The 498,600-nt window shown below is 43.1% G+C and overlaps 26 protein-coding genes and 5 long non-coding RNA genes across 97 annotated transcripts; 20 read left to right on the forward strand and 11 right to left on the reverse strand.

Annotated features, from left to right (window-relative positions):
• Nucleotides 1-5,646: 5,646 nt before the first annotated feature.
• Nucleotides 5,647-164,669, forward strand: LOC105692637 (protein downstream neighbor of son homolog). Of its 14 annotated transcripts, XM_048653893.1 has the most exons (12): nucleotides 5,647-5,923; nucleotides 82,064-82,160; nucleotides 118,323-118,420; nucleotides 129,608-130,198; nucleotides 130,306-130,700; nucleotides 147,514-147,716; nucleotides 161,447-162,077; nucleotides 162,168-162,496; nucleotides 162,989-163,212; nucleotides 163,308-163,511; nucleotides 163,632-163,818; nucleotides 163,922-164,669. In XM_048653893.1, exons 7-12 carry the CDS (start codon nucleotides 161,452-161,454, stop codon nucleotides 164,104-164,106), a joined length of 1,755 nt encoding a protein of 584 aa, XP_048509850.1. In that variant the 5' UTR covers nucleotides 5,647-5,923; nucleotides 82,064-82,160; nucleotides 118,323-118,420; nucleotides 129,608-130,198; nucleotides 130,306-130,700; nucleotides 147,514-147,716; nucleotides 161,447-161,451; the 3' UTR covers nucleotides 164,107-164,669. The 14 variants fall into 14 exon arrangements, with proteins under 14 accessions (XP_048509850.1, XP_048509849.1, XP_048509853.1 ...); XM_048653892.1 differs by lacking the exon at nucleotides 118,323-118,420; XM_048653896.1 differs by lacking the exons at nucleotides 5,647-5,923; nucleotides 118,323-118,420 and adding an exon at nucleotides 33,995-34,012.
• Nucleotides 164,670-164,995: 326 nt separating this feature from the next.
• Nucleotides 164,996-171,669, forward strand: LOC105692645 (zinc finger and BTB domain-containing protein 14-like). 5 transcript variants are annotated; one of them, XM_012411968.3, is made up of 7 exons: nucleotides 168,332-169,314; nucleotides 169,409-169,672; nucleotides 169,761-170,155; nucleotides 170,228-170,506; nucleotides 170,589-170,981; nucleotides 171,298-171,532; nucleotides 171,626-171,669. In XM_012411968.3, the coding sequence occupies exons 1-6, from the start codon at nucleotides 169,272-169,274 to the stop codon at nucleotides 171,490-171,492; spliced, it is 1,569 nt and encodes a 522-aa protein (XP_012267391.2). In that variant the 5' UTR covers nucleotides 168,332-169,271; the 3' UTR covers nucleotides 171,493-171,532; nucleotides 171,626-171,669. The 5 variants fall into 5 exon arrangements, with proteins under 5 accessions (XP_048509863.1, XP_020711825.2, XP_048509862.1 ...); XM_048653906.1 differs by lacking the exon at nucleotides 168,332-169,314 and adding an exon at nucleotides 164,996-165,019 and having other exon boundaries at nucleotides 171,298-171,669; XM_020856166.2 differs by lacking the exon at nucleotides 168,332-169,314 and adding an exon at nucleotides 166,654-167,393 and having other exon boundaries at nucleotides 171,298-171,669.
• Nucleotides 171,670-174,296: 2,627 nt separating this feature from the next.
• On the reverse strand, nucleotides 174,297-201,256 carry LOC105692752 (probable G-protein coupled receptor CG31760). Of its 8 annotated transcripts, XM_020856158.2 has the most exons (19): nucleotides 200,849-201,246; nucleotides 200,521-200,758; nucleotides 192,382-192,525; nucleotides 191,563-191,703; nucleotides 191,134-191,323; nucleotides 190,295-190,535; nucleotides 188,418-188,549; nucleotides 187,135-187,279; nucleotides 182,970-183,114; nucleotides 181,802-181,934; nucleotides 181,529-181,682; nucleotides 181,231-181,340; nucleotides 180,355-180,569; nucleotides 179,277-179,415; nucleotides 179,001-179,106; nucleotides 178,718-178,864; nucleotides 178,328-178,504; nucleotides 177,962-178,225; nucleotides 174,297-177,437 (listed from the first exon to the last, which is right to left on the reverse strand). In XM_020856158.2, the coding sequence occupies exons 4-18, from the start codon at nucleotides 191,680-191,682 to the stop codon at nucleotides 177,983-177,985; spliced, it is 2,397 nt and encodes a 798-aa protein (XP_020711817.2). In that variant the 5' UTR covers nucleotides 191,683-191,703; nucleotides 192,382-192,525; nucleotides 200,521-200,758; nucleotides 200,849-201,246; the 3' UTR covers nucleotides 174,297-177,437; nucleotides 177,962-177,982. The 8 variants fall into 8 exon arrangements, with proteins under 8 accessions (XP_020711817.2, XP_048509844.1, XP_020711820.2 ...); XM_048653887.1 differs by lacking the exon at nucleotides 200,521-200,758 and having other exon boundaries at nucleotides 192,393-192,525; nucleotides 200,849-201,247; XM_020856161.2 differs by lacking the exon at nucleotides 200,521-200,758.
• On the forward strand, nucleotides 178,382-179,317 carry LOC125500613. Its single transcript, XR_007278001.1, has 4 exons — nucleotides 178,382-178,520; nucleotides 178,635-178,880; nucleotides 178,950-179,066; nucleotides 179,184-179,317. It is a non-coding gene; the product is annotated as an uncharacterized LOC125500613 (long non-coding RNA).
• Nucleotides 191,605-205,774, forward strand: LOC110117394 (PDZ and LIM domain protein 2-like). Of its 4 annotated transcripts, XM_048653916.1 has the most exons (4): nucleotides 191,605-191,738; nucleotides 202,501-202,697; nucleotides 203,958-204,081; nucleotides 205,119-205,774. In XM_048653916.1, exons 3-4 carry the CDS (start codon nucleotides 203,983-203,985, stop codon nucleotides 205,299-205,301), a joined length of 282 nt encoding a protein of 93 aa, XP_048509873.1. In that variant the 5' UTR covers nucleotides 191,605-191,738; nucleotides 202,501-202,697; nucleotides 203,958-203,982; the 3' UTR covers nucleotides 205,302-205,774. The 4 variants fall into 4 exon arrangements, with proteins under 4 accessions (XP_048509873.1, XP_048509874.1, XP_020711826.2 ...); XM_048653917.1 differs by lacking the exon at nucleotides 202,501-202,697 and having other exon boundaries at nucleotides 191,620-191,738; XM_020856167.2 differs by lacking the exons at nucleotides 191,605-191,738; nucleotides 202,501-202,697 and adding an exon at nucleotides 202,832-203,055.
• Nucleotides 205,775-206,498: 724 nt separating this feature from the next.
• LOC125500611 lies at nucleotides 206,499-211,759 on the forward strand. Its single transcript, XR_007277999.1, has 3 exons — nucleotides 206,499-207,412; nucleotides 210,721-210,833; nucleotides 211,691-211,759. It is a non-coding gene; the product is annotated as an uncharacterized LOC125500611 (long non-coding RNA).
• Nucleotides 211,760-212,288: 529 nt separating this feature from the next.
• LOC110117401 lies at nucleotides 212,289-215,417 on the reverse strand. The gene is made up of 3 exons (XR_002306035.3): nucleotides 214,989-215,417; nucleotides 212,630-212,719; nucleotides 212,289-212,424 (listed from the first exon to the last, which is right to left on the reverse strand). It is a non-coding gene; the product is annotated as an uncharacterized LOC110117401 (long non-coding RNA).
• Nucleotides 215,418-215,889: 472 nt separating this feature from the next.
• Nucleotides 215,890-217,016, forward strand: LOC105692617. The gene is made up of 3 exons (XM_012411936.3): nucleotides 215,890-216,196; nucleotides 216,282-216,549; nucleotides 216,644-217,016. Exons 1-3 carry the CDS (start codon nucleotides 216,123-216,125, stop codon nucleotides 216,875-216,877), a joined length of 576 nt encoding a protein of 191 aa, XP_012267359.1. The 5' UTR covers nucleotides 215,890-216,122; the 3' UTR covers nucleotides 216,878-217,016.
• Nucleotides 217,017-217,217: 201 nt separating this feature from the next.
• On the forward strand, nucleotides 217,218-218,586 carry LOC105692614 (keratin-associated protein 10-2-like). The gene is given in 3 exon segments (XM_048653918.1): nucleotides 217,218-217,620; nucleotides 217,723-217,803; nucleotides 217,806-218,586. Coding segments are annotated over 3 exon segments (951 nt in total). The 5' UTR covers nucleotides 217,218-217,531.
• Nucleotides 218,587-218,603: 17 nt separating this feature from the next.
• Nucleotides 218,604-220,004, forward strand: LOC105692621 (sperm mitochondrial-associated cysteine-rich protein-like). 2 transcript variants are annotated; one of them, XM_012411941.2, is made up of 3 exons: nucleotides 218,604-219,241; nucleotides 219,562-219,723; nucleotides 219,811-220,004. In XM_012411941.2, the coding sequence occupies exons 1-3, from the start codon at nucleotides 219,135-219,137 to the stop codon at nucleotides 219,812-219,814; spliced, it is 273 nt and encodes a 90-aa protein (XP_012267364.2). In that variant the 5' UTR covers nucleotides 218,604-219,134; the 3' UTR covers nucleotides 219,815-220,004. The 2 variants fall into 2 exon arrangements, with proteins under 2 accessions (XP_012267364.2, XP_048509871.1); XM_048653914.1 differs by having other exon boundaries at nucleotides 219,112-219,241; nucleotides 219,562-220,004.
• Nucleotides 220,005-220,196: 192 nt separating this feature from the next.
• LOC105692610 lies at nucleotides 220,197-222,092 on the forward strand. The gene is made up of 3 exons (XM_012411920.3): nucleotides 220,197-220,317; nucleotides 220,698-220,737; nucleotides 220,840-222,092. Exons 1-3 carry the CDS (start codon nucleotides 220,269-220,271, stop codon nucleotides 221,750-221,752), a joined length of 1,002 nt encoding a protein of 333 aa, XP_012267343.2. The 5' UTR covers nucleotides 220,197-220,268; the 3' UTR covers nucleotides 221,753-222,092.
• Nucleotides 221,926-226,996, reverse strand: LOC105692616 (guanylate kinase). Of its 8 annotated transcripts, none has more exons than XM_020856222.2 (7): nucleotides 226,601-226,996; nucleotides 226,477-226,547; nucleotides 225,346-225,402; nucleotides 224,814-225,081; nucleotides 224,439-224,662; nucleotides 224,238-224,348; nucleotides 221,926-223,543 (listed from the first exon to the last, which is right to left on the reverse strand). In XM_020856222.2, exons 3-7 carry the CDS (start codon nucleotides 225,380-225,382, stop codon nucleotides 223,470-223,472), a joined length of 714 nt encoding a protein of 237 aa, XP_020711881.2. In that variant the 5' UTR covers nucleotides 225,383-225,402; nucleotides 226,477-226,547; nucleotides 226,601-226,996; the 3' UTR covers nucleotides 221,926-223,469. The 8 variants fall into 8 exon arrangements, with proteins under 8 accessions (XP_020711881.2, XP_012267354.2, XP_020711883.2 ...); XM_012411931.3 differs by having other exon boundaries at nucleotides 226,398-226,547; XM_020856224.2 differs by having other exon boundaries at nucleotides 221,926-224,005; nucleotides 226,398-226,547.
• A 150-nt stretch (nucleotides 226,997-227,146) lies between these two features.
• Nucleotides 227,147-228,301, reverse strand: LOC105692619 (vacuolar protein-sorting-associated protein 25). Its single transcript, XM_012411939.2, has 4 exons — nucleotides 228,108-228,301; nucleotides 227,729-227,874; nucleotides 227,398-227,616; nucleotides 227,147-227,308 (listed from the first exon to the last, which is right to left on the reverse strand). Exons 1-4 carry the CDS (start codon nucleotides 228,155-228,157, stop codon nucleotides 227,196-227,198), a joined length of 528 nt encoding a protein of 175 aa, XP_012267362.1. The 5' UTR covers nucleotides 228,158-228,301; the 3' UTR covers nucleotides 227,147-227,195.
• Nucleotides 228,302-228,337: 36 nt separating this feature from the next.
• On the forward strand, nucleotides 228,338-229,871 carry LOC105692618 (NEDD8-conjugating enzyme UBE2F-like). Its single transcript, XM_048653913.1, has 4 exons — nucleotides 228,338-228,712; nucleotides 228,856-229,017; nucleotides 229,101-229,262; nucleotides 229,395-229,871. Exons 1-4 carry the CDS (start codon nucleotides 228,605-228,607, stop codon nucleotides 229,509-229,511), a joined length of 549 nt encoding a protein of 182 aa, XP_048509870.1. The 5' UTR covers nucleotides 228,338-228,604; the 3' UTR covers nucleotides 229,512-229,871.
• A 137-nt stretch (nucleotides 229,872-230,008) lies between these two features.
• On the reverse strand, nucleotides 230,009-270,910 carry LOC105692600 (obscurin). Of its 8 annotated transcripts, XM_020856203.2 has the most exons (36): nucleotides 270,717-270,910; nucleotides 268,727-268,803; nucleotides 268,327-268,430; nucleotides 259,094-259,206; nucleotides 256,348-256,503; nucleotides 254,975-255,106; nucleotides 254,576-254,746; nucleotides 253,207-253,288; nucleotides 253,010-253,105; nucleotides 250,506-250,598; nucleotides 248,252-248,416; nucleotides 248,034-248,171; nucleotides 247,439-247,955; nucleotides 246,786-247,040; nucleotides 246,375-246,410; nucleotides 245,106-245,354; nucleotides 244,880-245,021; nucleotides 242,918-244,800; nucleotides 242,179-242,328; nucleotides 241,763-241,867; nucleotides 240,086-241,339; nucleotides 238,804-239,206; nucleotides 238,496-238,679; nucleotides 238,101-238,401; nucleotides 237,431-238,009; nucleotides 236,898-237,322; nucleotides 236,073-236,836; nucleotides 235,691-235,992; nucleotides 234,703-235,622; nucleotides 234,186-234,625; nucleotides 233,926-234,064; nucleotides 233,389-233,858; nucleotides 232,730-232,963; nucleotides 232,492-232,636; nucleotides 230,753-232,404; nucleotides 230,009-230,687 (listed from the first exon to the last, which is right to left on the reverse strand). In XM_020856203.2, the coding sequence occupies exons 2-36, from the start codon at nucleotides 268,773-268,775 to the stop codon at nucleotides 230,447-230,449; spliced, it is 13,089 nt and encodes a 4,362-aa protein (XP_020711862.2). In that variant the 5' UTR covers nucleotides 268,776-268,803; nucleotides 270,717-270,910; the 3' UTR covers nucleotides 230,009-230,446. The 8 variants fall into 8 exon arrangements, with proteins under 8 accessions (XP_020711862.2, XP_012267316.2, XP_020711856.2 ...); XM_012411893.3 differs by lacking the exons at nucleotides 268,327-268,430; nucleotides 268,727-268,803; nucleotides 270,717-270,910 and adding an exon at nucleotides 259,362-264,488 and having other exon boundaries at nucleotides 230,009-230,235; nucleotides 230,416-230,687; XM_020856197.2 differs by lacking the exons at nucleotides 268,327-268,430; nucleotides 268,727-268,803; nucleotides 270,717-270,910 and adding an exon at nucleotides 259,362-264,472 and having other exon boundaries at nucleotides 253,207-253,276.
• A 4,626-nt stretch (nucleotides 270,911-275,536) lies between these two features.
• On the forward strand, nucleotides 275,537-277,537 carry LOC125500656. The gene is made up of 3 exons (XM_048654209.1): nucleotides 275,537-276,524; nucleotides 276,670-277,285; nucleotides 277,433-277,537. Exons 1-3 carry the CDS (start codon nucleotides 276,505-276,507, stop codon nucleotides 277,475-277,477), a joined length of 681 nt encoding a protein of 226 aa, XP_048510166.1. The 5' UTR covers nucleotides 275,537-276,504; the 3' UTR covers nucleotides 277,478-277,537.
• A 4-nt stretch (nucleotides 277,538-277,541) lies between these two features.
• LOC125500655 lies at nucleotides 277,542-280,221 on the forward strand. The gene is made up of 3 exons (XM_048654206.1): nucleotides 277,542-279,208; nucleotides 279,273-279,509; nucleotides 279,599-280,221. The coding sequence occupies exons 1-3, from the start codon at nucleotides 277,552-277,554 to the stop codon at nucleotides 279,904-279,906; spliced, it is 2,202 nt and encodes a 733-aa protein (XP_048510163.1). The 5' UTR covers nucleotides 277,542-277,551; the 3' UTR covers nucleotides 279,907-280,221.
• A 4-nt stretch (nucleotides 280,222-280,225) lies between these two features.
• Nucleotides 280,226-287,936, reverse strand: LOC105692566. The gene is made up of 17 exons (XM_048653757.1): nucleotides 287,231-287,936; nucleotides 286,889-287,127; nucleotides 286,362-286,468; nucleotides 286,189-286,285; nucleotides 285,903-286,135; nucleotides 285,408-285,792; nucleotides 284,744-285,320; nucleotides 283,282-283,855; nucleotides 283,006-283,183; nucleotides 282,675-282,827; nucleotides 281,766-282,562; nucleotides 281,443-281,545; nucleotides 281,244-281,367; nucleotides 281,108-281,175; nucleotides 280,838-281,036; nucleotides 280,629-280,776; nucleotides 280,226-280,547 (listed from the first exon to the last, which is right to left on the reverse strand). Exons 1-17 carry the CDS (start codon nucleotides 287,310-287,312, stop codon nucleotides 280,364-280,366), a joined length of 4,248 nt encoding a protein of 1,415 aa, XP_048509714.1. The 5' UTR covers nucleotides 287,313-287,936; the 3' UTR covers nucleotides 280,226-280,363.
• On the forward strand, nucleotides 287,912-291,293 carry LOC105692615 (F-actin-capping protein subunit alpha). Of its 2 annotated transcripts, none has more exons than XM_012411927.3 (4): nucleotides 287,912-288,043; nucleotides 288,191-288,554; nucleotides 289,488-289,737; nucleotides 289,912-291,293. In XM_012411927.3, the coding sequence occupies exons 2-4, from the start codon at nucleotides 288,354-288,356 to the stop codon at nucleotides 290,328-290,330; spliced, it is 870 nt and encodes a 289-aa protein (XP_012267350.1). In that variant the 5' UTR covers nucleotides 287,912-288,043; nucleotides 288,191-288,353; the 3' UTR covers nucleotides 290,331-291,293. The 2 variants fall into 2 exon arrangements, with proteins under 2 accessions (XP_012267350.1, XP_012267349.1); XM_012411926.3 differs by having other exon boundaries at nucleotides 287,939-288,080.
• LOC125500658 lies at nucleotides 290,626-291,857 on the reverse strand. Its single transcript, XR_007278088.1, has 2 exons — nucleotides 291,717-291,857; nucleotides 290,626-291,634 (listed from the first exon to the last, which is right to left on the reverse strand). It is a non-coding gene; the product is annotated as an uncharacterized LOC125500658 (long non-coding RNA).
• Nucleotides 291,858-291,901: 44 nt separating this feature from the next.
• On the forward strand, nucleotides 291,902-296,814 carry LOC105692612 (queuosine salvage protein). 2 transcript variants are annotated; one of them, XM_012411923.3, is made up of 6 exons: nucleotides 291,902-292,132; nucleotides 292,444-292,659; nucleotides 295,137-295,299; nucleotides 295,394-295,507; nucleotides 295,607-295,792; nucleotides 295,907-296,814. In XM_012411923.3, exons 1-6 carry the CDS (start codon nucleotides 292,037-292,039, stop codon nucleotides 296,143-296,145), a joined length of 1,014 nt encoding a protein of 337 aa, XP_012267346.1. In that variant the 5' UTR covers nucleotides 291,902-292,036; the 3' UTR covers nucleotides 296,146-296,814. The 2 variants fall into 2 exon arrangements, with proteins under 2 accessions (XP_012267346.1, XP_048510165.1); XM_048654208.1 differs by lacking the exon at nucleotides 291,902-292,132 and adding an exon at nucleotides 292,165-292,215.
• LOC105692609 (calponin homology domain-containing protein DDB_G0272472) lies at nucleotides 292,703-295,279 on the reverse strand. The gene is made up of 6 exons (XM_012411918.3): nucleotides 294,677-295,279; nucleotides 294,068-294,553; nucleotides 293,633-293,980; nucleotides 293,404-293,540; nucleotides 293,215-293,318; nucleotides 292,703-293,131 (listed from the first exon to the last, which is right to left on the reverse strand). The coding sequence occupies exons 1-6, from the start codon at nucleotides 294,730-294,732 to the stop codon at nucleotides 292,874-292,876; spliced, it is 1,389 nt and encodes a 462-aa protein (XP_012267341.2). The 5' UTR covers nucleotides 294,733-295,279; the 3' UTR covers nucleotides 292,703-292,873.
• A 285-nt stretch (nucleotides 296,815-297,099) lies between the features above and the next one.
• LOC105692601 lies at nucleotides 297,100-330,860 on the reverse strand. Of its 14 annotated transcripts, XM_048654204.1 has the most exons (18): nucleotides 330,649-330,860; nucleotides 330,431-330,544; nucleotides 320,345-320,545; nucleotides 319,220-319,332; nucleotides 314,312-314,479; nucleotides 313,743-313,826; nucleotides 306,957-307,141; nucleotides 306,026-306,116; nucleotides 305,700-305,842; nucleotides 304,877-305,015; nucleotides 302,765-304,594; nucleotides 302,489-302,678; nucleotides 302,153-302,265; nucleotides 301,876-302,014; nucleotides 301,723-301,800; nucleotides 301,466-301,607; nucleotides 297,709-298,917; nucleotides 297,100-297,642 (listed from the first exon to the last, which is right to left on the reverse strand). In XM_048654204.1, the coding sequence occupies exons 1-18, from the start codon at nucleotides 330,693-330,695 to the stop codon at nucleotides 297,337-297,339; spliced, it is 5,292 nt and encodes a 1,763-aa protein (XP_048510161.1). In that variant the 5' UTR covers nucleotides 330,696-330,860; the 3' UTR covers nucleotides 297,100-297,336. The 14 variants fall into 14 exon arrangements, with proteins under 14 accessions (XP_048510161.1, XP_048510160.1, XP_012267317.2 ...); XM_048654203.1 differs by lacking the exons at nucleotides 297,100-297,642; nucleotides 297,709-298,917 and having other exon boundaries at nucleotides 299,407-301,607; XM_012411894.3 differs by lacking the exons at nucleotides 297,100-297,642; nucleotides 297,709-298,917 and having other exon boundaries at nucleotides 299,407-301,607; nucleotides 330,431-330,515; nucleotides 330,649-330,829.
• A 109-nt stretch (nucleotides 330,861-330,969) lies between these two features.
• LOC105692608 (uncharacterized MFS-type transporter C09D4.1) lies at nucleotides 330,970-346,615 on the forward strand. 3 transcript variants are annotated; one of them, XM_012411915.3, is made up of 10 exons: nucleotides 333,892-334,176; nucleotides 334,890-335,057; nucleotides 337,286-337,437; nucleotides 338,626-338,847; nucleotides 340,136-340,360; nucleotides 343,092-343,233; nucleotides 343,331-343,536; nucleotides 343,610-343,713; nucleotides 343,800-343,910; nucleotides 344,031-346,615. In XM_012411915.3, the coding sequence occupies exons 3-10, from the start codon at nucleotides 337,375-337,377 to the stop codon at nucleotides 344,290-344,292; spliced, it is 1,335 nt and encodes a 444-aa protein (XP_012267338.2). In that variant the 5' UTR covers nucleotides 333,892-334,176; nucleotides 334,890-335,057; nucleotides 337,286-337,374; the 3' UTR covers nucleotides 344,293-346,615. The 3 variants fall into 3 exon arrangements, with proteins under 3 accessions (XP_012267337.2, XP_012267338.2, XP_020711876.2); XM_012411914.3 differs by lacking the exons at nucleotides 333,892-334,176; nucleotides 334,890-335,057 and adding an exon at nucleotides 330,970-331,151; XM_020856217.2 differs by lacking the exon at nucleotides 334,890-335,057.
• Nucleotides 346,616-346,885: 270 nt separating this feature from the next.
• Nucleotides 346,886-436,008, reverse strand: LOC105692604. 2 transcript variants are annotated; one of them, XM_048654207.1, is made up of 6 exons: nucleotides 435,754-436,008; nucleotides 403,129-403,233; nucleotides 386,365-386,392; nucleotides 366,111-367,835; nucleotides 365,820-366,009; nucleotides 346,886-350,183 (listed from the first exon to the last, which is right to left on the reverse strand). In XM_048654207.1, the coding sequence occupies exons 4-5, from the start codon at nucleotides 367,754-367,756 to the stop codon at nucleotides 365,823-365,825; spliced, it is 1,833 nt and encodes a 610-aa protein (XP_048510164.1). In that variant the 5' UTR covers nucleotides 367,757-367,835; nucleotides 386,365-386,392; nucleotides 403,129-403,233; nucleotides 435,754-436,008; the 3' UTR covers nucleotides 346,886-350,183; nucleotides 365,820-365,822. The 2 variants fall into 2 exon arrangements, with proteins under 2 accessions (XP_048510164.1, XP_012267334.1); XM_012411911.3 differs by having other exon boundaries at nucleotides 366,111-367,827; nucleotides 435,754-436,007.
• On the forward strand, nucleotides 376,396-380,793 carry LOC125500659. The gene is made up of 3 exons (XR_007278089.1): nucleotides 376,396-377,469; nucleotides 378,337-378,451; nucleotides 380,486-380,793. It is a non-coding gene; the product is annotated as an uncharacterized LOC125500659 (long non-coding RNA).
• On the forward strand, nucleotides 407,686-409,233 carry LOC125500657. The gene is made up of 2 exons (XM_048654210.1): nucleotides 407,686-407,927; nucleotides 407,994-409,233. The coding sequence occupies exons 1-2, from the start codon at nucleotides 407,741-407,743 to the stop codon at nucleotides 408,245-408,247; spliced, it is 441 nt and encodes a 146-aa protein (XP_048510167.1). The 5' UTR covers nucleotides 407,686-407,740; the 3' UTR covers nucleotides 408,248-409,233.
• Nucleotides 436,009-451,741: 15,733 nt separating the features above from the next.
• LOC105692606 (inosine-5'-monophosphate dehydrogenase-like) lies at nucleotides 451,742-454,114 on the forward strand. The gene has a single exon (XM_012411912.4). The coding sequence runs from the start codon at nucleotides 451,930-451,932 to the stop codon at nucleotides 453,502-453,504; it is 1,575 nt and encodes a 524-aa protein (XP_012267335.2). The 5' UTR covers nucleotides 451,742-451,929; the 3' UTR covers nucleotides 453,505-454,114.
• A 532-nt stretch (nucleotides 454,115-454,646) lies between these two features.
• Nucleotides 454,647-455,801, forward strand: LOC105692620 (eukaryotic translation elongation factor 1 epsilon-1). Its single transcript, XM_012411940.3, has 4 exons — nucleotides 454,647-454,814; nucleotides 455,062-455,268; nucleotides 455,359-455,454; nucleotides 455,538-455,801. Exons 1-4 carry the CDS (start codon nucleotides 454,728-454,730, stop codon nucleotides 455,667-455,669), a joined length of 522 nt encoding a protein of 173 aa, XP_012267363.2. The 5' UTR covers nucleotides 454,647-454,727; the 3' UTR covers nucleotides 455,670-455,801.
• A 443-nt stretch (nucleotides 455,802-456,244) lies between these two features.
• Nucleotides 456,245-468,598, reverse strand: LOC105692607 (protein charlatan). Of its 4 annotated transcripts, none has more exons than XM_048653477.1 (9): nucleotides 465,679-468,598; nucleotides 463,391-463,496; nucleotides 462,723-462,962; nucleotides 461,817-462,008; nucleotides 461,436-461,734; nucleotides 458,824-459,335; nucleotides 458,453-458,743; nucleotides 458,214-458,318; nucleotides 456,245-457,813 (listed from the first exon to the last, which is right to left on the reverse strand). In XM_048653477.1, exons 3-9 carry the CDS (start codon nucleotides 462,820-462,822, stop codon nucleotides 457,078-457,080), a joined length of 2,235 nt encoding a protein of 744 aa, XP_048509434.1. In that variant the 5' UTR covers nucleotides 462,823-462,962; nucleotides 463,391-463,496; nucleotides 465,679-468,598; the 3' UTR covers nucleotides 456,245-457,077. The 4 variants fall into 4 exon arrangements, with proteins under 4 accessions (XP_048509434.1, XP_048509433.1, XP_020711871.2 ...); XM_048653476.1 differs by having other exon boundaries at nucleotides 463,353-463,496; XM_020856212.3 differs by lacking the exon at nucleotides 463,391-463,496.
• A 977-nt stretch (nucleotides 468,599-469,575) lies between these two features.
• Nucleotides 469,576-475,035, forward strand: LOC105692611 (regulator of G-protein signaling 17). 4 transcript variants are annotated; one of them, XM_020856219.2, is made up of 5 exons: nucleotides 469,576-470,611; nucleotides 471,884-472,209; nucleotides 472,419-472,427; nucleotides 473,213-473,609; nucleotides 474,030-475,035. In XM_020856219.2, the coding sequence occupies exons 1-5, from the start codon at nucleotides 470,603-470,605 to the stop codon at nucleotides 474,315-474,317; spliced, it is 1,029 nt and encodes a 342-aa protein (XP_020711878.2). In that variant the 5' UTR covers nucleotides 469,576-470,602; the 3' UTR covers nucleotides 474,318-475,035. The 4 variants fall into 4 exon arrangements, with proteins under 4 accessions (XP_020711878.2, XP_012267345.2, XP_020711879.2 ...); XM_012411922.3 differs by having other exon boundaries at nucleotides 471,884-472,206; XM_020856220.2 differs by lacking the exon at nucleotides 472,419-472,427.
• The last annotated feature ends 23,565 nt before the right edge of the window (nucleotides 475,036-498,600 follow it).

Here is a 498,600-nt window from a genome sequence, read left to right on the forward strand (position 1 = left end):
TCGACGGCGTACGGGGATAAGAAGAAGAGGCGAACATTCGAAGGGCCCCTAAGGCCCGCCAACCGTCGACCGGTAGGAATGTAACGCTGGCTCGCGATGCGCCCAGGAAGCCGATGACTCTCTGTATATACGAGCCACTGTTTAATACCGAGAGCGTATTACTGACAAGCGATATGCCACCGCTGGAGATGGCATCCCACCTCCCAGGTTGGCTCGCTTAGATCGGTAGACCTGTACTCTTAAACGTCAGCGGAATGCGAATCGCGCCGAACTATCGGATCCTCGAGCTTGTTTCATCACAGCGATAGTTCGTAATACGCATCATCCCCCTACCGAAGTCTCACCTCGCGCATTTTGCGAATTTCAATTTGACGTTGCGAGTGTCGAGGTTGGGCGTATTTCGCCGTGGGCTCCCAGCGATATTCGGAATCCTCGGCGGGCCCTCGCGGGGTTGCGCCATCTCCGTTGATCCACCGGACAGCCCGCGTGTACATCTCAGTGACGTTTTGTTCGCATGGGCAAGATGATGAGCGACCTTTCTTCGTCCCTTCGGGCGGGGCAGCTTCTCTTCGAGCAGGGTTCTCTCGTTTTGCGCACGAACGAATACCTTGCGCCTTTTTGTTATTTTGTTTTTTTTTCTCTTCTCTCTCTCGTTCCAACTGCGGACTTCGGGGCTTTCGCAGCGCTCATTTTATTGGCTAACACACATCCGTCTCGAACCCTCTAGCCACCGCCGATCTCCGCGTCTCACTATCTGTGCCTCGTTTCAATTTACTTCGACTCTAGTTCTTGATGCGAGGAAATTCGCGTCGACGTTGTTCGCAAATCGCAGGAAGTATTTACCATCCCTTTTTGTGTTTTTTTTTTCTTTTTTTTTGGCGGGGGTGGGATGTAGATCGAAAATCAATGACGTCATGCCTCCCCCCCCAAGTTAACGTCGTTGACTAAAAATATTGGGAGTAATATACAAGCTAAAAATAAAAACTCCCGTCGAAATTTTCCTCGGAATTACACGAGGTCACGTAACTGGCACCGCGAAGTCCGGAGACGGAGGGAATAAAAAGTGATGAAAAAAATTTTCAAACACAAAGAGAGATCCCGCTACAAATTACCCGATAGAGTTGGCCAAACTGTGAAATATTTTTTCGTAAAAATCTGGAGAAGTAATATTTTGCCGAGTCGAAGTTACATACCTACCTACCTACCCACCCGTACCGCGGGTAACGACGAGTCATCCGGCAACGTTTCGCATCGCGTTGTACCCCGAAGCGGGAGAAGAGAGGACGCGCGAAGTATACGGGTGCCGCATGAAACCAACCACGGACGGAACGATGGACGGACGTCTACGCATGACACTGTAAAATTACGGTGTCAAGAACAATTACTTTACACGCGAACAGTTTCCCGCAACCCGCCAACCTGTTCGAAAGACGCCCTCCTCTTCAACGCTGTACTAGGTATACGTTGCAGAAGGCGTCGCGCGACGCTGTATATAACGCGGAAATCGTACAGTATAACGTACGTACGTACGTACCACCGGACCATTTCGCGTGTCACGTGACCCGTGCACCGTTCCCCTCGTCGGAGGTTATTATAAAACTTTGACAACAACCTAAAATTCACCGTCTCACTTCGAACGCGAAACGGGACCCCGTGATGTATATGTTATTTATCCGGCCGGACATTTCCTTCCCCCCCCTCCCCCCCTCCGATCTTTACGACCCCGATTCGCCCTCATTTTTATATTTTTATTACTTTCTTTTATTTCCATCCCTCACGCACCCTTATAAACCGAAGAAATATCTTCTCGTGTACGAAGAGTTGCTTTCTTTTTTTTTATTTCTATTTTCTTTCAGATTTAATAAATGAGACAATGGCGGACGGGCGGAATCTAGATAATCTAAACTAGGCTGAGGGATCGCGGTGTTGCAGCCTAGAAGAAAATACTCCTTCGAAAATGGGGTGGCGAGGGGGGTGTAAAAGGGTGACCGATAACATCGGTAGTTCTGTACAGAGGGGTTGCAAAAACGGGCAAGGAGAGAAATGAGGGGAAACCCGGAGTGGAAAGAGTCCCAATCAATCAGCCGGAAATCAGTATGCACGGCACGTCTGCCTAATGCCGTCACTCTTTCATCATATTCATTTGATCGCAGCTTCGCGTATACATATAGCTACGCGTCACGGTAACGCTAATGGCCATATTTAAGTCTGTTGTCTACCACCGAACTCCGGGTCACGTACCCCCGCGTCGTAACCTCGCGGTTCCACTCGAAGGTGAAAAAGGAAATGGAAAAAAAATTTCTCGGATGAATATAAAAAAAAAAGCTCGAATAATGAAACGGACGGAAAAAAGAAATGCAACGGCGGACCCGAAGCCTTATCTCCGGTGACGCATTAAACGGCTTATTATTGGCCCGCAGACGGTGTTGCCGGGAGGTAAAATGCGTCTGCTTGCGACCGGATGAGACACGGGGCAGGAGGATAAGGGGGAGGGAGGGAGGGTGATGCCGGGGCCCTTCTCCTGGCAAGTAGGTGATCCGGATTATCCTGGATCCGCTTAGTTTACCGGACACTTGCGCCGGTCGCCGACGACGAACGATACGATAGCATCTGACTCCGCTTCTCTCTTGTATATATATATACACACGCACATTTCTGTCTCTTCTCTACCACTTTGCTTTTTTCAATTCGAGAGAAAAAAAATTTTCACTCCATCTTATATCCGTCTTCTATTTTATCGCTACGGTAAAAGCCTCACGTTCGGTTTGAATAAGTGTGGGTAGTATAGCCGGGGCGGACGACCGAATCGAAACCGATACTTTTCGTATGTACCAAAATATACAAGTGATATATATAAGTATAAATATGTATACATACCAAAACGATCGCGGCGTCGATCGTCGTTAAAACCAAATTAAGTCCTCCCTTCACAGGAGACGTCATCCGTCAGTTGCCTACCGCTTGATAGACCGCAGCTAGAAAAGCGGAGGCATCCCGTTGGCGCGCTGTCAAAATAGATAGCGGTTTTGAAAGAGCTACCGCTGCGTACAAGGGTGCCCCGGAATATAAAGGGGAGCGTAACTCTTCAAAGTTCACTTACAGTGGTTGTATTTTTTTTTTTTTTTTGGCGAGCACTTTTATATCTATATACTCTCCGATGACTGTAGATAGGGGGAAATCGTCGCCTCCGTTCGGTTCACATGCGGCGTAAGTGTAGTTGGTGGTGGTGGTGGTGGTAGCTCTCGGATATGACGTCACGCCTGATTAACATAAGCGAATCGAGTTCGCGAGGGTCCAGCTGCGATCGTCGAGAAAAGGGTGATGACCTTGACAGTGGATATACGAGCGGGAAACGTATTTTGCGCGGGGCGCAAAATATGATGGAGGGGCAACCCTTTTATTACACGGGGTACCGGATGACTCTAATATCTAATGTGCTCACATTAGCGCGGGATTGCCTTTTAATGAAAGTCACGCACGTGCCGGGGGAAGACTAACCCTTGTACAACGCGATCTCCTCTCATTGTCCTCCAAGAAACGCATCGAATATACGGGGGAAACTCCGTTCAATTCATACCCACGGAAATTCTCATCTGCTCCAATAAACAAGAGATATACTTACGCCTCACCTACGAGAGGTCATCGCCCGGTTGTGACGAATTCCGTCGACGAAAATGTCCGGGGATATCGAATACTTCCACGACGTATCTTCGCACATTCTCCCCACGATGAATATTTTTTTTCTGGAAATTTAACAACAAATTTTCAACGAGTACTCACCCCCTCCCCCTCCCCCTCCTCTGGTAGAACGTGCGTAGTAGATCTCCGCTAACGTACGCCGATGTTGACTTGCTCGCACGGAGAATGGGATTCCCACGTGCCGTAAAAGGTTCCACGGATGCACCGGTAGCACTGCGATAGCCGGTAGCTATTAGGTGACGCGATGCAAGCCAGAGATATCCCTTAACACGGCTTCCGATACTCGCCTCTGTACCGAGAACGATCGACGCACAGAATGGTTTTGCGGAAATACGAATTATACTCCTCGCAAACGATCGGCACCGCTGAACTTTTAATACTGAAGGTATTACCCGAGAGATTTGACTCAGGCGTCAGTGTATACTCGTCAATGTTTACGTTCGACGATTAGGGCGCCAAGGTTGCGGTCGAATCGAGTGACGCGTCAAAGTGAGTACGACGAGTCGAGGCTCTATACCTGAACGTCTTTGACAACGAAGTGGAAATTTTCATCATTCGGCAGGGCAGTCAGATTTTATACGCGAGACGGAGAATATCTCGGGGGTGATTAGAGTGCGCGAAGTGTTGATTGTGACGATCTCTCGTCTCGTTTTTGGTACTGTGATTTTGATCTTGTTCGTTTAAGAGTTTGAAAAATTGATTTTGAGAGTAAATTCTCGCGCACTTTGGCCCTTGAAATTAACGTCGGTGCGAATATCGCACCCTGCATTTCGAGGACAACTATAGCGAGTGAGTTTGCGGTCGCGGAAGGGATTCGGGGTCGACGCATTATTCCGTAACGGCGTTAAGATTTCTCGTTACAATTGCAAATAAATGTCTGCCGTTTCCCCCCCCCCCCCTCCCCCCGCACCGCAAAGCTTCGCGGAGTCTGTCGTCGAGTGCAAGGCCGGGGGACTCAAAGTTTTTGGTGGGGATATCGGGAGCGTTTGTACACCGGCGTATATCACGGTTTACACGCACATACCGTTGGTACACTCGTATTTTACGTATACTCGAAAGTGTACGTGTATCCCTACGACGATAGACTCCGCGGTACACGTAGAGAAAGAGGTAAAGAAAAAGGTGGAAAAAGAGAAGGAAACTGCATCTCATTCATACTTTTGCATTTGAAAGTAGTCATTTATGCACGCCGGGGGTACGGAGGAGAGAGAGAGAGAGATAGAGAGAGAGAGAGAGAGAGAGAGAGAGGGAGAGGGAGAAATAAACGATGCATCGGTTTAGTCTTTGAGCCAAGAATGCGAGAGAAAGAAGGAGATAGAGAGGGATTCGCCCGACGGAGCATTATAATAGATATGTTAGCATGCAAACGTTGTCTTTTACGTTGCAAGCATGCCACGAGGATACGGCTCGGTGTGTTGGTGCCTCTTTCGGCAGTGCCGTGATAAAACAACCGAGGGCCACACGCCACGCGCCCTTCCTCCAAGCGTTCCTACGCTTCCGCCAAAATTAACCCCTCGGAAAAAACCCTTTTCTCTCCTCTCTCTCTCTCTCGTTTTTCATCCCGGATCGACGAAATCATTCGAAGTGCACCGAGTGTCGCGATCACCGATCCCGGTCAAAGGTCGTCCCGTTCGCCGCTGTCGGCCCTGCGTCTCGTCGAGCGGCTCGCGCGCGGCTCGTCGGCATCGTAAGAGGGGCGAGAGCTCCGTAAGCGCGGATCTCCGAATAGGGGTGGGGGCGGTGAGGGGTGCACCTACTTACCATACTCCGAGTATACCAAACTCTCACTGCCGAACCGCTCTTGCCACAGATAGTAGTTGCTAGCACGCGGAACTCCAACGCGTATTAATACCTCCGGCTTTTAGCTATGCGTGCGCCAACTTTGGCCAGGCGATTTTCGCATTTCCACGATTTCCTTGTCCCCGAAATTTTGTCTCGGACGAGGGGAGGGGGGGGAAGGGTCGGTCGCGGTGGTACGACGCGTGTGTACGTTTTCGAACACGGCCACCTATACCACCCCGGAAATCGCCGAGGTAATGTGACAGTGTCTTACACACAGTTTTGTGCGGTGCAAGTTCGCGGTCACGTGGACTCCTCTTCCGCTGCTGCGGAAAGGTAGGAGGATGACTCTGCAAAGTGGAAGGAGGGGGGAGGAAGTCATGTGACAAGAAGCCACGTGGTATCTTTGGTGGGCAGAAGATGCGTGGACCCAGCAGCTTTTTTGGTATGTGCACATGTATATTTGTACGAGCTGCATGAATAGAATTATTTTGTCATCTGATATTCGTCGAATATTCGGGACCAGGAGTATCGATTATTATTTTGTTGTTGTTTGAATGTTTTGTTACAATATAAGCGATCGGCGAGAAACGAATTTTGAGTTGTGAGTGACTCAAAAATTATTTTCTATCCCTGTCGTGAACAGTAATTATGGGAGATTGTTTGGTAATCAGTAGTAACGAAGCTCTTTTGTTGCACAAAGTGAGCTGTCGAACGATGTCGAACATAATGAAGTGATAGAAAAAAAAAAAAAAAAACGAATAGGCGAAAGCAGGTTTGAAAAAATAGATACAGGCGTCAAATCGAATTCATTCGATGAATGATGTCTAACAAACCGCAGTTATATCGTAAAAAGCGATGCAGCAAAACCCGAATTAATTTATTTGCCACCCCTTGGAAGTGTCCCGAAATTCAATAAAGGCGAATATAAGGTTCTCCGCAGCCCGCGTCATGCGCATCCCCTTCCTTACCCTTCCCCCTACGTTTTACCACGCGATTTTCGTCCGTATTGCTTCGCATCGTCTAGCCAAACCATGGGGTCGGTCTGTCTCGTCGCCGCGTTCCTCAGCTGTAGTTGTGCCTCGGTGCATATATTAGTCCATGTATTATGACTCGAAGAGGGTTGCCGCGACGCCAGAGACAATTACCCAACAATAAACCATTTCTTTTCCTTCCTTTGTCCTCTCCTGACGCCCTAAGATTCATTATTTTTCGAATATACCGACGTCGGTATTCACCCACCTCCTTCTGAAACACCGAGCAATTTTTCTTAAATACACGATGCGCGAAGATTAACGGGCCACACTGTTTCGCCTCCTAAAAACATCCGTTTTTGAGGCCTTGAAATTTTGAACTTGAAAAGACTTGGAATTTCAGAAGTCTTGCTAATTTTCTCACGACAAATAGCTTCGTTAAACGTTGGGTTTGGATTAACTTCTGCAAAAAAAGAACAACGAAAAAACGCGGGTATATTCGAAAATCGACTAATCAGTCTCGTGCGCTTGGAATGATTTGACGAAGGTTATTTTTCTGATGAGCGGATAAAAAAAAATTCGCGACAAAAAATAATTGGATCGAACGTCGATTCGAGAATTGACGGGAATACCTGTCCGTTGATTTGAAGAGTTCTTTTCGACGAGTTGCATACCGGCGGTGTTAGTCGGGTGAAATTTAGCGAAGCCACACGACAGGCCGAATATAACTGACTACTCGACGTATACCGCATTGGAAACTGTGTGCCGACGGAGGGATTGACACCAAACACAACATCGCAATAACTGCAATTACCGAGACAAGGTAGACGGACGCGGGCGGTCTCTCTGTGTGTTGCGGGATCGGAGCGTTGGTTCGTTGTACTCGTCCGTACGGTTCAAACTTCCACCCCGATGGCTACAGACAGACGAGACACGCACGTGTGCGTAATTCAGCCCCCAATCGGTTACGAATTTTCAACCTCTGTACGCCCGCGAGCGGTAGCGCCTCGGTTTCTACCTCTACTTTTGCCTTTACTTTTGCACCTAAAGTGCAGGGCGGTCAGTTTCGGAGAACAGAGAGCTGATATAAACCGCCTCGGAACAGGTGCTTATTAATAAAGCATTACACATACTCCGTTTTCCTCGAGATCCTTCTGTCAGGTTTCGCGAAACGGAGGAGAAGATCCTCCTTTAGGGACCAGTGAGAAACAATTCTTTAATTTTAACTTTTTTCTTTTCTCTCATTCGTTTTTTTCTTTTTTTTTTCTGTTTTTTTTTTTCAATCGCGTTCCGAGATGAGATTTGGATAGTTTTTAGTATCATCTACCGCGAGTTCTCGACGTTCGATTTTCAGAGGGCAGTGGCAGCTAAAACCTCAAAACTCTAATTGGCTTCGTTAGGTCGGAATATAACATGTTTTTTTTACACGTCAATTTGCTGTATCGTTTTTTGCGGAGACTGGTTTCGACCACTTTCGCGTCGCGACCCGTTTAGCGCACGTCTGTATATACCTGTACACCTACCCGCGCGCGGCACCGACATCATTTGAATTATTTTTCCATCGGTGAATGATTCTAATGTTACGAAACATCGACTCGCGATCGATCATTAATACGCGCGCCGCGTCAACATTACCGTACAAAAGTGACACTCGTGAACGGGTAAGTGCCAAATTAACGTCAAACTTATTATCTTCGTTTCGAGAAAGCTTGTTCACCCTTTTGTGATAAAACTAAACGTCTGCGATATGCGAAATCTCGAACGTTACTTCGTCACGAAAAATAATTATCGAATGAATTATGCGCCGTATGGATGTATACTTTCCAGATCCCTCCTCCCCGCCCCTCCGCCCCCCGTGTTTTACCCACGCAGTTTATCCCGCAGTAAATCCAACTGTATCTGAGATGGGTGTATGAATAATTTTTAATTTGTCAACAGTAGAGCGGGCATCGGGTAATAATATGGTAATCCCACGTTTTACGATTGAAATATATTCAGCATAACCATCGGCAGCGGTGTAAAGTCCTATCGGTATTACAACGATCGCATCGAAGCCATTAATTACGACGGTAAATATACATCCGACGCCGAACGCAATCGAAGAGAAAAGTAAAAATTACCCAAGCCCGACTGAAAAACAACGAAGGCTCGCCCCGGAATCGAACGGGGGTGTCGTCGAACCAGAGAGAAGAGAGAGAGAAGCAGAGGAGAAAAAAAAAAACGAATCGCCCGCAAATTTACTTTACTCTCTATAATCCCCGGCTACACCTCACTCTCTCTCTCTCTCTCTCTCCTTCTCTTCAACTTTACTTGATTTGGCTCAGAGTCAAAGGGGAGTAATTCGGGCGCCGCAACAATCGGAGGGTTATCAATTCTAACCTTACGGCCATCGTACGGTACATAGGCTGGATCGGGAAAACTGCAGAACGAACCCCCGAAACGCCCCGGGCGTCCGGCCCGGCGTGGCACCGTATAGCTCGCTGCACCCTCCTCACGTACCACTCGAAATTTCGCTTGGTTAACGTTTTTCAACATTTCATTTGACAGCTGTCGCCCGCAATACGTACGGGGTTGTCTTCGGGACCCACGCTACAAGCTTCTCCGCGGTTTCGACTACGATTTTCAAAGTACACCCGACTCCGGTGCGTTTCGCTCTGTGTCCCCCCCACACGTATAGTCTCGAGAATCCGTGTGACTCGCGATTTACTTGCGACTGCCGAACAAACGCCCCACCCCTCCGCTACGTTTGGCAAAAAAAAGAAAGAAAAGAGAGAAAAAAACACCTCGGAAATCGTGAGAAAAAAAACAAAAAAAAAATGAAACCAATACGTTTTTTGAAAGTATCGTTCGACGGATGTAAGCTCGTTATAATCGAGGTCCCATATCGTCGGATGTCAACAGGTTTTAATAGTTGGGTACACCTGAGAATCGCTGACGAAATGGGACGCGGACTGACCCGAGAAGCTACACGTGCAGCTCGCGGTGTCGTGACGCCGTTCGAGACTCGGACTCGCGAGAAGAATAAATGAGAGGTATAGGGTACGCGTAGGTACGGTATAAAATTGCTAAGAATCCGTGTGACACGTCTATATGGGTAGTAGCCTGAGAACTTTCTCAATTAAAGCCAACAATTAGCGATAGATATAATAAATAATGATAAAGTATAACAAGCCGCTTGTCTCTTCTTCTCCCTCTCTCTCTCTCTCTCTCTCTCTCTGTGCGTCTCGACCGCGGTGGATAGATATAGCGCGTTGCTCGTATATACCTCCTTGGTATGCCCGTTAGATGGAATGGACGTGGCAGTTCAATCCGGCGTTACAAGTAGCAGCTAATGGTGTCTTTTTTTCCATCTCATCCGCTCTTCCCTGTTCGTCCGTCGCTTTTTCTCACTCTATTTCTGACTACGTTTTTTATTATATCTTCTTCTCTGTCGCAACGGTATTTAGCGAGCTTGTGGGCCGCTTAATTAATGCTGGCAAGGACGCGCGTTAAATTTCAGCTATTTGATGAAAAAATAGATAAGAAAAAAAATAAACCTTCGGTCCGGTATACGGGAACTCGACTAAGATACATAAACTATACCGTTTCGAAATCAACCCGCACTTTTTTCCCCCGTATATTACACAGATTTCGGAATATCTTCTCGAACTAACGTCGCGTACTCCAACATTCTTTTCTCTCAATTTTCTGTTTCTTTTTTTTCCCCCTTTTTCCCTCGACCTTATCCATTTCGGTTTTTTAACAGAGGACTTTACAAGCTTATACACGTACGCAACCGATTTTCTCTATCTGTACCTACTACGTTTGGCTTGTACCTCGCGCGATCGCCGGCGATATGACGATTTGTAACTCGGGTCGTTCGCGACTCTCGTAATACACGGCCACGTGTCGTTGTGTGTTAGTTACAGTATAAAATATATGGTATAAATTTTTATCGATAGAAAAATCTAGGAGAATGTTGTCCGCGGAGGACGGCGCGCCTAGTTTCCTACGACGAGGCATTCCTACCGTCGTCTTACATACGTACCTCCGTATATATACATATATATACACATGTGTATATACGTTACGTGTAATAAGCTACGTCGCGGTGCAGTTCGCGGAGTCTTGGGATCATACGAGGCGAGTCTCGGCTGTCTTCCGCGGGGTCCGACTTCTGCACGCTCGTTCGCTCGCTCGCTCGCGAACGGCAGGCACCCCGACGGGGAAAAAGCGGAGACGAGCAGCTCCTCGTGGTACGTGAGACCCGCCGGGAGTTTGCTACGTGACGATCGATCGAACGAATGCCGATTTATCGCATCGCGGTTTGATTCGCGATCGACCGCCGAACCGGATGCGACGTATATACACGTGTGCACCAACGTCAACGAAATACGCACGTCGCCATAAAGATGTGACGCGGAGTCGACGCGAAAGTCTTCGGGTCGTCGTTGTGTCAAAGAATACATTATCGTCCGTACCTGCGAGTAAACACCCCGCGGTCAGTGTAACGCACGTTCGTTATTATTAATAACCCGACGATTCGCAACGCTTGAAAATCCTTATGCAGTTATCGCTGCATATTCGGACGCTGAAAATTGACGCATTGTTCGCGCGGGACCGTAGGCACCGCCGGGTTTGGCGCGCCGTGGCAGCGCCAAATTCTTCGCGATGCAACGACGTCAGCCGAAATCAACGAGGAATCCGTTAGGTGAATTTTAAAATCGACACTTTGTTTGAAACGTAGTCACTCTCGGGCCAAAATTGATGTCAAATATGACGCAATGCCACTTGTGAGGCTATAAGGGAGTGCGAGACGGAATTTTGTGGTTGTCTGGTTAAAGAGAAGGACCGAGTTAAGTATAGTTTACTTTTTCAGTGGAATCTAAAACGATGCTCGTAAAGAACCGAGGGCCAAATTAGTCGGCGGGGTAGGGGGATGAGGGGGTTCGGGCCCTTGGGGTGTCCCTAAGGTCCGCGCAAGACGTCGCTATACACGTGTGTACGTGTGTGTATGTATTACGTTTTTTTTACCCTCGAAATCTTACGGCGGAGTCTGACCCCATCAGAATCCAAGTTGCACGGGTACGGTTGCCGGGTGTATTTTATACGGGGGGCGAGGGGGGAGGGGTAAGCCGTGTAGTATGTGGACTACGCGAGGTCCGTGGGCTGGAAACAATTGCTGCCTCGGGGCATCATTTACATCATAAGCAATCATAATGATCGAATTTTCGGCGAACGACGATGATCCAATGAGTGGAACGAGCCCAATGGGGAGCCAATTGAGAATAGCGGGTTCCCACTTACTGGCTGAGGCAACTATTATAGTCCCGCAGCCAGAGGCTTGTACGAACACAACCCTCCGCACTTTTTTAAAACCGGCCAAATTGTCTAGAAAGTGAAAATTGGATGAAATTGTCCTCCCGAAACCGACGAAGCTTCGACGTTTCTTATTTTCAAATTCTACTCCCCGATCCTCCCGTAGCGTTCGCTCGTCGAATCCGATCGCCGAAACCGCGCTTCCGACGATTCGAGATTCTCGGAAGGTCGACGAGCGTCAAACACTTCGACGGATATATCGCCGTCCAAAAATATTTTATTCCCCTAATTCCAGGACCATATAAGGTCGCCCCCTCCCCGACCGTCGACATTGCGGGGGTGCGGAACAATGACTTACCATTCTCGCCGTTACAACGCGTTTGCTAAAAACGAAAAAAGCTTATACCATCCTTTTCGAGTATCCGCGTACGGCTGTACGCGCATATTGTTTTTTTTCTTTCCTTTTTCCTTTTTTCTTTTTCTCTTTTTTTATACCGGGGAGGAGGGGGGAGGGATATCGCGTCTCGCAGGAGTCCCTTGTACCGGGTATACCGTTGGGTTCCTCCGTTCTTTCGTCGTTGCGCGGGTTCCGAGTTTGTGTGCTCCCGGTATACGCGCGCGGTGCTCCATAGCCCCATCAGTATGCGGCCCGCGGCCCGTGCCGACCCTCCCCCGTCCCGTATATCCCTCTTCTTCCCTCCGCCGAACGACCGTTCGTCGCTGTCGCTCCCCGACCCGAAATGTAGGCTGTTTCGGAGAGAGTGTTTCCACCGTAAAGCCGAAACAGTATTGATTGCAGCTCGCCTAGCTCAGGCCGAACCACACCGAGTAGGTAGGTAGCTACCTACCGTGTTCGCCTCTGTTTATACCGCGATAGCTCCTTGGAACGATACTCTCCACCGCGGCGATCTCGGCCATCCTCCTCGTTCGCTCGGCTTTCGGATAAAGGATCTTCGAGATCGTACTCGCTACGTGGGGCGTTATCGCGTTCGATCGAAGAGGCATCATCCGCGAAATGCGAGATAACAGTCGCTCAGTTCGATAGACGAAATTTGGCGAGAGGAAATCGGCGACGCGTTTCGTACGACTTTGAAGAGGTCATTTTTGGAGAGGATCCGTGTCGATTTGGTGTAACGGAGATTCCGTGGACTATTTTCACGTTGTTTGACGCCACGCTATCTCGTATAACCTGTTGTTAATCGTCGTTAGAGTGACAAATAGGTAGAGAGAAGAGAAAAAAGGACGGAGGCTAGAGAAAGAGAGAAAGAAAGAAAGAAAAAAAAAAAGAAATACTCGCTAAAAAGAAGGTGGAATAGTCGAAACGGCAACGGGTACGGGCAGTTAACAGGGGTGAAATAGGATTTAGTTTGCATATACGAATTGAATGAAAACCGTTACGTCAACTACTTCGTTTCGTGGAATTGAACGCGCGTAGTAATTGAATCACGAGGAAATAGTTTTCGGTCATCGAATATCTGACCGGTAGGAGAAGATAAACTAAAATAACAGGAAAAAAAAATCTAGTTGTTCGCTTATAGTTATTACCGGACAGTCACCACGCCCGGTGTAATGCGTCGAATCTCGTGATTTGTAAAATGACATCGACGTCAACTCGTACGCGTTTGATGACTCTTCTATTAGTTGTAGGAAAGTTTGTTCAACTTTATATTAACGGCTTGAGAAAGTTGAGCGACTCGGGGAAACGGGGACGAAAGATAAACAGTTTCCGATAACTTCGCGAAGTTTTGGGTAATTCCATAAAGCGTATGGGTAATAGTCGCGGTTGTCGTTGATGAAGCTCTTAATTATACGTCGAAGTTGACGTCATCGGGTAACGAACGGACGATTTCTACGTCCTCGCGCGTGTTGTAGGGGGAAAAATTTTTCCCACCACCCTCCGTTCCTATATAGGTTGTATCGACGCTCTACGCGGTACGTAACGTGGCGATATAAAAACTGGTCTTAGCATAACAGTCGTTGGGGTTTAATTGGAATTACCAGGGCTTACTATTACCCCGGAGGAATCCCGACGCTCGTTTTCGTCGTCGCGTCAGCTCGACTCGGTCGTACTTGACGGTAGTTTTGTCTCTTCGTACGGGGCGGTAAAAGGACCCAAATTCCGAATCACAAGACCGTACTAAAGGCGAGTAATGACGTAACAATGACCTAGGAAGGCATTTGGCATCCCGCAGGACTCCGTCACCCCGCGGTCCCATCTGGGTTTCCTAGTTTCATCTCTGAAGATGGGTTTTCCCTATCGTGCCTCGCCAGATAATTAGGCAGGCAATCTAACTGGGTGGAGCTTCGGGGCATTACAACGAGTCCACCCGCCCAACAATCTAGAACTCCCGGTGAACCGTTCGTTCCAACTATCCGTACCACGGACTCCGTATAATACGCCCTAGCCACCGGGATCCCGAAGTGCAGTACGACAGGGTTGATTCGGGTTCGCGGAGTTCACCTCATTTAGCGACCCCGGGATTTTATCTCGTCGTGACGATCGTCGCACCGGCTTTCCACTGTTACATTAGGAGTGAAATTTGAAGGTCCGTTTCGCGGCGGTGTTCAACCCTTATTACCGCCTTATAATATCGCCTCGGATCGTTGCCTCGATAGACGGAAATTCGGACGCACGTCAAACTTCGCCGGATTTTTCCTGTACGCTGTAAAAGCCGGACGACCGAGTACACCGCACGGGGTATCAATTTTTTCCCATGAATTTGGGGGAGAAAGATCATAAGGTCACCCGTGACGGCTGAGACTTTGCTGACGTAATGAGGCAGATCGATTGCCATTGGCATTACCATGACAATGAATCACACCCCAGCGAATGCTACGGAAACCGGTATACAGTTGCGCGCCTAGTAGCCAGGGAAAGTGTATAGAACTATATGTGTACAGTGACACAATTGCAGGGAGAAGTAGAAAAAATTTGGCAGGAAAACGCGAAAACTAGGGAACCCCGTAGGGGCGCGTGGAGGACGAAGTCGTGGCGGCGGGGGGTGGGGGGACCGTTGAGGAGGAGAAAACGTCGCACCGGCACCCTTATTAGCGGGAAATGTGATCTATTTGCCCCATAGTCGTATAAAGAACGGGCGTACGATTTATATAGGAGGCCTAGAAGAGGCCGTTATTGGCCAATAGGGACCGTAAGTTAAGTTAGGTAAGGTTAGGATATCCCGACGTACTCTACGGGTAGCTGGTAGTGCTGTAGGTTATAGTTATGCCAGACCCCCACGGGACGCTAATACGCCGGTAATTTTTCCTCCATTCCGGATATTGCTTTATTATTTTTCACCCCACGCTTCGCCTCGCGCGCAATACCGAGCTAATTATTCGGAGGCGGAAAAGCCGAAGTAATTCATCCCCATTGATCCGAAGGAGTATAGGAAATTATTTCGTCGATGAATCGATAAAATTCGACGCCAGCTTTGATTTCGTGGCCTTTTTTTTCATCTCGTGGTCAGGCGTCGATGCGGAAGGGAAACGGGGTCCTTCCGACTTGCTTGGGGTGAAATCGGCACGTTTGGCGTTATTTCGAATTTGCAAGGAATTCGGTGCGGCATGCCGGAACCGCGCGTATCTCAGGACATCGCACGTCTTGTACCCGCCAGATGTAGGCATCAGGTATACAGGAATATCCGGTGTAGTAGATCCAACGGCGAAGGAAACGTAAGCCTCGACCGCGCGGCATCTCGCCGCACAATACTTGGCGGTGGGGGGGAGGCCGCACAAATTAATTCTAAACCCGAAAGCGTCACTTGACGCTAGCGAATAGGCAATCTGCACCCCATATAATTTGCCCTCAATTTTCGTTCACGAGCTACCTGACACATTTCTCTACTTTTTTTTTTTGCTCTAATTTTTTTCTTTTTTTTTTTTGGCGAAGTAAAATTGTCTCCGGTCTATCCGAGTCCCCCCCCCCCTCCCAGGGCCATGCCTGGGACGGCGGTGCGAGTGTTCTAGCCACTCCGAACAGATTCAAGGCTCTTCAGATCCACCGCGATGACCTTATTACAGAACGATGACCCGCTCGAGTGTGTCAGGCACATTTATTGAGTGGAGTACAGGTGGATGCACGTGTGTGCGGGACAGCGGTGGGTAGGTATAAGTCGGGTAGGTAGATAGGAGTTAGGTAGGCAGGCAGCAGACACCTATAACGTAGAGAGTCGACGAATGTGTATTGCCCCTTACAAACGTCGATGGGAGAGCTTAGCGGAGACCGTGGGTGACGTTCGGGAGTGCCCGATAGTCGCATGTGCGCCTCCTCCGTATCCGAAGGCGACGTGTTCCATTGTCGGTTTTGGTATTGTACGGTGGGTTTTGCCCCCTCCCCCCCCTGACGTAGCGGCATTGTTTAGCTACCCGCGAGTCGAGTCGCGGGCCTGACCGGGTCCCCGATGAGAGAGAGACCCGCGCCGCGTGACTCACGGTATCGGCTTCCGTTAACGTCGAGCGGCACGGCACTCCGAATCGAGACTGTTATTCCAACACCTTCCACCGGGTTACACTTTGGATTTCCCGGGCGTCGCTTTATGAATAATGATCACCTGCACGGGTGTCGCGGAAGTCGCTACGTACAGGACATCGTTTGCTTTCAAGGACCAGCGGTGACTTCGGGGTGATAAAAGAATCCGTATACAAAGTCCGCCCGCCGCGCCGCCACGAGAGATAGGTGTACACATACGACGAGTAGAGAGAATCAATTTGAGCGCGGGTCGCCCGCCTTCTAATCGCCGGTTTCCGCTAGCGGTTGCCCAATGGCTGTAAAACTGTTTTTGGAAAATCCATAGCCGGCCAGCGAACGCTGTAACGGCATACCTCTCTCTACACGACTCGCTGCAGGGTTGTTCTACCGGAGCAGAACACAATGGCGTGTTCTAGGAGGGACGCGCACCCTGGTTAGAGGAGGTCGGGTGTGCGCGGGGGAGGGCGGGGGAGGGGGGTAAAGAGAGAGTAGAGCTTGCGTCGGTCCTTGCCCCGAGTACGTGCTCGGGGTGTCAAACCTTCCATCGGGCTGAAAACGACCGTCGACCAGTCGGTCGGTCGGTCGGTCGCTCGCTCGCTCGACTTCGGATCCTGGAAGCGGAGGAGCGTCGTGGCTCCTCTCTTACGCTCAGCGGCGGCGTTAAGGGTGGCGGATGGGAGAGCGAGGAGAAAGGCGGCGCGTTACGGGACAACGCCAAGGAAACACCAAGGTCCTAAGCGATCGATCGACCAACGGAAAGTGGTGCTTTTCAACCGAAATGTCGCCCGCTACTACGTTAATGCGACATGCTCCGTTCGCCCGGACGTAGAAGGAGACCGAAATTTTCATACGTGCGAAAAAATTCTCTTTCGACGCGCTTTTCGAGTTCGAGAGATATTCTCGGTTGAGGAAAAACGTGTATTTGGACCGTCGTTTACACCCTCCGTTGCACGTCGTGCTACGGGTATTGTAGGTACGCCGCGCGGTGGTTTCCGAACAAATTTGATGCTCATCTGTTCACACGTCTGTCATTACGAGAGACACCCCTCGTTCCGTGAGTCGAGTCGGTGGTCCGGTTTGCATCACCGAATAGATACCATCTAAATAGAGATCAGCGATTCTTTGAGCATATAATTCGGTTTTCGATGCGGGGACAGCTGCCGACCGATCAAATGACCCAAATGCCGCGTATGGGACGAGCTTTCGCCCCGCCCAGTCGTCGCGGCTTTGATCTTAGATAACGACCGATTTTATTCGCTGTCGAGAGACCATTTTCACGTTCTCAAAAAAAAAAAAAAAAACACCCCCCTCCCTATCCCGACGAGAGATTCATCCGTCAATCTTTTTACGAGATACGTTTCTAGTTACACGACGGTGCGGTAATTAAACCGTCTCCCCGTTTCGCAGTTACGTACATCCTGACGAAATCTTTGCCCGATCGATCGCGAATAAAATCTTTCACCTATTTTCCTCGACTTCTTTCTTTTTTTTGTTTTTTTATCTTTCTTTATCGCACGCCATTCTCGAATCACAGCGAACGTCGCGGAGGCAGAGATCCGTCAGTATCCGTCGTCGAAATTGACAAATGTCTAAAACGCCTGAGGCTGACCATCCAGCGTGGTGCCCCTCTCTCCTGAAGGACGCGGGCTCGTTGCAGCGCAAAGTACCAGTCGACCCGGGCGTAAGTGCTCCAAGTGCCCCTCAACAGTTGATGTGCTTAGGCAAATGTGGCACCCGAACAAGAGCACCGGGCGACCAGAGGGGCGTGTGATGTATTTGTAAAAAGGTGTCGGGTTGGAACTAAGGAGGACTCCGGTCGCTCGAACCCGTGCCCCCAGGGAATCGGGGTGGGAACAGATAAAAGAGAATTGTATAAAATAGGCTACGGTGGAAGGGGGCGGAAGCGAAGGGGGGGATGGGGGGATGGGGGGGATCTTGCCGGGGGGTGGCGAGCGATGCCCGTGGGGCACGGGCGAGAGGCGCGGGAGGCTGCTGCCAACGCCATTTTGAAACGAGCGTCGCTCTGATCTGTCAAATTTCATTTCACGCGTCTACGCGCTACGCCAACGCCTCGACGCCTCGATGCTTTGACGTCGCGACGCCTCAACGGGGGTCGCAGACAAGGATCTACCGACAGCCAACACCTACCGACCCTCTGCACGCTGTATAGAACAGATTGCGATCTTAGAGTTCGCGGGCTCGGGGTCAGGTACGACCTACGCTCTCCCGGGTCAGCGTTCTCCCTCCCCGATCGTTGGGATAGGAAAAAATGAAGACTCGGACGAACATCTCCGAGTTCATCGCGAAAAGAATTGAATGTAGGGTGAGCGTTACGCGAGGACGAAACGAGCGGAGATTCGCGCGGGTCGCATCCCTTGATTTCACAAAGCTGTCGCGAAGACAGTTAGAAAGTTGTTGGAAATTCTCGAACGCCAACCCCCCGGGTTCATAATTCAACCATCACCAGTCATCTCCCCCCCCCCCTCCCTCGCCTACGCCGCGGAGGATTCTTCTTTGAGGAGCTGCGATTCTTTCACGCTCCTCGGAATATATCCGCGAGTTTTTCCCCGGGACGTTTTCGCGACTCGGAAATAAGTGGCGAAAGAAACGAAGAACGAAACGTTGAGACATAAAATTGAAAAGTTTGACGTACGAAGGTTTATGGGAGTTTTAAAAGGCAGTAAAGTCAGGCGTTATGCCTTCCGTGAGTCGTTATATTTTCTTCCTCTTTCGCGCGTTTTCTCCTCACTTCTTTCTATCCGCTCTTATTCCTCCGTCCTTTCCCCGGCTGCAACGCCACCGACTCCGACTCCTCCGACTCCTCCGACTCCTCCGACTCCTCCTCCTCCCGCGTTCCTCGCGATATTCCTGTGCACCGGTGAGTATCCAACGTCGAGTGCGTTTTTGTTTCCTGGGTCGTTGCCGGTACGTTTCTCGCTCCGCTGAGCTCCGGTTTCTCCTCTTTTACGATCCTTTTCTCTCTTAGCCGGCTTCGTCAGACGTTCTTCTTACACACCGTCGACGTCGAGCCGGGTGCTCAAATTCCGCGTTCATCTAGGTACCCTTGTCTACGCGATCGTCGGATGTCTTCCTCGATAGAAATAAATGGATTCTTAACCCCCTTCGACGGATATCGAATACACGATATAAAAGAAAATGCAAAAGAAATACCTCCCCTCGGATATAACCCCCGTTCGAAGCATTTCGTCGTTGCTCCGGTATTTTTGCCCGACCAAAAACAAAAGGAGGAAGACGGGGTCCCCCCACCTTCGCTATTCGCGTAAGGGGTTAGTAATGAAGCGAGTTCGGTAATGAAGCCAACCCCTGGTTGAACAAGTCATCGCCTGCTTCGGATATATTTTATTGCGCCGCTGGTCTGGTTTATTATCGCCCACCCCGAAACGGGAAGATCAACCCTTCCTCACGCCTCCCTCTGCCGCGCTCTCCCGCGCTCTCCGTCTCCCTTTTTACCCCTCGGGCACCCGTTCGCCGGTATAACCACGCGGCGACGCCTTCGCTCCGCGGAGTACAGTGGCGCTCAACGAGGCGTCGTTGAAACGTACGAAATAAAAGGGTTGCCTCGGCTCGGCTCGGCTCCCCCCCCCCCCCCGCGATAAATATTACCCTAATTTCCACGGCCCGCGCTACGGCAGGAATCCCGCGAAAGGGAAAAAGGGGTTCGGAATCGAATTGGCGCGGTTCGAGCGCGCAACCCCAAAACATTATCTTCTTTCTTCTTTACGACACCGCGCCAGCTCGGCTTTGTTTAAGGACCCGAATAGGACCAATTTCGCGCGAGTTACGCAACAGACGTGATTCTTTCGGCTACTGTTATTAGCCGCCCGTTATAACCCCGATATCCCCGATCGGGGGAACGTCTCGCACAAAAGGACGTAAAAAACGGGGGGTGAAAAAATTATTTTTATATTCCATTTCCGCGGCGCGTAAGTGCGCGCACACACGTATTCGAGTCGACGCGAATTTCTCGTTCAACGGGTTCGTCATGATTTCGATGGAATTCACGAGGTACCCGTTTGAGAACCGATGCCTTTTAACGCGGTAGGATTAAAACTATAATGCACCCTAATCCGGCAATATCTCATCCTGTCTTGTGGGATTCATCGCTCAGGCAAAACCATCCCTATTTAGCAGATCTCTCTCAATATCTCCGAAGCTATTCGTGTTACACATTCACACCCACACTCGTACACGTAGTACACTTACGTATACGCGTGTATATATCATAGATACTTAACATAGAGCATCCACGTATCTCAGCTGCTATTATTATACGTTATACACTCTACAAAATGTGAGAGTTAGCAGCGGTTGAATTCTAGGACGATTCTCTCCCTCTCTCCTTCGCCGATATCTCCGATCGGATACGAGTCGCGTGGGATGAATTCATCGCGTCGCGTTGTAAAAAAAGGTACGAAAAAACGAAACTGGAACATCATTCCGGTGCTAAAACGTCCGAAAGTCCGAAGTCTAGGAATTTCTTCTTTTTTTTTTCTTTCTTTCTTTCTCTTTTCGGATCCCATTAACTCGCCTAGAAGTACCGACCGCGCGTACGAACCTTAATGGACCGGTAAAGATCTTGATCTCGAATAGGTATAAGACTTTGAGCCAACCGGTACGACCGGGGGCAACGGAGGTGTATATAAAAGGGTCTTCCGTAATTCCGCGTTGCAAAACACCAGCGTCGTTTCTGAAACTGAACGCACCACCCCCCCAAGAGTTTACCTACACGTACGGTTACGGTGGGGGGGTGGGTGGGTACATATATTCCGAGTATCGCTGCGTCTTATAGTCATCGGCATCTGTTCGAGATGGAATTACGAGGCAAGTTCTCCTGCGCTAAGATAATGCTCCGCTCGCGATTCCCTGGAAGTGACTGGCTCGAGATGCGCGGGTGAGAGGGGTGGTGAGGGGAGGTGAGGTGAGGGGTGGGGTGGGAAGGTGTCGGACGGGAGACGGGAGGGTAGGAACCCTGGAATACTCGGTGAGCGAGGCAGGAACCGAGCGCACGGTGAAGAGGAGTCGTGGGAGGAGGAGGAGGAGGAGGAGGAGAAAGGGAAGGAAGAGGGCCGGAGAGCCCTGTGTATGATGGGTGAGGTTCTAGACTCCGGCTCCAGTTGCCATTGGGGTGGTTCTTGCAAGCGATATAAGCTCTCTCTTCTCTTCCCTTCGCCGCTCGCTTCTCCCTTCTCCCTTCTCTCTATTTCCCTTTTCATCTCCCTTTCCTCTCACCGCCCTCCCCCCTCCCTTTCCCCGGTTTCCTCTATTCCGTGTATATACGTATATATACGTGTACACGTACGTATACACGCGCCACCAGAACACACCGCCCCGCCAAAGCACCCACTATCACCCGCAGATAGTGGTTCGGTGCTATGGGGTGTCGCGAGCTCATACATATTCAGCGGATGCATCACCCGACCTCAGCTACGTACAGGGAAATTATTGACCATACCCGTTACCAGTCAAACGTCCCTTCGACGCGGACCAAAGTCGTACCGCCGCTGAGTAAACTCAAATTACGGACCAGTTTTCGAGTCCGATTGATGTTTAGGCGTTTTATCAAAACTGAAAGTGGATTCGGGTATTTGATGCTTTATTCGAGTCGTCGCCCTGCACCGCGAGCCTCGGGCTCTGTACAATTTACAGACATTCTCTCCTTTTTTCTTTTTTTTTTTTCGCCACATTTTCGGTTTTATTTTCTGTCCCCATTTTTTTTTCGCGCGCCCTTTCCTTTTTTTTTTTTTTTTTTTTTCAACCGCGTTGTTCGGGTAGCATGTCTTGACGAGGTTTTCGGTTCTTCTTTTTTTCCCTTCTCCCCGCGTCTCCTCTGCGAATTACGTTTTTTTTCGAACGTTGCACATTTTTGAGCGACGTAATACGGGTCCGAAAGAAAAGAGACAAAAGTAAACGAAAAACCTTTCTTAAAAACGTCTTTTAAATCAAATGAACGGTTTCGGTAATTGCGGGATAGGACGTATCGTAAGAAACATATTATACCGTGGAATAAAAATAAAGAAATTCAGACAATCAAGTTAATCTGGAAGATTATAGGTCCGACAAGGCATTTCTTCTAATGAGGAATTAAGTGGTGCCGGGTGGAGGTGGTGGCTTGCACATCAAACTTAACGACTATACGCGGGTAATTTTTGACTTAATTACCGCGGGCCCAGAGGGGGGGAAGGGGGTTGAGGGGGGTGGAGGGGATTATCGTAACATTTGTATGCGAGATCTTGGAGGGAACGTGTCGCGCGCGACTGTTTCGGTATCTTGGACTATAATTGGACTACCGAGGACCAATAATACGATCGTATTTACATAATTATCTGAGCCACGGGATGACACGAAATTAATATAAATATGCCGCGACGCTGACGACGAGCACGGCGTTATAGCTCGGTCAGACGAACGCCAGACTAAGGCCGCTGGCCAGCGCTATATACAGCTATACCTCGTCCCGCATAACTTAGCATAAATAATAAATAATATTGTGAACACGTGCCAACGTTAACGCGACGCACCTCGCGATACTATACGCGAGTCAATTAACGCCCTGAATTCTGATGCTCGTCACACTGCATTCCCCATAACTGCAATCCGCGGGGTTCCCGTAATGTGCCGCCTGCGACTGTGACCCGGTAATTAGTCTCGCGTTCTCTTAATCGTAATTATACCACTTCCAATGATCGCGCGTTCGCTTTTCAGAGGCTTTTAATCTATTCGTCGGATGCGGAATTTCGATGAATTTTCTCACACCGTATTTCCGGATATTGTTTTTCAAGATCATCGTCGCTGCTTTTTTTTTTTGAACGGACGAGAAAATTAGATGCGTATCGCAGCGGCCGAGACGAGGTTATTTATAATATCGAAACTGGATTTGAAATTTCTTCTGGTTATGATATTCAAATTTGCACCTAAATAAACATCGTATTCGAATCTATTTGAATCATTGAATGATAAATAAGGCGGATGAACAACCTTGGATTTGAAACCGAATACATATTTGTAAACGTATACACACGTGTACGTGTGTGTCAGATGAGAATGAATGACCTAAAATTATTTAATTGAATAATACAATCTGCATAAGAATGTAGAAATTTTTGATACGATTATACGATCAAAAATTAATTCGTCGTTCGTCGGCGCGATTCGCGGAAGTGGCGGCGATCGGGCGTGAAAGTTTTAACACAATGCAGGTGCGAGCGGAGGTGTTGCTCGGTACGTTTCGGTGGTTGGTGGTGCCTTTGTGTACTTTCATTTACACCGTAGCCGGTGAATGTCCTTTCGAAGCTTAAAAGATGTTAATCTGACATGGAGGATACTCGGAACGGTCGAGCTGCTGCGTGTCCCAAAGCCATCCAGTTTCGCCACCCAGTCCGCGGACGGTTTTCGACTCCTAATACCTTTTATCGCGAATTAAGATGTTGTCAGGGTGTGGTGAGCTCCGGCTCTACCCGGAGCAACGAGCGACCCGCGTACACAGGTGAGGGTGGGTGTGCAACGGCAACGGCAACGGCAGCGGCAGCGCAGCGCAGCACCAGCAGCAACAGCTCACACGAAAAGATCTTTTACCCGATTGGTACAGCTCGCAATAAATCCGCCAAATTTATCGCTGTCACGCGAAGCGGGTTACTCGCGCCGATGCAGTGGGTGTATATCTATATATATATATATATACCTACAAAAGGATGCATGCATGAAAATCTAAAATCCTTTCACGCTCCGCGAGAAATTCGGTACTAGTTGAAAATTATATCCCATCTCCCGCAGCGGAGAGCGATCGTTTTTCTTTATTTCTCGGCTTTCCTTCGACTTTTTTTTTTTCTTATTTTTTGTTTTCACTTTTCGTTTCCAGCGATTAAAAAAGATTTATGCAACTCGAGAGGCGTTCGTGATTGCTACGATTGTCGAAAACGTGTGAAGTACGCGATGAAAATAAAGGTGTACCGACCACCGCTTACCGTCCTCGTAGGACGTCCGATTGCGGAGAGGTGAAATTCGATCGAGGGGAAATCGCGGTTCTGAATCGCACTTTTTTCGCGCGTTGAAATTTTTTTTGCTCCTCTTTTCGCGATCACCGCAAAATGCCCCCCGGTGTAGTTTGTCGAGTTTGGGTCCTCCCGTACCCCTCCGCAATCAACGGAGGCCCGGGAGCATCGAATGGAGGAGAACGCGGTACGATACAAACGGGTTTATCAACCGCATATTGAAGAACAAGTTGCAGCCCGTTGAAATTATCGAAAAAGTGGAATGAGTAGGAGAGAAAAAAGTATTCGAAACCAACGAAAAAAAAAAAAGAAAAAAAAGAAGAAGAGTTTCGCGGCGCGGTAGTACGTACGAAATCAGTCGGGTGTAGGGAACGTACAGTAGGGCAGTACAGTCCGCTTCGATGCAGCGCAGGAACATCGGGAGCATCGGCAGCAGCAGCAGCAGCAGCAGCAGCAGCAGCAGGAGGACTCGTGAAGTCGCCGGCGCATCCGCTTGAAATATGCCGCCGTAGTCGCGCACGTTGTGAGTTAGTTTAATATGCAAATGGTGCAGATAACCTGAGCGTCCGTGGGCAACGCCGAGTCGTGATTCCACATCCAGTAGCCATGTCCCGGGGACTCGATCCAGGTTTCTGGGGAGGGAACGCCGGAACGAAGACTACGGAGTGAATTGAGAGATAAGACTGGCCCACGCTCACCCCTCCCTCCACCCTTCCTCCCCCTCTTCCCCCCCCCGCGACTAACAGGGCCCTTTAGGGAATCAGGGACGCACGTATTCCGGGGATCTACGTTTCCGAAATACTCGCGACGATCGTGAAACGAAAAAATAAGCGATCGATCGAACGGACGGTATCGGAGAAGGTATCGAAAATCAATTCGGTTCCTTTTCCACGATGTGAGGCGCGGCGTCGATGTCGCTCGGTTTTCGGGGTGGTGAAAAAAAAATAAGGAAAGCCCCGTCGATAAATACATCCCTGAGAGGTTAATCTCGTAATGGTCTCCGAAGACGGTAGCGTGTAAGTCGGAGGTGTATCCGATCCCTCTTCGGTTCTCTTTACCGGCGCGTTTCTCTCTCGTCCCCCGCGAAGCGTGATCACCGTGGTGGTGCGCTGCTAAGTTTTCCTCTCTTTCTCGCCAAAGTACCGTGGCCTAGCTCGCGCGTTGTAACGTGGCTTGTACGTGGGACGAGGAACGAGGGGGAGAGGGCGAGGGGGGGACGAAAGGGTGGAATCAAGGGAACCGAGGTATAGCTGAGGTAGGTAAGGTAGGTAAGCGCTTCATTAGGCCGCGCGAGCTCCCTAATTACACACGGCCTCATTAGCGGCTTCCACTCTCGCCCCGAACTCTCTCCTCCGCCGTCTAAAACCTCTCCACCGTTCCCCGGCTATTCGCCTCGTGCGCTCGACGCGAAGAGGAATATAAGCGCGGGAGGGGGTGGGTGGGTGGGTGGGTGGCGCGCACCGGCGGCGGCGAGGGGCTGCCGGAGGGAAACTCCCGAGCCTCGGGGAGATCTACAACGGCGTACATTTCTTCGGCGTCGAGACTTCGACAACCGCGTACAGACGTCTGTCTGTCTCACAGCCGCGCACCGCATACAGCCACCCGAGCAAACCGCCGAATGGCGTTGGGACGATCCCGTGCGACCGCGACAATCTGGTATATATACCTATACACACAGAGAGAACCCGCGGCACGCGAGATTAATTATTTAAACATTTCGCCAACGCTAACGCGCCGACAACGACGCCATTAGCGCGCGCGTACGCGCGTTTCTTCAATAATGACGCGAAATTATGTCGTTTTGTTTGAACGGTTGAATTTTCGCCAAAGTGAAAAAGGGAATGAAGGAAAAATCGTGCTGCGTTCGTCCGGTTGGGTTGACGAGAGTCGACGGTCGTGTCGCGGGGATTAGTTTTCAGCCGGATCACGTGAGCCCGAATGATCGAAATTTTGAACGCTGGAAGTCGGTCACACGTGCGGTGGTGACTCGTTCACTTTGATAACCACTCCGTCTTCGCTGTACAGAAGCCTATCGGGGTAGCTAGCCCGCGCGGTTATCGGCACATTTATCGAAGCCAACTCTAAATTCAAACGCGACGTTTAGTGTTCATAAACATTTCGAAAGATTTGATCAAGATCGGGCTGAGGAACCCGCGCCCCCGTTGCGCGCACGTAGAAAATTTTCTCATTTTTACTTCGAATTTCGTCCAATTTTTCGACTTCAACGTGTGCCGATCGGCGATATATAATCGCGCGACACTCGTAATTTCTCTATCTTTGGGGGCGAGACTTTCGCCCGCGTATATCGAGTATATTAAGTCCAGGCTCACGAAAAGCTTATAGTTGAGGTGCCACCCCCACTAAAATTTGAGGGGCAGGGGGAGGGGGGTAGGGGGGTGGCGTCGCGACGTTTATCACAGCGGTATAGTGTTAAATCCCGAAACGGCGCGTCGCGGCGACGCTTTTCCAAAAGGGTTGCCGGCACGATCCTCCGCGGAAGGGTGTGCGCGGAGCCTAGCGAGGCAATTCGTATTAATTAACCCTCTCAACACCTCCATCTAAATATTAAGCGCAGCAAATACAGTTAGACCCCTCGATCTCGTAAGTGCGTTACAACCGAGTACGAGCGACGTATCGGGCGTCGCGCGGGTCGTCGTCCGAGGAGCACAGGACCCGGTCTCGCTCCGATGCGAACGTGATGGGGTCCCGGCATCCCCACCCCCTACCCCGAGTACCTCCGACGCACCCCCGTAACGCGTGGTCCGCCGCTGGTTGCTTATGCATTTAAAATGTCCACCCCATCCACCCTCAACCCTTTCGTCGATGGACGCCACCGATTCCGACCCCTCTCGCTGTACGCTACACCGCGGTACGTGAGTACGGACGATCCGATAGACGGACTCCGCCAAGAGTAAAACGGTCCCCAGGCAATACCTTGGAGCTGAAAACATTTTAATTACTTTTTTATTTCTGTCCGAGGGTTGCGGGGAAAGTGAGACGATTTTAATTTTTTTTTTTTCCTATCGTTCTATCAACCGCTCGCGATTAAACGTAGATTCGAGATAGAAGAACGAATCTCTGAAATCTGAAGAAACGAAAATTGTAACGACGTAATTAGAACGGGGGGGAGGGGGGGTTGGAATGTGAAATTTAGTGAATGGTCGGTGAAGAAGCAACCGGAAGTCGAGAGAGAGAGGGGGTGGGGGGGAGGGGGGAAGAGTCGAAAACGTTTTCTGCCTTCGTGGTACAGGGATAGTGCACACAAACGCTGGAAACGCGTGCGTACGTACGCACCTCTGCTTTTCAAACTCGTCGGAGACGCGCGGAGCTGGTTGTTCGAGCAAGACGAGGGTATGGGTGTACGAGAGGCAAAGAATAAAGTCCGAAGAACGCAAGAAATCGAATACGTGGAAGCGATCGCTTTGTCTCGGCAACGAATCGACGACTATCCCGCTCGAGATCGGACGTACGCGATGCGCGCTTTTGTGATTTTATTGGTATTGGGTAGAGTCTGCCATACCGAAGGGCTGTCTCTTTATACATACATATCGAACAACTTGCATTAATCGTTCGACTTTGCCGAACACATTCGTTGTCTTCATCCGTTGAACGGGATGATCGAGAACAATCGAAACTCCGCCTTCGCGGCCGATCAAAAAACTCATTATAACCCGCGGATCAGCGTTTCGAGAGGGCGAAAAAAAAAAAAAAAAATTCACCGATTAATATCCGAATGATAACCGCAAAAAGTGTGGCATTAAAAATCAGCGATGTTCGATAACGCTGCGAGCATACGTCCCCTGGGTATCCGCGGGCGAACGGATTAATTGGTTATTTTTGAAATCCGTGTATCCGATTGCGAACGGTCCCGCGTAGCGGTATATTATGTGTAGCGCGGGTAGCGCGGGAGTCGGGGCCGTGGCAAACAATGTTCCGCGTTAATGAAATACGGCGTCGATCTTGTTTGATTTGACGAGGCATCCCGGCTACCGGTGAGATGGGTGTCGGTGTCGACCACCCTCGACTCCGGTACGGTTTTTGTCCGTCATTAATTGGAACCACCGTGCGCTATAAAACGGGGCGGCGGTCGGCGCGTACGTACGTACGCAGAGGGTGGGGAAGGAAGGCGGACTGCAACCACCCACGAGCACGAAGAACGAAGCTAACGTGAAATAAACTCCGATGCCGCTCGGGAGTACGACAAAAACTCGTCTCCGAAGGGACTCGCATCAATCGTTCGCAAGCGGGTTTCCAGGCAGTGATTCTCTCTGCTGTAAAACAGACGCGCGACCCGGGACACCCTCCGCGACCGCGAGACGATCGGCGAACAAGCGGATACACGCCGATACCATGAGCACCGCTGAAAAGATCAGACGTTGGCGTGTACCCGCATCCGTGGACATACGAACAATGAGTGTCACCGGGCTCGCGTATACCGAGGGGACGGGAGAACTCGGCGTGTGTTACCTGTATCTCCGACGTAAAGTCAGATGTGTAGCGTCGTTAACGTTGCGCAGATGTATAATTCCGAGTCGATTTCGTCTAGATTTGAGAAAAAGAAAAAAAAAAAACAATATGCTCATCGGATCTAGACGAGGGTTTGTTTTTTTTTTTTCTCTCTCGGTGGTTTTTTGTAAAGAGAAACACGGGGGCGGAGAGATACGCGTGCGAGTTTACGTCGGAGAGGTACGAGTGGTACGCGGGAGCGGTGGGAAGCGCGGTGCGAAGACGACGGTAGGCGAGTACGCGAAATACATCGGCAGCTGCTTGAGCTTCGGTATATATTCTAATCTGGATACCACCGCGGGAGTGAACGTTCTCCGCTAGCTGATATACTCGCTAGAGTCCCCACGTGTACGAGCTCGTAGGGTGGCTGTCTAAATACACTTTAAAGATTTTAAAAGGTAATGGCGGCGGGCTTTGCCCAGATTTGCATGTCACGGGCGCGCATCATATATCTGGATTTAGCACACACTCCGCTGTTCTTCGTGCACGGGGTAGCAGGGGGGTGGTTTTCAACCCCCTTCGGCCCCGCCGACTCGGAGCTTCCACTTCCACGCCCCTCGATCCGCACCGCGGATGCTCGGATCAGCGAAAGATCCTCCGTCGACGACAGCCGCCCAGGGTGCAGAGTGCAGAGGGCGAGGTACATTAACACCGTAGGATTACCCAATCAACTCGGATCAAAGATTTAACGATCTGCATCGCTTCGCCGCCGCCGCCGCCGCCTTTGCCGCCACCGATGACGCGTAAAGTGTAAAGGCGCTCGCGTTTCTATATACAACACCGTACGTAGAATAACGTGAGGAGTGCGGAGCATTACGGGGTCTCGAAAGAATTCCTATCGTTGGCAGGACATCGGTTTCGAGAGGGTTGGGCCGCGGCGTACGGGGAGGCAGGTGGACGAGGCGGGGGTGGGGATCGCGACCGAGAGGGGGAAGGGGGAGAGAGAGGAGCAGTCGCAAGACAATGGGGGCATTGTGGTAGATGCTGCAGTGGGTCGGCAGCGTCGTTTCGGCATATTGACAGACTAATGATCGCGCTGAACAAAGGCCGGACTGTCGCGTGGTCACGTGGTCACGTGATGGACCGTTTCCGCTTAAGCGCTGCCAGTCCAGCGCCAACCGTATTCAACCCCGTTCGTACGACGGAGACCATGGGACCGTCCGACGACATCAATCAACCGGAAAGTGCCCACCAGTCAACCGAGTCAACCGGTCAACCGGTCAACCAGGTGAAACCAGCTAACGTCGCGTTATTTCAGCTGGAATTCTGTCGCCGCGCCTTATAAAAAATCCCTGCCTACCTCCCGCTCCCGCTACCCCTGATATCACAGCGGACAGGGAGAAAGTGACCCGATCCGAGAATCGTTCGGCCATACCGTCTTGGTCATCGCGAACGATCGTCAAGGCGACTCCGAACCCCCTCGGGAACCGTTCGCGAAATTAAAGGAGGACCTCGAACCGTGGGGGGGTGGGAAAAAAAAAAGAAAAAAAAAAAAAAAAAGTAAGTCAGGTGAATAAAAAAAGTACCGTACGTAGCGGACAAAAATAATCGATACACGGCATATATATATGTACGAGCTGAGATTCGACGAATGACTGCGCCGGTACTCGCCGCAAGTAAACTGATTCGTAAGCGTGGAGTCCGAGAAACAATGGTCGGCGACACAATGGGCACCGAGTTACCGGTCTGACCTATAACCCCCGAGCACCGCCGCATTGCGCATTCGTTCGATCGTCGCTCGGCCGCTCGACCGTTTCTTCGATTGTGTGCTAATGTTAGCCGCTACCGTTTCGGGCCCTACCGCGTTTCGCGCAGAAAACCCGACGGGGCCCCCGAGCAAATGCACGTCAAACCGTTCCTCTTTACGTGTATGCGGTATACCGCATCAAGGGTACACCCCGCCAAGAGACTCGCGGGACACGTGCGCCTCAGCACTGTTGCTCCCTACGAATAATATATTTTTCCACCGTTCTTCGCGTTCTCCACCGAAATTCCTATTTCGCCTCACCCGCGAGACACCCGTCTCAATTCCTCGATTTGTCGCTCCGCGGTTTCGTCCGCCGGAAACGACGGGGTCACGGCCCGCGTGGAAACGATGCAGGAATTAGTCGAACGATTTTTTCTTTTTTGTTTTATTTTTTTTCCTCGTCTTCTTTTACCGCAGAGTCAGAGTCAGAGCTCTGTTTTAAACAGTAGAGTCGGATTTGGCGCTTGACCCGACGACCTGGACCTCGTTCGAATCGCTCGTGTCACGGTGTCTGAAATCACCGGCGACAAAAAAAAAAAAAAAAAAAAAGAAAACCAAACAACATTACGCGAAGATAAAGCGAGCAAGTGTCGGAATCGCACCTGACCGGTACTCTTAATGGCGGGTAGTTTCGTACCGAATTACCCGTCGCATCATCCGACTCGCGGGCGAAAAAAGGAACGAGTATATAGCGGAGTCTCGGTAGGAAATTCGATTAGCCGAGTAAATCCCACTTACAATAAAGAAAAGTCAACCTGTAATTTAGCCATTACCGTGATTACTCGGGCGAAAAAATTAACGCTCTCTTCTCCGATTAGCTGCCCTCGTCGTTGCGAGTGGCATGACGCCGTAAAAATGCGAACGATCCGTTTCCATCGAGAGATCGCCCGACTCTGTTGTCTTCGACGATGAAAATTCATCCTGCACGAACGATCCTTCGATAACGAACGCGGCGATTCCGTGTTCTCCGATAAATTCGGGCCGCCTTAAAAAAACCGAGTCCGGGGTGCCCGTCGCAGTTGCGAAGGTGTTCGTTCGTATCGGGTACATCGCGTGCGGAGAAAGCAGCTGATTTCTCCGTTCGATCGTACGAGTGAAAGGACGGGGGCGGAAATAGAAGTCTAATTGTCAGGTTCCCGGTGTTCCGAGGTTTCCCGCACCTCGGCCAAGGTCACCGGTTACCCACTCTCGCCCGCCGAGCGTAGGAATCGAGCCTGGAAATGCAAGGGGGGGCGTTATACGAGCGGCGAAGCTTCCGCGGCGGTGGCCTTGCACCCGCAAATTTGAAACTTTCTCCGTTCGTACGTCCGCCGCCACCCGCGCGCTAGTTGGAAGGCGAAACGGGAGTCACGGTAGACGGAGGGCAAAGCGAAGGTCAGTGTCTGCATAAAAGCACGAGAATCGGAGGACGTTGGGCGGCAGACGGGGACAGAAGATGGCAGAGGGGCTCTTGCTATGCGGGCTGCGCAGTGCGACGTACGTGCACTGCCTGACGGTCGACTGTTCAAAGTCTGCTGCACGCTCGCTCGCTCTCTGCTTTCCCCGAGTATAGTGCTCTCCGCGTCCCCACGTTACTCGGTTGTACGTATATATCCACCTATTCTATTACACACACACCGACATACGCCTCTCCCGATCGGTTCTCTATGTACGTACACCCGTGTACAGGTCTTCTTCAAAGAAACGATCATCATCCCCGCAAACCTGAAATGACTCCAACAAAGATTTTCTTCAGATTCGCTTGTCCGTTGTGCGAATACCTTATACCGTGACGCGTCGCCGACTCGAAATAGAGACGGTAGAGTCGATTGTCAGCCGATGATGGTACGGAGAGAATGAACGACTTCCTGCGAAAGAGTTGAAACGAAACGAAAAAATGGAAAAAAGGAAAGATATGACCCGGTACGTGCGCCGGCGTCGTAAACAATTTCTATTATCGTGTCGTACCTATACGTATATATACTCTTGAAATCGCGAAGCTCGCGGAGCGATCGACGTAATTATAGATAATTTTTTTCGTACGTTCGATCGGAATAATCGCGCGTGTCTTACACATCCGCACTTCTCCTCGTAGATGTTTGTAATTTCACGTGCTCCTCTCGGCGAAGTCCTTCCTCCTTTTGAAAGCGCGATCCTCCGAGTCGTGTTCCGGCCTCGGACGGCAATAAGGAAAAGCTAGACACGCGATTATCATCTCCACGTTACGATAATCGAAGTGAAATAAATGTTGAACACTGCGCCCCATTATTCCAGCGCTTGTAGATCGAGGCTGTTATTGACTATACATCGAGTACCGGTCAGTGGAAGTAACTCGCGGTAGCCAGCCGGCCTCCCAGCTAGCGCGTCTCCCCGCGAGTTTCTGACTGCATTTTTTTTTTCTCTCGTCATACCAGCTCCGTGTAATGTCGTACGTTAAGTACCTTTAAATCGGTACTTAATATCCTCCGCTCGTAAACCTACCTGCGGGAAACACGTCCGCTGAGCGAACAAACGCGAGCGTTCATTTTATAAGCGCACAGATCAACGAGAGGGAATCGCGCGGTGTAGATTTTGTGTCGCTGCGTGGATCGATTTCGAGATCGGCCGAATGTCGTTGTTGACGGTTTCTTTTGTTCCTAATTGAGCAGGTTACTCAGTCGCGGAAAACATTGCGGAAGGAAATATTCCGTCGTGGAATATAACCGGCTAATGATATCGGTTCGATGATACAGCGCGGGTATTGGTGCGATCGAAGAAAAAAAAAATCGAAAAAGGAGTCGAAAGTCAAGCGCATAAACGAATTAAAATTATTTGGAAAGCCGTGTGGTATGATACGACCATCAGGTGGAATAAAGTGGAACAACACGCGGTGCCATAAATTCCAAGGACGTCGTATCAACGACACGGGAAACTGGAGGAAATAATACCGAACTCCCACGGCTGCGGAGTTGAGTAAAAATGAAAAAAAAGGAAAAAAACAAAGAATGAAAAAATCGAATAAAATAAAGGGAAGTAAAAAAAGGAGAAAGGAGTAAAAAAAAAAAAGGCAGCGAACAAACTTCGCATTACAGCGAATAAAATTGTTTTCTATTGCCGCATTATATGGCGCAGTATCGGGCGAAATGAGCTGTCGATTTAGTGACGCTATAAACTGCCCTCCTCCGTGCTGAAATATCCCCGCATAATTTGTGAGGGCACGAAATTTTGGTGAGGCCAACCTACGGCAGTTAAAAGTCTCGAGGCAACGAATCCTAACCTCGGTTAGCGGTGTTGTGGGTAAGAGAATCAGCTGACTAGCAAAACTGACCTAATTATTATGCATTTATTCCTGTATTCAAATGCGACGACTGCGGGCGGGCGGGCGGCAGGCGGTGTACCCGTTGTCTGGGTGACGCGACGCGACGCTCCAAGCTGCCGCTCGCTCCGTTCCGCTGTTACAGTGCAGGCTATACCTATTCGCCACTTCCACCGTTTCAACTGGCTACGGTATCCTACTACCTGTCCAACGACCGGTGGAACCTAACAACCAACTGTTAGTACCCATCATAACTATGTACGTATAGAGAACGCTATTTATCAACTAGCCGATATATATATATATATATATATGTATACGCACATGCCGCACCGCTATAACACGCTCGGTATTTTCTATTTATTACCTTGTACGCGATGATTCCGCGCGCGTTTTACCGATCCCGTGTACGTTATACTCGCGGGTTTGCGGGTTCCGTCAAACATCCCGCGTTACAAAGAAAAAAAAAAAAGGCTGAAAGAAAGAAAAAAGAAAAAAAACTTTGACAAGAGTCGTCATTATCGGGTAGCTGCCGATGTGCAGCTGCGTGTAGTCGCGACGTCAGAATCCAACGTTCGCGCTGTAAGGTGTTACATAAATCGATAAGTATCTCGAGCAGAAACTCGCGCGAGTGTAACGCTTTTAAAATTGTCCGACGTTGAAGCATTCCAGCGGCTTCTATAACGACTACCGTCGTTGGATCTGGTTTCGTTTCGCCTTTGAATGGCAACTCGTGACAACGTTCGACTTGGTTTTACCTTTTTTTTTTCATTCACCGAAGACGAGATGAGGCGAGGCAGATGACTAAATACGAGAACTCCGAGTCGCATTGTTCGATGTTTTCTATACAACGATGTACGTCGCAGACGCGGGGACAGTTGATGAATTTTATTTCACTCGTGTACACCGACTCGAACCAACGGATTCGGTGATCGTTTCGGCCATTGAAAAGCAAAGTCCGAAAACAAAAAAAGCCGAGGTAAAATTCAAATTCGACGATATAAACTGAGGGTAATCGGTGGCGCGGTGCGAAGTTGTTTGATATCGAATTTCAATTAGTAGTGGTAACGTTCTCTGCTCCCGCAGCCGCTGTTGCTAAACTATTGAAAAGTAGTTGGATATTTACCAACATCTGGCGGTGGTGGGACGGTGTAAAGTTTATAAACTCCGTGAGATAATCTGGGAAAATCGATGTTGTGTGTGTGTACAAAGTTGCGAAATCCAATATGTTCGTTTAATTCATTCCCGGACACTCGCTCTGGGGGTTGGTTGTTTTTTTTTTCTTTTCTTTTCTTTTTTTTTTTTATTCTTTCTTTCTCTTCAACCACCGCCGCATCGCGGTTGCGGAGTTTGACGGAAGAGAAACCTTAGCGGAACAAAACGAAAGGAAAGACGTAATCGAATCGGATTCGTCGATATTAGGCGTCTGTGTCCAGGGTCGATCGTCGGTCGTCGGTCGCGGTGGTTTGGTTTTGTCCACGGTAGCTGATATCGAGGGGTTGGAGGGCGTCTCGACGCCATGCTGATTTGCATGCGCCGCCATGACGACCTCCACCGCTTCACCGACCACGAGGGGTGGATGGAGGGTCGGCGGAGCTTTCGGAGGGATACCATCGATCGCTCCCCTCCTCGCCGACAGCTTTTACTCGCGTCCCTCTCGCACCCGCGCGGACACGCGCTGCACGCGCCTCGGCAGTAACCCCCCCCCCCCCTCCATCCCCCCTCTCCCCCTCCCTCCCTCTCCTCCGACGAGCCGGCGAAAGCCTCGCCGAAACCCAGCCCAACAACCAGCCAACCCCTACGGAGGCACATCCGTGTACCGCCGAATCCCTCGTCCCGTACGAATTCTCTTACTGCAGTTTTACACGAGTTTTTTTTTTTTTTTTCCGGAACCCCCGTCACATCTTATTTCACCACCACGTGCACTACGGCGCGTAGTTCTTCGTCCGCTGCGTTACCCAGAACAGCGGAAAATATACAGAGAAAACGGTCGTTTGTGGGCCAGCTTTTTTTCTTCCTGATAGAAAACTGAAAACCTCGATGTACGCGGAATTGAAAATCCGTGTTTCGAGCGTCGGGGAAAGGCGGGGGGTTAGAGGAACGGGAATGGTACCGGGGAGGGGGAGGGCTGAAAATTCAGCTGGCCAAATCCGGAATACATTCCCCGGATAAGGAGAGAAGAAGTTATAATCCACATGTGAACGAACCCGATGTTTTGCCTTATATACCGCGGTATAGCGCGGCGAGTTCATTTATACGGGGCATTAATTGCTTCGGATGGGAAAATCTGCAAATACGTCGCGGCGAATTATTATTTGCGGGGGTGTGTGTGTTTTCGAAGGGGGGGGGAGGGGGGGGGGGAGGGTGCAACGCGTGTACCCGGCGTTTGCGGGTGCGACACGATGCATACCTCCGTATATCCTGCAGGCTGGCACTTCGCACGAAGAGATATAATTTATTCGCGAAGCGCGGGTGGCGTGGATATGGAGAACGGGAGGTTGCTCCGGGGGTATGTTTGTTTTCATTGGGCCACATAGCGTGATACGTTTGCGTAATGCTGTCCGACCGACCGTCCGTCCGTCCGTTCGTCCGTCCGTCCGTTCGTTCCGACGTCCCCGCGCCCGCGGCATCCGCGATTTTGTTGTATGGGTATACAGGGTATATACAGGTATATACATATATATAAAACCGCCGCGCGGATCTAGCGCGCGGCGGTATAACTCATCCGAGCGGCTATTCCGCCTCCTCTCGGTCCTTTATTTTCATTCTCGTCGTCCGGATGATGGGGAAAAAAATCTGTTTCCCCGGTTAAACGCGTCCTCTATTGAATACACCGTGCGTTGGTTTACAACAAACGTTTTTAACCAACCCTCGCGCTCGTCGAGGGAATATGCAATTATTCGTGAATCGCTCGGCGATATTTCCTCCTTTTTTTTTTTTATTTCTTTCTTTTTTCTCCTTTTAATTTCTCCTTTTCATTCAGTTTCAGTTTGTCGCTTTTATGTACACGCGCATCCGGAAATACCTCTGCCAGACGTTGTACGTAGCGCAGTAAAACATCCGTACGTACATACGTATACTTTGGTGGAGGAAAATGAGCGAGAGGACGGAAAAAAGAGAGAGGGTATTTATTCGTAACGCAGCGCGTAGCGGAATCGCCGATCAACCGCGACCAATGTCAACGATCAAGGACACGCGGTTCCGTGTCCCGTACTTTTTAAGCGTCGTACGTATCGCGATAACGTCGACTTGTATCGCCGCACATAAGGGGGGAAAATCGGACACGTGTGCGCGCGGGACCGGTGTAGGTCGCCTCCAGTGCGAATCTATACGCGGCGTAGGGCCGAGTCGGGAACAGACGAAGGGGGTGTGTTGGGTTCGCGAGGGGGTGGTGGTGCGCGTACTCGCCCGTTTTTAGGGGTTTTCGGATCGCCCGAATGCCCCGCACCGGCACTAATCTTCGATACGCGACGATCGGATCCATCAATCTAGATTATAATTAATTGATAGCGGGATCCACCCCCTGCGGTGGGTGGCAGTATCCAGTATTGCACACGGGGTCCTCCTCCATTGCACCGGGTATTAGGGTGACTGTCGGTCTGTCTGTTGTCGACTCTTTATCGCGCCCCTGGTGAGTCGTCTTATGCATCTTTCATGAGGCAAGCTTCGAAGGGGTCCGTGCTATCCGTATACTCACCAACCCAAACGTACCTTCGGAACGCTCGGAGACCGTACCCCGTACGTGTGCGTAGGTACACGTGTGTGTGTGTAACTCCTGTACGCGTGCATCTTCTATACGTATACGGCGAACGTCATCCCGCTACTGTAAGTCCGAAGCAGCCAACCATTCGAATCGCACCTTGTCGAAGACCCCTCCGGAGACTGGGCCAACGATCTCCCGGCTATAGTATGCATATTTCTTCTATACAGGATGCGACTTGTGAGAATCTCAATTTTCTTTTTCTTATTCTTTTTTTTTCATTTTTTGTCTTAATCTCACAAGCGATTTCGCGTTCACCTGCAGACTTCGGTTTCCTAGTTTTCAACTATTTACGCTATTTGACGTTACAAGTTTGTCGGAATCACGTGAGCTTCATTTGTATTCGTAGCTCGAAGCGAGCGGCTACATTTTAATGGAAAAACCGTTAGCTGCAAGTCGAGATTTCCATCGATTAGAATATACATTTATAAAAGGCGTCGTAAAGATTGGGCGACATTAGAACGAGGGACCAGTAGAGAATCCGACAATTCAACGATCGATAATTCATCTCATTCTCCGGTAAAATACCTGGACAACGATCTCGCTGTTATACATACGAATCAACGTCAAACAGATTCGTTGGATTCACGAGAGCTGTGATAACACGCGTCGAATTGTGCACCTCGAACGACCATCGTTCGGCCCTTCGGTACCGCGGACGCAAACAATTCAATCCGGTACCATTGTAACGTACGGTACATTGTACCGCATCGGGACACTCGCGTATAACGTCTTTGACGCGATGAAAGCCTCGCGTCTGTTGAAACCAGTAGACGATACAACACCGTACACACGAGGCAACGACAAATTGCAACGTTATTCCACCGCTAACGACGAATCGCATGATATCGCGGCGAATGTGACGCGTCGCGTACATTACCGAGAGTATTTTACCATTTTGCGAGTGCTTCATATCCGCGAGTAGGTATACGTATACGTATACGTATACGCGGAGAATCGGGTTGGGTCAGAGGAGAGAACGCGTCGGAGGTTCGAGGCGTGTTGGGTCTGTGGGCTAATAGCATGCAGGCGAGCAGCTCCCGTCGACGGTCGATAGAAATTACCATTTTTATGGGTCTATCTCGTTTGCGTCGTATACTCAACGTGTTCACGTGTTTCGCTGCTTCTCGATGTTCACGCACGCGGCCACTTTGCCTACTGCCAACAGCACGACGCCGTTCGTCGCGATCGCTTCTTCTCTCTTCCTTCAACCCGCTGTACGTGTGTGTGTGTGTGTGCGTGTGTGTGTGTACGTATATCCGTTGGCATCCGCTATTCAAACTCTCCCTTTTTAACTACCGTTCGATCTCCCTCCTCACCTCGTTCAACTACACCTATACAATTGTTCGCTATCCGCGATTCCGGCTCTTCACTCGCCTCGTGAGGATCAAGCGAAAACGGTGAAGAGGCTCCATCAACATCTAAAACAAACGATCGCCTCGCTTTGATTTCCCTCAGGGATGACGACCAATTAATTCGCTGAAGCTGTCGAGCCTTTCGAGTCAACGTTAATTTATTTTGCCAATTGAATTCTCGTACGTTGCAGGGGGGGGATTATCGCAGCTCGTCGACCAAAAAAAGTACAAAGTCATCGCTTCCTTTTTCGAATCGCTTCATTTTTTTTTTCGGATTTGCATTCCTCGTAGACCTATATATAGTGGAAAATGTTTGCGGTAACGTTGAACAGCCGACTCTAGGCGACGTGATGACCGGAAACTTTTCCGACGTTGTACGTGTAGCCTGCAATTGATGGATCTTGAGGGTTTTTGCGATCGGTATAGGTGTCCTTGCTTCGGCAGTGAAACCGTCATGACCAGAAGCTCAGCTGCTGTTCGAGACAAACGAGATGGTGATCTCGTACTCACGAGAAATCAACGCCCACCGGAACCATCTCGTACGAACACCCTTACCAAGTGTGCCTAAATTCCACCATTTTGTCAGTATTATGTTACCTTCGGAATCCAACGTTGTCAGAAATAACAGGACTCTCCTATCGTTCGTGCAAAAAATGCCGAGGTGAAAATTGAAAGTGTAGGAATCGTGCAGCGGCGGCTGTATAAAAATGTGCAAGCGACAAGACGCTGACATTCGGAGTAGACGGGGGACGGTGTCGAAAAATTTTTCGTGGCGGATCACGCGTGTGCGCGGAAGCGCGTAGAGCGCGTGTAATGTGCGTGTAGGACGTAGAGTGTGCGTGGTTCTATACAGGGTGTTTAGTGGGTATAAACGTGCGGAGGGAGGAGGGGGAAGGGGGGAGGAGGGAGGGAGGGGGGGGGAACGGCCGGAGGGTCGCGGTGCGTCGGAGGGTCGTCGGAGGGCTCGGAGAGAGGGCCCCGAGGGAGTTTGTGCGTCTGCGCTACGCCGGTCGTCATGGATACCGCGGTGCCTGTACGCCCAGAACACGCGCGCGATCCCCTTTAATCACTCCATCTCGTTCCATCTCGTTCCCGTCATACCGCCGAGCAATTCTCCGTGTAAAACCGTCGGAACTCCGCGCTCCAACGATCTGCAAAGTCTCCGTTGTTTGCACCGCCAACAAACGCGAGGAGAGGACTACGTAGGTATACCGGAGCCCGAATTGTTCCATGCACAGTCCGCGCGGGTAGCTAGTTACACTCGGAGCTTCGTCGCTGCGAAATTATTCACCCCCTTCGAAAACTCCCCGTATACCTCGCCACCTAAAACTCGACCGAATTCCCGTTAAATATTTTACTCCAAGTCGTTCGTTCGTTCCTCGATAATTTGTCTTTTTTTTTTTCAAGGGCTGCGTCTTCGTACTTTTCGTCTATTTTTTCATTTTTTTTTGTTTTCCCCATTGCCACGAACGGTTATCGTAGGAGCTTCGCAGGAGTTTGCAGATCGCGTTTGCAATGAAACGCGAACCGCGACCGACGAAAACTGGAAGCAACGAATAGGCGGACATGCATACGGTATATAGCCACCCCCTTTTTGTCTGAGCGAAAGATACGCTCCGTTGGTATAGGTACGCACTCACGCGCAGCTCTTTCACTCCTCGCCGTTCGCCCCGTGCCTATGGCTTCTATGGTTCAACGAGTGAAACGACAGAGGCAGAAGCCCGAGTAAAACCCACACTCGACGGCAATGGCGAACTCCGAGTCAGACTTTACGTCGTTTACAGGGTATAAAATAAAATCGGAGGATCCGCAAAGTGTGATATAAAATCGCACCTATACGCGCTCATTCCAATCCCTCGTACGGAGTTTCGTCGGAAAGTAAAAAAAGAAAGTTAGAAAATAAAGGAACTCAAACGTCGACTTTGCTTTTTTGCAAGCAAGAAAAGCGCGCCATCTTACGTCATGGGGCGTGTGTACTCCATTAGCTTTTAGCCTGAAAGCAGTAGAGCGGGTTTACATTAAACTTCTTCACGAACCGCGCGCTCTGCTAAGGACGTAGATTTTCTAAAAGGTTTGGTGGCCTCCAGATCGGATCTCTCGTAATCACGATCGCTCGACGAAAGGTAGTGAAGGGCAAAAATTAACGTGGCGGAAAATTTTCGCTTCACGTATAAAAATAAATGAACTATATTTTGTACGAACGCTTTTTACGTTTTCGCCGCGTGTGCGGCGTTCGGATATCCAGATCGTATAATAATATCGGGGGGGGGGGGGGGGGGGGGGGGGGGTGTAGCCTCGCACCGTGGCAGAAACAAGGCAACGGTATCAAGACAAACGTCGGTAACTCGTAAATTATTGCTTAACTTTTTGCGGCTTGGTAATATGGTAATTTATACGGTAATCACCAGCCCTTGGACGCGGACAGCGGGACCAGCTATTCGTCACTGACTCGGCCAAGCGCGAAGTACCGCCACGCGGGTGAAACGGACTACTACTAGAGAGATAGCTTGAGGGTATTTTCACACCGCCAAAATAAATCCGCCAAAATAGCGGAGACAGGTGTTCCGTTCGCCCCGTTGATTCCCTTAGCACGGTGTGAAAGCACCCTGTGATCTTAGAGGGCGAGGGGAGGGAGGGCGGAGGACAAGATGATGGATGGCTTCTCCCTCCCCTCATATAACAGCGCCGCCTCGCTGTGCGAAGTAGTGAGGGCGTCCCGTAGCTGACGACGATGCTGACGCTAATGAGCAAAATATGAGGCGCCACCCCTCCGACGTCTCCGTCACCCTCGCGGCTCTCTCGACCTGTCCTCTCGTCCTCAACTTCCTCCGGCCCCAACCTCCCAACCTCCCAACCTCCGAACTCCAACCTCGCGGCGCCAACCGCTTGCAACTCTACGTATATTGATTGTCGTTGTTCTCGGAGCGCGGCGAAAAGAGAGATTGAGGGTAGGAACGAAAAAACAAACGATAAATTTCACCGACGGAGCGGGAGGCCCTTCCCAGATTTTTGATATCGTTAATATCGTAGGAAAAAAGCTAATTCAATGCGCACCGAGCAATTGCACATTCACCAAATTTTACCGATCTGCGTAATTATTGAGTGTAGATTATTGAATATTCGCATTGTCAACTCGTCCGTCGATGTACAGCTGATTGACTGTATTTCATTCAACCCCTCGTTGCGGAGTCGATAAGAAGTTATACCTGTTTAAAGCCGAACGAATGACACCTGGATTCATCGAAGATTAACTTTATCGGTTATTTCTCACGTTAGTGTACGTAATTTCAATCTGTTTTGTTTTTTTCCATATATATAGAGAGTTTAATTCGAGTCGATGTATACAAACGAACGTATATGTGAGCCGATATACTTTTCAACCCGGTGTAAATAAATTAATGAAGAACCTTTGAAAGTTTCAAGCTTTCGATTTGATGTCTCTTTGATGATATGGAGCTTTCAGAAAGTATTACTGTCTGTTGTTTACGACCGTTCACACCCCGGTGCCACCCTCGACTAGCAGAGCTTTCGAAATCTGCATAACTGCATAATCAGGCGCTAGGAGCTCCGTACCCGAATACATAGGGTCATAGAATGTCGCTCCGTCAGGGTCGGATCCCCGAACATTGGACCGTTTCATTTTTCTAATAGTTTTTCAAAAAAAAAAAACTTCACCTCACAGAAATCAGCAAACTTTTTCCCAAATGTTTTCAAATAGAATTTGTTTTGTTTTTTCTCCGTTTCACGTGCAACTCGCCACGGCTCGTACACGCCAGAGTCTGAACGTGCCCATATATTTACCCTGTAATATGTACGTGTCGGCCGGTCTCTAATGAACACGCCAAGATATGCCTCGGCCATTAGAACATCGAGTATGTAAGATACAATCGGTCGATCTCCTTCGCGTCACGAAATGTAAAGAAGATACCAGCTGCGCGGGCTATATAGGTGGAGGAAAAGCATCGGCGAGATTGCCTGACCTCGAAACGAATAATATTATACACCTCGGAGCCTTTAAAGTTCCAGTGATACTCCCTAGCCGAACGCAACTGACGAGCGTGGATTATCAACGCGCGGTCTCAAAGATTGTTCGGGAGTTTCCAACGACCGGGGGATTCGCGAGGAGACGGTAGATGGTTTCGAGGGGGGTAAATAAGAAGATGGTAGCGGCGGGTGGGGCGCCGGGGGGGGGAGCGAAACAAAACTAATTAATTTGGCAAATCATCGCGTCGCAGTGTAAACAGGGTGGTTCGATCTGTCTTCGCCGCACAAAGGGGGTGTCGAAGTCGAGCGAGGGTGGGCGGTTGGAGGGGAAGAGGAAGAGGGGGAGTGGGGGAGTGGAAGTGGAAGGAGAGGAATGGATGAAAGTTTGGAATGGGGCGAAGTGGGGGGGGGGGGGGGGAGGGGGGAGAGGGCAACGACGCTGGTGGGGAAAACGGGGGTTTGTTGGAAGGCAGGAGGTATATCAAAGGGGAAGATGAGGGATATCAGTCCCTCGAGCAGCCGCAGACTCAACTTTGCGGACCCCATACTTCCGCAGCTCTCAACTGCAGAGTCCTTCCTGTGAAATTTATTGCAACCGTACTAAAACACATTCTCTATAATACCATTCCTTTACCGAGCTGAGAAAGCTGTTCCAAAAGTACGTACCTACGTAGATATATATACAAGCGATCTTCATCCCTATGTGCAGGTCCTGTCTTCGCACGACGAATATTTCCACTTCTTATTTACGTACAGGTAAAGAAATTTGCCGTTTTAATTGATCTGTATATCAGGATGAGGAGATTATCGTGAATTTTTCACTTTTCAGAGCAGAAAAATTGAGATATCTCGATGGGAAAAAATCGTAGCTCAATTTGAACAACGGATTCGTGTTCCTGAGGTCAAAATACATGAGAAAAGTGCCATACGATCAATTTTTAAAAATAAAAATTTTTGACCAAAATTTGAGATTTTTCCAAGGGGTACCCCTTTGGATTTTTTCAAATTTTGACCAAAAATTTTTATTTTTTAAAATCGATCGTATGGCATTTTTCTTATGTATTTTGACCTCAGGAACACGAATCCGTTGTCCAAATTGAGCTACGATTTTTTCCCTTTGAGATATCCTCAAATTTGTACCAAAAAATGCGAAAAAATGAGGATAACTCGGTCATTTTTGCAGATAGATCATTTTTTCTTCCGGATTCGTATTCCTGAGCTCAAATCACATCGATATAGATTAGAAAATCAATTTTTTATTTTTGACCCAAAAAAGCTGAAAATTGGCGATAACTCGGTCGATTTTAGAGATAGATTGATTTTTCTTTCAGATTCGGATTCCTGAGATCAAACTACGTAAGAAAAATGCCCTACGATCGATTTTTAAAATATTTCATTTCTGGCCCAAAAATCGAAAATCAACCTTTTTTTCAATTGAGTTGTCTATGGTATTCTCATGTATTTTGAGCCTGAGAATCTGAATCTGCAAGCGGAATTGATCTATCTATCGAAATGACCGAGTCGTTGCCATATTCTCGAATTTTGATGTTTGACCGGATTGATATATCGACTTTTGAGAATAGGACTCACAACTGAGTCGTAACGTCAATCCAAAAGGCTTCGTTATTACGATATAGTTTGCCAGTCGCGTGCGACTTTTGATTTCGTTTGCCATACAACGAGCTTGGAAAGCATGCAGCGTCGCCTGGGACTCGTACATGTTTTCTCTCTCTCTCACTGCGTTGCGTTCTTTATCTTATCGCGGCGGAGAGTTCGTGAAAATCAACTCGCGCAGGGAGGTCAAGGCGGCCACGCGATCCCACCTTATAGGGTCAGCCCTTTCCGCAGCAATCAACTTCTCCGGTTGTAATGGTACCTCCTTTATTTCTATATAACTATATAACGGATATCTTATACGCTCGCGGTTTGAAAAACAAAGTACCCAGTTACACGCTCCGATATCCTAATCGAGGTCGTCCCACAGGATATTTGACCGACCGGAATCACAATTCGATCTTCGCCCAGAGATATTGCCTAGTTTCAAGGATTTCTCACGCCCAACTTATCCTATACTTTGCGTTACCTTATCTGGACGTTACGCGATACCCCCCTAATACCAACGATCAAGAATACCTGAGATTAAATCGACGTCGTTACGTTATACCGAACTAAGTCCGACGTCGTTGCTTCGTCAGGTCAGAAGAAAGTCGAAACTAAAAGTAACGCGGACTCGCAATAAACCAAAAAACTTTGAAATCATTTTTCTATTAATTTTTCAAAAAATGAAGACACCGCAGTTCATTCCCTTTTCATCGAATATTATCTCATTTTTTTTCTTTCCACCACGCCGCGGATCTTTTGCATCGGGCGCGAGGTACACGTGAGGTGAAAGTATCAAGAAACAAAGTCGTGAGCACCCCTAGAGCTCGGCCGAGATCTGGGCGACGGTGCGGAGCGTCGCGGGGTTTCGGAAGAGCTTTGGTATGGGGGCTGCAGAGGGAGAGAAAGAGAACGGGAGAGAAAGCGCCGAAGAGAGAGAGAGAGAGAGAGAGAGAGAGAGATAGGGAGGGGGTGTTCTTTCCCTCCGTGACGGAGGAGTTCGGAGTGCCGTTGAATATGCATGAGGCTCGGCGTCCTATCTACCGACCTAAAAACATCGCGTCGCCCCCTGTCCCCCCTGAAAAGCCAGCCACTCGCCAATCAATGTCCTGGACAGCTGAGTCGTGAACGTCGCGCCGTATATATTTTACAAGTTTTTCCAAATAAAAACTAAAAATACAGCGAAGTGTTCGAAAAATCGAAAAAATCAAATCTCCGCATTGGGATGAAAAATAATTTCGCTATAGCGTACGTGACGACGTTATGGAAAACGGCGTCAATCGCACCTATTATCGCGAACGATTTCTACAACTTTCGCGGGGCGATGTGTTTCAGAAGGATCATCGTAATCCGAAGAATATTTTTTTCACACTTTACGAGTCCGTATCCCTTCACCCCGTAGCGATGGCAATCTCGCCTCAGAGTTCAGCCGGGGTAGTATACGGTACGTACGGTAGGGCGGGTATAAATTTTCAGGTATACCGATTCATAAAATATCGCGATATGTACGAGGGGTGGAAAGCTCGAATCGTATCGGCCCGTAGAATTGATCCTGAACGGTCAAACGATTTCCGTCAAGAGTTTTCTCTCATCCCTGCGCAGAGACTACGGAAAAGCTCTGCACATTACGCTGTAGCGGAACGAGGAGACAAAAAAAAAAAAAAGAAACGAAACGAAAAATTTTCGAACGACCTACGTCGAATAATTTTTTTCCTGCATCGTAAATATATCCGGTGTTTTTGACGTGCGACTCGTTGTAAAATAGGCGCAGCTACGTATGGGAAAAGCGAAGACGCGACGCCAGGGGATGATGGACGCCTCTGTTTACCAGTGAGCCACTTTGAACTTTTTGACTGTTAGTTGCGCTATCACCAACCGCAGAGTCTCGACGAGTCTCGTCGTCGTCCCGCCATCCGATGCAGCAGCCCCCGGCGTTTTTCTGCCCTACCATCGGTTTAGCTTATAGCCGTATACTTTCATCTTTCTTCGTCACGCATCTCGCGCTTATAATACATTCAAATGATATTCACACGCGAAAAGTTATACATATATAGGAAATCGAGCGGCGTTATGTACACGTATACCCTTTATGTATGTATATGTATATAACGTACATGGGCTCCGAACTTTATTCGCTGCACACATATCCCGTCCGCCGATGGGTATACGAGGATGACGTACCAGTAATATCACGACCGCGGATGTTTAGGTAGGTATGCGTGCATTTTCGAGTCGCTCGTTGACCTCTGAATATAATAAGAGCGAGAGAAAAAAGAAGAAGAAAAAAAAATTAAATAATCACTAATTGATTCAACGGGATTGTTTCAGCTCGTTTATAATTGAGGTAAATAGATGATAACCGGCATCGCGTGCGCAAGTGCAGAACGATTACATATTATATTAGAGTTGAAATTAGCGGCGTGTGTATGGCAAACCGCTATATCATTCGCGTATCGGAATTCAGGACTCGTACATTAAGAGAGATAATTACCTATATGAATATATCTCATATAGAATTATGCTTTAAAAAGAAGCACGCGTTTATCATGATTGAATAAACATGAGGTGTGCAACACTCTCGATTTTCAGGGGCGCGGTAGGTCGGTAGGTATGTATTAAGCAGGCCCCGAGTTATGCTCGGAATTTCAGAAATAATAACGCCGGAGTTAACGGAGGTCGGTAACCGATTCTTTCGACGGATTTATTATTTAATTCCCTTCTTTCGTTCGATTGCGAATAACGTTAAACCACTTTTGTCTTTTTTCAATTTCTTTTTTTTTCGTTTTATCGCAATGTATACATGAATATTTTTATCGTTACACATCGAATTATACCGCGCATGACATAATCTTCATCATCGCCGTTATTGTATTAATATTCGAAAACAAAATGAAAAAAAAAAACAAAACAAAAAATTCGTTCACAACAGTGAAATTCTTAGACGTGTTTGAAATTATTATTTTACTCCGCGTCGTGTTAGCCGTCTTATATGATAATCTAATTTTGCTTTTGGAAGAGTAAAAATTTGTGGCGGTGTTCGACGACGCGGTGAATGAAACGAGCGACCGATAACGGCAACAAACCGTAAACCGGGCATAAACCGGGAGTTTTGTGGAGCATTTATTATCGAATCTCTCCCTCTGGGCGTACGTGTACCCCTCGCTCCCGTAGGCTTATATTCCCTATATAATATATCTACGTAGGTAGGTATACGAAAGTACCTAACAAGCGTGTATAGACATACGTATATATCTTATGGATCCTTCTAAACGCCGGCGAAACGACGCGGTAAAATAACAGTCAAATTGCCAAAGCGTCAAAAAGTTTTTACGAACTCGTCGATGCTTTTCAACTTTTTTAAATCCCGGCCCCCGATGTATACCGGTTTTTTCATTCCCGCTTCAACTCGACCCGACCAACGATTCTACGGCATATGCAAAGCTTCGGCTCACCCCGATCTACCCCGAGCTTTAATTCGTACGTTAAAAATCTTTAAAGTAGAGCAGCGCTACCGGAATTCCGTTCTCTTCCGGTCCCAGAGATCCGGAAAGAAATGCAATCTCTCGTAGCGTAGAGCGGTAATTGTATGCCGCGTTATTACAGCCGAGCTTGCGGTTAAATTTTAATTAAGAGCGGATATAGTCCGATTGTTGACTCTCGAGTGGTTCACCCTCTTTAAGGGATGAAAGAGACCGACCGGCGGTGTAATAATTATATTCCGCAAGATGCTAATTGCGGAGGTGATCAGAGATTTCCGTTTGGATAGGCAGTTGATACACTACCCAGCCGTTCTACCGAAATAAGCTGTATTTTGAATGACGATTAAGGAAAAGCGGCCCGATCACAGGATGGCAATGGTGCCATCTGACGGTGAGCTTTCGAGCGCAGGTAGCCATTTTGTTTCTGGAGGTGGCCAGAAGGTCGCCGTTGTGTCGCGGCACACCCGCGCATGTCCATTGGTCCCTCCCACGGTTTCCTCTCGTACCTCTCCGCTACCGGCGCTTCTCCTCTCCTCTTTTCACCTCTCCTCGTCATTCCTATCCCTGACTCCACCGCGACATGCCCTGGCTCTCTTTTCTCCTCCAGCCTGTCGCTGGCCCCGGGCGACAGGCGGCAGTGGGAGGTAAGTGCCAAGTGCCAAGTGCCAAGTGGCAACCACCTCTTTTCCCCTCCCGAACGCCATTCCTTCAGCGAAACTCGCTCCTCTCTTCGTATCGCTCTCCCGCTCCTCTTTCTCTATCTCTCTCCTTTGTATGCCCACCCTCCCCCTCCCCCTCCCCCCCCCCGCCCCCCTTCGCCACCACGATGGGGCTATTATCACTTCGTTTTGCCCGCGATTTATCGGCCTTTATCAACTACGTATACAGATAAATTTTCGTCGGGCTGTCCGCGAGGCCTGAACAAAATGAAAATAATATACGAATTAGCGGGCATGAGCTTGCGGATTGTCGAGCGATCCGAATATGCTTTTGAACTCGATGCCTTGCGGAGATATTGTAGCCGGCAACGCGGAGAATCGTAAAATCGAATTAGTCGGAGCGTTGGCGAACGTAGGGAGATATGTATACCTTATTATAAAGTAACGAATATGCAGCGCGATAGGAATCGCTGGAGTGGTGTAATTTGAGCTTACAACTAATAAACGTAACAATATCGCATTCCGAGCGGGGTGATCGTTTTCATTGCACACGTACGCGTAACGATTTTACAACGATTACAATGTCGTATCTCGGTCATGCGATCGCCACGTTAATTGCAGTCGATCCTCGCGCGCGGGGTTGGCTTCCACACACCACACGCGTATGTACAGCCTCGTCGTTTCCCGGCCACTCGTCATTTCCTGTCTGATCTCATTTCACTCGGAAATATACTGTACGCGGCGCTCTACGTAGCTGCGAAACGCAACGAGGATAACGACAGCGCGAAGCTCGTGAGAAAAGCTCGAAAAGTACATCGCCTATAGGACAATGTACGAGCCCGGCGCACGCAATGTAAAATTACCGTGCGTTAAAAAAAAGTTGACCGTGACCGCTCGGCCGGTACGCATATATGTATAGATACTTCGTCCGTACAACGTAACACCGAATCAGAGTAGGTGTTACGGCGACGGGGAGGTCGATGCGGCGGTTCGAAAATCGTGAGGTCCAAAAGATACCGGGTTGTAAGCCGAACCAGTTGTAAATACCAACCGTGTAGCCGTTGCACGGTCCGGTGATCGGCGACGCCCCTACGGACGCGAAGCCGCCAATCGCACATCGGTTTGCAGCGTCGCGACGCCGTCGTCGCTGCGTTTCCTACAACCACTAAACCGAAAACCCCCGAGTTGTGTACACACGCACGCACACACACACACACAGAGAGAGAGCTTTTCTCTACCTACCTAACCCGGAATCCCTCGGTGGATAGCGACAACCAAAGCCACGACAAAAATCAATCACTCGCCTCCGCTCTTCTACTCGTCGTACGCTCTGCCCGACGCATCGCTGTCTCCCTTTCTCCGCGCTCTCCTCCACACCCTCGATTCCTTCGCTCGTACGATACGACCCCCCCCCTCCCCCCCCCCTATTTTCACCCTTCCGAAAACCCACCCTCTACCCGCAACCCCCCCCCCCCCCCCCACCCCGCTCCGTTTTGTTTTTGGGTTTCGCTCTCGTTTTCCATCGTTTCTTATCCACCGGCGTGAAAAATAAGGGGTGTATGAATATTCATGGCGTTCGTCGGACGATCCGGAAGGCAGATTGCGCTTGTATATATTGAAACGGAAGCGCGATGTCGCTAGACGTCAGACACCGCGTTACGTTACACGTTTGTGCGACGTCTCGGGACGAGCAGCTGTGCCTCCTGCGATGTGATGATGTTGGGATTCACAACGATCGTACGACGTTCGCTTCTCCGACGTTACGTTACGCGACGACGACGAGTAGGAGCTAGTGTAACCGCAGCATTGACCCAGATCGAAGACGGTTCTCATGGCGGCAGGAGCACGCACGAGTACGTGTCGCAATATATACACGAATCTCGGCTCGACGGTTCCCATGAGTCGTAACCCAGAGCTATGGTAGTTAAACGGGAGAAACACGATCGCCCGAAAATGTCCCTCGGATGACGCGCGTACATTTATAAAATGTCGGGATCTTGTTGTTCGTTGTTTTTTTTCTCTTCTCTTCTCTTCGACACATCTCTGCACAGTTCGAAACTCGACGGTGTTTCGAGCGAGTGAGAATATATGAAAAGCTGTGTGAAAAAAAATAATAAAAAAATTGAAAAAAAAAAAAAAAAAAATACCCGTGGAGCTACGCACACGTCCGGGTATTATACGTATACGCGTACACGGCGGACATGGAGCGAGGGGAAGAAACGCGAGGCATTCGGTCGTACCTACCTACCTACCTGCGGGGACGATAGGGATCGCAACCGATTAATTGGTATGACGCCGGCATACGCGGCGGTGCGACAAGCTCGTGGGTAGAGTCTCACGTATTTATACCCGGTGTATAGAGTGTGTACGAGTACGTACGAGGTAACTACGCGTTATAATAGGAGGGAACGTGGGACGTGACAAAAAGCGTAAAATGAGCGGCAAGGGAAGCCGATAAGGGTGGGATCTCCGTAGCGTTGCCGGAACTGTAGTTCCGGGGAACACCATATCTCCTGTATACTATAAACTCTGCAGCAGGTGCCGGAAGTTGCCGACAACCGCCGCCAGCGCGGCGAAAGCTCGGCCGAACTTTCTCGAAAAACTTTCAGCTTCCATGGTATCCTCCCGTACCGCTCGAACTCGACGCGCGGATCCGAAAGCTATCGGTGAGCTTTATCTGGGCATGCGCTACCACCGCGCGAAGTACACGGCTAAACCTCCGAAGGCAAGGCAGAATTCTTCGAAAGCTCAAAACCCACGGAACGAGCGCGCGTTTATCCTCGGTATACCGATTCCAGATTCCGCAAGCTTTGGGAGTAAAGAGAGAAATCCACGTCGGAAAAAATTGCCCCCCCCCCCGAAATTTCGACCGATTTCAGAGCGTAATCGTATAACTCACGAGCGTTACGATTCGCCTGGATTATCACTAGGTCGATCCGTCTCGACGACGAAACGGAGAGCAGGAAGAAAGACCGCGATCGGAAATACCGCACGACGATTAAAAGAACCGTCGCGAGTCGTACATGCGAGGCGAGCGGTGCCGAGAGACAGCGCGATACGTACAATGGCTATCCGGACGGTCATCTTTCCGTGTATTTATCCGGCAGTATAAAGTGCAGCTGCTTAGTGTGTCCGGTGCCGAATGGCGTCCGCTCGCATCTTCTGATCTCTCTGATTACCGCGCGCGCGGTCGACGCGAGGTCAGTACCAGCGCTACTTGGCCCACCTGCGATCGCCTTCACCTGCGCCGAACGTATACGGTCCCAACGACGTATCCCTCCCCCCGTAGCCCCGTACCGTGAAAATACCTTTCGTTAGTCCTTCCATGTACCTGTACATACTACTTTGTCATATATCTCTTATTTCTCGTAATACAACGGGTTCGAGCAATACAGGCGATAACCGATACGTATATGTATATAATAGCGAAGATCGACGACGTGAGATTGGCACTTCCAATATCCCTGGGGCGAGAATTTTTCGAGGCAAGTACTTTCCGCGCGGTATCGCCGGGTAATTAGAACCGTTAGCTCCGGGGTGCTCGGGGCGATATTGCAGTCGGATCTTGTAATAGACGCCCGCGACTTTGTGTTCGTGGTATACCTACTACGGAGAGAGATGGTCAGCGAGTCGAACACCTTGCGTGGCAGGTGCCTCGCTTTACGCGTCCAGAGCTGACTCCGGAGACTGGAAGTTAAAAAGCCAACGGCAGGCTGCCCCCCTCACTCCCCCGTTCCGCCGCCTTCCACGATCGGTGCCCCGCCACGGTCACCCCGTACGAAATACCGCGTCCTCTTCGAGTCCCTGTTCGAGCGTCCGGGACTCCTCGGTACTTAAAAATATGTTAGTGCTCGAGATAAGCACCGTGACCACCGGCGATAGTATCTAAAGAACCTCCGCCGTCCCGAGGGGCCGGCCCTCCTCGCTACGCTGCGAAAGCGTCAGTTGTTCGATTCGACGGAACCACCTCGTGTCAGGGGACAGTCGAGCCGCGACTTCAACCGTCACGCCGTTCGGATCGCCGTGGCGAAACGATTTGCCGCCGATAACGAATTATTGTAACGGAGAGACATATTTTTTATCGGGGGAAAATTTTCCATTCGTCCTACGACGGACTTTGCGACGGTCGATCGGAATCGCTATCGTCCGCGCGTAGCGACGACGACGACGGGACGGTTTTGGTCCCGAAATTCCGCGACGCGTTTCGCCTCTTCCTCGTTTCGCTTGAATAGACGCGACGCTACTCCGACGCGACGTTGGCGTCCCGACGACGTGATTGATCGTTCTTGCCGTTATCTTTTCCACTTTCCTTGTTCTTACAGCAATTCATCATCTCCGTCTGTTTTTCACTTACTTTATATGCAACATATTCCATAATTTTTATCCAGTCAGGCCCACGCCACCCGCCATAAAACAACAGTAGACTACTACCACCACCCCCCCCCTCGACTCACCCTTTGGCCAGACAGCGACCTTCCCTTTTCGCTGGGTAAAACCGCACGCGGCATCGTCCGCGATCTCTTACCGTACGCGCGGCATAATACGAAACAACTTTCCCGAAGATAGGCGCGTTCCTCGGAGTTTTCCAGCTTTTATTTTTGCAACTTACTACGGTCTGTATGCTAAGGTCCCCCCCGACCGAACTCCTCGGACTACGGTCAGTTTGATTTATTAGATCGGGAACCACCCTTGGAAAAAATTTTAGAGAAAATATGCTGCCCCGATATTTCCATAAAGTGAATTATTAGACAGGTTCAATACCGGGGGCCGATGTATACGGAATTTTTTGTTAACCTTATTTTGACCTTATCTCAGTGAAATTTTTGGGATCCAATAGCTTTGGATATATACAGATCCGCGATCGCCGGCGGATGACCGAAAGAACTTTCCGGATAAACGACCGATTTACATCGCTGCTTCGAATACATAGGCCCGCTTTCCATTTCACGTACGGAAATTTGACGAATGGCCGCGCTATATTATCCCATGCGATGTTCGTTCGTTTCATGAATTTTGAAAGAGTTCAAATCTCTTCTTCGTTTTCTCATGTCTATCAACGCGATCGACAACGATCCGTATCTCAATAACTTCCGAGTTTCTTCCGAAACCCAGATGTGGTTACAATTACCCGCGTACAACACGTCACGGTGTTCGGAGGTGGAAAAAAATAACGCGCGGCATGAGAGATACAGCGAGTGAGGGAGGAAGAATTTTCCGACGGAAGAGGGAATCTCGAGTGGGGCTAGGGGCATAAAATAAGTCGTACTAAGTAAATCCCAGGCTACGGCGAGATGACGCGGCACCGAAGGTACGGGACCGTCGGGGGTTGGGAGGGGGTGGGGGGTGGGGGTTCGGGCGACGCTTTCAGGACTCGAGAGTCGAGCGGAATCTGCATTTCAGCCGGCCCTTCTCCATCCAGGATTCGTTCCATCCCCCGCAAAGCCAAAGAGCTTTCGAGAGTCGCGCAAACACTCGGGAGATTTCCCCTACTCCTCAGCACCTTCTCCGGTTTTAGATCCTCCGTCTGTACCTACGGTATAGGGATCTGACGATCATCACCTACCCCCCCCCCCCCCCCCCCCCCCCCGTAGAACCCCCTACGTGCCGCACGCCCCCGCTTTCGTCTCTCTCTCTATATATATAGGTACACTATTTTAGTATTTACCTTCGGAGAGTGCGAAACCCACTTGTTTTATTCGACCGAGATCAGCGCTTCGTATAGACGAATAAGGGGCAATCGTCATCCGGACAAACAGTTGGCTGCAGTTTATACCGCCTACCGTGCTCCGCTGGTAGGCAGTCGTTGAAAATCTCTGAAGACCACCACAGGGCATCGGTGAAATTTCTTTGCTTAACCTCCTCGTCCTCACGTTTCTATGATCTCTCTGGTTCGCGCCGCGGTAACCGAGATAAGAGTCTATCCGATTTCGGCCTGAGTCTAACGACTTCCACTTTGATTCGTGAGAGTTAAAGAGGATTCGCCCTATATATATATATATATACACTTTTTCGTCGAATTTTTTTTTCTTTCAGATTCTCGCCTCGTCATCCCCCAAAACTCGACTACGTCATCGTCCTCTCTCTTCTGCAGGTTTACTCTGATTCTCGTTCCATTCTTTTCCTCATTCTTTTTTTTTTTTTTCTTTTCGTTTCTTTCCACCGGTGAGAACTCCGAGTGCGGTTTCGCCAAAACCCCTCCCCCCCCCCCCCCCCCCCCCCCACCGAAACCCCGAACCAAAGTAAACTCGAGAGCCTCGGAGTGAAAAATTGTTTTCGCCTCGGCAAACGGACGAACCCTCAACGGTGCGGTGGAGGGGCACGTCAGAGGCGACGGGTAATTAATCCGCGGTTTTTCCTCGTCTAATTAGTTGGATTTATTCCGTTCTGCCCCCTTACCTCTCCCCAAACTGGTCCGCTCACTCGCTCGGCGAGCCCTCGCCGCCTCGCTTCTCTCCCTTTATCTTTCTCTCTTTATTTCTTACTTTATTTTCCGCCCCCTCACCCCCCCCCCCCCCCCCCTCTCTCAATCTCTCCTTCTCTCTCAGCTCTCAGCTGTAGCCAAACTCGCGCTGATGTATGGAAATGTATGCGCAAAGACGAAGGCATTTTTCCAACCACGCTGACTTCCACCTATAGCTATACGTACAGGCTTCCGGGATTTTCGTTTCCAAAGCGCTGCTGCACAAATACTTGTACATATATATATATATACTTCGAACCCTGAACTCTCGAACCCTTAACGTAACGACGCTACGTCCGTCTTGTTAAATCTCTGTGTCGTCTCCTGTAATCACTGCTGCAGCTTGTGCAGTTCGCGGAATAATTTTGCTCGTTTCGAAAACTGTTACAGTCTTCTTCTTCTCGTTCGTTGTTGAAAAAAAATCTGATACTCGACGTGGAAAAAAAAAGGAGCGTATCTCTCGTCCAGATCATTCCAAAAATTCTAAAACATATAGTTGAGGGGGATGTATAAATAAATAGGTGCAACGTTTTAACGAAGGTATTCTTACTGTACCCAGGAGTTTCAGTATATTCGATAGAATCACGAGATAGACGTTGGCGCGGCGTGTAATTAGCTCAACAAGGAAATATTACACGTACGCCGTAGAGGCAATAAACGTACCAAGAATACGCAATAATTCTGACGTTGTATAGCGATTCGCGCAGCGGTTCAAAACTGTAGCAACGATCGACTAATTGGTGTGTATGTGGCGCGGGTATTATATAGCGGTTTTACTGGAAATTCAGCAGACCGGCAAGACAAAAGAACGGCCAAGTCCGTCCGATGTCCTGCAGGCGTACCTACAGTATCGCAGGAATTGCGTAAAACTCCCCGCGGAAGTCCTCGAAAAACGCGCACACAGCTAAGAAAATTCGTACACGCGTACCTCGCGGTAAATTTCTGCGAACGATGCACCACCGTAAGCGTCGAGTTCCGGTGCCATTCGCGTTAAATTCAGACGGGGCGAATTCTTCGCGCTCGCCGTTCGACGAGCCCGATCGGTTATCTCGCTATTAGCGGAGTAATTCTCCCCGTATTACGTCCATATCGCCGTTGCGGCAATTTCCGCAGATCGACCCGATGACTCGAGACGGTCGGCCGTTTTTAAATTCGACGTTCGTTCACCTGCCGCGCGTACACGTGTAGCTTACGATACGCGAGCCCGACACGAGGAGTTTTGATGGAAACTTTTACGCTCGTTGGTCGAAATTAGAAGATCGAAAATCTTTCGTTTACCGCGATGTGCGGTTCGCGTCTGCCCGCAGCTCGTACATCTCGTGTGATCGTTACCCTAATTTGACGGATGGTACTTTAATAATTCGCGCTCTGGTTAGCCCGCCGGCGGAGGTCATCTCGGCGAAATTCCGACGGTCGTATAAAATGATTTTTTTTTTTCTTTTCTTTTTTCTTTATTTTTTACAACAAATCGCGCGGGCGGTTATACCGAGGCCTTTTCTGGCTAGAAAAGAGAGTAGCTGGTGCGTGTACCCAGTTGCGGGCTGTTACATTTCCCGGTGGAGTCGTTCGCGTTTCATTCTTTCAGCGAGGCATTAAACGCGAAACTCGTCGTCGGTAGTGTTCGTGGATTTCTACGCGTGTACGTCGTCCGTCCGAACGGAGGCTCGTCGTGTGTGCGGGAGGAGTTGCGGTTGCCGCGGTGCGGCGGCGATTCGACGCCGTATTCAGCACGGTGTACGGAGGAATCGTGGAATATAAGTGCGCGGGCTGTGTTCGGTCGGAGGAACGCCATCGTATACCACGGAGTCCCCGATGTTAGTGGGTGGGAAGGCTGCGTGACGGGGCAATTGCGAACCGTGACTAAAATATTTAAAAATATGTATCTTTCTGACCGGACTACCGTCCAGCCGTGGTTCCAGACCTGGTTCCAGGGCGAGTTCTACTTCCACCATCGAGTTCCACGCGGCCCGACCAGCCCGGTCCCGAGCAACCGCTACACATTTTTATTTCACGTTTCCTTCCTGTTGCGACCCCGCCACCCCGTTTTAACCGTACGACTAGTGTGCTCTCTTCTCTTTTCGGAACGTCAACCCGATCCACCGACCATACTTACGCCTCTCTCTGTATTCTTTGTGCAAATTGTTCATCTCGCCGTTCCACCTCACTTTGCTTTTTTCGCTTACCGAACTTCGATTCCTTCTTTCATGCCGATAGCGCGGTGTGAAGATCGGGTAGGAAAAAGTAGGATATAAGAGGAGCGGCGTTATTCGCGGCAGGTTGTAACGCCCGTTGAAAAGTGTGACCAGATGACTCCTGACTCGAGCAACTGGTACGCACAGCCCCATATCGTGGTGCATTTTTAAGCCAACGTTATACGCCGGGCGTCATTAACATTAGCATTTTGACATTAGCATAAGCGGTGGGCCCACAGAAAACCAACTGAAACCGAAGAGAACCGGGACAGCGATAATCTATGCCCCTTCTTGCGTAGATACGAGCGTACGGTGTGTGTTGTCAGCCTGTATGGTTTTCCCGTACCTATGGCGTTCACGTGTTGGTGCTTCGTACCTACCTATGTATATATAGATATATATTAACAAAAACGACTTACACGGGGCATCGTATATATACAGAGGCGTACACCGGTGCATGCAGGGCGTCCTTCTACCTCGGTTGATGCATATTCATGATTTTTTCATCGGTCGGTGGCAGCACCGCGGGAAAAGGAAGTAGGTAGTAGCTGGGCATACATATATACGCCGTTTCTCTGTACTCGTACGTTTGTTGGTGGGACCGTAAGGGCTCGGCGGGCTCCGGGGTCCCAAGCTACGAACAACGGAGCCCTGAAACGCCGCAGAAGGTAGGAGGCGATAGAGAAGGAATCGATGTGTGTACGAGTTACTCGTGGTGTAGCCCGCAGCCCCTACCGAACGACGTACCGACAAGTCAACGTACATATTTAGAAATCGTTGACTTCAGAGGCAGATATCTATGTAGATATTCGCGCCGTACATGTTGGTTGTATATACGCTCTTAATGGAAGGCCCTCTATATCACACCCGACGGTCGTTACATTCGCTGATTAAATAATGATTTACGATTCTTCGTTTACACGGTGGTATAGCTGTATTTCACTCGACTCGCCGGTGCATAGATTGTTGGGGAAAAAGAAAGAAAAAAAACAGAAAACAGAAAACAGAAAACGGAGAGGCTATAAAATTTATCTACTCGCAGCACTTTTTATAGATCCTTCGCATAGTTTTTCAATTTCGCTGAAAATTTACTCGTCGCTAAATATATATATTTTACAATGAAAACACACCGTGACAAAAAAAAAAAACGCTCGTCGCGGAAGACGAGAGTATTTATTCAATTCATGGTTTCGCTGCTGCAAGGGAAGTTCTACATTTTCCGTTCTACTTCAAGTTCAACACTTGCAGAGGCGTTAATTTAATCGCTTTGCTGAGCCGCGCGAATTACCCTCAGCTCTGAATCCTCGGAAGCAACGTTGGTATCTCGTTCGAGGTCCTCAAAAATTAGGGTAACGACGTTCGTACCGACTGCGAATGAAAAAACTAACGGCGGTGAGAATTCGGCGTGATTTTTCAATATAGAATATCTTAACATCCTCGTTGACATCGCTACAATTTAACCCCCATATCTGATAATTGCGACGACATTTTTTTGTTCCCTACCCTCAGGCGTTCGTTGTTACAATATTAAACGAGGAGAAGTGTAGCTCGCGTGTATTACATGAAAATTTATAGCCGTTTTTATTGGAACACGATAGCTAATACCCCCATATGTGTCGGACGTACAAGTGCGCGTCGTCGTCGTCGTCGTTGTCGTCGTCGTCGTCGTTCACGTTAAAGGGGGTTGGTATAATTTCTGAATTTAGATCCTTCCCGATAGAACTTTTATCGGAGAAAATATAGTCGGGCGTTTATATTCGCTACCGACCGGCTGCCTGCCCCGGAAGATCAAGTGATCGAGAACTCGCGCGCTGCCCGAGGCATGGCGCTTAACGAATCGGCATTTGATTAGCTCCGGGACGATCGGGTGTATCCGAGCGCGGATTCTCCGCCGGGGTCGGTTACGTAGGCTCGGAGGAAAAACAAGTTTCAGGATACATCTGGCGCCGGGGAAAACAATGCCGTTGAAAAGAAGGACGAGGAGGAAGGGGAGGAGGCGGCGGCGGTAGCGGAGGCGGAGGCGGAGGAGCGGGAAGTTGAGGAACGGTACCATCTCCGGCTAGGACGAGTGGGCAGCAGTTAGCGCCAAAATAGAATAAGGACGGAGTAAAATAAAAGGCAGGAAAAATAAGTCGACTCTTATCTCGGGCGGTCGCGCGGCGGCGAGTCCCCTTCGGGTTCTATGCATATTCAGGAGTCTCTTCGTTTCTCTCCTCTCCTCGGTCTCCCTTGTATGTATATATATATATATATATATGTACGTTTTTCCTTCATCCCCTCGGTCCCCTCATCGAGCGATGCCTCGTTCTTTCCACCCTTAAATTCCCCTCGACTGCGGAGAGGCTGGCGGCACCGCCTGTTTCTTTCCGCGTAACGTATAGGTGTGTGTACCGTGGAGTCTCTATATACTTACACCCGCTAATTTTCTAGGCTTCCTTCTTTAATTGCGTTACCGCGCGATAATAAGACTCGCAAACGAACTATAATACCGAGAAAAAGAAGTTGGGACGGCAGGCGGAAAGCCGCAGTCAGCGAACGGGAAGTCCTAAGGCGTAACGAGCTGACACCCATTTCTACACCCATCCGACGTCTAGATAATCTTTATTACCAGGTCTATACCGCACCGCAGACCAACTAGGTAACCGGTAGAAAATCACGATCTTTTTTTTTTTTTCTTCCTTATTCTCCTTCTTTTTTTTTTCTTCTTCCTTCATTCGAACCCGGTCTCGTGTTATCCCGCGGTACTTCCGGCTGCACACTTCGCTCGGACATGTTAGCTCCAAACTCAGATCGACCGGAAGCCGTCTCAGACGTCTGAAAATCGAAAAGAAATTTTCAAGTCGGACGACGTGAAAACCGACTCGTTCTTCGACGCGAATTGTTTCGTGCAGTCGAGTTTCTGATATACACGTACCTCGGCCCGCAAGAGGAGGAAGTTGGAAGTGTGTTATTCAGTTGCATGCTTCATTTCGTTTTGCATTCAAGCCGCGTATTGTTCCGACGTTGAAATAAGGTCACGCATGTACCAACACACGCGTAAAACTTTTCACCGAGACGGGCGACAAGCGACTAATCGCCGGTATAAATACATCGCGAAATATAATGTATGCTCGCGGTTGCAACCCGGTTAAAAATGAAATTCTACTTAGCCCGTGTAACTTATATCGAATCGGTCGAAACGAGCGTAGGAAAGAGGGTCGTCGGTCGACGCGTCGCTCGCCCCGTTTATCTAGCTTTTCGGGGGGTAACGCGACTCGAAGTGACGAAACAATCGACGAAGCGAGTCAACATACAACGACGAAGAAAACGGACGGAACGATCATGGGCGCGGCGTAAAACGCATTCCTCGAGCAAGTCCGATGACATCGTTCCCCGTCGTTCCTCAGCGTCACACCTTGCTCACGTGGGTCCGATACGCGGTGTTCTCCGAGCCGGCGACGTGACTCTCGTCTGGCGAATATCTCGAGACGGGGAGTCGCGTTTCGCTCGGCGCGAGCGTCGGTGTCTGTGCCGATATCTTCTGCTTTTCGGTGGCGATCGAAACGACGCATACCCGCGCACCCGACGTACGTACGTCCGAACGTGCGTCGCGAGCGGGGTGGGTGAAAATGGCGTCCGATCGTCCCGATCTCTCGGCGATTCGCGGCACGGGTATACAACGCGTCGCTCTTTGACGAAATCCGACGCCAGAAACTGTATAATTTAACGATCGGCGAAGAAGAAACCCTGGACATAGCCGCGTTTCTTGCAGCTCGCACCGCGTAGGGGGATCGCGCTGGTGTGTCGGTATATAATGTAACGCAACGGGCGTACACCGACGGCTCACCTGCCGCTCATTAGAAACCTTATCGCTAATTAATCCGTAAAGCCGTAACTTCACGGTCTCCTGTCCCATGCGAGCCCTTTACCTGCCAGAATTACGCTCTGACGAAACCATAACGAAACACCTGAGAAGGAAGTATGTATAGGACTCGCTACCTCCGTACTGGCCTCCTAAGCTCCGACTTAAAGTTCGGACGAAACTGGTAATTGGACCGAGCGTTCCTCCTATTTATTTTCTCTAATTTTACGCCTCCTTTTCCGGGGGCTTTCGAGGTATCGACGATTTGGCCAATTAATTGCGTTGGGGGTACGACGAGTTACGTTTATATATAAATACGCGATTCTTGTAACATGCGACAAATGTTTAGCAACAGTTTCACTAATTACAACGTTAACTCGGCTTTCGAAGTGTTTCGGACCTGCCTGTTTTGCATTTTCAGGAGTATTTCGACCGTTATACCCGGTATAATACTGACACCGAAACTCTCGGGTGCCTTTACTCCGCACGTGTATAATTATTCCAGCCTCACGAAACTAATTATTCCTCGTTGATTTAATGCACCACTACTCAACCACGTACTTTAACAAAGTAGTTACGCATACCTCCGTGTCTGTGTACACACCGTCCCCGTATAGATAAATAATGTATAATACGGCTATACGTACGCATGTTCACTTGTCGTAATCGATGAAAATAATTATACTATTACCGCCGGTAGAACACACGTCGATATAAGACATCGGCAATGCGCTTTAATATTCACGATCGAGTATTAGATAAGCTCACGCTGAGAGAAATTAGTTTCGTTTTGTGTCGCATGTGACCACCGCGATGAATATTATAATCAACGAGACTAATTACCGCGATTCGATTACCGATCGTTGTAGAGAGAGAGGTGTGTGTGTATATGGATACGTGAGAGATAATTTGCATGATTTTGTCGCTGAAAACCTGTGCGGTATTTTAAATTACCGCGGAATAAATAGAGAGAGAGTCGGAGTGCGAACGAAAGAAGGAGGAGGATCGGTTTCGGGCGCGTGTTCGACGTCGATGCGTTCGGCATCTAATGAAGTAATGCGGCTAATTTCATTCGTTTGGCGGCTGATCGGACCGCGTTGCGGTGGAAGCGGATGTCGAGCGAAGAATATAAAAGGAGGAAGGAAGGATTCATGTTTATTAATGGGTACGAGTTCGTCGATTCGCGCCGATATTTTACCAAACTCTCGCTTTTCACATAATCGAACTGACCTCAGGCAATCTATGCGTCGTGCGCATCGACCTGTCGAATTTGAATACTCGCGGCATATGTATAATGTTGGTCCGTTAGAAAAGCGTGCAACTCGTCTTAATTACGGGCGATATAGCTGCCGGCCACACTTGTATCGGTATTGCGTACGTGTGTATGTATATTATAAAATACTCGATACGTTATTCCTTTATCACGTACACGATGGTGTACATATATATATATTAATACGTATCACTTCGGTTACGCGTAACCGGGTTCTATCGGTCGTGCAAATGCCCGCTAGTGTCTACCGGTCGTACGCGCGGCGAGTTGCAGGTAGCGTACGAGCGGTAGGTAGGTAGGTAGCCTCTTGTGTTACACGTAACAACGTCGTTGGTAGTATCCTACGCGTACTACGGGTGAGGTGGGTACTGGGGCAACTTGTTAATTATTAATCAGCATGTTTAATTCATATTGCGCGCGCGAGCTTCTGTTTGTTTCCTTGATGCGTTCAGTTCCTAAGGTCCTGGGTACTTGGACTCTCCGCGTGCAACGCCGGTGCAACCGTATTTCGTTGTGGTGGTGATGGTGATGGTATTTAACGAATGGTACTTAAGCATTCTTAACTTCCACGTATATACATATAATACGTATAACGTGTGTAACCCCGCTTATAAAAGCTCTCGTCCGTAGTAGCGCGGGCGGGCGATACGTATATTCACTATATATATTCACCACGTGTTTGCTGCAGCGCGCATCGCATCAACCCGGTACAAGGTCGTCTCAGCTGACGCATATCATTTACTTACCTCTACGTATAACGTATACCCGTCTCTCTAACGCATTAATTAACCGGCTCCCACGGACGTAATGTATGGATATGTATGTGCGCTTCTCTATACGTAACCCGTTATAACGTTTCTCGCAGGATCACCCGTCGCTCCTATACCTACTGTAAACACGATTTTACTTTTTCCTTCGTACCGATGGATGTTGCGCGAGCGAACCAGATGCTCGATATCTCGGATACGTACACTAGGACGCTTATACGTGTAAAATATGTAAGCGAAACCAGATTCATTTATTCAATTACCGCACTGTCACGGACAAATTCGTTATTAATCGTTCTCGCTCAAACATTTTGCCCGGCAATTTTATCTCATTTTTTATTCTCCGTTTTTTATTTATTTATTTTTTTTTTTTTCAACCGTACACAACACGTTTGCGCAACGATCGTTACACAATCAATGACCATTCATCCGTGTTAACGAATTGTAAAGTTGTCGAACACCGTGAATATTATGTTACCCATCACCGTGCGACAGACTCTGATTATTTTATGGAGCTATCGTGTTTAAATTTACGTCAATCTTTCGCTGTACATATATTTCAGTATTACCTTTACCGTACAACACTTGTCGTTAAGAATTTCACCTACGCCCAAGTTTGCATTTGGATTTCATAACGCCACGCAGTTTCATGTATCGCGTAGGGGCAGCTGGGGGTTGGCGTCGAGCTCGCCAAGACTCCGGGGGTGTTTATGGTTTTATTATACGATGAGTCGAACCGCTCCGCAGCCCTCCAACTCCCGTCCGTGGTGTATCTGTACTAGAAAAACGGAGAAAAGTAACAGCCATTCGTCTCTATATCTGCGTTCAAATCTATCTCGGTATGTGCGCCACATTTATAAGCCGGTGTCCGATATATATATATACATATATAAGGTGTGGGTGTTATACGGCGTTAGTTGCATCATGGCCTGGTATAATATATAAAAATGCCTCCCATACACAGATATAAAATAACCGATGTGACTCGGGGCAGACGCGTGCTGAGATCCTCGAACTATATCGTGTATGTGCAGTTCGGTAGACGACGTCATCGTCGCGCGGTTGCCGAGGGACCTCCATAACGCACATGGTATACGCGCTAGTGGGCTATAAAAAAATACCCACGAAGTGAAAATAAATCTAGCCTAACCCAACTCGCACCAACTGTACGTACGTATATAGTATACCACCCAACACCGCGGACCGAGTCGGAGTAATAGAAACGAATGGCTCCGAGAAAAATAATGGTGTATAACAATATTTCGAAACCGTTAAATTTCAGCGGAACGAAGCGTTCACTCAATTCACGTACCTACATTCATTTCGCGCTCCTGTATTTTCGAAAAATTCGAAGAGGATTTTTTATCATTTAATTTCGTTTTTTATTTTATTTAATTCTTTCCTCCGTCAAAGTCGGTCCGAAGACGGAGAGTCCCGCTCGACAGACGCGGACAGCGGTGTGTTTATCAAAGGGCATCTCTAGTTTCCCGGCAATTTCCATTTCCGTTATTAGTTCCGCGACGCGAAGTAATCGCGGTCCGCAACCGAGGAAACCCATCGCCTAGGGACTAGAATCAAATAAAATACAGTTTCCCAGGAGGATCGCTCTGACCCGCCCTCCTCCTTTCGGTAGAGAGTTCTTCTCTGCCCGGGTAAGAAGAAAAAAAAAAAAGAAAAAGAAAAGAAAGAAAGAAAGAAAAAAAGAAATGTGAAGGAAAATAAAACAAAAAAAAAAAAAAGTAAAAAGGAAAGGAAAATGTTATCGGAGGTTTACCAGAGCGGAGAGAAAGGCGCGGCAGAAGAGAGCAAGGCGAGTTGCTGCTGGGTGCGGCGGCGGCGGCGGGGTTGAGTTCATTGCAGGAGTCATCAGTATCCATAAGTGATGAGTTACCCCACCCTGGAATTCCACCCTCGGCGTACCCCAGAGGGGAGGTTCGCCGGTTCGCCGGCTCGCTAGCTGGCTGCTACGGGCTCCGCTGGGTGTGGGTGGCACCTGGTTCGGTTGTTCGCTGCAAACCACCCAACCCCCATCTTCCCAACCCTCGGGCGGCTAGGAAAGGGGTTCATTTTCTTAGGTCAACGTATAATGAGGAGTCAGCGCGACGAGAGAATGCGGACATACCACCTAGACCAATCCGCGTTCTCCTCGCGGACCCCCGGGGTCGACGGGGTGAACCAACCGCCGCTGCCGCCGACCAAGAAGTTTCCCTTCTACACCCTACACCCTTGCAGCTGTTTCGCCTCACCTAGATCCGTGTAGGTAACGGTGTGGGCGAAACATCGTGGAAATGAAACGCTCGTATGGAACGCGGAACGTACATCTGCGCACGTACGTACGTGTGCGAGTCGAATAATACCGTATATTCGTAACAAAAGCGTGATCGCTGGACTGCCGCGAAATTGAATAACGGTACAAAACTTACGCCGATACACGCGATGCTATGGAAAAAGGTACGCATCTTTCGCGTTGCATCCGAATTGAAAAAGGTCTTCGGGGACGCGGAGAACTCGTAGCGCGTTACGTTATTATTGACAAGAACGCGTCACGTAGTTTGACGCGTCCGTCTTTACGCCGCCGCGCGATCTACGCTTGATGTTAGAAAGGCAACGAGCCGCGATGGAAAAATTGCCCCGATGTAAAAACATGAGGATCGCCTCGGACGTCCACACTCAATAAAACGCGCCACCACCCCTCGGCCACGGATAGCACATATTTACCAACACCGTCTCCCGCGGCGCAGGGTGCTCGTCGAAGACTCCGAAAACCTCGAGACGCACAGACACAGACACACATTCGGTGGGTTGGAAAAGCCCGCGTAAAAGGTAGCGCTCGTCGCAGCGGTATATATAGCCTACGGTATAGTACAGCGGTCAGCTATCGAAACTACCCCGGTTTCGCCCAACCCCTCTCTCTATCTGACCAATAATAAAAAATATACGATCCTGAATCCTCCACCCCCCGCCGTTATATACGTGGAGCGGAGCCGAAACCGATCCGCAGACAGGGAAGCGAATTATACGTCGAGGCCAGCTCTAAGTGATCGCATTTCCACATAGACGAGCTGCTTCGATATGATATGAAAGAGTGGCCGACGGTATTGCCAAAGTAGGCGGAGATCGGGAGGGAGCGTGGGGGGGGGGGGGGGGGATGGGGCAGCAACGAGGAAGACCTCGTCGGGTGGTTCGAGGTTCTCGGACTTTCGAGTAGATATTTTTACCGAGACGTTTACGATCGGTAGTTTTGGTGCACGGGGATGCTGGGAGGCGAGCAGATTCCGTTCGGTCGTATAAAAATGGCGTTGCAGTGTTACGGTAGTGGGTCAAAATAGTACTTTCGAAATGATCGAGGTATTGCGAAATACCGGCGATGGAAAAATATTGTCGTAAATAACGAGGATCGGTTTCAGTGAGAAATCCGCCGATGAAATTCCTGCCGTTTTTTTTTTTTTTTTACTCGTACACGTCTCCTCGTCACGAGCGAGCCCCGATTCACCCCACTGGGTTGAGAAACTTTCTCACCGCGCACCACCGCCGCCGCCGCCCTGCGTCGGGGTATACCCCGCGCAGCGGTGAGGAAGATGATCCATTCGTCATAATATAAAAATGCTCCCGACAGCCGTTATCTGCGACCATTTCCTGCAGGCAGCGCTACTCTCACTTGTCACTATACCGGATGTAATGATCATTACCGGGGTTCGGTTCTCCTCTCGCTACGCCCGCCCCCGCGGTGCCGAAGAAAGAGCCGCCGCTAACGCCAGTGGTCGCCGAGTTTTCTCGACGCGAGCGAAAGAAGAAGAGTAAAAGATGATGTAGACCGAGAGTCCTCACCCCTGCAGAGGAGAATAAGAAAGAGAGCATCTCGAGGGGCGGAGGTGGAGGGTTACGGGGGGGTAACGGGACAAGATGGCCGCTGGTAGGACCTCCCGCTATGGTTGGGTTTACGTGTCGTAATAAATGGTAATTTAAAACAGCGAGAACTAACAATTTCTTTCTTTATTTCTTCCCCTGTGTTCTATGGGCGCTCCTAACCGGCGAAGAAGAGTATCGCAGGGGAACGCCGAGACCGCCGCGTCGCGGTACCACCACCTTCGAGATGTGGATGTTCGGATGCTAAATGGATAGCCTATAACATCGCGATCTTTAGTACCGAGCTCGAAGCTTTCGCGGTAGGTAGGTAGGTAGGTAGGTAGGTAGGTAGGTAGGTTGGTGGGTAGCCCCGTGTACAGGGTGGCTAAAAGTCCGCGGGGTAAGGTTAGACGTTGTATCCAGAAGACAGTGGAAGCGAAAGCGGGAGCAGCGAAAGGAACGGTAGCTACGTAATATAAAGAGATATGTGCCTCGGAATAGCATTACCATTAGGAGATATAGTTTAGCGGAGGCCCGAATGAAATGAGATACTGCGACTGAATCATGCATGAGGAAAGGTGCGATTCGCTATCTCATACCATTACTACCCCTCCACTTTTTTCCGCCCTTCCACCCCCCCAGTTCTATCTTCGCAACCCAGTTCGAAAGAGTAAAGTGAATATGCTACAATATTCAAATGTTGAGCGAGAGTCGGAGTGACACTTTATTAAACGCGTTATTTGCGTCATTTTTCTCTATTTCCAACCCTTATATACACACCCGTATATATACCGTACCTACAAAGGTCTCTCTTTCTGGCGAGTTTCAACTTTCGAGGAACGTCGTAAGCTGGATGTCGCTGAAAAGAGGAGAATATACGTATCTAACGATAATGATATGCGTACAAACGTAATACATGCCACCCCTCGTTTTTGGGGACTCGTTTGCCAAACTACGCAGCTTTATCGTATACCGTCGTTATATGCCTTCTTCGCAGCTTGATTAACAGACTCGAAACATCACGAAATAAAAGATAAAAGAGGGATGAAAAAAAATTTCGAATAATATTCAGCTAGAAATAATCGCAATGATTTTGATCTCGTAACCCTCGTAACGCTCCGCGGCTACGCGGTTTCATCTTTTCCGGCGAAATAACGCACGATACACGTGTGGTCCAGCTGCGGTGTGCGGTGTGCGGTGCGGTACACGTATTATGCTAATTCGTCTTTTAATCTCGTGGCGAAGCTGCGGTATAAGGGCTGCTTTTTGCCGCAGAGATTCGTGTCTCTTCGCCTCACCGCGGACGCGGTCGTCCGGGGCTTTTACCGAAGCGTATAACGTGGAGGGGGGGGGGAGGGGGAGAAGGGGGGCGGGTTCGAAAAGACACGAGAGTGAAAAAGTTCAACATCCCCGAGCGAAACCTGCGGACGTCAAAGAAGGAGTTTAGCTGAGAAATAAAAAAAAAAGCGGACGAATCGCGTGGGGCTACTATATCTGCTTTAATTTCGGCAAACCTTTGTCCCTGAGATCATCAGGGAGACCGATATGAAAAAAATCAATGCTCAATTCCCGTCAGCTTAACCTGTTGCCGATCTGGGCTACTCGCGACAGGCAAATCTGTCTTGAACCATTGCGTTCGTCGGACGCGTGAATGTCAAAAAAATCGTTTGTACTCGCGGCAGTCTTCGCGAATTTTGTCGCGACGCGAGTCGGGTGAGAGAGAGGCGCGGAAGAAAAGAAGAGAAAAAACAGAGAGAGACTCTACTGTTTTTACGCGCGAGAGTCTAGGTGAATCAAGAATCGAGAAAACTTGGAGTGGAAGAAGAGGAGCGGAGTCGGGGAGAAGTGCGGTGTGCAGGTATATACGGGGAGGGGTTGGTTTCGGGCTTGGCGTCGACGGCGAAAGAGGGGCACTTATGCATTTATGCATTCATATTTCCGCGGTTTACGTCTCCCCCCCCCCCCCCCCCCCGTCTTTTCGCCGGTAGGAAGAAGAAGAAGAAGAAGAAGTCGACGTCTCTCCTCTACCAAAACTCTGGCGAGTAAGAAAAACGTACGCGGAGAACGCTGCGTTTGGCACCGGGCTGATGTTCGAAAGTATACAGAGAGAGAGAGAGAGGAGGAGGAGGAGGAGGAGGGGATTCCCCTCATGAGAAAGACCTCGCGGCGACTCTGCTACGAAAAAAGAAGTCGCTGCCAAACTTGCTCAAGAATAACCATGATAATATCGCGACGCCGCCTGATGAGGTGGAAAAAATCTGAATAGCGGCGAGGACCCGATATGAAACGGAGACGGTGCCCAGACTTTTGTTAACGAGAAAAAAAAGCTCAGCTCCTGGATCCCGAAGTTGGCCGGCGACTCGGACTTTCGCCGAGATCTTAAGGTGGGTCGCGACTTCCTGCTTCTCCGGTACCGCCGCGTCGCGCGGTCGTGTACCGCAGGTTTTCCGGCGGGTGGTACCTATACCTCCACCGGTCGTTCGGGTGCCCGTAGCCTCGGAGTTTGAGCGAGGTGAACTGCTTTAAATTATATGAAACATACATGAGGTTGGCGCTCGAGTCGCGGGGAGTAGTTCGTCCCGGTGGATCGCGGTGGTTCTGGGCGAGTTTCTGGTACCGTAGAGCCCCAGCAGCTCGCCCCGAAGCGAAAAGCGAGCGAGCTGGCTCGTCGCCGCGAAGGGTGGAAGGGCGCCGGCCCCGCCTATCGCAGCGCCGTGGCGCGGCGGTGAATACATTTAGCCTGGTTAGTTTACAAATGAATACAGCGATTGAAGCAACTTATAATATCAATGTACTTCGGCGTCTCCCTCGCACCCGGTCGCTCGCCCCCTGGGCGACGCCGTGCCTCTTCGTCTTCCTTTACTTCTCGTTTCCCCGCGCTTCTCGTTGCGCTCTCTTCCACCCACTCGCGGGCCCCCGTACAGAATGGCCATATTAACTTGATAATTAGCTCGGCGGCTATACGACTTGCAGATGAGGAAAGAGACGCAAGTCCCCGGGACGGACGTCGGCTACCCCTACCAGGGTGGTGCCGGGCGGCAGGCAGGCAGGCAGTGTTCCTTGCTCTGCTATCCTATGCTATGCTCGGCTCGGCTCAGCGCGCTCCGATGGATATAGGACCCTTAGTTCGTATTCCTCTCCCTGTCTGCCAGGAAGGCCGTGGTGCGGTTCCCTTTCGCGTTCGGTTGAGGTGACTTACGTATAAAATTCAGACGCCATCCCCGACTATGGTGCATTCTTGTCGAGACAGTGGAACTGTGAAGTCGCGGTTTATAACGGGGTGTAATTTCACGCGGGGGTGAAGTCGCTACGGCGACACGTGGCTGCAGGACGTCCCGGAACGCGGTAACGGAAAAACGGGAGATACGAAGCCCCGCGGAGACCCGGGTTGCGGGAACGACCACGTGTTCCGGAACGACCACGTGCTCGGGTATGACCTTGGGTGGACCTCTGGCGAACGCGGCACTAACGAACCTCCCAACTAAAGATGGACTCTCTCCTGTACACAACGCGAGGAACGACGAGGATCCTGTGTTTCGAGGCGATCGCAACGCCGTTCGCGCGCGATGGCTGATTCGAGGAGAAAAGCCTGAAAAATTAATTCATCGCAGCTGGACGTGAATTGGTCGTACGATGCATCCGGATACACGTGCACACCACGTGGTCAGCCCTTCCATGTAGATGGCGTTCTCGTTTTCGAGCACGCGTGAAGCTTCCCCGACATCGCGATGGACGATGGACAGGAACCGAACATGTTCCAAATCATCAAGAATCCATTTAAACCGGGATCTGAATTTTTCGAAGATCCCAACCGATCCGGATCATCACGATTCGAAGATAGAATCGTGCCGCACGGTTCACGGTCACGATCGGAAGACAAAATACGGTGGACTGGACGCGGAGGGAAAAAAGCTCGCCGAACGAGAAAGTACGGGAGTTCCGATCGCGATGGAAAAGGTTGAGTAGAAGAAACGATTTCTCCGGGAATCCGAAGCGAACGAGCTACGGTGGCGCCTAGAGGTCACATCATGGCCGCGTTGCTGCACATCATGGGAAAATAAAGCGAGGCATCGAGTACCGAGTAAGCATCGCGAACCGGGAGCCTCCTCGTTATATATCTATAGATACAGTATGTGTGGTGCGCCATCATGTCCTCAAAGAGATTGTGAAGGCCTTCGGACAGCGCGCTCAGGAATACAAAGTACTGGACTACGGTGTAGGCGCATTCCGAGAGATGACTGGCATTGAAATCTGTCCTCAAGCCGCACCCGCTGTGGTTCTCCGCCGTGTATGACCGGAATACAGAAGATGGCGGCCATATTAGGTCCCCTCTTCGTTGCGACGCGTGTTTACCGCGAAGACGATACGGCGGTGCCCCATTGTGATACGCGATCCACGACGATGATCCGACCGAGGGGTGTCATCATTCTCGGTTGATTTTTTCTTCACCTCCCCCTCTCTCTTCCCTTCGCCGCATCCTCTCGCGGTATATACACGCCATCATTTTCCGCCCTGCACCGGGAGGAAAAAAACACCGCGGGGGTGACGCTACGCGACGGATCGACGAAGCGGCGAGGTGACAGGGGTGAATGACGGGATATGAGGCGGCCCTTGATATTCCCATGGTGACATCGAGCCGAAGATCAGATCACGGTGATGGCGTATTAACGTTACGTGATTCGGTGCTGGAATGCGTGTGCTTGTGTGTGTGTGTGTATTTTTTTCTGCCTCGCCATCGAAAGCGTTGCCACGTGAAAATTTGTCTTCGCCAAAAGGGGGAGACTCCGAAAGTCGCCGTCACATTCGTCGATTTCAGACGCGATACGGAGTCTAATAATCGATACGAAGTCATTCTAGGGGCATTGTGAGAGAGAGAGAGAGAAAGAAAGAAAAAAAAGGTTTCCGTATCGGAGGTGCACGAGCACCTGCCTCTGGGTGTGGGTGGGTTGTACGGAACCATGCGGAGACCAGAGCGGAGCTTCGAAGGGAACGAGAATATAATGTATGCACCCCGTGCAGCGTTGGGAGAAAGGCCACCTGAACCTGGAGGCGTCATTTGGGCCGGGTGCGGTCTTCATAAGTTTGTTACACTCCGTCCTAATGACCGATTAATTCGATTCATTCGCGCTGGACGCGGAAATACCTTGGGTGGCGTTTGCGGGATAATTTTCTCACCCCGTGAGAATCATACCTCGGACTCGACTCGGGTCTCATGTGTATCGGTTCGTATCGGACGATGAGGAGGAACGATTGTCGCGGAAAATAAAATAGAGGCGAATCATCGGTCGGTATATTAAGGGGAAATGTCGGGTTGCACCAGTCTTTCGCGATGCACGGTTATCGTTCCTATCGTTAGCCGCGTTACAGCTACATAACACAATACCGCGGAACGAAGGAATTCATACGGGTTCATACATTGTACGGTGTGGATACTGGAGAACATTGCGGATAACTCGGGCTAAAACGTAGTTATTACAGTCCGGCAGCGTGATTATTTTCATTACGGTAGGTGCGATTGCTATCTGACACTTCCCACTGGTATACATATAGAGAGGAGCGCCGTGTCTTGGATTTCATGTTTTTTTCTTAATGATTTCAGCAATTAGCCACGCTGCCTGCGTCTCTCTGTTATATACTGTAAAATCGTTATACACCGAGATTTCGAACTCGACTCGTACATATTACGTGTGTAAAACCGCGACTCTATTTTTCCTCACTTTGTTCGGATTTCATCAAGCCTAGCTCACGCACTTCTCGTTAATTATATCAATAATTCATTTTTCCAACGCGGCGCCGTTAGCGTTCGCATTGCGGAATCCGCGGTGGTTGAGGATAATTTTTTTTTTTCTTCCCCTCCTTCCTTCCCTCGCTCTCGACGGCTCTCGGCTCTCAGCGACGGATCCGAGAAATCGAAGAGTTCGCGAAGGGAATGAGAAAAAGGAGAAATTTATACACGCATTCCTTCGAATAAATGTTGAGTGAAATACGCCGCGTGTGCGGTAAAATCGCAATGGTCCGATATGGCGTCACCGCGAAAACCCTCTCGAGCTCCTTTCCACGGCAAACGAATCGGAGGGAGAAACAGGACAAAGTGTATTGTTATGTTAACGCCTTCGGCGTTAACAATTGGAACGGACACAATGGCGGATTCACCTCGACGCGCGGTTTCTCCTGGAACTGAACGAGAAAATGGGGGATATATACGGAGAGGGTTGAGGGTTACGAATAAGAAGGAGACGTGAGCGGACCGAGAGGCGACGGAGGAAAGGTGTTATCGCATTATCTTATTCCGGCGCCCCGCTGTCCTGCAGGCTTAACGCGCCATTCGAAACATCTGCATACGCGCGCAGACTCGATTACGTAATCGTCTGCCCCGGAAAAGTAGAGTTTTTCGAAAAATCTAGAGATTCTTCCGCCGGGCTTCCATCGGTTACGCGACATCGACGGTCGCGGTGAGGAATATCGTCCTGTCGCTTCTCGTCGCCAAATTTATTTGCGATATCGCTGCGGAATTGCGACGGATCGTTGGATGCAGGCGAGACGAGGTACGAGGTAGGAGAATATTTAAACTGATGCACTGGTTGTATTACGGTAGATTTTTCTAGCCCCGAGCGCCCCCGGCGTGCACCCTTATATAGACCGACACAACAGACGGCAACGGGCGGATGGTGAATATGCAAATGTAATTGATATTACTTTTTAAATATTCCCCACTCCCGTTACCGAAGGCCGGGCAGCCTGTTGTTCGGGTATGGAGGTGCAAGTTGGCCCCTCTCTCCCCTCGTGTTTCCACCTCGACTTAAACCGAGGGCGCAGGGTGCGCCGGGTTCATATATACTTACGTTTTAAGTGCCTTTGCCACCCTCTCTTTCTCTCTCCGTTACGTTACCAGCGAGGCAAACGCTGCGGAGGGTAATTAATAGGCTCGTTGGAAATCTACGAGATATCCTTTCCTTGGAAATTCATGTCCAACGAGCGAATTGAAGTCCGAGAAGAATACGTACGAAAAATTACCGAGTAATCGTTGCGAACCAAAAATGAAAAATTGATTCTTCAGTCTATTTCAACGTTATTTTAGCTCAGGAATCCGAATCTGGAAGAAAAATTGATCAATCAATGAAATTAATCGAGTTATCGCCGAATTATCGCATTTTTTGGCATAAATTTGAGGATATCTCGAAGGGAAAAAATCGTAGCTCAATTTGGACAACGGATTCGTGTTCCTGAGGTCAAAATACATAAGAAAAGTGTCATACGATCAATTTTAAAAAATAAAAATTTTTGACCAAAATTTGAGATTTTTCCAAGGGGTACCCCTTACGATTTTTTCAAATTTTGACCAAAAATTTTTATTTTTCAAAATTGATCGTATGGCACTTTTCTTACGTATTTTGACCTCAGGAACACGAATACGTTGTCCAAATTGAGCTACGATTTTTTCCCTTCGAGATATCCTCAAATTTATGCCAAAAAATGCGATAATTCGGCGATAACTCGGTCATTTTTTAAGATAGATCAATTTTTCTTCCGGATTCAGATTCCTGAGCTCAAATTACATTGAGATAGACTAAAAAATCAATTTTTTATTATTGACCCCAAAAAGCTGAAAATTGGCGATAACTCGGTCAATTTTCGAGATAGATCAATTTTTCGTCTCGATTCGAATTCCTGAGGTCAAAATACATAAGAAAAGTGTAATACAATCAATTTTTTAACTACTTCACTTTTGGCCTAAAAATCGATTTTTTTTTTGGCTTTTCGAGGGTAATCTCACATATAAACAGCTGAGGAATCCAAATCTGAAAGCTAAAATCATCTACTCATGCAATTGATCTAGTAATCATCAATTATTCGCTGTTGGGAGCAGAAAAATTATAAGACATATCGATTGGTTTTAATCGCAGACCCACTTTGATTCGTCGCAATCCATGCATGGGTCGAAATATTCGAATTTCTCAATTCACCAGCGAACCCGAGCTTAGCTGGAGTCAGGTAGCCACGGGCGCGCGGTTTGTTGTGGGGCGTCACCTCTGCTCAGCCCCCAAGGTGACGTCTCACAACAAACCGCTCGGGATATTATCCGTTCGAGCTGGGATATTATCCGTTTGCGAGGATACGTACGGTGTATCGACCAATAGGAGTTCACGGCGAACCCTCGTCTCGGTGTAAATATCATAATGTTCGGCAAAGTTCTGCAGCCACAAATTCGTCGATGGTAATCAACGTCCGCCCCACTCGGTCTCCAGCTCAGCTCGGGTTTGCTGGAGAATTGAGAAATTCGAATATTTCGCTCCATCCATAGATGCGACGAAGCAAAGTGGGTCTACGACTAAAACCACTCGATGTTGTGTCTTATAATTTTACTGCTCCCAACAGCGAATAATTGATGATTACTCGATCGATTGCAAGAGTAGATGATTTTGGCTTTCAGATTTTACTGAGCTGATTATATGTGAGATTACTTTTGAAGAACCAAAAAAAAATTTGATTCTGGAGCAAAAATTGAATCATTTTTTTTAATTGGGTTTATTATGCTTTTCTTACTATTTCGACCTCAGTAATGTATCTTCTGTATTTTGACCCCAGACACACGAATTCGTTGGATAAATTGAGCTACAAATTTTTCCCATCGAGACATCTCAATTTTTCCGCTCCAAAACGCGGTAACTTGGTGACAATTCGATGAGACATCACGTGCGATGCTAGTATTATGTAAAAAGAACGAAAAATTTCCCTCCCCGAGAGATTGCAACTTCACACCGCTGTATAAACCGTGGGACTGCAGTTGGGACGAATTCTTCAAGTTAAAGTGTACCGATTCACGTACACACTTAGAATACACACCTTCCACATCCTATATACGCATACCCTTTAGCCACTGCAAAATACGTCGCCCGTTGCCGCATGGCTCGGTGGGAATAAATATCGAATTGAAAAATGAAAAAGCAGAGAAAAAAAAGAAAGAATCACGCCAGTCTAGTCGGCGATTCGTTATACCGCGAAAGACGTATTCCTCGCGAAGACCAGAAGAGCGACCTTTACTCGTTCGTTTGGAATCGGCGCGTTAACCCGCTAACAATAACGACCCATAAATATTCGTCCTCGCTCCTTCCTGCATGAAACTCGTCCTCCATTACTGTAACCGTATACACCTATAAAGCTCACCGCGCAACGTTACAACGTCAACGATTTCCAATGTATTTCCAATAGCCGGTGACGATCATCGAGATACGCCTTTGATCTCATACCCAATTTACCAAAAATCTTCCGTCTTCAAACGATATCCTCCTCGTTGGAAAAAATGCGTTCGTTACACCCGAAAAACCGTGCGTTCGATCTGCCTTGGGGTTGGGGCTGGGGTTGGGGGGGGACGAGGGGGTGTCGTTGGAAGTGCCACGAATGGATAAGACATTAATTTAGCGAAGTTGGCGCAGCGGCAGCAACGGAGAGCATCTCGTTCGGGTGGTGGGCGCTGGAATTTGCGGCAGTGGACCAAAACGGGCTGTGGAATAGCTATAGCGTAGAGAAGAATACGGGACGTACGTAGGTACGTACGTACGCGGTACGACGGCGGTGCGGTTTATAAAGTAATGGCCGAAGCCTCCCGCGAAATAATAAATCTCCTCGAGCATTGTAAACGTTCTATGGCCACGCGGAGCTAAGCGCTCGCGCGGTACACGCATACCGCGTATAACCGGGCTAAATAGGACGTTAAATAATTCGAAACCAGGCGGGGGGTAAGGCAGCATCCGGGGGCCCCCGCGCGCTTTCGTACAGCGATGCAGAAACCGCAACCGTAACTATATTATCAACGTGTGTACGAGGCGTACGCACACGAGCGCGCTTCCCGCGAACAGAAAAACCCCATCGCTTCCACGGCAGCGTCCGGCCTGGAATCGCTTCGTCGCGATCGGGACGAACCCTGCTCTCCCCGCTGGCGGCTCCTGCGCCGCTAATGAATGGAAAAGATTCCGCAGGTGCAACGTGCGCGTGGGCGATAATGCCCCTTTAAAAAACTGCGCTCCCGAAGGGGTTGAAATTCTCAGACCGCGATATAAATATACTTTATTAACATATATATTTATAACGAGCATTTTATATACCGTTCGTATCGAGTTTCCGATTACGTATAGTCTTTTCATTTTCTTCGTTCGATTGATTCGGTTTCTTTTTCTTCTCCTTTTTTGCGCGATCATGAATCGGAGTTACACGGGTACGGGTATATGTATACAGGTAAACTATATATATCTACTTCGCAACGTGCCGATGCCCACAGGCATCGAAGTGCAACGGGCATGGCTGCGTATAGTATATGCACCGTGAACTGTATAGGTACGAGTGTGACACGTATAAACTTACATGGCTTGTGTTCACAAGGCAGCTGGTGTGTAGGAACAGCTCGGCAACTTCGGAGTCCGTATATATATATATAGAAGAGTTTCGCGAGGCAACGATAAGTGAAAATTAATACGTTACATACGTCTGTTTACACCTTCTGTAATATTCTAAAAATACCCGCATTACCTCCGTTAATACCAGCGATAAGGGGATAATTATTTTCAAACTTATCGCCACTTTTACCGCACTCGATGCCGCCGCGTGCGTACGGCTCTCCGCACTCGACTCTCTTACGGGTTTTACCCTCGTTCGCCTAAATCGCGCGATCGAACGCGATCGAAGGAAATCCCATCCCATCGCTATCGACGCAACCCAAAAATCTCCGATGGTTTCGCTCGATATTTTTTTCATTTTTTTTTTTATCTCTCTCCGTAAAGCAGAGCCGGCTGCAAGTGGGCAGTAGGTAGGTACGACGTACGTTAAACGTATGGGTAAAGGGAGCGAGCGAGATGAAAGAAATATGGCCTCGCGTTACAGCGCGCGGCGTAACAGCATAACGCACGACCTGCCCGGTTGCGTGCTGGTAATTACCTGCTTATATACAATACATACCGTGTACACCGATGTACGTATAACGTATGTACTTTGGAGGCACTTGTAGTCAACGTTGAGCTGCGAATGGTTTGCTCGCTCGCTGGATTCGCTTGCGTGTGCGCGCGTAGTCGTAGTCCTAGTCGTGGTCGTAGTCGTAGTCGTGGTACCTACGTGCGTACGAGAGAGGTAAATGGTTTTTGTAGTGATGTTGGTGGGCGAGTAGCAGCAGCCAGTGGCTGAGGTATGTGCCTATTTACTACATATGGAGGCATGCGATGGTCGGTCGGTTCTATACTGCGACTACCGCGGCAAACCAGGTTGGCGACGCCGCGCTGTTCTCGTCACACCGTTGGTTTCAACGCCAATTAAACACCCGCTTGTCAGCCCGATCAGATTCCCTTGGCTCTGATTCGTTGTCGCACGCAATATTCTTGCCGCCGTTCAGCTCAACGGCTGAGGTAAAAACCCTATAGGTAGCACCGTAATACAAATGTACAACCCAGCGTTATTCAGCGGGGCTTTGTCCAGCCAATGGGCCGAGTGCTAGACCGTATTATTTTCACGAGAGATTTTGATTTGTCGACTCCGTCACGCGAACGCCATCGGAGATAATTGAGCCCGGAAAATCGCCCCCCCGAAGAAGACGAAGAAGAAGGCCGATTGAATTTCTTTCAATTATTATTTTTCACCCGCGAAATTTATCGTCCGAAAGATATTTCATTTCGTTTCGTTAGTGTAGTTTGTTCGAAAATCGTTACGAATCACTATTTCGCGATTGACGTGTTTTTGGAGCGGGTCAATTTTTGACGGGCTATTTCCGCTGGCCGTCGGTCATTGTTGCCGGTTATTTTATTTTATAAATCGGTGAACTTTGTTGTTACTCCGATAGCGCGCGCGGTGTACGGTAGGGGTGAGGAGCGATGATGGATCGTAGGTGCGATTGATTGCAATTCGCACGACAACTTTTTCCTTTCCTTACTTCCTATGAAAAGGTACGGCGAAAACAAAACGCGAAAAAAAAAAAGGAAAATAAAAGTAAAATAAAAAGAAGTGATATTATTACGCGAGCCTAAATGGGTCACTGCGAAATGTATGACGTTATTCCGTGATATTATAACGGGCTCTACTGTATAATGCGTGCCTCGATAAAACTGCCATAAAAATATCTCACCTGCCAACGATACAAATTGTAATTCGTGCTCGCGTATAAAAAAGAAATTCTGTTTTTTTTTTTTTCTCAACTTTTTTTGCTCAATTTTAACCGACGATGATCATTTTTATTTTTCTTATTTTTTCCAAAGATCGGAGATTCTCGTCTCTCGATCGGTCGTGAAATGATGAAGAGAAAAAAAGGTCAGATCGGAATCGTATCGGTATTGCGTCAATCGGGCGAAAAAAAGAACGACGCGAATGAGAAGTGTTATCAGAAAATGCAGGGGCCCCGTGTGTGAATTTATTGCATTAGTCAAGTATGCGTGACGACGTCAAGCGTCGCTTGAAGTATATGCACATATATTACGTACATATGTTAGCCATCATTACTATTATTATTAAATTAACATTCCCGTAGCGCTGAATAATTATCTGAAATATCGTTTTCAGCGAATATAAAGGCGAGTATACGTGTAACCTACCTTCCATGCCTTAGGGGCACGTAAAGTAACTCTCGCGATAAGGGCCGGCTTAATTGTTGAAGGTAATTTTTTGCTTTCGAAAAATTCTAATTTCCCCACTATCAGCGCCCGCGACATTTCCTGCAATAATGCATCGATCACGTGCGCCTTCCGCCGGTTGCGGTTTGTTCCAATTTTTCATTTTCAACCGCACGGTATTACGAGTGCGACTTTGATCCCACCTCCGATTTCGCCGCTGCACTTTTGAACATTCGCCGATAGATCCACGAGGGCCGATGATCGATCGATTTTTTTCTTACAGCGGTTGCAATATACACGAGAGCAGGTGAGATATGATACGAAATATATTAAAATTCCTATCGAATTGCCTGTCAAGATCGAGTCCAACGACATCTCAATAAATTAGCTTAAGGGTTGCCTCCGCCCCCGCCCCTCTCGCCCTCAACAATCAGCCCCCCGGAGCGAAGAAACTGATGGGGTTCCTGTGGGGGATGCTAGTTTTAATCACATTGAAGCGATGGGGGACTCCGGGCGCCCATGGGGCTATTTTATTGAAATACCCGGTGCAGCTACTTTATTGGCCCATCCTTCGGGATCAGGTATACGCGTAGGATCGGTACCTTAAATTAATTAAATCCTATAACGCGATGGAAAAATCTCGCAAATCTTCTCGCGCCGTGCTAGATTTTCCGCCCATTATCTCCTCGTCGGAAACAATTGTTTTCAATGAAATTCGTCCCGTTCCACTCGATTCGGAAGTTTCGGAGGCGAACTCGGCACCCGCACGCTTGTACGCGTATAGGTACACCGGGGAAAAGTTTACGGGCGTATCGTCGATCGAAACGAGATAATTCCTCGGCAGCGGAAAATCCATGGAAAATTACTCAATCTTTTTCTCGTTGTACGGTGGGTCCCTTTTCTTTCCATAATCTTGCTCAAACACGGAAGCCATTTGCCAGGCGTAATGGGATAATTAGTGCGAGTCACCGATCTCGCGGATAGTAGTCTAGCTTCCTTTTGCGCAAGAACTTAACTCCGCAACGTACGCAAAAAGTGACCACTGGTTAAGGGCCGGAGCGAGAAACGTGCCGTCGTAATAGCCGAAGTAATTATCTTAACGTCAAAAGTTATGCCTGTATATATATACATATATATGTATATACCGTTTATATCGTCGCAACGTAAATACGCGTATACCGCTTTTGAAATTCTATGGACGGCGGTTTTGCGTTTGAAAAGTGCACGAGGCTACACCCAACGTGCATTTAAACCTTAATCGCGCTTGCGATACGCGACGAAATAACCGTCTTTTAATGGAAAATCGAGGGGTCCGATACCTCCGTAGCCTCGATGGGGTCGAAATCCAGGGGTCGATTCCGTTGACTGACGGCGGCGCCGAACTACCAGCCCGACGTCGCGGGGGGGCCCTGCGAGAAGCCCTTTATTAAGCCCACCTCAACCATACGCGGTATATATACCCTTTATACTTATCCCGGAGAGACCTTCCATCATTTTTAAGCTCGTAGAGTTAAAATTAGACGGACAATTTCATTTCAAGACTTCCCCAATCGTTGTATTCAATGGAACTCCGCGCTTATACGTGACGAGATAATTCTACGCCGGGGGCTCATCCTCCTTCTCGCACGCGGGGACAAGGACATCTGCACATATATTCGTCTACCCTACAAATTGTCGTACATGTGCGATAGGCGGCTCGATTATTCGTCAAAATCAAAATCTTTTCTTTTTTTTTTGCAAAAGCCATTTTCAGGACGTATAGTGGAATACCGCGAGGTCCTTTCAGAAATTCCTCCGCGGGTCACTGCCATCGATTACCGAACCGCCGGTCGTATTAAAATAAAATAACGAATGGAATATGGTCGTGGAAGTTAGGAGCGATATTTTACGTCGGAGTTAAAGTCTCGCTTTTATATACCTTTCGACTTTCAACCTCGTTCCGTTTGAGGGCCATTTATCAGCGCATGCTCGGTGGCCGGTTACGACAAATCTATAATTATTCCTATTTTTTGATCGGTCGTCCGAGCAAAACTGGAACTACAAAACGAATCGAATTCCGTAGGAAATTTTTATTATTACACGCGGACGTATAATCGTTTCGATAAATGCTGCCAACGTATCGGGTCGTTATACATCGTGGTCTCCGGTGGATAATAGAAACATAACAGCGACTAGTTTTCACTTTTTGCCCGTTCCATAACTCCACACGAACTGCACAGCAAAGCAAATAAGTCATTCTTTAATTTTTGTCCCCACGAATGTTTTAATTGACACTACGCTCCTTCACGACGTCCGTATCCTAGATTCGATTTTTTCTCTCATTTCAAGAATATCCGTGCGCGTAATACGAGAAGAGCGTGGAATTCTCATGACTATATCGCCGGATCGTAACCGAGCTTATGGTATAACGATCGATGAGCCTCTACTCGCAACGCTCACTCTAGGGTCATTATATTCTTTTCAGTTTTTTCCTCTTTTTTTTTTCACGCGTTTTCTCTGTTTAATTACAGGTGGATAACGATTCTCCGAATCGTGTAAGAAATGAGGAACGCAAGCTCGTCCGGAGTCGAGGACTCCGTAAAATATGATCGCGGGCAGTGGTCATCGGTAAGTAGCGGTGTCCGCCATCTCGAATGTTTATAACGCATCGATTAAAAAACGTCGGTGTACGGAACCTATAATAATTATGTACCTGTGAATACCTGAATTCTTTTTTTTTTCCTCGCGTCTGTTTTTTTTTTTTTTTTTTTTACCGGTACCTCAGAGGTATCGTATCAACTTCGAGGAATAATAATGACAGTGATCGGTACACCTAAGGAATTCCCAACAAATGACGCGTCAGCCGCAGGTGTTGGTTGTCACGCGGCAATGCGGGCTTTTATTTTATATTTTACCAAGTCCGAGTATTTTTTTTTTCTCTTTTTCTTTTCGTTTTTTTTTTCTTTTCAATTTATTTCTCCACACGCGCATCCTCGCTGTGCGCGCCGTACCCCCTTGAAATATTGACGGTCGAAAAAAATTAATGAATGGAAAAAAGGAGAAAAACACAACAGGCGCGCGCGCGGGTGTTGAAGAGAATATTTGTAATAATTTTATAACTATAATTTATCCTTCTGTTTGTTTTTTTTTTTTTATTTTCTCTGCCTCGTATCCGTCTCTCCTTTCCTGCGCACGATACGAATCGAGATTAGACTTTTACCTCCCGAATTAATTCCTCCCTCGTTAAAGCGAAGGAAGGATTATGACGTACTCGTTAGTATTTGGTATCCTTTTGCCCTCGGGGTGACGATATTTCAGACGATATTTTTTATCATTTCAAATTTCAGCCCGAAAATCTATGCTCGTCGAACGAAGAAGAATCGAGGATTCGCTTCTTTGATTTCCAAAGGTTCGATAAAAATAATTACAGCCGATTAATAGCCGGAGTAACGCGATGTGGAAATTCGCAACACGAATGGGAATAATAATCTCCGCGAGAATCGAGAGCGGAAATCGCCGAGGGCGGCCGGGTTGAAATCCGTCGTTTTCATTTCTGTCTCCTCGTGACGAACACTACGTGAAAGAAATCTTTGAAAATCGGCATTACGGAATAGGTCACACCGCGTCCATTCGACGGATATGACGGAAGGGTAAGGCGATTCGATTCCCACGGCGCCGTTGCATCGCAGCGAGCGAAGGTTTGCCGTCGCGTCGGGACGGCTCGACGCGAGGTTCGCGAACTCGCAGGAGCGACGGTAGGGAAGGTAGCCTTTTGCTTCCGCCGTGGGTGCATAAAAGCTGAAGCGCCGCGGTTGCTTGGATATAATACGTAACAGTCTAGCCTAGATCCAACCCGGTAATCAGAAAGTAATAATCTCCAATCACGGAAGATATTGCACATTTCCCCCGAATTACTGCTATTCCAAGAGAAGATGCTACGTCGGGGGCGTCTAACTGCGAGTCGACATGCGATCTCCGCTACGCCGAGCCGCGCACAACTCCCTCGATCTAACCTCCGGGTTATGTATACGTATACACGTGCATATCCACCACTCCGATCTGCATGGGATAGAGAGCGGAGAGAGAGAGAGAGAGAGAGATAATCTTTTCTTCCTCAATTTCTTTTTCATTGTTTCCTCGATTTTTAAAGTTTAACAAAAATTGGGGAGCTGTATACCTGCGTACAGCGGCGAAGTTCGTGATTTATCGTTCAAAGAAGCGATCAAATATTCGCGTGACTTGTCGCCCTTAGACTCATCTCGGACTGCCGCAATCCGGAGTCAGTCGTTATCGAAATCATTTGGCGAATATTGAAAACGGGAAAAAAAAAATTTCCTAGAAAAATTTTATCGTCCAGATCGACGTTCGATAGGGAAAATCATCCGCGAGGATCGGGCCGCCCGCGAGTCCGATCCGGACGGATAAATAACGAGAGAGAAACGGAGAGAGCGAAATGCCCGATGAAAGCCTCGGAGAGAGGAAGAGGGAAGTAAAACGTAGACCCGTGGAGGAGCGTGGAAGGGACTGTAGGACAGGTTTAACATCGCGGGATCTTTTTTACACGTCTACCGAACAATTCGGTGGAGCGCGGTCTGACGCGACGGCAACGTGGACTGCCATTAATCATCGAGCCAATTCCGTAGATGGTGCTGCCGAAACTATCCGCTGCTTACGGATCGCGTGGTCCAGGATTATTTGGTCCTCGGGAGACCGTGGAGTGCAGATATATCGATACACGGATATACCGCGCGTACGCCATGGAAAGACGCCGTGGTGGAATAGATCGCTATAGATTCTCGTTGCTCATATTCCTCGCTGCAACTAGGTCCGAATTTTCGTTCGCTCGATTTTCAGTCAAACTGGCAGGACGACCGCTATCGGATCTCTCAGGATCGCGGAGATCTCGCCTTCTCAATCCATGGAATTATTTTTTCGTAAGTTCCTCCTAGTTGGGAGCAAGTAAGAAATAAGTCAGTCGTTTTGACAAACGTCGTAACCGCATGGTGCTGGTACGACTACGGGATATAAATAAAAAATGAAACGGAATAGAGAAGAAAAAAAAAAAGAAAAGGTAAAACGAACGGTCGCGCACCGCGCTTGTACGTATATACGAAGTTCAGTTATGCCGAAGACATTGGTCAAATTTTATACCGCCCGCTAGTCGCCTCTGGCGAGTTGGCTTCTGCTTGGCTTCGGTATATCTCGACACCCTGCTGTAGAAAATGTTATTTATGGAGCATTAGCCTGCTCCCAGAGATTACGTGAGAATTCTGACGACTTTAACTTATGGACCATTTGCCGGATTAAAGATGCACGCCAGTTGATTGCCCCGGCTAAGTAACGCGCCGCGTATGCGTATACGGGGCACGGCGAATTAAGATGAGGAAAGTGCGCGCCCCGAACCACCTTACACGATATCACACTCGTCGCTCCCCCCCTCCCCCCCCCCCCCCCCCCCCCCCGTTTATGTACGTGAGGAATACAACGTCCGATATCACGTGTGCGTCGCATGAAAATGAAGCAATTATCCCTAACGCGGTAAAAAAGAGGAACGATTAAAACGACCCGCGACCGGCGCGCGAAGCGCATTTCTGCGTTTACATAATTTTTGCGTAGGTGTAAAAAGACGTATATTTAGGTTTTACTCCGGCTGCGTGTATTTTATTTTTCTTTGCCCCCTCCCCCCCCCCCCCCCCCCCCCCCGGAGCGATCTGATTCCATTGAGTGGGTGCGAATAACGTTTGTTTTATTTCCTTCCTTCCTCTCTCTTCGGCGGGGATCTCCGCCTTAATATATACATGATTTGCAAACGAGCGATTGTTAACAAAGTTAAACCAGCTACCTCGCAGCAGTCCTTTGCAAACATCGAATGCGAATCGCGATTCGTTCTCGTCCGCGCGAGGGGCGCAACGGGGGGGGGGGGGGGGGGGGGGGGACGTGGGGGAGCAAAAAATCCCGTCGCGCGGGGACGGGATCTGCACGCTCTCTCGCAGAGCTGAGACGCGGAGAGACAGGGTGGCCGCTGCGGGCCCCGATGTCCAGGAGCTTAATCAATGCATTTAGCCGAATTCCGTCTGGCCTACCGGACCACGGGGCCCCATGGCCCAAATAAGAGGCGCGCGCTCGCGCAAAAAAATGTCAAGTGTGTCTCTTCTGTATTCAACGGGTGTGTCCCCATGCCCCGGCTACGGCGGCGGCGGCACCCCGACAACGCGGATTGCTCTCCTCGGTTTCGACATGGTTTACCTGCCTACGCCGTCCCGCGCTCCTCCCCGATCGAAACTTTATATACACCGACTCGCGCTATTCCCTTTCGTCACCGCGAATCAACCGACCATAACAACGGACTGATGTATTGCCAACGAAGACGAACGGCGGGCACCCGAATACCCGAATCACTCGCCATCCCCGACGGCTTATATTCTTGTGTTCCTCCGCGAAAACCTCTGCTCACGGAATACGTACGCGGCGCTGGCTGCCGTATACCGCGTTACATCTGCGCCAGGCTCTCTCAACTTTCGGCCAATTTAAACCGTCGATTTTTGCTCGCTTGTACCGCGAACATTTTTTCTGCGTTTCGCTCCTGTTTGTTTGGTTTTTTTTTTTTTCTCTGTTTTTCGCTTTTCACACGGGGACGATTAGATCCGCGAGGCGTGATCCGAAGTGCGGGGAAACGAAGAGTGAGGCATAAATTTTTCCGAGGATATCGAGATCATTAACGGTCGCACGCGGTGTTCGTATTCCCGCTGTACGCGTCGCGACGAAAAATAATACCGTCGCTGCGTACGAGAGACCACCGGCAACTTACCCCGGCTATAATTCACCGGCGAGACGTATCCTCTGTGTATAACTGGCGACAATAAAATTACACGTTATAATTCACGGATCGTACAACTCAATGGAGTGAATGAATAGTTATACCTCGCGTACGGAGGGAGGAAAATTATTTCAGATTCCCCGCGCCTAGCGGTCGTCTTTTGTACGTAAGCTTTTACCGGTCGCGCGAGATACGTCGGTGATACTCGAGTTTTTGGGATACTTGTAAATCATCGGGTTTCTTTTTTTTGGTTCTTCAAAGTTTTGTATGAATAACGTTGTACACCCATACACCGGGTTGGAAAATTTAACGCCTCGGTAATTAAAACGCCCCACGAATCTGTAATTTAAGAATGAAAAATCCCTCCCGCCCCGCCCGGCGATCGACGTCCTCGATAATTTCCTAATTAAATTCGAAACGACCTTCCCGAATTTCTTCCTCGAACACGTACGTTACATAGTCACGCTCGTAAAATTATCCAAAGACATAATTTTATTCGACGTGGGTTTGGCTCGTGGGTTTAAAAAATCGCGCATTCGTAGGCGCCCCGCGACTCCGTTCGAGAATATGACTCCTGTTTTTTTTTTTTCTTTTTTTTTTTTTGAACCGTCGGACATGTATCTGCATTCTGCGTAACCCTCTACCCCCCCGGCGCTCCCTCCGCACTCGATATTGCATTTTAATCTTTCATTAGCGACTTGGTACCTCGGACGAAGTTCCCGCGGGATATTCAGGCGGGCGGCCGGGAACCGCCACTCGGCGGGTCGTCGTCGCGTACGTTTTCATTGAGAGTCAGGGAGTCTGTTGCGTTTCCTGTTCGTCGTCTCAGTCGTTATCTTCGCGGACATCTTGGCGGGCCGCGGGCGGAGGCTGCAACGACGTTACCTACCTTCGAGTCATCCGAGGACTCCGCGGACCCCGAAGTCCCGGAGTCGAGCGTCCGTCCGACTGAAATCCCGACAAATAAATCTCGACGCGCGCGCGGTCTTCAACGACGATGCACCGAGATCTGAATCGCATATCCGCAGACCGTTTCCACGGGAATGAACGACCGGACGTTTTTCTTATTTCCCCTGAAAAAAAAGAAAGAAAAAAAAAAATCGTTCTCTCTACTTCATCTCTAAAGTTCCGCGCAACGAATCCCAAAACCATATCGTCTCTCGGACGATGCGGCTCACGCATCAGAGAATTGTTAATTCAATTCGGTTATCTTGCGTAACGTGACGTGCGCTTGAACCAAAAATTAGCGAAACACCTTCGGCTCATGTCCAGTACTTCCCAGACGGCTTGACCGATTGACTCGAGTTAACCGATGGGAAAAAAAGTCGCTGCACCCGAATAGCTTTCGATCGCGAATTTTAATTCGGCGGGCTGATTTTTTGCCGCGGGAGAAAAATTCGAACGGTATCGGATTCGAAGCGAATCGATCAGGGTGGAGTTGATATTCATCCGCTTTTCCGTATCGGCGTGCGTTCGGATTTTTTCTTTTTATTATATTACGTAAGGAGACAGCGCGTGTCGCGTCGTATGAAAAAGAGGTGGGTCGGTCGGTACGAAACTGAGTCGTCGTACGTACCTACCATTGAACGCTCCGAAGTGGAACTAGACATAATGATGTCAGCAGCGGGCCTTTGGCTATGTGAAAAGTAATCCGTGCTGCCGACTTACGTCGTGGGCGCCGCCGCGACCGCGCGGCTTCTTACCCGGTCGGAAGTATAAATCAGTCAAGGCAGGTCTACATTTGGAGGTAAGAAGCAAGAGCGAAGAGCCTTATCGGATAGCAGCTAACTCCTAGACACACGGATCAAGAGAATTTACCGGAATTCTCAAACGAGCGCTCAACGTTCACTGATGAGCACTGCTTTCTGCCGCGGATCGTATCCCCCCGGCAGCGGCAGCAGCAACAGCTCAAGTAAACGTTATTAAAGAGAGAAGAAGGGAGACGAGAGACACGTAGAAACGGGAGAAAGAGAAGGAGCTCAGGCTCACGGGATAACATCTCGAACTAACGCGATTATAGAAGTTCCCTCGTGTCAGGGACTTATCTGAATCGTTTCATCTGAACCGTTTCTTACGATTGTCGAATAATTACCGTATACGTATCTTCCGTTTACGCCTAGATTTCCGTCGTTAATTGAATGGAGGGAAAAGAAAAAACGAACGTTAGAAAAAAATTGTACCACCGCCGTCGTCACCGCGTTCCAGCGTCGAATATCCTGGTCGAAAACTACGTCCCGCGCTTCGTGCACGATTGAAACGTTCAAGCTGCCGAGATGGTCGAACGGAAGCATTTCGTGGCTAGAAGAGCGGAGATAAAAAGAGGAACACTCGTTTTCGCGATCCTCCGGTTCGCCAAAAACGGAATCGGTTCCCATGCGGAGCCCGAGGAATTTACAAAGACGTTCAATTCCCATAAGGAGTATAATCCGCTAATTAATTGCTCGAGGGTCACACCGCGTTTATGTAGGAGTTTCTGCTCACAACTGATCTGTAGTGCTTAACTAACCAGATCAGTTTGTTCTCCGCGAGCTGTGATACCTGGAACTGGTTTTCTCGTCATTGCGTTACTTTACTTTACTTTACTTGACTTTACTTTACTTTACTTTACTTTACTTTATGCTTTACTTTAGCGGAAGGTTACTCTCTCTGTCTTCGGCATCGCGGACGGGGGAGTCGGAGAGACTACGTCAACTAGACAGAGTTAAAGGATACTCAAAGGAGTTGAAGGAGAGGAGGAATACGTATAGGAGCTGGCTAAGGAAGGTTTTCAGTGCGTGTGACAGCTGAGGTTCCCACGGAGGACCGCGGCCGTCCACGTGGTCTCGGATAACTTCTGTCTTCTTGGCCGTGGAGAGTATACTGTACGTTTTATATTATATACACCGTAACGTTTTGTGGACGAAGCGACGGGATTAGTTGCCGGGAGTCCCTGAGTTGAGACGGGGTACCTACCTACCTACTACTGCCGCGGATAGTCGTCGGTAGGACGCAACGCATGAACCGCGGTCGGATACACAACTTGGTAAGAAGGTCGAACAGTTCCTTCCCGAGCGGATGGACGCTACGTGATTCGAGACTACGTGATGCCCTCGGTTTCGTAGGCGGACAACCGACTCTGCGTGGCTCGCATTTGTCTTTTCGGTTCGGGCAAAACCTCGAGATCGTATACATGTGTAACGTCACCGTAAGGACCCCGTAGATATTCTTCACCCTACTTTATATTTATTTCGTCAGATTTTAACGCACATTTTTCGATTCCTCGACGAATTCGCGAACGTCGCAATTTCACCGTCGATCGAACGACACGTTGAGAAAAAAGTAATGGAAACAAGCCGGAAGACTCTATACCGACTTCTTCGAGGTAATGGAAGTTTTCCATCTGCGGGAATACTTTCCTCCCGAGCATCGATATGCAGGTGCGCGCGTAACATTTATTTACGACTGACCTTATACGTCTTCGACACTCGTCGTTGCGACCACGCCCAAAAATTGTAACGAAAAGAGATAGCGGCTTTTGCGGAGGACGTCGACGACGCGTTGCAGTTCCGACGTGCGGAGTTTCCGGTGGCGAAAAATTTTTCTATACCGATAAAAATCGGATAGGTATTATATACATATATAATGTAAACCGTGTGTGCCTAAGATTCCCGCGGTATCACCGAAGATTACCAAGGTCAAGATATTCCGCGGAATAAATCAGCCGGCTCGATTTTAAATTCGATGCAGATTTCGAGCTTGATTTTTTGAATTTATTCATCCTACGTGGCGTAGGGGACAAACTCGAAAAATCACGTTCACAATCTGCGCGGGGAATTTATTTAGTTTCGACTATTACACGACTACTTTTTTCGTCGTCGTGTACGATGTAATTACACGTATAGGTGTAGGTAACGTCTCGATGTAGGGGACAAAAAATGAGAAGAAAAACAAGAAAAAAAAAAAAGATAAGAAGAAGACGAAGAAGGAAAAAGAAAAGCAAAATCCCCCGAGTCATCATACGTGATGTTTAATGTATTCGGAGCGGACCTCGACACAATGGGTATACATATGGGCGCGTCAGAAAAATATATAAATTAACCCGATGGGTACAATATCGCGGAGAAAACACGATGCTCATCAGCCTTCGTCGTACAGCTCCGGTGACCGCCCAGATTGGCCGAAGTATTTCGCTCGGCTTCGCTCGAGAGATAAATATCTGAAAATAGACTTTTGTAAAAAGAAGAAACTAGGAGAGAGAGAAAAAAAATTGCTTACGATCGCGCGTCCGGAGACCCGCGCTTTTTCCACCAATTACGCGTGGTCGGATTCTTTCCGCGAGGTATAAATCAATCAGTCGTTTTCCCCCGAAATGTTGGATAATGCGCGAAACTTCACTTCGTCGAACGAGGAAAATAAGTCCGCGAGAATTTTACTGAAAAAGATTACGCGTCGTGTACGAAACAAACCGATTATGGGTGTATTATGGACGCATAACACGATACCGAGCGAACGTTAAAATATATAATCCGTCGACGCGTTATGCCAGCGCGCGCGCGCTCTTTCGTGAGAATTAAAATTTGCCAGAGGGTGCGGGCTGCATTCGCACGTACTTATCCGTATCTGCGATGACTTTACTCGTCATAATATAATGATGATAATAACGGCTGACAATAAAAATTTATTCGTAAAGTTTGCGCGTGCAGCTCACCTGCGCTTCAAGACACGTAATGTCGAATCATCAAACACGGGGTGTGACACGAGGTTGTAATTCTCTTATTTTCACGCTACCTTTCAGCCTCGCCGTAATAACGAAGGAGCCCGATACTTGTTTCATCGATGTTAAGCGAATGTTATTCGTGTAATTTGAATTCGATACAAACTGCAGCTACGTACGAGTCAGTGAGAGAATTTTCAATTAACATCGTAAAACAAAGTTGAGTAGATTTTTTCGTTTTGTTCGATCCAACTAGCGCGGATTGCTTACTCTTTTATTTCCTCCTCTTCTCGTTACTTCGCATCAGTTTTTCGTCGAAGTAATGTCAGTAACCCTCCAAAGACAGAGAGAGAGACAGAGAGAGAAAGAGAGAGAGAGAAAGGTAAAAAGTAGGACTTTCTTTTTTGAATCGCACAATGGGGGGCCGGAATGATGACGTCGTATAATAATTAGGAATCGTCGAGTTAACGTAAATCTATGCTAATACAACAAGCACGTTGTACAGATATTTTTGAATACATTACACGGAGAGAGAGAAGGAAAAAAAAAGTTTCGAATACAACGGGAAAAAATCACTCACGATGTAAGTGAGTAGCACGCTCTTGTCTGTCTCTACGTGAGAGACAGATAATATACCGTTGAATCGTGAATTTTAAATTATCGCGCGAGATGTCAATCACCTTCGAAAATAATAGATCCAATAAACTCCGATCTCGAGAAGAAGAAAAAAAAAAATGAGAAATGAAATGAAATAAAACACGGCAGGAGGAATGAAATGTGCCAAGATTTTCGCGACACTTGGGCGTAGCGAGTGATGGCAATGTTCGCGCGTTACGTTCGTCGTCTTTTTCCCTGACCTCGGTACGCATCACTTAAACTTTTCGGGTCTTCTTTCGCACCCTTCGTCATAAAGTCGCACATTCGCTACTTGTTCGCCGGGGTTTTCAGACTTCGGCCTGAGGCTTATGCTAATTTTAAGTCCGATCAAGCAGCGGAGATGACGCCTTTTCCTAACGCTATTAGGCGATCATCTTGGATTATCTTACAATTCCGGGTACGGTATCTATATCGTCGTCCGCTGGATCGGCATCCCCTACCGGCTTTCCGTGTGTCCCTCCCAAAAAAAATGCAAAGCAAACTCCAAAAAGGGAAAAAAAAAAAAAAGAAGGAAACAAGAAAAATGACAAGACGCTCGTTCCGCGTCACGCGACGGCGATCGAGGCGTGCAGCCTTACGTACACCGCTCGACTTTCCGTCGGCCGTCGCTCGCCCGTCAGTCTCGGGATAAGTTTTCGATATTCCATCGGCACGATCGTCGAATGAACAAAGTCTAAGTAAAACTTGGGTACCTACGGATGCGCGCGGGTTTTACCCGCGGTGCGAGACACCAAACCCGACGTCATCGTCGTCTTTTCGAATCGCCGGTGCGGACGGAGGAACATGAGCGGCGAGAAGAGGGACCGAAGGAACAAAAGGGGGTGGGGAAGGGGAGAGGGCGCGGCACTCACGGAGCGGAGACGTGCACACCGGACAGACGAACGAATGTACGTACGGGACGAACGAACGAACGAACGGACGGTACGAACGGACGGACGAACGTGACCACCGTTGCTCGCCCACGGCACTTTGGTTCGTAAAAAACAAAGTGACACGCGAAACTATGCATCGTCCTGGCGAGGAGTCCTGAATCGTAATGACTCTCCGATGCCTCGAGTAGGTATATATCTCGCGCTCTTCACGGTATTCGAATATCCACAAGCTTCTTTTCTGTACATACATATACGTATACGTATCTTGTACGTGTAACACAAGTGTAAGCGGTAGATCCGAAACGTTCGAACGCTCCGAGGTATTCCGAATGGAGGATAATAAAAAAAAAAAAGAATCATACGGAGAGAACAGATTTTGAACGATGTCCATTGGATTGAAAAATGTTTGTGTATTCGGCCAATAAAACGCGACACGCTATTCGGAACGGAAACCATGATCACCGGGCGTTGCGCGGATGGGTAAATTAAGTGTCGTCGTAGATATAATATAGCTCGCTTTTATACACTTATATGGTCAGGTGCATTTTAGAAGCGTGCATCCTGTCGGTCGACGAGGAGTTCTCGTTGCACCTGTTCCTACGAGCATGAGGCACTCGCTGGTGTGCGTCTCTGTCGAAAAGGTGGTCTGCGTTCTGTCGTCGAAATAATAATTGCCCAGATAAGGAATTAGGGGAACCGATCCACACCGCCTTATTTTATAAGGCTGGAACGAAACAAGTGGTATTGTAAACGCGGATAAAATCGCTTTCGGTATATACAACCGACCGAATGACAGTTATGTTTATAACGATCAAATATAACGTATAAAGACATACCGAATTCCTCCGTACGGGGTGGCCCGAAAAACCGTCGTCGACCCATTTCGAAACGAGAATTACTTCATTAAAGTCTGACGCGTGAAAGAATCCTAACGAAAATTCGCAAATTTCTCTCGTCGTTCCTATGAGATTGGGCGAGGTCGTTTTTTTTTTCACCCACCCTTCGGTACAGGTATGTGTGCAATACCCAGTTTTACGCAAGAATTCATCTTTGTACTCGACTGTTCGATGGGCGATATGATGTGCGTGATATGGTGTACGTACGTGCGTGCCTAGGCATAAACTTTGAGCTAAGTTATACGAAAGAAGAAAAATGAAGGAATAAAAAATGATGATAGTCGCAGAAGCAGGTAGATCTGATATATACGTACGTATATATATATACGAGTAGTTGTGTATGTAACAGTAGCTCTCGCACATTCAACGATGGTTTTGCACATGCAAAGCGTAGTCTAAGGAACGACCGACAATGACGTGATGATAATAACTTGATTACGGAGCGTCTTTATCGGAAAATCATAAAGCAATTAATAACGTTCATTAGAGACCACCGCTCCCGCGTGTGATAATAATTCCATTTGATAGGTAATTAGGACGGGGAGCGTGTAATTGCATTAATTGAGACCGAGAGCGTTGCGCAAGGGTAGTGGGTACACCTATGTAACAACTAGCCGACTTAATTAACCGCCAATTTTTCTAGCAACATTGTGCCTCCTCGTGGCATCACTTTTGCAGATGACCGTATTATAATTCATCGTACCTACCATAAACACCTACCTCATGCCACCTGAGGAGACGCGCTTCCAATTAATCGTCCAACGGCGTAACCTGCTCCGAAGGCTTTTTCGAAAGTAATTTATCAACAATACCGCGATTTAATAATGAAATGGAAAAAAAAAAGCGTGCGTGGTTATAATTGTTCTTCGCAGTCTACATTCCCTTCGAAGGAAAAGCTTCTCCGCTTCTGCACCTTGTAAACGCGCATTGTTCCAGAACCTCGTCATCGTTCGGCCAAAAACCGCGACTAATTGGCTATCATTTTAAGCAACGTTTTGCGAATAGGGGTTAAAAATTTTTCAGGTTATCGAACAGCTGCTGTTTATACGAAAGACAAGCTGCGTTTCACGGAAAACTTTCAGGAGAGTTAAATTACAGTAGGAATTCGGGGGAATCCTTAAACGACCCATTGAGGATAATTAATTCCATCTTTTCGCTGTTTTCATTATAAGATCGCATCGGATTTGATGAGGTCGGATGTTCAGGATCTAAAAACCAGCCAGCCCGTGTTCTTTCCGAATCGCGTCTTCTTTCTTCAGGCGCGGGGTGACATCCCGGACATCTGCCGGTTTAGATATTTTCTTTTTTTTTTTTTCTTTTCCTCGTCGTTGGTTTTTGTGTCATTTTGTTTTGTTTTTTTTTCTTTGTCTCACGCTCTTCTTGTTTTCTGAAATTTCGCATAATAACCCCAGCGACGCATAATACGGCCGTAAGGCGTCTTGATATTTTCCGTTTTATTAGCCGCACTTACGTCAACCTCCTCATATTAAACATTACTACAAGAATTACGAGGTAACCCTCGCTCGGAATTGGATATATTATAAATATAGGTTGGTAACGGCGGATGCGTGAGGGATCAACCTACAGCTATATTAAATGATATCATATGATAATGTTTCCTCCCATGCAACTACTACGCCCCGTAATCCTGCGCTGTGCAAATTAAACTTGAAACGAGAAAAAAAAAATAATAATTCGCTGATTCTTCTTCGTTTTTGCGCGCGTACACTAAATGTGTCCGAAGGGTGTATACTTTTTCGCTGTATAAGTATCTGTGCGCCAAAAAAACTGTAGGATTGAAAGATAATTCTTCCTTTCTTTTTTTCCTTCTTCTTTTTTACTTTAACCTCTGAGCGCGGAAAGTCTAACCTGTTATTTAATTATTTAACGTATTTTACTCTCTGTTACATTTCAGCGATGAATTTTGCCTATTCATGAGCCTCTCGGGGCCTCGTAAACGGTCTACTATTAGCGATACAATTAAAATGTGCATTTTTCGTAGCGTTTTAAATATATCCACCGGTGGAACCGACCCCTCCGTACGACAGGATTTTTTATTACCGCTGCATAGTCTACGATTTTAAAGCACACCTCCTCTCTTATACTGCACATTTTATTTTCCACATTATTTCTCTAGTTTCCTCCACTGAAAAATATCCCTTAACGCCTCCGTATCGTAATCATCGAAATCCGCTAGTTTAATTTTATTCCTCTTTTTCTCCTTTCCTAATTAAAAAAACCATGAAGAGAAATCAAGAAAATAAAGTTTTTGATACGTCTACGAATATAATATCATAAAATTCTAGTGGCGTCGTTATGACACCGAACACACCATATATTTTCAAGTTCTACATACATACGTAGCCGTATTATACGTTTGTTAAAACTGCATGTTTATTTAAAGCGTCTAACTCCACGTATCTCTAGCTTGTTTATGTGTTTGCTGTGCGCGCCTATATTTTGCAGGAAGCGCGTGCAACTCTTCGTGGTAATGAATATGTATGCCTTAATTCGCGCACTAATTGAATAATTTGTAAAACGTCGAGGGGGAGCAGGGGGAAGCGAAGGGGAAGGGCTACCTCTTTTTTTGTTCTTTTTTTTTTTTTTTTACTTCTTCCTCGCCGTGGTCCGGACTTTACGGTGCACAGGTAGGTATACCGTATGAAGTACGGTATGGATAGCTCCCGCGAAATGCAACCAGAAGCGAGCTACCGACGGATAACGAACGTTCGCGCAAAATTCAATTTACTAGCTGAAAATAGATAAATAAACAAATAATTGGAATGCTGTATGATCCATGAATTTATTCGCCGTCATTTTCTAAAGATCACCGGAAAAATTGGAGATCCAGAAATAAGTCAGTGTGACACCTCGCAGATCTTCGGACGATTTCAGACGACGGTCTGTAGGAATTTTCAGGACGGACCAGCTGAGATTGTAAAAATTGAAGGTCTTGCTACGTATACAGACATCTCGAATGTATTCGTGTAACCGACTTGGTATAGTATAATGGAATGGAGCTGATTTACGCAGAGCATGAAATCTGCAGAAGATATGCGCGAGAGATGGTTTATACGTAGGGAGCGAACGATCGGTCCCGGATCGACGCTGGATGTCCGTCGTGCAGCCGTCGAGCGCAAAAGATGGATGACCGGTAGAGGGACGACGGGGCGTAGGACGTACGTTCGGATGTTCGGACGTACGGACGGATGGACGTTACGGATAAGCGGCTATTCCAGGAATGTTAACACGAGTAATCATATTCTTTCCCATTTCGAGCGTAAAAAACTAAAGTTGGCAGTGATGTATGCCGGCGACCGCGCGCGTTGCATAGACAAGTGACCGGCCCGCTCGGAGGATCCGAGAGGCCACGACTCCATTCATCGGCTAATAGGGCCCGGCCGTAAGGCCCCTCGTCTTTCTATATATCCACCAAAGCAAAAGGCAAATCTCCTCACGAATATACGACAGCACCTTTACAAGCCAGACGTGATTCCGGAGCAACAAACGACTTCGGGTGTATGTATACCTCTACCCATCTACCTCCTACCTACCCGTACCACGGCAGCGGCAGGTAATATACACAGCCATTACACCGGTCTTACGAAATTTTCACCGCTAAGATATGCCGAACGCGATACTCTATAAACACATCAATTTACGACAACGTTTCGCTCTACTGGAACGCGATACTATGGCGATACCATGTTCGGGGGGGGGAGGGGGGGGGGGGGGTACGTTATATCCATTACCTAGACTCGTCAACGCCGATATTTTTTACTCATAAGAAATCAACGAAGCTGTGACTCTTTTCATCGCTGCCATTCCACCACTTCCAAGACGAGATTCTCAGACTCCAAAGTTCATTCACGTAGAGACGTCGATCGACGACGAAGCGAGCAAACATTCCAGGACTCGATTACCGATGTCCAGGTCCGAATGAAGACGATCCGAACTACCGGAATTTCTTCAAATCGCGAGTTTTGCGTTTGAAAAAATTTGGGCGAGTTCTTGCGGTTCCTAACTTTGAATGCGACGAATCGAGCAGCCGAGGCGTACTTGGGCCGGTTGGAAGAAAAAATTACCATCTAACGAGACGCTGTCCTTTCACTACCGATTTCATCATCGTTCGATGTAAAAGATGCAAATGACGGGACAACAACAACAACAACGACGACGACAACGACGACGACAACAACGCGATCCATTCTCAGGTTTTCATGAAGTCATTTGGGGATCTTACCCTCGACTTTTCGTCGGTTTGTTGTTCGAGAGAGAAGTTTGAATGGAAGTTTCGGTGTCATGAAGGAAACAATTTCGCGATTCAAAGGGCGCGCAGGAGGTATGTATATTAGAATAGCGAGCAATGGTTAGTGATTTGTTCGAAAAGCAATATAGTAGTTCTTGGGATCCCTTTTCGTGAAATTTACATGAGACGTTAGAGCTCGGTGGTTGCGTCCGCCGTCCCAAGTTTCTTGTTTGCCGACGGTGTCGATCAAAGGACTTCCAACCTGATACCAACGCCAGAGGTGATCCTTTTAACGCCACCGTCCTACACTCCAGTTTCACCCTGCACTCGACCCACCCGTTTGTGTGCTCGGGACTTCCACGGTCCCGCGATGCAGACGCTCGCCGGGACGGCTACGCGGTTAACGTACTTCGATTCCCCGAGCGACCGAGCGAAAAAAACTCTCGTCTTATCGGCAAGACCATCTCCAACCGAATACGGTTGACAAATGGAACAAAAAAAAAAAAAAAAAAGAGCGCGGAAAAACGCGCCTCACTTTCAGGGTCTCAACGGTTTCGGTCTCGGTCGGTGGAATGCGGCGGAATCGAATCGCTGATTCTAAATGAAATCGGTCGCGTTTGCCGATTATTACCGATACGCGTGACACGAAATTTCTATTCCGCGTTTCTCTCGACGCGAGTTTGTTTTCGATTCCATCGTGGAAATTCGCGTTTACCGTTGCAGAAATACCCCGACATCAACATAAGCCTCGGGGGTTCTCGTATTAACGTTCGGTCGCGGGGATCGCTGGGGTGGTTCGTTGAATCCATCTAGCAATCGCGTCGGTCGTCCGCACCACCCCCCTCCCCCTCCCCCCCGTTCGCCCAGATCTACACCAGGGGCCAGCCTTCACGCGTCGCCGACTCTTACGCGCCGAAATTATTGTACTGATGACTGATGCTACATAAATAGTATGCAAATTCGAGCCAACATCGACGATGACGGGGAAAGTGTTGTCTGGCTCGGTAACCGTCTACCGTCGAACGCCGCTCGTCTCTCTCACCGTCACGAGTTACCGCATCGCGCGTTTCCATTTAACCGAAATTTCTTCAGCACTAAAAATGACCGGAGCCGAGGCGTCGCTCGCCCTCAACCGATCGAATCGACGTACTCCCTAAATCCGCGCGGACAAAACTGAACCGGTCAACCGATCTCCGCTGTCGTTTCGAACGAGATGCGGACGGCGAATGGTCTCGGTAACGCTTATTACCGAGAACTCGCCACCCTACATACGTACATACATATTCGCCTACGGTGGTTCGGTAATGGCGACAAACACGGTCGTACCTTGTAACGTTCCCGATAACTTTTTTCGCGCTCCCCTTTCAACCGATATTTTCCACCACCGGCGAACTTGGCGCGGATAACATTGAAATTTCAGTTCGCGGTACTTCCTGGGCGAGATGCCTACGATAGTACGGGATATATTTCAAAGGCGCGGATAGAGCCGAGGTACACGGCGAGGTGTCCCAGATTTTCATTGGAATTATTTTAGCATAAGGTATCGCGAGTCAGTGAGAAACGCTCGCATCGGGAACGGTTCACGTTTTTCGCCTACGCGCGGCGACGGTTAGGCATTAGGACTGCCAAGGGGGTTTCGCGTTGCTTCTTCGCTTTGCATTGCGTTTCATTGTATGTATATCGTGTGCGGTGGCTCCGAGTATATCGCATGGGGACCTCGCTCGCATCGCCGCCTGCCTACCTCCGATCGTGGAGCGAGCGAACCGCGCCGGCGGAGCCGGAGCAACGGATGAGGTGGGCAGGCACGGTATACGTATATAAGATAATGTAAAACGCAGCGCGGACGAGGAAGTCGGGGACGGGGCAGGGGGCATAGGAAATCATGGGGGAGGCACGCGAGGTCCGGGTCTCCCCGGGGGAGATCGCACCGACGATGTCAACACGCCAACACGGACCGCGATTGTCTTTTATTTCACTTCTTGCACGTATCGGCTGCGGCTCCTCTTCCCCCTACCCGTCTCTCGCTACCTTTGTGTACGGGCCGGGATTATTGTTCTTTTACTCGTAACCCGCCGGAAGTTTTATCGTACATAAGAGTGGCAAATGGCGAAAGAACTTCTTCGCCAAAGTTACACACGATTCGCCGACGTGATTTTTTTCTGGCCGTATGCGAAGAAGACGCTTCGGCCTCGACCTCGTCCATTAGGGTCGCTTCTTCTCATTGTCGTGAGAAACGAATTCGATGATTCCCTTATTTTTCAGCGGGATCATTCGGGAGGGTCTTCCACCCGGTGGTTTTCGCTATAGAATCGCGATCGCTGGAAACTGAGGGAAAGTATCGCCCGGATGACATTGGGATATTTCGCTCGGGAATGATACTTTGGGTGGTAATGCCACCCGACCGCCCCGCGGAGGAGAGCGAACCCGGAGGATATTTGCCGGTGTGCGAAGGACCCGGAGCGGGCTCCCGGAGTTATTCTTGGCCGAGGTGGAGCCACGGAGGGAATCGGAGGATGCTGAGCCTGTGCAGAAGCATGGAGTCCTTGCGGAGTACCTTTTTTGCCGTATCCGAGTAGAGAATGTCATCCAATAGGGATGAAGTAGAGGGAAAACAAGTAAAATAATGATAAAAGGCGGAGCCGCCGGCGTGATTTGATTGGTCGAGATATCGCGGGCGTTCGAGTCGACGAGTCGACGGCAAGTCGAGAGGGAGGTCGTCCTTTCCTCTCCTCTCCTCTCCTTTTCACTCTTCCCTTTTTCTTCTCTTCTCTTCTCTTCTCTGCCTCGCTCGTCCTCATCCTCGTTTTCTATATCGTTGCCGCCGCTACTCTCGCGACCGTGGGTTGTGCAGGCGGTTCGCCGTTACCCTCGCCTCACCTCGTCAACGAACTCTCCTACGGTCCGCGATCGTGTCCCGACTTCGGCCAAAGCACCAGATCTTTCTTCCCTCCCGTCCCCCCCGCCCCCGCCGCACCATCTCCAATCTTTCTCTTTCATTCTCTCTCAGCCGAGCTCTACCTGTTTGCAGATTGAACCGAGAAAAAAAAAAAAAAAAAAAAGGAAGGAAAAGTAAATGTAATCCTCCGTACTACATCCACTGTACGGTATAGCTTTACGCAAGACGCACGTATAAGTCGACGGCGACCGATCGATAAAGATGAAATAAAAATGTATATTGTAAAGATGAACAATCGAACCCCCGGCTGCAGTGGATGGGTGTGAGTCGCGACGATTTCTAAAAATATCCCGCAACGTTCGACGAGGTATTTTTTGTCTGGTTTTATGAAAAATGAGAGAGCGTTCGATTCTTCGGGTCGAGTCGAGTTGTTTTCCGATACTCGGCAGAGGAGACAGACTTTGACACCCGGAGCCTTATGTCTGGTGGTGGGGTGGTGGAGGGGGGGGGGGGGGATCGATTTTGGGTCAAAGGCTGCAATCACTTGGAAGCCACAAATTCTGAGAGCAAATACAAAATTCGCACCGTAGGCATCGTTCGAGTCTGCGGTGTAGATGCAGCAGCAGGAGAGGCAAACATAGCTGGATGATGTGCCATCTGCGCACAAACCACCCCCAACAACCCCGCGCCACCCTCTGTAAGTGCAACGATCATATTGGCGAAATTAATAAGCCGGCGGAACGATCGCTCCGTGTGTACGGCAATGGGAAATAGTTAATTCCGGACTTACGGTTAACCACGCCGTGAACCATGATTCATCGGTTCGCGGCAATTGATTGTTGGGGAAAACTACTCGCCAAATCGTTTAGAAAATTAATTAAATTTATTATCGGCAAACCATTCCAGAAGGAAATCTTATATGAATCGCACTGGGCGCGCGTACAGATGTCAGTTTCCCCAAGCGCGTATGACCAGCGTCGATATTTTTCCATTTCACCAACGACGGGGTACGATTGTTTCCCAAATCCGGAACACTGCGACTCTACGTCTCGCCTCGTTTCGATGAAACCGAAAATAGAAACAACGAGGATCGTTTTTTAAAAGAAAAAAAAAAACTCCGGGGACACGGTTCGTTTTTTTTACGAATGTTCGTCCCTTGACAAAGGTGTGGTAAAATCTGTGACTCGGTCCACGGGGGGCGCACCCCGTAGCACCTGGCCGAGTGGAACGGACACGGGCGTAGCTGTCAATACGTCATTAATCATCCTCAGAATGCCACTTCGGCTACGTTGCCTTGCCGCCTGGGTCTGGGGGCTATAATGGTACTTTAAAAGAAGTGCCCCGTGTCAGGGCAATCAGAGATCGCGTGCCGGCTTCATTTCACGGGTATTTAACGCGATTCATCGCCGACAATGATTCAATCAATTCGGATTTATTTTGCCTAGGGCACGAGCCGTATAATTACCGTTTTCCCGACGAGCCTCCTCCAAATCTCTGTCCAGACCTTCCGCCTTCGCGGGATATCTTTGGACCCGTTGAAACAAAAAAAAAGGAAAAAGACAAGGAAATATTCGGGAAGTGAAAACTCGGAGTGAAATGAACTGATTTTCTATTTTCATAATTTTCCCTACTTTTCGCGCGGTCTCCGGATCGAGTAAACCGAGGTACGTGTAGAGTCCTGTTCGGGATTTACGGGGGGGAAAGAGGGGAGCGGGAGGACGAGGAGAAGGGTAAATTCCGTTCTATTGGTTGAAAGTCCACGCGGCGGTGAACGGCCTCCAATTCGGATTGTGCGAAATGTTGTCAGCCAATTTTCTTGGCCAGTGCCTCTGAATGCCGTAGATTTACATCTCCCCCATCCATATCACGTGGTTAACGCTGGCGTCCGCATGTCCTGTGTGTGGTAGGTAAATACCTACCCCTGCAGCTAACCACAACTGTGATTATAATTCTCATCCCTGTGCGGGTGCGAGGGAGATGAAGAAGAAGAACGTACGGATAGACGCGCGAGGGATGGAGCGGGACGGGGCGAGAAAGCGAAGGGGGAAAGGAGGGAAAGAGAGAATTCTCTCTACCCTGCACCGTACACACAACCGCCGTCGGGGGTCGATCTCTCCCACCGTAAAGGATTACGTACGCGGATTTAACTGATGAATCACATTGTCGTCTTGATTTGCGGCGGCGTTAATTTTCAGAGGGACTCACTCTACCGCGTCCGTCTACGTTTTAGAAACGCGAACCACAAGGCGAACCACCGTCTACGACCGCACGCGAAAATTATAGAGATTGCGTAACCCGACCGGAAATATTATTGTCCGTTCCCGGTTAATGCCGTTTCCTTCTCACTGCTCCGCGCCCGCGGGACTGGACAAAAAAAAAAAAATGCCGATTTTCATGCCGGAAAAATGATTGCATGGTATCGTTTTTACACGTGTAACGAAAAACGGAGAACGTCCGAATAATTGAAGACAACGTTTTTCCGTCGCAACGATCTCGCCGAGCGTAAACGGAGACGGCTGTATATATATTCAACCCCTTGGAGTTATATCTACGCGGGTGGTTTCCCTGTTAATACGATCACCGCGTGGGACTCGGGGGGTGTAAACGTTACGGGGCGAAAAGTTGGTTACAGGCCAAATGAAACGCTGTACACTCCAGCGGCGTACCATCCCGATTCCTTTTTATCTCCTTCTCTCTCCCTCCCTCCATCTCTCTCTCTCTCTCTTTTCCATTTTGGCGCTGGGCGAATCCGGCGTCGGTGTACGGGGTACAAGATTTGTCTACTTCAGTGGACACTTAGTATTAGAGGGAGGGGTAAGGGCGACTGGACATATGGGATCGCCATGTGGCTCGGGGTGGTCCACCGCGAAAACCAGCCACAGATTCACCGCACCGATTCCGTAAGGTTGAATGCGAGGCTACAATTTGTAGCAATTTGTTAAGTAGTCGTTCGGAACATTACGTGTATTAGGTATTAGGCGTCTAACGTATATTAGGTCAGGATAGATTAGTTCGACTCGGATGTAGTCGGGTTTGGTTAACCCCCGTTGGAGATCTATGGGAACGGATAGATTTATTACTACTGCGAAATAAAGTAGCCCCGAGCACAGAGTGCGAAGGGTATAGTATAGGCGACTATACGCGCGGTTCTTCCTATGTATTACCTACGCTTTGGGAAAAATCGGGGAAAGTGGGAGAGCAACTTATCCCTGGCGTCTTGACGCCATCCGTCGTATCTGGAGATAAATGGAAGCTTGTAAAAAAAAAAAAAAAGAAAAAAAAAAAAAGTGGCGGTAGCACCAGCGGCAACCGCGGTTACGGAGACGTGGAGAAGTGGTTGAAGCGAAAAACTGAAAACCGGTTTCTCCGCGTTGACAATCACTCGGACTCTCCGGTAAGACGGCCATGATCTCATACCAGTCAACTTTCTAAGAGTTTGACGTATCTTTGACTCCGGATTAGCATTTCGTTACGCTCCCGTCCCCGTAATGACGACGAATAACACGTACGATTCGCGCTTTTTATATCCAACGATTATTGCACCTCTACGTACATTTAACGGCGACGCGGATGTACGTAGGAGCTATAGTGATTTACTCGGTTTACGAAGCGAGAGCTTTTCGGGCTAATCCATTATACGAATTCGTTAAGCTACGGTAAGGTTGTAAAATCGAAGCGATACGCCGTTGCCTCTATAAATTCGTTTACCTCCGTCAAAGTGGATCAGGGTTATCTCCGGTTATGGTAAAAGATCGAGTAGAAGAAAGCAACGAATCGTTGGGAATCGTATCCAGATTATAGTTAGGTTCCGTAGGAACGTTATAACCGGAAAACGAAATTGGATGGCAATCAAAGCGTCGCGCGGGGTTGAAATAATACTTTTTGAGTGTCCGCCGGGTCAATAACATGATTTTCATGTATTTCCGAATCAGAGTTTGACCGAAATTGGCGCATCTGTTATCTGAGCGCGTTGCTGATTCGCCGGCAACAAACAAGCTCGCAAATTCCACCGGTATAACGAAATCCTCGCCGGCGTACAGCAACGACCGGACAAACGGCGAATAAACAATTCCATTATATTTATCAGATAATGAAAAGACAACAATAAAACCGCAATAACCCGTAACCGGCCCACGACTCGAGAACCTCGGAAGGATAAAGAACGGGGAATCCCCTGCCTCCGTCATTAATACCATGGCGACTCTGTTACATATGGATGAGAACGACAGGACAGCAGCTCGCTCCGAGAGAGGATATGGGATCGGGATTGGATAGGATAGGAGACGATAGAAAAGCACGAAGCTCATCAACTAAAAGCATCCGCACAGGATCAACAAATGCTGCCGCTTCTGCTTCTGCTTTGCTTCTTCTTTAATCTCCTTCCCGGTCTTCAAAAGTCATCTCCTATAACGGCGGAGTCAGCTGAGACGCGATAAATTTTTCAGCTTGCATTTCTTTGAAAAGTTCCGCAAAGTTCACGAATTCGCGATGCACGTTTGTAGGAAAAAAAAAAATCGAGATGTTATTTCTCGCGGAAAATGAGGAAAATCTCGATACCGGTTCTCATGTCCACTTATACAACGCGCCTCGGTAAAAATGTATCAAATTTCAGGGGCCCGAGGGCTGTGATTATATTCCGTATACAAAAGTAGATGATATTGTCAAAGTATACAGCGTAGCCATAGGCGTGGTCGGTATGAAATTTAATCAATTATATCGAAACTCAATTAACGGTTGGTAGAAGAGAAAAAAAAAAAAAAAAAAAAGAAGAAGAAAAAGTTATCCGAACATTGTAATTTTGAGTGGCATCGACGGTGATCTCCTGACGATCGGTTGCAACGTCGTCGTACGAGTATTTTATACGTATGCCGTAGCTATGAACATTATGCAGATGTCGATGAAATTGTTGCCAGCGGTTCGGATCTATATATTGCATAAAAAATTGCGAACATCCGTTCAATGATTGATTTTCGTGGAAGGGATCCAACGATCCCCTCCTCCGGGACTGAATAATAATTCGGCAGACGTTTATAAAAGTAATCGAAAGGTAATCTATGACCAGTATTTTGATCGTATTCTCAGATAGCGTTGAAATTGATCTCTGTCAACGGCTCGTCCTCGCATCATTATACCTCGAGGTCCCGTACGAATAGCTATCACGAAGTCACGTCTACAACGCACGTGAAAATACTGAATGCGGTTTTTTACAGATTTTTCGAGTACCATGTTTTTTTTTCTACCCGAAGTTTTCTCTTCTTTTCTCCTTATCGCTCGGTAGACCTTTTTCATATTTTATTGTGATTATTTTTTTGTATCTTCTCCTTTTCCTCGCGGCGTTATTATTGAAATTTAACGGCACCGCCGGAATGGGGTGTGCGTTCTTTTGTGAGAGCAAGGTATCTGTTTCGTACGGTTCTTTATGTAAATCGTACAAAACCGACGTGACCAATGCTTGGCGTCGAGGTGCTGCGGGCGACGCGACGCTAAAAGACCGGAACTGATTGCGACAAATGGCGCCTCCACCCTGGTTTCGAATCCATTCACGCGCTCGACTGCCACCGCCAAAGCCACCGGAGTAATCCATCTTGACGTGCTTAAAAGGTTAACTGATTGCTACTTTTTATCAAGGCAAGAGCCTCACACAAGAGCCCACTCACTTTCCGACCACCTGTTCCCGTCTCCCGTTCCTTCCTCCTTACTTGCTCGCCCGACTGCCCGACTGCAGCTTATACTCTTGAGGCCTAAACGCGTTTACCCCGCACTGCCCGACCTCCGCCTAGCTAAAATAATCTCTTCGTCTTCATCAAACCGCGTCGACCACCACGGTGATATAGTAAACTCCAGAGCCCGAACGACCCACCGTCAAACTTTCTTTCGGCGATTTGGAAAAATTGAAAAAATGAAAAATTATCGCCTCTCACAGCTTCTCGCACGAAACCAGAAGTCACGGGACATTCATTCTAACGTGACTCTTGAGAATTCGCTTTCTCGACGTGAGAAAATATTTTTTCGGTTTTCTTCGCACGACCCGCTGAATCTCCAGTCATCCGGGATCACGGATATCCGTTGAAATTGATTCCGGTATTTTCGTTTCATTTTTAGAAAAAACTACGTATTCGCGGTGCACGTTATCGTCAAAATTAGCGCCCGGCGGACATAAGGTAAACGTGGAATTATGAAGCAAATGAACGAAGGAGCACTTCGGTACGTTGAAGAGCAAAATGGTCCCATGGCGGCAGTTAACTTTGATAGTTTTATTCACGCGCCAACTGTAGCGTCTCACTTATATACACGACATTCGTGTAGGTGGTGTTCACGTTCACCCCGCGAGCGCACAGGGGACCCTGGGATTTCCATTGCTTCGTACATCGCAGTGCGACGTGCATGTGTGTATATATATTTTCTACCCCGTATTTATAACGCAATGCGGCGCGAAAGTCAAGATCCGAACATGTGGGATCATTTGTTACGTCGCTTGTAATCGACGCAAGCGAACTCCTGCCGGAGAAACCGAGGGTCCCGACTCTACGGTCCCTTCGCGCGGTACGAGGGCGAGGTGAAAATTCGGAAGGGCTGATATCGGCGCCCGTTCGACCGACCAAACAGCCCATCTTTTACTTGTTAAAATTTGCGTTCGATCTGGTATGACGAAAACTAGTTTCTTTTTTCAAAATTCGTCCGTGTCCTCCGCATTTTTTTATCCGACGCTGTTGGTCGAGGATTTTGGCGAAAGACAAAAAAAAAAGCGCGGACACGCAAGTGAAGGTAAATCCTATCAGCGGATGAGGAAAATCCGAGTAGATAAGTATCGTGAGTAATTTTTTTTATTTTCTTCTCTCTTTTTCCACCGCACAATAGTTGCCTCTGAAAATCTGCTCTGGTGCAGGACATATGGTCAGCCGAGGTTCGAACAAAAAAGCGATAGAAAACGCCGCGACAGAAGTTGGGAGTGTCGGCGAGCGATATATCAGGGCTTAAATATCGTAGCTACACACGGTCGTTCGTTTTCCCCCGTTGTACGACGCGGTGTACACACTGTAGCGGTATAGCAGCGTACCTCCGTAGCTGGCAACCGTAGCAGGGGAAGCCCCATGAACACGTATGTCGTTTCTACGAGGGAGACATTAGTTAATAGCCGTGCCTCGGCCACGGCGGCTTTAGGGACATCTGATTAAATGCGGTTTTCCAATCTGTCACGTTTTCAACGCCTCGATCAGCTGGGTACCGACAACTCGCGATTTACGCCGTACCTTCCTTCCATCCAGCGCGCACCCTGCGACGCGAAAGACGAGGGAAGAAAAAAAAAAAAAAAAAAAAACTCGGTGGGCACGAGACGCAAGAGTGTATCCACCGTAAAATTGGTAGACAGCCGCGAAGATCCCGTGTGCGAAGCGCAATATGAAAGTAAATTTGAATAAAGCGGAGTATCGCGAACGAGAGAAGCGGCAAAGGAATGGAAACGGTAGACAAACGGAACTCAATTAAGCCGCTCGCACTTGCAACTATATTGCGTTAAAGGTCCAGGCTTAAGATTCCTATACCTATACCGACGCTATACGTATTTGCTTAAAGATTCGTTGAATATGCAGATTAATGCGGCGCTTGCCGCTTTGCTCGTACGACTGAGACACAAATCCCCCGCGGTAAACGCGTCGGGGAAAGAGAGTAAAAAAATCGTGGAAAGAGAAAACTTGAAAAACTTGGACGTACAATTCCCGTTCCGATTGTAAATTAAATCAAAGTGTATCAACCGCGTATGTCTGTTTCCTAATATAAACTTGAAACGAGGTAAAAAAGATGGATCGCGTGATCCGTGCACGAAAAACATGTGTACCGGTAGTTTGTGAGAAGAAAGAAAAAACAAAACGAATAAAACAAGAAGAGGATACCTTTGCCAAGCTGGTATATTCGAGACTTTTATACTTTTCTTTATTTCGAGTGAAAAGATTCGTGAGAAAAATCGTGTGTCGCCTCGTCGATTTGTCAACCGCTTAAGCACTCGTACTGCAGTGTCGCAAGAGGAGGGTCCGTAGATGTGATCGCTGCTCCTCGTACGCGGTTATATCGTATACGGAGTAGGCGCTAGAGACATCGAATTTGAAGACCCAGACCGCGACGAACGCTCCCGCTTTCGACGAATGCGACGCGCGCGGTATTTCGTTCCCATTTCTAGGACAGGCCGACAAAAAACAAAAAAATAAGAGAGAAAAATAAATAAAACTTACGAAGAAACTTTATCCATGTCCGAACGAAGCGAATGCCCCGTGTTTTTTCGTCCAACGTTGGCGTCGGTGTGTTGAAAAAAAAATTGGCGAGTAATTTAGGTGTCTTGAGATGAGAGAGCACGTTTTTTATATATCTACATCCATACCGCAGGGAATATCCGGTAATATATAACGTGCGCAAGTTGCGTTATTAATAATCATTTTCGTCGTCAATCCGTACGAAGCTCGATAACCACGTGGCACGGCGATTGCCGGAGACGTTCGGTCATTGCGGATAAAATTAATCGTTACACCTCCGTAACGTCGTCCCATGAAACGATGAGGTATACGAAGTAACGATTAAATAAATACACCGTTTCCTGTTGCGGTAGCCGTATATTTCTATATAACTTGTAAACTCCATCACACCTCATGAATGATTCAACTTTTGGCATTTATAGAGATAAAGTGCAACGGCCGTATTATTCCATGGCGACGTTATATGGAACGCGTACGTGGAGGATGATAAAAATAGATAAAACCACGAGAAAAAAAAAAAGAAAGAATTTCGATTGAGATTGCACGGAAACCAAAAGGTCTTCTGGAGAAACTTTACCTCTTTTGCATAAGGCTCGGTTTAACAACGGTTAAGACTGGTTAGGGAAATGAAAAAAAAAACGACAAATATGGATTGATATCATTTCGTTGGAACAAATTCTCGAAATTTTACTTTCAAAAATGCAGATCCGATGAACCTTCGACGAGTTTGAAAGTCGACCATTTTCTAAAATTTGCTGAAAATATAATCAGGAATTCATTCAAGAATTTCCAAAATTTTCTACGATATACGATTTTTTCAAATCGTAAGATCGAAGAGGGAGTATGAGAAAAGAAAAAACAGGGAAAAAAGGGGCGAAGATGCGGGTACATCGGTCGGGGATGGTTGAAAATGTAATGAATGCAAACTACATGCAGAGAAGTTGAAGTAACTAAAAGTAAGACGATGGCCAGCATCTGGTGCCTCGAAGGGTACGGAGTCTGAAGTTATTATAAAAATAATCAAAGTTCCCCTGGCCGGCGGGAGTCGCGGGTGGGTACGAGGGGGGGAGGGGGGGCGATAGACCCTTTCCGACATTCGCCCCGCTCGTGCGAACCTCCGGTCGAGTTCATTACGTTTGACAATTATACGTTAATTTGCACCTAGCGATACTTCAAACGTTTTTATTCATCGCACGACGAGTCAACACTCGCGATCAACTCAAATGGGGAACAGAAACGGCTCGCCGTCAGGGATACACAACGACGATACATGTGTAGCCGTGCGTCCGTGTCAGGCGTGTACATGTAACACTGTACATCACGGAGTTAGGTACGCGAAGAGCTGAGATGAATGAGGGGGAGATTTCTGAAGTTTTATATTTTGAACTTCCTGCACACCGCTACGCCGGAGAGGAACACGGCCGTGGAGTTTCACGGTGCAGCGGGAGGCGGAGGATCGCCCGACTTATCAAAGGAGTGCTATGATAATCCCAGCGTCCACTGAATATGTAACGAGTCGACGTTCCGTCATGATTAGTTTTGACGTTCTCATCGCCATCTTGAATTTTACCATTTTTTTATTTTTTTTTCTTCAGATTACCTTTTTATCGCCGTATGTACATATTTCTTATTTTACCTCATCTTTTTTCCATTCGTTCTTTCGTGCGTCAAATTTTTCGTACACCTCGTACCCCCGGATATCTACGGATATTTACCTCGTTCATGCTACCTGCGTGTCCACGAATCACCGTTAATTGAAAATTTTATGTCTACGTACAACCAGGTATATCGCATAGGAATAAAATATTCATAAAACTTTGATAGACAACGTCTAAGAGCTACCAAGGTAGCTTAACTCGATCTTTTCAATTAAATTTACGCCATATCACGAATCACGGTGGTCGGAGTCGCTGGTTAGGAGCAAAATTTTGCGTCTTTCGATTCCTTCCGTGCTTTTTGTTATTTTCATTTTTTTTTTTTTATTCCTCGCTACCTTCTCTACAGCTCCACGGAGATCTGGAGTCAAATACCGTGTAGATTAATTACCGTCTTCAGACGAAAAAAGATGACTCTGTATCCATGTGACACAGGTTCACTACAAATTAACTATTAACCACTGCCACTGATTGAAATCTCTCTTGTGTCGAAAAAGCGAATATACGACGGCTATGGTGCACGAGGGGGAGAAATAGCTGGATGAGTGAATAAAGATGAAAAAAGAGAAAAAAAAAAAACGTAGAAAATGAGTAAATAAATAAAGTAAGAAGAAGACTGGTAAAAACAGGCCATCAATTTTAAGGACAGGCAGTCGTCGTGGTCGGTGATTAACGAATCTACTCACTCTAGTCAATTAATCTCCATGAAACTTTCGGTACAACCAAACCCGGAACTTCTTCGTGTACCTATACTATATGCGTGTACGCGATGCGAACCGCGTGTACAACGTGTACAACGTGTACAAAGAACCACGATCAAAACGTGATAAAACATTTGAAAATACCATTAAACGCATTAGTATAGGAAATGCAGTCGTATGGCTCCACGCGACTTTTGTCGTGACTATCGCTTGTTTTCTCAGATTAAAATCATTCGCGCGTAAAAATGACGAATGAATATAGATCGGCCATTGAAATCGTGTGTGCGAACAATTAACCCGAAGTAAAATCCCACATCGTGGCTGCTGCACAGGTCTTTATTTAAAACACGTGGGATTTTAACCGTTCGAAAATGTGTACGCACCTATGGGTGCAGCGTGTGTATACGCTCACGTCAATACGGATACGGATGATAAAACTCGGTCGTAGAATTGCCACGGTGCTTACACGTACGTGGGTACGAGGTCGGGCCTGATTTAACCCTTGCGCAATGCCCGATCACGTGGTATCAATTAATTTTGTGTATCGGGAGAACCGGGCGCGAGGGGCGTGGGGCTTTGCTCAGACACGTGCCCGCTACAATCGTTCCAAGTGACTCCGACGTCATCAATTGCCATCTATAAGGGCGCGGGGAGAACGCGGGCGGACGGGAGCGCGGGAGGGGCGAGGGGGTGAAATTCCCTCTTCCAAATACACCAAAGGCAAACACCGGTCGCTGTGTATCGTACACGAAAAAGCATTTATTCTTTCATTCTTTCCTCCGTGTACAAACTCGCGTGGGCGTGTCTTGACAGTTTGAAACGTCGCACGATCTCACGCCGCTCCCGCTGGACCAGGCGTGTGTGCTTTATTGTTCGGAAATTAATGATTGCCTACTTTTACTGGTGAGACGGGATTATTTCGTTACCGTACCGTTGTACGTTCACTAAATTCATTTTATTTTTTTCGCGGGCCTTCGAAATCGATTTTCGAAACCAATCGCTTTACGGGAAACAAAAATGGATTGGGAAAAACGTCGAAATTTTATTTCTGGTATCAAAAAATCCGATGGATTTTCGAAGAATGCCTCGCGGTTCCTAGACTCGAGTCGTAGACGTTTGCGGATTTTTACGGCTTTGTGAGTAATTAATGACCAACCACGAGACCGTGAACTTATGAATTAAGATCATGACTATAGTGAATTTCCGATGCGTTATGAATGATGCGAATTTTTTCGTCTTTTTAATGACACACGCCGACGATATTTCACGATTCTTATCTCCGACACTCTTCGTTTCATTCCAAATGCACGAAGGTATTAAAATGCGATTAAATTTTCGGTATTTTGGCACTGAAAAAAACTGGATCATCTGACCTATAAATTTCACGAGTGAAATTATCATAATTTGCTAACAATTGATAATCCTTCGCTCGACTACACCCGAAACACGAACAGTTTCTCGGTAGATTGATAAGATCGTTGATATGCAAAACGAATCGAGAAAACATATATTTTTTTTTCAACCGTTCTCATAAATTCTCCCGAAGCTTCTCGGTGAAGAAATTCAGGTTAACTAGCCATAACTGTGATGAGATTGATCTACGATAATCGGATAATTTATGCGCCCAGTTTCAAAGACCAGATCAAATAATAAAAGCAGCGTCCGCGTGACAAGTGCAATTTACGTTACGTATACGGTACATTTTCTTTTAATAGAATTCAACCACAAATCAGAGTCACGCAGTTTAGATAATTAGGTAAACTCGCTCATCGGATCTTCCAGGTCTCATTGTAATCGACGTTTTTTTTTCTCACATCTATAAATCAATGACGTCTCGAGGTGGCAGATTTAAGTCACTGAAGATATATAAATACAAAAGTGTAGGGATGTGAGAAGAAGCAGAACAAAAAAAAAAAGAAAGGAAAACAATTCTGAAGAAATGACATAATATATCCACTTTTCCGTCACCATATACCCTGGACATATTTCCCAAGTTGATTTCAAACCGGACGGTTCGGTTGCAGGGTGAAACTTTCTGATATATTGCTTCGTGCATGGGGTTTATGGTGGAAGATCCCTAGCCCCCGCCTTCCCTTCGGGTACCCGCGAGTCCGAATCCCCCAGTACAATGAAAAAAAAGTTTGCCAATTTATTCACCTTTTTTCACAACAGTGTAGATAGCTTTTTACATCAATATGCCAGAAGAGAGAACCCATAACCACCCCCAACTGCCTGCGTATCACGCGGAGAAAAACGTTCCCAAAAGTGACTGCTGAAAGAAAAAAAAAAAAAGGAGGGAATCTATTGGAAAGTATGAAATGATCAAGAATTACTTGATCGAATGTTCTTTTTTTTCCTCGTTTCGTTTTTACGGGTTTGAAAAATGGATTGGAAAAAGGAAAAGTCGGGGGGGGGGGGGGGGGAGGGGGGTTCTTTCTTCGTTCGCTCGATTACGAAATTACAGCGAGTCGAGGCTCGCGGGCGCCGTCCGTGCGATTATTTTTTTTTTTTTTCTCTCTCTTTTTTTACGCACGCGGCAGAACGAAATATCGAAGTATATTAAGCGGTAAAGGATAAACCATAAAGGATAATATTAGAAAGACGATGTTGCGGTAGGAAGTGGGAGGAACTTCGAGGATAATACGAAGTCTCGGAGCGCGTGTTGCAGTGTACATATTCGCAGCATCAATCTTCATCCATCACGTATGGGTCGGCGGGGTGTGCCTCCATCGCAAGCTCACCGACTCGTCTCGAAGACCGCAGAAGAGAGAGCCTTCCTTCTTATTTCCTTCCTCGGTTATACCGCTTCGAAGGTCTTCCGAGGATCGAACGAACGGCGAATGGATTGATCTCGACCGAACTCCTCCGGGCGGCAACTGTTGCCTTCCTTCCTCCTTCGTGAAAACTAACGTATACCCACACGCGATTCGACTCCTTTAATTTATCCTCGAAATTAGATCCGCCGCCCACGCGGCGAGAACGCGCGTCCCGCACACGCGATCTATTCTTTATACGCGGAGTCGCTAAGTCCCTCGGCACGTATAACACTTTGGCTGCAAGGATTACTCTTAACGAATATTTACAACCCTCCGGAGCGAGCCGGCTCGCGTAATCGCGACGTTATATATTTCGCACGAGCGTTGTACAGCTCGTTTTTTAGAGTAAAAAAGAAGCGCCCGACTTTACGGAGGAATAATTCGAAGAGCGTCGGTAGAGGACCGGGAGTGTGAGGGGGGGGGGGGGGGGGAAAGTGAATGTAAGGTGGTATCTATTGCCGACTCATCAATGGGTGTTTACGCGGGTTTGTGCCGCCGCGACGCCGGCGTTGGCTCGCCTGTCAGAAGTTATTGATGGACCACGAGCACTCGGGCATTCAGGCATTGAACATTGACCATGGCGGTGGCGGCGGCGGCGGCGGCGGCGGCGGTGAGGGAACGGAGGCGGCGTAGGCACCTATGACGTTAACGCGAATATAATGCGATCCACCCCTCGCCCGCCCGTCCGTCCGCCGCTCCCGCTGCCCAACAATACAGTTTTCATTTTTGGAAGACCGTGGAAAGGGTGAACAAACTCCCTCCCTCTCTCCCTACCTACCTCCTATATATCGCCGAAATACCCGGTCGCTTCCTTCGACGCTGAGTCCCTGGGATTCGGTTTGACGAGGCGAAGGACGAACCGCCAAATATATCGAAGGTAATGGCCCGTGCGCTCGAAATCCTCTTCGTCACGGACGATTTTGTCACCCAGTTTCCTAAGGGCCTCGACTCGAGAGGGTTACATTTGTCACTTTCAACGATATTTGGAGAAACTTTTTTCTTTCTACAAAGATTCCAGAAATATTCGTCCGGGAGAAATTTCTGAAAAAAAAAAAGAAGAAGAAGGATCGGATCGGATCGCATTTCTACCCCTGCTCATCCAAAGTGCGAACGTCAACGGTGAGATAAGGTACGGTTGAGCGGGTGCGGCGCAATCCGTATCAGTATAAACGTCATATCTGCCAGACGTATAGTAGTTTTATAGAGCTTGAAAAGTAAATAATCGAAATAAATAGTTAACACACGTGTGTTTGCGATCTTGGCACCCGGGCAGTTTCCGACCGGTCCGGATCCACGTTTGCTTTTCGATGTCACCGAGATAGCACACATGCAGGAATATAGTGGCGGCACCGCGTATAACGCGCGGAGGGTGGTTCCAAATGCACCGCGGGGTTTCACAGTGGTTCGGTTTTTGTTCCTATCTATATATATATACATATATATAGGTGTACGTACATGGAAACGGGTGCGTTTGCCAGGGGATGTAAAAGTCCTCGGCTCTCTCTCTTCGTCTCGCGCACGTTAAAACCTGTACCCCGTTATGCCGTGAGCACCGGGGAGTCAAAAGCTGAGGCAGAGGGAGCGATCCGGGGGGACGAGGAACGGAGGAGGGTGGTGTGCGAGGGAGAAATAAGGGTGTGCAGGGACGGGGGAAAGGACACGTGACTCGTGTTTGCCGGGTACACAGGACAAGCGTCGTCGTAGTCCCGAACGAACGATACGGAGGTTGGCAAAACACCGGCGCAATGCCGGCATAAGCGATATTTATGTCAGCACAAAGGGACGCGCGTGCTAAAAGAACAACCCGATTTTAGGGTCCGGCACAAACTACACGGTACACCGACAATGGGTCGGCCCTACGTATCGGTCTCTATCCTTCGATGCCCATTGTCAACCACCACCTCCGCCTCAATGGAATCCGTACCGCATAGCGCACCCGGTAGACGGAGTACAAGTTTTTCAAAAAGACAGAAAAATGATGAAATGCCTAATTTTTTAGCATCGGATTTTTACTCGTGGGATCGGAACGAGGTGGAAGAGAAAAAAGCGAAGGTTTGGGTTTGGAGGAAAGAAATATAAATGAACGATAAAAATTCTCTAAAGATGGTCCAGATTTTATACGATGGGCGAATGTGTGCACAATATACCTCTATGTACGGATGCACACTTCACAACGTAAGTTTGCCATTGAAATTTATGCGGAGCGGGTTATCCAAAGTTTAATACTTTTCAAGCAAACAGAGGAGGCCCACGTGCGTTCCGCCCTTCACGGATGCTGACAAGATTAAAATGGTGATTCTTTGACGCTATATACGTATAGCCGAACTGCATCGCCACACCACCGTAACGTAATCGAACGTACGCCAACCGTCAGTTTGTTACTTACATATCGGCGAATTGTTAGCCAAGAACTGAACCGAATTTAATTCTTTGAAATAACAATTGTACAAATGAATTTTCGCAGGTTATCGTCATCGTCATTCAGTAGCTCCATGTTACGGCTGTTCCGAAGTTTCAAAATTTCGCTGGGATTCAAATTTCGATTATCAAGAACGTCATTTTTCATTTTTCGACTTCGAAATCGCAGTGGGATTTATTATAGAATTAGCCGTACACGATATTTTGATGAGTAAGTCAGCGTGAGTCTACACGTCCCGTGGTCGGGATTCGTTGTAAACTGGATTCGATGTTTTCGCGTTTTATTATTTTATTTCAGTTTTTTTTTTTTTTTCTCTGAAGTACCACGTGTAGGTGAGTCGCAAAAGTGCTCGTGGCTATAGACACGGTATCGCACGTACAGGTATACACATATATATTCGGACAACATTTCGCGGTTCGAGTCACGAGAATAATTTAAAAAATGCAAATCGCGGCATGCCCTTCCGTCGAACACGAGCTCGGAAGATTAATTACAATCGAAGTATGCAAAGTCGAGGGGTCAGCGTGTAGTGACATACGAGACCTGCCGTACATTCCTACATTATGTACCTAACACAACATCCGTAGCCCACCTACCTACGTAATTTTTACACACGTGCAGACGTTTCAGAAGATTTTTAAAACGTTACTTCGACATCTACACCTACACCTTCGCTCGTACGGGAAACAGGAAAAAATGACCGGTGAAAAAAAGTAACTTTGAAATTATCAGCGCGATCTTATCCTCGATCGGATATTGTTGGCAATTCGGTTCTTGAATTTATTCCCCCGGTGTCAATGTACATATCAGATGTCCCGTTGAGAAAAATATCCAACAGGTGTACGTCTGTGCGAATAGCGTAGTCGAGAGAAAGGCAATTTTATTACAAAAATGAGACGCACGCATAATTTTTTCGCCAGGAATCGTCGAGGCGCTTAATTTTCATTGGGTATTTCGAGCGAGGCGTGATCATTATTTTTCCCTCCGTTCACCCCGTGTCTACGATACACGCGTCGTATTCCGCCATTTGAGTAATGGGCCTAATCTGTGAATTTATAGAGACGTCACCGCACGGACGCAGGAATATGTATATAGGATACAAATGTCGTTGCGAGGAGCATTAGGACTCGAGCGGCAGAGATTTGGGAAGCTGCAGATAGACGGAAGATGAAGCTGTAAGGATTAGCCTGCGGACTGTGGACTCCCACGAAGATCGTATTACACGGGACTATCCGAGCCTACCTAACATTTACCGGATACGAATAATTTACTCCCTCGATGCGAAACGCGCACCCGATCCGCGACGTCGGAAAATCGAGCTGCGCCCATCGAGAACCGAAGAAAAGAAAAAGGAGACACTCGGAATATCAATTCTCTCGATCGCGACGGGTGTACCACGTGTGTGGGAAATTCGTTGTTCTCCGGAACCTATTGAGGACGGATATCGGAATCATATTTGTTTGCTGCTGGCGCAGCAGCAAAAGCGGCGGCGGAATGCTTACGCGTCGAATGTATACGTCTGGTAGTCGCTTTGTCTCGCGGACAGTTAGGACAGCCAGTCAAACCCGGATTTGGTCTACCTTCAAACGTTGACTGACGACTGCCGCTGATTTCTGCATTGACAATGATTAGTTACAGACACATACGGGTAATATAACGTACGTTACACGCACGCACGCATTCATACCACGAGCGCATTATACTCACTCGGCACACTTGTGGCCCGCGGGCATTTCATGTGTAGTATCCTGAATAGAATGCGGTAAAGCACCCCTTGTTTGCTTCGTTTGCGAAACGAACGTCATACCAACGAAGTTGGCTAGTGACGCTACGTACCGGTGACCAAACTCCGTAACGATTGTATATTTTTTTGCAGGTGGAAAAAATACTCGCGAAGAAAAAAACACGATGACGGCGTACGATTGGACGAGTTTTGGCGAAGGAAATGTCCTCGAAGCCGTTGTTAGCGAAAGGGTAAGGAATCTTGGTTGAGAAACGGAATTTGAAATTCGTGAGGAATTTTTCGATCCAGTTCGATAACTTACGTACATAGTAGGGCGCGATGTTCCCGTAGTCGTGTCGCGCGGAGGTATAAAATTACGAAATTACGATCTGTAACTTTATAGATCGCGTCCTTGCGGAGTTTGCCGGTAGAATTGTACGAGTGAAAGTTCCTCTATAATAGGTATATATATATGTATAGATATATATATATATATAATTGAATATAATGGCGTTCCCATTCGTAAAATAAATTATTAGTAGTAGATATGAAGTTATCTCGCCTCCCGGGAGACGTAAATTGCCATTATATATATACGCCTACCCCTCGCACGTCGCGTGGGGACGCACACGCCCCAAAGATCTTAATTATTAATTATCTTTATGCGTTATCTGGCGGCATCGCGTTTCAGAAATTACCAAAATCCCTTCTGATAAGAACCCGGTTCCGCCTTTTAAAGTTGCCAGAGTTTTGCCCCCGACCAAATAACGCGCGAAAATAACGCTAACCAAGTCGAAAATAACAAAATTTTTAAAACCCCGTACGTAGCGCAAAGTTATACGTGATTCCGGTACGCGTATTCGGATGATTTTTACCAACCCCGATGGAAAGAGCTGCCTCGGGGTATAACCTTGCTCCGTAGTGTAAGCTAGACTAGCCGAGGGTATCGTAGGAGTGCACGCTTAAAGGGGTGCTCCCTACAATAGACGAGGATTAAGCGTGACACCCGTGGCATAAAACTAACCCCAGATTCATGCGAACCCTTCCGAAACTCTCTGTCTCTGTACAAACTGTACGGTATTCGAAAGCTAGTTACGCCGTGGGTCCGTTCGGTTTTTCGTCAACGACCAGCTGCACCGAAATTCTAGCGGGTAACCGACTCGATAACGTATCCTTACGACTTCGTTCATTTTTCTCCACCACCCCGGACCCCGAATATTCGTACAAAAATTCCTGAGTAAAGTCACCAGGAATTTCGTGGACGATTAAACGAAGAATCAAGCCGAGGAGAAGATGGTTGTAGATATTCCGGAATAACGCTGGTTATGCGACGGTGGAAGGTGTGAAGTCTTTTTTACCCCGAGGTAGAACTATGGCCACTATGATTATATTCCACGAGTGTTGATTTACGTGGTAGAAAAGAAGATGATGCCCGCGCGTAGAATGTGTTAATTATTCCGAAAGAAGAGACGTCGCTAGATTTACGACGGGCTCGTTCTGCTCGAACGGCGCCTCTGTTACCTCGAGTATCATAACCCATCGGGTACGGTGCGCTACCCGTACACGTTTACTTGTACACGGTGTACGTGTGGTAGGTGAACACGATTCCCTTGTGTTATTAATTGGTCGATTATTAATATTTTTCTCTTATCTTTTATTCATTATCCCATCCGACTCCTCTCAACAATTAGTCAAGTGAGTGTTAACTCTCCAACTTTATTAAGGGTCACGTCAATTTTTCATCTCTTCGACATTTGTCCTTATTTTTAATTCATTCCGGCCTCCTACGCCTCGGCGATGTATATACATACTTCATACTTCTTCTTTTTCTTCTTTCTTTTCTCTGGATCAAGGCAGGATCTGAAAATTGTGAGCGATCTTCCGGTCAGAGAATGAATCACCGGATCGACGATAAAACTGGCGATTTTATTCGGGGATAATTTTTTTATTGAAATAAAATACAATTATAGGACGATAATGATGATAGGACGATCATGAGGAGACCCCGCGGCGACCGGTGGCTCTCGGAAATTCATCTTTCTCCCCTCGATCATTGGCTGCCCACCCTATTCCAGTCCCGGGTTACGTTGGCCTGGAATCACACCCCGGTAAATTGACCCTCGGTGCTAAATACCTCCCTTTGACACGTGGATGCTGTCGGGAAGGGGGATGAAAGGGGAAGGGGGAAGGGGGAAGGGGGAAGGGGGAGAGCATCGGTTTCGTAGGGTAGGAGAATCCCCACGTGGAATTACGGAATAAAGTATACGGCCGTACAGATATAGAATTTATAGATAGTTGAATAGATACGGAAGGACCGTACACAATGCTACACGTTTTTACTCGGACTCTATCGGGGTGGTGTGGGTCGGGGACCCGTACACACGTATTCCATCGCCACGGATGAAAAAGACCCCGTTGAATCATCCGTCACTATCAGTTCTTTGTATTTGTTATTGATGATCGCGAAATTATCCTTATTTCCAGAGTCATTCATCCATCAAAACGACTCACGCGAATGTAGCTGAAATCCATTCTCAATCTTTCATAAATCGTACGTAGCGTTAATGATCGAAACGTATATTTTTTTTTTTTTTCTTTCCATATCTAAGGGTAAAACAATCGCAGGGACTCTATCGTACCGGTGAAAACTTCACCTCGTTGAATGATTTTTTCGATAAAACAAAAGGAGGAAAATTCATGGGGCAAATCTGGTCGATTCGGCGGTCGCTCGGGGCACATCGCCGTACCCGAATGTTATGAGAGTAAAACGTAAAGCCGTCGTGCGATCCTTGGCACGTGTCTGAGATTAATGTGTTTTGATTTTTAGACTTCATATTATATCGACGCCGGTATTATAAGCCTTCTCTCTCCTTTGTCCGCGTGGCAATGCTTTATACGCGGGCCTCGGTAGTTAGGTGGGTAGGTATACGGTATACCTATGCGATAGATCCGCTGCTTTGCCTCCGGGATATGGATTCACTCCGTACCAACGCTAAACTGCGCTCTATTGTGACCCCCTTCGCACCCCCCGCACGGGGGCATTGTAGAAGCTGATTCATTCTCTCTGACGTTCTGACGTTTTCATAAATGCCCTCGGCCCTTCGAACTCCTATAACTTTTGATTGATACATAATGACTATCGCCTCTATACTCATGTAAAACTGCCCCTCGCATTATATCTCGACCACCGCGCGATGACCGAGGCTATTCTGTTCCCTTTTTTTTTCCTCACGTTGGTCATCGTAAACGCGAGAGATTCATCTTTCACCTGACGATGTACGGGGGGAATTGAAAGTAATCGGAAATTCACAAATTGTTCGATGAATTTGCGATTCGAACGGCATGATCATTCTCCATCGTACACCTCTGAAAGAGTATAGATGGGTATGAAGATGATGTATAAAAAGAAGGAGATGTAAATTCGGGTATACGTAAGTCGGGTGTTCTTAAGTGACCGTATATATATATACGTTGTCGTCGTCGTCGACTCTCGACCCAATTAGTTGCCCGGGAAGATAACGAGTGCCGCGGGACAACGGCGAGTTCTTCGCGAAGGATCGCTACTATACGAGAACGGAAAAATGAAGAGAAAAAAAACAAAAAAAAAATAAGGAAGGACGAGGAGGAACAGCTCTCTCGAAATAACAAACCGCTCGAGAAAAGTGGTTGAAGATTAAGTGTACTATACGTAATAAAGGTAACTATACCTGTGTACACATATCGCGGCATATATGTATGTATGATGTATATCTCAATGATGCGAAGAGAAAACCGACGTCTTTTTCACCGACTCATGTAAAAGCCACTGCGTGGACCACGAAACGCAGTTGGAAGTATCCGTTGCATTTATCGACGGTGAACTAATTCTCCCTCGAATTGTGAAAAACGAAAGCATCCTGATACGGGTAAATGTTTTCAACTTGAGGTGAGAACTCGAATTTTTTGAATTGGATTTTACAACAAAATTATTGATTTTTGACCCGGAAATGAAAAGAAATCCGAGGGGATTTAGATTTGGATTTTAAGATATGGATTCATTGATTGAGATTTTGGATCCTCTTTGGATTTTCGTAATTTTACTTGATATAACGTATTTTGACCCCAGGAACATCAATCCGTCGGCCAAATTAAGCTCTACGAATTTTTCCCATCTAGATATCCTTGATTTTTCATTTTTTGCTACGAAAATTTGGCGATAACTCGATCAATCTTATGGATAGAGCAATTTAGCTTATGAATTCGAAATTCTGAGATCAAAATATGTTAAAATAGCACAGAAAACGCAATTTTGAACTTGGAGAAACTCTTTCAATGACTCGAGGGGTCTCAGAAACCATGGTTAGACCACTTATTAACGCCAAGAATCAAAACTTCTGAAAGCTACGGTTTATAGACAAAATCCATGACCCGAAAAACGTCTTGAAAATTCGAGATTTCATCTTCCAGCGGGCTGCGCTCGAGCGCTCTCTATCTCGTTCGTACTCCTACCGCAGCGCGGCGTAACGCCTCGCGCTCCGTGCTCGCCCCACGCTCAGGTTTCTCGCACCAAAATCCACATCTAAAAAACATTAGGCGAATGCACTCCGCGCGGATTACGGTGCCAAGCTTCAGCTCACCCAATCAAAGGAGACACTACGTCACTTCTCCCACCACTCAATTTTTACACGTGTGTCAGGCAATGTGACGGCCGGCACGCGCAGGAATTTAAACATAATGAAATTATGGCTTTTTAATAGATGATGAGGTGTGAAATCACAGTCCTGATTTTTCGCGTGCTCCTATTGTGTGCAGGTGTCAGACGAACTGTCAACACCTGCTAAACGTCTTGTTCACACCTCGTAAATCACCCCTTTGATCCCCCTAATTGACGGCATCCTCTTGCAGTGATTTTTCCGCGAATTTCTATGTAAACCGTCTGGGGAAATAATAAATATGTACAAATTCAGTACATACTTAAATCAGAGTTCACTGAGTTCATCGAAGTTCAGAGTACACTGGGGGAGTTCAATTCTGTCGTATTTTGCCATACTGAAGCATGAGCCTTCAGTTCAGAATCAGAGGAACCGAATGTACGAAAAAAAAAAAAAAAAATTCGAATATATTTTTTTTCCTCATGCATTGCATTAGTATACATTAAGAGAGAAAAATTGACAATTTTAAGATTGATTTTTTAGCTCACGATAGTTAACACAATTCTTTTGTCCAACCTGAAATTAAGATGATTTCAATTGTATCTTTGTATGAGAATGGTCAGGTAAAGACTCACTTTTATTTTTCAGAACGAATACGTAAATCGAGATATCCCGATTGGTTCTGATCTTTATCAATTTTGTAAATGAATTGATTTGGCTCCCACATTCGGATTTCTGAGATCAAAGCACACAGGAATACATCAGAAAATAATCTTTCTATTCATGACCCTAGAATCAGAGAAGATTCAAGGCATACCCTTTTGGATTTTTTCAATTTTTGACCCAAAAATGAAGTATTTTGAAAATCGATCGTATGACATATTTCTGATGTATTTTGACCTCGGGAATCCGAATCTGAAAGAAAGATCGATCAATCTCTAAAATTGACCGAGTTATCGCCAATTTTCATCTTTTTCGGGTCAAAAATAAGAAATTGATTTTTGAGTCTATATTCATGTAATTTGAGGTCAGGAATACGAATCCGGAAGAAAAATTGATCTATCTTCAAGAATGACCGAGTTATCGCCGAATTATCGCATTTTTCGGTACAAATTTGAGGATATCTTGAAGGGAAAAAATCGTAGCTCAATTTGATCAACGGATTCGTGTTCCTAAGGTCAAAATACGTAAGAAAAGTGCCATACGATCAATTTTAAAAAATAAAAATTTTTTGCTAAAATTTGAGATTTTTCCAAGGGGTACCCCTTACGATTTTTTCAAATTTTGACAAAAAATTTGTATTTTTAAAAATTGATCGTATGGCACTTTTCTTACGTATTTTGACCTCAGGAACACGAATCCGTTGTCCAAATTGAGCTGCGATTTTTTCCCTTCAAGATATCCTTAAATTTATGTCAAAAATCGCGAAAAAATGAGGATAACTCGGTCATTTTTGCAGATAGATTAATTTTTCTTTCAGATTCGGATTCCTGAGCTGAAATCACGTTGAAATAGACTGAAAAATCAATTTTTTATTTTTGACCCCAAAAAGCTGAAAATTGGCGATAACTCGGTCAATTTTAGAAACAGATCAATTTTTTTTTTGGATTTAGATTCCTGAGGTCAAAATACATCGGAAAAGTGAAATACAATCAATTGTTAAACTACTTTATTTTTGGCCCGAAAATCGATTCTTTTTTTTACTTCTCAAGAGTAATCTCACGTATAACCAGCTCCGAAATCCAAATCTGAAAGCCAAAATCATCTACTCGTGCAATCGATCGAGTAATCATCAATTATTCGCTGTTGGGAGCAGAAAAATTATAAGACATTTCGATCGGTTTTAGTCGTAGACCCACTTTGATTCATCGCGATCCATGCATGGGTCGAAATATTCGAATTTCTCAATTCACCAGCGAACCCGAGCTTACATTAGCTGGAGTCAGGTAGCCACGGGCGCGCGGTTTGTTGTGGGGCGTCACCTCTGCTCAGCCCTGAAGGTGACGTCTCACAACAAAGCGCTACGCTGCTGGCTACGCTGACTCCAGCTAAGCTCGGGTTTGCTGGAGAATTGAGAAATTCGAATATTTCGCTCCATGCATAGATGCGACGAAGCAAAGTGGGTCTACGACTAAAACCAATCGATGTGTCATAATTTTTCTGCTTCCGGAAGCGAATAATTGATGATTACTCGATCGATTGCACGAGTAGATGATTTTGGCTTTCAGATTTGGATTTCGGAGTTGATTATATGTGAGATTACTCTTGAAGAACCAAAAAAAATTCGATTTTCGAGCAAAAAAAAATCATTTATTTATTCGTGTTCAATATGCTTTTCTTACGTATTTCAAATTGAGCAATAAATTTTTCCCATCAAGATCGAGGTATCAAAATCTGCACATAATTCTCTCCCATACATGCAATCGTTTTCGACTTCAATTCACACGGTGAGATAGATCGTTCGGAAGGCGCGTTCATCGTACAAAGCGTCCCAAAGAATACCCAAAGTTTACCGTAATGCGAATTCGGATAAAATATTTAAACACGTGTATAACATTTTCGTATTAATATGCATATTCCAAACAAGCTAGACGCTCTGTCGAGGCGGTCAGAAGTCGAGGATCTGTTGGAAACCGACGCCCCAGCGAAGGCTGGTAGGGCGTCTACGACGGGGTGGTTTAACAAGAATTTGTAGAATGAGAGAGCGTCGCGGCGCCAACTTCTCGTTGCGAGAAAGGAGACTTGGGGGAGGGGGGTGGGAGGAGGTTCGCGAAATAATCCAGGCGCGAAGAGACCGGAGAATAAGATGAAAATACCTGCGGAGTTAGAAGTCTTCGGAGCCTGAACCTCGGCGCTCTTTTCCAACCAAACCTGAGGCAAAACCGAGAAGCCCGGCCGAACTACCCTCGGCGAAGTCGTCGTCGAGGGGGTGTGAGAATAAGACAGAAGTCTTTATATAATTCCGACTAATACTTGGTCGGTAAAACTTATACAACTCTTGGTATTAACGGCTAAGTCCTCTCCGCCGCAGATACATTCTCAAATATTATTCGTAATAAGCAAAGTTAGTTCGGATGAGAATATAAGAAGAACTTTGTCCCTTCACTTCTGGTAGCCCACAGCTATTGCATTTACATTTTATTTTATTTAGAGAGATTAGTTCGAGCGACGGCTTGACGCCCGTTAATTCATCCTCGCCGGGAAATAATTATTATTTTGCAAATACATTTCACGCGGGTTTTCAAATTTGGGAAAAGAAAAATTTATGTAGATATATCATCGCCGCGATACGCATCGGTACCAGTACGACCCAGTCGTCTTTTGGGAGTGTACCTACAGCTTAAAGTTGGGCTCATTCGGAATATTTGAATAGTTTTTTCCCCCCGGAAGTAATTTTTTTAATAGTCGCTCGGAAAGCCGCTTTGAATTCAACCATTTCCAACAACTGTGACGCGTTATATTTGCAGTGGTAAAATCTGGCTAATAGAGTCGTTTGTAAAATACACCAGTTGAGTTTCTTATTTGAAAATTAGCTAAACTTCCCTCGCTCAACCGACCCTTTATACTTCGTTAAACGTCAGTCGAATTCCCGTCATTTTATATTCGCCCTTTTCTTCTCCTTCTCTTTTTTTACAGCTCCTTCGGAGTGTTTCGTTTCAAAAATTATACCTAGGAAGCTACGTCACGATTATAACGCTCGAATCCCCATTCACGTGATAGGACAGACGTAATTATAACGACCTCTGATCTGTTATTTGTTTTGATTTGCCGTCTGTGTCCTCGTTTCACGTACGTGCATGAATCTAAACGGACGTATTCCGGGCCCCACTCTTCAGTTCTCTCTAAGAATTCGGTGGTGCTGGTCGTGTGGTGCTCGATTACGGTGGAATCTTCGATATATTCCTCAATGTCTTCGAACACTCGTCAAACTCTTCAGGTACGATTTGATCATTTTTTTTCTTCTTTGACCGAAATATTTTTTATACCCTGAGAAACCCAGTAGTTGTACGAATGTTGGAAATACCGCGTCACGAGCAGCAGATAATAATCGAACGCGGATCGGAATACGACGTATGAAAATTCAGCCGGCGAAATGTGGATTTAAAAAATTTCCAGTTACTCCTTCCGGCGCTATACCGGTATAACGCGAATATTAAAGTGCATCGTAACGTGAAGTGGAAAATCCACTAGACTGGATTGCGTAAGTGGCGTTACGGGTTGAATTCCATATATATATATATATATAACAGAACAACGAGGCGATGCATATTATACATCCGGTTTGTCGTCGAGCTTTTTTAGCACACGTACAGGTATACCGTGTATACCGTCGTAATACAAAGTGCGTTCGTGAATTATCTGCGAACTGCATAAGCGATAGGAAAAAACGAAAAAACGAAAAAAGGAAGAAAAAAGAAACACGCGAGCAGGATACATACGTACGCGAACCGACAAAAGTAGATATTGCGGTGCACGCGGATATGGAAATGTACGTACGTACGTACGTATACATACGTACCGTGCACGGAGTACTACCACCACATGTAAAACGACCGCAGCACCTTATACACGGCATAATAATATCGGCGAAGGCGTACCTTAACCAGAATCCCGACAACCCGCGCGAACCCAAAGGAGGTTGGTATGCCCGTGGCGGTGTTAATCTCCCAATTAGCACGTGCTGCCACGGAGCTTACAGACTCAACGGAGCTAGCGAATGAGATTGGAGACCCACACGGCGAGGATCAGATTTATACAAGACTTATCTAGGGATCTACTTATCCATTCTCCGCTCAGGTTCAATCTCACATACAAACACTCGGTACATAGATCAAATTTTTTTTCCTCCACCCCAGCGACGCGGATTTCGCGTTGCCGGATCTCCGCGCAATTGCGGCCGAATTGTTTTTCTCGCCTCGCTCCGGGAAACAATCGTCGAGACAAATTTTACTGATTTTCAAATCGATCGGCTACGCTGTTACCGCCTTCAGAGCAAAAAAGGGGATGGAAAAAGTTTTTTTTCCACACAACTCCTCGTATAAGGTCCTTGCAATACGCGGGCAAAAGATTGAGCGACGCGACGGTGTGCGATATGCAAATGATAATTGGTACAAATGCAACGCGGAACAATACTAAGCAATAGTGAAGCACAGAGGTTGTCCCAAAGGTTTTCCCTTCCCCTTTGTCTTGGGCTTTGATTTCTTCTCTCTCCCGATGGAACCGAATGCACGAAGAAAGAGAAGGAGGACCCCTGTCGTCGCCAAGTGAGAGGGAGAGAGACAGGGAGTGGGAGACGAGGAAGGAAGGAGGAAGAGATACGGAGAAAGAGAACGAGAGAGAGAGAGAGAGAGAGAGAGAGAGAGGAGCGGGAGAGTGAACGATATTTACATGCGATTTGCATACTAGTTGATCCCTATTGCTTCCATCTCCAACAACCCTGAGCCACCGCGACCCTCCGGTCCTCCTCAACCTCTGCATTCTGCGTATACCGAACCGCCGAACCTATATATTTCCCTCCACTCCTCTGTCCCTTCGTTTTTATTTTTATTCGGCGTGTTTTTCTTTTTTTCTCTCATTTTATTTCTTCAACCTCTTTTGCTTTTCCGCATTCCCGCGTCTCTCCCCCCCGTCTCTCCCCCCCGTCTCTTTTGGCGGACTCGTTACCGCTGTATTTTACCACTTTTATATTAATATCTTCGGATGAAAATCTTTCTTTGTTTCTCGTTATTCTCCCTCGGTGAAAACGCTACGCGCCTCCTTCGACGCCTGAACGGCAAAAAAAATGAAATGGGGGGAAAAAAAACTGAGGGATTCGCGTAACAAAAAAAAAAATATTAAAATCGTACCGATTTGCACTTAAAGACGAATGTCGCGGGGATCGCAGATCTCGCCTCTATCAATGTTTCGATAACGATACCTCGATCGAAATGTATAGCCACCGAAAGTGGAAGCCCGCACGTTTACGAGCACCTCTCGCTCCTTTTTTTTTATCTTTATTTTCTTTCTTACACGTTTAAAATTATTAACGAGGCAGCCGATTTGCCTAACGAGGTACTTTCGGTCTCATATAATATATACTTTTAAATTTACAGCGTGAAAGATCTTCTTGTACACCAGGTTTATTATATATCTATACATATACATCTCATCCAGCTTTTAGTGAGACTTTCTCATTCACGGTATTATTCCCTGTATAAACTATACTGTGGACAAAAATCGTCGACGCACGAATACGTTCGATCGAACGCAATCTACGATTTGCTGGACCGCAGAACTTCCTTTTTAATGCAGAGCTTCAAACAGCGGAGAGCAAAGCTTTAATTCAATGAAAACAGACCTAATCTTTGAGATCGGGGGGTGAAGTATATCGGGTAATCAGCCGCAGTCTAGAGAATCGGTACGGGTGTACGCATAAAATTTCGTACATTCGAATCTCTTGGAAAAGCTGTTGCAACTGCTGGGCGGTATTTTCGGAGGACGTTCCTCGTTTCGCGTAGTGTCGCTAGTTTACGCACGGTTAACTTTCCCAGTCGGTTTTTCGCGTCTTAATTATCCCGGTTAATTCGGTAGACTTTTGAGATAGGAAATAACGGAAATGTGGTAACGCCTTCGTCTTTAACTCGAGCGAGCAAAAGCCAGAGCAGCGGTTCGCTATCTGAGGTATAAGCCGAGTACATTTATACGACCTGATTACGCCAGTTGCCAACTGTTGGAGCGGCTGAGGAGGGGGACCCCGTAACGAAAACCGACTACCACCGGGACGACCTGTGCAACGAGAGGCGTAAACTTCCGTTTCTTATCTTCCAGGCTCTTCCATATCAAGTTCGCTACGGCGGGAGGAAAGGGGAAAAAGATATCCTCCCGGAGACGCGACGCACCGTCGATACCGTGCAACGCGCGCGCTTCTACATGGTGAGTGGATCGTGATATTTTGTAGCCGCGGTCACAAGATGCGACCGAAGAATCGACTAAGAACTCTTGAGACTCTTCGGTACTACGTCACGGAGGAGCCGAAGACACGAGATATATCGTTTGGCGTTGAGCAGCGGGAGCAGAAAGCGCAGCGGTCGTCGTTGTCGTATATAAGAAGTATCTGCATTCCTCCGCGACGGAGGGGACTACCGTGCTGTACGTGGCTGTGAGTATACATTATATATATATATATGTATTTATACGTAGGCATATATATACCTCTGCACGTACGGTTGCGGGGAGAGTGAACCGGCGCGAGTACGATAAAAAAGATCGGGAGCATTACCGGCCCACGATCCTTCACCGATCTGGATCACAACCGAGAAACATACACTCGATCACCCGATCCGTCGTACCCCGATCGAAACGACGACGCGACTCGAACCGAGATAAGATCTCCGGTTTCGCACCAGACCGCGCAAATAGGTATACATACATGTGAAATATCTTCGCCGTACAAACCCCGCCAGAGAGAGGGAAAAAAAAAATTATCATCGATGAAATTATTCGCTCGTATCTCGAAACTTTTTCAGAGTGTCTCTTTTCCCGAATACTGTGCAACGAACGGAGTGCGGACGATCCTCTGAAGTGACGCCTGTGCAAAGGTACGTTAAAGCGATGTTGTTAAGATCGTTCGCCTTACGGCGAAGATGAGAGCACGATGCCCGTGGGCTCTTACAGAGTATACCATATGAGAAGCGAATCGGATGTCGGCAGAGTTTCGCGCAGGAAGCCAAAGTCTCGAAGTACCGATTGATATCTGGGACCCGTGCCAAGAGGGCGAACCACACTGTCTAATTAACTCCGTGACTGGATGACCTCACAAAGAACCCTCTTCGCCCTTCGTTCTCTCCGTACGGCATCACCCCGGCGCTGCCGTTGCCGCAACGTTCTTCGTTCGTCTCATGTCCTCTTCTCGCGTTCCTATGTAAGTATATAGTATAATACATATACCTCCGTGTATTTCGTACTCGCTGCACACGCGGGGAAGTAAGATCCCTCTCACGACACGCCGTGTGTGCACCTTATACACGTACGGCGATCCCCGTCGACCCCTTCCCCCTCCCTCCTCGCCCTCCTCCCTCCTTACCCCCGGCTCCCGTAGGATAAAGACATCATCGTGCCCGCGAATGAAACTTTGAACCGGTACAGTCGCTAAACGCGATACCCCGAAGATCTCGTATCCAGTTTCTAACTCCCCTTCGAACATCGACTCGGTTGTCGGGAGAGGAAGCGGCTCGATTCGACTGTACCGTGAAAACCCATGGGCAGTTTACGGTGGGCATAAATATTTAAATTCGCGGTATAACCGCGCGCTTTGTCGTACTTCGAAATAACTCAACTTCGGTAAGGAGTGTACCGAGAGTCGGACGGCGCGGCCGATACAAGATAGTTCAGGATATACAATCCGCGTGGGGTCAATCCACGGAGCGAATGAACGACGTACGAACGCTCTCGCGGTGTTTCGTTAATTAAAACGAACGGATGAACGGACCGTAGGGAGGCGAACGAGCGTAGCGACGAGAGTCGAGTGAAATCCACGGACCGAACGGCAGCGGGTTAATTTTATGCGGGTGTCGAACGACTGCAGAGCTTTCCCATTACGGACGGCCCGTCCATCCATCAGAGCGGGGATCCGCAGCAAATGATGTTGCAGCCCCCCCCCCCCCATCCCCCGTTCCAAACGGGATCTCTACAGTGTTTTTACTAAAATCAACACACCGGTAAACACAATGCCCCCCCTCGCTCTCTTACCTATACGTCCGTCTGTCTTTCGGTATTCCCTCCTCTTTTTTTCCAACATTTTTCACCCTCACTTTTTTGAGTCGCACCACGTGTATCGCGTCGTATGCGTATACTCGTCGGAAATGATAACTCGGAACGTCAACGAAAATGTTTGCAATTTTCACCGGAACCGGTGAGTAAGTTGTTCCAAATGAAAACCTCCTGAAAATCGAAGAATCGCAACGTCGCCGAATCAGGGAGGAAGCTGACGTATTTATTTACGTATAAGATAATAGGAGGTAATTAATTTTCACCGCTCGTATAACGTCCCATAAATGTACATCGAGACGTTGGCGGCGAACACCGTGCGATATCGTTCGGTGGTTTTTACGAGGATGAAAAAAGGAGAGGGGGGGGGTGGCGGCGTCGCGACGTCGTGGGGTAATAGTTATTAATCTGTGTTTTTATCCCGTTCGCCAGTCGGGAATCGTAGTCCTCCTTTGCCGGGATGCGCGAATGGCCGCCCTCTAATTCACAGCAATTTAATGCGCCGCGAAACATTGATACACTGTTTATTACCGAGGGGCTCGGTTGAATCCTTAAGGAGGTGAAATACCCCGACGAGGCGCGCGCGCGCGTTTTCCTAAGGCTGCGCGAATGGCCTTCTCTTTATCTCGCGGGACCGCTTATCTGGAAAATCTGAACCCATCCCGGAGATTAATTTTCATAGCCAGGGAGCAAAATGGACGCGTTTCGTTACGAGCCTTCCTTACAACTTAGGAGTCAAATACTACGAGTGCGAGTGTCGTCGATATTACAATAATGAAATACTTTCACTCCAAGGAAAGACGACCGAAAAATGAAACGAAATAAAAAAAAAAAAAAAAGGAGGAAAGAAAGTCGGAGAGGATACACACGGCGCCTATACTACGTATACTTTCGACACGCGCAACTTCCGAGAGTTATTACGCACATAAAAAATGGATGAAGATAATCTGGACGCACTGCACACGGTGTGGAGATATTCTACGACGGTTGAAGAAAATTAAATAGCCCGAATCGCGTAATAATTATATTCAAAGACAAGTAGTAGCTAGGCGCTATAAAATGCCGAATAAAGAACGTGTAGGCAGGGCGATAAAGTAAATTAAGGGAATTATTATAATTTTTTTCTATCTCGTCGCGTCAAGGGAATTACTTAGGAAGCGGTGCAGTTAATGTTTCGAATAAAAGGCCCGTCCAAAACCGCCACGTTACGCCCGAAGAATATTACTCTTATTTCAGTTAACGCTGAAAAATTGTAATCGTCATTCTCTTCCCGCGAATTATCTGGACACGCAAATTTACATCGAAATACCCTGCGAGCCCCGAGAAATAACGCGGCAATTCTCACGGATTATCGCACCACCGTGGAAAATTATGTCGCATCCGCACCAACGAAATTATTTACAGGCAGAAATAATTAACTCTACGATTTACGAAAGATAGATAAAGAAAATGAGAAAGATCAAAGTTTTTATTCTGTTTTTTTTTGTTTTCTACTCTCGTTTAACCGGAATCAAATGCGTGGCCACGATTGATATTGGATGAGAAATTTTTTTTCACCGAATCGTGGAACGGGTGGTTGAGTAAAATGAAGTGGTGTACCGGGTTTTCACTTCTCCAGCAATTAATCTCGATTCGGTTCCTAGAACTTGAACACGGGGACATTGCATTCCTCAAGTTTTCTCATTATTTTCCGCTCTCGCATCGCATCTCCGGTTGTTTGCGGTGGTTGGTCGCAGGTATAGGAGGTATACGGGCATAGGATATATATATGCATATAGAGCGAGATAGCCGGCGCGGAATTGGAGCGCGTCTCGTGCCCGTGATATTATAAGGCAATTGAATTTTGTTACAAAAGCCGAATAAAAAAACAGTCGAGTTTTCACTACGTTTTACTAACGTCTCGTTGAACACAAGGCAAAGGTCAACGCGGGAACCATCATTTCGTCACGCACTTGCAAACATCTGGTTCAACGTGGCGTGAATTTATCGCGCGGGGGAGCACCGCGAACCAACCGTATATAACATTCCACCTGAAACAACACCGCATTTTCGGATCATGCTCGAACCACCCCGTCCGTGAAACCGTGCGGCAATGTTGATCAAAGATATACCTTATACGCTCCCGTTTTTTTTTCCACCTTTTCCACCTCCGCTCGTCTATTTCATCCCTTCGCTTCCCCCTTCCGATCCCTTTTCGGCCTTCGAGGGCTTGAAAACATAGAAAACGCGGACGCGGACGCGTCGATTATATATCCTTCGCCGATTCGACGGACGTCTGTTTTCCCGCGGACGATACCCACGACGTCCTCGACGCACCGGATGTCTTTGGCACGCAGCGCGTCTCGCCAATTAAATCGCGAATCCCGCAACGATCGCGGAATACAATAACGGGGTGCGCCTATCCGCGATGCTGCAAAAAACTGAGAGGCCATTCAAGGTTTTGCCCAATTAGGTCTACAGGCTTGTTCCGAACCAACCTGTTTCTACATATATCTCCGGCGCCAAGCGTAACACGCGACTAGATTTTTGCCCTCGCAAATAATCGCGAAAAATCGGACTCTCGTTGCTCTCGTTGACTCACGAATATTCTTCGCCGATACAGACCACGCGTGGAATTTCATGTGGACAATAAACGCGTTAGATCGAGCGACACTCAACGTTTGAAATTGAACGGAGACTGAGGAGTGGAAGGTAAGGAGGAGTCGGATCGGTTTGTCGTTCGGAAGACCCTTCGCTCCGAGACGTCGCAACTTCCGTTGAGGAATGTGATCCATCGCCAAACAGGGCTCGTGGCATGAGGCCGCTGTTGCTCGCTAAGGTGGACCACACACACGCGATTTTTGAAAGTTCCAAACGAAGAGCGGACGAGGGAACATCGAGCGGAGAGACTTCCACTACCTTATTTATGTTCCAATGGACATTCCCGCCCTGTTTTTACCCGTACCCCGGGATGACGTCTGCGCGAGGGTCTCGACTAAAACGAATTCGACGAATCTTGATAATCCCAAGCATCTCGCCGAGCATCGCAATGTCCTCGCTGATTTCTACATCGCTGAAACGCTCCAACGCCGAATTCGATTAATACGTCAGAGCAGTAGGTTATACACCTTGTGGAATAACCCCCCCCTAGCGTCTCTCTATGTCCTGCATTTTTTTCTTCTCCTCCACTATTTCAAAAGATCGTAATTGTGCCTCTGAAAAGTGCAATCGCATAAAGACGGTAGAGAACAAAAAGAGCGAAAAAGAAATAGGATCGTCGCTAACAAAGCGACCGTGATTAAACCATCACCGTGACAGTTTCCACGTCGAAATTTTTCTTTTTTTTTTTTTTTTTATCGGGGCGCATTGAAACGACCGCAATCTAGAACGAAATCAAACGTGATTGGATTAAGTTTAAATCGAGTAAAAATCTTGGTCCGGTAGTCGAGTGTGCGTGCGCGCGTGTGCGGATAGTTTTGTATTCACGTACACCCCGACAAGACCAGTTTTAAAATCGGTACATGTGTGGGGTGGCGTAGGTGCGCGCGTACGTGTATTTCTATTTAGTACACGCATGGTTGGTACTATAGCGAGGAGGCGAGATGAGATATATTGTGTAGGCAGAGTAATATGCAAAGTAGATCAGAATTCAGGGGTGCGCGGTCAGGGGCGGCCGAGGGGCCGGGGGAGAATACGCGACCCAAGGGGTGATTAGCGGCACAAAAGCCGACGCCGCTACAAATGGAACCAAATTGGTAGAAAATTGATAATCAACCACCAATATCAACCTCCGAAAGCATACAGAGAACGGAGACAACGCTGTGTACGAGGATTACGTAGTTATATAACCTAGGATTCCGCATCGCCGCTCGGGCTATTCAAATATTACCGAAAGAGGATTTCACTCTGACGCCGCACATATTTATACCACCCCGTTACGCGACAGCTCAATACAGAGTTTGTCAATCTCTCGTCGCGCCAAGCGAAATCTATTTTTGAAGAAAAATTTCATCCGACTGTTCCCTCCATTTCTGAAAGATCGTCATCGCGACGGAGATCACCCATTCCTTCTTCTATACTCTAGTTTGAAAAAACCGTTTTCGTTTGCCGACAAATTTCAACGAGGAATCGCGGAGCGCACTTGTGTAATATTCAATTTCGTCCCATCGGTCTGAAACGCGTGCGGACCAGGTGAGAAAAGGGGATGAGGAACCGCAGGACGGAGTTGCGCGGGTCGAGTTTATAGAACGAAAATGAGTAGGTGGGTATACCGTATACGTATACGCGGTGTGAGGTGCGGATAGGCTGCCGGGCTATAAAGAGAGAGGGTTATTAAAATGTAAATATGAATTGACAACTTGGAAAGCAGTGTCACATTGAGGATCGGCGTATACGCGGTCAAAACCACGCTTCGCAACTTCCCTCTTCACTCTACCCACTCCTCCACCCTCTTACGTAACCACATTATACACGTGTACAAGGAATCCCTGCACAAACACCGAGAAATTTTTTTACAACTTTTTATCGAGTGATAACGCGATGATTGGATCCGATGAAATCGATTCACATCGGAGACGCTCGAAAAAAGTAAGCTTGAGAAAATATTCTCAAATTATTCTGAAATGAAATAAAATTGATGGAACAAAAATATATTTTTTTGTTCAAATATGTGAAAAACTTCGGTTACCAAAAATTACATAACCATATCAGGTGTAGACTCAGGCGTAACTTTTATTCATTCAATTTTTTTTCTATGAAATTCGCGCGATCCGTTTTCGAAATAGTTACGTACCCGACGTGCATTTACATATGTATTTCCTGTGGCGTTCGGTGTTGGATAGCCCTCGGGTGTAATAACGTTAGTTGAAAAATCCAGGCAATTAACCACAGAGTCGGTTGTTGTAACAACCGTGCGGATGCCGATAGGGGGTTCATGGAATTTCGTGTAACCGAGACCCCCGACTCCAAAAACGTACGGATGCAGCCTGTACCAAAAAACATGTTCGGACTAATTGTATCATTGTTTCGGTTCGTTCGTGGTTTTCCACCGTTCGTTTTGATTTGTGAATTTCGGAGGGAAAAATTACACCCGTGAAAAAATTGACGAACGAAAGAAAAAAAAAAAAAAAAACACCAAAAACACCGATCCAACAACCGCGCACCAAATTACAACGTTTCGGTATTTTTTCATTCAGAAGTAAATTAATCACCGTCGCACTTTCGAGAATTTCAAATTGACACCTCGTTCGAAGTATCGTACGCTCAAAATATCATCTCGCGTGTTCGATATTTCGGGACGGCAATTTCTGGGGGTAGGAGTGAATAACCCGTGGCAAACTTAGCGAAATCAATGGGTCGTTTTTCGTACAACGCGTAGGTTTACGGGCACCCGCGTATATGTACAGATACAGGGAAGTGACGGGTCCGCGGATAGGTTCGTCGTTGGATGATCGGTAGTACGGGCTTACAAGTCGGTGTTGGTGGAGTGAAACGACGTAGGTGTGTGATACGGTATGTTACGATTTGCATTGCAAATTCACCGCCCCGTCCTACCCTCGGCCGAAAGGGGGGGTGTGCTTTGCCCACGCCAAGGGTGAGTCAGAGATCGCGCGAACCCCAAGCGTACACTCGGGATCGTCGTGCACAGGCGGCAGCGGGATCGGGCGCTCCTCCTCATCCTCGTCCTCGTCCTCGTCCTCGTACTCATCTTCATCCTCGTCGACGTCGTCGGGAGCCGTAGTCTCTGAGCGAGGTGAAGCGAAAAGGTTCGGGGTTTCGCCGGCCTCGAACTCCTCCGACTCGTCGTACTCCCTTCCTCCCTCGCTCTCTCTCTCTCTCTCTCTTTCGCCCTCCGGAAAGGCGAGAACTCAACGAATCGAATAGTCACGCTCTTCAAACGCAATGTCATTCGCGGAAGAACCCCCGCCAACGATATTCCACGAGTTTATATACATATTATATTCATCCCCCTCGTATTCCCTATCTTTTTCCGCACCGCACCGCACCGCACCACACCGCACCGTACCCCCCCTACCACCCCGAGAAACGGTCTGCATTATCTACGTCCTAATTGGTCACGTCTGGAGGACCTTACGTGAGAATTTCGCACAGCTTTTCGGAACCACTGGAATTGTCTGGGATCGAGTTGCGGTCTCCTTGGAAGAGAAGAGAGAAAATTCTCAATCGAATCGAACGAGGTTTAAGTTTTGAGGGAATCTTTCGAATCGAAGAGAGCTGAATTTGGTTTTCATCTTACCTGAGTCGAGGCGACGTGAATTTTTTTTTTTTTTGTCGATTCGCGAGGGTTGCTCGGGAGGAGCGGTGATTGGAATTGTTTATACCGTACATTTTATTCCCCGTCTGCAGTAATAAGAGACGGTGAAATTTCGGTTGAATGGCAGGAGACGGAACGGCGAAGATTGAATATCGAGGGTTGTAAGAGTACGGGAGGGACGGAAGGGGGGTGATTTTGAGCCAAAAGTAAATAGATTCGAGGGCCTCGGATATAAGGGTGGGTCGGGGGTCAATCCGTCATTAGAAATTCCACGTAATCATATTCGAGCAAATAATTCGTTAGGTTCGTTCTGCGGTCTGTTCGTTAGTGTAATTAAAATAAATTCAAATGACTTTCTTGTTCTCCGTCCGTCTTACTCTTCCGTAGCGTCCCTCTGTGTATCAGGGGAACCCTCCGCGGGACTCCTCCCCTTCGGATATAGACGTCCGTCCGTCCGTACGTCCGTCCGTCTACGTCGTCTCGTCGGTTCATCCGTCCTTTTGGGGCTTCTTTCTTTAATCCGTTGATTAGTGCAAAAATCCGCTTACAAATTAAATAAACTCCCTCGCAAAACATCCAACACTGCGCGCGCCGATTTCTACCGTCGGATACAACGGTACATATGTAAAGGTATATTATATACGCGTATACATAAGAAAGGAAACTGTACCGAGACTCTAACTGAGCCACGAGGGAGGCTTTTAATATCTTAAGTAAGCCTGGCGGAGACAAAAAAAAAAAAAAAAAAAAAAAAAAAAAAAACTTGAAGAATAAAATAAAATAAAATGAAAGTAACTTCAGCAGACGAAGAAGCGGAAGATGGACCGGTGGGAGGAAACACAAACACCGAATTAAAATACGAAACGTTGAGGAGAGAGAAGAATTTTTATTCTCGCGTGTACGAAAAAAAACAAAAAAAAAAAACACGATTCACCAACGTATGCATGTTCACATGAATTTTCCTCCTTTTTCTTCCTATGCTATACTTGAATTAATTGTACGTTTAATTCGAATTTTCAGCAGCTACTGTGCAATTCGCTTGTGGACTTAGTTGGGCAAATTTATTTGAACACCGAGTATAATAAGAGAAAAAAATCGACAAAAAATTTACTAAAATAAAATAAATGTGGAATTAAATGAACGCGCCGGTGGGTTTCTTAATGAGAGTACAGAGTAAAGCTTTCTTTGCATTTGCTTCGAATCCGTTGGAATCGGCGGGTCGTGTAGACTTTTTTTCATCGTAGTTAGGGCGGTCGCGCACTGAGATGCTTCTTGTGTAAGTAAAAATCTAAAGTGACTACCGACATCTAAGTTTTAATTAGTTTATCTTAGCCGCGTGGCCATTGAATATTTATAAGCTGTTGCCAGCGGCGCGCCGGGGCGTTTGCGTTCTTCGGTGGATGAAGTAGAAAGGGATGATATCGGACGGCGCGGATTCCCCGAGCTCGGGGAACATACCGGCGAGCGTATATTTCTTCCACGGTGAGGACCGTGACACGAAATCCGGCAAAACTTGACGAAATTCCTCTCCCATATGTACACATAACGAACGATCTTCGACACGCGCGTTCGATTCGTGGAAGATTTTATTCGCAGCTCTTACACATATTTTAATCAGTAAAATGTGTTTCGGCTGGACTCGGGCCAAGGACGTTGGGAAAAAGGGGTGGGGGGGCAAGAAAAGCGCCGTGGATGTTGGAGTAGAACTGTGTACGGGGTAAAGTGACAAATTTATGTGGACCAGAGAGACCTTTGCTCGGTCGCATAACTTAGGGTATGCCCAGCGCGGGTGGTAAGAGATCGGCTCGCGACGCGAGGAGTATCGCGAAACAAAAACAGAGAAAATAAAAGCGAAAGACGAAAAACGGGGAAAAGCGGGAAACGGAAGAATCTATAAGTCCATAAATCTGTTACCATGGTCGAGGGGATGGGGCAGAAGCCGGGGTATACGAGCCGCCAAAATCCGCAAGAATTTATATGCGTATGCCTCCTAAAAACATCCAACTAGAACCAGTCGCCGGGTAGGTATACTGACGCGCCGCGCGGATAAGATATACGAGGATTAAGACGACGTTGAAGATTTCGCTGGACCCTAGCCAGAAGCACACGAAATCCAACGGGGTCCTCTGCCCCCTCGACTTCCGAACCCACCTATACCTTTCTTCCATTTTTGTAACGAAATCTCGCGTTATCAACATCTCCAAAAGTCTTACGTAAAATTAAAAACTACGATGTGATCTGCGTTACAGACGCGTGTGTTTTTTGCGGCCGCACGTGGTCCTTGGTGCCTTGGGCGGGGACGAGAGGTGAAATCCGCAATAGTAACACTTGGCCAGGAGAATTTGAAAGGAAGTGAGAGATACTATTAGCCTTAATCCCGGCAAACAGGAGTGCGGTGAAATTTGAGGGGTTCCTTTGACGAGCAGATCGAGTGTGCAAACAGAGCTGTGTTTGCATTGAAAACACACCGAGTATTGTACGTATATGATATATATACGGGCTAGGTGTAGCGTACATTGATCTAGGTACGGAGTTTCGGAAGACACGGGGTCGCTGCACACGCTGGCCGCGTACATACCCATCCCTCGCGATTGCTCAAACTCCCCTACAGCGTCGTATCGGTGTTTGTACAATTTTCATAAAATTTCTACCCGGAGTTGGAAAGATCTCGCGACGATAATTTCGCGAGATCCGACGACGTCGCGGGAAAATTGTCGAGCTGAAGAAGATAAGGGATGACGAGAAAAAAGAAGAAGACACGGAGAGTTTTCTATCGAATTAAAAGAAATAATAATTTAATACACCCGGTGCGACGCCTCGTCGGCGGACGAACGATCTCGGTATGTAAGGGAATACGATATTTTCTTTAGGGATTGGTGAATGTTTGTTGAGGTTGGAGTGGGCATATACCGGGTCGTCCGTCGAGGCTCAGATCTTTGACATTTGCATAGCAAGGCCCCCTCGAATGAAAACCGCTCTAATCTGTTTTGATTTATAAAATAAGAGAGGACTGGAGAGGTTACGAAGCGCCCTCGTTCTCTCGCCCTCGCACCTCGTCCCTCTCCCTCTCTCTCTCTCTCAATCTCTCAATCTCCCTCTCTGCGACGTCTCTCTCCAAAGTCTCTCGTTTTCTCTCTTCACGGCCCTCTGGCAGCAGGCCGTTATTAAGCGCAAGGCCGCGATACTTGGCGGGCTCAAAGGTTCGCTTTAATCACTACGTTCTCACGACTCCCTGGCTCACTCCCACAGGAACCGGGAACCGGGAACCGCAGCAAGGACTTTAATTAATGTATTCCGCTTCTGAGAGAGGAGAGCTTTGAATTCGTTCGAACGATATCTAGAGGACGACCTTCATTTTCCCGGCTACGGAAATCTAACTCAACTTTTATACACCAACGCCGTTGAATATACGTGATCGGTATAGATCTATGGGAATAAAAAAAAAAATAAATCCGATTCGATTCTTCGATTCTCTTCGGTCGTTCGAATCTCGTCTGGTCCGCGTTTTTAAATCTCGCTTATATATTACGACGTATCCGAAATCCCTCCGATTTCGTCGCGTCGTCGCACCGGAAATCCGCGGCACCGTTAATTTCCTCGGATGCCCATTTTTGCCCCGATGAAGCCATGGAGAAAAAAAAAAAGGGGGGGCAGAAGAAAATGGCGATTCTTCAGAAAAACCGGAAGCTTCGCCGCGTCGTTTTTACCCCTCGTCGGAACCCAACGCGCAAGCTTGTACTCGATAACGGGGAGTCAGCGGCGAAAAGAGGGATCGTATTCGAATGAAAATGGCGGTCCGCAATTGCGGATCTCGACGAATCGCGAAGAAACGCATGGGCGCCGCTTTGTGGACGTGGAAGAAACGAAAATCTCGCGAATATCCTTGTGTCCGAGAGTAACGCACGAGCGGAGGAACAACAACAACTGATTGTGAACGGAGTGGAGCGGTACGTCGACGTAGCAGGAACGGAACATATTTCCCGCACGGAATATCCGTTTTAGAAATGAGCTTATTTTAACTCCGCCATTCCACCTACGGTCAGCGTTGTACGCGCGGCGTTACGACGCTGAGGCCGGTAATTAATCATTTAGGGAATAGCTGCCGGTGGGATGAAAGCGGGAGCATGAAGGGGGCAGCCCGCAGGAAGGAAACGTGAAATGGCCAGCTAGCCGAGACCAAGATTGCTACCTCGTCCCCGACCCCATGCCGACCCCGTCCCCCCTTCACCCCCCCCTTCACCCCCCTTCACCCCCCTTCACCCCCCGCGCGATCCAACCCCCGCGCTCCTCGTTTACGTGAGTTCGTTCCTTATCGCGATCTCTACCCCTTCGATATAATAGTCACTGTGACGGCTACAGTCTTCCGACACGCGACGCCGTACGTGCGGACGCCGTTTTAGACACGCGAATTATATACCTATGTATACCACAATGTAGGCACATACCTGTATCCATGCGCAGCGCGTGTATACACGTGTAAGTCGTACACCTCGTCGCGGAAACCTACGTTGTTATACGCGTACCACCGACATCTACAAGTAGCCGCCACTTCACGTGGAAGTTGAGCGTGACGGAGCTGGTGCCTTATCGGCTGGACCCCGCACCACTTCGATTTCGGCAAATCGAGGACTTCGATTTTGTAAAAATTCAACAACGAGTTGGCGCCACGTTGCGCGATCGGTTGTTTTCGGCAACGGGACGATGCTTCGCCAGGAGTTAACGAGCCCTCGAGAGCAGGCCGAAGCTTTTTCAGAGGGTATATCCCGATCGCTACGGCGTCGAGTGCTTGGACACGGGGGGATAACGGGCGTCCCGGATTCCCGTGGAGTGGTCGTTCGCAGGACACACAATTAGCGGCAATGAATCCGGAGAGACGGGTTGACGGGGGCAGGGGGGGCAGGGGGTCAGGGAAAAGAGGAAAGGAAACGGGGAGGGGTGTGTGCGCGTAGGGTGGGGGTGGGGTCTCACCCGGTAAGTGAGCCGAGGGTCTGAGGAGACGAACCGCGTTAGGAGGTGCTAACAAGTGTTTCGTATCACCCTGCAGAGAAACGTTCTCTACGACCCTTCCGCCAACCGTCGAGATTCGAGTGGTGTCCCTGGGGCCGCCATTACTCGGAGCGAAACTCGCTTTCCCATTACCGATGTATACGTATATACCTACCTATACCGACACCGACCTCAGAAACACCTCAACGCCTACTGTATACACTCCACGGTATATCGTCGCCTCATAGACACAACCGAATCATCTCAAACCCCCTGCGATCTCGTTACCACGAATACTCGCGTTAGGTACATCGAAGGTAAAACTGCAGCTTCGACTTATGAAAACTCCATCGAAGCTCGGAGAGGGATTATTAAATGCAGGATCGAAAATTGAGCAACATCTACCGGATCCTAAAAAATAATTTGTCATTTTAGGAAAAGGAATTTTCGTTTCATCGATAGCCATTCGTCGTATCACTCGTTAGCCGATTGGGGGCTGGCGTTCGTGTGTTTCAAACAACAACGCAATTTTGAACTGCAGTAGGCGATGTGTAAAAAAAAAAAAATGGCAAAAAAAGTAACGGCGAAAAAATGGGGCAACAAAAAATGGCGAACCGGTCCTTGGTCGTGTATTTGGAAAGCACGTATAGAGGCATACGTTTGTTGTGTATAGAATCGACCATTTTGCGTGATCCGCGAAACGTTGAACGTGTGTTGCGATCGCGCGGGGAAAAGCGAGCGCCCTCGCGTTATTCGACAAACCTCGTACGGTAGAACGAACTCGTTGAAAAAACAAACGTTGCATTATATATACGTATACCCCGTTTGTATCTGCGGGTGGAAAATTTTTACATGCTCAACGGGACAGAAATAAACCCCCTCCCGTCCCCCTCCCCCTGACGCGGCGTATATAATAAAATTACATGGAAAAATTTCACGTGCGCGCGATGCACTTGCTCGTTATTTTATATAGGTAGGTATATCATATTCGCCGTACATTATACCATTATTACTCCTGACACCGTTAACGCATTATCGTGTCGTATGCGTGTATAAATAATAACGCGATGCACAAATTATCAGGATTTATTGCAAACGAATCAGATTATGCATATAGCTGTGATGAATTATATCCGGATTTACAAAATAGTTTGCGATCAAATCGTTCGGAGCGAAAAAAATGATATAGGATTTAATTTTTCCCTCGAAATTCGGGGGGGATCAGGAACTTTTATCTGAACGTTCATGCGCCGCTCATTATAATCGTTTGATATACTTTCTCATCGCAGCTGTGAGACGTTCGTGATGTCTCCTTCTTCCTCCTTTCCTTTTTTTAATCGTCGATTATTTTTTTCTTTTTTATTTCCGTCCCTCTCAATCGCAGACACGGAGGTCGGTAGCGTCGATCGAGCCGTTGATTAGGAGAGCGTTAAACTGGATTCCAGAGGCATGGATTAAGCGGCGTGCTGCACTATCACGGTTGTATAGGGTCAGAAGAAGATTTGGGGTCATCTCACGGTGATCCGACATTCCCGGGACCGCTAATAGATCTGCAGCAACACGGGGGACCTCGCTTTGGCCACCGGTCTTTCGCAAGATGCCAATCTCACCGTAACTCGCTGCAAGACTCTCCTGCCCGCAGCGCATCTCGCCGGGTCGCTGGTTTTATAAGCCGTTGCTTTCAGGCCACTCGATTCTGGAGCTCGATCATCCGACATTCCACTTTCTCGTTAGCGGCTCGTTAATACCGTCGTCGCCGTAAAATTCTTCCTCATCTTCGACTCACCGGCCGCGGGATCGTCTCGCGACGAAAAATTTTGTACGTTAAATTCGTTGTACTCTTTAGCGAGTCGAGCCCTCGTTGTTCGCACTCTTCGATGCGTATCCGTTTCCCCCGCGAGAGAAATGACACAAAAATTGTGTTTATTGTTTCATAACTCACGGTGGAACGGTACGCGCTGTGCAGTGATTCACGTCGTTAACGAATTCGTCTCTCTCCCGCTCTCTTTTTACCGGAGTACCTCAGCTACGTCGCGTCGCGTCGCGTCGTCGTCGTTTGTCGCGATGATCGATGGACCGGAGGGAGAAAATGAGACAGAGAGCGAGAAAGAGGGAGAGAGAGAGAGACACCGTCTGGGGTGAGGATAATACCGGGAGAAGTGAAGTATTCGTGGCATAATGGGGCATCGCGTAGTAAAACGATGCCGTGCAGCATTGGGGTGTGACGATACTACGGCCAGTGCGGGGACTCCCGTTGTTTCCTGAACCGAGACCAAAAGGGCGTCCCAATGCTCTCCGCGGACCTTTTCATACGAGTTTTGCACGAAAATTTAAGGTAGGAAAGAACACGACGGCGTTCATGACGCGTGACTCTCCTCTGTCCCGCGCGTAACGCCACCGACCACCGAAATCACTCGCCCGTGTCTCGCTAAACACCGCAGCACGCGGATCCCCGACCTATTCATCGCAGAATCCGTAGCCTTCATGGCTCCCGCTGCATGCAGGGGTCGGTCCAATTCTAATAAGAATTTATTGTCCCGCTAATTTGCCGCGCCTCGACGCTGCCGAACTATCTCCACCGTTTACCGTCACCCCGCTGGAGGTGGCACTCTAAAATTTTTGTCACGCGTGTAAAAAGTTTCGGTTCATTTTGAATTTTTTCCGAAAAATTAAAGATTTGGATTTTCGGAGAGCTGATGAAATTCGGGAGATGGAGAAGGAAAGAAGAAGGAAAATCGAGTCAAGGGTACGAAGAGAGCGGGGCGAAGGTTCTCCGGTATGTTTCACCACTCTATAAATCTGCGGAGATTGAATAACAGGTTGAATCGTAATAAATCAGGAATTCGGGGTAGTGAATTAGGAAATTGCCTACTTAAAAACCGCACCAACGTTAATCCGGTTGGAGTCAGGCACGCGGGACAGAAACAAAAAGAGATAACGTGGAAATAAAATGAAAATAAAAAAATACAGTAGCTCAAACGGCGCGGGGGTCGGGCGTATAAAAAGTAAGGGTGGTACGGGGGGAATAAAATCAACGTAACTCAATCGTAGTTGTCTTCGGAGATCAGCCTTTTCTCTTTCTTTCTTTCCGTTCCTCTGATTAATGTGCCCCTGTTGTATATATCTACTCCTGGCGTTCATGCCAACTTCTAATTGTCCTAAATGCCAATAAATAAGTAAAGACACGACGAGTCACGAGACTTACGGCTTATTTATGCGAAATTCGATTTATCCGACTTTGAATACACGTAGCTATGCAGCTGTACTAAACCACCCCGCGGAGAGTAAAACCGGATGCTAATTCCCCCGTTGAATCGATTAGTCGATATTCAATCGATTAGAAATACCATTAACATTTTTCAACGTACGTTTCATTCGGTTCTTTCGATGCGGATAAAAGTGACACGGAAAAATTTCATTCGCATTCGCGTGAATATATATACAACATACATCTCTCACGCTGCATATCGTGTGCTGTGACATTGTATGGAAGGAGAAGAAAAATTTTAGTTAAATAAAAAACGAAGAACATCGATCCGCCCGATAACGACGTAGCGCCCTCGACGCCGTGTACACGTCTACGTAAAAAAGCTTTCCGATATAATTTTTATCAATACGTTTATCCGGAAGTTATAGAAAACTACGCAACCCGGTACAGAAATATGGATCGCCTGTTACCGTATAAACGTCAGGTTCTGGGTCGCGGCACTATTTTTTCTTGTTTATTTTATTAGATTTTCGTGTTTCGCTGTCCCGAAGAGGAATCAGAATACGACACGTATTGGTTTATGTCGCGTAGATTTTGTATCTTCTATCGGCACGCCTGTAGGAAATATATTTCTGCGGGATCCACTTTCACCGAAAGCGATGCGAGCTCGATGAGCGAATCCGATCGAAGCAAAAATATGAGCGATTAATGCGGACGCGCAGGTCCGGCGGATTCGGCGACGTGCCGATCGTTCGATCGGAATCGCGGAAAATTCTCTCGCAATCGCTAGAGATTTTCCGAAATTTTATTCGCACCGAGGAAATAGAATTTCGACGTTAACGCGAGCTATGAACGGCGTATGGGTAGCGAAAGGTGTAACGATGTCAAAACAACGGCGCCTAGATTACTTGATAATGTGCGACGAGGCGGAACATCGTATCGCCTAAACCGATGACCCGTGATCCAGCGGCTAGGTCAGGTCAGGTTGAATTAGACTAGGTTACGGCCCGTAAGCACGACGCGCATTATTCCAAAGCTTCTAATTGTTAGCTAACGATCGTCATCAATTACGGCGACAATAGATAAATATAGATAGACGAGGCCCGCTCGCGTTGTATATCTGCTCGATGGCCACTGACCGGCCCTCCCGGTTTCACCGGCGTGATTAGCTTCTCTGAATACGAAATTCATCGCTCCGTGTACGTACGTACCTACCTATGCACCTATGACGTAAACGTAATGAACGAGTCTCGTAGATATCGTGAATTACACACGGTGGACGAAAAAGAAACGCCGACTCTTTCTGTCCCCGCGAATCGTGTGCCGAAAATAAACTACGAAAGTTTGGAAAATCGATCGACAATTGTCCAAGCCTCGTCGACATTCAACGATGATTTTTTGCTTCACTTTTCAACCCCCATTTTCCAACAGTTTTTATCAAAAAGAACGAAATTAGCGTCGCGCGATCTGCAGCTCGATTCTTAATTCCCATTTTTGAATTGGTCATTTCTTTTTTTCCAGACACCCTGTGCAGAGATTTCGCAGCGACCCACGTCGTTCCGCGGCGTGGCCACGTTCGGCTTGTATCGAATATGAGCGGGTACGTCGTAGAGATAAATGTGAACGTAGGTCGTACGTACGTACGTACGTGCAGTGTACGGTAGAGCGGTGCGATACTCGGACAAATGGACAAGCAGACGTTTCCGCATCGTCGCATTAATCAGGTAATTAATTATGAAAGCCAATGCTAATAACGCTTCCTGTTACAATCTGCTCGCAATATCATCGAGTCGCGTATACATATATACCTAACCGTTGCGTATCTCCGGCCAACGCAACACTCTTCCTCTTCGGTGTGCACCAGATACACCGCCGAACTTCAATTTCCTCGACGAATTATTCGAGCGAAAATCCAATCGCCCGGACAAAATTGCGAGGCGTGATCGTAATGGGGCGCGATGTTACATACAATATACACGTAACCATCGTCGCGGCAATTTTCGGACATTATTCGCGAATATCTTCGCGCCGAAAAAAGAAGATTCGCAACGATTCGAAAATTTTATTCTTTTTCACGAGAACGGTTTTCTCTCCGATTCTACCCTTCTTTGGGTTTTTTTCCGCTTCCGGTGTTCCGTCTCGTGTACACGAAAAAGAAAGCTGCCGCGTAGTTTCCACGTATTTTTTCATTCACGCCCACCTGACCCGAAAGTGCCCGCATAAAACTACTAATAATTCAATAATGGGGCTCTAAGTGGAACCTTTTCGTGCTAATAAGCTTCGTATGAATTTAATGCGACGTGTATACAGTGCGTGGCGCGTATTTTCCCATCGTCGAAAACCGACTAGACGGTAGACACGGACCGTTGGATTCCCCGACTCATGGCGTGTGCGGTTGAACCGTGCAAGGGCGATGGAAGCCCTTAATTAAGCACCTGTCGCACGTTCCACCTTCTCAAACACTCTCTCGCGCGCCGGGGGTAATTTTCTAAAAGCGCTTCAATCGGGGTAATCAAGACGCGTTATTCACGCGCAGACGTCACCGGTTATCATCTTGATTTTCCAACAAATTTATAATCCAATAAAAAAAAGATTATCGTCTCAGGCTCATCCTCGAAATGATCAGATCGATAAAGTTTTTCATTGTGATCCGATGAGACGGAAACAAAATTTATTGAGATTTAGTACGAGTGTTACGACTGCAGGAACCAGTTTTACGTAAGATGGAATCGGAAGTATATATCATGTTTCTTTTACAACGCTATATAACGCGGATAATATATCGCGTGTACGCTTGTCAATCAGCGAAATGGATCGTCGTACCATTTTTCCTTTTTTTCGTCCACTCCGAAACGGTTTAACGTCCGAAACGTAATTAATCGCGAGCGAGAGAGAATCTCGTATGAGATAATAATTTATCCACCGTACGTACATCGGCGATTTTTAATTCGCCAGAGGGAAATGAACGCGAAATAGCGGCGACGGTTCATCCTCCGCGAAACGACCCGTACACGGGTACCTAAGCCTGATCCGTTCCCGCGATCTGATTAGTCCTGCGACAGGACAGAACCGAGCTGGGGTGTTGAGCACCTGCGCGGCGTCTTATTGAATCTAAAGTATAACGGAGGTCTCTAAAATACCGGGAAGACGACGGACGCGCTCGGAACGGGGAACGGGGTGCGTGCGAGAACCTTTCCTGTGCAGCACGGTTGTTACACGCGTCACGCATTCACGCGGTCACGCACTTACCAGCTACAATATACCGCGTAATTCTTCACCCTCCTTATAGTAGGTTTGCGGAGAAACGCCTCGGGGGCCCCCTTGTCGTTATCAAGAGGTTTTATCTTGTCAACCAGCCGCTGCTCCATTACCCTGCACGTATATTATTACCACCCAGTAGCACAACCCTACGTACTACGGTAGAAAACTGCTCGTACTTTTTGCTCGTTATATCAAAACTAGAACCCCTGTAATTAATAACGTTAACGGAAGAAAAATTGATTAACCCCATTAAAGACGAAAACTTTCTGCAGCGACGAAGATACCTACGGGACTCTTGATTATTCGGATCTGAAGTTTTGGAGGTGATGGTTTTTTGGAACGAAAAAAAAAAAGATTTCGAGTCGTTGCAGTTTGAATATAAATTTGAGGGCAGTGGAATTTTGGGGTTGGAGCGATCGACTGATTTTTCAACGATCGATCGTTATTTCATTCGAATCATTTTTAATTACGTAATTAGGATATGGATAAAACCCCGAGGAATAGACAGATTCCGCGAGTATAGTTTTACCTACTTACGAGTTTACGAACTTATAAATTTTCAAGCTATTTCCCGTAATGTTATCGTACGAAGAACTCGTTTGAATTAGACTTTAAAATTGAGGGAATCGCAAAAACTGGAAGACCTTCTGAGTAGCAACGTGCCGTTCCGTGTGTACGTATAAGTATAGGTGAAGTACTTTCTTCGATTACACCCGGGACAAAAAGACACATCATTTCCATTTCTTTGCCTCGGAAAGATTAAAGCCCCACTGCAACGTCTTAGTTTTCGTATTACTCGACGATGAAATAACACGAACTTCGGGGACATTTCTCGTTCAATTTTTTCTTTTTCAATTTCTCTTTTTTTTTTTTATTTCTCTTCACGCAACGGAAGATCGTATCGTTCAAATTAGATGAGATGGAATAAATTCTCCTAAAAATTGACTATCGGAATCATCGGGGACGATGCCCACCGAGGGATGAAATGTATAGAGATAGAAATACTAGTAGAAATTCTAGAACGACGCCGAGCGTCTGTCGAGGGGTAGCATCTTGCGGAGGCGGTCCTTCGACGTCGTTATCAGGGATGCTCGGGATTGGCCAAGCTCCGAAGCTTTCCCGACCAATGAGATTTTGGTTTTCCCTTTTCTCTTGGAAATCGAGCCGACGGGACACTGTGTTACATATATCATTGCCGGACGCTGCCCACAGACCAGCTACCCGAGACCAGACCAACCCCTGGGACGTCCTTCCCCGTTCGGGGGCTCGACTTGCACGAAAAAGATGCCCGAAAGGGAGATGGGGAGGAAAAAAGTATAACAAAGTAGAATAAAAAACCGGACGAGGAAAATAAAGGAAATCCAGATAACTGTAAGAGGAGAATCGCGTCGCTCCTCGTCCTGCTCCAATAAATGAGATCACGTGGTTTTATTTTTCCATTTGAAAATTAGCCGTTAATTTTCTATTCAATCTTCTGTCATTTTTTACTCCGAGTGAATCGCGTCAGAAAAAAGAAAAACTGCTGATCCGTGCGACACCAGGCGGGTCGAAAAGTTGAAAAAATAAATTCGGGAAGAAGAGTAAACGGAGCTCGAAATTGTCTGATTATATATGGTTCGAACTGGTCCACGGAAATGACGAGAATTAGAAGAAAAAAAACGAAGGATCTTCGAATCTGATAAATATAAATCGAATATTAGAGACATGTCTCGAGCGAAGGTTCAAAGGATCAAAATAACGTTCATTCTCGTCGCACTTAAGATCTTGGAAATTTCTCGTACATGTAAGAACGTAGAAAGCTCGGTGGAAAGAAAAATAAAAAATATCCCCGTCGAATTTTGCTTTTATTATCATTTTTACGTTCATCCGCATTTAATTTGATATCACTTCTAGGTACCCATGCATGTATATCCCCGGGATGGGCGAGGAATGTTTCGGTAGATGGTCGACAATGGTTTTATTATATGAACGCTCGGAAAGATAAACTTTCCGTTTGTACAATATTTCCCCTGGTGCATGACGACGTATACGACGTATATAAATAAATACCCGACTATACCGTATACGCGGGACTGTGCACCACCGCTCGCTGCGTCGTAAGTTTTCGCCACTCAAGTGGAAAATATGGGCGCTGGAAGTGACGGTGTGAAGTGCACCGAGGTTTACAACGGTTCCGTCTTACGTCTCAACCAGTGCGACGCGTATACATGTATATACCTACGTATAATATCCATATCCCCCATATTATTTCACGCCTTCATCCACTCGAATCTTCGGATCTGAGATCCGCTCGCGTAACTGCAGAAAATGCGAATAATAAATCCGTACCACTTTCAGGAACACCTTCGAATTCGAGGAGAAAATCACCGCGGACTTCACTCAACCGTTTCTACCGTTCTTACCATCGTAAAATTTCCTCCTCAAATTTCGCGCTCGTTGACCGCCAAACTGCACCTTATAGCTGCGATACAATTACGCAGCAGTCTTGAGAATTTTACGGAAAAAAAAACTATCCTTTATTTCGAGAGTGAGCAAAAGAGAAAAAAAAAAAACAATTCGCTCCACATCCTTCCGGTCATCAGTCCCGCTTGACGAAAAAGATTGAGGAGAAAAAGCGGCGTAAAGTTGACGGGATAAAAACTTTATCGATGTTAGAAGTGCAGAAATACGTCGTAAAAAAGGAAAATAACAATAAAAAAAAAAAACAAGATGGAAAAAGAGCTTTATATCGGCTGCCGCAATATACCGTGCCGCTGGTGCACTCGAATAGCCGTTTCATGGAATATTCCTCTCCCCGTATGACGCTTTGCACTTTCAAAAGCTCACAAATTCTCAGCGCGCTCGTCGACGGTTCGGTGTGTGTAGTTGCCTACTCCGTGGCGTTCCAACCGCCAATATATCGGAGCAATATATCGGTGTTTAGCAACCAATAAACGGATTCCTCAAAGAGAGCTTTTATCGTAAAGCGTTACTCGCTGCGCCGGTGTCTGCTCGCGTTCATACTCTTTGCTACGTTCGCTCTCTCCACTCGGTTATACGGTATACACACGTACGTACCTACCTACTCGTATTTTGTACGTAAGCGTCACACATCCTTTATGGCACAAAGTAAACGCATTTATCGAGCCATATATTCGAGAACCTCGTGCACCTGTAATTCACATTCGCCGAGTACAAACTCCGGCAAAATACGACCGAGTCGCGCGATTATATTCGCGGAAAAATATCCGCGCGATCCAACGTCAGTGCGTAAAATTATTGTAATGAAATTGAAACGATGTCGTACAATTGTTGTCACCAAATCTTTCGTCGACGTAATTTTCTTCTTTTTTTTTATCGTTCGGCTTACCCCGTCCAGGAGATACGTACGTTATTCGCGTCGAACGTGATGAAATAGGAAGAAGGTAATATATAAAGCCTAGGAATTCGAGTACTCGAGATTTCTTAATCCAGTGCGCTTTTAAGGGAATAAGGATCGTTAAGCCATTGTTAAGGCTTGTAAAGACTTAGAGGTGCTGCAGGGTGTAAAGTTTAATGGGCCTGTATAGGGTCTGGTTTTAGAATAGACTTAACGCGCCGGTCGGTCGACCGTAAAGGTAGAAGCAGATAGATATAACTCTTCCGAGAGGGTGGGAATTGCCGTTTTATGGAGCTAACGTTATGCCGCTCCTCCACCTCTCCGGATATCCCGTTTCTATCGTTCCTTGATACACCCAACCCTTCGAACTCGATTCACCCCCCCCCCCCCCGCACATCCCGCCAAGGGTGAAATATTCAACGTTGTTATCGTCGCGATACGGATCCGCGCAATTTTTAATCGACGCCAAAACATCTCATCGCGCTCGTTCAAATTTTCGAATCTCCGATCGATGAAAAAGTAAAAATCTGTAACGTGAACCGCGATCGAACGCCGCGATATATTTTTACCCGCGATCTTTAGCGGGACTGTACGTACGGTACGCCGTGTACGGTATACAAGACGGGCATACGTGGCATCTTTCGAGTATCAAGTCCTAAGATATTCCGTCGGTGTAACAAGGCTTGCCGCGGTGATGACGCTAACGGTGTGCCAAGTATATCGCAGGTATATCACACTCAGCTCGACACAAGGCATCCCCCTCTTGACGTTCGCGCCGTTCCGTGATGGATTGATCGACGATCCCCGGGGAGATCAGGCGTCGAATTTCGATACCCGACGACGCCACGAAAACGCGATCTTTCACACACGACCGCGATCACGTACATATATACGTACACCTCACCACGTACATTCGCATCGCAGATTACGTACAGAGGTACGTACGTACGGGAATTATCTCGATATCCATGTATTATCACGCGCAGTGTGTCGATTGTGTTTCGTTCTTTCGTCAATTAACCGCGGTAGGGATGTATAAAAACTTTTTCACCTGTGTCGCAGGTAATTGAAGCATCGAGACTTTTTGCGGTATACTCGCATCTGGGAATTGTGAAAAATTCGAGAAATTTACGCGTGGCCAGTTGGAGAAATTTCTCTCAGCGTCTCTTCTCCTCTGATTTTTTTTTTTTTTATCTCGGTCTAACGTTATACGAATCAAATTCCCGAGGAATGGTGAGAGAAGTTACGCGCTCTTTTTTTTCCGCCCCTCTGCAAATTCTGATAGAGATTCCGTCCGCATCTCGGTGATGATTTCATCGTAGTGTTACGATTGGTATACGGCGATAATGCATTACAACCGAAGAATATCGAGATGAGAAAGCGGCAATACGGATTCTATAGCGTGTACTGATCGAAAGTTCCGCCTGACGCGAGACACGTTTCTTATATATCGCGGTATACGTATACAACGTGAGGAAGTAAATGAGATGCGTACGGGCTTTACTTGATCCTTTGATAAGAAAGAAAAAAAAAAAAAAAGAAACGAGAATGAAAAAAAAAAAGTGAAAAAGGAAGAGGCCGAAAAAAGGAAATGATAAAAAAGATCGCCCTCACCTATACGTATATGCCGCACGCCGTATGAGATTAGGGTTCGCTAGACTCCGGGCATATAAATACTTATATTACGTCGACGTGCGCCGTGTGGAGTGACCGGGCGCCGATCTATCGAACTTGTATTATAGACGAGACACGTGACTGTCACATCTCAGACGCAGCGGGACGTTGAGCTAGAAAAAGGAAGTAAAAAAGTAAGCTTGAATGGGAGGAAGAAAAAAATGATCCTATCCGCTCATACTGCAGCGAAATAAGGAATGGGAATGAACTGCAGGGAGACGGAAGGGCGCGTTGAGTAGGTCGTTATAACGAAAATTCTTTTCTTTTTTTTTTTTCTCATACGAAAACGGCCAATGGCTTCCACGGCATTTCGTAGTGCGACGACTTCCTCCTATTGTACTTGAGGAAAAAAAAATGACGGGCATCGGGAATAGATAAAAAAAATGGCAAATGGATCATATTCGGAGTTGGCTGGATTTGAATTAATCCGTAGTGAAGACGTTTCGTCGCGAAAGTTGGTTATTGTATTTACTCGAAAGTCATCGACGCGTCATACCGCACCCTCTCGCGCGCCCTTGAAATAGCTAGGGGTATTATAGTATAGTGATGAAGCCCAATTTCCTCCACTGCAAACACTCTAAAAGAGTCCCCTTGCCCGAACGGTTACGCCCTGAAATTTACATGAAATTGCTTATTAAATTACTAAGTTTTTCACCAAGATTTAGCGAGACTGGAGCCATTTGTCTTTCGGCTTTTAATTTCCCCCTTATTAATAAAGCTCGAGTGATGTATTGGTTTTTAGAAGAACGCGCCAACTTTTTGAATAATTTTAATCTACAACTACCCTCTATACCCGCACCGATAAATTTGCTCGTCAAATTTATATTATTACGATGAAATCTATTTTTAATCTTTGCTCGTACATGCGTTCCTTTTTTTTTTCTTACATAATTCTTTTCATTCCATCTGTAACCCAGTCGGTTCGAGAGCTCCACGCAAGGAGTTCGATCGTCTTGGAAAAAAACACTCGCAATTTTCCTCGGTTTTCGGGAGAAAACTTTTTAGACCTAAAGGGTTCGTAACAACGTCGACGCCCCGAATGTTGTTTCGGTGGTTTCATAATGGCGCCATAAATTCAATTTCGGCATATTCGATGGCAACAGGGTGACGTTGAGTGCCGCGGGAGAGGCTGTCAGTTATATCTGTGCCCGTGGCTTGTTCCGGTGAAATCAAACCAGAGTTGGCAGCATGTGGCTTGACGCGCGCAATCTGTCCGTGACAACCTCGGCGTCGTCGTAATACCCCCCCCGTTAGCCCGCGACGCCCCGACGCTTCGCTTCAAAGGCTAGGTAGCTACTAACGGACACCCTGCAGACAAACCCGCAAGGCTACATCGACGATATTAGAAATGTTACAGCTTATATCGAGCTTGTAACCTTCGCAACCCCTAGCTGATGGGCAGCAACGGTCTTGCCCAGGCCTGTAGTCCACAGGGGGGTGTTCATCCAGATCAGGAAAATCGTGACTCGAGAGGGTACTTCGATCGCGTAACGATTTCAAAAACTGAAAAATCTTCACCCCCGTCGGTTTTCTGTGGAATACATGTATATGTACATTGTTTTTTTTTTTTCAACAGGAAGAGAAAGAGAGAATCTTTTTTGTCCAAGTCCTTACCCTGTGCCAAAAAGGGTTCCAGGCTAAGCCGATATGCATTCATTATAATAAGAAATGGGAGCTGCGCGCGAGTGAAAAGTTTTCAGCGGGCTGCGGCTTATCAAGTTCCCCTGAATTTTATATTATTTAAGAGAATTCTCTTTCTACCACCTTCACCTCCACCTCCGACTACACCCTTCGCCCCAATCCGCGTCCGCCTATTCGACTCAACGCCTCATCCCGCCACCGCGTATATATATATATATATATATACACGTATACGTACCATCCACCGCTCCATCGGTGTAAAAGTTGACTAAACTTTGTTCTTCTGCTCGTAAAAGCGAAGATGCATGGCATTTGAAGTTTGCAAAATGTAATTTGCATATTTATTTGTCCTTTAAAAGAGTTTAGCCGAGTTGTAAGCTGATTTCCTGTGCCACAGCTATACGCGAACTATACGATTTTGATATTATTTCTACTTTCCGCCGCACGCCATATACCTATTATCACTTTTCATACCCCCGCGAACCAACCCTGCCCACACGCTGTAACACGGGCGCAAATAAGGTGACCGAGTAAACGTCCGTTCGTACGATATTTCATGCAAACCGACCAACGGAATGACTTTTCAATTTTATCGCACTCCACCTACACTACAAAGAGAAAACATATCACTTATCACGTGCGGCCCGTTCTACTACTTGTATAAAACCCGGAGTGACGGTCTGAAAATAATTTACAGCAAGGATAATAATTCAAAAAGTGCTGTAACTCGCTTGTTCGTTATTAATTCGCGTATGTAAATTAATCCTAATCGCACGATGTATGCAAATTAAACCAGCCGATGTTTGATAGGCCGTAAACGTCGTCCGAATGTTGCGGATCTGGGACAAGTAGAAGGAAATGAATACTTTTTCGAGTCGACCTTTGGAAAATTAATCGCGAATTCCCAATGACGTTAATCTGTGAGGTGATCCGAGGGAATTCCCGGTTCGCCGTGCGATACGCGAGAGTTGATACAAACAATGAACCGGCGTCTAATATCGAACGCTTTCCATCCCACGTACTGCTTTTTCCGAGGTGCGTTGAATTTCGAAGCAATAAATCCGTAAAAGGTTTCTGCATACAGCACCAGAAGTTCCCGCTCGAGCTTCTCGCAGGAAATGATATAGGCGGTACTCGCCCTGCTGCAAGAATTCAGCGCAGCCCGACCCGCGAGCACCAGCCTTCCTTCTATCAGCTCATCTCAAAGTCTAATACCCCTTGGAAAATACACTGCGCTCATCTCCTCGGATTCTACACATACGCCCCCGGATAGAGGGCGAAACAGATCTCCGGGTTTTACTCTGTAGGAATCCAACTCGCTCGCTGTACCGAAGCCAAAAATCCAGTCAACGGAAAAATCGAATAACAAATATAACGAATAAAAATATTATCATCAAACAGCTTTCCCAATGCACTAGAGTCTGAATAGTTCTCCTGTTCGTCTCTGGTCTGTTTCTGATTTTTTTTTCGTTTATCTTTTCATCCAAACGTCGCAAAATTTTCATGTAATATCCTCGTCATACGTCCAAATTACCTGTTCAGCCTACTTCTGTTCACGCGATTACATGGGATTCTAGAAAAAGTTGATTTTAAAAATTTTTCGAGTTCCTGCAAAGAGTCAAATTTTTTTACGAATAGTTTAAATATGGAGAATCATACTGCGATCGCGCGTATTATGCAAAAAGATTTTTTACGGCGCATCAATTTTGCACGATTTCGGTGCTGCAGGTGTTTGGTCATTTGTATTATACACATAGCCCGACGAATGGCGCCCGAGGGTCTTTGTATGATGCGGCGGTAAGAAATTCTGTATTTTTTCAATTCTGCACGGATGGACGCAACAGGCGGGTCTTCCCACACGAGGGCAGGCAGGCGCAGGCCAGACAGGCAGACCTTCCAGGGTAGCCTCGCGGGGGTGGTTGAGTTAGACGCGTTTATGTTCGGTTTGGCGAACGTGCAGTTCTCGTTTTAACATCAGTAACAAAAACGTCCCCGTAGGGGTCGATCTTCCCATACCATTTCGGAACGTTAAACGTACAGGCGTGAGCGGGGTAATATTCCGTTTCGACAAAGGCAAACTGAAAACAAAACGCTTGGCTAACTGCCTCGAAAACAGAACAAATTCGATCATGCACGCTATCAGCGGTACACAGGAAAATCTGATATCCTCGCTTTATGTTGTGAATACCACTGATCGCGCTATGATTATGCCGCCCACGAAAATGTTTCGTTAAAACAATCAGAATACTATGTTTTCCGAATAAACATATTTTGCTGGAAGTTATGGACTGGAAAATCGATCGCTGGATGAACGTGACATGAACTTTACAGACTTCTTCTGAATTTACAAATAACAGAAACCATCGGGTATCGTCGGAATTTTCGCTCCAGAGGGTGAAAAAATTCAGATATCTCGATGGGAAAAATTTATAGCATAATTTGACCAAAGGATTCGTGTTCCTGGGGTCAAAATACATAAGAAATGCATATTAATTCTGTTGGCAGCAGAAAAATTATAAGACACATCGAGTGGTTTTAGTCGTAGACCCACTTTGCTTCGTCCCATCTATGCATGGAGCGAAATATTCGAATTTCTCAATTCACCAGCGAACCCGAGCTTTGCTGGAGTCAGGTAGCCACGGGCGCGCGGTTTGTTGTGAGGCGTCACCTCTGCTCAGCCCTGAAGGTGACAACTCACAACAAAGCGCTACGCTGCTGGCTACGCTGACTCCAGTTAAGCTCGGGTTCGCTGGTGAATTGAGAAATTCGAATATTTCGACCCATGCATGGATTGCGAAGAATCAAAGTGGTTCTACGACTAAAACCAATCGATATGTCTTATAATTTTTCTGCTCTCAACAGCGAATAATTAATGATTACTCGATCGATTGCAAGAGTAGATGATTTCGGCTTTTAGATTCGGATTTCTGAGCTGATTATACGTGAGATTACTCTTGAGAAGTAAAAAAAAAAATCGATTTTCGGGCCAAAAATAAAGTAGTTTGAAAATTGATTGTATTACACTTTTCTGACGTATTTTGACCTCAGGAATTTAAATCCAAAAGAAAAATTGATCTATCTCTAAAATTGACCGAGTTATCGCCAATTTTCAGCTTTTCGGGGTCAAAAATAAAAAATTGATTTTTTAATCTATATTGATGTAATTTGAGCTCAGAAATCCGAATCTGGAAGAAAAATTGATCTATCTTCAAAAATGACTGATTTATCGCCGAATTATCGCATTTTTTGGCATAAATTTGAGGATATCTCGAAGGGAAAAAATCTTAGCTCAATTTGGTCAACGGATTCGTGTTCCTGAGGTCAAAATACGTAAGAAAAGTGCCATACGATCAATTTTTAAAAATAAAAAAATTTTGCCAAAATTTGAGATTTTTCCAAGGGGTACCCCTTACGATTTTTTCAAATTTTGGCCAAAATTTTTTATTTTTTAAAATTGATCGTATGGCACTTTTCTTACGTATTTTGACCTCAGGAACACAAATCCGTTGTCCAAATTGAGCTAAGATTTTTTCCCTTCGAGATATCCTCAAATTTGTACCAAAAAATGCGAAAAAATGGGGATAACTTTGTCATTTTCGCAGATAGACCAATTTTTCTGTCGGATTCGGATTTCTGAGCTCAAATTACATCAAGATAGACTAAAAGCTCAATTTTTTATTTTTGACCCCAAAAAGCTGAAAATCGACGATAACTCGGTCAATTTTATAGATAGATCAATTTTTCTTTCAGATTCGGATTTCTGAGGTCAAAATATACTTGAATCCAGTGAAAAATCAATTATTTATACTTGACCCCAAAACCAACATTTTTCAAAATCGATTGTGATACGTTCCGACAAATTTTCACCTCAGGAACACGAATTTGCCGAGTGAATTGAGCACAGGATAAAACTGATGATAAAATCCCAAATTTTCTGTTTTCGAAGACGAAAAACTCGCAATTCATTGATTGATTAGCAAGTTAGATCAATTGATTACTTCATGCTTAACTAAGCAGCTGCACGATTGACTATCACCTACGTAAAAAATAGAAGCCTGCTGCTTGGTTTTGCCAGTCAATAAGTTTAGGCATCTTTGATACATACGCTTACTGAAATTATTTCTCTAGATTGTGATTGATTATACATGTTAAGTTTTATCAAAGGTAAAGATATATACCGATATCGTACCTATGTACGTATCCTTCTAACCAAGCTTTAGAAAAACACTTTAGATCCTTATAAAGCTCACCGAACTCCAAAGTTCTGCAGAGAAAACACTACACATATGTATATACGCGGGAATTTTTATCCCGCGAAAGACATGGTCAGACAACATAAGCGGTCATCCAATGCATAATGCATGGCTTCGATATTAGAAGTAGGGTTTCTACTGTGGAACGAGATGCAGGCTGGTTTTATATATATTTTATATATCTGGAAGGGCACCTCTCAAAGTGAACCATATCTGTATTACGACGTGGGGTGGAATTCGTTCTTCTGGAAGAAAAGCGACTAAGCTAGCTTCTCAGCGGACCTGACATCATATTTATTGCCCTACAGTTGCAACGAAAATATATAGAACGTAATTTATTATTTACTCTCCTCTGCCACCTTATCAAGAATACATTTTTTTGTTTTCATTTTTCTTTTTATCTCACTCTGTTTTGCCTACTTCTTGCTTATTCCGTTAACAATACTTCATCTAGCATTCAAGCAGTATCTAGAATGACCCAAAAAAGCGACAGCAATCGCAAGATGATAATATTCTTTCGATGAAATACATTTTTCATTTTCCAGGATGATAATATTTTTTTGATGAAATACATTGTCACTTTCATTCGGAATCAATTTCTCGTGCATTATGGTACGTGATAGAAGGATCTGAAAATAATAAATATTTTGTCTATTCAACTGTATGGCAGATGCAGAAAATCGAATGAAAACATGATCAAGTAATTGAATTTGTAAAACACAAGTCTCTGTGAAGTTCTTCCATCGGTAATTGACAATAAGTACTCAATTATTTGATGAAACCTCAGTTCTGAATATTCGAAACTTGGGCGCCGTCGTGAAATTTATTTTGCGCGCGTTAGTCCCTCCTGCTGATCGCGCAGCTGCTTGAGTGCATACTTGTCAGTTTTGTTGTGTATCGTGACTGCTCCTAGTTGATATGTCAAATTGTGGACGTTATATTATTTAGAAGCAAACTTTGGCAATCTCATAAATTTTCAATGGTTTCTTTTCTTCTGAAAAAATAATGCATGTATGGAACCAACAGAGAATGTAACTTACTACATGCGAATGAAATAATTAACCTCAAAAGGCAGAGAGTGTTTACTTTCTACCCAGGAGGTTTCATTGACAACACAAACTTGCAGAAAGAAATGGTATTCAGATAACTTGTGTCGTTTTGAATAACTTGATTCTTGCCATCTAGTATAATACTGTACATGATTGATTTTAATTCATAACTATTGCTGTAAAGTTTTGTCGTCTAAGCAAATGATTTTTGCTCACAGGATCTATGACAAAGTTGACTCACAAATTACCAATGGGAGACCCGTTGCCAGGAGACATTGCAGAATGGAAAATGCCGGATCAGGTGATGCAGCTACATCGGCTCAAGTTGAAGAAACGAGCGCTGCAAGCTCGCATGAACAGAACATCTATTCAAAAAGTTCCATCCTCGATAGATTTGACTAGCTCACTCACTTCAATTGATGGTAGCGTAAACCCTGTATCTCAGAAACGTAAAAATCCATTTGCAAGGGATACAACATTCAAAAAGCACAAGACAAATCCAATAACAACACAAGAATTAGAGGCTAGTAGTGACACAACGCTTTTTGAATTATTGAACATCCAAAAATCGAAGAATAAAGCTGCACATGGAGAAGATACTTACACATTTACAAGTGTGCTATCAAAACTAGAAAATGGATATGTAGAGGAACCTGGACCTCCTAAAGGAGCGAATTACATTCCAGTAGATTGGACTTTAAATACGAAAATGCGATTTATGTCCCCCAAACCTTTTGCTTGGAATGGCAAACTCAAAACAACAGAAGAGGCATCAGCCACTACAGGTTTTGTTCGATGCCTTGATATCGGTGAGGAGGAAACCACGCTGGATACTAGTCCCAATGCCAGGTGCTTGTCTAATACTTGTTCTATGAAAAATCATTCATTAAACTGAATCTAAGTGTTTGGAATTTTTATTCGGAACTTGAATTTCCACAGGTTTCATAGATGCTGTTTGGTTTGGCAGCATCCCTCACTGCCTTGGATTGAATTATTTCCTCGTTCTGCTGGCAAAATGAGTGCAGCTATGATGAGCGGTCCAATGGCAGCCACAAACCAGTACGTAAAAGATGCACTACACAGAGATTGGAGCGAAAGCTTCAGATCCTTGTTCCAACTCGTCAGGGCAAGACAGTGCCCTTATTTCTATGTATGTGCCAATACATTCACCGTCCTTTTCCGAGCTGCGGGTATTTGTGGGCTTTCACAAGTCCACGCTTTACTTACACCGACCACTAGGGGGTTCCGACAAATTCTCAAACAAGCAGGTAATTTTTTCTTTCACTTGTCTTTCATGGCTTTCATTGTCGTACACGAAATACAAATTGGAATGATCTACAATTGGCTACTCTGGTCCCTGCTTATGAGGTAAAACTACAAATACGATTGAAGAACTCAAAGAATATTTACATTACATGAGTACAAGATGATTTTTCATGAAGATAATGAGTACGAGCGAATTGTTCTATGATTGATAACATGAAAGAAAATCCTTGTACCATACCTATTATATATTGCATGGTGGTAACAAGGCGGATATCGCTGAGTCCACAATCGTGATTTTCGCTTGCCAGTAACTTACCAACTGGTCGTATACATCGTGAGTTGTGAGAGTCGAGAGTCGGTAAAGAAGAGGACCAACATTCGCTTCAATCTGGTTATTGATTTTCACCCTGTTCAATATCTGACGACGGATTGATGGTCCCTTCAACCTTATACAGTTATACATCAATTGAGTTATCATCGATTCTGGATTCCAGATATTGTATTTACAATGCCATTAAAAAAAGAATCCAAAAGACGGTCAGACACTACAGATTCTGGGTGCGATACTCTGGATTCTTCAGTGTCGAATATGACAAATCCTTCTTCTAAGGAGGAGCATTTAAATGAAGACGATGACGACGAAGATGCACCTGCCGAAAAGTGGCTTCAAAGTCTCGGTGTCGAAGCTTCCGAAATTCGAAAAATCAATAGTTCCCAGGCACGTAATCGACCACCCCAAATTCACAAAACATACTGTGATTCAAAAGTCGGTTATCCACATAGTGACCTAATTCTCATAATCATTTACTTCAGGCCCGCCTGAACCAGGAGAAAGAAAGTGAACTGGACAACACAAGAGAGTCATTGATTTTTGTACAAGACGTTGAAGCGCAAGCTTTGTTTAACTTTCTGATCAATTGTAAATCAGCAGTCGCTGTCACAGGTGCCATGGCGGGAATTCCCCCTACGCTTTTGGCACCAACCGCATTCCATGGCGCAACACTTAAACCATTAAAGGTGCATATATATAAGCATAATGTCGGCGCTCGGCCAGCGATAATCGTCCGGGCGAAATAACATTACAAATCTCAGATCTTCCCCTATTATGCTTATAGCATAGTTGTAATACTTTTGTAGGTCAAGGAAAGTGTTGTCAATGTCGACAACGAAAAATTTTATTCACTCGAACTGCGTGGACCCTTGCTACCTCATACGCTGCCTTCTCTCTGTCATTTAATGACTTCTAGTCACCTAGAAAAATTTTCAGTCAGTTGCGCCCACGTCGATTCAACGACTTCTTTCTCGCTGGCGAGACATGGTCAAGGTGAATCGAGTTTTCTGCTATTACTTTTTTGTATCTACTCCAAGTGATTACAGGTACAGTTGGGGCTGATTTTGATATTGTTTTATTTATCATTTACGATCAGATGGGGGTGAAGCAGCGGAACCAAAGGATCCAGCGAAGGCGCCTCCTAGTGTGTTTGGTCAGGAAAATCTAAGCGATTGTGGTTTCGGTCCGAAATTACTCAAGCATTTTTGCAGCCCCGATCCTACGCGTATACTGGTTTTAGAGAGCTTGAAATTTTCCAACGACGGATACATTTGGTCCTGATTAATAAGATGAATTTTAACTTCGACGATACGCGGTCACCTATACCAAAAATGTTCAAATTCAATTTGTTATTCACACCTTGATCTACAGGTGACCGTCCAGTTGAATATATCGTTAGTTTTACTTAAACGAAAGCTGATATCATCGTGAAATCTCAAAAATGGAGTCAAGGTTGTGCAGTGACCGCTTTCGCTCAGTCTGACAATTGACTCAAATTTTTAATCGGTCATCTACTTTGTCGAACGCGAATAATCAAGTAAAGACAATGATCATCTTCAAACATTCGCTAATTAAGGTTGATCATGTATTTTTCTATCTTTTTTATTACAACTTTTACCAGCATGTTTTGATAGTAAAGCAAACCAACGGCATCTAGTCAGCATGATTTTTAACGCTGAATCTTCAATATCAAATCCTACTCGCAACCCGCTGCAGATATTCACCGCGGGTCATCATCTTTTTATTTATTATAGGTATTAAGATAAAACACGTGCCTTAACTTTGTCGGATGTCTCTATATTTGTGAGGCGTGAAGCCCAATAAAATGCATTATTATACCAGTACTATATTTTCCCTCCTATTTCCCCGTTTCCAGAATAAGTATATCAAGTGCACTTTAGCGAACGTGCGTTTGAAGACGCCTGTTGAGAAATATTCAACATCGTTTTTAAAATTCTCCGAAACTACTTCACAGAATTTCCAATCGAGAGAGGCAATTAGTCTGCTAATGGATCGTGCCGTTGTACAACGCACTCTGATTACGAAGGCATTGGTATACCTATACATATCTCTTGTAGATTGTGGTCTACGTTATCGCCACAATTTCCTATCTTGACTATTTTCTCAGTTTGTCTAACGAGCCATTCATTTCAGAATTATCTCCGCATCTTTTCGACGCTGGAACCACCAAAGGGTGAGCAACGATTTTAATATATTTTCAACGCCTATTACCAGCCGTTTGATAATTTTTGTTGAAAATTCCATTTTCTTGAAAGTGTACGCAATTTTTAGGGTATTCGAAGAAATAATTACAAGCCTTCACCGTGCACGTGTCAATAATACTAGTAAATTCCATTGACGAATATCCATAGATCACTAGCTCAAGAAATTATTCAAATTTCGACCGTGCAAGTAATTTTCCTTCGTAGGTCACAGAATGTGAAAGTTGGAAAAGTAAAGCGTCTAGCCCCCATTCCGCTTATTACCGGCTCATATTATACATTAGAACAGCTCGTCGTCCTAATCACGCAGTCGGAAATAGATAATAACTTCATACGGCCTACGTTTGCCTATTGTACGGGTAGGTGGTATACATACGCCATAATTAGTTTTCTATTTATTCTACCGAGAATTGTTTGCTTCCAACGTTTTCGAGGACTAGTACAAGTGGAATGAATGCCACACTTCATTTTTCATATATTTTTCATATTTCTTGCTGGCTTGACGCAGTCGCTCAGCCCACAGTGGATAAACACGAACAGACCCTAAGGGTTGTTGCGATCAGTTCAAAAATCCGAGAAAACCGACAAAAGTTATAATAGTTATTTGGGGTGAAAAATAATCATCGTCTGACTTTTTCCTCTACATACCCCAAACGTATGGGACCCAAGGCAAAACCAATGACTAAAGAGATACTCTAGTTCTGAGCTGGTCGTATGACAAAAATGAATTTCGAGCACCGGATATCACTAATAATCGAATGTTAGAGTTGATGAATTGGTTGAGAAGAGAAAAGTTACTCGGACGTCTTCTTCGAGGTTTTGGTGTCGCGTCACCTCGATTATCGGTAACGCGGGGAGCGTCGTCGTTTTCAGGAGTCCAGAAGGGTGTATTTTGGAAGCGACGTAGGGGGTTGGCTACCCCTAAAAATAACGAATCGATATGAACTGCCCCCGAAACAGGATTCAAGATTCCACCGCAGCGTTTTCGGGCTATACGAGCCGCAGGGGGTCGTCCGAGGGTTGCGTCCTTCGTCCTACGCGTCATCGTATACATATGTATATAGTTGTATGTATAACTGATCCGATGTAAATGTATGCCTGCTGAAATACTCGCGTCATATCGATTGTACTTTCGACGATTGATGCCCTTTTAGCCCTTAAAATTAAAAAATTGAAGAATCGTTCAACCCTACGGTTTTCGATTCCTTTCGTGCTCTCTCAAATTTTCAGTTCAAAAATTTCACTCTTCTCCGATAGAACAGCGCATTTGACAGAAACGAAAAGAGTGGCTCACTTTTACGCTTTGGAAACACTGCGCCAGTCTGGCAAAACTTTAATCTCAGTAAACTAAAGAGATATTATTTTCCAAAAAAATTATTCAAACCAGCAAATGCTTCGTACAAGATTCTAGGATGGATGGAAAGATCTTTGGATAGCGGTTCTTCCGCTCGCAGAGGTGGTGGCTCGGCAGCGTTCGAGCTGGTTGTCCCGAAGATAAGAAATCTGCTGCCAATTACAGTTACGTATCAGCGAATGCCGATCAATCGGCAAACTTGTGTACCGATAACGATCCGAGACAATATTTATAATTGCAGCTATCGCCCCAGGGCATCGTAGGCTGGATCATCTTCCTAGTTATACTTGTCCCAGAAAGTGAAGTAACGTCTATACGATGCGTAGAAATCGAGTAGACGCTTACGCACCGACAAGAATTAAGGGGATAGTACAATTATTGGAGTGAAAACAACGCTGACGAGTGACGGGGACACGCGTAGGTAAATCTCGTTAACGTATAGGTGTTATAGGTATATAGTCGTCGAGGTTTTCGCTCCTCGACGACTATAGCATGCGTACGCGAGTACGAAGAGAGATCCGAAATTGCCCCTGACTACGCGCTATACAAGTGCGTGTGCGGGTGTAGCTGATTCGGCGGCAGGGGTGAGGTGGGCAGAGGGACAGGGTAAGGCGGGGGCGCGTCCCCTCGGAGCTCGCCGTGTGGGGGGTGAAGTTCCCCCCCTGGCAGGGCTTTGCCCCCGGCCCATCGCCGAGTTTCCAGTCCCCCGTTGATATCGGGCGCGGAACGTCGAGGGAGCCTCTATGTGCCCCGGGACCGTACGTGGCAACGGTGCCCTCCGAAAATTATAAATTAAAGTCTGAGGGACATGGTCCTCGAACGGGGTTCTACTTAGAGGTTCGAAGAACAGAAGTTGACAAAAAAATTCCGGATTCCGCGATTCGCTCGGACGATCAACCGGGTTCCGCAACTCGGAGATAAGAAGAGTCGCGAGGACACCGAGGGCAATCGCTTCCACCGATTCCTTGACCAAGATCTCGAAAGACGCAGGGGTAAGTTTCCTCCTCTCCTCGTCCACCCCCCTCTCGCGACCTTTTCATTCTTTGGAGTATAAACTCGCGTGAGTTTTCGTGTGTTCGGCACATGTACGGACGGTTCAGAAGATCACAATGAGCCAGCGTAGTGTCTTCGGTTATATTCGTGTCTTTTGATTCTCGCGTGAGCTTGGAAGTTGGATCGCCTATGTGCGAGCGTTGGTCGTTCAGGGGTATAAATAGACAGTCCGAAGTTGCGCGACCGGGTGATGGGGAAATCTGGCCCTGTGTCCGATGTCGGTCGATCATGAAGAACAGTATTCTAGAAAATAGATTCAAAGATCCGTTTTTTTTTTGGGATTAAAAATTTTTTGAACTATCGTCAAAGACCTTTGATTTCTAGCTTCAAATTACGGGATTACAGAGGACACGTTTTATCCCGTTCGTCGTATTAATCTGCGGGTATCCATGTAGTGGGTTACGAGATATCCAATAAAATCTCGCGTCGTCGGACTTGCGATTATTTTTGACTCGCAATATTTCAATTAGCGCATGCTGCTGGAGGCATTTAAACGAGCGGGTGATTCGTTCATGGGGACTAACAGGTGACGTAATAGTATACCGCCTTTCGTTGAAAGATATTGATTTCGATATGAACCCATCCAGTCGTACTGGTTTCCACGTTGCATGAGATCGTGTTGTTCCCCATAAATATCTTCCTCCCAAGGTCGGTGCTGATCAGAGGCAGAAATTTGAACGGCTGCACCGATCTGCGGAAGTCACCGCATCGCCTTTTGGCCGACTTGGATTTTACGAGAGAAAAAAAAAAAAAAAATTTTATGGTTTGCCACTGGTTAAAAAACCTGCGTAGAAATATTCACAAATGTAAATGTGTAATAGTCGTCAGTTGGCGGTGCGTTGTATTTTTACTTTCACGCTTTGAACCCTCGGCACACGGGACAACAGCTCGCGTTGCATGGGGCCGCCAACAAATTATGGATCGACTTCGGAGCTTTACTCTGCGCATGACCACGTGGTTCCCCTTCGACCCCCGCTGAGCTTGGATACAAACACTCTGTACTATCTCGTATCGTACCGTGTGGATTCCAAGAATGTCGAGGCGATGATGGAGAGAAAATTCGTTTCTGTTTGCTTATGAATTATTATCTTATGCTTCTCCCTCTTCGTAATTGCACCACTCAATAATTCACAAGAACGGAGTGCACGTACGAGAAATTTGAAAACCGTACGCGAAAATTGAACAGTTTGGAGAAATAATTTATTGCAGAAAATATAATGCAAAATAAATGGTTGTTCAATTAGCGATCTCGATCTCGAGAGCCTTTCCAAAATCTCTACAAAACAAGGCAGCGCATGAATATGTACCCGCATCGTTGAGGGTGGCTATTAATTAAAGCTTGAAATATGGCATGCGCGTAATTTTTTAATCCCATTGCACTTCCAACAAAGGATTTTCATGTCAGCCACGTCGTTTCCACAGCCCTTCGTACGGCTTTTTATTGGCTACTGCACGGCATCTCAATGCCACGGGTACAATATTAGCGCAAATGTAATTTACAAAAGTGGCGGGGAAGTAATTTAAATCCAGCCAAATGAGCGCCAATCACGTTATTTAGTGTAATGTAAATTAGGGCAATTTTTCCTCCTATAAACACTAATTGATACTCGATAAATTTTCCACGCCGGTGTGGAGAATCCATTCATCTGACAACGAATGAGAATTCCAAATTCGGTACAAGTTACATGGTCCCAATTTCCAATTTTGCTTTGTACCACGCGTACACAATATTTTATCAATCGACTGTAATTACGTACTCGTAGTGTTGGATGTCCACACCAGGATTAGTAAGGATTCTGAAGGTATAATAGGTATAGATGTTTGTGTTATTCGCGAAACATGATCCTGTCAACCTTGAAGGTAGCCATTTATACTCTGGATAGTATTTACAAATCCACACGAATAGAGGACAGGTGGACATAACGTTAATGGAGATATGGCGTTCATTTCGCAGAAGTCACGCGGTTGAAGCAGAGTCAAGATCATCGTCTCGCAACCATGGGGGACAAGACGTTCAATTTAACGTGGAACAACCACCTGGCGAATCTTTCCGGACTATTCGAGGGTCTTTACAGAAGCGGATCTCTCACGGATACGACTCTCGCTTGTCAAGGTGGCATGCTCAGGGCGCATAGACTCGTGTTGGCCGCTTGCAGCCCCTATTTCGAAAGGGTATTCAAAGAACATTATGGCGATCAGCCAATTCTCATTCTCAAAGGTAAGAAGACTCCGATCGATCGATAATTTTCTAGACATCCACTCGGTTCTCGGACAATCGCATCGTATCATCTGTGTAATTATCAAAGGTGTGGCGGTCGAAGAGATGGAATGTCTTCTGGACTTCATGTACAGAGGATCCATCGACGTTGCCGAGGAGCATTTAGCTTCGTTGATAAAAACAGCGACGGATTTGGAGATCAGGGGACTTTCGGCTGACCATAGAAACGAGAGTTCGAGTTACCGTCCGCCAAATGTGAAATCCTCCAACGCGCAAAACAGACTTCAGAGGTGTCAGATAGAGACCAGTGTCCAGGCAATCGAACGACGAACGGATTGCAGAAGCTCCGGAACTTCGTCCAATATCTACCACCACAAACAGAAAGAGGATGACATAAAACTCGAAGAAATCGAGGACGATCCTATGGTCCTGGAAAACGAAGAGGGCTTCGAAGCTTCCATGGATACCCCCGAGGAACAAATTGTAAAAGGACTATTCGAAAATTTATATCTTCTCGAAAATCGCGAGCCATTGCTGAAATATTTTTCCTTTCAGAGACATATCCCCCCGGCAATGTACAAACGGGAGACCAGATTCAAAGGGCAAAAACGGGTCCCAGTTGGTCGAGCTTCCAGGACGAACGAAGTTCTCGATATAAAAATCAAGGACTGTGTGTCTCTGAAGAACACGCCGGGCGAGGCCTTGTTCGAAGATAGCATGTCGATGTCCGCGAGCAGAGAAGAATCCACATTCGACAATTGTTCGGATCCAACGGTACCCACGGTACATTTGAACGAGGATATTTTCGAACAGGAACAAGATCTCGATAATTTAGTAAGCGAACGGTCCGAACGTGGCGATTGTCACGCCGCGCTATTACTCGCCAATTATTCCTCATTAAATATTTTCCAAACAGGGACCAACCAGTTCCGCGACTCCCACGGACTTGGACACGAAGCCGCATTCTGTTATTTCCGTAAAGTCGGAAGGAGGAACTGCGGGAAAGCGTGTCAACTCCAAAGAACACAAAGCGCAGTACAAACCGTTCTCTTGTGATCTCTGTACGTTGGCTTTTACGAGGGCCTCTCATCTCGCGAGGCACAGACGCGTTCACACGGGAGAACGTCCCTTCGCTTGCACCCTTTGCCCGAGAATGTTTGCTAGGCAGGATAAGTTAAAACAGCATTTAGACTCCCATCTTTTGTGGCCGAAGCGTCGAACCACCTCGGCAAATCTTACCGGACACACGGTCTCCGGAACGGAGAGCAGCGGCACCCCGGCCAAGGGGAAACGCGGAAGACCGCGGAAGGTGACTTGCTGCAGCTGACCATCTTAACTTCCTAAACGTGTAAATCTGACTTGAAGCTATGAAAAGTGTCATTTATTATTTTGTTAGTTTGAAACCAGTAAAGTTCGTTCGTTCGTTCATCTCATCGAATTTCTCATCATCTTTTCCTTCTGTTTCTCATACTGATAAGGAGACCGGAGCCGGTTGTTTCAATTCGTTTGTACTTCTCTATTTTTTGAGCCGCATAAAAATTTCGCTCGACAACCAGCCCCGTCCTCCGAAATTACCAAGCCCAGTTTACCGGAAGTTGAAATTGAAGTCTGAATTTTACTTTTAGATACCTTCGGAACAGTCTGCTATGGAGGAAATTCTGAAATTCGGTGAATTTAGTTCACTGCTAAACAAATCGCAACGAATCGAGGGTGGAAATGACGGAGAGAGTGTTACCTGCGTCAAGGATGAGGCGTCGCTTTACAAGGACGTTGACTGTAGCTACGGATGCCAAGTTGAAAACGGTCACGATGTTCAGTAAGAGAAAAAGGCATAACGAACAACAGCAACAACTAAAAAAAGTAGGTTTCGCAGCGCGATAATATATCCCTTGCGATCCAACCGCGCGGATATTATGCAACTGTGAGCACTAATATTTTTCTATATCTCTGCAGAACGTCGGAAAATATGATCAATTGTAACGTGCGGAAGTTTAAGGTACACAGATAATTATATTATAATAGAATAAATATCGACCAACTTACATTTTTAGCAAAGACTGCGTAGTAGGCTTGACTGAAAATACGAGCTAAAACTAGTTTTCGATATTTTGTCATACACAATTGTAACATATATACTTTAAAGTACAAATACCCATTTATAGCCATTTACTATTGGCATCGCGTACATAATTATCATTAATCGATCAAAGATTAACCATTCCTCGGCAACTCCACGCCCTATTACATACGGTGCAATATCGATCTGCTTGAATATTTAGCTTTTAAATATTTTAAATAATTTCCCCTGATTTTCGTTATTTCTTTATCGTTAATTCGTCAACCGTTGAAGAGGTCTTGTAAGGATCATTGCCTTCGGAATGGTCTTATTAACTTTCTAGGCGCGATCAGAATCGAACTGTACAACATACGTACATACACGCATATACTCGGTTGAAGCTTCTATTTATTGTTGCTGTATAAAATTCGTTTTATTTGTTGATTATTGTTGTTTAATTTTTATGTATCGTCGATATGCAGCTGTTCGATGTACATGATACATGATACGCGGCATATAACGATGAATATCTAACACATGACGTGCAATTTTTAGTGTTCATTAAGTGACGATTATTATTGTATAGGTATATATAATTAAATCAATCATTATCATATGATGTCAGCTCGTAGAGGATCTGTGCAATTTATCATTTAGATACGTTAATTTTTCCCCGAACTCCGTCCGGCAGGCGGTAATCCCTGAAAATCAGGATACAATATTCCGGTTCATGTTCTCTCAAATGAAAAATAATTGTTTAAAAGAATTATACAGAAAAATTGGAATAAAAAATAATATATGTATATACGATGTATACACTTATACATACCTACAAATAAAAAAGAACATGAAGGCTGGACTAACTAATTATGTATATATATCAACTTCATTATCTCTCTTTATTTAATAATTATTGACATACAGTATATTTTTACAAATATTTCAGTTGCACACAGGTGTATTTATTTATGTTCAGTTTTCTTATGTTTTTTGGTTTTCATTTTCATTTTTCTTCAAATTGTACAGTTTAATAAAAAACAAGAATATTGTGCAACGGTTTTACAGACAGCGCTCAAGTCGTTTGGTATAATTAATAATACCACGAAATAAACGAGGGGCAGTGTTTTATAAATTACGGAACAGAAATATTCTAGTCGTAGATAGAGATGAAATTCGACGCGAGCCGCGAAGATTTATCGATAATTTAAGCCTGCCAAGCAACGTCCGCTATTCCAACTCTTTTTTTTTTGTTGCGATAGGTATCTGAATTTTCTCAAACTCTTCGCGCGTGCACAGGATACATGTGCATTTTACGGTTATTAACCGTGTACATCGCCTGTTTGATCAAAAAATGTTTAGTTGCAATCAGAATGTAACGTGAGATTACGACACCAAAAGCGTATTCGTTACAACGACCTCATCATTTTCTGATTATTAATTAATTAATCAATCAACGTAATATCAATTAATTGATCAATTGATTAATTCATTTAACCTAGCCCTCGTTATACATCGACATAATTTTCGAGGAGCCACAGAGCAGCTTTAGACATTGCTGTAGCCAACGATGAATGTTATAAATATTTGATTTATTGGTTGAAAACAGCAATTTCCAATTATAAACAAAATATGTTCGGGGCTCATTTGTAGAACTTCCCAGTGGCCTCTCAACTTTATCTATAAGATCCTACGGGTATAGAATATCCATTAAATTTCTTATACTCCAATCAACTATGGGGATTATCGAATAATTATTTCGTATCAGATACTCCTAATAAATTTTACTACCGACTACATAAATTTTCTTTTTTTTTTCCAAGCAGATTATATATCTATTTCACCAGCCTATTATCTAATCGCCGATACCACCCGCATGGGTTTTAATCATTTATCGTATTTATCTTCATCTATTATTTACCGACCGTTCAAGTTGTTGAAAAAAGGGACAAATAGTCAGATAACCATAAGTCGCGAAATCGATTTAATTCCGTAGAAATTCATCTGAACGGAAAGTGATATAAATTTTGCACTAGGTGATGAACTAGGGCGACAAAAACTGTTGGAAGTTATACAATATTATAGGCCTACCTCAGCAGCTCGAGCTATTTGCACCTTTAAATAACGAATTGGGTTTCGATCGTGTAAGTTTATATGTAATTATAATCCACTCGCAGTTACTGCAGCATCGCTGCAGGTTGTGCTATCGAGTCGATTCATCTATACATGTTTCCGTATCGACTCGAATATTTTTTATATGATAGAGTTGCATCGGATAAAGTTGGGACTCTGCGAGGGAATGGAAAACGAATTTTAGCCTGCTGAACTAAGACGCTCCTACTTAAATTCTTAACTACGATATACGCGACACACATCGACATCATGCAGGATTATAACAACGATCATGAAATTTTCATAATTTTATATCCAATATTCAATTCAACGAATTATCTAATCACGCGATTTTATTCCATACACGTGCGTACATTGCTTGGCACACTTAATTTAAAAAGATTTTATTTCTTTCGGATTTTGTTGTTACAGCGTCGATGCTGTTAGAGTTTTTTTTTGAAATAATAATGCAAATTCGTAATTTCAATCTATTTTCGGATACACACCGCGCCCTGGCGTTTTATTTAAATTTCAATCTCTGTAAATAATCTTCTTTGTTTTTTTGTCTTTTTTTTCTTCGCTTTTTTCGTCAATATTTTGACGTACAAACTTTCGTGACGGTTTTTATCCAAAATTATTAATTTTACGCCTATTTAGATATAAATATAATGTAATAGTGCAGACAGGTACGCGCTTAGCCACAATTGACAAGTATATATTATATAATATTATTAAAAACTCCCTCAAAAATGAACAAATAAATATCGTTAACCATACAAGTGCCACAGTTTTTTTTTCATCTGTTCTTGTATTCCGAATCATTTTGAAGGCTCATTGAAAAATCGAGGGTGCACTTTTTTCTTTTATTTTTATAATATCTTATTAGCATCCTATCACACTTTTTTTATTCAAGCCTCGCATAAGTGTATATTATATATATATATTCATTAGTGAAAATCACACATCCAACAACAATGCTACAATAAACATTTTAGACGTAAACAGCGATATTGTTATCAATATCATTATAACTATATAATTAATGTTATTGTTGTTGTAATAATTAAGTTTATTATTATTATCATATTATCATAATTGTTTGTCTGACGACATTATGCTATGAGTTCGATACACTATATCTACTGATATAGTCTCGTCACAAAATTTACATCTATAATCATATACCTATGTATATGCATTTTTCAAATGAACTCCCTACATCGAAAATGAAAGAAATAGAGAAATAAAAATTCAGAATTCAAGCAAAAAAAAAAAAGTAACAAAGATTCTCTGGATTTCTAAAAATTTCTTTGCGCCTTGCAGTCGTATAATTTATTTGATTATTCGCATGTACGCTTTTTTCATTTTCTCTATTTTATTTCCTCTAAAATCTGATGCATGATTACATGACCATTCGCTACCGTAGGTACGGTACCTATACTTGTGCGTGCGTAAAGAAATATTGTTTAAATCTGAGCCCATTCTAAAGTATACCGAAGGCGATAACAAATATTTGTGTAACGGAATCCTCGGGTCAGCGACGTCGAGCTTGACCAATAGTTTATTATTAGTCTAAGAGCAGATGTAATACGGGGAGGTAAGTTATATGTTTGTACGTATTATAGTGCGAAGTATTCGCGACGGAGAACCGTCTCTATGTACAACAATTGTTAGCGCACCGCGGTGTCTGTAAGCTCCTAAGTACACGGACGCGATTGGTTATTATTATTATGATTATTTAACACCGCTGAGAATATTAGCCGTGGTCATGGTGCCAAAAAATACAAATTCAGAGTGGGCTCAGCACGAAAATTTTGTTCCACGTAGGATAAGCTGGAACAACAACTCGAAGGTCGTATTTTCGAAACGTGGATGAATATCGAACGTATGAGCGACACGTGGCTTTGGCTCTTTTTCTCACAGTGAAAACTGAAATAACGAAGTTTGCATTTCATCGTGAATAAAAATGATCCTTTTAATCTTCTCATATCGCTGCGAAACACCCGCTTGAAATAATAGAGTTTTGAAATAGGATAACGAAGAATGGTAGGATCGCAATAAGAGAAATGGTTATTTGTTGGTTCTAATTCCTATATATTTCATTTTAAACAAAAAAAATATCTGCTGCACATCCGCTATAAGTCATAAGAGCTTTGGAATGGAAACGCTCGGGCCCGCTTCCCCTTTTCTCTGCAGTCTGGCGACACTCGCTAATCCAGAGATTAACGCTAATCCGATGCCTAGTCAGTGCTGCCCTCTGAGCGAGGGGTAGTCACCCTGATTAGTTTGTCATGAATTTTTCTACAGGGCGATGTATTTTTTCGATTATGCTTCTTTAGCTCAAGTACGAAGTAACCATTTCTCTTAAATTATTGTGGCATTCTTCGACGAACAGCTACCCAATGATATAACTTGATTTTTTTCAATTTATATACCAAAAAAGTTCAAGTTTCACTCACGATTGTGTCAGATTTTTTGAGATCACTTTATACATAATTCTATGTACTTGAGTACGTATCAATTAACGGTAACAAAATTAAAAACGTCATCCTTGATGAACTTAGTGCACATACAGGGTAGCCAAAAAAAAAGCTTCGTCCATCATTAAATCTGTTGGAACCAACTCATGCTATCTGGCTTGTTTCTCCTGTAAAAACTATGTGAGAATAGAGCTTTCATCTTGTCAAAAAATTTTCAACCATTGCCGAGATTGCGAACGCGTCTCGCGGGTTCAGATTTCATTCTCATTTTATAATCAGCCGCGTTGCTAAAATTTTTTTTTTTCTTTCTGGTGACCCTGTACATATATTGTCAACACTGATTGATGTCTAGTAGATACTCTTAACACTTTATAGTTGAATATTTTATTCATCTCAAAACATACCACAATCGTAAATTCTGCATAATCTATGTATTACAGCAGAAAGCTGAGAGTTTGCGATCATTAATATCATAAGGTTTTTCATTCGACGCTCAACTTCTGCTTTTGGATAACGTAATCGATAAACCGAGGTAAATAGTAAGAAGCTATGATCGTAAACAGAAGGTTTTAATATAGGGTACCTACATCTCATTTTTTTTTTTTTTTTCCTTTTATCTTTCTCTAGAGTAATTAAGTCACACGAATTTCTAAACGATTCTGCGTTTGACATGAAATGTAAAAAACTTTGTAAACGATGCGTCTGCGTATTTTTTTCGCGCGCCTTTTTTTGCAGCCCTGTTTCCAAATATATAATTTTATAAATATTCATCGCGACATCACGTACGCTGGGACCTATACTTAACAAAAAAAAAAAATGATCAATTTTACTGCACACTTCGTACGTACGTACGTATTATTAAAAATCCTTCTGTCTCCCGCTCGTTTAAAGTTGTACAGAGTATACGTTAGTATATTATTATAATCGACACAGTTACAAGGACAGTAATTATTTGATCATCGACGACGACTCAAACGAACACCGGAAGTCTGGAATCCAGTCGGGGCAGAAGCCACTTTTTTGAATTTCGATGCTTCGAGCTCGCTCTCCGTCGATTATTTTTTCTTCCAGTCTTTCCACCGTTTTGGAACTTAATACACTGTCTTTGTCACAACCATATCTGCGATAGTGAAATTTTATTACAGTATAGACTCAGCGATTTTCGTGCGCGATCTGCAGGACTAACGATCAGAGACACCAATTTACGAGAGGACTCTTACACGTCTCGCTTGCACCGTTGCCTACATAACTATCGCACGGCGATCAATCATCGTTATTGCAATTGATCTTCGACGTTTTTCCCGCGACGGGTACACGAGTACAAGAGCGTAATAGATATTGCCTTAAGTGCTCAATAATTAACCGTTGCCTCGAGTGTTCGTGTGCGAAGGTAACACGATGTATAGCAAAATTGCGGCTAACGAGAGGGTTGTTTTTGGAGGCGCGTGCGGTACCGCGAAATTATAACATCCGCGTTATTACGATTTAATCAAGAAAACCACCCCCTCGTATTTCGCCGGCCCTCGCCCTTTGTTTTTGAACTCCGAACTGTTTTTGCGCGCATAATACAGGGCAAACAAAATTCCGCGGAATTACATCCGCGTTTCACGCGAGCCGACGGGAAATGTAAATTAATCAACTTACCTCCTCACTATTTACTACTAGTCAGACTCGCTCGCCGCTCTTCTGAGCCACTTGCTCCTGCGAGTCCTTTTCCGCCCTTTCAGCTCTCTCCGCCCTCTCCCTCTCCCGTTCACCCTCGCGTTCCCTTTCCCGTTCCCGTTCCCGTCGCATTTCACGACGACGAGCTCTGTGCAGACTCCCCGACGGGAACGTCGAGTCCTCAACCGCTGCGGCTGCCGCTGCTGTTGCCCCGCGCTCCACCGCGCTTTGACAAAAATGTTGCGCCTTAAGGAAAGAGAATTCAAATGCAATTTGTTTTTTTTTTTTCTTTTTCTTTCTCTTTGTCATCGAATACTAATCATCGCCTCATTGGCTGGACATATTTACTTTCAGAATAAAACTGGCCGTCGAACTCTTGGCGATCGGACTCTGCGCTGAAGAGGGATGACCGTGTCCAGGGGTGCTGAAGTAGCCGCCAGCTTTTGGTTTGATGTGCCTGTTATGCATTTCCATGTGCACAATTTTCATGAACTCAATTTGAGCTGCCAACTTCTGAATCTCTTCCTGGGGATCGAAGTTGGTAAGATATGGAAAATCCGACTGATACTTCTCGAAATTATAAAATAGCCTTCTTCTTTCGGAGCTGAATTCCGAAGCGTTTTGAATTGAAATTTTCTTTTCTCTCGCAAATCAGGTGAATTGTCCGGAGAGTTTTCGTTAAACAATGGCCGGTCTAATCTGGATCGAAAATTTATACGGGGGGAATAAACGGTGTACCTTGAGCTCCTCGTTCTCTTGGGACAAGTCAGCTGTTTCTTCCGGTACCAGACCGATACCATTCAAGGAAAAACTTGCGCTGACTCCGGCCCTCCCTCTGGCCCTGCTATCCCACTGGTCTCCGTGTCCTCGGAGCACGCGAATTACCTGTAGCATTTCCCAGGTTAAGTTTGATGAAAATTTAATCACGACGCCCGCAGGCCCGGTAATTATTTAATTAAATTAAACACAGTTTTCCGGAGGGGGATCTTGAGCGATGCCGGGGCAGCGTGGCTCAACCTACCTTGGGACCAAAGACGAGAAATACTGTCACCGAAGTGGAGAGTTGCGTACGCACGAAACCCAACAGGTATTTTATGTCCGGTCCGGCTTGCGGGAATATGAATAAACTGTACGAAACAGAAACGTTAAAATTCGTTTAATGTTTCGATCGAAGGATGTGAATTTCAAAGAACTGATGTCTTAGCAGAAACAGTGAAGACCGACCCCCGCGTGCAAGGACTAACGACATTCGTGGCGATGCCGATTGGTTTAAATTTGAGGGAAAATTGTGACCTACTGAATAGCAACCATGGCAGTGTTGACCACAGCGATGTTGTAGATTGCGTAGCTGATCAGTCTAGCTTCGTTGAAGAGACTTTCGGCATTCCTCACGTTGTAACAAACCTTGATTCCCCACGCCAAGAAGATGACCTCACCTACGAACAGCGTGGAAAACCTTTATTTTTTTTTTTCTCTTCGCTCCCTGCCTCCCTGAACCCTTTTTGCTCGCGACCCCTGACCTTTAAATGTCGCGGACCTTGCGGTCAGTACCCTAGCGATATTATTAATATACCTGAAAACCTCGAGTCCTCCTTGTTTCTGGAAATACTTGGAGCCGACGAAGCTTGTAAACTAATTGTACCGCAAATTCATTGAACACGCAAAGCTCTCAAAATTTCTATAATAAGGAGACGCCGCGGAAACTTGTGAAGATTATTCCGCTTCTGTGTATACTTATCCGCGGAGTAAGTTTGTAAGACGTGACATACCCACGGCTCGACGTTCCCTACGGTAAGCCGAAGAGCTTCGAGTAAGCTTTAAAATTCACGCGACGAACGATCGTGTTTTTCGGAAAGACTTTAAACCGAGAGCCGGAAAACCTCGAGGGAATTCGTCGTCGAAATCGGGAACACAAATGGACCTAATCTACCGTGGATTGGTTAGTTCGGTTGAACTTTTCTCTCGAGCGAAGTCGTTTGTCTTGCCTAACCCGAGGAGGTATAATACGATCCACGCACACCACGCGAGGGATCGATTATGCCTTTCGTTTGCGCTGCTATTTTTTCCCCGCGCCAAGAACTCTCGACGAACGCGGATCAGGCTTCCGATAGAAATCGGTACGATACAAAATCCCAGGGGACATTCGAGCGATCGCCGTTACGCGGAACCGCGGAGAAGCTTGCAAATTTATTACACGCCGAATCCCAAGAGTGATTCCGACGACCTGTATCGGTATACATAAGTGACCGGGGCAATTTGGAGCCCGCGTAATAATTTTTCCCCCCGTATTACGGTCGTTATATTTGTGGAAGGGATTGACCCAGTATCGGCGAATTGCCGAAGGAATGGGAATCGATCGAGAAATCAATACTCACCGATCGCCATACTGTGGTCCCACCAGTTGAACGAACACTGATTGAATAGTAGACCATGACTATCGGCAATCACTTCGGCGAAGGGTGGTGCACTTAGCGTCCACGTACCCAGGTATATCAGCATTACAAGTAGGATCGGGACCATCCATTGAAGCAACTGCTTGTCCGTGAGCTTCACTTTGTGTGCACTCTTCACTCGATACGTCAGAGAAACTCTGTTCGTACGACGTAATTATTGACGTGAAAAATGACGAAGTATACCCAGTTAGAAAGTCTCTACAACTAATTTATGTACAATGCCATCGTCGAGTTTTGATCAATATTCGAAGCACCGCGTTGGTCGTTTTGTTTTTTTTGGTTTTGTTTTTTTGTTTTTTTTCTCTACTTTCATCGGATAACGTTGTAATTTATTAACTCTCGTTCGGCAGAACGCTCGTTTATTTTTCATTTTTGTACGGTAATCTCCTGATGCCTACCGTGACAACCTTCGCTGCGAGTTAACGCAACATAATATAAATTGATATTTTATTCCACCCTTTACAATTTCCTTCTCAATCTCCCTTTGTCAAAATATGCGATGTGGCAGGCAACGGCCACGAGTGGTTTGTATTCATTATTTTCCATATTGCCGAAATTGTTTCGCTACTTATTTCGAATTTTCCGTAACGAAAGTTACACGGGATGGCAGCTAATTGTTTCGTTTGATAAATCGATGCGTGAAATAAAAATCAGTCTCTCTACGTCGCTCGGTACACCTGTACGGTAAACGTCGATTGTGTACGTCGGTCGAAGTGGTTGAGCGGAAAAAAATTGCGGGCGCTTGACGTTCACTTGTAACACAAAAGAGGCTTTTTTTCGTTCGATAACAACACTTACCTCCAAGTCTTCATAAGGAGCGCGGTGTACGTGATGCAAAAGCCAAGATGTCTGCTCCACTTAGTAGCGATGCACGAGTAGATGTCCAGTACAGGAAAAATCGCTGCCATCTATTAAAATTTAAGGTCGATCAATACCTGATGCAACCTGTACGCTGTGTACCGTTACAGTATTTACACTTTCGTGTATTGTATCGCCGCTGAAAACTCCGCATCGTTTGGTACGAGGTGTTATGGATTTTTATCGGATGCATGAAATTGCGTAGGCGCTCCCTGGGGGTTTACATTAATCAACGAACCTCTAAATACATTATTGCACAGCCGAGAAGCGTTATCGAGAGAAAAATCGGCGAGGCGACTTTGAAGACCTTCAATTTTCTGTGTTGGTACATATAGCCAACGAGAACAACCGTTCCAAAGGCACAGGAAACCGAGACGGCCAGTAGAGCGATCCTTGAACGAGATAAGGAGACGTTTTCGTTAATTCTTTATCCTTGAAGAGGATTCGCGTCGCTCGTCGAACGATCAGCTCGATTTCGCGTGATCGCGAAAAGCTCGTTGTCCACACCTACCTAAACGGCCAGTTGTAAGTAGCCAAACACGGCTCAGGACCTCTGCACGTTGTACATCCTGGCGCGCAAGCCGAACACCGAAAAACTCGATCGTAGAGGTCCGTTTTGTTCTCCTTCATTTCTTTCCATGCAGCTGAAAGAACGTTCCATGTTAGACTCCCGGCGACCAATGGTTTTGCATCTGATCCTGCCCGTCCAAAAGCATAATCGAAATACCTCCGTGGGACTCCCGAGTTTAACGATTACGAACCGTTGACGTCGCGTCACGTCGCGTTAACGTACCATATTATACGCAGTCTGCAGCAGAAGCAACGGCATTGTCTACAACGAGAGTCGTCTTGGTCGTAAAGTTAACTTGCGAATTGTAAATTGCATTCCGAGTTGATTGATCCACCGAGAAGTCCTTTACAGCTTAGGCGCGGACAGTCGTTAACGCGTTTTCAACTAACAAGGGCGACGCGACCTTGCCGATGCCAGTATAATGCGATTTGTCATTGAAATCAGCTTTTCACCGAGCCTATGTTACGGGGGAAAACTAAATACAACGCTCATCATTCGGCAGGTACCTTAGCAGAGGTGGGCTCGAATCTCCGGCTTAAAATTTCATGAAATTTCGTCCATGAAGATGCAAGAAACATTTCTTGATACAATGAAACTATACATTCGTCTTGGAATTGAATCGCAAATTTCATTGACCTTATTATTAGATTTTTTTTTTTCAGATGTCAATGCAGAGGTACATGATTCGCGATTGAGATAGAATTCGAGAAGTCCCATAGATTGAAATCGTGAAAGAATTCAGAAAGCTCTAGGATGCAGTCGCAGGATCACTCGACAAACCATTTCACCGATCAGCTCAACTTTGTGCGAGTAAACGAAAATAATATCTGATTGTGAGTCGTGAATGATAACGAGAGATATAAAAAAATTCGTATTCTCCTGAAATTGAATGATCGAATATAAGAGCGAAATCGATCAATTATAATTAATCAGTTGACCGAAACGAGTCCTCCGAATTCGAGTCCCCGGCGAGAGGATGTCTTATACTGTATTTATGAAAAAAGAAAGCGAGGTAGAAGAAAGAAAGCGCGGTACAAAGCATTGCTTATATCCAGCGTATAAGGCAGAAGAACGACGAAGAAGATCAAGGGCTAAAATTCAGTTTTACCCTCAACGAGCGTCCCGTTAAATCCGAATTGATGATGACTGGCAGTGTAGTAACCCGGACGACATCTGCAAACGTAAGCGCCCTTCATCCATCCAGCACCGATCGTCTTCCCATTCGTTCTGCTCGTAGGACTCTGATACTCGCACTGTAACCATCGCATTATTTGTGGCCAATAACATCCGCCCTGGATTTATCCCATTTTCACCCTACGTACGGACTAGCCAGGCTGTACATCCCATAAATCCCGTCGAACATACAGTATATTAATATCCCTTATCGGTACGTGGTGCCGCCTATAGCTGTGAATATACCGGGCTCGTGGGAAGGGATGCGCTCTTAAATTATACTTCGAAAATCCCGCTACGACGGAAATTTATTTTACTTTAAACACCTGTACATGTTTAATGTAATATACACAAAGACCCATATTTAAGGTCAGGTGCTACGTTTCAGCGAATACAACGCCTTCGAGATTTTTTTTTCTGTCCGCTATCGAAAAATATTGCATTTTCGTAATTTTTCCACCACTTTTGAGAATCTAAAGAAAAAATACTTCGGTTCTACAGCCGAATTCAAAAGAGTTGGGAGATTAAGGGGGAGGGGAGTACGTCACCCAAGGGTGATATATGTGTACGTATATTATTTTTTTACTTTCTTTGAAGCAGCTGAGAAAATTGGATATTTTCATTTAATTTGCTGCAAGGCCTATTGTGTGGCTGCTTCTGCGCGTATATATAAATATCTTCTTTTTTTTTTTTCTCCGGAATTTTCAATCAGTTGTTTCGGATGAAACGAGGCCTTTTCATACATACACAGCAATATAACTCTTTGTAATGAAGGTTGTTAAATTTTTATTTTTTATTTTTTCGTTCTTTATCGCAGACTGGAAAAAGGGGTTGTACGTAATAATGGATTTTTATACGAATATTTTCAAACAAGCGGAAAATTTTTATTCAACTAGTCAACTAAACTACCAACTAACTAGCTCCAGGCTAGGAAAACTGGCGAAAAATTGATTCGATTGATGGAAAATTCAGTCGCGAATTCAGGCCACGTACCCGACGATACCAAAAAAAAAAATCAAAATTCTGCTAAAAATCGGGAAAAATTCGGCCCACGATGAGAAGAAAAAGTTCGTAAGTTTTTACTCTTTTTTTCTTTTACATAGGTATATGCTCGACGTTAACGTCCGCGCATGGAATTGAACCGTCCCGGCCACTGCAAAAAAATGACATTCCAAAAGAAAGCAACTCTTCCGAATCGATGGACGTATATACGTACGTCTATATAATGGATGGATCGAGTCGAACCGGAAAGACAAGAACATCACGTTTTCTTAAGAAATATTTCGAAAACCTTCTAGCTGGGCTGTCGGAACGATAGAAAAAAGGAGGAAAATTGTTGAAAACTTTTTGTTCGAGCATCCTCTGCAGCGCGTTCTTTTCGTTTCCAAGATATTCGAAAGATTTGAGTGTGGAACAACGTTCTATGGATCGCACACGTGTCATATCAGATGTGAGAGAAGGTGATGGACGTATAGGAGGTCTCTATGTAGGGGTCACGAGTCAAATGGTATGTATACGCGTCACCAATATATCATGTATTATACAGCTACGTATTTGCTGATAGGAACTCTATTGACTTGCTCCCTTGTACATATGGATATGTATAGGGAATCGGTAGATATAATACGTAGGTATATACGTACATGCGATAAGGATGTGGGTGTACGTGTAGTCGTAGTGTCGTACGCGCTGCGATATATATATATGTATTTGATCGGAATCGAAAATGGGTTATTGGAAAATCCAATTAAATTTTACATGTACATCGAGAGAGAGGTAGAAATCGTTCCTCTCGACAGAGACAGCTGTCCGGACCCGCTTACATCCCGTAAACGTGTAAAAGATATGCAGATGTACATGATTTTTGTGCAGGTTTGCGAACTCGATTTTGCAAAATTTGTACAACGCACCAGCCGTAGTCGCGCGAGGAGTAATTACGGTGTGTGACTAATTTCCACGATTTGAAAATTTCAGCTATCAAATTGAGGAGAAGAAAAAAAAATTGAAATATCGTCGAGAAATAACAGACGTGAAATAAATGAAACTGCGTAGCTTTCAGTTCGCTTTAATACGGAGTTAATAAAGTGTGCGAAATAAGAGGGGGTAGTCAAATGTGTCTGAGCTTTTTCTCACGCTTCACAGTGTCGCCGTGTGTACGGTAAAGTTTATACCCTTGATATTTGAGCTCGGAGCCCTCGAGGTTGAACGTGGGATGAAAAGTATGGAAAAGAGGCTCGCGATTCCCGTCATATAATTTAAATATTCCAGACAAGAGAACCGTACTTGAATCTTTCATGTAGAACTCGACCACTCTGCTGCACGCAGATATGACGCGACGTGTATTACGTGAGTGCAAAATCTATAATAGTCGCCAATAGTTAACTCGGCGAACTTTTCGAATTCACTTCTTCCTACAGTCCGACGTTCTTTCAAACTTTCACGATCCGGTTTTTTTTCCTGCTACTTTTTCTCAAACCACTTTAACGGGATTTTTTTTTACGGGGAAAAAACGCGACGCATAGTATAACGCAATTAGCTTTGTAACCGCGCTACGTGACCCATTAATCTGTAACTCTACTAATTCGGTATTACGACTATTATGTATGTCCGTAATTATGAGTAATACCGTCATAACGCGATTGTTAGCTAAATGATCGTTGTTATCAGGATAACGGTTGCTCTACATTTAAATAAAGTGTCCTCGACTAATTCCTGCTTGGAGGTAAATTTCCCGTCTGTACTGCGTTGAAAATTCCGTACTATGTAGGAGTTGGGACGAGCGGATTTCATGGAAATCAAATTTATTCCGTAACGAAATATGATATGGGACTTCATCTCCGAAGTAAAACATGAAATCGAAGCCGCGCGGGAAAGAGTCATCTGCATTCTAGGAAACATGGATATTTCCGCGAACAAACAGATGTATTTGTATCAACGACTTTAAAATTACGATACCAGCTCTATTTGCTTCCTGCAATATTATATGTACACGCCTATATATTTTCATGTACAAGCATAATCTAAATCTACATTTTATACTGTGAAGCGAGGCGCGAGCACGCAAGACAAATAGGACGACGTGCCCGGCATTTTATCATCAACATCTGCGCTGTATAACTGTATAGATAAAAAATAGAGATATCTATACGTAACATAATTGTGTCCTGGAAATGCAGTAATTGTTGAATAGCTTTGTGGGAACGCAGTTCACGTTCTGAATATTTCATTAATCGGTTATTCTGCGGTCTTCGCGTTGAAAAAAAAGTCTTTTCCTTCATCACGAGCACATAACTATACACCACAATCGATTCCCTCGGCCTATTTAAGGTTGTGCACCTTGTGGTCTACCGGATATAATCTTTCGTATCTTGATACTCGAGAATTTCTTTTTCTTTTTTCGCCTCGTCGATATGACGAAAAATCGAATGGTCGTTCGAAAGCTTCTGAAATATCACGTCGTAGTTTACTCGGAAGTCAAAAATTGAAGTTCGAGGGCCGATTGACAACCGATAGGAAAAATACTATTCTCGACACATTTCGTGGCACAGGTTTTACACGAATACATCCGAGTCGTTGCTTATATGGGGCGTGTTTTATGTATAAGGTCGTGATTTTTTTCGTTTTACGTATACAAAATAGCGGCGCACAGTTGAGGAAGTTATCCTGGTGGGTCTTAAGAAAAAGGAAATAGAGACTTATGAGAACAAAAGCAGAATAAGAGGCGCCAAGAAAGGAAAGTAAAAAAAAAAAAAAAAAAGAGGAGAAGAAAAAAGAACTCCAACTCCCACTGAGAAAAGTTTACTTCCCACATCCCCCTTCAGGTTTACGGTACCGTAAATGGCTCCATATACTTTGGAAACTTGAAACAAGTTGAATCGATTTTCGCAGGTTGACTTCAACGTGTATATATAGACGTATTATACGTTCATCGGAACAATTGTCCCCTATCTCCGGTAATTATATCCTCAATTTCAACACGAACTTCAAACTACGGCGATGAAACGTCGCCGACACGACAGGCGAACGTACGTTTAGAGAAAAAAGTCAACATCCAATTATTATTTCAAGCTTATAAATTCCATTTGTAGATGTAAACTCACCTGGGTCGTTTCGTGGCATTTGTGCGTTCCCCGGAACGAAGCGATCTGGTTTTCGCTTGACATTCCCTCGGTTATCGACTCCGAGTTGCACTGATTCACTTCCAAGTCACTCACGTCGACGTCCATGCTGAGGAAATCTCGGATCCTGAAACCGCGAGATATTTAAAGAATTAACACGTCGTAAAATACGGTTACGAATATAAAATTTACACCGTCCGGTTTCGTAATTAGTCCGGAAATACACGGAAATTAATGTTTCGTAGTTTTCGCGGTTATTTTTTCGCTTTTTTTGTTCCTGCGTTTTCAAGAGCGTGGAAATTGCTAAGGATTTGACGTTATTTCAACATCGTCTCGAAGTTTGTTTTAGTTTTCAACGCAATTTTATCCTTTGAAAAAGCAAAGGCATTCCTCAAAAACGGATACAAACCGATGAAATCTCCCGAAGGCAGCTTCTTTTTGTCGGAGCAACACCCTTCTGGTTTTCAACCCCCGTTTGCATAACGAAGTCCCGATCAACTTACAATTACGGTTTGGTGATTTTGCGACCTGTTACAGATTTCCATCGAACAGTGCCGCGTTTCGACCGCAATCGTAATGCGATTTTCCCTTATAAAGCGGAACTTGAATTAACGCCGGATCATTTCAACGTTCGCAAACACGCGTCGGCCTTCGGCCATTATGGCTAACGCTGATTATTAACCCCATCCACCGAGGCGCGAATGTGATTTGGGTTACTACGGTGGCTTCCATGCCACGTTTCGGTATCGGTTGTGGTCCAAGGCTTGCTCCGCAGCAAACTTTGTCGCGTTTGATACCGCCGAATGTATCTCGTGCAAAAGTAATTTAGAACTAAAGTTTAGAAACTATGCTATACGCACGCTAAACTCGCTCGATAATATGAAAGGTACGCGCAGAGACGCTATGGAAATTTACGTAACACTTTATCAGTGAACAGAAAGAGGAAAGTTATACTTTGAGGATATATTTTTATACTTTTACCGCACCATTTAATAACTTATGAACCGAAACGTCACGAACCCGTGGCGGAAATTATACACGAGTACGTCGGCGCTTCGTCGTTGGGTAAAATCAGTTGGTAATTTACAAGCATCGCGATCAATCAATCTCATTAATTTCAAACGAACGTGAAACACTCGAATTATTTCAAGACTCTTTCGAATCCGAATTGAAATTATCATTAACGAGCTCTCGACGAAGTCTTTTTTTTTTTTTCGAAGTCCTCAATTATACCGAAATGCATGTATTCAATTGAATCTACTAACCCGTGACGATTCGGGGGCGGTACGCTGACGCTGTACGAGATGAGCCACCTTCGTTCCTTGCAGGAGAAGTACGGAAGGGTCCACCACCCCCTGTAGGATTCAATCGCCGGTGACTGCATGAACTTCGGCGACCTGGGATCACACACAAACGCCACACCGCCATAGAAACTTCAAACTCACCCTCGTATCCTTCGGATTTTCACATCATCTGAGCTCTCCAAGAGGAATTAACAGTGAAAATAAATCTACGCATTCTCTTGCAATGTTCTCGATCCGATTTCACATCATTAGCGATTCGCGAAAGAGTCGCGAATTATTTTTCATTGTCGTCAAACGACCAAAAGCAACGCGACAAAGTAACGTACGTCGGCGTAGTTTTTGTATGAGAAAAATTTTTATGCACGCCAATGCTCCCGGTAATTTAAACTTTGCCAGATAGTCAGCGACGACGAAAATAGTTGGCAAACTTTAACGTGCATGTTATAATATACCCCCCCGGTAGGTATACGTATAAGTTGAAAACTGCGAACCCAATTCATTACGGTAACAAGTACAATATAACACGTATGATACCGAATGTAAACATATACTTCGGTTAAGTAGGTATAAATATTCAGACACTCGATTCTAAAAGCTCAGTTCAGTTGGTGGAACAAACTAGACGCGAGTGCTTTTTTTTTTTTTTCGTTCATGAAAATCATTTTATACCGCGTCGTACGAGTTTCTATGACCTCTGACGTTCGCATAGCGATGAAGTGGGGAATGAATGAAAATGATATTGGGTGTCTAAGATGTGAGGGGGCGATAATCACACAATCTCACCGGATTATTACCGCGACGCGAATTATAATTTCATGGGGAAATTTGAATCGTTAGACTATAGCTGTGCGCCGATCATCGACTCGAATTACACGATGTTATCCGATGATGAGAAATATGTGAAAGGAATTTCCGGATATAAGCGCAAAATTATACCAAGCAATTCGGCGATAGATTTTACGAGACACAGAAATCGTACTCGTTTTCTTCGCGCGGCTATCAGAACGAGGTTGGTATACAACAATGGCTGTAGCTCAATTCCGTACACAATGAAAATCTTGCTCGAGATTAAATTGCTGTGCAATATAAATGTAGAAAAGTATTCAAACGAATTGCAATCAATTATATATAGATATATGTATAACATAACTGTGTCACAACAATAAAAGACGTAGGTATATATATATATATAAGCGAAATTCGATGCAGTGCTACCTTAGCAGAATTAATGGAATAATATAATTTTTTTAAAAAGTGCGAATAATTAGCGAGTATTGTAATCATATAGTGGGCATAGACACATGTGTGCGGCGAGTGAAATTGCGGTGCTTCGTATCATATAATATATTGTCAATAAAGAATTATGTATGCATATAGGAATATGAAAACATGATAAAAATTACAAGTAGGTAAATGTGTTTCTTCTCATCACGTCGGGCAGGCCCGCCACGCAGCGACGTCGGGCGTCCAGACGTTTCCCTCGTAAAAATTTTCCGATTTCCCCCCCGTCTCGGAGGGCGCAGGGCAAAAAGGGGTTCACCGAATGAAAATCGAAGACGCGCACGAATACTGGCGAACCTTTCTTTCCATTCCGTGCGATTGAAAACGCGAAAAGAATTTCCATCACTGGCGCGAGAATAATATACGTGATTGAAAGAGAGGATTCGAAAAACCAGAATTCGTTTACGCGTTCGGTTTTCATCGCTCGTTTACCAAAATGGACCGGTATTTGGTATTGATTTTTTTTTTTTTTTTCGTCACAAATAATTATTCTCTAAAAGTTCTCGCACCGTATTAGGCTGGGCCTGCCCGCGTTCGACGAAATCCAGGAAGCAAACCTGAGCCCAGGACTCGTGTCGGCGTCCTCGAACCAGGGGAGCTTTGGGTCCGGACGGGAGCCGGATTGTAGGGCATGATTTTCATCGCGAAAACGTAGAGGTTCGCCCATTCCTCCGGGCGCTCTTTCCCACCAGGTCGAGCCGACGATCGCTCCGGTCGAGGCGTTCAACGCCAGAATCCTGGCACCGACAGCATCTTCGACCGACGCCAGAAGAGAACGCGCCACGGCATCTAAAAGCGCTGTAGACGACAGTTAAAACGGACGTGCCTAATTGATTCAGATGCCAAGAGTTGATTATTACAGCGGGTTGGGTATCGAGGGGAATTAAGAGATTACGCGCCCTCCAAATTGAGCTAATAACTGCAGGTGTATGACTGCTACGCCTCGCTTGGGAAAATTCATAAATCTGACGCGTTAGAGACGATGTAATTAGAGATTGGACGTCGACGAAAGGGGGGGGAGAATCCAGAGATTCTCCCAATTATTTCAAGGGCATAAACTTCAACCCGTTCAACCGTTTTGCCACGGGATTCCGAGGATCAACGAAATTATCGAATCACCTCTCGACGAACTCGATTCGAACAAGTGTACAAGTTTATCATCCGACGGTTTCACTCATCCTAAAAATTTTTATCCTCTCGGACCGTGACGTACCTACATACGTTATACCTCTCACAAATTCGAATCGAATCTCTTGGAAAATTCCTACGCCGAAAACTACGACCCTTGATTGACGTACGGTATGAAATGCTTCGCATAATTCTCTTGTAAAAACTGCAAGGCTTGCGAAATCCTGAAGCCAAATGATTTGACGTTTATTTGCGATAATGTACGTACTGGTGTCCCTTGCGACCCCCAGGTCCTGCAGCATCATGGCTGCCATGTCAGCCTTCTGACGAGCGGTGTCGTAACGTCGAGGATCCAGGGCGGCGAGGAGAGATTTGTAACCCACACCGGTGGCACAAGTTTCCCCCAGAGACCCTGTGGACGCTGCCTCGATCACTTCCAAAGCTTCTTCTATGCTTGCCTAAGGATTTAATCTCTTGAGGTAATCTAAAGGAGCTAATCCTCCTTAATTTTAAGATAACTTTTTCACACACTTCACTCGTCGGCCTTTGAACACCGGATAAGGTCATCGATGAACGGAGAAAGGAAAAAAAGCACATCCTACTTTGAGGAGCAAGCGTGGAAAACCCGGCGCCTTTGAGCACGGAGGTAGAACGGCTACGCGTTTACACGCTGGGATGTGTTCTTCGGTGGACCTACCTTTTGCAGAGTTGGGGTGTCCGGACCAGTGGGAGAGGTGGATGTGAACGTTGGATTAGCTCCGGACAACGTTGATGCCGTGACCGCGAGCAGCAGGGCCGCGAGCCAGGACGAGCCCATCCCGCGCCCTACTCATCGGTCCTGAAAAGAATGCGAAAAATCTTTCTTCACGAAAGGTACGTTACGATCTCTGATTTTGGGGAAAAATTCGCCGAGTCAAAAGATTTCTTTGCCGAGTTTAAACGATTCCGATCGAATTCAACAAATTCCAGAGGAGTCTCGCTGCAGGACCAGATGTCACAAAAAAACGGGATCTGATATCTTTCATAAGTTATTTCAAGTTTCACGTTCCGAAGAGACTCCGCTATCGGACGAGTATGAAATACCTGAGGAAATTCAACCGTCGGCCGAGAAAGCAATTTCGATTTGAAAAACACGGAGAAATTTCAGATCCAGAGAAATATTACAGATTCGAAAACATCGGAGGAAAGCCACTTTCGAGGTTTAAATTATGTCAGACTGTTGCTCGAAAATAAGAGCACGGAATACACGGGAAATAAGTTGACGAGGACAGTCGGCGATGTTATCGTATTATCTAGTTCTCGGTGAAAGGCCAACATGAGAAATGTCTGTCGTCAACCCCCCCTCACCCCCCCGTTAACGGGGGACTGATGTTTGCGGAAAACATCAAGACAGATAGGGGGAGGGGGGGGGGGTGGGTCGACATCCGATTCGCATTAATCATAAGACGATTTCTCTACCATCCCTGGGGATGAAAAATAATCGAGCGTACTATATACTATAGGTATAGCAAAGAACCTCTTTCGTGCCTCGTTCAAGTGGCGGTGACCGGGCGACCGGGGCCCTTGCCGAGGGCCACTACGTCTTCCAGCCTCCGCATCTCCCGTTGTTCTGTGGTCGCCTTTTATCCTCTCCAGCCGATAACGTCAGACCGTTATTATCCTGCAATTACAAGAACAGGGACGGAGAGATAAATAACGCGTTCATCTTCGGACGATCCGCGATTCCATCATTATTAATGTCGGAATTCGATTATATTACAGGTAATACGCGAGACGCTGCGTACCCCTTAATTTCAACGCCATGTGCTGCACGATACCAAGGGGTATTTTTGACTTTATATTGCACCGCACCTTCTAATAAAACACAGGTACGAGCTGGCTTCGGGATTAATAATTCCTCCCAAGGTTTAGCGTTATTAATAACGACGTAGAGCGGGTACGGGACGGGTTTATATACGATATGTGCAAAACGAAGCCGCGCTATGTGCGCGAATACGCGAACCCCTACCTCCCCTCCCCCAGGTCATTATAAGGGTCATTCTCCGAAAGCCCGATATTGTATGAGAAAATTTTACACGGGGTAAGTGGGCTTGACACACATCTTCATGGTAATCGTGAGTTTAATCTCTATTTATGGATTGTCGACTCGCAACTTTTTCAACCCAAAGCGCAGGTGTTTCCGATTCCGCGTTTCGAAAACCACGTCCAGTGGTGAGCAGAGAGATTCATATTTCTCACGGCGAAAATATATGCTCTGAGAATGATATTTAATACTCAGCGAACGAATCACGTGAACCTCAACCCTGGCTGGGTTCGGAAAACTGGCTTCATTCAGCGCAGTTTTTTTCAAAAAAAATCTCGAAAATCTACCTCGACTCATATCTCGGTGCGCGTGCACGTAATTCAACACACGTAATTGGAAGAAAAAAATCTGAACCGTACGCGGTCGGAGCTTGTGTATGGCTTCGGATAAATTCTCCGCATGCACTATGCATAGAAATACGCGCGTGAAGTATATAGGTATATACGTACGTACTTATATGATATGCGCGTACGACTCGAGGCTCGCATATTGTATGTACGTACGTACATGGCACCTACTCTATACGTAGGAAGTACGACCAGCCGACTAACGGAGGCTTGCACATCTATGTACATATCCGCCTAGGTATGTACGTACATAGGTATATGGGTATCTCTGTACATACGCGGATACACCGTCGGTGGGTAGAGAGGACAGGGCCGAGGAAAGGGCTTAGCAAAGGTTCGATGAATCTCACGCATCACCTGTCAAAGTTCCATCGCGAGCTGACGGTCCTCCGCAGATTACAACGTTATATATAGAATTGTATATATATGTATATTTTACATAGACGTACGGATGTATATGTATATGTATACACATCAGACGGTCGTTGTTCGGCGCGTCTCTGTAGTGACTTTGGCCTACGCCTAGCTAGTTTTGTTCGCCTCTCTTTTTCTCGCTCGCTTTCTCAATTTTCCCTACTTCGCTCTCCTTATTTCCACTATACGAGAGGGAGAAGAGAATTCCGCGTTTGTAGGGCAGGGCACGTCTTCTAATCTGATCTAGTTTAATCTAATCAACGTCAACCCGCCACTCTGAGCCAGTAATATTCTTCTCCTTTCAGGGAATTCCAGAACGAACGACGTGCAACCCTACACCCCGAAGCTCTTGACCAACTCTCACCGCACACTAATTACCTAATTATCCTTTAATTAGAGTACCGACCACCCAATACTTTTGTAAGAATACACCAATTCACTCGGATAAATATCTGTGGCGAAAAACATGGCGTATAATAAGTGCAACTCCCGGGATTACGTGCTCTACAAATCGTTGAGACCTTTCTAGACTCTGTCCACTCCTCTTGAACCATCGTTTTTGAGGTGTGACGATCGAAAAAAATTATTTAGAAAAAAATTCTGTGTCAATTTCAAGCCTACCGCTCGTGTCTGTACGTACGTTATTGGAAAAAATTGTACCGTGCCGGGAGCTTTCTCGATGGAAATTAATACTTTTCCGCCTCCGATTATCTTGGCTCGACGTCCGTTCGGCCGACCAATAACCGTAGGTAGCATTTGTGAGTCGAGGGGGGGATGTTTTGTGGAAATCGGATTATTCGAAAACGTCGTCGAAGGAAAGGTTGGCTTTTGGCTTCTCCCGGGAGATAATAATATGGTGAAAGTATAATGTATACCGGATAATCTCTGTACCTCGCAAGAGTTTTCAAAGCGAAGGATTCGCTTTGAAGAATATAGCGAGGTCGAGGTTTTAACATTCGGCGAGAGTTTGGTCGTCAAAAGGCAGGATAATGTTTTCGTCGGCATTTCTTTCGACGCCGTACGGCGGGTGATTAAATGCCCTAATGGCCCCGAGGTCTTCATTGTTCATTTAACCGTCGCCCCTCTTTGCTCACCTCCGCAAAGATTCTCGCGAGTAAACGTTGAATTTTTCCGACTCGACTTTGACAAAAGAATCGTTCCTCGCTATCTCGACGACGTTGCGTGACGTTGTCGCGCCGTACCCTCGAGATTCGCGTCTCGCTCGAAATTAGTATTTCGAACCAACGTCGACTTTCTTTGTACTTCGACGACGCCGCCCGCCTTTGTTTTATTATAGCACGGTAAATAAAAATTAATGGACGTGTTGGCTCTCGGAGAAAAGAAGAGAGAAAGAAAAAAAAAGAACCGAACCTCGCGCAGAAATGATGGAACGATCGCTCCGGTCTGTTGACTTGACCCGGCGGTGTACGATGTATGCGGGATATGTGTCGGGACGGAGGTGTAATGCATATAAAACAAACAAGTTTTAGCTGTCGATCCACGGAGAGGAAGCTCGCGCGTTCCCCGTGTATATCGACTATCGCCGCGCTCTTATAATAACGTACACTGAAGGTTTCCGTGGAATTAATTTCGTGCGTACAACGACGAGGAGACGCGCTTACATTGCCGAGTAAAATTTTCGATCACCGCGGTTTTACATGGCCGCAAATCACTCGTCGACCTAGTTTAGTGTCGCTACGAGGACTCCGGGAATTCACCTCGCGCTAACCCGAGTGAGTAACCCGGTCCATTTCCAAACTTTACTGCTCCAGGATTACACAGATGATAAAACTCGGCGCGTTACGCATAAATTGCCCACATTTCGATCAACTTTCTACGACTCATCAATCAATCGGTTAACCGAAATCACTTACCGGAACGACCGCTCACGTATAGGTATACGGGAACAGGAGGGCGGATGAAGAACGATGGTGAGAAGAAAAAAAAAAAAAGAAGCAGAATACATAAAAAATCACAACCCCATAGCCCGCGATTCCAGTGAGGAATTCATTTGGACGCGATGATAGATTAAATACGATAACGGCAACCGTCTTACGGCGTTACAAACGACGTGTGGATCGCACGCGTTACATGCGAGGGTATAATTTTCCGGACGGCACCCTTTTGTTAAGTCAAGAAATGAAAAATGCGTCACGAATCGCCTGTCTCGAGGCTTACCTCTGTTGTGCGTCGGCTTCGTGATCATTTTTTTCTCTCGTCCTTTTTTTCACTCCGAGGGAATCTCGGGGGGGGTGGGAGAAAATTTTTTTTTTAAATCGTTCAACCCTTAAAAGTATAGCCGGTATTTTTCGACACCATTCCGGGGGACGGTATCCGACGGATAAAAATTTCCACACTGGTATTCCTCGATGGACGGTGTTCGGTATGCACGAAGTTTCCGCTCGGGGGTGCCGGCGGAATTTCGGAAGCGTTTCAAAATGTATTTTACACGGAGCGCGCGACGCCTCGACGGCATCGACGGCGACGTCGAGTCGCGTAACAAGTGGACCCGGACAAAACACACGCACCTCAGACTCTCGCGGGGTATAAAATATGCATGGGACACCCACCACCGTACAGAGCGGGACCACCAGCTGCCGAAGGCAGCCTTTCGCCAAAGCGCGCCCGCAACGCGACCCTCGCAACCGTGCCAACGAAACGCCCCGAGGATTTACGAAAGAAACCGAACGCCGCGAGGGATGCTCGCGCCACCCCCCCCAAACACCGAACCCCAACCCCCAACGACTCCCGATGGGGTGGGTCTTACCACCCCCGCAAACGTATTCGTCGTGATGTGGATATCGAGCCGTGACTACCAAGAGACCTGGAAATGCCAGGACCTTACGAAACCGCTTCTTAATACACGTATACCCGGGCCAGGTACGCCTCGAACAACCCCCGTCGCTTGTACGGCGAAGGAGAGGAAAAGAGACGGAAAAAGAATTTCCTAGCGACGTTAGATTACACGGCGGTGGATGTGTATCGGACACCACCGTTGGTAATATACATATCGCTACCTCGGAAACGCGAACGGAAAAACAATTCGCGGAGATGTATGTGATCAATGGTACTTTACGACCGTCTGCACGTTTCCCTCTGCCGAAGAAGACTCCCCACATGTATATAAGTACGTTAGATGTATATGTATATAAGTATATACCGAGGAACCGAGAAAACTCCCTCGCGAAGCCTCCGAAGGGGCACTCGACTCGAGGGTTCTAAAGTCCCGCGCTTAAAGAATCTGCACCCGTCACTAACTGTAACTAATAGTGTCGACGGGCGGAGGGAGAATAAAGAAGAGGAAGGAAAGAAAAAAAAGAAAAAAAAAAAAAAATTAAACGAAAGACGCCACCCCGCAGCGAGACGCTGACGGAGAAATCTGATGACCGAAGTAACGAAGGTTGAGATGTTGAGTGGTTTTAATTTTTAAAAAGAGAGAAAGAAGGATTTTCAAATTCATTTCCTTCCGTACGATGAAATATATTTTTTTGAAAAGCCCCCGTCGGCTGATGAATTTTTCACGAACGACACCGGATTATTATCCTTCTTTGAGAAAATTTTTTTTGCGGCTTGCGATCGCTACGGAATAAAAACCGAGGAAATTGTACGGGATGGTCCCACACCTCCTATAAATTTATCATTCGACGAAAGTGGAAGGAGGGCAGCTTATTGATATCTGAAGTTATAATTATCCAATTACGAAGTCCGGAGAACCGTAAGAAATGTGGAAAAGCGATGATAAAAAAAAATTCGGTGTAAGAGGTACCCATTTTCAAAAAATATTTTACAACCGAATAAAACTTGTACGACGAAGGGTAAGTAGGCTCATCCACGTTCGTTCGAGCGTGTTAATCATGAGGGAGGAAATTAACGTTGGACAAAAGCACGAAAAAAAAACAGAGTACCGAAAGAGTAAGGAACCGTCCAACGATGCCAAATTCGTGACCTTGCCAACAAGGGTGAAATACGTTGGAACATGGAACGGATAAAGCCACCTGTCGATTCCTGCACACTGACCCAATTGTGACGATTGTGCAGTCGGATCTCTACCGACGTTACCCCTAAAACTGACCGCGTGCAACGCGTCCGGGTAAACCTAACTGGACACGATTTGCTCATCTAGGATAATACGAGGCTATCGCGATCCTCCTCATGGTGTTCGGGTGCTTTCTTGTTGAATGCGCGTTTAGTTGAATAGGCCGGACGGCGGTACACGGGCGGATATTAAGGGCGATGGCGGTCCTACCCTCGTTTCCTTTACTTGTTCACCTCGTATTAGAAATAAAGGACCCGAGCACACATCGACCCAGAAATTGGTAAACAGTCCTCTACTCCCTCGTATAAAACAAACTGGCGTCGCCCTCGGCAATACTCGTAAAAAGGTTAACATCCGCTCTCTCCGTGAAAATCCTCCCTTTCAAGGTAGACGCCGTGCAAGGTTCTTCGAACGATTACGGTGCGTGTTACGCTCGTGTATCCCCGCATAATACCATGGTGATTCGAATGGGCTCAGGGGCCCGTAATTTTCGTACCTAGGGAAAACCTATATTTCGCAACAATCGCCGCTGCAACTTGCAAAAACTGCGGAATCGTCTAACGCGCCACTTTCATACACGGCTATGATACACGTTCAACAATAGAAATTTCAACGTTGTTTCGTCGAGCGAATATAGCAATGCAGCCCGGCATTGTGCGCGAAGCTTTTGTGGAACTCAACATTATGCAGCCGTACCGCTGCGGTACGGTATATTTCGCCGATGTATCCGATGGACAAAATAATTTCAAATATGTATATATATTTTTTTTCTATTGTCCTAAAACTTTGGAAGGATTCCGAAAGATTTTAGTTTCCAAAAATCGAAATAAAAAAATTCACCCCTCAGGCTTTCGACGCGAGAAAATTTAAAAAAAATCTTTCTCCACGTTTCACTTTTATTCGCATCTTATATACTTGGCCCACTTTGCGCAGGGTGTTTCCGAAACGTCGATCGGTTTCCTATACAAACGTTCCGAATTTTTCTTCGACGATTAAACCGCTGGGTCAATCCATCGGACGTGCACATTATCTTCCTGCCTTTAGGGCTAAACGAAATTTAGGGGACGTATCGATATCGTACGCGGTGAATAAATGAATGGGAAAGATGAAACATTGCGATCCCGCGCGGAGCACTAGAGACGTCGTTGTCATACCTATAATGTCGGCGCCGTTTGGAGACCCGGAGGGGTGTTTCCGATACGGACAATTTTTTATTTTTTATTTTATTTTTATTTTTTTCTCTCTCTCTCAAAAGGTCATCTCGCCGGGCGTATTCGGGGATCAAAAAGTAAAGGCGATAATGTCAGAATTATACCGTTGAGTACGAGTATAACGAAAGGATTGGTCGTCCATTACGGTGTTGTTTGAAAGCCGACTGGATAATGGACGCGTAGACGAAACAAACAGGATAATCGACTAAGTCCGTAAAGCCTCCCTTCTAAGCTGGCTCAGGTTATCTCACTCCTCGATTCACATCTTACACTGTTACCCAATTTCCCTTAGAAAAGCAAACTCGGAATATGGGGGCGGCGTGGAAAGCACATTGAGATAGATGAACATCGTGGCACCGAGAAACTCGTTTCCATCAAACGATCTCTCCGATTGTGATTTTCCTGTTTTCCCCGTAGAATCAAAACGCTTTCGGGACACACTGGGTACTACCTAACGACGACTAGACGTATATATCTGTACGTACGTTTTATTATTGCCACGTATTTACAGACGTTCGTATTTGCGGAGAGCGTCCGCGATGCGGGTAAAAGTTACATGGAAGAGATAGATGAGCTAGACGAGAGTCACCTAGGCGAAAGCAGACGTTATTATCGTAAATCATATGGAATTCTGAAAACGTTTTTTTATAGCGCATCGCAACGCGGGTGGCATCAGGGTTAAATCAGATTGGGTTAGGTAAGGTTTCGGTTACGGTTAGGTCGACTCGGGTTCAGTTATGTTCGAATATAGATATAGCTCCGTGGCTTTCGCACCCTTCGTTCGCGATCGATGCAGCGACCGGCGAGCAACGTTCACTTCCGTGCAGGCAACGCCGCTACGAGGACCCTTAGGGACGTCCTCGCCGATGCCAATTCAAACCCGGGGTGCACGGTGTCAGATCCGTTCTACCGTCCCTGTTCTTATACGTTTCTCTTTTCGTTTTTTTTTTTTTTTTCTCTTTTTTTGCTAGTTTAAATGGGAGAAAGATCAAATCGGAGACGAGCGGCACGCTGGATTTTTCGATTTTCTCGAACCCTCCGGCGCATCGCTTCGGAATGTCGAGAAATCGAAGAAAAATTCTATCCGATTCTCGATCACTCGCGTTTCCGCTTATCAGAATTATCGCTGGTCTTTTCTTCTATTCTACTCCGCCGAGGTCCACTTGACACGTAGTTGTTTTAAGTTCTCGTTCAACTTCAAAGGACCGATGATCGCCAGAGGAATGCGAAAAGGAATTCCGTGTTCGCCATTTTCAAGCGATTTAACTCTGCTCTGGTGTAAAAATGAGAATCCATTATTCACGTAGTCTAGTTTTCTATAAAATTCCTTCTTTTTATAAGATTCTATTTTTTTTTTTTTTCTCTTCTACGCTTGGAAGGTTCTACAATAATCGACACCGTTCACTCTCCTGCATCCGACACTTTTATGGCGAACCCCTTGCGTTCGGACTTACCGATCCGTGTGACCTGCGGAGGTATGGGTGAGTAAAGGGCGTGAGATATGGAACGTGTTCGTACATAATAACGTAGGATGGTAGAAACGGACGTAGTTTTTTTTTCTTACCACCCCGAGATCCGGAGATCGAAGCGGGAGGATGAGAAGGGCTGGATAGAGCTTTTGACATAAATCCAAACGGTATGTATCCTCCTCTTTTTTTTCGGACGTCAAACAACGGTCACGTCAAGAGGAAGCTCAGAATCGGTCGGGGGCTTGTTTACGCGAAATGCGAAGAAAATCTTCGAACGATATCACGCCGGCGATGGAGCGCGATAAAAGCCACCCTCGATAAATGCAGGTAAAACTTTGGATAAAATGTGAAAAATTTCAAACCAATTGCGATTAGGATGTGGATTGCGGTAGCAGCGAATCGTGAAAATTGCAGGGTGCTTACCTGAGATTTGAGAACGTATTTGATTCGCGGTGGCCGTAACACGTTAACATTATTTCAACCACATGTTCGCGATCGTTTAGAATCGCGAAATATTTGTTACCGGAGAACGACCAGCTATCGATTCGAAAAATAGAAAGAAAAAACATTCACGCACGTTCGAGTAAATTGCGACGAAATCCGGCATCGCGCTAGGTGCGTGGATATCGCGATCGTTGATTAGATTTCAACCATGGGGGTCGGTATTCATCGAAACAATTGAATTCGTTACCGATGAGGCGTAGGGGTGTTCCGCCCCCAGCCAAGTCTCGTTTCTAACTGTTCTCAGGTTCACTCAGCTGTGCGGTCGTTCCGAGCTTGCGCGCTCCACGGCAACAGATTCTACGTCACGGTGAATTTATGGTTACGCGCGAGGTAATAACGGAAGATATTTGTACCCCGTATACTCGTACCACTGTCGAAGGGTGAAAGCACAGGTAATGGGTATGCACACATCCTGGCGATGGGTGTACGTTCCGTATATTCGCCCCCCGAAAAAAGTCGCCCCCCCCCCCCCCTCCACCCCGGGAAAACAAGAAAGACAGAAATGTAAATTAACTTTTACTACAAACACGTAAAACCACCCCCACTCACGGGACCTCGTTACCGATCCCAAAATACAGCAAAAATATCAGAAGGTCACCTCTGGTACGACATAACTTCTCCTACGAACCAATTTGTACGGTGCGTTTTTACAATCCTCCTTTTGTTTTTTTTCTTCTTTGCTAGCAAGATTACTTTTTGCACCAGCTGCTCTCAAACGACAGCTTTCGCACGATTTAACTTTGACTTGACCCTTATACCGATGTGCGTACGGACGTATATTATAGATGCGAAGTTTAGATAGCTATATTTGCCTGATGGGTCGGATGGTGCGAATGGACCCGAGGATACCGAAAGGGTTAACAAAGGACGATGTGTATAGATTTTCACAGTTGAAAGGGTTCGGAAGCAGGCGTGGTGTTGAATATCCCCCTCTCCCTATTTCTACGTCGCCGTATGTGTAACGGTTTCGGAAACTGTAATCGTCGCGTCGGAGTCGATAACTGTCTCAATTCGGAGATACAAGTATACCGTCTTCGTCTTCCGAACGTCGCCGGTGCCGGTGGAAAAAGGCAGGGAGTATTTTTTAATTTTCCTGCCAGGATCCAATTCGCTTCGCTCGCAGTTTGCGCTCACTTGCAAACAGTGGAATTCCAACACGCGAATGTTCCCACGCCGCACGTCCGGAATGCCGATAGAAATTTAACTCGAACGAATTGATTTTATACATAGCAGTTGTACAAGATCTGGAAGCGGCTGCAGCTGCGAGACGTCCGTGGCGGAAAACTTATTCCAGTAAAAAACTGCAGCCGATAAAACGCGATCGAGTTAAACAAAGTTGAAAATCTCTTCGAAACTCGGAACCGAGCTAGTTTTCCCCTTTGGCTACCGGTGTACCGACACACCTGCACACGCGCGCGCAAACTAGATACGTAACGCAGTTCTACACGGGGAAGAAGGGTGAATACAAAGTTTTGTCGAACGGTGAAAACTGTACTAATTTATCGGTCGCAGAAGCGGCTCGGTGGTCGAAATTTCTACTTCGTTAGATAAAATTCTGCTCCATTTCCCAGGTGCGTTGAACCGACCGCGCGTCCAAGCGAATCCTTCATCCGAGTGGACCATTTCTCTTCCCTTCGTCAGTTGGGAAATCGTGGGGACAGCTCTTTGGGCAGAGAGACAGAAGGCTTCGGTACGCACCTACGTTGTAATTCATGGTGAAATAATACCACCGGCGGTACCGAGCGGTGGAGGAAAATTGGTAATAGAGGTAATACATTGTTTTCACGGCACGCTCCTTTCAGCGGTTGCATCGAAAATAGTATGTAGGTCTGCCGAAGGCTGTTACACTCTTTAACATCAGGCTCCTAGTCGGCGCGTGTACATCAACCCGGGATCTATTATAGACTTCGGAAGACTCTAGACCCTGAAAGTTTAGCGGTAGTCAGTCGGCAGCCGCTACTCGTACCGAAATCACGTTCGATTCGAAAGCTGTATCTCTACTTATTATAACTTGCGGGGAGTTTGTTTCCTGCGTGCCGGTCGAACGATAATAGCGACGCGTTCGATCGCGTATTCGTACGTACAGTGTCTCACCCCAGCTGCGAAAGAAAAAATCAGAAAATTTGGTAAATAATTAATTATCGGCGGCAGAGACTCGACCACCCGCTACCTCGGGGTGGTCAGCGAATCAGCGTAGAAAATCGATCCAGATCTTTGTCGAAGAAAATATATTTATTCTTGCTTGCCGCGCGATTTCCGCAACAACCAGCTTTTCAGCCGGTGAGTCCGCCGGGGCATTCGGTAGCGCTTTTCATCGACTGATTAAATTTTTATCAGATCTTAAAGAGGCGAGCGCACTTCACGCGGCAGTCTTCCGGCAATCGCGATATCGTAATGTGCTTTTATATTTGATGCTGTTTTTCTTTTTTTATTTTCTACTCAAGTGAAATATTTTATTTTCGACGGTATCAGCTGCCTCGGTTCCTGCAAATTCGCATAGCATCGAGATTTGGATTTTTGCTCGTTGTACGGCGCCCCTCGGTTCGAGTTCCGAGAACCAATTAGAAGATTATACCGTATTTGAATTCGGTCGCATCAAGATCTTCATTGTATAAGTATCACGACTAATCGCTCGAGCAGTTAAGTCCGTACCCTAACTAATTAATTACGAACCGCTCGCCCAATCAGATTATATCCAATAAAAGAAGTAATTAAACCCCACGCAACCATAGGGTCTACGGTTCGTTTTTGCTTTTCGTTTCAATCAGTTATGCATCGAAAATTTATGACACGATAATATTTCTCCCTCGAATGATTCGGGACGGGGGAGGAATTCACCTTTGAATATTTCAAACAGCATCAGCGCGCGATTTATTCATTAAAATATGAAGAGAGTCGAACAGGTCCTCCCTCTCAGCGGAGCTGTTATATTCAGTTACGATCGATATGTTATTTCGTAGGACCATACCTACAACAGTAACGATCGTAATTGTCGACTAATTTCACGAATGTTTTTGTATAATTATAGGGGCGATTCCTGAGAGCTGAGGAGCATGGCGACAGACATCAAACTCTCCAGGTTCAACAACACCCCATGGGGATTCCGGCTCTCCGGAGGAGTCGATTTCCCCCATCCCTTAACGGTTGTCAGAGTAAGTAGCGGTTATTCTGCCTACGAACCCTCGATTTTCGAACGTAGCGTATTCCCGGATACCCGCCTTATCCAGGCGTATTTCTCAATTCGAATCTTCGTCGTATACACGTGAACGGCGCGGTTTTTATTCGAATCGAATTAAATTCAGCTCGTTGGAAGGCGACGAAGTTTTTTCTCAATGCCCCGCGGGCATCGAACTCGATTTTATTTTCCTTACGATTGTTTTCTTCCATTTCGTTTTTTTCCACGACGGATAATGAAGCTGTTTATAAATTTTCGCGGAGTCACGGTGATTCTCTCCAGCCCGGCTCACTCCATCCGACGGGGAAAAAAAAAAAAAAAAAATACGAACAGAGAGCCGGAGGGAGAGCCGATATCGATTTGTCGGTGATCTTGAAATGACTTTTAATCAGCTACCGTCACGGTTTAGCACTTCAATTATCGTCGTGCTTTTCTACACACGATATTCCCTCCCACCCTTTTGCTGCTTCGTCACTTGGAGTGTCGCTCGCGGGCACCCTAAGGACGCCGTTGTCCGCGTAATTTTTCTATTCTTTATATTCGCTCCGCAGTAACGAAAAATGTTGCTTGTACTCGAAGCACTCGTTTATCATAAGAGATACATAATTCTTTCAATAGAAATTCGGATACAACGACAATTGTCTGTTACGCGCCGCGGACAGCTACAGATTCTTGAGTCGCACAGATGTTCGAACCGAGAGATACATCCTTGGCATCGTCAAATCATTTATATAAATAGCATTCAACGGACAGAGCAACTTATCTATCGATAATTATTTCTAGAAGAAATGTACAACCGGTACGGATTGTCTTTCGGAAGTTTTGTTTTATTTTGTCTCTCACAATGCGACTGCATTGTCCTCGGGTTTCCTAGCATTTCATCCGTCGCCGGTCTTAGAATTTTTACGATCACTTTATACGGCGTCCGGTAATACTGATCCTAGACGTGGTGACCCTGTGTGATTACTGGGGAGTTAATATACAGCGAATAATGTGTTTTCAATTGAAATAAAGGTGGCCCGAGGGAGTCTAGCCGACGACGCTGGTCTGCAACCGGGCGATGTCCTCATCCGGATAAACGACAGTCCTATTCAGGATCTAACGCACGCACAAGCTCACCAATGGCTACTGCGAGCAGGAAATAATTTCGTACTCTCGGTGGTTAGAAATCACCGAATCGCTACGGAAGCTCATTGACCTCCGAATATCATTGGAAGTATTTTTATTCCCTGATGCCAGTCGTGCGTTTTTGTTAATTTCAGTGGAAATTTCTTGAGTATTGTTATTACTACTCAGAGGCGAGCTGTTTGTTTATTCATATGTGAAAATGAGGTTTATGAGTTGCGTGAGAAAACCAAGCGTTGATAAATCTATGAAACCCTGCGGAGAATTTTTCCGAGAGCACTCGAATTTTAGTTGTTTTATAAGTCGATAGACCGTAAAAGTATAATTAGAAATTTTAAATTGCGAATATTATTCTACTGATTTTGTTATCATTGTTAGTTTTAATTAAACAATTGAAATTGTAGGAACCATTATTTCCTACGGGTGCTCGGATATCGGACTCGATAGAAGACGTAATTACTTTCGTTTGAATGTGACCATAGGGATAACGAGAGAGAGCTTGATTAAATTTTCTTTCAAATAAAGTGCCTGTTAACGTCTTGAAATATTCTGTTACCTGCGGAACAGTTGAGTTATCTCCGAAAATATCACGCCGAGCTACATTCACTTAACAGATTCGTATTCCTCACGCAATAATACATGGATCCTGTGTCCAGCGATTGATTTGCTGAAAACTTTTTGCTTCAATAAAACGGTAATCCGTTAGCCTTAGATTTTTGTCAAAATCTAGGATGAGAATTGAACATTTTTTGTGGAGTGTTCTACGCTTTTCCCATGTCGTTTGATCTTGGGAATCAGAGTCTAGAAGCCAAATCATTCTATCTAGAAAATTGAACGAGTCATCGCCAATTTATCGATCTGAAATGTGAAACATCACGGATATCTCCATGGGATTTATAGCTCGCTTGATTCAATCGACGTCTTCGTGATCCTTACGCATTTGTCCGTAGAAGAAGCGTCCTGAAATCATTGTGGCAGATACTTCACTTTTTACCCCGAAAAAACGGTAAGCCTATCTACTATTCATTCACTACTCGGTCTTGATATGAGATCAGAATTGAGATTTTTTTCGAAAGAGATTGCCACGCTATTTCAATGTATTGTGATCTCAGAAATCTGAATCTGCAAGCCAATAATCCTACCGCCGAAATTGAACGAGCAAGAAATCTGAAAAAAAACCTTAGATAATCAAAATTAAAAGGATGAACAAATTCTTAGTTCTTAATAAATTAGCCTCAACTCCATCATTCTCGAATCGAGCACTTTCAATCATCAGAGTCCCGACCAGAAATGAAAGGATGAGTCGCCAAAAAGTTTTGTGAAAAATTTGGCCATCCTGGCGTTGACCCGTGCAAATTTTCGCCTCTGTGACATTTTCTCCTAGACCCTATGGTCTTCGGATGACGCTACAATCTCGGAAACTAGTCTCTTTTCGCAGAAAATGCAACAACAGCGCGTAAAAAAATACAGAAAACCTTCTGAAAAATGAAAATAAAGCTCGTGGCAAACCCGTTCAGTTTTTCATAGCAAAAGTTCAGGGGAATTTTTTCCACGGAATATGCGGCAAATTTTCGAAGAGCGAAATATTTCGGAAAATGAGCACATTGAAAATTTCGTACCGGGACCCAAACATATCGTAAATATTTTGAATAAATATCGAAATGAAACTAGATCCATCCGAGTAATATTGAAAAAGTCGATTGCGAACGTGCAATCGATATTCGGTCACATCGGAGAATCTCGTAAGTAGATCCTTATTTTCCGGAGGATCGGCAGTACGGCCGGAGCAGCCGAAGCGAGCTGGTCATCGGGAGCGATGTCGGTGGTAGCGCGTACGTCGGGCTAAGGATCAATACGCAGTTACTGTCGTTCTGTTTTGTGGAAGTTTCTCCGATCGCGTTTTGAACGTGCCTAGAAGAAAAATCGTACGAATCTTTTACATGTGAGCCTGGTGTCCAGTTCTGGTTTATTGACAACTCGGAAAGTAGTGTTCAGTTTGATCTACATGTTTGTAAAAAGTGCTTAACAATCAGTAGATACAGAGAGACCTACATCATTCGAAGTTTCGTGAATTCCGTAACTCGGAAATTTTTCCATAAGCAATGGTGCGCAGTATCTTACTATCGTGACCATCACGTGTCGATGTTCCCGAGCGGTCCGCAATTCATCTGAACGAATTTGAGGTAGGAACGCAGAATTTTGATAGATTTTGATAATGTTCATTTATCTATTCAATCATTCATTAGGTTATTCATCTATACATATGTTCATTCATCCATTTCACGAATAATGGATCGATGAATGCTTCGAACAATGAATCATTCGGCATGATCGCGATGCTTCTAAATTTATGCGTTCGTTTATCTATTCATTCGGTCATTGAGTTATTCATCTATACATATATTCATTCATTCATTTGATGAATAATCGATCAATGAATGATTCGAACGATTAATCAATCGGCGTGATTACAATGCTTCTGGATTCATGCTTCATTCATTTATTCATTCGGTCATTGAGTTATTGATCTATACATATATTCATTCATTCATTTGATGAATAATCGATCAATGAATGATTCGAACAATTAATCAATCTGCGTGATTACAATGCTTCTGGATTCATGCTTCATTCATTTATTCATTCGGTCATTGAGTTATTGATCTATACATATATTCATTCATTCATTTGATGAATAATCGATCAATGAATGATTCGAACAATTAATCAATCTGCGTGATTACGATGCTTCTGAATTCATGCGTTCATTTATCTATTCATTCGGTCATTGAGTTATTCGTCTTTACATATATTCATTCATTCATTTGATGAATAATCGATCAATCAATTATTCGAGAGATTAATCAATCTGCATGATTACGATGCTTCTGAATTTATGCGTTCATTTATCCGGTCATTGAGTTATTAATCTATACATATATTCATTCATCCATTTCACGAATAATGGATCGATGAATGCTTCGAACAATGAATCATTCGGCATGATCGCGATGCTTCTGAATTTATGCGTTCCTTTTTCCCATTCATTCAGTCATTTAGTTATACATCTATTTATTCCTATATTGAATTAATAAGTTACACATGATTCCTACGAAATCACATATGAAGCTATCGTCGCATCTTTAATTGCAGACTGTTTCATTGTTAGTTATCAAACAATTAATCATCATGATTAGTATTTTGGACCGTTGATTAATGCATCAGTATTTCGGAAGCATTTTTCATAATGCAATCAAATAATTGAATAAATAAATGAATGAATAAACCAAATGATTAATGCAATTAACTCATGTGTTCATTTATCCATACATTCATTTATTTATCGATTCATTCAGTCATTCAACTGATTTCATGTATTTAATAATTAATTCAATCAAGAATCTTTGGGTATGATTCTGATGCTTCTAAATTTGTGTTCATTCGTCCATTCATTCAGTTATCAGTTATTCATCTTTACATATATTTATTCATCTATTTCATAAATTATCGATCAATTAATCATTTAAACGATTAATCAATTGGCATGATTACGACGCTTATATATTTATGTGTTCATCCATTCATGCATTCATTTATTGGGTTAGTTGTCCATTTATTTATTTATTGAATTAGAAATTTATACATGATGCCTATATACTATTCATGTGAAGCAACCGTCGCGACTATGATTGCGGACGGTTTCGGTAATCGAACAATTATTTGTTATCAATAATCTTTTGAACTATTTGATAATTTCCTGTTCCTATTTGCAATTTCCGAAAGCATTAATTTATTGATTCATTTATTTAGTTAGCTTTCAATTTATTTATTCATCCTCACAGAGCTCACGGTAATACTGTGCGTATAAACAAAATCCATGACCACAAAAACGTCTTGAACAGTCGAGATTTCATCTTCCAGCGGGCTGCGCTCGAGCGCTTGAGCGCTCTTGATCTCGTTCGTACTCCTACCGCAGCGCGGCGTAACGCCTTACGCCTTGTGCTCGCCCCACGCTTAGGTTTCCCGCATCGAAATCCATATCTAAAAAACATTAGGCGAATGCACTCCGCGCGGAATTCGGTGCTAAGCTCTGGCTCACCCAATCAAAAGGGAATATCATGTCACTTCTCCCACTACCCAATTTTTACACGTGCGACAGGCATGGTGACGGCCGGCACGCGCAGGAATTACAACATAATAATTTATGGCTCTTTAATAGGTGATGAAGTGTGAAATCACAGTCCTGATTTTTTTTCTTGCTCCTTTTGAGAGCAGGTGTCAGACGAGCTGTCAACACCTGATTAGCATCATGTTCACACTTCGTAAATCACCCCTTTGATCCACTTAAGTGGCGGCATCCTTTTGCAGTGATTTTACCGCGAATTTCTATATATCCGTATGAGGAAGTAAATATGTAAAAACTCACTACATACTTGAATGGAACAGAGTACATTGAGGGAGTTCATTTCTGTCGTGTTTGGCCATATCAAAGCATAGGCGTTTAACTCGGCATCAGAAGCCCCAAGCGCACAGAAAAAAAAAAAAAAAATTCAAACAAATTTTTTTCTTTCATGCAGAGCATTGATCTACATTATGAAAGGGAGACCGACAATTTCATAATTGATTTTCGAGCTCAAGATAATTAACACAATTATTTTGTCCATTCGAAAACATAGTGATTTTAACTATATCTTTGAATTAAAACGGTCAGATTATGGCTCACTCTTATTTTTCAGAACGAATACGTAAATTGAGATATCCCGATTAGTTCTGATCTTCATCAATTTTATAGATGAATTAATTTGTCTCCCACATTCGGATTTCTGAGATCAAAACACACAGGAATACATCAAAAAATAATCTTCCTATTCTTGATTTTTGGGCCTAAAATGAAGTATTTTAAAAATCAATTGTGGGGTACTTTTCCAATATATTTTGACCCCAAGAATACGAATTTGTTGAGTAAGTTTAACTCAGAATGAAAATAATCGTGAAAAATCAAGGATATCTCGATTGGCTTTATTACCGTAGCCTAATTTGAACGACGTATTCGTGTTCGTTATACAGTCCAACGTAAAAAAAACGTTTTGAAACAATAAGATCGGTTACTTTACCTTTTGCCCCGGAAAAACGCCGAGCCTATATAGTCTCAGATATATTACACGTTTCGGGGGAAAAATCTTCGACCGATGAGAGTTTTCATAAATTGGTTCATCTGCTGATAACTTAGCACGGAGATTAGTAAACTGATCGGAGTTCTCTCTTTTTCGTTTCTCTGTTTTTTTCACCATTTCAATTGATCATTACTCAAATTTTATACAAACGATTCTGACCTCAATTATTCGTTTGATGATGATTAATCAACGAGTACATTAATTCAGAAACAAAGCGGTATATGTATAGTAATCGAACGAATTGTAACCAATCACGAAACATCCGATCGGGGGCCTGTAATTTGGTATATGGTTAACAGAGTACATTCATGTCGCAGGTTTTCCGTCTTGGATTCCACGGCAGTTCAGCTTCGGCCATAGGAGCGGCGACACCAGGAGCGACGTCAGTAGCAACGCAGGTCCTCCAAAGCAACGATGGAGAGAGCGAACGGTGAGCAATCTTTCTTACAAAATTTAGTTGAATATTGCCTAATTAGTATTAGTATTTTGATCGCGCTTCCGACTATTCATACTAAAAACAGTCCTTATGAATATGCTCGCCCGGGTCCTGAACAATCCTTTAGAATTCTGGAAGATGACTCTCTAATTGAATCATACGCGTTTTAATCTACTCTTCAGTATTCTGAGCTAATTGATTGATATATTCAATTAATACAAATTAGATATAGCTTTTATTCTTAATCAACTTTCTGTACAAAAGTTTTCTGATTTTTCCGGCCGTTAACGTAGCACTTCTCAAATTGCTCGAGCGACTCTTTCCCATTGTAATTTGATCACGTTTTCTATCATGAGCTCAGCGAAAGGACGTAATGCAAATGCACTCAATGCATCACCTGATAAATTCGACGGGATTTGCGGGAGGGTTTTTCAATGATTCGTTCAATTTCTTCTATTAATGAGATACGGAAAAATTTATTGATCTTATTCGTGGATACAAAAATGATATAAATATAAGTGATTGTTACATCATGTCTTCAATTTTACATGTGATATGAATTGCACCCCCTTGGAAAAGAATACTCCTTATAAAATCAAATCACGTAGTATTACAATTGGGTAATGGAGTTATCAAATTCATGCACCCCTTAATATAATTAAACAGACACGCCACTAAGGCAAGACAATAATTTATTATCGCATTACTTGGTACAATTTATTATAATTCAAACGTCTTATATGCTTATATCACTGAATCATAGAACAAGTTATACATTAGGATACATGATAGGTCATACATTAAGTCATGCATTGCATTAACTAATTATTTATTTGTTATTTGTGTTACAGGTCGCAGTTCCCTCCAACGTCATTGACCGGACTTCCCCTGTTCATCAGGGGGAGTCCAGGGACCCGTCCCCTGGGACTGCGCGGCCTCCCACCGCCCCCGGGGTCCCAGGGGACCCAGTCCCCGAGGACATGTCTTCGGGGATGCGGTATCCCCGCTGGAGGGGATGCCATATCCCGAGGGACATGTCCTCGGGAACTGGTCTTCGGGGACACGTGTCCCCCCAGGGACACGTCCCCGGGGATGCGGTATCCCCGCTGGAGGGGATGCCGTGTCCTTGGGGGCGTGGCCTTGGGGGAATACGAGTCCTCGAAAATCCCGGGAAAAGGAGGCCTCAAGCGGACACTTTGTTTTTCGTTTCTCTAGAGAAATCAAGAAAACGAGTGACCGCTTGGGACCTCCTTTTCCCGGGATTTTCGAGGACTCGTATTCCCCCAAGGCCACGCCCCCAAGGACACGGCATCCCCTCCAGCGGGGATACCGCATCCCCGGGGACGTGTCCCTGGGGGGACACGTGTCCCCGAAGACCAGTTCCCGAGGACATGTCCCTCGGGATATGGCATCCCCTCCAGCGGGGATACCGCATCCCCGAAGACATGTCCTCGGGGACTGGGTCCCCTGGGACCCCGGGGGCGGTGGGAGGCCGCGCAGTCCCAGGGGACGGGTCCCTGGACTCCCCCTGATGAACAGGGGAAGTCCAGGGGGTCATAACTGCGGCGACAGCATCTCAGAGTACCTGAAATATACAAAAAGTGCATTAATAATGATGTAATATAAGAATACGTTATCGCCAATATTATATTCTATGTCAATATCTTAAATTTATGTTATATTATATTATACGTTAATATATTACTGCCAATGTGATGTTATAACATATTACATTGAATATATTTTCATAATATACTCTAATTTATATCATACTGATACTTATTTCATACCTGTAAACGAATTGTGCGATGCCATGTAACTCCTGCCCTTCGTGGTCGGAAGTTGAATAAGTACTGCGGTGAAGTTGACCAATTGAAAGCCTGAAAAAAATGTCATGTAAGAAATAAAGTGAAATTGTATATCTGAATCTAAAATATATGAATAAATTTGTTCAAAATATAACAGCGAAGATTATTTCTAAACCTATGATGAATTCCCGAATTCGATAGATAGACGAATTATAGTCTTTGAACACGAGTGTCACTATCCCGCAGTTCACAATGTCACCACTGATGAAGTACTGATAAAAGAGTTCGTAAACGTGTAATTGATTATACCTGATTGTTCGAAACTTCAACGACAAAAAATATTCTCAGCTCGAAGTCACGACGTTAATTGTCTCTACACCGTATACAAGTGAATTCGGACACCAGATCCAGATTCCCAAGATTGAAATCTATGAGTGAACTTTTTTACCCCGAGAAAACGGTAAGCCTATAGTCTCAGATTCTTCTCAAAATATAAGATGAGAATTTGGAATTTTTTTTTATAGACTTTGCTATGCTATTCTCATGTATTCCGATATCAGAAATCCGAATATGCAAAACAAATAATTTTATCTCCAGAACTGAATGAGTTATCGCTGATTTATTGACCTAGAGATTGACGAATCAAGGATATCTGGACAGGATCTAGCGATCGAGATGATGACCGACGAACTGCCGGAGTACAAACTATGCTTGCCTTACATGCGAGATTATATGAATCATGCCCATTTTGTAGTCCAATCAATGAATGAATAATATCATTGACTGAATAAAATAAACGAATGAACACAAATTTAGAAGCATGAAGATCATACCCATTGATTCTTGATTTGATTGATTATTAAATACATGAAGTCAATCGAATGACTGAATAAATCGATGAATGAATGAATGTATAGATAAATAAACACATGAATTATTTGAACTATTAATTTGGTTTATTCATTCATTTATTTATTCAATGAATTGATTGCATGATAAAAAATGCTTCCGAAATACTGATGCATTAATCAACGGTCCAAAATACTAATCATGATGATTAATTGTTTGATAACTAACAATGAAACAGTCTACAATTATAGACGCGACGATAGCTTCACATGTGATTTCGTAGAAATCATGTGTAACTTATTAATTCAATATAGGAATAAATAGATGTATAACTAAATGACTGAATGAATAGGAAAAAGAACGCATAAATTTAGAAGCAACGTAATCATGCAGATTGATTAAGTGTTCGAATCATTCATTGATCGATTATTCATCAAATGAATGAATGAATATATGTAAAGACGAATAACTCAATGACCGAATGAATAGATAACTGAACGCATAAATTCAGAAGTATCGTAATCATGCAGATTGATTAAGTGTTCGAATCATTAATCGATCGATTATTCATCAAATGAATGAATGATTATATGTAAGGACGAATAACTCAATGACCGAATGAATAGATAACTGAACGCATAAATCCAGAAGCATTGTAATCACGCCGATTAATTAATCGTTCGAATCATTCATTGATCGATTATTCATCAAATGAATGAATGAATATATGTACAGACGAATAACTCAATGACCGAATGAATAGATAACTGAACGCATAAATTCAGAAGTATCGTAATCATGCAGATTGATTAATCGTTCGAATCATTCATTGATCGATTATTCATCAAATGAATGAATGAATATATGTACAGACGAATAACTCAATGACCGAATGAATAGATAACTGAACGCATAAATTCAGAAGTATCGTAATCATGCAGATTGATTAAGTGTTCGAATCATTAATCGATCGATTATTCATCAAATGAATGAATGATTATATGTAAAGACGAATAACTCAATGACCGAATGAATAGATAACTGAACGCATAAATCCAGAAGCATTGTAATCACGCCGATTGATTAATCGTTCGAATCATTCATTGATCGATTATTCATCAAATGAATGAATGAATATATGTAAGGACGAATAACTCAATGACCGAATGAATAGATAACTGAACGCATAAATTCAGAAGTATCGTAATCATGCAGATTGATTAATCGTTCGAATCATTCATTGATCGATTATTCATCAAATGAATGAATGAATATATGTAAAGACGAATAACTCAATGACCGAATGAATAGATAAATGAACGCATAAATTTAGAAGCATCACGATCATGCCGAATGATTCATTGTTCGAAGCATTCATCGATCCATTATTCGTGAAATGGATGAATGAATATATGTATAGATGAATAACCTAATGAATGATTGAATAGATAAATGAACATTATCAAAATCTATCAAAATTCTGCGTTCCTACCTCGAATTCGTTTAGACGAATTGCGGACCGCTCGGGAGCATCGACACGTGATGGTCACGATACAAAGACACTGCGCACCACCGCTTATGGAAAAATTTTCGAGTTACGGAATTCACGAAACTCCGAATGATATAGGTCTTTCTGTAGCTACTGATTGTTAAGCACTTTTTGCAAATATGTAGATCAAACTGAACACTACTTCCCGAGTTATCACTAACAATAAACCAGAACTGGACACCAAGCTCACATGTAAAAGATTCGTACGATTTTTCTTCTAGGCACGTTTAAAACGCGATCGGAGAAACTTCCACAAAACAGAACGACAGTAACTGCGTATTGATCCTTAGCCCGATGTACGCGCTACCACCGACATCGCTCCCGATGACCAGCTCGCTTCGGCTGCTCCGGCCATACTGCCGATCCTCCGGAAAATAAGGATCTACGTACGAGATTCTCCGATGTGACCGAATATCGATTGCACGTTCGCAATCGACTTTTTCAATATTACTCGGATGGATCTAGTTTCATTTCGATATTTATTCAAAATATTTACGATATGTTTGGGTCCCGGTACGAAATTTTCAATGTGCTCATTTTCTGAAATATTTCGCTCTTCGAAAATTTGCCGCATATTCCGTGGAAAAAATTTTCCTGAACTTTTGCTATGAAAAACTGAACGAGTTTGCCACGAGCTTTATTTTCATTTTTCAGAAGGTTTTCTGTATTTTTTTACGCGCTGTTGTTGCATTTTCTGCGAAAAGAGACTAGTTTTCGAGATCGTAGCGTAATTCAAGAACCATAGAGTTCAGGAAACATACGAAAATCTTTCTCCGAAAGATTTTAACAGTACTGTTTTCCTCACCCCAGAAACACAGCCTAAACCTCCGTGTTTCTTGAACTACATTCGCTCACTATGGATCTTGACATTGATCCATTCAGCCATGGCAACCACATTATGAATCTTCTCTTATAACAATTGTTTTTACAAATATCCGTCATGCTTCAAAAGTCAGTTTTCGATTTCTTATAATCCCGAATGCCTTAGGCATCATACAACTAAATATAATATTTTGGCTGGCATCTAAATTCTCCGTTATTCCACCAACGTTGTAAAATCAGCGATAATTCATCACTATGTCCGAAACTACTACCATCTCCGCTTCTGAAGTAATCTGTAACCTAAAAGCCGTCGTGGCTGATTTAGAATGGTAATAATTTTCAGAATAAATTTTCCACCAAGTCTTCAACATTTCGGAAATTATTTACTCATCGGCGATGATTTTTACATAATAGTCAGCAGAAACAGCAGCTATTCAAACAGCTACAACAGCAAGTGCAACAGCAACAGCTTTTGCAACATCAGCAACAAGCACAGCAGGAACGAAAAAAGAAGTCTTCCACAACCCCACAAATGTTCCTTATGATTCCCGTGGAAGATACAAAAAAATGCGAAGGTGATAAATCTGGTTCGAACCAAGGAAAGGACCGTGGAAAGTGCTCAACTAACGGAAAGTCCCAAAAATCCCTCGATAAAAAAAGCCACAACGATAATGCAGCTATAGTGGGTTCAAATAAACCGTAACAGCGTATATCATCGATTCAAAAAAACTTTTCACCTTAAATTTTCACCATGAATTTGTTCTATGATTCCGCAGGAATTGAAGGGCGTGAAAAGCCGAGAACTTCGTGCCGGTATTCTGTACACCAGTTGTGGCTGTCTTCATCGTGATGGACTTCAGGACTGTTGCCCTAGATCGGATTGTCAGGGACAAGCTGGGTGTTTGACCAAGCCGTGGGCAGAATGTCCACCCGGTATGCTGTGCCGTTCGAGACACCCTGAAACATTTGGAGCACCATTGAATCATTCACATGGAGCGATGACATCGTAGTTATGTTCGTAATAACTGATAATGAGTTTCAACGACACCCTTTCACATTATGTAGGAACGCAGATGCAAATTGTAGACAAAAAATGTAAAAGGAAAAAAAATAGAATAACATGTAAATCGAAAAATAAAGAGAATTGTACGTAACTGTTTTATAATTTCGTAGATCGTTATTTGATGAATCAATCGTTCAATGCCGTTGAGATTTGTTCAAATAAATGTTAAGCCTCATTGGATTTTCTCGTGGTTCCCACAACAATGGGAATTTTCGTTGCCGGGGACTTAGTTTGTTTCTCAACTGACCAATGACATCCTTGAAAAAGTTTGACAAAACATTCGATCAGTAACATTCATCCAAGACGGAACGATAAATTTTCTGTAGATTTTTGGTGTACGGGAGTATTTTTTAATATTTTTCTGACCGACATCTAAATTATCAGTTGACCAGTTACCATGTTGTAAAAATATTACAACATCAGAGAAAGAAAATCAGAAAAAATAAAAAAAGGAATAATTTAACAAAGAATTATAAAAATATCGAGATACACACATTAATCCGATGATCGAATAAACGAAAAATATAGAGAGCTCGTTAACGTAGTAAAAAGGGTAAAATCTTTGACATATAAAAAAAAAAACCAACAGGGATTCTTCAAAATGCCTTGCGATGGAAAAAACCCAAATTGTGATCGGCGACGTGAACTTCTCGCTCAGCTAAAATGTCTCGTCAGTTCAATGGATCGGAAGTAAGTGACGGATAAAAAGAAAGCACTCTCTGACAATTTGAATGATTCGGCTGCAAGTTTCACAGCTAATGAAGTAATTTTTTTCATTGATTTCCCCCACAGAAAACCTTGCGAATGGGACGAACCACCTTGTCCACCCCCAACTTGCTGTCCAGTCGGCCCCGTTCGCGACGAACCGCCGTGTTGCGTGAGTTGAATTGTCGTCCACAAAAATGTCTAAATTTGACTCGAATATTTTCTCTACAGAGCCCTGTTAAAGCGTGTAAAAGCTTCGAGCTTCGTGGTGGAATAATGTACAGATGCGAATGCATAATGCGGAACGGACTTCAGGATCGTTGCATGATGTACGATTGCATGGGCAGACCGGAGTGCATGACGAAGCTTTATCCAGTTTGCGGTCCCGGCCGAGCAGCTCTTCTCAAATTAACTGACCTCGGTGATGCTGAGGTCGCATTGAAAAAGTTCTACTGTGCAGATCAAGCCCGCGAAAATGCCCTGGCTGCATACTGCAGGCTCACCTGCGGCAATTCATGTCCTGCGGCCCCACCGTCTCCGCCTCCATGTCCTTCGCCGCCCTGCTGTCCACCTCCGTGTGGTCCGCCGCCTTGCTGTCCACCTCCGTGTGGTCCACCGCCTTGCTGTCCACCACCTTGCTGTCCTCCACCTTGCCCACCATGCGTCAGTTGCTGCCCTCCATGTCCATCACCTCCGCGCTGTCCGCAACCCCGCGATAATCAGGCGCAGGGCGACTGTTGTCCGCCTCCACCATGTTGCCCTAGACCAAGTCCACCGAAAATCAGTCGATGTCCACCGCCCCCATGTTGCATCCCTTGCATGCCATGTCCACCACCTTGCCCTCCACCATGTCCGCCACCATGTGTGCCTTGCATCTCTTACGTACCCTGCCCAGCACCCTGCCCACCCCCTTGTCCACCTCCACGTATGCCTTGTTGCCCTACGTGTTGATTTTTATATGTTTAATAATTGTTAAACGTCGATTGGTTGAGCACGTTTCACTTGTGACGTTGATCAGATGAATCGAAAGTCAATATTTTCTATTGAGTATTGTTAGAGGAATTCAACCCGTACCACCGTCCAAAAATCATTTATATTTACACTGTATTCTAAAATGTGATCCGCAAATAAATAAAATCTTGTAAAATCCTCAATTATGTTAACGTTTCTTCATTCGCAATCCTACGAATTTTACCCCAGTGAATGAAAAATCAGTGATTGAAACCTGATCAAGTAATTCCACACAAAATACCATACAAATTTCAGAGCGTCGATCTAAATCGTCAATTGACTCAACAGTCGTCACCAGGGCCTCAACTTTTTGCTCCCCATAATCAACAAGAAAAAAAAAATAAAATCTATTCAGCTGTCAAAGAACGAAAGAAAGTCTCACAGTTACACCAAAATTATCAGTTCGTCAACCCGCAAAATTACCGCGTGTAATATAAAAGCGAAGTTAAACTGCACGAAAAAATACCGGAATAAATAGACAAAGAAAAATGGCATGCTGTGGACATTCGCCTCCGTCACCTGCAACTTCTTCATGCTGCAAACCCCAAAAACCAGTCTATCCCTGCTGTCCAGCGCCACGTCCACCCTGTCCGCCGTGCGTACCATGTTATCCATGTCCACCACCTTGTATGCCCTGCCCTCCGCCATGCAGAATTACTATTTGCACACCCCCGGTGCCTTGCGGACCTTGTCCTCCGAAATGCGTTCCCTACTGTCCTCCACCTTGCCCTCCAGCGTGTCCACCGCGATGCTTGATGCGGTTACCACGCTGCCCTTAAACTGGACGATTAATTTTGGCGTTTTTTGACAGCAATCTGAATCGTCCGCTCGGCACAGGTCAGGCTCGAGGTTATAGGAAATTGCATGTCCTTTTGCTTTTGAAAATAATTCGTTGACAAAGTGTTCATTTTTCAGAGGCTGCACAGTGACGATACCCCCGAAACGAGAACCACAACCGAAATGCTACGTTCCTAGAATTCCTTGTTGCAGGCCAGGCTGTTTTCATAAACGAAGACCGCCCTGCTGCAGATATCTCTGGTGGCGTCTACCGTGTAAAGCGAGCTGCTTCGAAGTGTGGTACATACTTATCATAATAATTTCTTCACCACAATATGAAAAACGACGCATATTCACATTAAACTATTTCCTTTGAACCCAACGCAGGTAATTTCTAACTGGTGGGGATAGCAGCGTACTGGTGCGACTCGAAGTACGATAGTTTTTGGTTCTGTAACCTGGATTTTTCGAATATTTATAGCCATAATTCTGTAAAAAGTATAGTTGCAAAATTGTATGAATCAGATCATATAAATGTATAATTTCAGAGGAATGGTTTTCCTTGGCAATAAAAATGTGTGCATCGGGCGGACGATCTTTTGATTCGGATAATCGTCCATGAGATCATGATAATCGTATGATTTGCGACGAGTAAAACTTTCTAGTTACTGATTCAAAATATTATAGGCATCCTGCGATCGTAGTTGCGGAGGAAATGGAGTTTATTTTAGGAATGTCTGAAAATACGCACTGCATCACGACTTCTCTGCTAGCCCGCGTAACTCGTCAGTCGTTATTTCTAAGTCGCGCATGTATAAACGCGTCAGGTCTTCGTCGACGCAATCATGGCCGTTTTATCTCCCCTATATTTTAGTATTCTGTTAATTGCACGGGGTACGTGACATCCTCTTCTTCATATACTGTTCGCTACCAGGATCCGCAGAAAAAAAAACGAGCACGATTTCCATATTTTTTATTCGGACTATATGACGCGGTAGATTACGGTATCATTATGTACATTGCAAATATCATTTTATTATGCAAAACAGTTGTATAATATTCTGAATTGGCTTATTGATATTATATTTCATTGCGTCAACAGTCAAAAGTTCAGTTAACGTTGTTATTGGCATTGAAAGATACGTACAAGCAAGACATAACATAAGTTTGATCAATTTCGTTCGATTATCAGAGAAATTAATCTTATATGGTTTTTAGTATTGGATATGTGTTGCCTGATAAATTCGCAAAAAACTGTACATTTTTTGTTTCAGTTGCACTAGGAATACCATGGAGCGCCAGACCCGCAGCAAGGTAATTATTGACGGAAAAATGGTCGATTATATTAAACTCCAAATTCTGCAGGGCATTCGTCATATTTCTTTTGCTATTTATTTATTGATTGATTCGTTTCAGGTACGAGGGATACGACCTGGAGCGAGGGCCGGTTTTGTACGAAGCGTACTATCCCGAGGAACAACAAGAATCTGACCGCGAACCACCAAAAATGTACCAGGAGAAAAGATATTTTGACCGCACAGGCGAACCGGAAAGATCATATCAAATACCTTCTGATCCCTACGAAATTCCGTATCCCGAGCCCGAATTATCACAAGTACGAGAAGAATATGTACAACCGGATTCCGCTTATCTTGCACCTTTCACAGCGAGCCGACCTCAAACTGTACAAAATAGGGTGTACGGTGGACAGAACAAAGACTTTGTATTCAGCGCAGAGCAGCTAAGCAAAGATAATTGGAAATCTACGATTCCAAATGATTATTCATTCTCAAACGACGGTAAAATTCAGGAGATAGAACGACCATTACCATTCCTTGATGAAAAAAGCAGCAATTTCGGAGATGTCCAGCGTATCGTACCGATTGATAATGAATTTATTTTTGGAGAAGAACCGATCAAAAAGTTCGAACCGGACTTTAAAGAGTCTTTCAGAAATATGAATGAGCAAAATACTTTCGAAACTAGAAATTTCGGTGGTGAATACAGTCAGCAAACGCCGTTCACACCCGGGCAAATGGAAAATATTTTTCAACCTCGTCCGCAGATAATAAAGTACGTATTTTCTTCACCGACAAAGACTAACAATTTCAAATCAGTTGGAATTGAAACTGAACCTGCTGAAGAGGAGAACGATTGGCCGAAAAATTATGGAGATAATTTGATTCAGGGAGAAATAAGAAAAGCAGATGAGCAAGAGCTAAAAAAAGAGGAGGCTAAAATTGCATCCATCGAGGTGAGCGAAGTACCCCATCATAAAATACGTCATCATCACGGAGAAAGGCCTAAGCGTACCTATGGCCATCATTAGGCACCGGAAAATATCGTTGTACGAATAAAAAAAAAGTTATTTAACAAACAAAGTAGAATATAATTGTAAGGATTTGTATTTTTTCGAAACTTATCTTGACGAATCGATGGTCATGGAGCTTCGTGCGGAACAGGACACAAATAATTTAGAAAGCATATGAGAAACACGCGTAATTTCTTCGGAACAGATAAACTTTTATTAATATTTTACAATTTAGCATGGTATTACCATAATTATTTTTAACAGTAACCGTTACTTTTTTTACACATACATATTAACAATCACAACGTTTTGTTATGCCAACTATTAATACGAATAAAGAGCTATACGTATAAACAGACATTAAAACATGTTTTTCCCATCAACTTTCTCTATAGAATACCCATAGAACATGTGTGTATATGGTGAGGAATGAACGATGGATATTTCGAAAAATGACTAAAACATAAGTGATGATGAAAATTTGATTGTAGATATTTAGATTCTGACGGGTATGTATCCGACAATTTTTTAGTCAGCTTTGGTACCGAAGTGCCTGGCTGCACAACTGAGATTTCGCAAGTTGTCAATAATAGAATTATATGAACCTTGTTGATTCGGACATCTTAAAATAAATATTAAAAATTAAACGCGATATTCCGAACTACAATCTGCTAGAGTTAATGTTAATTATTAGATGATTTCAAACGAGCGAATATAGGAAAGTACGGTTGTAAAAATTGAACATCCGCATGAAATCCCAAGCGAAACGCGATGGAAAGAATGACTTGAATGATCTGATGGTGATTGCATGCGACTTTTCTTCCACATTTTCAAATTTTCCGAAACTCTTGAAGTTCGAGTTTTTATCAAAAATTCAGGAGAAAATCGCAATCGTTTTATAAGTAACCTACTCTATTGGAACACAACTTCTTTTGGTGAATAGTCTCAGTTTGCTAAGTCTAGTTTTACCTTTAAATTTATCGGATAGAATATTACATTATTTTCAGGGTGGGAGGTATGTAACAGACCTGTGTATATGTATACGTGAATAAAATGCAGATACGTATTTGATAAATCAACTTTCATAAAAAATCGCACAAGTCATCATGTTTCATTATGCACAATACAGCATTAAATACTTCGTATTAGTGACTAATAACTGTGACTTGATAAAAATTTATTCCGCGATAACGTTGGCTTTAAGTGAAGTATCGTAAATACGTGAAATAATTCTGACAAAATTAACAATTATAATTCATATCCTAATGATGTGGGTAAAACGTAGAAAAATTGGATTAATTAAAACAGGAGGAAGAATTTAATTCAATTAATGTATTCAAATAATTTCAATGAAGTTATATTGATTAAAAAAAATTGCATATCGAAGTAATTTCTGTTATCACTAAATATGATATTTCTTTGTCTGGTTTCATATCGGTAGAACTATTACAACATCTGAACAGTGCGAGATTGCAGTTTACGAATTGTACAAAACGAAAAAACTGTAATCCATCATCAGGTTGTAACCGGTTTACTCCAGTATAAATGGTATCAGTTAATTAGAAATTACTTCAGCAATAGTAATCGGAGAAGTACTGGTCACCATTATTATTATCATTCAAATCAATATTATTATCATCACTATTATACACAGGCATACGTTCGCTAATATGCAATGATTAAAAATAAAATCAGGGTAGTATTATTTGTCACAAATACCTTGGTTCGACTAACTTTAGGTTTCTCTGGTGGAGCAGTTATCACCTTTGTTCGAGGTCTTCATGGACAGCAAACACGTTGCTATTCCACCTACATTATAATCCATATCTTCGAGATTAATTGTCTTCATACCCTTTTATAGCCTACTATACTACAAAAATTGTATATTTATTACAGCAAATGTAATAAATCCATCGAATACTGATGGTATGTTGCTTGTGGAGTAAATCTTCATCAAACTCCATGACATATCACAAACATTCCATGCAAAAGACGCTTTCACACCAGTTTGAAACAGCTTCACTCTATACTATAATACAAAAATTTGCAACTGGAAATTATAACTAGAACAAAAATTATCTGAAGCATGGTACAAAATGGCGTGAAAATTGTTACCCTTTTACAGTAAAAAGATACCATTTTATACAATCTTGTATTAGTTTTCTTGCAGAAGCTTGATAACTATTATTACGAGACAAATGGTTAATATCATTCGAAAGAGAAAGGCCTGCGGCAATGTCACGTGTCCCGTGGCGGTTTCACCTTAAGCTTCTGTGGGTTTGAAAATTTTGTTCGTTAGCTAGGCAGCTGTTTTATTAATGTCGTGTATTTCAATTTCAGTAAACGTACACACACACAATAACAGGTGTAGGAAATTAAAAAAAAATGCGTTGCTCTGGAGAGACGTCCGACAAAATTCTAATTGAACTAAGCTGTTCCCTTGCAAATTGATGAGGAGTTCAAAGCCTTAGAATGCGAATTCACATTCAAATATATTTCTCACCTGCTTGACGCTGCTGGTTGATTTCCCCGATTACAAATTCGCGTAGCTGCTCATACGCTTTATCAACGTTGTCATTTTCAATAATAATATGAAAGTTGCCTGGCTGTGCACCTATAAAATTTCAATCATCTAGTCATATTAAAAGAAATGTTTTTAGCTTTTTCAGATCATGTAAAACGAATGAAACAGAGCTTAGATTACCAAATTCCATTTCACTTGCAGCAATAGCTAGCCTCTGTTGTAATGATTCTTCAGTTTCTGTCTTTCTTGCTCTCAATCTGCGTTCCAATTCTCCAATTGATGGAGGTTTGATGAAGACGAGAATCGGATCAAGAGTGGTTTTCCGTATTTGTTTCACACCCTGGGTGTCGATGTCCAATACACATACTTTTCCATGACGCCTAACTTCTTCAACTGCACGTTTACTAGATTCAAAAACTCATTATTTTCGTCAAAATGAATCAGGGCAAGTCAGGGGATTGTAAGTAAAAACAGGAAATCGACCTATCTGTGTTAACAGTGGATGCTTGCAAATACTGTCTTTATAAATCTGTTACTGAATGGCCAACTTCTCACCTGGTTCCATAGATGTTGTTGCTGAAAATGGCACTTTCAATGAACTTTCCCTCATCAATTTCCTTCTGCATCTCTTCTTTAGAGATGAAATGATAGTGTTTTCCATTCTCTTCACCAGGCCGTGGATTTCTTGTTGTGTGTGATACAGAAAATCCAAATGTATCAGGATATTCTTCAAGAAGACGTTTTAGTAAGGTGCTTTTTCCTGACCCTGATGGTCCACAGATGGTCAAAGGTCTTGGTCCTTTTTGTACCATGGTGCTGAAGCCTGAAGAAGATGCATGAAAAATCAAACAAGTGTTGGCACCATTTTCTTACATCTGCATATTCATTAATTCGAAGATGGATATTATGAGGCGAATTATCTTTCACTATAATATCAATTTTTTAATTGAGGCTCCTTAACTTTAGCATATTCTAGATTAAAACATGGACATGTATTGAATGGATTATTCATGTATCAAATAAGCCTAAAATTTTCCCACAATATGTTAATAAAAAAAATAGAAATATTTAAAAAAGTCTGCAGTACCTAATGTTAAAAATCGTAATCCATGTGGCACCACCATTTTTTCGAACTGGACCTCAACTGGCGACCAAAAATATACAGATCATACATCACGAGTTAAATTTAAACTGAAGAATAACTTGTGCGATTATTTAAATATTCAAAGCACTGTGTCAATCAGTTAACAACTCTTTGCTACTGCAGTATAACAAGTTGTAAACAATATCATAAGCTGTTTACTTCATCAAACAACGTGTATGAGATAAATATTAGGCTTGAGTGCAAATATCTATTTGATAGATGGTGGAATGAGAAATATTATAAAGCACAGGTAATTTTGATTGATTGCATAATCATCATAAAATCTGTAACCAATATAAAGAATTTGTATTTGGCCAATTTATACTGAGATATATGCTGAGCTATTTGGGTTACTATGCTGTTTAAATTTAGTTTAACAACGTCGTATGCATAGTAAAGTTAGGAATAAACAAATACAACTATATGACAATGAATACTACAGTGGAGACCGGTGAATAATGTTTTACAGGGGTTCAGTGTTGAGGGGTAAAGCACATTCAATGAAATAAATCTGTGAATATAATCCAAGGGTCGAAAAATAATACAATGACTAAATTCCAACAATGACCTTTTAACTACTATTGTTGTAGACAAGTAAAATACGGAATTTCTAACAATGATAGTATAAGCAAATTATTACGCAGATGTATTCAGGTTCAGATTTGTTTATCTGATGAATCATTATACATAATCATGTGTTGTCCAATACGTTTTATGCATGAGATAATATAGGTATAGTCAGCTGATTCGAAGAGCGTGACCAAGGTCTTGGAAATATTGATTTTAACGTGAGAAATGTGTCGCCTACCGCACCATGCTTCGAGGGTGAGAGTAAAGTGAAAACGAAATGGTATCTGGCAGCGTAAATACTGTCAGAATCAGGTCCTATGATACTGCCGGTATCGGGTCATAAGTTCTTAGGCCTGTAAGATGCTGCCGTATTTTTATTCGACCAATTTTTATCAAAGGAACTTTAAATATCCTGATTTTCTCACCTTTTGAACTGCCAAGAATCCTCGTCAACGTACCTACTGTCTTTCAATTTACAGTTATACTTTCAGAACGAAAACTTACGAAACTCACGCACAAAGCCTCAATCGGCTGTTTGCAACTGCGGAAGTTGAGTCCGCCTCACAGGTACGACCCTACAAAAGCACGTTTTAATATAAGCACAATGCGCATGCGACGAAATTGTCACCTTTTTCAAAGTCAAAATATTCAAGACTTTTCCTTTTCGCTGTGAAGTCCAGAACATTAATGAACCCCAGACCTCCCACTGGTTGACAGTTACATATCAACTCTGATTAAAAATCTACCTTGACCTCAAGCACAAATTGAAGCATGTTGGTGAGCATATCTACGGTCACACGCCAGCATCACCATTATCCTAACCTCAAAAAGTTTCAGGGCTAATGGACACGCTGATAAAAGATATTTTTAGTTTTACTCCGAGCGAAACCAACGTTCGATTGAATCTCTATTCGGCTTGATATTCAAGCACAAATAGTCAACAACCTGCTATTTCTAGGTCGAATTCCAATCGATATTGATGCTGCGTAGGTCAAGAAATTACGTACCAAGACCTACGACACACACACACACACACACACACGTATTATTGTCTAATAGAATATAGTGGCTGTCCACTGACACATCGATTTAGATTAGTATTCGTGTTGTAGAAACCAACGAATTCAGCACAAAATCCATCATAGAAGTGATGGAAATATGTCCAGCGCGGCAGTACCTTCAAAAATAATATATTTCATACGTAAATCTTTATATTAGTACAATTAAAAGAATTTCACTCCTTGATTATCATCAAACATAATTAATTCAGCTTTTTTCGAAGCTTCTAGCGTCCTCAGGCTCCTAATTAGGACCTCAGTATCCAGTCCATAGAATTCTAAAAACAAAAATATCCACTTTTAAAAGAAAAAAGTGATCACAGAGTTTCGTTGAGATTGCAGTAAAAAAGCTCTTTTTCATACGAACCCTGATCTACTGTATTTTCTCCTTGAGTCAATTCAAAAAACGTGCACACTGATCCTGTGAAACCATTTTCTTGAGCCCAATTGTAGATTATTTCACCCCATTCCTCAAGTGTATGCCAATAGACTAGCCATCTCTGTTTAGATTTGTCGAGAGGTGAAGCATTTCCTGATCTAGCTAATTCCTCCAAAATTATTAAGATTACTTCAGATGGTAGCTTTCCTTTGAAATTTTATTAAGAAAAATGCTCAATGTGAAGCTTAAAATTTAAATATCTTATTGTACACAATACTTTATCTCACTACAAAATCACAAATAATTTAATCAAGGATACTGTTGATCGAGGTGTTATTAAACAGTGGGCTAGAATGCACCTCCCTAACATCAAGCACACCCTGTTTAGTAGAGCGGTAGTAATCTAATATTAAACTTTTCCAGGCTCCCAACTGTTTTTCCTTGGTTTCGGCATGAGGTTGGAGCCTGTAAGGATTTTGAAAGAATAATACTAAACTTGTTAATGAATAAAGTACCTGTGGAATTAGAAATTAATGTGCATTTACACCTGATAAAATCTCTGGAGATTTGGTTGAGAGCTGTGCGCAACATGAACTGAATAATATTATCTTACACAAAACAGATAAATAAAGTTCAGGTGACTGGAGCTTATTTTATTATTGTTAAGAACTGAGATATATTTAGGTAATTATACTAACGTGAAAAATGGAGGAAAACTGTATTGCCACGGCCATTCAATTTCTGCCATTATATTCACAATTCCAAGGAATTTTAGCAGTGGTAAATACAAAGATTACACTCTTGTCAGTTTTCGGCTGGTTTTCAGTTTTGTCTGCTGCCAAGGCTGTCAAAAGCAGCTAGTACCTGGCTCGTAGAATTGCTCGTAGACTACAAGTGGCTCCATCATTTAGCTGCATCTGCATCCAAGCTCCAACAGGAGATGATGAATGATTAACATGCGAATGGTTGTTTGCTGCTTATGTGGTTAAAGTTCACACTTTCAGATCTTCACTTCGTTCTAACAAATATTTCCTTGAAATCATCTGTTGGATACAAGTCTGTACTTCAACAAAACTTCTCAGGGCACGTATCAAATAGTCGGCAGGTTAACCATCAACACATCTTAACCTAAAATTTGACTAGATTTGACAAGTTCACAGACCCTCCTTCATGAAGAAGGGCATTTTGATAAAATATGATCACCCTTAGAGGAAAGTTGAAAAAAGATGGGGACATCGCAAATTCGAAATCTAGAGATACCAGTAAACGTGTTTCAATCAGAGACAAGCTGCTAGTTAGAGAGGTAAAGGACCCACCAACTATATTTTGACTTACTGGATGCAATGATGAAGAATTCCTGGATTTACTATGAACTAACGTGCAAAACCTGTATTATTGTAAAGAAGAATAAACACACTTATATAATTGTTTCCTTTGTTTTTGTAGGTGCAGGAAATGGAACAGACGCTACCTAATACATGTGAATTAGCATTCGACGATCCAAACCGGTTGCATGAATTCACACTGATAATTCTTCCTGAGGAAGGCTACTGGGTCGGAGGGCGCTTTCATTTTGGTATCTATGTAACTGAAGATTATAACATGGCTGTAAGTAACAGTTTATTGAGAACCTTAGCATTCAGTAAGAAATTCCAATAAAGTTTCTATGATTGATTTAATAAATGTTTCAGCCACCAAAAGTAAAGTGTCAAACAAAGTTATGGCATCCAAATATTAGTGAAGATGGCGACGTATGTTTATCACTCTTGAGACAAAATAGTATCGATGGATTAGGTTGGGCACCTACCCGTAAACTGAAAGATGTTGTCTGGGGGCTTAATTCTCTATTTACGGTGAGTTATATCAACGTATCATTGAAAGTTTAACTGGGTATTATTTACTTGATAGTAACGCTAGGGGATAGATGATGTTATAGTCATTGAAAATTAATATGGACCAAAGTTTAGCATATTTGTTCTTCACAGGACTTGTTAAATTTTGAAGATCCTTTGAATCAAGAAGCTGCTGAATTATTCTCAGTTGACAAGGAATCTTTCAGACATAAAGTAAAAGAATATGTGACACAATATGCCAAAAGATGATGTGAGTTCTAGTAATCTTCAATTCCAGATTGATTATAATTTAGTTGATTTGTTTTTGTGGTCTATACTCGTCCGTATATGAAATTGGACTCTATCTTTGATACATCATTTTCATTATAGAAACTGCAACAACTTTATACAGTACCATCTGTTTAGATGCTTTGTTGTTTCATTCTCAGCAAAAATCGTTCACAGTAATAGATTTTTTTCAATCATTTGAAGATTTTGAACCATTTCCTTGATCATGACAAAAATGAAGATATATAGAACTAATGTACAATAAAACTGAATATGCGATTGAAAGATGAGCAATGTAATGTGGGAGATAATAACTGTAAATAAATATTTAATAATACAAAATACTGCGCACTGTTATTTACAACTTTGTACCTTGTTTTATCAGCTTGGCAAACTATGATTTGACCCTTTGGACACCGTCATAATTTTGTGGCTGACCACCATACTGTTATCCACCATGATAATTATCAATAATTAGACTTGTTTTAAATTTTTATTAGCGCATTATGGTTTATAATATTTCTCGATTACAGACGCCGCTTTTGGCTAATTCCAATTATTGATATTTGATCTAAATATATTTGGAGTGTGTTTCATCAAAGTTAATATTCATTCATTCGCTTCTTTTTAATTGTCAATACTAATACTCCACACATATCGATCGGAGTGTTCCAGTCAAAAATCAAAATTTCTGTGCTGCTGGAACCTATGGATAAAACGAAAGATTACATAATAATGATAATTACAAGTTATAACAAATAAATAATAACAAAAAAACAAGGAAAATCACAACTTCAGATTGATCTTTTCAAATAGGCTCCCAGATCTTCATTTTACGGGAGTGACTAGACTCGAATAAATTATAAACAGTAAAATAAATAAATACGTGATTGGAAAATCGCAACTTAATCCACATTTCAGAAGTTGGTTGTCAATTCTTCTTGTATGCTGTTTGATCTGATAAGTTGACGCGTTGAACCGAACGCTGATGTTAAGTTATCACTCTTTGAAGCTAATTTCAGCTTTTCCTGGTGATATTCTTCATTATATTGCTTTAGCCGATTACCAAGAAATACTGCCCTTTCTCGTTTTTTAATCATAAATTCTGTTGGCAGCAGCCATCTGTGTTCATGACATTCTTCAGCAGTTGGTCTTTTACTGCAATGTATAGAAAAAAAAAAATTAGTACATACTATTCAAATAAACGCTTTAAAGAAACTGACCTTGGAGTTCGCTTGAACAGAAGCATAAGGAATCTAGTAGCTTCTTGGCTCAATTCTTTGTAGAGATGTTCGAATCGGTACCTAACATAACTGATATTCTGGCGAGTTTCATCAGTGTCTTTTCCTTTATATGGTGAAATTCCGGATAAGAGAACATAAGTGAGCACGCCGACCATCCATATGTCGGTCTGTGGATAAGCTGGTTCTTCATTCATAAGTTCTGGTGCTCTGTATTCTGGGTGTCCCGACTGAGGAACTAAGGTACCTAATTTCGTTACAGTACGAGCTGATCCCAGGTCAACAAGTTTCACCTGTATTGAGCGAACTGAAGCCATCACAACATTGTCAGGCTGAATGTCTAGGTGACACAATCCTCTCCAGTGGAGATATTGCAGCGCATCTAAAATTTGTGTTACAATTGTTGCTACACAGTTTTCAGTGTATTCATGACGGCTTGATAAATATCTTAGAACATCAGCCCCCTGAAGTTTTTCTAGGATTAAAACAGCAACTGGTGACCTGGGGTTTCTGTAAGCTGCTTCCAGAACCGCTATTCTTTCGTGTCTAAGGGAACGTAATGTTTCGTATTCATTTTCGACTTGCTCCTCAGTATCATCCTTGATTTCCAAAATCTTTGCTACAACAACTCTGTCTGAAGATTTTTCCACCCCTTTCACAACAACGGAGAATTGTCCGCGACACAATTCTGAAATAAAGCTATACTCATCGGTAAGTTTAACATCTTGAGACCATTCGACTGGATTGTCCTCCACGTTGTAATCAATGTGCACTTTGTTCTCCTCCAGAATGATTTCCTGCCCAGATTCAGTCAGCTGCTGGAGATGTTTCATAGCGCGTGTTACTTGCACCTTGGGGCAGCCGTATTCTTTCGTTTTTACCAGCTCAGTTGGAATACCTTTTTCACTCCAACCAATTTGATTTCTAGCCGCAAGTCTGAAATAGTAACTAGTTTCGGGCTTGAGATCCTTAACGAGATAAAACTCATGGTCGATGTTACTGGCAACATCAACCCAATCCATCCCAGTTTCTGGCTTGTATTGCAAGTTGTAGCATAGTATGGCAGAATTGCCATCATCCTTGGGCTGTTTCCACTTCAGCAAAACTTCAGTGTCCGAGACTTCTGTCGCTCGCGGTGAATCGGGTGGCGAAGGAACAGTTGCTAGGAGTACCCTGGTTCTAGCTACTGTTTGTCCTACCTTGTTTCTAGCTACAACCTTGTATATGCCTACATCAAAGTCTCTTGCCGGATTAAACTTCAGAATTGATCTACCATCGCTATCTTCTTCAACTTTTACCCGACTTCCTTCTTGAATTACTAGGTCATTTTTGAACCATTGCACGGAGGGTTTGGGATTTCCAACAGCCAAGCACACAAGCTGTGCGGGTTTGTCATTCTGGATTGGTAAAAGTTGTGGTTTTTCGCGCAAGAAAGGAGTATGTCCATCCTTTTTAGTCTCCATTAAAGCCTCAGCTTCTGCATAAGTGTCTAGACGGGTACCCAGCTCATGGCGTAGTCGTCTGAGGGTGTAGGTATCTGCAGATCCATATTTGTTAATTCTTGCTTTACGCTCGTCATCAATCTCTTCATCCATTACATCAGTAAAACGACGGCGTTCCCGAATAATAGGTGTCTATAAACGAATTCATTATTTTTTTTCCTGATGTTAGGAATGGCTCTGAAAATGTAGCATCATTCACTCGATTTTATTATTTCTTACCCTCCAATCATAAGTGTTGTCTTCCATAAGACTGCGGGAATACCCTGGGCTCCGGTTCGTGGCAACTTTCATATATTCACGCAAACGCACAGGGAAATCAGTGTCTCGTAGCTGTAGTAGATATGTATCTGGTCCATATTGATAGCTAAAAAAGTACAGACGATCAGTGCATACAAAAATATCATGAAATTCGAAAATCTTCTGAAAATTGCCGCTCTTCTTTCAATTTCGAACTTACTGGCTTTCACTTTTGATAACTCCAATCTCGGTATCAATAGGCTCTCTTGATGGAACTTGATTTTCCCATGTTCTAGGAGGTAGTTTGTTTCTGGCAGGGACCGTTCTCTCGGGAGTAGATTCAGGGGTGTATTTCTGTCCAGGTGGATAAACCATCTTCGACGGATGCTCGAATGCTCCGCTCAACCTTCTTCTGCGATACCATGTGCGGCAAGACGCATTGCTGCACCAATCTCTGAACGGAACAATCACAGTATTGCACAATTTATTTAACATCCATTGCCAATTTAAATATCCTTCCTTACTTGAAAAAGGTGTAAAATAATCCTATCAATGCTATCCCTAATAGTAATGTGGAAATGCTTGTTATCATGATATGAGAGATCGATTCTCAAGTTATGACAACTGCGATCACATTAACATTAGTCAGTCTGCTGTGACTGGTAATGTTTGCCATAGCTTTCGAAAACATTATTCAATCGGTATTTTTAATAGCATCTATTTTTGTTTTGCCACTGACATGGTTTACTTTATTTTTTCCTTGACATTCATCTATCGTTTCACCTATCATTCATCTCGCGAATTGAGCACTCTCTAAATCTGAACTGATGAGAGCATGGATGAATCTTAATTAGATGTCTATTATTTAAGTTCACTTACCTGTAAAGATCGTAATAGTTCCGCAAGTTCTCCGAAGATATTCTGTACGGGTCTGCGGGCATTTTATCGGCCAAATTAAGCCATGGATGACGCAATGCTGCCGTTACATCCATTCTTCCATCAATTTGATAGACAAGAAGTTTCCTAATGAAGTCTCTTCCTTCTTCTGATATATACGACCAGCGATCATCGAATTCCCATCTGCCTTCTTTGATTTTAGTCAGAGTTTCCCTGTCATTGATACCCCGGAATGGAGAAATTCCGGACAACAAAATGTATGTGATGATACCAAGGGACCACATATCAGCACCATAGCTTACACCTTCACCATTAGCAACCTCTGGTGCAACATACTCGGGCATTCCGTATGCCAAAGTCATTAGTTTTCCATAAATGATTTTTCTCGATAGTCCAAAGTCCCCGAATTTCAAATCATCTCCCCCTGGGTGAGAAATGAGGAGATCTCCAAGCTGCAAGAACGATGTTTTTGTACAAACGAAATCAATAATTTTTTGACTGTCACTCTAATAGACTTACAGTTAAACCGAGATGAGCGTAGTTATGGCTATGCATGTATTCCAGACCCCATAATATCTGTCTGATATAACCAGCAATATCTCCCTCCGTATAATAAGGCTGACGAATCAAATTATCTACCAGTTCTCCTCCGGATGCTCTAAATAATTTGTTAAGGACATTACACATTCCATTTAACTTTACAGTAAACGCTATTAGATAATCATCGATTTCACTGCAGTTGTGATCTGTAACGATTACGTTAATTTCACAAAGGATACAATTCCATAACAAGTGACAATGATCGATCGGTTTCGTAAGCGTCATGTAAGCGTAGGAGTTTGCGATGATTGAGTCTGGTCATGATCTCCATTTCATTGTACATGAATGGCCGTAACTCTCCACAACCGTGCATTACTTTAGCGGCATAGTTACGTCCTGTTAATCTTTCTACAGCATGATATGTTACACCCTGCGTTCCTCGTCCCAGTTCATCGCCCAAGTCATAGAAATGTCCAAATGGTTTAGGATTTGCCTTGATTTCTTTACTCTTGGTATACGTTCTGTAACCGTACTCGTGCTCATTTTCTTCTATATGAATCATAGCCGAACTTGAAACTGATCCCGCGACATTTCGCGCACTGAGTGAATAAAGACCTTCGTCTTTGCTGATGGCATCATTGATGATAAGAACCGAAGTATCTGGTTCTACAAATTGAATCTGCAAGTAAATCGATATGTGATAATTATTGCGTACTCGTCGATCATGGGAATTTTCATTTGCGCTGTGCAACAGACCTTGATTCTAGAAGATGATGTGAGAGGTTTCCAATCCTTGTACCATTTGAGTTCAGGATATGGGACGCCGATAACACGTGCTTCGAGTCTTCCTGATTTCCTCATCATGATTATCGTTTCATCAGGTCGCTGAATAAATGTGGGGTATTCAGCTATTTCTAGTCGAACGCGTTGTCTCGCTTCCCCGTGTTCATTAGTTGCTACCGCTTCATACATTCCTACATCTCTCTCTAGCATTTTATTTATGAACAACGTGGCTTGTCCATTTCGAGTATAACTATGGTCATAACGTCCACCAGATTCGATCAACTCATCATTGAAGTAATATTGCATGGTCGGCTTTGGATACCCATACACGAACCAGAACAGATTTGAATTATGATTCTTAACACCATACTGAGTATCCCATTCTTGTCTCAAGAATTTCGGTGCTTGAGCGTAGCCGTCGTGAGGTGGTTTTTCTATATCAAAGTCTTTCGGGAAATAGGGGCTGGTTTCAGGACGGAAGTCTATACCTGGTGACAAGTATGGGAAAAACTTGGGTGGGTCTGGTTCTAACTTTGCTCTGTGGGTTTGAGCATACGGAGAAGGATCACTGATTCCATATTTATTTTCAACTCTAATTCTGAACCTGTAATCGCGGAACGGTTCTAGATTACGAATATCGCACACGCAACTTCGGACTCCAGTGCGAGCGCTAAACCAATCTCCATCAGGCAATTCGCTCATCTCGACCAAATAGGTAACAGGTATCCTGGGTCCGATTGGAATTGATGGTTTCCAAGAAAGTGTCAGATGTCTATCCATCATGCGACTGATAATCGGTCTATCTGCCAGAGGTAATGGCGCTCCTGATTTTTGATGTTTGTCGTAATCTGAATATTGATCGGCTAAACGTTTCTTGTTGCGAGGTTCAAGTGCTGTGGAAATAAAGAAGTATGATAATTCATTAATCAGCACACTCTCAGTAATCAATAAAGTCACTCACAGTCATAAGTCATTTCTGCGGTGCATGAATCTTCCCCATGAGGGTTGAATATCCTCAAGCGGTATGTTCCAACATCGCTTTCACAGATCCCTGAAACACTCAATCGAAGAAGACCGCTACCCTCTTTGTCCATGCGAATGCGATCAGAAGGCCATAATTTGTAGTCATTATGGAACCATTCGTAATGAGGCTCGGGACATCCAGTGACACAGGCTGTGAATTTAGCAGTCATTGCTCTAAATACTTCAATATCACCAATTTTCTTCAGGAAAGATGGGGGTTCCATCTTCTGCTGCTTTTCGCTAAAAGTTTCGCGCAAAAATAATGAATTGTTGTTATCTGAATCATTTGTAAATCCTTCATCATATCAAGTAATACTCACATCTTGTCTACAATTTCTAAATTTGCCATACATTCAGCTTCTCCTGCCTTGTTAACGGCCTTGCACTTGTATCGTCCAGCTTCAGCGGGCGTACAGTCTCTCACGTACAAACAGCATGCATCTCCGTCTCTTTTCATTTTGTACTTATCCGAATCCCGTAATATTGGAGTATCGTTGAAGTACCAATGTATATCCGGCCGAGGTATACCGTCAACGCGAGCAGGAAACTTCGCGTCATATGTCGGCAGTTGTTGCAGATCCGAGAACTTGTACGTGAAAGTCGGTTCCTGGTATACTTTTCGGACATTAACATTGCTACTTGTTGCGTCCTCGCCAAGAGGACTGACCAAACGACAACCGTAAACACCAGCATCTTTCGGAGTTGCTGGATTTATTTGTAGGCCAACTTTCTTTCCATCACAAGTAGACAACACCCTATCGTCCATTTGAACAGGTTTTCCATCTTTAGTCCATTGGACATCTGGAATTGGATTCCCTACGAATGGTGCACTGAGCGACAAGGGCTGTCCTTCCTCGACAGAAATATCTCGCAATGGACATAAGAATGTGGGCCTTTCTTCCGGATGACCACTTGTACCCTTTCTGGCAACATTTAGCGTTGCTTTGGATGCAGCTGAACCTTGACTATTGGTAGCTACTACCTCATAATCGCCTGTATCTTGTGGTCGCGCTTTATCAATAACGAGTGCATGCGTTCCATCTGGCGATTCTATGATTTTTATATGCTTGCCATCCGGTACCAACTAAAAAACAATACTTATGAGCGAATTCTCGGATGAAAACTAATTTTCTATAACTACAAACCTCATTGCCGTTGTGGAACCATTGCAGCTCTGCCGGTGGTTTTCCGACAGTTTTCACTTCGAACTTTGCAGGGAAGCCTTCGACAACTGTCAGGGGATGTAAGGTTGCTAAGAAGGCAGGTTTTTTCTCTTTTTCCTCTACATCAACCTTGGAGCTACCGGTGATTTCTCCAAGTTTATTTCTGACCACGAGACTCCAGGTACCTGCATCTTCCGGTCTTACTTTTTCGATCATCAGTCCGATCAAACCTTTGGGATCGTTCTCGAAGTTTATTTCTTTTGTCGGTCTCACTGGAATACCGTCCTTGTACCATTGTACTTGAGGAGTTGGGAATGCCACTACTTGGGCCTCCAATTTCAATGGCTGGCCCACGATTGCTTTAGCGTCTTCGAGACCCTTAATGAAGCTTGGTTTCCTTGGTTCAGCTACAAAAATTAGATTATCAAAGGGGTGGTCTTAGGAATTAAAATAATATTTTGATAAGTAGATCATTTGCGTGTCAACCATGTATAATTTCACTACAAAATACTCACGTTTAACAGCTACAGCGCACAACGAAGAAATTTCTCCGTTCGGGTTAGTAGCAACTAATTTGTAGGCACCGCAATCTTCTGGTGTTACTTTTTCGATTGTAAGCTTGACGGTACCATCGGGAAGAGCTTCCGTCTTGATATGGCCGTCAGGATTAATAGGCTCACCGTTCTTAAACCATTTGGCAGAAGGAATCGGACTGCCCTCCAGTTTAGCTTTTAATTCAAGTGGTTCTCCTTCATCAACTTCTGCTGATCTCGGTAGCGAACGACCGAATTCTGGTGCGATTCTAGTCATCGATAATCTGCACGTTGTTTCGTCTGTCCCAGCAATATTAGCCGCTACGCAAGTTATCAAAGCGCGATCATCGGCTGAGAAATTTTTGATGAAAAGAGTGCTGACTACTTGTCCTTCTACGCTGGTAGTGATAGTGTAACGTTCGTCAGTTTTGAGCTGAATTTTTTCCTTCATCCATTTGATTGAGGGCTTTGGAAGTCCGGTTGCTCGAACTTTAAGCTCAACAGATTCTTGGTCCTTGAACGATCCATCTGATAATTTATTGACGAAAGTAGGGGCCTCGGCTGAAAAAAATGGATGGAATTCAATTTCGCTACGTTGCTCGGTATTTGGAATAATTAGGAATCGCGTTATTTCGTATGCGACGACACTCACTATGGGTTGTCAGCTTGGCTTGTGCGGTAGCTTCACCTTCTGAGTTCTTTGCGGTGATCTTGTAAGTACCCGCATCGCTCAAATTCAGATGATTGATGATGAGTTTGCATTTTCTGTTCTTTACATCTTCTACGATCTTTATGCGATCGTCATATTGCAAAACGCTACCATCTTTTTCCCACATAATAATTGGCTTAGGATTTCCCTTCACAATGACTTCCCATTGTGTCAATTCATCGGGTGCTGCATCTAGATCCTTAAATTCTTCTATCTCAGGTCTGAGTAAGATGTCCAAACGCGCCTAAGATCGATGAAAAAGTTGTTAAATGAAACTGAACTCTGAGAGATCAATGTTCTCATTTTCGAGTAGATTGAGAGAATATAACTAAACTTACGCTAGATTCATCTTTACCCCATTTATTTCTAACTCTGAGAGTATATTCGCCAATATCTTTGTTACTACAATTGGGAATGCTCAGTGTGACTGCGCATTCATTTAAGCCGTCTTCGACCTTTTTGCTCTCTAATTTCAGAGTAACATTTTCATTCTTCGGTGATATTTCTTCATCACCATGCGACCTTTAAAATGTTAATCTCCGTTCAACCTCATGATCGATGGTAACTTGATTAGCGAGTATTCTAGTAAAGTATTTTACAATTTTTTTTTTGGGATTCCAGAGATGATAAATTTTCTACTACTTACCAAGATACGTCGGGGATGGGATCGGCTAAGAGGATCGCTTTCAGCTCTACCGGTTTTTCGAGAGCTGTACTTATATCCTTCAGTGGTTCGACAAACCTGGGTTTCCGGTATTCGGAAACAGGTGCGACAATTAATGCTCCTTCTATAGCCTTCTCTCCGAATTTGTTGATTAAATTACATTTGTAAATACCACCATCTTCAACTTGCGCATTCACCAATATCAGTTTAAACGAGTCTCCGACATTAGAGAATTTCAGGCGATCGGTAACTTTCAGTGCCTTGCCATCCTTGAACCACTTAGCTTCCGGCTTGGGAATACCAGCTGCTTTGACCTCGAAGGTTGTACTTTGAGTTTCATAGATCTTGCGGGCTTCAAGATTTGAACTCACGATCTCGGGAGAAGCTAGCGAAAGGGTTAGATCATGAAATTAAATATGAAAGAACCATTTTTTGGGAAAATGAAATATCTCTGGAAATAGAAATAAGACAATCGAGTATCCAGAATGTAAAATATTCTACGACAACAAAAAATTCTAGATGTTTACCGAAGTTTGAATTTTCTTTCATATTACACGACACAAGAACTCGTCATATAAATTCTCAATTATTATACATTACACTCCTGCCATTGTGTAGATTTGGCATTTTGTATCAATTGAAATGTTGCGTACCTGATTCTTTAGCTTCATCGATGGCGAAGAATTCCTCCAGCCAGTAAGACTAACTTGATGTGTAATTAAAGCCATGCGCTTTGTGAAATCATGCGTAAAGCGTTAGAGGGACAAATTTACATATATTTTATTAACAACCTACCGAATACATATTCGATAATAATATTTTGAACACAATAATCAATGATGCATGAGTGACCAGACAATTACAGTACAAAACAACAGGCTTACACAGATGTTGTTCACAGACCACATTGACAATATCGTCTGACAAATACATACGACGAGTTGAAAAATTATAACACAAATGATCGATACGGATACGAACGTAAAATACCGCACTGAATACCATTCTGTTACAAAAATGAAATAATAATAATAAATGGAAACTAAAACTAATGGTAAAGTCATTTTATCACCATACAAAAAGTCACAAGGTGGATTAACAATGGTAATCAAAATATCACAATTGGCCGTTTCGTTTAATGACAATAGAGTAGCTGATGTTACAAACTTTGGACACACGATGATTGAAGATGAAAGAAGAGAGATATGATGTGTATTTTACCAACCTCTTGAGAGGTCCTTATCACGTGCATGTGCAGCCTTACCTGAATTTTCCCTCTCCCCCACTTTATCCAGGATATCCCCAAGAACACTGCGTTGCTCTTTTACACGTCGTAGAAGTGCCTCCACTGCTTCATCTTTTTCTTCGTCGTCGTCTCTGATGCCTTTCTGTGAGTTTTCTCGCGAAAATTCCTTGTTCTCCACTTTTTCTGGTTCACCGACATCTAATTTTTCCAACTTTGAACTCTGTCGACTCAATTTACTCTTTTCACTAACTGGAGTTTCTGGCTGTGGCAAATCAGTTTCAACCGTTTCTGTGCGTTTGCCTGTATCTACTTTTTCCAGCTTGGAACTCTGTCTCGTAAGCTTACTTTTTTCAGTGATGGGAGTTTCGGGCTTTGGTAAATCAGTCTCAGTCTTTTCGGAACTCTCTATTTTCAGTTCTTCCAATTTTGAAGCCTGCCTACTGAGCTTACTTTCTTCAACAAGTGGAGTTTCCGGTTTTTGGGATTCAGTTTCAACTATTGCAGATTTTCCAGTTTCCAGTATTTCCAACTTGGAACTTTGTCGCCTGAGCTTACTTTTCTCAACAACTGGAGTTTCTGGCTGGGGTGATTCGGATTCAACTATCGCAGATTTTTCAGTCTCCAGTTTTTCTAATTTCGAACTCTGCCGGCTAAGCTTACCTTCTTCGGCAACTGGAATTTGTGACTGAGGTGAATCAGTTTCAACTATTTCAAATTTCTCCACATCTGTTGTTTCCAACTTTGAAGTTTGCCTGCTGAGCTTAGTGTGCTCAGCAACCGGAGTTTCCGGTTGTGATAATTCAGTTTCAGTCGGTTTCTCTGATAAAGATTCTTCAATAGAACATTCTTCAATTATAGTTGAAGTTAATCTCATCCCAGTTAGTGGTTTCTGATAATTGAAATTCATCTCCTCAGCATTCTTAGGGCTGGAAAATTCTTCGTACGATCCGTTTATCAATTTTTGAGCCTCCCATAAATCCGCATTATGAATATCGTCTGTACTAACATCACGAGATATAGCTTTCAGAGTCGACTCGTCATCCGAAACAGAAACTATCGAAACTCCTCTGTTAACAAGGAGTTTAGTTTTGTTTTCTTCACCCTCAGAAAATTCTTCTATCAAAACTCCATTGAGAGGCTTTTGGTTGCTTTCCTCATGGATTACATAGCTGTACGAAGCAATTTCTTCCACCTGGGGTCCCTCAGAGCCTATTTCTTGACATTCGACTTTAGTGGTCGTCATCTTGCTAATGGAATGCATCTCATCGGGACCTGTGAAGGGTCTGCCTGTCACTTCGCGGTCAATACCACCCTCAACTATTACTAATTAATACACATATCCAGATATCTACAAAATTTAGCTACGCAACAAGTGGATGATAACGAGATGAAGTAATCAAGCGACACCACATCACTTAGATCAGTTGAGGTTTTGTTATTCTTTGCTTGAATGTCATAGCTTGTGCAGTGTATATATATTTTGTATGTGTATGGATTTGCGAAGTGATAAAAAGATTTCGCAACTGATTCATTATAAAAGAAAAAAAAGATCTGACGAACATTCTACGGTTCGATACGACCCATATATAATCAAAACGTTGCTGTTAATCAGTTACGAAATCGATTCACATTTGGCTAATTATTTCTGTATAATTGTTCGATGTTGATCGTGTGTCTTTAATCAGACAATATTACCTGTGAGCAACGCTTCGTGAGTGGTGGTGGAGGCAACAGATATGGTAATCGTATCTCCCTCCCCTCGGATAACTTGGATGCTCTGTTTCTCCAGGGTAACGCGACCTAAATTTATTACACATTCTCTAAAAACTATCTCTACAGCTATCGTACACTCTATTAGCCATTCATATTTTAATTCCCTGTTAAAAGTTCAATTATAGAATCATTTTAACATACGATCGAATGATGGTTTATAATTTTTTTTGTTTAAACACATTTGTTTGTTTATGGGTGTTGGTATTTTTTTTATGTTTAGTAACATGCTGCGTATAAAATATTTACAATTTTCATCATCGCGCGTGAATTTGCCAATGTCAATCGAATACATGCAGTTCCGAGTTTGATGGTCATCGGATGAGCTTTCAATAGTTTACCTTCAGATTGAGATTCGGTTCCTTGCTGTTTCGTTGGTTCTTGATCTTCTTCGGTCACTTTTTTCGGGGCTATCGCTTCCTCGTCTACTTCGACGGTTTCGATATCCATCTTGAGGGTTTGCTTTTCTCCTGTAATTTCTTCTGACTTTGCTACGAAAGTATAATTGTTCTAGTTGGCTATTTCGCACTGCCTGTATATACTTATTAATGTAAATGGGGGACGATAGAATATGAAACGGGTATGTAAAATTATAACATAAAATAACAGTTGGAAAGAGTAAATGAGGTGAAATTAAAGGGTAAAAACATAATTGGCCAATGGTATAAAACAACGTATAATAAATTGAGGGACAACATAAAATATGAGGTAATTGTGGGTTGAATTAAGAAAACGATAGGCATTTGTGACGGAGCTTCAAGTATTGGGTATCGAAGCTATATTTGGTAAATTAAGGGCAAATCAAGCAGTTCATAAAAATTCCTACTTTCTCTTTGAAGCGACTGTCCATAAAATCTTTCAATATCCACATCTACGAAGTTGTGAAGCGGAAAAAAAAAAAAAATTATCATCCGTTACTTCCGTACTTACTTAGGGCTGGCAAAAAATGGTGGAATGACGTTGAACTTCTCAAAAAAGTTGTACGCTAATAGGGCTATTTGGCTGTGAATAGTTCATGTATTCACGGTAACTTACACCCTAAATTTATTATCGAGGATTTCAAAAAAATTAAATACTTACTTTGTACGACGACCTTGCTCTTGCTGCTTACAACACCCATATGGTTTTCTGCTCTGACTTCGTACAATCCGCCATCAGATCCCTTGACCAGATTCAACGTGAGGTCGTAACTCTCCTTCCGTTTACTGTCCCTTGTAATTTTAATTCTTGCGTCCGCGGAGACGTCCTGTCCATCCTTGAACCATTTCACTTCGGGCTCTGGTACACCAGAGACTTCAAATTTGAGCTGCAGCGTTTCTCCCTCGGTGATTCTCTGGTCAGTGAGTTTCTTAATGATCTTCGGTTTGGTATTAACGGTCAGCGAAGAGGTACTCTCAGCTTGTCCGAATTCGTTCTTAACTCTGCAGGTGTATTTTCCAGACATTTCAGTCTTCACTTCCTTCATAATTAACTTGTAATTTTCTCCTTGTTCGGTACGAGTGTATTCCTTTCGCGATTCCGTTATCTCGACACCTCCGAAGAACCACTGTATACTTGGTTTGGGGAACCCTTCAACCGTGACTTCGAATTCTATGTTCAAGTCACCTTCGTTGGCGGTAACGTCCTTCAGTTTGGCCTTGAATTTGGGTGCACTGCGAACCTGCACTTTAGTTTCGTCCACGGTAGTGCCATGCTTGTTGGTGACTTCCGCTTTGTACGATGAAGTGTCCGTGCTAACGGCTCCTGTGATCTTGAGCATGTATTTATCGCCATCTTGAACAATTTTCATTCGTTCGGTTTCAACAATGACCTCTCCATTTTTCAACCATTTCACGGTCGGCTCTGGATCGGCATCGACTTCGATCAGTAACGTCAAGCTGTCACCTTCATCGATAACTTTAGGTTCTCCGAGCCTCTTCTTTATTTTGGGAGGCGATCGGACGGTAAGGTTCCAAAATTCTGACGTCTGGCTGATTTCGTTCTTTGCCACGATCGAGTAAGATCCGGTATCATCGAGTCGAGCATTCTTGATCGTCAAGGTGTACCTTTCATTATCCTCTTTCGTAATTTTGATACGTTCCGACTCGGTGATGAGCTGCCCGTCCTTGTACCAGGTAACTTGTGGAACGGGTGATCCCTGAATCTCAACGGTCATTTTGATCGTCTCTTGCGTTATAGCACTGGTATCCGTCATCTTTTTAGTTATCTTAGGAGCAGATTTAACGATTAATTCAATCTGCGTGCTGTCCTCGCCCAATTCGTTCTTCGCTTTGATGGTGTATGTGCCAGCATCCTTGGCCGTGACCTGCTTAATGACAAGGGATAAAGATTCTTCATCTTCCCAGAGATATTTGATTCTTCCACCCGCCAGAATCTCTTCGCCGTCCTTCGACCACTTAATGTCAGGCTTGGGGAATCCTTTGACTTGTAAATCAAGCATGGCTGAACCACCTGCGTTAACTTCAGATTGTTTGAATTCTGATTCCAATTTGGGTTTTGCCGGTTCTTTCGCCAGCTGGTTCACAGCCCCTTGAACCGTCAATTCAGCACTGCAACTGATGTTACCGGTGCTAGTTTGAGCAACGCAGGTGTATAGCCCTGCATCCTCTGGCTTCACGTGTTGGAAAACAAGCGCGAGAGTGTCTTCGCTGTCCTTGAACAATACCTTGAACCTCTCTTCAGGGTCGAATGGTCGGCCGTCTCTGAGCCATTGGAAATGTGGTTCCACGCCAGGCTCCAATAATCCTTCGGGTAGTCCGGCGAATATACTTTTTTCATCGGTAACGGTAACTGTAGCTTCGCATTCAGCTTCGCCGAAACGGTTTCTTGCTTTGCAAGAATATTTACCGGCGTCTTCCGGTTGAACCGTTGCGATAACGAGCTCGTAGAAACCCTTGTCGGCTTTTTCAGTCACTATCTGAATGCGTTCGTTCTTCGAATCGATAAGGACGTCGTCCTTGTAACTAGCGAAAATAGAAAATGTGAATTCAGAAATCGCGTGAATATTTTTCGCTGTAAAATCCGTTCAAATCAATTACTCACAACTTGAGATCGGGATTCGGATCTCCCTTGACCTTGATCATGAAGCGCAAATACGTATTTTCTAAAAGCTCTGTGTCCTTAAGGCGGACCAAGAAAATCGGAGCGTTCGCTTCCGCCCTAGCTTTTCTTTCCTCAGCAGTCACTGTGGATTCACGGATGATCAAATTCTATAGATTACGACTTTCGTCATAATTTTTCGCTTAATTGATCGAAAATATTTGCTTACGTTCTTGAACGATGAGCTGTGCGGTACAACTGGCTGTACCATCACCGTTGACTGCCCTGGCGGTGTAAATTCCTGAATCGGATTCCAATGCATTTTGGATCTCCAGTTTGAAAGTTCGGTTGTTGATCGTCCTTATCTTCACTCTATCCGCAAGTTTGTCATCGAGTGGTTTGTTGTCCTTGAGCCATAGCATTTTTGGCGGTACATCGCTTTCGTTCAACGTGCATTCGAACGAAGCACTTTCTCCAGCTGAATATCGATAAAATAAATTTCTTAATGCCTTGAAAAAATTCGAAAATCTAGTGTATCTTTGACATCACAGAATGGGAATCCATATGTCCACCATTCAATTCTTTTTGAAACTTTAATCTCCCACAAAAATTTATCTATATTATTCCACGGAACTCTACTGCACTCTACAACAGCGAGTGGACACGTAGCACAAGAATTTGTAACTTTGATTTCATTTGAAGAACTTACCTCTCCGATTACTTTATTTAGTGTTCAAATTTTTTGTTAACGCTATTTGGTTGGAAGCTTTATGATTCATGTATATTTGTGTTACGTATGAATATTAAATTGAAAATGGATTCTTCTATATTTGCAGAGGATAAAATATTTTCTGCTATATATGGTGGTTCGAGAATCCGTTGATCGTGTGCTATATGTCATAGATTCACACTTTTTCGTTTAAGTCATAGATTTGATGGTGAGGTATATTTTGAAATACCTGTAGGAATACCATGTAGTTCTCATGTTCAAGTTGTGCGTAATTGTTCGCTGATTCGTGTATGGAATTTTGTCTAATATCTCCTGCAACACCTCGAAATCGATACCGTAGATTTTCGAGGTGAAAAAAAATGGTGGTGTCTTTATCTGGTGTTGAAAATAAAAATTTGAAAAAAAAAAAAAAATCAAAAATTCCAATTTTAGTGAGTAAGTTTGCCAATTCGAAATCGTGTTAAAAATTCAAAAATAATGTGTTTATGTTTGCGATGAATGTGTATGTGGTGTGTGAAGATGACTGATGAATTACAACATCTAATTAGAATTAGCATTCGAAAGCATAGAAATAATGAGTAGTCTAGAATCACTGCTATAAGCGAATATCTAGAAGCTTCTATAGAAGAGGCTATTATGAGGGGTGCGAAAAATTATTAAAAAAAAAAAAAATGTATATAATTTACGAGGCCGTAAGTAAAATAGTATACAGAGAAAAAGTGCGAAGAAAAATTCATTACGGATAATCTCAGGCTACGGGGACTTTACCTATTGCGTGTATCAATGCCTGTTTGGCTCGTATTGCTAGAACAGTAAAAATATATTATGTCGATTGTAATTCCTGTGTTCATAATTTTCTGCTGGAGATTATTTGGCAAATAGTGTAAGTATCGCACGAAAGATATTTGTACAAGTTTTCGTATATCATGAGTGTGTACATTTCTGTAAATATAATAACGGTAATACTTTACATGCAGTTTACATTCATCGTACGTATAACTGCGTGCAATTAGAAAATTGTATAATTAAATTAATTACACCTGGAACCTCGACGACGTCCATGCACCGAGTATAGTTTCGATGTAAATCGGACATGATCAAATGCAGAAAATTGGGGCAATTGAAAATCAGATTCTACGCGCCCTTCGTAATCGGGGGAACGGAGGTTGAGACACTTACGTTCGATATTACATCCTTCGACGGGCTTGGAAAAGACCGGTTTTCCGGCGTCGGCCTTCGTCGTAAGGGCGAGTTGCGTCGTTCTCGCATCACCGCTACCACCGGAACCCCCGATCGCCGTACTGTACGAACTCGTCGTTTCGGAAACCAGTTCCGACCCAAGAGCAGATGACGATGTTCTCGACGCAGTTGCCGAAACTGATGACTCCGCGTACGATGATACGCCATTGCGACTGCTTGACACGGACGAGTACTCTACAGCAGTTAGCCGAAATGAAGCGTTAAGCTACGCCGTTAAGCATCTGAGAAAATCAGCCACCCGTGGATACCGAGCTCCCATCGATTACTCAGCTGTCTTCGCGTTCCGAAATTTTTCTAGACCATCGCGAAATTCGTGTAAATCAAATTGGCGCCGGAGTTGGAGAGGCTCGGTACCGACGAGGTGCTGAATTTAATTTACGTGAAATTCAATCTTGCTACAGTTACTCATTCTACTATGTTAATACGATAAAAGCTGCAGCGATGCAGACTACCTGCGCATTCACGATAATTAAAATATGAACAGCGCTAGATTGATGTGAACTTCGAAGGCTGCTACTGTGTAAAGATATAGTACATGGATTTATCATGCGAATAGGAAGTTTCACGATTACCCTCTATCACTCTGGATGAGGCGGAGCTGTACCGGCTGGACGAATATTGCCCCGACATGTTGTCGCCTTCCTCTTCGATTTTAGCTTTTTTAACACCCGATTCCTCCGGGGCTCCGATCACCTCCTTTCTTTTTTCTGTCGCTTGAGCTTCCTCTGTTTTCAACTTGACCACCGATTCCTGTTTCGATAATTCTGGTTTCGGAGTTTCTACCTTTGCGGGTGTTCCCGCCGTGGGTTTTGGTGGTTCGTATTTAGGGGGTTCGACTCGAACTGGTTCAGCTCCGATTTGGCCTTTCGAATCCTCCGGGACTTCGGTGAGCTGTAGATCGTCAGCGGCGTGTTCCGCTAATGCGACAACATCACTCGCGTACTCGCGTATTTCCTTCAACCAATATTGTTTGACCAGGTCTTTGTGAGCGATCAAAGTAACGGGATAACCCGGTGTACTTGGAGTTGTGTGATGCAACTCGAAGCTACGTTGATCCTCGGGATGATCCTTCACTTCTACTTCCGGCAGCTGAAAATCAACCGTAACGATTTGCAGGAAAATTTCCAGGATCACAAAACTGGAGAGGGGGTACCAGAGGATACGTACTCGAATAATATCCTTCAAGACAAAGACGGATCTGTCTTCCGAAATGCGTCTGACCTTGCAAACGAGTATCCGCGCTTTGAACAGGAATAAATATCGCTCTTTGCTCTTGTTATCTTTGTCGACGACACTGAACCACTCCTAGAAAGGTGAATTCAAGCCGAATTAGAATCCAAAAGTCCAGTATGGACGGAAGATGGAAAAACTAATACTCCGCTTACGTGAGTCAACAGTCTTCCGAGCTTGTGGATATTTCCTTTGTATCCTTCGATGTTACTGATGAAAGTATTATCGGTTGCTCTGTGCGGGATGCCTAGCATCAACTCCAGAGCTTTCTGGAGGTCGTCGCAGTTTTCGCCTAGCCGGGTCGAATACTTCACCAGCTCCTTCAAGATTTTTCGACAATCAAAAATTCACCCTCGCACCAACAAAGAAAAAAAAAAAAAAAAAAACCTATCACCCGACGACATGGATAATTATATAACTTTCAACGGCTCGGTGCAAAAGTCGATGATGATCTCAAAATGAGCGCACACACATGTCACGATTCCGCCCTTGAGATAGAATGCTCTTTATTAAACCGTTCCTTGCTCGACTCCCATCTGCATGAAATAAGAGTATGCGCATATATATTGAAATGGGAATCGCGTAATTTCTCGGTTTTTCTCCAACGTCTCTGAAAAGCGAGAGACAAGGAGGACAGACGGTGCGCGGAGATGACCACGAAGATGACCTGTTTTTAGCGCGCTAAATCTGTCCGGCGCCCACTCCTCTCTCCTTCGTGTATACCTCTTTTACTCCCCCGTGACACCCCCGCGTTTGCACGTCGCTAGCGTAAACATTCATGTCACAGTCTTATTACCTGTGCCCCGAACTTTGTGTCACTCCCAAATCGTCGTCCTACACGTAACATTATACGCATGGTCGCCCCACACGCAACGTATTTGATAACGAATTTTTAGGGAAATATACTAGAATGGTTTTTGGAAATTCTCAGCTACAAAAAATTTGCAGATAATGCAGAAGAGGTGTCAGTATTGCAGCTGAAAGTTCATTTTTTCAGAAGAGTATTCAACCATATATGGACGAACGTGATCGGATGCAGCTGGATCGTTTCATTGCGTAGAGTTTGGAAAAATTCGACGTTTAATCTTTTTTCGAATCCCGAGATGATGCGTGGTTATTAATATCACTTTATTGTCGCCCACCGCCATTCCAAAAGTCCTATATCTGTCATTAATGTATGCGTAGCTATAGGACGACAGCTCGACCTTTCGTTATTTGCAGCATATGTTCCGCCCGTACCTACGTGTGCAGGACCGATTCGTACGAGGGAAGAGAAAATTCGGTCATTTTGCGCTATTCGCCGGTTCGCGCTGGGATGACATACATATCCGTATGAAAAATTAGCGATCACAGCGCAATTCGAATACAGATACAAATGAATTATATTACACGCGTAGATGATGTGTAGATATTATACTTTCAAGGCAACGTATTCTCGCAACGTGCAGCTATTTTTACTCGTCACACTAAAATCTGAGGCGGATATATAGGTCAGGCACGTCCGATGCTACTCTTTCGAAAGAATTTAGTATCTCTTCGTTATACATTCGCTGTTAATCTGGCCCGCTGCATCCTATTACATTATGAGATTGCCAAAATGATCCACTTGTACCGAATTACCGACGTTGCTTCGTTCGCGAGCAATTTCTTCATGCGCAAAAAATTAAGAGTAGGCGGACAGCCCATTGTTTACAGATTCCATAAATAATTATCACAAAGATCAGGCTAGCCGGATCCACCGACAAATTTTGCTACACTGGTCGGTGTATTACGTCTACCAAAACTGCAGGATTTTGCCGAAAAGATCGCCTCAGCTGTTCGAGTGTATTTTTGTCGAACTTACATAAAATTTATCTGGAATTTTCTGCGAATAAAAAATTGTGACGGCCCCGACGTCACCGCCAATTTTACATGATTATTGTTTTCTTCTTTCAGCCGTTCGAACCGAGCTTTCGAGATCCTGACGGTTCTTTGAAATTTCGTATCCGATAATCGCCACAGTCGCGGAAAGGACGCGAGGGTGTCGGTTACTGCATTGGATGATTTTGGATGATCTCCAAGCGAGAAAATCCGAATTTCAAAATGTGTTTTGCGTTACGAGTAATTAAATGAAATCGATCAATTTTCTACGGTGGGGACCAGATTCGCCGAGGCGTGGCCTGTGTACCGGGTAGGGCATTTTGCCAGATCTTGTTCATCAGGTTAGAGGCAAGAAACTCGGCGAGTCCCCAAATATAAATTCACTGTAGGGATTTGAGAGTGTGTTGAATAAACTCGATAAATGTACCGACAACTGTTAAAGTTAATTACACTACTCGGTATAGCGGGTACAATGAATTACACTGCGTGACGTTTTGAAGCTTGGAAGTATGTAATTGTCTAATTTTCACGATCGATCTGAGATCTTACCTTAAGAAGGAGCTGGTAGTCGTTTATGCGTTGTATGGGGAGCTTCAAATGCTCCGAAACGCTCTTGTCGTCTCCGAGAGTCTGGCTCAGCTCCTGGACAGAAAGTGAAAAGAATTTTCAAATAGACTCTATAAATACGAGGGCGAAAAAACCGAAAGAAATTTGTCCGCGAAGTTCGCTGCGCAGTGAAAAATATAAAGAAGCGATCGACGATTCGCGTGTCCTGCATTCACTGATCGATAAAGTCTAGTTGGCCCGATGCAAGCTTGTTGACTATACAAAAATTGTTCTAACAATCGTTCGCACTCGTCTCACTTTGCTTTGACATCTGGCTAACAATAAGATGAAATAAATTGGCGGTCATATTCAGCCCTAGATTTGCCCGTAAATTTTGTCCTTCAAAAGACAACCTATGGTTTGTCTCGTCCTGCCTAAATTCAAAGAAGGAACAAACTCCAATTTAACAAAATGACGTAATACGCGAAACGTAGATTTCAGGATCCCCCACTGGATTTTGTTGTGACACTGTATTTATACCGATTTGAATTTATTTTATGCATAGTGCTGAGATGCTCTTGTCATCAAATAAATTGTTGGATGAAAGCGATGCTTTAATCTTGATGTTTGATTCGTTGGTCAGGTGAAAGGACTTTGAAGTGTAGGACGAAAAGTAAATTTCAATGAGAAGACGGTGACCCGATCTTCTCGACCTGGACGTCAGCCAGGGGTCCGATGCGTTGAGAAAATCGTCCGCGGAACCGGAAAATTCGGAAGGAAAATATTAAAAATTTTATCGCTTTCGATATCCTCCTGAAACGGGGGTAAAAAACATGGTACAATTCGCCGTTAGTGACTTCGTAACGAGGTAATTCGACACCGAGAACAATCATCAAGCGAATCACGTGTATTTTTGGCGCAACCACTTTTGACACTCGAGAGACGGTAGTCACCACCAATCACCATTCACCAATTTCGTCACGCGGTAAAGGGGCCACGAATTACGCGGGTCGCGACCGAGGCGATTAAAATAATGGGAGGGGATCGCCGGGGGGGAAGATCTCTCCTCAACCTTTACGTAAACAAAACACACCTTAGAAAGGTCCAAGGGGACTGACGCTACCGTGACGTAGCGGTATGCCGGTTTGGATAGAGTACGTGCTGGTCGCAGACTGGATCACGATTCGCGGGCGTTTGTGGATACGGCAAAAAGCCGGTGGTGGTTCCCCCGCAGTGATTCTTTGCCACGCACGGCACCGTGCAGAGTCGAGGAGGGATCAGGAGGAACAGAAAGAGAAAGACGAAGGTGTAGAACCGATACGGCTCTGGCTATACTTAGACAGGGAGAAACTGACCACTACCCAAGATCGGACCGTCGAGACGGTTCGCGCCACTTCTTTGCACTTCCGAACACACAAAATTTCGCGACATACGCGCTTTTGCAAGAGTTTCGATCGCCGTTTGTATCGATCAAATTTTTTTTCTCTCATTTATTCGACTTAAAACGGAAGATTATGTGAAAAAAAAATCACCGAGATGACAAATGGGTGTAGATATGATTTATTGTCATCATTGTCATTTTTTTTTGCTTGGGATCCGTCGAAGATTAGGTGATTAGATGGAAGGTGTTTCGAATGATTCAGTCAATTGAAAGTTGGCGAGTATAACGGCCCGATTCAAGGTGCTCTTTGTAACCTCTACTAATTCATTTTCACCACCGGTATGACGTCGTGAGTTTAAAGTGCGAAGACGTCACAGGTTGATATCGCCAGCATTTCATCGCGATGTAATTAGCTGTCGTACGAAAGAGATGAGAAGACGGAGACGGAGGAGGAAGAAAGAGGAAGACGCCGGATGATCATTCGATAAAAATAAACGCTTCTATTTCGAGGGCTGGATGGGCGCCCGCGCGCTTTGGTTATTATGTAATTGTAGATATTCGCCGATTTCGATTGTTTAATATGCGAATTCGCTTCGGCATCGACACACGATTCGCCTATAATCAATCAAATCGAACAATCGCTCAAAAAAACCGGGCCCGAAATTGAAAATAAATCAACAAATCTGAGCACATGAGTCTCTCCACGGCTAAATCGTACGTGGATCAAATTTTGACGTGATAATAGGCTGCTTGAATTTGAATAATGAGACGCATTCCGGGTATGAAGTAGCCCATTGACCATCCGCGTCAAGGGTAATATATTGTCTGGTGCGAAAAGACACGTAGATATAGATATGGCACGTTCTGTGTCAATGTGCCAGTTGAAGATTAGGTGCGTTGGATGTACATGTATAGAATCCAAAATTAGATCGTGGACCAGTAGGTAATAAGACGTCCGTCCCGCAGATTTCTGCTTTATCCCTCTCTACCTTACTGTTCGTTATGAAGAAAGAATACTTTTTTCGAAAGCTCAAGCTCTGCCGGCGAACCAAAGTTTCGATTTCATATCGCTGTCCATGATTAACGGATTTTATTTTCAAACGACGAAATCGAATTCCGAACTCACCTCGAAATAATCCCGGACCTCGTCGTTCGCCTGAAGAAATTCCTGGGCGGATGGTTCGTCTCTGCAGTAAGCCACGTGCTTGTCAAAATCTCTTTCCTTTCGTAAAACAGAAAATACAATCGACCAGTTATTCGCAGAGAACATTCGATTCGAACACCGACGAGTTTACGGGGATAGAAAAATTCAATCAATCTCACCAGTCTCAAGAACGTCTTGCCCAGCATCCGTGGTTGGTCCGCGTAGTATTTAACTCCCTCGATCAACACCCTACCGAACGATCTAATTGAGAAAGGGATTAATTTCACGCCAAAAACAACCACATGCCTACCGGTTAAGGGTAGTTATAGAAATCAGCTTGGCTCAATCAGTCTTCGTATCGATCAAGTGGAAACTAAATTATAAACCAGGAGGAACTGGTAAAAAAAAAAAGATTCATTAGAAATATTATTCCGGAATTTTTGAGTAAAAATGCATTATTCGCACGGAGACACGTAAAACAGTGTCATTGGATTGTGCGATAACAGGTGGTAATAAATTGGAAACAAACTTCGACTTTGAAGATTTTTTCTAGTCAAACATTCGAGGTGTCTAATTAATTCAGAATTTCTGAACGCCGTAGATCGCGGCTGACCTAACGTTGACGCTACTACTAGCTTTCGTTCTCTGCGGCACTCGCGCAGTGGTAAGGTCAACGCTTGGTCAGCCGGCTAGCGAATTGGATCGAATGAAGTATCTCTTCTGAAATTATTCGTTGATATTTCTCGAGGGCATACTGAATACTTATAGATTTTTGGATTTCTATCTTATCTGACACGCCTGAAAACAGTTCTGGAAATTTCCAGGTTAAATATCTTCAAACTTCTTTGGAAGGAAGCTTACAAATTTTCTCGAGACAAACAAGTGAATCATTCTTCGAGAGCTGCTTTTACTTTCAATGAGTCAGATTCCGGAATAGAGAAGGAAAATTTTTGCTATTCATCTGAGACTAGAATTTAACGGAACGTTATGAAATGGATCTCATCGGCAATGAATTTTGATTGAAAAAAAAAAAAAAAAATAGGAATGTGACGTCAACAAGTCTAGGGAGGAAACAGAAGTAAAAAGAAAGAAAACTGAACACCACGAATCGCAACGGCGTCGAGGAAAACGGGGCAAACGATCACGCAGAAAATGCAATAATTCAAAACTTACGTATAGTTCTACTTTTGGACGGTTAACTATGATGGTTGGAATGATTTTTTTTTTTCATTGTTCATGTGTACCGTGTGTTTGATTTGATGGAATAATGTACGTAAGTACTTAATGGTGTACTCTACATTTTAATACATGAGCCTTGGTGATTTATGATTAGCGTATTTATAATGAGACGCATAATTTGTGCTTTTTTAACAGCTGTCGGATGTTTGAAACAAATGGTTGGTATAGTTCATTGTTGCGAAATGTCCTACTGTTTTCTTGTTTGAAATGATCGGTTTGTATACACCAGAGTAACTGGCACTTGAGAATCGCTATAATACTCGAAATAGAGATTGCCAAAATGTCAATCAACTTCGAAATCATACGTACGTGTTGTGAAACTCGGCTATTTGTTTGAGGTTCGTAAAGATGAGATCTTTGTTATCACGTACGGCTCGCGGTACTCCTTGATGGTCCAAAGGCTTCAAATAACGCTCAACCACCAATTGTATATCTTTGCCGAATTCTTCCTCCGTTTCCACCAGTTCCTTTATTACAGCTCTGAAAATTATCGAACAAAAATTTAGACCCTTCACTTTACCAATATGTTTTAAAAGTAGAGTCGATCATCGCTATAATTTATCGTGCGTATAAAACTAGGTGGATGATTTATCTGCGCTCGTAATCCGCCGAATATATTTTCCTCACGATTCTCTTCACATCGTATCGAAATTTGTTATCTGTTATTGAAAAATCAATGGTCATCCAAGATGAAAGAATTTCACTCACTCTCGACGATAATGAGAATCTTCGGGTCGCGTTTGACTCGTCAATGTCGAGCTTTCTTCGCTGACCATGGTCTGCTTGACAACGGCAGACGGAACCCATCCCTCTTTGCCATCGCTGGTTCGCACATACACCCTGAAAATATTTTTTTCAAATTAGCACGAAATCGGGGAAAGAGGATGACGAGTTTCATATTTTCGTCGCAAGTGATTTCCCAATCGCTTTAAACGTTTCGAGGGATTACAAATGATTCTGTCTATTTGTTTAACCGCTCGCTCGAAAACAATAGCTGTACACGAATTTCGAAATTCTAGTCATGAGTCAAGTAGAAGCGCATCGGAATGCGTCGAGCCAAAAAATGGAGAAAATACTTTCTGCTTCTTATGTAGTAATGCGGAATCGAGTGAGCAAGGGATTAAGTTGGATCATGTTTTCTGGCGATGGAACAAAGTTGGATTAGATTCGTCCGTTATTTATACGTAAGAAAGAGGAAAAGAGTCAATTATAAAATTCTAGATTCAATGCCAGATTATTTTGCGCCTGCTGAATGAATCGCTGGATTCCTCTCCGATACGACAACGTACGCAAGCGAACTCTTAGTCACTGTTCTAGTTTTACATCTTCACACCCACGTGTCTGATCTATTCGTATATTCTATACAATAATACACGATCTCTATCGAGAAACGGATATACCAGCTCTCTAGAAAATCCACGTAAGCATAGGGAAATGAAAAAGTCCTCGCTCTGATGCGTCTATTTTCACGTGTAACCGAAATACGCTCAATTCAAATGTTAAACGTCGAAAAGAAACGAGGAGATATCATGACGAGAAAAAAAAAAAAAATGATGGATACGCATACAAGTAATTCGTTGGAAGATAAAAGGAAGTATCTTTCTATTTGGTGGTCGTCTTGACACATTTCTGATCACGTGTGCGACATTCTCATACCACCTGTTACGTCGTTTTACGTTTCGATCAGCTGTGCCTCCGGTATCCGGGCAACGTCACGATGCACCTCTATAAGTATAAGTAGGTATAGATACCAGCTAGTCTCGTCGTACACCAGAATGAATATATAAACAAAGTCTATGAGAATTGGCAGCATCTCTTGCGTCAGATTTTCGCGCGGTCACGGTCGTATAATTTCAGTTTATTCCCCAGTTCTTCCCGATTCGTCGCTAAAGAAAAAAAACCTGATCACTTAACGCCCCGCTTAATGAAATTAAAAAGCCTTATTAACTTTAGGAAGTAAAGATAATTATCGTCTGATATTATTAGCCCTAGAAAATGACGAGAGAGTGCAGCGTAGGTCACTGACCCTTTCGTCGGTGACCAGCTTATGTCTCGACGTCCTTGACAAGTTCAACACATACCTGTCATTGGTACCATTTAATCTGATGGTCCCCCTCGCCCTTGGATCGGCATGATTTCGACGCGGTCGTACAGAAAGCTTGTGTTTAGCTGCAGAATTGTCCAAACGGACGCCAACGTCACCTCCGACTTCGAGGTCGGGGTCGGTCTTCAGTTTCCTATAACATTTTCAAGGTCAACGATGCCCTTGACCTCCGAGTGCTGTACTTGTTTATCCATCGTTTTTCTGTACCAGTTATCATACTTCGACGGCATGTATCGTGCAACTTCTAAGCGGATTTTTCCTTCACTCGCTGCGAGCAAGCATCATGCGCTTAAGCTTTTCTGATTTTTTTTTGGAAGCGCGGGCTTCGGTCGACGTGTCTCGACGATCATTTTCTTCGTGTTAGTTCATTAGCGGTTTGAGCAAGCGTTAATAAATTTTTTTCATAAATTGGCTTCGCTGCGATAATTCGAAGACCGGATCAAAGCGAACTATAATTATTTGAATCGTTACACTCCTAATGAGCTCGCTGTAATTGCTGGCAAATCATCAACACCTAGTTAATTACCAGCTGGAGGTGTTCGGAAGCTTTTAAATTGATCCGACCCAACCTTGAAATCGAATAAATTATCTTGAATAATGAGTAGAGAAAACAAACAAATTATCTTCAATCCCTGTTGACTTTGGCATGCGTTCTGTTTTTCCGCGCTTCTGGATTCTGCGGTTACATATTTTAAACGTAACTTATATACGTGTCGTCATAGGTGTACACCTTTGTGTACAAATATCTCCGCATGGATCTGTCTAAAATAAGCATGTCAGGTAGTTTATCGCGTTATTTGTTATTGAAGCAAGCGTGAATTGCAGTTAGAATTAATCGTCGCTACTAAATAAAGCTTTTTTTCCAGCCGTTCTCGTTACTCTGGAAAACTGTCATGAGCCGCGGTGATGGAATACAAAAATAGATCCGCTATGCTCAAGCTGCACTGGGAAATCATAGAAATTCTTTAATAGAAGCTATGCTTGGTGACCCACGTTAAAATATACAAACGATGCTATTCGTGATGAGATAACGTTGACAAATATAACTCGAGTTTGTACGAACGAATGATCGTTTCAGCATCTCGTACGTTCCAAAGTTTGGAAAAGCAAAGAAAAAAAAAAAACGAAATAAAAAATATGATCCAATTTCCAGCAAATGATATTCGAACGTGCTCTACGAGCGCGTAGATCGTCGACTATGTTTTTCACGCGTGTGTACGCATGAGTTTTCTACAAGCGAGGCAATCGGGTTAACGGTTGCAGCATGTTTAGACGGATTTATGGGCGGACTTCGTACGAACTCATAGCACCGACTGCATCCTGCAGTTCGAATTCTAATAGCGGTATAACCGAGATCGTGATATTTTAGGTGGAAATTTAGACGTGAATATTTTTTCACCAGTCGAATGACGAGTGTTCACGGAGGGTTAAAATCGATCAAAAGTTTGAAAATTACCGAGGCCTCCGTGAAGTACATTCACGAGATGTTTGACGTCGAAGAAGTGCTTGTTGTGACAAGCCTCACTTTTTTTCCACGCTCTCCCAATTGCAAGTAATTTGTTGGCTGCGGGAACCAGCCGAATTTTATTCTCTACTTTGCGCTGCGTGGAAATTTCCAAGATCCAATAACCTTTCGGTGAACGTTCGCTGATTGCTTTCAGTATTCACTCTCAGTGGTTGGACAGTTAAACGTTCGAGCGAAGTTGTTGGCTTCCTTCGTTCGCCGGTCGACACGTAAAAAGTCTCGAAGATATTCGGGTAAAAATACTGCGTGAAAATAAGCAAGCTGAAGAGCAGTCGGGGCAACGATCTTTGCGCAAGATTGAGATGCTGGGGTACGCGAAGAGTTCGCCATGGTAAACGCCGTTGCGCGAAGAATTGTGCTGGAATTCACATCCTTTTATTTCTACGTTCTCCAATCTCATTCTTCTTCTTCTTCTTCTTCATTTTTGTCTCCTTGGAAGAAATGTGAGACTTTTTTTTTTACCCGCAGCGAAATTCGCTAACCGGCCCATATCGTGTTCCGTTCCGTCATCGATGAGATGGATCGGTCGATTGACGTGGCGGATAATTTGATGTCAGAAGAAAAGTAATCGCTGTTGAAATTCAGACCGTGGATATCGAAGACAAATTCCGTCTATCGTACGTTGGAGATATCTTTACGATACCAATATTTAAAACCATGAGGGCTATGTGGCGAACATAAATTTGAGTTTGGATTGCCGATGGGAAAATCGGGAGGGTTATTAATAGAGCGACTATAATAAGCATCGGTAAGCTAGCTGAAGCTTTGTGTTGTTAAAAAATCGAATTTTGTTAGTCAACTTGCCGGCTATGAAAGCTGCCGGTGGGCAGGTACCATGTTTGGTTATTTTTTTCGTTAATTCTATTTTCAAGCCAGTCCTTGGTTCCGAATAATAACTGAAACGATTCGCTAAAGACCCGTCGCATTGCGACTAGTCAGAAGTTCATTAATTACGACAAAGCCATGCGATACCTTGTCTGTTATTGTTAGGAATGCCATGTTCTATGGTTAGATATTTATAGATAGTCACAAATAGCGTGTACCAAAATAGTTCTTAAGCACCGAGTTACCGCGAGTCAACGATCTGACCATGTTGAAGATTTATCTCTCGCGACGCGGTGGTTTTGAAGGAGATCAAATTCACCCAAGACTTGCAATCTAAATGGAAAGAAAAAAAAACGTGGAAAAACCAGCTTACTTTGCAGACTCGGCGTGTTCCACAGCCTCAACGATGTCGCCGACGGCTACGGAAAGTCCATCCTCTCCTTCCGCCTTGTAATCCTGGATTACTACGTAGTGCTCGGAGGAAACCTGGAATACCAATAAATAACGTTTACCCTTTCCAGTCGGTTTGGTTTCGGACGATCGATCTCGCTGAAATCGATACGGTTCGAAAAACGTGGAGTGTCTGAAAGGTCCGGATTATTCTGAGCATTTAACGCATCGCTCCTAGCCAACGTCATTACCGACTCGCAGCTGTTATTGGGGTGAAGACTGCTTAACCTCCGGAAGCTAGGAGTATTTTCTCGGCTGGCTGAGTACCCTCCAAATTGTTCTGACCTCGAGAGACTCACTCCGCTACTTTCGTGCCTCGTACCGTTCGCGACTCCCAATCCGTCGAGGCTGCTCGCAGACGTTACGGAAATGTCACCGGTTACCGTAGACACCATTTCCGCGTCCGCGTCTTCCTCGCGAGCTACCGGACAGCAGTACATGGAAAATTTGTGCGCGGTCGGTCTGTTCAAACGAAGGGCAGAAAAAACGTGGAGAGGTTCGAAATGGCTGATACCGTCCTCGTCAAGAACGGTGTAAGATACTTGACCGGTGAGAACAGCTCTCGAAGCTTCTCTGGGAACAACGGCCTGCATGCCTTGCTTAAGTATCATGAAAATAGCCGACGGCTTGTGGTTTCTTTGCATGAGAAATTCCTCTATCGCTAAACTATTCTCCGCGTGCAGCAGGGCAGTTGGTACATCGGCCGAAGACTGGAGCGGTGCCTCTTCCGGAACTATCATAAGGGCTGCGCTTTCTCTGACTAGAGCCCGGAGCCGAGGATCCGACCTTGCCAATTCCGGGTCACTGCACAGGTCTCTGAGAGCTCTGCTGAATTGCGGTCTCTGTTCGGCAAGCTGTCGCATGACGGTGAGCCTCTTCAAGATGTCGACGGTCATCCGGTCGCCGGACAAGGCGCGCGTTGATTTTTCGTCCGAAATTACTGCCAAAAGACTGCTGGCAGTTGAGGACATACCGAGTGCTCTGGCAAGGCCGACAGCTTGGAGCAGTAACTCGCGGACGTTCGAGCCGTCGTCGTTCAGAAGTTCTTGGACTTTCAGTTCGCTGGATTCACGGACTGCGTGGACGATCGCCCTGTGCACCGTTTCCGCCGCTTCTTTTTCCGTGAATACACCCGCCGCATCTTCGGTAACTTTCCGAAGCACCCGGGAGACGAGGTCCGGGTCGTTTTTGGAAAAGGTCCTGAAAGCGGCACCCACCATATCGCTACCGTGCTCCTCGTCGAGTACCGCGGATAATCTATCCAGGACAACTTCGTCTTTTAGATATTGGCCCCCGATCGTCGATCTCAAGATATCTACTTTGTTACTACTTGCCTCGAGTAAATCTAAAAGAACGCCGTGGCAGACGACACTTCGATTTTGAGGAACGAGCAATATCTTGTGAACTTCTTCCACGGCGTTTTCGAAATTCAATGAATTTTGTCTCAGTAGAACGTTGAAGGATTCGCTGATGGCTGAAAAGACGTAATCTTGATCTTCGACTTCGCCCGACGAATTTTGCTGACTTATGGCTAAGGCAGCTGCCATCACAGCGGCTTTGACCGCTTCCCGAAAGACGTCGTCGATTTCATGACCGTTCTGCTGCCATTCCTCTTTTTCCCCGTTTGATAAAAGTCTGTGATTCGTTGGGGAACCTCTTCCGTTCGCCATTTTTCCCGGTATATTTTGCTCCACGATATTACTTGCCAGCCTCGCTACGGTGGACACGACCTGGGCCATTTTTACGGCAGCATTTCCCTGCAGCCCAAGTTTTTCAACGATTTCCAGAGCGTGCTCGAGCGCTACAGATCTCGGGTCAACGTCCACGTCAACCGCTGGTAATTCGGTCGGAAATTGTCGGCCCACGGACATTCCTGCCTCCGACAGTTGTCTCAGCATCCTCGCGTCGATGCTCATTTCACCCCGATGTCCCGCCGAAGTCGAATCGTAGCTCAAGTAATGACGTGGTCTCAGGAGTCGCAGTTCTTCCGGAGTGACTTCGAAACCCTGAACGGAGAATTCGAGTCCTCCCTCGGGAGTGTCCGTCAGATCCGGCGCGACGAATCGAGGACCTTCTTCGGTTTGTACGATTTGTCCCGGAACAAAGGTCACTCCGCGGTCACCGGCCTCCACCACACGACCGGGAACGAATCTGGGCCCGTCCGGAGTATCGACAACTTGACCAGGAACGAATCTGGACCCTTCGTCCTCCGTGGAGATCACCTGACCCGGGATGAAAGTGGGCCCCGCTTTCGTCTCGACGATTTGCCCCGGTACAAAACGCGGTCCATCCGCGGTTTCCACAGTTTGCCCGGGTACAAATTTTGGCCCGCTTCGCGTTTCCACCACTTGCCCGGGTACGAATTTCGGACCCTCGGTAGTTTCCACTACCTGACCGGGAACGAATTGTTCCCCATTTTCCGTCATCACTACTTGACCCGGAATGAATCCGTCGTCGGTCATCATACCGGGAACAAATCTGGCCCCGTCTTTGCCACCGCGAATCAAACGGCCTGGAACAACTTTTTTCCCTACAAGCGGTAAGCTTTTTACGGACTGTGGAAAGAATTCCACACCCTTGTCGGTTTGCACCATGTGACCGAAGACTTCATTGATCTGACTGGAGAGCGACAGAGTATTCGCCGTCTTTGGATCTATCGGTATCCCGACTGGACCGGCGTCGAGATACAGCAGATCCTCGAGATTTTTCGCGGCTGCGAACTGGAAGCTTTCGTTGCCATCCAAATACTTCGTTATTCCCGGTACGAATCTTTCGCCATCGGGGGTTTTTAATATCTGACCTTCGACAAACTTTCGCCCTTCGGGAGTCTTCAAGGTCGTTCCCGCGACGAATTTAGGCCCCATCTCCGTCTCGACCGTGACACCGGGTACGAATCGCGTCTCACCGCTATTCACGGTGACATTTTGCCCCGGTACAAAACTCGGTCCTTCCGACGTCAGCATTGTCTGACCGGGAACGAAAGCCGCGTCACCGCGAGGCGACGTGACGCACTGTCCGGGAACGAATTCCCAAGATTCGCCTCTCTGCACACTCTGACCGGGAATGAACAGGTGCTCACCGTCCTCGTTAGTCAAAGTTTGCCCCGGCATGAAGCATCGACTGCCGTCTTCCGTCACGATTGTCTGTCCAGGGATGAATTCGAGCCCTTCCGTTACCTGACCGGCGACAAATTTCGGCCCTGCGTCAGTCAGTACGGTTTGCCCTTGAACAAACTTAGCCCCATCAACCGTATGAATGGTCTGCCCTTGAACGAATCGAAGACCGTTTTTCGTAGGTAGCGTTTGTCCGGCGACGAACATCGGCGTTTTGTTGCCCCCTACTTCGGTCGCGTCAACGATTTGGCCAGGAATAAGAATCGGCCCGTCAGGTGTAGCCACGGTGAATCCGGGAACGAATGCGGGTCCATGGGGAGTTTCTACGGTCTGTCCAGGAACGAAAACTGGACCCGAAGGTGTTTGGATCGTCTGTCCTGCAACGAACCGCTGAGCTGATTTTATATCGAGTTTCAGGCCTCTCACTTTATGCATTTCCGTTTGAACACCCGACCCCATTTTCTGGACGAGTTCGGGGATCTCGTCGATTTGCGGTAGCGTTTCAACGGCTTGTCTACCGACAGCGTTGAACTTGGTGATCACATCGGACGTCAGCTCGAGATCCTGCGAAGAGATATTCATCAGGGCTTCTTGCAGCGCGGTATCGGGCTCGGCGTTCAACGGCGTGAAAGGTGTGACTACCGCGATGGTTTCCAGTCCACCTGCTGCGTCATAAATCGGAGAACCTATAGTTCCGGTTACTGTGTTCTCTAAATTTATAGTTTTTGCATCAGCTTTTATCGGATGGAGCATTCTGTCCACTACCGGAAGTCCATTCGCCGCGGCCGCTTCTGTTTCGAACGAGTTCCAGTCCCAGGCTTCCATCAAAGGTTTCACCAGGTCTTGCCACTCGCCCGAGGTTGCAATGAGAGATCTCCCGTTGGTTAGAACGTTCTCCAAGTTCACGTGTTTCCAGTCCTGAGTTTCTTCCTTCGCTTCCTCCTTGACACTCTGTAGTTTCACCTGTTTGACTCTTTTCAGCTCTTCTTCATCCGCGGCCCTCTCCTTATCTTCGAATATTTTTTTCGCGTAACTGAGTCCCGCCTGTCGTTTTCTCTTGCGTTTTCTCGCCTCCGCTTCCAGCCTCTCTCGTTCTTTGAGCACATCCTCTCTGGGCCCCAAGCCGTCGTAAAGATTTTCGTAGTTCTCCAAGTCACGAAAATCCACGGAAACGTTCTTTCCCTGTTTTAATCGTAGGAGTACCGTGTCGCAGTCTCTCGACAACATCACATCGCGTACGTCTCCATCGCGCACCGCCGCCTCCAGACTAGCTGGAAAAACGAGACTGCATCTGCGTTCCTCGACCGTATAAACAAATCTCGCGCCGTCTTCTTCCGGGGTGGATTGCTTGGCGTCCAGTAAATCTCTGAGCACTTTTTGCTGCTCATTTTCGGAATTCAATATCGGAAATACGTAACGGTAATCCTGCACGACGACGTGCTTCTTTTTTTCTCCGACGGTAACTCCTACGGCGAAATGATGGGGTCCGAGCCCGGAAGCATTAGTGATTTTGCATTTCGGTTTACCGGGTGCGTGAGCTCCGAGTAAAACGGGAATGTAGTGATGAGTCGGTAGCCCGTAAGATTTTCCGGTTATTCGACACCAGCGTTTTGCCGCAGCTGGACTGATCGGTGGAAGAAGTGGGAAGTAATTAGGCTTTGGAAGTCCTCTACTCCTTCCGGTGATCCTGCAATAGGACATTGTCCTCGCCTGACGTCCGCTTACCCTCTTATCTAATTCACTCTTTTTTTTAATTCTCTCTCCTCGAAGCAGTTTTTTTCTCGTCCTTTCGTTCTCGCGATTTTTTCTCAATTTTTTCTTCTCCTCACTAATTTCGTTTGACTGACATCGGTCGGCTAACAACTGTCCATCACACTTTCAGGCTCAACCACAAGCCTCTGACTAGGCTAAGTTTAATTCTAGTCATTCACCTTCCTGTCACAGGTTTCGTTCTATGAATAAACCAGTTAATGATCCTCCTCTAGGCGAACACTACCGAGCACTGGGTAAAGTTCGGAAACCTTGCAGATAATTTCTTAACCCACGCAAACACGAATAATCCCTCGACTTCCTTGGAAATACCTCTTTGAACTCCGTACCACTGCTCCATTATATAAACACTGCACTATATTTCAATCGAACCACCTTGTCACTCGGGCTTTTCCTTATTCCTTGTATCCTATACTGGAGGATGGCACTTGAAAACATATACGATCAAAATTATGTACACGCTAAAAAAAAAACAAAGAAAATTAATTTTTTATTACAGTCTTTATCATTTCACAATACTGTATTGAGATCATAACCACTTCCAATTTATCCGTACGGTATATTTCACCGGAACATCATTTTTATTTTTGGTAATTTACTATCTATTTAATTTTAAAAATCACTTTTGTCCCCTCGTGTCAATTCTCTCGAACAGCAGGCTTCGTTTCTTTTGGTATTTCTTTTCTCATCCTAATCCGGTGTGAACGGATTTCGAATCGCTTGACAGTCGGATCGAAACAGATGTCGGCCAATGATTTATAACTCAACACTCTCCGCGGTGAAATCCAATTTATTTTACGACGAACGATCGAGTGTATACGTTTCTAATGCTCCGAACTCTATAGCCGTTTCAAGTAGTGAACGTTTAACAATCGATTAGCAACACGTTTTTTAAGCTCTGCGATCGTATATCAAAGCTTCCGAATCAACTCCACATCAGTCCTGGTATACATACATAAAAATTTTACGACAGTTCCCTTTATTTTAATATCTCGTTCTCGTTATTATCCCACATCTCGTTTTCACCGGTCGATATGATCCACGTTTCTTATTTTTTAACATAAAATTAATTCGTTTTCGTTTTTTTTTTTCTTTTCTTCTTCAGACTTTCTCCTCGTATGCGTATCGTGGCTTTTCACCGTACATTTCGATCATTCCGTATTTCTCATTCGCCGCTCATTTCGATCTCCAAGTTACGGAGATTCCAAGGGGTATGACAATTAACATGTCGAGGGATGACAGCTCGTTGTTGTTTCTAGTTGTTTTCTTTTTTTCTATTTGTTTTTCTCTCTCTCTTTCGTAATCGTCGTCGCGCACCGGTCACATTATATCTTCGACAGAATTTTATCGCGCTTGGTTCGATAGGGGTGGAAAAAAAAGATCTATATTACTTGACGCGGTCACTTCCCGACTGCTACTCGCTCCTACGGGAGAGAAGTGGCCCGTGCCTTAGCTTCCGCCGTACGTTCGCCTCGTGATTCTTCAGAGTCGTTTTCTCGGCGCGCTCCCCTCGAACAGAAATAGAACGGGCTGCTGCGCTCACTACTCTAATACACATCTTTAGAACCGTGGACCACCGTGGTACGGAAAACGTTTTATCACCGTTGCGACCCCCGCGCGTTTCGCGAAGGGAACTGCATGCTAATAACTTAGGGACTTTTTTTTAGAGGGAAAGAAAAACTAGGGGATCCTCCGACTCGGATGTTCAAAAACTACCCTTGGAAGCATTACGAAAAATATCAGACCCTCCAGTGTCATCTATTTTTTTTTTTTTTTAATCTTTCTTATCGCGGTCAAGGTGAATCAGGTCTCGATCCTACGTAGTCTAGGTAACGCGAAGGGCTATTTTGAAAATTTGCACAACTGAAACCAACAGTGAGATCAATCGAGCTTCTGATTCTTCGAAACGTATAACGAGCTCATGTTGCTCATACGGATCCTGCGATGAGTGGTTCTGACAAGCGTTGGATTTGAGATTATGCCTTCAAAGTGGATGGTAAAAATAGTTGAGTATATATCGGATGACATTGAATGTCACCTTTGTCTACAGACGATTCACGGGTTCTGCCATTTTTAGAATCGTAAGAATTGGGTGTACTAATTATAAATCCGCCTTATGTCAGACAAAAAAAAATGTCTGCCCATCCGATCGAACTGCAACACGAATAAGAGGAATACGCGTTGAGAGCAGCACTTGAAAAATAAAAGATCGTATGTTGATGGAATTAAATCGCGAAAATTTTTTTTCCTCTTTTTCGCACGCTCGAATCGACAGCTCTGTCATGACACCTGTCAACGATGATAAAATAGATTCGCGAGAATTCCAATGAATTGTGAGGTCGATGAAAGCGAATGAAAACAAAATTACGTCACGGAGACGACCGAAATCTGGAGCACCCTAGCTGAGTTTGTCTAACAGATAACAGGTATATGGGAAGTAAGTGCGAAATATTGGCTAGTTGGCTGAAAATAAAACACAGTTCGGGGCCTACGATCTTATGAATTTTGATATCCACATACTTTGTCATCGCTCTATTACAGCGGGGCAGTAAGTTACAGTAAAATGTGCAGTAAAATATATTACCGAATAATAGTTGGCACGGTCCAAGCAGCTGTTGATGGAACAGAGGATAGCCACCTACTACGAATTCTTATACGCGATGTCACGGTAAACCTAACGACGATCGTATAAGTCGCACGGTCGATTCTGTTCCGGAATTCTACGTCAAACGTCGTGAAATGATCGAGTCAAAACAAGAGGAGAAAAAAGAATAACAACCGACGCGACGATGTTTCAAAGGTCATCGGTTGTTTTCGAATACGTGAAATTTATTCTTCTGATTCCGCTGAATCGGTGAGGCCATTTCGTAATTACCTGAATGTCTTAGCCAAGAATCCTCGCAGGTGATAATGATAATAATTAATGGGGTCTCCGGTGCGCTAAATGTAGCAGTTTTTAGACACGTATGTTAAATGGTAAATCACAATGATTGAATTGGCGAGGATAGTGAGATATTTAAAAACCGATTATACTACGGTGTGCAGCGTGAAAATGTCCAGCTGTGATTTAAGTGAGCTATTAGGTTCACGCCTCGGTTACCCTTACCTATATTGGCACGTTCACGCGCTATTTTGACGGACTGCCAAACCTTACAGTTTTGGTTAAGCCGCTCTTATACCACGCCATTTATAATTTACGATTTCAGGATAAATAAAACGAGTCCACCACCGACCCGCGTTTCATAAAACGGTGGTTACCCCGCGCAAGTTAATTGTTGCACAGCTGAGACTCCATTTTTTTTTTTTTTTTTCTTTGTTCTTTCAACGAACAATATGCTGTGTAATTACACGACGGACCCCACCCTGTGGAATACCATTTATTCGACAGTTCCACGTGCGAAGCGAATTATTTTATTTTCACGCGTATTTGGCACCGACCCACCAAATCCTTTTCTCGTCCGTCAGATGACAATAAAATGATTTTCTCATGTCATTTAGAAAGACGTAAAATGTTCAGGCGTCATTGGAAGAACTCATCTGTACCGTGGAGACCCGCAGTACGTAGGGTATGCACTCGTATTCCGAGAAACTATAATTATAGAGACAGAAGGGAGAGCGTAAGAATCGAGTGACCCGGAGGCAGTAAATCAGAACGGACTTAAGGAATCCGGAAATTGCTGGTCAAATTCCTATAGCTAATATAATAGGGTATAAAAAATCAAGCGGACAAGAATGCCCAGCGCGTTGTACGATAGGGCATTGCGGGAGTGATTGGGATGGCGCTGAGTCCCCCCGGTTTACTTGACGCTTTGGCAGCGCACCAGAATCTGCTCAACTTCGAGACGCCGTTGGTTTTGGTTTAATTTAGACGTTCGCGCTACCGATGATCGCGCAAACAGTACAGAACTTTAGAGAGAACAACGAAGCCGAACGTGAGCGAGCTTCGGGGGGGTTTTGTCTTTCCTCGCAAGTTTGTATGATGTAACGTCTGTTTGGTCAGTCCCGTCTTGTCGGACACGGATTCCTCGGCTTTTCGATTAGTCTACTCTATCCTACATTCGAGTGGCTGGATGTCTGCGAATTTCGACCGCCGCATATTTTTTTAACCGCCCGGCTCGACGCAGGTGCAGGCTTGCCCCCCACAGCTTCCCACGCTATTTGGCAATTTTTTTCGTAAGTCGGATATGAGTCAGATGAGAAGAAATTGAAAAATATACTTTTTGTTGCTTGAGCGAAGAAAGGTTCGATTAATTTTCATATAATCTGAACTCACCTCGAATGAACTCCGGATTATCTCAGTCGTGGTGCTCAATTCTTCCGCAGCGTTCACGGTCTGCACCCCTCCGACCAATACCCGGCTCAATTCGGATGAAAATTCTAAAATAGGAAATTTTCAGGACGATAACTACAGCGGCGTAGGATATAGATATTATTAGACATTTTATTATACCAAAGCATTCATTCATTGAGGTAATGCCAAAATTGTTATTTTAGCCACCCCGTGCTCATACATCAATGTCGAGCCGGTAATAATAATGCCCAATGCTCCGAACAAATCTTTCGTTTGCTTCTCATGATTTACAACTTCACCCTCCATTCGGTCGTTGTTGAATTTCACATCGTTCGAACAATTCCATGTCAATTAGAAAAAAAAACACCGTCTGATTTCTCACCCTTTTTCCTCCTGGATGAGGAACTTGTGAAGGAACTGGAATAGGCCATGGCGTACGATAGATTCTACGGCATCGCCCTGCAGAAGATCATAAACTTATAAATTGATGATGTAAGCTAATGTGACAATTATTTAGTGCAGAAATCTTTTTTCCAATACTCAGATCGTGATTGAATTAAAGATTTCAATTCTTGTACAATTAATTTAATAATCGCGCTCTCGAAATCACCCACTCTGATGATAATTGAATGGACCGTGAGAAAAGCTACGCTGCTGCCATCCGCCGATGTTCTTAGGCAAGCGAGGAAAATAAGCTTTCGAAAGCTCTCCGCAGAAATCACTTTTTGGCAGTCGGTTTTTTCAGGAACGATTTTCTCGCGGTAAACGGAAAATGAGCTTATCGTTTCGAACAGACTGATTTATTCTCGACCAGGGGATTTCCAGCTTTGAAAATTGAGCTGCTAAAAATTCACCATCGAAAGCTCACGTTGTTCGCTTTAGACTGACGAAAAATAAAAATCCAAGCGCAGATGGTAGAAAAAATAGCGAGAGAATATTATAAGGGAGGAAGTCCGTCGAGATCTTATTCTAACAGGTTGCACATGGGAACTTGAGCACAGAAATTCCCAGAATGTAATATAACACACTGCTGAAGTGTGAATAGCATCAGAGTTTGAACGAACTTTTCGAGCCTACTGTAATTTGATTTTAAATTAGCGCTGAAAATATATCGATCTCACTGGAATTCAACAATTTTTGGGTACCTGACGGCAACGGCGTTCATCAAACTATTTCGCGCGACAACGAGAGTCGAGATGAAGACGGGGGAGAAAAAAAAAATCAAAAATTCTCGTCGAATCGAGCAGAGTTCAAGTATTTTTTACGGATCACCTTTACTAAACGGCAACACGTTACACGAGCCGGCAGATTCTATTTCCGGCGCGCGCGGGACTGAATCTTTTGAGGATTGGCTAGCTAGTGACCACACCAGGGAGTCTATCTGGCCGCATTTTCTTGCATTTCATTGTGAATTGGGTCACTTCCGTTGTCAAAATCAGCGTCTGCGATCAAGGTTCAGAGGAACTAGGCCCCCTGCCCTGACCATCGCTTTCATGCTTCAGGCGCCATTCTGGTACCCGTATGGATATTGCGGCTGGCTCTGGGTTAGCTGACGCTGAGACGATATTAGAACTGCCCGCCAAAATTCTGAGGCAAAAACAAAGCGAGCCTACCGACTTCGAGTCATCAAAGCTATCTTTCTACCGATTTGTGTTACGCGTACAGCTTATTGAGCATAAATAATAGTTAAAAACACCTGCTCTGCAGATACAAGATTTTTTTTTATTCTATTGAATAGGTCTCATATTTGAAAAATAGCCGTTATATTGCCGAGCCAAACTTCTTGGGGATTAAGGAGATATTTTAAAAATAAATGTCTCCGCATAACTGAGATTCCGTATCTATAAAATTTCGTTCAGTTGTGCAGATCGATTACTACGAAAAGATGATCGATGGAACGCCACGTGATTAATTGCAGTAAATTCCTCGCGATTTTTGACCTTATCGTTCATTAGGTGGTACGAATTTACGGAATATCAGATTAAAATTTGCCTGCAGTCGCGTGAATAAAATTATTGCGATGGTAATATCAGAGGATAAAACGTTGCAAAAAGATATAATATAAAAGTATGATTCATTTTTTAAGAATATACATTTTCCATTTGTTATAAAAACAATTTGTTCGTCAACTGACGTTTACGAAATAAATCCACATAAGATGTACAAACGGAGATCGCGCTGTAATCGGGGAGTACACAACACTGGAATGAAGTTGAAAATGCAGTTATCACAGAATTTAAAATCCGCTCGTGAGTAGGCGGTCCGAAAATATTTAAATCTGTCGGTACTCCGAATTACTCATTCGACACTTGCACAACACGAGCAATATAAATTTAGAATAATGACGTCTGGAAAAACGGCGGTAAACTCACCTCTTATAGCAAATAAGATATGTCTATACGAAATTGTACAATTTTATTTTATTTATTTATTTTTTCTTTTTTTTAATCAGATCGAATGATCTATTGACTCCGAAGGTGTTTCTAATTAAAATCACTGGTTGCTCGTTTACTTTGGCAGAATACCCGAATAAATCGAGGTGGTGGAGGGCCGGTCGAAGGCTATCTCGAGACTGCTACCAACGCCAGAAGCAAGGCGTCGCGACGCCTCCGTCTCTTGCCCGCTCTACGTGCACCGACATCAAACTTCCTATTAATTAAAGCCTAGCCAAGTCGATTTGCCATCGCCCGTGAGCCGTCCGATGCAAATTTTCTATCTCTTTAGAAATTCTCCCGTGTAATCAATCAGAGTGGAACTTTATAACAACGAAGCTTTCTCGGTGATATTTTATTACCGAACCTTCCGTTGCAATTTTATATCGCGTAACGTAACCGTTACATAAATGATGTGGCGCGGAATGTAGAGTGATTCGAGTTGTTTAGAGCCGGCTCCCCACGAAACGATCGTATCCAATTCTACTAATTTATTTCTACAAAACTACGGACTGACAGAATTGATGCGAATTGACTCGAGTTGACTCTATGAATTTTTTTTTTTTCTTCTTTTCCTTTATCCGAAACGCTAACTATCGAGCTCATCTCCTAATTGAGGTTGAATTCATCTTCATGAAGTTTGAAAAATCCGCCGATCGCCCGTGACGAATGAGTAAAAAGAAGCTCCATCGTCCACGGGGTAGAGAGGGCAAATAATTGCTTCGTTAAGAATATTATTCGCCGGAAGATAATTCCAAAATAGAATTCGCCAGCGTTACGAAATTGCTCCATTATCTCTTTCGAAATCAAACCTATTATTGCGTGAATTCCATGTACCTAAATTATACGTCGTTGAAACAATACGAGAATTTTCGAATCCTCGACAATTCGTGGAGCGAACAGGATTTTCCGAAGGTGAAACGTGTCGTGCAAATGCTATTGATTTACGTGGTCGGAATCGAAGCTCGCGGGTCCACGAAAGAGAGGTGAGTTCGCATCGGTACGCAGTCATCGTGGTACCCAGTAGCTAGTAGTTTATATAGTATAGGTGATCGAGAATCTATTTGCGTTCATCGCGTCTTCGGTGAGGGTCCAGCGCGTCGAGTTCCTTTTCTGCGCGGGCGGCGTCGGGGTTCGCCGACTGTTTGCCAGTCGAACAGATATTGCACTTTCTTCTTCCGCGATGTGCTCGTATTCGTGTACACACGCATGACGAAGTAAAGTATTTGCGAAGGGATCGTCGATCATTGGGCGTCGATGTATATTTCGCGCCCGTATAACACGTTAAAGACTAAATGTTTGCGCGTCTCATTCTCGGCGCCGCGGTTTTCTACTTTCTTTTTCCCTTGTTTTCGCAGGCTCTGCAACTCGACCAACTTGTTCATCCAACTGTTCGAACTACTCAAACTTTTTGCTTAAACATTTCCTGCTATACTCGCGCGAGTTAGACGGTACTCGGGACTATTTCTCAACGCGCCGTCAACGGATTACTAATTGGTAACAAGATTGACAAGAACGTTACCGCAGGTGTACGGAAAGATTCGGTCGGAGAGAGGAAAAAGTCGCGACTTCCTTGACGATCGAATTATAGTTTCGGACAAATTGGAAGGGAAAAGGATAACATGAAGGGAAGATTTGATGATACTTAAACGTCCGATTCCGCATGTTATTAATGCATGCCTTAGAAGCCTGTAGGATATTTAAATGTAATATCCAACTAATTGAGGTCGACGCTGCGTGTCTGGCCTGAAGCCAAGACGCTTTGATCGCAACTGCATTCGATATATGCTACGTACTGTTCGCGATAACCTAAACGCTGCACCGGCGTTTTTGGTTCGTCCAAATTAATCGCACTAGCAGACGCGACTACGGCCGGATCTACATGCCAATCGATAAATGACACGAGACACCAAATTATAAGTATTGACACTCTAGATTCACCTTGCATTCTCAATCCACTGGAAAATTGAAGGATGTCTATGCTGTTAATGTACGCTGCAGGGACTATGTGCGCGTTCGATTTCGTTCGGATTTTACTTTGACTTCATTTATTTTCAGTCATCTTACAATTTTCCGCTTATATATTTTGTGGAACTTCCCGAATCTGCTGACGAAGTTGATCTGATTAGCATGATCAAGTTGTCGCGAATTTTTCGCTTTTAGGACGAGAAAAATGGAATGGATCAAATATCTCTGTGAGAAAAATTCATAGCTCAATTTACTCTACGGATTCGTATTTCTAGGATCAAACTACGTTAGAAAAGCGTCATGCGAGATTTTTTAAATACTTTATTTTATGCCCAGAAATCAAAAAGATCTAAAGGGGTACCTCGATTGTAGGGTGCAGAGTCAATACTGGTGGAGCGTAATTTGTAGATTTCGAGCATGCTTTTAGGAATAAATTCTTGTTAGACAATTATAAATATTTGCTGATTAGATAAAAATTGGACGAGCCCAAATTCATTAAAATCCGATTATTCTTTCGCGAGATATGATGGGAAACGTATTTGCAGATCAGGATAGAGAAGTTTGAAGGGAGTCTCGAAGTTGGCGCGCCGTGTTCGAGGCCCCGCAAATTAGTTACTTTCTTCGCCATCCGGTTGCGCATTTCGTAAAACCGACTCCTGAGACTCTCTCGTAGTAGAAAAAATTCTCGTGAACTATAAGTGCAGCGGGATTAACAATATTGTTTCCCAGAGCGACTACTCTTCTGCGTGATAGCAACTCTGCGTTGCTTGTGCAATGAAATTAGATAGCACGTGTTCGGGCATTGTGATGCCGGCACGTCGAAGACTTTAAAGTCAGATTTATGATATTTTAATAGGTATCGAGGTATGAACATCCTTTTTTGGGCTTTTTTTTGCTCTATTGTCGGGAGGTGTGAAACGATTTGTCGGCTCCACCTGTTGACTCCTTTCACACCTCCTTATCTATAATTCAATTAATTTTATGATGTGCGAAGTACGTGCATCGGCAAAAAACCCTTTGATCCACTTAGCGACCTACCCTAATGTATTTCTTGGAATTCTTAGGTAACCGCAAAAAAATACATATGTACGAATTCCAGCGATCAAATACCATAGTGTACACTCGGTGAGATGAATTCTGACTCTGTTTTTTCGTAGGAACAGTGGGGTTTAGTCCAGAATCAATTTCGCTGGGTGTACCCATAAATTTATTGTCAAGATTTTATTATTTTCACTTTTTGGAACCGAAAAATTGAGATATCTCGATAGGAAAAAATCGCAGCTCAATTTTGCCAACGGATTCGTGTTTCTGGGGTCAAATAACATAAGATACATCGAAGATTCCTGAGGTCAAAATAGCAAGAAAAGCATAATAAACCCAATTAAAAAAATGATTTAATTTTTGCGTAAAAATCGAACTTTTTTTTGGTTCTTCAAGAGTAATCTCATATATAATCAGCTCAGGAATTCAAATCTGAAAGCCAAAATCATCTACTCATGCAATCGATCTAGTAATCATCAATTATTCGCTGTTGGCAGCAGAAAAATTATAAGACATATCGATTGGTTTTAGTCGCAGACCCACTTTGATTCGTCGCAATCCATGCATGGGTCGAAATATTCGAATTTCTCAATTCACCAGCGAACCCGAGCTTAGCTGGAGTCAGGTAGCTAGCAGCGTAGCGCTTTGTTGTGAGTCGTCACCTTCAGGGCTGAGCAGAGGTGACGCCCCACAACAAACCGCGCGCCCGTGGCTACCTGACTCCAGCTAACAATAAGCTCGGGTTCGCTGGTGAATTGAGAAATTCGAATATTTCGACCATGCATGGATTGCGACGAATCAAAGTGGGTCTGCGACTAGAACCAATCGATATGTCCTATAATTTTTCTGCTTCCAACAGCGAATAATTGATGATTACTCGATCGATTGCATGAGTAGATGATTTTGGCTTTCAGATTTGAATTCCTGAGCTGATTATATATGAGATTACTCTTGAAGAACCAAAAAAAAGTTCGATTTTTACGCAAAAATTAAATCATTTTTTTAATTGGGTTTATTATGCTTTTCTTGCTATTTTGACCTCAGAATATCGAATCTGAAACAAAAATTGATCTATCTCTAAAATTGACCGAGTTATCGCCAATTTTCAGCTTTTCGGGGTCAAAAATAAAAAATTGATTTTTTAATCTATATTGATGTAATTCGAGCTCAGAAATTCGAATCCGGAAGAAAAATTGATCTATCTTCAAAAATGACCGAGTTATCGCCGAATTATCGCATTTTTTGGCATAAATTTGAGGATATCTCGAAGGGAAAAAATCGTAGCCTAATTTGGACAACGGATTCGTGTTCCTGAGGTCAAAATACATAAGAAAAGTGCCATACGATCAATTTTAAAAAATAAAAATTTTTGGCCAAAATTTGAGATTTTTCCAAGGGGTACCCCTTACGATTTTTTCAAATTTTAGCCAAAATTTTTTATTTTTTAAAATCGATCGTGTGGCACTTTTCTTACGTATTTTGACCTCAGGAACACGAATCCGTTATCCAAATTGAGCTACGATTTTTTCCCTACGAGATATCTACATTTTTCTGCTCCAAAATGTGAAAAATTGGCGATAACTCGATCAATTCGGCAGATAGATCAATTTAACTTCCGGATTCGGATTCCTGAGCTCAAATTACATTGAGATAGACTGGAAAATCAATTTTTTATTTTTGACCCCAAAAAGCTGAAAATTGGTGATAACTCGGTCAATTTTAGAGATGGATCAATTTTTCTTTCAGATTCGGATTCCCGAGGTCAAAATATACAAGAATCCAGTGAAAAATCAATTATTTATACCTGACCCCAAAACCAACATTTTTCAAAATCTATTGTGATACCATAGTGATACGTTCCGACTAATTTTCACCTCAGGAACACGAATATGCCGAGTAAATTGAGCACAGGATAAAACTGATGATAAAATCCCAAATTTTTTGTTTTCGAAGACGAAAAACTCGCAATTCATTGATTAATTAGCAAGTTAGATCAATTAAGCAACTGCACGATTGACTATTCGCCTACGTAAAAAGTAGAAGCGTGCTGCTCGGTTTTGCCAGTCAATAAGTTTAGGCATCTTTGATATATACATAAAAGAAAGCTATATCTTATGAATCTAAAATAATAGAATTCCAGCTATTGGATGGCGAATGCCCCTTCGAATTTTTTTTTCAATTTTGGGGTCAAACATCAACATTTTTTTCAATTAGGTTTTATATGGTGGCGAATGAAAAATTACCTCGTATATTTTGTGGATTCTTCGAGTTCACGAGTCGATTTAATATCCGGCGAGTTTTCGCGAGTTTCGACTCGGATATGAATTGTTTCTGAAAGCAAAAAGGGATTATTGTATTTGGCGAGATAGAGGAGGGATCTCTTTGAACTAAGGAACAAGACAAAACAGAGTTTAGACAGTAACGAAACGATACGTATAATTAATTCAGTGATTGATGACATCTTGGTAAATTTCTGAAAAGAGGATGATACTGATCGGTCGTTGTGACTCGATTCATCTTCTGATACTCTCGCAAAAACTTCTCTCTGTTATCTACTCGATTAACTAACGAAAACAGCGACCATTATCACTCTAAAAAATAGTGGCGAGGCCATTTCTATCCTGCTTTGCCGTCAACGATCGCCGCTTTGATCCTGGGGGATTTCTGGAGGACTCATGGCCCCGCAACTACTCGCCTGGTCATCTCACCTCCCGGAGGAATGCAGCTTCATTTAATCAGGCAATTGTCTTTTTTCATCCTGATCATTTAAACTGTCACAGCTGGACATTTAATAATCAAGGAATATTACTTGTATTATTTAGTCATTCAGAATTGGAAACGAAGAATTGATTCCCTCGATTCGTGACTATATTTTTTCTATCAGATTCGACCTATTTCTACCGCTACTTGTCAGCTTGATGATCGTTGAAGCTCTAGAAGAATTGTCACCCGTTTCGACACTTACGGCCAAACCTATTGCAATGTCATTCGAACGAGTTTCGTCTTCCTGGGCAAGAAATGGGGAAGGCTCCGATGGCTTTCACCCTGAGTTTGTTTTAAAATCAGCTGAAATCGGAGGATCGATGTCACATTTTGATCAAAAAATTGGTGGGCCTTGGCGTCGTCGTGCTGTTGGCAACCGAAAGGTCAGCAAAATGACCTATCCTAGCGCTAATTATTCCACGGCAAAGTTGGCGGAAAAAATGGCAGAAGAAGCTCTCAGCTCCAGAGAAATGCAGAACACAATCAAAGAACTGACCTCTCTGAAAGGCCACATCAAACAACATGTACAAGAAAGGGTGGAAGAACTGGAAGATCAAATGGAAAAAATATCTCAGTCAACCAAATCGACGACCCATAGCCCACCGAAAACGACCGTTAGGAACAAAGCTACGCACAAAAGGCACAGAAGCCATGCCGCGCGAAAGCCCAAAGGGCATCGGAAGCCAAATCGGAAACATCACCGTCCAAAACATCATTCGAAACGTCATTATCCAATGGTAGGTTCAAGATTTTTATTTTCTGAAATCAAAGCTCAAGTATAACTTGGATGACCAGATAAACTGATGTCAATTTTATTATCCTATTTGTGCGATAATGTTAGACCAACCCGGCCTGAAATAAAAGAACTCGTTCTGTCCAGAAAGAATCCTCAAAGTCGGGACGTAAAAGGGAGAACAGAAAGTCCGTGAGTGGAGAAAGAGAACCGGAGCTGAAGAAGATGCGTAGATCAGCGGAATCGGTCGGTTTCCATCACGTATTCGGGATGGAAAAGAAACGCTATGGAGAGTTCAAAGGCAATCTGACTAAAAAATCACTACGTCCTCATGCGGTCCACGGGAATTGTGGAGAGGCTACGATTTCGCGTCAAAATACAGGCGAGAGTCACGTGGCCCGGAGAAAAGGCCTGATTGCCCAACTCATGCGAACTACCACTCGTGATCCGACCAAGAAAAATCCGGGCGATCAGGGGGTGGAATATTCCGAATACTATAGCGACAACGATATTCTGTTACCAGAGATCAGGGAGCCGCTTAAACTGAGTGAAAACGCTAGAGATCTCAAAGAACGAATGCGATCCATTCAAGACAGCGAGGGTGATGATTTTATGGATCAAAATTACTACGATTTATCTGACGACTCTGAGGCATTCCAGACGGCCGTTGAGAGGGCGAAAAGAAACGATCAGAAGACTGTAGAAGTTATGGAGGCACCGGCAAACTTTATGGAATATGTGGACAGCTCCTACAGACCTGTACAAATGCATGGGATCGGTGAAAATGATGGGATACCAAAATACATCGCAAATCGTAATTACATTCGTGATCGACGAGTCAATGTAGCGTATAATCCGGTCGGTGATCCTTCCGTAGAGGTCGTTGCGCCGAGACCAGTGACCAATAACGAATTCTTTCCTACAAATATGCGGTATGGAAATTCACAATTCGTCAAAAATCCTGCACCGATGCTCAATATGAATCCGTCGATGAACGTCCCGGTACCAATTCAACAGTTTTATCCCGTGAAAAGTAAACCCCCATATTATTCAGTCGGTGACTTGCCACCGGCAAATTCTCTTGGTTTTTCGATTTCAACCTCACTAGGAAAACCGTTGAACGGTACAGGTCCGATGGATTACGTCATTCCGGATAACGAGAAACTATCGAAATTTGGCGATGCGTCTTCTGCAGCTATTCGCGAACCTTTCCAAGACATTCGTGGAGCTTTCGGATCCGCAACTCCTGCCAGCAGAGGATCCTCCGCAGCTTTGGAATTATCAAAAAATTATTTCGCGACCTTTAAGGCGACACCTTCGCTCATCGATTCGGCATCGAGGTTACTCAATTCTGGGGTCCAAGATATCAAGCTGAATCTCGGAGCGCCAGAAGTTGAGTATTTGAATCACCGGGCTCCCGATCATCCTACGTCCCACGAAAAGAATCCTCGGGGATCCGGAGCCGTTAAAAAATCGAAACGAAAAGAATCTGATTCCACGAAAACGGTCGAGGAAACGTCACCAGCAACAACGGAGTCTAGTGACTCGAAAAAACAGGCAGACGAGACATCGTCACCTACGACAGAATCCAGTAGCGTAAAAAGCCAGACCGAACATGCGCCGTCGAGTACGACAGAATCTAGCAGCGTTAAAAATCGAACAGTTTGTAAGACCACGAAGAGCGCGGATCACAACTCGTTAGCGACAACATCTTCCCAGGCTTTGGTCAACGTGAATTCCAGTGTTTCAGGACCCGCGAATTCGACGATCTCAGGAAACTCGACGGTTTCCGCTAATACAACTGTCTCCGAGAACACGACGATCGCAGTAAACCAAACGAGGGTGGTCGCCAGCCAGATTTTAAGCGAAATTATGGGTGAACTCGAAGAGATGAGATTGGAAAATCCGAAAGACGAACAAAAAGAAGGTGAGTACAAAGATTGCCTGCACCTCACCGATACTAAAAAGATTTCTTCTTATACTATATTTAGGTTTGCCCTGCAAACTGACAGGATCATGGGTGACGACAAAGGCCGGCGTTCGGATCGATATGAAAGTAACAAATCACAGCATAAATGTATCTTTGGATTATCTTACCCCACCAATAACCACCGAAGGACTCCTCAACGTGACTTGGAACGCAACTGGTTTCGCACCGTTCAAACGCGGAGGTCCTTTCACTTTGATCGCAACGAATAATCACACCAAAACACTCGCCGTTTTCGTTGGTAACTATTATAGTTCTATAAATACTAGCGTCGAATTACCAATACAAATGTGGTGTGATTTTAATTTTTTTCTCTTCTCACAAATTCAGGAGCGTGCAAAGTTTGTCAAGGTATCGATACGATAGAAGGTACCTGGACAGTTTCACGGGAGCCGAGGGACTGCAGGGACTTTCAAATGTCGACAAATATATTCAACGAAATATTCAGACGCACGCGTCTCTATTCTGCAATTAAGGACAAACAATTGAAGCAATTAGATGAGAAAAATTCGAGCACAGGGATGACTCCGGTCACCAATTCTTCGAGTTCGGAAAGCTCGAGTACAACACACGAAGGGTTAATGACTCCGGAGAAATCCCATAACGAAACTTTAAGACTCAATGGGACGTTTAAATGACTGGATTAAATTTTAATTGCGATTCGTTCAGACATTTGCGAATCTGTGTAGCGAAAGACGCTCGGTCCTTCAAATGAAAATGAAAACTTGAGGGAAATGGCGTGGTTTACGTTTCGATGTGGCGATCACGATAACCATGGGATGTTGTACACAATTTCGTTTCACGAGTAGAATAGCGGAAGCGAGATTATTTACTGTTACGAGTATTTATATTGGTATAAAACTATAAACCGTCAACTAAACTCGGATGAAAATATTCCTGACACGATTCTCATATATCTAATTTAGGATGTCTGCAAGATATGTGAAAATGTACGCAAATATATATAATTTTAATAAACTTTACATACACATTGAACATTTGGGCACTGGAAAATTTTTCGCGGACCATATACATACTCCATCTTTTATTCCACTTCACATCCTTCTTTGAACCATCATACAATTTCGAATAATCTCAATGCCGTCGATTGTTATCTGAAAAATAATTTCTCATAATAAAATCAACTTGCACACCGTCACCTGATCGTCTCACTTTCAACATTCCGAGTTGTTCCGACTGCGATGGGTCCATTATTATCAACGGGACATCCCTCAAGCCATCGCCCAGAGCATATTCTCTAATATTTAAGTCCGCGTGTCTGAAAACGATGATAATTCATTTTGGCAAAGAAAGAAGCAAAAAAAGAAACTGCAGAAATCCTGCAGTGTAAGAAGCTCACCCCACTTCCACACATTCCTTAGTATCCATATCCTCTGGAAGCGGCTCGCTGACAATAACGAATCTGATTCGCGGGCTGGCGGTGCCTGACAACATCGCGGTGAGCATATTTTTCTGCGAAATATGATATCCGTCGTCAATGGTGAATCCTGAAAATGAAGATAAAAGGGTGGAAGAATACAGGGAAGGTGTATCTGAGGATAGCCTTACTTCTTGTGAAATTGTAGACCATGGATTCTCCCTTATTTGTCGGCTTGGGTAACGATGCGGTTTCCATGTCAGCACCCCGCATGCCAAGGAACGAATATTCAATGTAGAGCAATTGGATGTCAGGATTGTTCATGAGACTAGTTTTGTCGAAGAGGGTCATTGTCACTATTGATATTATGATCGTGTCCTTGGACAAAGTCTGCGAAATGTCGAATATGTCAGCAAAGAATGTGTCCCAATTTGTTTTTCAATTTCAAAAAACCTCCGTACCACATTTCTGCTACCGGACGTCTCACGAGTGCTTCCGTAACTCGCGTCCTCGAATTTCGGCTGTAAACCTGCGATGATAAATCCAAGTTTTACTTTGTCCGGACCTCACGTAATACGCGATTCCAATTTCACACACTGCCACTGTTTCCTCCAAGGCTACTGCGCTTGTATTCTTCCCACTTTTCGTCAGCGATCACCTTCTCCAAGTCGCGTATCGTCGTTCCGCTACCAGTCTCACCGAGAGAAGTTTCATTTTCTTTCTGGTTGTAACAAAGGTTTCAAAAAAAGAAATCGAGGATCAAACAAAAGGGGCGAGAAAAATGGAGGCTAGTTACATTTTTTAAAACATTGTTGAACTCTCTGATGCTGGCACTTTCGACCTGCTGGTTACTATCCACTCGTTCATGCAACGCTGTCATCCTCAAGTCTCGGGTAAAGCTAGCGAATAAATCGATTAATTATTGGACCATTGTCATCGTACGTTCAAACCTCCGATGTACCTATTCGAGGGTTCTTCAAACTCACGGGGCATTCGTATTGTCCTGTTTTTCATCATCGCTGTCCTGTGAGTCATCTTCCATCGACCCGTTAGACGTTGTCGGAGAATCGTCATGGTCATTATTTTCATCTGATGTTTCTCCACCTGCTTCCTTCCTACCTTGATTTTTTTTCTGGACTGACACCTGGTCGAATTCTTGCCGTTGCCACTGCTCTATGGCTGCCGGACAACGCGAATAGATTTGTCAAACTTTCTCCAAAAGTAACTTCAGAAATAAAAAAATTCGACAAACCAGATTCACGGATCGTGTCCAAGCGGTTACTCTTTGCTATCGCTATTTGCCCCAAATCGTTATTCTTGTACAAATCATTAGTTTCTTGCATAATATCGCGTACCGGTGCGGTGGTAAGTTCTGGATACGAATACAAGTCATTGTGGGGGGCGGAGTTCTTTGGCGTGCTTTTTTTGACGAGTACAGATGGCTCAACATTTTCCTTTCTCGGTTGTACCGGAGGTTGAGTTTTCAGATCTCTGTTGACCAAACCGCATCGATCTTTAAAATTTTCAACTAAATCGATGTCGCAGCTGAGTCTAATCCATAGGGATAATTGTCCAAAATTGTTCCCGCAGGAACACGGCAATGTGCTGAGAACTGGCGTTACGTAGTGCAGTTTATTTTGGGGATAGTCCAGGATGTCTTTTATATTAAGCTTCGCTTTAGCCACCGTGGAAGTCTCCTCGTCTGGATTTGTTAAATGCACCTGAAAAATAATGTGTTCTCGAAGTACGAAATCGAAAAAGTTCTGCAGTTCGCACACGCGGTAGACCGACGATGAATTGAAGCTCAGCGAGGGATATTTCAGAATTGGTGTAAACGCCGTTTCTTGACCGCACATATCCCAGCTAATAAAAATGGATATTTCTTGCGGATTCTTTTTTGAAATCAGTTTTTTTGCCTGCAAAAAAAAACGTAACGAGAGAATGTCAGATATAATCGTGATAATTTCGGTTCCATATTTATGCTTCATAAGTTAATTTTTGAGATAGAAAAGGACTATCAAGGAATACCTTTGAAGAGAGCTGAAGCGAGGCTATATGGATTTCGATAAGTCCCTGCCCCTTAGTAATCAGCAAAGGAAATGTGGTGCTTCTGCTAAGCCTCGGCGTATCGCCGCACTCGTTTGTATTGTGACAATCCACATCACAGGTATTAATGTTCTTCTGAAGATAAAAATCGCTCGTTACAAACCCCAAGATAGATCGTATTAATAATTCCGCTATCGATACTATCTCGTGCAGCGCTTAAATTCCAACGCACGATTGAATTTATTGATTATACCAAAACAGAAGTTCATTCGCTAGTATTTTCTATCGTCATATTAAACGTAACCGGAGTTACCTCCTGTTTACAATCACTATTTAAATGATAGTGAGCTTGCAGTATTTCTTTGCACGCCTGCAATTTTAGGGAGTTGCCACTCAATCCGTTTTCGATCATTGATCGATCATTTATATTCCCAAGTTTTATCTCTTTCCGAAGATCGAAGTGATTGGTGGGACAGTCACATCTGCTATCACTGTTTGAATATCATGCAGTTACGTATCCTCTTTGAATTGGGCCGTGAAGCCCAAGCTTAGGGAACCTAGTGAATTAAGGCCATTTTGTTCCGCTTACCGTCCCGTGTAAATTGAATCGAAAGTCTCCTGAATCGTTGACCCGATATTCTCGAATTCACCTTGCTTGCTGATCGCTGAATTATTTGGGCAAAAAAAGTTACGTTTTCCCATGAGTAGCAAACCAGGATCGGTTTCAGGTATGCAGCAACTGTAATCACAGTCTGAAGTAGTGGAGTGGCATTTGAGATTCGATGTACAGGTGCAGCATCCAGTTTCGTTAAATTTCTGCCGGAGATTTTGATCCTCGTTAATTTCCTCATCTGCGATTTTCATCCTGTTACATCCGTTCTTTAATTTTTCATACAAAATCGAGCAGGGCTTACCAGAGGGATTCATTTGCCCATTTTCTAGCCGGTTGAAATCTGTTACTTTTAATTTTAAATTTCCTCCAATTTTATGTGCAAAGTTTTCCGCGCTACGTGACCGCAAGTCGCAGCAGGTGCAGGAGCCTTCTGCAATCTTAGGAATTCTTTCACTGTAGGATTGCAGGATCTCGAACAGAGTTAACAGAATTTGTTTCGGGTCGAAAGAGCTATCAGCAGTCTCCTCAGGACTTCGGTCATTTTTGTCATCTGATGTAGACGGAATCCCCGGTGAGTTCAGACCCACGTTTAAGCACTGAAGAAGCGGCGGAGAATTCCTAATTTAACGGGATACCAGGATATTTATTTAGGGCTCAACGTGACAATCAATATAATCCAGATCTGGAGACGTAAACAAACGCCCAGACAAACTTTGCGAATAGTGTATTCTGTCATCAGATACTTAATTAAATATTCATACCATTGTTAGTAGTTTGAGTAATTTTGAATACGTAGGGAAAATATATACCTATGTTCCAGTTACACAGTTCAATTATTATTAATCGATTATAAGAATGCGATACAAAATACTGTACAATTATTATAATCTTCGTCAAAGAAAAGCTTACACACTACGTTTGCGCGTTTCGAGTAAATAATTATTGTAGAATAATCTAGACATTAGCTAGAATAGTTTGAATAAATATCAGGCTACAGATACAGAACGAATTATCATATAGTGGAGAGTAGACATTTTTATTCACCGGATTCTACACCTACAGTCGCGGTGAATCATATTAGCCTATCGTACGATTTACGAAGAAGACATCGTGTAGATTATAAACGAGACGAATAAACGTAATTTCAGAAACAATTTCACCGGAAGATTGAAACCGTCGAAGCGTACTGTTCTCAATATAAATCTATAAAAAAAACTCTTTCTGTCGGTGCCAATTTTCTCTAGAGTAACAGAACCCCCGATGTTTATTTTTTAATCGATGGAAGTAATGTCGTGGGTCATTGACTTTTTCGAATGCCAGTTTTGCCGTAGACCCAAAATGACGTCTCGGCAATAATAATTATAAGTATATTCGAGGCTATTCGAGGCTAAAACAATCCACAAGGCTAAGCGAAAGTAAAGCCTTTGTCAAAAGAAGCTAGAATTACCGAACAGCAATGTTTCAAGATTAATCACTTGCCTATAAGATTCTGGGAATATGGAAGCGTCATTTTGTCCGCCAGTTGCATCAAATTGCCGCATTCTCGCAGCATTTTGAGCCTCCAACGGCGTACTTATCTGCGCCTGGTCCAAGAGTTTCAACATTTTTTCTCGTGACATAGTTGCAACTTTTGCTTGAGGTATTGGATTCGATTTATGATCAACGCCAGCTCGAGTATTCGGATGAGATGACGACTCGCTTTCGCTTTCAGAAATATTTTTCGTCTTTTTTTTACTAGTAGTTTTTTTCGATTTTGGCCCAGTCGACTTTCCATGGCCTCGCGAACCTGCAGGATCGGATCCCTTCTTCGAAACTTTAATCTTCTGTATATCGCCGGAATCTGCATCAGGCTCGTGATCTGCTGCGTAGTCCGAAAATAATTCTTTATTTTCATCCGACGGACTGGAAAGAGGACTATTGGGTGTTAATGAAGTCCCGATATTTTTGTCGGCACATTTTATTTCGCTTTGAGTTCCCTTTGATACGAGACGTTCATCTCCTTGATTCTGAAATGTCTGAGAAACGGGGCAAGGCAGAGTTAAAGGTGCGGGGTAACCAGGCTCCAACGGTCAAGACGAGTTATTATCTCCTTTGACACTCACCATGAGCTGCACAGTTAAATTGTCCATATTTCTTTGGAGTTCCTCTATTTTCTTCATCAGCTGATCGTTCGCGGCTTTCAGAGCAGCATGGTCGGTTTGCTCCGAATTTAAAGCGGATTTTAGATTTTGGTTGTCTTGCGCGCACTCGGAGACCTTCCTCTTCAGCTCCATATTCTCGATCTCCACTTGCCCGAACTTTGAACTCAAAGCAATTAACTCTTCATTATGCTGCTTTAGAATCGTCATCTCATTCGTGAGACCGCGAATCTGTTCCTCCTTCTCGCGTAGACTTAACTGGGTGTCTTTGGCAATCGTAATTTGCTCATCTATTTCCGATAGTCGTTGTTTCTCGGCCACTAATGCTGCTGTGACTTCCCTGTTGTTTCTGAAATTTAAAAGCAAATACAAAATCTTGATGATTGCGGTAATCTTGTTCATCAGTTTCTTTATTTTTCTCGCGCATTTTTACAGAGGCATACAAATGTTTGAACGCACTTAGTCGTCTCTTCCAAAAGTCTCTTCAGATCTCCTATTTGTGCGTGGAGCATTTCGTTCGTAGCTTGGACAGACACAAGTTTATCGTTTGCTTGCTTCATATGACGCCACATTCGAATGTACTCCACGTTGTCCTGGACTTTTTCTCTTTGGATTCCGGCTACGTGCCCAGCGATTTGACTTTCCAAGTCAGCTATTCGCTTAATCATTTCATTTTTTTCGCTCTCGAGTTCCTGAAATTTTTCTTCAATCAATACAACTGAATTTTTCATTATGATCAACATACTTCTATCTTTGTTAGATAATTTTGCAAATTGTTGTCCTCGAATCCCTGTCGTGGTTGGGATTGGTATTTCGTACGAGCACTGTCGCTTCTGTATGTTCTGAAAAGTATAAGGAATCACGGTAAATGATTTTTCTCATTTTCCTCATAACGTTCGTGCACAAAATCCGGCTTACGTTGGTCCAGAAGATACGCCACTTGCGACACGCCGACATCTCGACGGTGACCTGGGACCTCTGTGACTCAGCAGTTGGTTTTTTAACGTGTACGCTTTGTCCTTCAACTAAAAATAAATCAATCTTGTTTAAAAATGTTTGTGTCCTCATATAGTGATACAATCAATGCGGAATTTTATCTTGTTATCGAAGCGATTAATGTAACACCTGTAGTCCAACCATAGTCCAACTAAAAAATACAGTCCTTGCATCCAATACATTGATTTAAATTTACAGAATGCATTAAATTGCTTGAGTCAATGAAACTTTCTTCAGATTGAAGTGAGAAAAGTTATTCAATAAATGACCACATTCTTATCACTGCTGATACGATATCACTATTTCAGAATACGTATATAGTCAAACGACATAAAAAAGAAAGTATGAAGTTTTTTTTCAACTTTGGAACACGTCAGCGTACGTTGGTGAGGTTTACTAATCAATTTCGGCGGGGGTTTGATTTTAAAAAAAGATTTTTGATTTTATACTCTAGTATTTTCTAATTCCAATCTGGTGATTCTCTCCCGATCCTCGTTGATTGCGAGCGCAGCGGGACAGGCTCTTGTGGAGCTTGCAGATCGCATTAATTTCGTTGCTAGTCTCTTGATCTTGTCTTCCTGACTATTGGATAATTTCTTGAGACCTTGGACCTCATCCAGAAGCCGCAAATACCTATCTTCCAGTTGGTAGCGGTCGAGTTTGCACACTATGTGACGTTCTCTGGGATCTGTATGCGAATTTCCAGTTTGTGTCACAAAAATGTGGGTCATAAAACTACAAATTAAAAATCCTTTACAATAGCGCTACATGAAGATATTTAACAATATGACCTATGTCGCTGAAGCATCGAATGCTTCCGTAGCAGGAATCGTCCTTAACTGGAAGAATATCTCGGTTCGGATCGTCTGCCATTGACGTGATCTTCGGATTATCTTTCCGTAATGTGCATTCCGATTACTTCCGATTTTAAAAGGAAGTGGAATTGTACAAGAAATTCTGAAAATAATAATTACGTAACATATCTTCCTATAGTATTCTCAGGATAAGGTATTGAACCAGGATTGTAATGTCAGTTTATCATGTTCTCATGCCAATATCTGTATAGTCTTTGCATGTAATTTTTGTGCAAATGAATGAATGGAGATATTTGAACCCGAAGAATCAGATTGCGCGTGCAAAATATTGCCATATAAGGAAATTTTGCACAGTCGTATCGCACAGCATAATTTGGGGCGCGAATGCGATGTAACGCGCAAGACCGTCAGCTGCAAATGGTTTCATTATACTTCAATTCTAACTCAAATGTAAAGTAACCCTGTAATTTTGAGAGGATAAACGTGGAACGGGATTCATGCTATATATTTTATTGGTCATTAGGTGCGGCATGTTGACTTGGAACAGATAAAAATAAATGTTAAAGCTGTATTATCGCAATTGTAAACCACGCCTGTTGGTGAGTGTGCGTCGAAGGAATACGGAAGTCACCGATGATGCCCGAGTTGAATACATTGCGCCAAGGTCGGTGCAGTCCAGGTTCTTCTTGCAAGATATTTTCATAGCATTTCAATGTTATTTATTATTAATTTACAGAAAAAAGTAGGGCATATAATTTTCTGTGAATTCATAAACAAGTCAATCAAATGGTAGACTACTTCCTGCCATTTTTACGAGTTAGCTCAAGTAAAGACATGTGATTTTTGAGTCACAAGTATAACGATATAACAGAATACGTGAAATGCTTTGCTAGTTTTCATAAATCCTAGTTTACGAGTTTTAATTTCTCTATGCAGAAGCCTGAATAGCCAGTAAATCCGGGAGTCGTTAGATTTCTTATCGGAAAATCTGAGGCGGCGTCTAACTGTGAAAAGCTTGGCGAAGGATGTTAGGATAACCTGAACTACACGAGCCTTGGTTTGACACATCGGCGGAGTGTGCGTGCAGTGGAAAGGTAAGATGGCGACGGACGGAGATGTCGTGATCCCCGATCAAGAAAAAGTGCGAATAGTTTCGGACTTTATACTACACTCGCCCCCCGGTGAGTTCAATGAAGTTTTTAACGATGTGAGGGTTCTACTGAATAACGACAACCTCCTGAAAGAAGGCGCATCTGGGGCATTTGCTCAATACAACAAGGACCAGCTTACGCCTGTTAAGGTACACCACTTTGATTCTCTATAACGGCGAGTGATTATTACGATGGAAATAACATTTTTATAGGGGCAACACGCACCGTTATTTTCAGTTGATGTATTTGCGGTGATTTCAATTGCTATTCAAGTCTTCTTTTATTCAAAAATTTTCAAAAATGTCTTGCTGTTCGAAAATCTCGCGCAAGTGACGTTTGGATTTTTTTTCATTGAAATTGGAACAGTGCCCTAACCGGATGATCTGGCAATCTCGGACTCAGGATTAAATTACTCTTCTAATTTAAACACGTCAAAAGTTAACAAACATTATTGCCAGTAGCAGTGATTGCTCATATGGTAGTCAGAGGTGATAGACGATGAGCGATGACTCATCTGTGACAGATGATTATGGAGTTATAGTTTTTCCTTATTTTATTGCTTCCCACTTTGTAGAATAACCTTTATCGGCCTGATATGCATACGATTCAAATCTATCGAGTGTCGCCACTGTATTACCGTGAATTAACTTTTGGTTTCGATGGGCAGAAATATCTGTATTTACATCAATCAAGGAATGTACCAAGCTGATCAAATCGTTCATAAGAATTTGTACAATTCGTTCCACCCTAACGTAAATTTTTTTGCCCAAATTTATTTTATTTCATCCATCAGCTCAATAAAAAAAAAAAAATGATACTTTGTGTTACCATGTAATGGCGATAGACCAAAATTTTATAGTTATTTATGACCAAGCTTGTCTAGTTTGTAGAGCAATTCATTGATATTCTTCAGATAGAATCTCATATTTACATATTCATTCAAGTAGCGTTATGTTACTGAGTATGAGTAGGGTATGAGGTGTTTTGTGCATTATTTCAAGCGATCATTTCCTGTTTCTGAATATTATAATGAATCAATAACCTATGTATTGAATGTTTTCAATATTTGTCATTGAATCAAGGTTGAAGGAAGCGAGTATCCTGTTCTCATCACTGAGCACAATGACTTGGGAGGACAGAGGTTTTATGATGGTCGCAGTAAGCAGAGTTTCAAATATGACCATTTGAGAAAGGAAGCACAGGACTATGAGGCCTATGAACCAGATGCTACTGCTGAACCTTGGAGATCTGCCCTTCAAGATGAAATCACCACTTACACTCAAAGCCATTATATACATGGCACGTGCTCCGTCTTTGGAAAAAGTCAAGGAGGTATGTATGTTGTAGGAGCTAACAAAGTTTTGTTGCAATTGGTCAGTAATCTGAATTCTGCGTGGCAGATTTAAATTGAATTAATGGATTAAAAATGTAAACTATTAGTAAACTAAATTTGTTGCCAAATAGAGTTGATTGTCAGCTACAAAGTTTGCTATTGAATTATTCTAGGTAACGTTACACTAACTGCCTGCATAGAAGACCATCAATTCCAGCCAAAAAATTTTTGGAATGGTCGTTGGCGTTCCGTATGGTCGGTAAATTTCAACACCAGTTCTGGTAATGCAGAGTTGAGAGGTAGTCTGAAAGTTCAAGTACATTATTACGAAGATGGAAATGTACAATTGGTAAGCAGCAAAGAAGTAAAAGAGAGCCTGCCCATTACAACTGAGAAACAAACGGCCAAGGAATTAATACGATTGGTAGAAGAATCTGAAAACGATTATCAAACAGCTATATCGGAAAATTATCAAACCATGTCAGATACAACGTTCAAAGCTCTACGAAGGCAACTTCCTGTTATGCGAACGAAAATTGACTGGAGCAAAATCGTGTCGTACAGTATTGGCAAAGAGCTTAAGAGCCAATAAAGGCAGATTATTTATATCTCTTAATAAGAAAATTAATTAAAAGAAGCGCATACTGATGAATCAGAGAAGTCTGGAGGTGTGATGTGTATGGAGGTAAAGATAAAGTGTGCTAAAAAGTAATGAAAGATAAACATTTGACAGAAGCTCATACACATGCCCTAGTACTATGCTAGTTATTTCTTGAACCGGGCCATATTCAAAGACGAGGTGTTAGAACGAATGTGCAAATAATGTATTATTATACAGTATAAAAGAATTTAACTTTAAAAATAACGTCTGTGGATACGGCCCGCTATTTTTATCAAACTTTATATTACACGAAGTATAAATAAATATCTACAATTTTGTTAAGACACATTGTTTTATAATTATTACATCTATTATAGCTAATATGTTGCTAGGATCAATTGAAGTGGAATAAAATGAAATTTAATACACACATAAATTCGATCAGTGTATTGGTTATTTTACATAGTTACAGATTGAAAAAAAAGAAAAAAGAAATTGTTGTGCCAAGTGATTAGAATTGGCGAATCTTTTGGTGCTATCGCTTAGCACACATTACACACCCAGACAAAGCGTGAAAATGAAATCTAAGAAAAAAAAATACATAATGCATTGTACATTGTAGAACGTAGTCTATAGCCTGCTGGAGCCTTAATCTGTTCACATTTTGGGTTGAGATGGTATTGTGTACATAAGTTATTGAATTCGGATGGACGAATGTGGAGAGAGAGAAAACGTTCCGACATTCGCCACTGCCCTTCAAACTACAGAAAATAGTTGCCTACATTAAATCGATATTGATATTAGGTAATACTACTTAAAATCGAGTGTATCGTAAAATAAGTAAAGCATGTCCTCATGTAAAAAAACATTACACACAAAACACGGTTATCAATTAAATTATGTATTATTAAATGTTACTATTGAGTAAATAAAGTGATATGACACTTTGGAAAATTCTTGGCTATATATCGTCTCATTCACAATGAGCTATCATTATTTCTCACAATGTATTGCTGTTTTGCATTATGTATTATATCACTTCCTATTAAATACGTTATAAACACAATTACATGTTACACTGAGGTGGTGCCTAGATTGTAATTGTCCAGAGCATTTATTGTTTATTCGTTTTTTCTACACTGATAAAACTGCACTTATTGTTCAACCAATCTACCGGATACTCCATTAATACCTCGATGAATACATAGGCCAAAAAAAGCAAGTTCGAAAACAAAATAACTCAAGCAGATATTGGACGATACTTCCTGAGATTAGACTTGTGCATCTGGTACGTACTAGAGTGCAAGAAAGTGAGAGTAATTGATGTGAAATTAAGAAACATCACTTGCATATTTGACCTATCGGTACAGCACGTACCTTGAGTTTCGTTCAGATCATCTAATTTCGGTGCACTCACGACAAACACGCGACGAATTCCGAAGTTCTATCAACATAACATTTATTGGTTGAAAAGCATTAAACACATTGCTGTAACGAATTTTGACATCTGCTGCCATATTTGTTTACACATATAGTAATTGCTTAGCAACCTGTGGTCACGTGAACTGTCATGGAGCAGACCTGTCATCAGTGGTCATGTGAGCAGCCAGAAATTGTCTGTATATTGTGCGACTCTCCATTATCACTAAATAATCTTTATTATTACGTTATAAAAGAGTTAATAACTTATCAGAATAATGGCTTTGATGCCTCGAGAGTCTGGAAAATTGATAGCCAGCTTATCAAAGGACGTATTTATAGAGGAAGAAGGTGTGAAGAAAATTGCTTACCTGGTAGGTATTATCTGTTCTACAGTTTTTTCTTCTTATTTTCAATTTGATTGCCATTGTTCTACTTGTGCCTCGAATTCCGTATGGTATTTATTAGTAATTGTGAAGTTACCTTGCTATTACAAGAAATTTATATACATACATATTATTGTTCCAAATCAATTAATTTATCATATAATTTTGAACCAAAATTAATGAATTGAATTGCAAGGTCAATTCAGTGATCTGTATTGTTCAGGAATATTTTTATTGTTATCTGAATGGATTTAGTACCTTTGCGAAATATTAAATTTTTCATTTGTCCGAACCTACAGGTGCTGGAAGGATTGAAAACTCGTGCTGTTCACATTGATAATTTCTCTCAGCACGAACTGCATCCAAATGAACATGATCCAAGAGCTATAGACTGGATCTTTGTACTGGATACTCTAAATTTCTGTTTTTGGACTGATGGAGATGATACCAAATGGAAAGTATCGGGCTACACCGGATATTTTGCTTTGTGTGCAGCTATCAAGCGTGCCGTACATGTGAGTTACTTGTATTTCATAGTTTACTTACCCTCAATAATTTTAATGTTGCTCCAATCTAGAAATACTAGTTCTCAGTATATGTATTATTTAAATACAGGTACCGAGTGATGCTGGGTATTATAATGTTTATTTTAGGTACATGCCAGTAATAGTATTCTACCGTACGAATTATTAAAATTTTACCATTTCAATTACCAACTGTTAGTTGTTTTTATAGCCATTCTGCCTTGACCTCAGCACACTTACAATTATCTTCTATTGTAGGAAGTTGTTTTGTAAATAGAGTTGTTTCAGTAAGTTGACGTGTGTCCACAGGCTCAGGCTCTGGCATTAACTCTACCTTCGGTTTCTTTGGTTTCTGCTTGACTTTCTTATGCTTTTTTGTTTTTAAGATAGATTTTGCACGCCTTCCCTTATGGATGGGATATGATTTAGCCGAACAAGAGTTTCTGGGATCACTTTTGTGGTGCTAATTCAAAATCAATAGAAGTTGGAGTACCAAAAATACATTTACAATCTACTATTGATTCACAGTTAGCATCTCGATTTTACCTTTTGCTTTGGGGTTGGTTGAATGCAGCATGTACCATTTCTTTGAACAGGTACATGCCTGTTCCTATAGCATTTATTAAACATTTTACACTCCTCTATTAATTCTGTAAATGAAATTACCGTCAGCTGACAAACCAACAGGAATAGAACATTATTCATCTCTTTAAATAATTGTCTGAGAACACTTACGCTGCATTCTCGTTCTTTCTTCATCAATTTTAGCATTATATGCTTTAATGTTCATGATTCGTTTCTCATGTGAACATTGTAGCAGAAACTGTTCTCTTTCCACTTGCCTTTCTTGCATTTCTTGGCGTAACTGCCATCTGGTCAGAGAAAATGCTATTGTCAGTTAAATTGCACACAAACAGTAGTAATTATTTAAATCAGGCACTAGTAAGAATTGAGATGGTCTTACTTTTTCTCTATAGAATTTCGCTTTTCTTTTTTTTCCTGAAGCTCTCTTTTTGCCTTGAATATTTTGCGTTGATACTCACTGTCTCGCCATTGTCTTATGGTTTTAACTTTTTTTTGACGCTCAATGTATGCAGCTGCCTCTCGTTTTTGTCGTAATATCTGGGCTTGTTCCCAAGCTCTCTGAATTTTCAATTTATTGGCTTCTACTCTGGCAGCCTCAATATCTTTTAGTTGTTGGTCCATTTTTAATTGTTTATCTTTCTGTCTCTGTAGCTTTGATCCTTCTTCCTGTCTTTTTTGTTCTAGCAATCGATTCGTTGCTTCAAGCTTCTTTTCTTGTACTAGTAATCTGAAATTTCGTAATAATGTTATATTCCATACTATAGATACCAACTCTTCATACGAAATATAACAGAACAGAGAATATGTGAGTCACTTTTCAATATCCTTTTCAGCTAATTTTTCTGCCAAGTCTAAAGCCCTTTTTTCGGAATCCATGAGAGTTTTCTGTTTTATTTTTAGCTTGATACTGTCATTATACAATTTCTTTAAATATTTTCTGTATATGTTATATTCTTTAACTGAACATTTTGCATCAAGTTCTTTTGTTACTAATCCAAGTTTTATCATCCGGCGCAAGTTTGTTGGCTGAGAAAAATATCTTGCTAAATGCTCATCATGCAGTGGTTCATATGTCCACTCCGCATCATAGTTATATGGGTCACTTAAATTAAATTCCGCATCTGCAGAACTGATCCAAAGTTTTTTACCAAGCTTATTTCGTGTGAAATGGTAAGATCCTTCTGGCCCTGGAATCATAGGGATCTTGGATTCCAATGGCATGGTTTTCCATCTTGGCAATCCAAAATTTGGTATTGCTCCCTTGGGTTTTGCTACCTTATTGATAAGTTCATCCAAAGCTCTGCAATAGCCAATATTAAGTTGTTAAAAATCCCATGTATTTATTGAGTTTATGAAATTGCATTGACCAGAATCCCAAGAGAAATGTTATCAATTCTAGTACGTTTCAAGATTTACTACATACGTTGGTTTCTTCAGAGTCAGTAACTCAAGCACAACCGATTTTTCTTCACAAGACATGTTGTTAATAATATTAAGTTTCTGCTTTATACATAGAAATTCAACACAACAATTTGAACATCTTCTACACCAGAATCACTTTTTATTACAGAAATTTCACCCTGCTAATGTACTTAAAAATGCTTGACATTTTTACTTATGATCCGCCATACTCCAAAACAGAGTTTATACAAATTTAGAGATAAGCGACTTGATTAAAATCGTGAAAACAAACATGCTGATGAAGTCTATTGTTTTTAATATTATGAATGAACGTATCACTAGAAATTGTAATCAAAGTACACGAGCATAGACATTTTAGAAGCATTAGTTCAACATTATTGTTATTGGACTTTCCCAGATTTTTATTCAATCATTGTTTATTTCGTATTTTAATTCAATTGAAGTACTGTGTTTGTTCTTAGGAGAGCCGGTTAATGACTGACCCCAAATTCTACTCTACTATCACGATAGAGGAACTGAGTTATATTTTACGTGGAGATGATGAGAGTGCCAAAATTCCACTATTAGCTGAACGATTGCAATGTTTGCATGAAGTTGGCAAAGTCCTCGTTGAAGAATATGAGGGTAATGAAACATCAATTTCTCACTACTTGGATCTTTTTTGTGACTCTTTAGTTGCTGTTGTGCTGACTTTGATGTTCAATTTAACTATGTTCAGGTACTTTTGTCAATTGTATCAAGGCTTGTGATAACTCAGCAGAAAAATTATTGAAGCTAGTCGTTACAAAGTTTGAATGCTTCAGAGATGTTGCAGATTATAGGGGACATAAAGGTGAACTATTCTTGCTGCAAGCTTGTACAGATAATACAAGAATGGTTTATCATTATTTCTTAACTTACTGACAAATATTTCTTGGGCTGTTGTTTTTAGTATCCATCTACAAAAGGGCTCAAATTCTCGTAGGGGATATTTGGGCCTGTTACAGAGGAAATGGGTTGGGTCTTTTCCATGACATTGAAATTATAACGATGTTTGCCGATTATAGAATACCACAAGTTCTCGTACATTTTGGAGCCATGAGATACAGTAATCCTCTCCTGGATACACTTCAGTCTGGTGAGTTAATTGACAACTAATCATAAGTTCCCATCTGCAACAAAGCTAAGAGCTACAACATGTGATTAGTGTGTATCTCGTGTTCTGAACTTCTATAGCCGGTACCATTTATAGGCACTCATCTGACACCTGGTAGCCTTGCTGAGTTAGAGATCAGAGGCTGTTCAATTGAAGTGATTGAACGAGTAAGAGATGAGGTGAAATCTCTTATTCGGCAGTACCCTAATCTTGCCCTGAGGGAGTCTGATTGCAATGCCATTTTGATTGACCATTATTTATGGGACTATCGTAGACGACACGCTGGAGAATTGGAAAGTATACCTTTCCACAAAGTAAAGTCGATTTATTACTGATCATATTTGGCACTGAAATTCGACTGAACATTGTTGTAAATAATTTGGTTTGTACCATAAATCTGGAACGCTTTTTGATCATACCTTAGCATCAAACTGCGTTGTCTAATGATTAATATCCAAGGTACTAGCAGCTTGCAAGACTTTTGGATATTCCATAATAATTTCGAACCTTATAGATTATTAAACACTAGTTAGATGATATTGTTGATGTTCCGATACGGAAATATTTAATATCCATGGTTAACGCTTGTGACTTTACTCTGTGATATAAGCATTTGTTAGCATTGGCAATTTTCATTGATTCTGATTTCAAATTGTTTGAAGTTGGTGCGACTTCAATATCTTGTTAACATGTTTGGTACTAAAAAACTGCAATGATCAGTCGCCTAGGGCGAATGAACTTATACATCTAATTATATTTTATATAGATTTATTATTCTAAAATATACAATGTTCCGCGATAACTATGATACATTTAGATATATATATATATATATATATGTATTTAAACAATAGAATTCTTTACATCTATCGGAATGATAAACAATCTATTTTTAATATGCATTACCTACTATACCTTCTTTGGATGTTGACACCTCGTGTCCTTTGGCACAATGTAATAACGTCATGTTATATTTTTCTAAATAAAGTTCAAGTATAAAAATATTTCCGTCCACCATTGAATATATAGCGTACATAATTTTATTCGCGTGTTAACGTGTCCTTACAATATAAGGACAGAAACAGGCTACGTACAAATTGATGGCAGAAAAGGATTGTTATTTTCATCAAAGTCAAAATAAATAATCAAAAGGTAAGTATCCGCGCATCGACTCATATTTGGGATATTGTCCGTTTCTATAGACTTTAATCGTAAATTTAAATTCATCGCAAAATAACCAATTAAAGAATTTCTAATAATGTACATTGTAATAAACAACAGATAACGCGTAACAATATAAATTCAATTTTATATTACAAACAAATATGGCAACTCAACTCAGTACAATGTGCAATTAGAACATTGTCGAGATATTTACTTCTTCGTCGTGCACTTAATATTTATAATACATAGGTGTATGGAATATATAAACTTCGGCGCATATTAATCAGTAAGTATAAATCGAGCATCTTTGCATCCCTCTTTGAAATCTACTAATTAAACGGGACTTTTCGATGCGGCAAATTTTAGCTTTGTTTCTGTAATTGCTCCCAAAATTTAATGTTATTCTTCAACTTCCCTGGGGCAATAACGGCAATATCATCCATAGAACTATCTACATCAGAAGAAATTACCTCAGGTTGCCTTTGGAAAACTGCTGCCTGATCACCAACTGTCGAAGTCATTTTGATCGGAATTTGTCGTAAACCTTCTCTAAATTCTCTGGAAATCGACCTCGCCGTCAAGCTATGCATTTGTCTTGGCGTCTCAATTATGTGAACTTCAGGAGTTGTGGGCCTTTCTTTTTTAACGGTATTTGTTGCCTTAAAAATCTGTAAATATTAAGCGCGATTAAAATATACATTCCGGATCATAAACGCGGGCTTTCTGATTCTCACCTTAGTTGACGCAATTGGTCTCTCAGCTGGTACCTTGGCAAATACCTGAGCGAGCTTTCGGACCGATGGTAGTGGTAAATCTTCTTCGATAACGCTACTGATAGAATTATTCAGTTCAGACTTTTGTTCGAAGATTTCTCTTTTTGCTAAAACTTCAGTGGATCTTGCTTTGACAATTCCATCTTCCAGTTCATCGTTTGAAGGTGTATCTTTCGCGCTCACCTTTTCCCCTGCAATTAGCGTACTTTCGGATTTCCACAGACCGCGGCTTGACACAGATGACTCAATAGTTTTTTGACTAAGTCTGTCTTCATCTCTGAATTTTTCTATCGTACTAAAATTACTCGTTACAACATTCGCTTCTTCTCCGTAGCTACGAGTATCGGTAATGTTTTGTGAATAATATTCGATCTTTGCAACATTTGGCATTGATTTTGCTGAAATCATTCCACTGAGACCATTTATTTCCTCTGATATATTTTTATCCGCATTGAGAATCTCCGTACTTCTAGTTTTATCGAAATCACCAGATGCCTCATACTCGATGAAATTATGCGAACTCTTCGAACGCTCGTAATCCACATGATGTTCAGTCAAATTTGATTTTGTTTTCATTTTCACGATTCTTGGCTTCGTGCTGATTTCGTTGTTAAGTTTTTCATCTATGTGACCAGTAGATTGGATTCGTTGCAATTCAGAATCATAGCCGAATGATTTTAGGTCCAACTTGTTGATAACTCGTTTTGGAGTCACTTTTGTTACGGAGCTTTTGTTGGTTTTAATTTCATTTTCGAACCCGTACGCTTTAAGGTCGATGCGATGAATGGACTTTTGATTACCGTTAACAAATGATTTTTTTGTTTCTACAACAGACACGATTCTCTCCGTTTCTTCCTGGTTATTTAATTTTGCGTTCATCTCGTTTTTACTGTTTCTTCTGACATTATCCAAAAGCTCGTCTGTATTTTGCTCTTCCCAAGAATTATTGACTTCGGAAATCGAACTTTCCGTGGATTCTATATCCGCGTGATTCCCATTAACTTCATCTGATGTGACTTCTAACTGAATGGTAGTTTCAACTTTTTGCCTGGTGTTCGTTACCACGTTAACATTTGATTCAATATTATTCTGTTGCCAAGATGCCACTTTCGTTGTCACCTCCGCAAAATTGTTCGACAAGGGCTTTGGTTCCCGGTTCTCAACGTGCATCTACAACAGATCGATTCAACCGTTATAAATGAGGCTGAAAATATACAATTTTCAACATTTCACCAGTGAATGACAAAATTAATAAGCGGAAATCTAGAGTATTGTCAGTTATTCACATTATTATTTTCATCGTCGTTATTTTCATTAGCACTAATGTTACTGTATAAAATACGTCTAAATAGATTAGCTGAAATGCGAGCATTTTGTTGGTTCCACAAAGAATATGTAGAAACATGAACATACTAAAATCCTACTTATTACACAGGTTCGACATAAATATGATTACACGAAAGCTAACGATTAGAAAGTGGATACAGATTGTAGTTAAATTATTACAGTCGATTAGTAGAGATTAAAATTTTACCGAATGTGAGTTAGTGCAGACAAGGATAACGAATAGAAACTCATGGCGATGGTACTTACCATTGATATTGTATAAAAGGGTCTCATGCATGTGCAGGGCTTATGCGAGGCAAAAATTAACGAAACTTTAAAGAAGAATAGTATAACATTTTTATTTTTTTTATATATCGAAGGATACCTATTTAGCTATAGGGTATATCTAAGCATTTACAGATATGTACGAAATGAAGGAGGACAGAATTGTTTCAACATGTGTGATGTAATTTTCTGTGTAAATGAGCGTAGAAATAGGTGAGACTGTGAAGTATAAAGGCGAAAATTAACTCAGTTGATGAATTTTGAAAAATCAGATTTTTAACCGTCATGCATTAGATAAAGACCGCAGGAGTTTGTAATGTTTAAGAATTGATATATAATAAACATTTTCTACTAATCGCAGGACTCTAATATTATAGGAAGATTTTTTTACAAAATACCGATTGTGCGTTTCACTGCTACTTATCAATCTTGTCCACCAACTACTCTACGTTTTTCATCTTTCCCAGAACGAATATATTTCTATTTGTTTTATGTCACCACGTAACCCGAATTTTCATTATCACCATATAGAAATATCGTCAGGGATTCTTCTACGTCTGCTATTACTACTATGAAAACTGATTTCATCGTCCTTAAGACTTCCTCGCCGTCGAATACCAGCTAGAGTTTCGAAGCTTTTTTGTACAACTTCCGGGGAAACGGGAGGCTGTAATCTCAGGGAATTTTGGCTCGTTAAATACCGCGGCTTTGATGACTTTCTACTCTGTGATTTTCGGTAACTGGTATCCAATGAATAAACCGAATCGTTATCAGTCGAAAGTCGGGATTTTGGCCGCATAATAGCGTCTCTCAAAAAACTAGCCATCAAGCTTTCATCGCCTATGTTTCTATCCTCGACTGTTTGTTCCCTCGCGGTAGCTTCGCAGAGAGATTTTTTCTTCTTCAAACTTGACTTAACATCCTTGAATTTTCTGTAACTCGGGTTGCTACGAGTTTCAAACATATCCCAGTTAGAGTCCCTGTCCTTCAATGATGTCGCTTTCTGGATATTGTTGACCTCTTTAGCTTCTTTGAACGAGAGAGCTGGGCGTAATTTTATTTTCTGATGATTCAGAATATTTTTACCGTCAAATTTCGTTCGTTCCTTGATACCACCAAAGGTTTGACACTTCAAACTGCCAAAATTCGAATAATTGTCTGGCCACTCAAACGTCTCCTCGTCGTGTGAATCCGTCTCGTCAGACTCGTCATCGAAATTATTTAGCTCGAAACGTCTTCTCTTTATTCCGCCAAAAGTGTTAGACTTGAATCCTCCAAGATTTGAATACTTTTTACCGTTAATCAAAATCATTTGGGATTCCTTGGGCTTTTTCGACTCATCTACGGACAATCTTTTCGGAGCTTCATCGCAACGATATACACTTATCCTGGGCTTATCTATCTCTGTGGCGACATTTGAGTCTATCGAGTACATCCCTGAATCCCGATCAACGAAATTAGAAATCCCTTCTTGATTCCCACTCCGGAATCCATCGTGCAAATTGTAGAGAGGATTGACTGCAAATTTCTCTTCATCGTCGCCGGCTTTGAAAAGTCTTTTAAAATTTTCAGGCTCCAAATCCACCAGTTCTCCCTTGTCGTCGAGAAGTTTAAGCCTCAGATCTCCCTTTTCGACCATTAAATCATCCCCTTCAGACACCTCCAAGTAATCTTTTTCACGACTTTGTACGTTAGATATATCCTCATCCGGTCCTCCGATGTAGTAACATACGTTGAGAGGATTGATCACGTATTTGCATCCCGATTTTTCGTCCACGATAATCTTCGATCGCGGATCTACAGCCCTGGAAGGCGGCTCGGTAGTTTTTACGACCGATCTATTTCTAGATTCCAAATTAACGATGTTTTTTTCCATCGTTTTTGGAGAGTTAATCCGATCAACGGATCTCGCGTTACATTGATTTTCGTTCGTTACGCAATCGGAAACGCAGCGGTCGTTTAATTCGCTTTCGCGTTCGTCGCCACGTTGCAAGTGTAGCAGAGGGTTGATTACGAAGTGAGGGCTTGAATTCTGCCCTCCAAAGCTCCGTCTATGAAGGCTGCCCCGCAGGGATGCCTCCTCGAATCTGTCAAGTCCATAACTCACCTGCGGTTCGGTATCTTCGTCATACGAGCCGGAGTTCTGGGACAGGGAGCTGTTACGTCTCAAGGCGTTCAACAATGTAGATCTTCGCGCAAGTTCTCCATTCGCCTTCTTAGAGTCGTTGATGTAGTAGTCTCTTCCGTACCTACGTTATCGAAAACAAACAAAAAAAAAAAACCAAAATTTTTCTCTCCACATAATCACAGCGATCATCATAACTTCGATAGTGAATTTTATTTTCCCATTTCTAATAATTTTACCTTTTCACATCCGGTTGACCCGCACCAAGGACAACTTGAAGAGAATTTCCCTCCATCTTTGTTACTTCGGCGTTATCCCTACAGAAATCGTATACGTCTGTCTTAATGCGCCTGCGGTGAAGAAAGAAAAATTTGTAAAATCGGTTTACTCACCCAGACGAAGTTTCCGATGACGTTATCCGCGTGTATTGTCGCTGTAGAAGCCGCTTCTGGATATTTTCCTCGCTGTAAGGATTGTTTTCAATCGGTGCAGCGTTTTCCCACTTTTTGTGTTCTCGCTCGGCGATGGTTCCTAGGGATAATTAGCCTCGTTAGCGAGTCTAGATGGATGCAATCACCCCTTCTTCACCGGCGTTAGTTTGCTCTCGTTGATGGAAAGATTGGCCAGATGCTGATGTCATTGAATAAATTGTACTCATTTTTTATTTACCTGGTCGCGGTGGAGTTGCGAGAAACAGATCGACTTCCACTCGTTTCCGTTCAGCTGTAATGGGTTTTTCGACGTCCTCGACTTCGGCCAAAGCCGCAGCCTCGCGGCACTGCCTGCACAACGGAATTTTGAATGTTAAAACTATAGACAGTATCCAAGAGAAAATCCGCGCTTTCAAGCGCAATAAAAAATTACAAAATCAAACATTTATCGAAACGATAAAACGCAAAACAACGTAAAGTTCGCCAAACCGTCGACTCACCCAGCCAACCATGTTCGCCAAATCGTTGCAATTACGGAAGTACGATGAAATATTAATTTTCTTTAACAAATTACCTGAGCCTAGCGATCGGGGGTGGAGTTGAGGGTATCGGGGGCGGAATATCTTCTAGACGGTCGACGTCCGAAAGCTGGATGTCTTTGAGTTCCTTGCTTTTTCCAGATCTGGTTAAACTGTCCAAGTGCCTCTGGGTCGCCGTATCGTAATGTTCGGTGTATTCGCTCTCCTGCTGTGCGCCGTCTTCTTCTGTAAAATGAATATTTAATTGCTCAAGAGTCGAATGAAACGAACCGATTGATCGAAGAACAAAACACAATTCAAAATAAACTCACGATGCGAGTTCACTGTGTAAGAATTTTCATTTCCCGAAGTCTCCACGTATATGAGACGCGCTTCGACAATGTCGTTCAATTCTTCACCGGTGAGGATATTGTCAAGCGTGCTCAAGGAACTCAGAACTTCTTCTGCGATTTGAGCGTCTTCGTTGGATTTATTTGCAAAGGAGTCGGGCTCACTGTCAATTCTAGTTTCTACGGAGACCAGTTTTTCTTCTAATGAACGGAGGTCGGTTTGAATTCCGGTTTCGGAAGCACCGCTGTCCAATATTGGAGCGGATGAACTTGTAAGAGACGACCGCGGAGTCCTTGGTAGCTCTTCTGCATAGATATCGTCATCAAGGTCAGCGACCTGGTTTGTAACCGAGTTATCAATCCCAAAATCTTTCAGAATTGCTACCGAACCTTCCGCTTCCACCTGATCAGCCGGTATATCGAGTTTGTTCACCGATTCGGCCACAGCGTTTTTAACGTCTTCCAAACGACCTTGCAAATTATTTTGCTCCAGTTTACAAACTTCTATTTCGTCAGCAACGGTTTCCGATATGATTTCCGTTACTTGTTCTACATTATTTTCGACGGTTATTGTTCCCTCATCTACGGGTATTTTGAAGTCTCTTGTTACTCGTGGCAATGGGACTGGATCTTCTACTTTTCCATTAGATTCATCCGGAGATAATTTCAAGTCTGTTGTCACGTCTGGTGATTCGGACACTTTTTTCAAACTTGAGTCAATTTCGTTGACGGACTTTTCCAACTCTTGCTGTATTCCCGTTAGCTTAATCACCTCTTCGTCATTTACAAGTAATTTGAAATCCTTGGTTAGCTGCGGTAATTCTTGTACGCTGATATCCGCTTCCGGTACAGGTAATTTTACGTCCCTCGTTAACTGTGGTAATTGAATTTCTTTTTTTACGTTGTTATCGCACTCTTCGATTCGTGATTCGACAGCCTGCAGTGGAAAATCTACGATATCCTTCGACGAAGAATTCAATTCGCTCTTGTCGATAGAAAGAATGTCCTCTTCAACCTGTCGCTCATTTTTCTCCACAACTTCTTGTCTTGCAGGCGCAAATGAACATTTCGATTCTTCGACTTCGCCGTCTCCAATTTTTTCACCTGGCAAAGTGGAATTAATCGATAATTTTTCTTCCTGTATAAATTTTAAAGAGTCCTTCGTATTGTCCACTTTAAGCGGAGGCTCCGCTATTCTGTCCGCGCTAACGTTAAACACGAGCATATCTTCTATGCCTAATTTAAATTCAGGTGTCTTCGGAGGTTGATTTTCATTCTCCTCTTCATTGTATCCATTACTGTGAACGATCGTTATCCCATCGCCGGAAGTTCGATCGACTTCGAGATGAATCAACGGATTCTCTACAAAATGATCTTTACCAAGAGTGATGGGTGGCAGTTTTTCCAAGCCATCGTTTCCCTTGATTTTAGTTACGTCGTTTTCAATCTGATTTTCTAACTCCGTAATTTCTTTATTAATAAAAGAAGGAGAAGCATCGTACGATTCCGGGCTTCCGGGAATCTTGGGTATTACGTTATTTATAGCCTCAAGAAGTTCCTCCTCAATTTCCTCGTCGGATTGTGCCGAACAGTCCGAAAGATCGGACGTGTCATCTGCTTCCCGGTCTCCGATCAGCGGCCTAAAGTCTTCGCTAGGATTCGGAACCAGCATGGCCACAGGCTCGGACTGAGCTTGCATTTTCTTCTTTTGGAAAAGCCAATTTTCCTCCCAAGATTCCACCGGTGTGACTAGATCGACATGAGTCGGCGTTGTCGCCTCGTCCTGGGTTTCCTCCGACGATTCTTGCGAAGCTTTAAAGTATCGAAAGTAGAAAAAAATTAACATACGATCGAAAATGGATAAGAAGGAACTCCGATGGGCGAGACCAAGTTGCAAATTCCATGGTGAGCGGTCACTCTTACTTCTCACAGTCTAAATTTTCAATGAGTTAGAAAGCAATCATGTAATTGCAAAGTGCGGACTTTCTAGTGCCATAAAATTGCAAATTCAGCGACAGTGGTTTACACTTAAACTTTAGAAAAATAATCAATGAATAGACTCTTAAATCTTCGGGCTCCGCGTGGTTAACTTACGATCTATAATGTCCATTCCGAATTCAGGGAACGGCACACGATGAGAGTTTCTAAAGTCCAGCCCGTTCGTCTCGAGTGTCTCTTCCTCTTCCTCGTCGGACGTGTAGGTGGTTGTCACTTCCTCGATGTGTTCCTCAATCTGAAAAAGGTATGTGGCATTCCGAGTCAGTGAACTTGTGGAACAGGATCAGCGCAATTATTCCTAAATGAACTGCATCTCCCCTAGCTTTCTCCGTGACTTATAGCACGATTACCATATCATAAAAGGGTGAGAAATTCAGAGAAACATGTCGCATTGAATATCCCGGCGGAGAGTTCAATGCCCGCTTCAGTGGGTTTCAGAAGTTACTTCCCGAATAACCGGAGAAAATGGTGGAGACAAAGTTTTCACGGTAACTACATTTATAACGCGCAACGGAATTTTTTCGTTCCCATCTCTATATTTTTCAGTTGCAATTACCGTGCGAACCAGACCTTAGCCAATCCTGAGTCATACAAGAATTAAAGACCGTTCTGCAGGCCTGCAATTTTCTGCAAGCGTCTAATCCTAATTACCTTGGTTGTAACAGTCGAAGTTCCTAGTTCACTGATCCGTCGTACAAAACTGAACAGATATACAACAAAGTCGATTTCGTAAGCAAGGTGCACAATTTTTTTTTCTCTTCAACAACGAATTCGGTTTCTACGGCTTTGGATTCTTACTAAAATGCAGACTGCACAAATATACGCGGAGCTCGAGAGCCATTTTCGTACACGTTGCATTTTTTTCCTACAATGCTGAGGGGAGTAAATTTTTTACTGTTGAATGAATTGAGTTACTCACAGTCAGCGACATTGGTTCTTGACGATTCAAAGAATATTTTGAAGCTGGCGCGCTGCAATCGCTGCTGTACTCGTCCTGAGACAGCGGTTCCAGGCTGCTACTACCTTCTTCGACGCCTTCGTCAAGTCCCACCTCAATTTCGCCTAAAACAATTAGTCGATACATGCCATCGCGTACAGAAACGCGCTATTTCATTCTCATGCTAAATCGTTTCACCGAAACAATATCCATCAATTGCCGATACATCCACAGCGAATCAATAGGGATTATACAATTAGCATAAGTGTACATTATATTCAAATCAGCTAAATAAATTTTATACTTACTGCTGATGTATTTCGGTCGTGAGGAAGTCTTATTCTCATCAACCGTATTACTATTGTTATCAACACGTTCATTTTGGTATTTTTCTATCACCTGAAATAGAGAAAAAAAACAAAAAATCATTAAAACGTCAGATCGATAAATATGTATGTGGGGGAGTTACACGGTACACGTAATATACTTTTCAATATTTAAATTCGTTTTTTGAATTATACCGTCGTTTGGGATATTCCCCGCAATCCAGTAGTTTCTATAAATACAGATTCAAAAGAACATCACGCAAGATAATGTAATCGCAATACGAAACTAAAGTCTGATGTCTGTTGAAAAAACTTAACATATTTTCGCCTGTACCTCATGTAAATCGCAACGACTGTTACTAACGATTAACATACGATGAATTGATGAACTTTTTACACGCAAGTAACTCGTATTACATACGTAAATTAAAAGCGAAACAAAAAATCAGAATTGTTTTCGATTTTTTGTTATTCTCTACGAACTCGTTTTATTGGCAAATATACAAATTATACGGACTTTGTAACGTGATCTCGTAATTTATATCAATCCACAGCTCAGGCCCAGGTATATCATACAGAGGTGAAAAAGAGCTGTACCTGTCTATTAAGGAGTTACAATAAGAATGAGGAAAAAAAATTTATCAGATTAAATAGCCATTTGCAAAATACTCACGACGCGATTTACTTGCGGCACAAACAACTTACCTGCACTAGCAGGTAAAATGCTATGCTATGCGTTACGTAAATGGGATTCCTCAAACGTGAAAAAGGCCGTGATAGATAAGATCTTCTGATTCTAAGTCACCAATGGACGCATATATGTAGCAAATTTTTTTCTCCTTTTCCTTCAGCATCGTCATCACAACCGCGCTGCGTCACTCGGGGTCAGAGATGAGGAAAACATTTCTTGTACCTTGTTCAGTATAGCGGTTGCGAGAAGGTCCTCGTAGGTTTGATCGGAAATATCCGTTTGCTCGTCAGTTCTGGTAGCATTCGAAGCCCCGAGCCCCGGTAATTTTCTTGCTTCGTCCACGGCGCGTTCCACCAATTCGCGTAAGGCGGAATGCGCCATGGTTGGCGTATCCGTGGCCGGTTTATCTGTCGGCGAAATGAATATTTTTATTATAGTATCAATTTGCTACGGAGCTCATTACGACGCGTAATCCAGTTGGCTAATTATACGACCGAAACCTTAAATCTGTAATAAAGAAAAAAAAAATCAATACAGCGGGTGGTTTGGCCTTGAACATTGGCTTGCGTGCAGGAAGAATGAAAGTTCGTCGACGTCAATGCACCGTGCTGACAATAAGAAAATGTACGTTAGTTCGAAAATCCTTTTAGTCCGCGGGTGATATTTGGTAAAGCATGCATGGTAAAGTTGAAAAATGTCGGTGGCTATTAAAATCGTCTGCCGCGGTAAAGAGATTTGTCTCGGTAATCCTTCAGAGGCTTCGAACGGCCTTGAGATTTTCTCCTCCATGTACATCGCGCGCAGGTGAAAATGCGTGGATTACTAACCCGATTTACGGATAGGTCAACAGGTGCTTCGAACATCCAAGTTTTTGTATATGTACGGTATGTATATGGGAAGGTGTATACGTTCGGCTGAAACAGCCATCGCCTGAACACGCGTAAATTACAACGATAAAGAGCATTAACTTTCTAACCCCGATCCCTCTCGATGGTAGGTGAAGGTCGGTGCGTAAGACACGCAGACTCTCGATGGCCTTAATAAGGTCGTTTTCTCAATAGTGGTCGGCGTAAAGTAATCGCAAAACCGGAAACCGATTCGATTGACGATGAGAGTAATCAACCTTTGCGTTCTTTTTTATTTATCCCTTTTTTTTTCTATTACGAATCATGATCACGGAGATTCCGATATTCTCACATCATCGGCGCGCTAAAGACCGGCCTTCATTTTTAGAGGTCGTACATCTCCTAGTCTACTCCGGACTGCAGAAAATTTATCAAACACAGCGTCAAGATTTTTTGAACCCTCTTTTTTGGTCAAAAACTTTATCTCCGACAAACGTCAGAATATCTCAAGTCCGGTTTTGAAGCCAAAAGTTAATTTATATTCAGCCGACCGAATTCTGATCGCAATAAATTAACCCAACGTTGAAAACCTTCGATTATGAATGTTGTATTACATAAGTAACTCGACTGTGACCTTTTCTTAATATATGTACACCAGATGACTGCGTAATCAGCGAATTATTTTTCTTTAAAGAAAGTAAAAAAATTTGTGCCGGGAGAGTGCGGTGCAGTGTGCAGAATTTTAGAGATGGAAGAAAATCGGAGGCACAGGTCTGACCACCGATTGCGGATTCTATCGTTTTTAGATCGTCATTCGACGTGTGAGCAGATTCAGGAAAAAAGCTACAGCCTCTATCCTATAAACTTTCCAGTTTTGCTTGCTCGCGAGCCTTCGAACTACTTAGGCTGGACCTCATCAATCTTACTTGACCGCTCGCGTGAAATCGTGCCGATAGAAAAATATAATTAAGATGGATTGTACGTATGTACTTGTAAAAAGCAAACTTCAAGCCAAGGTCGTTGCACTAATTCGTTCGCGCACAGCCCTACAGCGGTTAACAAAAATCTGAGTAGATGAAAAATTTTTTGCTGCGTACGATCAAAAAAAAATAATTAATTCCGAATTCGACAAAAAAATATCAGGTGTGATTTACACGAAGCGAGTGATGGGTGAAAATTGTTAATAGTTATGGCTACATAGAGTCGGTTGATCATTTCATAAGGACTTTACCATTTCCCTTCGTGAAGAATGCGTAGATGAAGTAGGCGACAGCTAAGCCACCAATCAGCGTCAACATTTCTTCCAAGAGTTGCAGTAGCATTTATTAACAAGTATTTCATGTTACGCTCTCCGCGTACCTTTATTTTTACAAAACTAATTATGAGACTGAATTAAATTCCAGAGACACTTGGGAAACTTCCTTTTTTTTTTTTTTTCAATGCCCTAAATGTGACAATGGAGCACATTCGAGGCGTTGAAAAACTGATTCCACTATCCGTAATTGCCGTTGGAAAATATTTACCGTATAACGTAACTCACATATCCGTGAGACTGTCTAACAATATTATAGTTTATCTATTTCATTGACTCATAGAAGATAACGAACTAAGGCGTTGTACAACACAATGCGCAAACCACGTGCATGCCCAACGATTATTCTCGTGTAATATTTTCTGCAATTGCAGTTGGAGAGGGAAAAAAAAGGGTGTGCAGATTATTGTAACAACGTTCTACTGAATAAACGGACAAATATTAAGACTGATCTCTTAGTTGATATTCAACGAGAAACAACTCGCGGCGCGCTAACGTCGCAACGCGAATGAATCGTTCATTGGATGGAGATAAGTCTCGAGATACGAAGCGCAACTCTTTACCTGGCCTAATAAACTGAAAACGTTCAAAGTATTTCATGAATACGTGAGGGTTTGTATACTCAATGATAACTGGTGATTATACGGCGAATATAAAAGTTGGAGTTTTTTTTTTTTTTCTTACAACAGTTGCAACGAAATGAAATAACTAGAATGGTGCAGAATAATGAGCTAACAAACTTGTATATAACACGTGCTGTAATTATTACATATGTATTTCAAAATTAAGAGAAAAATAAACTTCGCTTCTTTTCGATTCTAGGGTTCAGAGTCAACACCGGTGGAGCGTAATTTGTAGATTTCGAGCATGCTTTTGAAAATTGATTCTTGTTAGGCAATTGAAAATATTTGCTGTTCAGATACGAATCGAACGAGCCCAAATTCGTCAAAATCCGATTATTCTTTCGCGAGATATGATGGAAAACGTATTTGCAGATCAGGATAGAGAAATTTAAAGGGAGTTTCGAAGTTGGCGCGCCGTGTTCAAGCCCTCGCAAATTAGTTACTTTCTTCGCCATCCGGTTGCGCATTTCGCTAAACCGACTCTTGAGACTCTCTCGCAGTCGAAAAAATTCTCGTAAACTATAAGTGCAGCGGGATAATTTTCATTTCGAGAGCGACCGCTCTTCTGCATACTAGCAACCCTGCGTTGCTTGTTCAATGAATTTGGATAGCACGTGTTGGGGCATTGTGATGCCGGCACGTCAAAGAATTCGCAGACATATTTATGGTATTTTAATAGGTATCGAGGTGTGAACATCCATTTTTGGGCTTTTTTTTGTTCTATTGTAGGGAGGTGTGAAACGATTTGTCGGCACCACCTGTTGACTCCTTTCACACCTCCTTATCTATAATTCAATTAATTTTATGATGTGCGAAGTACGTGCATCGGCAAAAAACCCTTTGATCCACTTAGCGACCTACCCTAATGTATTTCTTGGATATCTTAGGTAACCGCAAAAAATTACGTATGTACGACTCCCAGCGATCAAATACCACAGTGTACACTCGGCGAGGTCAATTCTGACTCTGTTTTTCCGTAGGAACAGTGGGGACTAGTCCAGAATCAATTTCGCTGGGTGTACCCATAAATTTACCGTCAAAATTTTTTTTGTTTCTTGTTTAACCGGAACAAGATGTGCTTCTAACGTAAAATTTCGGTGAATATGAATTAGTGAATAATTTCATCCGGAATTTGGACCATATCTGTACCAAATTATCGCCAATTTTTCACTTTTTGGAGCAGAAAAATTGAGATATCTCGATGGGAAAAAATCGTAGCTCAATTTAACTTCCGGATTCGTGTTCCTGAGGTCAAAATACGTAAGAAAATCATCATTTGATTAATTTTAAAAATACTTAATTTTCAGTCCAAAAATCGAAAAAATCCAAAGGGGTACCCCTTGGATTTTTTTCAATTTCGGGGTCAAAAATCAACATTTTTTTCAATCAGGTTTTATATGGTATTCTTATGTATTTTGATCTCAGTAATCCGATTCTGAAAGCTAAATCGATCGGTCGATAGATTTGATCAAGTTATCGCTAATCATTCACTTCTTGGGGCAGAAAAATTGAGATTCTTGGTATGGTTCCCATCGTGGTTGACCCAGAAATCGAAAAAAACAAAGGCTGTCGTAATTCAAGTCCATATTGCATGCGCGTTGCTTCGCAATACGTTTACCTGCACAAGACGCGCGCAAAAATCAATCGATCACTTAATCTCAATCACTCTCTTGTACAGCTTCGTCTTCAGTTCTAGTTTCTTTTATTATAAGCTACGACATTCTCATAGTTTTACTTATTTTATCCGCACCCCAGACACTCATGAGCCTACCCTCCGACTGGATAGTAAAACCCAAAGATGAAAAAACGGCTACGAACAAAGCACACAAAATCAAGAACCGTGAAGATTCCAATACGTGATTATCGAATGACGAAAGTCGATGAGTTCGTTTTCAAAAATCTTCAACACGTGTAAAGCGAACGCGGTTTCTTTAATAACTGCAGGTGAAGCGAACGATCAAACCGCGGAGCGCGTGAGTTAAGCGTAAACGCGATATTTGGTAACTAAAAAAAGTGGATATTCACACATCGACACACAAATGCAATTGGAAAGGTAAATTTATTTACTGTACAAAAATACGTCGAATTTTGCGTCCAACCGATAATGCATTCACGTGCCGTTTAAACTACCACTTGCTAGAGCTGTCCCGATATTACGCGGCGCCGTTCGACGTCGCGACGCCCGACTTACTAATTCTAATACCTTGGTACACGACGCTTCTAGGTGGGATAGGTATACCCGCGCCTCCTATGCGTGATTTCTACTAAAGCAGACGACCTACGGCTTCTTTCGGTGGGGAACATTTTGCACACACGAATATATACAAATATTTTTCATAGCACCGTATACATTATAATACTCCACTAAGGCAAATACCTGTACACCTATATTATAATACCATCGTTCTTGTTGCATAATTAAATCTCTATTTCCAGCGGTTCGGTATCCCCGCAGATATTAGAGAAGCAACGGTGCGTTTAAGAGACGCGGAAGAGGCGATTAAAATTGAAAGAAAAAAAAAAAAATTCATCAACGCGATGGATCCGGAGAGCGAAAAATTTGATTACGTATGTCCAATTGATTTCAAAAAATTTATGACAAGGAAGTCCGAATTAAAGGGTATCGGAAATCAGAAGCGAATGAGAAAAGATCCGCCGAGTTCAAAGTGAAAGAGAGAGAGAGAGGCCCCTGGCAGATGAATTTCTCTTTGATCGAGCTGTAAAGAAATTTCCATCGATGCATGTCCATTACCGCACGTGTGCTAGCTACTATGTGATCGATAGGTACACTTATTACCCGCGATTCAAATCGCAGGTTCATACAAGATTATTATAGCGGGTCAACCGAGAGTTCGTGACACCGTGCAGAGAAATCGGTCGCTGCAGTTGAACTAATAAAATTTTCACCATTCTCGCCATCCTTACGAACAAAAGTACAATTTTCCGAATTTCATTAGTCAGCAGGTGAGGAATGTTTTAGTACCTAAGTTCTATCTTTTTTTTTTTTTCAACGCGCGACAGCGATAAGACGTCATGCGTTCTATAAAAGTAAAATTGTATCAGATATTGAGCCACTGATAAGTCTCAACGGTAGTTTGCACGTATAAAACGCATCAAGAAGAGAATATCGTAACTGACAAGAATGGCACTAAGCTTCTTTCAAAATCTCGACTGACTCAAAGTCCACCGATATTGCGATATTTCACCGATCAGACGTCGGAGACTTTATTATTTTTCACGAAGATCTTCTCGAGGTCATTTCTTGCTTCGTTCTTTTTTTTTTTCTCATTCTTCACCGACGGCGGGAACCTTGCACAAAGTTGATGAACGCATTGTTACCTACCTATAATATTTACTGCAGGAACAATTCTTGCGGTACATCGGCGTACAAGGCCCACGGAAATTATAGATGGTTACGTAAATTTATTATTGAAATAAATAATAGCGAAATATTGAGGCATCGAGTTTCGTTCCCGTACCACGAATTCAAGAAAAATATATTTTCTGTTTAACTGTGTACGTAATTTACAACCATGCGCGTGTATGACGTGAACGTATATCTACCATTCGTAACGCGACTGACACAGAAAAGTCTACTTTTTTTTTCAAGTGTCTTTCGAATTAGGCTATACTCTTGGGAAAAGAGATTGGCTTTGTAAGTAGTATGTGTATTAAAATTCTTGACTTTGACATCCTTCGCACGAGACATTGTAATTTGCCGCATGTCTTTATAAGTATGTGTATATATGTATAAATAAAATTATACGGAAGGTCGGCGGAGGATGCATGCAGTGCTTACAGAAGAGAGGAAGAAATGAGACGTATGTAATGACGTGTGATGATAATCATACCATTTCTGTGTCACTTACGTAAGGTATGTTATACGTCCCTATGCATATAGTGTGCATAAAACGTTTTATATATAACACGATAATGGTTGGAGAAGTAACGAATCGTCGGGTTGTTGAGGCTACACGAAGTGCATGAATTGCACGGATGCCTATTGTTGTTGTAAGATCGGTGTACAAGGTTACCTCGTTACGACGATATTCGTTATGTACTTTACAAGAATTATGCCAATACCATAATCGCCATGCAGAGTTATCAGAATTGTCTAAAACTTTCTAGTCTAATGGTGAAAAATTCGAATTCAATCAAAAATCCATAGGAAGGTATTTCGAATGCATTCGAATTTTGGAAAATTGGATAGAGAAGGTTCAATACTTACGACCGATAGACAGTTGAAGGGATATTGCCAACCGAGCAAGAGTCCTTGCCAAAGGTTTTTTATACGTTTCCATAAGTTGATCATCTGTTAATATCCGTTAGTGTTATGTTAATAGCGTAATTTTTTAGTATGGATTATTGTTACTGGACCATATCAGACTTTCGGGGATTAGTAATTATTAATTACTGTTAAGGGAGTGTTATTCACGTTATTGTTACAATTCGCTTTGTACAACCTGATGCGAAGATTTTTTGAAAAAAATTACAAAGTGGATTCGATGTTAAGTCAGAAATCAGCATCTGTAATTCTCTAGCACAGCCGATCAAGCTGACTGTTACCACCAGTTGAAAAACTAGCTAGCTTTATTATTGCTAGTCAGGGTTCTAAAGTTAATCGGCAGGTGGCGGTAGTAAATTGTCTACTAATGCGGAGTCGATTGTACGATTTAAAAATTGAAATTCGAATCTTACGAGTATCGAATTTTATTCGGAGCGAATTGATCGTATGGCCTCGATCCATTTGGCACTCCGAATCGGAGTGAGAAATATGTCGATGATTTTATAACTTACATTCTGGGTGATCGAAGAGTCGTTCGATCGGTATATCGTCAACATTTCCAACGATGCCGTCGACTATTTTCTCGATAATGTCTCTGACTCTTTCAATCGAATCTCCCGCTTCTTCTTCGCCTCCGATCGCGAGGTCCACGTCCGGACCCACCCGAGCATAATCCGCTTCTGAAAAATCAATGAAAGAAAAAGGGAAACTAATTAAACACTTCGATAAATTATCCATTTCGTTTACACGTGTGCAATCGTTGCGTGAAATTCGATCGCTCAAATTTATACTAGCATTATACTATCTAGGTACACGTCGTCCCTTCTCTTTCTCGTGAATGGATCTACTGTCCTTTTCCTTTTTTCTTTTTTGTTGCCCCTAGATTTTGCACGGAGTCAATCGCAAAAAATATGTATCGAAGACATTCGATCGGTTACAACTCCGACACGGTAAATAAACTTGCGTATTTTATTATTTGTTTTGCCCCAATGAATATACCTATCACCGATATCTTTCTGCAAAAGAAATAATTAGATTTTCAGGTCAATAATAGGGCGAAAAAAAAAACGATTTGCCAATCGTCGGATGATTGCTTTTATATTTGACATAATAATATACCTATGTAACTTCATACAATTTTGAGGTGAGAATACGAAGAAAAAAAAAAAGATCAGTTGGGAATTAAAATTTGATAGTAAGACAAGTTTCTTAGAATTATTTACCGATTAAACGGGGCTTGAAATTTGAATAGAAATGTTATTGTATTGTAATTTCTTGTAGAGGAGTACGTGTATCGTGTTACCGATTCCATTCACTTACTCATTCAACTGGTGCAGTCACTCAAGAGTCGCGTTGGTTTTTTCCTCTTCTTCTTCGTTTTATCGAGAAATACGAAAGTTTGATAGCCGGGTAAGCGCGCACCGAAGTCGCGACACTCGGGTCAATCTAGTTCCATGGGATCTGATCCGTTACTTCGAACACTAAGCTCCTTATATTTTGTACGTTACGCGAGTTCACACGCGTTCTGCATACCTCATTGTTTCTTTTTTTTTTCGGTCCAATTTTTTCGAAACGAGTTCAAATTTAAATTCGACCGCAATCACCCGCGCGTAATCCCAGTTTCAAAGTCTACACTGCACACATATTCCAACACCTTTCGGGAATTTATCACGTGCTTTGTAAACGGGCAAATAAAAAAATCTTATCAATCTAGTTAAATCTTCCATCGTAATGACGCGTCTAATTATACACGTGATCGAATCCTTCGCTGCACTCGAGTCTGTATAACTGGATTTGCATCTCCGGGTATCGTGCGATAATAACGACGATTATGTTATCTTGGAAACGTGCAGCTCATCCGGCCTTGCCGCAGGTTTCACACTTGCAACACTTTGCTTTTTTCACACGTGAAAATTCGGAGTCAAATCCAGCGCACTTGCGATTCGGGATTCGCGAGTCTTTCGAGATAGGCGCCGGTAAGGCACCCGCCTTCGACTGCGATTCTCCTCGCACTGTCTCGGGGCGAAACGATTCGCTAAAAGTCGTACCTTATATACTGTACAGGTAGATCTAAGAGCTACCTGGTTATGGGGATACACAGCGAAGAACTCGACTAACGGAGTAGGTATGGAGTAGAGGAATAAGATGTTGCCGGAGAGGCTACTGGAGCAGAACTGACCGACTGGTAGCGCGCCGATGTTACGTCTGCACAACGTTCTATTATACACCTATCGTTTATTTTGAACAAACTAATCCTCCGTGTATCCACATTTAGCGTGTTATTTCACAAGTTCGTACCCCAGCCGCGATACTTCGCCAAATACTGGACTCGTACGATCGCCAACTAGTTTTCTACACGCTCGTAAGATCTACCGCTGGAGATCGACGAACAAAAAAAGAATAAAAAAAAAAATTTCAGATGGAAAAAAAGCTTCTTTTTGCGGCCTTTCGAATGGCTCATGTTCGACGGGCCATGTGTCAAGGTTACCGATCACATGTGCCACGTAGAATATCATAGACATACAAGTATAATGTGTTTCATACACTGCGAGGATTTTCTGATCAAATTCATTCCTATGGCTGTTCAATCCGCTTCGTCTGTTTCTTTTATTTTTTTTGTCTCTTTGGCTGCGGCAGAAACGTCGTACCTACTCGTAGATCGATGATGGAATGTATAATTAATACCGATCCGTTGTCATACGCTGCAGGGATCGATTTAATCTTCAAAGAAATCGAAAGCATGGATGATTGAATTGCTGCGCCTTGATTTTTTGTCAAAGCGGCGCCCCGAGTTTCGACCCTAGATACCGGAAGGTATTTGGCGAATATCCGTGACGATTCGAGAGCGCATTAAATTCCTATGGAAATTCCGATCCCGTTTTGATTTCCGTCTTCGGGTGACGTTTCAACCAGAGCTGGAGCGAACCACTAGATTGCAAATTGCGAAACTTTGTCTCATGCTATACAACACGTGGTGGCTCGCCGATTCTCACGGTAGTCGTGCAACCGTCGAACGAGACACTTTCTAAGGAATTATAAAAGGGAAAATATTAATAAAGTTAACGGTCTGCTCCCGACTGTTAATTTACAATTTATGGCGAGCGTTTCGTCCGCTCAAAATTTTACGACGTTAGAAAATCGTTCGACTCCACATGCACAAGAGCATTTATCATTCCTGTGCGATCTGTGCAAACGGTCCAGAGCTATCTGTCTGCTATCTGGAGTTCCGAGAATCGTTGCATTTCAAACGGAATTTCTTTTTTCATTCGATTTCCTTGAAAAAAAAAAAAAAAAAAAAAAAAGGGGGAACGAAGATCATCCCGATCACGATGCGGTCTGACCATCTTTGGTAGCCGCAAGGACCCTTCTGTCGTCTAGAAGTACCGGCTACATTATACGATCTCGCAAATAGTGTAATATAATTCAGCTGTTTCTATGGAAATTTTTTTTTTTTTCATACTCGAGTATATTTATCGTTAAAATTTTATCATACGCAGCGCACCGTATAATTGATAGGTGAATTGAATTCAATAGATAAACGCGAGTTGCAGAGACTTTTTTTTTTTCTCCTCGGTTACGGCGACGTCGCACGTATACGAGGATAAAGACGGTGGGAACGTCTAAATTACACGGTTTCATATCGGACAGTCGTGAGTTGAGTGATGGAAATAATACACATATAAATATCGGGGATTACAAGAGTCGAGGCTATAACGGAAACTTAACTATATCACAAACCGAACTAACGCAAAAAGCTGCGAGGTTAACGGACCTGCACACTACATTTCTTCGGCTCATGCTTTTGGCACCGTTTTTTCGTCATCTTTCTCTCCCAAATTTTTTTTCATCTTCCTACTTCATTTTACTTTGTTTTTCGTTTCAAACCAATTACGTTTCAGCGCCGATTCACCGCAACAACAATAACAACAGTGGTAACAATAATAGATAATAATAGACTGGGTTACGATTCACGTGAGACATGCCATCGTTAGATGAACTTCTTTTTTTTTTCCTTTTCTTCTCGTACCTTTAATATCTGTAATTCGAAAGTCTCGGGGATATAATTTCTGTACGCAGATGAAATTGACGGGTAAAATAATGTCGTCGCGGGGGCGGTCGCGTATGCCTATTTCATCCGATAATTGACTGAGAAATAATCATTCAAGGTATAATCGCAACGGTTAGAGTTTGATTGATGTTACGATAATTTATGAATATTACGAATTGATGTGATATAAAAGTATTTTCATTAATTTCGATGGTCGCCGGTGAAAGCAGACACAGCGGAAAACGATCGATAATGGAAATTAGGTAACGTGGTTAACGATTATTCTGAAAATTGACTAATCAACCTTGATCGATATCCGCCTAGCTCCAAAAGCGTGTCGTATAACTCAAACCACTGTGTCACTAGCCGAACTAAACAACCGTGACTCGAAAGTAAACTTTTGTCAGAGTTTGATTTTCTCCGTCGAAAGCATCCGGAGCTAGAAAAATAATGAAAATAATAGAAAAAAATAGCTACGAGAATTGTCACGCGCATATTTTTCATACATGCTTACGAATATAACGTACACGCTACGAACGTTTTAATTTACTCCACGCAGACACGAAGTTTGAAAGAATTATAAAATGGAGGTCGAAGAAAAGACGGCGACGCGCGGCCTGCCATCCAAGAGAATTCCAATCGCGAAACAACCTTACGGAGCTCGGGTCAAATATCGTCTCGCGAAAACTAATTCCTGATCTGTGACAAAGTTTACCGCAGCAGTCAATTTTTTAGCGACTAGTCAACCAGCACTACGCCAAAGAATGTTCGGAAGAGAGCTTGATTTCGAATCGATTCCTATGTCGGAACAAAAAGGATGCTCATCATTCTAAGTAATGTTTGTAAGATCTGTGAGAATCAGAAGGATTCTGAATTCAATGTATCGCAGAGAAATATTCTAGAGGGTCATTTGGTCCTAGACTCCCGTGAATATTAAATTACCATAAATATTTCATTAAACCCGCTCCCGTGATTTGTGATTTTTTTTTGTTCCGAACGAGTTCGAGTCGATGAAAAAATTTATCTGCAGGATTTCTACGATGTAAAAGTTCAGCTTCCACAGGTTCACGCGTCGAGCCATTACAAATCGTCGGTTTGTTCGTTGCGGGAAAATTTCACTTTTTCCATGAAAATCGCATCGTGCCGCTGCATAAATATCCGTGGAGTTGCGGCTCGTGAGTTTTCTGCACGGTTTCCGCTTCTGTACGCGGCTATAATACCGACCACATTTATACTACGCCGGGCGCAACTGATGCCTACCAATCTCCGAGGGACAAAATAAAATGAAGATAAAGAAGAAACGGAAACATAAGAAAAAAGAAGCAGAAGAAACAAAAAAAAAAAAACAACAGGAAAGATACGAGAAACAAACCTGCAAGGAAAACCTGGGATTTGGCCGTACTGAAGCGGTTAGCCGCGTCGTCGTGGTCGGCGGACAAACCGCCAAAGGTTTCGAACCACTTCTCGTTTCTCTTCAGCCACGACCTGTGGACAGAGTTGAGTAAAAAGGAATAAAATCAATGTAAAGTCAATAAGCTCATATAAGGCGGGGTGGACGAACGAGAGGAAAGGATGGAACTGCTGCAATCGAAAAATTCGTATAAATATCCGAAGCAAGGAGAGGGAGAGAGACAGCGGAAATTTCATGTTTCGCGAAGATGAGACGCGCCATGTGACCCCGCGTGTAATTCCGCTGTAGATTGATCGGTCAAGTTTCGTAATTATTGTTTTTTTTTTCTTTTATTTTCTTCTCATAGACTGATTAATATATTATCGAATGTTAAACTGGCGCCGGTTAATAGTTTTGGAATATAAATGGCTAGCGATTAGTCTTTTGCCTTATGAATACTAAATGTATTCTGAATTTTGGTAGCATTATCGCTATATCTATAAGTTAACTTTCATCTAGTTCTCTTTTCCAATTTTCTTACCCCCCATTTCAGTGCGAAGTAAAAACTACGGTGGCAAAAAATTTGATACACGCAGAACATTTTTTCAACCAAATTAACATACTATTAATGACGGAGACTCCGTTCCCTAGGGGCAAATTACACACTACGCGCAAATTCTCAAACAATGTCCTCCAAGGTGATAGTTGATCATGGAAGTCATTCACATTCTACGGTTAGAATCCTTTTTTTTTATCAAACCCGGAAGATTTCGTCGTATCGTTTGTATTAAATTTTCAATGATGACGTATGAAGACGTATGAATTACTTTCCTAATTCGGACGACATTTATCTTGACGATTCTTTGACAAAATTTCGTCAGTAATACCCACGTAATTTGTATTATGAGCATTACATTTTTACATCTTTAACAAAAACGGCTAACATTGAGCAACTTTGCGACCTCCTTAGGATCCAAAAATCGCGTGATAGAAATTCCGCAAAAGGATGTTAATTGGCGGCTGGATTGTAAAGAGCTCTGCAGGACGAAGGACGTAGCGAAAGTGTTAATATAAGTGGTAATATATGTATATCGGTGCAAGTTTAACCTTCGTTGATGACAGAAGAGGCAGTGCCAAGCGTTTTCTTCAGTATTCCAACGCGAACACCCTTTGCGGCAAACTCTACCTCCGCACTCCTCGCAGACGACTCCTCGACCGATCAAAAATGGTTTCAGGCAACAGGAACAACGGCTGTCATCCAGAAGATTTTCAACCCTCTCGCTTTTTTCCGAAGACTGGGCTGCTCTCCTGAAGTTTCAGCAAAACGATAACAATAAATATTTTTCAATCGTAACGGGATTGGTTTTTGAAAATTCAACAAGAATTTCGCCTATCTATTCAATTCAGCAGAAAAAAAAAGAGAAGAAGCTTTTTGCTAAAACCAACTGTTCTTTCGCTGGATTTCCGCTAAATACATCCGGCTTTGCATTGAAGATGCAAAGTTTAATTTACTCTACCTTATTATTTAGAGGTATTATAATGCTTCCGCGTGCGTTCTTTTTTCTCGACGTTTCTTGCGCGCAAAAAGTCGATGTAAATGATCTATTCATGGGTGGGTAATAATAGCGATTAATGATATACGGTATCAAAATTTTATTAAAAACATTTGCATGTCTTAAAATAATTTGCATGTACTTAATTCTATCACAATCAAAAATTAAAAGCACGCTCCGTCATTTTTTCATCAAAAAATAATCGAATTGGTCATCGACATATGTATAATTCAAAGTGCGAGGAAAAATCTAGTCTCGAAATTACATATTTTCAGGTACCGCTATGCTTAAAATTACTGTAAAAATTAATACTAGGTTTCGCATTTTTTTTCTTCTCTCGTTCTTCAGTTTTCTTCAATTCACACGATGTCGCGCGTCCGTCGATATCGTGGAAAGGAGTAAAAACACGAAATGGTGTAAATCAGGTTTAATCCTCGCTGTCAAAAAATACCACAGCTGATCTCGGGCTCGCGTGACTTTCTTCGTCCCTTTCCCAATCGGTTGTGACAACTTTGACCACGACTACTTCTATGGTGATCAGTAAGAACAGCACCATGAACACCGCCATGTTGTACTTTTCCTGTCCAGTCACTACTCTGTCACCCTCGGCGAAAAGCGTCGACACAAAACCGGAGGAAACGTACGTCAACATTTTTCTTGCTGTACACCTCGAATCCTTAACATTCCTCCAGGATGATAAATGTTCCACGATTTCTGTCGCTCCTTGTTTTTGAAAAACAGGTGGCACACCGCGATCACATTTTCCGGTATATACCAAGTGGCCAGATGATGATTTTACGTAAGACTCATTAAATTCGATGATTCTGGTCGAGTCGATCGTTCAAACTACCGTTTTATTATACGTGTGGATAAATAGAGGCGATACTCTTCCGTACAGGTCCACCACACTCACTTTTCAGCTTTCTAGAAGTGTGGAGTAGTTGTGCAACCTTTTAATGCAGCGGACTTTCAGCGAGATAATATTATAATTAAATTCTTGTTACAACTTATTTATTTATTTCTTTTCTTTTCTGTTCAGCAAATTGCACAAGTCGTTAATGTTATTCTACACGAAAAGGATTTACCACTCTCTCACCGTGGCCGATATTGAAACACGTAGCGAACAATGAATTTGGATGACACTCGTCGAACGTAACTCCCACCGCAGCTTAAAACATGCTACGATATTCTTTCTTTGTGCAAACTGCGCCTCCGAAACTCGTTTTATCCGCTCGATATAGTGGGAGTATTTTTCAAAGCTCCACCGAGATGAGATGGACGCTTTTTTACAACGTATATGAGGATCCGATGACGTAGATAAATTTCACTTTATTATTAGTCTCCTTGCCTCCTTGGTGTTTTTTTTTTTCCCCCCTTCGTTTCTTGTCTCGTGTATTTTCTCGCGTAGGTCAGGAAGATCTTTTGCAGGTCGATGTTCACGTAAAATTCGTGTATCAGGTGGTCGTCGTCGTTATTAACGTGTAACTGAACTTTCGTGACTCCTTGTTTTTCTTTGTTTTTCCTTTTTTACTCACTACATCTGACTCAGCATGATTCCAAAATTTCTTCTCACTATTGTTTTGTACGACGAGTCTGAGTCAACGTCGTGTTTTATCATTTGGAGCACGTCCGCCTGAAATGTATCGTCGCGTGATAAGTCACCTCATAAAATTATTTTTTTCCTCGCCTTCGCACTTTTTTCACCACTCCAGGAATTTTTTAATCAAATTTAACTTGTGAATCGATTCAAATTTTTTACCACTCTATTTCTCGTTTCGCGCGATCTCGATTGACCGCATTTCACGTTGATCCTGACGAATCGGCGAACGATTATGTCACACTGAGGTTTCGTTCGTCGAGTTGGCCGCACATGATAACGTTGATAAAATCGAGGTGACAAATGTGACGAAGACAAATACGGACACACCCCCCCGATTCGATATCGCTTCGAGACCGCAAAACTTGGACGATTTTAACTTCTCGGCGATGTCGAAAATTCGATTTTTCTCAGGCACGATAACGTTATTCGAGGTCGCGATTGCATCTGGCAATGTTACAAGTGTGTAGAAAGAGGCGGTCTGTTAGTTTGCGCTGGCCTGCCGGTTTGAAAGTAAGAGTGTTCAGTGGAGGGAAACTCACTCGCGGTATAAAAATGCTGCAGAAAAAAGGAGGAGGTATATAACTCCGAAGGTGTAGCAAGGAACATATAACGTGATCGGTTATGTCATAAAATTAATATACACCAGTTCGAAAATAACTGTTGTCGGTTCGCTCTGTACAATGATATTAAAACTTTCACTTCGCGTAATTTTCGTGGCTATTTATACGTAGACTCTTCGCCAGCACCGGCGATTTTCGATTCACAGATTTCGGGCCGACTTCAATTTCCCAATTTTTTATCATCGCAGACGATTATTTACTGCAATTTTATCGAATCGTTTCCCACAATTCGATCTCGTATTTTTACGAAAATATTTGCAAGATCCGTTCGTTCAGACGGTACGTTGGAATTTCGAGCCATCGGTGATACGTACGAATGGATAGGAAAAAAAAAAAGATAATGAAAAACAATGTATGTCCAGATGTATTATCTTCGAGAAATATGTTGTACGACGGATAGACATCGCCGAACAATTTTTTCGATTCTCGCAAACGTAGACGAGTCCTTGGGGTTTATATAATTGAAAGAGTTAACATTTTTACATTATCGAGAAATTAAAATTCAGAAATCCTGTAGCGGCGGCTACTCTATAATACCGATTAAACGGGCGAGCAGGTTTTTGACTCAATTTTTTCACTCCGGTCTGCAAACTACAGTTACTTAACAACCTGTTATGTGACAAACATCTCCATTCCGTATAAGCAAATGTGTATGTGTATAAAAAATCGTTTCGAGTCTCGATTTCTCTATCTTTGCGTTCGTTGGCATCGCACCGACGAAATTATATACATGCTTATATGGCGAGGTCCACTGATAACTACGTCTTATATATATATTTTTTCGTACATACGAACCCATAGCCGTGTGACATAATCGTCAGACGTAATCTACATACAACTGTACCTCAGATACACACACGTATACTTGTATTCATATCTACTCACACTTCGTCGCATCATTTTATTCAAAGGTTCGGTAAGACGTCGATGAATATGAGTAACGATGACGACGATATGTGTATACGTTATAAGGTAGTGATTGTTCTCGGTTATTTAACAAACGTTGTTGACCTTAATTGAAAATTTTACGAATACTATGGTGCGTACGTACCCACACCATACCCTCGACTCGGCGGAGTTGAGGAATTTCAACGCGCGAACAGAACAACTCGCATCCGCGCGCGATGGGCGAAACCGACTAATTAATGGCGTGAGAGAAAAAGAATCGCGACCATTAGAATACTTCCACATGAAGCGGGACGTTATCCCACCCTCGATAATATCGCGACCCGATTCGGACGCACTTTCAGGATTCATAGTAACGGTCAACGATTCTTTTTTTCTTTCGCGGATCCCGGATCGACGATATTACCGGTACCGGTGTCTACGGGCCGCAAAAAATGGAATGAATTAATTGTCGATGTAAAGTAGAAAGCAGGAATTTCACGTGATCATTTTGCAGAAAAATTATTCACGAAAACTGCAAGTCTACATATGATATTAATTTTTCACGCATCGTTGTTCTCATAGCCAATTTTGGAAGAAAGTCTGGAGAATACGTTCGGACGAGGCGGTGCGAAATGATGAAAGCTCGTTGCGACTGCGTTTGAATAAATTTAACGAGCGTGTGCCTCACAATACCGGCATCATTAGAATGTGGGACTGACGTCCGATCTATCCCAGCCGTTTCCGGTTCGTACGGCTCATCACCGTTACCCGCTTAACTCTCCGTCATTATAATACTATTCCACACTACGTACACCACATCGCAGCCATCGTTGAATCGCGATGATTTACCAATTGCATATCCTGTCGCGTTCGCGGCGATTGTTTTTTCTATTTGCTGCCTGGAGAAGAGAACGACGTCGTGTGTGGAAAACGGGAGTACGACACTCGTCTATTTTGATTTATCGAAGTTCGAATGTATCCGTCGATTGAAACGTCGTGATTTCGAAGCTTATTTCCTCGGCGAGCTAGTTCAGCGAGCGTTTTTCCCACTTCCGCGTGTTTTATTACATACGACATGCAAGATTGCAGTTGGATTAATGGTGCGAAAGGTGAGATATATAGCGCGCCGGCATACCTATTCCTATAACGGCGAACTAGGGTAATTCATTTGTTACATGGTGAGATAGTCATGGGAAAATGCTTTGGTATTATTCAGAGCTCACGTGAAACGAACTTCGTTCTATAAATTACAAATACACACGTGCGTACGTACGTTATTATACATTAGCCTACTAAAATTTCATCCGACTACATGTGCCGTAGCAGTACGCGGACAATGGTGAATGCACTCTCCCCATATGCATAATGACAAGAAAAAAAAGATGCAACTCCCGTTTTTCTATTACCACAGGTGTTTTTTTTGTTGCAGTCAAAAATCGCCTCGCGTGACGAATCGATTCAAATTTTTCACGATAAATTCTTGATAAAAAGAAAAATTTCAATTTCTCACCACTTGTGCGGATCTCTTCTGCACAGTATCGTCCTGAGTATGATATTTTTAACCAATTTTTTGAGCTCACTCGGTTTCATTAAGAACTTGAGCCGACGAACAGCTGTGCTCGACGATAATTCAGAGCAGGTAAGAAAATTGGGGAGGAAAAGAAAATTTCGATCGGTTTCACCAGAATTCTTCGAAACGGTTTTTGACAACTGAGGATATTTTTCGGTGAAAAAACTTTTCTATTCTCACTCATGCGCGATCGTTCCAACTGACGTTAGTCGGTTACTTCCGTACGTATTGACTAGCCTTCGCAACAATCACACCAACAATGAAGAGCCCAGTGCTTCGTACTCCGTTGAAACCCTCAACAAAACTATGTCGGTGGTTTCCGCCGATGTACCTCGTACTTATTCGGTTGCTATTGTTTTATATGGTTTGATAGTTTGATAAAATATTGTGTAATGCGGTTCTCTACCCCGTTGGCGACTTTGGAGTTCCACATAGCATCCTAATATTCGAAGCTACTCAACCGCGGGGTCGTTGCCACGCATCGTTGAGGCTCACGCACTTCCGCTATGCCTTTTACAGCTCGCGAACTTCAGGAACTGACTTCCAATTTGTCGAAGCCCATCGGCGACTGAATGAGCAGAAAAAAATACATACGATGAGCGACCGAATTAAATAGGGGACGAACGAACATTTCCGTCGATCTACACAGTCCTCGAGAAATTACCGTCCAAGTGGGAAAAATAAGACTGAAATGTCGTGTTCCAAATGATGAGAATATGAAATCCTAACGTAATTATGCGTGGATCGATAAAAATAATTACAAATGAAACGAATTAATTTGCAACCAACTTCATCGGCGCCAGGGAGGAAGGTTACCCGACTCTCTTTCAAGTGTGGCATGTTGCGCTCCTCCCAGCACTCGAAACACAATTTTCTCTGAGCGTTCATCGGTGAGGATAGTCAGTAGCAAATTTCCCACCACATTCAATAATCATTTTCTAACATAACAACAAAAACGAAGGAATTCAATTACTTTGACGTAACATCGTTTTTTGGGTCAAGCATACGTACGTTACGACCGGCATTGATTTTTTTACTCGCGTGCGTTTGATGATGGATGATACGTGACGATCCATCGAGTATCACCGTCATTAATTTATGATTTGCTTTGTATTGGAAAAAAATACCTCCGATGTGGTATAGAGTGGGTTTTACTACTCGTTAGTAAAATTGCTAACTATAGTCGTGTTTATGTACACAATACATTTAGTACATGTATTTATACCACAGTCAGACGAGCGGCGCGATGCCAGCGACTCCGAGTCCGAGAGTCGTTTTTATTAGCACCTTCGGAATGCGTCGGTATGATAATTATGAGATTTGCATTAGGATTATGTATCGGTGTTTATCTCGCGTCGAACGATCTCTGCAGTACGCCTGCGGTAACCCAAGTTTCTAAGCTGATTGATTAGCGGATTATCACGCCGTAATCTGTTGTCAGCGGGTCTTCTTTGATCGTGTAAATTTTTAATTATAATTCATAGATATTTATATGAATGACAAAAGGTGCTAATTAAATCCGTTGAAAAATGTCCTCGTTAGTGAAACGAGTTGCGAACTATCTCGGCGAATAAATTGTACGATAATCGACTTGTTTTTTCAATCACCTGTTCAAACTCGCTCTCATACAATTCGGTATCGTCGAAGTACTTTGAGAAAATTTATAGAAAAAAAAATGATCTCATTTCCTTTGGGTAATAGAACGCAAAATCTATTCCTAGAATTATCAAGCAAGGTCTCAATATCGCCTCTAAGATTGAACGCAATCACACCTTACACCCTTGCCTCTGATCTACAGATAAGATAAGCTACACGGCCTCTCGAGACATTGCGGAGTTGCGATCTTGTGTTCTGTCATTTGCACGTTATCTAATCTGGCGTAATTTCAAGTCATTGTACGCTCGTTGGAACATAATTGTTCATCCAGAATCATGGGCGATAGTTTCGAACGGTACTCTGCGTTGAAATAAAGATAATCATTCGACCAACCTGCCGTAGGTTTTAAGAACGAGTGAAATTCCGTGGAACCTCAATTGGTACCGCGTGAGAAATGGTCAACGAACTGAATACAGAGAGAAATAATAAGATAAGACTCTGCTGAAAGTAGAGGAAATCAGGTTGGTCAAAGAGAAGGCAGGTCACACCGTACAGGTGATTGGCCAGCCAAAATGCTCAACCTGGAGGGGATCGTCGGTAGTCGATAAAAATGTAAAAAAAAAAAAAAACATTTTAAAACATAAAATAAAAGTGGCGAGACAATCTCCCGTAGCCAGAGAGTCCCGAGAAGGCCCAAATTTCTAACCGATCCCGAGCAATGAAACGCCGTTCTGAGGAGATCCTCGAGCTTGAACTATTTCCCCTCCTCCATTAGAGAGGGCTGACTGGTTATTAGTGAGGAATTTTCGTTCACATGGGCTAACATGCTTCGTATATCGTTACTGGAATATTTTTTTGGAAAGCGATCATTTTTCGAAGATTCAGATCACTTTTGCCATTTCCTTCTCAGGCGAAACATGGAGATTTGACTTGAATAATTTCCGTAGATGAACATGAATTTCGGTACGCCGCGGAAATTCAAGAGGCCTAATAGGGTTTAAATTTTTAAGTACACATCTCGAGAGATCCTTGGCATATTTTTAACGAACCATTGATTACCGCGATGGCTGGAGCGCGCGCTCTTTCAATGGTCGACCTTCAGACTCGTAGACGTGCACGTCTTTCGTTCCAACACTTTTTGTTTCTATTCCAGCGAGCGGAAAAAACATTTTCCCGTTCATTTATATATATACATATATACGTATGTGCCTCCTTCTGTCCGCACCAACGGACGTGCTAAGGCCATGCTCAGGTATGTTACGTACCTGACAATTGACAAACGTCATAATCGTTTCCTCGAGATATACGTGCAATTATTAATTACCACGCTATGCTACGAGTCTGTTCGTTCCCATGGTAAATTTCAGTAGAAAAAAATCGTCTTCATTGCGTATCTAGCATTTTATCGTCTCTATTTGACGGTGACATTTTCATCGAACTCACCCTTTACGTAGCCCATGGATAACTAGGAAACATAGGCCGGAAACAATACCAGCCGCAACCACGCTTAATCCCGGTGAGACCATAATCATTTTGATGCTAAATGTACGATTCGATATCCGTTGCACCAAAAGTAAATCGTTTCCCTTTTCAGTTATGGACAAAAAACATGATCTCGATTTGTTTTTTTTTTTTACCGGTAAAATATCACTCAGACGATATACCACTTGTTTCACACAATTTCAACAGATTTCTCTTTTTTTTTTTTTTGTATCAACACTCGATTAGGAATAATTACGAACGTTCACCGTCGTGTCTCGAACCGGTAGTTTTTATCTTTATTTTTTAATTATTATAGATCAACGTATTTTTGCGCGCCCTGCAGCTGACACTGTTTCGCAGCTAACCGACCATCCTCTGGTTACTTTCCTTTCGCGACTGTCTCGAAACCTGATGACGATTTGACGACTTGACATCTCCGAGATATCATCAAGTACAAAAGCTGATAATGTGCGATAACGAAAACACTGCGCCCAACCTGCAGTAGAAATAGAATTGAAAAAATAAAAAAAACGAAACAGAAAAAAGAAACGTGATTCTATATCTTATGAATACAGATGAACTTTTTTATTTTCTTTCTTTTTCACCGCGAATTGACGTCCACGCGATGCAATCGCGTTGTTCTCACAAAAATTTGTACCAAATTTGGAACGAGAAGAGTGCGATATTTCTTTAATGAAAAAAAGACGCGTCATTCGGGAACATTTTTTAGCATCCATCGGTTTTGAGAGTCAATATTGGAACGCAACTTCTTTTTGCGGTTCGATAACGATTGCTTATCACTGTTACGATATCGCGTAATATCAGAGTCTTAATTATAACATTGTTATGCTCGAAATGATTACGAAGTTATGTACCGCTCCTGCAGGTATCCCGATTGAAATTATTATTCCACAAGTGTGTACGGTTAATTAGGGGTTCAAGGTTTTCGATTACGCGCGCGATACGTATTTGTTTTGTAAAAAAATGCGAACTCAGGTCGCGCCTTTCAAAAAGGAATTCTTCTTCCATTTCTTCCTCACATTTTGTACAACCGAATTTTTTTTTATTTTTTTTTATTTTACGGTATTCGGACACTCGCAGCACCTGATTCACCAATTTGTTTCGTTAAATTTTTTCTTCACCCGTTAATCCGAGCAGTTTTTCTACAGCGTAATAATTTGTAACACCGAATAGTTCGGGGTCCGGAGAAACGAGACTCTCGGATACCATCGTCTCGAGATGCCGGTTCGTTTATACCGTCTAACGAGCCAAAGGATCGGTAAAATACTCGCCCAGCTCCAGCTGCGGCAACGATCACTTCGACATTCTTACGGACCACGTGCTTCGCGAAGCAGGTTACTATGGGTTACATGCAACGATATACGGCCGGTGCAACGCTATATGAATTCGGTCACTCGAAATTTTCAGTCATTTTCTCTCCTCCGATCACAAGTCGGATGACTCTCTGGAACGATTTTTTTTTCCGAATTATCGATCATCCTTAAGCTATTTTTTGTCTGGCAATGAGATAAGCTCCCGATATAAGCGGAGAGATAAGAGGCGAATCGGGTATAGGAAATTAGGATTGTACGAAAATCGTGCAATTGCGAATTCGTTCCCACAACGGAATCAAATCGTCGGTATTTTATGGCGTAACGAATTTACGCTATTCTACATCGTGCGAAAAATAATTCTATGTATCATTTCGCGCGTTCGAGGTGCTCGGTATTCCTAATTTGTTTCTTTCCATTTTTGCATACGAGATATGACGATATTTATTGCGTACACTCATCCGTCTATGTTCACCGTAATTCATCCGTTTTACGAAATTTACGTGCGCCCGTATCGGCTCGTTGATGATTTAAATGTTAAATTATGACTTACGATAACTTGAGTCGTACGATATCCAAGATGGCCGCATCCCGCCGAAGGACTTCAAGAATCGAGCGGAGCTCCTCTGGCGCGATTTCTGGGTGAAGAAGAAAAAAATCGGTCACTCTGTAATCGCGTTTATTTATTGCACAATCGCTAATCGCGCACGTTATACATTCGATTAGAAAATTTTCACGATTTCCTTTTTTTTTCTACTCAATTCTCTTCACCTGTTTTCATGCGGTTGACTCTTCTTCCGTCGCTGCACATAGTGCATAATTTAAAACACAAAGAACGTGGCGGTGGTGACCTTATGCGTTACATCGATAACTCGAGTAATTATCTACCCGATAAAAAGTCGCAAAATAACTCTCCCATTGGCTGGGGTATGGGGAAAAAATAAAAAAGAATTTGCAAACGCTCGATTATTGAAAGAACACACAGTACACACAGGAGGACCAACCACTGATCGAGCGATTTACATACGTTCGACCATATCTCCGTACAGTATATTCGCGTTTTGCTTCGGGTACCGCGTCGTGGTATAATATGTTCTCGATTTTTTTTTATTCCTCAGTCTTTTTATTCACATAGACCTTTTCCCACGTGACCCAACATCTGCACCTGTCCAAATACATATAATCTTCTCTTCGTCGAGGTGACGTCAACCGTTTACAGAATTTTCACGCGAGCTTGCAAGTGAGGATGTATAATTCGATCGATGAACACCCAGGTAACAATATATCATCGTTACAATAACCCGAGAACCGTAATTATTCTCTGAAATTTTATCGAACATCGGCGAGATCTGAAAAATCGGAACTCGCGACGAAGGTGAAATGAAACGAGACCCTAGCAGTTTTCTCTCTGATTGTGAATACAAGTTCGCCGACTTAATCTGCAGCTCAACGCGTACGGACTTTTCCTCGACGGTTCACAATCGCCGTTTAGAGATACGTCGTGACACTTATTGCGAACGAGTCTCTTTGCGTCCATCGTTAAGTAGTTAATCAGGTTCCAGTAAAACGCTGACATGATTAACAAAAAAAAAAAAAAAAGGAAAACTTTCTTTGAAAAGCGGAAAAGCTGCGATCCGTTCGCGTCGCATCGGCGACGGGTGAAAATAGCCGAGGAAAATTTCACATCGTGACCGATCCATTTTGCAAAAACTTACACGTCACAAGTGCAAGTTTCTTTTTGCCCAAGGTGTGAATTCATTCAGATTTTGGAACGTTCCGATTTCCATATGCTTGCTACTTGCAATTAAATAGGCGCTCACATTTTTCTTCACGTTCTAAGTATGATACTGAAATAATTTTGTTTTTTTTAAAATACATAGAGATTTTCAGGCCACGGTCAACGAAGGTAGGAAGCTACTCGAAATCGTGATCGCGTGAAATTTTAACTCAAGAAAAGAGACAAAAATCAAATAAATAATTATCGATACTTTTCGATGCGAGATCTGTTCGCGAATCGGGAACTTTAATATCGTTACGGTAGCGACGCTTACCGATCGAGTCGCGAGGTGCGATTGTAAAGTTACTCGACGTACCTGCGAAAGATTGGATAATTCTCTGTAAAAAAGTCGGATCTCCTCAAGTGGAGGCGACCAAAGTTACAGCCACGTAAGACTTGCTGCCTCCTCGAATATCGGTATATTTATACTCGTACGTATGAAGAATTACGTAACGCTGCCGCAAGAAAAAACTGAAATGTGCTTAAAATAAAACCGTTATCTTGTCGGATTAAAAAAAAAATGGAAGAAAAAACAAATCATGCACGATATTTCGGATCGTGCATGTGCAGTCGGTGATAAGAGAAAAATATATTGTACTTGTCCGTTATCCGCCAATTCAAATTCAAGGTGAATTTTGTACAGGTGTCTATTCTTCAATTCATAGATGCACGCACACATCTAGTGGCGTAAGGCTTGTTCGGGTTATGGCCGATATAAGTTTCTTGACTCACGAACAAACTTATCGCGAGAAAAGCACACGATGTAAAGTAAATCGTGTGCGATGCAACCTTGTTTCATCTCGAGTAAGAATTACATTAGAGACAGTTTTTGTTGTCTCTCTTTTTTTCTGTCTGAATTCATTATGAGGTCACTGCCTCCTGACCCTGAATTTTTTTGCGCTATCGGTTTCCGTTAGTTCATATTCTCGAGTGATAGACACAATTGCCGCTTTTTATGAAATTCCAAAGCAGCACGCGCAAATTGCGATATAAATACGCTTCGTGATATGTATATGTACAATTTCACGCGATTGCAAACATCCTCGAATTAGCTATCGATACGAAGGTTGCAAACTATTTAGTTCTGTTCTACATTTTCCTTGTCAGGTGTTTGTGCGACTCTAATTCTCAAATCTTGACGATTTTTCGAATTCTTCCTTGACGGAATCATGCAAATGTAATTGAGCACTCCGTGTCTGTAGGTTGCTCGATTGGCACCTCTCTCAATCTGAACAGACACGTAGCAGTAAATTATCTTCTGATTCGAGTCGATATCATCGCCAAGATATTATGGTAAAACATTCTAATTTTAGTCGACTAACGGAGCGAAAATCACGTGCATAAGTCGGGTGCCGTTCACCTACTTTTCAAAAAATTGGTACATCGTCACAGATTTCCGTATCGCGGAATTTTTTTTTCCCCCCTCCAAGAGACAGAAGGGTCTTCTGCGTCATAAATTCATGACCATCAGCTGTGCCGTACGAAGATTATACATAGTTAGTCATTCATAATCCCCCAACGATTTTTGAATTGTAAGCTTGATATGGAATCGATTACATAAGAATTCAAATCGAGTACAACAGGCGATTAAATATGACCAATCATGAGCGCGGAATGATCGAGCCCCAAATTACGTGGTCGAAATAAATCTTTTTCTTTCACCTATAAGACGTCGTATATTATTCAACGGTTAAATATTTGCACTCGTAAAAATTTCGGTGACTGAATCATCGATAGTAATTCGCGAAGTCCGTGACGTTGGAGAGGCGAAAAGAAAATAGAAAAAAATCCGGTGACGGTTGTCGAATAGGCGATCGAGTAGAAAATGGTGTAATTTGTTCATCGATGAAAAATTAAGCTCTCGCGTTACTGAACTTGCAATTAAGATAACGCATGACTGTAATTTTCTTATAGTTCCATCAAAATTTCATGCCATCCTAGGAGTGCATCGCAAATCGGTATAGCGAATCGAGAGAACGATGACGTACAAGATTCGAACATGAATCACGGAAGGGGTACGATAGTCACGTACGTAAATCTACGTCACTCACATTTACGAAGAGCGCGTACCATTGAGAAAAAAAAACCGCGGACGGTCACCAATACCTATTTGAATTACGTGTTGGTACATGCGATGAGATGAACAAGTGTGGGACACGTGACAACTTTATATTGTTAGATTTGCGCAGAAGCAGTGAACCGGCCACGTTTCGACGCGGTACCGCTCCAGACTTTCGATTTAAGTTTAGTTTCAGTCGGTGCCCATCGTTCGACGGACTCGGTTCTTGATACATAAGAAAAAAAAAAAAAATAAAGGAATTAACAAATAACAAATCTCTACAGAGTCGAAACATCGCCACTCCACGAGACGGAAGACGCGACCAACCAATGAGACTCCTCCTAAGGCTGATGGGAACCAAGCGCGCCAGTATTATTCGAAATATATCGAACGCATGATTTTTATGGTCACGATATATTCCACCCCACAATTATCGAATAGTATTCGTCAAGTATTATTTAATGTAAGATAAAATTTCAGTTACATTCGTATGTTCCGTGTACCTTGTTTTTTTTTTTTTTTTTTCTGCTGTACAAGAATCCGAATGAATTTTTATCAGACGTCGCGTGATACGTAAGTTGAAATTGAACGGCTAAAGTACAAACGAAGCGATATCGCGATATCGCTGTTATACACTAATACAATGTTCAATTCACGATCGACGCAGATCAATTTGCGGCAATTCTCTGTGACATAAATAAACACGTGTTCCAAAGTACGTTGCTCAGATACTCCGGAATTCATTCGCTACAAGGAGCTTAAATTTCACGAGACTTTGAAGCTGAGCAAGGATAAATGTTGAATGAGGATAAATTCAACAGGGATTTGCGGTTTTTCGAAAACCTATTGCGTAGATAAAGTTTCTCCGTCTAAACACTGCGGTAAACGAGCTTAGATGTACGCGTACGACGATTAATCTCTATTGTCAATCCCGAGACACGTGGACGACGAATTTCTTCGTTGCGAGGGAAAACACCGCCTCAATTTCAGCCGACCGATATAATTTTCATCTTTCATACGGAATGAGAGAAATTTTCGTTAGCTCAAACCGATAACGGGTAGCTACTCATTTCTGGAGAAAAAGGAAACAGGGTTTCACAGACTGGAGTGAGATAATTAAAAAAAATTGTAACAAAAGTTCGATGAAGAAGTGAATTGGATTTTAATTGCTTACAGAAGTCGGTCGAGTGTTCGTTACCTCGTTTATAATAGAAATTCCGCATTTGTTGAGAGTGGCAAATTGAAAATAAAAGAAAAACAAAAAGTCAAACTCATACGAAGAGTTGTCTTCTAAGGTGCAACGTTTACGGACGCGGAGGATATTATTTGCGTGTACATAAAGTGGTAAGTAACGTCGGTCAATTGTCTCTCTTCACTCTTCATGCTCATCAGCATTAATCTGTTTCGATCAAATTATACTCGTTCGAGTGATGGAATAAAAAAGAAAAAGCATACCGTACGTAGAACAGTCTTTTCAAATTTCTTGTCTTGATTTTTCGTTTTCTTCCTCTTCGATAGAATTCTACACGCCGTCATGTAATCACAGAATCCTGAAAATTACATGAAAGTAGAGAGCCGAGGTATCATAATCTGATAGATAAAATTTGAAAAGGCGTTTTCTTGCGACCTGCAAAAACAATCCTAAATGTTCAAAGTAGTACGTCATCCGTTTCTCCTTTTGAAAAATAGCACCTGTTGTTAGGCTGAGAGATGAGTTATAAAGAGAGAAAAAAAAACCTTCTTCATTATTCCCTGTGACAATTGTACTGCAGCAATGTGCACCAATTTCGCTTAGTATCTGTAAGAGATAAAGCGCCTACGTTTTTCCCTGTCATTTCTGTTTCTTCTCTTTTGATTAAGAATTAGTTAAATTGAGTGCTTAATTAACGATGATGATTATACTCGCATGTAATCAGACTAATTTTCAAAATTATGCAAGTTTCTAGATTACATTGTGCCGACTGATGAGATTCGCGTAGACTTCTACCTGCACTATTCTACTAGTTATACAGGTGTAGATAAACTTTCAAGTACAATGATAATGGTGAATATTAAATGGCTCTAAATCATAAACGACCATATTTCTTTCCTCGCGTCAATTCAAGTTTATTAACAGAGTAAGATAAGTAATTATACTGTTGCAAATTGTTAACGTGCGAACAAACCGTCTTAGACATCTCGTAAACCCCTCACCTGAAAAAGGGGAGAAAATAATTCTAATAAAAGTTTTTTGGTATGTGTTTTTTGGTCACAATTTTAGACTTCAGAAATACAGAAGTATGTCCGACAAAAAATTGTGGAGTCGGATTGAACATTATCTTCCTTTATTTTCTTTCGAAGATCCATCTCTTAGCCTACCGTATTTGTGGCAATATAATTGTTGAAGGGAAGAAATAATTGACTGACAAAAATCTAGATCGATATCTAAGACGGGAAACGTGAGAAATACGTTCCTGCAAATTATGCAAAAGAGGCAAACATTCGCGTCCGGGTGTAGGTACGATATACAACTTACAATTAGTTAAAGTGATATGCGAATGGGTTATAGGAAACACTACGAAACGTGGCGATGCAATTTGCGAACTCGTCTTCGTTAATAATATTCTACTGTTAGTTTTGTCATTTAATTTTCATGCGAATAATTGAAACTAACGACGAAAGAAAGAAGAGCGAAAGAAAGCAGGGGAAAAAATGAAAAGAAAAAAGTACAATTAAAGAAGAAAGGATGAAGAGAGACAGAATTCTTTATAATTGGGACAGTTGTGCAGGGCTGCACCTCTTGCGATTTAACGACGTGACGTTCTCAAAATATTTTCATGCAAGCCACCACCACCTCGAGGCTGGACCATGTGTATAGTACTTTCAGAAATCTAGTGAGAATTCTTTCTAAAATCCAGACCCAACCCGCCGTGCCCCGAAATTCCACTTCGATACTATTGAAACTACGTAGTTGACCTTTGTTTATCGCTCTGATTTGAATATCCCTACGAATGTATCGTAGAATCGTTCATTAAACTATCTAAATTAAAAGTGACTTGGCCCACAAATACGAGAGAGCGAGAGAGAGAAAAAAGAAGAGCTGCGGTACTGGCGTCAGTACCGTAGGAGGAAAAATATATCGGAATTAATCGATTCTGGGAAAGTGTGTTTTTCCTTATACGATCGTAGAAAAATTGTGTCTAGTAGAATTTTCTTCGCAATGGCAGTTTTTAATTTTCTGAAAATTTGATCTTCGTCGGTTGAGCCGACCTTCGGAAGTGATTGTTCATTTTCGGTCGATGGCCTCTGCCGTGATTCGACTAAGCACGTGATAGTTTCGCGTAGCGAATCGAAGAAGAAATTTTTATGCTCGACCCACAAACATGATCTGTTCCAAAAGTAGAAGAAACTCGCTTAACGTCTCTGCGCCAAACCGTCATCGGTCGTCAACGCTACGATATCTGTTGAAAAATTAGGATAAAAATCGTATGCTTAGCTTTTTTGTGGTTCCGATTTTTGGTGCATCGGATTTGGTGCATTCGCGAACCGACCCGATTGGTGAAAAATTGAAAAAAAAATTGGTTCTTCCACAGGCACAACCTACGGCTGGATTCTGGATCAGCAAACTACAGACGAGTCGACTACTTCATCTGCATTTTCCGATCGTTCTGGAAGCCCGACGATGTCTAAAAATAATGCCGATTACTTGAAATCCGTTGAAGGCGGTGTCGTACAACCAACGCAGGTGAGACCAATCTACCTCTCTTCATGAATTATTTCATCGGTGTTCAAAAATAATTCAGACACACACTTACGATATTCCGATCACGGGGAACAACGGCGACGAAAAATTCATTTTATAGGTCAGACATCGATGGAAAAATCATTATTTTTTTAACTTCTTCAACTTCAATCCTGCTCGATTCACAACCACGTTGATCAATCGCTACCGAACTGTATACGTACTTGTATATGCATAATATATTTTTGCTTTGATGTTCGGTACTCCAGAGTCATTGAAAAACGTACACGTACGTACCTATAGACCTACTCATGTACACAACGGTGCACCGCAGCCACCGGATTCATACCGTACAGCTGGATGCTCGAAGTAATTAAGTTCCTCGTTTTTATTCCATCATGGAGATTTGAAAAAAAAAAAAATCAAAGTTGAAGTAGAAGCGAAAAACTTTCTCTCCGTTCGCTTTAAAATCAGCGAGTTTGCCACGTATTTTTGCGAAATCGAGTTGCGTGTTTATTTATCCATTTATTTTCTTCGTCAAACTGGAGTAATTATTCCTGAAAAAAATCGCTGGAAACTGTAGGCTGGTATAAAAACTTAAAAAATGACGAATTCGGTGCAGGGAGTTGTTGATTACCCGCAGTAAAATCGGAAGGTATTATTTTTCCATCTAAAAAAAAAAAAAGAAACTTGTTCTGATTTAGTATTCATATTTGTATGGCATCGATTCACCGAGCTTATCTCACCGTAACTCCTGTCGGCGCATTGTCGATAAAGTTAAAATAAGTCAACAAGTGCTAGAGAATTCCAAATTTGAACGCCCCAGATTGTCTTTAGAATTATCGACGATACGCTACGGTCATTATTTCACAACGACGTTCGCATTAACAATTACCTTCATTTATTTGTTCTGAAAACGGAGTCGTACAAACAACTACTTTCGCACAAAGAGACAAGGAAAATCCGCGCAATCTCTTGATGACAAATAACGATGAATAACGCATCTAGGAACAATTGAGGTTCGGTGGGGTTGAAATCCGAATGACGTGTGTGGAGTAGGTTTTCCCTAATCCATGGACGATCCTCAAAAGTCCGACGTATCCGTAAAAGTTTTAGGGTTACCGATATCGACGGGAGGGTGACGAAGGCTTCGTTTTAATGACGTTATCTTTTCATCTCGATAAAACGCAGGTCGTTGAAACGAAGGTGTTCAAACGAAGATGGGCGATCTTGGCAATATTCGTATTCTACAGCGCGAGCAACGCGATGCAATGGATTCAGTACAGCATAATCGCCAATCTGGTCATGAAATACTATGGGATTAATAGTTTCGCCGTGGATTGGACCAGCATGATCTACATGGTTCTTTACATCCCGTTCATATTTCCAGCCAGTTATCTTCTGGACAAAATGGTGAGTAAAACGTTCGTAAATAATTGAATTACTTGATTGCCTGGAAACATATCTAGTGCAACTCGGTATTAAATGTAATTCAACACGATTTAGACGTAGATTAAATGCACGCAACTGTACGATGATCTTCACATGCGTTCTACCTAAACCCCCCGTTACACGCGTGGCTATTTATCTACTTAGTAATCTTATTATTTCGCACTATCTTTGTATTCTGGTATTTAAAGCCATCGAAACTAAAAACAAGAAGGTTTATGAGTGTCGTTTGGTAATTGTTACATCAATAATATATGTACGGTACAGTACAAATATCAGAGATAAGAAAACGGGTTATCCGACATTCCTTGATATGCAGTGAAAAGCAAAATTATACGACGACTCGATTTTTCTCAGCGACGATAATTGTACGTTACATTATGTAAAACTAGAAAAACAAATGTCTGGATCATCGAAATTGTAATCGACGACGATCGTTGATAGATTTTTAAGATTCGTGCGATTCCTGATATCTCAGCTGCCTTCGATATTGATCGCGAATCATTTCACACCTCTTTTCTTTTTTCCCCCCCACGTATTGCGGGTCTATATTTAGGTGTGTCGAGAATTAATCGATCCACAAATAATTGGATTATTACCAGAAGGAAGGTGAGGCGGACATGTCGAACCTCATCGAAGTCGACAGCGTAAATTGCTTCGGAATTAAAACGAGAAAATCAGAACAGCGCATACCAAACCCGTTGCCAACGGAAATTGGTGCTCGCTTTATTTTCTTCCTTTTTCATGCCCACATGTTCAGCCCGACTCGAAGCGAATGGAAAAAGTGATAATGATTCCCGTTATCAGACGACAAATTGAATCGCGATTAGATCGATGTCACAAGGTCGTTGTTAGGCTGCCGAAAATGCCGAGATCGATTCGGGATTAAAGCACCCGCAAAAGTTCCAGTTTATAAATAACCGCAAGTTCATTATTTTCCAATGTATTTGCAAACCCTTCGACGATAATAGCCGTCGTCGTCGTCGTCGTTATTTTAGACGAAATAAATTTTTTCCGCAGACACAAACAAAATTGACGTAGAATAATAGATATGTATAAGTATTATAGCCACGATAGTTTAATTCCTGTACACCATACGTATCGGGAGTGTTAACGATTTGGAGGGTCATAAAAATTAACTCTCCTTATTTGACTCGAGTCATAACTAAGAATAATATCGACGATACGCCTATCCATGTAGCGTGTATCGTTGGAGACGCGGATCATTGTATGATTTTCTTTTACGTTGCAGGGTCTGCGGGTCGCCGCCATTTTGGGTGCCGTAGGTACCGCGGCTGGGGCTTGGATAAAGGTATTCAGCGTCGCCCCGGACCGTTTTTGGGTAACTTTTCTGGGTCATTCGGTCGTAGCTTTGAGTCAAGTCTTCGTTTTATCGGTACCCGCACGTCTGGCGGCCGTCTGGTTCGGCCCCGACCAAGTGAGCAGCGCTTGCAGCATCGGAGTCTTCGGGAATCAGGTGAGCGAATCAACGGCGACGAAATACATTTTGAAATTTCAAAAGCGACGCGGAGACCTTGACGAAACAAAAGTATGAGGAAAAAAATTACCAATTTCCTATGCGATCGTCCGCGCACGGGGATTCGTATGCGAAGGGTGCACTGCGAGATCTGGCGTGGTCATATGCAGTTTACGTCGTGTGCATAACAACGCTAAGCGTAGTCCCCGGTCGTTTCAATCCGTCCCGCATAACGCCCACGCTTTAAAAGCTGACCACTCGCAAGCTCGGCCGGACAACGTTTAACCTGTTAGTTTTGATGCGACGCACCCGGTCGGTCGGTTAAAGTTATAAGCGACCCAATGTAATTAGATGGGAAAATCTGTGGGCTCGGGGACCCACGGGATCTCTATTACGATGTGCGAAGGGGTCCCCGTGCAGTGTGCGGCAACCCCCTGATTTATATTAGTTTAGAAATTTTCTTCTCCGCGAGACGCATGTACGTGTACAAGCGTGTCGGAATCGATACGTGGGTTACGTGAATGATGTTTTTATTTTTTTTTTTTTTTTCTTCAATCACGGTACGATATTTGCATGTTGATATACGCCGCTGCAGCGGCGGCAGCGGTCTGTTGATGCGTCTGAGCGGGCAGTACCGGTCCGTTACATAATTTATTGAATTTATCCCGCATACGTATACGTATACGAGGCATAATTAACTTATGAATGACGATGGCGGGTATCGGCGATGTCTCGTCATTGAAAACGATCACCATTCCGAGGAGAATATGCCGGAGAATCACCTAATTGAATATATGGTGCATGAAAAAAAAAAACTTTCTCGACTTGAAAATAGAAACGTATTTGTCGTGTCGCGCGATCTAGTTGTATATCATAATTTCCTATCATGTAATCTCTAATCACTGGCAAACAATGGCAGTAATCGGTATTGTATATACAACATTTCGAAGCATGTAAGACATATCGGTGATACATCGCACGTAACTATAAATTAAGATAAATGCGATCGCACCTGCTGTTGCCGGACTATCGTTCAGATTGTTACACTGTATCGCATCCGATAAGCGTTATTATGCGGAAAAAAATCTGATAAATCAATTTAACCCAAGTTCACGATCAGCTGTTCATCTAATAACTCCAGGTGTAAGTCTCGCGGTCCTCAAACCTTCGATCTCTATCTAGATTTTGGCACAATCGAAGGAGACCCTCAAGTGGAAAAGTTATGTCGACCTTTGCTTTTGCCTCTACACATGTAACACGTACACGAGACGAGCACAAAGTGCTTATCGATCCGAACCCCATATCGAATTAGTTCGCGGTTATAACTTATAACTCGCGGCGTAAAAACGTCGCTTTTTCCTTTCGTTTTACCTTCGTGGTTCAAAGCTGTCGATGAGAGAACGGGAAAAACGTTGCCAAATATTTGTCTTACCTGTAAATTAAATGAGGCAACGGAACGGGGAAAGAACAGAAATTCCTTGTTTTCGTCTTGGCCCGGATTCGAAACGCGACGAACGTTGATTACCAGGCGCGATGTGCGTCCTGTGAAATGATAAAAATGTTGAAATGAAATTTTCCTCGGTGAAAGAAGCTGCGTGGGACAAGAAAATTAGGGCTACTTTAACACGGGGATTTTACAGGGGCAATTGTCATTTGAACGCTCAGTTTAACGATTGAAGCAAATGTTTTATAGGAACGTATACGAGTACGTCTGAAGTACTTACACGGTTCAAGGGTCGTGTAAGTAGGATATGAGTAGGTATCGCGGCAATTTCGTTGCGTAATAATGGCCATCAGGAATTATGCGAATACATGTGCATATAACTATACTGTATCCACAATGTACTCGCTGTGAAATGATATTTCGTTACCTATTCATATCCTGATACACGGTGATGTTCGAAGCAATTACTTTTGGCAATTCAGGCTTCGGCTTATATTCGCCATCCGGATAACGTGATGACCATCGCGATTTAAGGACCCTCATTACCCTCCTCAATAATAAAATAACAGCGCCGATCGTGTATCATGCGAAATTTAATCCAACACGCACGCAGGTTTCTCCGTATGATTACGTATGAATTACTTTTGGAAATATACCGGGCAACATGTTCGACCGTACAGAAGAATTAAGCGCGAACTTTGATTGGCTGAAGAGCAGCCGGTGGGTGGCATTTTATGTGTAACAGGATGTTTGCGTGTCCAGGAAGAGCAAATTGCTCTTCGCGTATTTTTACTAGGTAAATAATTCATATTGTTGTATACCAAAGTTAATTGAAACGAACTTCTGAATGATGACACAAAATTGGTCAACTTATAGATGAAAATTCTAGAGATTACAAAAAAAATTTATGACGTAGATGAGGATATACTTGAAATTGATTCGTCTATCTCGTCGCGTAGATTATTCTTCCTTAACTAAAATCAACAGCACACGTCCAAAAAAATTAATACGTAAGTCATATCGGAATCGAAAACAGGTTTTGTAACGTCAAATTTGACCACGAATTACAGACGCGGACGGTAATCGTGCTCGACCACTAATTTGCGTATACGTTCATAATATTTACCAATTTTATTCTATATTTAAAAACGACTGCATTCGATGCGCATTTTTACCGCAGTGGAACGTTAGCGCAGTGTTTCAATGCAATATAGTAGAAATCTGAATAAGTCAGAATCAACGATTGATAGAATAATCGACTCATCCAACGACTACCTCAAATTTCAGCTCGGCGTTGCCGTGGGCTTTCTTTTTCCTCCAATGTTGGTACAAAATAGCGACGACTTAGCGGTCATTGGAAAGGGTCTTCAACTCATGTTCTACATCGTGGCCGCGATTACATCTGTAATTTTGGTTCTCATCGTACTCTGTGAGTGGAAATAAGAACAACGAAAAATCTCTTCGTGTAAAATTATGCAAAATGGTTACAAGTTACGGAACTCGATTCTTTTGCGTTCCAATTGCAGTTTTCAAAGCGGAACCACCCCTTCCGGCAAGTTCGGCTCAAGCGGTTCAGAGGGATGCTGAAACATCGGAAAGTTTCATGACTTCCTTGAAAACTTTGATGACCAACAAGGGTTACCTATTGCTCCTACTCAGTTACGCCATAAACGTTGGGATTTTTTACGCGCTCAGTACCCTCCTGAGTCAAATATTAGTGCACTATTATCCCGTGAGTATAAAATTATAGAATTATTAAATTTGCATGACACCAAACATATTGATTTTCGCTCGCGTTTCTGCAGGGAAGTGAAGCCGACGCTGGAAGAATCGGTCTCGCCATCGTGTGCGCTGGTATGTTGGGATCGGTCTTCTGCGGTATCATTTTGGACAAATCCCACAGGTTCAAGTGAGTGTTGATTCGAAACTGATTCGATCTATCGGAAAAAAATTTCGAGCGAGAATCTAAAAAATCGTTTGAAAAATTAATTTCAGAGAGACAACGCTGGGTGTATACGTATTATCATTCGTGGGGATGATAGTTTTCACATTCACATTGGACTGCGGGCAAATATACGTCGTGTACATAACGGCGGCGGTTTTGGGGTGAGTCTTTGAAGTTGTAGCGTATCGACCGACAACGGGGGGGAAAAGAAAAAAAGAACAAATCAGCCCTTTTAATCGAGGCAACTCGTTTGGACCGTGACGTGATTTATCTCGTTTCAGATTCTTCATGACGGGTTACTTGCCGGTTGGTTTCGAGTTTGCGGCAGAATTGACTTATCCAGAACCGGAGGGTACGTCCGCCGGACTTTTGAACGCCGCTACTCAACTCGTTGGAATATGTTTCACAACTTTGTCCGGATATCTCTTCAACGCCTGTGGTGCCTTTTGGTCAAACATTGCTCTATCCGTTATGTTAGCGGTCGGATGTCTCCTCACGTCGCTCGTACCGAACGATCTCAGGAGACAAAAGGCCAAACTCTGAGTTTAATCTGGAGATTTATTCGCTCCACATCTCCTGAAACGCATAACTATAAAACATGCATTTTCCTGTAGATATAAAAATGGCGGGTTACCATCCGCTTGCCCCGTATGAGTCCGAGTAAAACGCACATGAAAAGAAAGAACCTCCTGAAAGATAAAAAAACAAAATCTTTCATTGTTACAATATGGAGGTTTTTCTCATTCATCTCGTGACGTTGGTGATATGATCGTTGATAGTATACATAAATATTGTAACTAATTGTTACGCCCTGCAGTATATTATATTAAGAAAATGATATTTTACTATTGAACAAGAAAAAGATAAAAAAAAAAAAAAAAGAAAAAACGATATGAAAAAATCTAAAAAGTATTATATACGATGCGTATGCGAATGAAAGAAAAAAAATATGGCAAACTTCAAATGAATCAATAGTTTTGTCAATTAATAGCTCGCATATGGTATAAAATAAATTATCGGTAAGTTATTGACATTCGTTTATAATCAATTGCTACGGCGCATAATCTAGTTTGTCTGTAATATCAATGCGAAGTATTATTATAAATTAATAATGGTATACGAGGTGTAGACAAAACTCTCGTCAAAACCTCCAATGGGTACATACATAATAATTCCATTCAATGTTTATTTTTTCACGGTTTGTTACGTCAAGATAGATAACGTTAGACAATCTGTTTATTTTTCATTATATAATTGGAAAAACGAAGCATACGTCGCGAATCGATGGTACGAACACGTACCGAAAGTATAGTGAGAAATTTTATTGCCGACAAAACGTTCATACCTAAGTAATGAAAAGGGAAAGATGTTCATCAGTGGAATCTCATATTGACACACATTATTGACGATGAAAAGTATTATAAGCGCAAATAAATTGGCGCGCGGTATTATTCATTCTCCTTTTTCCCATTCACTTCTTTATTATAACGCATATTTCTACATATAAAAAGTTTTGGTTCTATCTTCGAGTTTTTTTTTTGTTCACTCAATTTTTTTCATCAATTATTTTCCTCGCCAAAACCGACTATTCAATTGAAACTTATGATCCGGTATTAACACCGCAGTGAGAAATAACGGGCAAGATCCTAATTTTCTCGACTATTCCCACAAAGAAATTCCGTCATGGGAAATTCTCGAGCTGTAATAAAATTAGAAGGAAAAAAAGAAGGAAACGGAGTCGAAAAGTAATTAGGATGGTGCAAAGTATGGGTTGTATAATATAATGAAGTTGTCCGAGATTGCAGCCTCGTTTAGCATCGAGTATAAAGTACATGGATTCATAATTTCATGTGCTGTATTAAGAGTACATTAAAGCAATGATGAATGTTTGATAATCGTTCGTACAAAATCTGACCACCTGCATAGACGTCGGGTTCAATGTACCTTAGACACTAAAAAATGTGCAGTACGTTTGTGATAAAATACATTTTACGACCTACAAGTTCGGAAAAATGGGAGAGAAGAAAATAACAAATGTAATAATTAATCACTAATTGATAATGAAGAAGAATTCCATGAGCCGATTGCGTTATATCGTTAGCGTAGTTAGATTTTATATGATAAAATATCTGAGTAAAAAAAAAAAGAAAAAGGAAGAGATATTCATAGATTATATTTTTCGAAAATAGGATCTACACGGAGTTTTACGACTGTTAATTGATCAAGTATTTAAGGGATAGTCCTGAAATGGCAATTTTAGTCAATTATAGTGATATTAGTTCAGTAATGAAACTCTATTTATAGACTTTTATGCTCATGTGTAGCTAGAAATTGATCCGTCTCTAGATAATTGATATTCCTGGGTGCTTTGAATTCTGAATAGATATTAAATCTGCTAAATAACGATAATGAATAGCAGCTAGAAATTATCAAATAAATCTAAGAGGATAGTATGCAGCAATAAGTGATAATATATTTTTAGATCGTATATGAAAAATATTTTTCGTAAGAATCTCTTCCAATGTATACCTGTAATTCATCTGCCAAAAATTGTCTATCGTCGATTGAAGCGTGTTGACGTTAATCTATTCTTACGATTCCTGTATTATTTCATTTTCTAGATCGCTTTCCAGGCGAATCATTTTAATCGTCGATAAATTTTTCTTTCATTTTTTTATCACTTTTTTTTCTGTACGATCTTCAAACGATTATCATGTTGCCAAATCGTTACCGAACTTTCTATTGCAGTCAAGATTACAACATAATTTAATAGGATTATTTGACGTCCTCTATATTTTCTACGAAATTATATATTGTCATCATGTAATATGGACTTGACAAAATAAATAATGATTTTCTTCGATTATTCCAGAGATGACAACGACTAAATTTACTTAAGCATTGTTCGGGTACCTCCACCGTACATAAAATATGGGAAATATTTTTATAAATGCTCTGAAATTCCCCACGTGATAACGCCTGTGAAATAAAATGATACCTTGAACCACATAACGTCCATACCTTTTTTTCGTCCCTCCTGTGCCAATCGCCAATTTCTAGTTGGAGCGTTGGAGGAGGGCGTTCAATTTGGTTGTCGTTTAGTAAATGGCCGTAGAGAGGGTTGAATCTAAAAATGTATAATATCATCATCATTTATTGAAACACTCTTTAATCGTAAGATACATAAGCTAGCCTAGGTAAGCAATACACACTTAAGTATATATAAAAAAAAAAGTTACCAACTGCTTAGGGAATCACAAAATATGAACATCGGACGTCATCTATTTGTTTTATTTTTTTTTTATCGTCTTCACGTCAGTAAACTGCAACTTAAGCGAATATCATTTTGAAATTTAAGGCACCACGGTCCTCGACCCTTACAAGTGAGCATTTCACCACGAGAACATTATTTGTAAAATCAACGTGAAATAGTTTAGATGTTGAAAATTCAGTCGTTCTGTTTAACGCCCATGAGGCATATGAAAAAGAAATTTCGTTAAAGTTTTGTTACTCGTATTTGTTACGCGTATGATGATTATCGTGAGCCGGAATCATATTTGTTTTCTGATTCAACTTTTAAGAACTATGTAAGTAATATTAACAGTAATTGCAATAATAATATCAGTAAGCAAAGTCAACAAATACACCTATTTTTGGCAAGAAAATGCTCAGATTTCCAACTGACTTGCTGACCACGTGACAAATATTATAATCTACAGATGAATAGTTAAAATGATTGTTGAAAGTGAAAAAAATAATAATAAAAAAAAAAGGTATTTCACAGGAGGGTTACTTTGGATTAAAATGAATGAATTGTCTTACAAAATTGTCATCGTGGCAAAATCAAGCCCAGTAAGAACATCGCGTACGAAATATTCATCGCTTTTGGCCGATCATATATTGTACAGAGTTCCGTTAGTGAGGGGGACTGTGTGCCTTTGTCAAAATTAAATGAAAATAACATATTTCATGTAACATACATAATAATAATCTATGCTGGCTTAAAGTAACGTAATAAAAAAAACTTATGATACACGTGTAATTGCTAATTATTTTTTTTTTTCTTTCCTTTCTTTTCCTCGGTACTTAACTACAACGCTGATTATGAGTTCATAACGATCGTAAGTTCACGGTGTACAACATTAATCGATTTTGGAAAAAAATTGTTGCTGAGATATTTGCAGAAAAAAAGTAAGATAAAACTGAAAATTATTTCCCACTTTTTACACGAGAATTCCTACCAACATTATACATAAAAGATTGGAACTTACGTTTTACCTTTCAATTTCATATGAATTCATAGCGAAACTAATTGCTCTCTATTCTCAGCAATGGTTCTGTATAATATATGCATTCGTCCGGCCTCGTGATATTTAAAGAGTATATAAATATAACGGTAAGGCCACTTGAATTTTAGAAACGAAATATATAGACTCTGTTGCTCACTTTTAAATCACGTTATTAATAGTAAAAACAAAAATAATAATTATAATTATAACTATAATATTAATTATATTTCCGTTTCAAATAAAAAAATTTTCTCTCCGAAGTTCCATGAATGTGACTATATTCTTAAGATTTTTTTTTTGTTTCCCCCATTTTTATGTACAAATATTTCACTTCTGTAAGATTCAGAGCTCAATAGCAATCTGAGATGATAGCTTTTTCCGTTGATCTGTTCTTGATACAGTGCTTAATGAAAATTTTCTCTCTAGAAGCTCAACATCGATTAATTTTTTAAATTTGACAAATGATTTATCGAGTTAATTTCTCAATTTTTTTTCTGATGCAAGAAAAACTAATTATTTATAATATATAATATAATATTCATAGGTACATCTATCTTTACGTTTGAGTATTACTTATATATTAAACGTGTATCGATATTTTAATAATCACAAAGAAAATTGGACAAAGGACCAAATCAGCAATTGGGACCGTCAGTCGAAAGGCGATCTTAAGTCTAAACTTAAGCTAAAGGCAGACGCAGGTCCCAAACACAAATTTAAGCCTGGACCAAAGAGGGGTATTTCTATTACATAATATGGAATTAGCATAAAGTGGGATACAGTGACGATAATGCAAAGTAACGCAGACAGCTCATGCCGAATTTCTATGGACAGGGAACACCACGATCTGAAACGGTGAGCGAAGAAGAAGCTCTTTCGCAATTTCAGTGATAAATCATAGGTGCGTTATAAATTGTGATCAGAACTGATCAGACTCTCTGGTGCTAAATTCAGGAGACTGACAAAAAAGGATTCGCAGAGACTGTAACGACGCTTGATTGCAGAATGAAATACAATTCCAGAAAATACATTACAGATACCTACGTGAGTTCAAAGTGATATCGATAGACGGTTCGGTAAAAAGTAGTACGGTGACATGGATTTACAATTTTCCTGCACAAAAAAACAAAAATGCCTCGTTAGTCCATCAGTCGCATGAGCCATCTGTATTAATTTGTTATACTAGGTGATATAATTATAGTACTTTAGGTATATAGTTATAATAATATTATAATAATCTGATACAATGGAATGTGAAATAAAATAGATGTGTATTCACTAAAGGCTAGAATAAAGTAGTATGACTTAAGTATGACCATAGAAAAACTTGGTCATTTGTTTATTATGGCATTCATGTCCTCGCCTACACTTTTCTAAAATATTATTGTTAGTAATAATACATATTTTTCTCTTTCATTTTCATTTTCATTTTCTTTTTTTTCCATTTCATTCTCTCTTCTATTTTCTTATCATTTCTTTCGCTATCAACGACGCGTCTTAATTCTATTTTCTATTACGTGCACGAAACGACTATACGTTATACATACGTCTGTTCATAATTATGAATTAATTATTTATTTATTTTTTTTCTTTCACGTATATATATAATAACTAACGAAATCTTCAGGAGAATCAAAACTTTTGTCATATACGTGCTGTCATATAACTGCAAATAATGTATGCAACAAATTGTTCTGCCTGTTGAAAAAAAAAAACAAAAAAAACGAGACTAGGGACAGCGGATGATTCTTTCACGCAATTTTCGATCGAGTAACAGTTTGAAAAGCAAGGAAAAATATTGATAAGTTAATCAGTCAAACAAATCACAAAATTTGGTGCCCATTGGTCTCGGGGGTTGAAGGGACATAAATCTGCAGGGTAGAATAAACTAAAGGTTCACAATGGCTTGCGTGATGCGTGTAATTATAATTAAAAGAAGTTCGGGTTTTCAGATAGCGCTAGCTAATTCCGCTTTAATCCATCTCCATGACGTTCTTCGTATCGCATCAGTTCGAGCAGTTCGAATCTGCAGACTACGAATTATTTTGATTTTTCGAAGAACTTGCTTGTAATCTGAGAACTCTGCGTCTGCTCTACGTGTCCGCGGGTCGCTCTGCGCCATCATTGGTCCTTCATCGGTCGAATCTGAAGTAGAAAAAGGGTAGAACCGATTAGAAAAGAATCTCTTTTCACTAAAAAATCGAAATTCATTCACGAGTCGCAAATTATTATCAAATGAATAGGTGTATATATATACGCTAATATAATATCGCTTCGAACGCTCGAAGGACGTGTATCGAACGACTGGGGGGGGGGGAGATATGAAATTACGAAGCCTTCAATTTGTTGAACGAACTAGACGCAAAGTAGTCTCCATTAACCATCCGCATGGGGGAGACGGAAACTTAAGGCAAATTATGGATTATCAATGACCGATCTTTTTTCTTTTGCCGTCCAGGTTTTTTTATTTTTTTTTTATTCGAAAGAAAAAGGGGGAAAAAAATCTACATCGAGTTTAGCATAAAATATTCAGTTTCCAGAGAGCAGAAATACCAGGTAATAACCTAATCAGACTCCTGCGGGATAGGTAAAATGTAAGAAATAATATAAATAAAATTGAAAATAGATAGAAAAAGAATAGTTTTACATGCGATAAGATAAAAATTACAAGAAAATAAAATGAATGGGTATAATGCGTGGGTTTGGGCATTACATTACGTTACATTACATTACGTCGATCTATAGAGCCACCTTGGCTAATAATTTGATGTAATTTAATAAACACATCCCTTCGGTTGCCTCGTCCATCCGTGGACTATATATACGTATAGACCATACTATAAGCTACGTTCTTGGCTGTTATTACGGACAGTTTGATCGTATCTTGTCTCGCGTAATGATAATAGTCACTATACTTTAACCCGTGTGCTCAATTGCAGCTAACGTGAATACACTCCTCTATATAAACCAGAAATAGAGTCCCCAACAAATTAACCCCCTGCTACGTATATATGCGGATACACGAATGTATAAGCGCATGCTGCATATGACGGTTTATGCAAAAAAAAAAGAGAAGAAAAAGAAAAAGATCAGCAAAAAACGACGTGATAATATATCTTCTGCAATAGCACTAGATCGGGAAAAAATGTCGCGAAAGGATCACGCGAGCTTTTAATAAATGTTGTGCTTGCAGAAGGTATTTTTCTCCACACGTAACTAGGTAGATACTCTAAAAGCGGAGAGGTCGCGGAATTACGTCGAGGGTAAAGAGCTAGAATTTTTTTGTCTCTCAAAAATTCTCAGGCACGTTGAAAAAAATTTCATTCAGAGTCGGTGAGACTCGGAGTCGCCGATTTTAGAATTTCTCCAAAAAAAAAAAAAAAAGGCCGTTGTTCTACAATTGAAAATATGTGAAGAGTTTTTGTCGAAAAGTAAAAGGTAAAATTTCTCTTTGTTCGACGATAATTTTCTATAAAACGTAGAGAGAGAGAGAGAAAGAGAGAGAGAGAGAGAAAAAAGAATAGAAAATTCTCCTCATTTTTCTTCATGCGAAGAACTAAACGTACCCGAGAACGTCGCCGTTGCGTCAGAAATAAATTGGTTAAGAGCAGAGGTGAGCCCGAGCGACAAGACCACTCCGGCGAGGGTATATTTCCAAGGGGTCAAGGTTCAAGGGTCAGGGGTCAAGGTTCAAGGGCACGGAGATAGAGGGTGGCGTCGGGGAATACCGTGGAGCAAAGAAACGAGATAAAAGGAGATCTTTTTCCCTATATATAGAAAGAGAGAAAAGTTTCCCGGCGCACCAACGACGATAATAAGAATTGCAACAATGATATAAGTATGGTAGTAATAATGATCATGATGATGATCATGATGATGATAATATTAATAATAATGACAATGATGACGACGACGACGACGACGATGATGATGATGATGATGATGATGATGATGATGATGACGATAATAAGGGGAAGGTAGGAGCAGTCGTACGAATCGCCGCCGACGTAGCCAACCCATAACCCGCGACCGAACGGACGAAGGAGGCGAGCACGTGGTGTGCGTCGGACCCGACAGACGGAACAACATTTTGCCGAAATAATAACCCCTCTGCCATTGCCGTACGTGATCACACAATGGCAAAGAGATACTGCGTACGGTTATTATATCCGTACGTACGTACGAACGCAAACTCCCACGCACGAAGGAGCGTTCCTCCTCTCCTAGAGCGGTGCGCGAGAACATCGAGAGGGAAAAAGAAATTCCACCTATGGAAATATCGAAGGATTACGTTCGAGTCAATGACAGAAGAAAAATTGAAATAAAAAAAAGAGACGAATTGAATCCGACGAATTCGATCGAATCTTCGGTAATTCTTCTCGAGACAAAAGCAATCCAAGTGGGATTGAATTTTTCTTGACGGAATTTTGCGAGTGAAACCTTTTGTACGGTATCGGACGGTGTAAAGTAGGGAAATTACGAAGGTAAGAGGCTACGTCAATGCATCGGCTATAGAGTAAGAGATGGATGTTCATGGTGGAACAAAGCGACCCACGCTGTGGGTACCGTCATATTCATATCCATATTCACCGCTCTCAACGTTACACACGTATATGCATACAGAAAATGAAAGATAAAAAAAAAAAAAAACAAACAAAAAAAAAATGTAAAAAATGTACACGTAAAAACACGTATATATGTATATACGTACGTATAAAATACGATGTAGGTATAAGTTACACATATGAAGAAAATGCCCGAGGGCAACCGAGCTGTATATCTCTCTCCTGGTCGCGCTGCAGGAGTGTAAGGCTCATCGCACACCGAGAATCCAACATGTTATATCACGTGTATATGGATGCGGTATAATTTGGCCCGCGTAAAAACGAAAACTATAAAACGAAGAAGTCGGAAGAAAACGAGAAAAAAAAAAACGTCGAAAATTAAAAATAAAACGTATACACACGCTAAGCTGCAATATCGTTATATGAGATGTTAATAATTCTTTTTCCTTATTTTTTTATTTTTTTTTTTTTTTATTCGGGGCACAAACGGGTCTCGTACAAATATATAAGATATATTTCATATACGTGCAGAAACTCCCGGCGTCGACGGGGTAATAATTACTTTAAAGTTTATCAAAAAACGAACGAACCCGCGGTATAATTACGGTTATATATATTACGTGTATACACATGTACGTACGTATACGAAACCCCTTTTCGTAAATCAAGTACCTCCGTGCGATTCCGACTCACGTGAAGGTTGCAACCGATGCTGCTTTACTTCGCTTATACTTGTATGTATACCTACGTAAGTACCGTACCTATACCTATGCGCGCCGGCTGCACCCTGATGCAGATGCGGCCCAGCGCCGTTCCTTATACCACACGTTATACGCGGCATACATACGCCCGTGTATTTTTTCGGGTGGAACAAGTTTGGAGATATGGAGTTACTCCGTGCAATGCACCCATGTGTATAATACGTATACGTATAAATATACTCCTCCTCTGTACGATATCCCATATGAATGCGCGTGATGCGGGAGGTTTTAGTCTACAAATCAACGCTTCGTATAGCTCAGCGCGTATTGCCACTGTCTCGTAAAGCCATTTTTTTCGCTTCCAAGCCGTATATTATTCAACCGGGAGACGGTAGTTCCTTTTTTCTTTTTTTTTTTGTCTACTTAATTATCGCTATATTAATTATCTAGCTTCGTGTATAATTAATAAGTTCCTATTTCAGATATCAAATCTTTTACGTACGAGACTGTAAAGCAGCAGTTATCCGTCTTTACGTGCGTACATCTACGCGGTTATAAGCGTTATCCTCGTTAAAAAGGAATGTCGACGGTGATTTTTTTATAATTACTTTTTTTTTTTTTTTTCACTAATTGTCTCCGAGAAATGTTTGTCAACTGTAGCCAAATTTGGTCGGGTCCAATTAGTTCGTCGCAACAGCTTCAACGAAATTTTCTCATCGGGTGTAAAACGGTGAGAAAAAAAAAAGAAAACCAAGTCCTTGATCATCCGTAGGGTCCGAAACTGCATTCGCGAAGTATAAATTTTGTCGCCGAAATTATTCGAAGCATGGAAAATTCACGGTTTTGAAAGGTTTTTTTTTTTCTCTTTTTTCGATGATGATACGTTCGCAGCATGTGGAGATAATATTCGTGTGTGTACGAAAGAGTAAAAACGAGGCGAGCGAGCGAGCGAGCGAGCGGAGCGCGGATAAGGCGAGGAGTTGGGCAGGTGCAACAATGGGTTTATTACCAAAACTTTTCGTCGAGCACCGTCGAATCCCGGGGCCCACCGCGAGGTCAATGCCCCTCGAGCATCGCAGCGTGTATAGGTACGCGTGTGTCCAGATGTCCGTTCAGGTAACCCGCCATACATACGGTAGTATACGCAAGTCCCGACGAATGTTCCTACCTAATAAGTATCTACCGATTTTACAAAAGAACGTGTGTAAACTTACGTACAAGCTATACGGAGTTCACAGCTTTTTCATGTAATAATTATCCTATTCACGAACGTCAACAATTATCGATAAACTACGTACGATGATTCACGGCTTGTTAATTTCATCGTTCCCACTTTTCGTCGTCCGTAATTTTCTTCTACTTTTTTTTTTTTTTGTCCGTTTTCAAAGAACGTTCTCGCGGTCCTTCCGAACTACGAGTTCGTGAAAACTTTGAACTTTGAACTTTAAACTCCGGACAGTCATCCAGTTTAAATGACCGCGCGTTTTTATATCGTATCCTGGGAAATTCCACCCGGGCGTAGTTCTACCGTTGAATTATTTTCATTTTTATTTTCTTACGTAAACTTTTTTTCGTCGCCTCATTAGGAGAAACAATTAAAGAAGGAAAAAGAGACAGAAAAATGAAAGCAGTGCGAGTGATTTATCTAATGGTCCGATGAATTATTTCTCTTTCTCTTTTCATCAAGGACAACAAAAACGCACGTACATACGTCATTACCTAATTACCGCGTGTGGTCGAGAAAAGTGGTGATTACGTGATAATAATGAGCTCGTGGACAGGAAAAGTTAACTAATTGTGAGTGGGCATATAGGTACAAGTGTAATTCAAAGAGATTATAGGAATATTATATATAGGTACTGATATTTCAACGCATCTATATACTCGTGACACAAGTTAATTATGCACGAAGGTTGAGGAAACCATTCGTGCTGTGAATGTTGCAGTCTGTGCAATAAAATGGCAGATTTTATTCTTCACTCCATTTTCTTCGATCAAGGGTTGTGAAAAATGAAGATATATGATGCGTACAAGAGATGACGCAGACGTCAGGATATTATCCTTACGTATTTCGACCACATGAGCACGAATCCGTCAATTCAATTGAGCTACGAATTAATATCATCGAGATATCTCAATTTTTCCTGCTCCAAAAAGCGAAAAATTGGCGATAACTCTATCAATTTTATAGATAGATCAATTTAACTTGTGAATTCGAGTTCCTGGGCTCAAAATGAAGAGGAATAGCATAGAAAATAGAATATTTTTTTTCGACCCAAAATCGACAAAATTTCAAGGGGTACCCCTTTGGATTTTTTCGATTTTTGGGTCAAAAATGAAGTATTTTAAAAATCGATCGTAGGGCACTTTTCCAACGTATTTTGACATCAGGAACACGAATCCGTTGGCCGAATTGAGCTACGAATTTTTCCCACCGAGATATCCCAATTTTTTTCACCCTTCGCAGTGAAGAATTTGCGATAACTCGAGAAAAAAAAAATCAAGCGAGAGTTTTATATGTAAAATCGATTCTATTGATCTCAACTCCGAATTGTTATAACACTTGACATCAAAAGGCAATGAAAAAAAAAAGGGATCTCCGCGACATCGAAGTCGTTCAGGCGTACCGTCATCCACGATACTTGAATTTCAGCATCACTGCATGCAGCGACACTTTCTAAAAAAAGAATATCAAATAAATAAATAAATAGAACTAGAAAAAAAAAAAAAAACAAACAAAGAATCACTTCGGATACGCCATCCATTTAATTAAAATTACTGGCTTCCTTCTTTCGAACGCAGTTTCCTCTCGCTGAACGGACGCAAACTGGACGTCTATGTAGATATAGATGTATATATTTTATTATGGTATATGTACATAATATCGCTTTGTTAGTTCCTCTCGAATCAATTTCACAGGCTTCTTCCTCCCAATGACCCGCGGACACATTCGTTCGAAGAGGCACATTTCCTCCGGTTAAACGGAGACCACACTGCGTGTAAATTCATTTTCGATTTCATTCTTTCTCCAAAAGGGAAAAGGAAAAGGAAAAAGCTCGTCGTACATCGAACTCTTCGTATAACTCATGTAGAATTAATTTATGCCACAACGATCCAATGTAACAACCATACAAACGCGTTACAACTTTCGAGTCTCTCGATACGCGACGACAATAGCGCAGCGGCGGCAAAACCGCCCACGAGTTTTGTTTGTAGTGTAATTTTTTACCGAAAATAAAATATAATAATGGCGAGGATCGCCAACGATCGCGAGCTTTATAAGGCAAGTCCTCTTTTCTTCTCCCATAAAATTTCTTACATTTCTCTTTTACTCTCAGCAGCGAAGATGTCATACGATTTCGTAAATCCAATGGGATCCGCCGTAGCGCAGCGGGATTACATCGCGTCCGTTTGAAACGGACGTGCGACACGTACGGGCCCATCCGTATATACCCCGTGTACCGAAGAGGCGAATGCGAAACTTCCGGTTCATTTGAAACGGAAGTGTAAAAGCGATTTAACGATCGATTGCCCGCTGCAGATGTCCTCACGGGTGGGATATTATTTATATACCTATATGTATATATTTTACCTAGTTTCCGTGACGTAACGTCGTATCGCCATTTCGTGATATGGTGGTACAAATGTTACGCAATGTGAAATTCGTTCGCGGAAACTGACCGACGATGCAATGTAACTGCAGGTCAGGTACAAGTAACGCGTACATTTTTGCAGACTTTTGTTTTCCGTTGACGCGGAGAGGCCCACCGACACAAGGAAGTATCCGACGACGTTACGTGTACCTAACGAGACGGACACCCCGTAGATGTAAGTGGGCACGCGTCCGCGAGCGAATTACATAATTACCTCGGTGTATAGAAGAATCGCAAGCAGAGATTAGCGCATTCGTATGTACCGGTAGAGATGTAATGGAGAGAAAATGAAGGTCTCGGTAGCGGAGGTATAATTGAAACTAAAAATATGCAGAAGACAATTATTAGTAGATTAAAGTTCGTAGAAAACGATCGTGTATGGATATTAACATATAATTTACCATTTACGTAGATACGAATGATCGTTACGTACGCGCGTTATACTATATTCGTATTATATGTATGTATAATACGTTATAAAGTCGTACATTCGCTCGAATGGTGCAGACGGTGAAATCCGAGTCAAATCGAGTTCGGGATCAGCTGAGCATTCCGGTAGAAAAACTTCTAAATTCACGACGGTAGCGGTACATGCTTCGATTTATTCGACACGCATGTTTTTTCTCGTAACGCCGCGGAACGCGGTATCGCCGTGGCAACCTCCGAGTCGGAGGGGATTACAGGGGGGGCGGAGGGAGGAGTAAACGAAAAAGTTTTCATTCCTCTAATTGTCCAGTGAAACTGGTCAGCGGAAGACACAAGCCAAACTCGACGCGATCAAACGATCCCGATCGAACCGAGGCAAAATTCGATCCGTCGATCGCCGGGTGGTTTTTTTTTTTATTTCATCTGCAGTTCAACTGCGCGCGGTAGATACACGCGTCTACCGACTACACCTATCGTGTGTAACTTGCAGTAAACTATTGTGTCACCGTGTTCCTAGGCCACACGTATATTACGGACGACTTCGTCGTAGTCTTAGAGTGGCTCGGTACCCGCAGTACAAAGCGCATTGTTGCAATCAGCCGACCCAGATCACGATTCACATGCGCGTGATGCACGAGGTGCTTTGTTTTTTTCTGAAATCTATAATCCAATTTCTGAATTATTCGAAAAACGACGTGTGAGCTACCGGAGAGGGTGAGGGGATCGGCGATTTTTTCTTTTTTTTTTTTTGGCAAAAAGTAAAATTGCCTGACATCAAATTCCTCATCGATCATCGTTCGTTATACTCTTCGTACGCGATGCCTTTTTTCGTTACCGGCTATTCAGTTTTTCGGTGAAAGATAAAAATAAAAACAGATACGTATCACGTATGAATCTGTGAAATGCTCCGTGGGTCGTATTAACATGTGGAATGGGTACGTCGGAATTCGGTTTTTTTCTAATCAACTCGATCACCGAGAATGACAATGACGATTTATTCAGCGCGTTACGATCGTGGGCATCGGTTTCCACCTCTTATTTCGTTTCGTCTCGTTCTTCATTTTTGTTTGTTTGTTTTTTTTTTCATCTTCTCCTAAACGTGATCAATCGTGTTTGTTCTTTCTCTCGCGAGATGAAAGGTCGTTAAACCGCAAAATATATTAATAAGGCATTGTCACTCCATTCGATCGGCGCGTTCTTTTCCCCCCCAAAAATATGTAACGGTTAAAATAATGTACAGCGACTCGATTGTATTTCGGACAGTAACGTCCGTTCCGTCGTTTGGTCCGCAACAGCAGTTCGCGTATACGGAGTCGAAACAACGGCTCTCAAAGACCTTTTCATACAATCTGGATCGGAGTCTCGATAACAGTTTTTTCAGCCGACGTTTGTTCTATTTTTTTTTTTCTTTATTTTTTTTTACTTCTCAATGCGACGAACGAAATAACAGGCATTATTTAATTTCTATCATCGCCATTAACGTCCGTTTTTTTTTTTTTTTCTTACCGATGAAAAAATGGCAGCGTTAAAAAGGTATACACGGCGGTAACAATGTACCACTCGTGTCGTTGCAGTAACAGCGAATGTGAAAACACACTTGACTTTTTCCCCCGTATTGTACATAGTTTTAGTTCACAGGTTACAATTTCCTTCGCTTTATCCCATTCGTCTCTGAACTTAGGTACTCCGACTGAAACCGTAGCCCTCGTTTCACGTAGGAGACGGTGGAAAGGTCGTCGCTAATTGGAAGCACCTTCACCGAAGGCTACTTAACTCCAGTTTATCCCCCTGTTCGTGACCAAGTTCAGATCGTGCGTATGTCGTAAGTATAGTTCCTCCCTTTGTTATATTATTACGACTAGATACGTCGACGCATGTACGTACAAAGTGAAGTGTGTTATCTGCGTTTGATAATTACGACACGATTCGAGAGTAAGATATTTTAATTAATTACTACCTAGTCGCGCACAATGTCGCCGCTTCAAAACGAACCGACGCAACGACTACGTTGAATTATAAAGCTGCTACTTTAACAGCTTTTAGATATTATTAATATATTATTTCACAACCACGCAGACGCAACACACGTCCGTTTTCCGTGTCACATCACAATACGTGTAATAAAATACATTGTTCTTTGAATTAGGCTTACATTTCCTCTGGAATCAAACGGCATAACGAGCGTGTAACGCGGGTTGAGGATGACGATATATCACGAACTTTTAATATTCAGCCGTGAGAGATGGTTTTCGGTGTATACCGCCGATCGCGTTTCGCCGCGATACGCGGATGTGTACGAAGAGGATCGAAAGAACGACGATGATAAAAAATGAAAAACTAAATTATTATGGAAGAAGCGCGGTATAAATTTCCGCTACACGATCGAACGCAGTCCGAGAGGCACCGCAAAGTTCTGTAATCATGCGCATTGAGTAATCTTGAAATATCACGTTGCAAAGTTGCATGGAAACGGACACGATATCCTGGCGCAAATAGACGAGTTAAGTGTAAGGAGTTACTGGTTCTAGTAAAACGGTGGTCCTTGTACCTGCTGGTCAAGGTAAAAACTTTGAAAAATCAACACCGAGTAAGAAGCTCGTTCAACGAGGCCAGATTAATATACACGAGAAAGAAAACGCGTTGTTGGTTCAATCCGTACAACGTAGCGAGGGGTAGAAATATCGCTCATGAGGACAACTCCGCGATTCTCCACCTGCGGCTAATCCCGCAGGATTTTTGCCGAAAATTCGTTTCCACCGGTTTATCGTGTCCTTTTCGAAAAATGTTGCTCACGCTTCGATTCCATCGAACGATGTTAGAGTCTTACGTCGCTCGGTGGACATTTCGCTACACCGATATCCTTCCGTTCTTATATATTTGTTATTTTTATTTTTTTCTGCAAAAACTAGTCGATTTTTATTCCCATCTCGAGACCGTCGAGTCTGTAATAATCTATAACTCTATACGAGAAACTTGTCGTTAATTTCTCGGCGTCACGGTATAACTTTATTAAAAGGAATTCTCCGATGATATTTATAAGCTAGAGACACTAGTGAAGCGGACGTGCGTCGATTAAAAATCATGTCCTTACGATCATCACCACCGCGATCATCCTCTTCATTATTCGGTTAGTGCTTCTTCTTCGTTTTTTTTTTTTTTTTTTTTTTTTTTTTTATTTCATTTTATCTCGAGGTTGCACTAACGGTTCCCGAAGCGAGCGGATCCTGAGAACTTGCATTTCTTGCGACTCGCGAACATCTGAAACACTCCCCAACGCGCTCGCTCGAACGCGTCGTACCCAATTTATTGTTCGCCCTCGCGCAACACTTCGAGTTCTCGCTACTCCCACGTACGTATTATACCGCGTTACAACGTAACACCGACGTGTTACACACACAAATGGATGTGCACCTTGGCCGAAGGGACGCCGATATATTAGTTATGCTGGGGGCAACCTAGCGTACCGCTTCTAAGAGGCGAGACGCGAGTTAAAAGCGGACTCTCCGTCGCGGTAACCCTTCTTCCTTTAGCCGCAAAACGCAACTTATAAAACGTACAAGGTACGATGTAGGTAATACACCTAGGCTCGTACCTTACGTGTATACCTACACAACGCGGGACGCGAGGCGTGGCCGAGAAGACCTCGGGTCCTTACCTTGCGTCCCTCTGTGCTTTCCAGTTGCAACGAGCGGCTGTCGGATGGGGACTTTGCGACGATGACGCGCTGGCGTCTCGTCCGCTCCCTTCCGATATTTCAACAGCCTCCCTTATCACAGGGTGACGATATCGCGGAAAATTTCGCAAAGTCCTCGGCAATGAATCATCGACCTTCCGCATGGGGACATCGAGATTCGAGCCCAGTTTCGACGTTTCTCGAGGGTGACCGAAGGAAGGCGCGCGATCGTTACCGGGGCCAAGTTCAAGGTCGTACAGACGTTGCGGTACCGATCGGCAATTTCGAAGTAACAACTGGTCCTCTTCCTGTACTCCGTACAAGGAGGAAAGTGTTCAATCCCCCCCCCCCCCCGTTGAAAAAGGAAAATACGCGGTATCGGCAGCTGCATAAGACGCACTTAACTTTTTTTTTTCAGCCAACTTTTTTTCCCCTTATCAACTATATCGCACGTAATCTCGTGTGTACGACGGAACCGGAGAGAACGATCGGCCAAGTCCCGTTACATATGAAAGGATATCGCGAGCGACCGCGACGCCTCCGGCGAATATCCGCGGATTGAAATCGATCGATTAATATAGATCGACGTCCGCGATGTTTCGTAATAGCACCTGACCAAAGAACATCGTAGGAACGGGCGAGCCGAGCCCCCTTCGAATTAAGCGACACTCCGCGGAGTCGGTGTATTCCGCGTTAATGGAATAACCGAGATCTTTGCACTTTTTAAACGATGCATGGAAAATTAATCGAATGACTTGCGCGATCCTCGACGATTTTACGAACGTCCGTACTGTATCCGAACGAAAAATTTTCAACGATCGATCAAAAAAGTTTAAGCTCGTGACAATTAAACGGTTAAAATAACTAGAGAATTTAGACGGGAACCGCGGTGATAGGATACAAACAAGATTCGACGACACGAGGCTCGAGCTGAGGCCAATACACCTGGCGAATTCGCTTCACCAATTTTTTCGCTAACCTCCGGTTAAAAAGCGTCCATTTTTATCGCTACATCACCTGCACCGAGGCGATCGTGACTTTGAGAATTTTTAGTATAAATTTTCGGGGTTTGTGTCGTACCGTGCACATCTATATGAAGTGTGTACAGGATACTCGTCTCCGTCGAATCAACGTTTGAAAAAGCGAAAAAGGAAACGAGTTTCGCTCATTCCATCGCTACGTAATTTTTGCCCCTAGCAAAGGCGTGACATTTTGCCGAGACATCGAACAGGGGAACCTATGACCTTACGCCGATCGAATCGATCATTCGTCAACGCGGAAACTACCGACCGCAAACCTCTTCGAACGCGTAGGAACGTACAGCACAGAAATTCTGAAGCGCTTTTTGCTACGCTCATCGTATCGAAGCAGTTTTATATCTATACACGAGTTTACTCTTGTATCTTTTATGGGTCCGGTAGTTGTACATTATCTCACCCCCTTCAGGAATTGCGTAACGGCTCGATACCGCGAGATTTGTTACGAGTTATCCCGCAACTGCACCCCGTGGGAGATGAATTTTACACTTCCTGTTCCACGCTACCATTCCTCGTCGACGACGCGCGGAAAACTTTAACTTTTCGACGAAAAATTTGAGTACCACGTGTGCCAAAAAGAATAAAAAGTGTACGCTCTAGTTTCGCTCAATTGTCGGTGGAAAATTTTCCGGAGGCTAAATTTCCTCCGGCATTTTGTGATTTACGAGAAAAAACAACGTTGTTGGAGAATTTCGCAGCGAAGAGGTCGAAGAAGAGTTTCTCGAGGTGGTGGGGGTCGGATGAGTTTGAGGAATCTCACAATTTCTATATTCCCAGGAATCATCGAACGTACGACAAATGAGACGTATCGATTCTACCGGCTCGGAAATTTCAATCATCGCGATATAATAAATTCACGTACCTACTCGGTGTTCGCCGAGCGTGTATGGAAGTTCGTTGATAATAAAACGAAATTAGTTGCGAGGTGGTGGTAGCACGTAGGCGTTACGCTCGACTGACCCGATCCGCGGGAGCAAACTATACACGCACGAGTACGAGTGTTCGTTACGAGGGGGGCTACCGATATCCGCCTACACCTGAACTACGGCGTGCATTTCAACGCGTGCGTGTAAGAAAAATAAACGAAACAAATGTGAATTTCATCATAGGGTAAATCATTTCAAGTTCAGTAAGACGGGTTCGCGCGTACGTGTCGCCTTTTTTTTCCCCCCCGATAAAACCATCCTGTATTTGACCAACGCGTATAATGGCAAATTGGACAATTTTCTGTACCGGTGAAAGCTCGGAGTTAAGCTCACGGAATCTCACGCACTTCGTGCGTTTAGAAGGAAGTGAGGAATTCCGATCGATCCACGGTCAGACGTGGAGTTTGAGAAACTGGCTCGGCTTTGTGGGCGTCGCCTTAAAAGGCTTCGATTGTGAATAGTTTGTCTCGCGTCGCCGCCACTTTGACGTATACCTTTTGCATAGTTGCGTTCGGTTCGTTAAATGGGTGAAAAAATTGTTACAGTGAGTCAGTAGACAGGACGTCGCATAGCGAACCCACCGGTTATAATTTCTCTACGGATAGATATATATATGTATACCGACGAGTAGGCAGACAATAGAAAATATTAAAGAACCGACAAATTTATGCAGAAAATTACTCCTCAGTGATTGTTTTCTTATGGCGTTAACTGCGGCCGTACAATTCTGGTGATGAATGTCTACGATAATGTTGAGACGCGAGCAATACGTATATATATATATACATATACAAATAATACGAATACACGTACACGGATAATTCACCTCGAAAGGGAGGCGTGTACCGAGATGAAAGTGAGCAAGAACGGATGACGCGACGTTCCTTGAAACTTCCAACGTCTCCATCGTTAAAGTGTCACAACTCCGTTGAAGGGAGTTTATCGTAACACTCGCTCCTCTTCAAACTCGAAATGAATCGTTGAATGAATTTTTCAATTTCATTGCTCAAATTACATGGATTATAACGACGTTGTTTTTACCGCGAAACGAACAAAAAAAAAGAAAAAAAAAAGTAGCGCAAGTCCCGGATGATGTTCTTCGGACGACGAGGGGTCCGAAGAGGATCATCGCGAAACGGTCGAGAAGCTAGAGTGGAGGCCTCCGCGCGGCGGGTTATCCTACGCGGCTAGAAGACGCCTTGCCAATTTTCTTACTTCAAGCCTGGGAACGGGGGGGCAACAAGTTTCCTCTACCAGCTGGCAAAAGATTCATAGATTCGAAGCGGTTTTGCGTTTCCCGCTGTCCCGGTACACGCTCCCTACTTTATACCGCTTATGCTTTTAACCGAGAACATTTCAATTTCGCGCAACGCCCCGCGTCGACCGACGACCTTTTTAGATATAGACTGACGGACGGACGGACGGACGGACGGACGGACGACAGCGGCAGTTTTTCCACCGTGGAGATATAATGCGGCAACAAAGTATAACAACGCTATATAATCCACCAGGATGTCATTACTCATGATCAACCTGCGATAACTGCTGCTGCTGCTGCTGCCGCCGCTCTGATGTATGTAACAGAATATCGTATTATCAACTATATATTGTACCGTGTTTACTTGCCCGATAAAATATCGAGTCCGTGTTAACAGAACGAGACAATTATCGTTCGTTGTTGTATGATATAGAAAAGAAGAAAAGAAAAAAAACAACCACGTATCGCCTAGCGACGAGAAAGAAAAAAAACCAAAAAATTGCCGCGAAGAAAAATTTTGAAGAAAGATAAAGGTAATCTATCAATGGCATAGTTAGTTCCTTTCCTTCGGGCTCTGTTACAAAGACAACGAGAGCGAAGGTCTCGCAAGTTCTGAAACAAATCTAACTCGGCTGCCCCAAGGTAAAGGCAATAAGGATTTTATAACACGTAATAAAAAGCCCCATTAGATGATCCAGGTCCTGGATCCAGTCTACGGTAGAGACGAACGGAGGAGGGACCCTCGTTTCTCACGTAACAACCCATGGACGATTTCTTGTTTTATGGCAAGTAGTAGAAACACCTGCCCCAACCGCATTTGTGACTTTTGCCATTATTTCAATACCCTCTGCGAACGTGGCGTTGCGCGATATTCTTCGTTTCAGCTTTCCCTTTTTATTTATTTATTTATTTTTTTATTATTATTAATTTTTTTACGACAATTTTTTCTACCACCCCAACGGCTATCGCGCTTAGTTTAAACGACGGCAACCTTTTTAACTCCGTATTACCTTAAGCCAACGAGGATCGGATAATACCAAGGACTGCGCCATGAATAAAATCCACGTGCATTGTGATACCTTATTTTCTCAGCTTTTCAAAGGAAACGAGTTAAGGACTACGGTCAGTGATTAACAACGACTGTAAAGCAATTATTTCCAACCGGATTCTGTGTATAAATTATACATTTTTTCTTTCTATTGGATTATCATTTTTGTTTTTTTCTTTCTATTACTGATTTTCCATAGCTCGCTTTTGAGAGTAGCTCTGGCTTGTACAGGGATATAATTAACAACGAGTTCACAGGGAATTAATTAAGACCTCATAACGTAGTACCTACCCGGATAAAGAAAAAAACAAACTATAAGCAACATCTCAGATGTATAATAAACGAAAACAAGCTAGCACCTAAATCAATTCGCATTCCGCGAAATTTTTCATTCTCGAAACAAACGTGCTCGAATGTACAATTAAACGAGGTAAAAAAGAAGAGAAAAAAGAAAAAAAAAATGAAAAAAACAATGTACACGTATAATTACTTACGATCTAGAGGTAGAGCGTACCGACGCGTCGTGGCGCCATGACTGTTACGGCCAAGCGGGGGCCGCACTTCGTCGGTTGTAAAGCTGGGGCAGTCGTCGGGGGCGTTTCCGGTCCGGAACATCCACCATTTCCTCCGCGTAATTCCCAGACAAGATTTGTTAAGGATCGAGGTCTGCTGAGCCGTCTGGATCTGGGGAGAGAGAATCGATGAAAGGAACGTCGAACGAGACACACAGCGAGAGAACGAGATCCCCCTTCGAAGGACATCATCGGAGCGTCGAGGAGACTCACCTTTTTTCCGGAAGTTTGGCTCCGGCCCCAGAGTCACCGGACGTTCGCCCCCCGGAATGACTCGAGTCCAAAGTGCCGTCGAGTTCCATGGCCTGTTGAAGGTTGGTCAGACTTTTATAACGGATGTTAAAAAGCGGAGATCCCCCTTTGTAGCCCGGCGGTGTTTCCTTCAGTGGCGAGGCGCTCTTCTGCCGCATCAACGGACGCCCTCTTTGAGTACCACTGTTTTTAACGTAAAGCTTGGCCAGGGGCGGTTTCTCCACCTTGGGCATCGGCGTTTCTTTCACCGCGCGTCTCGTACGTTTTTCAGCTTGTATTTTCTTGGTGGGTATCGTTTCTATCGGCGGTGGTTCGGGTCTGTCGTCCAAAATCGACGCTACGCTAACGGTGACGGGAGTCAACGGCGGGCTATTGCTACTCGCGCTCTCGTACGGCGAACGTACGCTTTTCGGCAGCGGAGCGAAACCGCGAACGTAATCGTATATCTGGTCTATCTCGTCGTAGTCCTCCGTGTAAGAAGGTGGCACCCTGTTCTCGTCCCGGTAACCGTGTCCGTGACTGCTGTGGCTCGTCTGATGATGATGGTGATGGTGGTGGTGGTGGTGGTGATGCTTCTGCTGATGATTGGCGCTGTCGGAGCTCGCGGATCTACGCAGAAATCCGCCGGTCCTCGGCAGTCTGGGTTTTCCTTCGCCCAAACGACCGTCGAGCACGTGGGCCCGATCGGCCACATCGGCGACGAGACGCGAGCCGCGTTCCACCAGACGGGTGAATTCCGTCATGGAACGCAGGAGGTCCTCGTTCCTGGCCTTGACGAGTTTCAGGGGTGCCGCGAGCGGTAGCGCGACCGCGGCTCCGTCCCTCTGGAGCGGCAGAGCGAAGACGTGCTCCTCTTCGAACGTCGAGAGCAATCGCAGCTCCGGGAGAAAATGTGAGGAGGACTTCAACCCCCTAGGCGGCTGTCCGTGGACCAGCCGCACCGTGAGCGGCAATCTTTTGCTGAGAAGGGCCCTGGCCGTGTGGACGCCGCTGATGTTGTCCTCCCTGGCCAGAGCGCTGAAACGACCCCGCTGTTCGATTCCCAGTAAAACGCTGTCACCGCGACAGTCGACGCATCGGAGAAACCTGCCTCTTCCTTGGATGGTCACCTCGCCGGCCACTGTGATCGTCTCACCGGCTGCCAACGTTCGCGAACTCTCCGGTATCACCATACCGCCGTCGTCGACCTTGCAGGCGATTCCTCTTACGGTTTCCCTCACCAGCGCCCCTTCCTCGGGGCATCTCCTCGACAATTCGCTGACCGACTCGATCCCCCGTACGGCCCTACCCTCCTCGCTCAATATCTCGAAGTAGCCGCTGTAAGAATCGGGTATAGCTAGTTTCGGTCCTACGCCGACCACCCTTCGACCCTCCTTTATCTTCACAGCCTGAGCGACGATTTTTCGTCGTCTTCCGGCGGACGCCAGAAGCGCGGTACTCTGAAGACTCGGCGCCGGCAGAGTGGGTACCCCCAAACCTCCGTACTGACCCTTTGTGATTTTCACGACCGCCGGTAGTCTGTGCTTCGTGACGAAATCACGAAGATATGCAGCTTCCTCCGCCCATCGCGCCGCTGCCACCACGATCTGTCCGTCGGTCGCTGCCATCCCCTAATCGGTGGATGGTGCCCTTTACGCTACTGCACCTTCTGTACCGGGCACGTTCTCCTATGCCCCATCTGTAAACCAGTTGGTGAAAAAGAAAACGAGACTTTAGCATCGAGATCGTTACGAATCGCTGAAAATTTGAGAACGTTATTCGCTAACACTTGTGATCTATAGGTGGAAATTTTTCACGAGTCTAGGGTAGGACGGGTCGGAGACTGGAGATAGTTTGCGGTCAGCGGCGAGAGATAAGACCCTGGTGACCAATGACCCAGGGCGTCGTGACAGGCGCGCCTCTAGGAAGTCGTTCGGGTTCTATCTGAGCCGGGTCTACGAACACGCCGTAGCTCGGAACACCGCGGTAACAACGGCGCGTCGTTGCACCGTTCCTTGTTTATTTATGCGCCTTCGTATACGGTACTTCAACGCTGCAAATTGTCCCCGCATGGACGGCCGTGCACTCCTTCTACCGCGGAGAGGCTCACCTCTCGTCCGGCAATTTCTCCCACGCGATTTCACCGCCTCGCAATCGGAGTAGCTATACCTACGAGCTGCGAGGGTGCGATTCGCGATATCGGAACGCGGACTGTACACTCTTCGCTAAATTTCGTACACATGGGTGACGGTGTTCGCTCACGATTGAAAATAAATGTGACGTTGCAAAAGTGACATGTAACTTTAGGAGACCGACGGGTTGACAGAGCTGATTTCGAGTATATTCGTTTGATACAGTTACTCGGAAAGGTCAAACGTCCTTTCCAACTTGAACTTTAACACCTGTTCCCGGTGAAGCGAATGTCCTTTTTTTTTTTTTTTTTTCCTCGTCGTCTCCAGGTAACACAATGAGTTGTAACAAATTTTGCAACGCCTGATATACATAATTCTGCGGAAAAAAAAAAATCGCTGAGGTAAGATTCGAGAGGGAAACAAAATCTGTTCGACGATACCTGGAACAAGGTGGGCTTCGCCCGTTGGAAATTAATTCGACGGAATGTTCGATTGCTCGTGAGCTGGATCTCGCGTGAAAATACATCAGCAGCGCGAGGTATGATACATGTAACGATTGTATAACAAGATTTGTTCCAAATTACGTAAGTTTCTAAGAGGCAAAGATGAATGATCGAAGATATGGTGAAAATTTTACTGGCGGTGATTTTTTTTCATCGTCATTTGGAACACTCCCCGATGCAACGGGGCGTAATTATTCATCGGTTTCCTATCACAGGCTCTGGCAATTGAACCGTTTCACCCTATTAGCCGTTTAAAACCATAAAAGGGAGACGCGGCGAGTCTCCGTCGAACCGGGCGAGGCGTAAACTTTCACGTCTTCGGGGCAACCCCGTTTTATCGAAACAACAAACCTATGCGATGATCGTAGATCGAGTGAGTGTTTGAAAAAACTTGGAAGAAAAAAACGAAACCAAAAACAATTCGTAACATGATTTCGGATCATGCGAGATCGGGCCAACAAACTAGTGGAAAACAATTATTGCGATATTACGTCAACCTGCGGCAAGAGCAACAACGCCGTTTCTAGTACTCACGTCGGCGTCGTGCAGGTTCGCTAATAACCGCTTGTGTTGGTCCGGACCATCGCGCGCCACGGAGAAAGGTTTTGCACACTATACATTACGTAACCGCCAACTGCGGCAGAGTCGCCTCGGCGAAGTGTAGTATACACAAACCCGCTAAGAAATTGCCGAAGAACATCCAGAGGTGCCGGGGAGTACCTGGAGCTCCGCGATAACCGCGACGACACAACATTTCTACAGCGATATATGTTACAACGTACATACATACATATATACGTATGTATAGAAATATATATATATTTGTACATAGAGTGGTACGTATATATACTGTACACGTATATATAGGTAAAACTTTGCAACGAGGGATGCCGTGACGCGGTACCCAACTGCGGCAGAAAGTGCAACAGGACGACGAATAAACTCGGTAGCTCATTGGCGAACTCTTCTTCCCGTTCGTACGCCGGCAGGATACGAAGGCACCTTATTTATTGTTAGTTTGTTGAAGCGAAGTAATTCCGCTTTGACTGTAGCAGGTTTCACTCGGTTACATATTATATTATACATATACGTATACCGTGGCAACCGCCGGTGTCGAGTCGGTTTATAAGCGAACGTCTTTCGCGTACGGCTCAATAAATCTAAACCCGTTGCACCAATTAGAAAATCTTGACCCGGCGCATAGGCATATATACCTGATGAGATCTGCTGCTCCCACCGTATAACGCGCGCGCGTTACGAGGTGATATGTCGGTCGGTGCGGGGGGTTGCGACGCTGCCGGAGAGGAAGGATTTCGCGGTAGTAATTGGACGTGGTCACGTGATACAGGCGCTGACCGGTGGCTCATGGGGTTTACCGAGGATATAACTCGTAATTAAGTTTAGGCCGGAAGTTATACGGCAGACTATAGTAAGTCCACCGTACGAGACACAACGGACAAACGTCCATTTCACCTCATCATCCTCAGCGGCGACGACCCTTAACTCGAGCAGAAGGTGCATCGAATTTTTTTCCCCTCAATTCGCCTTTTTTTTCCTTCCTTCTTCGACTATTTTTAATCTTTTTCCTTCATTTTTTTTTGTTGTTGTTGTTTTTTTTTTCCTGTTTTTTCTGTTTTTTTTTTTATCTCGGTAATAACTTCCTCGTGGACGATGAAAAACTGCCGCATCCATCATCCGACCCGAGAGCAGGAGTTCTCATCAGAGGATTCTCTATATACCTGCAAAACTCGTCTATACGAGAGTCGAGTTAACTTATACCTAGAAAACCGCAAGACCAGATCGTCTTCAGGTTCATCAAATAAAACAAAAGTGACTCGAGAGATCCCTAAGCTGCTTAATTCCATTACCCGATCATTCCTCAGGATTCACTTCGAGTTACACGCGGTACACACGTATACATATATAAGCGCGCGCGCGGTACACACGTACGTACGTACGTATACGTATACGTACGTACAACATCACGACGTTGCGCGAGGGCCGGATGCTGGAGATGGACCGGGTCATTGAGCGTCGCTTTTCAAGCTAGGAGAACAAATTAATATTAAATTGAATTATAATGACGGTGTTTACCGAGGAAATCTAGACTGCGAGGGAGACCCGGACAGCTGTCTTAAGTTCTTGGGCCCACTGCCGTAAAAGTTATAACGTTCTTATAACGTTTACGTAACCGTTCGTGATTCGTTTGCGCGCGGATATACGTACGTAACGGCCGAAACCGCCGCAAAATTTTTCGATCGAAAATCAGCTTCGGACGCACGCGGCGAGCGAGCAATCGGACGAGTATACATAGAGGTGCCCGTTGTGACGACGACGTTTTAAAATGTAAAAATTGTAGATGGAAACGTTAAAAAGTCACTCGAAAGCATCGTTCGCGCTGCTCGTGCCTCGACTACACATTATCCTCACGCCATCGAGCGCGAGTTGCATGGGCAGTTTTAAACTGCGGGACAAACGCGGGCGGGCGCGCGCCTCTACTTTCGATTGGAACACGGTCGAGGAGAGGCCTAGCAATTTGGCCGTTATCCAGAAGGATATCGCGAAGCGAACGACAAAGTTTTGGAATATTCGCGCGACATTCGCTCCTCGCGAGGAGAGAAGAAGAAGGAGGAGGAAAAAAAGAATGAAAGATAGACACTCGCATCTGTATCGCAAGTATTCAGTTGAAATACAAAGGTCGCGCGTTGCAACGGTAATCTACATAATCAGAATCACAAACTGTGCTGCACGTCGCGCGCGCGACTAGAGAAAATAAACGCGTGCGGTATAAAATAATACATATATGCAAAAGGTGAGTGAGTTGAGTAACACGACGCGTCGTCGCAGGATACGTGACTATTCAGATTGCACAAACCTGAATATATATATATATATATACACATGTAAGTACGTACCTACGTCGCGCGTATTATACGTACACGAATAGGTCTACCTTAGAGCTGCCACATCGGGGCGAGATGAAAAGTAAAGTTTCAACCGCAAAAGGTCGTTGATTCTGATCTCGAGTCTGAAATCATGACTGCCGGGAGCGCAGCGTCGATCAATTAGAACGACCGAAGGTAGGATCTCGCGTTAAACAATTATCGGCCATTAAAACGCGACGTGAAAAAAAAAAAAAGAAAAAAGAAACGAGATAGAAAAAAGGTTCGACGTTACACGGTAAGTTCGAGCCCGGTGGTCAACGCACTTTGCCCCACCTATCTCCGGGCATTTTGCATTTCCGGAGACGGATATCAGGACGACAACCGGCGAACGGTGAACGAGGATTAGATAGCGCAATTATCAGCGAAGAACTTGGAGGGCTCAATGTGTGTAATCTGAATAATTATTCTCGGTCGATGACTAATAACGCGTACGTTCTCCACATCTGGCGGTACTAATTTTTTCCCAGCAGAGAGAGATGATTGGTCTTCCGAACGTACCGTACGTACGTACGTAGACGTATAGACGTAATCCAGATTCGCTTCCATCGACTTATCAATTCGAAACTCCGCTTTCGTTCCGTGCGAGTAAAAACGAAACAACATTATCGTAAAAAACAAACACGCCGGTGAAACTTGTAATTTGGGTTGCAAGGATAGCCCATGGCATTGTAGTTTTACTTTCCTGGCCGATATAGGTGAGCGAAGTATAGTTACATTATATACGTGTACCTAACCCGAAGGCGATGGAAATGTAAATGACAGCTGCGATCGACTTTCGTAACGAAATCATGCGCCCAAAAGTTTCACCGGTACGTTATAACGTGTCCCGACATGGCGTACACAGCAATGACCGTTTTCAAACGGACGCGTTACGTGCGACATAGAAATGCTCGGAAACGGCGCGATAATATGTTGTTCCCGTTTTTTATTTCTTATGATTTCGTGAGGTCGATTATAATACCGTAGAAAATGAAAGAGAGATGCACGAGCCCGGAGGGTTTTTGCGGTGGGTTAATTAAGTAAATCTAATTAGTGACTTTTCTGAACGCTTCGTTGACTGCACACCTCTGCGGTACGGCGTGTTGTGTTGTCTATATATATATATATATATATATATTTGCGGGTAAAAATGTCCTTCCCCGCAGTGTCGAAAGACAATCGTCATCAGACCCGACCGTCTCGATGTTACCTCGTAACGCCGCCGTCCGACTAATTCAGAGAAAAGTCATTAAGAGAGAAAATTAATCACGCGGTTTTCAGTCGACGGCGGTTTTCTCCATTTCTCAGCCATTTTACAATTCACAAACGATTCGGAGCTGGAACCGCGTGCCCAAGTTACGTGGAAAAATGAAAAAAAATAAAATAAAATAAAATAAAAAGAAAGGCAAAATCTTTCGAAAAATGAAGCGAGTTGTAATTATAAGTTTGAAAAATATCGTGACACACATAGCATTAAACGTGGGTCGTTAAAAGGACGAAGGGAAAAAGAGGATCGCGTGGCGACGTTCGGCGTTTAATACACGCGTGATGATGATGATGACCTTGCGGTGTAATACCTCTTCGCATGTAATCCACTACCGTGGCTGAATCGGAGTCGGTGCACAGAGGTGGAGGAGGGTATACGTATAGGTGTGCGCGGTGGCGAGGTGGTGGTATTCTTCTAGTTCCTCGTTGTCGGAACGTTCACGCACCGCTGAAGACAACGAACCGCATCATATCCTCCTATATATTATATATATATATATATAATACGAGTTCGGTATCCAGTTCGTCATCGCCGGTTCATAACTCATCGATTTCATATGGTCAATCGATTAACCGTAGCTCAAGGAGCGTGACCCGGAGAAAGCTCGTAGTCAAAGAGCTGCTCTTCGCTCGTACCCCGAGAAGAAACCTCTTCGACGTTTCCCTAGGGAGTGTGTAGTCGGAGGATACGAAGAAATCGAGCTAACCGATTACCGATGCTCACTTAGCGGTACATCCTCGACTCCTCCGCGTCTCTTTCGCCCTCTGAAAACCTCCGCTTTGTGCACTTTTGGCCAACAACTCGCTTCGATTTCGCCGGCTTTAATTTGGTCTCCCAGTCTTTCCGCCGATCGAACGATAGGCAGGAGGGAGATGGAGGAGAAATAGAGGCGAATAGATAGGAGAGAGCATTTCGCTTTCAACTTCGTTTCGTAACAAAAGCCACAATCTCGACGAGAAGCTGGACCGCGAGGCGGTCACCGCAAAACAAAAAAAAATGGGAAAAAAGGAAAATGTGAAACAAAAAGAGGAGAGAAAAAAAAGAAGGAACGACCCGTGGCGAAGATCTGATCTCTTCCTGGCTTCGCCAGACTTCTTGAAATAACTGAGTCTCTCTAATCTACTTTATACCTCATAGTTCCAACTCCTATATACACCATCCACTCTTAAATTGTTCAAGCGCTGGAACAAGATCTGATAAATAGTACTGGTGACATTGCTCAGTTTACCGAATATTACGCGATATTAGTTACGATAGTTTTGTGCAACCTGCGTCGTTACGCTACTTATTTTAGTTTTATCAAAAAGGATCGTAATTATCTCGCGGAGCTATCGATCGCGATGACGTAACGAGGAATTCATTGCAAGGACATCGCGTGATCTCGTCGATATTCTTAGACGTCCTTTTTTTTTTTTTTTCTCTTCCTCGTCCGAATCCAACGATGGAAAAATTTCCGCGTCCACGGTTTTGCGAACGACTCCCGTTGAGCTAACGACCGTCGGCGTCAACCCTGCTAACCCAGTCAACGGTATCTCGCCCTGAAAATCTCAGTCGTGAAAACGTGATTCGACTCAGGGCGGAGCAAAAACTATAACGCTGCGTAAAGTTTAGTCCGTTCGTATACACGGAGTTGAGCAACCCGTACGAACCGAAGGATTATGTATTACGTAAAATACTAGGAGTCGTAAAAATCCTCACCTTTTCAGCGGTCACAGTTGACCATTAACCGGGGGACTCTCCGCTAAAAGTTTCTTCGTGATACGCGAACAATGCTACGAGAGAAACGATTAATTCCCATGGAAGGAACATCGCTGTTCTAGTTCGAAATTTGACGAAGAAACTTGATCGGAACGGTTGAATTTCTCGCGATCAATACGTGGCGGTCGATTACGCGTGAAAATATTCTCACTCGGTGTCCGCGCGTACTAAGGGGGTGTACAATAACGCGAGGCGTATAAACTACAAGATACCGAACAAGATTTAGCGAGGGAAAATATATATGTATATATATATCTGGACTGGTATAGAAGGCGGACGTGGAGCGTGAGGACTGCCAGGACTCTAGGACTGCCTAGCTGCTAGGCGGCGAGCCGAGCGCGGTGCAAGTTCCGTAGCCCAGGTTATATTTAGATTCAAGCTTCTTGTTTTATCTCTACCCACCGCGCCACGCCAGCCTCCAAGGTTGCAGAGACGTAGAGGATCGTTTTCTTGGGCCGATCTTCGCTCGCTTCCTCGATCGCCTGACCAATACCGGCCCCCAAGTCCCGGAGAACTGGCGTAACGACGTTCCACTTTTTTCCTTTTTCTCTACTCGTTCTATTTCTATCTTTTTTCACAACATGTGTACAGCCGTCGCTAGAAAATTGAGTGTACGTAATCTAGACCACTGTCATTATCGGCAATAAATTCGTTCTAATGGCGGTCCGAAAATTCGTAGCGCGATTTCGAGTATATACCTTCGCAAAGTTATCATCCGGATCACCGCAGATCCGTACTTCGATTGAGTTTTTTTCCACCGATCAAATTTTTTTTTTTTCCGTCGATCGTCAGATGAGAAAACATATCGGCTACCGCAACGGCTACTCCTTCGTTAGACGTACTCGAGTTGGCGAGGCCTAAGAGTAAATTTGCAACAAGAACGGGACGCGCTTTTCTCAACACGCCCAGCCCAGAAAACGATGTCCTCAGCACTTCCAGCCAAACTATAAGGTTTCCAGGGTCGCGACTTATACGAGCTGTTTTAGCGGGCTGCAGGGGGAGTGTGTGTTCGGCCTACAGTCGTTTGAAGAACGTGTCTCGGAACAAATCGATTATCCACGCACAACACGCACGTAGTTATAGGTACACGCGCGTACGGATAAAACTTCGTGTAATAAACTTAGCGCTACGTCGCACGAAGTGTTGAGTTTGTACGTCAAAGCGGTGAACGCGGGTCGGCTGAGCTATTGGTAAAGCAAGTCCGATCCAAGGTCTTCAAGAATCGGACTAAAGAAATTTAGTTGTGTCTCTGGCAGCGCCGAAGGTATGCCTGATTTCTCCCGGTCGGTCTAGAAAACGCGGGATCACGAGGGGGCGGCAAAAACCTTTTAAACTTCCAGAAGATGACCGAGGAGGAGCGAAAGAATAAAACGAAAAAAAAGAAAAATAAAAATAAATAAATAAATAAAACTTCACCGGAGTACGGAGAAAAAGAGATGAGAAACACCGCGAGATGATCTTTTTCCTCCATCTACCCTCTGACCTATTTACTTCTCTTCGTAACTCTCGCCCGAAGGACAAAACGAGCAGAAAAGTAGCCGCGTGTATATTTCTCGTCTTCACGTTTTAACCGTCCCCCAACATTCACATCTGCGTGTACGCGAAGTACGAAAGACTCTTCGAATCCTTCGATGAAATGTCAACGTGACGAACGCGATCTGCGTGATATTCGAGGGCTTCGGGCGTTTCTCGCTGAACCGACGACGGTTCCGTCGATTTTTCTTCAGTTTGAATACGGGCAAGAAAAAGAGCAAAGGGAAAATTATCCCAGTACTCGGGCGTCGTCGCGTAGTAGTCCCGATGTTCTCCCTCGCATGGCTATTAGTGTCAAATACGAAGTGGAGGGAAGAGGGAAAAAAATAAAGCGAGAATCCAAAGAACACGTAATAACACGCCGTCAAAGCCGGTGTTCGCTTAATACTTGAAGAATATTTCTCGAGTGCGTTAAATTTTTCCTCCATTATGATGATTGACATTTTTATTCCCGCATTCGCTAATATAAATTCCCCCATTATCTGAGCTTGTAATTAGATCGGTGCAGGATATTCCCTTTTTTTTTTTTTCACCTGACTTTTTCCTTTTATTTTCCAGTCGCTCTATTCAGACGTTCGATCTTAACGACGGACGCTGCAGGGTCTGCGGAGACGTCACCGTCGATGAGTAATAAACGGTCCCCGGTAAAACACCCGTCCCAGTCATCGACTACCGGGTAGTTTCGATAACTAATGACGTCGGGAAAATACAATTGCGAAATGATTATCGCGTCCAGTAAAACTAAGATATCGACGACTGTGAGAATGATTCATAATGATGGGAGGAAAAAAAAAAAAACAAGTAAAATAAAATAAAAATAAAATAAAATAGTTGCAAAAATTAAGATAAGTACCACGAACGATATACATTATACGCGTACGCTTCTTATCTCCGCGATGATCCGACGATCGGGAATTCCTAACGCGATTGGATCTGATCGTACGAGATCGCAGAGATCCGTCAGCATGACGAACAAACGTATAGTGAAGTGAAGTTTGTTTCAAAGGGATACGAGACGTCCAGTTGACTTGATATAAACGCATGAAATGAATGGTAATCATTCAGCAGGTGGATGGAACGGAATGGAATGGAATGGGATGGATCGGAGTTACTCTCTTGCAACTTAGCGTGGGTTCCGGTACTAACAAGAATCGTCCTCCGAAGAACCGGTGAATATTTCCTGCCGACGTTACAGTACCCGGACTCTATTCTCTCTTCGTCCAGGTGTGTGTGTGTATGTATATATATGTATATAAAGTCGCAAAAAACTAAAACTGAAACAAAACGAAAAAAAAAGAAATAAATAAATAAATTAAAAAAAAAAGAAGCAAACTAGTACACGGCAAAAAGTACCGAAGTAATCGTTGCGCTAAGAGATGTCCAGCGTAAGACGTACGGAGCAGGAAGCCACCGCGATGACATCACACACAGTTAGCAATGTCTAGGAAACGCTCATAGAGTTAAACAAATGAAACGATCCATTTATTTATCCGATCGCACCGGCTACTCAGTTTTTTACTCTCCTCTCCTTTTCTTTTTTCCTTTTTTCTTTTTTTTTTTACACACAGGGTCGAAGGGTTCCCGTACAAGCGAACCGGTCGCGGGATCGCTTAGATTTTTCCCCTCTTATTTTCCCCCTCGATTCGAAGGGGTGTCAGGCTCGATCGTTCGGCGGACACCGTTTATCGGCGAAACGAGCTTCATGTGAATTAAGCTCGTTTCCATCGCTACCGCAATACTTGCGGATGAAGCTAGGGTTAGAGTGGACTCGGATCAAGTTTTTCCGGGGAAAATATGTCGCTGAGCAACGGTTGTCGTCTACTCCGTGGTACCTACTTGGCAACGGAGTTTACCGTGGGCTCACAAGAGGTATCCCGGTGTTTATAGCGAAGTCATAGGATTCCCCCCCCCCGCTTCCCGTTTCTTTGGAGGTGTACATATAAACCACATCGTATGGCATAGCGTCGTGTCTAATGTTACCGGTGCTTTTATGCTTTCATATAGAGTTCCTATGGTGTTCCTAGGACTTACTTATCCAGGTACGTCAATCTTTGCCGTTTTTCCACACGGTGAATTCCGTAATAATTTCAGATGATGGTATCAACGGTAGCCGCGCTACAACCGCCCCGTGCACCGTACCCGGTACAAGCGTTGGGTCGGAGTCATGGCATCGAGAGAGGTCATCATGTTCACACGAATCTGAACCGTGCGTATCAACTATTATAACCATATTAATCCATCCATATATTAATTAATTCTAATTACCATTGATAATTTTTCCGCATCACAAAACGCCGCCCCGTCATCATCATTACTACTGTATTATTCCCATTATCATTCCGCAACGGAACAAAAGCGGAGTACCGCAAACGTCGAGATTTATGTATCGAATAATAAATCAGTCGTAGGAGTCGCCGTTAATTCCAGCCCGATCAATTCCCTCCTCTTTCATTTTATCTTTGGTTTGTCTCTGCGCGTGTAGGTTCGTTTAGACGGTAAGCGTAACTGACCTTTACAACGGTATCCGTATTGAGATGGGTGACAATTTATTCGCTCGAACGCGATATAGTTCATCTTTCGAACGTATATATCATCGGCTCGCACGGACGATGGAATTATGAGGAGAAACAAGAAGTAAAAGAACGATTTCCGACGGCGTATCAAAAGTTCCTGGGGGGGCGGCCGACTCTTCACTCTACCGTCGAGTGTGTTCGTACACGTTGTACGAATGTACGTGCGTATATGTACGTATAAGCGACGCGCGTGTAACGTGTATAAAGAGGGAACGGAAAGACGGCTGTCACGAAGATAATATCACTTTCCATAACCACGATACGAGGAGACACTCTAATGAATAATGTATCGCAACCGAGGGGAGGGAGGTGGAGGAGGAGGAAAGGGAGGAGGAGGAGGTGGAGATCGCTGCGTACCCCTACGTACACGTACAACGGCAGCGTATGCATAGATCGTCGCGGTGCAACGAGAATCTATTAATTCCACAGTTGTCAGTATACGTCGTACACACTGGCAGTGTCTATTTTCCTCCCGAGTCCTTTTGCCAAGTCCGCGAGTGAGCCAGCCCGGCAGAAGCAAAAGCGGCGGCAACGGCAGCGGCAGCGGCGGCAGGGACCGCTGCAGACACAAGCAGCTCGCGGTCAGCGAAGAAGGAAACTTTAAACTCCTTATTCTTATTCTTTCCAACCTCCCTCCTTTATATATCCTTAGCAACTCCGGCGTACACCCATGGGACTTATACGTGTACACGTACGCGAGTCCTGCGGCAGACCAGAGCTAATATAACTATATTCGTATGTAGATGGATCCGTGTACACGTGTACCATACAATCGACACGTGTTGGGAGTGGGCATGCATAAAACCCGCAGAACTTGGTATAACCCGTGCGTACGAGACGTGAGCCAACCGAACCCGTGTGCAACCGTATAGGTGTAGCGTACGTGTGGAATGACAAATGCACGTGTACCGTATATACATACCGCGCATGTATTATGTAGAAAAGCGGAACGGCATCATATATATTATATGTATATATATCGTACGATTAAAAATTGAAATGGGAGATGGTGAAAAAAAAGTGAAAAATCAAAGAACCGCGACAAAGAGGGCGATCGCCGCGTCCTTGCGTCCGGTTTCGATGCTTCTATCGCGTGCCGCAGTCGATGTCCTCTCTTCGACAAAGGAAGTGATCAATGCGTAAATACGTAACGTGCATATAAAACGTACAGGTATACGTATACATACAGAGCTACGTGGTCGGCGCGTACCCCGTTGAGTCCGGTGTAAATCGCGTGTTCGTACAGTTTGCTCGACTCTTACTCTCTTTCTTTCTCTCTATCTCTTGGGCTGGCCGCGAGTAAACGCGTATTATACACGGTGATCGGTCGTCGGTTGGCCGGCAGCGAGCAAACACGTTCTCTCTCCCCGCGGAGGTGATTGGAATCAAATATTAGTTCGTCAAACATAAGGAGGCACGGCGGGCGGACGTTGGCGATTATATTTACAGCTACGGGTGTGTTCATGTTTGGACGGTAGTCCGTTAGTCTCTCGACGGTTGTGTGTATCCGCGTTGTACGCCATATCCTGAAACCGAACGATAACGTCCGCGCGAACATCCGCACGGCGTTGAGCGCCTCCGATGTCGCGCCCCGACAGTTTCCGTTCCCCTCATTTTTCTGATATGTACGGTTTTTGTTTTTTTTTTTCTCTCTTGTTCTTTTTCAGGTCCTAATGCGGCGCACTGTTCCAATTAAGAATCGCTAAGTGGTGATCCGACCGAATAACCGGCCAACTGTTTATTTGCCCGGGGCCATTAGCCGCGAGCGTCCGCGTCAACCGAGTTGCCTACGCTCGAGGTACCGCGAAGACCGAGAATAAGGAGGAGGAGGAGGAGGAGGACGATGGTTTTTCAAAGACGGAACGCGTTCGTTGGCGCAACGTCGGCGTTGCCCACATGACATGTGAACGACGGTAGTAGTTCACCTTGAGTTAACTGTAACTGTATCGATGCGAACACATATATATCTATACATGTATTTATACAATATAAATACACCACTGTATCTCGCTATTACAAGATTCGATTGTTCTCTTTGTTCCGTCTTATATGTAATTAATTCATTATGATGTCGGTTAAACTTGCGGTTTTCCATGTAAATCTCGGCGTACGATAAATCACCGATTGGAATGATCCGCTCGTTTAATTTCGGCGAGATACGTATTACCGGTTGTTTAAAAGAGAAGAAGAAGAAGAAGGAGAAGGAGAAGAAGAAGAAGAAAAAAAAATGTATCGCGAATATAATTGCAGGATATTCGCGGCCTTCTTTTTCTCCACGATGCGTGAAAATTATCGAACGGTTCACGACCTCGCGTCGACGTAACGCCCAGACGTATGCCTATCTAGATACGCGCGTACAGAACTGGTTTCGTTCTTTCTTTCTTTCTTTCCTTCTTTCTTTCTTCCGTTCTTTCGTTCGTTCACTCGGATCCTTCGTCCTGGAAAACGCGAACCGCGGAGCGGCGCATCCGCGGCCTAGTCTTCGAAATGCGGGAGATGTCGATCCGCGATTTACGATTCGATCGAAAAGGTGCAAGGGTTTCAAAAAAAAAAAACAAACCCAAAGCCGTCTGTACCAATTTTCAACGAGTAAAAATTCAACAAAAATTCCAATCAGTGCGGCGCGTGATTAGTCAGTTGTGAAAGAAAACTTTCACGCGTTTATCGGTGATGTTTTGAAGGACGTTAATGCGTTAAAAAAAGAGAACATCGAAGAAATCACGAGCGAGTTGAGAATGGTAAGAAAAAATGAACAAAAACCGTAGCAATAAGCGTTTAAACTAACAATCAGTCACGTTGGGCATAGTTGGTGTGTAAAAAATTAATCGCTTTTCAAATGCCGCGGTATGATATAATAAAAAAAAAAAAATGATGATGATAATAATAATAATAAAGAGAGAGAGAGAGGGAGATGAAAAAAAACTTGACAAAAAAATATTGTTAGCTACCGCTGTTACATCGTGGAGGACCGTTCAATTTTTCATTACTCTAATGCCTCATGTAATTCAACGTTTCCCATGTTCATTTAACATTCATAACCTTACTGCAATTTTTCATCACACCTGTGATGCAATTCTACCTGCTTCACATTTTGCAAATTTTAGTTTTCACAAAGCAAACTTATTAGTCCCATTTTTATTTAATTCTTTTTTCTCCCCTTCGGAACTCCACACTCCTGAGAGTCCTGTCAGATGAAATTCATCGAAAACTTTGGAACAAAGAAAATTTACCGAAAGTTAAAAATGTTCAATATGTGGGGCGACCTTCGTGTTCATAAAGGCGCAATTTAGCCCACCTGTATCGTGATTCGTAGGGCCACCGGGTAACGAAGCCCGAAGACAACAGACTGCAGGTTGGTCTACGTTGAAAAATGGGAGGAATAAAAAAGGGAAGAAAAAAAATGAATTCGATACCTGCTAGAGGAAAGAGGGGGATTGAGGTCAGCGATCATTCGATCCGACGATCCCAACCGTAAGGGACCGCCCAACGCCAACAGAAATCGAAACTGCAGCACCGCAAAGTGCAGCAGTATCGATGCTACAGGTATACCCTAGGTATACGTTGACAACGGAACAACGACGGTAACCAGAATTACGGATCCAGAATTACAAATATTTCAACAATTCTAATTTCATTTCGCAGATGAATCGTGGCTACTTAATTCCAAGCTGTTTTTATATTAACAGGAAAAAAAAAAGGAGCCAAAAAAATTTTTAACACCTGAATATAAATTGCGATTAATATAGATCTGTTTTATAAGATAAGCACCCATGTCGATTCCATTTCAAAGTAGTTCGTTAATATTAAATAGCAGTAAGAGCGTATACACGCGGTTTCGCCAAGGGTGAACCGTTTTCGTTAAATTTAACATCAGCCAATTATAAAAAGAAAAATGAAGAAAAGGGAACGCGCTAAAAAGAGTAGAAAGAGGAGGGACCTTACAGAAGGTAAAAATAATTTAATCGGGGCCAGAGGGAAGGGATCGAGCGTCGGATGACTCGTTGATTACTAAGCACATACACGTGAGAAAAGTACACACGTACGTGATCAATAAAACACACGATATTTAAACGATCCAAAAAACGGTATTCATAAAAAAAAAAAAAAAAAAAAAAAACCAGAGAAGACGAAGAGGCGAAAAAGAGGAAATGTAATAATTTTTTTCCGACTTCTTGAAAGATAAAAAAAGGAAACAGGGGGGTAGGTAACGAAATCATGTGTATCGCGGTGCCCTGGCCCACGGGTATTGGATGACATCGTGGTGTGGACAGTGGTGCAGAGAAGCGAGGGTCTCGTAGAAGCTGGTTATGGGGGCCTTAACTCGGTGGGACTCGATGATACTCGGTAACACTCGGCAGCACTTGACTCGACCTTGAACGGGCCCTGTATGGTCTATGCCACTGACACGGCCCAAGGACGCTACAACGCGGTAACGCGGTGGTGCTGTTGTCCCGAAAAGCGGTCGAAGAACTTCGTTGGAAAGTGTTCAACGATCGCAAATATTTTCAGAGGGTTTGGTTTTAGCCTCATCCCGCAATGGCGTCGACTACGCACAAACTTTTACCAAAGATAACGCCGCGCATCCCCATCGACACCGTCCCTCCGCTCCTCCCCTATTTTTGCATCTTTTGTTCCGATTTCGAAAAAAGATAATAAACGAACAAAAAATTTCATTCAGCTTCGCGAAGCAGTCGAGCTATTATCCCTCAAATTTGGGACTCAGATTCCTCCGGGAATCTCGGTGAGGAGGGACAACTATGCGATCGGTCTAGATGCCGCGCCAATGCGAGAGGGCAGCCGAAAAATCCCCCCCTTGGTTTCGAACTGAGACCGAGACGGAGACCCGAACCGCATCTTCAGGCATCCCTGCTGCTCTTTTGCTTCGGGTCGAAAGTCTCGGTCTCAAAAGTCTGTTGGCACAAACCAGCGCGGATGCATCGACCGTGTGTGTTACCACGTGCAGTAAGATACGTGTATCCCTTTACCTCACACACTCGTCCGCTCCGTCCCTAAATCCTACAAAAGGGAAATAGTATACATATGTATACGTACGTATATGCGGCAGACCCGGGAAGGATCAACGTACTTTTGGGGACACGTTTCACGTTGAATACATGAATACAACGTACGTATATATATCGCGTGTAAAGAAGAATTGGAAGTCTGCGGTAAAATATCGCGAAAACTTTTCTGCACGATAATCAGAAAATTTATGATCGGTACGCGTCGATGTTGAGGGTTTATTGGATCTCTTTTCTCTGATCCTTTTTTTTTTTTTTTTGTTTTTGTTTTTTTTTGTCGTTCAATCTCCGCCATTCGAGATGAGAGTTTCACTGAATTATTACCGTTGTATAAAAGTTGAGAAACGAGGACGATGATGAGATCGTTGAAATTTCAATTATGTTACAACACGTGTCAAAAAGTTGTGCCAATTTATGCGAGCGCTGATGATGATCCAAAGATGAAACGAGAATAGTTGTCGAAAGATGTTATTGTACATAGACAATTCACGAGTATATAATATGATGTGTAATGACACAATTCACATGGTAAAACAGCAATAAATTTTTCATTGAGGAAGTTTGTACACGCTGATTAGAGTGTAAAAAAAAAAACAATAAAGAAAAAAAATATCTTCAGCAATTAGTATTATTTCTCAATTAAGCGAATGGCGGAGTCGTCGCTGGACCCAAAGATCAAAGAGTAGGGTAGAGTATATAATAAACGTTGGCCTGAGCAAGTAGGTTTTACAGGGAGGAGAGTAAGAAAGAAAAAAAAAGAACAGTAAAAAGAAATAAAACAAAAAAAAAAAATACTAAAAAGAAACACCAACCAAGCCGAAGAAGAAATGAGGATCGCACGTTCTGTACTCTGGCGAGCCTCACATCCTTTTCCCTGGTACTGCAGCGACTGAGAGATGAGAACTCAACGATTTGATATTATATATACTTGCGGAAAGTTTTTTTTTTCTTCTTTCCTCTCCTTCTCTTCCTTTTATTCCTTCGTTAGTTGTTTTTTACTATCGCGAAGGAATAAGGTGCTGACTGTTTGTTCGCACAGTAGTGAAAGCTCGTTTCAGAGTTTGTACGACAACGAGCGAAAGAGGTGATCGGATTGATCCTTCTCGGCGAATTTCGAAGCTACGCCAAAGAAAATTCGATAAGAATCGATAATCATGGGATAAAAACTATATCTACGAAGTGCGTAATCGGCGAAGTCGTACTCATGCGGCAGCTGATCAAAAAGAGAGAAAAAATGCGAAGAAAAATTCAGATTATCCGAACTAATCGGGTTACGTATAAATTTCTTTGGTCAGTTTTTGCAGGTTTTCCTGTTATGCGTGCGTACGCAGATGATGAAATGTACGATAATTATGCGATGAATAACCGGTGCCAAGATAAATTGATCTATCTGCAAAAATGACCGAGTTATCCTCATTTTTGCACATTTTTTGGTACAAATTTGAGGATATCTCGGAGGGAAAAAATCGTAGCTCAATTTGGCTTTTAGATTCGTGTTCCTGGGGTCAAAATACATAAGAAAAGTGTCATACGATCGATTTTAAAAAATACAAAATTTTGGCTAAAAATTGAGATTTTTCCAAGGGGTACCCCTTACGATTTTATCAAATTTTGGCCAAAAATTTTTATTTTAAAAAATTGATCGTATGGCACTTTTCTTATGTATTTTGACCTCAGGAACACGAATCCGTTGTCCAAATTGAGCTACGATTTTTTCCCTTCGAGATATCTCCATTTTTATGCCAAAAAATGCAATAATTCGGCGATAACTCGGTCATTCTTGAAGATGGATCAATTTTTCTTTCGGATTCGGATTCCTGAGCTCAAATTACATGAAGATACATCGAAAGATCAATTTTTTATTTTTGACCCCAAAAAGCTGAAAATTGGCGATAACTCGATCAATTTTAGAGATAGATCAATTTTTCTTTCAGAATCGGATTCCTGAGGTCAAAATACGTCAGAAAAGTGTAATACAGTCAATTTTAAAACTGCTTTACTTTTGGCCCAAAAATCGCTTTTTTTTTGGCTTTTCAAGGGTAATCTTACGCATAATCAGCTCAGGAATCCAAATCTAAAAGCCAAAATTATCTACTCATACCATCGATCGAGTAATCATCAATTATTCGCTGTTGGGAGCAGAAAAATTAAAAGACATATCGATTGGTTTTAGTCGCAGACCCACTTTGATTCGTCGCAATCCATGCATGGGTCGAAATATTCGAATTTCTCGGCCTACGAGGGGGCCCGAGCTTCTAACTCAATAAAATAAAGCTTTTAGTCTTACCATAATTCTTTCTTTTTTCTACACTAATTCAAAACTGTTAATTAAAATCGCGGTTTCATGGCTCGTATAATATAGTAGACGCTTAAATTATACGCGTATACCCAGCGAGTGCTAAATACGTGGAGTAAAAAATGATTTTCATTCCCTTCTCTTCTCCCTAGCCTCGTCACCCCATCAGACACAGGTGTGCTAATTAAGAAAAATTGATTTAATCAGGGGTCAAATAATATATACTCACTTGTTGACAGTAGGCGAGGCTCAGGGCTCTGAAACAGAAGCAAAAATGAAATTAAAACCAAAGAAAGAAAAAAATTAGTCGTGGTATGCACGAGTATAAGGTAGTTAACGATTTATTCTGACAATGAATTGAACGAAGTTCATTATCTCGAGGATGGTAAAAAGTGGTTTTGTATTCAGAGCAGCGCCATCGGTGTTAAATAATGAGCTGTAAATTTCATTGAAATTATAATAATGAAGGTTCAATCAATTTTTTTCGAAAAGTTTGTACAAACACCTCATCCGATTATTGATGATACCCGACGGTTATCTCGCGAACGAAGAGTACATTAATAATATATGATATATCCGATGAAATTTCCGCGCATAATCTGATAAAAATTGCGCCAATTGAAAAATAGCGTAATATATTATACGGGAGCACCGTTACGGACAAGTGTAAAAAAGCGTAGTGTAATTCAATGCCATAAAGGTATATTCCATGTATCCAACTTCTTCCTGAATGAACTCATAAAAACCATAAAAGGAGATCAGAGACGAGGATGTCATGCATTACATTTTGTTTTCCCATTTTTCTTGTCTTATAAAATTATCCTGTTACCTCGGTAATAATTAATAAGATCGAACGATAAAAGTCCGATCTTTCCGTTGGATTATACTTCGGTAGTTACGTACATCGACCGAAGAAATAAAAGGACGATTAGTCAAGTTTTTTAATTTTACAACAAATTGTCCGGAATATTTGAAAGCGTTATCATTGACCCGTTTCTCAACAGTTGTAAAAAAAGAGAAAAAAGTTTACGTAAGATAACTAGATCGTACGCGGTGGTACAGTTGACGAGAAGAAGAAAAAAAAAAAGGACACGGCGCATCGTTGCGTCGGCTACGACGACCTTTAAACTTTAAAAGTGTCAAAGTGTCACAGTTCCGGCTGCTGCTGTTGCGGCTGCAACAACGACGAGGATCGCATGTCGTATTCCTTACAAACTGTGGAATTATTCAAATTACTCGTAAGAAGGACCTACGCGATGGCGTGCGCGACTACTCCCGACAACCGTCAGAAGAAGGATGACGGTTTTGTACACGCCGCATAATTCTCGGTTCTTCTTCTTCTTCTTCTCATTCTTATTTTCCACGACCCCTTCGGCGTTCGCCACTTTTTCTTTCCAATTTCATCCGTTCTTTATTCCGAAAACTTTTCACCCAACTGCGGCTCGTCATGTACCGTCGCGAGAAATCTTCCACGTAGCGAGCGGGGAACGTAACTCGAAGTGAACAAAACCGAATCCCGAGCCCCTCGGCGTACGTAAGCGTCACATCTCAATACACATTTCCTTCCTACTTGCGGCATTCACGCGTGACGGGATTTCTTTTGCTCTTCGTGTTGCATACAAATTTGAAGAAAACTTTTACCCGACGACAAACTGGTCAACGAGAGTAAGATAAAGAAGAAGAAGAAGACGGAGGAGGAGGAGGAGGAGGAGGAGAAGGAGGAGAAAAATAAAAATGAGAAGATAGGCGGGTCTGGTTGGCCGTTGGTCGGCTTACCTATACCAGAGACTCTTCTTCTCTCGAACCGTTCCAAGAAAGGATTACAAGTTCCATCGGCGACAACCGTTAAACTGCCTTTTGAGCTTCGAACCAAAGTACCGAACTCGCTTGCATGCGCATTATCATCGTATACACACAACGCGTGCACATACCTTCGAATTATATTCGGCTAATGAATATTTCGTTTCAGTTTCACGGGGAGGGTGACTAACCCCGCCGAGGAATGCGTTAAACGAATATCAAATGTTTGGACAAATTTACGATACGAGATTCGTTTCAAGCGGAGAAAAAATGATTCACATTTTTTAGGATCACCACAGCGAGAGTTAAAATTTCATCGAACAGCGAATTTAATAAAATGACTGTGATCTAAAAATATTATTACGATGAGCTGTTTATATCGTTTAAACAACGAAAAGTGTGACTATGATGTGGTTTAATTGCACCGAGATCGCGTTAAATAAAGTCATTAAAAAAAATGAACTTACGCTAAGAAGAGAGGTGAGAATGAGATGTGAAAAAGAGAAGTGAAATAGCGTGAAAAAAAGAAACCAACAAAACGAAAAAGAAAAAAAAAAAGAAATAAAAATAATACAAAAATTCAAAAGGAAACGAAACGAAACGAGATGGTAATTAGAAGCATAAATTATATCTCGTTGAGCCATAAAGTGACAATGTACTTTGAAGCGAGTCACGTAAGAGGTTGAGATGTGCAGCGAAAGATAGGCTAACCTTTGTCGTAGCTTACCAACCGCGGCGCCGGTTTTAACTCCGCCAACTGACAACAGTTCTTTATAATACCGGTAACATCGCCGGTGGAAGTGGAAGCAAAAGCAAAAGCAAAAGCAAAAGCAAAAGCAAAAGCTACGTACCACCGAGGTACGTACGTTGGGCAGTGTCGAGTTTTGGTCGCGGATTCTGCGGTTCTACTGCACGCGTCCCCCTTAACGCGTTGAAATGTACGCGTAGTAATGGGGTACACCACCAAGCCGAGCGAATGTAATTTAACTTTTATGCGTAGAAGAAGAAGAAAAAAAAAAATAATTCCCTTATTACGTACGTTCCTCATACGTGTAACTTACGCACGGAGTAAATCCTTATACATATGTATACATACGTATGTTACATATTTTATATGCAGCGAAGTAACTAAGGAAAATCACTCGACGGTGAAGGTCTTCGACGCTCGGAAGCACAAGTTCTTGTGCATGTGGTATCGTCCCATGCGAACCCATAAACTCATGGTTTAATAATACGCAGAAGAGAAAAAAAAATGGATACCATTTTCTTCTTCTTTTAATTTAGGTAATACGATACCCGCGGGCCCAGATATCCTCCGCGATCTGTATATATATATGTATATAAATTATAATTCGATTTGACATCATTTTGATTTATCATTTCAAACCGTCTCATAAGACGCCTTTTAGTTCCGCACGAGCTAACTCGAGTGGAACATTAATAACTTTTTGCAGAAGGTAGCTAGTTTTTACTTTTTATTTTATTTTTTTTTGTTCTTATTTTTCATAGTTTTCAATTTTTTTTTCATTCGCTTTACTCTCGTTTTTTTTTTTTTCTCCTCCCCATTTACGGCGAATCCAGATGGTCGCCGCATCCACCGACTGTTCTCTCGGTGCAACAATGAGGTCCGATCGGATTAGCGACAAACTTCAGGTGCAGACGGTTGCCAGGAATTTCCGACTCATCGTAAAATTTAATCGAATCAAGATTGAGTTTTACAGAAATTCGTTATGATCGTAGATCGAATGAAAATGAATCGAGGTAGAAATTAAAAATTGTTCATCACGATATCTTGAGAATCAACGAGTCAGCGTTCGCCGCTGTCCGTTGCCTCGACTGCACGATTTATTGAGATAAATATAAATTTTTAATTTCCTCCGGTAATAAAAGAAAAAAAAAAATAAATAAAGGGAGGAAAAAATGAATCATCGTATCGTTTTAATAAATTGCCTATCTCGAGTGTGTCTGGGTTTCGATTGTGGAAAGAGAAACTAATATGAGAATATATACATTTAACGAAGAAATAAGGTATGATGTATAGCGTTATAAGGTGATGTTTCGTTCGACTTATAGCACGTATGTAGATATTGTACGTATACTGTATCGTGGCGAGTTCAGCGGCGTTCACTCGCACGTAACCTCGTCTTGGCCAGGACTTGGGGGAGTTAGCTGAAGACGGAGTCCGACCTCCACCTTGGTTACCAGCCACGCATGGCGGCCTTCTTCGGAGAAGCTATTTTGCATTTAACACAGAAGAGATTTGGTCGTTAGATTTGCTACCATGGGGTACGTCCGTTCGCCAAGGTCTTGTAGTTGTCGTCTGGCGCTGAAAGCTCTCCTCTACTTTCAGCTTCTGCTTATTTATTTATTTATTTTTTTATTTTTATTTTTTACGTTTATTCTTCTTTATTCCGTTTTTCTAATTCTTTTCCGTTTTTTTTTTTTTTTTTTTTTTTTTGTTCGCCATTATTTCGTCTCCTCCGCTTCGCCTTCCCACTCGGTTCCAGCGTCGCTGATGGCGAAGACCATTATAATACACGAAGGGGTACATTATAATATCTATGAAAATTGCAGCCATTGTGACATTTCAACACTGCGGCGGGTATACACGTAGCTGAAATCATCTCGCTGGTAAATCTTTAGCCGGGTACCGCGCGCCATCCGAGTCAGTAATAATTTTCAAAGTGTCCTCTACACTTTTCTCGACCATTTACAAGCGTATTATAATATATTCTATTGTTGGTTCGGTTCGGTTTGGCTCGTGTTCGTTGTTTGAATTTAAAAGATAGAGAAAAAAGCGAGCGAAAGAGCAAAAGAAAAAAAAAAGAATTCAGAACAACCTCGTTGCCAGGCTCATCGCAAAGATGATTCTAATCTCGAACATCGTTTTACACTTCGACTTCAACCGACTGTGTATAAAAGCTGCGGGCTGTTAACTCCCGGTACTGTAATCAACGACGGATTTCTTGACAAGAAATTGTTGAGCTTCAATATTTCGAGAACATCTGGCAAAGGGAGAAAGAGAAAAAAAAAACAAGAAAAATTATCCTCAGTTTCTACGACTCTATGGTAAAACTAATTCGTTCCCATAGACGTCGAGGACTGGAATGGTTTTTTTTTTTTTCTCGTTATTTCGTTCTTACTTTCTTCTTATTTTATGAGGATTTAAACGATCAATTTTGAATTACAACGATGAGAAATGGATGCACGGAATAATCCGCGCATTACAATATCCTGAAAGTTTAACATGCTGCCATATTATATATTACGGCTAACTATCTCTCAATAAACAAACAGAGGTAGTGGACCACGGCAACGACTAACCGCCGTAGTAATTCGCGTTCACCGATAATCTTACGATTCCTTTTCTTTTCTTTTCTTTTCTTTTTTTTTTCCATTCATTCTTCTTCGCTTTTGTGGATCGGTTTCCTGGTCGAGAACATCAGTCACGAGATATCGATAGATTCTGTACAGGGGAAATGATAGTCGTAAACAGCAATCAGACCAGATCTCGGATCGCGATTCGCTTGCACAACGTCAGCTGACTAGGAGACCAACCACACGGTAAATGTTCTTTCGTTAAATGCCATAACAGAGTTCGACGATGAATATCATTCCGCAGAGATATCGGAGCTTTGTTGTATCCCGGGATCGAGGAAAAGTATCGTTACACACCGCGTTGCGCGGGGGTTCAACCTTTTCACCGAGATCTGGGTGAACCCAATTTTTTCCACGATCTCTTCGAAAATTTCTGAATTCTTGATGGGGTCGATCGGCACCCGAAGAGGAGTCACCGTCGAGAATTCTCATAACCCAGTGAACTACAATAGGGCGACAACTGGGTGGTAGAAACACAGTGAATCACGAATCCGTCGTCTGACTTGCGGCTTGTGGCTTCGAGTAAATGCGTCAAGAATAGCGCGTTCGCCAACAAAACCAGATAACATCGAAACTCGGGTACGCAGACCTTTCATGCGCGTCAGAGTAAACCCCTTGGACGAAGAAAGAGGAGAATAAAAAACAGAAGACGAAGAAGGAGACACCTGGATCTCCATCCCGCCGAACTTCAACTCACAATCAGAGCATCGCGGCGGGCAGTAGAAAAAAGCCGAAGAAAAAGCCATCGATTCGTTCGGTTCGAAATCCTGGAGGATCATCGTTGCAACAAAGTTTCGAGGGAGCTGGACCCTCCGAAATGGTAAAAAAAAGGAATGTAAGAACGCGAAGGTTCCGAAGAAGGAACATCGCACCTGTTGAGAACCGCGGTGAAGTTAATTTCCATAGATGGAGGAGGATGAGGAGAAGAAGAAGAAGAAAGGTCGAAAGGGCTGAGAGAGAAGGGATAATCAGTCGCACCGGCAAGCGTTAAAATCACATCGTCTTGTGACGGGAAAAATATTATAACCGTTTTGACGTAACCTGTCTCATTTTTTACAAGATTTTACGTTGGAAGGGAATAAAAACATCGAGGGGTCGAATGAGAAAATGTTTGAGTCGCACGAGTGACTGTCATTCAAAATCAGGGGCGAGACGTCATATCGAACCGTATACAAATCCTATGATATAGATATAGCAGGTGTTTTGCAACTCAATCTATTCGCTAAGAAATATAAATTGTTGGCTCGTAAGGGAATAATCTTGAGCTGTTATAATCCACGTTTCACGGAGGTAAGAGAAACGAGAAATGGATATAATCGTTCCCAGTTTTAATACTTAATAATAATCTAATTTCTCCGAATTTCGCCAGTGAGCTGTATACGACAATTATATGAATAGGTACGTGTATCCACATCCAACGGTAAGTAGTTAAATTTCTAGAACAAAACTTCAACTAATTACTCGTTCTCGAACCGTTTATTATACCACCAGGTAAATAACAACCCGTCTCAACGCGACCAGATATTACAAATCGTATCCTGTCACGCAAATGCAATTTCATAACCCCCGAGCCAAAGAACGCCGAAGAACCGAACACCGTGTATTCGTGTATCGACCCGAAGCACGAACGATAGAAATGGACAAAAAGTGAAAATACATCTTCGTAAGATCGCTGCACAAATGTACGAAGCGTGTATGAAAAATCAGTCACTCTCGACGGTGCGAAAGGGAGGTATAGTGAGAAGCCCCGTCGGTTTCGAGGGAGGAGATGAAAAATAAGCGAGTCGGTATTCCGTATAAGTCGAGTATATCGCGAGATCGGCTGTAAAAGACGATAAAACAATTAGGCGATTACGGACAGTAAAGTGAAGCGTAATAGAATTAGCGAAGTTGAAATTGGCGCGGAGGGAGTACCTATATCCGCAGGAGCAGCTGTAATATAGGAGAAGCGAGAAGAGACCGGGGACGCGGTACTCCTTCGTCGAAGTCGAATGCCGTAGATGGTGCGATGTGGGAGAAGCGAAAGGAAATGCACTTAACTATACTCTCCGTGGCCAGGCTAACGGTAGCTCCTAAGTTAGTATGCACGATCTGTTCACTTGACAGGAAACCGCGTCTCCTCCATTACAAAAGTATACGTAGAGAAAAGACTGCATATATATATATATATATATATATATATATATATATATATATATATATATATATGTACAAAAGAGTCTAAATACGAAGAAGAAGAAGAAGAAGAAGACGAAGGAGAAAGAAGTACCTACGCCAAGTACGAAGAAGGTACAGGATATACCGTAGAGGTGGGTAGGTATGAGGTACCAGGAGAAGTCTTATATACCTTACAGCCACCCCAAGTTCAAAAGCTCACATATACTTTGTACATATATGTATATGCGAGATACTTGTCAGAGGGGAATCTTTCGCTTCAGCAATGTCGGGGGATACGTATGTGCGCTTTTATACCTAGATGTATATTATTACGTTCGTATATAACTATATGTGTAATCTGTCATCAAGATTCCTGGAAAGGTACCACGTAGGTATACGTATATATTGCCTACCCTCGGCACGTAGAAGTTTCTCGGACGTATAATTCCACTATTCCATTAGGCAAAATGATAGGTGAAAACTCGAGACAGAGAGAGAGCGAAAGAGAAAGAAAAAAAAAAGTAGAAACAAAACAAATTTAAATGCCAAGTTACAGACATCTGCGCACATCTGAAAGGTACCAGTTGTTAAAACCCACCACCTAAACGAATTAATATTCATCGATCGTCCCGCACACACCTTTGTTTTAATACAATACCGCGATCGCGATGTTTATTGTCATGTAACAAACCGCACTCTACCGACAAACTTCCGCTATTATTATACATTTCGTATCTCATTAACGTCGCACTCTCTCGCCAGGTTTCACACCGGAGTTTATCTATCTCCGTGTGTCAAAGGTCGGAAAAATCGAAGAAAACAAAAAAAAAGGAAAATCAATTTTTTGACGCGAGTGTCAATAATTCGACGAATATCCGACACTCGAGACACGATCCACCGATCGTGTAAAGGATATCTGATCGAGGCTTGAAAGGTCGCACGCGATCCCGCGGATGATCCGTCGTCTTCGGCATTTTGTTAAGGGCTAAATTTTTGCATACCCGAACGTGATACCATAAACGCGACTGTCGAACGATTTATCGGCGGCAATCGAGATCGGAGCCAAATTGTTCGAAAACATGCGAGCCTGTCTTCTCGATTCTTTATCGAAAATTGAAAAATCACTCATTCCGAATGATGGGCGGTAGTTTTTCTAACGCTCGAGCGCACCGGGATTCGGACGCGGTATTATCAGACGTGTGTATATTTAACGGGCACGGTGTTCTTCACCTTGAACACGTTCCTGTCCGTCCAGAATTATCGTCCGATCTTTACGCCCGTAGCCTTTTCAAGTTCCGCTTAAAAATACGCTAATTACTTCGCCTCCTCCCTCGATCGCCGTTCTTATCGTACTTGGGAACAATATTCTTCTCGTGCTAACGAAATGGCGAAAAAATAACGCACGTTTCGCGACCGGTCGGTTCACCGATTATTGAGTCATTTTTCTCGTTCGCGTTGAACCGGAAATTCAAGGGGAACTTTATCTCGTTCGAACCAAGAGAATATCATCCCATATACAGGCGAGTGAAGACGTAAAATGAGCATTCCAAGGATGTTGTTCGTTAATGTAAACCACGATGATCAACCGTCTAATTAACGTCCCATATAATCTTGACTTATAACGACCCCCCTCCCCCCCATCTAGATACTTATGGCGGTGGCGGTCGCGTACGCTTTGCTAAACCGCTTGGCACATATTATTTAATGCGCGTAGGTAGTAGGTATATAATGTAAACTTTAAACACGTGGACTATTGTATTGTAATTGAGCACATTGGGTGATAACGTAACATAACGTGTAACGTGAGGTAAGGTAACTTGGTGCCGGTTTACGACTAAAAGTAGTAGGTAGGTAGCGTACGGCACGGGTACGGCAGGCTGTTCGCCGGTTGACATTTAGCTTTCGAAATTAAACTCAGCATCTACATCAGGGAAGAGTTGACTCGAAGGAGAGATAGAAACGGATAAAGATGGAGTTATATCAGATAGCATTACAGATAAAGTGAGAGGGAGGGTTATAAGTATATATATATATACACCGGTGAAATGGAAGGGGGTTGAATCGCGAAGTCGAGAAATAGTGTCGGCAACTTCTAGTGACTGTCTCGCAAATACCACCAGGCAGATAGCGCCTAACATTTAAATGCCAATCTTGCCCTCCGAGCTGAAGAAAGACGCATGGCTACATAAAATCTTGAGTGAAAAACACCTTTGTCTAGAAATGTGGATATATTGCTCTTCGGCTTAATTTATACGTGTGTCGTTTCACTTTTACTACAGATCCGCCGTTCGCGTGGAGCCTGTGGAAAAAGCACGGGGAATCGAGCACCGCGTCCATTTCCCGATCAATCTTTCGATAAATTTGACGTCCGAGATGCTGCCGCGGACAAATCTCCGCGAATAGATTTTCAGCGTACACGCGTCGGTATACGGAAGATAATTGATGCGGAGAATATATGAGGTGGTTGTAATGTAAAATTAGTCGATCGGTCTGTATACAGTTACGAATTACCCTAACAAGGCTTACTTCCGATTATAGTAGCTGGCCATTGTTCTCCCCAAGCATAAGTGTGCTCTTTAGTATTTCTACGGTCAACTCGTCGCCTTTTCTTTGCCATTCTATTCCCGTACGGTACTCGTTTATTCGACTATTCTCTTTCGAGGTATAGGGTATATATATCGGTGTATGTTATAATACGCGATAGATTCTATGTAATCTGCCCCGCCGTACAATGGATAGCTAGGAGACCCGCGCGTTACAATGGGAATCTTCTTCTTCTTCTCCTTCTTATTCTTCTTTTTCTTTTTCTTCGATTTCTGCTTCTCTTTTTCCTTCTTCTTTATGTATAATCGATACATACGAACGGATTACAAAATCCCAAGAGTCTTACCCACTTCTGGGCCGACGCTGACTTAGGTGTTGCTGCTGCTGTTCGCTACCCTCCCAGTCAACTATCGCGATTACAACCGTAAACCATATAAAATAGAAACTGAGGAGGCGATGAGAAAAAAAAATAATAAGAGAGAAGAGAAAAAATCAAACACGATTAATAAAAGCACAAAGGATCTCGATCTCGATCCATACGTACGTACCTACGTACGTACCTACGTTCATACGTACATCCAACAACCTATGCCTGATCCACGTGTCTAACGAACTCTTTCGAAACGACCGGATCACGACGTGCTCCTCAGCGCAACGCGTTCGACATAATTTACATACACGCCGTTGATGCCGATGCCGATGCCGATCCCGATGCCGATGCTCCCGTAGTTGTTCCTTTTGCTGATCAACTAAACAATAAACTCCGTGACTAACAATAAGAATAAGCAATACTGGTAGCCTTATATCAAACGTCTTTCATGCTCGCATTTCATTTGTATTATCATCGTCGTCGTCGTCGTCGTCGTCGTCGTCCTCGTCATCATCATTCAGGAAACAAGTTTTCAATTTTGTTCGCCCTCATTTTTTTTGTTTTTTTTCTTCTTTTTCATCCTCGCGAGCCTCGGTAATTGGTGATTCTCGGTAACACAAAACTAATCCACGAGAGATAAAGTGGCTTTCATCAAATTTCCGTACACGCTACCCGTCTGAAATTTCGTTCGTCGATCGTAAAATCGTACAGACAACTCGTTTGGAAAGAATAGATTGTAAATATATATTTTTTTTTTCTTTACGTCGAGTTTTTTTTTTTCTTTTTATTTCCATCGCGAAGAGTAGGACGTTGAACACGTTGTGTTACTCTCGGTAGATCGTAATTCGTACCTTATTACGCAGGTGGAAAAAAGACAGGTAAGAGCCACACGAGGTGTAGTGTACCGTGCATGTGCACGAGTCCATGTAATATGTGGTAAGTAGATATAGTCGGTTATGTACCGCATTACGTACTGAGGAACACGTATGTACATCTTTAGTATATATATATGTATATATAAATGTATTGAGAAACGTATCGTGGAAGACGTTGATCGTGTGGTTATTATCACCCTTATCATTATCATTATCATTACGGTTACGATAGAAGCTTAATTGTACCTTCGTGATAACGGCTTTGAAACCGGCACCACGAGTTCAACGTCGTCGCGACGACGTCCGCGTACGTACGTACGTACATACGTACGTGTGAGTAATGGCGGTTAAGAAGGTAAACGAAAAAATGAAGAAGAAGAAGAAGAAGAAGAAGGAGAAGAAGAAAAAAAATCATAAAAATAAATTATTCCTTCCGTGATACCCGGCAACTTGACCTAACACAACCTGAACTTCGGGTCATCCGTTACAACGTCTTCGACGTGTTTAACCCAACGCCTGCCTCGTTTCCCTGCTTATGGTAGAGACGCGATACTCACGTATTACCTATATAACGTATTTTTACATTCTTTGCGAGGTACGTTTTTTTTTTTTTTTTTTTTTTTTTTTATTCCCACAACACCCATAACCCCATGGTATTATTTGAAACACTGTTCGTATAATGTGGTAAATCGATTCGATGGATATGGCTATACCGTTACCGTAAAAATAACCCGCATTCGAAATTTCGATACGGGTGATTATCGCTTTTTCTGACGAAGAAGATATTTCGATTCTCACCGTTGCATGTGCTTCGTGGGTAACTGCTCGATGTGCGCTACAATAATTCGGTGGGGCACCGTACCTACTGGTACCCCTCGTAACGATGAATTTGAGTTATTCGATCCACGTGAAATTTCACGCTGTGTTTTATCGACGTTGAATTAAAATACGCACGTCATTCGATCGATGCGTACACACCCGACGAGCGACGACGGTGCGGTGCAGGTAACCATAAAATAGACGTACACGTATGAAAGTCGCGTCGCATCGCATACGCGTAAAACGCGCGAGTCGCTATACAAAGCGCAGTAGGCGAAGAAGGCAGAAGAAGAAGAAGATGAAACAGAATGAGAAGAAAAAAGAGGAGAATCGGTCGGAATCGAGGGCCCGAGGCCAGCCCGTCCGTTAGGTGGCATACCTGATATCTACACGTGTCTCATGTGATGAAATGTAACGAAGTCATGATTATACAAACCGCGGAGTGTATGGTAGATATAATATATGAGAAAGCGGACGAAGGATACGACCGTACGCGTGAATAAGATTCGCCATAATTCACTGCAATTCACAGATTTGAACGAGGAGGAAGAGGAGGAGGAAAAAAATCCTAAAAAATTACCCATTCAAGGATAGAATCACGAAGCAAATAATAAATTGTAACGAAGAAAAAAAAAAAAAAAAAAAGTGAACCAACAAAATTACTGTTACGCTCCGCACAGGTATAATAGTTGCGTTGCATTACTCCATAAGAACGCGTCTGCATCGGCTGTATCGGCCTCGTAAAACTCGCTACACATATAAACGTATATATATATATTTTAGTGGCAATTTAGAAAGTGTAGAAATTAAACGAACAATTGTAACAGCATTTTGTCTGGGTACTTGCTACCGCTAATAAATATACGACGTCGTTTAACGTTAATGACGTAACCCCGTTTCGTTTATTCGTTAATTCGTTCGTTCGTTCTTTCTTTCGTTCGATCTCGTTTCCGATATAGGTAGAAGTTGTAAGCTGTGATATTGAACAGGTGCAACGCGGGATTTGGGATCTTTTTCGTTTACGAGGCGTTGCCTAGGAAATTGCTCGTGTCTCGACCTCGTTCCTCTACACATACACGAGTCTAACGTGTACACGTCAAAAGGATTTAATTTGTACAAAAAATAGGTCTAACAAATCGAAAATCTTGATAAGTGGTGGTAGTGGTGGTTGTATATATACAGGTATATAGCGGGAGGGCAATTTGCCGCGAAAGGAACAGCTATATGGTAGTAGTAGCTGCTGGAAACGGGCGCTCGCACGATCACTCCTCGTTCTACTTTCTACGCTAGGTATAGGGTACATGGATAGGTATATAATAATAATAATAATAATAATATGGAAGTTTGATCGGCTACTTTTCAATCTATAATACCTACCTGCGCCGTTTCTGGTATAGACAATTAGGTTTCATAGAGATTGATGCGCCAGCCAGACGAATGCAGAAAACTTTCGCGCTCACGGACGCGAGTATACAACAAATTTACGAGAAAACCGAAATGAATAGCGAGAAAAATTGGGGAAAAATTTCTCTCGCGAGGCGGTCGTGGAGATAAAAGGTGTGTATCCCGATCGAGCGATATTCCATCTTCATTTCAAATCACATCCCGTGTCAAGGTTTTCTCTTCGACGATCAAGACGGACGACTTCCCCATATTTCTCAAATCACCTCGAACGAGAAAACCAGTTTTTTTTTTTAGACGGTTCCAAACAACGTCTATCGATAACTGAATGTAGAGAAAAATTTCAACATATGTCAAAGAAATTAAAAACACACGAAACACAACGCGGCGTAAACGCGTCCTTCCATAAATTATGGTATTAATTTATTTTTACACGGGGTATATATTAATAATAATTACAACGTCATTCGTAGTCGGCGAGGAGGTGCATGAATTTGAAACACGGTACGTTGACAAGTTTAAAATTCAAACCGACGAACGTTACACGCCGCGTTGTACGGTCGGGGTGATGATTCACGTAACTTTGAAGAGAGGTAAAAATTTTTTGAGCAAACAATACGCGGGACGGGAGTATAAATTGGAAACGATTCCGAAGAAACAGGTCCAGACTCCGCTCGCCAAGTGTGGAGAAAATGTAAATTTGAAAAGACGGTACATGATAAAATGAGAGGGGAGGAGAAAAAGAGGAGAAAAAAGATCAAAGTGTATCTGAGGACGAATCGCGAACATCGGGATGCAAAGGACGACCCAGGAAATGTAAAAGTAAAGAAGCTCATTGATTGTAAAGTGGTCGTTTCCACCAGATTCTGAATCCGTTGCATCAGCCGTTGATCTTTCTACTGCTCACGTTTTGTACAGTTACAGGTATAATAATCCAGCCGGAGCGGGTATATGTGTGTACGGATAATATACGTATGTCTCTCGGTGTACATAGAGAGAGAAATGGAAAAGGATCTGAAATAATAACAGGCTGATGAATAATTGATGTTGCAGAATGACGCCCGCTAGTGTAATACCCCTTTAACAAGACAGTCTCTCGAACGGTTGTTATAAATAATAAAAAGAAAAATATATAAGACACAATAAAAAAAAAAAAAAAAGGAGGAGTAAAAAATTGTCCGCGATGCCATGCGAGCGTGGTGACCTCTTGTCGGTGACCCCGGACAGTCAAGTTCTGCGACCGAAGGAGGAGGATTGGGTTGGAAAGAGAAGGGATCCGAAGAGAAGAGAAGAGAAGAGAAGAGAAGAGAAGAGAAGAGAAGAGAAGAGAAGGGAATTAAGGGAAGGGAGAAGTATAGTCGAGTTAGGCCACGTTCGCGAGCCCCTGAAAAATTTGAAATTCTTCCGCGGGACAAAGCGTCGGTGGAAAAAATAATAAAACAAAATGTGAATTATACGCGGAGCGGTGTATCGCGCTCGATAAGCTTTCGGAGAAAGGTAATTATCCGGTTCTTTCGCCCCCCCCCCCATCAAGGTCTTGGCGACCTCTGAGACTCGAACGAGGAAAAACTGGAAGGCTCGACGAGTCATCGGCGCGTTTCAGCTTTCGGGTCGTTTGTCTAAAAAAATTTAACGTCGCCACGCCGTGTTTATAATGATATTCAACAATGACGTAGATAATTGCATACCCCACTGTTTAAAAAATATAACCCTGGGCGTTGTATCCCATCGTTCTTAAAATTCTCCGCATGGCTACGCCCAACTCATCATTTTCGTATGGAGTATAATATCCTCGGGGAATAAACGGTGCGTCTTGCCAAAATATCAACTCCTCTGATACCGCAATATACACCGAGAATACACCCTACGCAAAAATTCCTGCGAGGGAGTCGAAAGAAGAAGAAGAAGACGAAGAAAAAAAAAAAGAACGAGGAGGTAGAACATGTGCGGAAAGTTTTCTCCGACTATAGATATCCCCGTGTGATATAACGACGACTTATTCATTCCTTCTCACTTCTTCTTTTCGAGGATAATCGGATGAAATTTTTTTTCAACTTTCTGTTCAAACTTATATACACGCGCGATCCAAATACATAGGGAATGTCATAGCGGGATTTTCGAGACGATTAAACGTCGCGAGTATTCAAATGGACCGGATAATATAATATAATGAGATGGCCCTGTTTAAAATTATATTTACCGCGTCAACCTCCAGATCTATGATAACCGCGAACGATTAAATTACCAAGGACGAAAAATAAGCGATTATTGAGGACACTTGGATAAATTTTTTCGTCGCGACTCTCTCCGCTGTAAAAATTCCGTATAAAAATGTAATGAGCGTGTACAGCCTGTTTTTGGAGATTTCTTCAAAACCTGATTCAGCTCTTTGACTGCACCACCACCCGCGACCTTGACCGCTAGTAAATTACGTGGAAACGTTGAAAAATTCCCGAAACATAATAAGAAAGAGGTAATGACCCGACACACGAACGCCAACTCGTCTAACGTAAATGAGGATATTATAACAAAGAAAAAAAAAAAAAAAAAAGAAGTAAAATGTATCCGGTCGTCGAACCTCCTAGGTCGAAACGGACAAACGATCATTACTTGATGCGTTCGATATTCGAGCGATAAATATCCTGGTAAATTATCAGAGCCGTTGACGATGCACGTCACTTATTATCACACATCATCGCGGCATTTTCTCTCCGTCGTTAGTTTTTCATTATTTTTTTTTCTAGATTTTGCAAAGAAATTTGAGAACAACGAATCGGCTAATCGAAGAGATCTCTCTCTCTCTCTCTCTCTCGTCTCTGTGACAAAAGAAATACCGTAACTCTTGAATTAAAACAGGTCCCGTGCGTTCAGCTTGTATATGTATATAAAATCCGCATGTACGCCATTTATTTGGTATCCTGTGTGCAGAGGACACACGTCGCGATTCCCGTTAGCGCAGAAATTAGGTAGAGTCGACGAATCCGGAGTCCGAAATCAATCCAAATTCACCGGCTAGGTTTTTGAATGATAAACAAAAAAAAAAAAAAAAATGAAGAAAAAAGAAATATCTCAATCAAGGTACGTCGCAATCGTCATTTTGATCTATACTTTCTCAGACGAAACGTATTGAAAATAATTTGCAAAGTACGTTAGTTGGAATGAAAAAATAATGATAATTTGAATAACCTGTTAGAAATCCCACGCTTCGGGAATCCACCGGTTCTCGAAAATATATTCCATACAACGGTATAATATATCCTCAGTATCTATGATTGGCTCCGATGTTTCTTCGAGTGACTGACAAACTGCAAACATACTTACGTGTTATTAATTTAATGGCCTCACATGTTTCTCCGCTCCCGATGATCGAGTGTAGCTTATAAATTTCTGCTACGTACGAGTATAATAGATGTGTACAATGTAAATAGCTGCGATAGGCACTTACAAGCCCGCATGAGTGAAAAATGTTAATTGGTGACCGATGACTCCGTCATATTGGTAACATCGGATCCGACCTGAGCGCGTAAGCGCGATGATTAAGAAAAAAAAGAGAGAGAGAGAAAGATACGAAATAACAAGGGCGAGACACCGACGAGGACCGTCCGTCGCGATGTTACGTAATAATTTTTTTTCTATTTTTTCTACTTACCGATAATTCGTGCGATGCCTCTTCCTTCTGAAATCTTCCCGGCGTCCTGGTCAGTACCGAAGATATCTCGCTCTTTTAGAGACTCGTGTCTCGGTCAGCCTGCCTCTGGAAAAAAAAAAAAAACAACATTAATAACAATGATAAAAATAATAATCAAGAGGTGGTTTCGGGGCGACAAAAAAAACTAACATCGAACAAGTTCACTATCAATCAAGCTCGTGATTATCGTGTTCGTTCTAACAGATTCTCAAATTGAAAATGAAAGAACGGTCTAATACGCTACGTAAACTCGGAGCAATTTCGTTCTTTGATTTTTTTTTTTTTTTTTTTTTTGTTCACCTCTCTAATATCCTCACAAAGTCCGATACAACGGATTTATATCTTCTCTGTGCAGTTGACCGAAAAATTAGAGATGTGATCGAGTTCGAAAATTGGTGGCTCCGGTGGTTCCCATGGTAATTTTTTACCTTTTCTTTTCTTCTCATCCGTACGTATTCGTATGCGGGTACGAAAATGAAAGAAAAAAAAAACAAACTTTTCACGGAGTTTTACCCCTTCCGGAAAAATAATGAGGTATATAATTCGTTCGGTCGCGCATGAAATTTACGATAGATAGAGTAGTAAGTATCTCGATGGATACAGGATAACTGCTACGAAATAATTGAACTCCTTACTACCGTGCATAAAAGATAATGCGCAACGATCGACGAGCGTTCTCTATTTTTCCCTGAAATCTCGATGAATCCGCGAGTACACGTAAGGTAGCGAGTAAAATGTCAGGAGAATTAGCCCTTTTGAAATATGCCCGTTGTACACACACGCCGCACGAAAAAATCAACGTATACGGTAATTTTGAAAGCGTGCAAAACCCGTACGAATTTTACGACTTTCTTACAAGGTGAATCGATCGATTATCCGCATAATACGGGAGACTTTTTTTTCATGGAATAAAAATTGACTCCACAAGCGATATTATTATATATATACGTGTGTAGAGATAGTAATAGAATCTCGATATTATGTAACTCGGTACACACGCTATCTATGCATTATGTATTGCGCTCACATCCAAGTGAAATACGTGTACAGGGGAAGCTGTATAACTTAAGACAGCCATCAAAGATGTATATATATATATGTGTTAAGATAATATATACCCATACATTATGTACATATCGATACACCGCACGTAGGGATTGATCAATTGCGAGATTCAGAAATACAGAGATAAATAAATCTATATATATATATTTATATGTACACCATACGTACGAGAGGCAACGCAGTCACGTAAGAGATAAAAAGGAAAAGAAACATGAAAAAAAAAAAAAAAAAAACGCGTGATCCAGATTCTGTACGCAACCTAGTTGCGTTCTTGAGACTTTGACTGAAGGGGCGTTCACATAGATACGTGTAAACGATTAACGAAATAATTACTATAATTCGAACAAAACTATATACACAACATCTGCAGCTTCGGATTTCGGCGGAGGATGTTTCAAAAAAAAATCGTCAAGGATTCGCGCGGTCCGCATCTCATCTCAAGGCTTGCGAAGCGTCTTCCTCGAGATTCTTGGAAGCTGGAGTCCGCAACGATATGGGAAAGCATTCGAATCGTATGGTCCTGAAACGGATCGGTAAATCTCCGGAAGATCTGTTGGGCGCGCATTGCTGCGGCAATAACTATAAAACGGGCGCTGCCTTCTGTAATACTTGAAGAGAAAGCTAGAAGGCACGCCCTTGTAAGAGGCCACAAACCGCCTCTCCTATATATACATGTATATATATATATATATATATATATATATGTATCCAATGGTAGCACAACCGAGGCACTCTGAAACGGTAGCAGCAGACTGTCTGACATCGGCTCCCCTCAACAGCCTGTTTCTAGTAATTGTCTGGCGTTGCCAACGGGCAACAATAATGCTGTCAAGGCACGATCGCATGTGTTCGCCAACTCACCGCGATAATTTCAGACAGGTCTCCGGTCCGCAACACTACCGGGATTACCGCATACGAACGTCCGACGCGAAACGAACTACCCGACCGATATTTCCATCCTTCCCGAAAGTGCAGCTCGACGTTCATTGTCGAAGGGTCAAATTTGTGTCGTACTCGAACCGCGACCGAACCAAGTTTCTCCATTACGCATCTGTGAGGGACGAACGAATAATAGCGGCCGATGATTGACCATCGGAATCGGTTCGATTTCGATTGGGCGCGATCATTTTATTGCCTTTCGCCGAATCCGTCCGTGACGTTGTTAAAACGCAGAGATGCGGTAGCGCGATCATCCAGACTGTACAAGGTTGCAGCTGCACGTCGTAGAATCGGAACGAGCGAACGTCTGCGAATAATTGCGAAGTTGTAGTGGTTGACGTTGGTTGATGATACTTGTACGAGCGAAGAGTGAAACAGTGTTGGAGACACTTTAATTGCACGATCGAAACGCTCGATTCGAGAGAAAAAGAATTCCACGAAATTCCTGACCTTGGACCGTTGCAGTTGATGGAAAAAAAAAAAGTCATTGTTATCCGATCGGCAATTTGAAGAATCCCCGAGCTGTACGAGCGAGCCAAAGGATGGCGCGGTTCCGAGATGTGTACCTAATAGCCGAGATTCGCGGTTCCAGATCCGCACACGGAGTGCTTTTGGGAAGGATCGGTTTCACCCCGCTGTACCACTATTTCTCGGTAACGATCGAAAGCCCCCGGATGGTCCGCCGAAAATAAAATATCCTTCGACGTTGCGGAGGGAAGGAAAAAGAAGTAAGGAAAAAGAAGAAGAAGAAGAAGAAGAGATCCCCCGAATGATCCGCGGTCCGATGCGGCGAAATAGAATTCAGAGGCCGCCGCCTCCTTCGAAATTGCCACCCTAATAAACAAAATTAACTCCGGGGCCCCCGGACCCGGTCGTCCGAAAAAGCAGACGCGGGCATGTGCCGATGAGTGGTCTGCCTCCGTTGCGGAGGTCCGACGTTCGCGAACCGCCCATTCCGCGATCGAGCTGCTAAGAAATTCTCGGCTTGTCCATCTGACCCACAAAAGAACGAAAAAGTTGTCCAAGGTCAACGGAATCGCCGTCGACCAACGTTATTCGCGGCTTTCCATGGCTCGGGACTTACGTGCACACCGTGAAAGCGTCGCGGCATCGCGTTGCGGGCAGAAACAATTATCTCCGTTAATCTACGTCGCTCATCTCCTCCCCGCGTCAACGTGGACAAAACCCTCCTCACCGACTCGCGGAATTTCCATTCCGAATTATCGCGAATTGACGAAAGTATTCCCGTTTTTTTGCTTTTTGCGAATCGTCTGCTGGGTTTTGGATTTTTTTTTTTTTTTTTTTTTTGATAAAGATTTTACGAATGCACACGCGGGATAAAACCGAGATAGAAGCGAGCGTCGGGCTCGCGTGCGAACAAAGCCTCGGGTAAATTGCTCGCTTTGAAAAGTGGAGCTTGTTTAAGAAGGACCTGTACAACAATCGGAATGTCCAAGCCCTCGAAACAGTGACCCAGTGACGCACCGAACACAAAGGTTCGCGGGAACGCAAACCCCGCGTTGCCCTTCCGTTGAATGCGGCCGTACGCGTCTTTCGACGACGAGTTTTTGGTCGAAGGAACGCGAAGAATTGCAAGAGATATATTTAGGGGCCGACCCTGCTGGCCACCATCTTGATTTGGAGAGAAATACGTGCGATTCTTTTACCACCCCATTCCTCGTACATAGCTATATAAAGAGATCTGAAAATATGTCACGTAGCCTCCGCCTTTTATATATATATATATATATATATGTATCAAGATCGTGCATGTATGTGGGGCATTGTCGCGTCAAATCAGCCACCCCAATGTCGCATTTATTTTTATCCGAGCTTAATGAATTAGCAAAAAATTACTTCGTATACCCTGTGGATTTTTGCGCCATCTTTCATCGGGAAATTTTTTGCTCATTCGCGCAAAAATCATCTGTGCAAATTGAATATTTTTCTATATACGACGTAAAATAGAGGGTATGAAAAGTTGGAGTGGCTGTATAATCTTCGAGTATATCGTACGTACGATTTTATACCTTTGAATTTCTCCGGCACGCAACGGGCCGACCGACCTTCGCACACACGGTGCACAATCTCGTTCTGCGTTATCAGATTAATTAATTAACTAATTAATTAATTACTTAATTAAAATTTGTCAAATGAATAATGTCAGGAATCGCTGTTATTGCATTACTTTTCCGCATTAATTTACATACACTGCGATCCACCGCAGAAACTATGTCCTGAATGTCGCTCCGCGTATCTAGGAGGCGAATAGTTTTCTATTTGCATGAATGTGAAAAAAAAAAAGCGAAGAAAAAAAAAAAACGTAGTAACAAGAAATTTACATCGAAGGGAAAAAAAGACCGCGAAGCTTACGTGAGACGCGATAGAAGTTCATCGCGGATGAAGGAATGCGATGAAGTTAAATATAAAATAGAAGTAGGAGGAAAAAAAAAAAATAGAAAACGAAAAAAGTGGTGAACGTCACGTATATCGCTGTGAGGTGGATCGGCCAATTCCGCGCTGAGCAAAGCGCGCGTGGTGATCAGGAAAAGATGTCGCGGCTGTCAATATGTACCGTAATTCAATTACACGTGATACGTCGGTTACATACACCTACTTCGTGTTCAGGTTAATCGAGGTTCGTGCAATGCTGATGACTGGACACCATAGAACACTGTACGAAGTGGACATATCGGACGACCCGGGCAGTCCGGCTAGTCACCTAAGCCCGCGGCGCTGGGAGGCGAGAGTACAGAGTAAGGAGAAAAAAAAACAAAAAAACAACAAAAAAAAGACGAAAGAAATAAAAATTATACCCACAGGTATACGGGTAGAAGCTAAAAGACAGAAGAGACAGAAGGGAGCGACGCTAGGGTGCGGCCGCAGGGGTGCGCCTGTCACCCTAATGAACTTCGTGGATGGATCGAGAATGTGTGGAGGGAGTGAAAAAGGAGGTGGGAAGATGCGAGAGGCGGTAAAGGATCGAAGAAGCCACGAGAAAGGGAGGGCGAAGGGAAGGGCAGCCATAGGGCGTTCGCGGATCCACAGGCCATGCAGGCACGGTGGTGCTACGTGACGAACGGGCGAAGAGGAATGCGCGTTGTTGTAGGTGCGGGTATTCGTGGTAATCCAGTATACGTATCTACGGTGTGTGTATACCCGGGGACGTTGAGACGAGCGAGAAGAAACGAATAAAGTAAAGGACAACCGGCATCCGAGGAACGAGCATATAAAACAGTGACGTCATACGACCGGCGAGTGGTCCCAACCGCAGAATAATCCTGCGGAGCCCCGGTCTTCTTCGTATCGCGTTGTTCGGATGGAATCCCGATGCATAGCGAGAAAGGAATTCGCGAATTTCCGATTACGTTCGAGGAAATCGGTCGAAACGTCCACTCGATCGGAATATTTCCAAATTCATTTTCCGTTCTTCCTTTCGTTGGAAACGTCATATCGGGTAGACACCTTGATAAAAGTGGGTCGTTCGAACGACGCCGAGCGTTTCGTTTTGCGGGAAATCGACGATTCCCAATTCCCAATTGAAACGTCATCCGACAATATATATAAATACGCGTAAAAGCCATACGACGAAGTACATTAAAACGCGATACACCGCAGCTGGCGAAGAATTAAAAAGTAAACGTTGAGAAAGGAAGAGCTGCTATGTTATTTCTACTCACGTATAAGAACACCTATATGCGGGTAGACGAGTGTACGGACCTCTATTCATTAAACACACGCCGTTCCGTTTCGTTTCGTTTCATTTCATTTCATTTCATTTCAAACGTTAATTACTCTCTTCGTACACTTTTTTTTCCACTCCGCACGCGAATTACTCCGAACCGACTGCCTCTATGGGCGTAATTAAACACGTATGCAAAATGTTGAACTTCCATCTGTTTCCAAGTTTCAACCTCACGCCGTAAGCCTAAAATAAATTTCTTCGGCACTGTCCTCAAAGTGTTCTAATGAGGAAATTTGATCGTTGAATTGTTTAATTTTTTTTATGTGATTTCGAAAAACAATTTCACGCGAGGAACTACCCGACCAACTCTCGCAAGAATCAGCTAGCTACTTTGGTTTAAAAGTTGGGCAAATTTTTTTCTCTCCTCATTCCTGGGAAGTTTTAGAAAACTCTCCAGTTCCATTTTCTTTTTCTTATTTCTTTTTTTTTCTTTTTCTCTCATTCACAATTCCGTTCGTTGGTTTCTTTTTTCTGTGTGTATTCTGCAGCTGTTTAACGAGTTTCTATAGTTTTTCGCACCAGTGGTATATATAAGGATAGAGGAGCGCAGAGGTGGGGTACCGCGCGGGGTCTACGAGAGTGAAGAAATACCAACTTCGCATGACCCATCCTTCGCTCCTCCACCAACAAAGTTTCATTCGAAGCGAACACCGAGATTATATACCCGCGTCGTTTGTAATCCCGGGTTGGCTAGACGCTATGCAGTAACTGCAGTCGCTACGCTTATGGGCTTTGGTCACGAAACTTGCACGGCAAAAGTTCGCAAGCTTCGACACAAGGAATTACATAGAATTATCTATCGGAATACGCTACGTCTGCCGTATATGAAGTCGAATTCTATCTGAATATATATTTCACAATTTACACGTAATGCGCACCTCCGTGTCTACCAAAAGAGCGGCGGCACGAATTTTTTTTTTTTTTCCAATTTTTACGTAAAATATGAAAATAAGGTCAGCCGAAATAAATTGAACGTAGAAAATCATATCCCACGTATATTGTACGATTGTAAAAATAGTTTCTATACGAGATGCGTGTAATAAGTAATAATTCAATTTGGTATATTGCGCGTATATGACACGAGTGAATTTTACTGCTCATATATATGTAAACGGTGTGTACTCAAATAATTGAGTAAATGTTTAAAAAATTTACCTTTATGTCTTTCGTATTAACTAATAAGATTGTATAATAAAATTTGATTCGGAGGAAGTCTGTGAAAAAAACAAGCCATAAGAATCGTAGTATTTTCCATGGTGGAATACCTTTGATTTTTATAGTCAATTGCAAAGCAATCTAATTGAACTGGCATTGCGTGCGCTGCGCTTCGTTGCGTTGCGTTGTTACTGTGAGATATCTTTATAGGTTCGAGTCATAGTTCAATTTACTCGACCAATTCGTGTTTCTGAGGCTAAAATGCTTCAGAGAGAAATGTCCCTCAATTGATCTTGGAAATACTTCATTTTTGGTCCGAAAATCGAGAAAACTCGGAGGGGTACTCCTTGAAATTTTGTCGATTTTGCGTCAAAAAAAAATATTCCATCGAGTTATCGCCAATTTTTCACTTTTTGGAGCAGAAAAATTATGAGACATATCGATTGGTTTTAGTCGTAGACCCACTTTGATTCGTCTCAATCCATGCATAGGTCGAAATATTCGAATTTCTCAATTCACCAGCAAACCCGAGCTTTGCTGGAGTCAGCGTAGCCGACAGCGTAGCGCTTTGTTGTGAGTCGTCACCTTCAGGGCTTAGCAGAGGTGACGCACCACAACAAACCCCCATGACCGTGGCTACCTGACTCCAGCTAAGCTCGGGTTCGCTGGTGAATTGAGAAATTCGAATATTTCGACCCATGCATGGATTGCGACGAGTCAAAGTGGATCTACGACTAAAACCAATCGATATATCTTATAATTTTTCTGCTCCCAACAGCGAATAATTGATGATTACTCGATCGATTGCATGAGTAGATAATTTTGACTTTCAGATTTGGATTCCTGAGCTGATTATACGTGAGATTACTCTTGAAAAACTAAAAAAAAATTCGATTTTCGAGCAAAAAAATGGATCATTTTTTTATTCGGGTTAATTATGCTTTTCTGAAGTATTTTGACCTCAGGAATCCGAATCTTGAAGAAAAAATTATCTTTCTCTAAAATTGACCGAGTTATCGCCAATTTTCAGCTTTTTGGGGTCAAAAATAAAAAATTGATTTTTTAATCTATATTGATGTAATTTGAGCTCAGGAATCTGAATTCACAAGAAAAATTGATCTATCTTCAAAAATGACTGAGTTATCGCCAAATTATCGCATTTTTTGGCATAAATTTGAGGATATCTCGAAGGGAAAAAATCGTAGCTCAATTTGGACAACGGATTCGTGTTCCTGAGGTCAAAATACATAAGAAAAGTGCCATACGATCAATTTTGAAAAATAAAAATTTTTGGCCAAAATTTGAGATTTTTCCAAGGGGTACCCCTTACGATTTTTTCAAATTTTGACCAAAAATTTTTATTTTTCAAAATTGATCGTATGGCACTTTTCTTATGTATTTTGACCTCAGAAACACGAATCCGTTGTCCAAATTGAGCTGCGATTTTTTCCCTTCAAGATATCCTCAAATTTATGCCAAAAAATGCGATAATTCGGCGATAACTCAGTCATTTTTGAAGATAGATCAATTTTTCTTCTGGATTCGAATTCCTGAGCTCAAATTACATGAAGATAGATCAACAGATCAATTTTGTATTTTTGACCCGAAAAAGCTGAAAGTTGGCGATAACTCGGTCAATTTTAGAGATAGATCAATTTTTCTTTCAGATTAGTGTTCCTGAGGTCAAAATACGTCAGAAAAGTGTCCTACAATCAATTTTCAAAATACTTTATTCTTGGCTTAAAAATCGAAACAATCCAAAGAGGTATGCCTTGGATCTTCTTCGTCTCTAGGGTCAAGAATTGGGAGATCATTTCTCGATGTATTCCTGTGTGTCCTCAGTTCCTCAGAAATCGCAGAAATTCAATAACCATATAGCCGTAACTTACGCATTCCTCCGTCAGCTTATTCTCGCCCAGACTGGACACTTTTTTCCGTGCTCACCGAAGCTTACGAAAATTAAAAAATCTCATCAGCAACGATGTGACTTCAAAAGAGCAAGAAAAAATGAAATTGATAATAATTAATCAACTTCATCATACGCGTTCAAGTTCAATCTCAATAATATTAGCGAGTTTCCACTGATATAATTAACGCTACGTACCCATGGGTGCGTCTATCTCCACGATCAATCTATTTTTAACTATTATATTATCTATACATATAGTTAATTAAATTTTTTTTCTCACATAAATTTTTTCATCCGCGCGCTTGTTCGTCAGAACTCGCAGGTTAGTGACCGGTTTTTCACCGCCGCGGATCGAATAATTATCTCGTATACGTAGACGCACGCACACACACACGTATACGTCCGCGATTTGAACCTCTATATACAACATCCCGACGATCATGTTAGTTTAAAGACGACTGTAAGAAAAAGAGAATGAGAAAAATAAAAAATCGAAATTAGAGTTCTCCCGACGCAAATTATGCGAGTCATGTCTAATTAAAAATCAATTTCAGAGCCGTTCGTCGAATACGATTTCAATGACCCCTGGCTGGCGCGGGCTCTGATTTTCACATATTTCCTATCTGTATCGTCAGTTTCCTCCGTCGGCTTTGCGGTAGTTTCAATAAATCACGTACATACGTATATACCTATATACCTAGGACTTTATCAAACTACGTGTGATAAACAATAATCGACAGCTGTTTGTTTATTGTTGTGACCGTTGTGAAATATGCATTGCATAGGTGTACACGCGCAGGACGTAGCTACGTACGTACGTACGTACGTCGCGGAGCTTGCAGCTTCGTCGCGTATAACATCGCGCGTAGCGTCGTTGGATTTTACGTGGGATGATTTGACTGGCCATTAGACTTACGCAATTCTTAACCAAGGTGGATACGGGTACGTTGAATACCTTCGTACGGATAGGTAGGTACAACACCGCCGCCACCGCCACCACCACCACCACCACTACCACTACTCTTCCGCTATATTACAAGAAGACGAAGGGGAGACGACGCGACCGCGACGCGACGCGACGCGCGAGTTATACGACTTACGGGCAGTGCGTGGAGCACGCTTCTAGACGTGAGATTGAACAATGAACTTGACACCGGGCAAAGGCGACGACCTCACGAGCTTCGAACGCGGACGCCTACATACCTCGTGTGTATATTACACGTGTATATACCAACCAGCGTTACATGGGCGAGTGCATTATGTACTTACATAGCTAGCGTGTACATAAGACCGTAAATGTACGTACGTACGACGTATGGTACCGAGCATCCTTCATTCTCAGGTTTCTTCTATTTCTTATCTAGATTCTTTACGTGCCATCGATTCCCCGGATCGGAAGCTCGAACATAAAAAGCGGAAGACCGTAACCCGAGGAACGAAAAAAAATTCGTCTGAAAGCTGCCGTAAAACCGAGCAGAAAATCAGCCCCGATGGAACTTGGCTCCGAAATTTATTCCTCGTCGTCCGTCGCTTGGTCCTTTTTTTTTTTTTTGCATCCGGGGCAAAAAGCTTCGCGTTAATTTTCGAAAACTTCTAACAAAGTTCGTTGCACGTGGAAGCGACGTTTGTAGGTGTACGTAAAAAACGTTCGAACTAGGAGTTACGTTACTCGTACGTACAAATGTGAGTGTTACACGCAATTCGTTATAGGTATGTGGTTACGTATGTATATATACCACACAGGGTTCGATAAACCGTGAAATAAGCGCAGAAAGTTAAATAATCCATTAGCTGGAACGGGGGGGGGGAAAACACAGCTGCGGAATAAGCGTCGCGTCGCATCGTCGATAATAGCGCGATAATGCATCGCGCCTTGTATCAATTTATTTTTTCCAATAAGTACATACGACCTATCTTTAGAAAATTTTATGTAGGTGTATAGGTTGTTGGGTATAAATAACAACGAACAACGAACCGAGTAAAACTATATTGCGGGGGAGTAGCTTATGATCCACGAAGAAACTCAAATACTAGCGCACATGTAATTCTACTATGCTATGCTAGATAAATTATTTGTCAAACTGGCGTGCCTCGAGTGAGGTATAAAAATTCATAAATTACACAAAATTCCTCAGAAAAATTGTCGTTACAAAATTACATACATATAGCTCACCGTCGTTTGCTTATATCCGATGCAATTTTTACCGAAATTTTTCTGTCCCCACATAAAATCATGATTTATTTAACAATAAAGCGCACGCTTTCGTATATACGTGTATATTTAACGTAGGACACGTATCGTGTGTACGTGTGCCCGTTTATGCTAATGAGGCATTCATTAACGATTCGTTAAAACTGTCGATCGCAGCGAAAACCGGATATTTCTGTACGGTTAAAAAGAAATCGTGACTCTGAATAGCAAAGCGCGGGCGCTGCAGCAGCGATGCAGCGTACAGAAGGTATACGTGTAATAAAACGCTAGAATTTCACCTTTATCAGAAGAATTTTTTTTTTTTTTCCGTTTTACATTCATTATATCGATCCTTCGAATTACAGATTCATGGATTCCCGGCGAAAGAATGAAAAAAAAGAAACAAAAAAAAGGAAGCTAAGAAACGGAAAGAATTTGAACTCATGAAGAGTCATCCGTATTTGGTAGATCGCCAAAAATGCGGTGTGGTATACAGATTCGCTTTATTTTCGAAATGGAGGAACGAACCGTACGGCAGACGTTAGACACACACATACAATATATCCGTTGGACTTGGACTTTAGTGGGGACATCAACGCTCGTTACGGTGCGCACGGAGGTGCGGTATAAGGTAATTTTACTATTTGATTTGCGAGGGTATGGCGGCGATAGCGTTTGTACGGGCAATAGGAACAGCGTAACGCGCGCTTGTATTATAAATATATCGATCTATACATAGGGGGTAAGGCACGTACGTGTTGCCTCGTGAAGAATAGAACAATTGTCACGATTCAGCGAGCCGATAATAATTGACATAATTGGATCCCAAAGGTGTTGCCTTATAGCGTCGTGACTCGGGCTTAAGATGCGGCCGGAATAGCTTCCGTGGCATCGTTACCATTCCGACCGCTCGTTATGAATGTCCGAATCATTCTCGGAGTATCTCTGTCTCTCCACGTTGGCGGTATCAGATTATACCGGACGGTATGGTCGGCGGGTATACCTACGTGGAAAGCCGGGGATGCTGCGGAGTCACGTTTTGCCGGAGTATACAATACGAGATCGAGATCTTGAGGGAAGAGTTCTCAACGAGACCACGTTGGCCCCCGGCGAGACCATCAAAACTACGCAATATACGAATGTGGAGCGGTGAAGAGGGTGAGAGAAAATAGTGGAAATAGAAAAAACGTGTGCACGCGCGGTGAAAAACGGAACGAGATCGAGAAAAAAAAGGATGGAAAGGATGGAAAGGTACGCGTACGTGCGAGTGCGTTAGCTTCGTACGCAGAGTTCGTTTGCCCGGTCGAGGAGAGGAGGCAGAGACTCCTGGTTGAATTCATAGTTACGTGGGCACCTTTATATTCCTTTTTCCACGCCGCACTGACATATTAAGATCACCTCGTGAGATAAAGGCTTAAAGACTATTCGTCGAGTCATAAAGATAGGAGGTACGGTGTCCCGAGTCGAGGAAACGCGAATGTCGTTCTGCTGTTTTGCTGTATATTAAGCTAATAGAGTGATTTTCGCGTCTTATCGAAAGATCTTTGTTTTTCATCACGTTATTAAATATCGTTGGTATAATCTTCAACGAGTTATTCAATTGGGCTTCTATATTTCCGAGTTTGAAATTCGACCGTTTCTTTTTCTCCTTTCGATGATTAACGCGTGAAAAATTTCGATCGTCGAGACAATCGGTCGTTGCAGATTCGGAGTACGGTATAAATCTTAATTATCGATCGGCCCGGAGTAGGGGGGGGGGGGGGGGGGGAGACAATTAGCGGAGAAGAACCTGGTCGAAATAAATTAATTCGACAATTAAGTGTCAACGAAATACACGCAGCCCAACTAACTGCCTGTACCCGGCCGAGAGGAGAAGCAAGTGAAGGATCCGGAGAAAGAATTAAAGTAAAAGAAAAGAGATGGGAGATAAAAAACCGGTCGACTAAAAATCGGCTATAAAACGCGTGCACGTTTGAAAGGAACATGAAGACACGTCTTTGAGTGGCTGCCGTGTGCAGAAACGCGGATGACATTCGAAGACCAGCTTGAGAAAGAAGGCAGCCATGAGAGACCTTAAAAACGCGATGTAGGCTTCGCGGCCAAGTTCAACGTTAACTGACATTTTCGATTTCTCCCACCGGATGTACGAGCCGGCGGTAAGCGCGTTCGCTCGCTCGCTCGTTCGCTCCTGCGGTTCGAAATGAGGAATACAAATTAGACCTGAATAAGTTTCTAGATTCAAACGACCCAAGGGGCACAGTCGAATTACTCTTTTCGGATACGGTTATACAGATCCGCGTATAACTCGCGCTCCAAGATCATCCGGAACATCGCGTGCCCCCGCCATTTAATCTCTAATGTTTTTCTACCTTGAAAATGGCCGTAAAAAGACCCTGACGAAAAAAAAACAAAATTCACATATATATGATTACGTGGGTACATAGGATCCGAGGAAAACAACCCAGGAATATACGAGGCGATAAGAGAGATAATTTTTATCATTCGATCTCACGCTCCGAGCGAAGAAGTTTCGAGCATTAAAGTTGGACTCTTTGGTTTCCAGCGGGCGCGCGCGCGCATGGTGACCCAGTAAAAAAAACCGGAAAATAAAAAACGACCATTGCCGAAGTCGGTCAAACAAATATTTTTCAAAGCAAAAGATCAACGACATTCATACGCGAGAAGTGTGAGCGAAAATCTCACAGTTCGAAAGCAGTTCTCGCCAATATTGACAATTTTTTTAATCGACGACACCCGACCACTCCCCTTGAGTAATTATGAATTTATTATAAAAAAAAGTTTATCGATCAAAATATCGCAATCGTATCGAGTCTCTAGAAAGTCTTTCGTCTCCTGCGATCTTTATTACATGCTCACGAAAAAAACTATCAAAACGACGGAATAATTTTCGCGTAATCATTTTTCTAAAATAAATCGCATCGGATTTTTGTGGAATTCGAAAACAGATTACCACAAAATGGCGCACAGTCCCGATATCCATCGAGGGCGTACTTCAGGTTCGCGTATTCATGGGACTGATTAATTCGAATATAATTCGAACCGACATCGCACGTAATGGCAACCTTTGTGTCAATCCCAACTGGAATCCTACCCCAGTATAAAGTATAGCCGGTTACCTTATTCGTGTACCGGAACCGATTAGCATTCGTACTTTATCTTTGCACCTAATGTAAGTAACTAGACAACAGTAAAACCATCTAGATATATATATATACGCGTCAGCAATGTTGCGATATAAGAGCCTTTGTTAGTTTATGCAGATCGAATACGAAACGAACAAGGTAATCAGAATCCGGAAGGACGTACAAGGTTGATGATGTACTTTTATACACGTACGTATACTTTCCGTACGTATAACACGTATAAAATAATTAGTTTCTCGTGCTCGTTTCGGAATATAAATAAAATATGTTAAAAATTCTTTCTTATTTTAATCAACTGTACCTGCGTGTATACATATAAACTCGTTTAACGTTTATTTAATTAAAGAATCTTATATGTTAAACAAACCCGTCAAATATATGTACAACAAAATACGTGGTACATTTCAAGTTTGAGAAAAGAACGAAAAAAATGAACAATGAGCAAATGTTTTATCTTGATCGTCGTTTCACAAACAGTTAACGTTTCGACAAAATTCTTCTAACATCCAACCATACACTTACCCGTGTTTCGTACCTCGTGCGACGAACTTCAAAGATCCCGAACGGAGTAAAAAGAATTTGAAACGAAAAAAAAAGGTAAAAAAAGTTCACAGCCATTCGTTGGACATGTAACTCTGGTACCACAAAATTGGCAGGTTAGACGAAATACGAATGTAACACGCGAGCTATTTCGTAATGAATACGTGTATTACGTACCAATTTTTTTTTTTTTTTCGTCTTCGTTTCTAGATTTTTTTTTCGCGGTTTACAGAAAAACGTCTTAAAAATTCCAGATAATATGAGAGTCGAAACGATTTCACGCCGGTCGATTATGACGTAGTATCACATTCCTGAGGACGAGTTTAAATTCGAAAACCGAGTATCGGTTCGATCAAAATTTCAGCTATTCCATATCACGTGAATTTATGTATCTCGTAGTTATATCCAGACATCCGGTATGTGATTTGAAATTTTCGAGAGTCTCGTTAACGACTCGAATTAGAATTTTGGATAATTAAACGCATCGTCGGCTATTATTTCATATCTAGCGATAATATTCACTCGTTAATTGTTACAACCTTTTCCCTGTTTATCTTAGTTTCATTTTTGATATCGTGGTTTTTTTTCCCTTTCTTTTTTATCTATCGACGCACTTCAAAATCTACATCCTGATTCCGCGTTGGCGTGATACGACAGGAAATTATCCATAGTTATACACGCGAACGATGCGTGATATATTCAATTACAATAATTCGTACGAACGTATAAGGATGACATCACAATATACACTTGCTCAACGACTCGGTAATGTAATGTCTCCGACGCATGAAAGATGGACCAAAGCTTCGCAAAAAAAAAAAAAAAAAAAAGACCGCAAAAAAAAAGGAGTAAAAAATACTGTCCAACGAACAAAAGTAATAAAGTCGCAAATGAAAAGAGGACGACGGGAAGAGCAAGACCCAGACGACTCGCGAATGATCTCACTGGCTGGGCTGCGAAAAAAGTATGTAACAAAAAAATTGAAAAAAAAAAAAAAAAAAAAACGGAGGAGACCACACCGCTCATCCCAGACGCTGATATTACGCCGATATTTTCAATACTATTCGAAATATTTCACATGTAAAAGATTGCATATTTTGCGCTACCATTTTCGAACGCGTGAGCTCGTTGAACGGTAAAAGTATAATAAATATTAAATATACTAGCTGAAGAGTATGGACATCGAGAAGAAAAAAAAAACGAGAAAAAGAAAATGACACCTCGTGTGAACGAACGTTCCGTTCATATGTATACGCGTATACCCATATACCGGTCATTTGGTTATTTATAAATTACCGTATGCTTTGAATGAATAAGATTTCGGTCGAAAAATTCAGCTGGTTTCATTATACTACAATTTTTTTTTTTTGTTGGGTTTCTTTTTCTTTTTTTTTTTTTTTTTTTTGTAGACGAGCCCACATCGCGACGTATATGAATAAAGATCGTATGTATATTCGACAATAATAGTCAATCGGTGAACCCATATATTTTATTTTAATAAGCAATGCATACAATTACCGATGAACTGCACACCGCAGTTTTATTACCGACTTCACAAACTGCATATACCTGTACGATATGCATACACGCGCTTCGGCCCGCATTGCACACTCGAGAGGAATCGGGTCATAGGATATAATGCTTAAAAGCGGATCATATAATTTAGATTGGCAATTGTCGAGTGGTTTCGATGTCGGGGAACGCGAGTATCGCTTCCTATAGGTGTACCCAACGTACGTACCTACCACGTTTGGCAATTAAAAATGCCGTTACACCGCGATAATATACTATTTTCAACGTATATCCGGAATACATTTCACGACGCAAGAAAAACGGTCCGCCACGATCCTTAAATATACGAAGGACTTTGAAGAATTTTTCCGTGCGAACCAAACTCCGGACAAATGAAACATAAAATCTGATATTTCCGGTATGCGTTAAGAAAAATGTTCCCATTAATGACGAGGTGAGATTGCAGCGACCTAGTAATGCAACAAAAAAAAAAAAGTGAAAAAAAAAACAAAAAACAGAAAATGTGTCTAATTGATGCTCGATGGGAGAAGAAATTGGTCGCATCCTTGTCTGCATTGTGCGGTAACGTAATATAATATAACGAGCCCCGTCACCGTGACATCACACGGGGTATTTATAACCAAGATAATGATTATTTATAGTTTATTATATATATATAAGAGCGAAGCGGCATCAGCACATCAAACATGTTTCGTTCAATGCCACGTGACCGGAGTCGTCGCCTGTGAGAGCCGAGTGCTCTTTCACCGTATCAGCGGCAATACGCGGTACAAAATGGTAACGTCAAAGATGACGCGTCGCTCGGGAACGCTTGGACGTGTCCTTCGTGAATTCAATTTTTCCATTTTTTTCTCTTCTCTGCATCTTTCTTTCTTCGACGTTAGACGGGAAAGATATTTTCAAAAATCGTACCTACGAGTATACACATCGCGCGCTTCGTAACACGATGAATAATACCCGGAGACCTCGACGCCGGTATAGGCGACGAAGTTATTTATCCATTTAAAATCTACTAATCTCTTGGCATCGAGAAATTTTAATTACACCCGACGATATTACCGGTTGCATAAAAGCGATGAAGAAGAAGAGAAAATGGAGAGAAAAAGAAAAAAAAAAAAAAAACGGAAATCCTTGGCTCGATTAATAACACATGTTCTCGTCGATGTTCTCTGCGCCTAGACTGTTATACCTCGACTGCGGTGTCGCGGAATAAATTTCGCTGACACAAAACGATCGACGGTATATAGAGACAGAGAGAGCCTCAGTTCGGTAGCCAAAAGTTTGATGATTTATTGGTACGACTAATCGAGTATCCTTCTTTTTTTTCATTTACGTACACACGTGTGTACATAAATATAAATCTACGATATGGAGAAGCGATCAGACCCGTCGTTGTCCGACGCGAGGATATCTGGCGCGCCGCGAAGTGCGCGTGGCGCCAAATTCCGATCGGAATCATCTCGATTCGTGGGCCCGTAAAACCGTGCCCCGAGGTCAGTATTGAAGTTTTTTTTTCCCCATCGAGAAATAACGCGAAATCTTTCAACGCGACGATCGAGTTTTCTACTCACGTGCACCTCGCGTCGGATACACCCGAAAAGCTGGATCGGTTCCGCTTACCTGTAAAACGAAAGAAAAAGATTAAACAAAAAAAAAAACAATTAGAAAGAGAGATAAAAGATGAGCAAAAAAAAATTACTATACATACAACGGTCGTGAGATGCGTATACGGCGTACGTGGAGCGTAAAATACACACGATATTATGTACGCGCGTACGTGATACTGTAAATCATTATTACTACTGGGTTATCATCATTAGCCGTATATACCTGTAGAACTTGAAAATTTTTTTTCTACGCCCAATAACTCGAATACCTTGATCAATTAAGGCCAGCGCGATGCGTTACATACAAAGTATGTTGCTGCTGCCGATCTTTCGATCGCTGCGCAATTTCATTAACATCGGCATCCGCGAGGATCGTAATTTGAAAACGGATTAAAAATAATGCACGTCCAGATAGACTCGTCGATTCCGATGACGCGACGCGGTTGGTAGCCTTTATGTAAAAATGCGGTTCGTATATTCAGCCGTAATTTTTTTTGTGTTTTTTGTTTTTTGTTTTTCTTTTCTTCTCTTCGAGATGCGATTTTAATCAGACGAGGTGCGCGGAGAGAATAATGATGATATTATACGCACAGACAATTTCGCTCCCCCCCTCTTTCAACCCCCTTAACACCATTAGTGTCTCAGTTATACCGCGCGTATAAGTACGTGCCAAAGAGTAACGAACGAAGTTACCAGTAGTTTAAAGTAAAAAGTAAAATTGCGTCGGAAAGCAGCCTCATATGGCGCGTAAGGTCAGGGTGCGGGCCTGCTGGACCTTACTCAGGAATGCCATTACCAGCGAATCCACGCGTGCCAAAGAAGCCGTGCTCAGAGAGCAGACGATACTCCGAGGGTCGTGAAAATGTTGAAGAACAAAATTGTCTCCTCTTCGCCGATACCCGCAGTAGGCGGAGGAACGACGGCAGAATTTTGCAGACGTTAGAAATACCGGTGGAAAATAATCAATTGATAGTAGTAGTAGTAGTAGAGCGCGCGGGCAAGGTTGGAATTCAGAAGTAAATTTTATCGTTCATCCCACACCCCGCGCGTTCTAATTACAAAACTATTCGTAACTGTCAGCTGTCCGGCGCGCGTGTATTTTACAGCGAGGGGATATAAACGTCAATTTCTCCGCTATGTACAACGGTAGGGGGAGGGGGAGGGAGGGAGGGACACACGCGGACGTGGATAGTTTCCGAGCGAGTGAAATTTTTGTAACTTTTATTACAAGCTCGAGTTGCCTCGAGTATAATCGGTGAATTGCAGTCGGAGGTAGCTGGTACCGGAGCGGCGCAGACGTCGGGCAGCTGGGGTATAAAATAATACATTTTTGTAATACGTTATAGCGAAGAGTATAGAGACTGGAAATAAACGAAGTTACAAGGACAAAGTGCAGGCCGTGGAGAACTGGAATTTTCTACTTTCAAACTGACCAACATCATGATTCCGAACGAGCCCGGCGAGCTTGGCGCCTCGGTTATAAGGTGCGCGACGACGCTAACGGAGGAAAATCCTCCGCCTCGTGCTCCCCTCGGAGGCGCCATAACGAAAAAGGATCGGGGTGCGCGGCTGAGGCGCCAGGAAATCATGCAAATCGAACACGGGATAAAATCATCGCGATCGAAACAACGAAAAGCTGCGATTCCGATGAAAAACGTCCGTTGGGGTGACGTTGTTCGGAGGTGAAGTCTCCTCGAGAACCCGGCTGGTTTAGCGGCTCTGACATATGAAATTATTAGAAGCGACGAACCCTTGAGATATCGAAACAAGCCTCCGGATCGCGTGTTCGGTACCAAGTGGACTCGACTCGCTGCTTTGCGAACTGGCCCCCGGTGGTGCGGCGGCCCAGAGGCAAGAGAGGCCAGCGTGCATCTCGATGCAACGCCAAGCGTATAAAACAAGCTGCCATACATGGGGCGACCGTCAGGCTGGCTACTCTCAGCCTCGTAGCTGGACCAGTGTTACGGGTCTGGGACTCTTGGAGCAACAACTGCGGTTCTCGGCAACTTTACTCCGCGGGACGACCCGGTCGCTCGCTCGCTCTCTCGGTTCAGGTTATACCCGCTTGTACACACAGAGTCCACGTATACGTACGAGGTAGTCGGCGTAGGTACGTCCCCGAACGAAGGAGGCAAAAGTCGCTGACGATGATCCGCCGCGTCGATGCCGATGCTGCCGTTGAAGCTTTATAACGTTATGAACGAACCGTCGACGAACCACCCGATATACTACGCACTCGACTCTTTTATCCGATACGGCGCGTCCGCGGCTACCCGTCATCGTACCCGTCATCTTCTTCTGCGTGAGCGCAAAACTATTTACGTTTGTCACTTGTTCTTTTAAAATCACGTTCCTCGTCGTCTTCTCCTCGGTTCGGACCGCGATCGAGATCGTTTTTTTTTTTCTTTCGCTCTCTCCCCCTTTTTTTTCTCGCGATATCGTCGACGCTCCGGTCCGTACGTACACACCGTCTGTATGAGAATGGACTTCAGGGACGTGTAACCGTAATACCCATTAACGTACTTCAAATTCTCTGAAAATAATTTCCCCTCCCCCTGGATAGATAGCGTACTTTGAAAACACATTTCGTTCGATGTTTTGTAATCACACGCCACTTGATTATGCGTACGATCGATCATGCGAATATTTCTATTGTCGCACGACTCTTGTACGAGTTACACAATCGTCGACTGTCGATCATAAATCCTATTTCTAATGTCAAGGGTATGAAGCGGATGTGCTTTCGAAATTAATGCAAAGTTAATCGATCCGCGCTATTTTTATCACCCAGCTTCCTAAGTATGCCGACTAGTTCGCTAAGGGTAAAATTCACCTCCGTCTTTGATTTCCTTGAGTAGAACAACTTTCGATTGTTATCTCATATTGGTATCTCAAACATAATGTCTTTGAGGTCACAGCCTGACTGGTCCAGATCGGGTTGTGTCAGGGAGGTGAGAGTAGGGGTCCCTCGAAGCCTTTGTTATTTATGAAGTCGGTGTCTTTTTTCTTTTTAAACGTTTTTTTACCATTTTTCTCTTTTTTTTTTTTTCTTTTTTCATCGCCAGTGCAGGCAACAGCAGCAGCGCACCGCGGTGATGTGGGTATTAAGTAACCGCTGCTTTCACTGTCGCCTACACAGCTGTTAAATTCCTATCGGGTAGGTATATAAACCAACCCAAACCTGATTACAACGATTCTTTTATGTTCGACGCGGTATACCCACCTACGGTGTACGAGCGTTCGCGTTTGAGTCACCCTGCTCAACGGGAGGTCCGAGCCTAGCCTTACTTCGACCCTGACGTCGCGTTGCCACGTATCGGAACCTCTGCAGACTTTGTAAGATGAAATGGCTTTTTTGTCCGCAATTGGATCATGCGAGCCAATCGATAAATCTATCAAAACCGGGGCAAAGAAATCCAAGCGCGACAACCAACTGCGAGACGCAGCAGCTGCTACCGCTGCACTCTACCATGCACCGACTCGGGAATGAGAACACGCCCATTACGTTCGTTACCAACCCTTACCACAATTAGCTCGCTTCTGTATAACGTTCCTAAAGTTCTTCGTACGGGTATATACGCTCGCTTGAAAAAACCTTTCTCCCCTTCTTTCGTACGTTACATTTTCATTTTCAACGTTTCTTCTCCAACGAGTTATAACATACTTTTACCGAATAAAATGTATATGTATATAACATAGAAACGATGATGAGAGCGCATAACTAGACCGTAGAAATGAGCCCGTTGCCAGTTGACCCGAAACGCACAAAGACATTTCCGAGACGTTTTAACTCACTTTCCGACTGCAGTCGTACCTTCTCTCTCCGTACTTTCCGCCTTCATTTCGCTCATGCAGTTCCGTCTCGCACACTCTGCTGCAATAAAACGGTTCAGTTACCGTACGCCACCGTCGAATTTCGAGCGAGAAGTAAAAAAATTGATACACCAATTTTCGGTAGCCCGAAGAGTAGTCCGTCTGTGATTGAAAAAAGAATCTATTGCGCAAGACGTTATCCCCATGTGCATAATTGGTTCACCGGTAATAGTATTTTGCGGTCGTTAGGTTGCCTTGAACGCATTCGTACACACGTACGTAGAGTGTGGTACGTAATGTGTTACGATGAAAGGCACGATTGAATGAAAAGTACGCCGGTTTTGTGTATATTATATACGAGTAGAAACGATGGCGTGTAACGTTAAGAACTGGCTGTTATACGTGTTTAGCCGCACAGTGTCCGAATTACCCAGGGCAATAAAAATTCTAGACCGTGACGGCAACGATACCTACACCACCTCCTCCTCCTCCTCCTCGGTGCAGCGGCACGAGGATCGGCGATAGGCAACCTTGAATTTCACGTAACGGAAGTGTCGTTGTCGCGACGATGACTATGACGACGACGACGACGACGATGATACCGCCAATTACTTTCTCTCCATTTTCCACGAGGAGATTCGCGCGAAATGATTTTTATATCTGGCACGACGGCTCTCGACCTACTTCCCGAATTGATTTCGTTCCCATTCTTCGCCGACGACGACGCGACCCGACATCCGATCGGGGTGGGAGGGGCGGTGGTCGGGGCGAGGGTGTATCTTCGCGACGAATCTGTATCCCCGGTACGTTGCATTTCGCAAAATTACGTTATTGACGTTCAGCAAGAGAATTTGCGACAATGGTCCCGCGGAGAACGGATGCGAACCGAAGTAACTAGCTGGCTTGACTAGGAAGAAAAAGAAGGAGAAGAAAGACAAGGAATTGGCTTTATTATACCGACCGCATGGAGTTAGTAGGGCAGAAGTATAGAGACCTAGTCTGGTCTAGTCTCAGCGGCAGCGGCGGCAGAAGCTAGGCTTGTCTTGGACGAAGCGCACCGGGAGTGTGGAGAGAGAGTAAAATTGGTCACGAGTTCGTTCTATCCCGGTCTATGGTGGTGGGTTTTCTAGTTCGAGACCTGTTAAGTAATAACGATCATTACCGACCTTCTTCGTCTCCTTCTTATTCCAGTACTTCTGCTTCTACTTCTCTACACTTCTTCTCGGATATAATGCTCGGGCGTTATTGAAGCCGCACGCGAAAATACTTTCGAGAAGCAAAAGTCGTCAAGCGCTAGCGCTAGCGCTAGCGTTATAACCGCCGAAGATACGTGGCGTCAAATGACGTACCGATTATTCGCGGTTGTTTCGCCGAAGCCGAAGCGTTCATCGGCAGACCGTATTATTCTCAATAAATTACAAATTACACGCAACACTCGAAGGAACTACTTTAGAGCCGATGGTTCCAATGGAGTAAATTTATCAACCGGAATCTCCCATATATTATATTGAATAAAATAATCACGCCGCACACCGCTTCTTCCCTCCGCAACGCCGCGATATCGGGTTAATTTTTCAACGCTTTCGTATCAAATTGATCCGAGAATATAATGGACGGGTACATTGAATATAATTGGATAAAGAGGAGATGTTGTTGTTGTTGTTGTTATTATTATTACGCTTATCAATGTTAATTATGCGAGGTAACGTATGCGAAGATCATTCGCGGAACTTCGTCAAGTAGCAATTTTAATAGACCCCTGCGTATCCTAAATTATCCTTATTTATATGGACTAACTCAACTCGATCCCAAGGGTTTAAATATACTTTGGAAGAACTGACGTCGGGATAAGTACATAATTCCGTGCGTGGATCGTCGATACATAATTGGAATTGATGATATACTTTATGCGTATAATGATATTCCCTACGTATACATATGTATATATGTGAGACTGATTTAAAGAAGTTCTCGTTAAATTAAATCGAGTGCAGATCTCCAAGAGCATTAAGGCTGAGAAGATTTGAAAAGAAGTCACTGGGATGAAAAATATTCCCTCGTACCATTAACTCTAATGTAAACGTTATGTACGCGATATGCGAATGAAATAAAAAAAAAAAAAGAAGAAAAACAAAATCTCTTAAACTTTTTTGCGAGACCCTAAGGATAAAAAGGAACTGTTTGAATAATATGTGTCGGTCGTCAACCGCGCGAATAGATGATACCCCAGATGAATGGACTATGAAAAGTAAAGTCGTATACACGCTTGAAAATTACAAGTAAACATCCGTGAGATGAGAGTAAAGAATTTCTTATCCGTTGCATAAGTTTTTCCAAGGATAAGAGCAACGGTATTAACATCGTAAGAAATACCGGGCAACGCCATAACGTTATTAGTCGTTATAAATTCTTCGGAGATACGAGAAGTTAATTTTTTTTTATCTCTCTCTCTCTCTCTCTCTCCTTTATTTCGTCTCGACGTAAAGCTCGTCATAAACTGTCACGTATAAGAATTCAAGCATTCAACTTCAGCCGTATCTAATTCAGAGTGATAATTTTTATAATCGTTGAACCTTATCGCGATGATCGTGAAATTAGACCGATTAAAAAACGAATAATAATCCCGATTCAAAATCCAAAATGATACTAAGCGCTTCGAGAATTATGCAGGTATGATAAAACGTGTAACGTGACGTAACAATCTTGACACAGAACGAGAATCATGACGCTACAAAATTGATCCTTTTACTACAACCGGAATGACGTCATCTTTATCTATAACGTTATGAGTGGATATGAATATTATAATTAAATTCATTCCACTGGGGGGGGGGTTTCAGGTTTACATTATTACATACGTATCCCGGTGTATACGAGTTACTATACGATTAGACACAGACGATTGTACCGTATCCCAAGATCAATGCAAAAAAATAAGACAAATAAGAAGAATAAAAAATTGTACAAAGAAAGAAAAAGGAGCCAAAAAAAAAACACCATATGCATATGTAAAACAAGGTGCTATATTTATAGGCGTTTGATCGAGAACACGTTGATCGGATACTCCGACACGTATATTTATGTGTACCCTATAGATATACGTACGCGCGCGTATGTAATACCCAGTAGTGAAACGCGGAGAGCACATAAACTATTACTGTATATGCTTATGCACAATCATCGGTGGGCAACGTACGTTCTGCCTCGTCAGTTACGAGCAGAATGTGGTTGACATTTCTTAGCAACTGGAGCGTTAATCTATACGACGTTGAATCGAATGCTCTTTTTAATAAATAAATATTATATGTATATATATATATAAATAATTTTACACATAATACGATTCGCGAATATACATCATCGCATACCTACGCGATTTATAATATTATCGGTGACATACCCTACACGTGTATAGGAGGCATAAATTTTCACCAGAAACTTCGATGCCTCCTGATAAAGTGCACCGCACAGCCTCGACAGTGAACACGGAATAAATAGTTTATGGTAAACCAGCTACTGTGCGTGCGCTAGTTAACTTTGAGTTATGTACAAAACGGGATATGGGATGTACAGTGTGTGACTCCGCTAATTATCTGTCGCGTAATCGCAGCTAATGAGCAACGTCAATTTTACCGACATCTACAATGAGGAGAGGAAAAAAAATTCGATTCCATTTTTTTTTTTTTTTGACTTTTCATTCCATGCTGAATAATCTTATTGACTTTTCGGATCGAGGAGGTGAAAATTGGAGTTACGAAGAAACTACATCGGCGTCTGCATGACGCCTATATATATAGGTGCGAAACTACCTCACAATTCGGTTTGTGAGAATTTAATTTTCCGCAGAGGTGGGGAGGTGAGAAAAAAAAAAAAAATTCGAAAAGAGCAAATAATAATGTAGTTAGAGATATACTAACAGGCTGACATTGTCAAAAGTAGCCTTGAATTCGTCACGACGTTGTACACAGCGGTCGACGCTGCCCGCCGTCACCATGGGCAGATGAAGAGTTAAAAATCGGAAAAATAAACGAAGTGTTGAAAAACGCTAAAAAATGATCCAATAAAAACCAAGGAAGCGAGATTACTCGGTGCTTTTTTTGTAACACAGCGAACGGATTTCAACGATCTCCTCCTCCTTTACGTACCCTCGAGTTCCTCTCAACGTCGTTTGGTAACTTCACCACGTCAGGATCAGCTTACCGCCTATGATCCTCGGTTCGTCATCGATATAATTCCCCGCGCGACCTCGCAAAGCGGATTCTCACCGGCCATCAAAATATTCAATAATTAGCAATTTCGTTTCATCCTTTTTTTGCCTTCATCTTTTACGACGTACCTATACCTCCGCGAAGCGAACATTTCATATAAATTCAATTTTTCTTGCGATCCGATCGTTTGAAAACGGATCTATTTTAGATCATCCGTTCGAATTCGATGAACACGAACACGATATTCGATCACGAATATAAGCGCTCCGCACGATCAGGGGTTGCATAATTTTGTTCACCCGCACGGATTAGGTAGGAGTCTGAAATACCGACGAAATGTGTAAAATTGCAGCGTGTATACCCCGTGAAAAGAATCTCCTCGATTACGTTGAATTTCACGTACGTTTCGTATATTTTATCATATTCGAGGTGGGTACGTGAAAGTATGTCGTATCGACCCGTAAACGGGTGGCTATATGTGGTTGAAAAATTGCGCAACGACTTCGAAAAATTTCAAACGACAAAAATGTAACGGCCGCGACGACGAGACGTACATTCAACGGCGTTACGAGGTCACGGGAGAAGCTTTTGCGATTTTGCACGGGACATGTTGAAAAAAAGAGAGAAATAAAAAAAAAAGAATGATAATTTATATATTCCCAACACGGAGGACAATCGTTATTCATGAATCGATGTACAGAAATACCTACCTCCCTCTCGTGATCGTACAGATCGATGATACGATGCCATGCATTTGACATATGAATAATCTCTTCGAGATTCGCTGATCAACGTCGCTATTTCATTCCTATGCTAATTCGATAAAACGGGCGAAAAAAAATACTCTTGCTTTCGTATTATGTTATAATCCGCCTACAAATTCCTGAATCAAAGATTACGAATTTGCATCGTATATTGTGTATGGGTAATCAACGATCATTTCGGTATACGTTGGCTCCAACGGTCGATTATGTACGTTAACGCGAATCTTTTTTATTCCTTACTTTTTTCTTTTTTCTTCTTTTTAACTTGCTAATACCGTGTGGTTTGAACCGCTACAGCGTACGGACACATCGCATTTTATAAATCTGCACGTACACGGAAGAAAAAAACGAAAAAAAGAAAGTGAGAAGATACAAGTTATTGTAGAAGCATCGACGTGCATATTTTCAATCGATCGCGAGGTGTGTACAAGAGAAATTCTGCACTTGTACGAAATTTAAATTTTTCATTACCGATTCGTAGATGTGAATTTTTGTCGTTACGGATATCTGTACAAACGAACATTTGATTTCGTCGCTCGTCGCTGTTGAAAAATAAAGAGATTAAAAAAATAGTTGTAACTATTTCAATTTTTTCTTTTGCCGAGTGTTGAGACGTTTACACGGATATACATGTGTAAAGACGACGTGCAGCCCCACGGAGATATCAGTGGTTTCGAAAAATTCCTTGTAAATGTCAATGGTAGAAGACAGGTTACAGGATACGAACTGTCGCTTTGAGGGTTTCATGTAAATTATACATTACACTTGCTTTGGATGCACTCCGTTGAATAGTATTGTAACTCAAGTTGCAATTATTTCCAATTTCTCAATTATCTGACAAGTTTTTTGCCGAAGGTTTTGAAAATTTCCCGAATCCGTGAGCTAAACTGTTCTATCCATGGAGATGATCCAGTTATAGCAAAGTTTTCACATTTTGGAAAGAAAGAATCCACACATTTTCCATAGGTTGAAATTGACGCTTGATTTCTTTGACGTATTCGTATTACTGAGATCAAAATACATTGGAGAAGCGTTATACGATCGATTTTGAAAATACTCCATTTTTGGCCTAATAATCGAAGAAATTCAAAGAGGTGTCTTTTGGTTTTTTCTCGATTTTGTGGTAAAAAATTGATGTTTCAAAAAATTTCGTTTCCAAGGGGTATCCATTTCAATCCCAGGATTCCAAATCCGCCAAAAAATGGATCCATTGTATATAAACTTGATCGAGTTATTGTTGATTTTTCGTTTTTCGGAGCAGAAAGATTGAGATATTTCGATAAATCCAAATCGTAGCTTCATCTAGTCAACGTTCACTTTACAGAGACCTTACAGAGACCTGAAGACCTAAGAATATTTCATAAAATACCACAAAACACGTAAAAAGAGCATTTCAGTGCACCCTACAAACGGCTAATGGGTGCAAAATTATATCCTCATAATCCAGCGTACTAAATAGTGCAGGCTACAAACAATATGTACCTACGTTATAACATACCTATGCTCGCGCGCGATTATATACATGTGTAATCTCGGTAATTGTTCTCACTTTGAAATGGCAAGTGCTTACTTAAATTCGCTGAAACATCTGGCTGGATGTGATTAAAAACTGCGAAAACGAGAAAAAAAAAAAGAGGTAAGGAAGAAAGAAAAAAACTCAGCGAAACTACTTCCATAGGTTCTAACGATAGCGTAATAACAGCTGTAGTTACACTGTACATACACGCATTCAACATCCACGTACATCACTCCGGGTTCAAACGCATTGTGAAAAATCATTGAGGATGGAAATTTTCTACCTTAGAATTTCTACGGAGAATCTAGCTCAACTCGGGTTATCTAGGGTGAGTTTTTCTAGCTCCACATGATGTATTATGTATCGTAGAAGTAGAAAAAGGCTAAGGTATAGCGAGTGTTTTTTTTATCTCATTACCTCAGTAAAATATATATCAGCTGCAGCGGCGATACCGCAGCTGCACCAGCGGGAGAGTTCAGATTAGCTTCGGCTACACAAATTTACGTTTCATTTTCTATTTTAAATCTAGAACGGCATAGACGCATGTCTTACGTAATGAGCCGGTGCAGCAATAACGTGCAACAGATGCAATGAGTGCCCGTAACACGTGTGTAAAAATATTTAAGTTTTCTTTCAGAGTTCTTCGTTCTGAATTCAGGAAAAAATTTCAAGTCCAGCTTCTCCACGTGCGAACCGTGACGCGTACACGTAAAACTTTATAATACATACACGCTTAATTTCGACGGGTTAACGAACTGCGGGTCAACTTTATTTTGTCAATTTTCTCTCTGTACGCGGGAGCGCGTAATAATTAATTAATATAGCAATTGAAAGTACACGATCGAAGAACAAACACGCCGGTTAATACGTTCTGGCATTATTATCATATCATTAACATAATCACCGTGTTCGACATTATGAACACATAATAGTTGAGTCATCGGACGGTCGTTATTAATCAATTTAATCCACGTACGAAATTTTCGGAGCATGTTATTCTTCGCTCGAAAATACAAAGGTTTAATTAAAATTTGATCATCGACTTTTCCACACAGTTTCATCCTCACTCGAGTATGCGGTACAAGGGTGGAATCTGCGGCTAAAAATTAATCACAAGATTCTCATCTCCGAAATTATTTTTTTTTTCCCATTTAAACCTCGACTCGCTGCGAATTATTTTAACGAACTCCGAATTTTTGTCCGCATACTCGACGATGGATAACGAGATGCTTCACCTCGAGATCGGACGATGAGATGAAATAAATGAAAGCAAAATTCAAATAAATAAATAACCGTAACCGAGTGCATCAACCGAATTAAAATTAATCGGAGATGCGGAAATATACGCACGACGGTGATCAAAAAATGATGCAGGTTATAGCTTTTGCACCCGTAATTCGGAGTAAAATTAGTAATTGGCCGAACAGCCACGAGATCTGCAAGACGGTGGAGATGAGGAATGAAAAAAATTCCTCATCATTATCGACGTGGACCACGAATATAATTGTCGTCTAGCTGCAGCGCCACGGTGGGCGGAATGATCGGAGAAAAATGGGAGATCATTCAACAAAGGAGATCATCGGTGTCTTCTTCTTTTTCGGATGTTTTTTTTTTTTTTTCCGATCTTGCCTATATATCGGCGAGATTTAACCTAGCGTGGAGCGGTGATGAAGTGTCAGGACGCGGACGAGTCACACTCCAACGACTCCGAAACTTTTCAGGGTACCTACACACGTACAAAATGGCTGTGGCGACGTCGATGGCGAACACGCCTACAACCGGCACCAGGTACGTCCGCAGGTAAACGCTGTTGTAAATTCTTCAATTCCGCAAGACGCGCTTCTTCTTCTTTTTATTCTTCGCCGCCGCCGCCGCCGCCGTCTAAAACGCTCGGTGGAGCGAACACGCCGGCAGCATCCCAAGAGGGAAAGTATAACGTAATAACGCCAAAGTCTCGCTAGCTGTTACGAGATAACTCGATGGGAATGCGACCTAGAAAACTGAAGAATCTTTGAAAATTTACGATTACCTACCCAATTATCCCGCCCGGTATCGATTTACCTGCTAACTAGAGGATGATCGTTGTGTCGTTCAATATGATCGCACGAACGATAACTTACAATTAGTGAATCTGCTTTACATTATGTTTCTTCGTTTTTTTTTTTTGTTTTTTTATTCGTTTCCCCTAAATGAACGTGCACTTTTGTCGTCGACGCGTTAAGTGGATGAAAATAATTGAACGGCAACGGCAATCCAGAGGAATCGTTATGGCTGGTTGATGGATGCAGTTAAATGTAATTATAAAATCGACAAAAGAAATTATTATAACGCGGTGTATCGTTGACACGGTGTAGATTGTGTGAAAGATGAGAAAAGGTAATTAAAAAAAATTAATTGTAACCCACCGCTGACAGAATAAACTTTATATGGTTTTGACCGTATAAACGAGAAAGTTGACACTCGTGTGCACAACAGGCATTGAAGAAAATATGCCAAGTTCAATAAATAATTGACCGGATACGAGTTTCTATATAAACTCATATATGAAATCTGCGGTGACGGTGCATTATTCTTCTTTTTCACCGACATACGAGCGTCTCTATTATAATAATCCGGAGTTTGAGAGTAGAAAAAAATTTCGAAATAATGAATTAACGACTCGCGAAGATGACGATTCAATTTCAGTTAATTGCACATCGATTCATCAGCATCGATGAAACGATACCTCGCTGCTCCGAAATCTTGTAGATCAGCGTGTGGAATCGAAGCAATTATCGAGACCCCGGTCTGCACGAAAACTGAGGATGAACAATAATCAGTTGAAAAGTGGTTTCTCGAAGGCGGACGGATTCCATCAAATATACAATTCCATCGCATCAAATCAAGCACGCATCCAGACCCTACCCGCACTTCAAATAATGATTGATCGCTCAACCGATAACGATCAAATAATCGTTTCTATCCCACACATGACCGTATGAGATTTAAAAGACCGGAAATGTATATGTATATGTACAAGGTGAGAGAAGTGAACTCTTTTATACCTTCCGTTCATTTCCTTTCGTTCGAGTAAATTTTGAAAAAGAAGCGATAATGGTTCGCACGGGTAAATTTGACGAAATAGTTCGAGCTGCTTTTAGATTTTCTTTCTCCGCCTCAGGTGCGGCTATCGAATTGCCGACGACGCGTTATTTCTTGGCGTAAGTAAATTGATATTGCCGGGCAAATATAAGTTTTGGAGCATGTCGCGATATACGCGCGTCCGTATATCTATACGTAGTTATTTTTTTTTTTAGTAAAAATGATACCGGTCCCATATACAATGGCCCGTTTAACTGCCGCTGCAACGAGGTAACTTTACCTACGTTAGGTATGTAACTGCGCGTTCGAAAGCGGCGGCACACTTTTCAGCTCAAAACTAATCCGTCTAACGAGCCGTCATGCGATAAATCGATGAATTTCATTTTTATTGAGCTAAGTGAGTAAGTACCGCCGGAGAAATGAAATTCCCGTAATCTAAGTGAGTTTCGTTGCTACCGTGGCGATGACGATACGGTGGTCGCGGTGCGGGATGGATGGATGGATGGATGGAAACTTTAAGGTAAGAGAAATCGAGCCCGTTTGGCGAACAAACGGGGTAAAATATGAGCCCACATGAGCGTAAGATAATCCTAACGTCTTAATGGTTGCATTTCTCCAACATAAATGGCCATCAACTCTTTAAACTTCTAACATGATTTACAATTTACATCTCGTTCCTTTCTAACACGTACGGTGTTACGAGTCGAACGCGCTGTGTACCGACTGATTACCATCTCCAGTGATAAAAGAGCTTTTTCATTTGATTCTGACAAAGCTATAAACTCACCCATGACTCAGATTATATTTTACACGAGATTCGTCTCTCTCTCTCTCTCTCGGTATTGCTGAATCAGAATCACGTCGTCGACTATCTGCACTGCCCCTTTTTTTATCGCGCTAAGATCCTTATCGATATCGTTCATTGTGCCATTCAACCCACAGATTTGAGCTCTTTAAATTCTCCGCACCGTATCGCCCGGAATCGTAAGAGAATTTTTTTTTTCGTCATTCGTACGGAGCAACAGGTACGAAGAATTTTCATCGAGAAATCGGCAGAGATCGGTAACTTGAGTTACGATACCGGATCGATCGCTTTTGTCCGATTCAAAAATTTTTCGAATCAATTGATCGAAAATGGAGAGATAATTGAGTGAAACAGGGAGCGAAAATTTTCGCAAGACTTTCGATTTCAAAAAGTTTTTTGAACGAAATTTTCAAAATTCAAAATGAAAATTTCGTGTAAATTTGAACAGTAAAATGATAACCGGAATCGATTGAATCGATGATTCAAAATTTTCCGAAAAGAACGACAGAAGAATTTGAATTCAAAATGAACGTCAGGGGTATTTAACTCACCTGCACCGAAGGCGTTATTATCCAAATCCAGGTAAATCAAGTTGAACCCAATTAATGAAAGACAAATGAATCACTTTTAACTCACTTGGACACTGCGTTTAATTGTTGAACAATTATTAATTTATAATCGAAGAAATATTATATGGTATATCAGGTTGTCTGGCCCTGCTCTGACTGAGATCACTGACCAAGTCTACCGAAGACTGACGCGACACTGACTCCACGGTCCACAGTGAGCGAAGAACTAAGAAGTCGAGGTAGGGTACGCGATACCACTACGCGTCCGCGACAACCCGACGGCGACGCCGCGACGCCGGACATCGCCTGGGAGTCGGGTATCTCCGGGTTTATTCGTACGAATACGACCCCATGTAACGACTCCCGAGGTGCATGGGGGTACTTTGCAGACACTCGGTACATCGTATTACACGCGCCTACGCATTTCCAATATCAAACTATAAAAGACATTCGATACGCTTCGTTATTAATAAGTAATAACAAACAAACGGATTGATCTGTTCGGTTTAAGCGGGTATATAATAACCACGGTGAATCGATCCGGAGCCATATTATTCGCCGTATAGGGATCGGGAGTCGATTTTTTCCAAATGCGAAACGTACGGCGATCGTTATTTCGTTTCCCCACTACGGAATGTCCGGCGCGTAAAAATAGAGAAATTTGATGAACTTTGAACCCGTCCAAATTAAACTCGCAGAGCTAACGAACGGTTTGGAAATCGGGGCGTAATAACGCGGCGCAATTAGCTATTGACAAATGAATTTACGACCAGATCAACGCGATACACGTCGTTTCGTTAACAAAAAGGTGATAATATACATTGCCGAAATCGACCGATCGCGAATCATTGTTTGGAAATTTTCGTGACCGAAATGAACTAGATTTATATACTACGGCGTAAGCTTGTGAAATACCACGCGTCTTGTATTAACGACGTCGAACGAACGGCCACCAGGTATAATAAATAACGCGACGATTCGTCGTGCGAATAAAAAGAAAAAAAAAAAAAAAAAAAAAAACAAACCCACGAAACAAAAAGAAAACAAATTTGTCAACGATACGAGATTTATCGCCCGGATGTTCGTTGATATTTTTTCGCTATCAAAAATTTCTAGAAATGCAATCTTACGTATGGGTAGAAAACCGCGCGGTGAACATTGGCGACGTCGTTAAGTTATAAATTATTGCAATGTGTATACGTATACCGTAGGAAACGTCGCCCGAGGATAAACATACAAGTCGATCAAAAGAACAATGATTTATTTTTATTATATATTTATATCGTCGTCACTATAAGAGTGAGAGCAGAACTTCGCGTGATCTAACTTTTGCATAATATCGCATACCGTACCTACTTACGTATACCGCGGCTTATACGTACCTGTACAACTCCGTAAAACCGTGACTCCGTGATAGCTGTACACCCGAACGAAGCGTGATTTTCCACGAACGGTATATAAAGATTGTTCTACAGGTACGGCAATTTTACAAATATCGCGCGTAACGTCTTATCTTCAGTTGAAATGGGCAGGATAAAAATTTCTGTAAGAGGATCTTTCCGTGCGGTGATCGTTTCCCTTCCTCGTTGTCTGCATATCGCGCTGTGTAATTATGGAAATGGTTCTGACCCTAGCGATGTAGACGTATGTACGTACGTACGTTACGCCGAGGCGTAAGGATGAGAAGAAATTTTTTTCATCCCCCCCGTCGATATCTCATACTCCCGAAGAAGATGTCACCGCAGCCCTCAATTTGGGGCGACGTTTATATCGGTGTATTTGCTCAACGCCCCTCTATGTTTTTTGGATTTTTTTTTTTCTTTCTTCTCTGGTTTGTTCCGCAACATACACGACGATCGACCTTTGTCGTTTGTTCGGTTTTATTGCGGTACAGATCGGACGTTTGTCTCTCTGCGCGTATCGAATTACCACCGCAACGTAGCGACCCAACGTACACCGAGATTCCCCCGCGTTAAACTATCTAACAGATCGTTTGTCTAGGATGGAGTTATAGAGCGATATAAGGAAACAAATAATCACACTGTGCCGGTACTCCGTATTTACGGAGCGTCCCCGTCCAACAACCCGGCAACCGATAGGGATATAGGAAGAATTTAGAATTATCGACGGGAGATTTACAGGCGTAAAAAAAGGTTTAATTAATTATCGAACGAACGCGATCGTCAATGACGATCGTCGGCGTAATTATCGTTTTCCAGATTCCTACGGCGTTGTAAATAAAATATAGACGTTGGGGGAAAACTTGTCAGTTAATATCTTATTGCGCGGAATACACCTCCACACAGGGAAAGAAGCTGTTCCGTTATTACACAAAGTTATAAACCCGTAAGTGTGAAAAATATTCATTTGCATAGGAAAGAATTTATCAACGCGTACCGGCTAGTGGATGTGTACGACAAAATCGTAGGGATAAACTCTACCGTTGCTGTTGCTCGTGTAAGAAAAATGACAAGTAAAAAGTAAAATAAGAAGAAGAAGAAGAAGCTGCCGCAGCAGCGGCAGCTAAAGCCAATGGGGCAGTTCGCTCGAGGACGAGTCCCTCTTTACGTATTGCATTTAACTACGTTATGGCCACAATTCATGCATAATTTATCTGAAACCGTGGTGAAAAATTATGCTGCCGCTGACCCTTGGGGCCAGCCCGAAGCAAAGGTGTTTGTCCGACGCATGGCTGCTGTCTGCATGGAAAGCGGATGCCATCACGTTACTTACGAGGGTGCCGCAGCGCCGCCGCCGCCGCCGCAATCTCGCGTCAAGGTGCTGTTAGAACTCGCCGTAATACTTTATCCAGCTCTCTTGATATCCTCATATTAGTTCTTTCTCGTTGATGAATTTTTAAAAAATACCAAGGCACCGCGAGCCGCACGCGCCCGCCCGATCGGAAGGTGTAAAAAATCGTTTGTATAACGTGCGACCGGTGCATGCGACGCGCGTCGAAGACGGTGAGGAACGCCACGAGGAATCGTACATTATGCGCCGCTGATGCCGCTTGATTTCCGGAATTCCTGAATAGCTTCTGGGTTCGCTTTAATCCCAACGAGAATTCTAACGATCGGTATCCGCGATAATCCTTCAACCGGCGATATCGTACCGTCTTAGTTATATGCGAATTCGTATTCGCGTCTACGCTATGTACTGTTAACCGCGCAAGAACGATCGGCGCGTTTCGTTGAGATCATGGTTTAAAATCGTCTCGTCTCAAATCTCGAAGAATAACGTCGAGTTTTATCGTACGATAAGATCTGGCGTCGGTACCTACGGTCGAGTTTTTAACGGTCCTGTACAAAGATTCACGTCGAAATGATGTAATGGCTACAAAAATATCCATGATGATAGGAAACAATTTAAAGAAATCGAAATCATCCGTCTTGCGTGTATTATACGGGTATATATCATCGTATCTGGTAAGTAATGCGGATATACATATATGTATATCGTGGATATGTATGCGTACGAGCGTTACGTATGCACTTCAAGGATCCTGCAGGGGAATGGATATCTATGTCCTTTCGTTCGTTGATTTATCGGGGCTATGCCGCATTACCTGTCCGTACACCTATTCGAACTCGGCGGTAGCTCAAATCGCAGTAATTATGATCTAAGTTTTATGCTTGTGAAAAAATAGAAATTAAACTAAATACGTGTCTATGATGATAAGTCATCGGTTAACCGGAATTCTAATTCAACATTTCTGATTTAAATGAGAACGAGAAACGATTTTTCGGTGTTCAAAAAACGGTTTCCATGCCCCCTTGTGATAACCGATCCAAGAGCGAAGTTGCGATGACGTTATACGGTCAGGCGAGGTAGGTATGATTGAGGTAGGAAAAAAATGAAACGAAGTAAAAAAGAAGAATTGGAAGAAAATGACGAAAGTAAAAAAATGAGTTAAAATAAAGACGTTCATAGGTCGCAGTAGACGGTGGAATTAAGACCCTAGTTGACCGGGGTAGGATGGTCGTAAGTACCAGCGCGACTTGACGGTGGGAAAAAGGCAGCGATGAGAAGTAAGAAGAAGAAGAAGTAAGAAGAAGAAGAAGGTAGAAGAAGACGATGCCGTCATCTCGAACAAGCACGGATGGATCTTCCGTCTTAAGAGTACATCCGCGTCGAGGACGGTGAATTGCTGGTATAGGATCAGTAATTAGTAATTACAGAGTATGAGCAAAAGTCACGGCTCCGGAAGTGGGCAGCGTCCATCGTTAGATAATGATTAATATAAAATATGCTGTAGAGCTGGTAGACCCGATACCGCGGCGCACATATATCTATATCTATATATATATATATATATATCACCCGATACGGTCTTAAGGCCAAACTGTATAAACGAATTGATTGACGCCTCGCGTTCGTTCGATGACCGTCAATAAAAATTTTATATATCAACTCATTTCCATATTCGTACATAGGCCCATGTACGTACACCGTACACCATACGATTACGTATAGACTCACGCACGTACGAATGTATCGTTGAAGAAATTCAAGCAAAAACACGGCAGTGGTTTGAATCTAGAAGACTTCGCGAAGGACGCGTTCGAACAGACCGCGTACCACCCATCAAGAAATCGCAGATCGTTCCTATTGTTTGTCGCAATTCGTCACGATCAACTGTATCATATCCAATTTGTTGTTTTTTTTTTTTTTTTTCTTTATCTCTCATTTTTCATCGTCTCTATTATTCTCTCTATTCGACATACTTTGCGGCAACGATTCGCTACCTACTTTCGATTTTTTCAAAAGCGAAGGTCTCCGAGAATCGAAATTGCGAGCCGCCGTCGTGCGTGATTTAGAAAAAAAAAAAAAAAAACAGTCTCGTTATTTCTGCAGAAATCCATGTACAATTTTTGAGATGCTCGATACCGGAAGAAACGAAAAGAAAGGTGAGTAGATGAGGTTATCGAGTGATTGTTACATTACGCACCGTGAGATGATCGCATCATCGATTCCCTTGACCGGGAATAAACGGCAACGTAGTGTAGATGAGTTAATAGTGTTATTAACCGAACTTATAATGAGAACTCGGATAGCATAAACATTGTGAAACTAGGAACCGTTTAGCTATAGTGATTATCATTATTATTGAATCCCATACCTGGACGACTCCCTCGTTAAGTGAGGAAAAACACCTTGACCAATGACCGGCGAAGAGTTATCCGAGGTAGTGAATTTACGGGTTATATATATAATAATATATCGCTGTTAATCAACGGTGTCATCAATCAAAATTTAAAAAACGCCGTGTAACCCAACCTCCGCTCGCAATGTGTATACTGTTATACGGAATCAATATATAGGATCCGTAGTTCCTTTTGGGTAAAACGATTATTGTGTTTTTCACCGGTAATTAAAGAATTATATTCAACCTGCAGGAAGATGCAAGGGCACGCTATTTGAAATACGTCCCAAAACATATACACGCCGATAATTGATGGCTTCGATTAAATAATTAAAAATGACTAATATCGCGTACGGAACGAATTCAATTATTACAAGTATTCGAACGCGATGAAATAATTTCAAAGATCGAGACTCGGCTGGGATATGCAGACGTTGATATTTGCAAAGCACTCGGCAGACGGAACACCGATTATACACACTTATACGCGTACGTACATGTGGGTGGATTAAATCTGATTAAACTGTCCGCGATTCGATGTAGCAACTCTGCATAAATGTCGCTACACTGTGCAATTATGAGCAATACGAAACCGTCGGACGAGTTATAATTGCTGATCATCCGCAATTCCGCTCCTCCTCGAGCGTTCCCGGATTGTTTGTATATTTTAATTACTTTTGACGACCTACTTGACGGCGTAATTATAACATTCAGTCTGCAATTTGACGCTGATCAAATTAATCCACAACACAGTTTTTGATTGTTTTATCATTTTAGAACTCACATTCCAACGCTAATTAATGTGTTGCCGTATGAAGGAAATATGGGTGAAATTTTTGCAATTCTAACAATTCTTGAGAGCCGGCTGTGAATTTTTTTTTTTTTATCCTCAAACCGATGTCGATTTAAGAGCTTTTCTAAAAATAGGTGTCCCACGATCCTGACGTTTGTACGAAATTTAGAAACTATCACGGATTGGAAAAAATGGTCGCAGACATTCTTCGAAACCCTGAAATAACGACTGGAACAGCGTGCCCCGTAAATTCACGGAGGTAACGCTCGGGGCACATTTCGAAGTCTTGGAATTATTCATTTATGCTATTGAACCGGCAGTGACTATAAACCATTGTTGGCTTGTTTAGAAGGATAATAAAGCTATCTGGACTATCCGAGTACCGGTGATAAGCTTCCACAGTGCCATCGCGATAATCACGATTCAGTTTCTTATAAATATTCACAATGGAGATTACGAACCTAAGGCAGACGTTCGCTGGGAAATGGGGGGTATAGCAAATCAGGTGGCATAAGCTTACTTTTTGTGCGCAATTTTTCTGTTGCACACGACGCAGTCAATAAAAATTATAATACACCGACCGGAGTAATTCATCCTTTCACCATGTGCGCGTAATGTCTGCATTATCATGACCATATTTTGTGTACATATGAATGCCGAGCAATCGAGTCAATGCCGATGCTCGCACGACGGTGCTTCACTTCCTCGTTAAAAAAAATCTTCTGCGGCTTTCGTACGGTCGAGGTCTGGCACCGACGTCGAACAATTCTTTCTGTTCGGAAATATCTTTCTCAAAATGTCTAGACGTGATATATATAATAGACGCGAGGATATAACGGCATGTTTACGAGCTTGGATAAAATGAAAGTGTCAAAAGTAGCGGCAACAAAACCGTCCAGTTTTGATAAGGGTTTTGAATTAGCACTATGAACGCCCGTAGCGTAAATCAATAGTCGATGAGTATTAGCTATAACTTTTAAGTGAAGCGTTTTGTCCAAAGCAATTTACCGAAGGGCAGCCAATATGTAATAATGTAGATCCGAGCTTCCGAGGGCCCCTGTTGAGTGAGTCTTCTATAAAGTTCATAAAACCAAGAGAATGTTAATCGGTCGACGTTACGGAAGGTGAAGCCGTCGGTTCAAGAATACTTTTAGAAGTTATGGACACCTGACTATAAGATAGCGGTACGAACGCACCCTCATCTCATTTTGTAACCCTTGTCTGTCGCCGGGGCAGACGTTGGAGAAGAGTCGGCTCATGATCCGAGTAATGTGTTTGCTGTGGGAGTCGTATTTACCGTTAAGACTTAAAAGGTTCAAGTAAGTGCCAGCGCAAAAGGCTCCAGGACATGCAGGTATATATATATATATATATATATCCCCTGCATTGCGACGTCGAGGACTTGGGACTGGTACATCTTATACGACTGTAGAACGAACAAACCGTAGAGCCCGTACCAGAAACCGCGCATGTCAAGTCGTCATTAATCAGCCTTGGATTTCAGCTGTTCCCATGCATAGGCGATCCTCGACTATCCCGACGTATGTACAAGTCGCTCTCGTAGGACTTAAACTAGATTAAGCTGTACATTGTATTCGCGTTATCTTACTTGAACCTGTCTCGTACCGATGCAGTCCACAGCGTTCCGTTCCGATGGTATTGAAGACGATCTCGGGAGTAACGTGGGCTGGGCATTTCTGCGTATGTGTGTTGTGTGGATCGTTTACTTGTAGTTGGGAAATCTGAGCGACCTTTGACCGAGGGGTTAATTCGCGCGAAATAGCCGGAGGCTATGAGCCTCGGGAATAGAAACTCCCAAGGACCGATGCTGCGCTGTAACATTTACCGTAAGGTGCAGTGGATACTTGCGAGATACGAGGTATGAGAGAATTTGACATTTTATAAACGCGGGATATTTTCAGGAATCGTCGATTTGCTGGGAATCGCGCGAAAGTTATATAGTCATTCCGCAAATCGCTGAATCGAATTTTTCCCGTAGTTCGGAAATAACGGAGATATCACAGTGGATGAATCAGAGGATTGACCGCGAAAATCAGTCGACATTCTGAATTCAATTAACGGTTGAAACGAGGCTAAATTATGGATTTCGAGAACTGTGATGCGCATTGCAGCTGAACCACAGTAGCTTGAATAACTCTATGAATCATTTCACACCTGTGTCGTATTTCATAGGAAAAGAATGATATTCAAACGTTCAAATATCTTGTACGTGGATCTCGCGGGATAGTTTGCGGCGAAGATCATTCATCTCGTAGCCACTTGAGGGCTACACCGTCCACACTGACCTGGACCCTCCACATGAGGATCCAACGGATTTAAAAATCCATCAGCGAGCTCCTATTCTGATAAGTTGATGACCAATCGAAACTCGAAATACGAGATAAAACTAGATGAGTGTCGTGAATCTAAATTCGATTGGCATGTTGATTAACTGAGAGGTCAATATTCAATTTTTCGAATACGTCAACAAATGCTATGATTTTTAGTATGCCAAAGAAATGCTGAACTTCATCTTGGCGTCACTGGCCATTTGTTCCGACGTCTTCACGCGACCTACAAGGGGTCAAAGTTCAATTTTGCATATCGAGATGCGAAAAGGCTCCTTGAGAGGTAAGGGAAAAACCGAGCTCCAAAAATTGAAATGAAAGAATACTACAATAGGGTTTCGTGAAGTCAAAGTTTTGAGCCCCAAACTTCCCCTCGCTACGATAACTGGGTCGGTCAGGGTATTCGATCAAAGATTCATGGAAAATAATTGGTTCAGAGTCGCATAACTAATGCGAAAAAAATCGTTCAAAAAATTTAACAACCGTGTTCCGAAGGACACACCTTACTCTTTAAAATGACATGAAAAAAAAATCTGAATCTAACGACTGAGACACCCATTGCACCTTTTCAAAGTCAAAAGTTTGCTTTACGGTTTTGACATGAGCTGAATCAGAAGAGTATGACTAGTGAACAAAACAACGCAATTCGAATTTGCTAGAAGTATCTCAAAGATAAAGCTCCAAGCTCCAAAATGCTTTTTTTAAACTCTCTATCTCAATTTTTCAAGCGGATACAACGTTCCGAATTTGGATGTTTCTCGAAGCGAGAATAATCTGACCCGCAATATTTATTCGCAGGGTATACCTTATTCTTGGGCTGTAGAATATCGTAAGAACTTACAACACAGCTCATCACACTGCTATTGCTCAGGACTGAAATGATGCCTGAATTCTTTTCGATAATTGAAACAACGATGCGTCTATAAATTCAGCTGGAGAATTAATAAAATTCACTCAAAATCGCTATCGTTGAAACAGCCTTCAAGATGGATCAAAAACCCAATACGATATTTATATTTTATTACATTAGCAGTACAAATTACAATTTTCACAAGTACCTAATATTTCAATTCGGGCAATTAATGGCAAGGTTTCTTTCACTTTCCACACAACGTAAAAAATTAATATGCACATGGATCTACTATAGTAATCAATGCTTATAATATCTCTGAAAATTCGACTGATAAATTAAATACCTAATACAGCTCAGCTAACCGCTATAATCCCCATCACACCTCATCCCATAATCCCTTCTGATCCCATACTATTTCGTAGAATTTGTGATATAATCAAATAACGATAATTTGGAGTAATCAAGCAATTAATTAATCACTCAACAATCATTAGGTAAGAACAAGTCGTCGTGCATAACTTTAAAATGGATGCAAGCAATAAAAATTAAATATTTTATCATTGAAATATTATTTCTAAGTGTCTCCAAGTTGTTCCACTATTTGGAATATCCTATTCATATGATACACACAGTCAAGGAGACTCACAAGTAAACATGACCGAATGAATTAGTAGTAGTAAACAGCGTCCGAAGCGTCTCTAGCGATAGAGGAGGAGAGGGGAGGGGGGACGCGACGCGCTTGCTGCGCTACACTAGGCGTTCGCCAGCCCTATATCATTCATTCATCCGACTCTGATCAGTTCGGTCTACTTTTGTGTAACTCGTTATAATTTCATATAAAATTATTAATACGCAATTTCAAATATCTCAGTTACTAAGGAGTTCAATTAATACTCCTGTTCGATCTCGACACGAATAACATCTCGTAAAACCGAATTAAAAGCATTTTAAAACTGCATCAAACTGCACGTGTACCACGTACGCGTTACTTTTTCAACAATTTTCTACCTGTTGCTGTTGCACCGGGGTTCGAAGTTGATTCGGTTCGCATTTCTAACGCATTTAAAGATCTGGCTGCTACTTTTATCGGATCATCGACTTTTCTACATCGAACAATGGTAAGTTACAATCGCAGTTAGTTTTTCTTAATCTTCTACGACGCATTTCGAACTTTGTGACCACCAGGCATCTATGCTTCGAGTTATCGCTACAACATGCTACAACTCCTTTGTTTTCTCGAGCTGCCCTAGCGAATATCACGGCTTATAAATTATTTAATCCGGATTAAATATTTATTTCGATTGAAACCTTTGCTTCCTCATTATCCAACATCTACAACGCATTTTATAACTCCGTAACCATTTCATGCTTACACGCTACGACTTGCTACCCTCCCCTGAAATATTTCAAATGTTTAAACAAATCAAATATCAGGGCTCGTTCATATTTCGATTCGAAGTATAAATTCTTTCCTGTTAAAACGTGAGTAGCTGGCGTACCTTCTATTAATTGCGACGCCGTAGCTTCTGTTTGTGTATTTGAACTTGACCGCGTATTCAAAGCATCGGTAGAGGTCGGACATTGTTTTTCGGTTGTATGCCTCGCGTTTAAAATGCCAGGGTGCGATTTCAACGTGAATACTATCGCAGTTATACTGTGATCTTTATTTTTCTGCTCAATTTAATTTTCTACCACATTATTTATTCATGTTATGTTACGATTTACAGTAACCCAAACATCTGTAACTGGATGAATCTACTCTTCGGCTCACCATCCGCTATCATTTGCAACATCTGGAGAATTTTGGTAATTACAATTTTTTAAATAAATTATTTTTTTTAATTGATAAATTTTCGCTTATCATTAATAATAATTTTTTTCACATCGTTTTTACAGGACCAATCTTCGGGGGAGCACCTCATCAACTGTTCATCGCATCACACCTTCTACATTCAACCTACTACGTACAACCTACAACGTTTCAACCTACTACACAGCTATAGCCATCAGGGAGGCAGAGACATCCGGGTAAAATCCAAGACCCCCGAGACCTGGGAACCGGCTCGGGTCCGGTCTTGGTACCGGCAGCGATGGTGAGTGAAGTTAAAGTTCCTCGACATCTTTGCCAGCTCACGCGATGGTGAACGCTGGCATCGGGTCGTTGTATTTTATATTGTGTCATTCCTCTGTTCCCTTTTTATAACATGGCGTGGCGGTACCCTGAATTGTAATTTTATTAGATCAGGTAATTGTAGGGTTGGTTGCTGTTGAGCATAGCGCACGTGCACCCTTTAGCGTCAAACACATAAAACTCTTCCTTGAAATTAATCAGTCAAAAAACCAATGAATGATTAAGTCAGTCAGTCAGTCCATTAATTAGTCAATCAGTTATTTGAGCAATCAGTCAACTATTAGTTCATCGAATATGAACTATTCAGATAAATCACATCTTAGATAAATTTAAGTGCAAGAGTGTGCAGCTCATAGGCAACGGTAAAGGCCGTCGTTCAATCGACTCTCGCGTTTTATAAATTTCCTATAATTTTCGGTGACCGATCTCGTTTGCGTCGATCACTGATCGGTAATAAAATTTTGTCGTGCGAATGATGGTCTTTACCATAGATTCAGCTTTTTCAGGTACGTCAGGAATTGACTTTGATAGCTTCCGCGAAAAGTCAGAATTCATTTAGTCTCAATTTAATGATCAGCCATCAGCTGAATCAATTTTGAATTTGATCTCTATATTTTTTTATCTATTTGCATGTTTAAAATTTCAATTCTTTCAACTCAATATTGATCAAACTTGGACCCGTCTTTAGGTACCGATAAGTAAATTCACTAGAACTATAACAGGATGTCTAATCATTTCAGGAATTTTCTTCCCTTACACACAATTTTCAGCCCTTAACTTTTTCTTGCTTAATGAATATTATATGAGATTAATTAATCTCATTTTCTTACTGATGATATTTACTCAAGAGTAAATTTACTAAATTCATTTAAAGATCATTGATGTTTTTTAAATTTCGGCCAGATAACAAACACACCTTTTCTCAAAATTTAAATAAATCACGGCTTCGGCCGGGGCATGGGCAGCCTTTATATTTCTACACACACAACAGGTCAACAGTAAGTTTTTTGAACGAGATACCACGGCAATGAATGTGAGATGTGAGTGAGACGAAATTCTCGGTGCGCCGGCGCAAGTATGAATTGGGGTTTTCGTCAGTAAAATCATTTCTTGGATAATTATAGGTGAAAGGCAGGTATAGGTAAATTCATGCATCGCGAGGGCATTTATAAGCAGTGTGTATGTGAATAATAGTTTTAACCGTTGGGTGGGGCGAGGGCTTTTGCGAATGGGGTACGCGAGAAATCGGAAGCGCAACTTTTCTTTCCACAGCAATTCCAAGTGATCAATTGAGTAGAGTTTATCCAATTCCGTTAATTAATTTTATGTAACATTTAACTCCATATTTTTCAAATAATTCTTTTCATGTGGTCTTTCAGGTCTCTTTGCTGAGATTTGATAGACACTTTTCCTTCCCAACTAAATAAATTAAATTAGATTGAGGTTTTCTTTCTTCCCTGTAATATTTGCGGTCACTTGGAATGGGCAAAATGCGTCCGCCTTGCTCTCCGTACCAGCCGTGGTGCATGGAAGTGAGGTGGACGTTGAGCTCGAAGACTTCACGTCGAAGAGGATCGCCGACCGTCACGCCAAAAATTTGTAAACCTTCCTCCCTTCCTCCCCCAATGTTAATTGGAATAGAAGGATGCGATTAAAAATTGCATTCTTCGATTTCCATTAGCATAAATATTCCGAATCTGACGCTGCTCGCGCGGGTAAAGCGCGAGGAGAAGGAATCGTGTGATCTATGTTTGTTATATTTTTGTTTGTGCCGTCCTTAGGGGTCCTAAGAAATGTTTTAAAACATAAAACTAGCGTGACTTGCCATCTTGCAAGGCGCTTTAAAAACTTTACTGATATTGGTGATGGGAACATGTATTGAGAGATTTTCTTTCAGGACTTTAAAGTATAATAAAAACCCAAGTTCCGTCGCTGCTGCTCGTATGCGCGCGGACTTGGCGCTTAAAATATGCATTGTAACGCTTTACGTGTTTTAAACCCAAAAATCGAAAAATTGTAAGGAATCAAGTTCTATCGCACCTTTTGTGCCTGGGGCTTGACGTCCACGGGATCATTGTTAAGATACTAATCAAAATTTTCTAATTTCAGGTCCTAGTTCTTAATTATTAGTTTCAATACTAATCAGATTTTTTTCACAGGTCCTAGTTTTTAATTCTTAGTTTTAACTCTAATCGAATTTTTTACAGGTCCTAGATTTTAATTCTTAGTTTTAACGCTAATCGAATTTTTTACAGGTCCTAGATTTTAATTTCTAGTTTTAATGCTAATCAAATTTCTTACAGGTCCTAGTTTTCAATTCTTAGTTTCAATGCTAATCAATCTTTTCCGTAGGCTATCCCTGGCTACTAATTTGTTCTGCTTTCTGATTTCAGGAATCCAACTAAAAGTTCTGGATTTTACATCTCAGTTTGGATACTAATCAATCTTTGTTCACAGGCTGTCTCTGGCTACTAATGCATTCTGCTTTTTGATTTCAGGAATCCACCCAAAGGTCCTGGATTTCACATCTTAGCTTCGATACTAATGCATTCTGCTTTTTGATTTCAGGAATCCAACTAAAAGCTCCGGAATTCACATTTTTGTTCCGATACTAATCAAATTTTGTTCACAGGCTGTCTCTGGCTACTAATGCATTCTGTTTTTTGATTTCAGGAATCCACCTAAAGGTTCTGGATTTTACATCTTAGCTTCGATACTAATGCATTCTGCTTTTTGATTTCAGGAATCCAACTTCAAGTTTTGGATTTCACATTTTTGTTCCGACACTAATCAAATTCTGTTCACAGGCTGTCTCTGGCTACTAATGAATAGAGTTTGTTTTGTGTTTCAGAACTCAGCAAGTTTCATGTATTATGGAATTTTGAGAAATTTAATATTGGCTCGCAATATCAATCGCCCGAATCATTTTATTCGCCAAATCAATGGAAAAACAAAACTTTGATCAAAAGCCTTTTTATCGAGGGAGTGAAAAATGGGAAATTAGTTGGTTCCCTAGTTACTTCTTTCAAGTGTTGCATATATGATCTATGAATCTTTGAGTAACTTATTCAATTTCTGTTCCAGGTATCAGAAAGTTTCTTCTCCGACTACAACGTTCGTATTCCGAATAATGCTCTGTCTAAATTTCGGAAATTACAATTATTTTAATCAATAATTTCTGAGATTGACATTTTTTATTTTGCTTTTCAGAAACATTATATTGATCATGCAGCTGATATTTTTCATTGTCCAATAACATTTCTTATTCCAGTTTTAATTTTATGATAACTTTGTCGTTGCAATAATCTGTTCATTCGAGCAATATTTTTCAGGTAGCATATTTTAATGGACATGTTATTTCTTTTTTCAGAAATCATGCGTGCATCTAATATTGTTGATTGCGTATTTTTTCAGCCATTTCAGCTCCCATAGTTCATGTTTCAATTGAAATGTTATTTCTCTTTGCAGAAATCGTCCGGCGCAGCCAACATTTTTTATTGCCTAATTCTGTTTTTCGATTTCTATTTAATGCAATGATGATCTGTTTATTTCATGTTCTATTTTCTGTGTTCTATTTTCTATATTCTATGTTCTATGTTCCATGTTCTATGTTATATGTTCTATGTTATATGTTATATGTTATATGTTACATGTAAATGTGCGTGCTGTCTTGTGCAAGTTCTATTGTCCAATTATGTATGCCAATTCCATTTGTATAACACTCCTAATTTTTATGTCTGAAATTTTTTATGCAATTTATCATGTCTACAATTAATGCTATACCATGTGTCTTTCAGTACAATATTTATTTTCATTTTCTCCCATTTTTCAAATTACTATGTTACAGATTCCACTTCGCTGGACCAGGGCTGCTGAGCAGAGTGGTTTCATATGGCTCTGGGCGATCGTTCCACAATAAAAAAACGAAGCGAGCTGGGGACGCTACCTCTTGAACGCATACTGTGCGATCATGGGTGGTTGTGGAAACGCGTCCATTTCGAAAGTTTTGGAAGCTGCTTGTCTAAATATATTATTTATACTTTTCAGCTTGGATCCGATTGAGACAAGCGAGGAAAATGTGAAGAAAAGCCCCACACCAATAACACGAAACGTTGCGTCACACGAAACCAGTCCTGAAGATAAGTAGAAGGTAGTTTCAGAAGTAATTCTTCTCTTCGTATAGAATCCCATTCAATAATGTAATGCTACTTGTATGAATCCTGAATGGCTTTTACTGATTTAATATTTGCGAAATGTGGTGAGAAAAACAACTGTTCGAAAGGAGCTAGTCGACATCATCTTGAATAATCTTGTTTGAATAAAACTTGTACATGTTGAGATTCTTATATGACTGCGATCTTCATCAATGTAAACTAGCATATCGCTGCATCGGAATAGTACCTGAATTATCCCTTTTAATCTCGGGTATCCGTATTCAAAGTTGAATTTTACCCATCTCTGAATTACAAAAGGTTTTTCCTGCAGTTTGATCTGACAATTTTTTTCGAAAATAATGGGAACCATACCCAATCGTAACGTGTATCGTTTTGTTCATTCAATTCCTCTTGGAGCCGACATTTGGCGGCATAAATTTGAATCTGCGGAAAGTTACCTAGTGTGAAATTCTCGATGGTGTGAATATGTGGCAGCACCAATCGACAAGAAAGAGGTATTGTCGACAGCAGTAGTGGCAACCGGCCACGAGCACGTTGATCTCGGTCATTTCGTCGGCGTCGATCTCAGAGTGTGCGCGTGTAGTACATCGTGGTTTCGACTTCGGTACTGCGACCACGCAGCAGCCCGAGTAGACAGTGTGCAACAGATTAAAATACTGCCTGTAACGCTAGTATTTGAAGATAAGTCACTTTTAATTCGGAAAACAATAATAATATGGCGGACTACGTGATTGACGACGCAAATCAGGACGAGAAGTTCCCGATTCGCGAGGACGGACTTGCAGCGGCTCAACTCTTCGCTGCCGGTGATGGACTCACTTATAATGACTTCATTATCCTGCCCGGTTACATTGATTTCACTGCCGACGAGGTCGACCTTTCATCGCCTCTTACAAAAAAAATCACCCTCAAAGTACCCCTGGTTTCCTCCCCGATGGATACTGTCACCGAGTCTGACATGGCTATTGCCATGGCGCTATCCGGTGGGATTGGAATAATTCACCATAACTGCACTCCGGAGTATCAGGCCAATGAGGTCCACAAGGTGAAGAAATACAAACATGGTTTCATCCGTGATCCTGTCGTCTTGTCCCCTAATCACACTGTTGTGGATGTCTTGAATGTCAAAGCAAAGCATGGTTTCTGCGGAGTCCCCATTACTGAGAATGGTAGACTTGGTGGAAAACTTGTTGGTATAGTCACTTCTAGAGACATCGACTTCCTTGAAGATATTCCTAGTCAACAAAATCAGAAGCTTGAAAATGTCATGACTAAGTTGAATAATCTTATTACCGGCACCTCTGGCGTTACCTTACAAGAGGCTAATTCCATCTTGGAAAAGTCTAAGAAGGGAAAACTACCAATAGTTAATGAAAATGGGGAGCTTGTTGCCCTGATGGCAAGGACAGATCTAAAGAAGAATCGAAGTTATCCTAATGCAAGCAAAGATGAAAATAAACAACTCTTGGTTGGTGCTGCTATTGGAACTCGAGAAGCAGATAAACACAGACTACAATTACTAGCTGCATCTAAAGTTGACGTCATTGTATTAGATTCGTCTCAAGGCAATTCTAAATACCAAATTGACATGATCAAGTACATAAAATCAAAATATCCTGAGTTACAAGTCATCGCTGGGAATGTTGTTACTAGCATGCAAGCTAGAAATTTAATAAAAGTTGGAGCAGATGGACTACGAGTCGGTATGGGATCAGGATCAATCTGCATAACTCAAGAAGTAACGGCGGTAGGCAGACCACAAGCAACAGCGGTATACAATGTTTCGGAGTATGCCAGGAGATTTGGAGTCCCTGTAATAGCTGATGGTGGCATTCAATCCATTGGACACATAATAAAAGGATTGAGTTTGGGTGCCAGCACAGTGATGATGGGCTCTCTGCTTGCTGGAACATCCGAGGCTCCTGGAGAGTACTTTTTCAGCGACGGTGTGCGCCTGAAGAAGTACAGAGGTATGGGATCCTTAGACGCTATGAATCGAGAAGATGCAAGAGGTTCTGCTATGGATAGATACTTCCATAATGAAATGGACAAGCTCAAAGTAGCTCAAGGGGTCAGCGGGTCAATCGTGGACAAAGGATCAGTTCTCAAATTCCTCCCTTACTTGCAGTGTGGGATTAAACATGGTTGTCAGGATATTGGCGCCAAGTCAATATCAGTTTTGAGGTCAATGATGTACACCGGTGAACTCAAGTTTGAAAGAAGAACTCAGTCTGCACAGTTAGAGGGAAATGTACATGGCCTGTTCTCATATGAGAAAAGATTATATTAATTACCAATAAATTTGTAGATTGTCATCAACTGGAGATTTCTAATGAACTCTTTGCATTGAATATTGAACTCATCTTTACATGGTAAAGACAGAAACATTAATTTCTTATTCATGTGAGAGCAAGAGGAAAACTGATGGTATTTTATGTAATTATGTTGTATTCCAAAATTGATGAGAAATTATTGATATTTCTGATCATTTCCCTTTAAGCATAAAATGTACTTACAAGTATCTAGTAAACAACGTGAGTCTCGAATGTTTTATTGCAACTTGAGTGCAAATTTTTGTGATATATATTCTGGTATGAAAACTCTGGAACACAACTGCCAAAGAAGTCTTTTTCTTCTAGATTTCTGTTAGCTTGCACATGATAATTTCGTGCCCACAGGCTGCTCAAAATTTTTACATGACCATTTGTTTTGGCCAACTATTAACTGTGTACTTCACAGTCTCTACTAAGGCTTGAGGTACTTAAATAATACTAATAATAATGACGGACTAGAAATCTCTGGATGACACTCAACTCATCAGTGTCAACTTGGATTTCAAGACAGTAGAAAAATTACATAGAATCATAAGAAAATTCACACGAATGGTTGCATATATTATAGAGGTATATATGTACTGCGAACCACCGAAATCTGGAGAATGTCGACTCTCACAGGTGAATGTCGAAATTCACGTAATCGCTTACTTAGTGTATGTCCGAAATATTTGCTAAATACCCTCATTTCTGACTAACGCCGGTAAATGTTGAGATTCACCATGCAGAGCACATTTGGTATCTGTTGATATTCACCGGTGAAAGTCGACATTCTCTAATTTCGGTCATTCACGGTAACATATACATACATATATTATTACTCTAAAGTATTTTGCCATACTACCTAACATAACTATAAAGCGTGACTCCATAATATTCCAAAACAGGAAAGGTGTTATATTTGTATCCAAAATTTATGTATTAGCAGATATATATTTTATACTACAATTATTTCAACAGATAAATAGAATTTCAACCTCTGAACAGTAAAAAATTTTTCCTTTGTGTGTGTATTCTATCACCTTACTGATATTTTGAATTTAAATGGCTCGAAGCACGCGGCTGGAAATCATTGGTCTTGCAGTGACCCCCCCTCTGTGGTCGTCTGCAGGTGACATCAGTAGTTTCCCTTTAAAAGAGCGAGCAAGTACTTGCAGTATTACTGTTTAGACTTTTAAAAATGGTACTGTGCAACGTGGAATGTGTGAAAAGAGTTTCTGAATATTTGCGAGTACCTCCCGGAAATCTGTACATGTCAGAGAACAATGTAAGTATCTGCAAAATTATGTGAATGTTGATTTATTAGTCCTCTGTTCATTTACCGCAATTTTAGGTTAGAGCTGATTATTCATACAGTCTCCACGTTGGGCTTCATCATATTCCACAATTTGCTTATTACCTAATTTCCTCAATGGAATGGGGTTCTATGAATTTCTTACATCATCCGTTCGTTTCATTGCTCAATACATCTGATAAATACATCTAATACTTTTCTATGTGTTCATTTATTGCAGATAGTAGCCTCTGATAGCATCATTGAGAATGAATCTGTAGAGGGGTTTAGTTCGATAGTACAAGCATTGGCAACTAATTCACTCTGTCCAGCTAAACATATTGGAAGTGATCCAGAACAACAAGCCTTAACCCGTCAGTGGCTAGAATATGCTGTTTTATACGTCAACTATGCTGATAATTCTGTAAATTGTAAAAGAATTCTGAGGGTAATATTATCAATTGCTGATATGAAATATCTCATTTTTATTCTATTGTACTTTTCATATTCCTTAATCAAATACTACTCAATTTCATAGGAACTGAATGATGCGCTCAGGTATAATACTTATTTTACTGGAACTGAGCAAACCATAGCCGATGTGGTGTTATATTACCTTCTACATTCAATAATGGTGGGAATTATTTGAGCTAAATATGAAAAAAATTTGGGTTCAATGACTGACTTAATTTGACTCATTCCCCTTATTCATTGCAGAGAGATTTGACCTATAATGAAAAGGCTCGATACATCAACGTTTCAAGATGGTTTGACAATATACAACAAAATCTCGAATCGAAACAAAAATTAGAATTAGTTAATTTTGATTTACTCCACTTGTACTTATAAAAACACCAGCAACGGATTCTTAAGTGAGTCAAATCCTTAAAATATATATGTATTAATTCTCAGATAGTATTTAAGAAATTTCACCATTGTCATATATATTTATAACTTATCAATAAATCCCAAAAAATTCAACATTTCATTCAGAAATTATTTGTATCCTACCCAATTTGTGTACTATATACTTCGGATCAAGCCGTTTTCTTTTTAACGGTACTTCGAAAATATTAATCAGCATGTCAAGAAAATTATTCTAAGATTTATGATTTTTCTGATTAATTGTAAGATCATCGCAATTTTTAATTTTGTTTTCCTGAGCGGGTTTTGACTCGTATCATCGAAGTTATTCGATGTTGAAGTCAAATTTAAAAGTAATCTACTGCTTTTTAGCGTTGGACTCAATTTTTTGCCATTGGAGTTAACTAAATACAACGAAAATAAATTTCATAATCAATAAATAATGGATTTTGGAAAGTTGAAACATCAAGTCGCAGTTCTAGTTGAAAGATCAAGTCGAAGTTTCAATTATCGGAAGACTATCGGGTAGTTTGAGGCATCAAACGACAAACACATGCACATTCAGTTTGTAAGTTTTTTAATAGATTTATTTCATATAATAACGTAAACAAGGTAATTGTTTGTACAAATAGCACGATATAAAAAGATGCTCAGATTATAATAAGGGCCGAGATGGGGTATGTTCATATCTATCTTTCGCCCAAATACCAAACACTGCATAGAAAAGGTTTATATAAATAACTCGGAGCCAAAGAATTTCATTTCTAATTTTCCAAAATGCTAACAAGTAGTCAGCGTTGCTCCGAGTGATTATGGGTAAACCTTAACACGGTACAACAATATCGCATATTACTATTTTATCAAGGCTTTCGCAGAAAAATGGTCGTTGCACGTTTCGAAAAATGAAAATAGCGTCTGCGATTATCAGCCGCATTACTTAAAATCCTAACAACTCGTAACAACTACCAAGATTTTTATATCTTGGCTTGAATTGAACCGAAATCTTAACGATAATTACAACTGTTTGTCCTAATATTAATATGCACTTAATCTAATAGCTTCATCGTAGTCGTATTGATTCAGGTATGAAATATTAGCGCATATAAGGGATAAAAATAATCGCGACACTATTATCTCAGGCTCTGAGTAATTCGTGTACTTCCTATATATATTTTTTTTTTTTATAATTTTTATTTTTCATTTCGTTTATCATTCTTTCGTAAATTGGTCGAAGCATTGTTAGAAATCTGAAGGCTGCGCTGTTGAATTATTCATTTTTAATAATACGATTTCCATTTCCGTATCAAATGTTCTGTTTTTCTACATTAAATTGTAAAATGAAATGTTCCAAGGTCGATATCATCGCTTCTTCAGCCATGATCTTCAACCTGCGTCACCGAAGTCCTCTAAACGAATCTCCGCAATGCGTGTACACCGTCGCTCGTAACGTAACTGACCGTGGCTGCTCTCGGAGTTCGCGCAATTTTCGTCTTATCCGAGACTCCTTTGAGTCAGAATGTCGCCAAAAATTGTGAAGAGCGAGAGAAGCTTTTGTGTGGTATGGAACCCACATCGAATCTCTCGCTGACGCGTATTTCGAACAACGGTAGCACCGTAGCAAACCCTTTCTGGATACCAACTGCGCTAAATATCTTTCTCGTATCTCTGCAATTTTAGCGCGACTGTCTCGATCGTTGGTCTGCGATTTAGTTGGGGTGGTTCGGATCTTTGGAACTGTCGCTTGCACGTCGTTGGTGGATAATTTTTGCGGCCATCTTTGTTTGCGAGCGCGTTTTTCACCCCCAGTTAGCACGCTTTCATCCGCGCTTGAATTCGTACTGTCTTTTTCTATTTTTATTTTAATCTCATTGCAGGAATCCAAGTAGTTCTCGGTAATTCGGTCTATCATTTCGGAACAAGTACCAACGTCCAATTGGTACGCGCTGCATTTATCACAGTACGTTGCCTGTAGATTATTGCATCGTTCATCTCCGGAGAACGTTGATCCACGTTGAGTCCTCAATCCTGTCCTCTTGGCAAACTCGGATCCGCAGTTCTCGCAGATTAATTTATCCTGCGACTTTAATTTTGCCGCGGTCACGGCAAAGAAACCGTCTACCATCTCGTGGCTGCAACCACCGCAGCACTGCTCCATAAGTTACGTTCGCATCATTTCAGGAACATCAGGTGTTAGTTAGGAGAGATATATCAGAGAATACAACAACATCGAAAAGTTACATGCGTTACAGTTTGAGGGGAAAATTTAGATAATCGAAAAACTTTGTTAGTCCTCATCGAAGATAATAGAAAGAAGTCGTTAGAGAATACTTTTTGATGGGTTATTAAAAATGGTGAAAAACCGCATGCTCCTTTGATTTCGTTTCATTTGCCATCTTCCATCGAAAAATACTCGTGTACTTTCATATTTTTCGGCTGCAAATTCGTGCGTGGAAAACATTATGAGACAATTTCGCATGTATTGGAAAATGGAAAATGAAACGCGCCCTTGTTACCGAATTAAATACTCACCCAAGAATCGTGGTCGGAGGTATTATGCTACCGGTACCGGTCGGTGGAGCCGGCGCGGGAAATACAGGGGGACCAGGAGGTGGTCGTCCTCCCCCACTGGTAGGTCTGTTTGAAAAAAAATGATAAATAAATAAAAACGGAACGGGGCTTACACTGGTTGAACTCTTTGATCACGACATGGAACACCGATCGTTCCTCGCTCGACTTGATATAATATGATAATAAAAATTCGAACTCACTGCAAATGTTGGTGATGACGGGGGGTTGGCGGAGCCGCTGGAGCGTTGGCGGTTGTTACCCGGTGTACGTGTAACTGATGAAGTTGAAGCTGAGCCGCATCCTCGGCGAGATAAGAACAACGCGAACATTGTCTTCTGTTGTGGACCTTCAGGACATGGGTTGATAAACGTTCGGCACGCGCAGCTTTGTATTCGCATAAAGCACAAGCGAACGGTTTCAGATGGGTATTCAAATGACGTTTTAAACACCAATTGTCAACGCCACTCCACGAACAATAGCAGCAGGTGTACCTGTGAATGAATAACGTTTGGAGTATTTATCGACAATTTCGAGGACTTCAAAAAAAGGTGAATCAGGACGAACGTTATACCTTCGTTCTTGTGCTCCCTTCAGGGCTCCCTTCAGATGACTTTTGCTGTCGCAACCCCCGTTCTGCGTTCTACGACTCGGAGTTTGGGGAACACTCGCGGGAATACCCGGCGCGGGATACAGGCTAGTCGTGGATGTGGGATGGAGTTGATATCCCTTGATGTTGATATACGGGGTTGGATATGTGGCGGGATGATGCGAAGCGGAAGATGCGGTACCACCGGATACCGCAGGGCTACTCTGGTCCTGCAAAGGTTTCGAACTCGTTCCCGTAGGTCTACGTATTCTGGCGAGCTCATAACTGTGCTCTCGATGCATTCTCAAAAAGTGCTTTTTCACGTGATCCGCTCGGTTGAACGGTTTGTAGCACACGTAACAGTGGAAGGGTTTTTCTTCACGGTGGATATTTTCGTGACGATTATAGAGGTCTCGTCTATCCGTACCGTACGGACAATAAGGACACGCGTATCTCTTCCCACTAGCTCCCGCTGTTGTTCCTCCTGAACCAGGAGTCTGCAAAATAGATAAAATTTGTGAGAACATAATTGAGAGGTATCAGCTTTGACGAGGGACATTAAATCGATTCAACATTAGGGTGGGTTGCAGAAATTTTTTTTTTTTTATTTTCTTAGCATGCTGGCAGAATTCGTACCTTACAGAAAAGAAAATTTGTCAAATGTGGAAAAAATTTGTTACTTGATATTTTGAGGCAGCCCACTCGTTTTTTGAATAAATAATTAATCAAGTGGGATACTTCCAGCGAAAAAATTTATTTTTTGCTCAAAAAACGAATTTTTTTCTGGTTCTTCAAGAGTAATCTCACATATAATCAGCTCAGGAATCCAAATCTGAAAGCCAAAATCATCTACTCATGCAATCGATCGAGTAATCATCAATTATTCGCTGTTGAGAGCAGAAAAATTATAAGACATATCGATTGCTTTTAGTCGTAGACCTACTTTGACTCGTCGCAATCCATGCATGGGTCGAAATATTCGAATTTCTCAATTCACCAGCGAACCCGAGCTTTGCTGGAGTCAGCGTAGCCAGCAGCGTAGCGCTTTGTTGTGAGACGTCACCTTCGGAGCTGAGCAGAGGTGACGCACCACAACAAACCGCGCGCCTGTGGCTACCTGACTCCAGCTAAGCTCGAGCTCCCTCGTAGACCGAGAAATTTGAAATATTCACCTCTACTGAGCCCCGAAGGTGACGTCTCACAACAAAGCGCTACGCTGCTAGCTACCTGACTCCAGCAAAGCTCGGGTTCGCTGGTGAATTGAGAAATTCGAATATTTCGAACCATGCATGGATTGCGACGAGTCAAACTGGGTCTACGACTAAAACCAATCGATATGTCTTATAATTTTTCTGCTTCCAACAGCGAATAATTGATGATTGCTCGATCTATTGCATGAGTGGATGATTTTTCCTTTCAGATTTGTATTCCTGAGCTGATTATATGTGAGATTACTCTTGAAGAACCAAAAAAAAATTCGATTCTTGAGCAAAAATTAAATCATTTTTTTAATTGGGTTTATTATGCTTTTCTTACGTATTTTGACCTTAGGAATCTGAATCTGGAAGAAAAATTGATCTAACTACAAAAATGACCGAGTTGTCCTCATTTTCTCGCGTTTTTTGACATAAATTTGAGGATATCTCGAAGGGAAAAAATCGTAGCTCAATTTGGACAACGGATTCGCGTTTCTGAGGTCAAAATACATAAGAAAAGTGCCATACGATTAATTTATTAAAATAAAAAATTTTGGTCAAAATTTGAGATTTTTCCAAGGGGTACCCCTTACGATTTTTTCAAATTTTGGACAAAAATTTTTATTTTTTAAAATTGATCGTATGGCATTTTTCTTATGTATTTTGACCTCAGGAACACGAATCCGTTGTCCAAATTGAGCTACGATTTTTTCCCTTCAAGATATCCTCAAATTTGTACCAAAAAATGCGAAAAAATGGGGATAACTCGGTCATTTTTGCAGATAGATCAATTTTTCTGTCGGATTCGGATTCCTGAGCTCAAATTTCATTAAGATAGACCAAAAAATCAATTTTTTATTTTTGACCCCAAAAAGCTGAAAATTGGCGATAACTCGGTCAATTTTAGAGATAGATCAATTTTTCTTTCAGATTCGGATTCCTGAAGTCAAAATACTTGAGAAAAGCATATTAAACCCAATAAAAAAATGATTCATCATTTGCTCAAAAATCATAGAAAATATCTAAAAATTGTGGATTGTGATTGTTTTTTACTCAACTTCAATTTACAGTCAAAAAAAGAGCATGTCATTTCTTGATTTTATACTCTAATTACAAAAATAATAGGAAAAAATTTTTGAACAGTGAACGAGTAAGAAACAATCACAATCGACAATTTTTAGATATTTTCTATGATTTTTGACCAAAAAAAAATTTTTTTGCTCGAAGTACCCACTTGATTAATTATTTATACAAAAAACGAGTGGGCTACCTCAAAATATCAAGTAACAAATTTTTTCCACATTTGAAAAATTTTCTTTTTTTATAAGGTTTAAATTCTGCCCCCATGCTAATAAAATAAAAAAAAAAAAAAATTCTCTGAACCCATCCTATTCAACATACCTGATGTAAATGCGAGTGCTGAGTGGACGTCGCGGCATGAATATCGTGGAGAAGGAAACTGGCTGAGGGGGGTAAAAGGGCTGCAGGAATCGTTTGAGTTTCTTGAGATCTTCGGGCCGGGGGCGAGGGTCTTTCTGCCCGTTCTCGAACTCGTTCGAGGTAGTGGGTAAGTTGATCGGCCAAGGATTCTTTCCGACATTCGGCAGAGCGTCCTCCGTGGTTATCCACGGATATCCTGGAGGGATGGAGTCCGAGGAAATGTTCAGCTACCTCGCGGGGCCCACCGCCGAGACATTCGCCTGAGGGATTGAAATTTTCAAGTCGACACGTTGTGATGTTTGTTATAGGAAATTTGGATAATTCAAGTTTCATTTCATTTACCGCATTCGCAACATCTCCAGGTAGCTTTTGCCGCATGGTAAGCGGCAACGCGGCTACCCTCTATACAATCCGGTGTTTCTTCAGCGCAGGTCCAGCCCGCGTCGTCGGTTCCATCGTTTCCGTTCGCCGTATCGTCGTCCGTGTTGTTCTTGTACGATGCGGAGGTCTCGAACTCGTTTTGTATGCTCGACGCTGTCGTTACGAGGGTCGAAAATTAGTACGGACAAATTTTCCATATGATCGTTTTCACGTCAAGGGACGGGAAGACTTATAGCTACTTTTAGGAATTCCTTTTTCATAGTTTAGAACGAGCGAATGGATTTTGTCGCGCTCCGGAGCACAGGTGGGGGCTTTTCATTCATGTTTAATGTTCCTCGCGGTCAAACCGAGAATTTTCAAGATCTCGAACTCTATTCCTGACCGACCCATTATACTCGGAGGCAATTATGACGCGATGCCAAATACCGCCGGTCATCCATTCGTATTCACTTCCTGCGTCTAATTTTAATTCATGAGTACAGTCGCGTACATCATGTACGGTAAGAATCTCAACTATTTGAATGGATGGTAAAAATGAAAAAGTTTCATGCAATGTACGTGTTCGACTTGTTTGGTTGAAAAAATATAACTTATAGGCTCGAGCATTCTTTCCACTGCGAGAATTGAATCGTTTGCCCTTTTACAGATAAACGGGAACCCGCATCCGTACGTCCTCCCGATATAGTACGCGCGTTGCAGGCGATAATTACATACGACACATGTACATGGAGGTACCTCCAGATATAGAACCGGTACGAAAATAGTCGAAATAAAATCGCGATTATCGGTATTGGAGTTCGTTACCAGAGACCTTAAACTTTGCCTCTCACATTCAAGGTATGTCTATATTGTTTTCTGTGTTCTTACTTCGATGATCGGGATCTTCTCCGTACAATTTCCTCGTGATCTCTTTGAACATATCTTCGTAGCAGTCGATCCTGCCGATTCCAACGCCGCTACCCTCCATCCCCTGCACCCCCAGTGCCGTTGCACCGATCCACCCAGCAGACCCGGGTACTTCGCCCGGTTTGCGGCAGGCTCCGAGAATCGGTACTCCGTTAATGGTCCCACTTCACCCTCCCGGTCCACCTTTTACCTCTCCTCCTACTGCGGGATTTAATAGGGCGGTACTTATTTTGGGAATTTTCGAATTTTTCTTCAGGATAGCCCTGAATCGGTTTGAAATAAATCAAAAAAAATGCCTGCTAAATTTCATGCCTTAATTTTAATATCAACCCGTGCCTCACCGCTGTCAAAGTTTTGTCATCTCGTTCTTTGCAATTTTGTAAGTTCTTAACATATATGCTTAAAATTCTGGACTCCATGGTTTTTTGTAAGAAATTTAACGTTCTACAAAAAAGGTATCTTATGATTTTTCGCTAGCTTTATCGGTTCAATAGATATTCGAGGTCAAAGTCGAAAATTTGGCAGGCATTTTTTTTTCGTGATTTATTTCGAACCGATTCAGGGCTATCGTAATGAAAAATTTGAAAATACCCAAATTAAGGACCACCTTAAGGATCAGGTTTATATACCTGAAACTACGAGGTATACTCCCATGGGGTATTCTTAGAAATATTCCAAGGGCCCGAAAACCCTCCCCTTCACGGGCCATGGTATAATTCGGGTAAAAATGAGCAACTGAAAATTAAATTCGAAGAAAAAAAAATTAAAGGAACAACGCTGCAGGTAATGGCTTAGAGGAAAGTAATTGGTCGGAGATTTCCGCATATGATTGCAACGGAGCCGTGCGCTACTATATGAACAGCGAATGTAATAATCGCGATGTTATCAATTTGGTCTGATCGTCGGTATAATTTGTCAGATCGCGTGCCTGCGATAAGAACAAGTATAAAGAAGGACAAAACGAAAGTAAGAGAGAAAGGAGAGAACGATAATCGTGTAATATTTTCAAGCGGCGTCTGCGGAGGTTGCGAGGGCGAATCATCGCGCGTCATAAGCGCGGGATTCCCGGCGCGAATGTCGAAAGTGCTGCTGGCCCAAAGGAGAATCACTGTGTGATTCAGAAACAACGAACTCCGGAGACGCGATGAACGCGTATTGATCGCGGGTCAGGGAGTTCCGAGGAGGCCAAGTTCCTCTTCGTCGTTAGCCGTTCGTGCAACGTCGTCCGTGTGTGGGCGAACGGAAAGTAGGGAGGGTGAGGATAAAAGAGGTGGGGGAAGAAAGGGGGAAACTGTACGATGGGGGGGGGGGGAATTTGGAGGAGAAAAGTAGGGAGGATACACAGGAGGGAAAAGGGAGAGAAAATCAATACACCCTCGGAGGAGGCTGTCGGCGTAAATGCGCCGCGCACGCACATGTATGAGAGAACGACGGGGACGGGATCGACGGTATACCGACGTAAATGTAAACGCAAATACACCGAGCTAATGCCGAAAGTGCAGAAGGGTACGGGAATCGGGCATCCCGTAAGACGACGGGGATAGGGGCATAGGGATAGGGATAGGGATAGGGACAGGGACAGGGACAGGGATAGGGATCGGTAGTGTCCGTATTTCGTCGTATTCTCTCGGTTTAGTTCGTAAGAAGAGTAGGCAAGTAAACGAGTACATCCGAGGTTTTTCGTAGTCGCGTCGCGCGGGATGGACAGGCGGAAAGAAGGGACACGACAGATTGCCGAGCGACGATTACGGGTTCGGGCTCATCGCGGGTTGCGAGCCACTGTACCCGTATCGTGAAAGAGGAAGAGAGAAAGAGAGCGCGTGAAAGGAGGAGAAAGAAGGAAAAGACGAGACGAGGGGACGGCGATCTTTCGAACAAGGAAAGAAACTCCTCGAGAAAATAATTCTACCGAGTCAAGGACGATGCGGATATTTTATACGTAGTCTCAACGGGAATAAAAAGGCCCCGGTACGCGCCACCCCGTGAGTTTGGCCGATTTGAAAATGGAACGAAAAATGAACAAAACGTTGCGCGCGTAACGTATACCTCGAGTCTTTATCGTCGTTATTATTATACGACGCGCGCAGATAAACGCGGAGGAAACCTCGACGCATGTATACGTGTACACACGTATAAATGGGAATACGCGGACAACCAGCCTTCAACCCTCTTTGTCCGTTCATCTCTTTTTGTTTTGTCTCGTCTTCCAGGATATAAATTGGAAAAACACAACGGCACGCATCATAACATATTTTAACGCGCGCGCCAACCGTGCATAACGTAAAAACCAAGCCGACTCTCTGCTACGCTGCAGTTTTTAGTTCTCGACCCTCGAAGTACCATGCTGCCGATGCGAGGGGATGGATGGACGGACGGAAGGACTGGATATACGCGCCCCACTAGACAACCGCTAGTAGTAGTTTCACCACCAGTCGCAACAACCACCACACCGACACCCCATTGCGCCTGTCTACCCGCTACGTACGCCGTCGGTTTCTGTTGCTGCTGATATTCTGTTGCTGCTGGTTTATAAACGCACCTGCAGTAGGTGTGTATAGCGGCAGCAGCGCAAGTAATAACAGAGTTACAATATATCTCAACGCTCGGGGGGTGGTTTTCGCATTCATGACGAATAACGTGGAAGACGCATCGACTGTTTGATTCTACCAATGGACAGAGGAGGATCTCGTCTAAGTGGATACGACATTTACAACGGGAATCCGACGGTGCAGGGGTATTTTCGACGTATACATGAAATTGACGCACACACGCACACGCACACATACACACGCACACACATACACGCAGCACAGACGCGAAAGGGATGGAAAAGTTTTATCACACATTGTGTAACGGACACAGGTATATACAATTTGGGTTTTTTTTTTTTTTTTCGTTCTTTTTCAACTGTACTTACGTAGGTGAAACAGAAGTAAGACCAGGAATGAATATCTGGGCAAGGAAGAACCTCGTGTTCCTGGTGTTGAGTTGCAGGTTGTTTCCTCGGCGGCAGTCGGGTGGCAAGTGGGTGGCGTGGGGTTGGGTGGCGTTAGGAGGGGGTCCGTCGGTCGGTCGGTCGGTGAACGGATGGGAAGGAGGGAGGTAACATCTACCACCCCTCGCCCATTCAATCCCGTACAGCCAGGCGGCTGTACACATGCCCATGCCGATGCCCCTGTCTCTACGCCTGTGCGTCCTGCGTCCGCGATGCGTACCCCCCCCCCTCCCCCCTCCCCCTTCCGCCCCCCCCAAAACCCAACTCCCCTCAACCTTCTCAACCCACCCGCCTGCGCTTCTCTACCTTATGTGTGTAATCCACGAACAGGGCACCGAAAATTTCTCTCTAAGAACACCCTTGGCGCGTGGGGGTTATAAATTGTCGGAAGAATAGAAAAAAAAAGAAAAATAATATCAAACTCAAACAAAGAAAAGGTACAACCGTGTTATGGATTAAGATTTATTTCGTTTCAGGAGGATAATATTACCGGGTATACCGACATGAGTAAGACTCGGCGGTATCGGTTCGAAGGAGATTTTTCTCATTTATTTTCTCAGGCGGTGTAATCTACCCTCGCTCGCGGAAAGAGAGACGATCGATTTGGCGTTGAGTAGATCGTTCGATGTAATATATAATGTAGGTGTTTAAAGTAATAATTTGTGGGGAAGAAGGAGAGCGAGGGAAGAGTTTCGGTACATTAGCGACTAAGAGCAGCTGGGACCCAGAACGCCAACCCCCGGGGTGTTTTGGTAAATTTTACAAACGTTTGCTTATATATACCGGAGAGTTTTCAGGGTTGAATTTTACGCGAATCGCAAGGGGTTTCTACTACAGGCTCGTTGAAGAGAAGTATTATTTTAGAACGGGGGAGTCAAGGCTGGCAGAGAACTGGGTACTTCGCGATGATTGAACCCCGCTAAACGGCAACAATACCGTGCAGTAAATGCTCCGACGGAATTCCGGACACCCCGGAACGCTTGAAAATTTGCCAGCGGCAACAACAACGGCGGCGATTTTATCTCTTCGAATGCGTGTGTGCGCCCATCGAGGAGATACAGCGATGAGGTATACGTATATTTTCGAAGTCCACGGAAAAGGGTGACTCGGGACGAAATGACCACCGTACGCGTGAAATGATTTTTCGAATACATGACGTTCGACGCTTGCGCGAATGACTCGACCTTAACTGCACCGTCACATGGGCTGGTACACCCTTCTTCGTAACTCGAATAATTTTCTCAAAGTCCGACGAACGCCGTTTTCTGGGCGTCATTACGGGCGAGAAGTCGGGAAGGTCTACCAGCAGTAAGTCCAACGACACGCCATGTTACGTGCGACGCTGCTACTCTTTTTTTTTTTTTTTATTCCCCTTATGATTTATATTTATAAATATATATTCCCCCTGGTATTGGGCATGAAATAAAGAACATGAAATACAAACGCCACGTAAGTATATCGCAAAACAGTGCAATTATATGGTTGTACCTGGAAATAACAATCGTGATGGAAAAGGATACAAGTACATATATGTGTATTCGGGAATACCCATCGAACCGCATGTCGTTACGGATCACCGGCAAAGTAATTATTATGTTATACAATTGAGCAGCCCCGAGATATTTTACGGCGTGAGATTTCAACCCAGTTTTAAGGGTTGCGGTGAATTCAGATGACCGAACCGATCGGCAACAAGGGTATACTTTATACAATACATATAGAGATTTACGTGAAAGTTGCTGCCGCGGGTAAGAATTTTTACCCACGCGTTTCAGATGGAGCGATTCGTATTCGCGTGTACGTATATCGTGCACGTATAGTATGTACTCTGCGAGCTTCCGAAAGAATTCTGTATATATATATCTTTCCTGTATTACATATTCCATGTACAGGGTATGCATGTATATACATATACGCGAAAGGTCGGCTCCGCAAATCGCGAGATAAGCCGAGGGATCAAGAGGGGGTTGCAGATTTGTTGCAAGCTTCAATAAAGATTGCCGCACGTTCGTGTTTATGTACACGTAGAATATATACGTATATACCTATACCCAGGTATGCGAAGGCACGATATATTCGTATATATGTATATACGTCGGTCGGGGGTGAGGATGAAAAAATAAGGGCCGCAATTCCTGTTGAACGATACAAGGATCCTTCTTCTTTTCTTCGCGGAGATTACGCCCGCTGTGACAAGACGCGCTTTATTATGCTTATTATTCATGCATCTTGTATCATGTACATCTGGATATCAGCAGGCGTATTAGGTCTGTATAAGGAAAACGGATGCGGATCTTGCACCCACCCCTAAACCCCGACTTTTTAGTTTATCTCGCGGGGGGTTTTCTTCTGTTTTTTTGTTTCTTTTCATTTTAGAACCGCGTGCGGCTGACTGCAGCGACGGTGTGTAACAAGGCGTAGCTTTGTGGCGGAATCGTATCAAGGTATAGCGGAAGTTACGAGTTTACGGCGAGGGACAAAACGAGGAGATGAATTGCTGGGTATTGTAAAACAGTGGAGAAGAAAAAGCCGTAGCTGCCGCCTCCGTCCGAACTCCGATCGGATGGCATCTGCTGCTACGTCGCGTACAGGGTATATCGGCAAGGCGAGTTCGTGGATAATATGCGGAGCGGCGAAGCGGTGTGGCGTAGCCGAGAGAGAGGCCCCCGAGGAAAATAGTATAGTGGCATGGGCGAAATAAACAGAAGCCTCGTTGTTATTATGAGAGTAAAAATATCTTGGTCGGCGTCGTTGAAGCGTTGGCGCGCGTTTTAGTTGTCCGTCTTCCAGCACCGATATCGAACAGGGCCATTACTTTTATATGGTATATCTTATTCGCGAGAGATCCGCCGGTGCGTAACGTACGATCCCCCGTATCGGGATCCCGGCTCGTTGCGATAATTCCGCGCGTTTCCACCGCCGGAAACTGTACAACCCTCGAACCCTTTTGATCGGTAAACCGACGCCGTATTCGTCCCTCTTTTTACGAGGTCAAGGACTCCGGGGAAGGGGAGGGGAGGGGAGGGGGGCAGGGGGGGAAACGATCCGTGCACCTACGGGGGGTGGTTCGACCGTCGGATCGGGAAATTCAACTTTCGTTCTTCCGGATTCGATTCATCGCGCGCGTTTCTCGTTATCGTCGTTATCGTCGTCGTCGTCGTCGTCGTCGTCGTCGGCGTCGTCGTCGTCGTCGTGGTCGGTTTTTAGTGTTGGTGACGTCGACGGTAGTGTTAGACCGGTGCGAAGGCGCTCCCAAGCCACTCGCCAATCAATACGTGGGAACTCTCGACCCGACTCGACCCGACTCCTCGGCGAGCCACCGCGCCTGCCATCGCGGGTGCGGGAGCGGCAGCGCCAGCGCCAAGCCACATCACACCGTGCACACCCCAACGAACCGAGAAACTATTTTTACTCATCGCATACCATCAACCTGACGAGCAAAAGCACCAGATACCGGGATATACCAACCACCAGAAACACGTATCCGGTAATATATCGGGTCTAAACGGGTCCAGAAAATACAAGGCGAAAAGAGTGTCCGTCGTTATACTCCGACCCGGTGACAACCGCGACGACGACTATAACGGGGAAGCGACGATAGCAGCAGCGGCAGCAGCGGCAGCAGCACCGGCGACAACGAATAACACGACCGTACGACGACGATGATGATAAGGTACATACCTGTAAACGAGTAACGACACTTGTGCTGCACGGAAGTGCGGGAAAATTATTGGCGGATATCGGATTGTATTTTACGCGGAGACGCGAAAGAGAGTTTCAAAGATTGAGAAGAAAGGAAGACAAAAGAGAAAGAAGAAAAAAACGAACCACGGGGGAGTACGGGAATAATTATCGGGGGTCGGAGGAAGAGGACGAGGGTAACGAGGACCCCGGGCGAGGTGCGCCGTCCCGAGAAAAACGTCATCAATGGATCGCGAGGAGACGACGCGAAGCCTCGGTAGCACGCGGAGGATCCCGGAGCTGAGCTAGGGCCGTCTACCTCCCTCCCATCCTCCTTCCCTCCGGTCCTCCCTCGATAACCGCGGCTACTCTCTTCCTCCCGGTGAACGGAGTATAAGCCCTGCAGCACCCCGTCCCCGCAAGGGGAGAGAAAAAAAAACTACGGGAGGAATGACACCGCGGAATACGGCAGGAAAAGCGTTTCCCATTGTCGCCACTTCGGAGCTACAGCCCCTCCGATGAAATAGGGTCATCGGCGTAACACCCCGAACGAAAATAAGACCCGAAAGACGGCCGCGAAACGTCATCTCCGTCGCGGATGAAACACCCGCACTGGCAACCGCCCGGTGTTCGTCGACGAGTAAAATGATCGCAGTGGTGCCCGCAGTGAATCGGGGGTGAAGTGTTCCGCTTCGTTTGTGATAAATAATCCGCTGTGCTGGTTGTGTAGTGCGCTGACGATTCGTGATCCGTGTTCTGTGGCCTCCTGATTCGTAGAAATTTATTTTCGAAAATTTTTCACCGAGAGAAAATATTAGGAAACAGAAAGTACAAAGAGGAATGGAAATCGGAAAAACCGGTGCGGGGTGTCGGTGAATATCGCGGTGCTGCATCGGCAGGTGAATAATTGTGTAGTGACGTGTAGTCAGTCGTCCGTCGCAGCTATTAGGTGTAACGCTGACGGGGTGCGGGGAGCATGCGGGGTTCGGGCGAGGCCCGGCGAGGTGGCCCCGGAGGACCAGGCTAAGGATCACGACGAGTCACCCGCACCCGCAACCGACACACCTGCAACGAGAACACCTCGAACACGAACGACGACGTTGCTCGATAAAGAGCAACTGGTTACGCGGAAGGCGAGCTGGACTCGCTTTCAATCGCATGGAACATGATAGAGGTACGTCAACGACCTCATCCCCTTCGATCAGGTGTTAGATTCGACAACGGTAACGGCCTCGCGAAAAACGAAAACAGCTGCGAAATGGGAGTGGAAAAAAAAATCCAAACGAGACAAAATCCAAACTCGTTTCCGTCACTCGATAATTATATCGCACGCTCGAAAGAAGGTCATGTTTATCGGAAATGATAAAAAGTACGCGAAGGGCCTCGCGGTATCGGCATTGCGTTACGGAGGCGAGAAAAACTAGGTCGCGCCTTTTGAAAACGGAGACATGTACGACGCATTATTTATTTACCCATACGCACGTATACGTGGATTTTTTATTTCCTTGTACTTTGTTTTTTTTTTTTTGTTTTTTTCTTTTTACAATAATTTTCGACTACGTTTGTTTAACGTATGTGTGGGTGCGTATGCTTAATTTTGCGGTAGTCAGATGGCGTACGTTTCGTTTTCACGCTGTTGCTTCGTTACCGCGGGGATCATCGTCGGTTAAAACTGAGCTGTCAAAGCCCAAAGGGACCCCGGGGTTGCGCGCGGACGTAGGGGACACACGGGCGAAATACTCGACGGATTATACTTCGATCGACGCGGTTCGAAAAATTATTCAAATTCGCACCGATATTCGATATCCATCTGGATTATCCGAACGGAAAAAGCAGCGACGATTCTTCCATTCCTGTTTAACGATTATCAAGTAGAGTCTATATATTCGTTTCGAATTCGTCGCTCGATGTACGATACGCGCGTTGACGCACGATAAGTGCGTACGTAAAAATAACGTGTTCAAAGTTTGGAAAACATCGTGCGCCGATGGATATAGATATTGATTTTTGTCAATCTCTCGTTATTCGCGCGTCTCTCTCATCGCGTTATTCAACTTTCGGGTAGTCCGACGGGTGTGAAATATAAAATTAAAATACACGTATATACACAAGTCCCGTTTAAAAATGGTATCGCTACGACGCTGTACCGTATACACGATTTTCCACGATGGTAAACTTGCGGTTGGTTCGTTCAACCAACGCGATTCTACTTCCATTCAATTCGGGAAGGAGTTATTACACGGTAAACAAATGTCAGTCACTCGAACGCCCACAATTTCTCGCGCGCTATCCTCCCACGCGTAGCTTTGCGATTTTTTTTTTTTTTCGTTCGTTAGTTTCTGTTCTTCTCGTAAAAATCTTTCACCGCAACGCGGTGCATCGTCGGAGTTGTGCAAGATTTTTGACAGTTTATCGTGAGGGTGAGAGATAAAAACTTCGTTTTCAGATGTCGAGCGGAATCGGTGCAACTGCGATGGGGATCGGCGTTAGTCACGGGACAGAAGGGGGTGGCTGCCGATTAAGGGCGCAAAGCCAATCCCAGGGGCAGTCGCAAGGTTCTGGAAATATGGCTCAGCACAACAATCCGCAACAATCTACGCAGCAGCAACAACTGCAGCAACAACAGCAGCATCAACAGCAACAAGCGCAGCAGCAACAACAATCGCAACAACAGCAACAACAACAACGAGCCGCTACACGCGATGCTTTCGTGGGGAGATCGAAGAAGGACAATTGTTGTCTCTGCTGGTGCTGCTGTTGCAGTTGTTCGTGGTATTGGCGTTCTTACCTTTATTTTATTCCCCATCCCCTTGCATGGTCATTTTTGTTTCGTCTCGTCTTACCGTCTTTCGTTGCTTTCTTTTTTTTATCGATCATTGAAAGAGATTGAGATATTTTCTCGTCCCGCTTATAAGCAGATAAATGCGCGCTCGAATTTTGATACATTTTTGCAATTTCTCTGTTTCATGCTGCGTACACAGGAATAAGTGGTAAGCTGAAATACAGTGAAAAAATTTCGCTTGAATTTTAGGACAGATTATTGGATAGGGCAGGTCAAGTCAGGCTGGGTTGGGTATGGTTAGTTACACGACGGGTCGTTTAACTTGAGCCGTCCTATGAACTATACTTGAACATTCCGCTTTGCAGTCGGTTAACTTGACACGCGTCAAAACTTTATTACATTCTACTCCGAAACTGATATTTTGCTCACCGAATCGAAGTTTTATTAGTTTGAGCAGTTAAACTGTCGAATACTCAATTATTCAAAGTTTGAAGACTACTTTAAGGGCTGAAGCCGTACCGCAAGGTCGCCGTTATCGTTTCGATTCCGATTATCGAACTTCGAACTTGGATTCCGTTGGAATTCGAATTTAAAACTCAATTCACGAGTCGGAAACTTTCTCTCTGTTATCTTGACGTTCTAATTGAATATCTCGCTGGTATAATTGAGAAAGAAAATACGGATCCGTTATTACGTTCGTTTTTCGATGAACGAACGATTCGTGGCGAACGTAGAGTTGGCCATATCGTCCGTGCGCCGTAGTCACGAAAGTAGATCGAGTTGCCGTCGTTGAGGCGTACGGTCACTTCCGGCAAGTCAGAAGAAACACAACGTTCGTGCCCCCAGGGCTTTGTCGAGGGTGATGTAGGGGGCAAGAAAAAGAGAAGAAAGATGTTTAGGCAACCGTCGTTTGATTAATGAGATCGGTGCAGGGGAAACGTGTTTCGTGTGATTAGCATGATTAATAAATGCGATGGAATTTGATGCTCGCAGTTTGGCTGCGGTCGGAGGTGGAGGTGCTGGGGGTGGTGCCGGAAACTCCGGCGAACAGGGAAAGAAGAAAGGAGGCGGCGGCGGGGAGCTTGGTTCCGGTGGAGGTGCCGGGGGTGACCTTGGGGGAGACGGTCTCGACGGTCTCGACGGAAGTAGCGACGTCTCTTGTACCAGTCTCGAAGAAATTAGGGAGTGGGGATCCTCGTTCGACAGGCTCATGCACAGCGCGGCCGGGAGGAAATTGTTTCGCGAATTTCTCGTCAGCGAGTACAGCGAAGAGAATATCGCCTTTTGGCTGGCTTGCGAACAACTGAAACTCGAACGCAACCCCGAAAGAATCGAGGAAAAAGCTCGCTACATCTACGAGGACTACATATCGATCCTTTCGCCAAAAGAAGTTAGTATGTCCCACACTTAACAGGTATCCGTACAATAACGTACACGTGTGTCCGCTGCATGTGAAGGGGGATTTTCCTCCCCGTTGACCTTGGCCAGGTGACCTTGATTCGGCGACCGTACACTCTACCTCGCGGAATTCGCCGCTCATCCCGCACCTATAACGTTTTTGTTCTTTTGCTTTATTACGCCCGTAATTTTTCGAGCCCGCTTCGCGAGGGACGGGAGTTCGACGGTATCGCGAAGGAGAGGCTCATTCTGAACAAGGACTGAGTCACACTCCCACTCGTTTGCCCCATTCTCTCTGGCGATGTTGAATTTTTTTTTTTTTTTTTTGTCGCGTCGCTCCTTTGCCGAAACGCGGTTGTAGATTTTAAGACTCGGTCGAGGCGCCTGGAAACTGATGATAAACGAATTTCAGGTCAGTCTAGATTCCCGGGTGCGCGAAATCGTCAACAGGAACATGGTGGAGCCAACGCCGAACACGTTCGACGAGGCGCAACTTCAAATCTACACGCTGATGCACCGCGATTCTTATCCGCGTTTCGTGAACAGCGACATTTACAGAAGAGTAGCGCGCCTCGGTAGCGGTCCACCGAGCCCTTCGAGCGGCGAACAAGGTATTTCTCGCAGTAAGACAAGGTCGACTAAGGAGAAAGATAAAGACAAGGAGAGGGATAAGGATCGCGCACTCGCCATAGCGACGTAATCCATTCCCGACTCCATCCCCGCGGATCTTCCGAGACTCGGAGATGCAGATACTCGGAATGGAATCGTAGGTGTTCATTTACCTATAGGATAATCGCGGCATGACCCGGTCCCCCTCGTCACGTCGTAGCCCCCCTCCAAGATTCCGGCAGTCACACCTGACGATGATTATTTCGGGAGAGGATCTTGGATAACGAACGAAAGTTTGACGGATTGAGTTCCACGCGCTGACGTTTACTCGGAACGTTTCGATTCCTTTCTTCCGACAATTTTCTAAGGGATGCGTAGACGTTAGGTATTCAAGACGACGAGGATCCACAAAAGAGATAGAAAGAAGAACGGAACGAACGATGAATAAAAAAGCTGCGCTTCGGCCGGGCTACAATCAAGTGAAATAATACAGCTGCCTGATGCACAGAATTTCGAGACGCGACAAAGATGAAGTATCGAATCAAAAGTGATGAGATTTCGGGAGGATACGTAGAAGAGAAAAATTATGCACAAGCGGTGCTGCGGCATATATGTACGCGAAGGACGAATTGAGACGTTTATAGGGTAAAATATAGCGGGCTGCTGCTCCATACACGAAATCCAAGGATCTTATACCTATATATATATATATAATTGTAATAATAAAATACATAAAATAATATATAATTACTCAAGAAACGCGCAACAATCAATAAATCAATAAATCAATAAATAATAACGAACAAAAGGGAGAACAAGTATATAAAAAATTGAAACAAAGAGGGGAAGAGAATACACAAAAATAAATAAATAAACGAATAAAATAAATTATGAAAAACAAAAGTAATTAATTTAAATCAAGTAATTGGAGGAACAAAAAAAAAAATGGACAAAATACAAAACAAACAGAAATAACGACATTATTTATAATTAAATAAACACAAAGAAACAAAAAAAAAAAAAAAAAAATAAGGAAACGAACAAATTTAAACGAAGATTTATATAAAATACGCACAACCAAAGTTCACGACTTATATATATACCTATATACTATTATATATAGAACTACGTAACGCGTCGCTTCAAGGGCCGATATAGGTATATATAAATAATGCATACATAATAATAAGTATATACAGATTATACATATAGTTTACATGTACTGCAAATTTCCTGCAGTATACACCGTACGAAATAATATGGTGTCCTTGATCAGTTGCCGATTTTGATTATGACGATATGATGATGATAATGATGAGCGTTTCGTAACAAATATTCTAGTACATAAATATATATAATAAATGGAATATTACATAATAAATACACAAACAAACGTATATATTAACAATAATAATAGTAATGATAATAATAATAATATTATTAATAACAACAAATAATAATTATAATTACAAGTATGATAATGATGTATACAAAATAATACTACATAAATATAATAGATCAATGTCTGTTCCATGAACACTATATACAACATGCGACGATTACATATAAAAACATGGAACGGCTAAACCGAACGCGTTACCTGTCACTTTTTATTACTCTTATTACCACTATTGTTGTAATTACAACCGTTATAACTATATACTATATAATGTATACACACACACATATATTAATATATATATAATTAATATCGAACAAATGGCGAGGAACGATCGAATTTTCGAAAGAATCAGTGCGTGATCGGGAGAGAGAGAAAGAGAGAATGAATGATCGAGAGTAAGAGTACAGTAGTCACACGGTGGTCGATCTCTTACGCAGACGCTCATACCGAAATCCATGAGAAAACTGATCGCAATAAAGAAAAAATTAAAAAAAACAAAAAAAACCAAAAAGGAAAAAGAGGAAACAGACACAAGTAACCACAGCCACGACACGAACGTACAATACGTACAACACACACGCTCGATGAAAAATGATAAGCCATAGTAAAATTTATTCAGAACAAGACGCGAGTGGAATAAAACGAATAATTTGCAAAGGATGAAACAACGGAAAACATGTCGAGATGGTTGCGTTATGGGATACCTCGGAGTAACGTAAGGTACTTATGAATTATTTTATACCAATGAATGTATAACGCGATATATAGAGTACGAATTGAAAATGATCTGTACAACTCTACTTATGCCAAAGATTATACATTAAAGTTATATATAATTATATACACATCAGCCTGCGTAATACATACCGCCATACACAAAGAAAACAGATTATAAATTATTGAAGAATTATAATCGATCCATCTAGTCTGCAGAAAGAGTGAGAGACACGCGCGTGGTCTATGCCAAGGCCTAAACAAAACTATACAAAAACGAGAAACAAAAAAAAGTAGAACAAAAAAAAATAGAAAAAATAATCAGAGAGAGGAGAAAATGAAGAGGGAAGAATTTTTGAAATTTGGTTGTTCATCTATGATATATATAATATTTCAAATTGATTATGTATAAACAAATTACATATGTATACATTATATACCTACCTGCCTGTCTGCCTGTCTGTCCGTCTGTCTGTCTGTCTGCCTGTCATGCCTATCGTCTGACACTTTTTCTTATAAAATTATATACATATACTTACGCATATATCTACCTATATACTTCACATGAATATGTACATCAATATACTACATACCTGATATATTATACATAATATCACATTAAATTATGCCTATATAATGTACACGTAAACTGTAATACGCGTATACTATGTGGAATATTATTTTTAATGAAAAAAGTTTGTTTTTTTATCTTATAATTATTCAGGGACTATACGAATCGCGATCGACAAAGTATATTATGATTACGAGAAGGAAGAGGAGAGGGAGATGTATGTGAATGAAATTGAAACGAGGGGTATTTTTTGGATCGCGAGAATGCGTGTATGCAACACACATGATACATTATTAATAATTATATACCTGTATAGAAGATACCTAATTATTTACGAACCGACCAGAATAATAGTAATAATGATTGCTATGATTATAATGATAAGAATATTAGGAATAATAATAACAATGAGAACAACAACAAGATAACAATTAAAGAAAATTTTTTAAAAAATTTAACTTACACCAATTAAAAGAGAAATTGAATTGAAAAAAAAAGCTGAAAAATAGTGAAATTAAATACGATATAGAATAACTGTCGCGGACGAATGGTTTGCAACAGGTATATATGTTCTAGGTATATAACAGAAAGGTAGCGGTGGTGTAGATGAATATATAATATATATATATACATACAAATAGATAAATACATAACTAAATAGTAATAATAGTAACTAACTGGTAGGGCGTATTATAAATTAAAAATTAAACATATGTACACATAACGTTATAGGTGCATAGAGGATATAGTGTTATTGATATGGTAATAAATCTAGTTCGAAAGACCAGCTATGTAATACTAGGGGCGCCGGGGACCCAGGTGTCCTTTAAAATCGGTGTTCGATCGACTAATTCATATGGTGCAAGTGCAGATGATCAGGAATTATAAATATTATAATACCTATACGATTCTGAAAAGTAATAATGATAATAATAATAATAATAATCACACTAATCAATAATAATAATTATAACAATATCGATATACGCTCTGCACGGACGACGATGCGTGACATCGTGTAACAAGTTTGAAAATCTTTGTTAATTGACCGGCGAATTTAACTTATTCGTTTAATTTTTAGCTTGGAAATTTCAACTTCAATAAAAGTGCAGAGTTCAAAAGTGAAATCATATACGTTATGCACAATTATGCAATGATTAAAACCGGGAAACGAATTCGATAAAATTAATCTTGTTTAACATCCGCTTGATAAAGAAGAAAAGAAAAATCCTAATTAACGGAATGAAGAAAGGAAACAGAATAATCGCAAAAAGAATTATATTTATGAAATACCTGATTGATGGAAAAATGAAATAATTAGATTGAATTGAGTGATCGTGTGAATGCGAGAGGTTCGATATATCTATGGCGAAAGTATATGAAATAATAATAATACCTGGCCTTGTTGGTGAATATGATTCTATAGGTTTATTACAATCATTAATATTATCATTAATATTATGATTACCGTATCGTGACACCGTGCAGAGTATATATATGTATATAACATACACGTATGAAATATGTAGAGGAAATAAAATGAACAAAATTTCGAACTAAATTATAAACATGATATATAAAATACACAATACATATAATATGACTTATAGAATTTTGTGGAACATGTTAATGGGTTATGAAAAACGTGAGCAAGAAGTAACGAATATAAAAACAAAGAAGAAAAAAGATATGAAAACTTGAAAGAATCCAAAAAATTAAATTATAGTAAAAGAAAGAAAAAAAAAAACAAAAAAAAGTTGTGAAAAAAAGTAGGAAATTATATTAACTATCTTATGTACATCGGTAATATCGCGCGGGCGCCACTTGATCTTTGCAAATATATATATATATATATATACATAATAATACATCACATATTATCTACATATATTTAATTTATTAAACTTTACACACATACACACATAAGAAACACATGATAATATTAATAATTATAATTTTAAACAGAGTTTAATATGTCATAAGAACGAATAATTATTATTTGCCGGACTTGCAGGACTCGACCACTTTATGATCATCATTATTATTATTATTGTTATCATTATTAGTATTATTATTATTGTTGCATAATATTATTTATGATTTGAATCATGAAAACTGTGAGTTCATGGCGCACATATGTATGGGCTGATATCTATATCTATATTCGTTATGCATCGTAATCATAGCAACGTTTATTTTACATCGGAAATGCATGAACATTACAGATTATCGTTATTTCGACCGTTTTATTATCATCATCACGAAGAATTGATTCGTCCGATATTCGTATATGTAAACGTATGGGACATGAGTACCTATAAATGTACGCACATTACAGGCATCTGTCAAACAATCAATCAATCAGTCAATCAAACTATTGATCGATTCATCAATCAATCAATCACCATATATTATCTATCAACCGCGTCATCTTCACAACCTCAAATCAGTATAATATGGTATGAAAAAACGTCACAAGAACACATTTTCTCAGCCATACAATGCATAGAAATAAATATATGTATATGGTGTATATAACTGAATACATACCACCCTCTTCCTATACACATGTACATGATGGTCCCAGAAGAGAAAAGCTGAATAAAAGTCCCATTCGTTCATTTGAGTTGATGGAAGAAATTAAAGTTTCACATCAAGAAAGCTTGCATTCACGTTTGTGAATCGGTCAAAGTTTTTTTCTGTAGGGCCATCTTGTATGTACATCATACATTTGCATACATATGCGCGTACACTGCACAGGCACATACACTTGAGTTACACACGAATCGTTAAAATAAAATAGATAAAGTAAAAAGAAGAAAAAATGAAAAAAAAAAAAAATTAATAAGAGTCCTTAGCGTGTCCTCAACGAAGAATCACATCCTCCTCCATTTTTGTGCACGTGCATCACGTGACACACAACGAGACTGCACAATAATAATTTAATAACAATAATAAATTATTCTAATAAATAAATTAATTAAAACACAAGCGATGATGATGATAATGATAATTCTAATGAAGAAATAGTAATAATAATAATAATAATATTAATAATAATAATAATAATAATAATAATAAAATAATAACTGTAATAATGATAATAGATGAATAATATTATAATTGTAATATTATAAATATACATAAGATTTATTATACATTAAAAATAAATTGATTAATTACCTCTAAATTATAATCTCACCCCGCGCGTCTCATCATTTCTCATTTAGAACAGTAGGATAATAAATTCATATGATGTATCTATATAAATATAATTATATGTACATACATTACTTATAGTAATAATAATTGCATCTAAATTACAAAAGTATATGTATAGAATACCTACACTCGAACACTGCATATTTATTTCCCGGGCGATGACGTGTACCTAATATTTGTTGAAATTGTGATAATTTGAATCCGAAATTATTGATTGACATAATAAATCAATGATTAATATATACTTGATGTATAGCCTCGAAAATCAGCCGTTTATATATTCATATATATTATAAGTACATTTATAACTATTGTAGACGTATATAATATTTAATTGTATTTAATATGCAAGCTGGAAAATATACTTGCGGAATAAGCTGCGGTTTATTATACTTATATATTACACCAGGAGAAATACGTTGACGATGCGATGTCGATTATTTATGCATAATTTGTAGATTTTTCTTCTTTTTTTCATTCTTCCTATTCAATTATTTCTTGGATATTTATTCGTCATATGCATATAGATGAGAATACATGAGACGTGTGGAAAAACGTATACACCGAAATCATCTTGATAGATACTATATAGATGTATATTATTGTGCACTGCGGATCATAATTCGAAATGCACCCGCGCGGTCGATTATAATTAAACGAATAACGATGGTAAAATAATAAAAATAACGATAATGATAATAATATTAATATTAAAAGTAATAAAATATGAGATGATACTGTTTGCGATGATACAGTTCAACTCTATAATCATAAAATTAATTTTGAAATTGAAAAGCAAAAAACAATAAGAAGAAAGAAAGAAGAAAAATCACCTTCGATCTAGTCATGATTTATAAATAAATTAAGTAGCGTGAATCATATGAATATTACGTTTATTATATAATTATTACTAAAAGTTGAATGTTAGTCGCGTTCTGCCGAACAATCGCGATTATAGATTTTGTTATTATTATCATTATTATCATTATTATTATGATTGTTATTATTATATAGATTGACGGATGCGCGGTAGGCGGGAAAATAATCATATGTGTGATGATAAATGAACAGATAAGAATAATTATAGAGAAACGAAGGGAATAGAAGAGAAAAACGAACGAAAAAAATTAATTATACGTTGATAACGACGACGACGACGATGATGATGATGATGATGAAATCAGAGTTTCAAATTGAAATTGAGATAAAAAGGATTGAAAAAAATAATTGGAATGTATCAAAGCAGCTGCAGGACTATGTGGTGTATTCGAAAGTAAATTTTTAGAGTCGCGTCCTCAAACGATATAAATAATAATAAATAATAAAATACTTCCTAAATTAATATTAGTAGTAATTACCAATAATATAAAATAATATTTAATAATAATAACATTAATAATAATGAGTAATGATAATATTAATGACATATATAATAGAATATATATTACGCATTTAATAATAACTACGTTATTAACTATTATTCCATCTATAATATATATTTAGTTATGATTTTTTTTTCACGTATATGCATGATATGTATATATATAATAAAACAAACAAAAATAAATAAATAAATAAGCAAGCATTGAGAAACGAAAGGAATCGAAAAAAAAAAAAAAAAAAAGGAAAAAGGTTAATAAAACTTTTTGGTTTATATTTATTAAAAACATGTGCACCGATTTTTGGTGTTAAAAATATATATGATATATTATATATATATATGTATATATAATTATAATGTATGAAATCCATACCTATACATATATAATATAACTAGTACATAAAAAATAAGTTGAGTACAGATTTCATTGAACGTGAACATATGTGATTATCGAATAATGATTTATTGTAATTATTGATAATTCATTATTACTCTAATACCTATAATGTAATAATCATATATTCGTTTCAACCATATTAACTAGGGTATGAGGGCAGCGATCCAAAATTTTATCGAGGGTCAATCGGGTAAGTAGACAACGAAGGTATATTTTCATGAAGAAGTAAGCGAAAAATTCTCATTCTAGTTGAATTCCGTCTAATTAGGATCATTATACTATTTTAGAACGACCATAGGCTTCGTACGTCGGAAACGCATGTGCGCAAAGAGACAATCTTTGAAGGGCGGTTGCTGCATCTGCAGGGGGCAGTTTTTGCCCTTCGAATTACGTCCTCCGCCGCGCTCTACCGACTCGACCTGCAGATCTCAACTCTTGCGTATAATTTTTCTCTCTTATTCTCTTCGTCTCGTTTGATACATATCACAATTTATATAATATATATACATATATCCCGTACATACAATACATATTCGTACGTACATATACCTATACTTGTAGGTATTGCACGGAGCGTGATCGGGCTGCCGATGCACGCGCCATATGTACGTACATAATATGTATATAAAATCTATATATGTACGCACGTATGTTCATAAATGTATATGTGCGGTACGTGTATATCTCTCCTCTGTGTCCCCGCGAGTTCTGCGGCTGAGAACGATCGACGACGACGGTCCGTTCATACCAACACGCGACTCGGTTGTCGTCGCTGTCGCCGCGTTCTAGTTGGCGATTGGAAATTGAGAAGAAACGAAAGAAGTAAAAGAGACGAGAGAAAAAAAAAAAACGAAAAGAAAAAAACCAAAGAAAACTGAAAAAGCAAACGACGCACACGTCTGGGTACACATATACTCGTGTGTGTTTTGTAGCTATATAAAAAGTAAAACGCGGGTGAAATGAATAAAACTGCAGCCCGCCGCACTGCTATGCAGTTAAGAAAATAAAAGGAAATTACGGGAGGAGATAAAGATAGGATAAAAAAAAAAAAAAAAAAAAAATTAGCAAAAGATGAAAAAGGAAAAGGATAAGGAAAATATACGTATGTATCCTATACGTTTGAATAAAAAGAAGGAATTATAAGGATCGACCAAATAAACGCGCGCGCACGGACTTATATCGCGGGCCACGCCCTGCAACGTTGGTCGTCCTGGATGCTGTATGTACGTACGTATCTACACGTCGCACATATATACACGCGTCTCGTTCTTTTTATTTCTTATTTTATTTTTATTTTTTTTCATCTTGCCCTCTCTTATCCTCTTTTTCTCTCGCGTCTTCGCTCTTAGCCACCGCGCCTATATGGGTAATCCATATATTCCACGTATGTATACCACACGCACACACAACACATTATACCCACATGTGTCGTATAGGTATGATACTTTATAGTAGCTCGGGAACCCTGGAGGGCGGGGGACGCCGGTTGCAGGCTTGTAGTTGCTGCCTCTTTTCTTTACTCTTATTCTTCTTCTTCTTCTTCGTCCTCATCCTCATCCTCATCCTCATCATCATCCTCGTCATCCTTTCCAGTAGGTACACACCTATAAGATGTCCTTCTCTCTCGAATTCGCCCCAATATGACCTCTGAAATTTCGAAGGGACGGCGACCCGGTTACTTTCGACTCTCTGTAATCGTATGCATCACGCAAACTTCGCAATGTACAATTATCGTTGAGGATTTTTCGTTAATCAGGTCCGCGTAAATCTGCGCGATTTTTCGAAATTATCGGGTTAACGACGTACTGCAGAGGTTTTCTTTTTCACGAATGTGGGTATTACGTGTCGTATATTCGTATAGTCGGATCTCCGACGCGGTATATTGATCCCGATTTCGCTCCAATGTATATAGATACCCACCGACGAGAACACTTCTCTGTTATAGCTGCCGCGTCTCCAATCTGTCGCCGATTTTCCGAGAGCCGAGTAGGTGTGCGGGGCACATGAAATACATACGGATGTACATACAATATATACACGCATAGGTATACCATGTATACATAAGATACATACGCAGATACATGCGCGTATATATGTGCTATATATAAACTGATGTTGCCGCAGCATCCTGACGAGTCAACAACCCCCGGCGTGTATGGGATACCTACCTTCCCGCGGAGTGCAACGCGCAACATCGGGCGCGACGAGTTACTTTTCAATGTGTATCAGATGCAGTTCATGATCCAAGTTGCAACAGCGCGGTGTCGAGGGAAGCTTATAACCGATACGTACTCTCCTCTCTCTGTCTCTTGGATCTTTTTTTTATTTTACTTTTTTTTAGTTTTCTCTCATCATCGCATATACGCACACTTCGATGAACGTGTTACACGCATAGTATGCACGTACGTGCGTACGGTGCGTACGTTAAACCGCACGTTATTGCACCGCCATATGTGTGTAACGCACTTATTCAATATGCGATATGAATTTTTTTTTATTTATCATGATTTGTATGATAAAAGGGGAGCGGTGACAAGCGCGCGATCTGCGGCCGAAGATACGGCGACTTGGGATGCTCATTCCGATTTCTGATTTCTGATTTCTGATTTCAGATTTCCGATTTCTGATTCAGATTCAGATGGCGATGTCGACGGTGGTGATGCACTCACGCATCCCGAGGTGAAAGAAGAATGTCAAAGGATGATTGGTCATCGCGGTGGCCAATGCGATTCTCGGTTTCTTGGTCGCGGGGAAGGCGGCGACGTCGCCGCCTCCCGGTGCACGACGTGCGCGACGTGCGTACGGTATACATACATAAATATAACGTACATAGCCGTTCGCACAAACTGCCGCGATACATACGATGTGTTATGTATATATAGAGGCAGGCACGCACGATCGTATAAAAGCTCGACGTTCTTTCCGTTTCTGATTCTGATTCCGCTTTTGCTGACTCTCCGCACCGCAGGACGAAGGGACGCGCACCGATCAATTTCTTTGCGTCGCGCGCTCCTTCGAATCCGCCAGCAGCAGCGGCAGCAGCCAGCAGCAGCAGACTCTGCAGTAGCATCGTTGAAGCGATCCCCGAGCATCCGATACTCCGAACGTTCAAATATCCCATATAGCTACTATACGCTGTCTACAGAAGCTAGTAGGGTATATACATGTATATATAAACGTTCGTCTCCCGCTGATACGTGACCCTCATCCCCGATCAGATCGCGATAAGTAATTACCAATTGCCTCTACGTTTCTCGGAGTCATTGCATTTTGCAATTTGCACCGTATGGCTATTATCGCGTATTCCGCTGAAAGATCCCTCTTCCCTCTTCCATTTTTCTCATTCTTTTTCCTTTTTGATGATCGAGTATTTCTCAAACAACTTCGCGTTTCATCGTCATTTTCTCCGATGTGTGACGTACGCGAAAGAGACGCCCTTATATTCCTTATATGTATTTTATCTTTTGCAAAAAGTATAACCGTGTGCCATGTCGACTGTACCGCACTTGCATTCGTAGAGTGAATCGCAAAATTACTGTGCGGTAATTATTCTGAAGAGAAAAAAAATCTCACTCATATACATTTCGAGGTCGCCCATACGCGAACAAGGTTAAAAAATTGTTGGTTTCGTAAAAAATCGAGAAATCTGCATTTCTGTTCTTTTTTTTCGCTATTTCGATATGGATTCTCACCCGATCTCTAATTCTATCGTTCGGCGGTATATTAGGTGAAATTAAAAAATAAAAAAGTATCATCGATAAATTAGAATAGCTAGAAAAATTTCAATCAATAAATATCGGTTACGTTTCGATCGTTTCGCCTTCAGAATTCGGTTGCAGAGAAATATCGCTTTTATTGAAGAGATTATCAAATTTTTCAAAACGATTTTAATCTACGTGTAACCGGTTTTTAGGTGCGATACTAATCAATCAGACGTACGCCCATTAGAATTTTCTTAACACTGTCCATCATCGCGGTCACAGGCGGAGCTGAATTTTACGTTGCTCGGTATATTTCAGGATTACGGTAATTCAGCTTCTTTAGCTGTCTGCCGAGCTGTCCTTTTGACGTTTTTTTTTTTTTTTTTCAAACTCATATAAGATATTATGAACGCGTGTCTCGCGCGTGTTAGATAGTTAGATCTACGATATACGTACATACATTACATTCTATACGTACCCATACGGATACCAACGCAATGGAAATACATAGGCATACGAATGTAGAGGTATGTGTGTAATGTATGTATATATAAAGTGCGTGGGATTACGACGGTGCAGATGGCGTATAGATACCTCGCGTGCACATATGTATATAAATATAATACGTATATATATACAAAGTTCGCCCACACGCACAACCGTATAATATAACAAAAAACGCGGTTCTCTTAGTAAATAAAATTATGTTTATATTATGTACGTAACACGGATATATATGTATATATGTATATACGAATAGATATCGGCGCGGGTTTGCGTGCAGCTAGCTCTGCACAATCAGCGCTAATATACAGAAGTATCCGTGTACCTGATATCTGCGTACATATATATATACCTGTGCGTATATAATATTTTATATGTAAACGCGCGAGACGTAAGCGGATACAAATATATTACCGTATATATACATATATACCGTACGATATGTACTTTGTTATCATTTATATATATATATGTATATTGCACGTGAACGCGTGCAGATACCGCCCACTGATCACACAGGTATAGATATATATGCGTACGTACGCGGCGGTACGTAGAGACGTGCGTCTGTACGGAAGTATGTGCGTAATGTTCAACATGCTTCCATTCTATATGCGACTAGATACATCTATATAAATATTGTTCCACCACCCGACGCGACGATTTACGTTCTTGCATTCCTTGTGTACTTTTATACATACTTATGCGTATTTATAGGTATAATATACAGAGTGCAGTTGCAGCTGCGGCACGCATTATACAGCGGTATACGGCATGTCTACATATCAACGATGCCAAAATCCTACATCGAAGATTATGATAATTACGACGTATGTAATTGATTATTAATTGCGGCTATGTATTCGATGCATATAGAGGAGATGTTGTATCGTTATGTATAGCGACGAGGTTTCGAATTCCAGGAGAAAATATATGACTAATGTGATCGCGCCTGTCTATACGACTGTAAGGATGACGCTGCAGCTGATTGTTTTTTATTCGAACACGAAGTACGAATTTTTGAGTCAGCCAATGAGAATAATCGACGTCGGAATGTACGTCAGCAGATCCCTCGGTTGAAAGTCATTTCGAATAACAGATTTTTATTGGGGTAGGCATACGAAGGCTGCGCCGCGAGACACAGAATCGCGCGTGAATCTGATCCTGTTACCTTAGCTTAAACCAAAAGCTCTGAAAGAAGTTCGTTGAAAAAACATCGAAATGCGCTGAATTTTTGGAGCGCTTCACGTTCCACCAGACGAACGTTAGTAGGAGTGAAAAAAAAAAAAAAAAGAGAAGAGAAAATGCGGAACCAGTTGACGCGGAATTATGGAACTATACCGTTTTTGAAATTATCATTTTTGACACGTGCCTCTTTATTTTTTTGGTTTCGCCCGTAAACTGTTTCCGCATGGTAACAAGTAAGTACACGAGATACACATCCGCCGTTGTGTAGCGTGGCTAAGGATATTATAGCGCGCGTAATTGCAGCTGCGACCGAATTTGGACGTTGCTCAAGCTCTCTCACAGCTGATATCGCGTAGGCGACACAGTTATAAGTGTCCCGTGGGACATTCGGTGTAGCTATACGACATACCTGCGCCGAACACACGGGCGTACATACGTAATTGTGTTTGATTTACGTAGGAGTATAAAAGTCAGACGCGTGGATATCACGGACGCGCGAGTCCGTCGAGAGAAGTGTGCAAGCGCGACTGCAGTCCGGAAGCTTTCCGAACGCTCGCGCGCACCCATGTTCGCTCCTCGGTGTTCAATATTTATACGGCGATGCTTTCATTTCCGCTATGTGATGATTTTTCATTATCGCCAATACCGGAAATACCGTTCGAGAGGAGAGAAAAGATTCGACGTACGCACGTGCGTCGTTGCTCGTACGAAAGATGTAAAAACGATCGATCCTGATTCTGGTTTACGACACCCCGTTTTACGTTACTTATAAATTCGGCAACCCCATAAATCTCTCGTACGCTTCGTGCGCCGGACGTATACGTATAGGTGCAGGAGGGAAAAATACACGAGGAGATTGTCCGTTGACCAGAGTCCACGTGATCGCTTATCCTTCGAAACGGACGAAACGCGGAGACTTCCGAGTCGGTCAAGGGGGTGAGATCGTCCGTTGCTGGGGACGCGCGTCACTCGAGGTGCATAGAGAGACCGTCTTCTTCTGCACAAATGACCGGTGCAGGACACTAGATTTGTTGATTATTCACGGACGCGCGTACACATATATATATATCTACGGAGGTAAATCCTTCGAACGGACGTCGCGCGCAGGACACCCGACGTTCGTGTACACCTTTACGCGGGCCAACAGGATTCCCCCGATCAGGTTTTCGTTCCCACCGCGAAGTTCTGAGGTCCGAGGAACCACCGCGCCTCTTACGCACGTTGCGTACAGATACGTAGATACCTGTGTATGCGTTGCACATAAACGGAATCGCAAATCCGTCGAAACGCAGGCGGCCACGCGCAGAACTCGACGGTGAGATTGAGAAATGAAAAGAAACGAAGAGTTAGAAAAAGGGCGTCTGCGGAGCGAAGAGGAGAGAAAGTGGGGCATGGTTGCCTTCGGGTGTATAAATCAGATCTCCGCTGCAAATGTATATACGTATAATAGAAAATTAAAAAATCTTGCTACGCGGTGGGCATAAAAGTCCCATACCGGACACAACGGTCGCGATGGTCAACATCCCCGTAGAAAAAAAAAAAAACAGAAGGAGGAGAAAAAACGTGCGCAGAAATTATTCTCATAGATTTCCGACCGTGATGCGTTCCTTGTGTACACCGTACGTGTCTATGAGCGTGAAGATTGCTTCTCACGGATTTACGACAGCCGAACATTCGGTGGACAGCCACCCTCCATAATAGTGTTTCGTTGGCTATTCCTCGGCGCGTGAAGCAGTCGGCCGTACGGGTATATTATTATAATACGGAAAAACCGGATTTCGCCATGAGGACGACGTAAAAGGATAACGGGAGGGGGGGGGGGGGGCTTGCTTCTGCCCGTACGTACCGTCTCCGCTGCTCCCGGTCCGCGCGTCGTTATGCGGGGTCAGCGCGCAAAAGGGTTGACCGTTCGGGCGGTCAGGATGACCCCGGAATTCGGAAACTTGCCAAACCGGATCTATCGGTCACTACGAACGACCGTATAGTCCGGTTGTCCGGTAGTCGTCCGGTAGTCCGGTTGTCCTGCCCTCCTCAATCCTTGCCGCACTGTCATTATCATTATCGTCCTCATTGTTGAAAGTATTATATAGGCCTCTGTGTATCTACACCTGCCCGCGTGTGCGTGCAGTCCACTTCCGAATGAGCTATATATTTTTGTGTATACGTGTGCATAGGTGCGAGTATTTACTCGCGGGTCCGTTTACGCATACCACGTAGCGGTGCGGGTCCTATGCACTCCACTTATACGCTTATAGATATCTGTAGATGTGATTCTAGCTACGAAAAACGTGTGAGAACTCTTCCGAAAGAAAACTCTCAGACTATATGCTCAATAATAACCCAACTTACTCGGGATACATACGCTAGCGTGATGTTCTTACGGTTTTTTATTTTTCATTTCGCACTTTCAAATTTCACCGACATTTTCTGTGTCGTTAGTTTTCGGACTCTTTTTCGTTTTACCTGCGGCAACGCTAATGTAATTAATGGTCACTGCTGAAATATATCTTACAAAGAGTTACGTACGGTACCGCGTGATAGTTTCGTTGAAATCACCTGCGTAAGCGATGAACGCGCGGTGCTCTCTTTCGATTGATAATTATTTTGCTGTTTTTTTGGATTTTGCGATTTTGTTTCGCGAATTGAATACAAGGTGTATACATATGTAATAATATATGTACATATGCGTCGGGGCTCATGTATTTCATTTGAGCATTATCAGCGCGACTACCGGATATGCCCATGGAACAGGGCGTCGTACTTCGAACTTACGGGTATAGGTGCGTACGTCCATTTATCTGGTGCGTATGTACGCGCTGTATCTGTATTATACGTAATATACGTCTGTATATGTAACGCACCTATTCGAATAAATTATCGGCGCGAGAACCTGTCCTTAAAGGCGGGCTGAACGGATAAATAAAAGAAAAACTCAGAAAAATAGGAAAAGAAAAAATGAAAGAAAATAAGAAAAAATATCTAGTTTTCTCCGCGCGTTGCCGCTGCATTGGCGCTATAACAACTATGGAGCACCGGCAGCAGTCCGTATCAACGCCCATAATATAACACGCGTATTGTATACCTATATAGGATCCACGCGCTGCACCCGCGACTATTAGAAATCACTAGTAACGTATCGGAGATAATGGTGAGAAAGCCTTCCTTTTTTCTCATTCCTTCTCTGTTTTCTCAGACGTATCGTGCTAAAAGCACGAACTCAGCTTTTCCGAAATTTTTAATCGCATCCGAATCTATCCAAGGCAACGAAAGTGGCCCGATGCAAAAAAATAAGGCCAGCTGAAATTTGGAAGTTCGACAGAGGTTTTCGAAAATTGTGGGATTATCAGATTAAGAATTTCACTTTTTTTTTTTGTCATCCATGCGTAAAATAATGTCGTAATTCTTGCCAATTATATGAAACGATTGAAAATTTCAGCCGTTGGAAAATATCGTGCAGCGTGTGCACATAAACTAAGCGCGTAGATTATACGCGTGCAAATAGAATTGCGGTTGTTCAGCTGCGGATAAAAGGTAGTCGTACGGGGTGGAGCCTGCATGCGAATATATGTTTATGATTTACGAGCTATCGTATTGGTCCACAGGCTGCACACTCGCTTCGAACTCCTCGTTCTTCGGGTTACATGGCGATAATATGCGAAACGCCTAGGTGTCGCCAAGACTCCTGTGCACCGGGTAACGCGACGGGTGATACCTACTGCACGCGTATACTGTACTATACTATATAATACCTCGCGTTCTCCGCGCATGCAGTGCTCGTAATTAACGTCGATTAATAACGTTAATAACTCGAGCGTGCGACCACCGATCAGCCTCGTAGATGTTGGTGTACCGGCGTCGATGGAAAAGAAACGATCGATTGACAAAAAAAAGAAAACGCGAAAGGGATTAAGGAAAAAGGATAAGAGGGAAGAAAAAAATATATTCCGGGTGCGTTTCACGCATCGTGTAACACGCGGTTTTCGATCTGGAGATAGGAACAAGGCGAACTTTATATATCTTATAGAACGTAACGAACCAGCTTAGGTGGATATTTCTTGACACCCTGTCATCTTCAGGACTTGGCGACTAATAGAAATCCGTTTTTCGATTAGAATGTATTTTTAGCGCGTAGCTGCGGTATGTACACGCTACCATTTTATATTTATCACCGACCTATGCGTCTCGGACACTCTTGATCGACCTAATCGCATTGATCTCGTACAAAGTTATTGCAGGCTAATTATTATTATACCTATATGGTGTGTTGAATTGCCACGTAATATTCTCAACTAGTAGCTACGAGAATTATTTTACTTGAAGGACTGCGAAAAAAACCCTCCTATAATTTCGTAGAGGTGAAATTTAGGCGATTAGGACGCTTGGAATAGCATCAGAATTTTTTAGCCTCCTTCCAAATTTTGCGGGCGACGTATGTCGGGGTAAAAAATTGTGAACATATAGGGTATACAATATGTTGGCGGATCGAGCTGACCGACAATGAGAATAAAATGAGAAAGTTATAGATTTGTTTGTTTTTTTTCGACACACCTATAGCCTCATGTAAAAATATATTTATGTTTCAGTCGTTCAGTTTTAGTCTTCGTGGCATGTATTTATAGCTATGTAGATTATAAAAAAAATTTTACCGCCTATAACAGCGATCATGGCTTGAACTATTAGTGACCACTTATTAGCGGCGGCGTCCGGCACTTCTCGGGGGGGTAAAAGTAAGGTAACGCCGTATAAATCCGACCTATACGACACTATTATATCAATTAAGCGGTATAGAAATGTAAGGACTATACAGCCCGTCGTTTCGGTCTCGGTGTCAGCGGGGAGTGGAACTAATTATTGTACATATGGGATGTATGCGGTAAATAATATATTAGACTGCCGGAAGTTGATTTTCACCTTTGTAATTTACCTTGACCGCAACAATATTGAAATCGGTAGAGTAAGAGAGAGGAATCTATACCGAGAAATGTGATAGGGAAAACTGTAGTTGTTTGCGTAGTATTTCCTCAGACGTACCGGAGTATTTTAAATTGAGGAACAAATTCAATCTCAGAGGCACGCTTGTAACTGCGCGGGACCAAGAAAGCGGGAGCGGCCGGGCGATCGTTAAGGCCAGGGTCGACTTACTGTCAAGTCGTTTATCATGAATGGTCAACGCGATGTACAACAACGCGCGTATAAAACGTCGAAATCGGAAAAAAATCTTATTGGATTTTTTTTGATTCTTGGGCCAAAAATGAAGTGTTTCTGAAATCGATCGTATGACGCTTTTCTAACGTATTTCGACCCCAGGAACACGAATCCGTTAACTGAATTGAGCTACGAATTTTTCCTAACGAGATATCTCAATTTTTTTGCTCCAAAAAGCGAAGAATTAGCGATAGCTCGATATATTTTATTGGTAGATCAATTTAGCCGGTAGATTCGGATTCCTGAGCTCAAAATCCTTCGGAATAGTACATAAAGACATGCTGATTCTCGACCCAAAATCGAATATTTTTTTCCAAAGGTTCACGAAAAGCTTCTGGTAAGCGATTGAAAAAGATTCATAAGATTTTATAACTGTGTATAGCTTGAACATAGATACCCATACACGTATACATATTTTCACATAAGTAGATTTATATGTATACACATAAAGGGCTTTTTCCTTTTCAAGAGAAAAAGTTAGCTTTTAACACGCCCGGTATAGATCTCCTCTGCCTTAACGGGGGTGTTTTACGAACTGACAGGTGCATTCAGGTCCAAGAATTTCTATGGGGTAGGTATAACGTTTCGACTTTGGGATCAACGTTTCGATCTCACCGCTGCTGCTGCATGTTGTTGCCGTTGCTGATGGTACCACCGCAGGTCCAATACACGTACACGTATCCCCGCGTATATAGACGGTGGTTGGATTTGTAATATAGACAAGGGGAACGAAAAAGAAGGGAAAGGTAAAAAAAGGGATCCAGGACACTACGTGGTACGAGAAAGACAGGGACAGTCCCGAGAGAGACGAACCCATACCCATCCCATCGGGGCGTCTGCAGTACTGTCGTATAATACCGCACCGCGCGCACTGACGCAAACCGGGGAACCCGCACTACGGTGTTACGGCCAACATCTCGCAGGTAACTACACTCATATAAATCTAAACCCATACATACCCAACTCATTTACCTACACGCAGGTATATTCCTCCACCGGGCTACAGGTCCTTACGGCAGCGAGGGGTACGACCGGCCATAGCTACCGGGACCCACTGACTCGGTCACCGAAACTATCATTCCGAAGACTCTCCGTATACACAGCACCGCATAATAAGCGGCGTGAAATCCACCGCATTTACAGATTTCTCTTTCGCTCGATTGTTCAGCACAAATTACAGGTTTCGATGATTTTTGGAGAATTTTAAACCCCGTAAGGTACCTACGTCCTTAATGAGTAAAAAGGAAACAAAAAATGTGGAGAAATTTTACGTCATTCCTATGCACGGCAGGACCTCAATTACCGCGGTGTGGAATAAATCCTGACGTTGGACGTGATTCGAGTGCACCGAACGTGAGTCGGTCGATTCCGAGTACGAATCAAATTTCTTCGTACCGTTTGAAATTTTTTTCGATCCTCGTGAGAATGGACAATTTTGTACACCCGTGCGAGAAGGTTTTTCATCTATTTTTAGCGGATTCGTACTCGGAATGAACGTAGGTACACATGGATAACTATCGTGTAGATGCAATGGCTATACGTATAGGTATTTGCTAACGATCCTGTTATTGTGTACCTTAGTATTTAGAATCCTATGGTGCAACGCGGTGTCATCCCGCTGCATCTGCACCGATGTAGCGAACTTCTTGCTCGTTATATCCCGCCTGCACTGTTAGTCGCAAAGAGAAACTACTCGAAAGAAATATCATATTTCCTTCGTCTACGTCCTACTATGTACTGCAAATATTGTACATAATAAATGTATGTACGTCTGTACACATAGTGATGCACAACTGTCTCGATTCGTATATGGGGAATTCCACCCCGTTTAGATATCTGCGGGCCGTGATTCTCACCACATTTGATACACACAGAGTATACAGCTACCGACGATTGTTGGAAATGCGGGAAAGAAAGATCCTGAAAAATCTGCAAAGGAAACGCGAAAATTCGTACCAATTCTTCTCCAGTACCAAAGAATATCGTTATTTAATTATCCCCAAGTTATGTATCCATATTGTAATGGTCAGTCGACTCGACCATCCTCTGCATTATAATATGGCGTTATTATTATATTTATATCCCTGTAAATTCTATGTATTATATGTACAGGTATATATATAAGTATAGCGTACACATATGTAAAATCGCGGCGGGGATATATAACAGGCTGAGAGAGAAACGCTATCTTTATTGATTTGTTTACGCGACGTCAAGGCCGAGCCCAAAATTAGAATAACTTAAAAGACTATCCGCACGGTTTCGCGGCGTGGATTATATACCTTTATACGCTGTATGGGCATTAAAAAATTTTTTTCCCATCCGTCATCTCGCTCCAATCCTTCAATTTTCAATGCCTGCAGTTCAAGTGTGACTCTTATACCGTGTACATATTTTTTACGCGATGTAATTACATATAGGTAAGTCGATGTGGGAACACGCGGTTTTTGTGTTCGTCTAGAGTTGCACCTTATGTATTTTTATCATCTACGCAAACCCACATTAGCACTTACCGATTGTAATAATCGCACATGCAGTCTATATATATAATACGTGTATGAATCGCATTAAAAAATTTAACCGTAATTAGATTGGGTAATTTTTAATCGGGAAAATTTAAATACGTACGTTGCGATTTTAATTCAACAATCGCAGAAACGACCGAATACCGAGTGCTTTTGATCATTTTTTTTTTTTTTTTTTTTTTGCGAACGTATATTATAAGTACATATATTTACAGTGAGTCACAATTACTGAGTAATACGGCATATACGTTGTACGTACCGGTATGTAATTCCCGAAATCTTGAGAAAAACTGACGAATCGCAAAGTAGATGCAAAATACAATTAGAGAGGGTTCATATAGGTGTACATAGATGATAGGTATATCTATAGTTGTGGGGTATATAGACGGATAGTTGTACGTTATAGAATCGCTTATGTGCAGACGGAAGGAGCGCTTGAATGAATATCGTACAGGAACCGGTTGAGAACCATTCAAACGACGCCGAACCTCCCAACCGTGCGTCTGTTAAAAGCAGCGTGTAGCGAGGCGGGCGGCCATGAAGAGACTTCGATGCTCCGTTCGCCCGCGTAAGCGAGTATCCCATCCCAGAATAATCCCACAAGCCGCGCAGCTAAAGCTAAAACTCTCCTCGCCTCTCGCGCGTCGCGGCGTTGAGCTCTCCCAACGACGTCCAATTTTTTTTCATTTCATTTCTTCTCTTTTTTCATTTTATTCCATTTTATTTGATTTTTTTTTTCCTTACTCTCTTCTGTTTTATTTGCGCTCGTTCTTTTTTTTTTCTTTTTCACATGAAAACCGCGTTGGTTTCAGCTGTGGATACGCGGCGCCGCTGCCACAGGCTATACCATGAATATACGTGTATTATACCCCTAAAGCGCGAGGTGTATATATGTATATGTGTACATTTACTTCCCATGTACACAGGTAAGTTAGGTACATATCACATGTGTATAAAAAAAGAAAAAAAAAAACATACCCGGCACAATGCGATGTGTCGAAGTTTCGCGCGAAATTTTTCGTTAGAATTTATGTGCGGAGGTATCATAGTACATGTACTGTATGTGGGCAGGTAAATAGCGGGACAATAACGTGCACTTGATTATATATGTATAGTAATGCTCGTCGTGTAAATTTTTTTATACATTTTACGTACATTGTAGAATGGAAATTTTACCACAGCCATATACATGTATGCACGGAGTTATATACAGTGTGATTGATTTAGCGAATCCTTTTTCTCATTTCCAGCGCTATATGCATCGATCGGCGGTGTGTGAGGGAAAATTTTCCGCGTACACGTGTGCAACTAACGGTGAGCATGTAATCGCTGTAGCCGATGTACCTATTTCAGCTACTGGTATTTTTATCCTTGGGTATCAATCGCTGTAATTATCGATGCCTGATTTTATAAAAATCTACCTAGGTGCCCATATAGCTTCTCGATGATGGGATATTGGGATGAGTATATTCATTCCCCGCGACATGTAGAAACCTCGGTGCTCGTTCCGCAGGGTTGCGGGTATTGAAGCAACGGCAGCGTCAGCAACAGCAGCAAAATCGAACGCTATATCTACCTATAATACGCGTGATGCTGCAGAGATGAGACGCACACGGTTAATGTATATCGTATATTTAGCCTCGGGGGATTTTATCTTCTAGTAGGCTCCATGGGTGCCTCTGCGTGTCCGTATACACGTAGTGTATATCTATATACGCGTACGCGGTTGTGTCTCTCGTTGTTTTTTTTTTTTGTTTTTTTTCTCTTCGTTATTTATCTATTTTTTATTTTATTGTATTTAATTTTTTTCCTCCTTTCATTTACACGCATTACATACGGATGTAAGTATGTAACGTGTCTACCACGTATACGAGTGCGTATGCGGTATATTCACCGTATACGTGTGTATATTATAAGTTCGTCTTTTAATTCCATCGTGTCTTTTTATTTTACTTCTTCCTCTTTTGATTATCCACCACTGTGTGTGTGTGTGTGTGTGTGTGTATTGGTATAACCTTATCCTACTCGAGCTACGTCGGTGTGTGTATGATATTTGTGTGTATATATAGCAAATGTGATACAACTATACGAAGAGACGTACAGCATCCTCTTCTACGCCACGTTATTACAGGTATAAAAGCACGATCTTAAACTCGGTTATCCTCGTCAAGGTGGCGTCCGAGAAAGAAAAGAGACGACGATATCGTATAGCTGCGTGTGTGTGCGCGCGTGTGTATGTAGGTACGATAAAATGCCCCTTTGGTCCACTCCACGGTCTTCCGAGCAACGAACGTTCGTTCGTTCGTTCGTTCGTTCGTTCGTCGATGACTCGATGCTCTGTTTGTATCTCCGCGTGTCCAGGTCGCGGTGGCTCCGCAGCACCGGACCCAGGCGTTCTCCATCTCTTATGCCGCGGCAGCAGAACTCATGGGATAAGGATACGGCCTCACCTCTACATCTCTTGTACCGGCGTCGCTCCGGAGCTCCTCTCTCTCTCTCTCTGTCTCTCCTCTCCTCTCTCCTCTCCTCTCTCTCGTCCACCGCCTACTTTGGGTGGGTATATAATATATGTACGTGCACGTATACGCGTAAATATATCCGTACGGGCGCGTATTGGTCCCTTCGACTTCTTCGTCGCTCTCCTCGGATAGCCTCTGAGTTAATCCTTGTCGATTTTGTTGCGGTGCGGCGGCGGCGGTGGCGGCTACCTGCGCGTTGGTTCTTGTCTCCACAGCCTCCGGGCCCCGGTCGATCCCTCTCTCTCTCTCCCTCTCTCTCTCTCTCTCCTTCTTTCTGTCTATCCTGATACGATTTTCTCTTTTTCTTTAGCTTCTTTCGACGGGTATCTCCGCGCGAGTGGGATCGAGAGGAAGGGAATTACTCGAGGTAAAACGAGTGCGTGAAAAAGAGAGAGGAGAGCAACAGCCATGTCCGAGTGCCGAGCCTCGGGTAAAAGAGGTACCTCGCGCGAAGAAGGTAGGGGGAGTAAAGGAGGTAAAATAGAGAAGAGGAGGAAGGCGGTGGCGTTGGTAGAGAGGGCGAGAGATGGAGGAGAGGAGAGAGGAGAAGAGAGGTCGGGATGCTGGGCGGCCATGTTGCCTCTCCCGAGAGAAGACTCCGCCGAGGTCCTCCGAGCAACGTTCCTTCGGTTGTGTTGCCTGCAGCGGCCAACTTTGGTGGAATACAAGACAGCCGTGTGCACGGGTATAGTCGTACAGCCAACCGGCGATCGAGTCACCCAGGCCTAAATACTCTCTGTATTAAACTAAAATACGTTTTAATATTATCCGCAATTTAACCAACGCGAATTAAACAAATTGAACCATATTTTATTGACACACGCACACGCACACGCACACGCACACACACAAAACGCGTTCGTTACACTCGTATATATTTTACAACAATATCACACGCGCTAAAAACATATGCATTTATATATTACACGTACACGTATGTATATAAACAAAACTAATGTATATAAGGTGGTGTACACTTTATTAATTCACCGCGTCGCGTCGTCGCGTACTATACATATGCATATGTACACATTATGTATACAAC

The sequence above is a fragment of the Athalia rosae genome, chromosome 4, assembly GCF_917208135.1.
Source record: "Athalia rosae chromosome 4, iyAthRosa1.1, whole genome shotgun sequence".
Classification (NCBI taxonomy): Eukaryota; Metazoa; Arthropoda; class Insecta; order Hymenoptera; family Athaliidae; genus Athalia; species Athalia rosae.

Excerpts from the sequence above, each read along its gene's own strand:
- LOC105692637 (XM_048653893.1), top strand. The coding sequence starts at position 161,452 with ATGACAAAGTTGACTCACAAATTACCAATGGGAGACCCGTTGCCAGGA. Across the intron at positions 163,213-163,307 it reads GAAAAATCAATAGTTCCCAG|GCCCGCCTGAACCAGGAGAA; the intron begins GCACGTAATCGA and ends CATTTACTTCAG. Across the intron at positions 163,512-163,631 it reads CAACACTTAAACCATTAAAG|GTCAAGGAAAGTGTTGTCAA; the intron begins GTGCATATATAT and ends ATACTTTTGTAG.
- LOC105692645 (XM_012411968.3), top strand. The coding sequence starts at position 169,272 with ATGTTTGTGTTATTCGCGAAACATGATCCTGTCAACCTTGAAG. Across the intron at positions 169,315-169,408 it reads TGATCCTGTCAACCTTGAAG|AAGTCACGCGGTTGAAGCAG; the intron begins GTAGCCATTTAT and ends TTCATTTCGCAG. Across the intron at positions 170,156-170,227 it reads ATACCCCCGAGGAACAAATT|AGACATATCCCCCCGGCAAT; the intron begins GTAAAAGGACTA and ends TTTTCCTTTCAG.
- LOC105692752 (XM_048653887.1), bottom strand. The coding sequence starts at position 191,682 with ATGGGCTCGTCCTGGCTCGCGGCCCTGCTGCTCGCGGTCACGGCATCA. Across the intron at positions 188,550-190,294 it reads GACACGAGTCCTGGGCTCAG|GTCGCCGAAGTTCATGCAGT; the intron begins GTTTGCTTCCTG and ends GTGTGATCCCAG. Across the intron at positions 178,226-178,327 it reads CGGCCAGTTTTATTCTGAAA|GCGCAACATTTTTGTCAAAG; the intron begins GTAAATATGTCC and ends TCTTTCCTTAAG.
- LOC110117394 (XM_048653916.1), top strand. The coding sequence starts at position 203,983 with ATGGCGACAGACATCAAACTCTCCAGGTTCAACAACACCCCATGGGGA. Across the intron at positions 204,082-205,118 it reads ATCCCTTAACGGTTGTCAGA|GTGGCCCGAGGGAGTCTAGC; the intron begins GTAAGTAGCGGT and ends ATTGAAATAAAG.
- LOC105692617 (XM_012411936.3), top strand. The coding sequence starts at position 216,123 with ATGTCCGAAACTACTACCATCTCCGCTTCTGAAGTAATCTGTAACCTA. Across the intron at positions 216,197-216,281 it reads GTCGTGGCTGATTTAGAATG|TCAGCAGAAACAGCAGCTAT; the intron begins GTAATAATTTTC and ends TTTACATAATAG. Across the intron at positions 216,550-216,643 it reads ACAACGATAATGCAGCTATA|GAATTGAAGGGCGTGAAAAG; the intron begins GTGGGTTCAAAT and ends ATGATTCCGCAG.
- LOC105692621 (XM_048653914.1), top strand. The coding sequence starts at position 219,135 with ATGGCATGCTGTGGACATTCGCCTCCGTCACCTGCAACTTCTTCATGC. Across the intron at positions 219,242-219,561 it reads CCACGTCCACCCTGTCCGCC|AGGCTGCACAGTGACGATAC; the intron begins GTGCGTACCATG and ends TTCATTTTTCAG.
- LOC105692610 (XM_012411920.3), top strand. The coding sequence starts at position 220,269 with ATGGCCGTTTTATCTCCCCTATATTTTAGTATTCTGTTAATTGCACGG. Across the intron at positions 220,318-220,697 it reads TATTCTGTTAATTGCACGGG|TTGCACTAGGAATACCATGG; the intron begins GTACGTGACATC and ends TTTTTGTTTCAG. Across the intron at positions 220,738-220,839 it reads AGCGCCAGACCCGCAGCAAG|GTACGAGGGATACGACCTGG; the intron begins GTAATTATTGAC and ends GATTCGTTTCAG.
- LOC105692616 (XM_020856222.2), bottom strand. The coding sequence starts at position 225,382 with ATGGTGGTGCCACATGGATTACGATTTTTAACATTAG. Across the intron at positions 225,082-225,345 it reads ATTACGATTTTTAACATTAG|GCTTCAGCACCATGGTACAA; the intron begins GTACTGCAGACT and ends CATCTTCTTCAG. Across the intron at positions 224,349-224,438 it reads TGCAAGTGAAATGGAATTTG|GTGCACAGCCAGGCAACTTT; the intron begins GTAATCTAAGCT and ends GAAATTTTATAG.
- LOC105692619 (XM_012411939.2), bottom strand. The coding sequence starts at position 228,157 with ATGGCAGAAATTGAATGGCCGTGGCAATACAGTTTTCCTCCATTTTTC. Across the intron at positions 227,875-228,107 it reads AGTTTTCCTCCATTTTTCAC|GCTCCAACCTCATGCCGAAA; the intron begins GTTAGTATAATT and ends AAATCCTTACAG. Across the intron at positions 227,309-227,397 it reads AGAAAATACAGTAGATCAGG|AATTCTATGGACTGGATACT; the intron begins GTTCGTATGAAA and ends TTTTGTTTTTAG.
- LOC105692618 (XM_048653913.1), top strand. The coding sequence starts at position 228,605 with ATGATCACCCTTAGAGGAAAGTTGAAAAAAGATGGGGACATCGCAAAT. Across the intron at positions 228,713-228,855 it reads ACAAGCTGCTAGTTAGAGAG|GTGCAGGAAATGGAACAGAC; the intron begins GTAAAGGACCCA and ends TTGTTTTTGTAG. Across the intron at positions 229,263-229,394 it reads GGCTTAATTCTCTATTTACG|GACTTGTTAAATTTTGAAGA; the intron begins GTGAGTTATATC and ends TGTTCTTCACAG.
- LOC105692600 (XM_012411893.3), bottom strand. The coding sequence starts at position 263,984 with ATGTCCTATTGCAGGATCACCGGAAGGAGTAGAGGACTTCCAAAGCCT. Across the intron at positions 244,801-244,879 it reads CCGAATCCCGATCTCAAGTT|TTACAAGGACGACGTCCTTA; the intron begins GTGAGTAATTGA and ends TATTTTCGCTAG. Across the intron at positions 234,065-234,185 it reads TTGTCACTTGTTATGGAATT|AGCATCCGGAGGAGAACTGG; the intron begins GTATCCTTTGTG and ends CAAATTATTTAG.
- LOC125500656 (XM_048654209.1), top strand. The coding sequence starts at position 276,505 with ATGCAGCTTCATTTAATCAG. Across the intron at positions 276,525-276,669 it reads ATGCAGCTTCATTTAATCAG|ATTCGACCTATTTCTACCGC; the intron begins GCAATTGTCTTT and ends TTTTTCTATCAG. Across the intron at positions 277,286-277,432 it reads CGAAACGTCATTATCCAATG|AATCCTCAAAGTCGGGACGT; the intron begins GTAGGTTCAAGA and ends CTGTCCAGAAAG.
- LOC125500655 (XM_048654206.1), top strand. The coding sequence starts at position 277,552 with ATGGAAAAGAAACGCTATGGAGAGTTCAAAGGCAATCTGACTAAAAAA. Across the intron at positions 279,209-279,272 it reads GAAAGACGAACAAAAAGAAG|GTTTGCCCTGCAAACTGACA; the intron begins GTGAGTACAAAG and ends TACTATATTTAG. Across the intron at positions 279,510-279,598 it reads AACACTCGCCGTTTTCGTTG|GAGCGTGCAAAGTTTGTCAA; the intron begins GTAACTATTATA and ends TCACAAATTCAG.
- LOC105692566 (XM_048653757.1), bottom strand. The coding sequence starts at position 287,312 with ATGGCAGACGATCCGAACCGAGATATTCTTCCAGTTAAGGACGATTCC. Across the intron at positions 285,793-285,902 it reads CTTTTGGAAGAGACGACTAA|AAACAACAGGGAAGTCACAG; the intron begins GTGCGTTCAAAC and ends TTTAAATTTCAG. Across the intron at positions 283,856-284,743 it reads ATTGCTGTTCGGTAATTCTA|ATGACAAAAATGACCGAAGT; the intron begins GCTTCTTTTGAC and ends CGTCTACATCAG.
- LOC105692615 (XM_012411927.3), top strand. The coding sequence starts at position 288,354 with ATGGCGACGGACGGAGATGTCGTGATCCCCGATCAAGAAAAAGTGCGA. Across the intron at positions 288,555-289,487 it reads ACCAGCTTACGCCTGTTAAG|GTTGAAGGAAGCGAGTATCC; the intron begins GTACACCACTTT and ends CATTGAATCAAG. Across the intron at positions 289,738-289,911 it reads CTTTGGAAAAAGTCAAGGAG|GTAACGTTACACTAACTGCC; the intron begins GTATGTATGTTG and ends GAATTATTCTAG.
- LOC105692612 (XM_012411923.3), top strand. The coding sequence starts at position 292,037 with ATGGCTTTGATGCCTCGAGAGTCTGGAAAATTGATAGCCAGCTTATCA. Across the intron at positions 292,660-295,136 it reads CTATCAAGCGTGCCGTACAT|GAGAGCCGGTTAATGACTGA; the intron begins GTGAGTTACTTG and ends GTTTGTTCTTAG. Across the intron at positions 295,300-295,393 it reads CCTCGTTGAAGAATATGAGG|GTACTTTTGTCAATTGTATC; the intron begins GTAATGAAACAT and ends AACTATGTTCAG.
- LOC105692609 (XM_012411918.3), bottom strand. The coding sequence starts at position 294,732 with ATGTCTTGTGAAGAAAAATCGGTTGTGCTTGAGTTACTGACTCTGAAG. Across the intron at positions 294,554-294,676 it reads CTGACTCTGAAGAAACCAAC|AGCTTTGGATGAACTTATCA; the intron begins GTATGTAGTAAA and ends TGGCTATTGCAG. Across the intron at positions 293,319-293,403 it reads AGAAAGAACGAGAATGCAGC|AATTAATAGAGGAGTGTAAA; the intron begins GTAAGTGTTCTC and ends TTTCATTTACAG.
- LOC105692601 (XM_048654203.1), bottom strand. The coding sequence starts at position 330,695 with ATGCACTATGTGCAGCGACGGAAGAAGAGTCAACCGCATGAAAACAG. Across the intron at positions 307,142-313,742 it reads CCTTCAACTGTCTATCGGTC|ATAAACCGGCCACGGATACG; the intron begins GTAAGTATTGAA and ends TTTCGCCGACAG. Across the intron at positions 301,801-301,875 it reads TCATCGGAAACTTCGTCTGG|GGATAACGCCGAAGTAACAA; the intron begins GTGAGTAAACCG and ends CGATTTCTGTAG.
- LOC105692608 (XM_012411914.3), top strand. The coding sequence starts at position 331,124 with ATGTATAATTCGATCGATGAACACCCAG. Across the intron at positions 331,152-337,285 it reads TTCGATCGATGAACACCCAG|GCACAACCTACGGCTGGATT; the intron begins GTAACAATATAT and ends GTTCTTCCACAG. Across the intron at positions 343,537-343,609 it reads TATTAGTGCACTATTATCCC|GGAAGTGAAGCCGACGCTGG; the intron begins GTGAGTATAAAA and ends GCGTTTCTGCAG.
- LOC105692604 (XM_048654207.1), bottom strand. The coding sequence starts at position 367,756 with ATGGCAGCGACCGACGGACAGATCGTGGTGGCAGCGGCGCGATGGGCG. Across the intron at positions 366,010-366,110 it reads GCCAAACTTCCGGAAAAAAG|ATCCAGACGGCTCAGCAGAC; the intron begins GTGAGTCTCCTC and ends CTCTCTCCCCAG.
- LOC125500657 (XM_048654210.1), top strand. The coding sequence starts at position 407,741 with ATGTACCGTAATTCAATTACACGTGATACGTCGGTTACATACACCTAC. Across the intron at positions 407,928-407,993 it reads CTGGGAGGCGAGAGTACAGA|GTATACGGGTAGAAGCTAAA; the intron begins GTAAGGAGAAAA and ends TTATACCCACAG.
- LOC105692606 (XM_012411912.4), top strand. The coding sequence starts at position 451,930 with ATGGCGGACTACGTGATTGACGACGCAAATCAGGACGAGAAGTTCCCG.
- LOC105692620 (XM_012411940.3), top strand. The coding sequence starts at position 454,728 with ATGGTACTGTGCAACGTGGAATGTGTGAAAAGAGTTTCTGAATATTTG. Across the intron at positions 454,815-455,061 it reads TGTACATGTCAGAGAACAAT|ATAGTAGCCTCTGATAGCAT; the intron begins GTAAGTATCTGC and ends CATTTATTGCAG. Across the intron at positions 455,455-455,537 it reads ACCTTCTACATTCAATAATG|AGAGATTTGACCTATAATGA; the intron begins GTGGGAATTATT and ends TATTCATTGCAG.
- LOC105692607 (XM_020856212.3), bottom strand. The coding sequence starts at position 462,822 with ATGGAGGGTAGCGGCGTTGGAATCGGCAGGATCGACTGCTACGAAGAT. Across the intron at positions 459,336-461,435 it reads AGCACTCGCATTTACATCAG|ACTCCTGGTTCAGGAGGAAC; the intron begins GTATGTTGAATA and ends TCTATTTTGCAG. Across the intron at positions 457,814-458,213 it reads CCTCCGACCACGATTCTTGG|CCACGAGATGGTAGACGGTT; the intron begins GTGAGTATTTAA and ends CGGTGGTTGCAG.
- LOC105692611 (XM_020856219.2), top strand. Across the intron at positions 473,610-474,029 it reads CGATCCTTTCGCCAAAAGAA|GTCAGTCTAGATTCCCGGGT; the intron begins GTTAGTATGTCC and ends AACGAATTTCAG.